The sequence below is a fragment of the Ascidia mentula genome, chromosome 5, assembly GCF_947561715.1.
Source record: "Ascidia mentula chromosome 5, kaAscMent1.1, whole genome shotgun sequence".
Classification (NCBI taxonomy): domain Eukaryota; kingdom Metazoa; phylum Chordata; class Ascidiacea; order Phlebobranchia; family Ascidiidae; genus Ascidia; species Ascidia mentula.
The window spans coordinates 5,108-530,145 of record NC_138570.1 but is presented as its reverse complement, the minus strand read 5'-3'; the positions used below and the strand labels follow the sequence as shown (position 1 = coordinate 530,145).

The following is a 525,038-nucleotide window of genomic DNA, read 5'->3' as shown; positions in this document are numbered from 1 at the left end:
TTGATTTTGGAAAAAACACCAAGGTTAACCCCTTTCCGTTTTTCCAGATTTTGCCCAATACAAAAATGTCCGGTTTTAGGCGGAAATCGCCGGAATATTGTAGTCTAAAACCGGTTGGGGCCGCTCTCGCCTCCCTCTCGAATCAATAAACCGGTTTAATCCGGAATCGGAGACATAAAATTTCGGTTGGATTTTGGAAAAAACACCAAGGTTAACCCCTTTCCGTTTTTCCAGATTTTGGCCAATACAAAAATGTCCGGATTTAGGCGGAAATCGCCGGAATATTGTAGTCTAAAACCGGTTGGGGCCGCTCTCGCCTCCCTCTCGAATCAATAAACCGGTTTAATCCGGAATCGGAGACATAAAATTTTCGTTTGATTTTGGAAAAAACACCAAGGTTAACCCCTTTCCGTTTTTCCAGATATTGGCCAATACAAAAATGTCCGGTTTTAGGCGGAAATCGCCGGAATATTGTAGTTTAAAACCGGTTGGGGCCGCTCTCGCCTCCCTCTCGAATCAACAAACCGGTTTAATCCGGAATCGGAGACATAAAATTTTCGTTTGATTTTGGAAAAAACACCAAGGTTAACCCCTTTCCGTTTTTCCAGATTTTGGCCAATACAAAAGTGTCCGGTTTTAGGCGGAAATCGCCGGAATATTGTAGTTTAAAACCGGTTGGGGCCGCTCTCGCCTCCCTCTCGAATCAACAAACCGGTTTAATCCGGAATCGGAGACATAACATTTTCGTTTGATTTTGGAAAAAACACCAAGGTTAACCCCTTTCCGTTTTTCCAGATTTTGGCCAGTACAAAAATGTCCGGTTTTAGGCGGAAATCGCCGGAATATTGTAGTCTAAAACCGGTTGGGGCCGCTCTCGCCTCCCTCTCGAATCAACAAACCGGTTTAATCCGGAATCGGAGACATAAAATTTTCGTTGGATTTTGGAAAAAACACCAAGGTTAACCCCTTTCCGTTTTTCCAGATTTTGGCCAATACAAAAGTGTCCGGTTTTAGGCGGAAATCGCCGGAATATTGTAGTTTAAAACCGGTTGGGGCCGCTCTCGCCTCCCTCTCGAATCAACAAACCGGTTTAATCCGGAATCGGAGACATAAAATTTTCGTTTGATTTTGGAAAAAACACCAAGGTTAACCCCTTTCCGTTTTTCCAGATTTTGCCCACTACAAAAATGTCCGGTTTTAGGCGGAAATCGCCGGAATATTGTAGTTTTAAACCGGTTGGGGCCGCTCTCGCCTCCCTCTCGAATCAATAAACCGGTTTAATCCGGAATCGGAGACATAAAATTTTTGTTTGATTTTGGAAAAAACACCAAGGTTAACCCCTTTCCGTTTTTCCAGATTTTGGCCAGTACAAAAATGTCCGGTTTTAGGCGGAAATCGCCGGAATATTGTAGTCTAAAACCGGTTGGGGCCGCTCTCGCCTCCCTCTCGAATCAACAAACCGGTTTAATCCGGAATCGGAGACATAAAATTTTCGTTGGATTTTGGAAAAAACACCAAGGTTAACCCCTTTCCGTTTTTCCAGATTTTGGCCAATACAAAAGTGTCCGGTTTTAGGCGGAAATCGCCGGAATATTGTAGTTTAAAACCGGTTGGGGCCGCTCTCGCCTCCCTCTCGAATCAACAAACCGGTTTAATCCGGAATCGGAGACATAAAATTTTCGTTTGATTTTGGAAGAAACACCAAGGTTAACCCCTTTCCGTTTTTCCAGATTTTGCCCAATACAAAAATGTCCGGTTTTAGGCGGAAATCGCCGGAATATTGTAGTCTAAAACCGGTTGGGGCCGCTCTCGCCTCCCTCTCGAATCAATAAACCGGTTTAATCCGGAATCGGAGACATAAAATTTCGGTTGGATTTTGGAAAAAACACCAAGGTTAACCCCTTTCCGTTTTTCCAGATTTTGCCCAATACAAAAATGTCCGGATTTAGGCGGAAATCGCCGGAATATTGTAGTCTAAAACCGGTTGGGGCCGCTCTCGCCTCCCTCTCGAATCAATAAACCGGTTTAATCCGGAATCGGAGACATAAAATTTTCGTTTGATTTTGGAAAAAACACCAAGGTTAACCTCTTTCCGTTTTTCCAGATATTGGCCAATACAAAAATGTCCGGTTTTAGGCGGAAATCGCCGGAATATTGTAGTTTAAAACCGGTTGGGGCCGCTCTCGCCTCCCTCGCCTCCCTCTCGAATCAACAAACCGGTTTAATCCGGAATCGGAGACATAAAATTTTCGTTTGATTTTGGAAAAAACACCAAGGTTAACCCCTTTCCGTTTTTCCAGATTTTGGCCAATACAAAAATGTCCGGTTTTAGGCGGAAATCGCCGGAATATTGTAGTCTAAAACCGGTTGGGGCCGCTCTCGCCTCCCTCTCGAATCAATAAACCGGTTTAATCCGGAATCGGAGACATAAAATTTTTGTTTGATTTTGGAAAAAACACCAAGGTTAACCCCTTTCCGTTTTTCCAGATTTTGGCCAGTACAAAAATGTCCGGTTTTAGGCGGAAATCGCCGGAATATTGTAGTCTAAAACCGGTTGGGGCCGCTCTCGCCTCCCTCTCGAATCAACAAACCGGTTTAATCCGGAATCGGAGACATAAAATTTTCGTTGGATTTTGGAAAAAACACCAAGGTTAACCCCTTTCCGTTTTTCCAGATTTTGGCCAATACAAAAGTGTCCGGTTTTAGGCGGAAATCGCCGGAATATTGTAGTTTAAAACCGGTTGGGGCCGCTCTCGCCTCCCTCTCGAATCAACAAACCGGTTTAATCCGGAATCGGAGACATAAAATTTTCGTTTGATTTTGGAAAAAACACCAAGGTTAACCCCTTTCCGTTTTTCCAGATTTTGCTCAATACAAAAATGTCCGGTTTTAGGCGGAAATCGCCGGAATATTGTAGTCTAAAACCGGTTGGGGCCGCTCTCGCCTCCCTCTCGAATCAATAAACCGGTTTAATCCGGAATCGGAGACATAAAATTTCGGTTGGATTTTGGAAAAAACACCAAGGTTAACCCCTTTCCGTTTTTCCAGATTTTGGCCAATACAAAAATGTCCGGATTTAGGCGGAAATCGCCGGAATATTGTAGTCTAAAACCGGTTGGGGCCGCTCTCGCCTCCCTCTCGAATCAATAAACCGGTTTAATCCGGAATCGGAGACATAAAATTTTCGTTTGATTTTGGAAAAAACACCAAGGTTAACCCCTTTCAGTTTTTCCAGATATTGGCCAATACAAAAATGTCCGGTTTTAGGCGGAAATCGCCGGAATATTGTAGTTTAAAACCGGTTGGGGCCGCTCTCGCCTCCCTCTCGAATCAACAAACCGGTTTAATCCGGAATCGGAGACATAAAATTTTCGTTTGATTTTGGAAAAAACACCAAGGTTAACCCCTTTCCGTTTTTCCAGATTTTGCCCAATACAAAAATGTCCGGTTTTAGGCGGAAATCGCCGGAATATTGTAGTCTAAAACCGGTTGGGGCCGCTCTCGCCTCCCTCTCGAATCAATAAACCGGTTTAATCCGGAATCGGAGACATAAAATTTTCGTTTGATTTTGGAAAAAACACCAAGGTTAACCCCTTTCCGTTTTTCCAGATATTGGCCAATACAAAAATGTCCGGTTTTAGGCGGAAATCGCCGGAATATTGTAGTCTAAAACCGGTTGGGGCCGCTCTCGCCTCCCTCTCGAATCAACAAACCGGTTTAATCCGGAATCGGAGACATAAAATTTTCGTTTGATTTTGGAAAAAACACCAAGGTTAACCCCTTTCCGTTTTTCCAGATTTTGGCCAATACAAAAATGTCCGGTTTTAGGCGGAAATCGCCGGAATATTGTAGTTTAAAACCGGTTGGGGCCGCTCTCGCCTCCCTCTCGAATCAATAAACCGGTTTAATCCGGAATCGGAGACATAAAATTTTCGTTCGATTTTGGAAAAAACACCAAGGTTAACCCCTTTCCGTTTTTCCAGATTTTGGCCAATACAAAAATGTCCGGTTTTAGGCGGAAATCGCCGGAATATTGTAGTCTAAAACCGGTTGGGGCCGCTCTCGCCTCCCTCTCGAATCAATAAACCGGTTTAATCCGGAATCGGAGACATAAAATTTCGGTTGGATTTTGGAAAAAACACCAAGGTTAACCCCTTTCCGTTTTTCCAGATTTTGGCCAATACAAAAATGTCCGGATTTAGGCGGAAATCGCCGGAATATTGTAGTCTAAAACCGGTTGGGGCCGCTCTCGCCTCCCTCTCGAATCAATAAACCGGTTTAATCCGGAATCGGAGACATAAAATTTTCGTTTGATTTTGGAAAAAACACCAAGGTTAACCCCTTTCCGTTTTTCCAGATATTGGCCAATACAAAAATGTCCGGTTTTAGGCGGAAATCGCCGGAATATTGTAGTTTAAAACCGGTTGGGGCCGCTCTCGCCTCCCTCTCGAATCAACAAACCGGTTTAATCCGGAATCGGAGACATAAAATTTTCGTTTGATTTTGGAAAAAACACCAAGGTTAACCCCTTTCCGTTTTTCCAGATTTTGCCCAATACAAAAGTGTCCGGTTTTAGGCGGAAATCGCCGGAATATTGTAGTTTAAAACCGGTTGGGGCCGCTCTCGCCTCCCTCTCGAATCAATAAACCGGTTTAATCCGGAATCGGAGACATAAAATTTTCGTTGGATTTTGGAAAAAACACCAAGGTTAACCCCTTTCCGTTTTTCCAGATTTTGGCCAATACAAAAATGTCCGGTTTTAGGCGGAAATCGCCGGAATATTGTAGTTTAAAACCGGTTGGGGCCGCTCTCGCCTCCCTCTCGAATCAATAAACCGGTTTAATCCGGAATCGGAGACATAAAATTTTCGTTTGATTTTGGAAAAAACACCAAGGTTAACCCCTTTCCGTTTTTCCAGATTTTGCCCAATACAAAAGTGTCCGGTTTTAGGCGGAAATCGCCGGAATATTGTAGTTTAAAACCGGTTGGGGCCGCTCTCGCCTCCCTCTCGAATCAATAAACCGGTTTAATCCGGAATCGGAGACATAAAATTTTCGTTGGATTTTGGAAAAAACACCAAGGTTAACCCCTTTCCGTTTTTCCAGATTTTGGCCAATACAAAAGTGTCCGGTTTTAGGCGGAAATCGCCGGAATATTGTAGTTTAAAACCGGTTGGGGCCGCTCTCGCCTCCCTCTCGAATCAACAAACCGGTTTAATCCGGAATCGGAGACATAAAATTTTCGTTTGATTTTGGAAAAAACACCAAGGTTAACCCCTTTCCGTTTTTCCAGATTTTGCCCACTACAAAAATGTCCGGTTTTAGGCGGAAATCGCCGGAATATTGTAGTTTTAAACCGGTTGGGGCCGCTCTCGCCTCCCTCTCGAATCAATAAACCGGTTTAATCCGGAATCGGAGACATAAAATTTTTGTTTGATTTTGGAAAAAACACCAAGGTTAACCCCTTTCCGTTTTTCCAGATTTTGGCCAATACAAAAGTGTCCGGTTTTAGGCGGAAATCGCCGGAATATTGTAGTTTAAAACCGGTTGGGGCCGCTCTCGCCTCCCTCTCGAATCAACAAACCGGTTTAATCCGGAATCGGAGACATAAAATTTTCGTTTGATTTTGGAAAAAACACCAAGGTTAACCCCTTTCCGTTTTTCCAGATTTTGCCCAATACAAAAATGTCCGGTTTTAGGCGGAAATCGCCGGAATATTGTAGTCTAAAACCGGTTGGGGCCGCTCTCGCCTCCCTCTCGAATCAATAAACCGGTTTAATCCGGAATCGGAGACATAAAATTTCGGTTGGATTTTGGAAAAAACACCAAGGTTAACCCCTTTCCGTTTTTCCAGATTTTGCCCAATACAAAAATGTCCGGATTTAGGCGGAAATCGCCGGAATATTGTAGTCTAAAACCGGTTGGGGCCGCTCTCGCCTCCCTCTCGAATCAATAAACCGGTTTAATCCGGAATCGGAGACATAAAATTTTCGTTTGATTTTGGAAAAAACACCAAGGTTAACCCCTTTCCGTTTTTCCAGATTTTGGCCAATACAAAAATGTCCGGATTTAGGCGGAAATCGCCGGAATATTGTAGTCTAAAACCGGTTGGGGCCGCTCTCGCCTCCCTCTCGAATCAATAAACCGGTTTAATCCGGAATCGGAGACATAAAATTTTCGTTTGATTTTGGAAAAAACACCAAGGTTAACCCCTTTCAGTTTTTCCAGATATTGGCCAATACAAAAATGTCCGGTTTTAGGCGGAAATCGCCGGAATATTGTAGTTTAAAACCGGTTGGGGCCGCTCTCGCCTCCCTCTCGAATCAACAAACCGGTTTAATCCGGAATCGGAGACATAAAATTTTCGTTTGATTTTGGAAAAAACACCAAGGTTAACCCCTTTCCGTTTTTCCAGATTTTGCCCAATACAAAAATGTCCGGTTTTAGGCGGAAATCGCCGGAATATTGTAGTCTAAAACCGGTTGGGGCCGCTCTCGCCTCCCTCTCGAATCAACAAACCTGTTTAATCCGGAATCGGAGACATAAAATTTTCGTTTGATTTTGGAAAAAACACCAAGGTTAACCCCTTTCCGTTTTTCCAGATTTTGCCCAATACAAAAATGTCCGGTTTTAGGCGGAAATCGCCGGAATATTGTAGTCTAAAACCGGTTGGGGCCGCTCTCGCCTCCCTCTCGAATCAATAAACCGGTTTAATCCGGAATCGGAGACATAAAATTTTCGTTTGATTTTGGAAAAAACACCAAGGTTAACCCCTTTCCGTTTTTCCAGATATTGGCCAATACAAAAATGTCCGGTTTTAGGCGGAAATCGCCGGAATATTGTAGTCTAAAACCGGTTGGGGCCGCTCTCGCCTCCCTCTCGAATCAACAAACCGGTTTAATCCGGAATCGGAGACATAAAATTTTCGTTTGATTTTGGAAAAAACACCAAGGTTAACCCCTTTCCGTTTTTCCAGATTTTGGCCAATACAAAAATGTCCGGTTTTAGGCGGAAATCGCCGGAATATTGTAGTTTAAAACCGGTTGGGGCCGCTCTCGCCTCCCTCTCGAATCAATAAACCGGTTTAATCCGGAATCGGAGACATAAAATTTTCGTTCGATTTTGGAAAAAACACCAAGGTTAACCCCTTTCCGTTTTTCCAGATTTTGGCCAATACAAAAATGTCCGGTTTTAGGCGGAAATCGCCGGAATATTGTAGTCTAAAACCGGTTGGGGCCGCTCTCGCCTCCCTCTCGAATCAATAAACCGGTTTAATCCGGAATCGGAGACATAAAATTTCGGTTGGATTTTGGAAAAAACACCAAGGTTAACCCCTTTCCGTTTTTCCAGATTTTGGCCAATACAAAAATGTCCGGATTTAGGCGGAAATCGCCGGAATATTGTAGTCTAAAACCGGTTGGGGCCGCTCTCGCCTCCCTCTCGAATCAATAAACCGGTTTAATCCGGAATCGGAGACATAAAATTTTCGTTTGATTTTGGAAAAAACACCAAGGTTAACCCCTTTCCGTTTTTCCAGATATTGGCCAATACAAAAATGTCCGGTTTTAGGCGGAAATCGCCGGAATATTGTAGTTTAAAACCGGTTGGGGCCGCTCTCGCCTCCCTCTCGAATCAACAAACCGGTTTAATCCGGAATCGGAGACATAAAATTTTCGTTTGATTTTGGAAAAAACACCAAGGTTAACCCCTTTCCGTTTTTCCAGATTTTGCCCAATACAAAAGTGTCCGGTTTTAGGCGGAAATCGCCGGAATATTGTAGTTTAAAACCGGTTGGGGCCGCTCTCGCCTCCCTCTCGAATCAATAAACCGGTTTAATCCGGAATCGGAGACATAAAATTTTCGTTGGATTTTGGAAAAAACACCAAGGTTAACCCCTTTCCGTTTTTCCAGATTTTGGCCAATACAAAAATGTCCGGTTTTAGGCGGAAATCGCCGGAATATTGTAGTTTAAAACCGGTTGGGGCCGCTCTCGCCTCCCTCTCGAATCAATAAACCGGTTTAATCCGGAATCGGAGACATAAAATTTTCGTTTGATTTTGGAAAAAACACCAAGGTTAACCCCTTTCCGTTTTTCCAGATTTTGCCCAATACAAAAGTGTCCGGTTTTAGGCGGAAATCGCCGGAATATTGTAGTTTAAAACCGGTTGGGGCCGCTCTCGCCTCCCTCTCGAATCAATAAACCGGTTTAATCCGGAATCGGAGACATAAAATTTTCGTTGGATTTTGGAAAAAACACCAAGGTTAACCCCTTTCCGTTTTTCCAGATTTTGGCCAATACAAAAGTGTCCGGTTTTAGGCGGAAATCGCCGGAATATTGTAGTTTAAAACCGGTTGGGGCCGCTCTCGCCTCCCTCTCGAATCAACAAACCGGTTTAATCCGGAATCGGAGACATAAAATTTTCGTTTGATTTTGGAAAAAACACCAAGGTTAACCCCTTTCCGTTTTTCCAGATTTTGCCCACTACAAAAATGTCCGGTTTTAGGCGGAAATCGCCGGAATATTGTAGTTTTAAACCGGTTGGGGCCGCTCTCGCCTCCCTCTCGAATCAATAAACCGGTTTAATCCGGAATCGGAGACATAAAATTTTTGTTTGATTTTGGAAAAAACACCAAGGTTAACCCCTTTCCGTTTTTCCAGATTTTGGCCAATACAAAAGTGTCCGGTTTTAGGCGGAAATCGCCGGAATATTGTAGTTTAAAACCGGTTGGGGCCGCTCTCGCCTCCCTCTCGAATCAACAAACCGGTTTAATCCGGAATCGGAGACATAAAATTTTCGTTTGATTTTGGAAAAAACACCAAGGTTAACCCCTTTCCGTTTTTCCAGATTTTGCCCAATACAAAAATGTCCGGTTTTAGGCGGAAATCGCCGGAATATTGTAGTCTAAAACCGGTTGGGGCCGCTCTCGCCTCCCTCTCGAATCAATAAACCGGTTTAATCCGGAATCGGAGACATAAAATTTCGGTTGGATTTTGGAAAAAACACCAAGGTTAACCCCTTTCCGTTTTTCCAGATTTTGCCCAATACAAAAATGTCCGGATTTAGGCGGAAATCGCCGGAATATTGTAGTCTAAAACCGGTTGGGGCCGCTCTCGCCTCCCTCTCGAATCAATAAACCGGTTTAATCCGGAATCGGAGACATAAAATTTTCGTTTGATTTTGGAAAAAACACCAAGGTTAACCCCTTTCCGTTTTTCCAGATTTTGGCCAATACAAAAATGTCCGGATTTAGGCGGAAATCGCCGGAATATTGTAGTCTAAAACCGGTTGGGGCCGCTCTCGCCTCCCTCTCGAATCAATAAACCGGTTTAATCCGGAATCGGAGACATAAAATTTTCGTTTGATTTTGGAAAAAACACCAAGGTTAACCCCTTTCAGTTTTTCCAGATATTGGCCAATACAAAAATGTCCGGTTTTAGGCGGAAATCGCCGGAATATTGTAGTTTAAAACCGGTTGGGGCCGCTCTCGCCTCCCTCTCGAATCAACAAACCGGTTTAATCCGGAATCGGAGACATAAAATTTTCGTTTGATTTTGGAAAAAACACCAAGGTTAACCCCTTTCCGTTTTTCCAGATTTTGCCCAATACAAAAATGTCCGGTTTTAGGCGGAAATCGCCGGAATATTGTAGTCTAAAACCGGTTGGGGCCGCTCTCGCCTCCGTCTCGAATCAATAAACCGGTTTAATCCGGAATCGGAGACATAAAATTTTCGTTTGATTTTGGAAAAAACACCAAGGTTAACCCCTTTCCGTTTTTCCAGATATTGGCCAATACAAAAATGTCCGGTTTTAGGCGGAAATCGCCGGAATATTGTAGTTTAAAACCGGTTGGGGCCGCTCTCGCCTCCCTCTCGAATCAACAAACCGGTTTAATCCGGAATCGGAGACATAAAATTTTCGTTTGATTTTGGAAAAAACACCAAGGTTAACCCCTTTCCGTTTTTCCAGATTTTGGCCAATACAAAAATGTCCGGTTTTAGGCGGAAATCGCCGGAATATTGTAGTTTAAAACCGGTTGGGGCCGCTCTCGCCTCCCTCTCGAATCAATAAACCGGTTTAATCCGGAATCGGAGACATAAAATTTTCGTTCGATTTTGGAAAAAACACCAAGGTTAACCCCTTTCCGTTTTTCCAGATTTTGCCCAATACAAAAATGTCCGGTTTTAGGCGGAAATCGCCGGAATATTGTAGTTTAAAACCGGTTGGGGCCGCTCTCGCCTCCCTCTCGAATCAACAAACCGGTTTAATCCGGAATCGGAGACATAACATTTTCGTTTGATTTTGGAAAAAACACCAAGGTTAACCCCTTTCCGTTTTTCCAGATTTTGCCCACTACAAAAATGTCCGGTTTTAGGCGAAATCGCCGGAATATTGTAGTTTTAAACCGGTTGGGGCCGCTCTCGCCTCCCTCTCGAATCAATAAACCGGTTTAATCCGGAATCGGAGACATAAAATTTTTGTTTGATTTTGGAAAAAACACCAAGGTTAACCCCTTTCCGTTTTTCCAGATTTTGGCCAGTACAAAAATGTCCGGTTTTAGGCGGAAATCGCCGGAATATTGTAGTCAAAAACCGGTTGGGGCCGCTCTCGCCTCCCTCTCGAATCAACAAACCGGTTTAATCCGGAATCGGAGACATAAAATTTTCGTTGGATTTTGGAAAAAACACCAAGGTTAACCCCTTTCCGTTTTTCCAGATTTTGGCCAATACAAAAGTGTCCGGTTTTAGGCGGAAATCGCCGGAATATTGTAGTTTAAAACCGGTTGGGGCCGCTCTCGCCTCCCTCTCGAATCAACAAACCGGTTTAATCCGGAATCGGAGACATAAAATTTTCGTTTGATTTTGGAAAAAACACCAAGGTTAACCCCTTTCCGTTTTTCCAGATTTTGCCCACTACAAAAATGTCCGGTTTTAGGCGGAAATCGCCGGAATATTGTAGTTTTAAACCGGTTGGCCGCTCTCGCCTCCCTCTCGAATCAATAAACCGGTTTAATCCGGAATCGGAGACATAAAATTTTTGTTTGATTTTGGAAAAAACACCAAGGTTAACCCCTTTCCGTTTTTCCAGATTTTGGCCAGTACAAAAATGTCCGGTTTTAGGCGGAAATCGCCGGAATATTGTAGTCTAAAACCGGTTGGGGCCGCTCTCGCCTCCCTCTCGAATCAACAAACCGGTTTAATCCGGAATCGGAGACATAAAATTTTCGTTGGATTTTGGAAAAAACACCAAGGTTAACCCCTTTCCGTTTTTCCAGATTTTGGCCAATACAAAAGTGTCCGGTTTTAGGCGGAAATCGCCGGAATATTGTAGTTTAAAACCGGTTGGGGCCGCTCTCGCCTCCCTCTCGAATCAACAAACCGGTTTAATCCGGAATCGGAGACATAAAATTTTCGTTTGATTTTGGAAAAAACACCAAGGTTAACCCCTTTCCGTTTTTCCAGATTTTGCCCAATACAAAAATGTCCGGTTTTTGGCGGAAATCGCCGGAATATTGTAGTCTAAAACCGGTTGGGGCCGCTCTCGCCTCCCTCTCGAATCAATAAACCGGTTTAATCCGGAATCGGAGACATAAAATTTCGGTTGGATTTTGGAAAAAACACCAAGGTTAACCCCTTTCCGTTTTTCCAGATTTTGCCCAATACAAAAATGTCCGGATTTAGGCGGAAATCGCCGGAATATTGTAGTCTAAAACCGGTTGGGGCCGCTCTCGCCTCCCTCTCGAATCAATAAACCGGTTTAATCCGGAATCGGAGACATAAAATTTTCGTTTGATTTTGGAAAAAACACCAAGGTTAACCTCTTTCCGTTTTTCCAGATATTGGCCAATACAAAAATGTCCGGTTTTAGGCGGAAATCGCCGGAATATTGTAGTTTAAAACCGGTTGGGGCCGCTCTCGCCTCCCTCTCGAATCAACAAACCGGTTTAATCCGGAATCGGAGACATAAAATTTTCGTTTGATTTTGGAAAAAACACCAAGGTTAACCCCTTTCCGTTTTTCCAGATTTTGGCCAATACAAAAATGTCCGGTTTTAGGCGGAAATCGCCGGAATATTGTAGTCCAAATCCGGTTGGGGCCGCTCTCGCCTCCCTCTCGAATCAACAAACCGGTTTAATCCGGAATCGGAGACATAAAATTTTCGTTGGATTTTGGAAAAAACACCAAGGTTAACCCCTTTCCGTTTTTCCAGATTTTGGCCAATACAAAAGTGTCCGGTTTTAGGCGGAAATCGCCGGAATATTGTAGTTTAAAACCGGTTGGGGCCGCTCACGCCTCCCTCTCGAATCAACAAACCGGTTTAATCCGGAATCGGAGACATAAAATTTTCGTTTGATTTTGGAAAAAACACCAAGGTTAACCCCTTTCCGTTTTTCCAGATTTTGCTCAATACAAAAATGTCCGGTTTTAGGCGGAAATCGCCGGAATATTGTAGTCTAAAACCGGTTGGGGCCGCTCTCGCCTCCCTCTCGAATCAATAAACCGGTTTAATCCGGAATCGGAGACATAAAATTTCGGTTGGATTTTGGAAAAAACACCAAGGTTAACCCCTTTCCGTTTTTCCAGATTTTGGCCAATACAAAAATGTCCGGTTTTAGGCGGAAATCGCCGGAATATTGTAGTTTAAAACCGGTTGGGGCCGCTCTCGCCTCCCTCTCGAATCAACAAACCGGTTTAATCCGGAATCGGAGACATAAAATTTTCGTTTGATTTTGGAAAAAACACCAAGGTTAACCCCTTTCCGTTTTTCCAGATTTTGGCCAATACAAAAGTGTCCGGTTTTAGGCGGAAATCGCCGGAATATTGTAGTTTAAAACCGGTTGGGGCCGCTCTCGCCTCCCTCTCGAATCAACAAACCGGTTTAATCCGGAATCGGAGACATAAAATTTTCGTTGGATTTTGGAAAAAACAACAAGGTTAACCCCTTTCCGTTTTTCCAGATTTTGGCCAATACAAAAGTGTCCGGTTTTAGGCGGAAATCGCCGGAATATTGTAGTTTAAAACCGGTTGGGGCCGCTCTCGCCTCCCTCTCGAATCAACAAACCGGTTTAATCCGGAATCGGAGACATAAAATTTTCGTTTGATTTTGGAAAAAACACCAAGGTTAACCCCTTTCCGTTTTTCCAGATTTTGCTCAATACAAAAATGTCCGGTTTTAGGCGGAAATCGCCGGAATATTGTAGTCTAAAACCGGTTGGGGCCGCTCTCGCCTCCCTCTCGAATCAATAATCCGGTTTAATCCGGAATCGGAGACATAAAATTTTCGTTGGATTTTGGAAAAAACAACAAGGTTAACCCCTTTCCGTTTTTCCAGATTTTGCTCAATACAAAAATGTCCGGTTTTAGGCGGAAATCGCCGGAATATTGTAGTTTAAAACCGGTTGGGGCCGCTCTCGCCTCCCTCTCGAATCAACAAACCGGTTTAATCCGGAATCGGAGACATAAAATTTTCGTTGGATTTTGGAAAAAACAACAAGGTTAACCCCTTTCCGTTTTTCCAGATTTTGGCCAATACAAAAGTGTCCGGTTTTAGGCGGAAATCGCCGGAATATTGTAGTTTAAAACCGGTTGGGGCCGCTCTCGCCTCCCTCTCGAATCAACAAACCGGTTTAATCCGGAATCGGAGACATAAAATTTTCGTTTGATTTTGGAAAAAACACCAAGGTTAACCCCTTTCCGTTTTTCCAGATTTTGCTCAATACAAAAATGTCCGGTTTTAGGCGGAAATCGCCGGAATATTGTAGTCTAAAACCGGTTGGGGCCGCTCTCGCCTCCCTCTCGAATCAATAAACCGGTTTAATCCGGAATCGGAGACATAAAATTTTCGTTTGATTTTGGAAAAAACACCAAGGTTAACCCCTTTCAGTTTTTCCAGATATTGGCCAATACAAAAATGTCCGGTTTTAGGCGGAAATCGCCGGAATATTGTAGTTTAAAACCGGTTGGGGCCGCTCTCGCCTCCCTCTCGAATCAACAAACCGGTTTAATCCGGAATCGGAGACATAAAATTTTCGTTTGATTTTGGAAAAAACACCAAGGTTAACCCCTTTCCGTTTTTCCAGATTTTGCCCAATACAAAAATGTCCGGTTTTAGGCGGAAATCGCCGGAATATTGTAGTCTAAAACCGGTTGGGGCCGCTCTCGCCTCCCTCTCGAATCAATAAACCGGTTTAATCCGGAATCGGAGACATAAAATTTCGGTTGGATTTTGGAAAAAACACCAAGGTTAACCCCTTTCCGTTTTTCCAGATTTTGGCCAATACAAGAATGTCCGGTTTTAGGCGGAAATCGCCGGAATATTGTAGTTCAAAACCGGTTGGGGCCGCTCTGGCCTCCCTCTCGAATCAACAAACCGGTTTAATCCGGAATCGGAGACATAAAATTTTCGTTCGATTTTGGAAAAAACACCAAGGTTAACCCCTTTCCGTTTTTCCAGATTTTGGCCAATACAAAAATTTCCGGTTTTAGGCGGAAATCGCCGGAATATTGTAGTCTAAAACCGGTTGGGGCCGCTCTCGCCTCCCTCTCGAATCAATAAACCGGTTTAATCCGGAATCGGAGACATAAAATTTTCGTTTGATTTTGGAAAAAACACCAAGGTTAACCCCTTTCCGTTTTTCCAGATTTTGCCCAATACAAAAATGTCCGGTTTTCGGCGAAAATCGCCGCAATATTGTAGTTTAAAACCGGTTGGGGCCGCTCTCGCCTCCCTCTCGAATCAACAAACCGGTTTAATCCGGAATCGGAGACATAAAATTTTCGTTTGATTTTGGAAAAAACACCAAGGTTAACCCCTTTCCGTTTTTCCAGATTTTGGCCAATACAAAAATGTCCGGTTTTAGGCGGAAATCGCCGGAATATTGTAGTTTAAAACCGGTTGGGGCCGCTCTGGCCTCCCTCTCGAATCAACAAACCGGTTTAATCCGGAATCGGAGACATAAAATTTTCGTTCGATTTTGGAAAAAACACCAAGGTTAACCCCTTTCCGTTTTTCCAGATTTTGGCCAATACAAAAATGTCCGGTTTTAGGCGGAAATCGCCGGAATATTGTAGTTTAAAACCGGTTGGGGCCGCTCTGGCCTCCCTCTCGAATCAACAAACCGGTTTAATCCGGAATCGGAGACATAAAATTTTCGTTCGATTTTGGAAAAAACACCAAGGTTAACCCCTTTCCGTTTTTCCAGATTTTGGCCAATACAAAAATGTCCGGTTTTAGGCGGAAATCGCCGGAATATTGTAGTTTAAAACCGGTTGGGGCCGCTCTGGCCTCCCTCTCGAATCAACAAACCGGTTTAATCCGGAATCGGAGACATAAAATTTTCGTTCGATTTTGGAAAAAACACGAAGTTTTTTCGTTTTACCAGATTTTGGCTGTAATGCATCTAGCGACTGTTCCGCTTGCTTCCCAATGACCGTTGATGGGTCTTGTGACTTGCATAGGGACCTAAAATTCTTTAAATTTGAAAAGAATTTTGCTCCTGGATGAGACTGTACAGAGCAAGGTCTTCCTGCGAGATCATTCGACCAACAGGGGGGTATAACCAGCCCTGGGGTGAGGGCTTTGACACTTTTTCAGCAACTAAATTTGATGCCATTGCATAGAGAAGAGTTGGAACTCAAAAAAATGCAAATGAGTGGGTAGTTGAACGATTCATTTTTCTGCAAAATCTAGTTCCAATTTTAATTGCTTTTTTAGCCAAAATATTGACTAACCAGGGAGGGGGGGGAGGGGGCAAATTTTTCTAGTGACTAATTTTGATCAAAATTTGTAGATATGGGATGAATCTTTCATAATTTTTCCTCAAATACAGCCTGACATTAAGCCCTATGCATCACTGGTTTGCTTTGTGACGTAAAATTTCTATTGTGACAAAGGTCTACACGGTGGGCATTTCCCAGCACCAAAACTTATTTTCATAGAAATACCAATAATCGTCCTATAATCTGGAAAAAAAACATTCTTCGATCTTGTTCTATATTTTTGAGGAGTTTTTGAACAGTATCGGAAGCATTCCATTTAGCGAAAACTTCAACAACTGTAAAAACGAAAAATACAAACAGTGCACAAAATTGGAACTAAGCAAGAAAATATTGGACAAGAAGCGAATCACAGTTACATTGAGATATAAAAAGTTGCAACATTGTCTGAGCGAAATTATAAAGCGAACACTTATATAAAAACCTTAAGATTCGTCAGCAAAACCTAAAAAAGTGATAAAAAGAGCCTAAATCATCTTTGATAACAGTTCTCATCCTTCCTGGGTGTTTTCTTCCACCAGCAGTGGGTTTTCATCTGATCTAATAGAGATGTTTATATGTGGGGGTGGCATCTGGTGGCGGAGCTGGTCTTTTTTGGTGAAAATCTTCAACAAACCAATGACTGGTGCTTCTACCATCAGGTGCATGACGTATGCAAGTATTGTTGTGACGCAAACCGTTCCTAAAGTTAACATGTTATCATTACCATCTCTTGCATCTCATGCAACCCTGCTTGACGATGGAACGTACTCAGAAAATGTTAAAATAACTTTTGCACAAATTGTTATAAATTCTCCGGAAACTTTCGTTAGTGAGAGTTTTGTAAAGCTATACACTATATACTAACCACTGAATGATCAACAACAAAAAGTATCCAATTGCATTAACTTGTAACCACAGTAGGGTTGTAATGTTAGATTAAACACACACTTGGAACTTACCACAGTAGAGTAGGATGATATATTGAATGCCCAAATGCCACAGAGTCTCAGATGTGTAACACAACCACTGCAGCACCATGAGATGGAGCAAGTACAGACAGTAAGTGAGTCTACTGAGAGGGATGAATGCTTTCCAACTTAAAAATGAATTAATGTAGCCTGGGAAAAATGGACAGTTTAGCAATGAGTTTCAGAGGACAATCACAGTAAGACACAAAGATAATCTGAAGATAAGTAGCCTAAGTAGCTGTTAACTAATAGTTTCCCAATAATTTATGATATAACCAGAGGTGGGATTCAGCCAGTTCACACCGGTTCTATGGAACCATCTCACGATTTTTTTTGGGATTATTGAATCGGTTAGCATTACTGGTTATTGTCAATAGATTTTTGTAACAAAACCCGCTGAAAGACTTTTGTGATAGAACCGGCTGACAAAAATTTTAATCAAAAACCACTGGATATAACTCAATATAAAAAGATTATTTTCAAGGTCAAATAAAGGTAAATCGTTCATCTACACAAGAATTAATTTAGTGTTAAACATATTTTTTTCTAACACATAAAAAAGTGTATGCATAGGCGCCGACTTTAAAATTTTTTCGGGTATGCCATTTATGACGTCATAGAATGCAAAATATCTTTCTTGGCGGTAGATGTGAGACAATGTTAAGGCTTGTATAGTTTACGAACGCAACACAATTCTACAGCCAAGCACTTTTCAAATAAACGCACGTTTATGTGCGGTAAGACCGCATTGAATATTATCCAGGAAAGCCAAAGGGCTTTTTGAAATGACAAAGTTTGAATAAGGTTCTGTCTAAGACCCATTAAAACCGCTGTACAAATTGTGTTTACTGTCTATGTTTAGCGTGAGGGCTTACTTCGAACATAATGGTTATTAATACGTATAATGTGGTAAACATAATCTGTGGTGAGGCGGAAAATTGAGCTTCGTGGTATTATATTTGGTGAAGCAAGCAATAAACATCTCGTTGTTACTGCAACGATCATGCCTTTTGAAGGTCAAAGACCCTCTAAACTCTAAAGTGAGGTTCACCTAGAAACTCTATTCCTAAATTAAACGCTATACCTATCGCGACATACTTTGCAATACCTGCTCTCCAGAAACTCGATACCGTATCAACCGCTAAATCTAAATAACACATGACGAACGTTGGTCAGATTCTCGGGTATGCGGCATACCCGAGATTTCCGTCCGGGTATGCGAGGCATACCCGGCATACCCATGTTCGGCGCCTACGAGTGTATGTTTAATTGTGTCGGAAGAACAGAATAATTAAAATAATGTACTTCTGTCTTACTTTGTAACTCAAAAACCTTAGCCACAATAAAAATGTTATCAATGGTTAATTATTACCTCCGTAACCACAGGTGCACGCGACTACCACCCAACCCACACCGACGCACCAAACTTGTCTTGATACAGCATTATAAAACGCAGCCAAATCCAAGTTGAGATATTTTGTGTCATGAATAGTTGGATACAAGCCATATATGATTTCCATGTTCACCACAAATGCAGTGATCCAGCCAATGATAGCCCAGGCCTTGACACAAACATAAAATATGGGGTTGCAAGCATTGGCAGAGAAAAGCAACATTGTTCGAAAAAATAAGTGCCATTAATGGTTCAAAAAAAGGTGACAGAAAAGTTTACATACATTCTTCACTCCCTCAATAATTTTTCATCAAAGCAGATTTAAACAGATTTTCAAAATGTCATAGATGTTAATCTAAAAAAAAATCACATGACTTAACTGACCTTGTGCATTTTTACTTGGTTCTTTTTAACATGTAACAAATATCCAAATGCCATTCCAATCAAATAAGCACCTATCCTGCACCAAGGCTTAGCATATATATCAGACATATACATGCTATATTTGGGTGTGTCAGTGAGTTGGAAAGCTGGGCCTGGTTTGATTTCAGCCAAGAGTTTGTTTCCACTGGGCAAGGATTCCACCAAATAGCTGGAATGCATTAAGTTCTAGAACTGTTATTATTTATTGTCAAATCTTACCTGTTTATTTGAAATTATTTGAAAAAGCAACTGCACATAAATAATATTCTACCTAAGCCTTTTTTTGTTACAAAACCATGAATATGTCGTTGTTTACAAATAATCAAATTTTGTCCTTAGTGGATACATGCCCAGGGGAGGCATAAGTTTACCAGTGTACGGGGGTTGTGCATTGATATAATAAAATTACATAAAGTAAAATCCATACTTACTATGCATAAGTTGCCATTGCAAACACAAATGGCTGCTGTTCAGTGTGTCTTGAAAATGCCCCAGTAATTGCCATGCTACTGACGGTAAGAAAAGCCAACAAGAAAAGTGCCACCCTATAATACCTGAGAATAATAACATAAAATTAACAATTACCACCTCAGCATCTGTGTGTTGTATGTTTACATACCGGTATAACAGGTATAGGATGAGTGGAGCAAGAAGATAGAACTGCATGTCATTGGCGAGATACCAACCCCAGCTGAAACACTGATAAACATATTCAGTCATTACCTCACAGAGATGAGCTTTTTTAGGTGAGTTTAACACCTTTTACATTGTTTTTTTTTACAGACACTCACAAAGGTTTTTAGTACAATATATTTTATGTTTCAGACGTAACCAACATGATAACAGTTACCTCTTTGGTGAGATCTGCTGGGTAAAGATTGTTAATGTAAAGGAGATTTGTAAACCAATACTTTTCACACTGCTCCACGCCAGGTTTGGTGTATGACGACCACACGGGCCCGGTACCAACAATTGGTAGAACACCAACTAACATGAGGATTGCGAAGGCGTAAGCTGGAGTCAATCTGTTGAAATATTATCATAAATAATTATTCATTTGTTTATTAATTTTTATTATCATGCTGTCACATCCATTTACATCAGGAAAAATTTTACCACACAAAAAAAATAGTAAAAGAAACTAACCAACATAGTAAACTACATAGATTTTGTAAAAAAACACCTTATGTAGCGGTACAGATACATGACAAACACATTGAATCTCCCATCCGAACGGTTCAATTCCCTCATTCCCAAGTAAGCAGTGAGCAAACCACTGAGTAAGAAGAAAGTGTCCACTGAGAATGTTGCATTTGTAACTGCTTCAAAAGCCCATGAGTTGATAAAATACCGAGCAAGAAACAGCAAGTTATCTAAAGGAAAACAGCACATTAAAAATAACCATTTTGAATTTCTAGTTATTCTACATCACAAAATACATAAAAAAACATTGGCGACCACACATTTACTATCTCACATGATTCTGGCATAAATATGTTGAAATTACCAGTGTAGTTTGCTGCTTGCAGTACAGTGTGACCCAGCATCACCCAACACATGCTAATGAACCTGATGCCGTGCAGGCAGTTGATATCACCTGGTCGACGGTCTGTGCTCAACAGTTTGTTCGTGTTGCTGATAGCGGAAAAAGACAGAATAATTCTTTGCCACTTTGTCTCTGCAAGATTCAAGTTCACTTGATAAATATATTGAAGGGATTTTAAACTCTAAGAAATATAGTTAGGAGATAATACTTTTAAATGCATGGGAATTAGTTTGGATAGCATAGCAATAAATAAATAACCATTCATTTACCTGGTATGAAATTGCCCACAGCATATATACCTTGTTCAAAGGCACTGTTTTTTTTCTTATATGTAATTATGACATCATAGACAGTTGCAGTTAATGTAATTGCAAACACCAAAGCCAAGACAGTCCTGAAAGTACAAATAGAAGGTTTATTTTGGGTCATATTATCACATGCAAATCAAAAAGGGTAACTGCCAATTTAAAAAAACTTAATTTGTAATTTATACATCTCAAAATAGATTTTAAAAACTTTAATTTATTCTCACAATGCAATGATGGAATTGGTGGATTTTGCTGGGGTTTCCAAAGATCTGGTTACGTTGACGGTTGCATTTGCATGTATGTATTGCAACACTGCAGTTAAAAGAGATGTAACGTTGTCTTCTGTGCAAGTATCAGGGAAACATGTTCCAATTTGCACTTGTATTGGTAGAGTCTGAAATACAAAGCACTTAAAATCATGGTAGTTTTATTACCTGAGCATAAAACTTGAAGCAAAACCTGTTATTGTTCCAATATACAAATTTTACAAGGATAAAATGAACAAGTGTATGTGAACTACAGTAATAAAAAGCACAATAGTTTTTATGACAACTCTACATATGGAAGGGTTTAAATCACTTTTGTTGACCTTGTATAACTCGACCCAAACCAACTGTTGCAATGTAAGTTCTACATGTTATAATTTGTTTTATGCATCATCACAAAAATGCCCCTTTAACACTTAATTTTCAGTGTTGCTGTTACCGATTACACACTAACAAATCTGCACCTTGATCTGAAGTTGAAAGACAGCTGGGAAATATTCTCCTTTGAATAAATCCGTTTTCACCTCCTTACACTCATAATATCTCCCCATCCATCTTGTGTTTGCTTGAAAATATCCACTTTCTAGCTTGCCCCAAGAATCCACCACTGAAAAGACAGAAAACTTTTAAATTCTCTGTGTGACAAACAATAATGACACAAGCTAAAAAAAATTCAACCAAAACCAGGACTATTTTATACTTCTGTAAACTTAGTGTTTCGTGTGTCTTGACGATGTCACGAAAAATTTTAACCAATAGGCCAAATATGTAACTCAAATATTTAGCTTACATCGCAAGGCATCAAGCTGAAATGAAAGCAGATCTTGTTTGATTTGATTGAGAGATTGTAAACAAGAATCTGAATTATTTGACGAGAATGACCGACTGAAAAAAGTTTGAGTTAAATTTTTCAGTGATTTGAAAAAGCTTTGCTCTGGTGGGGACAATTCATGAATATATTGTTGTCCATTGATGATTGGTGATGGCTGAATTGTATTATCTGTTTGTTTATCCAGCCCAAAACATGGCAAAATTCCAATGATGAACAGCACAATAGTTGTCAGATGCACAATCATTCTGGTGATTTTGGTGCTTTAAAATCAATATGGAGAACTGCAACAATGAAAACTATTCATTTCGTTTGTTAACAAGAGTTTGGTGATACTGATCTGATACTACTTTAAAAATTAACATTCTACACTTTCTTGCAAAAATAATATGTAGCAGAACAATAGCAGTAGCATGTACTGGTCCACATAAGTTTCCGCTTGGTGGAAAAACACAATATAAAACCTACCTAAGTTCTAAAATCTAATAAACCCCCGCTTGTTATTCTTCTCAATCACATGATTTTCACATGACAAAAACAAACAAACCAAGAGAGAAACGGAGAAGGGGGTTTCCCTTGGTGCGCCTTTGTGTTGCTTGTTTGAGAAGTTCTGAGTTCGTTCGAATCATTGTTTTTCCGCAAAAACTGTCTTACCGACTCATGTAAACGGATTTTCAGTATTATTAAAACTAAAATTTAAAGGCAATGAGCGACCGCCACGAATTCTGCAGTCAGCCTTTCTATCTGATTACTTGAGTGAACAATAATATAGCCAAGCGTACATTGTTCTGCTTGACCAGCATGATTTTTGTGTCTGCAACATGGCTCCTAGAGCAGGGACCATGACTCCACTTGCAGTACATGATGAAAAACGTGTTGTCACTTGATTAACAACACCCCCGAAAGTTTGTCAAAAATCACCCCTTTATTTCTTCCGCAACCATCAACGTCTGAAGAAACGCAGGATGTTTACATAAAGTAGCCTATACTATTGTAACAAACGACGCCTAACGTCATTTGAAAACGTTGTAAGATAAATGTTGACCCTTCTACAAATCAAAAAACGGCCTCGATTTGTGTTGGTTGATATTATGGCGTACAACAACATTTCGAAAGAAAGAAAGCTTGTTACCTTGCTGAAGAGTGAGCAGCAATATGGAAACAGGCGGACACACAACAACAGTAAACAGGTAATGAATGCGAGCAACCTCGTTACAGCGGGAAGAGCAACTCAATCTTTCTGGTTACAACAATTATTGACACACGAGGGTTATGGATTGTATGTGCCAAGTTGTCTGTCGTTGTTTCACTAATTTTGTACTAAACCGTATTTGTGATAAATCCGCACGCACAAAATACACAGAAGAACAAATAACACTTTACATAAAATTGTGGTTGTTGATATTCGTCAATATACAAAACTTGCCAGTTTGTGGATTTCCTTCCAAGCAACTACGTACTGCAGTATGACGTCACCAGGAGGTAAATAAATAGTTTCGATCAAAAATAATGACATCACCACTACCAAGGTCACATCGAAGGACAAACAAGTTTCAGTTCGATTGTAAAACAAGTCGGCACATATTAAAACAACGCATAGGATGTCAACAATTGCACCAATACATTATACCACGAAATAAGCAGCAAAAATTCAACTCGGGTATTTATTTTAATTCGAGAAGGTTTTCCGGTTGTTTCATTAACAATCCCTTTTTTATTGGTTACATTAAAACGTGTTTTTCTAAAACTTGTCTGGATTAAAAATAACATATCTCTAGGTAGCAACACTTTTCAACTTTGCATGCAGGTAAATGCCATCAATCACGGTTTTAAATTCACCCATTACGTCGTCATGTTAATGGCTGCTATACAAATAACACAGTGACATAAGGCCTTTATCAGTGGAGTTACAACTCACACAAGGTATATGCAGATAAATATTACTTAAAGCAGTGGTATTAGTTGTTACACGCTCGAAAAGTTTTGTTGTTCACGAAAGTAGCAGATTCCACAAATCGAATGTTGAACGCCCGCATTGAAACACTATTTATTAACTTTCCATATCATTGTTACGAGACAACTTGCGACACAACGGAAAAAATCCAAAATAAATAAACTTTGTAGGGTTAAACGACTGCAGCATTAGCTTGGGAAGGTGCTGTACGGGAAATCCTCAACTCTCCATTGTTTGTGCCATACACGAGGCCTTGACCAACACCCGGCAGCCAGGCAATTGTGTTGATGTTGACGAAGCGTTGTGGGGTATCCGGTATAACTGTCGCACACACAGTATAGGTAATAAAACGTAGCATCTAGTTGACCTCTTTCGTAAACCATTTTTTTGTATTAAATGTACGTTTTTCCTTGTGATATTTGTACAATTTCATAACGATATATTAGAACTTATCTTCCTAAAACTTTAAAACATTTCTGGTGAATTTGTTGTGTTGTGACATAAGTGATTGCCTCCTCTGTTTGTTAATCATTTTCCCATTCTTATTTAAAATGTTACTGTCTCAAAAATACGTATCCTATGATAAGTTGCACTAATGAGACCAAACAGTTGGCAATCTGTATGCAGTTTACACAATTCATATTGTTTCCATTCAAGGCTTACTAAGCAATTTCTATCAAAATAAAATTTAAATCTTTTTTTGTGCCTTAAATACATTTTGGACAATCCTAATTGCAATTTAAATTCATTTGAAGTTTCCATGCTACATAAAATCAGCGTAATGCTGGTCACTTACTTGGATGGTTGACGTTACTCACAACTGATGACAAGGCTTCACATCCTTTATGACCAATCTTTATTATCTGGGCCATTGGGAAGCTGAAGTGAGTCAAACATAATATTTATTTCTGGTGCTAATATTTTTACAACAACACAATTTGGTTGTAATTCATTGTTAAATATGATGTAACAATCAAGGTTTTGTTACAGAGAACAACAAACAATAAAGAACCTCTTAAATAAAATGTGGTTCAGCATGTTGCAAACCACTGTGTGTAGTGGAAAACCAATACATTTTTTCACATCTCAAAGATTGTCAAGCACACACATAATCAATATTACCACAACTAAAAATCATGAATTCACCTGTGCTGATGTCTGCCCTCTTGTGAATAAACTCGATTTTTTACTCCGACTGCTACATAGCCACCTAGTGGTGACAAACTTAGACAAACTGCGTTTGGTCCAATTTGTTTTCTAAAAACAAAAATCAGGTTTTTTTAGTGATAAAGTATATTCAATTAAAAAAAGAAACACCTTTGAAGTGAAAAGTAGTTTTATTATTTAAAAAACGATAGCTAACGGGGTGTTTTGTTATTTCTCATACAAATATTAAACTTTTGCAAAATTGGTTATGAATACAGAAGAACTTACTGAAAAATAATGTGACCCAAAGTGGTCGGTTCCAGTGAAAATATTGCAATCTGCATAGAATCTGGAAAAGTCGATTCCGCCGGAATAAACGTTGCAAGTTTCATTCCGTCTTGTGAAATATCAACACTCGAGTCATTGTATATCTTGCATTGTGGAACAATTACACTAACATCTGATCTGTTGAACACAATAAACCATTGTTATGTTGCAGAATGGACACTGGACATGGATCACATAAAACTATAGAGGTCATTTGAGTCAGGTGCTCACATAAAGATGACTTCCAACAGTAAAACGTTAAAGACTAAATTCATTTATTCCTTTGTCATAAAATTACAAAACTCCAATAATTTTGACGTTTTCATAATTTCAAACCTTTTTATTCTTCTATGTTAATGTTGGTAAACACAGCAAAAAACTCATATTTCTGGAAGCTCAACATATCTTAGATTCATAGTGATTTTATCTCAAACAGTCAACACAACGGTTACCTGCTAATTTCTGGCAAGTCAAGTTGTGTAAAATCCCACCACTGTAAGCGATATGAGATTGGATCGGTTGAATGATGCCCAGGATATAATGATAGATATTGGTTGAAGCTACGCAGCCGACGTTGGTGTCGACGCCTGTGCATCAAAAACAAATGTGTGATATTCATGTGCGACATAACAATTGCATATACTCATGTGATGATCTGCATGACTTTTTTAGGAAATGGTTAAAACATGTCGGATTCAACCATTGTCATAAACCAACAAATCATACAATATGTGCCTTTGAACACAGTGTAATGTTAAACATAAGCATAAAAATTAAGGCCATAAACAGAAAACAAGGCAAACTAAATGTCTTGGTCAAGTTCATGTAATTGCAGTTTATAAATACAAACCACACATAAATTTTAGCAGCAAATTCTGCACATTAAAAGTTTTTTTACTTGGCTATGTAGGACACATTATAGCCACACTGGATCATAACCAGTAGTTCCTATCAAACTGCTATAGTTTATGTTGTCAAAGTTTTTGTCAACCATGTAGGATCATACCAGTGGTTCCTGGATTGGCGAGCCCGACTTCTTTGCTGTGCCGATCTGGAATATACCGGATCAGGCGACGTTTCATTTGCACTGGAGTTGACAGAATGCTCTACAGATAAAAATGTAAAACCTTACCTCACTAATAATAATAGGTATAAATGTACTTAATCTTCATATACTTTGACAGAAATATTTATATGATGGTTTACAGCGTTGTGATGTTTCAAAAGAAAAGATTAAACATATCAAATCCTAACATCACCGCAAACTTATAACTGTTACATCTTGTGTTTTGACATAAAAAATATAAGGACCTAATAATCTGGCCAACTATACAACACATTCACAACCAGAGAATCGGGATGACTGACTGGTGATTGGCATTGACATGCAAAAATGTGATTCAGCTGCAGTTTGAACAGTTAACAAAAGTATATGGCAGTAGCACAGGTTCAAAAATGGTGCATCGCTTTAATGTTATTTGGGTGGTGCATAGCTTTTGCATGTTTTTTTGTTTACAACAAACTATGTGATGTTTTGCCTGTTATGCTGATAAATCATTGTATTAAGTAAGCAAATTTGTATAAAAATGGTCAACACGTTAAATATCTTTTAAAATGTGTTACGCTTTTTTGGGCAACCCTTTGTAAGATTTTGTTGGGGTTTGTATGTCACCAGGTAATAAAAGTTGGGAACCACAGGTTCATAAATATTATAAATATCTCAGATCAATCATATGAAATAGGAATGCAGATGCATTGTTGTCTAGTTCACCTGTAGTTGGGATGTAGCTGAAGGGTTGGGCTTGTCTGTAAGGACTTGATGGCAACGTAGGATTCAACGGAGTAAAATTTAAAGCAACTGGACGTACATAGTATGGTGGAAAGTTTGAAGAAAGGTCCTCTGGCTCCTCAAGTGGTTCGTCCATCATTCCAACAGGATAATTCCGACCACTGAGTACAGCCCTTGCAACATTTGCCATAATGGAGCTTGCTGATGTGCTGGTAGTAGGATTGGTAAAATTCACGGACATTTCCACATTTCTATCATTGAGAGATTGTAACAACTGTTCCTGTAGAGAAAAGGGGTCTCCTCGAGATCGACGACTTGGTCTTCTTGTTGACCTCATAGTTGTCCCACTTGGTCTTGGGGGACTCGTCTGTTGAGGTATAACCAACTGCGTTCCACTTGTGTTTGATTGCGCTGAATTATTTCCACCCCGGTCACGAAGTTGCTGCAGTCTTAGCTCTAAACGCCGCCGCTCCTGACGTAAGATCTGCAGGCGGTTGTACTGATGCTGTATCTCAGCATTAACACTCACACGAGCATGAAGTATCCGCTCGTGGTCTCGTGAGTAAGTGTGCGTTCGTTCATCATTCCCAGTCCTTTGGTTTACTTGAGGCGGAGTGTTAGTTGTTTGCCCAACAGTCGTGAAGGGAATAGTGGAACCAGATGCACTGGGAGCCGTGGGAAACGATCCAAACGTCCTCGTCCTTAGTTGAGCGTCAGACCTGGTTTCCCTGCGTCGAAGACTGTAAGCAGTACTGGATGTTCTGCTCATAGAGGATGCCCTGCTAGTTGAACTAGTGTGAGCCCCGGCAAGCCAGTCTCTTAACATTTGTCGTCTCTGCAAAAATGTAACCGTAATGAGATAAGGCAAAAAATTCTGTTGTGATAAAATGCTAAGACTAACTATCTCCTGTTTGCAAGAAAAATGTGTTTCACTGGGGGTATTAACTGATTACATTTGTAAAAATCACTTGTTTGTAAATTTGATACAGGTACACAGGGGCGCAACTAGGGGGGCTGGTTTGTCGGCATGCCCGGTCCCTTTGTTGTCTGCGTATGTTGGTACAGCGCCAAATCATATTCGCATTTACTAAACGGCGGTAATCTTTCGATTGTTACTAAGGATTTACTCCATACGTCACCACAAAAAATGACGTAATTTTTCTCATTTTCTTCGGTGGACAAGACATTGTTATTGAGGCTAACTGTTGTAGTTACAGAAGAAACTGACGCGAAAGTTGGTCAAGCAGAGTATACTATAGTAACCTATATAGACACGTCGAAAAAAAGAAACGCGAGAAAATATGCTCAAGCGTGCTAAAGTGTAATTGTTACAAAACAATACCTCTAATAATGGAACTGTTGCATAAAAATGTAATTTCTGGCTCACAATGGAACTATTATTTTTACGTTTTGACCTATTTAAGCGTCGTTTTAGTTGAAACAAATGATATCGGTGGTCGTTGCCTGTCCCCTTTAAATTCCGCTAGTTGCGCCACTGCAGGTACATACACATTTGGTCTAGTTACAATACTTAAATTTCACAAGCAAACTAGTTTAGTAACAAAACAATGCTTGAACTTACTCTAACATGGGATGAACCAGTAGAAGGTCGAGGTGGAGGCCAGCCCCAATCAACTACAGATGAAAAATACAAACAGTAATTTGACTGCGTGAAATTCAGTATGCACCATTATTTTGTCACAGCTTAGGGTGAAGATGCTAAACTTATTTAGTGCTAAATGACATATTAATATACCCATGGTTTTATTTCGGTCCAAACAACTTCACAAATAATTATACAATCTATAAAATTGTTCTGCTTTAATTAAATAGTTATTGTTGCAAAACTAACACAATGCAGGTTACAAAACAGTGAATTTGACACCCCAGTCTTAAGGTGCTGATTTAGTGCAACATACTTGCATCACTATCTTCTGCTTCTTCTTCTCCTCCAGATGTTTGTTCCTCATCGTTAACAACACCAGTGAGAATATGACTCCCCCATTTATCAAAGCGCACCAAACGCACCTGGACATTAAAATATAAAACTGGACTATTTGCTTAAATTATTAAGAAGTCTTTACTGTATTTAAAGTACATGTGACATGTAAAAACAAAACATGCTGATAATTAAACTAAGAGATGTTCATAACTTTAAAACATTTTTGGCAGAAAAAGTAGCTTGATACTACGACTGGTTTCTGAGATACAGCTGATCAAAGTGTCACTTTTACCGCTGCGAACGAAATCATGCGAAAGCGAGATTATTGCTGTGTGATGTCATAGAAGGCACTTTGGTCGCGCGAGTGCTGGCAGCAAGCCTTATGCTTAGGAATGGAAAACATTGGAAAACTGGTTTAGTTTTGCATTAAACAGGGGACAACAAGTGAACAAGTGCAACAAACGGATTTTGATGTTAATTTGAGCTGCAAACAGATGACCGCTGTTTCAACCTATTATGTCTTATTTAGTTGTATAATAATAAAACAGTTACTGGGACAGGGTGTTCTTGTTGTTACAGCATCTATGATCGCTAACGTGATACATAAACTTTTTAAAACACGACAAGGACAAACGGTCAGTTTAGTCCACTCACAGCAAAAGATAGAAGTAATTGAATTTTGAGGCTGGCAAAAACCGCCGAGAAAAACTGACCAAATTAGCTGATTATACAACACAGTTATTCGGTCATAGCACCACTTTTTGTCCGACGGTCCGTTGCCTTCCGTGTCATAAAATTTATTTAATTCGCCACAATCAACCACTAATGTATTTTTCGCAATATAGTTTTAACTAGAAATGTTGGAATCATCAAATGAAAATCAACAGAAAGGTGAGATTAAAGTTATGACATCACACCCAAATTGACGTCATGTAATGTCATTGAGCAAAGAAAGGCACCATTCCCGTCTTATACAGAGTAGTGTCGTTGCTGCTATACCCTTGCTTTTCCGATGATCAAGGACAAATAAGCGTTTGGTTTGTGATGTCACAGTGACATATTTTTGTGTGATGTAAAATCTTGTCCTGACCTTTGAGGTAACGTAATCTGTGGATTCTCCTATGTTTGAAACTATTTGATATCTGCAATATCAATTACCACTGTGAAAAAGGTTTACGATTTTTGGTCGCCGTTACTTTTCGTGCAGTTTTCTACATTTTTTTAGTTGACGTAGAACCGTAAAACCTTTGGATATATGTTTGTTGTAGATGTACCTTTAGTTTTACGCAAAGTTGTCATAGCTGTGGCATATGCACTTTAAGAATACGTCACATAATTTTTATTAAATGTTTGTTTGTCAAAAAGTCAATAGTGTTAAATTTCTGTAATATTACAGTATCACACAAGATTTCGTGAATAAATAGCACAAACGTATTGTTTACACAAACCTTTTCATGTACATTGCTTGTTTTTATGGAAGCAAATGGCCTGGGGAAGCTCCAGTCCCAGAAATAGATTTCATTGCCACCTGCAATGAGAAGAACCTGATCTGTTGGATGGAAAGACAGGGAAGCTATGGTTCCATTGTCATTTGGGGCAACCCATGATTCACTTCCACCTCCCCGCAAATCCCAGACACGGACCTTCAAAAACATGTGAATGCAGTAAGTTCAGTATGTCACTGGAATAAAACTCGATTACTGTTAAAATGTGTTTAAACCAGTGAACTGTGCAACCTATTTGTTACCTCTCCATTCAAGCACCCAGTAGCAAGAATGTCATTTGAGCTGGGATGGAACGAAATGCACCACGGCGATCGATCATGCCCAACCAGGGATTTGACAAGTTTTTTAGATTTCAGGTCAGCTACATGGATGTTATGATCTCCATGACAACTTGCAATTAATGAATGATCCGGACTAAATGCTGTCATGAAAGTGGATCTTGTCCGAGCTGGAAGCTCAACTTTGTGATTGTCCGTGCACAGAATCGCTGCACATTGCTCAGCATATGATTCGAGAGCATTTGGTGCGTCAATAAACTTCTTCGTTCGATATTGTCTGTTTCTTAATGCCAGCACTACATTGCAGCTATGTACCTTTGATTTAGGTCCATTTGACGACATCACCCTAAAACAAAGGCTGTGTCTAGCCTAAAAATAAGCATAACAGTCAGCACAAACTTTCAATTAATCAAGTTGAGTTGTTTTGTTAGTACTTTGCCAATTCTTGGCAAATGAAAATTATAAATATTATGAATAACAAAGTTAAATTGTTGAAAAGTCGACTTTCATATTCTTTGACTGAAGAATACAACAAACAGCCTAAACAACGTACTAACAGCGTAAATACCTCAAACGAAAAAACAGAGTAAACCTTAACAAAACGGTCGAAAAATACAAAGACACAACGGCCAACAGCGGTCAACAATAACTTGCGTCAGTCAGTCGTCAGTTGATCACCGTCCAGCAAACAACGAAAGATAGAAAAAAGAAAAAGGCAACATTACGATGACAACAGAGTTGCTTTTTCACTTTGTTGTGTAATCAGTTGCGCATTCACCCAATGTTTCAACCGTGTACGTCCATAACAAGGTCAAATTAATTCATTTGTTTGTAGTAGACCGTAAGATAAAAACTGCAAAGCAGAGCTACACAATTATGGCTTAGTAAAATAAATGTTGAGCAACGACACTCGTTGGGCTGTTTCTATAGGTTATTATCAATGGATTTACGTCTTTTGAAAGTTAATATCAATCTTTACAAAGTGATTTGTCAAAAAATATATCTGAAAACAAATTCACGACTTTCTTTCAATACTTCCACTAGTACGCCAGGATTTCAACGGCAGGCAATATTGTTGCTATTTTTCAACAAATCACAAACAGCGAACAGTTTTATTTGTAGTGGACACTTGCTACCAAGCCCCAGGTTATAAACGCTTACCTGTGTAAAAAGTCAACATAAACGGAGAGGTTTTTACTTCTGTAACAGTGTGCGCTTGGTATTTAGGAAACCGCCCAATTGGTACAGCCCCTAAAAGCCGGATGCAATGTGTCCTGCTGGACGCTCGCACAAGACTATTTGAACATGTGTGTGCAACAGAAAGAGAGCCAATTATGAAAGTAAGTATATAAAAAAAACGATTACTGTAACACATATCACAAATAACAAACCACTTTCATTACAACAAACAAATACCACGTTATTTTGAACACAAAACAGACACAATAACACTATAACTTGGCTTGCAATATATGTCACATGCCAGTTTGAATCAAACAGATTATAGTTTGTGAGCTTGTGCATTCTGAAGCAGTTTCATTGTCAATGTCTCTGATATGTGAGTCTGCTTTGTGTTGGATTAGCAGTTCTACCAACTCTAAATAGTCACACGCTGCAGCTGCAAATATAATAATTGAAAAATTCATTGAAAGAAAATTATCATAATGACAAATTTAAAGATATTACCATAATGCAAAGGGGTCGACAAATCTTCATCTTGGCAGTTAACATTGGCTCCTAGACCCAATAAATATTTTGCTATGTGCAAATGGCCCCTGTCACAAGCCCAATGGAGCAGTGTACGTTTCTACAAAACAAAACAATTCTTTAAAAATTAGGACCTATATGTTTAACAAAACTGCTGCTTCTGGACTATAGTTAAATTATGAGACCTCATCATCAACTTCTTCGGTGGATGAGAGCATTTTCTTCACATGATCAAGTGAGCCTTCTTTACACCAGTCAAAAATGTCCCTCTCACTTGGTGGCAATGTAGAGTTGTCATCTCCATAACATAATGTGCTGACTGATACACCTAGTCCTCTTAAAACAGTATGTATACATGCTCTTATGTTAACACAATGACCATGGTAGAGAAATCTGTTCATTGCTAAGAATGTTTTACACCAATATGTCAATTAGAACAAGGGGCAAGGTTATAAAAATAGATAAATACCTATTTGTTTGTGGACTTAAATCACAAGACGGGTCAAGCAATCTGATTTTGTCGACATATTGCTTCATAGCATCCTCTTTGCTCATGCCATTAACTTCAATCCAGGCATTCCTATAAAAATATCATAAAATATATCAAGATTAAAACAGAGGTGCTGTGTTGTGTAGTTACCATTTGCTTCTTGCAGTGGCATTGAAGAAACCGGGCTTGCTGGTGTTGCAATCGCCAACAGTGGCTTGTTTGTACCTTGCATAAAGATAAAGTAAATCGCAATCTTTGGCATTCTTTCCAACCAGGTGTTGCAAATGGTCTGCAGCTGCTCGGAACGTGTTTTCATCTGCCATATTTGACCACTAACGCTTCGTTCCGTAACTACGCTTTAAGAGAGAGAAAAGTTTGTTTATGTACGCTTGGGTAGTTTTTCTGCGGTTTACTTGTGGTTTGCAAAACTATATTGTTTTGTCGGTGAATTAGTTGTTCCTTTTCATTTTTCCCGCAAAGTCGACGGTGTTACTGATTTTTTCAACTCTAATCGAAGTATATTAAATTTCAAGAATATTGCTTTGTTTTGTTTTTATTGCAAACTTGTGGTAGAAGCTTTTTAATTTAAATGTACAACTTATATTAGCGATTAATCAATAACACATAGAGGTATCACTGAAGTTTTAATTCTATTTAGAGACCAATATGAATAAAAGTAAACATTTGTGACATTTGAGAAAACACTCTACACTGGTCTGGATTGGTAAATGACGTGCATTTCTATGCTTCACATACAAATGTTGAATTGCGTTGATCGTTCACTTTTACGTTTTCGTATTTCCGTTAAGTCTTGTAGAAAACAATACGAACAAACCAGAAAACGACCATGGGTGACGAAGGAAAGTTAGAAAAGATGGAAATCGACTACAGCGACACTGTGGACAAAGTAATTCCAGAATGCGAGGCAATTGCCAAAGACGGAAATTTGGCAGAGGCCATTGAAAAATTACATTCCTTGGAAAAACAGACGCGTGTTGCATGCGATATGATATCAAACGGTAAAGTCATGGTTGCTGCTGTTCGTCTATGCTTCGAGGAAAAGCAGTGGGAAACTTTGACAGACAATGTTGTTGTGTTCACAAAGAAACGAAGCCAATTGAAACAAGCAATCACTAAAATGGTACAAGAATGTTACACTTACGTTGAAAAAACTCCTGATCTTGAGACCAAACTGAAGCTCATTGACTGCCTTAGAACCGTCACTGAAGGAAAGATTTATGTTGAAAATGAACGAGCAAGGCTAACAATGAAACTTGCCAAAATAAAAGAGGACCAAGGTGACATCTCCGAAGCTGCGTCAATTCTCCAAGAGCTACAAGTGGAGACATTTGGGAGCATGGATAGGAAAGAAAAGATAGAGTTCATCCTGGAGCAGATGCGATTGTGTTTGGCAAAGAAAGATTACATTCGTGTCCAAATTATCAGCAAAAAGATTAGCGTTCGCTATTTTGACAGCTCTGATGAAGAAATACAAAATTTGAAGATGAGATTTTATCAAATGATGATTGAACTTGACCTTGCTGACAACCAGTATTTGTCGACTTGCAAGCATTTCAAGGCAGTGTTTGAAACCCCTCTTATAAAAGATGATAAAATGAAATGGCAACAGGCTTTGAAAAGTGTGGTTCTCTATGTCTTGCTCTCCCCACATGACAATGAACAATCAGACATGCTGGAGAGAGTTCGCCAAGAAAAGCAATTGGAGGACATTCCGAAATACAAGGAACTCCTGGAATGTTTCGTTTGCCAGGAATTAATCCAATTGCAAAAGTTTTTCTCACTTTATGAGCACGAACTTCGTGAAGGGGAAGCGGGAAGTCCTTGCACGGATGTTTTCTTGCACACTGAAGACGGAGAGAAAAGATGGAAAGATTTTGCCAACAGAGTGATAGAACACAACATCCGTGTAATGTCCAAATACTACACCAGGATTACATCCAAGAGAATGGCGATGCTTCTCAATCTTACTGTCGAGGAAGCAGAAGAGTACCTCGCCAAGCTGGTTGTAAACAAAACTGTTTTTGCTAAAATCGATCGCTTGAGCGGGATTATCAATTTCTCCAAACCACGGGATCCCAGTGACGTGTTAAATGAATGGTCTCATTCTGTTAACAAGTTGATGGGTTTGGTCAACAAGGCAACACATTTGATTGCCAAGGAGGAGATGGTCCATGCTTTAAAATAAACTGTTAGTTCAAATGATTTATAAACTTGTATTTGTAACTTCACAAATTTGGCGATAAGTTCCATTCTTCTACAGTTACAAGACTAAATATTGTTCAGTGAACAAGATTTGTGCTATCACAATAAAAAACATGTCGTCAATGTGTTTAAACCTTTTCTAACCCTTGTATTTGGTTGTTTAGAGCAGGGAAAAGTGGCATATTTTGGAAGCATGTATATAACTTTTCGAATGACAACTTTGTACAAAAACAATTTTATTGGGCAATTAAGCAAGAAGTACAGTGTGCAGTTACAGAAGTTACACAGACAATAGGTCTAAAGACATTTTGTTGACAACCCAACTTCTTATTACATTATTCTGTGAATGCTGCAGATAAACATCAGGTCAGTATAAAGTTGGGTGTATGGAAGTTGTTACAAGAAAATGTACCAATCAGAGCTAAATATTATTCATGTGTTCAAAACACTGTCACAAAATACAAAAGGCACAATGCTTAAACAACTTTGTTGTTGATATCCTTGGTTAAGAATACTCCAAGTCAGGCCTAGAGCAAAGGCCAGCATTAATTTAGGTATATTCTTCTGAGAAATTGTTACAGAAATAGTTGAATTGAATGTGAATGGCGACAAATTTTTCGGAACATTTTTTTTAAAGAAAGTTCAAATTTAAAAAAAAATATGTACAATGGGAGACAACACCTAACTGTTTGTAAATAGAAGCAATAATAGAAGCATTTATACAGCATGTGGTACCAAGGCGTTATAAACTAGATCGAACAACACAAGGTTTTGTGCAGAATAATCACAGTTGACTAGAAATGCATTGATGGCCTCTGGTACCGTAACCAGAGAAAAACAACAGTTCTAAGTGCAGGAAACATGCCTTCAATCATTTCTTCACTACAGAAGCATTTGGGGGAAATGCAATACCCGCATGGAAATGATATCTACATATATTGCCATGTTACTTACTGGTGTCAACACCCAATCAATTCAACAACACAACCCCCAGTAAGTGATAACCAACACCAACCATAATGTATGAATAAATGCATCATATTGCTGGGTGTCAAAGCACGGTAGATTAGAATTTAGGAAAAAATATACCATGGAGCATAGAAAACATGTTGTGCATTGAAATAAATGGAACATGTAGTTGAGAACATTTTTAAATCAGGAAACTTACAATGTTTAGGATAAATCAAAACTACCGAATGCAAAAAAACTTCTTTCTAGTTGAAAAACACCACCAGTTTTATGCAACATCAACAATTCTGAAACAAATGGTTAATTGCATAGAAACCACTTCCCATATTTTGGAAAACTAACAAGATGTCAAAAAACATTTTCTTCAAAATTTGTGCGGTTATTGGCTGGAATTCCTGATTCCACATCTCCACTAGCGGTTGCTGCAGGTTCACCACTAGGTGGTGTATTTTCAGGAACATGTTTCGACCTTTCATTGGCGTGAGAGTCTATCGACTCCCTATGTTGATTGGCGCGATTTAAAGCCTGCAAGAATTCTCAATTATTACCTGGTGAACAGATTAACTGTCAAACAATTTGACTTACAAATTATGTCAAGAATTATCGTGTGCAGAAAAAAAAAGGTTTCTGAATGCACTTGTGCGGAAAACAAAATCATTATTGTGTTGACAGCAGCCTTTTAGCTTTTATATTGAGAGCCTCCTCTGCACCAAAATCATGGTTATTATTCTATGCTGCAACCAAGAAGACAATATGGATGAAAAGTAGGGTTTGTTTTGTATTCAGGCTGGAAAAAGAGAGTGTGTTTCCTCAAAGTGCAAATAGTCTTTAATTTCATCCCTTTACCCATTCCATCACAGCACTTTGACACTTTCCACTCAACAGAGACTTGCAAAAATAATAAAACTTAGCACCTACTTGTCTACAACACTCCTTGCATTTACAGCAGAGGATTATTGGAGCTGCGAGCAGTAGAACAGGGGATGCGACGACCAGAAGAAGAGAGAAAGAAACGAAAAGTCCGATCACCTGTGAAACAACCATCACTAAATTATTGTTTGTAATTAATCAAAAAATTTACACCAAATTTTGATAAACGCAGAAAAATCTTGGCTATTTTGTCATGTCAGATCTGTAAATTATAAAGACTGGGTTGAAATTGCAATTACATGTTTTACAATAAGTGTAGTACAGAAACAATGTAGTGGTATACCCTGTACCCAGAGCAATTTAAAGTAGCAGTTGCAACATGTAGGTAGAAACTTACACTAAATATAATGTTGTTTGATAATTACCCCGATTCGATGTCTGTAAACTTGAGCTCTGCTGTGACCCAACATGTTACGACACGGACCTTTGTCGTAATGTCTCAACATGAAATCATTCTGTGAGCAAAGTTTCAGATCGACCGATCAGAATAATCACAAATTGCACAAAAATCAAACATTTGAATGTGGAAAAAAACTGTTTCTGAATCCGCAATCGTTAAAACACCAACGTCAACTTACATCAAGCAGCTTGAGACAGTACCAACAAAATACGTGACTACAATTTTTACAAATCATCTGGGCACAGCCCCTGTCCTTCTCAATGAGGATATTACAAACAGGACATCTCTTGATGGTAGCATTCACACCTCCAGTGAGTGAAAATCTAAAAAACATCTTATTTAAGTTTTACTTCATGACATACAATTTCCAGAAACAGGAAAAATTTACTGGTTAACATTCCATGCATGGTCTGACTCACCCCGCCCGACTTTGAAATTTCTGCAACTCTGAACCAAAACTGAATGAAAAATCACTACATCGATGTCCATTCTTCCACTATGACAAGATGAAAGCGGTAATTTGATTGCCCAGCTTTCAGAAACCAATATTATAAAAGGAAAATAATGATGCATTCAACCACCAACTAATGAACATCAAACTTTAAAGATAATTGAGCTGCAGAGAGTGAGGCTGTTTCACCAACCATGATTTACATTTCATAAAATTAAATGGCATCCTTGGGCCATTTCAGAGATACTTATATACTTATAAGTGCAAGTAACCTTCTTAAATGTTTTATGAGATGTACTGTTACTTGAGGGTACTGAGAAACAAAGCATTGGGCAGATGTGGCAATCGGAAACTACATGCAGTTTTAATGGTGAGTGGAGGGAAACGATTCATGACCACTTTTCTGTGGGGGACGCTCAACAGAAAAACAACTAAAATATCTGAATGCATGCAGTTACACTCCATGAAACAAAAAAAAACACAATTTTTCCTTTTTAGTGAAACTGGCTTACCTCGGACTTGCAAATATAACAGAAGGTCAGCTGGCACTGAGAAGAATTGAACACAAATATATGAGAGTTTTAAAGAAATCACACAGCCTTCCAACCCTCTAATATGTCTCATTTACTAGCATGAGATTTTGATGAAACTAGTCATGAAATATAAAGATAAAAAACGTTCTGATAATGGATTTTTCATATTTTTACATTGACCATTTTACCGAAATAACAGACTGATGTAAAATTTAATGAAGTTGGCATCCAAAAATTTGCAATGTTCATCGTGAAAAATTTCTCATAAAAAACAATGGTTAGTTGTTGGTGAACTTCAATGTTCACACAAAATATTTACATACTAATTTAGATATATATATAACTCCATAGAAGATGACCTCTTCTGACTTCAATAACAAAAGGTCCTTTTGTCCAGCTGTTATTCGATACGAGGGTATAATTATACACCTGTTACATACAGCTATTTCAATGCACACTTCCACAGAAATAACTTAATAAAAATTGTTATAAAGGTTTGTAATGAACTGGATTGCCGATTTTACGAATACTCATTTGATGGCCAGAAAACAAAAAAAGCAATTGTTTTTGGAGGTAATGGTGGACATTTCAGTCTATTGCACAGCAATATGTGTGTTGCCAAGAACTCCACTGTAAACACCCTAACGTCAAAGCCACTTTGAGGTGACGCTACAGAAAAATCAATACATGCATGTCTCTCACTAACACAAATATAATTACTGCTGCATTGAATGAAAAGGAATTACCAACCTTGGGACAAGACACTGGAAAAGGTTCACTGGGCCATGAATGTGTAGATGAGTTGTTACAGACGTGGCACACAGCTAAACATGTGGCACCCGGACAAAATGTTCGGTGGGGATCAATTGCAACTTCTGGCAAACAAACAACATGTTGTTAACATCACAATGGTCGTTACCTTAAACTTTTTTTCATTCACTCATTTGTGTACTGAAGATAATCTTGTTCCAAGGGCATAATAAAATCCATCAATTAATTTTAAATGCATTCTGACATAACATTCAATCGTTTGAAAGCATTTATAATGAACATATTTGAAATGTTTTTAGTCAATGGGTCAACTTGCCTTGCTCATGTTTTAGTCTTCTGTACTTTTCAAATGTCTCTGGTTGACAGAGTTGTTGTATCTTAAATTTCAAGCAAATAGGAAGAAAATGTATGAACAAACCACAGTTATAATGATTTAATTCAGAGTTTGGTTTGGAAATAAACTATGAAGCACAGTTTTTAATTTGAATTAAAACCTCAACAGAATCCACACCTCTTCAGGCTTGAAAGTTCCCTCTGAAGGACATTCAGAGTCTGGACATGATATGGAAAGTACAACCCCGTCTCGAACGAGAACTTCAACATAGCTTTTCATGCACTATAAAAATCATACATGATATACAACCCCTTTATATTTTTGAGTTTAAGAACTATGTTTAAAGAATAAAAATTATGCTCAAATACATTTATCGTGAAAACTCTTTAATACACGTAAACAATAGAGAGAATAAAACTGTTTTGTTAATTAATAGAAATATAAAGGGTAGCATTAAGTATTTTTGTGTGGAAAGTAAAAAAATCCATGGGGAAAAAATTCAGCTTATCCCAAAGCAGCCATAGCAAAGGAACAAGTTGTAGACAGACTTGCGTGACGCAAGCAATTATGTATACCCTCCAGGCTATGATCATGTGTCGATAAAATGATTTTACAGTTTGGTCTTAAAGCAAGAATGTGAGGCCCAAACACACGGTAAACTAATAAATTTAACATTGGATGTTATCTGAAGTTACACTTGGTAATAAACCTGTATATACCTCAAGGCAAAACGAGCACCCGCATGATTGCACTTTAAACATTTCCTCTGAGGGTAAATTCTCTTCAAGACAAAGTTTGCAAGACGAGACTTCATCTGTAAATAAACAAACTTTTCAATGAAAACACAATTTTGAGATATAACCCATGCGTGGTTACAGGATGAAGAAGAAAACTGCCACCTACCACATATTGTGGCAAAGGGCTAAATTGTGTTTGCGCACCAAAACAAATGTACTAAGCACGTGGATGGGAAACTTTACTTTTGTGACATGGAAAATAGCAACCAAGCAAGAACATCATTTCTGATTTTGGGGACAATCAGTAAATATAATATTAAACACTAAAAAACATTTTTCAGCTTAAAGCACGAATCTGCATGTGACAAAACAAAAATTTGACTAATTAATCAATAAACTTCCAGATATAAAATTCAGCTGCCAGATTTTTATTTCAAGTGTGAGCATAAAAAACGAGATAAGAGAAAAAAAGCTGTCCTCGGAAACAAAACAATTCATTTCTTTCTCTCAACAATGACAGCTGTCAGATAAGTTATTTTAGTTTTACAATCACCTGTTTGTTCAACAGAAATAACAACATGGTCACCACTGCCTTGCGTTTTATTCAGAGGAGCATTTTCAACATCAGAGGAATTTGTGCTGGATGCCTTTCTCATATTTTCAATGGATTTCTCATCAACAGCATCCGGTTGCTCTTCAGTAGATTCCATTTAACACCACATTGTAAACATGTCAATTATTTGTTTTACTAAAAAGGCACAACTGAATAAAGAATGATTCCAAATTTATTCCGGATTCTAAGTACATGATTAAGTTCTAAAAAGAAAAGCATGATTGTGAAGTTTATAGTTTCTGTGGAGAATTTTTTTGGTAAATCTTGAATACAAAAATAAATTGATATTGTCGTATATCAATGAAGTGTAATTTTTTTATGCAGTTTGACGAGAAAATTCAAACAACTCAGTTTCAATTAGGCATGCGGGTTCAAAGCAAAATATATATCAACATAAACACAAAACTAAGGGTATATAATGCAATTATAAGATTATTAAAACTATTTATGGATCTGACTTCACAACATCAATGGGTCTGACGTTACAAAGCTGCAACCTGCAGGTTAACGTTTGGGCGAAACTGAATTGGTTTGAATAGGAGTTCTTCCATAAAACGTGTGTTGCGCAGCGGTAAATCCACGTTTTGGAAGGAAAATAAAGGTTTAGGCACAAGCATAAATTGTTAAAAGAAAAGTACCAAGCACCAATAAGGAAAATTTACGCTTGTTGAAGAAACCTCTGGAATTAACGGCAATTAGCGCGGCGTTGAAGTCGGATCCATGTTCACTTTAATTACTAAACCAAAACCACTTTGTAGACACAAACTTTCCCTTCCAATAAGACGGGATATACACAGCAAACATAGAAACCCAAACAATTGTAGCCACAGGAAACACTTACAAGACAAAACATCTTCAACATTTCTCCGTCTGCCGTTCCGGTATTTTTTTTGTTGTTTTACGGTTGATTGGACACGCCATCCTATGACAAAACGGTAAAATTTATATAATAGTTGTCTGTGTCAAATTCTGAATCAAGTCAAAAACTGGACGACTCCGTACCACAAAGACGAAAATGTATTAGTTCTGTACTTTTTTGCACCACTAATTTGCTTTGAAATATCTGGAAGCTAGAATAAATAATTTTAACTTTATGGTTTCAAAAAATGATACTACGTTAAGTTTAACTTTCCAAAAAGTTTTTTGATGCAATTTAAGTATTTAAATACATTCGCAAACAATTGTTTTAGAGCCCACCCCCATCGAAAAAAACTTATAGGAAAATACTTTAGGGGAATGTTCGTACTCAGTAATGCATGAAAATGTAAACAAAAAAGCACTTTGCAAAATCAGCAAAATGTACGTGACCCATAAACTTAGTTCAACTTAAACTTTTAAATTTGCTATGAAGAAAATCGCGTTCGTTGTGGCTTTAATAGCCATTGCGTTTGGTTACATTATCCATCACCCAATTCCAGCGAAGGTTCAAGACCCTATCCTCTTTCAAGTGTTGACAGACATTCTTGCATTTTCCGAAACGATGGTAATCTTTTTTTTTGTAGTTATCCAAATATTGCACCATTTTACATCAAATTGTTATTTCAACCAAGTTTAATATAGGAGCCCCCCAAAAGTTAACCATTTCATTCAATTTTTTCATCTGAATACAGCACTGAAACTGTAATCAATGCCTCAAAAAACATTGACAACACCACAAAATAACGTGTTGAAGAAAACATCTATAAACTTTATGCATTGGTTATTGCTGGGAATATAAGATGTAAAACATAACCTTGAATTACGACAACCAATACTATAGTATTACTCTGTTTACTCCAATGTGAACATGTTTACAGGGCAAAGTTGCAGAATCTCTAGGTTTTAACAGATGGTGGGCTTACCCTGGTGCTGGAAAAATACCTCTTCCAACATTCCTAAATGTTCCTGATGGTATGATCATAGAAAAACACATGTTTCATGGAGTGGAAAGTGTTCTTGTTATACCTGAAGGTACTTAACAATAACACTGACTTTTATTTATGTTGTTTGAAATGGTTTTATGCATTTGTATGCTTTGTTGACCCTATACCCAATTTTTTGTAAGGTTTTAAAGAAAGAGAAAAACCTGGTCCAGCAATAGTCATGTACCATGGAGGTGGTTGGGTGTTTGGTAATGTGGGTAAGATTATAAAATTTAAATTCAAAATAATTTGATGACAAAAACCTGAATTGATGATATTTTACAAATAGAACACAATTTTTAAGTTTATTACTCAATGTATTATACAAAATGTTACTTTAATATATATTTACTTGCAGCTTATACTTGTAGAATGTTGGTTTTTATTTAACCAATTTTTATTAGATCTGTATCTTCCACTTCTTGTATCAGCTGCAGAGGAAACTGGATTTTTGGTTATGTCACCAGAGTAAGTTTAAAACTCATTTCTTCAATCTTGTACTTAAAATGTCAGTTCCTTAATTACAGACCCGTTCCTTCATTACAGATATAGACTTGCTCCTGAGCATGCGTTTCCTGTACCTTTTGAGGACTGCTTGAATAGCACTTTGGAGTTTTTGAACAGAGCAAAGGAATTTAATGTGAACCCAGAGAAAATCAGCTTATCTGGTGACAGTGCAGGTGTGTTCCTATTATTTGGTACTATGGGGTGGTTTCAGAGGGTTCTGACAAGGAGTAACAGCGTTTTCCTTAAATACATTTTGTTCTTTTTTTATTCTTGGTGTTGAATCCTACCTAATATTTCTGTCACATCAATCTTTATTCAAGAAATGTGCAACTTACTTACATGCAAGAATTTCAGGCACATATCTTACAAACGAAATGATGTGAAAAAAAATGAAAAAAAGTAGGAAGGATTAAACATCATTTACTACTTACAAAAATACAGATAAGAACAAATTTTATGTAACTTTTAAAGAGAGTTTAAATGTATAAGAAGGGGTTTGCAAACTTCACTCCTGAAAAGAGTTTGTAACTGCAAAAAAATTATGGTGTCACTGCTATAAATGACCTTGGAACTTTGCATGATCATTTCATATCAAAAATTAGTCATAAAACCTATTGCTGAAGTTTTGTTACCTTGACAACATAGTGAACTGTGATGGATGAATTTGTTTCCAAATAACATAGCATCTTGTGTTTAGGTGGCAATCTTGCAATGGCAGTCACTGTTGAACTGGTGAAAAGAAAAGCTGCAGGGTTGCAGGTTCAAACCCCAGCAATGCAAGCTCTTATCTATCCCAAGTTACAAATGATAAACTATCTCCTTCCCAGCTATGTTCAGAACAGAGAGTTCATGTTTTCCAAGGACCTCATTCCAAAGTTTTTTCTAAGTTATATCGGGTAAATTAACATGGCATGGAAAATGTTTTCAATTTAAATACTTTAACAACTAATTTATCTTCAAAAACAATAAAAGTTTTTAAAACTTCTTTCCATATTCATGCATATTTAAAACAGATTGGGAATAAATGTGTCATGCAATTTCAAATTTGGTTAAGAATGGTGGCAACATTGTAATCACATTTTCCCTAGGTTGAGTTCTAAGTATCCATTGGCAGAAGTAATATGTGAAAACGGCCATCTTGATTTTGCTAATCAGAAGATTGCAGAAAAGTTTGACCTTGTGGGAGAAGCAAAGGTCCCTGCAAGGTAAACATTAACTATACTGGGGTAGGTTGGTGATTGACTGGCTTCAGACTCAAAATTGTCGGTTAATAATTGCCATTAGTAAATGGTTTCAGTTAAGGTAAAAGGGTGAGGTTTTAGTTTATAATACTTTTAATTGGAAGGCACATTGCCAGCCACCACAAAAGGTAAATATATTGTTTGTACAGTTTGCGTAGCCGATATTTGTGTGTACCTACAGACCACAACAACTTTTAACTAATATGCTCATGCGAGCATGGATCGTTATCAAAGCATAAAAATATTTTCCCAGATTTAAGAAAAGGCTGTATGACCCAACTCCAGCTTTGATACCATCCGAGGCCAAAAAACTGTTGGACGCAGAAACAAAATCGTTTCTGATTAAAATGATGCTGGATGAAAGAATTGCCCCTCTGTTAATTTCTGATGAAGTTTTGAAGAAGCTTCCCTACACTCACACCCTTGTCTGTGAATACGATCCACTCCGCGATGATGGGGTGAATAACTTAAACCTCTCACACATCATAACAAGGCAGCTGTTTCAACTGTGGAGTTTTGCCCTAGTCGACTATGGTGGTTTGTGATTTGTAAAAACCACTTACAGTTTGCAACCTTAAACAGTTTTCTTTAACATATTGGCGCCACTAAAACCTTGGGAGTAAATCAGCAAATATTACAGAACCCCAATTGTTTAACGCTCACACTTTCTGCAAATTAATTCTTTGAAGTTTATCAGAATATTTTAGTGTAACCCAGTGATATTTAATGTTATTAATGTCATGATTTGATGACCTTAATGTAACCCTAAGAGTTGATGAAACCTCTGGGAGTGCTTCCCGGAACACTAGGGTTCCATGGAACCCAGGTGGGAGAGCTCCGCCTTACAGAAAATGTTCATTGAAAGCCTTTGAGGCTGCAAGCAATTGTTCTCCCATCACCAAAAACACTGTGGCAATATATTAAGTGTTGTTGTTTTAGATCATCCTGCACGAGAGGCTGAAATATTTTGGAAAGAAAACTACTCTTCAGCATTTGCCAGAAAGTCTTCATGCTGCTGCTTCTATTGGGCCTTTAAGCAAAGACCTATACCATGCAGAGCAAAACAGAATATTTTTCCGAAAGATCAAAGACCATTTAGAAAACTGATGCTGCAAATATTGTTGTGTGTTCAAATTATTTTTATAATAATTTATTTGTGTTACTGTGCTATAATTGTTTATGCAACTTTTATGCAAACTTGTTTTTATGCAAATGTTAAGAGCATTAATTAAATTTGTTCCTGTTCAACTCTGAAAATTCCTAAATTTTAGATATAATGTTAGGGGTGGTAATTTTGATCCTGGTTGTGTTTTTTTGTTTTACTTTTTACCTCCTTCATCATCCAATTCCTGGTGACACAGCAGATTTTCGGGCTTCACTAATTCTATCAGACTTTTTTGGATTGTTTGAAGTTCTGGTGAGTGATGTTTTGCAATTAACTTAGGTTTTTTTGTAAATCATCATATTTTCATCTCAACTTTTGCAGGAACTAATTGGTTCAATTTAACTTCCTGATGGAAAATGTTTATACAAAATACCCCACAAACAATTGAAATAAAATTCATTGGTGGTTGTAGAGATAGAAACAATTGATTACTAATTCACTGATAAACATGTTTGTTATTTTTTGCTAGGCTGATATTTCAGAGTTCCTGGGATATTCAAGATGGGCTCCATATAGTAGGTTTCCATACATTAAACTTATATCACCCGAAGGCATGAAAGTAGAAGATGTATCACTTGCTGGAGTAGAATGTCGTGTTTTTATTTCAAAAGGTGATGAAGTTTCCATGGTAACAAAATGTTTCTCTTGTATTTGACCTCATTCTGGTTCTGTACAAAATATTTTACAATGTCAGACCCAGAAAATTACAAATAAATTTAGCTGTGCCTTTTCTTTGAACCAATGGTTCGCAATTTTTTGTGGTCATAGACCTCTACAATCTATTTGCTTTGTGACAGATTTCCTTAAAATAACAAAATGTGTGTCAAAAGCGGTAAAGATTAAAAAAAAAATTTGAAAACAAAAGTATTTAAAAATTTGAATAAAAGGAATGCTTCTGCTCACAAACCCCAGGTTAAGAGATCTCAATCTAAGTGCAATACAGCTTTGGCACTGAATTTAAATTTTCTCATGAAACACCCAACTAGACAAATTTATTATGAAACAAATCAAGTTTTAATTACCTGCAGAATTTCAAACTCGGGAGTACCCAGGTCCAGCAATTGTTCATTACCATGGAGGAGGTTGGACAATAGGGAATGTTGGTAAGTTCCCTTTGTCAATCTAATCATTTAGTGCAACAAGTTGTTTGACATGCATGATATCTTGGCATACCTCCGAACAGTTTAGCAAGCTGTAATTATGTTTGATTGCTTTTACTGTCCAAACAAAATTCTCCTGTGTTGATGTATTTTGCAGAAAGCTATTCAATGTTTCTTGCTCACCTGGCTCAAAGATCTGGATTGGTTGTCATGTCTCCAGAGTATGTAAATGTTTATATAACAATCATTTTCAAAAAATCAAAGTACTAGCAACAATTACTCAGTTATCGCCACCCTTTTAGCTTAAATTACCCAAATATACAAAACAGAATTTGGTATTTGTGTATTATGTTGGTAGAAACTATTTATATAAATGTCAGGCCATTGTGTAAAGGAACACTCCATATATCTGAGCAGATTTCGAAAGGCGCCAAAATTTCCCTTTCCTATTCCATATGAAGACTGTCTCCATAGCACGTTGGAGTTTTTTCAACAAGCTGCAACGCATAATGTTGACCCACACAAGATTATCATATCTGGTGACAGTTCAGGTATTATTTCCAAGATTTCATATTGTATTCTGGAGTGGATTTCTTCAATATTGCAATGTAAAACGTGGTGAAAACCTGCCCAAAAAGACATGCCACAGCACAATGTTAATCATATTGTCAACATTTTATTGCCTCTTGCACTGTGGCATGCATTTTTCACAATCAGAATGGACTAAATAAAAAGAATAGGGCGTTTCCAAAAATAAATAAAACGCTTATTTAAACAAAATAAACAATTAACTTATTCACACCAAAATTTTCTTACTTCAACAGGTTCCAATATTGCGATGGCGGTGGTTATGACAATGCAAAAAATGAAAGATATTCCTTATACACCAAAGATGCTATGTCTCATATATCCAGCTCTACAAATGATAGACTTGATGCTTCCAAGTTACAGACAAAACTCCAATTATGTACTTCTGAAAAATCTCATTCCAAAGTTTTGGTTGTCTTATATGGGGTAAGATCGACTTTGATTTTAACCGTAAGATTTTCTTAAATATGTGAAATCTTACCAAACAAAAAAACACTTTTTGTTTTTTTGCTTTTAAGCATAAACTGTCGTTGTTTTTTTAAAGTTTCGATGGAAGACCAGAACTAGTAGCTGCTCTTGCCAACAATGAACATGTTGACCCAAACAACCCAGAGGTTGCCAAGCAACTTGAACTTGTAAATGAAGATAAACTACCAACCAAGTAACAGTTTTGTTCGAAACATTTGAATATCATATATAGGGTTTTTTACAGAAGGTTTGGTTTTGATAAAAATTTCACTTAATCCAAGTTAATTGCTATGTTTGGAAATTTAGTTCGATTTGAATCAATATTCAATGAAAACAGTTTAGTGTCCAAATTATTCATTTTTTATGCAATTGTGGTAATTTCCATCAGATTTCGATGTTCTAAATACAAAAAGCATCAGAGGGTATCAGGAAATCGTGGATTGGATGCTTCAACCAGGAGCAAAATTCAAAATCTTATGCTGGATGAACGCATGGCTCCACTTATGGCTTCAGACGAGTCACTGGCCAAGCTGCCCTTCACTTACATTGTTGCTTGTGGATACGACCCCTTGCGTGATGATTCAGTGTGTACATTTTTTGGACTGTTTTTTTCTCATTATATACTTTGTGTTTAACCAAGCTGTTTTATTTCTTACAGATCTTATTATCTGAGCGACTTCAAAACCTCGGTAAATCTCATAAACTTCAGTACCTACCAAAGAGCCTCCATGCAACTGTAGCTCTTGCTGTCATTGGGGAGGCACCTGAGACAGATAAAGAAATCAGTGAAATGTTTGACATTTTCAAACAACAGTTGGAGGATTGAAATGGGACAAATTATAAGATCCACAAAACAATGCTTGTTTTCTTGTAGCACTAACTACACATTTGCTTGTTAATACCTCAAAAATAACTGAACTCTGATTTTAATTGGCTTCTGAAACATTGATATACCTCTTTAACCTTGTGCTTTTTTAACTTCTTAACTTTGATTAACTTTTGTTAGACTGATGACATAATTCCTCATTGTTGACTTTTGCCAAATTTAATGTGCCCTAAAAAATGGTCTTTAAGATATTATTACAGCAATTCAATAATTTGTTTGCAATTGTTTCAGATTTTGTGTGAATTGTGATGCCATGTGCTTAAAGTTCAATGTTTTTCAATTTGTCATTTCAATCTATTTACTACTGCCTATTTGTTGCTTTAGCAATTTATTGGATGTATCATGTGCTTTGCAATATTAATTCGATGTGCTTTGCTATTTTAATTTAATTTTGTTTGAATTAAACCACACTCAAATTTTAATTTTATTAAGTAGGTCACATGCTGTGCAGCAGGTGTTTAATATTTCAGCATTTTCATGTTACCAGTTCACTTTTTAACACTTCTTGAATTCTAGGTAATATGTTAGGGGTGGTAATTTTAATACTAGTGGTGTTTTTTTGTTTTGTTTTTTTCCTCATTCATCATCCAATTCCTGGTGACACAGCAGATTATTGGGTTTCACAAATTCTGTCAGATTTTATTTCATTTATTGAATTTTTGGTAAGTTAAAAGTCTGGTTTTTGTGGTTATCCAAGCCCATGCTTTCCTAGTTTAAAGTTTCGATAAATATCAATTTGCAACCATCTGGTACAAAACCATTCACTGTGTAAACTTTTCAACAACCATGCTGACTTAATTGAATTTTCCAACTTTTATCACAATAAAATCCAGAGTTAAATTGTTTGGTACTTTATTGAAGGGTGATATTTTTGAGCTGTTCGGGTATTCAAGATGGAAACCATACAATATGTTACGGAAGAAGAAACTTGTTCCACCAAACGGAATAAAAGTAGAAGACATTACACTTGCTGGAGTAAAGTGTACTGTGTTTGTTCCTAAAGGTATTGTTGAAACTTTTTACTTCACATGTTAAAATCATTTATTTCATACTGTTATGACAAAAATAATAATTTAGAGTATAATTTTGAAAATGCAATTGCCAAATTATGCTACAACTTCCACAACAATAGCAAATTGTCATTTTATTATTAAAAAATTATCCACAGAATTTCAAACTCGGGAGCAGCCAGGTCCAGCAATTGTTCATTACCATGGGGGAGGTTGGACAGTTGGGAATGTTGGTAAGTTCCTCATTTATTTTAAATACTGTATTTAAGTACATTATTGTAATGTTCTACAGAAGCACCAACCTACCAATAAGTTAAAAAGATAATGAATTGGGAATATTGCGATGTACTCTGCAGGTCTGCATTTGGCCTTCCATGAACTTGCATGTCTTGATTTGTTGTTTATTTATAGCGTTTCCAATCATTTTGAAACTACTTTTAATGCCTAAAACAAATTTTTCTCAGAAAGCTACTCAATGTTTCTTGCACACCTGGCAAAAAGGTCTGGATTGGTTGTCATGTCCCCAGAGTATGTTAATATTTATAAGATACTATCAGCAACAATATTGTTATTTTACAGCAGATTAGTGTATAACAGTGGTTCCCAAAGTGGGCACCAGCGCCCCCCTGGAGGCGTTTGCAATCGTACAGGGGGCGCTGGAGACCAAATGGGCGATTGGGGGGCGCAATAGGAAATAAATGAGCGCTTTGTGGGAGCTTGGTGACCGGGCAAATTTTCTTTCATAGCGCAAGTCAGTGTTTTCCAACCGGTGGTACGTGTACAACTAGTAGTACGCGACCGCATTCCAGGTGGTACGTGAGCACCTTTCCGTTATTGGCGGTAAAACTGATTTCAAAATTTCCGATAGTTCATCCCTTAGGTTACTTTGTAACACTCAATTAGGTGGTACACGACGAAATTGTTTTACCTCCAAGTGGTACGCAACCACAAAAAGGTTTTTTCTCGCATGCTGAACTAGAAGTTATCGATTCTGACGTCACAACGAACTTAATTAACAAGCAACAAATAAATTTGTTATGTTTTTTGTCTGTTCTGTTGGGCGTTGTTAAATGACTTAGGCCGGTTCCACACTCACGCTTTGCGCCGGCGGATTCTTTGTTTGTTTCATTTACGCCGACGTGCGGGCGTACGCTCGGGACATTAAAACAATCAAAGAATCGGCTGGCGCAAAGCGTGAGTGTGGACCCGGCCTAAGGTGTTTGGAGGCCGGTGCAGAAAAAAAAGTTTGAGAAACACTGATTTAAAACTTTAACCTGTGTGATTTGATGAAAGCATATTGTAAGTTGTTAGACCGTCATTAACATCTGATAATAATTTGTGAAGATATCGAAGAGCCCCAAATTACCCCTTCCCCATTCCATATGAAGACTCTCTCCATGGCACATTGGAGTTTTTTCAACAAGCTGCAACATATAATGTCGACCCTCACAAGATTGTCATAGCTGGTGACAGTGCAGGTATGCTTCCAAATGTTAAATTCGTAAATTTTTTGGAGTTGTATTTTAATCGCCAACAATAAACGTATGCAAGGACACACTACGTTCTAGCTTTAAAAAAGGCATTACTTCTGTTGCTGAAACAGGTTCCAATATTGCAATGGCGGTGGCTATGACAATGCATAATATGAAAGATATCCCTCATACACCAAAGATGCTATGTCTGATATATCCAGCTCTACAAATGATAGACTTGATGCTTCCAAGTTACAGACAAAACTCCAATTATGTACTTCTGAAAAATCTCATGCCAAAGTTTTGGTTGTCTTATATGGGGTAAGTTCGCCTTTGATTTTCCAGAACTATGCATGCACTTTAAACATAAACTGTCGTTGTTTTTTTAAAGTTTCGATGGAAGACCAGAACTAGTAGCTGCTCTTGCCAACAATGAACATGTTGACCCAAACAACCCAGAGGTTGCCAAGCAACTTGAACTTGTAAATGAAGATAAACTACCAACCAAGTAACAGTTTTGTTCGAAACATTTGAATATCATATATAGGGTTTTTTACAGAAGGGTTTGGTTTTGATAAAAATTTCACTTAATCCAAGTTGATTGCTATGTTTGGAAATTTAGTTCGATTTGAATCAATATTAATGAAAACAGTTTAGTGTCCAAATTATTCATTTTTTGTGTAACTGTGGTAATTTCCACCAGATTTCGATGTTCTAAATACAAAAAGCATCAGAGAATATCAGGAAATCGTGGATTGGATGCTTCAACCAGGAGCAAAATTCAAAATCTTATGCTGGATGAACGCATGGCCCCACTTATGGCTTCAGACGAGTCACTGGCCAAGCTGCCTTTCACTTACATCGTTGCTTGTGGATACGACCCCTTGCGTGATGATTCAGTGTGTACATTTTTTTGGACTGTTTTTTTCTAATTACATGCTTTGTGTTTAACCAAGCTGTTTTATCTCTCACAGATCTTATTATCTGAGCGACTTCGAAACCTCGGTAAAGCTCATAAACTCCAGTACCTACCAAAGAGCCTCCATGGAACTGTAGCTCTTGCCTTCATTGGGAAGGCACCAGAGGCAGATAAAGAAATCAGTGAAATGTTTGACATTTTAAAACAGCAGTTGGAGGAATAGAACATTATGGATCCACAATGTGCATGATTTTAGTACCCACTAATTTGTCCATTCCTTTTTATTCCAGAGTTTAATTGTAGCTTCCTTTTTTTTAGCAGATAACATATTTGTATCGAATGTTTTCTTCACAAAATATCTATTTCAAAGTTCAGCGATTACTATGCAATTGTTTATCTTGCTTGTGAATCAATATCTTGCAACATACTTGTATTTTAGATGTTATTTAAAAGTTCGTCACTTGCACGTACAATGAAATTGCCGCATTATTTTAGCCATTTGTTATACCACAGTATACCACTGTCTCAATCGTGAGTGGTCGTTACAAAATTTGTTTTAATTAAAATTTGACTGTGATGCGTATGTCATTTTTCACTTTTTAAGCAAGAAGGAGTTTTGCCGTTAATTCGAGTACAGGCAAAATACCGCTAACCAGCGAAAGCAGTTTGGGCGCATACGTGACGTACAAACTTTCCCCCCTACGGCGAGAGGACAAAAGTTCAGATAGCTTTGTTTGTGGTAGAAGAGAGCCGGGCGGGCAGAGAAAGGCGAAATTGCATCAACGCTGCTAAAGCGTGCGCCTGCTGCTTGTAGAGATGGCGTCAAATGTTAAAGGCAAGTGACTTGTTAGACCAGAGCAGACTGTGGTTTTAAGTGCAATGACATATTTACACTTTTATCGTTAAAAAGAAAAGTACCTGTTTAATATTTGCACAACTTCTCGGTGTATTTTATAGGCAGAAAACCGGAATATACGATTTAGAATGGCAAAATGGCTGGGGATTGCACTGGGTGTTGGCGCAGCTTCGTACGGATATAGATACTATGTTGATCTTGGGTAGGTTGCCGCACTTCTGGCTTTAACTTAGCCTGCAAATATTTAGGGTGATTTGACCACCATGTACAGGTTTACACTTATTCAAAAATTACCTCCATTGCAGGAAACGTTTGAGTGAAGATCAGCATGTTGTGATTGTGGGGGGTGGTTATGGTGGAATACGACTTGCAAAAAAACTTAAAGGTCGGGGGAATTTTACACTTATTGACCAGAAAGATGCCTTTCACCACAATATGGCATCTCTGAGGTTAGTGCAATTACTATTGCAGACAACCTAACATTAAACCTATATATTAATATATAAGTAAACAAAAATGTGCAGAAACTTACATCGGGTTCAGACATAAACAATTCATGCACATTTTAACAATGGGAACATTTTTAAAATGAGACAGTTGTATATTTTGTCAGTTTTGCAAACTAATTTATTAACAGAGCAGCCATTGAGCCTGGATTCTCCAAGAAGACGTTTATTTTTTATGAACCAACTTATGGAAACAACTTTCTTCAGGGCAAAGTTGTTGATATTGATACCTCCAACAAACAGATTTCTTTGCAGGATGGAAAGGTATTGCTAAGCAACATACACATGTAGCATAGATACGACAAACATGCCTGTCACCAACACATGTAATTTTTAGTGACATAAATTTACTTTGTAAAACTTACATCACCAGTGGATAGAAACACTTTATTTATACACACATTTTGATAGACAAGATGACAGATATGACATTGATGGAAAAAAAATATAGCATAATGATTTAATAATGGATGAAAATGACCAAGATGTATAACACATGCTGTGCAGATGTAGCAATGACATTTAAATACTTTACTTCTTAGAATCCAATCGACTACACACAGCTAGTAATTGCCACTGGCTCAAATGGTCCGTTTCCTGGCAAATGCAGACATGATTTACCTACAGAAAGTTTGCAAAAGCTTTACGAAGATTTCACTGATGAAATAAAAAAGGCGAAAAACATAGTTATTGTTGGAGGAGGTGCTGTTGGGGTTGAAATGGCTGGAGAAATTGTTGGTGATTATCCAGAAGGGAAAAAGGTTTGTTACATTGTTGTTATATTTTAGTAATTCTCAAATTAAACAAAATTGAGTCAAGGTCAGTAAGTTAATTTATAAAGTCCTTGAATAAGTTGCAAAAATCATGCTTATAACTTAACCACAGATGTACTTTCCATCTCTTTAGATCACTATTGTACAAAACAGTGACATTCTTGTGTCTCCTGCACTCAAACCAGAAGCTCAGACCAAGCTTCAAGATAAGCTGAAGGAGAAGAAAATCGAGGTTTTGTATGGTTAGTCTTTCCTTTTCTGTTTATCCATAGATTGTATATAAGTTACACTGGTTTCCTGACAGAAAGTATGAATAATTTTGAGGTTTTAAGTGTTTGGCCGATGTGAAAGCTCACAGGACATGTTTAAATTTGGAAAAAGTATCTTTCTGCCACACATGGAATAAATTGTTTACCTGGGTATAGTTTTTTATCGTTCTTTTTGCAAATTCAAAATCTAAAAACCTATAAAAATATTTGACACATTCCATGCTACAAGAACATGAATTTCATTATAAATTTCCAAATATTTTTCAGGAGAAAAAGTGTCCAACTTGGGGGACATCGCCGTTTTGAAAACTGCCAATGACATCACAGTGAAGTTGTCCAGTGGCAAAGAACTACAAGCTGACCTTGTAATTCCTTGCTATGGACTTTACATTAATAGTGAGGCATACAAAGCATCCTTGAGTAAGTAACAATTAAAAACTTTCCAAGTAGATTTTTTCATTACATTTGTTTATATTGTGTTTGCAATAATAAAGTAATTTGGATCAGTTCAAACCATGGTCCTGTGGTAGGCTGTCGATTATGCACCATATCACAATATGCATTTCTTTGTTAATTCCAGTACCGCGTAATACACGTATGTATTTCTAACAAACTTTAATACGCTATGTGTAGGTGACCGTGTAAATGAAAGAGGACAGTTAAAAGTTGACCCCAATCTTCAGGTTATTGGGGTTCAAGATGTCTTTGCCGTGGGCGACTGCAATGATTTTGATGTAAGTTTTAATGTCAATCTCCTTTGATTCAGAAACAAGCTTCGTATTGTTCATTATACCCTAACTTTTGGTTGAATTTAACAAACCTAAAAAAAATCCACAAAATTAGTTCTTGTCCAAATTTACTGAAAGAAAATCCATGATTACTGCCCAAACATTTGACAATGACAATAAATTGCAAAATGACTTTAACCCAAGCAAACTATCTCAGGTCGTGAAGCTGGCTTTGGAGGCACAAGGACAGGCTTCCCACACATTCGAGAACTTAGTTAATATTGCAAAGGGAAAACCACTGCAACCATACAAACCAGGTAAGAAAACTATCATCTCTCTTTTTGTTAGTTAATATGAAGTACACAGCAATGAATGCATTTGACAAAGCAATTATATAAATTGATTAAGTAACACAATTAATTTAAAGAAAGGAAAAACTAATTACATGTTGAATAATTCGACAAGGCACAAATAAGCCAGGAATGGGTAACAAACCCAAAATAACAATTCAAACAGAAATAAATTTACATTTAACCTTACATCCTGCGTAACAGATACATTCCGCATGGTGGTGCCAGTGGGTCGGGACGGCGGAATTGCCCAAAATGGATCGAAAGTATTCGGAGATTTTCTCGCTAAAATGATTAAGGGCAAGGACGTGTTCGTGAAGCAATTATGGAAAGAAATGGATCAGCCTGTGCCAAAAAATTAGGGCGCAACCTCATTGGTTGTGTAGAGAAAATCAGTGGAATATTAATTACCTGACAAATGCAATCAAGAACCCTGGTGAAATTTGTTGTTTAAGTTGTTTTTTATTATTCTCAGGATAAACCACATTTGTTTAAAAGTACCGAGTTCGACCAAACGTTCCTGATATGTTGCCTAGCTTTTATTCTGAACTACCTATTTCCTCACAACTGCAGGGAAGTATTTACCTAAGTTTCAGGACAATACAATTTGTGCGATAATTTCCTGATGTCGTGCGAAACGTTGGCAATTGCAACCTCTCTAGTTGCAGCTTAAAAAACAACCAACGACAAAACTACTTGAAAAATGGACAAAAACATGCGGAAGTTATTAATGACCGTATCCATTGTTGCTGTGTCATGACATAACAGTTACAAATTGTATTTTTGTAGATCTCAATTCTGTGCTTGTGTAATCTTGAGCTTTGTAAATTATGCACACGCCCGATTGTAAACAGCATCGCAACATTTGAAATATATTTGCACGATTTTCGCCATTGGTCTGCATATTAACGTTATATTCGGTTAGAGTTAGACAGCAAGTGCGTGTTGGCTTTGGACACGGCGTAAATCACATTTCTGGCTAAGTTTTACTAAACTGCACAAAATGCTGGAACAATTGAGGCTTGCAAGCCAACATCATTATATGGGCACTGAATCTATTGTAATGCAAACTAAGGTCACGAAAGGCAACTTCCTGGAGCGATGAGAGTTAACTTCACCAAATAAAATCAGCACATGTTAATTATTCAGTAGGAGAGTTGAAATGGAGAATAGTCACACCATAGCGCATGTAAAAAAATCACTGAAAGTTGCAAATTGACACTAATGCGTTTCAACCGCTGACAAGATTTCGTGAAGCAGAATCTATAAATACTCTGCAGCCGGTTTTAGAGCAGGAAATAGCATTGGTTACTCCGCAAAGTAGGCGCTGTTTGTGTTTTCAAAATAAACTCAGGTATCACCTAAGGGAACTTACAGTGTTACTCACGTAAATATTTTGAACTCATTTGAACATTTACGGTGCGGTTTGGTTTGGTTTGAGATAGGTATAGTGCAAAAGCGTCATTATTTGTAATGAGATGGCAAGGTGTTTAGTCTGTGGTGATGCAAGTTTTGACAGATAAAGCTTAACTCAAGAATAGGAAAGTTTGATACTTTATTATTGTTTGGACGACGTGTTAATTATAGCATCATTAGTCAGGACAGCTTATCGAAGTGACAAAGCAGTCATGGCCACAACAGTTAAGAAAACGAGGAAATATTCCGCATTATTTGCTTTTCATGTTAAAATATTGAAATATTATTTGCGTTTTCACCAAATAAGTGAGTTGATAAATATGGATTCATGTCAAGGTTACAATAACATTATTATGAACCAGAAGTTTTAAAGACTTTCTGTGAACAACTGAAATTAGCGATGTTTTCATCCCCCGATTCAACAAAGAAATATTTAAAAAAAAAATAGATCGATCCACAGACAAACATTTGAACGCATTGAGACAAAAACAAACTCCATCCCTAGGAGAAAGGTTTCATGCAAATTGGCTTACAGCTCTGCGGTCGCCAATTCCTGACCAAGCACCTGGCAGATTTAAGATTGCTTAATTGCGTTACAGTTTCTGACACCTAATGCACACGAGCCACTTAATCCATGCATAACAGAAAGTAAGTTTGCTTCGAATAGCAGAAAAAACCTTCGCAAATGTATCAACCTCTCTAAAACACTTACTTGGATGAAATACAGCGGGGATTTACTTTGAAACCTTTTTATCATGTGGATGTAGAGTGTTAATTTAGCACAAAATCGTATAATATTATTCCACAGGATTACAGCAAGACGTTTTTATATTAAACAAACTATTCCCCGCATCAACAATTGCGTCACGTAAGTTTTAGGTTGGGACAAATAATAATGCTTAAAAATTTATCCGACGAACCAATTAAACCCCGCTGCACCGAAATCGTTCGCACAAAACCAATGCGTGGCCGCCTAAACGCTTTACCTGAGCTTTAAAGCAATTACTTGCGGTTGAAGCATCGATGGCGCAAAACGATTTTCCATCAAAGCCAATCTAAATGGAATTAGCTTCTTGAGAGTGAACCAACTGGATCGCTTCCACTCTTACACACAAAACTGTTGTGGGATTAAAATTTCGACTCAACCAAAACGCGACATACGGGTTTGAATGTGATGTTTTAATGCTGCTTGTGGTCATGCAATGTTCTATAGCAGGTTAGCATTAGCGCGTTTGTTTTGTATTTCGCAATCACGATTTTTGTTGTGAGATAAGCGGTGAGGCAACAAAAAGCCTGAGCAACAGATACGGACAACATTTTTTTTGCTGGAATTTATGTCCTCGGATATAAAAACCAATTGTTTGTAAACTTGGCCCAATCACTTAAAAATATTTACAGTTTTCGGTCCGAACAAAGTGAACAGCGTTACGTTATGACGACACAGAGACAAAACAATTAAGCAGTTCCATTACAACAAGGCAAGGCAGGTCACATGGCAATCGTTCTTTTATCAGTTTCTAATCGTATTGCGCAAGTGACAGTGGCCAGAGCACAGGGCAGCGGCTTAGATAAAACGTCCATTGTATACGAACGCCTTTTAACAAACGCCAGATGGGATGTCTTGCGATGTAAAGCGGAAAAATGTTTAAAATTTCTACGTAATGGCAGATGTTACCGATTTTCATTAATTTTTATGTTAGTTAATATAATGTTGAGTTGTTTCGCGGCTTAAGAAGTTGAAATTGTCTCAAGATCTTTGTGAAACATGTAGAAAATACGTCAACTGTTTTGTGCGAAGTTGATTTGAACAAAACTGTGTAACTGCTAAAGATATCTTGTTAAAATGTGGCGGTAATTGTTCATTACCGGAGTTCGGTTTAAGTAGAGGTGAACAACTCAAGGCGCGAATGCCAAGTTTGCAATCAGGTTTCAAGAAGACATCACCCCATAAAAAGGTCACACAACTGCTTGGCACGGGAAAGTAGCGCACAGCAAATCCAGCTGTATTTTTTCTAACTTAAAGGAAGGTTAATGCCATGGAAAGTTAATTGCTTGAAACGAATCAAACCGGACCTTTTAACTTTCAAGTAGAAAAGCAACCGATGTTGAAACAGAAGGGTTTAAGTTAATGAACCCGCTGACGTAAACATGACAAGTTAGGTGCCAAGTGCGCGGCTCCAAAGCAAACTCGCCGAACCAGACGTGTTTCCCACAGGGATTCAGCCGCAGTCAGACATCCAACGTCAACTACGTCATGTGTTGTCAAAGTACGATGTGTCGAAAACAATTCCAATGTCCTTTACCACACACTTAATCCCATGCCCTTAATACGAAGGAGCCGCGAACCCAGGCAGTGATTCATAATTCAGATATTGTTGCAGTCTTAGAAGCGGTGAAAGTATAATTACGTCGGCGTGCGGTGGAAGCTACCGGGTTGATTGAAAGGAGAACGAATAAAGTAAGTCTCGCCTCTTTAAGTGTTGTGTGGGAAAGTAAGTCTGCAACGTGTTTTCAGTAAAACTTATTTAAATCACCGGATTTTACCAGAGAATGTTTAGTTTATATCTCAGATAGTCAGTATAAATCCCCCACATTTGTTCAGGGCGATAGGAAAATAAGTAAAGTTGTTTGTTCTCAATTTGGATTTAGTCAATATTACTAATTTATGCCCGCAATGCAAGGATCAAACTGTGTCAAAGACCACTTAAAAGTTGACGCAAATGTAGTGGTCGCATTTCAAATGTTTGGAGAAATTGCGAGAAATCGTCATGGTTTTGCGACTGATAAACTAGAGGTTAAACTGAAGGTCATGGATAGATTTAAGAGACCAGGCAAATACTTTCTTGCGGTATTGCTGCGTTGCATGACATGACACAGAAAACCCACGGAACGTGAACTTTTGGCGCAGAAAAATATATTTGTTGCAGGAACTGCTTTGGGTTAAACGCGAGTATGTGCAACATACATGCTTTCAGAGAGAGATGTCGTCTTCGAATCAACGTTTTGAAATTAATCGAATTTCAAACCGCAACAATGATTTACAATCAATAAAGGTTTCTTTGTGGAAACAAAAACCACGTTGGCCAGAGGGCTAGAACCAAACTGAACCCGATCGATTTAATAAAAAAAACGTCTTAAAATTACTGAGGAGTTAGTTGGAGTTGGAGTTATCTGTAATATCATCTTGAGAAATATAACGCACCAGTGACGTTTCAGCCACCCGTGACCCGAAACCAGCTGAAGCAGATAGGTGAGAAATTAGAAGGATGGAAAACTGTGTAAATGTGGATAGAATTGTTTAGTCAGAGAGACAAGCATATAAGCTTCTATGTATTATGCAGAAACATAACAATCAATTCGGGTGGCGGCTGCTGACCTTGTAGAGCCTTCAGCAGCAGTAAGGCGGGGTTTATGTGAACCTGTATCTTTACCTGCTGAGTTTATCTGTTGCTTTTGCTTCAGGCGCAGTTACTGCTAGTGAGGGTTGGACGAAACACATAATATTTTTCTCAACAAATTGGTAAAAGTTGTATCTTCTTATACACGATTACGATCTGTGCAGCTGCAATGATTCCAACTTCGTCAAACTTCCTGTGTGCTGTGCTGGTTTTGAAACTTGTCGCCAACTTCAGTGCAGACGGGAGCCGCCGTTGTCAACCATTTGAATACAAATGCAAGAAGTCGGGAAAATGCATCAAACGACAACATGTGGGTTCACATAAATAAGCATTGAGCCAACAATATGAACTATGTGAGCTGCATACAGGTGGCCACTGTTTCAACCAATGTCTCATCAACGGATGACGGTGGATAATCACCACAAAGTGGAATTCTTTACTTGGCCGTTTGGCCGGAAAGATTGTTGCACAGTGACCAAGCTGTGCTGATGAGACTTGATGGTTGAAACAGTGGCCCAGTTTGCAGCATAAAAATATAGGTCATATTTTGGACTGAACAACTTTCAAGATACAGGGCCGTGTATATAACAACACACATAACACCTATATGTGCTTTGCGTTCAGGTCTTGAACGACTTCCCCAGTTGTGGAGTTGATGACGGTAGCGACGAAGGGGTTTCCCCGCTTAAAAGGTGTCATCCACAGACCGAATTCAGATGCAGAAAAAGTGGCCAATGCATATCGAGAAAGTTTATCAACGTGGCGGTAAGGAGGAGGTGTTTTCACATGCAATTCTCCACGAAGTTGTGTTGCGCACCTATCCCCATTTCGGAATATATCAATTATTGCATCACAGATAAGTTTACAATCACACAACCTGCGTTTGCCAGACAGCGAGGCAGAATTTGACAACAAATACGTATTGCAAATATTGTTACATTGTTTTTCTGCAACGATGCAATCTGTCACGAATATCTTGCAAGGAGGAACGTGACCCGGTTGTCATCGTCGTCCGATCCACACTAAATTATTAATGAGATTGGAGTTTTACTTCATGTTAATGTTGCAAAAACCCATTCCCTTCAACACCACTACCTCTGTACAATACATTTGGTTATTTAGAAACAGACATTTCGATTTTTTGTTAACCCGCAGACCGCCGGTTGTGAAGATTACAGCGACACCGGTGGAATTGAAAACTTTCCTTGTGGAACTTACAATGAGTTTAGGTAAGTTGTATTGCTACCATGATAATCTTAACGCTAGTATTCAAGAAATGGCTTTGCATTACACAAGGCTGCGAGATAGGAAATCCGTGCTCTAGGATCTGCACATTGCATAAAACCCAACAAATACAAGAACGTTCCATATTTTCATATCTCAGGATTTCGCAGTATTCGAACCCTTAACCCTCGGTTAACCAACTCAAATCTCACAACTTATTTTCCAACAGATGTTTGTCTGGCAATTGTTTGCCGCGCTACGTCGTCAACAACAAGGTGCACGAATGCTTCGACGGATCGGATGAGGGGATTCCCGGAGGAATACAGTGCCACCAAGCGGCGGAATACAAATGCGCTGACGGAGGGAGATGCATCATGCGTCACAAGGTTTACCATAAAGTTGTGTTAAGCCCACAGCCATATCATTTTAAAGGGCTCTCCCAGCACCGTATATTGTTGCCTAGAGCCAGATTGAAGATGATCGAGATATTTGTACTGTGATAAATACGAGCGTTGTGACTGCAAACTGTGTTTCACGCACATTTGTCAACAATTTAACACAAGAAATCTTTCATTATTCCATCAAAATGGCAACAATTGTTTACAAATATTTTTACGTTGCACACGCAAGCAGATTCGCCAGGGAAGAGCGCGAAAATATTTCTGTTGCAGGTTTTGGACGGCATGAAAGACTGCCCTGGAGGAGACGACGAACTCAAGACTTCAATGATCGACCCTTGTGCGCCATCTACCGGAGAGTTTCGATGTGGAAGTGGAAGATGCATCCCGAGGTGGATGGTGGGTGATGACATCCCACAATGCCGTCCCACGATAGATTCCGAGGATGAAGTTTTTGGGTGGGTTTCTTAACTATTTTTGCACGAATTCCTGTTGTGAAAGTGGACATTTGGTTGCAAAAACAGGATTACAAATAACCGCAAAAACGGAATATTCTGTGCCTGGCTAGTTTACCACCCAGTCCAGTGCTACAGTCGCCAGCTGCACTGATGTTTTATGAGACCTTAAAGGTTGAATGGCTTTTTTGCTTCAATACGACAAAGGATGTTGCAGCAAAACTAATATTGACAAAACTTAGATCCCGGAACATAAATTTATCTGAAAACCTTATGACGCCCGGTATGTCTTTCAGAGCCATACCACAATGCAACGCAAGCAGTGAGTTCACGTGCGGACAGAACGGAACCTCACCAGGTGTAACTCAATGCATTCCAATTTCATGGGTCAACGACGGTCTTGAACAATGCGCGGATGGAACGGATGAGCGCGTAGCCACGTTAAACTGCACTTCGGATGACTGGGCGTGCGACGACCAGACCAAGTGTATATCGCGGAAAAACGTAAGGTTTTGTTTGTACTTAAACTGCAGAGAGGGCTTAGCTTTAAATGCATATTGCATGACGTATTTTAAAGATAATCGAAGTGTATAAGCATTGGAGCCAATAATGTTTTTATAGTGAGCTGCATACAGGGCCACTGTTCCTACCTTTTTTAAGATCAGTGCAGTTTACAACGATCTTGTCAGTTAAATAGTCGGCAAGACTTCCTTCCACTTTGTGGTGACTGTACAGCCATAAACCATTGGGCACACCATAGCTGCACTATTGAAACATATTAGGTCGAAACAATGGCCCTGACTGCCGCTCACAATATGAATAAATCAAACTGTTCGACAAATCTACTGTTAGTTATTTAAATCGGTTTAATTTTGCAGCTTTGTGATGGAATTTTGGACTGTGACGATTGTAGTGACGAAACCGATCCGATAAATTGCGAAAACAATACAAGTCGATTCTTTAAATGTTCAAACCCGAAAGGAATCGGGGAAATCTTCAGGTAAAGCAAAACTAAAACGAGTCGATTTTTGATGTCAAGCCGGGACTGACGCACAAAGTTAGACTCAAATACAAAAAATGACCGATAATTTTCTGTAGTCCTGATGGGGTTAAAAGGTCCCACTGCATTTACCGATCCTACTTCTGCGACGGTGTAGTCGACTGCGCTGACGGAAGTGACGAAATACAATCTGGGGAGGGATTCAAATGTCGGATCACGAACGCCAAGTCAGGTTGTTATCGACAAATAATATCGCACCATGAAAAATCGATTAGCTGTACCTTCTACCTGCGTAACAAGCGAGTCTTTCCTATTGGTAATCATACACTAAAAGCTGCTTAAACTTTCCAGACATTGTAAGATAATATCTGTAACCACTGGGAATACCGGATTTCTTTTACAGTTACTCTAAGGTACCAAAAGAAACATGGCCACGACACAGCGTAATAATGGTTTGAATCAGTGGTTCTATAACTGTGCGTGTAACCGCAGATGCGATCCAGATATTTCCAAATGAGAACCACGGGTTTAAATCACAGCAAATACAAACAACGTTGACGGGGAAATTAGCTAGTGGCCCTCGGCAGGATACTTAAACACCGCGCAGACGTAAAAATTAAAGTTCAAACGTTTCAGGACACACTGACATCTGCGTTCTCCCTTCACAACTGATAAACGATGACGTCACCGATTGTGACGACGGGTCCGATGAGTTACGCAACACTGCGTCACAAAGCGGAAGTTTCTGTCTCAGCGACCCTAGCGGTGAAAGTGGGTCAACTATTCTGAAAACACAACTGTGTGACGGAGTATTCGACTGTAACGACCTCACCGATGAATGCCTTTGTCACGTAATAAGAGGAAATGGCGCGAAACTCGTTTGCGACAACTTATGCCTTTATGACCTCACAGCAGAGCCTTGTGTTAAATGCAAAGGAGGATTTTTACAATGCGAAATGGGCGGGAAAGAAATATGCGTGCCAATATCTTCAGTAAGTTGTCTTTGCACAATAAATAACTAGGGGATTTGCAATTGAAAGATAACTTTTTCCTGGTATGGAATTATATTCAAATTGCTAAATTACATAAATCGCAAGCACTGAAGAACAGTGAAATATATTTAAGATATGCGATGGCGTTCACGACTGCAACAACGGAAGTGACGAAACAGCTTGCCACTATGACGCTACCTCCTTCCAAGACCGCAATGACGTCATGCCTTATAGCTGCCCTCTGACGTCAGAGTTGAAATATTTCGCCCAAACTCACTATCGCGAGGTTCCGAGGGAGGCGAAGCGGTGTGACGGAATACCGGAATGTTTCAACCTAAATGACGAGTGCGACGGCGTCATCGGTGACGTTATGTGCCCGCACGTGAGCGAAATGCCTCCGTTCTGTGAGCACCTCGCCGATGTTTGGCTGTAAGTAACATAGGGTGTAGAATGGGGGGTGGCAAAGTTTGTGAAGCGTGTACATTGGCATGAATCCAACATAATGAATTCTGTGAAATGCATACAGATGGCCACTGTTTCGACCTTTGAGGTCCTAAGGTTAGTGCAGATTGGTATGATAAAGTGGAAGTATTTTTGCGGCCTTAGGTGGGCAACTTTGTCTATAATTACACCAAGTTGCGCTGATATGACGTCACGTAGTGGAAACAGTGGCCAACTGTCTGCACCTCACGACAATTGAAGCGTGTTTGGAAAAACTTTATGAACTAAAAACACTTATGTCTTTCAGGTGTGACAATGACACAAAACCTCTGCCACCCAAATATATTTGCGATGGTATGCCAGACTGCCAAGATGGAATTGACGAGAAATATTGTCACCACATGCGCTTCTATTGTGACGTCATTGCTTCGTCATCGGTACTACTGAAAAAATCCAGATAAATGCCGATGGTGGCAAAAGATGTAAATTAGAATGTTGATTTTTCCAGGACAGACGGAAGCTGTTGAGCATCCGACAGAATCAAGTGTGTGACGGTTTCGCGGACTGCGTTCATTGGACTGACGAAAAAAACTGCTCCAACCACTTTTACTGTCGTGATAAATTACCTCCTTATTTCGTCAATTTGTGAGTGTTTATGAATCCTTTTGTTCATGGGAAAGTTGGCGCAAACCTCTGATACACTTCTTGCCCAGGAACCAAGTTTTGGATGGCTTACCGGACTGCACAGATCGAAGCGACGAATGCCCAAACGATGATGAATTTACGGACGATCCGCTTTCTTCTAGAGATCAAATGATCAAACACAAACCGTTAAAGATCTGGATGCTGTTGATGGCTCTCGTCGCTATCGTCGGAAACCTCTGCGTGATTGTTTCAAGTGCTCGTAGAGTTTTTAAGTCAATGTTTGGAAGCGAAGCCAAGAAATGTTGTTCAGGGGTCAGAGGTGTGACTAAAATTTATTATCATCTCAAACCTTACAAAAAATTTGGATACGTAACGTTCGTTTGTGATATTGGCTTTGATATGCTACAAGTCTTCGTCATACCAACATCCATAGTTTACAATAAAACTTTAAAATCAAAATTTATCCGAATAACAAGAAACCATATAATAAACAATCCCATCTACAAAGCACATCCTCACTGCAAAGGGTTCCAACGTATTTTAAATGGAAGTCCACTTAAAGGCGCAAAATTATTATAAATTAAACTTACTATGTTTTCTAGGACAATCTGAATCATCCCCTGTTAGACCGATGAGCTCCCTGGCCAAGAGCAACGATATTTTGGTGTTAAACTTAGCAGTCGCCGACTTGCTCACTGGATTTTACTTGGTAATTTTTCTTGTTTTCAGCTCGGGAGTAGCTTTAAATCAGTTCAAAACGCTTGGGTTATTAGCACAAAAGTTAGGCCGACTACGACGAGTTGGACTCACTAGCACGACAGGTATATTCAATAACACAAGTTCCAACGCTTTTTTCCACGCAGCTTCTCATTGCGGTAAAATCCCAAGGATTATCTCGCTTCTACTGCGTCCACCAGTTGGCGTGGCGGAGCAGCGACCAGTGCAACAACTTGGGTGTTCTTGTTCTGACGTCATGCCAAGCTTCGGTCAGCGAAAAAGTTACGTTTTAATGTAAATGTGATAAATTAACACTTTCTGCTTCTGTGTAGATCGGAATGATGGTTATATTGACGACGTACAGACTTTACGCTGTTATCAAGCCATGGAGCGTGATGAAAATCCGCATCAAAGTCGTGATTGGTTGGATTGCAATCACGTGGGCCGTGGCGACCCTGTGGGGAATTCTTCCCATAACTTTGATGTTAGAAGACGCCTTTGTGACGTCATCGATCATTTCAAACAAAGATCGCCACCAGGGTGCGCTTTATTTTCCTGATCTCTCCGTGACAAAAAGTCAACTTGGGGAATTTGTGCGGAAAGCTTGTTTGCTTGTTGTAAAGAACGGGACAAACGAAAAGGTATCATTTTGTTTCTATGGTATTGTGTTATGATTATACATATATACAGGAAAACGACCAAACGCAAACTCAGGTCGCCTTAAACAAGTTCCTGAAATAGTTTCGCACTGGTTTAACCCTTTATATACATTGTATATATTTCTATGTAAATTCAACACTTCATGTAGAAATACACATAGTGATACCGTGCGCAATGAACAACCTGCCAGGCGACCTTGGTTCGAACTAATCCAAATTAGTTTAATATTCTGCTAACAAGTACATACATTGCATTTACTATTTCGCAACAGATTTGTAACGACACCGGAGCTGACTCAAGTTGGCACCAACTCCGCGAAGCGTCCGAACATTTGGTGCCAGGGTTGTTGACCAACAAGACGATCGGCTATTACGGAGCGCACGGCGTCTGTCTACCTAGTTTTTTCCACACAAACTCGACAGGGGGCACTATCTATACCTTGGTGCTTATGGCTTTCAACTTTGTCGCATTCGCCTACATTGCTATTGCCTACGTATGTGTATGGCGCAAGTCCTCGGGTCCCAAAAACAGTGATTCCGCAGGGAACGAAGCAAGCGAAGGCCACAAGCGGAAAAAAACGGCGTCGGCGAAACGAGTTGGCGAAATGCATAAACGGATTTTCCGCCTCATTCTCACCGACTTCATCTGCTGGGTCCCGGTATGCATTCTCTCTTTCTGCGGGATCGCGGGGATCCAAATTCCGCCGGTTGTTTACTCCCTAACCGCAGCTATTCTCCTGCCGCTCAACAGCGCCTTGAATCCAGTCTTATATTCTGACGTCGTACAGACAGTGTCACGTGCTATTGTGCAAAGAGCTCGATTCGTGATCACTGGTTCGATAAGAAGAAGAAAGGCGTCCTTCCCTTTCACAAGTGAAAAATCAAACAGTTTGTCGAACCTGCGGCGCGCCTCGTTGAAACCGGAGCAGATAAACAACTCAACACCGCAAGTTTCCTCGCCAGCTCCATCTAGCGGATCGTTCCGGGAAAGATTATTGACTTTGGTCACACCACGTGGTCGTGACAACCACGAGACAACAGCAATGCGAACCCAAATGTCAGAAATCGAGACGAGTCACGTGCAGACACGTCACATCGTAGCAACCAATCAGCAACCAGCAGCCACAATGGAAGCTCTGATTAAAAAGACAACCACACTTTAACCACACCAAGATGTAACTTACAACACAAATGCATGAATTGTTCAATGCTAGTTTTCCGTCAGTATATTTAAGGCACGGCCTTGGCTGCGATGCCAGTGAACTTTATGTTCAAAGTACCAGTGCTGAGATTGCCAAGAATAAAGTGTGAAGTGGGCTTACAATGCAATTGCATGGAATACTTCTGTATTTATGTACGTACATTTGTCCGCGTTTTACATTAAAGTAATGTATTAATCGGATCTTTGCTGTTAAACATAAAAACGTTTCAAAAAGTATGATTTGTTTTTAAAAAGGTGTTTAGTTACTTAAAAACAGCTCCACTGAACAGACCAACCCAGTTGGCATAAGGATAATTATAAAATTGCTGTGTTTAGAAAACTGTTTAAACCAGCGGTGCACAACCTGCGGACGCTATTTTTTGCGGCCGTGCACGTTTATATCAAAATATATGCATTGGCGGCCGTCGTTGCTTCTGAACTTGTTTTTAAAGCGGTCGCAAGAGTTAAGCTTTTAATTAGGCCCATTTCCATTTCCGCGTTATACACATTCGTTCGCTGTAGCGAGTAGTAACTGGTGCAGCCACCGCAACCGAGACAAAGCGCAACAATACGGATGGTGACGTCATAAAACATTAATAGCATATCGGTGAATTGCCATGTAAGCATGTACAGTTGTCGAAAAGCTAAACAGTGGAATCACTCAGCCATGTCGCTGAAAAGCAAAAGGTTGTTAAAACAAGAGAAAAGGGCGTTTAATCCCAAATTGGAAGTGGATTATTTTATGATGGAGACGTGAACCTAGAGTGCAAGAACAAGGCAGCCAATGAATAATTCGACATTTCATTACATTGTAATGTACGTAATTTGGCAAATGTAAATAATAAATAGTGTACATTTTTCAGGTATGGAATCATTTCCATTCCTTTCTAATAATGCTCACGTCAACTTGTCGTAATTATCAGGAGTATATCGTTGGAAAATCAGTATATTCAGAGGCGGCCGTTAGCACACAGTGGTGTGTGTGTTGCGGCCGGCAATAGTAAAAAGGTTGTGCACCCCTGGTTTAAACAAACACAAAAAAGCCTTCTGTTCACTGTTTTTGTAATATGAAATTCAACTATAATACTATGATAAAGCGAATGTAAAAATATCAATTAAAAAGACCAATTTGAACGTAAAATTGCACTAATAATCATGCCAAATATTCATTTTTAAAAGCAAATTTGTTATATAGTGTTACAATGCATTTCTCACAACTAGGCTAAAGTCTTGACTCAAAACAAGGTGATCATTTCTTACCTCTGCAGCCTTCTCACAGCTTGCAATCAGCGTCAGCGCCACGCTGGTTGTTTTTCCAAAGGCATTCCAAACCTTCAAACTTGTTTAGGAACTGAGCACACATGAAATACCTCACTTACTTACAGTGGTTGTTAAACTGTTACAAAGTTACTGCAAAGCTAAGAAACTATGTTAATTGCTGCTACCTTTACTGGACCAACACTTACTGTCAGTGTAATTCTATTTTGACAAACGCCTTTATTACGTCACACAATTATTACGGTTGAGGATTTCTCTACTTGTTGAAACTGTTTAGAGAATGCAAAATAAGCAAAGACCATTACCAAAAAATTGGTTTATCTAATGTTAACAACGAAAGAATCGATATCAAATATTTTGTAATTTGTATGATTCTTAAATCCAGTCGGAGGACGTCATGCGTAACAACTAAGTGTCACGTGGTTGTGAGCGCAGCAGCTGATTGAAAATAAAATTCTGAAAAAATCTTAAGCGCCTCCACATTGGACTTTGTTGCAAACGAAGAAATTAAGCATCCGAAAGGTTACTTCAAACCAAAGTCTTGTGGATGGTTTAAGGTTTATTTAAGTAAACACGCGGTCCCATGAAAGTAAACTCCAATGGAGTAAACCTGGACTCTTTTAAGCAAGAATTGTTTGGGAATTTCCTTTTCATAATGTTATGACAGATCTCTAACAGCCCGGAATGTCAACTTTGATGATAAATGCCAACACATCTTTAAAAGAGTTGCCTGAAAGATTGACTTAAAAGTTTTACTAAGCAACTGTAGATACGGCATCGACAGCCTACCAGGGTGGCTTGGTTCACTGATCCAGTGTAGTCATCAGCTTGGGTGATAAATTGACAACTCCGCTATATACGTTCAATAACGATAACCCTAAAGTGATTTCAAGCTCGTTAACGACGTCCAGCTCAAAGAAACAACACCAAGAACCGATACCAGCAAAGTGAACACGGACAATACAATGGTCGTATACAGATTGACAAACAATGCAGCAACATGAAAGGCTTAAAGGTTGCAAGGATTTGCTCCTAATTAAACTTTTTATGTATCAGAATTCTAATCGCCTTTTTTAACTTTTAATGATGTCCATCTTACAATATCGTGAAGTGGGAAACCTATGTACACTCCATCCATGGTTCATGATATGTTGTATTGTTGTATATGATGCGTTTTGAATGTTTTCGGTATTTTTTGGTTTCAAAAAGGAAAACACTTTCTATGTTACAATAAGAAGAGCGCATTGGCAAATTATTTGCTATTTTGTTGTTGTGCCTTTGTACTGAAACGATTTTTGTGTTAATTGAGACGAGAAAAAGTAATATTGTTGCAGCGTCTGAATCCCAATAGTGTATGTGGTGGAGAACGCCTTTTCTTCTGCAAATGCCATATTTGTATAAACGCCTACTTTGCTTCGTACTCATGAAGGAGTATTGGAATTAGATGTACTTGTATTGTTATTGCAGAAATTATTTCTTTGCTTTTTCTTCATAATCAATGTGCACTAGAAATTATACAAAACCCAACAGTTGCCAAGGCGATATTGAATTGGCGTGTTAATATTAGCGGATAATATATAGAACAAGGAAAGATTTGTTCTTTAATACTGGGTTATGGCTGGCACATAGACATCTTTTACATTGGCGTCATCAAATAACTCTAATGATTGTTTACATATTTTTTACTTCAAGACCAAAACGAATAACATATAATTTGGTTTGCACATTTATTACAAAAATTGTACTTCCTTTTTTTGTTCATATGCAATATTAAAAAAACAACTACGTCAGTATGGCGTCAACGTATCATTGGAATTTTTGATGAAGGCATTTGAGTTCTTGATGGTTGCTTTATACATGGAATTGTGTGGCTTCATATAGACATATCGCTTATTACAATTGACTTTTAGTCAGAATTGAATGAACCGAGTTGACGTTTTTGTTGCAATTCATCACTTCCCGGTTCGACTGAGGACGATTCTACATCAGAATATTATTTTACCGATGCTCGTGCCATTTTGCTACTACGTCATTTCGTTTATGACGTGTGAATGAGAAAGAACAGAACGATTTACATGAAAAAGAGATACAACGCGAATATTATCCATCATCTTCTTGTGATAAAACAGCGCCACTTCCTACTAAGACCGTGTGGGTTCAGGTAATTGGAATCTCAAACGATATGTTAAACTGTTTTGTTTTCTGTTCATGTTTTGATTCAGAATTATTGCAACACCATAAAAAATTACTCGCTATTGTTACGAAACAAAGAACAACTTTTGCGAAACAGCGTCGCGAGATAGTTTTGTCACGTGTTTTTATGACAGATATGTGAGTTCGTATATTCGCTTACTTTGGATTGAATTCACTTCCTTTCACAAAACTTAAGTAATTTCAGAAACACTGTCCGTTTTATAGATGTGGATACTTTTAAACTGGAAACATGACTTAACTTTATGTTAAAACATGGCCGACATACCAATTAAAACCGAGTTACTTTCCAACAAACACCTTATACAACTTTATCATCAAAATTTCATTTAAATCACATTTGCCTTTCGCTTAATTAGGAAGGGCGTTTATAAAATTTAAACAATTAAAACAACACACAATAAGAATATGCAGGCGCTAAAACACTAATGATACAGAAAAAGGATTTATGCAAGGAAACAAAATGGCGACTTTGTGTGATTAAACGCACACTTGTAGGTCTTTTCCGATACATGTACCCAGTAAAATCAAACTTTCTACAAATATTTTGCATATTTTGCACGAAGAGTTTCTTCAGGCATCAACACACACGACGCAGGAAAATACTTACAAAATATAAAACGCAAACTAGAATATTTTGGCGGTAAGTTAAGAAGGATGAGTATTTAAAGGTCAAAGGTCAGTTAGCTTAGAACATCAGTTAAGGGTTGTAGCGGGAATATGTGTGATAACTACGACGATTCTGCGTCATTTGAACTCATTTTGTTAAGGTTTGTGTCATAAAAAATCTCCCTAGTAACAAAATGATGCCGGTGCTGGTGTTTCCGTGCATGGTGACGAAATTTTGAGGGTTAAGGAATCGAATATTTTGTATTTTACCAATGTCAGGAAATTAGTGGTTACAACATAATTTTTATTCATATGCAATATTAAAAATACAGGTGCGTCAGTATGACGTCAATGAATCATTGGAATTTTTGATGAAGGCATTTGAGTTCGTTAAGGTTGTTTTATACATGGAATTGTGTGGCTTCATATAAACATAACGCTTATTACAATTAGTTTAGTCAGAATTGGATGAACCGAGTTGACGTTTTTGTTGCAATTCATCACTTCCCGGTTCGACTGAGTACGATTCTACATCAGAATATGATTTTACCGATGCCCGTGCCATTTTAATACTACGTCATTTCCTTTGTGACGTGTGAATGAGAAAGAACAGAACGAATTACATGAAAAGGAGATACAACGCGAATATTATCCATCATCTTCTTCTAATAAAACAGCGCCACTTCCTACTGAGACCGTGTGGGTTCAGGTTATTGGAATCTCACACGATATGTTCAGCTGTTTTGTTTTCTGTTCATGTTTTGATTCAGAATTATTGCAACACCATAAAAAATTAGTTGCTATTGTTACGAAACAAAGAACAACTGTTGCGAAACATTGTCGCGAGATAGTTTTATCACGTGTTTTTATGACAGATATGTGAGTTCTTATATTCGCTTACTTTGGATTAAATTCACTTCCTTTCACAAAACTTTAGTAATTTTAGAAACACTGTTCGTTTTATAGATGTGAATACTTTTAAACTGGAAACATCAACCAACTTTATGTTAAAACATGGCCGACATATCAATTAAAACCGAGTTACTTTCCAACAAACACCTTATACAACTTTATCATCAAAATTTCATTTAAATCACATTTGCCTTTCGTTTAATTAGGAAAGGCGTTTATAAAATTTGAACAACTAAAACAACACACAATTAGAATATGCTGGCGCTAAAACACTAATGATACAGAAGAAGGATTTATGCAAGGAAACAAAATGGCGACTTTGTGTGATTAAAGGCACACTTGGAGGTCTTTTCCGATACATGTAACCAGTAAAATCAAACTTTCCACAAATATTTTGCATATTTTGCACGAAGAGTTTCTTCACGCACCAACAAACACGACGCAGGAACATACTTACAAAATATAAAACGCAAACTAGAATATTTTGGCGGTAAGTTAAGAAGGATGAGTATTTAAAGGTCAAAGTTCAGTTAACTAAGAACAACAGTTAAGGGTTGTAGCGGGAATGTGTGTGATAACTACGGCGATTCTGCGTCATTTAAACTCATCCTGTTAAGGTATTGGGTCATAGAAAATCTCTCTAGTAATAAAATGAAGGCGGTGCTGGTGTTTGCGTGCATGGTGTCGAAATTTTGAGGGTTAAGGAATTGACTATTGGGTATTTTACCAATGGCAGGAAATTAGTGATTCGCCCACAACTTAACTTTTTATTAATATGCAATATTAAAAATACAGGTACGTCAGTATGACGTCAATGAATCATTTGAATTTTTGATGAAGGCATTTGAGTTCGTGAAGGTTGCTTTATACATGGAATTGTGTAGCTTCATATAGACATATCGCTTATTACAATTGACTTATAGTCAGAATTGGATAAACCGAGTTGACGTTTTTGTTGCAATTCATCACTTCCTGGTTCGACTGAGTACGATTCTACATCAGAATATGGTTTTACCGATGCCCGTGCCGTTTTAATACTACGTTATTTCGTTTATGACGTGGGAATGAGAAAGAACAGAACGATTTACATGAAAAAGAGATACAACGCGAATATTATCCAACATCTTCTCGTAATAAAACAGCGTCACTTCCTACTAAGACCGTGTGGGTTCAGGTTATTGGAATCTCACACGATATGTTAAACTGTTTTGTTTTCTGTTCATGTTTTGATTCAGAATTATTGCAACGCCATAAAAAATTACTTGCTATTGTTACGAAACAAAGAACAATGTTTACGAAACATTGTCGTAGGATAGTTTTGTCACGTGTTTTGATGACAGATATGTGAGTTCTTATATTCGCTTACTTTGGATTGAATTCACTTCCTTTCATAAAACTTTAGTAATTTCAGAAACACTGTTCGTTTTATAGATGTGAATACTTTTAAACTGGAAACATGACTCAACTTCATGTTAAAACATGGCCGACATACCAATTAAAACCGTGTTAGTTTGCAACAAACACCTTATACAACTTTATCATCAAAATTTCATCCAAACTACATTTGCTTTTTGCTTAATTAGGAAGGGCATTCATTAAATTTGAACGATTAAAACAACACACAATTAGGATTTGCAGGCGCTAAAACACTAATGATACTGAAAAAGGATTCATGCAAGGAAACAAAATGGCGACTTTGTGTGATTAAAGGCACACTTGGAGGTCTTTTCCGATCCATGTACCCAGTAAAAGAAAATTTGTTACAAATATTTTGCATATTTTGCACGAAGAGTTTCTTCACGCATTAACAAACACGACGCTGGAAAATATTTATAAAATATTAAACGCAAACTACAATATTTTGGCGTTAAGTTTAGAAGGAAATGTGTTTAAAGGTCAAAGGTCAGTTAGCCAAGAACAACAGTTAAGGGTTGTAGCGGGAATATGTGTGATAACTATGACGATTCTGCGTCATTCAAACTCATCCTGTTAAGGTATTGGGTCACAGAAAATCTCTCTAGTAATAAAATGATGCCGGTGCTGGTGTCTCCGTGCTTGGTGACGAAATTTTGAGGGTTGAGGAATTGAATGCTTTTATTTTACCAATGTCAGGAAAGTTATGCGAACTTATTTATGGAAGGAAACAAAATGGCGACTTAGTGTGATTAAAGTCACTTCATCACTTTCCGATTCGACTGAGGACGATTCTAAATCAGAATATGATTTTACCGATGCCCGTGCCATTTCACCATTATGTAAATTCTTTTAATTCTTTTAATTTAGCCTACAAGCATGTAATAGTTTAAGTTGTGCAATATAACTTACGTCAACTCAAAGATCAACTTTATAGTTTAATAACCAGCATTCAGTCATAGTGAAACACATCAATCTCTTTTCTAAGCTATGGATCGCCAACCTCTGTCATTTACTTTGTGACGCGGGAAAAAAGGAGCCACTTCCCATTGGATCACACCTATAAGAAACGAGTAGCCGTCGTTTTTACAACACATTAGATCGCGATAAGCAGTGACATTTCGGTTTTAATTGATCAGCAGAGGATTTAAGTCGGTTTTAGCGCAATGTTCAAAGCTTAGTGACATATTTGATATCATGCAAAAGCACATGGTTTTTGCAACATTTGACTCAACCATCGTATCTCTATGTTACCAAGGTATTAGATTTTTGCCGGGTTTAAAACATTGTCACTTTTTCACACATGGCAGGGTTCAGGTTATTGGAGAACTCACACCACCCGTGAAGTTGTTTTGTAATTCGTGTAGAGGGCGCGCGTTGGTTTGGATTGTTTTTCTATTTGGATTTTTTTTATCTGTAGTTAGCTGTTATTAGACGAACTTGTACGATTTTTTGTCACATATCACGAACTAATGTAAGAAGTATTTCGGTTATAGAAGGTTTTTTTGGCCATAAAAATGTTACAAAATTTAACATTTTCAGCCTAATAAAGAAAATCGTAAACAATGATGAAGTTATTGCTGATATTTGTGTTGATCGGATGGGCGGAAGGTGAATGTCCGGCTGAGGACACAAGTCTGGCTCCTCTTCCCATCACAAGTAAGTGTGAAATTAACAGTGTAACCTCCTGATTATAATTTTTGATCACACCTTAACCCATTTGTCTGAAATTAAGCTTGTGTCTCGTAACAGGAGATGAAAATCTACCGGTTTGTGAAGCTCCGTATCTTGATCCCAACTGCACTTGTCCCTCGTTCATGTTCGAATGTGCTTGCCACAAAATCGGTAAATGTGGATCGAATCAAAGAGGATGTATTGGGATGGGGTATGTAGGCGATAACCACAACAGCTGTGGAGATTGGAGTGATGTGTTCATTGATAGTTGCCCTGGTGGTAGTTTCAAGTGCGATTGTTTTCACACAACATGTCCTGGAGCATGTGTATCTGCATATTTACGATGCGATGGAACTGTACATTGTCCTGACGGAAGTGATGAATTTAACTGTGTATGTCCAACGGGTCAATCTGCATGTATGTGTCACAGCACTAATAGCTGCCTCCGTATAACATGCTTCAGCCAATCTGAGCAATGCGATGGATGGAATCACTGCGTAGATGGTAGTGACGAGGTTAACTGCACATGCCCAGCGGATAAGTTTGAATGTCCATGTTACAAAACTAATAACTGTGCGTCATGGTTGGGTGGTTGCATCAGTAAATCTTGGCAATGCGATGGATATAACAACTGTGGAGATTGGAGCGATGAAGTTAACTGCACATGTTCAGCAGATAAGTTTGAGTGTTCATGTTACAAAACTAATAACTGTACGTTCGAGTGGGGTTGCATCAGCAAGTATGAGCAATGCGATGGATATAACGCCTGTGGAGATTGGAGCGATGAGGTTAACTGCACATGTCCAGCGGATGAGTTTGAGTGTTCATGTCACAAAACTAATAACTGTACGTTCGAGTGGGGTTGCATCAGCAAGTATGAGCAATGCGATGGATATAACGCCTGTGGAGATTGGAGCGATGAGGTTAACTGCACATGTCCAGCGGATAAGTTTGAGTGTTCATGTTACAAAACTAACAACTGTGCGTCAGTGTGGGGTTGCATCAGTAAATCTTGGCAATGCGATGGGGTGAATGACTGCGGAGATTCGAGTGATGAGGTTAACTGCACATGTCCAGCGCATGAGTTTGAGTGTTCATGTTACAAAACTAATAACTGTACGTCAGGGAGGGTTTGCATCAATAAATATTGGCAATGCGATGGAAGGAACGACTGCGTAGATGGTAGTGATGAGGTTAACTGCACATGTCCAGCGGATAAGTTTGAGTGTCCATGTTACAAAACTAACAACTGTGCGTCAGGGTGGGGTTGCATCAGTAAATCTTGGCAATGCAATGGATGGAATGACTGTGGAGATTGGAGTGATGAGGTGAACTGCACATGTCCAGCGCATGAGTTTGAGTGTTCATGTTACAAAACTAATAAATGTACGTCAGGGAGGGGTTGCATCAATAAATATTGGCAATGCGATGGAAGGAACGACTGCGTAGATGGTAGTGACGAGGTTAACTGCACATGTCCAGCGGATAAGTTTGAATGTCCTTGTGTTGGATTGAAACAGTGCATGGGAAAGGATTTAAATTGCATTGATCGATCTTTGTTGTGTGACGGAAAACCTGACTGTATTGATGGAAGTGATGAGACACATTATACTTGCAATTGTTCTGGTACTTACGCCAGATGTCCATGTAATCCAAATAACAAACAATGCTTACCAGACGGTAGATGTATACCTTTTAGCTGGATAAATGACAACTTCGTAGATTGCGTTGATGGAAGTGACGAAGATTGCTCAGTTTCTAACATCACATGTCAATCTTGTCATGTAGTTGCTGTAACTTGTCCAAGTGAAAAGGAAGCCAGATATTTCATACATACAACTGATCCATATACGTGCAACAATGAAGTTGTTAGTAAAACGTGCGCTACTGATGTTAATAATTGTGAAGTTGATAAAGTGGTTTGTACAACTTCAACATGCAGCAAATCCTGCGAAAATTTATTTTTCTGTGAAAATCAACAACTTATTGCAGCAGAATATTTTTGTGACGGGCAAGCTATTGATGGCTGCAAGGACAAAAGTGACGAAATTCAACATGGGTTTGGGTTTAAATGTTCTGGATCATCAAGAAAAGGTGTTTGTGTTTTACCTCAAACCAACGTCTACGATTCAGTGGCTCAATGTTCTGACAGTTCTGATATTTGTTTCGTCAATGGAGAGTTTAGATGTTTCCAGTGTTTGGACAGAAAGCTGATAGTTTCAAGCAAGCAAGTTTGTGACGGTGTAGTGGATTGCTTTGATATGTCAGATGAATGTTTGTGTGAAAATCAAACATTGTGTCGCGATATACAAGGAGATTGTCCACAGAACCAAATGCACTGCAAGGACAGTTCTACCTGTGTGGACCAAGATAAGGTGTTGTGTAACACAAGTGTACAATGTGTCAACCAAACTAACACAAAATACTGTTCAACTGCTGGGACACAAAATACATCAGTGCAAAGTGAATGTGTAGCAGATGACAACATCTTCACAGAAACTAGTTCGAGAAAAGAATCTCTTTGCGTTTTAGCAATGAAAATGTGGTTTAAATTGTTAGCAGCATTTATGGGTATAACTTCAACTAGGAATTACTATCCCATGTGGTGTGATGGATCAGTCCATGATATTTTGCGCGTCTTAGGAGAACGTTTTTGTCCGAACAGGTTTAAATGTTTCAATAATGGAGAAATTAACATAGAAAAGCAAAGAGTCTGTAATGGAATAATTGATTGCGACGATGAATCAGACGAATTTATGGAACTTTGTAACAATACCCGCTTCTACTGCAGAAGTAAAGGAAAGATTTCCATAGATAGAAATCATGTTTGTGACGGAATAATCGACTGTGATGACGCATCTGATGAAAGCAGGTGTCGTTGTGAATATGCCAGGTTTTATTGCACCAATGAACAACCTTTGTCTGTTGAAATGAAAGTTGTACAGAACGGAATTAATGACTGCTCAGACGGAAGTGACGAATGTGTTAATTTGGCTGGAAACGCATTCGCAGACGTCAACGAAATGATCGCAAACCCAGTTTATCGAGGTATCTTCTGGGTGACAGGCATCTTAGCACTGGGAGGGAATTCGTTTGTATTTGTTACAACCACACGTGACTTGATTAAAGTTAATAAAGATCAGAATTTGTTTATTAATACAAGCGTTTTTATTCTCAACCTCTGCGTGTCTGACCTTCTCATGGGAGTTTATCTGCTGGCAATCATAATACAAGCGACTAGATTGTCTGGATCTTATTGTTTATTTGATAAAGAATGGAGATCAAGTAGCTTGTGTTCAGGACTTGGAGCACTTGCAGTTGTATCATCAGAAGCATCAGCTTTCACTATGACAGCTATGACCACATTTCGCCTGATATCGACCTTTAAACCTTTCCTCATGCGAAATGTCAGTGTTACTAAAACTGTGATTGCTGAATTGTCTTGTTGGATGTTGGCTATTTTGTTGGCAACCGTTCCTTTGCTCAACGCAACTTCCGAGTACTTTGTTGCTGATGTTTGGTTCCCAAATAACTTTTATGAAACAGATTTTGTGTCAAGAGAAAACATGTCGTTACTTGCACAAAGAATTTCAACATCAGAGCCAGAGTCTTGGTACGATGTTGAACGTACAATTGAAAACGCTTTTCCACGTAACTCTATCAAGGGAGAGTTTGGATATTATGGTGAAACGAGCGTCTGTATGCCACGTTTGTTTGCAACTACCAATGAGTTTGCTTGGGAATATTCAACATTCCTCATCACAATCAACTTCATCCTGTTCATCTACATGGTGGTTGCTTATTTTCTTATTTACAAGCGAAGCAACCGCATGAAAGGATCCAGAAGCACTGATGTCAGCTCCAAGATGCAGAAGAGAATCACCAGGTTGATTTTGACCGACTTTTGTTGCTGGATTCCAATTTGTGTGATGGGATTTTTGAGTGTTGGAGGAGTGAAGATGCCAGGAGACGCTTATGTGTTGAGTGCTTGTCTGTTGCTTCCAATCAACAGCGCCCTTAACCCCTTGCTCTACTCAAAAGCACTGGAAAAGCGATTGTCGAAGATGAAGGAATGTCTCGTTTCCAAAATATCAACAAAAAAATAAGAGTCGTTTGTCTGATTTAAGTGTTAGATACAACCCCCGTGCTAAGCAGGATGGTGGCAGAGTGATTGAGATTGTTGATTGAATTGGAGTTTCAAGAGATTTACAATTCAACCATTATTTTATCATTTTAGTTTTATTGTGAAACACACACTTTGTTTTTCTTTATAAGCAACATATCGCATGCTGTGAAAGAGTGTTTTTTTTCTTTGTTTCAGAAGGTTTTGTTTAACAAACAGCCTGGTCACGTTATAATTATCTTATTGATTTTCTAAAATAACGACTTTTCGAGATTAACACATTGGGATAAGACAATTGTGATGAACAAAGATGCAACAAATATACAGTTTACAATACAACTTGTGACATAATTGCGTCATTATTGCCTTGCCGATTGCTTTGGTGTGTATCATTGTTTATTTGTCGATTTCCGTCAAGTCTGACCAGGCAAATGCAAACTTGTCTTCACCCTTAATGTTTGTGTTTGAGTTCACACACCCGACTTTCACTGTTATTTTGTCTCTGACCATCGTTCGCTTTTGTGCAAGTTAATCCTTGCCATTCTACTGTTCATTTAAACAAGATTGAAGTTTAACTTTGCCTGTCTTGTGTTTTGTAAAACGGCACTTGGTAGGAATAAAATTGTACATAAACAAATACGGAAATAATTCAATAAGAGAAGAAAGTTAGAAAAGAAATGTTTTTTAATCAAAAGCTAACCTTGAGGTTCACGGAAGAACATTGTAACTGCCGAATATCACTAAGTAAAAGTATAACGCCGGTTACATGTAGTACTTATCGTTGCAATGATAATATCGTTTAGCGAAGATCGTCGACGTCAAGCAGGGAAATTACGACCTGCTTTGTGTTCTTGAACGAACAGTTCTGAAACATTCCTCAAAATATCACAGAAGCAGTAAAAAGATAGACTAAGACGACAAATGTAGTCCTACAGATATAATGATGGTATAAATTTTGAGTTTTTTGTTTATTACTCAGTTTCAAGTAATCAAACATTAGTGGTTGTAGAGTTGGCAGTGTTTTATGGTGCAGGGTGTTGGTGAGGGTGAGAATTAACACGAGTAAATTGCAGGGAAAATCAGGAAAATATTTTATCGCTTTTTGGAGCCATCTTTAATGTAAAAACTGGTAGTTTAGATTTATCGAAGGTCACGTCAAATTAGGCCTAACATCAGCGATTTTTGATCCTATCTAAGCTAAAAGGATTTGGATTTTCCCAAAAAGAGAAAAAAAGAATGGAGATTTGTCATTCATTCTCCATGGGGATGAACCAAACGAAACGTCTGTTACTGGTGACGCTCCACATTCACAAGAACAATCATTGTGTAAATGACAAGGAGCAATGTGTGTATTTTCCAGCGGTTTACAACAACTTGTTGTAAGTGTTACGCCCCGCTACACACCTGGTCACGTAGCGACACAAGCGGTGCCAATGTTATCCGTTCCCTTTTTTCTTTTGTTTTTCTTACGTTTTTCTTGCGGTTTTTGTGTTTATGCGCTTGATGCATTATCGTTGTGACATAACCCTGAGGAAGTCTCACCGGATAGTAGACGAAACGTCGGTTTCAAATAAATAACTTTGGAATTCTGATTAATTAGCTTGGCAGCAAAAAAATAGCAGTATAGATGTACGTAGCGTGTTATTATACATCTCTTGCAAAACAATATGACACCTCTGTGCGGTACAGGTCGCGAGTGACGTCATTTAGTGTGTAGTACCTTGTGACGTCACAGGTCGAAACACTGCTCGTGTTATAACTCTTTGTCCCCATCCAGTAAGAGTAGTTTACTTTTAAAACTTTCGTTAAGTTTTTTCTGGGGTGGTTTAAAAGTATTTCACCATCGTACAACAATCGCCTTTCCACAAACATTTCGTATTTCGACAAAATAACGAAGATATTCACATTATAACCTGAACAAGAATACAACATACTTAAGGTAACTTACTGCTATTGTTTTTTTCCTTTCGTGCTTGAGTAAAAAACACAAGTTCGTTTTCCGTTCAGGCCAACAAAAAAATTACATGCTGACCACAGTATAAAGAAAAATGCTGCAAAACACAAATGTTGCCAACAGTTTTAAAATTGAAAACTGACTTCTGAGAGTAGACTAAGCCCAACAATTTGGCGAAAGCCGTTGGAATTCGACGGGTGATATTTAACTTTGTAAACGTGTTGATCGTTGGTTAGTTGGTTGTCCAGTTCAACAAACACCTCCCCAGCATAACAAAATCCAATCGTATCTTTCATTTCAGCGTCAATCTGAAACTAATGTGAATTCGGTGTATGGAATGACGCTTAATAATTAACTTAATCACGCGTTCCGCCATTTAAGGCCGGGTCCACACTCACGCTTTGCGCCGGCGTATAATGAAACAAACAAAGAATCCGCCGGCGCAGAGCGTGAGTGTGGACCCGGTCATAGGATAAATATGTCCAATAGCGCCATCTAGTAAATACACAGCAAACGTCGAGTCCTCCTCGTATTTCTGTGCAAAGATTACAAATATCGTTCAAACAGACAATCCAACAACCATTATCAGTTTCTGTTGAATAACAGCCCGCCATGTTAGATTGGTTCAAGTAAAGATTCAGTAAAGTTTTAATAACGCGATGCTCTGAGATGATTGAGGTCATCTGCAGCCAAAATAAAAGCACAGATTACTGATATTTTAACGGATTGCAAATTCCAGTATTTACAAGTTGTATTATGACCTCACACGTCCACCTCCAAACAACGCGAGCTTCGAGAGGAATCATCAAAATAAAAGGTCTCGTCTCGTTACGTAACAATCAAGTGCGTTCGAGAACCAACCATGTGTGTTTTGTTCTGGTAGGGGATAAAAATGTTAAAAATATTTTTCCAAAAAATATACCATGTACTTTCAACACGCGATTGATCTGTTGTCTGTAACGTTTAAACTGACTTGGATAAATAAATAGTACATCGCTCATTAGCATACGATACTAACTGAAGCGTTACAATTATTCAGTCACATGGTGGCGATAAAAACTAAGGCGGGTTAAGTTGCAGACTTCGGAAATTTGTTCATTTACATTTTTAGAGTTGTAGGATTTAAAAAATAAAACCTCCGACTTACTTTACAAAAAGTTAATTCCACTGTAAGAATGCATTTGAGCAGTGTAAGCTAAATAGTTGGTTAGCGAGTCGAAATAATGTTTGCTTGCGAATCGAATACATGACAATTTCTCTTAAAACTTAACCTTGCAATCCAACTGCTATTAACGGAAATACTTCATGGGAAGGCAGGCAGCGAATTTATGCAGGCGCAGTTATACGTATTAACTGGAAGCACATGAACACGGTGGGAAAACATTGCCAACAATCAACTCAATAGTTTGTCAGTCACCCTCAGTTACAAACTTTTCTTTCCATAGTAAAGCGGGTTAAGTGAAACGCAAGAAAAAATACCGAGTTAAAAAAAATGCAAAGCCTAACAACAAACATTGTGTTCCTTTGTGTGAATGTTGATCGCTGGTTTGTGAATCTAAACAATGGCAGTTTGTTGCTTTTCGCAGAAAATGTTGTTTTGCGACGAATTTGCGTCCGGACAAATGACAAATATTGCCGAAATGTCCGGAATTGGGGAGATGCCCTCTCTGCTATACCCGGCGAATTAACGTTTCGTAAAGCTGCGTGGCCCAGAAGAAATGCCATGACGTATACACGACCAAAAGATGGTGGTCATAGAGACGACGTTAAAATATGTTTACACGAAGTTTGAAGAAATTTCAGATTTACTTTCTGTGGGTCGCTTGGCAACGATCCGGTGCAGTTGCTCTGCTGATGTCGATTTCATGGATAAGATTTTTGTATGAGCTGACACTGATGTAACGACATAAAAAGTAAGAAACAAAGATTTTGTCATTTTCCGTGTTCGCAGCTTCTTGACCTCTTGATGACTTTTCTTTTCAGTAATACAGATAGACTTTCGTGTTGTGGTGTCTTTTGTTTAAGAAAATAGAAGTGTTTTCATGCATGTATTTTCGATAATGTTGAGGTTTGTGGTTGGGAACTTCCCTTTTCTAACTCAATCCGTCGTCATAATAGTTGTAAACACGTCATATAGCAACTAGTGGTGCCAGTGCAGTCACATTTCCCAGTTGGATAAACACAACGGATTCAGGATTTTCTGTTTAGTGTGGTTTGAAGTTTGAATGAAAAGCGTTGACAAATTTTGCAGAAAAGGAGTTCAGATTTTCTTTCAGAGATTTATCCTCTACATAATAGTTTTCAAAACCTGCTTTCAGGACAACTTCCCACGTGGCTATATTTCCCAACCCGACAAATACATATTCTGCATCAAAAACACATATTTTTCCTTTTAAGATAACTAACCCCATACATAAGTTACGACGCCTTCAAATTGTTTCAACAAACCAGGCAGTTGGTAAAGGAGACAATGCAGGTTTTATCTTAAAAACGTTGCCACAGATAAGATATAAAACCACAGACCATGATGTTTGGGATTGGACTCTTTCCACGACCAAGTAAAGAAACTGAATTCGATCAAAACATGAAGTTTTATCATTCTGCGTCATATTTAGGCAATAGGGGCCGCCCCCAAACACATGGTGCGTCACAACGATTCGTCACAAGACAAAGTTTTCAATAATATAAAAACACAAATTCGGATGATTGGGTGGGTGGAAGCCCTCGGTTTTGTTTATCATGAACCACGATTGGCGAATCAACTGTTGTCAGCTGAAGAAATCTCAATCAAACCTTAATATTTTGGGATATATCAGACAAAAATTTGTTTTTTATGACGTAACAAGGTAGATATTCCAGCGCCACATCGCTTCCGCTACGGAAGTACCACCAGCGATTCCGCTTGACCCTTCACTATGTCGTAACAATATCCGAATAATTTCACCCAATATTGCAAATACCCGATATTTGAAAAATATGACGTCATAGGACACTATGACGTGTTCGCACATGCGCACTAACGCGTTTTGACGCCAGCGCGGCGTGATTCATCCGGACTGAACTGTAGGATTGTGGTAATGGCGAGCAGGATCCTCTGTCGCGCTTGTTGGTCGGGGGAGGTCAGATATTGGAAGAAAATATTCTTCAAATATTCCATGTTGGCGCTCTCCCGAAGCCTGCAGAAAGGACAGGGGTTGAGATGAGCGTGGATCGAGATTCTGGGGATTTACCATCTTGACTGGATCAATATTTCACACAAACTTACGTCTTTCGTTCATATTCCATCATAGTTTCCTTCAGTCTGGCAACTTCCTGGGCATTTCGCTCATCTCTACAAACATAAAACACTGATATCGTCATGGTTATCAGGTGTGACGTAAGAGACAAACGCAAATTTACGGCAAATATTTTAAATAAACTAGGTTGGTCCCACGTGAGGCAAGGCATCATCACGTGTCTGTGACAGAAACAGCGGACATTTGTACACATGTTGCGAAGTTGCGAGATGTAAGCAATGCACAGGTATGAAGTGGAGTCAGTCAAGTGTGAAATATATTTCGCTTCGTTTCATATCTAGCGACCGCTGAACCGTGTGTTTTTTTCTTACTTCATGATGTTCGCGTCCTGGAGTTGGCGAACTTGGAGTTCGAGTTGCTTCCGGTGTTTCCGGATGCTGTTGATCGTCACATCCTTCCTGGCGAGTTGTTCCGCGTAATGGATCATGCTCCTGTCACTCACACTGCCCTGGGGAACCACCAGTGGGTTATTTTACGCTATCATGACGTAAATTGCCGAAAGAAAGAGAAATTATAATCGCACCAGCTATCAGTTTTAGGCGGTTGGCATGGCAACGTGCGCGTACCAACCGCAACAAATGTAGTACGCCGTGAAACGCATAGATACATATATGTGCAAAAAAGCCATAATCATAATTGACTGCTGCAGACAGGGTGTACACACTGTTTCAACCTGTAAGGTCTCATCAGTGCAGCTGTTAACTGTGGCACTGGGGTTTACACTGTCACCAACACGCTTGGTTATTTATAGTGCGCTCCACAGTGGTTCGTCTCTGTTGTTTGGTCCCTAGTTTTGGCACCCAACGGAACGACGTTGACCGAAAGGTACCACAAAGTGGAAATCTGTGTGCCTGCTAGTCTACCAGCTAGCACAGTGCCACAGTCAACAGTTGCACTGATGAGACCTTACAGGTTGAAACCCTGTCTGCAGCTGTCAATCATAGATTACCTTATTCATAATTTCCGAAACAGATTCCTCCGTAGGGTCTTGTACGTCATCGGTTCCGCTTGACCGACGTTCCACATACTCAGGCACGTGACCATACTCACTAAAATTATCCAAAAATTTACATCAAATAAACGGAAAGCAACACATTTCGCAACGCGGAGGGCTATATAGTTAAGTCCATGCACCGGTCGGGATTCGAACCAACACCCTTTAAGAGCAAACCTGCTGAAAGCCGACGTGTACGCCTTTAAATGGCGAATTTCCTTGTCTTTGTCCGCCAACATTGCAACTGTTCGCTCCCTTTGAGATCGGACTTCTCGTTCCACTTCACTAACTCTCCGGTTGTGTTTCTCCTCCTGACTCTCTAGCTCCGCCCGATGGACAGCCGTCTGTTTTTCCATCTCCCTCTTGTGGTCTAATGTCTGAAATTTCGTGTTCGTGTTTTACAACAAAAACATCTGAGGATATCGTGTAATATTTCTATGGGAACGTACAAGCTGGGAACATTTTTCCTGCAAGTCATCACAAGTTGCTCTAAGATGAAAGTGACGCTCCCTCACTTCCTGGAGTTGTCTCTTCAACTCCTCTTGCTCTCTGTTGCATCCTCCTGCTGATGAGGACTGGTTTCCTTTCATATTCTTCAGCACATTTTGCGCTCTTGCCTGTGTTCAAATCACAAAACGTTTCTCATGTCATTGGGGTAAACCAATTCTCAGTAGAAATGCAAAAAACTAGGAATAGAGAGAAAAACTAATACAAATTGTCAAGTGCTTTCTTGCGGCAAGTGCACAGGATATCATGGAAATTGTGGAGATGCCTGAATATATTTTAATCAGTAAACAAGAGCTTTTAAACATTGCGACAACAACACAAATACATTTTACGCCATGCAGCATCCTTTCATACACAAGTTACTATTTCCATTTAATATATTGGACACAATCATGGTTCCTGCTTTATTATAACTATAGGAGCATTTCGACTTGCTGTTGGACAGCTGGGCTTCCAATTTGATCCACCAGTGTTCAGTATAAACTATAGTGTTATTGTTAATTATTGTAAATAGATAGTTCATTAACTGAACTGATGATGCCTATGGGGTGAAATATATTTTCCTAACAACAGCCATGATTTGTGTGCATATTGACTGAAGTTTAAACACTTTGTCCACTTTTACTCAGCCCATCGACCGACACAACTCAAAATTTTTATAATTTCTGTCCTGAGTGTTTAAGGTTTAATTCCAGCTAACGCACTAAGTGCACGTTACAGTTAAATGTATGTGGACTTAACCTTGTATCTCTCAAACTCCTCCTTTAACTGAAGAAGTTCCTGCTGAGATTCAAGATAAAGTTGTTGGTAATCCTCCATGTCAGAACGAAATGACATCACCACATCTGTGTGAAACCCAAACAAAACTTAAAGAAAATAATCTTCATGAAAATAACTGACAATTCGACAACAAATAGTCCAGTTTACATTACAAATCCAACCAAAAAATTACATCAACTAGAAAAGCATTAAATTATGTAGAGTTTTGGTTGGTTTAACTACAAATGACAAAATAAATTGATATGGTAGCAAATTTTATCTTAGAAAGCAAAAAGAATGCTGCAGAAAATAGAACAGTGGAAAGATATGCAGATCAGTATTTTTGACCAGCAGAAATAACACTGTACAAAATACAAGATATATCAACATTGTAAAGACTTACCTGATAGATCAACTGGCTCGTTGCTTTTCGATGCAGCTTCTTTCAAAAGTTGTTGATATCTGATCAGCTGTTCCTTGAGTCCGTCAATATCCAAAGCTTCCTCCAGTTTTGCTTTCAATGACGACAAACTCAAGTCTTCCTTCTTCACTTTGAATGCTTCCAGTTGTTTCGTGAGAAGAGTATTCTCAACATCAAGTTGCGAAATTCTGTCTTTGAGTTTTCTGTGGAGGAAAAATTAATCCAAACATTCAAATACTTCACACAATTTCGACCAGTTTTAAAAGGTGCTGGACTTTAAAAGAGTATGAGGCAATGATAACATAAGCAAAGTAATTATATTTAAAGTAATAAATTATTGCAACACTATTTTGTGCAATTCAATTAATCACTCACAAACAGAATGACATTACAAAAATTTTCTTCAGAATAAAAAACAGTTGTACAAAAAACAACAATTTCCTACTGTATTGACAGCTGGTCTTTCTGCCTTGATCCGTCATACAACCCAAGTTTGTTCGATATTTGAACTAATCTGTTTTCAAGGTCGGCCACTCTTTCCTCCTCATTTTTCGCAATCTGTCGCTCCCGCTTCTCAACTTCCTCCACATGGTGGCGCTCCATATCAAGTTGAAGCTTGTGTTCACGCTAAATTTGACCACAAACATTACATGAACAACAACAGCTACATCTGCCAATATCAAGCCCTTTTTACTAAAATAACCATTGTGTAATAAAGCATCTCCAAACAGCCAAAGAAATCTCACACGAAAATTAACAAACAAGAACTTTTATGTGTATTTATGTATAAGTGGCTCAAAAGTCCAAGTAATCAGACAAATCGCATCAGCAATCACTCAAAATATCCATCTTTCCCACAAAACCCAGGAGACACACCTTCATCTTTTCCATCTCCTCCTGGAGTTGAAGAAGCAAGGGAGAGGGAGTATTTGCCTCCGTTTCAGCCAGATGGAGTCTCTTCCTCACCTCATGGAGTTCATCTTCTAGTTGTCCAACCCTCCACTTATAATCCTCTGTTTGCTGAGCATCCTGTCCGGCCGACTTGGCTGCACTTTGAAGCTCCCTTATCTAAGTAGAAATTAGCTGATTGTAGTGGAGGGTTTGAAATGTTTGGTTTCGCTTGGAGTAAATTTACTCTCATGCATTCCATCTTAAAAAGTTTCCGACATAAATGCTAAGATTTTGGAATTCATCCTAGTTACCCTAAACATAGAGAAACTAATGAATTATTTTACTACATTCCATGCAACACATTTAAGGTTAAAACTTCTTAATTGAAGTTAATTTCTAGACCAGTGGTCAACCAGATAACGAATAACTTTCGGAAAAAGATGGCCAGGACATCGCGTTATGCATCTTACCACGGCTTCAAGGTTTTCATTCTTTGTCCTTTCATCGTTCAACATCCTCTGTATTTCACGTAACATGATCGAGTGAGTCGCTTGTTCTTGCTCACGATCTGCTTGTTGCCCCCGAACTTTATCACGAGTCTGAAAAAGTTTAGAGTAAAATGTTCTTAAAACTGGGTAACTGACTGGTTGATAAAGTGGGCGATTGCCAATCTGGGTAATAAACCACCCTTAAATGTAGTGGTTATTTAAGATTTAAATAATTCACAATGAGGAAAATACACTATTTTTGGATGAAATTTTTTGTGGGATAGTAAAAGTCATTGGAGGGAAACAAAGACATAACTTGCATAAAATAACAAATACTATCTGAAATATTACCTTGTCTAATTCTTCCTCCAATAACTGACTTTTTTTGACAAGATTTTCATTTTCTTCTCTCATCAGTTTCACTTGTTCTTCTGTGTCTTGCTGGAAAATATTTGTTTTTGGTAATGCTAAATGTGGTGGATGGACTTGATAACAATTTGTAAACCTAATTTCAATAAAGTTATAATAAAAAAGATTTCAGAACAAAATAATTCAGATTATTATAAACCTTTTTTTTCTTCTTCTCAGCTTGGTAAGTTGCCACAATTTTTGCTTTTTCTTCAGTAACAGTTGATAAAGAAGCAGTAAGAGTGTAGATCTGTGACTGAAGATGTTGAATTTGTGAACTTCCATCATCAATGTTGCTGCAATCAACTTCATCCTCCGCTGCTAATGCAAACATTTCAAATTTGAGCAAAAACCTTGGTTGTACATAAAGTAAAAATTAGAAATTCTTTTGGAAAGCCAAATTTGCTTTGAGAATAATGTTTTTGATAACAAGCACCCACTTCTCAGATGAAGGCCAAAACTTTTGAAAACACAAAACCTGTTAAATTTAAGGAAACAATACTTTTAAATTAAAGAAAAAAACAAGTTGTTTGCTTGTTCATACATATAGAATAACTGTGTTTTGTAATTTATTCTTTTTAAAAAAATATACCAGAAGCACTTTTTGAATCACTATCTGTGTTTTCATCTGTTTCAGAATCATCTTCGCCATCTTTAGAAATCTAGAAATAAATGGAATTCTGAATCCGTTTTAGGCGATGCTTTAGTAGTTGTATTAATCTAAGTTGGTAAGAGTAACACTAAAGCCCAGTTGTGACTGTTACACAGCGGATGACTATGAAAATAACCCCGCTCACAGAAAGTCACAACCTCACAACATTTGAACTCACAACCATACAGAGCTGCAGTATATTAGCAAGTTTCACTGGTATAAACACACACGACTTGCTGGAAGACAAACGTGTAAACATAAATATAACGATTCTTCCTATCAGCTTTCACAGTTTCGAATGTCATTTCATGGTCATGGATTTAAACATTTTGCAACCAGAGGAATTTGCTCTTACCTTTGATTTTTCAAATGCTGTTTTTTTGCTCTTATCTGAACTTGCTGGTGCAGCCGATGCCAAAGCTTTCATGCTGACTTCCAATGCATCCTTCTCCTTTTGCAGGCTTTTGTAAGCTTGCACAATATCTGATAAAAAATGTTTTGGTTAAAAGTGATTCTTACAACAAAACCAGTCCGATAACCTCCATGATTATTTCAGTGCCATTTTGCATCCTATTTTTTGTTGAATTATTGACATATTATCACAGTTCACAGAGAGGCTTCAACTCTTCCAAGCGCTGAAACAGTTACCTCTTAGTCGACCCTCATAACGAGTAATTTGCTCCTTTTGTTTTTCAACCGTGGCCACCAATTCCTCACTCCTGTTGAACTTAAACATGATCCAAATTATTCCACGCAAACCATTGCGAAAATAAATTTCTACTAACAGTCGAACATGTAAACACCAAGTTTGCCAAAAACACCGTGAGATATTTGACCCAGGAAGTATCGTGCAATTGTTTCCGGATATGTGTGATGAAGCGCCCTCTGTCGATTTTCTCACGCTCTACCAAACGCATTTTTTTCTACATTGTATATTTGTTTTTGGTAAAAGTTTGTTGCATATAAATAAAATAAAACTGCAATTAAAATTTAAATATTTACTAGTTATTGAGCACAAAATGCAGAAGAATTTTTTTCCTCTTCACGCAGATTCGACTTCGCAGAGTTTTGCTATGAACTAGCATTCTAATCCAACAAAAATATCACAATAGTTTCCTTCTCAACATCCGAATTTATTATTTTAATAAACATTACAGCGGAATCCACAACACTTCGATAATAATGGCATCAGACTACAAACCAATGTATATGGTGCAGCTGTAGGCCAGTAAAAAAGTACACTGGTCTAGGCTATTTGCACAATATAATTAAATAAGTAGCATAATTGCACATCTATCAATTTCCTACAACACTTTTGTATTTAATCCTGGCCGTTCACAAAGCTTCAATTCGACCTGAGGAACCAATCATATGGTGCCACGTCATCGTTACTACATTTTTAACGACATCGACCCAACACTTTCAGAACTTCCAACAGACGAAACAATAGCACTGGAATTCGAACGTTTTCTCAACGATCCGCTTGTAATCGGGACAGGTGACGTTATCAACTCTTCTATGTCATCATCAATGACGTCAATATGTCTGTTAGGTTGATCACTTTCTTTAGTATGCCGTGATTCTTGGTGCAGTTGTCTGCGGAAGTTAAACAATTTTTAAACATCCTTGTATGTTTTCTCTGGTTATGGTATATGAGGAGAAAATGGAAACAACACTTAGCTAACACTTTTTTGAACTAAAAGCACGAACCTGTGAACAAGTTTGTAATACAACCCCTCTCTTTTCATCAACTCTCGGTGGTTCCCCTCTTCCACAACCCTTCCCTTCACGATCACAACGATTCGGTCGGCACGCTCCACTGTGCTCAATCGGTGTGCAATTAGAAGCACGGTTCGATCGGCTTTGCTCCTCTCCAACGCCTCCTGGACCTGACAATCAACACACATGATATCTTTCATCACAACACAGTCTTTTACACAGAGCTGCCTGGCCTTGAACCAGGAGATTGGCATTGGCTAACAGGAACAGTAACTATGTGTTGGATTAGCAACAAGTTTTAAGTTAAAACCCCAGTCCTTCTGTCTGTTCTCCTTTTTTACATTGGCAACTTTGAATTTACTTGAAAGACAACCAGACAATCGTATAAGCAATATAAATTAAACGTTATTGTGTTTTTCCACTTTTACATTGATTTCGTCACTATTAGTGAATATAGTTTGTAAAAACATGATTCTTGTATATGAGTAGGTCGACAACACTTACTAGGAATTCACTTTCTGTGTCCAACGCACTCGTGGCTTCGTCAAGAAGAAGAATTCGTGGATTCCTCACCAAAGCTCGAGCGATCGCAACTCTTTGTTTCTGTCCCCCCGACATCTGGGTGCCTTTTTCTCCAGTTTCTAATCACAACAAATATTTATAATTCACACTTCTAATTAGTGGTGATTTTTAATTTGCACACTAATATTCCTGGATTACATCAAGGGAAAATTGTGTGGGTAAAATGGTTTCACCCAATTATTACTTGGAGGAATACAAATAAGGAATTAAGTATACCCGTATCATATCCTTTGTAAAGTTCTGTGATAAAATTATGAGCGTTTGCCGTGATAGCAGCTTGTCTCACGTGATCGAGAGTGAACTCATTTTCATCAAGACCGTACAAAATATTTTCATGAATTGATCTTGCAAACAAAACAGGCTCTTGTCCGACCAGTGCGACCTTTAAAACATCAGATAAACATTTTGTAATGGTTGAAGTCTTCCACAGTAGTATTTGTGTATCAGGGACTACCCAACACGTCGGCTAAGCAATGTTAACGGCGGATAGAAATAAACTATTCAGCTAACATTGGTTGCATCACATCACGTCAACAAATTTGTGGTTGGATTTGACATAAAATATTTATGCAATAGAATGGGTTATTTGGAAAACTGGACAAGTCAACCTCAAATTAAAAATAAAAACTGTCGACATCAACAGAAATGTTATTTCTTATCAACCTTCTCATGAAGAAATTCGTGTTTGTATTGCTTCAGTGGTCTTCCATCAATAAGAATTCGACCTCTTGCACAATCGTAAAACCTTTCAATCAGTTTAACACATGAAGATTTTCCTCCTCCGCTCGGACCGACCAAAGCCACGACCTCACCAGGATTCACTTCGAAACTTACATTCTGAAGAAAAGCAGTTAGTTAATTACTTGGCACTTTATCACTGACACAACCATGTTTAACTCGGCACAATACAAAAGTGTATTTTCTCTTTAGCCTCAAAATATGTCTCTGGAAACTGGTTATACAATAAAGTCAAATATAAAGCAACTGATGTTACCTGTAGCACTGGTTGATCTTCCCTCGTCGGGTAAGAAAACGAAACATTTTCAAACTTAATATGTCCTTTAAGATCGTGTGGTTTGGCTGTGCCTTCATTTATGTCCATCTTTGGGGTTCGATCAATCAGAGCAAAAACTTTCTCTGCTGCTCCAAGAGCTTGAACCAAACCTGAATAAAAATATTGAATATTTGAATTTAGACCTGGCTATCACTTCAGACTTTAACATTAATATTGTAATGTAAAAAAAAATAACATTTTTTTTACTTTTGCATAAATGTAAAAAAAAGTGTAAATGCAAAAAAATAACCTTAACAAATGAGTCAAATCATTTTTGACTTCTGCTTTGTATTTTATGACAAAAAAGTAAAAGCACCAAAGTACATCACATGCAAAACATATGCTTGGGGCAGCAGCTGAACTTATGCAAGTTGAACTTGTGCAAATGCAAGCCATGCTCATACAATTATGAGTGAACCAATTCACCAAACAAGTGAGGAAATATTACATGAGGAGAATGTGTTTGTATCAGCAGAAGTAAAGACAGTGAGTCTATTTATTAACTTGCAAGCATGTTTAAATGTTTGGGGCGTACCTGTATAAACTGAACCAATGCTATTGATACAATCTGACATTGTGTATTGGTAGAGAACAAACGACACAATTGTCTCCTCGTCCATTAATTTGATTAAAACCAAATGACCCCCATAACCCAGCATTAGGACACTCAACATCAATTCAAAGATCTAAAAAATATTTACAAAAACATTTAATCTTCTTAATTAAAATTTTCATTTCTGTGTTCCAACCTAATGATATAAGGATGTCTCAAACATGTCATAGAACCCCCAACAAAAAAAATTAACAAAAGAATCTGACCAATGAGAAAAACATGCACTTTGAAAGCATAATATTGTTATACTTAATGTATGTGGCCCTAAATAAGACATTTTAGGTGGAATAAGATATTTTTTTCATCGAAGATGTTTTAGGATTTTAAGTTAATAATAGGCCAACAAAACAAACATGCAAGTTTATTGCAACAAATTAACATAAAAACACATCATAATGAAATGGCATGCTTTGAACTACAAAATTAAATTCAACACAAATTCCCAACAAATACTAGTTTATCCCCTACACTAGACAGAACATTCTAATTCGTTTCCATTTGGTCATCTGTATGTTGTAAAAAAGATATTTTAGCATAAGCAAATGCAATTATATTTGGTCACAGAAAGTAATAGCTGAGTTAAATTCTTTGGGTTTTGCAAGTTTAGTTGTTGAGGATGAGAAAAAAAGATTCAACATTCCAACAAAAATTATGTGAAACACTGTTGGGTGCAAATTATCCGTGCAGATTTTTTTCAACCTGTGTAAACTTCGCCGAGTTCCTCAAAACATTCCCCTAACTCCTCTTGGTACAGAACAAACGAAATGAAATTTTGGGCGGACATATATCCGGACAACATTAGGTGGCCTCCATACCACAATGTAAAAACTATCAGCATCAATTCAAACGTCTGAAAGCATTTTACAACATTTGTTTTTTTTCTATTGTGTTTTTTTTCTATGTATCAAAAAGTAATACTGCACAAATCTTATGTTAAATTGTTGCATGTAAATAAAATGTATATCTTTAAATTAAATTTTCTCCCACATAAATAGACAGGCCAATGACACAAGTTTATTTAAAAAACAGGCATGTTGGTACTTTTGTATTATTGTACTTTTTTGCAGATTATTTTACACTGAACATTTTTTTGAACAGGAATTAAAAAAATGCAGAACTATAACTGTAGTGAGAATTTATTGCAGAACGTACCTGTGTCGACCAGATGTACCCAGCATAACTGAAAGCTTGTTTAAGTTGAATTTCAAACACTTTGTTGAGTCGATGGCTGTACCTTTTCTTCTCACCCTCCTCATTAGCGAAGCTTCTCACGGTCAGCATCGATGAACAAACTTCCTCTGCTACTTCATTGGCGAAAGCAAATCGGTTTTGAATCTCCGTTTGCAATTTCTGTGCATGCATAGAATTGTCAACCTCTGTTCGAAGGTACAACACATAATTTGTCACATCAAATGACAATACAAGAATTTGCATAAATGCCCAAAGCAAACTTTTTTATTTACACTTAATTAAGGATATTTGTATGAGTGATACCGGTGATACCTATAATCATAGGCGAATTTTGTTTTTGAAAACCTTATAAAACAAACAAACATATTACACAAGTTGTTGAAACACTTATACATGTTTGGTATTTTCGTGACACTTTAGCGTATTTTTTTACATTTTTTTTGTTTTAGGTGTTATTGTGACAATATGTCACTTGCTTCAAGTCACAAAAGTTTCAGGTAAACTTTGCAATCCACCCACCTTGAGATATTTTCCATAAACTTTTGAAACCGCAAACACGATCGGCAACCCCAGGAATGTTACGAGCGACAATCGCCATGACAACGCGAACATAAACACGCAGACACCGATCGCTTTTATGACGCTGCGGAGGAATATGTTGAGGTTGAGTCCAACCGTGTCACTCATGGTCGTGGTGTCGGATGTTAAACGTGATGTAATTTCCCCTGAAAGATAAGCACAGGATGATATTCGGTGGTTCCGGGCTCGTTTCGGTTTACGACGGCGGCGTTTCGGTTACGATACAGCGGCTCGTGTGTCCCAAATTGTTACGGGAAAGGTTTTAGTCAATTCACTTATTATGGAAATAGCACGTGGTCATACAAAACACACAGGTATATTTTTTTTTGTATAAAATCAATCGTTCCGGTAAGGTTTTTTTTTTACTTCTACCACTGATGATACATCTCGTATGAAGGTCAAAATATTGACGCACAGACACAAGCTCATGAATAAGCACGCCATAGTGGGTTTAGATCTTATGCAGGCAAACACGTATTCTACCTCAGATTGGAATTGTTCTGCATCTGCTAGGAACTATATAATGTGAAAGTGTCCATTCAGTATTTATAGCAAGTTTGCGGAGTACAAGCATGCGGTAAATGTAATTAGGTTTCTTGCCGACCAAATCATTAGGAAACGTTATTAACACGAACCCCAATATGTTCGGATATAATCAGTGCACGTTGAACTACTGGCATGCTTGGACATTCGTCACAAACAGAACGCAACATTCGTGGTAAACAGCTGATCGTGTTCTAACGGTAGTAGCTGTGTGCTACAGTGACGCACAACGTGATTAAGTTCAACATTATATCCGTTGTGGCGCACAATGTTCATTGTACGTTCCAAATAGATATTTCGGTTCGCACGAATATGAAAATTTTGACGCCATTCGGCAAACTATTGGGGCTTGGGTTTTGCCTTCGCACATCCCTAGTTGAGATTGCAAATTAAAATAATGCTGCAATGATTAATGTGTAGTTAAAGGCTTGACCACCCATCTGGACCAAAGACAGCATTTAACAATCCTTAATAAATTATGTGGGTTATATTGCTACAATATGTCTTTCTTCTGTAAGATTTCTATTTCCATTTTATGTAAACAGTTTTATTTATTACCTGTTCGAGTTTCATCAAAAAATCCAATTTCCTGACTCAGTATTGAACCAAATAAAGCACTTCGAACTCTGATGTTGAGTCTTTGGACGCAAACAGTGAAGCAACCTCCTCTTAAACCAGCACAGATGGAGGCAACGAGGGAAATTGCAGACATCTCGATCAGACTATGCACAAATGCTCGGTGATCTTTGTTGACTACAATACCTGAAAATTTCATGTAAGAAAATAAATATACTTGGGTACAAAAAATAAATTATTTGTTTCTTGCAGACTCCCGCCCTCTATTAAGCATAGTATTTGTATGATTAATAGTAATACACACCATAAATGTTCTCTGCTTCCCTGCCCAATGTTTTGATAGCAACATAAATTTACAGTTTGAATAACATTAAAATACCACAACATCCATGTGAATACAAAGTCACCTGTTATAACTTTTCCAGTGTAAAGAGGAAGAAATATTTGTGAAACAGCTGCTCCGATGAGAAAAAAGGCCCCGACAAGAATAAGTGCCCAATCTTGGACCACGAATGAGAAAAGTTTGCTGAGATTTGCTTTGTTAAGAACCTCCTTCATAGCTTTCTCATCTTCTTCATCATCACTACTCTCATCGTCATCCTCGATCTTCTTGCTCCGGTTTTCACTCCCAGAATTATTCATCCTTGGAGGAGATCCATTTTCAATGCAAACTTCAAAATCGTCAATTGCAGAATAATCTTTAAATAAACAATATATTGTTGGTTGTCTTTTATTTGTAAAGTATAAGGCAGTGGGCGAATCAACCACTATGAATAGTTACAACATGGTGGCATTCACAGACATATCTTACAATATTAGTGATTGTGTGGCAACTCTTACCATTAACTGTGGCATTGGAAAGCAGAGGTTGCTTTTCAGATTTTTGAGATGATGTACTTGGATCATCGTCGCACTGTTGGGGATTCGAATTAAAAGATTCCAAAACACTCCATTGAATGATAAAAAGTCCAACTCCAAAACAGCTCCAAGCAAAAAATGCCCAGAACCAGTTCAACAACTTGCCAGAAGTAAATTCGGGTTGTTCGGAGAATATCAGTAACTTTGCACATAAATAGAATCCATTTAAACATGCAATAAGGTAGGGAAACCATGAAACCCTCTGCAGTCTTTCTGGTCCATCCTGTCTGTTTTTTGCTACACCAATAATGCATCCTGTGATGATACAAATCCTCAAAACCATCCACAACCAAATGTCAATGAATGTTGTGGAAAACGAAAAGTTGTAAATAGACGAAAGAAATAGTTTCCAATTATTGCCATGAGCGAAAAGCACAGTTGATGCAATAATGTCAATGGTATAGAAAAGAAAAATAAAAACACACTTTTTCTTCATTTTCACAGTTTTTGGCAGTGGTTAATATGGTTTTAATGCAAAGTTCCTGCGACAATATAAAACACATTACATACAGGAAACACCACAAAGCGTTACATTGTAATGTGATCGTCCCTAGAGTGCTTCATTTTAATATCTTAAGTTGCCGCCGGTTTGCCGATAAGATAAAAGGCCGGTTTAAAAAAAGGGAGCCTTGAGCAAGTGTGGCGCAATCTTCATATATTTACACTGTGACTGTTCTTTCTAAAATGTTTTGAAGCTGACGTTGCAAAACAGTTCAGTCGTTATGAAACCTTAGTCCTGTTTATAAAATCCGTTTTCAAATTATCAGCATGTGGTTTTACCGTAAACAAAAACATTCTTTTCAAGTTCTTCCTTACCGGTAATTTCCCCATCCCCGTGTTGTGATCACTAAAAACTATTCAAGCGTAACCTCAACTTATTTTTGTCAAAAGAATGTTTTTGTTGATTATGAATTCAGAAAGTAAAGGAAAAGCAAAAATTATTTCGTTTTTGAAAATTTAGTATTTATTTTGCCTGTACTACCAAACATAGTACTGCTTGTTCTGTTGTCAGCATCACCCGTTAAAACTATAAAAAGCAGTTGATGGATTCGGTGGATTTGAGTGCAATTATTTTTGTTTTTCGTAAATAAACCGAGGTACCAACATAAATTGCAAATTTTGTATTCTAACAATAATTTTGCTTATTTCTCACCAAAGACTGCTTCGACAATTGACCAAAAAACACAGCCGATATTTTGCAAACTGATATTCCGGATGTGACGCCCACCAAATGTATCATAAAAGCAGTTACTGCTATGAAATCCCACATAAAACATTTACAATTCTTTCGTTTTAAAGTTGATAGCAGTTATTCAAGTTTTTCGAACACGTAGATGGCAGAATTAAATTTCTTCTCGACGTTTTCAAAGTGAAGAACCTCTATCATTTCCAGTCGCTTGATGGCGCCCTTATTCTCCATATTTTGGATCAACTCGTCGAATTGTATCTGGCAAAAAAAAAAAAAAAAAAAAAAAAAGAATTGGATCTTGTAACTTTCCGTAGTGTGGACTCGAGTAGAGAAAATAAGAAGTCCGCCTTTCCTCACACATTTGAAAACTCCCTGAAACATAACTGATCACAGTTTAGTTGGCCACAAATAAAACCAACATTTTCAAATTAATCAAACGAATCTGGTGACTTATTTCAAAAGTATATTTTCCTGTCAGAGAGCATTTCAAAAAATAAATGAAGCTTAATGATTGACTGCAAACTTTGAAACAATTCGTAGGTAGCCCTTTTCTAATTAATAATTAATTGAAAAACAAACTACCAGCAAGAATTGCCAAAGACCTTTTCATTGCAAATTTGCTGCCGTAATTAAGTCGTTTTAGAAACAAACGTAACTAATTTGTTTTTACCGGAATGGAAGCAACTGGGATGTGATTCGGAAGAAATGAACCGATGCAGAACAATACGTCATAGCTGCCGTCACGCACCGGTAATTCCCCGCTTATCCAGTGACGTATCACGTTTCTGTTTAACAAATGAAGTAACATTTAGACAAGGTCTTGGATAAGCACAGAAATTATAAACAAACACTAAAAGTCGTAGCATATAAAGTCGTTTGCAGAACCAGCAGCGATGAAGTTTTGTAAACTCCGGTGAAATACCTGAAGTTAAGATTCTTTTTAGTTGCGATATATAACATCTCCATGTTGGCATCCATGATATCAACAGCGCCTTGGTAATTCGCATTGTTGCGTAAAAAATACCCAACCCGACCAGTACCTGTTGTCAAAAGTAAATTAGCGGTGAAAAAATGTTAGTAAACATGTACATCAGTATATCACGGATATATCACACAGTACCTGCCCCTACGTCCAACACACTTTCGACATTTCAACTTTTTGAATATTTTATGAAATATTCAACCGATTTTTGTGGCAAGAAATAACCAAGGTTAGTCAAATCTTGGTCGTAATTCTTTGTCGCCATGGGCATCTTGATCAATTACGAACAATCAAAAACGTACTTTTCACATTCTACCGAATAAGTTGTGATACTTTGCCTTCTACTTCCATATATTTCTTACTGTGGTAATGATTGCAACAGAAAAAAGTAGCACCATATGTTGTGAGTACTTTTTATCGATTTTTGTGTCATGATTTTTATCCAACACACCAATAATAACCATAAACTTACTCGGTATTACTTTTTGGTAACATTAATATCTAGAATCAATGCAGAACATCCCATCAGGGCATCTCAATAATCTATTCATCGAGCTTAACATGAGAATAATTCCACGCAACGTTGACTTGCCGGCGAGGTTTTTGCGATTGATTCGACTTTACATCATTGTTTGCTCTGTCGTCACGCTCCACTAACATTCGAAATGTTACCATCATGCTCACATCAGCGAAATTTCGAGTGCTTAAAAACCAGTGTTGCGGAAAAAACGAATTAGCAAATGCATATTTGTCATTTCAAGTTCGAAGTATTGGTTGAACTAACCGTACGTTGCTGCAAATATTCACCTGAAAAGATAATTTTACCCAAACAAATATTCGATGTCCAATTATCTTTGAACTTTATTTGGCGATATTTATTCAAGTTTTTCGAACACGTAAATGCCAGAATTAAATTTCTTCTCGACGTTTTCAAAGTGAAGAACCTCTATCATTTCCAGTCGATTGATGGCGCCCTTGTTCTCCATATTTTGGATCAACTCGTCGAATTGTATCTTGTAACTTTCCGTTGTGTGGACTCGAGTAGAGAAAATAAGAAGTCCGCCTTTCCTCACACATTTGCTGATTTCCTGAAATAATCACCTTGTTTCTATAGATTTTCGTGTTAAAGGAACATATTTATTGAGATCTGCATGTAACTTATTATGGCTTTTTTGCACAGATAGAAACATATTTGTTGACAAAAAATCCAAGTTTCATAAATACTTAACGCACAGTAAAGTGTTTGAGCAAAAACAGTCAGCTTTACAGGATTTTGTTTGCAATAAAGAACACTTTACGTAACTAATTTGTTTTTACCGGAATCGAAGCAACTGGGATGTGATTCGGAAGAAATGAACCGATGCAGAACAATACGTCATAGCTGCCGTCACGCACCGGTAATTCCCCGCTTATCCAGTGACGTATCACGTTTCTGTTTAACAAACGTAAGTAAAATTTAAACAAGATCTTGGATAAGCACAGAAATTATAAACAAACACTAAAAGTCGTAGCATATAAAGTCGTTTGCAGAACCAGCAGCGATGAAGTTTTGTAAAATCCGGTGAAATACCTGAAGTTAAGATTCTTTTTAGTTGCGATATATAACATCTCCATGTTGGCATCCATGATATCAACAGCTCCTTGGTAATTCGCATTGTTGCGCAAAAAATACCCAACCAGGCCAGTACCTGTTGAAATAAATTAACAATATGTCAGCAAAATGTTAAAGGAGATATGCCAGGAAACGCAGGTGGACGTTATTGTTATGAAACAATAGAACTGTGGCTACCTGTCCCTACATCCAATATGCTTTCAACACGTCGACCTTCAGCATATTTTGTGAAAAGACGAACCGCTCTTTCTGGCAGAAAACCCCCAAGATCATCAATGTCTTGGTCGTAATTTTTTGCCCATTTGTCATAATTCCTCTGCGATTGTTCTTCGCTTTGTACGTGAATAACATCCTTTATGACGTTAAGAATATCTGCTTCACTGCCGCTCATCGTGAACCACTTTTGTGTTTCTTAATTCTTCTTGCTTTAAATTGTTTGTTCACAAAAGTACATTGTTAGTTTTTATACCAAACAATTAGTGAAAAACATCAAGTTTTGTTGGCTAGTCGTCCACGTGGCACATTGTCAACGGGGTAGGTTAAAGTTACAGCAAATATTTGTTTTGGCGTTTGTTAGCTTTATGGACTGCAGAGTTGCATGTAGGCATCGCAAAGTCCAACTGATACCATTATTCTCTTAAATTTAAGTGCAAAATCTTACGGCGATTTACGTCAATGGAGGTTGCCTCACTTCTATGTGATATTATATTTTTCCATGGTAACAAAAACAAAGAGTATTCGTTATTTTGGTCATTTTTTATTAGGGCGATTTTTTTGATTGATTATTATTCATTAACAACTTGTTTCATACACAAAGTTACACCGAAATATTACCGATCAACCACTTTCAATACAAAACATACAAATATATCTGAGAACATCTGGTTTGTTGTGCAACTTTTTTATTGATAGTCTTGCCTGGGAGTTGGCGTCGTCAAAATCATCTACAAGTGTAACACCAAGCTGCACTGACAAGACCTTAAAGATCGGAACAGTGGCCATCTGTCTGCAGCTTGCACCACTTTTTTTATTGTTCGAATATTATATCTTCGTCACTTGTTGCGTATCGCGCGGCGCTGTCTAGACAGACCTCTAGACAGACCTGGACTTCATGCCCCAGTACATTGTGCTTGATCGGGAAGAATACTTACGTAGACAAGTCAGGTAAGATTCGCCTTTCTCCTTGTTTGGCGGGAACTTACATGAGAGTAACTCATTTTATTTGTACGTAAACCAACACAAACAAATGTTTAGTAGTTTACACGTCATAGACAAAGGTTTATTTTTGCAACAAGAAACTTTTTGGAGTCCTACGCCAAATACGTTCCCACCAAACCATACCTGACTTGTCTACGTAAGTCTGAGAGAGAGAGAGAGAGAGAGGCGAAGTATTTTTCCGTGCTTGATCGCTTCGTGGTTACGCTTTACTGCCCACCCGCCGTTTTTCTTTTATTGTCATTCTGGCGAAATAAAAAAAAAAATTAAAAATTGTTCCGCATAATTTGCCACAATTTCAAATTACGTTTTGAGTCGTTAATTTTGGTTAGGAGTAATTTGGAGTAAGCGAATTGCCAAAACGTCCGTCTGGCCTATAAGGAAATCATTTTTAATGCTCTGTCAAACCAAACATTTCTTTATATAATATAAATATACATATTTATATACTTGGCAATATGCATATAAGACCAAATTACCCTAAGCCAGAAAAAATATATATTGATTGAAAGTTGTGGCAAGTCATACGAAACAATTTGGATTTTTTTTTATTTCGCCAGAATGACAAAAGTGTTTTTCTGTGCCAGTATCAGAATGTTTTTGCTTTATATTTTAATAAGCCAGATTAAAAAAAATATGATAAGCAAAATAGAGCCAATGATAAAAAAATATGTTTTATCTAATATTTATTTTATTATGAAAACAAAACGAACTTTACAGAAAAAAACACGACCAAAATCTTCTTCATACTCATGTTAAAAATAAGTAATAAACATTACAAAGTATATAGATTATGATTAAATTTCGAAAAATTCAATTACAGTGTGCACATAGAAATCTTACGTCATGTATAAATTCTATGCGATAAAATTTTCCCGCGAAATAGTTTTTGAGAAAACGGCCTTGTTGTAAATAAAAGATTGCGTTTGAACTTTGATTGAACTAAATATTTTCTCGTGAATAAAATGTTTCAAAACACAGGAGGAATATCAGGTGAGACGAATAGAATTTCTGAGCGATGTTCCAAGTCACAATAAACATGAATTACAGAAGTTGGAAGGCGAACAACTAAAATTTAATTCATTTAGATTTTGGGGGTGGTTTTGGTGGTGGCGGATTCGCTCCTGGGGGTGGATTTGGAGGAAATGCTGCTGGCGGAGATAAAGTGAAGGTATCTGTTGTCTGTAGTTGACATATCATTAGTTTACTCCAAGCTCCCAAGTATTCCTGGATTCAAAACACCCAACTATCATAATTTGTGTAGAAATTTCGATATCAAAACATCACTCCAGTGACCGCAAGCAACATTAAGGAAATGACATTTGACGATTCGACGTTCCACCTCGGTGATCATGAAATAAGTCAGGTGACCTTGGTTGGCACGGTGATAGAAGTGGAAAAAGCTCAAACTTGCAACACTTATAAAATTGACGATACAACTGGATCAGTCACTGCCAAACATTGGTAACGTACAGTGTGTAATTAGTGTTTTAACTTGGGTGTGAGTGACCCTGTGGCGGTTTACAAAAGTTGATTCTGATTAATTTAAAATGAAATGAAATTTCCAAGGAATATCTTGATAATGTAACATACGAGGAATTTTACTTTATCGTCACAATCCCAAGCATGTATGTGTGTATTTAATTTTGAGCCTAGAACATGTTCTGCTAGCTGTGACAGAAAAGCACTATGTGTGACAATGATGAATATATTTTAGGATTGCTGTTGAAGGAGATGACGAGGACATGGACTGTGAAGAACCCAGTTTCGAGGAAGGAACTCCAGTCAGGATTTTTGCTCAAATAAGAAGTTTTCAGGTGAGTGCATTTTCCATCATACGACTGAGTAATATTTTCGAACTCGAATTTCTCAATGCCTGTCTGAATTACAATCTTAAAAACAATATGTTTTAAGTTCTGAGTGATTGTTACAAAATAATGCCAACTATTAACTGAATAAAGCCCAGGGTCGTGACTTTGTTGGGATCCTGTCTTGTCATGTGATAGCAGGAAACACCTGATTATTGAGATGTAATGACTTTTAGACTTACGTATTTTGAGTTCTTGATAATTATCGTTTAGGAATTTTTTTGTATGCGCCGTCTTTGTTTTAGAAAAAAGTAACACTCAACGCTTTGCACATCCACCCTATCCAGGATCTAAATGAGATCACTGTGCACATGCTTGAGTGCATAAAGTTCAAACTTATGGGAGAGGCAAAGAAGAAAGCTCCAATGGTAATTGAAGCTTTCTTTTCAAACTATCATTTCCCATTAGTATATTGAATTTTCAGTATGTTTGAAGTTTAAATTTGTTAATTTACGTTTCTGCTTGTATTGCAAATGACATCTGACTCAATAACGCTTGTGGTTTTATCAGTGTCTTTTTTGATGTATTTTGCATTTGGAAAAATTCTTTTGTAAAATAACGTTGAATTGAATTAAACCAACAACAAGCCTACGTAAATAGCGATACATAATTTCTGTCAGCCAATATTTACATAAACCTGTTTCTGACCAAGCAATCAAGCGGGAGTGCAGGATTTCAACACCAAGGAATGGACGGAGGATTTCAGAATAATGCTGGAGACCTAGGAATGGATGCTGTGCAAGCTCAGGTAATATTTGTAGAAAAAGGTGTTCCTGTGACAATTTTTCCCCAAAAGTGGGGTTATTACCAACAAAAACTTTTATAAAAAGTTACTGCCTATTTTGTACATCTTTAATATGATCAAGATAGCCAATACAATGCTGGAAAACTTCATGCAAACGTTTCGAAATTTTTTTGCATTGATAATGATTGAAGAACACAATCGAAACGCTTGCATGAAGTTTTCCAGCATTGTATTGGCTATCTTGTTCATATTAAAGATGTACAAAACCGTGAGTTATGTTCCTAAGTTACTGCCTAATTCTGAAATCACAGGTAGTGGTCGACTTGAGTTTAAACATGATGAGTGATAAAACTTTTTGTTTAGGTTTGGCATCTGGTGGAAGCTTGCCAGGAACCCGACGGTGTAAGTATTTCCCACATCAGATCAGAACTCAAGGGTTTAAACATCAACCAGATAAAGTAAGTTTTGTTGATTTGAAATAAAGTAATCTAAAGAAAAATAAAGCAGTCTTTCCTGTGCCAATAATGTTGTTCCAAATATAAAGTTGCCATTCAGGCATAGGTACACTGCCTAAGTTATAGCCCAGAGAATCTATCTAGTGGCAGAATATTATGGCATCCTAAATATTGACAGTTAGGTAAATTTAAAGTGCAAATACTTTTAGTTTAAACAACAGTTTCGTGTAACTAGATTATGATCGCGCAATCCTCCTTGTTTTGGATTTATCGTCTTCAATTTAGTGGCTAAAAAATTGTTGCAACAAAGTTTATCTGTAGTTTGGTGGTGATTCTGTCAATGTACCTGACCTTTGCAGGAAAGCACTGGATTTCCTCAGCAACGAAGGTCACATCTATTCCACAATCGATGAAGAACATTTCCGTTCAACAAGTTGAGAACCAAGCTCTCTCCACCATCACAAGAAATTAGGTGCTGGTTATTTGCGCATAGCGGCTCTAGTGTCCACATTTTGTGTATCATTACATTTACGAACAGTGAACATTTTTTAACCTGTTTTTGTGAATGATGCACAAATCAAAATGGGTCATTTTGAAGTGTCTGAATCGTGTTCATCTTAATAACATGAATATTGTCGGACCAGAGCAATAAAAGTCCATCGTAACGACTTTGGTTTGTTTAATAACTAACTGATGAATGTCAACTTTCCCTTATTCTTGGTTTAAAAACTAATCCGGGAAAGGTTATGTTTATGGTTTTGTAACTTTATTGTGTGTTGCAAGCAAGCTCTGCAACGAAAAAAGCGAAGTTTACAAACACAAAAGAGAAGAACGAGTTCATAATAAAGATTGGCTTTTTGACCCTGTTGTAGTTACCACTGTTTCAAAGTTTGGTGTTGGTCAATGTACAAGGAAGGCAAGATCGGTGTCGCCATTCACAGAAATATATCTACATAAATATATGTATATTGTGTTAGCGAATGCGTTGAACTGATAAAAGCGATAGTTTAGTCTGTGAATAAACAAAGGAAATTTGCATATCGCATCGGGGTAAGTCCCACCCCGGGCACTGGAAGTAAAAAAGTCCACTTAGAAAGATGTTAGTGATGTGAGATGCTGATATGGGCGTGCATATAGAGGGGCGCGTGGTTTGGAATTTCGCCGAAGCACTGCATATTGCTAGCATGTACAGTGAACTGACAGTGCGAGACGACTTCGTCACACACTTGAATGTACACAGGATGAACGAAATTTACATAAATAAAATGATAGCAGGAGAAAATATACTTTTTCTGGCGTCGTTTAGTGTAGAAGGTGAAACCGAACTGTGTCTATTATTATTATTAAATTCGGAGCTAAAGTTAAACAATAGCAAACGTTTATGTGGAAAAGTATTGTTCATGTACCTTTTCTTGTTCGTTTTAGTGAAAAAACAACTTCAATTTGCATATTACAAGGGCAGGCAAAAGTTTTTTTTGTGTTGGGCTCACGCCACAATTTTTTTAGGGTTAATACGCGAGGGTAAGTGAAAAAAACGGCGGATAAATTGCATACTGCGGGTAGTGTTGAAAGGCACTGGGGTTATTGAACAAGAATCACATGTTTCGTCACACAACAGTGAGCACAACTTGGTGCGTGACGTCATCCCCACTTTCATCTTTTGTGATTTCTATGGAGAAGGTATCTTCGTTGCTGTAATGTTGTACGATGTTGTCATCCACTTTCACCATTATCCTGTGTTAAGATCAGTTAAGTTATTTCATTTGCCAGAAATAATTTCCATGTTTTAAAAATATTTACGTTTAAATTGTTTAAACCGAAACTCCAATCAAAATATCCACTCACCCTTTCTTGGACTTTTTTAGAACTTTGGATATTTTCTCAGCGGAAATCTTGTACTTTTCTTCAAGCTAAACAGAAATGTTTTGTTATTGCTGGTAAATCGCAATTTATACAAAGTGAGAAATCAAATAAACAAAAACCACAATTTCTCAACGTGAAATAGATTAAACGTACAAAGAAACCTGGCATAAAATCAACTAAAACCGATGATTTGGTTGAATCAAAAATTTATTTAATGGTTTACAAAAACCGTCCTTTTTCTGAGATATCGCAGAAAATTTTTTATTGTGCAAAATAGTTTTAATAACCTTGAATTGGAATTGCAAAGTTAGAATGCAATTGAACAGCAGAAAAGGCGGTTTTAACATCTGCCCCTGGGGTTATTTGTCCCTCAACTTATCTGAGTTAAACCCTCACCGCGTCCTTGAGACCCCTCAGTGTTGGTTCCCTCAACATTACACCGTCATACACGTCATCCTCCCCCTTCCGAACGTACAAGAGAACCCTTCTATCCCCGTCACGTGACACCTTGCTGGGAGGGGCTTCCCCATCCTCGGAACTCACCATGGAATGTGTTCGTTTGTTTGGTGCCCTCATGTGGTCGCTGTAGTCGATCTGAATTTGAAGTTTAATGTTAAATTTTTTGGAGTTTTTGCCAGTTGTCACCACGATTCATACACGACATAGAAATCTTACCGAGCTATTAAGAAAAACTTGATCCAACTCGTTGACACTTGAGGGCGTAATGAGCCCGTTGATCAAACTCTCGCTGCTGGGTCGTTGGCATGGCGACATGGCCACGTGAACGCGGTTGGTGGGGACTGCATGACAACGCAAATGTTTAAATATATCGTATGGGAATGTTTATTCTGCCGTCGAATGATTTGTCACAAACACACCTGAGTATTCACGTATTTACTTAATATTAATTTACTCCGAGACCAAACAAAGCGAATCATCCCCAGGCCCAGTGATGACGCATCTCTCTATATAACTTCTCACCGTAGACGTCTGGCACGAAGTACACGGAAGGTGTAACGCGATCGGCAATCGTCTTAAAATGAACCAGGTCCAAACGCTTGTGTGACGTCACAGTGGATGTCGTGGACCCCCCTTGAGGTGGCGGGGTTACTCTGGGTGATTCGGTGGATGGTTTGAGGTTAACCGGGGACATGGATATGGATTGTCCGATCCCTATCGCCGATGGAGCTGTTAAAAATTTAATGTAATGTTTATTTTGACTTGATATTTTTCTTTCAAATCATTAATGATAAGATGGTGTCGACATTTTATTTCGTAATCGTTCGAACTATTATTTAACTACTGGCACTAATCAGACGCTTTCAAAAAGATGTTCCGCACGGAGCGCACTTTGCAAACTTTTTCCACTACAGTTTCCCAGGCAGCTATTGGCGCCAAACATTCGTTCGACAATTTAAACTCGTCCTCTTCCCATAATCCGTTTACAAAAGCGTGTATTGTATCAACCCGTGTGAAAACTTGTAACGAGGTTTCTATTTTAATCGTAATTCTGGAGCGGCCAAGGTGCGGTTCGTGTTCGGATACTTCTGTGTAGGAGTGAGAATTCTTCCACTCAGGTTTGCGGCTTTGGACTAAAAGCATCATCTGTCATAACTCAACCTTTGACGTAATTTGGAAGGAGCAGGGCGCAACTAACTTACGCGATTCATGTGTTAGACGTGGACAGCGCCACGCGTCTGTGACGCCACAATCAAAATAGAAGATATTTTAAAAAGCCATTATATGTAAAATGACTCACGACCAAATGTCAAATCAGATTGAAAATAATATTCCAAAAATAGCGTGAGGATAAATCATGCAAGCTTATCTAGAAAGCTTAACTTAGTAAAGCGATTAAATTTGTAGCAACCTTTGGTCTTCTGCTTCTTTCTCATCGCCTTTCGTTCCTCGTCACGTATTTTGCGTTCGGCGCCCTGTGCAGATGGAATGAGATTATGATTTGCTGCAGACTTAATCACTCCAGCTAAAATGCTGCAGGCGTTTAATCTACGTGACATCTTTGCAGAACACAATGCAAGTCGATGTTTCCGTAGAATGTTTCAGCTGCATATGAGAAGTGAGCGGAGAATTAAACCCAGCGACTGCAAATTACGAGTCAGCAATAAATTTTCCTTCTGCCAAAGCTTCAGCAGCAAAAAATTTAACAAAACAATATTTGCTGGTTACGAAAGGTTGAAAATCTTTTACGTGAAATTTCTTGTGTACTTTGATATTTTACTTTACGAAGTGATTGCATCTCAGTCACCTTATCGCAGAAAACCTTCAGATGACAAACTCCACGATGCGCCGGAACTCCAACTCTCCGCTCATCCAGGTAAGTGTCGATCTGCAGAAGGAGGGGAAGTCCCTGCACGATAACAGTTTATTTTAATATTCGAGAGCTCTCTTTGTTTCGTCGTCACAGCACAGGGGGGAAGAGGGGTTGGAACAGCCTGGTATGTTTACACAATGGATGATGAGTCATCCTTATCTCCACTAAGGGTAAGGTACCAGCTAACACACGGTACCAAGGATGCTTTAATACGGGCACGTTAAAAAATGTTTTAAAAAAAGTTTGGATGGCATTTTCCCAGCTGGAAAACATGATTCACACGAAGTCGCGAAGTTTTTTGAGTTCCTGCTGGGCTGGTTCGACAACAACGCGAAAGGTCGCGGTCGTATCAGCGCAAGGATTAAAGACAAAAGGTTTGGGAAAATTTTTAATTGCAATAAGTCGGCGGTGGAAGGTCGTGGTATTGGAGAAGCAAGAACCGTTGCGACCCATTGAGTGCGACATTCTATGTTTGAGCCTGCGGTAGAATGCGTGCTGTGTATTGGATGAGGCAGCGACAAGATGATTGCTAGGTCTTACAGAACGTTCCAGGCAAACTCTTGTACCTCAACCCACAGAGAGATAATCACGGCGTTACGAATCGTTGTTGCTAACCTTAATTCCTTTCTGGGCGCTGAAGTCGGTGCTGAGACAATTACAGCTGATGAAGATTTTTGCCGGGTCGCCTGCGTCCCACTTAAAGCTTATTGCGTTGTGCGCGAACTCCTCGATGTCACTGATCATGCAGCTCTCCTTGTAATCAGCTGCGGGGAAAAGAAAATTCAAATCCGTTCTCTGCAGAAGAGACCGCAGACGCACGTTCGTCCCGCCGCTCATTATCTATCGCCTTATCTTTAAACTCTAGCCGAGGTTTGGGGCGGGGGGTGATGTTGTGTTAATTGCGCTGACGCAGGAGGACGACAGTCGGTATTTTAAACAAAACCAACCCGGTAAAGGATTAATCACGGTCGGTAATTTGCATACAAGCAAACAAGATTTAAACAACTCTCTATACACAACCGGGCGATTCTACAACAAAATATACAAGAAGTGATTTTTCATTAACTGAAGAACAAAATACGGCAAGAAACCGGAAGTTCTCTTGACCGTGCAAAGATAATCAGACTGCTCAAAACAAGCATATGCGAGGAACTTAATTGTAAACAGGGCGATCTACAATGCAACAGTTCGTTAAAGGCAAAATATCGGTTTAATATCTGACCGTGCCAAGAAACTTACTACTGACGTCACTTATGCATTCGGGTTTTTGCAACCGTATCCATAGAAACCCGGAATCGTAAACTTTATGTTAGGTTCAAGGTTTTTAGCCAAAATCTGAGCGCAGTGCAAAGTCTGCATGTCCCCGTGGACGAAACGCATATATGACAGGGATAACCTCCAATGCTCTAATTATAGAGCCACACATGAAGGCATTCAAGTTAGGATCGTGACTTTGCAGACTTCTGAGTCATATTCTCAGTGCCATCAAGGACTCGGTTAAAGTAACTTTTAATCATGTGTGGTTTGGAGGTGACGCGAATTAGTTTTTTAATTCGGATTAAACTTTACTGTGCTGGTCTGGACTGCGCACGATTAATCTTGTTCCCAGATTATGAGGAAAGTGTCATCGTCCGCACATTTCATGACCTTATGTTATATTTTGTGAAATCGTTTTCCCCTGTTTTGCAAAAAACACCCAAGAGTTCAGTTCAAAATTAACAGGGAATTTTCGCAACCTTTAAATCTAATCGGCCAAGTACTTACAAGAGAGCTTCATAGATTTAAAGGCTAACAAGGCAGCCATGTCTTACCGATGTCAATAACTCTTTGCTTTGCCGTGTGCTGCCTTGAATGCCAATATTTCCAGTGACGTAATTGTTCCTCTTCCGGTTTCCCATCACCAAACACAACCTGAACCACGCTCTGAAATTCCCACAAATCAACATTGTACCAAAATCTTTAACAAAAATCAGGTTGTAGATGTTTTTTTAAGATGTATTTTTTTACGTGGCAACAACTTTCGAATATTTCGAAAATAAACTTCAGTTAAACTTACAGTAACCCGGCCATCCCCTTTCACCTTCGATCGAATCCCACTGCAGTCCCTCAAGCTGATACAATAGAACTGACCTGGTGAATAAACATTTGGTTAAGATGGCTACTTGGGCAAACCTTGTACATTGCATTGCGAATGTGTGAAGAAACAACTGAAATGTTAGTTGAGATGAATTTTATTTCAGTTGCATGGGCTGTGTTGTTTGTGTTGAAACGGAAAAATAAGAATTTTTTGGGATTTTCTATATGGTCTGTAGTAATATCGGGGCTTGGTTTCTTAAAATAAATTAAATCTTCTTCGAGGTTTTTCTCGATCCACGCCACTTGATGCAACAAACAACTTAAGAATTGTCAAGGAAATATGCACAGGTATCTATTAGTAGAAGTCTACAAGACAGCAGCAAGCATAACCCACCTACTTGGTGGATTTATCGCAATATCTAGAGAGGAATTTTAATTTCTGCTCACGTAAGCTTAACCGCAATCTCACTACAACTACTTTGTGACGTCACAAACGTCAATACAAACGTCATAAAACACTAGAAGAATCAAATAAATCAATTGGGAATATCAAACGATCCTCAATTTCCAATTAACTAACATTTTAAACTTCGCAGCGCAAACCCAGACAAAATACTTGAACGATGAACTTTTGATCTTGGCCGTACAAGACCAACCTCCCACCACTAATGACAGTCCGCAGCAGAAAGTACTGACCTTTGTTGATGTAAGACATTGTTGGTTCACCTTCTTTCTGCTTCAGTGACTTCGGGGCTTCCATCACATAGTCGAAGTATTTTCTGATTAAAAATTTAACGTCAAGGATAAACAACTCAAATCAAACTGTAAACAGTTTGTGATCAAATTGTTATTTTAGCGGAAGTGTAAAAGAAAGATCATGGGAAAAAACTAACAAGCCGATTGTTGAACAGAATAAATCGACCCCGATTCATAATATCTGCAATCATTCTGGAATTAGTTCGATTGTCTGGGTTAGGTTTTGGGGGTGGATGGCATCAGGAACAGTTGCAACAAACCAGTTTTACATTTGTTGGAAAAAATTTTCACTGAAAAGGTTACGGGTGTGATTAAATCTACCACAAACCCGCGCAAAATTACATGTCGCCGGATAGAGATCTTAAAAATAAATATAAGATCTCTATGTGTGGTGCCTGATTATTGTCTGGTAGGCACACATGAGGCCGGGGCCCCGAGCGTTGCACGGCGGTGCCAGCCGACGAAGGTGACGCCCAAATATAACAAGCGTGTATGAAGGAATGCTTGGCTTGCTCCTGCAGACGTCGCAACCGAACCGTAAGCAAACAAATTAAAGTTAAAATGATGATGCGAATTTTTGCCCTGGATTGACGTTGAAGTCAGACGTTAAACCCAGGCGCTATTTGTTTTCAGTTTGAATGCATAAATTATCATGGTGTTGTCACGGTGTGTTCAATATACATTTTTTCAGGCGAAACACAAAATTTTACCGTCAGTAATTAAAGGTCAAGGTCATGTTGCGACGGGTTTATTAGGGAAGGTCAGTTTAAGTTACTGGTTTGTTGCATTGAAACCACCGCATTTAAACATGCAAGCAAAGGTTATATGCAAATGAACTGCAAAACCGCAAGGTCGTTCCCAAGAAAAAGTGTCAAGATTTTATCTTTAGTTTCAAATGCACGCCCAAATACACGTTGCACAGGGGGTGTTAACTTGTACTTTCTAATCAGTTTGCGCCATTTTGGATTGAAGCCTTGACCTCTTGACAGTTTAACTACAAGTTTCAGAAGTCGCAAAGGCCAAAACCGATGGCTAAGATCTAGAATTAAAGCATTGTTACGTATGAGGCGACTCGGTTGAGCGTGGGAACGATTTTTAATAGGCGGTGAACAAAACAAATGCTGATCGGATTACGCGCGAAGCATTTTATGAAATCGAATGACCAGTGAAGCAACTCACCCGCTGCTGTAATCTCCAGCCAAAATATCGTGGGATTGAATGGAATAGTTTGAAGGAATTGAGGAATGGGGGGTCCCCCCTACACAAGTTGGTGACCCCATCGTCGTCGTGCTGGTATTAGAAGTTGTCACAAAACGGGTCGGCGACAAATCCCCCTGGTACCTCGTGCTCGTTCGTCCTTCATCTGACCTTGGAAGGGGTTCGGGGATGCGGTGTGTTTGGGGGCGGTTGAACTTTCGCGAATATTCGTGGGGAAAAGTTGAATCCTGCGCAAACGAAAAACACTGAATTTCAACAATCGATTATAAATTCAAGTTATATAGTGGATATCTCAACGCCCAACGTTTTTGGTGTCAAGGAATATTTTTCATGAATTAAAGAAGTTTTTTCTCCAAACATTATATTTTCACAATTTCGTGATTTTCGCCATAAAATTCAAACCATTATTTTTGAGAAATTTCATCGTTTCTACATTTCAAATTTTCCTTTCCATGTCTTGGGAGAAAACATTTATCATAAATTGAACAAAAAAAAACAATTTATCGCCACCGTTCATTGGATTCTTACACAATTCAGGAGCGACTCGGGACAAAGATCAATGTGACGTAATGGCGAATTTATTGTGACAACATAATCGTTTAATGCTCTCCAATGTACAAGAGATTTTTGTGTCATTAATTTTATGATAATTATCAGGAGTTCTTAGGCATCGCAGAACGTGATTGCGGGTCATTTGTCTAAAGAACGATGGAATGCGTTTCCAGCAAGATACGATGTCAGCCACGCCCGAAAATATAAACATTTTTCTTCACTTTTGGCCAATTACAAGAAAACGCTCATAATTCTCCACATGTGGAAACAAACAAGTCATCAAATCAACACAAACACTTCAGCCATCGACTCCATAACACAAATCAATGAAGTAATTTTGAAAAGTTTATTTTTAACCGAACGAAGCAAACTTCCATCAGCATTTTTTCAACGAACATTTTTTTACATTTTTAACGACTTTGTTTTATCAATAAATCAACTTCGTCTTAAACTTTCTGAAATTTCTAAATTATTACGAAACAATATAGCGCAGTCGTTCCTCTGTGACGTTGACGCTGCCACCCAAATCGTGCAAGAATGTTCGAGATTTTCTTCCATTATTTCGCACTCACTCCAATCATTGTTCGCAAATAATTATCGCGCGCACCTTTAAGCTTATTACCGAACTCGAAATCTCAACAAAAACATGTGCAGCAATCGCGATCCAATAAGTCTTAATTAGGATGGAACAATAAAACAATCGAACCGAACGTTAACAATTGAATCGCGCGCGTCGCCAAAGTAGCTCCAGGAAATGGCACCCGCAACAACTTGGACCGTCGCGTGCAGACGTTCGAAACCGCCGAAAAATTATTTCGACAATTCATTGTTTCTCGCGCGGATTATCCGTTGTTGACAGCTCTGTGCGGTTTCATCACAATCGGCGCGCTATTGTTGCGTTCCACAAATTAGTCCATCGCTTTGTTTGATCGCGACTTACACAACGACCTTCTAGAATTAAATATACTCCGGCGAATGTTAATAATTGGTGGTGTTTTGTAAAATACCCGGCTTATGCTGCCTGAGTGGTTGACCTTTAAGAGTGCATGTCGTATGTTTATTGAAAGTTTGGCGTCGGGTAAAAAGTGCTTCATCATTCCCGGTAAATGTGTGACATTCCAAGTGGAAATATACCAACATTTGGTGAAACGCACGTTGACATGACGGGCAAAGTAACCGTGACCAAATTTTGTTAATATTGTAAATTTTACTGTTTATTTAAAATTTATAAAACTTATTTGCAAAGTTTATCGTAAGTGGTCGATGCGCGTGGTTGATTAGCAACGATTTATTTTCACTTCAAATGAATTCCACCGAGAGCGAGTGTGAGCTGGCAGATGTCAAACTTTGCATACAGATGTCAAACTTTAACCGATTTTCTACAAAATCTCTAATTTCTCACTTGCAAAGCCGCTTGTGAGTGATTCACCGGTAGCTTAATCTGAGGGAGAATATATTTTCTATCCTCGTATTCGGGTGCAAACGGAAAGTGATTTCAACCAGTGATCGTTTTAATCTTTCTGACTTTTATTTGCACCTGATGCAAGCATAGAATTCGCGAAATCTCGTGTTTGAAAATAAAAATATCAATAAATATTTTAATAAGGCCAATGTTCCACAAAAAGAGGAATCTTTAAGTGACTTTTGTTTAATTGCAAGAATGGTAATTTGTTTGCAGTGACATTTCCTACTTGGTGAAGTTGGAAACATATTTACGTTCAGTTTATGCGAGCAACCATCAATGCATTGAGCGATTCAGAAAAACAACTGAGGAAGAAGTCGCAGAAGTTTTCGCCCCAATAAGAACAAAGCTCAATGAGCACTTGACTTGTCACACTTATACAAAGTGTTTTCGGTGAGAATTTACCAGAAGCATTTCTCCAGGTGTTCATTAAACCGATGGCCGACCGTAAGTATTGGTTGGGTTGTGGTTGCAGCAAGACGCACAATGCGATTGTTCGTTCACAATATGTTTTGCGCGAACATACCTGCGCATTGTAAACGACTGTTTGTATGGATCCAAAACCACAATACCTATTTTAAATCAAAACAAAAGATTTTGTCCCACATAAGATGGCAGACCTTGAAAAAACCATTTACAAATTACTGTTTTGGAAAATAACACAAAACGTCAATCCATACATTTATATTGAAAGCATGACCTTGCGTGCATTGACCTTTGCACACAACTTGTACTTTATGTGTATTATGACAACATAACCAGGCACATGTGATTCCAGCAATAATAAGTTAATGCGATTTACTGAAACAACGTTAAAGGTTACGACTTATTAAAATCTTTTACATAACCACCTTGAATATAAAATCGAGTTGTTTAAATATAATTACAACTTTTGGAAGTCAGGCTTTTACAAATTATTATGCGTCACAGATATTATAATTACGCAACAAACATAGCATCATGTGACGAACAATGCCAACTTCAATCAATTAGACCACTTGTTCTCACAAGTGCTTAATGGAAGCAGTTCATTCTTGTGTTTGTGTAAATTTGTTTGTTAAGTTCTGACACGTGCTTAAAGTTTGTCAAGGTTTGAGATGTAAACCGGTGTTTCTAAACTGGCTCAATTCTGTTACTAGTCCGTTGAAGTATGCATTCTTTCACATTGCATCTATTCTGGTGCGAAGTACTTTTGCTTCATGTTTCCTGTTGTTTACAGTTTAGTTCAGATTGCATGAAATCAGCGGGTCGTAAAGTTGTTTGAAATTTTCCCGTTCGAAAAGTAAAAAACTGGTTGGGAGAAATTGTTTCCAAACAATTCCGACCACACACAAATAAACAAAAAAAACTATTTTTACCTCAGAAAACACGCGAGACAACATGCACAGCTTACATAACGGGGAAGGTATAGAAGGCATGTTGGGCCGCACAACGTGTCCTGTTGTTGTTTTGTTTGTGTTAGTCCCGCCTTAATGCTGTGTTCGGATGGGGAAAATATAAAGTTCTAACCTACCCCGGGGATAATTATGAGCTTAATCAACGGAAACCTGTAAACACTTTGACACCCGTGACGTAGTTCAAATCCTGATTGTTTGCAAATAAAGGTAATGATAATGCCTGCGTTGTTACGTGTCCAATGCAAAAGTGTTTGTTTTTGTTTGAAACAGTCGAACAGAAACATAGACGCCATGAGACCATTTCTTGAAAAAGCTTTTTATGATTTAACATTTTATTCCGTTTGTTTTTTAATATTTGTGATGAAAACACACGGATGTTTGGTTTACATGTTTATAGTTGGACTATGGATGCTTCCTACCACGAAAAGTTCGTAAATCGTTTTTAAAGCGAAATTTCGGACTACTGAGAATTTCTTTCCTCGTCGAGTTTTGTGACAAAATAAATGACCTTCAAGCATATCTACCATGTAGTGTCAAGGTCAGCTCACCTCATTGAGAGATACCAACTCACTCCTCACCGCGCTCAACGTAATGACGTCATTTTGACTGATGTTGACGTCATGTGTTGTACAAGGCAAGGCTGTGGTGACATCAGTTGGGTTGTCTCGCAACAAAAGGTCTGAAAAATTTAAACTTCGTCAAACAAACGACATTTTTTACACAATTGATGGAAATTTTCGAGTAAATTGTCTCGAAGATTTTGCTGCAAAAAGTTAAGCAGGGTGTGTTGAATGTGTGAGACTGATCAAGCAGGTGGATGTTTCAAGCATGCCATTGCTATTTATATCCAATACTCTCATCTGGCACGAAAATTTATCAAGGTAAAACGCCCGATGCTCGCACGATATTTGAAGCAGCAGCAAGGTGGCAGAGGATATTTGCGACGAAATCCGATTTACGGGCGACCAAGGTGACAAGTGATTAATGATGTGGCAACTTTTAAGTAACCACGCCCGGCACCTATTGCTTTTAAGTAACCACGCCCGGCACCTGTGCAATGACTTGCAAAGTTTTTCGCCACCATTGAAAGGTTAATGGTGTTTTTTTGTTTTGAAAGAGATTATTTCTCAATATTTAAACTAAAATGCATGTGATCTGAAAAAATGCAAGTGTAATTTCGATCAACACTGCATTGACTAAAACCCCCGAGCATTTGTCATTAAAAGTCGAACATTGGAGAACCACAAACCTGAATGGATTCCGGGGTTTGAATTCGCCCTTGAACTGACATTGGAAACTGGGGAGAGGATTGAAACGTCATCAGACAAAGTGCTGTTGCTTGAATCTGCGTCATTTCCGCTTTTCCTGTCAAGGTCAATCAAGGTCAGACTCTTTCCAACACCAATATTATATTTTATCGGGTTAGGTTTATTACACAATGGACCCAACCTTGCTATGTTTGAAAAGACAGCGAGTCTGCGGCCAAACAATGAAAACAAACATTACAAAGTGCTTCGACTTCCATGCGTGCGTCAATTTAGAAACCATCAAATATTTCTAACACATAGACTTATGGAGGGCAACCTCTAACTTTAAACAAAGGCTATCTTCTTGTGGCTTGAGTGTTTATGTGATGGCCCGGGCATTTCATCAATTACTTTCCAGTACAAAATTATACAACGTGTTGCATAACCTAAGTGTAAACTCACAAACAATTGCTACACAAAAAAAATTAGTGAATTTATTGGAAAAACTTACGCAACAAACATATCTGCTAACGTTAAACATTCTGTTTTGTTTAAAAATTGCTTTGAATTTGAATTAAAATAGATTGTGGCTGGGTTTTACAGACAGATGCTGGAACGAGTTGCTACTCAGGATTATATTTTCATCAATTTAAAAGGTTGTGTGTGAGGTTAATCTCATTCATTGGAAATAAGTTTGAGGCCGGGCGGGTTTACGGAGGTTTTTAAAGTTGTTTGTTTTGAAATTCGACACCAGAGACTTCCGATAAATTTCTGGGTCATCCGCGTGTGTTCGGAGTGGAGTTATCGTGCCTCCAGTTATCGAACTTATTCTAATCCCGAAGTTTTACTTGTTTAAAAATACGAGGGATTTCTGTATCTTTTGATGAAACTTAAGGCAACGGAATTTTCTCTGATCAGAAATTTGTCGATTTTGAAACAAAAAATGTATATTTATTTTTCAACCAAAAGATGAAACTTTTCATTATCGCCATCGATTAAATTTTCTTTAAACAAAAGTTACAACGTAAAGTATTAAAACTTTTTCGGTGAAAGGTCATGCAGTTTCTCCGACCCATGCACTTTGCACGCACTTGAGGATTGCATAAAAACAAATCACGCGATTCAGTTCTCGGAAACCTAGAACACGCGCTAACCACGTGATCATGCATGAAAGTCGCGTGCAATTGTTGCGTCACAATATTTCGCAATCGCCTCACCTCGGCGTTACGGCGGATGAGGGGTCGGTAGGATCTCCGGAGTGGTATGAGAGGATCCTCTTTTCACGAGGGACCTGAAACATACGAAGAATTCCAATATTCAATGTTATATAAGATGAGTTTTGCTGATTAGTAACAAGTTATTTTTCAAACTCCTTCCTTATTCCTTAAATAATTTTACTTTCAAACTTTCTGATCGCGTCGGAACAAACACAGGCCGAAATCCGAACATTCAGTTTAAAATTATCTTCAAATCTCGCAGAATTCGGTGTCTCTACCTTGTAATAATCATAGAGGATTCCCAACGCCGCTGCAGAGTCTTCATCGCCGTGGATAGAAATCATAGCTGTGGTGGCAGCAGTGAGAGGATTCTCTAAATACGATTTCCATGCTTCGTCCTCTGACGTGTATCGGGGTTTCACCGCATCTCTCACAACCGGGGAACCACCGATCGAACCCATTACGCCCGCCTCATGGGATCTGCAAGTACACAATTTCAGAGGCTGATTTATGTTTAGGAATTTGGTATTGTTTTAATTTGTTGTTCTTCACGGTACAAACGCATGCAAAGCCGGGATGTTACGTGTATGACAACACATCGACGAAAAAATTAAACACGGCACAAAACTATGACAGTTGTTCAGAAAAAGTCTCAGAAAACGGTTTTGAATGGGTTTGCTTTCAGGGAAGCCAAGATTTCTTCCCAGAGAAAAAATGTCTAAATGCAATTCACACGTTGAAACAAAACCCAGTGTTCAAGACAAAACAAGGACAAGAGTGACCTTCCCACTTTGATACGTGGTAACTCAAGGTCATCGCAAGTCGATCAAAGCAACAAGGCAGATCACGACCTGACAACTCATTAGTTAATTGACCTTGAAATCACGAGGAGAGACAAACTCCATCCGTATAATTGCTCGGCTTCGACGTCTTTCCTCGTGCGGAAGGTCTTATTACCGAGTGATTGAGGGTAATTCACAATTCAGTTCCTCACATTGTCCCGACTATAATTCGTCATAGGGAAGTAGATTGAAGGCGGGTTCGTTTCTCACCGCTTTAATGTGGTTCGTATATTCCTTTGTATTTACTGATGTGTGTATTGAACGCACGAATCAATTGTCGTATTTGAAAAGAGAAAGTTGCATTTGTTTGTTTTCGTAAAACTTTCCCGTTCGATTGTTTGTGATTGAGATCGAGACAGCATTTCACCAATGGAATGTCGGGTTCGGCTTTCGATGAAATACACAAGAATAAAGCTTCTACAGGAAGTTTGTGGCGTTCAACTCAGAAATGGCCTCACCGACGTGTTATTTTTGTTAAAATTAGAATCCCCCAAAACAACAAATTTAGGTGCAAAGATCAAAGTTGATTAAATATCTGGAAAAATTCCAAATCTTATCGACTCCACTCGAAACTGCTCCCCCTCATGCGGAGATAACGCAATTTTTCTTCCGCCTAACTTCTGCTGCCAGAGTGAGTAAGTCGCGATGATACGGATGGTCACTATCGCAGCACAGATCCAAGATAACCCTGCTCTGTTTGTTTGCGAAGCGATGAACAAGTCGGCTAAATTCTGCACGACTCGACTTTGTGCAATATGGACCCGAACGACCCCCCGACCGAATTCGTGGAAAAACTACTTGTTATTCTCACAAATTAACCGTGAAAATATCGGCAAATCACGAAAACTATTTACGTGGAATTGCAGTTTAATTTTGCGGACAATGATGTTTCTGAAGGTGAGTTGCCAGTTAGCAACAAACTGGTTTAAAAATAACCTTAAATTTGCCGTCGACGAAATTACAAGTGAGCGTTAACATCTTTGGTTCTTTGCTTGATGCAAACTTTACCGGGAGATTTTATAACTCAGTCCTTGTTACTTTTGCATGCGCATTTTGTGAAGAAGTGCGTAGGAAACTTTTAACGTCGACAAGAGTTTGACATTTTCTTCAAACGCAAAAACGTGATTGCTTCCCTACGCAAAACGATCAAAATTACTCAAGATTTTATCTTCGCTTATCCCTCCCTCCCCAATCTCGTACGCTAATGCGACCGCGCGCGTTGCGGCGTCGACAGCGGGTGCTTCGTGCGTGAGCAGGCAATGTGAGATAATAATGAAGCTTGCACGGTTTGTGTATCCCACGCTTATAGATTTGCCACTGTGTCAACTGCACACAGTTTGTTGATCAAACACACACACCTTGCACTCATTTTAAATTCCTCAACGGATATTGGATTGCTCAACTCACCGAGTTAAGTCAAACAGAATGCACAAAGTAAATTACAAACAAGTTTCTTTCTGTCGCAGAAACGTTTCATATTTAATCCATTTTGCAAAGTTTTTCATGGACTTTTTGTTGCCTAAAAGTTGAGAATACAGAAAAAAATTACGAAATGCATTGCTTACTTTTGAAACAACCAGAGTCGATTCAAACAACATTAAAGAACTGCGTTGTTGTTTAAATAAGCAGATTTTGGGAAAACCCCTAATAAGTGGCAACTCACCTCCCACCGGATTGAAGATGTTCCAAATTATTTTGAGAAGAAGAAGAAAAAAACTGACTCAAATCAACCGGTTTGTCATCATTGTCAGCTTCCTGCTGATGAGGAAGAGTCAGAAGAGCCGGATCCATGAATCCGAGATCCTCAAGAGCGGGTTTGGAACCGCAAGGAGCCTCCCAGGGTCCGTTCCTGATGACTGAAGTAGCAGCAGTCTGACTCTGGTACTTTGTACTATGGTTGTTGTACTCGGGGATGGTGAAGTGGTCGTAACGGGGAAACTCCTGCGCCGGACAATCTGAGAGCTGGCGTCGGAGGGGGGCGTAGCGTTCGCCAGATTTATCAGAAGTAGAGTTGATGCATATAAGGTTGTTTGCATGCTGATTAAACGCATTTGCATGGTTGCTGTTCGCTTGAGGGCTGTTGGCCTCTGATGATAGGATTTGCATAGCATTCTGTGCTTCGCAGTTAGTACGTTGAAGACGCGAGCATGAACCCCGGCCTGAAAGATCACGAGGAATGAACCCTCTGATCCCATTGCTCTTGACCGAGTTTACGAAGGAAGAAGTAAAAGCAGAATTCTCACTGTGGCTGAACTGACCTCTCGGCCCAGTCTGGCAACCCGCCACCGAGTTACGCCTGATCAAGTTTTGGTTCGGATATCTTCCAGGTTGTAGATCCGGATAATTCTGCATGGTGTTGTTGCGAGGGTTGGGGGACCTACTCGAATCCACCGAAAGAATGAAGTCGTCTGGGTTGCAGAAGTTCATGTTTTCCTCTGCATAAGCGCGATGGCCGCGGTCGTTTGCTAAAGAGAGCAACTCATCAGCTGATTGAATGTTGACAAGCGACGAACTGCTGCTGTTGTTGCTGCTGCAATAACCGGCGTCGTGACTTGATGGACGCCGCACTGAGCTCGCAGATTCAGGGACGGATTCGGTCGGTGAATATTGTAGAGGTGAGAGATTACGGGAATAAATCATCTCCTTAACTTTGTTCTTTCTCAATCTGTTTCCGGGATTATCTTAAACTTGTGGCCGCCTGGGCGACTGCAGTCAATTTAAAAAGTTCCTATTTTTGTTTTGTGTCCGGTTTTTAAACAATTTAATCAAACCTGAAAACCTTCGCAACCGAAACATTTCATCAACGTTACCCAAAGGTTTCGAAAATCATGAGAAACAAAATATTTAAAACCCTTCTGCTGTCCTGGAAGTTTGGAAAACCTTTTAACAAATGCATGAATCTCCCAACTAACGCAGTGAGTATTTTTGCACAAATAGACAACCAATTTTTTTGTGACAAAATCGTAAATTTAAAGTTTTCTTTTCAAATAAAAACAAACTTTTGAAATCACAAAGTAACACCTGACCTTCAACTGAAGCGCGTTAACATTAAGGATTGTAATTCTAGAACACCTGCCCGCTGTCCCCCCACATACCTCACGACGATATACGACTCACGGTCTCTCTGCCACCTCCAACACCCAACTGCCCAACTTCAATCAGTTTTCTAGCGAAAATTTTTTCTCGCGACTCTTATTTATAAAGCGTTGGTAGCGACGGCGAGCCGACACCTTTTACGTCGCCCGGGGCAACGCGATATCGGAGCGATCTGTGCCGTTGCGCATGCGCATATCTCAGCTCCCCCAATCCGGCTCGTGCGTCAAAGGTTTGATGGGACGACGAACTTACGTAGCGTTAAGTTATGTAACTTGAACACATTCACAGTAAAAATTCAACCCTTTGAGGTCTGGTGCGTTTGAAACATGGGGATGAACCTGACTTTGCAAACTGATGTTTCAAATCGATTGATACAAGTTGCGCTTAATTGAACCGAGCCAAATACCAGTAAGGTGCTTCAAACTCATTTCACCAAGTTGAAGAATGAAGGGAAATAAAAATAATTCAAAGTCAACAACTCTGGTTGTTCTCGGCAAAAATATTCAGAAATATTCAACGATGAAGTTGAGAGAAACACAAATTACTAAAAATGTCGACCGTCAAATTTGGATTTGTCAAAGAATCGCGATCTTGGATCTATTCTAGTTCGAACAATCGCCAATTATAGATACGTCAGCGGATGCGTAAATCGCGCGACGTCGTTGTGACGTGACGCGCGTCGGTTTAATAATCCCCCTCATCGCCAACGCGAAGTAAAGAGAAATTTTTCGGGAAATTTCCTTTTCGTTCGATAAGAAGTCGAGTCAAGTTTGAGAAAGTGGAGATTTATGTTTTGTTCTCGGCAACAACTCGCTATTTTCGGCCGAAGTTTGTTATTGTGCGAAAGTTAGATTCGCTTGGAGAGTTAATACTACTTGTTGGGCCTGGATTTTTTTAACACTGTGAGATCAACAACTCCGTGTGCACAGGAGCCGACTCTGATCAAAGAGATTGGACGAAAAATAAGAACAACACGTTTAGGTATCCGACCCTTGGCTCGGCCACTTGTCGGCCGCTATCAGTTAATTGAAGTCACGAAAAGCAATTAACACCTTCTTCCTTCTCCACCGTTTCCAACCAATGCCCGTATTTGGAAAACAAACTTTGAGCATCAAAACACGTTTGTTTGAAAACTTAATCCATTGCCCACGAGCAAATGTAAACTGAATAAACTCGAGAAGTATTTTAAACCAGCTTTATTTAAATTATTTTTCGCAGCCACTTGTTTTTCTAACAAAATGAATCAACGCAAATTTTTGGTACAAATTGTCGCTCGGCTGTGGTTTAGGGTTTGGGCCAAAATTCACAAGAACGAAATTGTTGTCGTTTTTTTCTGTGAAAAACAAATTCCCCCCCATCGTGAGTTAGCAGAAAGTCAAGAAGCAATCTTTAAGCTGAGCTGAGCGTGGGCGCTGTTAAAAATTTTCGCCTACAAGTGCGAAGATTTTAATCTCCAGAGGAGCCGGAACCGTATTAAGGCTTGCGTCAGTGTATATACGTTGCAAATGGCATCCGAGTGCAGATCAATTTGCTTGCATGGACACTGCATAAATGTTGAGCGAGCTTACGCACGAAGAGATTGGACGGATCAAAATTATGCATTCATTATTGATGAAGTCACAAAGACAGCAACAGCGGTTGTGGAATAAAAATATTTTCTGCTGCATTTAAAAAATAAACGAATGACGTATTTGATATTAATGTAACAAATGCATCAAAGATTTCTTTCATCATTTCGGAAAATATTTTGCAAACGAAGCATTAACTTGTCCGCGTTTAGCGATAGTTGTTTTTTACAAACTCGCCAGGAAACGTCAACTCTGTTCAGTTTCAAATTTCTTCCCTTTCAAACAAGAAAATTCCAGCCTCCAGAAGTTGGCTTCATAGTGCGAGTATCTGGACATTCACGACGATTACGATATCCTCTTACTGATGTGTTGGGGTGAGTGTATGTAAATGAAGTATAACTCGGGTTTTTGCGGCTTCAAATTACGTCGGTTTGCATTTAAACGTCACAATGCCGTTTGGTAAAGCGCGCTAGTGATAGGGGGAGTGGTTGGCGGTCGTTCAGAATTCCGTTCAAAGAAAGAGAATTCGAGAGAAGATAGGGGGGGGGGAGGTAATTTGGCGTTGACCTCCGTAACAAGTAAGGCGTTGCCCATATCTGAGGGGGAGGGCGTTCGAATATTGGTGGGGGGGATTAAGAATGGCGGTTTGTACAACCAAGTGAATTTCTCATGGATTGAAAGTTTGTTGACATTGTGGGCAGTTCCCAAATTGTTGGCTATTGCATTTGATGAAAATGTTGAAAAAATTTAAATTCCCAACAACTATTTCCTCTATTTTGACTCTTGGGGTCAATTCATTCCTCAACTTAACAGAAGAAACATTTGTGACAAAAATCCACCAGAGTTTCTTGCGGAGCAGAACGTTTAACCTGATCCACTCAAATAATGTTGTACATCTTCCAAAGTTGCTTCAAATCGATGTTGCAAAAGAAATGAAAAAGATTGAAAATAAATACCAGAGCCATTGGTATGCTGGATGACATTACGCAAATATATCCAGCACAACTGTATCCACGATGAAAGATGATGCTCATTTATTTTCAAAATCACAAACATAATTTCATCTGAACGTTGAAATTGTCGTCTTATGCCACCACTGCCATCCTCCCAATGACAGATTACAAGATTAACCACAATAACAGTTGCGTTAAGAATCGTGAAGTTTCAAGTTAATCCCAAACCATGGGTTTTTCCAACTTTGTCAGTAGACAATACAAAGTAATCATATTCTCCTTATGTTGATGCCAAGTTTCATTCGCACGGTGACTACACACAGATTACATTCAAACACACACAGGGAAGCCACATGCGGCTGATCTTAGGGCAAGACTGGGCGGAATCATCGTAAAATTACAACGAGCGGAGGCAACTTCTCATTAGAGATACTCAAACGCGAACGTCAGACGCGAAACTGCTGTAAATTGTGTATTGAAACAACGCAAATGCAAACAATCGGCACTCACGATGATAATTATGTAACTGCCACCACAAGCATGCGTTTGGTGAGTGGACATTGTCGAGTTTTCACTGTCCTTTTACACCCTGTTATTAATGCATACGGTTCCCATTGCTACAAGACAGCAAGGAATTGTGAACAATACTTGTTATCTCACTGCCTATGTTTGGGTAAATGGGGAAAACACCACACGGTGATACATAGAACGATTATATTTGCAAATAAAACTTCTTTACAAAAGTTTTGATTCAGAACTACACGTGTGATAGTCATGCATGAATTACCGAGCAAAACTTTACTCCAAATTTAAATTTATCATCAACACGAGTGTAAGATTTCATTATTAATTGCATATTTGCTGAACTTGTGAATTGATTATTTTGAAACCCTATACTGATAAATTTTTCGTACAGTTTTTTCTCTGCAGGAATGTTAATATTTCAGGGCAGTCAGTCCAGCAAGTGTCGTCCACAGCATAGAAAGACAAGTGCCGAATAGAAATAATAATATTTCATGTTCAAACGTAAGTTAAATATTTGCAGCCATGCGAATGTTTACCTCCGTCGAGCCCTCACGGCAAAGGAGGGAGGGATCTAATGGGAGGAAGCATAAACACAATTCAGGCGCGCAAAATTGTCAGACGTTTTCTAAGCGCGCAAAAATCAAGGTGTGATCTACCGTCGTGACCTTCAGGAGAATTTCAAGGCCGTTTGTTTTGTAAACAGGGTGTGGTGGTCAGTTCCTATTACCCGGGCGTAATATTTTTAAACAACAGTGGTTTGAGTTGGCGCCTGCAGAGGTTTCCGTATGTTCCACAGCTAATGTGTTGACAGCTTGAGAAAAACAATGTTTTCACAAAGTCTGCTTTTCAATTACAAAACAATTTGATCTAATTGCAAACTACCGTAGACCGTTGCAACTTTCATAATTAGCTACTCCACTAAACTGCAAAAATTAAAAATAATTTTTGCAAAGAGCTTCACCACAACAAAACAGGCAAACAAGTCGTTCTTTCTCCAAACTTTTGCCCTTTAGTGTTTGCAGTTCTAAAGGTTGCATTAGTTTGAAGTTGCAATAAACACGACCCGGTGACTCACGGCAGAACGTCAAGTCAACCGCGAATGCAAAGGTCAAATGTATGCAGCAAATGCATGCGGGTTAATCCTCATAGCAATCCAATGAGTCAAACCGTGTATTTCTCTCAAGTGAGCGATATGGGAAATTATTGAAGCAGTCCCAGACCATCTTATCATGAAGAACTTCAAACAAACAACTTTCTCTTATCAGAAAGGAAAGTCGTGGATTTGATGGGGGGAAAATCTACCCCAATAAACTCGTCAAATGGTGCAGTGGCAGCTTGAACTTAATCGTTTGAGACAAAGTGTTTCAGTTTAAAGTCAGCTAATTTATTGAATTCATTCAGAAACTTTAAATACACAAGCTGACTTCATATATATTTATGGAGTCAATAATCCAAGCTGCTGACTTTGATCTGAGATATTTTGTTTTAAACAATTCCCGATATGATAAATTGTTGTAGTTGGTATCAAGACAACGCTAATCGAGGGCGGCTAAATTTTGACACAATTAAGGAAACAGCCTTAACACGAAAGGTGTTTAATGTAGAAAGTGTTCGGACGAAGCGGAGAGTTGAAGGGTGAGGAAATTGAACAGAATGAACTTAACCTGAATGTGTTGAAAGATAAAAATCACCCCATAAACAACAACCTTAAATACAGAAGTCTGTGGTTTCTGTTAAGCAAAAGAGTTAACTAAAAAGACTTGAAAAGTGAGTTTTAAAGTTAAAGTGGCAACATATTATCGAACGTTCGCACGCGATCAGACCTCGTAAAAACCACTGAAACGTTGTTACATAACAAGGTGGGAGCTTTCAGCGGACTACACCCGGCCGTTCCGCAGCAATCAACGAAAAACCTCCGTATATGGTAAGAGAGATAACCTTAAGAATAATCGCCACAATTGCTACTGGTATCAGTCTTAATTTTCGTAAAACATTCCTGGTTTGAGGCAATTAACCACAAAGCGAACGAAGTACAAGGACTTGTAGCAAAGTGTGGAACGCCGAGACAGGGATGGGTCATAGAAGGAGCGAATGAGTGTCTGCTAGAATCTGTTACAACACTGAAAAACTTGCTGACGATTGATTCACCGCAGTGTCTACGTTTGTCGGACGGCGATTCACCCTTTGCGTGAACAAAATCCCCAATATTACGTCACAATGTGTTTTGAATAACAACCGCCCTATGGAAAATGTTTCTAGATTATCCCGCGAGCCCAAAACCTTCATGCTAGGCTTGTGGCCTCCGCCAGATCCAATGACAGCGACTGTCTCCAAAATGCCTGTGGTTTATTTGATGTCTGTATGAAAACCAGTAACTGTACTGCAAAATTGTGGGTGTTGCAGAACTGTGGAACGAAATAAAGTTACTGGAAAAAAAACACAAAATAACTTCTTTATTGGTTAGTGGTCGCTTTTAATACATGGGCCTTCTAATCCTGGACTTATAAATTTCGAAAGTCTAACGAACCTGAAACCACAACAAGCTAACTCGACTCAAAGGCGCCATCGAACGACAATAAAACAGCGCAAACAGCTTTCGTTGGGGAGCGCAACAGAGTTTCAGCAACCGCCGCATTCTCTTTGTCTGGATGTTCCAATATCTACCACTGCATCGACAATTTTAACCGTGTTTTCGACATTCAGTAATCCACACACAGAAGTTTGCAAGTAGAACTTAAGACAACAAACACGATCCCTGCCACGTGGAGATTCTTTGAAACATTATCACGAAAAGTCAGGTTTTCGTGGATAATCATGCAGAATATATTAACTGCCGACTTAAATATTACCCAAGAAACTGATTAACGCTCGGGAAAAACAAAAATAATTTAACTTATTTGTAACAAGTTGCAGAATTCCTTCAGACACAGGGAGGGAATTTCCAATCAAGTCTACAACATTGCTATTGTCGCATTTCAAACTTGTACAAGAAACGTAAATAAAGTCTCGAAATGTGATTGTTTGGATGGAAGACAGCTTTTGAGAATCTGAGATTGAGTAGAGCTGCCCAAAACGTCATGGTGGAACGACTCATTGTTTTTTTTTGTTGGCGATGTTTTAATTTCCTTATCGTTCTACGGTAAGTTTCAAACCTGCTTTGTATGTTGGGGAATATGACAAATGACAATCGTTGTTCTTTAACTTAATTCTTACGACAACAACACAACACGAGCTGTAGGTCACTGAAACACACTCGCTAACAGACATACGTCAAACACGACGTCAACACGGACATTTTTAAACGGTGGGGCACGAATATTCGTTGTTGGACACTGTGACGCAATAAAGGTTTTATCATAAAGAGAAAACAAACTGTTCGTGAAACCGGACTTGTTACTGTTTTTACTTTTGGATAAACTTCGACTCAACATCGACTGGAATCAAATAAATCTACACTAAATAACAAACTGCTTCAATAAAGACGAAATCCCAACTCGTGACCTTCCTAGTTTGTAAGTGAAGCATGTCACGTGACTTATATAATCGGGAAAAAGATTTCCAACGAATTTTTCACATCCAGCAATGACACAAAACTCTCGAAATATCACATCTACCCCTCTTTATCTGTCGCTTACAATCAGTTTCTACGAACCGAAACCACCCAAAAAAACACGGATCGAATCTCTGAATCACGACATCCAGTCTCAAGTCGTATCAACCTCCATGAATTACCCCGTGTATATATATGGGTAGAACAACATGGTAATGTTGGGGTTTTTCCCGTAATGACTTCAGGATTTTAAAAATAAATATCCCGAAACCCTGTCACGTGAAAGCTTGTAGCGAATTTTAAAGATCACAGAGACTAAAAGGTTTACATATATTTTTGTGTTTTCAGACAAACCAATACGTTATTAACACACGAGAGTCTACAGTTAATACGTTGCGTACTAGTGGTGAGTAATTGTCTCTGTTGAAGAGAGAGGAACAAAAACAAATCACACTTGAATTCCCACACATTGAAGACCCACATACGTCACTCTACTCACAGTTGATACAAAGATTGATGTTTGAGAAAATCATACAATTGCTAATTGTAAAGGAAAAAACAATGGTATAACGAGACTTTACAATAAGTTTTGCAAATCCCTAAACTCGCCAGATCTCAACAAAGCATGTTCCTTTTTTCCAGTTGCACACAAACGTGCAGTCGGCGATAACTCACCACAACCACCTCGATTTCAAACCACGTTCAAATCCGTTGCACGGACACAGAAGCAGATTATTGACCGTGGTGGTCGTTCCTGGTCACAAACTTTATGTTTGCAAATTGTCATCAAATCTGACACAAATTTCTAACTTTCTTCAAATAAGTATTAGAGTAAATAGACTAATCACACATACATTGAGTAGCTAAATGCAACATGCAATCTGACACCGCGTGAAACATTGAACTTCTCGAGCCAAGCTTTTCATTTAACTTCAAAAATTTTATACAGAAGGAAATTTGCATGCTGCAACAATAATTTATTGCAAAAAAATTATTCCCAAATTCACAATTGGACAAAATGGCAGAGCAACCTCGCCTGTAGCCAACCTGGCAGTATCACATGTTCAACGTTCGTTGCTCAACTAAATCTTACACACTTTCATATGTGACACAAAACACATTCAAACCAACTCACATCTCGATGAAGTCGTGTTCTCCAATGGTGGACATCATGCCTCGGCTGGCTTCGGTTTCTTTCACCGTTCCTTCAACGAATAATATAGAAAGTGGACGAAGTGCAGAAACCTTCCAGTAACTCTCCGGGTATTTTCAGAACACGAATTTACTATAAATCCCTTTCCAAACACCAACCAACATCAATGAACCGACCGACCTCCTATCAATGGCCACCGGCTATCCGATGCACCCGCTAGAACGATAAAAAAGGTGCATTGTGACGTTACAATCGACGTCGGCGTCACGTGACTGTCAGATGCGCGACCAAAACAATGCGATTAAAGTTTCGTCCTGGCAACCGATCGTTAGCGACATTGTTTGAAACCCTGGCGTGGAATCGGGTAAAGTGTCGAGTTGGGTTTGGCGATTTCGCCGGAATCAATCAACGAATCAAGCGGCGGCAAAAACAAAACAATTATCTGCAAAATATTTTTGTTTTTGCTGCTGCAGATGTTTAACGAAATTTCACAATATGCAAAGAAACCAACTTAACGTTGTCAATTTCACTATGGTAGAAAGTAATATTTTCAGCAAAGTTTTTGATACCAGCAATAAAACATTGCGTTTGTTTCAACAGTGATAATTTCTTACTTTGAGTAATGCCTTCCCACGCACAAAGTTGATACATGTCACATAGTATACGAAATGGACTGACGTTGTCTTCTTTAAATGCTTTGACCAAATCCGATATTAAATGTCCGAACATAAAATACTTGTATGAGCAACAGAGCCAATGACGTTTTTATAGTGAGTTGTAGACAGGGCCACTGTTTCGACCTAATAGGCCTGTGCAGCTATGGTTTGACTTACGGTGTATCTTACTAGGCTACTTAGCTGACAAGATCGTTGTAATTCACACCATGGCTGCACTGATGAGACTTATCGAAAACAGATCGAAACAGTGGCCCTGTCTACAACTCACTATAAAATACTCGATCGCACACAACTCAATATACGAAACCCACGGATTATTTCTTAAGGTACGTCAATAAATTCCGCGCAGCACTAAAAATATTTCACATCCAGTTCTGATGAAAAACAGTTCTAATATAAAAATCATATCAGGATAAAGTTTATTATACGTAAAAGATTTCCACAGACCAATGCCATCAGGTGATTGGAATATTTAAATGTTGTTAATTCAAGATCGAAAATGTTTTTGTGGATTCGTCAATTAAGCTGAACAATAGTAACGTTTGGAGATGCATTGTGGCAATTATTTGCAACTAAACCCCAACAAGTAAACGCGTGGAAGTGAAATTGATCGACTCACCGGATGGAACTGGACGGGCGGCTTTTGAACACCGGTCTATCCTGTCCTCAATACAGGTTTAACAAGTGACTGACAAATAAAACCGGAGACCCAGGCAAGCGTCCACTTTACAAAGCTCCACTCTGCATTGGAGGAAACAGCTTTGTCAGATATTTGTGGGGATAACAATCAACATAAGCAAGTCATGAAGTTGGTGAAAAGGTTATTGAGGCGTAACAGGTTTAAAAATGTTGTGTGGCTTCTTGTTGAGCAAAAAGAACAACGAACTGAAGATTTCTAAGGAGAGCAAAAGATTTAAAATAATCAGATTTTACTTGAAGTTGGTGGATGTTGTTGACAAATTTAAAGTTAATCTTGAGTTTTTATTCCCAGGTCAGTAGGGTATGTTCCTCTCATAAACTTTGGTAATAGTTTGTGGAAGTTGTTCGTGGGCGAAATTTGAAGCGAACGATTAAACAGTTTTTATCGATATTCAGAAAACTTCAAAATGGAAATCAAAATGCTACGGCAAACTACAAAAAAGTTTGAACAGAAATTGGATTATTGTGAAAATGGCTTCCAATTTTGCCGGGAAGGATTTAAACTTCAAATTATCCAAAATATTTTGGGGCCCGACGGAAGATTCTGTGAAGAAATCAAAATCTCGTAATCATCAAGATTTTGAGCAATATCATCGACTCTGGAAAACAAGCGAAAATATAAAGTTATCTGATTCGTCGCTGGGAACTGTTATCGCCCTGGGCGTTTGAACATTGCGGAAACTATCAGGCGACCGTTGAAGCCCGGAGGCGTGAGAGACGCACGAGCAAATTCCCATCTCAAAACCAAGGCATTTAAACCACGTGTGTTGAAGGTCATTAAAGGTCAAACTGTCGGACGCATTGTCTTCAGGTGGGTTTGTTTTCACTTATTGCAACACAATATCAAATCCCACATTTGCGGTATTTATCGGATAAAAATCCGGCCTATTACCCAACACTTTCAAATGTTTACAAACCTTTTTAAAGCCACAGAGTTTACAGCCGATGAAACAAGTTTAAACAAAAATATCCACACAAAAATTGTGCAGAATAAAAACGAATATTCTGTTCCAAAAAATTTACAAAATTAAAAAATAAAAACCCGAAACATACGAAGTCGGCAGCAGCGTAAAGTTGAATGTGTGTCATCGTGGCGTTCAATATATTGACGCATATTTGACTACAATGATCCCCTGGCATTCATTCTTGTAATAAAACTGATTGTAAATTTACGGAAGAATTTATTACGTAGATTCAAGTGCTTTATTTTGGTATGCAGATATCTCGAAAACATGGACATAAAAATATTTTGCCCAAAAAAATTAAAAGAAAGGAAAATTATTTTGCCCTAAAAAGGATGAGCATTAGGGAAGTGGCTAAACCCAGGTAAAATGAGATTCGCGAGATTGTTGTTAACACACGTGTAAGTTCGCGCGTTCACTAATGTAAGTTGGTATTTGGATTTTCATCAGATTGCCAAACCCGTACAGCGAGCGAATCTATTAACGTGCTTATAATATTTGTGTGTGTTTAGGTTCAAATCACTCCATGCCATGCAAGCGGTGCCTGCTACGAAGCGACTCTCGCCCAAACCGTGACATTTTCTTTGACCGTAAAAGGTGAACTTTGTCACGGGTGTATTTGGCGGTTGCGGCGAAACAATGGTTTCCAGATCACTTCCATATAAAGACGGTTTGATTTCAAATCGAGGTTTAAAATGAAAATTGCAGCATTCTGCGGAAGTGAACGCTTCAGTTTTGAGTTGAAATTCCCCTCGCAATCTGAGGAAACCATTTCTGGACACAAACCTCAAGTAACCAATCTACAATGTCATGTTAAGCCCAAGGCTTTCGACAATTGACTGTGTTTCGATTTTCGATGCAAATTTTGCAAAAAATTCAGATTCAAAATTTTTTGTGTTTATTTTGTAAACATAAAATCCATCTCGCAAAACAGTTGCCATCATCACCTATCATTCCTTGGTTCAATTCACATTTCAAATTTGGCCGCCTGACTTGTTTAAACCTAATGATTTTATCAGTGTACTTGCCATTATATTTCTTGTGTTGTGTTCAGCTGCAAAACAGTTGTTCTTAATTGTTTTACTTATCCCAACAACGTTACGTCATACATTCGTCCGACAACGATTGAAAAAAAGTGGTTTTAATCCGGTGTCAATTTCGTGACCGAGGCAGGAGTTTGGTGGAAACCTGAGAGTTTTCGAATCCGAAAGAAAGGAAAAACTCTCAAAAACATCGGGTTTGTAAACAGCACAGGGCTCGAAAGTAGGACGCAAGCCCGGAGGCAATATTCTCACGGGTCGTAAGATCGCTACCCTCAACCACACATCACATACGAACGCGCATCGAGTTACAAACCACAATTACATGCATATAACCCACTTACACGGATGCAGTGAGTCGGTGAAATCCCCTCATTGTCGCCCGCATGCAACTGCGTACTTTCAACAGAAGGTTGGTCGTACTGAATTTAATGAACTTAACAATGACAATCTTTCAAACCCTAGGAGTCCATTTATGAAAACGTTATGCGACTTGAAACCAAAACTTGCATAGGATTCGTATACAACTAATGAAGCAGCGAATACAAGCAAATTAATTCTAATAATATTTTAAATTTCCAAAATTCCGCTCAATTCAATTTATTGGCGTAACGCAGAAACATATGGGAATTAAAACTTGTTAGCTGCATTTTCATGACATCAATTACCGCAGTGCATACTTGTGGTAACTCACTCGTTTACAATCGTGAAACGAATTACCAATGCTTGCAGAAATGCTCTCTACCACCACCTAACGGCTGCAGTTTGTTTTGTTTATTGCCAGAAAACCCCAGCGCCACCAACAACCGATAAATTCAACTTCACGAGAAACAACAACGTTTCGAGCAAACAAAATGGCGAAAGGAAACTTATATGAACATAAGTCTATGTAATATATCCAAGCAAAGACACAGGAACATAATTTGACATTCAGACGCTTTAACACCATGCGAACAACTGTGCAGTGATCATGTGCTTTGAACTTTTCAACAAAACTATGGCAGGAAATAAAACTACGACAGAACGAAAACCCACAAACAAAATGTCGACGTATCTGTACAATAATACAGAAACAAGCGGTTTGCCCCAAGTCAGAAGTTCTTTAAATGCAAAACGAGTTGCCACAAGTCATTAGATCGCCCAGGAGAAGGTTAAAGGTCGACCCTGGAACAACAAACAAGACGACGAATGGTTTCGGGTTTAAGTTAAGTAGAGGTCAGTCAAGGTCAAGCCACGTGAGGACACGATCTTCACAACGAGCTGTGGAACAATTTGGTCACGCCCCAAGCTAAGATTACCGAAATTGCAGGAAATTTCTGACCGCCTCCCTGACAATCGCAACAGTAAAGGAAAATTGAGACAAGATTGTAAAATTGCAGCTTAAATTGGAAAAGGTTTGTAACGAAAGAGAGAGCACTCGATATTCTACATCAATTTCCACGTGATTCATCGTACAACAACTACCGAAGTTCAGACAGTGGCCGTGATGTTAAAAGCATGAAATACAAACTAGCCAGCTGTTATTGGCTCAACCAAACAAAGTAATTATATGATATACCAACATTACTCTTCAGCCAATCGCAAAGGAACATTCTACAGAATTAATTCTCAAGTTTTAAGAACATATTTGCGAACAGAACTACAGCGTGGAAAGTTTGGTGACGCAAAACGGTTGTCCGCACAAAATAAGCTGCAACACTTCCTTAGTTCGCACTGAAATACTGCAGAAAACTTTAAACAAAAACTAAATCACCAGCGCCACCTAACGACAAGTTTACATACCGACTGCATCGCTTGGGATCGTTGGCAGACCATGCTCAGACATCCGTTTGAAAGATTCCTCCATACACTGAAAAAAAAGTGGAGAAGTTACCGCGAACGAATCGCTTGAATAATTCTGACATTCGTATTTAGTCTGCAAACAAAAAACAATTTTGAGACATTTACTCTTCACGAACGGACGACCCGTGTTTTGTAATTACCTCAACTTCCATAGCGTGTTTTCGTTCGTGGGCTGCGCAACATTCCGCACGTACAAAGGTTTCCGAACACATTGAACAATGCGACATTTCACTGCTACCATGAGTTTGGTGATGACGATCCAACTGTTGTTTGTTGCCAACGGATTTACCACAAACTTCACATATCTGTGAATACATGTAGGTCAGGGGAGGTCGCTGTTGATCTAAAAGGTATCTTAGTCCTTCTGTTCGACCGAATATGACGTCAACAAACAGACTAAAACACAATCCTATGGAACATTTTTGAACGCACTAACACAACGCCATGTAGACAATGTCAAAATCAAACCAAGAAACGTAAAATTGGGTTTAGATTCATCTTTTGGGAAATAAATGTGTTTTTAGCAAAGCAGATCCAGCATTAAACATGTACACGGTTAAAAATACGAGTTTGGTTCAATATTTCTAATTTATTGATAACTTGATAAACTGACTATATGAACTTACAAGACACGACTCTGGGCTGTGTTGCGACCTCTTGTGTCTGCAAAGATCTTGGAAGACGGCGAACTCCTTCTCACATTCGTCGCATGGGAAAGGTCTTTCACCAGTGTGGAATCTTTCATGTCTCCGAAGATTATTCTTGAAACAAACAGGTTTACAGTTTTTCAATATTTGTAAACCAGCAACTTTAGATTTAATCAATCAGGGGAATTGCTCTCACTGAAACGCACACAAACAATCTAATGATGCTCACTTTAAAGGTCTTCATATACATTTCCTCAATCATACCTTGTTCACTTTCCATGCTTCCACCTCCTGACATACGAGCCAATTTGACTTCTTTCAATTACAAGTAAATATTCTTGCAATGCTAACTCTTGTCCTTTTCAATTTCAATTGTCAATTCCATCACTCTCCAATTTGTCAACTATCACTGTATCTCCACTATCTACAATTGGCATATCAGGTTGCTACAGAAATACTCAATATGCATTACTTGACCTTGAATAATCCAACCAAATGTGTGAAACACTTTGTCATTTCCTGGAGAAGTGCTAAAAATGGCTTACAATCACTGACAACTGCAAATGAATATTTATGTTTATTTTAACATGAAAGTTTAGCCAACCAAGTGATAGACTCTAAGTCAATACTTTATTTCTGCTGGGTTCTGTTTCTAATGTACTTTAGAGTTTTGTGAAGAAAACTGCCTTCCAATAAAAACATTTTATCTAAACTTAAAATATGTATACTTATTATTTCGACATTATTTATTAATTTTCGTTGCATATTATCAATATTCATGATATTTGTAATTATACTTGTTTGCAGCTGCTCTTTTCAATTGGCCAATTCAGTACATCTGGTAACAAAGCAATATGCCAAAAGGGTACAATACTTATAGCATTGTATATTATTACCTGACAATGATTCTGAGCCACTACAGCTGACAGTAAATATAGTAAATCATAGATTATGTAAAAATCGTGTATAAGCAATAGAGCCAAAAATAGTTTTTAAATTTTTTTCGGCCAATACCATGTTGGAGAGTCGGACTCCACAAAATGAACAGACATGGACCGTTTCCTGGGTGTGGGCCCTCATGTGATCCTGGAGGTGGGTTTTCTGGTGGAAGAGTTTTCCACAATCATCACATTTAAATGACCGCAGTTTCAGGTGCTTTGACCTTAAGTGCTTCTAAAAACCATAAGGGATGTACAGCAATGTAAAATATTTACAGTAGAAATTACATTCCATGTACCGACAAAAGCATGTTTCTAGTCATATAAATCGTATAAACATATAGAATTAAACAAAAGTGTGCCTTACTTCTGCACCACCTGATGTTTTGTAACACTTATGACAAAATATACATTTGTAAGCTCTCATAACATGTCCAGGTAGATGGCGCCTTATTGCATCCACAGATACAAATTCCCTGAAGGAAAAAAATAATCATGTTACCACGCAAGAACAAACACATTTATTAAACTTACTGCTTGCACAAAGGGCATGTCAATATGTGTCCTGGGATTTGGTGCATTAGAAGATGTTGGAGATATGATCTTAGATTTCTGTTATAATATGCTTCCAAAATTTATAATGTGTTATAATTAAATTTGTGAAGAGATCAAACAAAACAGAAATTTATCATTAAACCATGCAATCTTTTGGTTTATACCCTTTTCTACATGACATTGTGGCCTATGAAAGGATGACACCAAATTTGTTTGCTTACCTAAAAGAAGACTTGCAAATTGGACACAAAAGTACTGATGCTGAAGCACATAATCGGATTAGTCTCAGCAGTTTCTAAATATTAGGTTACAACCATATCTGACGTTCAGAAATATACTTGTATCACTTACTTCGGACTTCAGTTTTATACCTTTGATATGATACAGATGTGTGTAAACTGTTCCTCTGTGTGACAAAAGTATGAATAATACTAACATAAATATGCAACGTTGCTTGGCTTTAATAAGTACCTGTATACACGCCTCAACGTGTGTTTAATGCTGGTGGATTTACTGGAGTTCTGCGCAGAAAAAAACAAAATAACTGACATATTTTGTCAATGAAACAACCCACCTTCAACCTTCCTCGCTTCTGTGGTTTGCAAGAAAACAAAGAACTTTCAGCTACTACGATAATCTTCCCACTTTGCCCTCCAGGCTTCATCGTATATCGCTAAACTAGTATTAACAACTATAAGCACAGTGTTGCCAACAAACAACAGGATGTTTGATTTGGATTTTCTGCAACTTTTCCACAATCCAAAAAAGGGCGCGAAAGCACTGCCATAGAAATGTAATTTATTTCACGAAACAAAATGTAACATTGACCTAATTATCTATCATATTTGCAAGCATGGAAAATTCGGAATCTGAATCGGATCCCAAAAGGTTTCTGGTTATGAATAGATCTTCGTCAGCGGGAAGTAAAAATTTGCAGTTGCGAAAATAATGACAGAAATCGTCCGATGACGTCACAGTTGACCTGTCCAATGTCGGACCAATTTTATTCGATTTCGGCTGAGTTTTATTTTGTGGAAATGTTGGAGTTTGTGGGATTACATATGACTTCGTCAACCTCTTCTCAATTTCATCGAGTGACTCACCTATGTAGAATACCTGTTTCAACAAATAATTAATCCAACCAAAACTTCAATGAACCATAAAATAATCTGCTTTTTTTTTCAAATTTTACCAAATGTTTGCTATCACATAACTCTGTCTGATATGATAACAGGAATTCAAAATAGAGTCAGGACAATAAGATCAGGGTTTACTTCTTAATTCTGTAACAACCAAAGATGTATTATTACCTTCTTGTAAGCAACTTGTTTGGTCCACAGCTGATTGGTGACTGCTTGCACCCACAACTGTGGTGTAGAATAAACTTCATAATCACTCGACACAATGAGACCACAACTGCTTACAGAAGCTACATATTCTCTTCCCTTCACACAAAAAACAATGTTTATGAATAAACAGTTACTATACAGCTAGTATAACTGAAGTATGCATTGAGAATGGTTTTTGAAAAAACTAAATTATTTGCCGACATGAATTTGGCTTAAATCCATTATGGTAAAAAGTGTACTTCAAATGGTATGAATCACAAACCTGTGAGTAAAGTTTCAACACACTTGGTCCTTTCGAAACAAGCCCTCGTTGAACGAGATCCTTGAAACAAGAATCATTTGATGAAAGTTTTACAGAAGATAATTTATTTGTGGATTGTTTTGACCAGTATATCACATAATTATTGCTTCTAAACTTTGCCAAACCATTTTGTTTTTGAGGAATGCAAGCAGGTTTTGCAACAACTGATCCAGAACATCCAACATTTAAGCTTGAAACAAAAGGTTTTGTATTGGATGCTGAGCTATTGGCAATGTCAGTTGGAAGATCATTTGAAATATCTTCATCATAATCCATATTGTATTCATCAGGTTCGCTCCCAAATTCCCGAGAAGTTTTTGTTGTAGATTGAGTCAAACTGATATGAGGTTTGGAAATAATCTTCATTGGAATGTGTATCTGATCTTTATTGACCTGTGTAGTTTTTTTATTTGCAGTTATGGGTGTGGTTGGCAGTTTGTCCATGACATAAACAAGTTTCGATGAACACTTTAGTTTCTGAACAGGAAACCTTTTGTTGAAATTTGAAGTTTTTTGTCTGCAAAAAAGCCAGAAAAAATTAAACACAACTAAAGTTGCATTAATTAAATCAATAAAGCAAACTTAAACATTAAATTACTGAATATTACGGATGTTTGTGAAGTGAAGAATTTGCACAAACGCCCATGCACTGATCAAGCAAATTTTTACCTGGTTTTCACGGAGGCCAGAATTGATTGGCTTGCATCAATATTCATATCAACCTGAGCATTCACATTATTATGCTGAAATTAACAACTTAGTTCACATAATTGATATGCACACAAAAATAACTCAATCAAGAACAACTGACCTGTGATATCTTCTGACTTCCTTCATCTACAGTTTTACTTATCGTCTTAAACTGATCAAAAACTGACTGGTAACGTTTACTTCTCACTTCACGAAGCTGTTTTTCTTCATCATCGCTGTGAATTTTCAGTAAATCATCCCATGTTAACCCAATAATCAGCATATCTATGTTTTACTCCCACACAAGCTTATAAATGCTGATATATAATAACTCTATTAATGGACAAACATTTCTGTTTTACCCTTCGCTGTCACCGCTGCCATCATCTAAAGAGCATTTGTCTAAGCTGAGTTCAATTTCATTCAATCTTTTTCTTGCATCTTCATTTAACATAGTTTTGGCCTGCTCTAAATAATACTGGCTCATACTCTGCTGTTAATAGTTATATGGAAAGAGCAGTACCTATGTATTGCAAGTTGTCGAGTGACACCAGGTGTGAAATGGATGACAGTTTTGCCTCGACAATATTTAAAGACTCCATCAGTTGGCAGTGTTTCTGTGTTGAAAGATACAATTAGAACGCTTTTCTTTGACTAAATGTAGTTAAGTGCCATTAGGACAAGGTCCTAAAATTCTTACCTCGGTGGGTTTCTGTGCAATACAAACGGAAGCTTTGCTTCTTTCTGGTTGACTTGAGGAATAAAAACTTCTGAAATGTCTATTATAAAAAAATTGTTGATAAATTGGCCAAGTATTGTAAATTAACACTAAGGCAGCTTGTAATAACAACAAAATTGCATCCTAAATCATGTCCAGTAATCTCACTTGACTGTTCTTTGACCTCAATCAACACCAATAATTATCAACCAAAAGGAATTTGAGAAATATGTTTCTGTCTGCATATTGGAAATTTAGTCATCAAGACAGTCAATGGTATTACAACTTCTAAAAGATACCTTTTAAGTTTTCTTCTTGTCATTTGTGTTGAAATACCCAAATTGCTTCCCAAACTTGACCTGCACTGGAACAATCAGTGTCTTTACCAATTGTGAGTTTATGAAATATATTGGATGAATTAAATAAAAACAACATTATTAATTTAAACTAAAAACAAACATTTAAATATTAGGAATTTATTGAAACAGCAAATACCTTGGGTGTTTGAATGAAAGGCAATTCCACACTAACATCAGATAACATTGTTTCATCACTATCAAAGTCAGTGTTGTCTTCAGGTTTATCAGTGCTTGTACTTCTAAAACATGCATAGATGTCAAAACAACATGGTCAATAATCAGTCTTTAGATGAGTAAATAAAAATGTTTATTTGGCAAAATAGACAACTGGGAGGACTATAGGAAGATGTAAAGGTTATGACTGTTTGTTGAACAGTGGTGTTGACCCAGATTGAAAAGTTTTGCGCATAGCTAGTTTACGGTAATTATAACCTGCGCAGACAATTGCAATGTTTTTTTTTCGTGGTTATGGATTAGCTAACTTTTTTGCACAGAATTATTATTAAATTTTGGAATAGTGCCGGAGGATGGTGCTGGCTGTAATTCAAGATTGCCATCTAGCCAACATCACCCTCTGAATGTTAAAGAATGCAAAATTATGTCCACTTTAATGATATGTTTTATGGAAAATAAACATACTGATTGACTTGTTAGACATAGCCTACAACACCATAACAAAATCAAATCATGTTTATTTTGCTAAAAAAAGAAAAGGCAATATCAGTAGAAAAACTAGCTATATAGCAGTACAGCATATGATGCCAGAGAAGACATCCTTTAGCAACATTATGACGTCTCAACAATATGATACAAAAGTCGCTAAGTTGCATTAATAAAAAGGGGTCTATCGATCATTGGAAATATTATAAGAAACCTTACACCGGTGGAAGGACGCCAAGCGGTTGCGTAATGCCGTCAAACAAATCGATGTCTGATCCATACTCTGTGCTATCAGGCAAAATCTCATTAATTTCTTTCCCCATGCTGCAAACATCACTGCGACTTTCCATTGCAATATTAATTTTTGATAAACATTATTTGTCGTTCACAAACTGTTTGAAGAAAATCCCGCAATTCCAATAGCCATCTTTAACATTGTCAGTAAAAGTACATGTAATTTACGAAAAAAATGAAAAGAAATATAAAATAAAGTTTTGCTAAAATTAAACGTGAATTTTCGAAACAGTTCAAGTTTAGTTGTCCTAAAAATGTTGCAGAAATTAAGGCCCTGACAACCACAATTAAGCGCTTCAAAACAGAAATCATTACCACAGAAAATATGAATCAAAAATATTTAACTACCGCAAAAAGATTATCAACACTCTATGTGGTTAAAAGTAAAACTTTACTGTTCCAAATGACAGAGAACAGTTAATTCCGATGCGGAATTTTTGTGACTTCAGCTCACACCAAGGTTGGGGAAGAGACGTCAGTATTAGGAATAGAATGAAACGCATTCGAAGTGAAAACCTTGTTAAGGTTCAGCTTTGCAGTTCGACCATGCAAAATTCAAGTTAAGACTACTCTCAGCAAATGCAGGATATAGGTAGACTTTCCTTCGAAAAGTTGATCTATTGCGTCTACTTCAGCGTAGAGGAGCAAGCAAGATGTAGCTAGATGTTATAGGCTTATATAAAAACACATATTTTGCTGTCAATGACAGGTGTAAGGGTATATGAAGTGTTGTCTTGTATATTATGGTATCAAAGAATTAAAAGTGCCGATAGCGTACTGGACTGTGTTCCAAAGGATGGTGGTTTAGGACAGGGGGGTCCAAAGTGTGTGTCGCGATCCAAATGTGTCTCGCCGCGGAATTTACTGCGTCCCGCGACTGTGTTTTAAATTGTGTTGCACATGTACCGCCAAGGTTCATATTAGGCATTTTTGCTGGAAAAAAGTTCTTAGAAAATGTTGGTTGAATAAAATGCTTCACCGCCGTTGTTTGCAGTAAAGGAAAAAGAACGATTGTTATGTTGTCGTGTATTTGCATATTTATTCTTTGTCGTAAAATTACGAAGTAAAACACAGACCCGTGGACGTTTTTACGTGATTAAAATTGGCCCTGATTAAAAAAAGTTTGCATCCCTGGTTAATGATGAGAATTTGCATGGAAGAACGCGGCGTATTTTACTTTGCTGTGTTTTCTCCTGTGTTGTTGTGAATGAAACGCGATGCACAAAATAATCTACATATCTCATGTAAATATATACGGCGATTATCAAGAAGTGTGTGGAATCGATCACTATTTGTTACGTCATAAACACTAAACAATGACGGAAGTGGGTAGAATTCATTAAGCAAGAGGAAGTGAACGTGACGATGCGTCAACTTCCTGACTGCGACCATATCGTCCATGGCAACTAAAACGCAGGATTTAAAATGGAACATATGTCGGAATGTGATGTACATGTCTTCAAAAACTTCATTTTTTGTGGTGACTTTAATATCCTATGCTGTCTGTCGTATTTTTTTACAGTTTCGGAACAAAAATCTTGTACTTTAAATGAAAAATCCGCCTGGGTAGTTAAGTTACTGTTACATCACGAAGAATCCATTGCGTCACAAAATGCCTTTTGTGATGATTCATGTGTTTTGTCACAAACCGTTTATTGTTCCCGTATATTTTTTAGTTAAAATAAGCAAGCTTAAATTGATACATATTATGATTTTATCGTGTTGGAGTGTTTAGATAGGTAGCTTGTTCACCCAGATCGTCAAAAACACAATTACTTTTGCTATGAAACCTATTTACAGTTTGGGGGGGGGGGGGGGGGGCGAAAGGCACAAGACTGTTTCTAAAAGAAGGCGTGGTAGAAAAAAGAACCACTGGTTTAGTGGGACGAGTAATTTACATGACCTAAACCAACTTGCATGACACAAACAAAATTTGCATGACACAAACTGTCGTGTCGTAGATAATAGGAAGTCTGACAGACCTGAAAGGGTAAAAGGCGTTGTTAAATAAGGGTTTGAAATGTATTTATTATAACTTCAGGCAAATTCAGTCTGAAAACCTACAAATCTAACTGGAGTGGGAATATCGCATAGTTCAGTTACGTCGCAATGTCTGGGTTGCGAAGCCTGTAGAGCTAATGACCACGATGTAGATCGGCAAGCAGGACCTGCACAGTAGGGCGAACCTGTCAATCATGCCATTGCATGAATCATTACTACGTAGTAATAAGCCACGTTGAAATAAATATATTCGCTGATGCGACGAATCCAAACCCGTTGTCATTCATTCGTGTTGGTTTCCTGTCTTAACCAGAGGATGTGGTGACTCGTCACTGCTGACAGGAATTCGATCCTCAATATTAATGCAGTTTTACATCAGGAAATCACACACATTTGACAATATTTGCCCTTAATGGTAACCTGTTATGACTCACATTCCCCAGTGTTCGGAGTAGGGTAGCGCACTTTGCATAAAGTTGTTCAGATCAGAAAAATGGGTCGCCTTGAAAGGATGGTGGTCCATGTTTTCGTTCATCTTTGTTGAGGTTTACGGAAGTAATTAAGCAAAATAATTTGCACGGTGGCCCCTTTCCACTAAATAGACAATGTGATGAAATCTCAATAAGAGTGATTACTTGGGAAATATATGACTTATTTTATCTGTTATTATTATAAATTGAAGAGCATGAAACAGTAATGCGCTTACTGAGCCCCTCATACTTTAACAATCTTAGTTGAGTTACTACGCTAAGGGTGGAGGTAGTAATAAATGATTACAGGAAGTTATACAGCGCGCAGGTTGTCCATCAGCTGCTTGCAATGAAACACCGTCACTTCCTACCTAACTCACGGTTACAGTGATTTGTGACTTACGATCACTTTACAGTGGTTACTTGTGTGTAAAAATACTAAAGTGGTTGGAGGCCTTGGAATTCCTCATTGTTAATGGTTAGAAGTGAGAAGAAAAATGTGAGAACAGGAATCAGTCTGATAGGTTGTACCGACGGGTCTGACTTATCTAGTCAGGTATCCAAAATTACTCACAAAGATTGATTGACGATTGGCGAGAAAAGTTAATTTCGCCAAAATGACATCATCAGTTTCTGAGCTAAATAATTATCAGTCTTCCTTTACTTCTGCAAAGTTTTTGACATGGCGAAATTGTTTTAAACATTCAGGACTTTCCAGTTTTCTCTTGGAGGTATTTTTTTGTTTTCATTGTCAGGCATTGAGTTACAACTGTTACCTAGGAGCTAACGTTAAGATTTGCTGATGTTCTTAATTAGCACAGAAATTGACGATGACATTATGGAGAAATATATTTTGTTGTAAAATTTCCAAATAAAAGAGCACACTGGCGCCGATCGTCAACCACTCTTTGTGGTTGCAAAACAGATAAAAAAGTAAACAGACAGACAATATTCAATTAAGCTTTGAAAGTCAGAAAGATTTCATGCGTTAGTAAAGGCAAGATTTTATGTATAAAATAAATGAGAATCAGGATTGTTTTTCCAACTTTGTCAAGTTCGTCATCTTTACTGTTTCAAAATACATCCTAAAAACGATACAATAATGGAATTGTCATGTAATTGTCATTAGGTTAACTTACTCTATTTCCTAGCTTTTAAATAGCGCTCAAAATATTAAATAGCGCTCAAAATATTTTTGTGATAATTTTTAGTCTAAACTGACAGATATCGTAAACAATGATGAAGTTATTGCTGATATTTGTGTTGATCGGATGGGCGGAAGGTGAATGTCCGGGTGAGGACACAAGTCTGGCTCCTCTTCCCATCACAAGTAAGTGCAGTTGATATCAGAAAACCATCAGATTTTTATCAACAATTTTTGTAACACTAAATTCAACCTAGTCCAAATAATTTTCCGGGAACTGAACAGAAACACCATTTAACACCTAGTTCAACAGCATTTGAACATTTAACAGGAGATGAAAATCTACCGGTTTGTGAAGCTCCATATCTTAATCCCAACTGCACTTGTCCATCGTCCATGTTCGAATGTGCTTGCCACAAGATCGGGAAATGTGGATCGAATCAACCAGGATGTATTGAGATGTGGAAGGCGAATCAAGGCGGAAACGACTGTGGAGATTGGAGTGATGAGTTAAGTGAAGTATGTCCTGATGGTAGATTCCAGTGCGACTGTTTTAACACAACGTGTCCCGGAGAATCAGGGTGTACAGAAACTGATTACCAATGTACGGGGACATCAGAATGTTTTGACGGCAGTGATGAGGATAATTGTCCGCCGTGTCCATCGGATAAGTTCGAATGTTCATGTTACAAAACTAAAAACTGTACGTCATGGTGGGGTCATGGTTGCATCAGCAAGTATGGGCAATGCAATGGATGGAATGACTGCGGGGATGGGAGTGATGAGTTTAACTGCACATGTCCAGCGGATATGTTTGAGTGTTCATGTTACAAAACCAAAACCTGCACGTCAGGGTGGGGTTGCATCAGTATATCTAAGCAATGCGATGGATGGAATCACTGCGGAGATTGGAGCGATGAGTTTAACTGCACATGTCCAGCGGAAAAGTTTGAGTGTTCATGTTACAAAACCAAAAACTGTACGTCAGAGAGTGGTTGCATCAGAAAATCTGAGCAATGCGATGAATATAATCACTGCGGAGATGGGAGTGATGAGGTTAACTGCACATGCCCAGCGGATATGTTTGAATGTTCATGTTACAAAACTAAAAACTGTACGTCATGGTTGGGTGGCTGCATCAGAAAATCTGAGAAATGCAATGGATGGAACGAATGCGGAGATTGGAGTGATGAGTTTAACTGCATATGTTCAGCGGATAAGTTTGAGTGTTCATGTTACAAAACTAATAACTGTACGTCAGGGTTGGGTTGCATTAGAAAATCTGAGCAATGCGATGGAGTGAATCACTGCGGTGATTGGAGTGATGAGGTTAACTGCACATGTCCAGCGGATGAGTTTGAGTGTCCTTGTCACAAAACAAAAAACTGTACGTCATGGGGCACTTATTGCATCACTAAATCTTGGCAATGCGATGGATATAATCACTGTGGAGATGGTAGTGATGAATTTAACTGCACATGTCCAGCGGATAAGTTTGAATGTGATTGTGTTGGATTGAAACAGTGCATTGGAAAGGATTTAAATTGCATTGATCGATCTTTGTTGTGTGACGGAAAACCTGACTGTATTGATGGAAGTGATGAGACACATTATACTTGCAACTGTTCTGGTACTTATGCCAGATGTCCATGTAATCCAAATAACACACAATGCTCACCAGACGGTAGATGTATACCTTTTAGCTGGATAAATGATAACTTCGTAGATTGCGTTGATGGAACTGACGAAGTTTGTTCATTTTCTAAGATCACATGTCAATCTTGTCATGTGGTTGTTGTAACTTGTCCAAGTGAAAAGGAAGCCAGAAATCTCATACCTACAACAGATCCATTTACGTGCAATAAGGTTGTTAGCAAAACGTGCGCTACCGATGCTAATAATTGTGAAGTTGATAAAGTAGTTTGTACAACTTCAACATGCAGCAAATCCTGCGAAAACCTATTTTTCTGTGAAAATCAACAACTTATTGCAAGAGAATACTTTTGTGACGGACAAGCTATTGATGGCTGCAAGGACAAAAGTGACGAAGTTCAACATGGGTTTGGGTTTAAATGTTTTGGATCATCAAGAAAAGATGTTTGTGTTTTACCTCAAACCAACGTCTACGATTCAGTGGCTCAATGTTCTGACAGTTCTGATATTTGTTTTCTCAATGGACAGTTTAGATGTTTCCAGTGTTTGGACAGAAAGCTGATAGTTTCAAGCAAGCAAGTTTGCGACGGTGTAGTGGATTGCTTTGATATATCAGATGAATGTTTGTGTGAAAATCAAACATTGTGTCGCGATATACGGGGAAATTGTCCCCAGAACCAAATGCTTTGTAAGGACAGTTCTACATGTGTAGACCAAGATAAGGTGCTGTGTAACACAAGTGTGCAATGTGTCAACCAAACTAACACAAAATACTGTTCAACTGGGACAGCATCAGTGCAAAGTGAGTGTGTAGCAGATGACAACATTTTCACACAGGAAAACCAGGGCAACGAATCGTTGTGCGTGAGAACTATGAAATTGTGGTTTAGAGGAGTTGGATCGAGACAGGACATATCCGAGGCAAGGTATTGCTATCCCATGTGGTGTGATGGATCTATATATGACCGTATTGGAAATTTCGGAGAACGTTTTTGTCCGAACAGGTTTAATTGTTTTAACAAAGGAGAAATTAACATAGATAAACAAAGAGTGTGTGATGGAATAATTGATTGTGACGATAAATCAGATGAATTACTAGAACTTTGTAAGAATACCCGCTACTACTGCAGAAGTAAAGGAAAGATTTCCATCGATATGAATCATGTTTGTGACGGAATAATGGACTGCGATGACGTATCTGATGAAAGCATATGTCGTTGTGAAAATACCAGGTTTTATTGCACCAATGAAGAACCTTTGTCAGTTGAAATGAAACTTGTACAGAACGGAATTAATGACTGCTCAGACGGAAGTGACGAATGTGTTAATTTAGTTGGAAACGCATTTGCAGACGTCAACGAAATGATCGCAAACCAAGTTTATCGAGGTATATTCTGGGTGACAGGCATCTTAGCACTGGGAGGGAATTCGTTTGTATTCGTTACAACCACACGAGACTTGATTAAAGTTAATAAAGATCAGAATTTGTTTATTAATACAAGCGTTTTTATTCTCAACCTCTGCGTGTCTGACCTTCTCATGGGAGTTTATCTACTGGCAATCATAATACAAGGGACTAGATATTCGGGATCTTATTGTTTGTTTGATAAAGAATGGAGATCAAGTAGCTTGTGTTCAGGACTTGGAGCACTTGCAGTTGCATCATCAGAAGCATCAGCTTTCACTATGACAGCTATGACCACGTTTCGCCTGATATCGGCGTTTAAACCTTTTCTCATGCGAAATGTCAGTGTTACTAAAACTGTGATTGCTGAGTTGTCTTGTTGGATATTAGCTATTTTGTTGGCAACCGTTCCTTTGTTCAACGCAACTTCTGAGTACTTTGCCACTGATGTTTGGTTTCCAAACATGGTTTATGAAACAGGTTTCATGTCAAGAGAAAACATGTCGTTACTTGCACAAAGAATTTCAACATCAGAGCCAGAGTCTTGGTACGATGTTAAACGTACAATTGAAAACGCCTTTCCACGTAACTCTATCAAGGGAGAGTTTGGATATTATGGTGAAACGAGCGTCTGTATGCCACGTTTGTTTGCAACAACCAATGAGTTTGCTTGGGAATATTCAACATTCCTCATCACAATCAACTTCCTCATGTTCGTTTACATGGTGGTTGCTTACTTTCTTATTTACAAGCGAAGCAACCGCATGAAAGGATCCAGAAGCACTGATGTCAGCTCCAAGATGCAGAAGAGAATAACCAGGTTGATTTTGACCGACTTTTGTTGCTGGATTCCAATTTGTGTGATGGGATTTTTGAGTGTTGGAGGAGTTAAGATGCTAGGAGACGCTTATGTGTTGAGTGCTTGTCTGTTGCTTCCAATCAACAGCGCCCTCAACCCCTTGCTCTACTCCAAAGTATTGGAAGAGCGTTTCTCAAAGATGAAAGCATGGCTCGTTTCCAAAATATCATCATTACGTACATCAAGGAGTCGTTCGTCTGATTTAAGTGTTAGATACAACCCCCGTGCTAAACAGGATGGTGGTAAAGTGATTGAGATTGTTGAATAAAAGTCGCATTAGAGTTTTGAACAAATATTATTTGCTAAAATAAATTTTGGTGAATATTTAAGTGGGCGAGGATATGAAATTAGGTTTCTTTTTTATGCTTTCTGCATTTAATCTTTTCTGTTAAATTACCACTTCGTCTGCTATCATTGTTGCGTAGAAAAATTAGAGCAGAATTAATAATTGCATGTTATTTGAAATGTTGCACTCCTATAACAAGCCCAGTGTCCTTTAACAAACAATTATCGTTATTCGGTTTATCCTCTGTGTATATTCAAATACCTACGTCAAACCTTTTTTAATGTTTTGTGACAATGTCGATTGTGACGGTGATAATATCCCACCAAACTTGCAACTGTATATAAAGAACCATCCTGCATGGCATCATAAACTTAGGAGTTATCACGTGTGCATGAGTAAGAATCGAATACGAGACCCGCAATAAAAGTGGGCACAGGTAATCTGGGTCATCACCTTCTCGTCGTTATGCTGATCGCCCAAAAAAGTGTTTAACTAAAACATTTCTTACCTGCAGTCTTCTCACAGCTTGCAATCAACGTCAGCGCCACGCTGGTTGTTTTCCAAAGGCATTCCAAACCTTCTAACTTGTTTAGGCACTGAGCACACATGAAATACCTCGCTTACTTCCAGTGGTTGTTAAACTGCCATAAAGTTACTGCAAAGCTAAGCAACTGTTTGAGTGCAGTAGCTGCACACCATTTACTGTCAATAATGTAATTGTATCTTGACAAGCTTCTTTGTCGGGTTTTATTACGTCACAGTAACATCAACAATTGTTTAGTGTGTGCAAAATAAGCATTGCCATTCAAATTGGCTTTAGTTTTTTCTCAAAACCAGTCGGAGGACGTCATGCGTAACAACTGAGTGTCACGTGGTTATGAGCGCAGCAAGAAGATTAAAAACTTTTGCCGCATTCTGAAAACAATTTCGTCCACAGCTAGAGATAAAATCAAGGTTGCCGTACCGTGCTTTATTCTAAGATTTGGCTTCATGGCAATATTTAAGAACCAGCAACATGATGTAATATTAGATGCACAATTAAATGCAAGAACGCAAGGCGGTTGCGTAAGATCTTGAAACTAATCAATGTCTGCTCCATAGGCAAATCTCATTATTTCCATTCCCGAAGCTGCAAACGTCACTGCGACTTTTCATTGCAATGTTGTTTGTTGATTTGATCGTCGTTCACAAAAATTGAAAATCCACAATTCATGCAATCATCTTTAACATTGTCAGCAGAAGTACATGTAATTGATAAAGATAACATATTTGTACAGAAAAATCTAAATGTTTTGAGACCAAATTAAACGTGATTTTCATTAACAGTTAAAATTTACTTGTTTGAAATGCTTGGCTCTCCATCAGCCTCTTGTCTCTCCATGACTAAGATATTATAGACCAATTTAAGTAGTAGATTTTACTTGGCAAACAATGCGAAGAAATACAACACGGACAGCAAGGAACTCGGCAATTGTCATCTCTGTACAGGGCTGAAGATTGACGGTTCCATGGAATGACCAAAGGGAACTTTTGAAACAGGGAAAACCCCGTCAAGAAAACGCGGGACAGTCTGGCTTGGATGCAAACCCGGTGGGAAAAAGTAATTCAACGGGCTTCTGAATGATGACAATCCCGCCAAATGTAATGGATGTGCTGGGGTTGCTTTGTGAACGCGCTGCAGGGCGGCAGCAAGTGCTAACTGCTGCTGCCACCCAGCGGCCATTGCCACTGGCGAGCTCTGGCCACCAGGAGACTTGCACTCTTCAAAGTATGTGATTACAATTTATAGTGATGGACAAATCACTACACATGCATGCAACCAGCCTTACATTCGTTGCATGAACTGTTATGATGGTTCTAAACAGTTAACAGTAATATCTGATAAAATTCCATTTGTTCAACTTGAAATAACTGATGAAAAACCATACATGCCTTATTTGTTGCTTTTAGCTTCATACTTTGTTCTGAACTTATCATACCCTGTCCCTGCAGAACAATGTTATAAAGCAATAGAATGGATATTAACAGGAACAGCTATAAATGTGAAAAGTGATGCTGCCTTTTCACCCTTCTTTGCAGCAATTGATAAAAAATAAAGAACCACTGGTTGTTTGTTTATTATTTGTTGTTTAGTCGAATTCTACTGAAATGAAGCAGTAACTAGTTGCTTACCTTTTGTATGGAAACCGCAATCTTGAGTGTAGGCTATGTATTCTCAAAACGTATATAAACAGTAGTTTTTTTGCCAAACAAAAAAAAAAACATGACAAATATACACAACAAATCTGTAAAACCAGGGAACCACTTCATAAGCACATACCACAGGGGTTCAAAAATATTGAGCCACCTGAGATTCTAAAATAAATAACTAGCCACAAATTGGTCACAGGCTAAGCCAATAATTTGTCTTAAATGAAGTCATTTTTTTTTGGACCAACTTAAACCAGGGATTTTGGCTAGTCACTTAGCCAAACAAGGAAAAATGAGCCGCATACTTTAATATACCAGTTTTTGGCTAAAGATTGAGCCAATATTTTTTGCAGTGTAGCCAACATCACCCTCTGAATGTTAAAGAATGCAAAATTATGTCCATTTTAATGATATGTTTTATGGAAAATAAACATACTGATTGACTTGTTAGACATATAGCCTACAACACCATAACAAAATCAAATCATGTTTATTTTGCTAAAAAAAGAAAAGGCAATATCTGTAGAAAAACTAGCTATATAGCAGTACAGCATATGATGCCAGAGAAGACATCCTTTAGCAACATTATGACGTCTCAACAATATGATACAAAAGTCGCTAAGTTGCATTAATAAAAAGGGGTCTATGGATCATTGGAAATATTATAAGAAACCTTACACCGGTGGAAGGACGCCAAGCGGTTGCGTAATGCCGTCAAACATATCGATGTCTGATCCATACTCTGTGCTATCAGGCAAAATCTCATTAATTTCTTTCCCCATGCTGCAAACATCACTGCGACTTTCCATTGCAATATTAATTGTTGATAAACATTATTTGTCGTTCACAAACTGTTTGAAGAAAATCCCGCAATTCCAATAGCCATCTTTAACATTGTCAGTAAAAGTACATGTAATTAACGAAAAAAAATAAAAGAAATATAAAATAAAGTTTTGCTAAAATTAAACGTGAATTTTCGAAACAGTTCAAGTTTAGTTGTCCTAAAAATGTTGCAGAAATTAAGGCCCTGACAACCACAATTAAGCGCTTCAAAACAGGAATCATTACCACAGAAAATATGAATCAAAAATATTTAACTACCGTAAAAAGGATTATCAACACTCTATGTGGTTAAAAGTAAAACTTTACTGTTCCAAATGACAGAGAACAGTTAATTCCGATGCGGAATTTTTGTGACTGCAGCTCACACCAAGGTTGGGGAAGAGACGTCAGTATTAGGAATAGAATGAAACGCATTCGAAGTGAAAACCTTGTTAAGGTTCAGCTTTGCAGTTCGACCATGCAAAATTCAAGTTAAGACTACTCTCAACGAATGCAGGATATAGGTAGACTTTCCTTCGAAAAGTTGATCTATTGCGTCTACTTCAGCGTAGAGGAGCAAGCAAGATGTAGCTACATGTTATAGGCTTGTATAAAAACACATATTTTGCTGTCAATGACAGGTTTAAGGGTATATGAAGTGTTGTCTTGTATATTATGGTATCAAAGAATTAAACGCGCCGATAGCGTACTGGACTGTGTTCCAAAGGATGGTGGTTTAGGACAGGGGGGTCCAAAGTGTGTGTCGCGATCCAAATGTGTCTCGCCGCGGAATTTACTGCGTCCCGCGACCGTGTTTTAAATTGTGTTGCACATGTACCGCCAAGGTTCATATTAGGCATTTTTGCTGTAAAAAAGTTCTTAGAAAATGTTGGTTGAATAAAATGCTTCACTGCCGTTGTTTGCAGTTAGGGAAAAAGAACGACTTCTATGCAGTTGTGTGTTTGCATATTTATTCTTTGTCGCAAAATTACGAAGAAAAACACTGACCCGTGCACGTTTGTACCTGATTAAAAACATTTGCAACCCTGGTTTGTGATGAGAATTTGCATGGAAGAACGCGGCGTATTTTACTTTGCTGAGTTTTCTCCTGTGTTGTTGTGAATGAAAAGCTTGTAAGTGTACAAACGCCAAGACTTTTTTGCCTCGAACAAAATTGCTTTGGATACATTGTTTAATACAAAATAATGTGTTCTGCACATATTCTGCGAATTTACGGCGATTATCAGGAAGTGTGTGGAATCGATCACTATTTGTTACGTCATAAACACTAAACAGTGACGCGGAAGAGGGGAGAACTCATTAAGCAAGAGGAAGTGAACGTGACGATGCGTCAACTTCCTGATTGCGTTTATATCGTCCATGGCAACTAAAACGCAGGATTTAAAATGAAACATTTGTCGGAATGTGATGTACTGGTTGCTTCTCAATTGATCCATTTCCAATACTAGGCATAAAACATAATGGCATTTCATGAGCTGTAATCACGTGCATAGAAGGAAAACAATGATTGAATGCTGTTACCTACAGTGTGCGTTTAGTGGGACGAGTAATTTACATGACCTAAACCAACTTGCATGACACAAACAAAATTTGAATGACACAAACTGTCGTGTCGAAGATAGTAGGAAGGCTGACGAACCTGAAAGGGTAAAAGGCGTTGTTAAATAAGGGTTTGAAATGTATTTATAACTTCAGGCAAATTCAGTTGGTCACGTCTGAAAACCTACGAATCTGACTGGAGTGTGGATATCGCATAGTTGCAAACATTGTCAGGAATAGGCGGCTGATCCAGTCGCAATGCCCGGGGTGCGAAGCCTGTAGACCTAATGATCTTGATACGATAGCTCTACAAGTCAGGACCTGCGCAGTAGGGCGAACCTGTCAATTACTACGTAGTTATATGCCACGTTGAAATAAACATATTCGCTGATGCGACGAATCCAAACCCGTTGTCATTCATTCGTGTTGGTTTCCTGTCTTAACCAAAGGATGTGGTGACTCGTCACTGCTGACAGGAATTCGATCCTCAATATTAATGCAGTTTTACATCAGGAAATCACAAACATTTGACAATATTTGCCCTTAATGGTAACCTGTTATGACTCACATTCCCCAGTGTTCGGGGTAGGGTAGCGCACTTTGCATAAAGTTGTTCAGATCAGAAAAATGGGTCGCCTTGAAAGCATGGTGGTCCATGTTTTCGTTCATCTCTTTGTTGAGGTTTACGGAAGTAATTAAGCAAAATAATTTGCACATTGGCCCCTTTCCACTAAATAGACAATGTGATGAAATCTCAATAAGAGTGATAGCTTGGGAAATATATGACTTATTTTATCTGTTATTATTATAAATTGAGGAACATAAAAACAGTAATGCGCTTACTGAGCCCCTCATACTTTAACAATCTTGGTTGAGTTGCTACGCTAAGGGTGGAGGGTGTAATAAATGATTACAGGAAGATATACAGCGCGCAGGTTGTCCGTCAGCTGCTTGCAATGAAACACCGTCACTTCCTACCTAACTCACGGTTACAGTGATTTGTAACATATACGATCATTTTATAGCGGTTACTTGTGCGTGAACATCAGTTTCTGAGATAAAAATTATCATTCTTCCAATACTGTCAGGCATCGAGTTACAACTGTTACCTAGGAGCTAACGTTAAGATTTGCTTATGTTCTTAATCAGCACAGAAATTGACGATGACATTATGGAGAAATATATTTTTCTGTAAATTATCATGAGGTTAACTTACTCTATTTCCTAGCTTTCATTTAAAACTAAATAGCGCCCAAAATATTTTTTGTGATAATTTTTAGTCTAAACTGACAGAAATCTTAAACAATGTTAAAGTTATTGCTGATATTTGTGTTGATCGGATGGGCGGAAGGTGAATGTCCGGGTGAGGACACAAGTCTGGCTCCTCTTCCCATCACAAGTAAGTGTGAAATTAACAGTGTAACCTCCTGAATATAATTTAAATTATATTTTAAATCATTTGTCTGCAATTAAGCTTGTGTCTCGTAACAGGAGAAGAAAATCTACCGGTTTGTGAAGCTCCATATCTTGATCCCAACTGCACTTGTCCCACGTCCATGTTCGAATGTGCTTGCCACAAGATCGGGAAATGTGGATCGAATCAACCAGGATGTATTGGGCTGTGGTATGTAAATGACGCAATTAAACACTGTGGAGATTGGAGTGATGAGTTAAGTGAGGTTTGTTCTGATGGTAGTTTCCAGTGCAATTGCTTTAACACAACATGTCCTGGAACATGTGTACATGCATCTTTACGATGCGATGGAATTTCACGTTGTCCTGACGATAGTGATGAGCTTAACTGCACATGTCCAGCGGACAAGTTTGAGTGTCCATGTTACAAAACTAATAACTGTACGTTAGGGTGGGGTGGTTGCTTTAGGACAACTCAGCAATGCGATGGAAATAACAACTGTGGAGATTGGAGTGATGAGGTTAACTGCACATGTCCAGCGGATAGGTTTGAGTGTTCATGCCACAAAACTAATAATTGCACGTCACTGGGCTCTTATTGTATTAGTAAATCAATGCAATGCGATGGAAGCAGTAACTGTGGAGATTGGAGTGATGAAGTTAACTGCACATGTCCAGCGGATAGGTTTGAGTGTCCTTGTTACAAATCTAAAAACTGCAGTTCCTGGCGGAGTGGTGGATGCATCAGTAAATTTAAGCAATGCGATGGGTTCAATCACTGTGGAGATTTGAGTGATGAGTTTAACTGCACATGTCCAGCGGATAAGTTTGAATGTGCTTGTGTTGGATTGAAACAGTGCATTCTAAAGGATTTAAATTGCATTGATCGATCTTTGTTGTGTGACGGAAAACCTGACTGTATTGATGGAAGTGATGAGACACATTATACCTGCAACTGTTCTGGAACTTACGCCAGATGTCCATGTAATTCAAATAACACACAATGCTCACCAGACGGTAGATGTATACCTTTTACATGGATAAATGATAACTTCATAGATTGCGTTGATGGAATTGACGAAGTTTGTTCATTTTCTGACATCACATGTAAATCTTGTCACGTGGTTGCTGTAACTTGTCCAAGTGAAAAGGAAGCCAGAAATCTCATACGTACAACTGATCCATATACGTGCAACGAAGTTGTTGGTAAAACGTGCGCTACCGATGTTAATAATTGTGAAGTTGTAGTGCTGTGCACAGTTTCAACATGCAGCAAATCCTGCGAAAACTTATTTTTCTGTGAAAATCATCAACTTATTCTGAGAGAATATTTTTGTGACGGGCAAGCTATTGATGGCTGCAATGACAAAAGTGACGAAGTTCAACATGGGTTTGGGTTTAAATGTTCTGGATCATCAAGAAAAGGTGTTTGTGTTTTACCTCAAACAAACGTCTACGATTCAGTGGCTCAATGTTCTGACAGTTCTGATATTTGTTTCCTCAATGGACAGTTTAGATGTTTCCAGTGTTTGGACAGAAAGCTGATAGTTTCAAGCAAGCAAGTTTGTGACGGTGTAGTGGATTGCTTTGATATTTCAGATGAATGTTTGTGTGAAAATCAAACATTGTGTCGCGATATACGAGGAGATTGTCCCCAGAACCAAATGCATTGCAAGGACAGTTCTACATGTGTGGACCAAGATAAGGTGTTGTGTAACACAAGTGTACAATGTGTCAACCAAACTAACACCAAATACTGTTCAACTGGGACAGCATCAGTGCAAAGTGAGTGTGTAGCAGATGACAAGATCTTCACAGTAAATAATTTGGGCAACGAATCTCTTTGCGTTTTGGCTATGAAAATGCAGTTTAGAACCGCTCAAAAAATAGGTGGAATACCTTATGCAAGGAGTCGATTTCCCATGTGGTGTGATGGATCTGTCAACGATTTTTTCGGGCTTGACGGAGAAATTCTGTGTCCGGACAGGTTTAAATGTTTCAACAAAGGAAAAATTAACATATATAATCAAAGAGTCTGTGATGGAATAATTGATTGCAATGACGAATCAGACGAATTTCTAGAACTATGTAACAACACCCGATACTACTGCAGAAATAAAGGAAAGATTTCCATAGATAGGAATCATGTTTGTGACGGAATAATCGACTGCGATGACGTATCTGATGAAAGCAGGTGTCGTTGTGAAAATACCAGGTTTTATTGCACCAATGAACAACCTTTGTCTGTTGAAATGAAAGTTGTACAGAACGGAATTAATGACTGCTCAGACGGAAGTGACGAATGTGTTAATTTAGCTGGAAACGCATTTGCAGACGTCAACGAAATGATCGCAAACCCAGTTTATCGAGGTATCTTCTGGGTGACAGGCATCTTAGCACTGGGAGGGAATTCGTTTGTATTTGTTACAACCACACGAGACTTAATTAAAGTTAATAAAGATCAGAATTTGTTTATTAATACAAGCGTTTTTATTCTCAACCTCTGCGTGTCTGACCTTCTCATGGGAGTTTATCTACTGGCAATCATAATACAAGCGACTAGATATTCGGGATCTTATTGTTTGTTTGATAAAGAATGGAGATCAAGTAGCTTGTGTTCAGCACTTGGAGCACTTGCAGTTGTATCATCAGAAGCATCAGCCTTCACTATGACAGCTATGACCACATATCGCCTGATATCGGCCTTTAAACCTTTCCTCATGCGAAATGTCAGTGTTATTAAAACTGTGATTGCTGAGTTGTCTTGTTGGATGTTGGCTATTTTGTTGGCAACCGTTCCTTTGCTCAACGCAACTTCTGAGTACTTTGCCACAGATGTTTGGTTCCCAAATAACTTCTATGAAACAGATTTCGTGTCAAGAGAAAACATGTCGTTACTTGCACAAAGAATTTCAACATCAGAGCCAGAGTCTTGGTACGATGTTAAACATACAATTGAAAACGCCTTCCCACGTAACTCTATCAAGGAAGATTTTGGATATTATGGTGAAACAAGCGTCTGTATGCCACGTTTGTTTGCAACTACCAATGAGTTTGCTTGGGAATATTCAACATTCCTCATCACAATCAACTTCCTCATGTTCGTCTACATGGTGGTTGCTTATTTTCTTATTTACAAGCGAAGCAACCGCATGAAAGGATCCAGAAGCACTGATGTCAGCTCCAAGATGCAGAAGAGAATCACCAGGTTGATTTTGACCGACTTTTGTTGCTGGATTCCAATTTGTGTGATGGGATTTTTGAGTGTTGGAGGGGTGAAGATGTCAGGAGACGCTTATGTGTTGAGTGCTTGTCTGTTGCTTCCAGTCAACAGCGCCCTCAACCCCTTGCTCTACTCCAAAGCATTTGAAAAGCGATTGTCGAAGATGACGGAATGGCTCGTTTCCAAAATATCATCATTGCGTACATCAAGGAGTCGTTCGTCTGATTTCGGTGTTAGATACAACCCCCGTGCTAAACAGGATGGTGGTAAAGTGATTGAGATTGTTGGATAAAAGCTGCATTAGAGTTTTAAACAAATAGTATTCGCATGAATAAATTTTGGTGAATATTTAAGTGGGCGATGATGTGAAATTAGGTTTCTTTTTTATGCTTTCTGCATTTAATCTTTTCTGTTAAATTACCACATCGTCATTGTTGCGTAGAAAAATTAGAGCAGAATTAATAATTGCATGTTATTTGAAATGTTGCACTCCTATAACAAGCCCAGTGTGCTTTAACAAACAATTATCGTTATTCGGTTTATCCTCTGTGTATATTCAAATACCTACGTCAAACCTTTTTTAACGTTTTGTGACAATGTCGATTGTGACGGTGATAATATCCCACCAAACTTTCAACTGTACATAAAGAACCATCCTGCATGGCATCAAAAATTTAGCATTTATCACGTGTGCATGAATAAGAATGGAATACGAGGCCCGCAATAAAAGTGGGCACAGGAAATCTGGGTCATCACCTTCTCGTCTTCTTATGCTGATCGCCCAAAAAAGTGTTTAACTAAAACATTTCTTACCTGCAGTCTTCTCACAGCTTGCAATCAACGTCAACGCCACGCTGGTTGTTTTCCAAAGGCATCCCAAAGCTTCAAACTTGTTTAGGCACTGAGCACACATGGAATACCTCGCTTACTTCCAGTGGTTGTTAAACTGCCATAAAGTTACTGCAAAGCTAAGCAACTGTATGAGTGCAGTAGCTGCACACCATTTACTGTCAATAATGTAATTGTATCTTGACAAGCTTCTTTGTCGGGTTTTATTACGTCACAGTAACATCAACAATTGTTTAGTGTGTGCGAAATAAGCGTTGCCATTCAAATTGGCTTTAGTTTTTTCTCAAAACCAGCCGGAGGACGTCATGCGTAACAACTGAGTGTCACGTGGTTATGAGCGCAGCAAGAAGATTAAAAACTTTTGCCGCATTCTGAAAACAATTTCGTCCACAGCTAGAGATAAAATCAAGGTTGCCGTACCGTGCTTTATTCTAAGATTTGGCTTCATGGCAATATTTAAGAACCAGCAACATGATGTAATATTAGATGCACAATTAAATGCAAGAACGCAAGGCGGTTGCGTAAGATCTTGAAACTAATCAATGTCTGCTCCATAGGCAAATCTCATTATTTCCATTCCCGAAGCTGCAAACGTCACTGCGACTTTTCATTGCAATGTTGTTTGTTGATTTGATCGTCGTTCACAAAAATTGAAAATCCACAATTCATGCAATCATCTTTAACATTGTCAGCAGAAGTACATGTAATTGATAAAGATAACATATTTGTACAGAAAAATCTAAATGTTTTGAGACCAAATTAAACGTGATTTTCATTAACAGTTAAAATTTACTTGTTTGAAATGCTTGGCTCTCCATCAGCCTCTTGTCTCTCCATGACTAAGATATTATAGACCAATTTAAGTAGTAGATTTTACTTGGCAAACAATGCGAAGAAATACAACACGGACAGCAAGGAACTCGGCAATTGTCATCTCTGTATAGGGCTGAAGATTGACGGTTCCATGGAATGACCAAAGGGAACTTTTGAAACAGGGAAAACCGGCGGCAGCAAGTGCTAACTGCTGCTGCCACCCAGCGGCCATTGCCACTGGCGAGCTCTGGCCACCAGGAGACTTGCACTCTTCAAAGTATGTGATTACAATTTATAGTGATGGACAAATCACTACACATGCATGCAACCAGCCTTACATTCGTTGCATGAACTGTTATGATGGTTCTAAACAGTTAACAGTAATATCTGATAAAATTCCATTTGTTCAACTTGAAATAACAGATGAAAAACCATACATGCCTTATTTGTTGCTTTTAGCTTCATACTTTGTTCTGAACTTATCATACCCTGTCCCTGCAGAACAATGTTATAAAGCAATAGAATGGATATTAACAGGAACAGCTATAAATGTGAAAAGTGATGCTGCCTTTTCACCCTTCTTTGCAGCAATTGATAAAAAATAAAGAACCACTGGTTGTTTGTTTATTATTTGTTGTTTAGTCGAATTCTACTGAAATGAAGCAGTAACTAGTTGCTTACCTTTTGTATGGAAACCGCAATCTTGAGTGTATGTATTCTCAAAACGTATATAAACAGTAGTTTTTTTGCCAAACAAAAAAAAAACATGACAAATATACACAACAAATCAGTAAAACCAGGGAACCACTTCATAAGCACATACCACAGGGGTTCAAAAATATTGAGCCACCTGAGATTCTAAAATAAATAACTAGCCACAAATTGGTCACAGGCTAAGCCAATAATTTGTCTTAAATGAAGTCATTTTTTTTGGACCAACTTAAGCCAGGGATTTTGGCTAGTCACTTAGCCAAACAAGGAAAAATGAGCCGCATACTTTAATATACCAGTTTTTGGCTAAAGATTGAGCCAATATTTTTTGCAGTGTAGCCAACATCACCCTCTGAATGTTAAAGAATGCAAAATTGTGTCCACTTTAATGATATGTTTTATGGAAAATAAACATACTGATTGACTTGTTAGACATATAGCCTACAACACCATAACAAAATCAAATCATGTTTATTTTGCTAAAAAAAGAAAAGGCAATATCAGTAGAAAAACTAGCTATATAGCAGTACAGCATATGATGCCAGAGAAGACATCCTTTAGCAACATTATGAAGTCTCAACAATATGATACAAATAGTCGCTAAGTTGCATTAATAAAAAGGGGTCTATGGATCATTGGAAATATTATAAGAAACCTTACACCGGTGGAAGGACGCCAAGCGGTTGCGTAATGCCGTCAAACATATCGATGTCTGATCCATACTCTGTGCTATCAGGCAAAATCTCATTAATTTCTTTCCCCATGCTGCAAACATCACTGCGACTTTCCATTGCAATATTAATTGTTGATAAACATTATTTGTCGTTCACAAACTGTTTGAAGAAAATCCCGCAATTCCAATAGCCATCTTTAACATTGTCAGTAAAAGTACATGTAATTAACGAAAAAAAATAAAAGAAATATAAAATAAAGTTTTGCTAAAATTAAACGTGAATTTTCGAAACAGTTCAAGTTTAGTTGTCCTAAAAATGTTGCAGAAATTAAGGCCCTGACAACCACAATTAAGCGCTTCAAAACAGGAATCATTACCACAGATAATATGAATCAAAAATATTTAACTACCGTAAAAAGATTATCAACACTCTACGTGGTTAAAAGTAAAACTTTACTGTTCCAAATGACAGAGAACAGTTAATTACGATGCGGAATTTTTGTGACTGCAGCTCACACCAAGGTTGGGGAAGAGACGTCAGTATTAGGAATAGAATGAAACGCATTCGAAGTGAAAACCTTGTTAAGGTTCAGCGTTGCAGTTCGACCATGCAAAATTCAAGTTAAGACTACTCTCAACAAATGCAGGATATAGGTAGACTTTCCTTCGAAAAGTTGATCTATTGCGTCTACTTCAGCGTAGAGGAGCAAGCAAGATGTAGCTACATGTTATAGGCTTATATAAAAACACATATTTTGCTGTCAATGACAGGTTTAAGGGTATATGAAGTGTTGTCTTGTATATTATGGTATCAAAGAATTAAACGCGCCGATAGCGTACTGGACTGTGTTCCAAAGGATGGTGGTTTAGGACAGGGGGGTCCAAAGTGTGTGTCGCGATCCAAATGTGTCTCGCCGCGGAATTTACTGCGTCCCGCGACCGTGTTTTAAATTGTGTTGCACATGTACCGCCAAGGTTCATATTAGGCATTTTTGCTGTAAAAAAGTTCTTAGAAAATGTTGGTTGAATAAAATGCTTCACTGCCGTTGTTTGCAGTTAGGGAAAAAGAACGACTTCTATGCAGTTGTGTGTTTGCATATTTATTCTTTGTCGCAAAATTACGAAGAAAAACACTGACCCGTGCACGTTTGTACCTGATTAAAAAACATTTGCACCCCTGGTTTATGATGAGAATTTGCATGGAAGAACGCGGCGTATTTTACTTTGCTGAGTTTTCTCCTGTGTTGTTGTGAATGAAAAGCTTGTAAGTGTACAAACGCCAAGACTATTTTGCCTCGAACAAAATTGCTTTGGATACATTGTTTAATACAAAATAATGTGTTCTGCACATATTCTGCGAATTTACGGCGATTATCAGGAAGTGTGTGGAATCGATCACTATTTGTTACGTCATAAACACTAAACAGTGACGCGAAAGAGGGGAGAACTCATTAAGCAAGAGGAAGTGAACGTGACGATGCGTCAACTTCCTGATTGCGTTTATATCGTCCATGGCAACTAAAACGCAGGATTTAAAATGAAACATTTGTCGGAATGTGATGTACTGGTTGCTTCTCAATTGATCCATTTCCAATACTAGGCATAAAACATAATGGCATTTCATGAGCTGTAATCACGTGCATAGAAGGAAAACAATGATTGAATGCTGTTACCTACAGTGTGCGTTTAGTGGGACGAGTAATTTACATGACCTAAACCAACTTGCATGACACAAACAAAATTTGAATGACACAAACTGTCGTGTCGAAGATAGTAGGAAGGCTGACGAACCTGAAAGGGTAAAAGGCGTTGTTAAATAAGGGTTTGAAATGTATTTATAACTTCAGGCAAATTCAGTTGGTCACGTCTGAAAACCTACGAATCTGACTGGAGTGTGGATATCGCATAGTTGCAAACATTGTCAGGAATAGGCGGCTGATCCAGTCGCAATGCCCGGGGTGCGAAGCCTGTAGACCTAATGATCTTGATACGATAGCTCTACAAGTCAGGACCTGCGCAGTAGGGCGAACCTGTCAATTACTACGTAGTTATATGCCACGTTGAAATAAACATATTCGCTGATGCGACGAATCCAAACCCGTTGTCATTCATTCGTGTTGGTTTCCTGTCTTAACCAAAGGATGTGGTGACTCGTCACTGCTGACAGAAATTCGATCCTCAATATTAATGCAGTTTTACATCAGGAAATCACAAACATTTGACAATATTTGCCCTTAATGGTAACCTGTTATGACTCACATTCCCCAGTGTTCGGGGTAGGGTAGCGCACTTTGCATAAAGTTGTTCAGATCAGAAAAATGGGTCGCCTTGAAAGCATGGTGGTCCATGTTTTCGTTCATCTCTTTGTTGAGGTTTACGGAAGTAATTAAGCAAAATAATTTGCACATTGGCCCCTTTCCACTAAATAGACAATGTGATGAAATCTCAATAAGAGTGATAGCTTGGGAAATATATGACTTATTTTATCTGTTATTATTATAAATTGAGGAACATAAAAACAGTAATGCGCTTACTGAGCCCCTCATACTTTAACAATCTTGGTTGAGTTGCTACGCTAAGGGTGGAGGGTGTAATAAATGATTACAGGAAGTTATACAGCGCGCAGGTTGTCCGTCAGCTGCTTGCAATGAAACACCGTCACTTCCTACCTAACTCACGGTTACAGTGATTTGTAACATATACGATCATTTTATAGCGGTTACTTGTGCGTGAACATCAGTTTCTGAGATAAAAATTATCATTCTTCCAATACTGTCAGGCATCGAGTTACAACTGTTACCTAGGAACTAACGTTAAGATTTGCTTATGTTCTTAATCAGCACAGAAATTGACGATGACATTATGGAGAAATATATTTTTCTGTAAATTATCATGAGGTTAACTTACTCTATTTCCTAGCTTTCATTTAAAACTAAATAGCGCCCAAAATATTTTTTGTGATAATTTTTAGTCTAAACTGACAGAAATCTTAAACAATGTTAAAGTTATTGCTGATATTTGTGTTGATCGGATGGGCGGAAGGTGAATGTCCGGGTGAGGACACAAGTCTGGCTCCTCTTCCCATCACAAGTAAGTGTGAAATTAACAGTGTAACCTCCTGAATATAATTTAAATTATATTTTAAATCATTTGTCTGCAATTAAGCTTGTGTCTCGTAACAGGAGAAGAAAATCTACCGGTTTGTGAAGCTCCATATCTTGATCCCAACTGCACTTGTCCCACGTCCATGTTCGAATGTGCTTGCCACAAGATCGGGAAATGTGGATCGAATCAACCAGGATGTATTGGGCTGTGGTATGTAAATGACGCAATTAAACACTGTGGAGATTGGAGTGATGAGTTAAGTGAGGTTTGTTCTGATGGTAGTTTCCAGTGCAATTGCTTTAACACAACATGTCCTGGAACATGTGTACATGCATCTTTACGATGCGATGGAATTTCACGTTGTCCTGACGATAGTGATGAGCTTAACTGCACATGTCCAGCGGACAAGTTTGAGTGTCCATGTTACAAAACTAATAACTGTACGTTAGGGTGGGGTGGTTGCTTTAGGACAACTCAGCAATGCGATGGAAATAACAACTGTGGAGATTGGAGTGATGAGGTTAACTGCACATGTCCAGCGGATAGGTTTGAGTGTTCATGCCACAAAACTAATAATTGCACGTCACTGGGCTCTTATTGTATTAGTAAATCAATGCAATGCGATGGAAGCAGTAACTGTGGAGATTGGAGTGATGAAGTTAACTGCACATGTCCAGCGGATAGGTTTGAGTGTCCTTGTTACAAATCTAAAAACTGCAGTTCCTGGCGGAGTGGTGGATGCATCAGTAAATTTAAGCAATGCGATGGGTTCAATCACTGTGGAGATTTGAGTGATGAGTTTAACTGCACATGTCCAGCGGATAAGTTTGAATGTGCTTGTGTTGGATTGAAACAGTGCATTCTAAAGGATTTAAATTGCATTGATCGATCTTTGTTGTGTGACGGAAAACCTGACTGTATTGATGGAAGTGATGAGACACATTATACCTGCAACTGTTCTGGAACTTACGCCAGATGTCCATGTAATTCAAATAACACACAATGCTCACCAGACGGTAGATGTATACCTTTTACATGGATAAATGATAACTTCATAGATTGCGTTGATGGAATTGACGAAGTTTGTTCATTTTCTGACATCACATGTAAATCTTGTCACGTGGTTGCTGTAACTTGTCCAAGTGAAAAGGAAGCCAGAAATCTCATACGTACAACTGATCCATATACGTGCAAAGAAGTTGTTGGTAAAACGTGCGCTACCGATGCTAATAATTGTGAAGTTGTAGTGATGTGCACAGTTTCAACATGCAGCAAATCCTGCGAAAACTTATTTTTCTGTGAAAATCATCAACTTATTCTGAGAGAATATTTTTGTGACGGGCAAGCTATTGATGGCTGCAATGACAAAAGTGACGAAGTTCAACATGGGTTTGGGTTTAAATGTTCTGGATCATCAAGAAAAGGTGTTTGTGTTTTACCTCAAACAAACGTCTACGATTCAGTGGCTCAATGTTCTGACAGTTCTGATATTTGTTTCCTCAATGGACAGTTTAGATGTTTCCAGTGTTTGGACAGAAAGCTGATAGTTTCAAGCAAGCAAGTTTGTGACGGTGTAGTGGATTGCTTTGATATTTCAGATGAATGTTTGTGTGAAAATCAAACATTGTGTCGCGATATACGAGGAGATTGTCCCCAGAACCAAATGCATTGCAAGGACAGTTCTACATGTGTGGACCAAGATAAGGTGTTGTGTAACACAAGTGTACAATGTGTCAACCAAACTAACACCAAATACTGTTCAACTGGGACAGCATCAGTGCAAAGTGAGTGTGTAGCAGATGACAACATCTTCACAGTAAATAATTTGGGCAACGAATCTCTTTGCGTTTTGGCTATGAAAATGCAGTTTAGAACCGCTCAAAAAATAGGTGGAATACCTTATGCAAGGAGTCGATTTCCCATGTGGTGTGATGGATCTGTCAACGATTTTTTCGGGCTTGACGGAGAAATTCTGTGTCCGGACAGGTTTAAATGTTTCAACAAAGGAAAAATTAACATGGATAATCAAAGAGTCTGTGATGGAATAATTGATTGCAATGACGAATCAGACGAATTTCTAGAACTATGTAACAACACCCGATACTACTGCAGAAATAAAGGAAAGATTTCCATAGATAGGAATCATGTTTGTGACGGAATAATCGACTGCGATGACGTATCTGATGAAAGCAGGTGTCGTTGTGAAAATACCAGGTTTTATTGCACCAATGAACAACCTTTGTCTGTTGAAATGAAAGTTGTACAGAACGGAATTAATGACTGCTCAGACGGAAGTGACGAATGTGTTAATTTAGCTGGAAACGCATTTGCAGACGTCAACGAAATGATCGCAAACCCAGTTTATCGAGGTATCTTCTGGGTGACAGGCATCTTAGCACTGGGAGGGAATTCGTTTGTATTTGTTACAACCACACGTGACTTGATTAAAGTTAATAAAGATCAGAATTTGTTTATTAATACAAGCGTTTTTATTCTCAACCTCTGCGTGTCTGACCTTCTCATGGGAGTTTATCTACTGGCAATCATAATACAAGCGACTAGATATTCGGGATCTTATTGTTTGTTTGATAAAGAATGGAGATCAAGTAGCTTGTGTTCAGCACTTGGAGCACTTGCAGTTGTATCATCAGAAGCATCAGCCTTCACTATGACAGCTATGACCACATATCGCCTGATATCGGCCTTTAAACCTTTCCTCATGCGAAATGTCAGTGTTACTAAAACTGTGATTGCTGAGTTGTCTTGTTGGATGTTGGCTATTTTGTTGGCAACCGTTCCTTTGCTCAACGCAACTTCTGAGTACTTTGCCACAGATGTTTGGTTCCCAAATAACTTCTATGAAACAGATTTCGTGTCAAGAGAAAACATGTCGTTACTTGCACAAAGAATTTCAACATCAGAGCCAGAGTCTTGGTACGATGTTAAACATACAATTGAAAACGCCTTCCCACGTAACTCTATCAAGGAAGATTTTGGATATTATGGTGAAACAAGCGTCTGTATGCCACGTTTGTTTGCAACTACCAATGAGTTTGCTTGGGAATATTCAACATTCCTCATCACAATCAACTTCCTCATGTTCGTCTACATGGTGGTTGCTTATTTTCTTATTTACAAGCGAAGCAACCGCATGAAAGGATCCAGAAGCACTGATGTCAGCTCCAAGATACAGAAGAGAATCACCAGGTTGATTTTGACCGACTTTTGTTGCTGGATTCCAATTTGTGTGATGGGATTTTTGAGTGTTGGAGGGGTGAAGATGTCAGGAGACGCTTATGTGTTGAGTGCTTGTCTGTTGCTTCCAGTCAACAGCGCCCTCAACCCCTTGCTCTACTCCAAAGCATTTGAAAAGCGATTGTCGAAGATGACGGAATGGCTCGTTTCCAAAATATCATCATTGCGTACATCAAGGAGTCGTTCGTCTGATTTCGGTGTTAGATACAACCCCCGTGCTAAACAGGATGGTGGTAAAGTGATTGAGATTGTTGGATAAAAGCTGCATTAGAGTTTTAAACAAATAGTATTCGCATGAATAAATTTTGGTGAATATTTAAGTGGGCGATGATGTGAAATTAGGTTTCTTTTTTATGCTTTCTGCATTTAATCTTTTCTGTTAAATTACCACATCGTCATTGTTGCGTAGAAAAATTAGAGCAGAATTAATAATTGCATGTTATTTGAAATGTTGCACTCCTATAACAAGCCCAGTGTGCTTTAACAAACAATTATCGTTATTCGGTTTATCCTCTGTGTATATTCAAATACCTACGTCAAACCTTTTTTAACGTTTTGTGACAATGTCGATTGTGACGGTGATAATATCCCACCAAACTTTCAACTGTACATAAAGAACCATCCTGCATGGCATCAAAAATTTAGCATTTATCACGTGTGCATGAATAAGAATGGAATACGAGGCCAGCAATAAAAGTGGGCACAGGAAATCTGGGTCATCACCTTCTCGTCTTCTTATGCTGATCGCCCAAAAAAGTGTTTAACTAAAACATTTCTTACCTGCAGTCTTCTCACAGCTTGCAATCAACGTCAACGCCACGCTGGTTGTTTTCCAAAGGCATCCCAAAGCTTCAAACTTGTTTAGGCACTGAGCACACATGAAATACCTCGCTTACTTCCAGTGGTTGTTAAACTGCCATAAAGTTACTGCAAAGCTAAGCAACTGTATGAGTGCAGTAGCTGCACACCATTTACTGTCAATAATGTAATTGTATCTTGACAAGCTTCTTTGTCGGGTTTTATTACGTCACAGTAACATCAACAATTGTTTAGTGTGTGCAAAATAAGCGTTGCCATTCAAATTGGCTTTAGTTTTTTCTCAAAACCAGCCGGAGGACGTCATGCGTAACAACTGAGTGTCACGTGGTTATGAGCGCAGCAAGAAGATTAAAAACTTTTGCCGCATTCTGAAAACAATTTCGTCCACAGCTAGAGATAAAATCAAGGTTGCCGTACCGTGCTTTATTCTAAGATTTGGCTTCATGGCAATATTTAAGAACCAGCAACATGATGTAATATTAGATGCACAATTAAATGCAAGAACGCAAGGCGGTTGCGTAAGATCTTGAAACTAATCAATGTCTGCTCCATAGGCAAATCTCATTATTTCCATTCCCGAAGCTGCAAACGTCACTGCGACTTTTCATTGCAATGTTGTTTGTTGATTTGATCGTCGTTCACAAAAATTGAAAATCCACAATTCATGCAATCATCTTTAACATTGTCAGCAGAAGTACATGTAATTGATAAAGATAACATATTTGTACAGAAAAATCTAAATGTTTTGAGACCAAATTAAACGTGATTTTCATTAACAGTTAAAATTTACTTGTTTGAAATGCTTGGCTCTCCATCAGCCTCTTGTCTCTCCATGACTAAGATATTATAGACCAATTTAAGTAGTAGATTTTACTTGGCAAACAATGCGAAGAAATACAACACGGACAGCAAGGAACTCGGCAATTGTCATCTCTGTACAGGGCTGAAGATTGACGGTTCCATGGAATGACCAAAGGGAACTTTTGAAACAGGGAAAACCCCGTCAAGAAAACGCGGGACAGTCTGGCTTGGATGCAAACCCGGTGGGAAAAAGTAATTCAACGGGCTTCTGAATGATGACAATCCCGCCAAATGTAATGGATGTGCTGGGGTTGCTTTGTGAACGCGCTGCAGGGCGGCAGCAAGTGCTAACTGCTGCTGCCACCCAGCGGCCATTGCCACTGGCGAGCTCTGGCCACCAGGAGACTTGCACTCTTCAAAGTATGTGATTACAATTTATAGTGATGGACAAATCACTACACATGCATGCAACCAGCCTTACATTCGTTGCATGAACTGTTATGATGGTTCTAAACAGTTAACAGTAATATCTGATAAAATTCCATTTGTTCAACTTGAAATAACAGATGAAAAACCATACATGCCTTATTTGTTGCTTTTAGCTTCATACTTTGTTCTGAACTTATCATACCCTGTCCCTGCAGAACAATGTTATAAAGCAATAGAATGGATATTAACAGGAACAGCTATAAATGTGAAAAGTGATGCTGCCTTTTCACCCTTCTTTGCAGCAATTGATAAAAAATAAAGAACCACTGGTTGTTTGTTTATTATTTGTTGTTTAGTCGAATTCTACTGAAATGAAGCAGTAACTAGTTGCTTACCTTTTGTATGGAAACCGCAATCTTGAGTGTATGTATTCTCAAAACGTATATAAACAGTAGTTTTTTTGCCAAACAAAAAAAAAACATGACAAATATACACAACAAATCAGTAAAACCAGGGAACCACTTCATAAGCACATACCACAGGGGTTCAAAAATATTGAGCCACCTGAGATTCTAAAATAAATAACTAGCCACAAATTGGTCACAGGCTAAGCCAATAATTTGTCTTAAATGAAGTCATTTTTTTTGGACCAACTTAAGCCAGGGATTTTGGCTAGTCACTTAGCCAAACAAGGAAAAATGAGCCGCATACTTTAATATACCAGTTTTTGGCTAAAGATTGAGCCAATATTTTTTGCAGTGTAGCCAACATCACCCTCTGAATGTTAAAGAATGCAAAATTGTGTCCACTTTAATGATATGTTTTATGGAAAATAAACATACTGATTGACTTGTTAGACATATAGCCTACAACACCATAACAAAATCAAATCATGTTTATTTTGCTAAAAAAAGAAAAGGCAATATCAGTAGAAAAACTAGCTATATAGCAGTACAGCATATGATGCCAGAGAAGACATCCTTTAGCAACATTATGAAGTCTCAACAATATGATACAAAAGTCGCTAAGTTGCATTAATAAAAAGGGGTCTATGGATCATTGGAAATATTATAAGGTGGAAGGACGCCAAGCGGTTGCGTAATGCCGTCAAACATATCGATGTCTGATCCATACTCTGTGCTATCAGGCAAAATCTCATTAATTTCTTTCCCCATGCTGCAAACATCACTGCGACTTTCCATTGCAATATTAATTGTTGATAAACATTATTTGTCGTTCACAAACTGTTTGAAGAAAATCCCGCAATTCCAATAGTCATCTTTAACATTGTCAGTAAAAGTACATGTAATTTACGAAAAAAATTAAAAGAAATATAAAATAAAGTTTTGCTGAAATTAAACGTGAATTTTCGAACAGTTCAAGTTTAGTTGTCCTAAAAATGTTGCAGAAATTAAGGCCCTGACAACCACAATTAAGCGCTTCAAAACAGGAATCATTACCACAGATAATATGAATCAAAAATATTTAACTACCGTAAAAAGGATTATCAACACTCTATGTGGTTAAAAGTAAAACTTTACTGTTCCAAATGACAGAGAACAGTTAATTACGATGCGGAATTTTTGTGACTTCAGCTCACACCAAGGTTGGGGAAGAGACGTCAGTATTAGGAATAGAATGAAACGCATTCGAAGTGAAAACCTTGTTAAGGTTCAGCTTTGCAGTTCGACCATGCCAAATTCAAGTTAAGACTACTCTCAACAAATGCAGGATATAGGTAGACTTTCCTTCGAAAAGTTGATCTATTGCGTCTACTTCAGCGTAGAGGAGCAAGCAAGATGTAGCTAGATGTTATAGGCTTATATAAAAACACATATTTTGCTGTCAATTACAGGTTTAAGGGTATATGAAGTGTTGTCTTGTATATTATGGTATCAAAGAATTAAACGCGCCGATAGCGTACTGGACTGTATTCCAAAGGATGGTGGTTTAGGACAGGGGGGTCCAAATGTGTCTCGCCGCGGAATTTACTGCGTCCCGCGACTGTGTTTTAAATTGTGTTGCACATGTACCGCCAAGGTTCATATTAGGCATTTTTGCTGTAAAAAAGTTCTTAGAAAATGTTGGTTGAATAAAATGCTTCACTGCCGTTGTTTGCAGTAAAGGAAAAAGAACGATTGTTATGTTGTCGTGTATTTGCATATTTATTCTTTGTCGTAAAATTACGAAGTAAAACACAGACCCGTGCACGTTTGTACCTGATTAAAATTGGCCCCGATTAAAAACATTTGCATCCCTGGTTTATGATGAGAATTTGCATCTGCAGAACGCGGCGTATTTTACTTAGCTGAGTTTTCTCCTGTGTTGTTGGAAATGAAAAGCTTGTAAGTGTACAAACGCCAAGACTTTTTTGCCTCGAACAAAATCGCTTTGGATACATTGTTTAATACAAAATAATGTGTTCTGCACATATTCTGCGAATTTACGGCGATTATCAAGAAGTGTGTGGAACCGGTCACCATTTGTTACGTCATAAACACTAAACAGTGACGCGAAAGAGGGGAGAACTCATTAAGCAAGAGGAAGTGAATGTGACGATGCGTCAACTTCCTGATTGCGTTTATATCGTCCATGGCAACTAAAACGCAGGATTTAAAATGAAACATTTGTCGGAATGTGATGTACTGGTTACTTCTCAATTGATCCATTTCCAATACTAGGCATAAAACATAATGGCATTTCATGAGCTGTAATCACGTGCATAGAAGGAAAACAATGATTGAATGCTGTTACCTACAGTGTGCGTTTAGTGGGACGAGTAATTTACATGACCTAAACCAACTTGCATGACACAAACAAAATTTGCATGACACAAACTGTCGTGTCGAAGATAGTAGGAAGTCTGACAGACCTGAAAGGGTAAAAGGCGTTGTTAAATAAGGGTTTGAAATGTATTTATAACTTCAGGCAAATTCAGTTGGTCACGTCTGAAAACCTACGAATCTGACTGGAGTGTGGATATCGCATAGTTGCAAACATTGTCAGGAATAGGCGGCTGATCCAGTCGCAATGCCCGGGGTGCGAAGCCTGTAGACCTAATGATCTTGATACGATAGCTCTACAAGTCAGGACCTGCACAGTAGGGCGAACCTGTCAATCATGCCATTGCATGAAACATTACTACGTAGTAATAAGCCACGTTGAAATAAATATATTCGCTGATGCGACGAATCCAAACCCGTTGTCATTCATTCGTGTTGGTTTCCTGTCTTAACCAGAGGATGTGGTGACTCGTCACTGCTGACAGGAATTCGATCCTCAATATTAATGCAGTTTTACATCAGGAAATCACAAACATTTGACAATATTTGCCCTTAATAGTAACCTGTTATGATTCACATTCCCCAGTGTTCGGGATAGGGTAGCGCACTTTGCATAAAGTTGTTCAGATCAGAAAAATGGGTCGCCTTGAAAGCATGGTGGTCCATGTTTTCGTTCAACTCTTTGTTGAGGTTTACTGAAGTGATTAAGCAAAATAATTGGCACGGTGGCCCCTTTCCACTAAATAGACAATGTGATGAAATCTCAATAAGAGTGATTACTTGGGAAATATATGACTTATTTTGTCTGTTATTATTATAAATTGAAGAACATAAAAACAGTAATGCGCTTACTGAGCCCCTAATACTTTAACAATCTTAGTTGAGTTGCTACGCTAAGGGTGGAGGTAGTAATAAATGATTACAGGAAGTTATACAGCGCGCAGGTTGTCCATCAGCTGCTTGCAATGAAACACCGTCACTTCCTACCTAACTCACGGTTACAGTGATTTGTAGCATGTACGATCATTTTATAGCGGTTACTTGTGCGTGAACATCAGTTTCTGAGTTTAAAAAATTATCATTCTTCCAATACTTTGGGTATTCAGGATTTTCCAACTTTCTCTTGGAGGTATTTTTTTTGTTTTCATTGTCAGGCATCGAGTTACAACTGTTACCTAGGAGCTAACGTTAAGATTTGCTGATGTTCTTAATTAGCACAGAAATTGACGATGACATTATGGAGAAATATATTTTTCTGTAAATCATGAGGTTAACTTACTCTATTTCCTAGCTTTCTTTCAAAACTAAATAGCGCCCAAAATATTTTTTGTGATAATTTTTAGTCTAAACAGACAGAAATCTTAAACAATGTTAAAGTTATTGTTGATATTTGTGTTGATCGGATGGGCGGAAGGTGAATGTCCGGGTGAGGACACAAGTCTGGCTCCTCTTCCCATCACAAGTAAGTGTGAAGCTAACAGTGTAACCTCCTGAATATAATTTTTGATCACACCTTAAATCATTTGTCCAAAATTAAGCCTGTGTCTCGTAACAGGATATGAAAATCTACCGGTTTGTGAAGCTCCATATCTTGATCCCAACTGCACTTGTCCCTCGTTCATGTTCGAATGTGCTTGCCATAAGTTCGGGAAATGTGGATCGAATCAACCAGGATGTATTGGGCTGTGGTATGTAAATGACGCAATTAAACACTGTGGAGATTGGAGTGATGAGTTAAGTGAGGTTTGTTCTGATGGTAGTTTCCAGTGCAATTGCTTTAACACAACATGTCCTGGAACATGTGTACATGCATCTTTACGATGCGATGGAATTTCGCGTTGTCCTGACGATAGTGATGAGCTTAACTGCATATGTCCAGCGGACAAGTTTGAGTGTCCATGTTACAAAACTAATAACTGTACGTTAGGGTGGGGTGGTTGCTTTAGGACAACTCAGCAATGCGATGGAAATAACAACTGTGGAGATTGGAGTGATGAGGTTAACTGCACATGTCCAGCGGATAGGTTTGAGTGTTCATGCCACAAAACTAATAATTGCACGTCACTGGGCTCTTATTGTATTAGTAAATCAATGCAATGCGATGGAAGCAGTAACTGTGGAGATTCGAGTGATGAAGTTAACTGCACATGTCCAGCGGATAGGTTTGAGTGTCCTTGTTACAAATTTAAAAACTGCAGTTCCTGGCGGAGTGGTGGTTGCATCAGTAAATCTAAGCAATGCGATGGGTTCAATCACTGTGGAGATTTGAGTGATGAGTTTAACTGCACATGTCCAGCGGATAAGTTTGAATGTGCTTGTGTTGGATTGAAACAGTGTATTCTAAAGGATTTAAATTGCATTGATCGATCTTTGTTGTGTGACGGAAAACCTGACTGTATTGATGGAAGTGATGAGACACATTATACTTGCAACTGTTCTGGTACTTACGCAAGATGTCCATGTAATCCAAATAACACACAGTGCTCACCAGACGGTAGATGTATACCTTTCAGCTGGATAAATGATAACTTCGTAGATTGTGTTGATGGAACTGACGAAGTTTGTTCATTTTCTAACATCACATGTCAATCTTGTCATGTGGTTACTGTAACTTGTCCAAGTGAAAAGGAAGCCAGAAATCTCATACATACGACTGATCCATACACGTGCAATGAAGTTGTTGGTGAAACGTGCGCTACCGATGTTAATAATTGCGAAGTTGTAGTGATGTGCACAGTTTCAACATTTAGCAAATCCTGCGAAAATTTATTTTTCTGTGAAAATCAACAACTTATTGCAAGAGAATATTTTTGTGATGGACAAGCTATTGATGGCTGCAAGGACAAAAGTGACGAAGTTCAACATGGGTTTGGATTTAAATGTTCTGGATCATCAAGAAAAGGTGTTTGTGTTTTACCTCAAACCAACGTGTACGACTCAGTGGCTCAATGTTCTGACAGTTCTGATATTTGTTTCTTCAATGGACAGTTTAGATGTTTCCAGTGTTTGGACAGAAATCTGATAGTTTCAAGCAAGCAAGTTTGCGACGGTGTAGTGGATTGCTTTGATATGTCAGATGAATGTTTGTGTGAAAATCAAACATTATGTCGCGATATACGAGGAGATTGTCCCCAGAACCAAATGCATTGTAAGGACAGTTCTACATGTGTGGACCAAGATAAGGTGTTATGTAACACAAGTGTACAATGTGTCAACCAAAATAACACAAAATACTGTTCAACTGGGACAGCATCAGTGCAAAGTGAGTGTGTAGCAGATGACAACATCTTCACAGTAAATAATTTGGGCAACGAATCTCTTTGCGTTTTAGCTATGAAAATGCAGTTTAGAACCGCTCAAAAAATAGGTGGAATACCTTATGCAAGGAGTCGATTTCCCATGTGGTGTGATGGATCTGTCAACGATTTCTTCGGGCTTGACGGAGAAATTCTGTGTCCGAACAGGTTTAAATGTTTCAACAAAGGAAAAATTAACATGGAAAATCAAAGAGTCTGTGATGGAATAATTGATTGCAATGACAAATCAGACGAATTTCTAGAACTTTGTAAGAATACCCGCTACTACTGCAGAAGTAAAGGAAAGATTTCCATCGACAGGAATCATGTTTGTGACGGAATAATGGACTGCGATGACGTATCTGATGAAAGCAGGTGTCGTTGTGAAAATACCAGGTTTTATTGCACAAATAAACAACCTTTGTCTGTTGAAATGAAAGTTGTACAGAACGGAATTAATGACTGCTCAGACGGAAGTGACGAATGTGTTAATTTGGCTGGAAACGCATTTGCAGACGTCAACGAAATGATCGCAAACACAGTTTATCGAGGTATCTTCTGGGTGACAGGCATCTTAGCACTGGGAGGGAATTCGTTTGTATTTGTTACAACCACACGTGACTTGATTAAAGTTAATAAGGATCAGAATTTGTTTATTAATACAAGCGTTTTTATTCTCAACCTCTGCGTGTCTGACCTTCTCATGGGAGTTTATCTGCTGGCAATCATAATACAAGCGACTAGATATTCTGGATCTTATTGTTTGTTTGATAAAGAATGGAGATCAAGTAGCTTGTGTTCAGGACTTGGAGCACTTGCAGTTGTATCATCAGAAGCATCAGCCTTCACTATGACAGCTATGACCACATTTCGCCTGATATCGGCCTTTAAACCTTTCCTCATGCGAAATGTCAGTGTTACTAAAACTGTGATTGTTGAGTTGTGTTGTTGGATATTGGCTATTTTGTTGGCAACCGTTCCTTTGTTCAGCGCAACTTCTGAGTACTTTGCCACTGATGTTTGGTTTCCAAATAACTTTTATGAAACCGATTTTGTTTCAAGAGAAAATATGTCGTTACTTGCACAAAGAATTTCCACAGAGCCAGAGTCTTGGTACGATGTTAAACGTACAATTGAAAACGCCTTTCCACGTAACTCTATCAAGGGAGAGTTTGGATATCATGGTGAAACGAGCGTCTGTATGCCACGTTTGTTTGCAACTACCAATGAGTTTGCTTGGGAATATTCAACATTCCTCATCACAATCAACTTCCTCATGTTCATCTACATGGTGGTTGCTTATTTTCTTATTTACAAGCGAAGCAACCGCATGAAAGGATCCAGAAGCACTGATGTCAGCTCCAAGATGCAGAAGAGAATCACCAGGTTGATTTTGACCGACTTTTGTTGCTGGATTCCAATTTGTGTGATGGAATTTTTGAGTGTAGGAGGAGTGAAGATGCCAGGAGACGCTTATGTGTTAAGTGCTTGTCTGTTGCTTCCAATCAACAGCGCCCTCAACCCCTTGCTCTACTCCAAAGTATTGGAAGAGCGATTGTCGAAGATGAAAGAATGGCTCGTTTCCAAAATATCATCATTACGTACATCAAGGAGTCGTTCGTCTGATTTAAGTGTCAGATACAACCCCCATGCTGAGCAGGATGGTGATGGAGGGGTTGAGATTGTTGAATAAAAGCCGCATTGGAGTTTTAAACAAATAGTATTCGCATGAATAAATTTTGGTGAATATTTAAGTGGGCGAGGATATGAAATTAGGTTTCTGTTTTATGCTTTCTGCATTTAATGTTTTCTGTTAAATTACCACATCGTCTGCTATCATTGTTGCGTAGAAAAATTAGAGCAGAATTAATAATTGCATGTTATTTGAAATGTTGCACTCCAATAACAAGCCCAGTGTCCTTTAACAAACAATTATCGTTATTCGGTTTATCCTCTGTGTATATTCAAATACCTACGTCAAACCTTTTTTAATGTTTTGAAACAATGTCGATTGTGACGGTGATAATATCCCACCAAACTTTCAACTGTACATAAAGAACCATCCTGCATGGCATCAAAAACTTAGCATTTATCACGTGTGCATGAGTAAGAATGGAATGCGAGGCCAGCAATAAAAGTGGGCACAGGTAATCTGGGTCATCACCTTCTCGTCTTCTTATGCTGATCGCCCAAAAAAGTGTTTAACTAAAACATTTCTTACCTGCAGTCTTCTCACAGCTTGCAATCAACGTCAGCGCCACGCTGGTTGTTTTCCAAAGGCATCCCAAAGCTTCAAACTTGTTTAGGCACTGAGCACACATGAAATACCTCGCTTACTTCCTGCCATAAAGTTACTGCAACGCTAAGCAACTGTATGAGTGCAGTAGCTGAATACCATTTACTGTCAATAATGTAATTGTATCTTGACAAGCTTCTTTGTCGGGTTTTATTACGTCACAGTAACATCAACAATTGTTTAGTGTGTGCAAAATAAGCATTGCCATTCAAATTGGCTTTAGTTTTTTCTCAAAACCAGTCGGAGGACGTCATGCGTAACAACTGAGTGTCACGTGGTTATGAGCGCAGCAAGAAGATTAAAAACTGTTTGCCGCATTCTAAAAACAATTTCGTCCACAGCTAGAGATAAAATCAAGGTTGCCGTACCGGGCTTTATTCTAAGATTTGGCTTCATGGCAATATTTAAGAACCAGCAACATGATGTAATATTTGATGCACAATTAGATGCAAGAACGCAAGGCGGTTGCGTAAGATCTTGAAACTAATCAGGCAAATCTCATTATTTCCATTCCCGAAGCTGCAAACGTCACTGCGACTTTTCATTGCAATGTTGTTTGTTGATTTGATCGTCGTTCACAAAAATTGAAAATCCACAATTCATGCAATCATCTTTAACATTGTCAGCAGAAGTACATGTAATTGATAAAGATAACATATTTGTACAGAAAAATCTAAATGTCTTGGGACCAAATTAAACGTGATTTTCATTAACAGTTAAAATTTACTTGTTTGAAATGCTTGGCTCTCCATCAGCCTCTTGTCTCTCCATGACTAAGATATTATAGACCAATTTAAGTAGTAGATTTTACTTGGCAAACAATGCGAAGAAATACAACATGGACAGCGGGGAACTCGGCAATTGTCATCTCTGTACAGGAATCGTGTCTCAAAGTACAGTTAAAAATGGATCGAACATTCTGGCAGTGTATGTACATGTGGCATGCTGAGGTATTAGCACTTGTTGGATTGAAACTACGTCGTTGTGTGTGACGTCACAATGACGTCACTCGCGTTCGTCGATGAGCGTTAAAGCGTCTAAACTAAATGGGCATCCGAGTAATAGGATTGGTGAAAGTAATGTGAGAGTTCAGGCAAAACGCATTCGGGCCGTTTGGTGAAGCAGGAAAATTAAAAAGTGGTTGAAAAAGGCAAAGTTTTCGCCCCTTCAAAACTTGTTTGACTTTTTTTCCGCACCACTGACGTCACTGCAGGGTCAGATACAGCTCTGGGAAAAACGTTAAAATATCAAATATTGTTAAATTTGCGAACATGCTTGGATGTAGTTTCACTTGTGACGAATTACTCAGGAATTTGACCCATCATTACATTTGGGTGCGGAAACTTTCCACGCTTTGGGCTGAAGATTGACGGTTCCATGGAATGACCAAAGGGACCTTTTGAAACAGGGAAAACCCCGTCAAGAAAACGCGGGACAGTCTGGCTTGGATGCAAACCCGGTGGGAAAAAGTAATTCAACGGGCTTCTGAATGGTGACAATCCCGCCAAATGTAATGGATGTCCCGGGGTTGCTTTGTGAACGCGCTGCAGGGCGGCAGCAAGTGCTAACTGCTGCTGCCACCCAGCGGCCATTGCCACTGGCGAGCTCTGGCCACCAGGAGACTTGCACTCTTCAGCCATCGTGTTGGGAGGTTTCAAAATCTGCCGCAACAACGTCGGATCAAAATACGGTGAAGTGGGGAATGACGTCACTCCCGGGACTGCCCCCAAGTGGTTGAAGAGACCTTGTTTCTCCCGTTTCCTCCACTTTGCGCGACGGTTTTGAAACCAGACTTGGACCCGAGCTTCGGTGAGATCCACGCGCAATGCAAGGTCCTCCCTGCAAAATATTGGAAAAATTTATTTTCAACAAAAAAATAACTGGTTTCACGAAGCATGGCGTCCCAGTCCAAAAAACTTTCCCATAATTGATCCTTTATTGTGTCCATAGAAAAAAACTTCTAATTGTCTTACTTGAGGTTAAATAACGTATATTAGAAAACATTAGAAATGTGTTTTCATAATTTCTCTGGTCTGGGAAACATTTCGCCCACAACGCGGTTGTTATTATAATTGATATTTTTGGACAAACCTTGTGAAAACGTCGGGATAATGAGTTTTCTGAAAAGCTCTTTCCAATTCTTCCAACTGAAATGCGTTGAAGGTCGTCCGGTAACGGCGCTGTTTCCTTTTAGGAGAGTTTTCGTCGCTCAGTGAAGCGTGAACGGATGTCGATGACGTGTCACTTCCGCTCGCCTTCTCTTCCGCATCACGTGACTTGGTGACGTAATCGGTCGTCATACTCTCGGGGCTGGACGCACCCTCCCCGCGTCGTGGTTGAGCGAGTTTGTTGATTGTTACGTCATTTCTCTTTGGCGCGAATTGCGATTGTTCGTCATCCATTTTCTCCTGAGCCTTTGTGACGTAATTTTGGCTGCACTGACGTATCAGGTACATTAGTTGGTCGTGATAATTGAAGTAAGGTTTTGTTTCATTTCGTTGGTCCGGTCTCGAACCTCCGGCTGGTTCGTTGATATGCGGAGAGCGTCCATTTTGTATCGGACTGTCGGACTTCGGCAAGTCATGGGAATTCTGCCGGGTTTTTGTCGATAAAACTCGGTCGGAGGTTGATACCACCACCGATCCGAGTTGATAAACTTGGGTAGGAAAATCGTCCTGCGTGACTGTGAAGTAAAAAATGCAGATTTTTGCAAAAATAACCCACTACGTTTCATAAGCAAATTTAAGGAACAAAATCAGTTCGGTTTGCATGTAATGAAATGCCCCATGTGTAACCAAACATACACTCAAGCAAAAAGTTACAAAAAAAAATTACTTTTTTCCTGCGTAGGTTGTCGGTCAAACACATCGGGTTCAGGTAAAGGTTTTGATCCAGACTCTGTAGATTTGCCGAGGATTCGGTCAATGGAATACGAAGATAACTGCGATGTCCCAAACTGTGTCGCCATTGCAAAACTTACGCTAACAATCTGTGTTGGTGCTGAAACTATAGAAAAATCAACAAACAGGTTACAATTGTTCAAACCCTCGAGTAATTTAAGACTATTACGATTTCCGTACTCAAACTTTTTAAATCCAACAATCACAAACAATATATTGGTTATAATTTATTAATTTAAATATTTTATTTTCCAATCATTTCCAAAACACAATTCCACTTGAAATTGAAGAAACTGGCCCATACAAAACATTGACGAACATTAGGATGAAATTCTCGATAAAACGCACTGTACTTTGTCCTGTATTAAGTAATTTTGAATGCATTCTTCCTATCTTGTAAAAATATTTCGTCAAAATTTTAAATTAACGAAAATTATAAATGAAACAGGAAAACGAAAAGACATCAAACGATTTTGTGACATCACAATGCACTTTCTCTGCTTCCCTATAACGCGATGTACTGTCACTGTGTGATGACGAAACAATGGATAACGCGCGGCGACAGTAGCGCAAGTGAATGTGGAAGCCTTTTTTCTCTACAGACGCAAAATTTCTGATCAATAAATACTCCAACATACAGGTCCACCCGACGTCTTGGACATCTGCTTTTGCACAATTACATGAAATATTAAGAAGAAAAAGGTTTTTAGTGCCACGATTCGTTGGTTCAATTTTCCTCAATGTTCTCATACGAAAATATGTGTAATTATGATCCGCAAAATGACGATAATTCCTGAAATTATTTTGTAAATGTCAATTCAAGTTATTTCCAGGGAAATCGTATAATTGCAAAATCGATGTTTATGCAATGTTTATTATCACTAAACTCCGGATGATGCAAGGGGGGGAATTGGAGGAACACATTTAAACTCGGAACAAGTCTAATATTTATACAATGATCTCCATTTCGTTTTTATCTCACCCACTGTAAAGATGTTTCAGGTCAGAGGTTGCCAGTCTTTGGTACCCGGGCCCTGCACCGCTGCTCAAAGACCTGTGGCCCCAACCTATCCATAAAAATGCAGCTGTCAAATCAACTAACCAAATCCATATTTATTGAATTGTTACGTAAACGGAACCAGTGCTAACCCAACCCCCTTGCAGAACACCTATGCCCCCCCCCCCTCCAGGCGTTCCATAGATCACCTGTCTATTACGTCATGGCATAATACGAGCAACGATTTCTCCTAATTGGCAAATTCGTAATCGGATTTTTGGCCGCTTAAGACAGGTGCCAACTAACAGAGCGGAACCATACACGGTGTGACATCACAGTCGTCCATTGTCGATTCATAATCATTTGTCAGCATTAGCGAGCCACGCTGGAAGAGTTTAATCGGCCAAACCAAATCGCTCTTAGCTTTTTCTTTGGATTATGGGGCACAGCACGTGGTCGCATAGAAATAACATACCTAGCTTATGTAAGGCCGGTGTGCCCAGCAGGTCGCTTGTACTAAGCCGGACGTTTTCACTATGCCTGGTTTTGTCAGAATTACATTCGACCGAACGAACAAATTTATGAGATTTTCAGCTCTTATCGTTGATGTGAAATGGAACAAATAAATTAAATAATGAATAACTCGCTTCCTCACGTTCAATATATTTCACACACCTTTCTACGGTACAACCCAAAACACACATGTTAGTTCAACTTGCAACAATAATCGTTAATTTACGAGATTTTTTTGAAATGTAGAAACGGAAAAACCTTCTGAAACTAACTTAACTATCTGCCGCGTTAGGTAATGTTCAAAATTTAATTTGTTGGCGCCATTTTTTTAAGTACATAAATGCAAAAAAATACTTTCCCTGGTCCTAACTTAGACGGAGTATCGTTGAAGAAGCGCCAAATACACACAAGCTCGACTTGCTCATATTAACTCAGAAGCCCTCGCCGTGTTTGTTAATAACCTCAAAGCTCTGTTGTAAATAACGACGGCCAAGACGTCGAACTTAGCTTGAACTGTTTTAGCAAACAACGTCAAATTGACGCATAATGCACTCACTGTGCGTTCACACAAGCACTGTTACGTCACAAGGCTCGTAATTGAGTAAGTGCAGCTGCACTAAAGGATTGGGCGGAGGAGACGCGGATGAATTCGAATTTTGCTTTTGTGTTTCAAGGGTTGTGTAAACTTCATGTGGTTTAATCTGTTTGTTTTCATTAGCGGAAAAGATCAAAATACTCTAATTTTAATAAAACGTCGCCTACTTGATCTCATGCCGCCATTTTGAATACTGCGCTTTGTGTAGTAATGCAGTTTTTAAGAAAAATATTTTTTAAATGCAATTAAATGTATTTTAATTAAAATATATTTGAGAATCCAACCAACTCTGCATCGAATCAAAAAAAATTTCACCTTTTACAACAAAATTAAAAACGTCTTTGTCAGTAAACGAAAAGCTAGTCTACGTCCAATAAACCGCCATACTTTTGTAAAACTATCACACTTATCTTATCAATGCGACCCCTGTTTTAAAACAAGTTTAGATTTAACGATAGTTAACACACAGTTCGGACATATTTCGAGGGGCCACGTGGGTTTTTGGATCCAAGGTCACCTTGACCAGAAGCACGTGCACCGGAGAAACTCGAACGCCCTGACATGATTCAATCAATTGAGACAAAATACTTGTAAGCTAGACACGGGAAGTGTGCTGCTATGGTTGGAGAGGCTTTGATGTGCAAACGCAGACTTTGTTACAATAACAAACTCTTACAAGTGGCACGCGTTTGCGCAGTCAAATGCTTTGATCTTTATATGTTCAGTGAATTTCTTAAGATTTGTTTGCGTTAAATATCGGTTTGATGACTCGCATGTGGCATCGGCAAAACAAATCAACTTTCTCGCCAGTAAACAACACGTTTGCGATGATGTGATTTTGCTGTTTTCGGGACAACAACACAAAACACAATGTTAAATAAGTTCGCACGAAACTTTTTCCTAATAGTTTGGAAGAATCTTGGTTTCTTCAAGAAACGTGTAAATTGAAAACACTTTGTCAAGAAAACAAACAATTCCATAGGTTGCCCTTCGTTCGAAACTTTTTCGGGTGTTACCACTTATTATAATAAACAAACATTTGTTATTCCTTACCAATTTTATTTACGATATGACAAGAATAAATATAAACTTTTAAATCACGGACAGAAAATATAGAAAAAAACTTTACAAAATTTATAGAGCAGTGAGAGGTCATGGGAGACTCTTGCAAGTTGGTTTCCATGTAGATTATTTCGAGGCAGTGAGAAATTTGCCCAAGGTTAAAATTTCATTGTATTGACTTTTTAAGAAGTGGGCGAGCTCAACCTATGTTGGTAAAAAAATTATCACAAAAATATATAAACCGCAATAATATTTGCACAAACTCAAAATGCAATAATCTGGTGGAATTGTTACGTCACTTCCTGTCACCCGATTTCATCCAATCAAAAAGCTGGGACATCGAAACTTCGTTGTAGCCACTTTTCCTCAAGTAAAAATCCACAACTTCACATAGACTTCTGTACTTCTGTCTGTATTCGTTCAAACGGATGCTTGCCTTCGACGCTGCGTACGTAAGATGAAGAATTAACACAGGGACCAAAACTTCTGTCTATAAGGTGAGTTATAAAGTGTGAAGTTTCACAAAATTATTATTACAGTAAAATGTATTCCTAAAATTGCCTTAAACTTCAAAATCCTGACTAAGAAACTTATAATTTACCAACCCTCAAAACTCCTGTACTTACTGTTGCTGTCCTGCTTGTACTTGCTCAACGCGTAATCGACATCGAATTGAAGTTTGTAATAACACAACTGCTGGTAGAGGTCTTTGTTGCTCATCTGCGGAAATACAACAAGGTTAATTCATCGGATATTAAATGAGTTTCGGTAAAAGCTAAACACCATTACATTGAACAGATATTTGGAAATTCGAAACATATTGGTTCGTTCTATATTTTCATCAAACACTTTGGATCTGATTTTTATAAAAGTTGAACATCACAAAGATACTTTCCGAGTTCTTGAATTAAATTTTATTTATCAAACCAATTAACAAACACTTCCAATTCGACTAAAACAATTCACTGACTTCTGGCCGCAGAATTCCCTTGAAGCAGGCGTTGCATACAAGCCCGGATCTATCGCGTAAAGTTGGAACACATCGAGTCCGATTTCCACATGCTGGGTCGTCACAAGCCATCCAACCCTGCATTGAAATGTCGGGTTAAAATATTGGGTGCGAATAAGTATCGAGGTTGGGGGTTCAAACCCCGACAAAGCAACAGTTTATGATGAGTAACACTAACATTGCTTCATCTCTTACCCCATCCAACGAGCCAAGGACAGTTACACGAGCCAGAAGTACATTATTGAAAAACATATCCTTACAGTGTCTAATTTGTTTGTGTATTTTTCGCCTTCTGTGTTTTCAGGACCAAAAAGCCAACGCAAATCTTGCAGCTTCAAATTAGTTCGAAGCTTCATAAAACTTAACACATTCCTGAACAACGCAATTTTATTTTTCTTGTACTTTCCACATCAATAAAGCCAACACATTCCCGCCACATTTCGAGAAAACAGCTCCAATTTGAATGAGGCGAACGCCTTTATTACGTCATAACGGCGGTACTTTCGATTTTAACCCACATAGTGAGATGTCGGGTCCGGATGAAATATGACGAGTGTTTGAGTAAAGTTGGGCGGAGGGTTGGAGTATGTTTGTGCAGCCTCCCAAGTTACGCCTCGTGAAGTTATTGCACGGTGCGCAGGGTGCGAAATAAGGTAAACCGGGTTTAAAATTAGTTTCATCACTGAATAATTCCAGCGGCAAAACCACTAAGAAATATTCTCACATTCTACCCAACTTTAGGGTAGAAATATTAAAACAATGCAAATAATAATTCTAAACTATTGCGATAACAACCAACCAATCTGATTGGATGGCAACACAGATAGCAATACTTGATGGGTTGGAGAGGCGTTATATGGAGGTATTAACACGCAGATAGTTCGCTAAGTGGGTACGACTCCACTTCACAAAGCAATACCGATGATTATTTGGTGAAAGTAGGCGATTATTCTGTAAGGATCAACCGCTTGTTGAAAATCACGACATCGTTTGTTTTATCACCGCGCGTTCTTCTGTTATTTACCTCCCACAAAGCATGTCAGAAGATCGCATTAATCAAGGTTAAAAATGTTGGAAGTCAGCAAATTGGATGTTTTACAAAACTTTCACCGGCGACCGTTAATTCAAGCAACGATTGTTTTATTTTCAAGTTTTGGGTAAAAAAATGACCAAAAAAATAACATTTAAAATTCGAGTTATTTCTCCACGTGTTTCGGAAATATATCTGACCAACCTTAATTAACTAAAGGCTCAGGATAGGATTTGGGCAGAAAAAATGCTGGAAATCCAACTTGCAATTAACCTATAGTAAAGGTCTGAGTGAGCAGACAAGAGATTCCGCCCAATATCGATCAAATTCCCCCCCCCCCCTCTTGATGTGTTTGCGTTTGAAAAACGAATCATCAGCGTGTTCGTTCCCACAGTTGAAGAGTGGGTGCAACAACAGCTGGTTAAAGATCAACGAATCGCGCGGAACTGGAATAACTCCACTAATATTAATAATGACATTTTCACCGAAGCCTCGCCCTTGTTGCGTGGAGTGCTGCTTGTTACAGGGGAGGGGGGGGGAGTTATTGAACGAAGGACGAGGTTTGAGCGATCCCGATGACGGTCACGCTTGGATGCACGCACATCTCACAGTTCAGGCGAAAACAGAAAAATTTTCCTAATTCTAAAAAATTACAATAAATTATTCGCCAACAGATATTTACATCATTTTGTACTTGACGAACATTTTCCAGCCCTTGCATAGCGACCAGAGTGGTAGTGGACACTCGTCCAGAGAAATAACAACTTCTATGACATGAACATTTTAGGTCGTACAAACCAAGCAGTTTTAACTTTAATATAACGCAACAATTACCAGGGCCCCCGAAACTGTGCACTTTTAACGACCCCCTGCACGTACAAACCGACCCCCCCCCACCGAAAGTGGGAGGAAATATCGATTTGTCGCTAACATAGAAAAGCACTTGAACCAAAACTCAATTCATTTTCAACTTAACGATGTTATCGGTGCGGGAGTACAAGTGCGTGAAAGAACAGCCCTCAACAAACATCCGCAACGGGAGTGTGGAAGCTGAATTGAAGAGCCCTTATACACAAAAGTAATATTTCAACTGAATGAAGTGTTTGGTGAAAGTAACAGGATCCATAACATGTTTGTGAGTTGAAATCAATACTTCCAGCACAGAGGATTACAAACTTAGGCGTTCATGTTCATTTATTATTGTAAAAAAAATTGGGAATCAATCCCTATTCTGGCCCTGGCAATTTCCACCTTAAATGGATCCATTTCTTGTATTGTTTTTTTTATATACACTGAGAATGCTTGTCACAAAAGCTACATGTTTGTCTTGGATGCCAAGGCTGGCGATTTTAGCCTGAAATTAACGTTTCTGGGATTGTGACATAAAATGTGTTTTTCCATTGTTTAGGGCCGAACTGGGGTGGGTAGAAATACATGGAACAACAAAGGTGGGAGGAATAATTTTTATAATTTTAAGATAATTTGCATTTATTATCTACCCTATAGAGAGAGATAATATGTGATCAGTATTGGTTTCACCAATCTAATACCTTATAGTAACTTTGTATGCGTTCCCTTATAGCAAGAACAAGTTGGTTTCGAAGTTGTGGGAAATAATGAACCATCAACTTATTTGTCTCTTCACCACACGACTGCACAAGAGTGCACGTCCAACTTGGATCCTTCAAAATATGAAATTTGGTTGAAAAAATCATTAGTTCTGACATTCAACTGCCACTGCAGCTGTTGAAGTTACAGAATGTTGTGTGTATTCTTGAAGGTTCAAAGGATTGTCAACAAGAACACATGCAGAAGTGTAAAAGTGTTATTACTTGACAGGGCAGAAGCAACAGTGTTTGTATTATATGAGTGGTTACGTATGTATGGTTCACCATTCAATTGACAAAGTTACCTTCACATTTATTTTTCAGGGAAATTGTTTTCAGGGCAAAAAACACAGAACTCACAGTTTCAGCAAAAACTCCACATCCAAATTCCACCTCTTGACCACTGGATGGAGCAGTGAAGATGAACTTCTTGCATCCGGAATACTTCTCTTCCTCAGTGGCTTGAACGCTCATCAATCTCTCCTCCTCATCAACCTCGTTCGTCTGTGCCCGCTTAAATCCACTCGGATCCAAACCTTGGATGTAAAAACCACTCGATACTGCCACCGTGTGTAACATAGATTTATGTCATGCTGCCACTAGACGATGCTGTTGTGCTACACTTGAATATTTGTTCACAAAAAGAATTTGGGTCTCTCTCCATTATCCATTGTTTCAAATACTCGATGCTTTGATTGCAGTTTCAAGTTTATCATGAACAAATATGTACAACTATCAAAATGTGTGAATCCTTCACTTACCAAGACACTGAGCAATCAAAGCAGAGTCCGTGCCATCGATGGGGTCGCACAATCTTGTCACCACTGGATGGACTTGTTGTGACAAATAATAATCACCATCAACCTATGGCACATAGCTTGTAACAGATTTAATTGCTTCACTTTCCCAACAATATATCATGTTAAAATTTTAAAAAATCTTCAGTTACACAACACATGTAATGAATGCAAGGAACCAACACATTATCATTATCTTCCCAGGAAAATTGTCGCGCTTACCGATAACTTGTCGTCATTCTTTATTTCATCGATGGTGTAAGCTCGGTGGGTTGCTGGAGAGGTTGTTCCATCCTATATGAATTAATGAACAGTAATTACAAACAATTGTCACACATTCTAGAATAATTAATACAGTGACATGAATATATGATCTGCACATTTTGATCCATGCTGATGAAAAATTACAACCACTGCCAAAATTTAAAGGGTATTTATGTTATAAAAGAAGTATAGGAAATTTCTTGGAATCGTTTGCCTGATTGCTAAAATAATAAAGTTTATAATCTCCTATTTTATTAAAAATACAAATCATAAAAGCAAATCCCGTCGTCCAGAAACTTACATCACAAATAATGTAGGACACAATGTCCCCTGACTTGTATTTTTTGCTCATGCCGGTGTTGACTCTGATAGCGACGCGAACATGGGGTAAATTGTCTTTACCAGGATATAGATGGGGATCCTTTGTTAGTTCCTGGCACAGAAAATATCAATTAATGACAAGAATATTGGAAAAAATATCTGCAATTTGTTCTGCATCAACAAATACTCACTTTTCTAATTTGAAACACGCTCATGTCATATTCTTTATTCTTAACTTTCAACCCAACTTCCTGAAGATTTTCGTGAATTTTCCCAACTATTTCTTCACGAGGTTGATCGGAAAGAATTTGGTTAACTGCAAAACTGATGAATAAAATAATTTTACTTTTATAGCTAAGAGTCACAACACATGATGGAAAGTTAGTTATCTGGGACTTGCAACAACTTTTTGATTCTGTTATTTTTCTACTTTATATTTTCCCCACTAATAACATAGTTTTTGTTTCAGTTTTAAAACCACGTTTTAAGACAAAATTACAACACAAATAATGGAAATAATTTACTTTAGAACTGATGATGCTTTTAGCAAAACATGATTTCTTTACACTAAACTGAGTTTGACACAAGGTTATTTTATATTGTAATGTTGCAAATATGACATTTCCATCTGTGTCACAACAAGTGACGTTGAAAACAAGCTGATTTCGGAGCAAATATATTAAATGTTTTAAGGCAAACTTACTTTCCAGCAAGCTTTGCGAGATCACACCAATCTCTCCTTACAATATCAAGTCCTTTAAGTTCTTGTGTGGTTGTGTAGCTTCCATCCGGTCCCCTAAAATTAAAATATAACAAATAAAAGACACAAAGTAATTATTCAATCACAAACTTTCCAACAAGCTACCATAAACCACAATTACAAGAAAATATTTGAATGAATGCAGTGACCTCTGTACACTGAGGGCTGCGTATTTCTTTTTCTTGAGTAAGAGAAGGGATTTGTAAACTCCGTCGATGTCGATTTCCAGCAGACGATAAAGTTTGTTGACTTCCGCTTTCACCTACAGACGAGTTTGTTTGACATGATAAGGAATAAAAACCAAAACATGACTTAAAATAATACAAACTAACAAGTCACATCAACATTACTGAGACACTTGTGGTTTAAAAGCAATGATTGACAATTTCTCATGTATTTTCTTAATAAATAGAGTATGTTAGCATGTGAATACCACTAGCATAACTAATACCTGGTTTCCAAGTTTGAATGCGAGTTCCATGTCTGTGCTGTTTGTGTTTATCATGATGGAATCTGTGTCACCGTAAATTACTTCTAAACCCATTTTCTGGGCCAGTTCCTTTGTATGCATCAGAATCTAAAAACACAACCTTGCACAATTCCATACATTTAGTTGTTATACAAGAATTATTCCACAACAACTCTGTGCTTTTCATATATCTATTTAACTTTAGATTGTGTTGAAAATTTTGTAAGATTTAGAAAATGTGGCCACCTCACGTCCCTGCCTCGTCACAAGTGCTGCGAGCGGTTTTGCGTAAAACCTCGAATTGCTGAATCCCAGGCAGCCGTACATGCTGTTGGCGGTCAGTTTCAACGCCTTCTGTCTGATGTCATACTGAAACAAAAGAGGAAACCTGCTTTTTAAACAGAACTTTTTGTGGAATAATTAACAGAAACTTACTCAGGTCAAACAGTTTATTATTTAAACAAATACATGAGGAATTTAGTTATATTTGTTCATACAAAATATAAATTAGACTTTCTGCGAAGTGTCAAAGAGGCTTCTAACATACCTGGATATATTGATCTTTTGAGATTCCAGATGTTTTCATGAGGTTTTTAACTTGTCTCCTCCTTTCCACCAACTTCCGAATCTCGGTGGGAAGAACACCAGGATCCAAACCTGCCTCCGGAATCTCAGGGATAAATCCATCGAGTTCAGACTGAAAAATTGAACAAACTCACTTTTAACGCGAGGTTATTCAATGCTAAGAACAACTGAATTAAGATGTGCATTCCAACAGCCACATGGAATCAATTATTACCATATTTACATGTTCTCTGCTGACTGATGTAAAATCTATATAACAGTGAATGCAAACCTCTGATTTATCGGCAGGATGTTGATCGAGGGTCGTGAAGCAGATGTTGTACTCCTGGATGATGGAGGGATACAAAGAGTTGAAATCAAGGAGGAGGATGAACTTGTCGTAAAATCCACGTTTTGGGTCAAGAACGAGACCCCCCTCATATGCCGCCTTCTTCCTCGGACGACCTTCGTTACCTGATGAATTTCAACATTGTTAATTGTTACAAAATTAGTAAAGTGAGATCATGTAACAAACAATATTGGTCCCTTTGTATAAATAAACATCAAGGTATCTGACAAAGGCCAACAAATTGTGTATAATAATGACCACAGGAATCGGCCCGTTCTACTTAGCGATACTGTGTCTTTACTTGTCAGATAACCAAAATAACTTACGAAGAGTGGCAGACGATCAGAGTCAGTGCAACGTTTGCAAATATTTTTGTGAGCAAATTTGGAAAATCAAAAGCAACTAAAGCATTACTATAGGAAAGACATCGATACATCTCCATTGCATGGTAACACACATGTGGAGTATATTATGATAGCACAGAAGGAAAACTAGTCACTAAACCATAAAAAGTTCTGTACCTGCAGTACTTTCGTTGGCTGCTTTATTGGAAACCTCTTTCTTTCTGTATTCTAGAAAAATAGAATGTTTTTTAATGACAAGGACAACGGTCAAGGTTATGTTGCGTAGTTTGTGTACTCACGTTTATCGGGGGGAATAAATCCTCGCTCATGGAAAGCGTGGAGGAGGAGAAACTCATTCCGCTCCGACCTCCCCCCCAACAAAGTACGGGAAAGTACGTTGCCTAGAAACCAAATAAATACAATGACCTTGTTTAAATACACCTGGATTAGCACAGATATTGTTTTTATGTTCACCAACAGTAAGAGTAAAATATACTCGGCACAACTTCCCACACAAAAGTATGCACAGAAATAATGAAAATCTTTAAAACAAACTTGCCAGATACTCAAACCTAAATGTATATTTAAATTTAACCAAAATATTTATGAGATAAAATAATCCGTAGAAACTCACCTGCAATATTAGTGATCTGAAGGGCAAGCGGGAGAGCATTAAGTTCACATGTGAGGTCAAGGGTCAAACTTGCATCCAATAAAGTGTGTTCGATCAACCACATCAGGTTGTCTGAAGTGCTGCAAGTTTGTATAAGTTAGCAGCAAGTTTCATCCGCAAGAAAAATATCTTTGATAATGAAATATACAAGCATGTTATGTTTTTCTTAAACCACATAATCCAACACATTTCAATTTATCCCAACAACATTAATTCTATGTAACAAAAATCAACACTACATTTATACAGATAGAACTCTTTGAATATGTATTGGAATCTCCCAAATAGTCTAATGAGCAGCAAAGACTCAATTTATTGAACAAGATAAATAACGAAAAGGTCATTTGTTGTTATGTTGTGTTCTGATATATTTCGTCTATGATTAAACATCGTCAGTCAATAGAATTGTTCATTTTGTACACATTATGTTTTAGTTTGTGAAGAATTCTCACCAATACATGTTCTTGATTTGTTCAACAGGCAACTCCTTGCGTTGTCGATGCAGAACTTGCTCTGTGAGGGCGGTCAGGTCGTAACTCTTGCAACGAATTAGTTCCTTCGACGAGATTTTTATGTCACATACCAATCTGCCAGTGGTAAGAGATCGATCGGCAAAACGACCTCCCATCTGACAAAAAAACTCTTCTTGTTAACAATGTGCATGCTATGAACAGATCCATCTGAACAAGGTTTAATTTCGGAATACTTAAATTTAATTTCGGAATACTTAAATTTAATTTCGGAATACTTAAATTTTAATTTTGGAATACTTAAAATTTAATTTTGGAATACTTTAACTTCAATCCGTAAACACAGTTTGTATGGCACAAGTTTTAAGTTTAGGAAAAGATGCCACCACAGATAATGTGTTTTATGCCGTATATATAAAGGCTGCAAACAAATTAACACCACTTAGCATTACCATTTTTGGCATGTTTAGTTTCTTCAGTCTTCCGATACGCGACCAGTTCTGTACTTTACACGACGAAAGTCGGTGCAGGAAAACATCGAGGACAAAATCCAGCATGTCATGGCCAATAATGATATCGGGATCAATCTAGAAAATATAAACTTTACCCAAAACATCAACATTAGGTCACAGAGGAGATTTGAACATGTCGGCATAGAAACCAGTAGACAACAATACATTTCGTGCAACAGCAGAGCGAGGTGTTATCTGTACTAAGGTGTTTGTTTATAACCAAAATAAAACTGTTTCTTGATTTTGATGTTGCAAATGTTAACATCAAAATTTAGCCCTAAACAAACTGGTCCCCTTGCAAATCGCTGACTTCCCCGACACAATGCACTTCAAAATATTCTTTAAATTGTTGTTTTTAAACAGACTGATGTATGTTTTTCTAGAAATGGCAACAGAGTAAAGTGATCCCTAGTATAGTTACTTTTAAAAACAGAAATTAAAAAGAAAATTCTTTCAATAAAGTCTTGAACAAAATTATTGCAGCAAACCTTAAGAAACTTTGCCAGAAAATAACTGAGCATGGATCGTTCAGTCCCGATAATCTCAACATCAAATCCTTTCCTTTTAATCGCTTCTCGTAAATCATACGGAAAGATACAATCGCTTGGTTTGGTGATCGCTGTTGTGCGAAAAAAAGTATTTTACTGAACAATATTCAAGTTTCTTAATCAGTCACATGCGAAACCAGTACAAACAACACTGCAGAAACATATGTTATATTTACAAACTTACAAAACAAAGTTATAGAGAAAGTTTGTATTTTTATAGTAAAATTGATGTTTAGTTTTACTGAAACCACAAGATCTGTGATGATAGGTGCAGAGTTTCTGGGTACATTAGTGTGCAATAACAACAACAGTTCTTCCACACTCAATGTGCCCGGAACCACCACAGGCAACATATCTATGCAGAGAGCAAGCACGATGGAGAAGGAACATTAAGTGCAATAGCACATGGGGTAAAAAGCTCTTGCACTTATAAGTTCCTCTCCACCAACCGACGTCGTAACTCACAACTTATCCTACAATAGACAGGATTACTAGGATTTCCAATACTTAAATTTTTTTTAAGGACGTCCAATACTGGCATTTTTCATCCGATACAAATATATATTTCATCAAAATTACTGCGATAATGATCCTACACTTTTCAAGTGCTTTACGAATACATACATAACAAATTCTGAAATTTGGGCTAACAATCACAGGTTGATATGAAGATAATCTGTACATGTATTGGGTAAAGTAACAGTGCAATAGCTCAAATAAATGATTGCCTTTGCACTGTTACCGACCAAGTACAACACAGCATAAAGTTAGCATAGTTTAAAGTGGTGGAAAGTGCCAACCCCTGTTAAGTACCATTCCTATGTGCAATAGTTTGGTGATGAACTTTTGCACATGAATTGCACTGAACAGTTGGAGGTAACATGCGACTGTGTGGTATTATAACACACAATATACAGGAGGTCCTCACCGAAGAAACTGCTTTGAAATGCTGGCTTCGGAGCTGGTTTGTCGACAGCAAACTGTTTATGAACCAAACCGGCGATCCCAATAATCTGCACAAATTAAACAGGATGAAGTTTTGCTTACAAAACAAAAATTTTAAACTAGAAGTAAGTCTAGAACCAAGGTTAGTTTTGAATGTTTTTAATGTTCTCATACTAATTTTTGTTGATCTGTGAATGTTTGTGTGTGCAATATTCACTGCATTTACGATTTACTCTTTTTTAATTTAAAGTTAAAAAATGTTGTGATTTAACCTCATTCTGATGTGTTTTCAAGTTAGGGACGGTCTTCAAACTCAAAGACAACACAACCAGTGGTGGAGGAGGGATGTTTTCCACTACGACCAGATCGGACGGCGCAAGTGACGTAACCTCAACTTTGCACCAACTTACTGCTGATGTGCTCAGGCCTGAAAGGTGGTTGCACAATAATTTTATTGGTTTTGTAAAGAAAGTTGACAATCAAACCATGTAAAACACAATATCAGCCCTAGCTCAAACTTGTTTTTTTTGTAAATGGATATTTCAGCAGCATAGTAGTTACAATTTTTTTTAGATCCGTTTTCGATCTTATTGTACACAGCCCCAGTTTTCCAAAGTGATGAGAAATAATGTAAAGCAATGTCGCCATACCAACCTGGTCTACTTATGTCAATCCAGCTTGGCCCTTTAATCTTCCTCTCCAACAACAGCGCCTCCAGTGACGATTGATTGGCACCAAAGACACATTGGAACGTGTCGCCAGCAAGGTCAGTAGGAAGTTGACCGTACTCAGCTGGGTAACATATTTCCAAGTACTGAGCTTGGTGGGGAACTCCCTCAGCTCCAAAGGCATATTTTTTCTCCACGACCTTAAAAATGTGTCCAGTATATTTGTAAAGGATTATTCACTTAATGTCACCATGAAATAAAGTGTTTATTGTTTGTAAATTTCTATCCTTTATTCAAATTATACGACTGAAAGTAATTTTTACAAAAACTTTGCGTCAAAAGTTCTATTATGCAGCAAGTTCATATAAATAAGCATGGAGACAGCAATATGAATTATGTGAGCTGCATACAGATGGCCACTGTTTCAACCAAGGTCTCATCAACGGATGACGGTGGATAATCACCACAAAGTTAATTCTTCACTGCACTGATGAGACCTGATGGATCGGAGCGGTGGCCTTGTCTGCTGTGCACAAACGACTGCAGGTTGTTGTATGTTATCTGATAATTCCTTACTTTGGTTTTAAACTTCATAATTTTATATTTGTCGGCAACTTCAGAATCAAACTCTTGGTAGACATCTTGTGGCGAGATTTCCTCTTTAGTTTTCCGATTCTTTGACAAAACAAAATGTTTGCATACGCCCCAGTTGCACACACAATAATATTGAGATACTTAAGGAAAAGCTACTTTTTTTACACTTATCGAAAAGTTACCTGTTCTCGAGGCAGAAGGTAGATCTTTCGGTCAATATTTTTTATGGTAACGCAACAACTGACATGGCTTTTGGCCGACTCCACATAAACTTTTCCAAACAAATAAACGACCCCAGGTTTTTTATATTGTTCCTCGAATGCATCGAGCCAATAAAAATGAAAAACCTGAAATCACGAAACAAGATTCTGTTGAGATTATTGCAAATGTACACAACCAAGAAGATATTATTGTGCAGGGAAATCTTTCTTTCAAAAACTTGGATCTAGAAAGTTACACTTTTCAAGTCAATCACATTTTCATAAGACAACATTATGTTTGGGAGGTTAATACGTTACCTGGTCTCCATTTTCATTTGTTATTGTGGGCAGACAAGAAGAATCAATTTTAATGTCAACATCCGCAACAGGCTTTGCATCTTTTTTAATTGTTTCCCATCCAAGGGAAGTCAACTTTTCAGAAAAAGCTGCAGGTTTCTTTTTAACTTCCTGTAAATACATGACAAAATTTTTAAAAGTTTTCCAAAGACGATGTCAGGAAAAAATACATAAGGTTAACTGTTGACCTAAAATGCCATTTACTGCAGTCAATTGTATATTTTAAGAAATTTGAAACAGACAAACCTCAACTTCACATGGTTTTGTGTCCATGTCATCGTCAAAATCAGCAGGATCCAAATCTAAAGTTATTTAAAGACAATTCATCCACATGAAAAAGTTATGAATCTGAAATAAAAGTTTTGAAAGCACAAATTTACCCATCAGTTCCTGTTCTATGACCTCAGTTTTGACCGTGGGCGAATGATCGACCCTCAAAGTTTTATCGAGGCTCTCTTCTCTTTTGACCGATACAACATCAACTTTGCTTCTCTTTGCTGGGGGGGTGACAGGTTCGTCCAACGCAACATCACAAGATTTCATGATCAACGGAGGTGGTTGCTATGAATAGAAATCGTTGAACACAATGTGTTGATGAAAAAGTTAAGCTTCTATATTTTAACCAACAAGAATATATTCAAGGTTATTGGATCCAAAGGATTTTGGGCATTCAACGATAATACTCAGAACATGTGAAAGCTTCAAAAAATAAAATAAACATTTTCACAACAACAAACAATGAGTTAAATAATTCATAATAAATTACACATTCATAGTTCCCACTCACCACAATATTTCTTGGCTTCATTCTTCTTCTGGGTAGTGATGATGGAGGAGTTGTGACATCACATGCAGCAGATGCATACGAAGGTGAACCAACCAAATCTTTAACACATGGTATTTGAAAAAGTTTTGCTGGAACCACAGTATAAAAGCTTACAATTGATTTTTTTGTTGCCGTTACCACAAAACACAGCAGATTTCTAAATAGATTTCAAACATCTTAGCATCCTTTGCCAAATTTACCATAGCAGCCTTACCAGGAGTCACAGGGAGCTTCTTCTTCTTTTTTACCATGATTGGGGCTTTGGGTAAAGAAGGTGAATCAACAGTTTGTGTGTTCATCTCTTGCAAAATATCACCAAGCAATTCGTCTTGTGATAAGTCCACATTTTTCTGAATAAAAGCGGTTGCAAAGTTACTAATTTGTTAACATAAGCTAAGAAACAACTCAAGCAGAACATCTGAAAATCAAAACCCATTCAGTTACATGTATATATTTAAAGAGAATCACAAAAATGGCATATTAGATGAAGTTATTTAATTAGTTTAAGTAATGAGACAGATTTTTACAACGAAATCTCAGTTGATGGGAGTTGCAGTGGAGGAGGGATATAAGAAATAAATTAAAAAAACAACCTCGTGTTTCTTTTTGGATCCAGCTTGGAGCAACATATTCTTGATGTCACTCGATTTCACCACTTTAATCTTCTTTTTTCCTGGAAGTTTTGCCGAAGATTTTCTCTCTGTGGATTTATTCTGCAGAGTTCAACTTAATTAGAACAAATAAGTCTGAACTCAAACACTTATCTGAACTCAAACACTTACTTTGACCTCAACAGGTTCCTCATCAAATATTTCCCTCCCATCTTCCACATAATCCCCAGCCCCTGTATTACACACAGGAATAAAGGTTACCACGAAACACTTGACCTACTTTGGGCACTTGGAACAAAAGGTAAGGTTTTGTAAATGAACCACAAGACTAATTACAAGAGTAAATACAGCAAAAAATATACTCCAAAAAAGGATCTTGATAAAAATAAATTGTTTGCAGGCTGCATTGATTCTAAACTAGAATAATAGTCTAGTTTAATGACATGTGCACATTTTAAAAAACTTTTTTGAGGAAGCATTCAACTACACAAACACTTTTCATACCATCATCTTCAATCCAATCATCATCAAGTCGCTTCTGTACTTTGTTGCAGTATTCGCTTTCATCAACTTCATCATACACGTTTTCTATGTTGGACACCTAGAGGTCAAATAAAGACAAGGATTGGTGTTACTACAGGGTAAAATCTACTACAGCAACACTTTCCCAGTTGTGGTAATGAGACAACAAGGATTTAAATTTACAAACACATTCACACAATAACATATGTTTGATAAATATGAATGTATCTGCACTACACGGCTAACAACTACACTTACTATGCAACAATACCAAGCTGATAAGTTCACCTTACCTCATATTTAATCCTTTGTCCTGTTGATTTAGACTCTCGTAACTTTTGCAGTGCAGCAAGTCGACCACCTTTGCCTCTCTTCTCCCTTCGGGAACGAGAGAGTGCCAGACCTAAAATGCAACAAAACTTTAAATTTGACATCCTAGTAATTGCCATGCAAACAAATCAGTCACATAAGTTTACAATTATTCCTTGTAAACTCTGAACAAATTTATAACATTATAATTTTTTAGTTTTTGCCTTGTGGTTTTTCAGTCTCAACTGCATCAGGGTCTGATTGCATTCTGGTTACCAACCCTCCACAGCTGCAATTTTAACGACCGAAAACCTGGTTAAAATAATAAATTACGTTTGAAAAACCGTAGCGTTTATGTATTAATACACATCCATATTCAACAAACTACCTTCCAAGCAATTCTAAAACTTAATTTTTTACGGTGGAAACTTACAAAACTTTCCCATGTTACAAACTAATGAGCTGAAGCACCTACAGCAAGCCAGACTTAAGCACAAAACGCCACAAGCAGTTATTATCCAATGAAAGCGGCAAAGCGCCTTCGAAACGGAAAAACAAACCTTTTTGGTTGTTCATTGTCGAAAACCGCGCGAACTCGTCTCCCACGTTTTTCACGCTTCACTGACTTTCTTTCGCCGAACGGTTTTTAAGATATTTTTTCAAGCGGGACAAAGAATTTTTCTTTCAAGAAATCAAACCCGATAAAAGTAAATGAGAGTTTGATTTCTATAAATCGCCTGTGTAGTCTTTATGGCTGACAGAGTTACTGATGATGCCTGCACAGACAGGCGAAATATATATGTCGTAAAAACTTGAAACAGACAGACGACTTAGGATTATTTATCATTTTCCGATAAAAGTAAGGTAGCCCTTATTTTACAAACGGATGCTTATTAATTTTTAGACACAAAATTGTAAAAACACATGTTGCAAAAGACCTTTTCAACAAGTATAATAACTGCTATCCTTCCCCCTTGTAGCTCATAAATCGCAGACTGAAAAAGTTTTGTTTAATTTTCGGCAATGCATTATGCACATACAGTTGCATGTTACACACAGCACATACTTCTCAGAAGCACAAAAAATATAAATTAAACAAGTATAAAAAATTCTGCCGACTTCTCGTCATAATCCAATGTTTCTCAGCATGTTTGAACCCAAATCGTCTACTTCCTCTGGAGTTACCTTTTTCAACAAATTTTCGGCACACTGCATTTCCTTGTACGCAAAAAAGGATCCAGCGGCAACTTGTATGATGGCCAGTGGGACCATTCTTCTTGAAATAACTCTAAACTTTGGTCTCCAAAAGTCTTTGAACTCTTTTGATGGCAAGCTGAAGCCCAACGATGGCATTTTTATGTATTCAAATCTGCAAAAACAAATAAGTCTTTACAATAATTGCCTGCAATTTACATAATATTCTGAATGTATGCAAAAGACACACAATAATTGCATAGTTGCTTTCAAAATCAACATTTTTGGATTATGTTACTACCCTATTTCTACCTCATTTTGTATTCAGCATGTACTGAGCATATATCATGTCTCATCTACAGCCTACTGTCAGATGCAGGGCATACATAGATTAATCAAAATAGTTGCTGAATTACAGACCAAACAGCAATTTCACAATATCAATCAGTAAGGTCCACCTTTGGGCCATTCTGTTACCAAATCAATTGAGGAATTGGTAATGGCAATTTTACAAGCTATAACAATGTGAAGTAATATTGGCTGCAAACAAACAGACGTTACCCTGAAAAAGTAATTACCCTTATTTTTATAAAATATAATTCCAGTGACAGAAAAAGAAAATCAACAGCTAAGGTTCTTACTTTGTAGCAGTTACACCACAAAATCCAAACGAGATGAAAAATGGGATAACTGATGCTGTGAAAAGTTGGAGGATGCTTCCTTTTATCATGGCACAGGGCAGGCAATAAATTTCACCTGAAATAGGTCATCAGTTTCACGGTTAATGTTTGCAGGAAGACACAACCAACATCTTGTTTAAATTTTAAAATCACCACTTAATATTTTCTCCTGATAAAAGTGTTTCCTCATTCCGTAAGAAAAACCTCCAGCAAAAAGTCCATTGAGTAAATTCCCTAGCATGAGACCCTCATATAACATAAGAGCTTTACGGAATGAAGCATATACGAGGATTCCCGATACAGTTCCAACAATGCCTGTGCCCGTCTTGCAATATTTTATCCACAACCTGCAAAAAATGCTCCAGTATTGAAAAACTACAAGATTTTGTATAAAGGCAAAGACAATTTAAAAACTTTAATAATTTCTGCAAGAAACTTTTTGTGCTTGAGTCTTCAAATCATGCAAGCAGATGGTGCCAAAGACAAAAATGTTTCATTGTTCATATATTAAAAGCTATTTTTGGCTTGCTTAACCATTATAAAATGATGTTTTAACTCTAAAATTTAAAATATTACTAAAAACACTAAGTATATATGAATGTTATCTTTAATCAACATATCATACCCGTCTGGATCAGTGCTGGCTTTGACCAACATCAACTGTCTCACATTCTGGGGTTTTAATTGATGATAAACTTGTTTGTTTCTGGCAGCTTCATGCTGTATTTTCTCAGATGAACCCCACCCACTCATCTTAGATTTAATATATGACCACATATTAAACCTCACTTAATGGTCAACACTGAGACTTACTGTATGAAAAAAATGCAGCGCACGTTAACATTATTGCAAGAAAATGACAAGAAAATGTTCACCACATGAATATTATACAAAATCTGCAGTGGCAAAAACCATAAACTTGATATGAAAAGTGACACAAACTTTATGATGATTTAAAAGATTGTTTTTCTGTGTTATCTGTTGTGAGATCGGTGCCTTTTGCTGTAACCATAAGAATCACCATATCGTGGTTTATCAAATGATATTGGGCGTTTGAAAGGTCTGTCCCTGCACCCAAATCGCAACTGCCCGGATTCTTTTTTGCCACCAAAACCGCCACCCAAACGTCTTGGTTTCCAACCTTTCATGCTTCGGCTATTTTCATAATCCACCAAAATAGTGTTTCCGTCTATAACAAGTTGGTGTGCATCCCTGAATGCCTCGCGAGCTTCATCTGAATTGGAAAACTCAACAAAACCGTAACCACGGTGAAACCCTGTCACATAATCACGAACTACTGTTGCCTTGACAACCGAGCCAAAGGACCCAAAAATTTGTCTCAAAGTTTGTTCTGTGGTTGTGTGGTTTAGTCTTGCCACAAATACTGTGCAGTCTGGGTTGCCCTTTACAGTCTGGTTGGGTTTGTATTCAGATTGTATGGCCCTGGATATTGCTCTGTCATGAGCTTGTATGTCTGTGCCATCAATACTTCCACATTTCAAGGGATCATATTCAATGGCATAAGGTTGCCAATGCTGTAAACTCAGTCTTTTGTCACCCATGTAATTCCTATTTTCTGCAACTTTAAAAACACCTTGATTAATAAATGTTAGTTCTTCTTGTGTATAAAGTGTGATGGCTAACCTCGTATTTGAAAAGTAGCCTAAAATGTCATATAGCAAGAATATATTTCACCCTTAAGGCATCATCATACTGTTTACAAAAAGTTTAGCGCAAAAATCCCAAGAATAAGTAGAGTATTTACTGTTGGAGATCATATATATTTATAAATAATTCTCCCAAGAAATTTCCCAGCAGATAAACATACGACAAAACATTTTAGATGTGCAAAATACACACAAGATTTTTAAACAAATTACATTAATATACATAAACATGTTGGTGCATGTTACAAAGCAATGTCAGTAAGTAAAATATATGCAGCTTAAAACATAGTTTTCAACATAGTACTAGTGTTCATATTGATCATGTTCACAAATCACTCAAAAAAGGATCACAAATCAATAATTTTTGGTTCGTGCTTGCAATGTTTAAGGAACTTCAGTAAATCTGAACCTTTCAAGCCAATGGATGCAGTATTCGACATAGGATGACAATAAACCATTTCATCTGGTTCTTTAATCAAGTCAGCATCAAGAACAATCTCCACATCACAACTGGTATCATTGTATAACGCCATGGGTGTGACACAACCTTGATGAACTTTTAACTTTTCAAACAACACTGATTCATCGGCAAATCTCAGGCCACCTTTTGCAGAAACTAACTTACCAACCTCTGCTAGTTTAATATCCTTATCATGGCACACCACCAGTAGCCATAACTTCTTTTTCTTGTCTTTGACAAAAAGGTTTTTACAAACGAGCCCTTTCAGGTCTTTGAGATATGGCATCATCGCTTCAACAGTGAATACCTCCGGGTGTTCCACGCACTGAAATTCAACTCCCAGATTGTTGAGTATTTCATTTAATTCTTGGGAATGCTTTTCCATTGTTGCTCGTTTAAATTTTTCTACATTTAAAAAAAAAGTTATTGGTTTGTGAAATAAGAAGTGATAAAAAAACATTGTTTCATTCATAAACGGCAAAATTTGACCAAAAATAACATCGGATTTTTTTTTATTTAATGTCGGAAAATTACTACAACATCAAATATGTCAGTCAAAAAACAACCCAAGCGTGACTTTCACGGCACATGTTTCGTTAATCCGCAGCAGTTAAAACATATTAATTTTCACTTAATTGAACTTAATTGGAATCTTCCTGATCTCAACTAAACGTTACAAGTAGTATTTTAGAATATAGTTTTCAATATCACGTTCCTATGCCAATGAAAATTATTTTTATTTTAACAAGACAAGTCGCCAAACGAGCGACCATACCAACTTATTAGACCGGAATGAGGAAAATTACAAACGAGAACACAGGAATGCAAGTCAGGACTTCTAAACCAAGTACGATTTTGGTGTCGCGATACAAATGTTATTTTGCAGGAACAATTCCGTGTTTAACGTTTTTAGTTTTTTATTATCGGGATGACGCGTTTTCCTTTCAAAATTGTATCGCGGAACAAAAAAGTTTAAGAAATCTTGATTTGATTCCTCGATTATTTCGTTTCAACAAATTCGGGTTCAACCGATGGAAGCCAATTGCATCCGTGCCACGCGGAATCGTTAAAGCAATCCTGTAACAGACCCCGGTTGACCAACTTTGGTTTTACGATCGTTTTATGGCTGTTGCGTATGATACAGGTGACTGCCAACGTCTGTTTCGACTTAACAGCGCCCGTATGGGATCAACAACTTTTTTATGGTCCCATATTTGCTGCCGAACAAAATTAAAGTAAGTTGTGGGGTTCGTACAAAGTGATACGGCCTTTGTTATGTCAATATTCTTTCCTCTTTATTGCATCTGTGACAACTGGTACTTGCATATCTTGTACTTTTACTATTGCAATAACTTACATTTTTACATTCACACAGACCGGAATCGGATCCAGAACTTTGAAAGCACCAATCAGTGTGACTGACGTTGTGTTGCGAAACATTTTTTGAATTGCCAACAATGGTTGGTGAATTTATATTGTTTGAACCGAGAGCAGGCGTCAAATGCCGAGGATTCAGTTGAGTTTTGATCTTTCAGAGAATTCTTTAGTCGGCTGAGGACACGTTTTTAACGCTGGAAAATTATCGCTGATATTTTCCAACATAACTAAAATAGTAAATCGTTGACAGAATATTTAGAAAAGAAAATTTCTTTACTTCAATTGACCGTTTTAAGAAATATTCATTTCTGTTTGAAAAAGTTTGCAGATAAAGGGGAATTTATTAGAATGCGCTTGTGAAGCCTTCAAGAATGACTCGGTTCATGAAAACAGTGTTTATGATTTTCTTAATTGAAGGTGAGTATCATAAAAGGGAAATAACCGACATTGTTAAAAAGTTTGGTTTAATATCGTATGTTATACGCCATTTCCCTTTTGAAATACGAATATTCTGTCAGTATTTGGACACATCTTAACCTGATTACAAAGGCAAGTAATAAATTGTGTTCTCAGAGTTTGGATAAAAGCTTTTTTGTATTTGCTCCTCCGCGCAAAAGTTTTCTACGTGAGTTTATTTTCCGACAGAAAGTTATTAAGATCTTGGTGCTGACGTCACACAAATACGATAATGCTGAACACACACGCAGCCACCCTTTAAGCATAACATAAAGTACATAGGATAAGTTTATTGACAAAAACTTCGCAAAAACTGTCCGACCCGTGATCGTACTTAACAAATTCAACTGGCTTCAAACAAGTTTGTGCACCCCTGGGTAAAACAGAAAGTTAACAATGCTGGTGTCAAAAGTTTATTTTTTCTACTTTCAGGAAGTTGGTCGGCTTGTCCGAGCGGTTGGTTCCAAAGCGGATCCACATGTTTCTATTTCTCAGGGGGTGACGGAATCGTTCTCCCCTTCCACGAAGCTCAGGATAAGTGCAGAGAAATGGGATCGAATCTTGTGATTGTTAACGACACAACGAAAAACGTGAGCAGATATCGCTCGTTGCTGTCTTTACATTCAAAACATGACTTTCTGTTGTCCTAGTTTCATTGGGTTATTTTAGTCTGGTTTATGAAAGATTATATTTGGTTGAAATGGTGTTTATTGTTTCGCCCTGGGTCAGCTCACTCAAACGCGACGTGTGTCAGTGGGCGGTGAATGGATTAGCCGATTGAAGGACTCTTATCTATCGTCCCGTGCACACATTTACGCAGACTTCTGATATCAGAGCGTTTTCTTGCAGTTGTTTGAGTTTTCTTTGCCTTCCTGTTTGGTCGCCTCGATTTTAATTAAATAAAAACTAAAAGTCTAGCAGCGAAATATCTGAGAGGTTTCCTTACTTTCAAACCAGAACATTTCATTTTAAACATCGAAAACTCACCGGAACCCGAAACGCAGTGAGTTAAAAGGTTTGTGTTTCAGACATTTCTTCACGCTCAACTGGATGTGAACCAGGATGCGTGGTTGGGATGCCACGACCTCAACTATGAAGACACGTGGCAGTGGGTGGACGGGTCCCTCATGACATACAAGTATTTCATGGATTCTACGGTTTAAGACCTCTCCGTATTGTTATGTTACCACCGCAAGATTAATTATCATACCCTAAACTTACTGACACGCTGCTGGCTTTCGTATCTTGGAATTCGAGAACTTTCCAACAAAATTCATATGTTGTTTGTGAGCCCTCATTAAAATGCATTTTGTTTGGTGTCCGCAGTGCTTGGGGCGTCGGTCAACCGGATAACTGGGCGAGTAACCCAGGTGCAGAGGAGGATTGCGCAATCATGGTGCAGAACCTTGGAGGGTTGTGGAACGATATCAGTTGTTACAACCTCTACAATTTCTTCTGTGAAAGAGAGGAGGACGCTCGTAAGTCTGCGTGGAGATTAAATTCACTTAAACCCGTGGTTTAGAATCGCTACCATCCTCATTCAGTGTGAACATTATTGTTGAAGTGGAATATTTAAAGTTGGTTTATGTTATAAAACATGTTTATTTCCCCATCAGTTTATTACCATTCATTTGACAAGGAAGGTAGGGATTAGTCAGATTGAAATAAATTTTAGTTTGATGGAAAATAATGTGGCAAGAACAAAAGACTTGAATCAAAGTATTCGCACGTATTTAATTCAGACCAAAGCACCAACTGTCAGGCTTCGGAGGGCTGGATGGAATACAACGGCCGTTGTTACGTCATAATCGACGCCAAAATGTCGTGGACTGAAGCCAACACAGCTTGCAAAGCCATCCAAGCTAACCTGGTGGCGATCGAATCGGGAACAGAGCAGGAATTCGTTGCCCAGGAAACGAACGCAGCCAATCAGCACACTTGGATTGGTTTATCCACTGTTGTAAGATTTTAAACCAATGGTGAAAAATTATTCATTTATTTAGAGTGTTTTCGTTAAAAAAGGCTTGATGGCATTTACTATGTAGTTACAAAATAAACCCTTGGAAAATACGAATTAGCTAAACTTAACTGGATAGCTGGTAACTATCCACTGGAATCACTTCGGTGGAAATGTTAATGGAGGCATTTGTTTTTTAAAGGGTCACACAGACAACAAGTTGTATTGGAGCAACGGCAACGAATTCACCGAATCTTCGTACAACAACTGGGCGGCCGGACCTCCAGTTCTCCATCCGGATATCGACACTTGCATCAAAGTTGATCCGAGTGCTTCCTACGGTAAATGCTTCGATATTTTCATCCGCATCGAAATTGGTTTCGATTGAGAATGGGCGAATAACAAACACAGTGAAGAATTATTTGTCGCGTTCGCTGAACATTAATCACTTTTAAATAAATACCAAGTTGAATAGGTTCTTATCGAAATATTTTGTATTGACAAGTTTTGGTGTTTATCATTGGACGGTTTTGCTTGTTTTTACCTAAACCGGTTTTATTGTTTCTATGGCAAACACAGCTGGCATTGTTGCAAACGCAAACCCCGCCATCATAAAATAGAGTTTACACAACTTTTTCCTATTGTCGAACAAACCTGGTACAAAACATGCTGATTTAATCATTTTCACTTTACGATGTTCGCAGTGGGACCTTGGACGGTCGACAGATGTGGTGAAGGTCATGGTTACATGTGCGAAAGGGGATTCACCGGTAAGTCCGTCATTAGTGAAATCGACACTTTGCCACCGAACTTTCCGCATTTATTTAAATTGTTTTTCACGTGACAACACGTCCATCGGCTACGTCAAATCACGGGGTTGTTATGGGTGCGCTTCTGCTATTGGTCGCAAGAGTAAATAAGTGACTTGCAAGCTCTTCGGCATCGGGACAATCGGAGGTCAGACCTCTGTGTTTACAACGCGATTAAACCGTGTAGTAAAATGTCGTGCGCAGTCTCCTGTTGACTTATTTCAAACGGTCGCGTTGTAAATGAAATCCAATTGTTTGGGTCGAAATAACGGAGTTGGTTTATTTGTGTTGTTCGCTTGAGGTTTTCGCGTCCTAACAACAATCTTCACGTTGATACGGATTTAACGTAAAGCGATTTAACCAAATGTAGACCAGGGTTGGAAGCAAAGCAGTTTCTGACCGGAAAACGATTGAATTTCGATCAAATATAAATCATTGTGTTTTCGTATATTTTCCTTAGTACGTGAATGCAGTAATGTTAAATGCCATCGCATGCTTGGTAGGATCGCCCCACTGCGCAGGTCCTTATTTGGCGATCACAGTTATCGTATCGAGAGCATTAGGTTTACAGGCATTGCAGCCCAGCTGGATCAGACACTCTTTTAGCCTGCAATGCCTGGGCTGTTAGGCCTGTAAACCTAATGACACGTGAATGAATTTGCCAAATTTAAGTTTCTTATGACTGTTTGGGACACACTGGGCGTTGAATTCTAACCGGAAGGGGGCGCTCCGGATTGTTTTCGCTTACTTTCAACATTGCTGTAAAAGAACATCTTTTTGGTCACAGGTACGTGTGCGGAGGGTTGGAGATTGTTCAACGGGAATTGTTACTTTCACGCAACCGCTCAAAGCACGTGGGAGAGCTGGGTTTCCGCTGATGGGATTTGTGAAGCGATGGGGTCAAAGTTGATCAAGATCGACAGGTAAGGTTGTCAACCTTGTTTCTATGGAATGAAGTTGATATACCGGAAATTAATTCAATTTTTTGCCAACTTGCCAAGTGCTCAGCCAGAGTGCAAAAGAACGATTAAAACCGAAGAAGGTGACGACAAACCGTTTCCTACTTTGTCACTTTCAATAAAAAACGCACGGATTGGAAAAAATAGAACGGATTCCCCGCACTCATGTTTGATTCTCAGGGCGTTAATTCCAAGCATGGAAAGTCGTTGTTCAGTGACTAACTTTGTGGGGACAACAGCGATTTAACGCAGAGTTCAGCACTTAATATAGAGACACATTCCTGGCCCTACACGTCATCAACCGTGATTACATATGATTTGTAACAATATTACTACTCTCTATCTCACCCCAGTGACGACATACAACATTACGTCATGGCGTTGCTTCCCGACTACCTGGATGCGGGGGCTTTCGGTTTGTGGCTCGGATTCTCCGATGCGGACACAGACGGGAAGTTTATGTGGAGAGACGGCACAGTGGTGGATGAGGGATACAAAGTGTTCGGACCGAATCAACCAAGGGATCAGCCGGTGGGTTCAGAATGGAGTAAATTGAGGTTTTTCTCAAAAATCTTAACACGCTGAACGATGTTTTCAAGATGCATGACGAAAAGGCGGCAAAATTTATCATGCATGATCGCTTTTATTACGTGTTCCGTTGAAAATGAGGAATTATTTTCAAACTTTCAATTTCATGGAGAAAAGACTCTGCCATTAAAACGCTTTCCTACAAGTTAATTGCAACGAAAATCCGTTGGTTGTTTTACGCTGGCTGTGTAACAAGACTTGATGGCACTTTCTCTTGCAGGGAGCTTACGACTGTGGTCAGATGTTCACCGGTTCATCATCTGGAGTTTGGGAGACCGACGATTGCTTCAAACGACAACCCTACATTTGCCAGCTCCCAACTGGAGTTGATCCAACCCCGATTAACCCCCCGGCAGGTGAGGAGAGCTTCCGACATATTCAGTTTAATTAAAAAAGAAACATTTTAAAATGACACAAAGTTTGAAGGTTGTGCATATGAACATATCTCCATCCATTGTATATGAAGCCTATATTTAATAATCCAAAGCTGTGTTGACGCAATGGTTTAAAGGAATTTCGTATCGATCTTGTTGTCAATACTTAAATATAAATGACAATATCATCCCATCTAAACAATATTATTTGTCAAAACTATGCAGCAGTTTCACAAAGTTGGCGGCTCTGAAGATTCCATCGGAGCGAAAATTGCAACGACCAAATTCAAAAAAAACTTCAGTTTAGAAACACAAATCACGGATTTACTCGTAACTTTTAGCAAAAAGCGACTGGCCCATATTGTTGTTAACATTGTCATGTTTAAGACGTTCCGGAAAGAACTTATGTCATCAGTTTGTTGCTTGAAATATTAAAAGCACCAGGTTAAAATGGAAACGAATCGTCATGACCAACTATTGAAACGATAGTATAGGAAAAGCAAGACGTTATTTTGCTGCAAAATTTCACATTGAACTTTCAGACGTGAACAAGGGTTGCGACCCTGGGTGGTTAGGGTACGGCAGCGACTGTTATTACTTCGAGAGAAGCAAGAAAGTTGTCTGGCAGCAAGCTGAGGATGACTGCGTCGCATACGGAGGTCACCTGACTAGCGTTGTGTCTGCAGAGGAAAACGCGTACATAACAGGTTTGCTGGAGGGTTGTTCAACACAAACTGTAATATTAGCAATTAAAACCAGAAGTTCGACCTAAAACCTGAAAAGTAAAAAGTCAGTCTAAAATTAATACAAATGCTTAGGAACATAAATCTCACGGTTTCTTCAAGACAAATAGTACCTCGTGTAATTGCTACGAAATTTATTTTACAAACGTTTCGGTTGTCAAGAATGACTGTAGTTACAATCGAAACGTCTGTAAAATAAATTTTACTTACATGGGCATTACTGTTTGTCTTGAATATAACAGCTGTTGTCCACCGTTAACACATAACTCCAACCCTGAATTGCATGCAATGGTCAGTGTCTGAGTTGCTGTAATAGTGGATTGCTTTACAAACTGACTATTCAGGTCACGCATCTGCAACGGTTTGGATTGGTGGAAATGATCACGTGAGCAACAATGTATGGGTGTGGACTGACAAAACACCCTGGGTAAGTCCCTATAGTGGAAAGACACAACGTATCAATTTAGGAGTTTCTGTTTGTTACGTTTCATCTCTGATGCTAAATCAAATATTTTATGCGCGAACAAACGAAACAATTAAAATATTTGTGTCAACTCCCAGCCCCACCAACTTGTTTCAAACAGTTTTATTTAAAATTTGCAGAAATTTTTATCACAATATTAGGGTTTCCCCTGTTAAGTTTCTCTTACATTTCCACACATTTCCACACATTTCCACACATTTCCACACATTTTCACACATTTCCACACATTTCCACACATTTCCACACATTTCTAAACATTTCCACAGACCTTCACTGATTGGTACCAAGGCGAACCGAACGGGAACGCGGCGTGCCTCCGGTATTGGAAAGACGCCAACTTCAAGTGGGACGACAACGCGTGCGGAAATCAGTACTCATACATTTGCAAGAAGCAGAAGATTGGTGAGCTTCCCTTCTTATTATTCCAGAGGTTTCCCAGTAAAGGGTTTTTTTATAATGCAACTTCGCGTACCTAGGGATGCCCCACTGCATAGGTCTTATGTCGTAACACCTGTTTGACTTTGACGTCACAATATTGATGGGATGTTTTCACTTGAATTATTTAAACCGCTTCACTGACGTGTTCGGCAGATTGCTGGCAAGCTCTTGGGATGGAAGATGGAAGGATTTTGGATCAGGAGATTTCTTCCTCCTCGTCCTATGGTCCAGGATACGAAGCAACTGAGGGTCGGCTCAACAACGTGGACGACGCCACAGCGGTTGGGGCTTGGTCACCACAACTTAACTACGCTGGTGGGTGGTCATGGAAACGACTCTGGTGTTTAGCGCTTGGATGAATTTAGACGAGTATTTTTAAATCGAACACAAATTCCCGTGAGGATTTTAAGTTCGTTGAAGAATTTGATTCTGACCGATTTTGGTGCATATTTAATTAAATCCATAAAACCGCAATATTAATTTTGTAAGAAACCAAAGTCTTTATTTGTGTATAAGCTGCAGACAGATGGCCACTGTTTCGACCTAAAAGGTCTCAACCAAAGTCTTTATGTTTCCTGCATTCTTACAACACCAAGTGGCCTTTACAGCAAGACAACTCTTGGAATCCTTTCAGATTGTCCGGCGATTCCGACCGATCAACGACTCGACTGTGGAGGCGGAGGGGAACAACCTTGTCTGGACCGAGGATGTTGTTTCGATGATTCCGTCTCCGGCGTTGTTTGGTGTTTTCATAAAGGTGGGTGGAGTTCAGGATTTTTACCGATGGAATCTCGCAATATTACGTTCAAAATTTTCAAAACTTTCGCCAGCTACGAAAGATCGCTTTACTTAGGTAACTTGGAGTAGATAATTCTGAAGAGGAAAGCCATGGAGCTTCCCAATGCAACTACGCAGACTTGAACAGTTTTACATCAAATTACCCAGCACTGAACCGGGTGTTTTAAAATCTTAACCAGCAGACTTGTGGCAGCCTTAGCTTTCACCTCTTTAGAATAAAAATTAAACTGAGCATCTAAGCAAGAGGTTAACGAAAACGTTTTTGTTCTGAAAGAAGTTTGGAAATCAATTGACTCGAATGCAAGTCCAGTATACCCGGGTTTTGTAACCAATAAAACTTAACAAATGCCGTCTTGTTATCTTTAAACGAATTCTTAAAATCGACTAAGCTAAACTCACCGGTGTTTTGCCCTCTACAACAGGGACAGTCCCAGATGCGGGAACAGAGTGGCTCCAGGTTAAATTGGTTCCAGAACGAACCGTGTCAGGAGTGGCCACACAGGGGCGCCCTTCAGACGTGAACGAGTTCGTGAAAAGTTACCAGGTTTCCTACTCGACCGACGGAACCAATTTCCAGTTCGTCAAAGGTCGTTCGGGTAGCACTCAGGTTAGATTAACCTTGAAATGACCTTCTAACAAGACCGGGACACAAAAGTGATTGACGACTTCATAACGTCGAGTAAAAAACAACAAATAACTTTTCAGACTTTCTCTGGAAACTCAGACACCAACACGGCTGTTGCGAATAAGTTTAACGCGCCAGTCCTGGCATCCTATATCCGTATTTATCCGTACGACTACAATCTGTACCCAAGTTTGAGGTTGGAAGTTATGGGATGCACGATAGATGGCGGGGATCTTGCCACGCCGTCACCTAACGAAGGTGAAAACTAAAACTGATATTCCACTGCCGTAGAGAAAACGACTGACGTAACTTCTTGTGTACAGCTTGTACGTCGGTGACTCCTACGGAACGTTTAGATTGTGGGTACGGAGGAATAACACCGGCTGAGTGTGTGAATAAGGGATGTTGCTGGGACAACTCAATGAGTGGCGTCAAGTGGTGTTTCTATAAAAAAGGTGAACGTAACGGAAATATAAATGTGTTTGGCTTCAATCTCTGCATCTGTTTGTTTCGCGTCATCAAGCTACATGAATCAGTAGCCAACTATAACAAGTGTATCTCTATTTTCTTTCGCCTACGCCTTCCAGCGGCGATAAGAAAACGAGTTAACCAAAGTTTTCGTGTAGATCAGTACGACCCGAGGTGTGGCAAAGACTGGCAGTTCGATCCTCACGGTGAAATATATTGCTATCATTTCAACGATTACTCCCTGCGTACTTGGCAACATGCGAGGGATTACTGCATGGAAATGGGAGGAGATCTTCTCAGTGTTAATTCAAAGTTAGTTCTTAATATTTTTGAAGTTGCTTCAATCTCCGAATTCTCCGCCAACATGAAATCTACAAAGGAATTAGAAATTTGATAATTTCTTTAGAATTGCTCAAAGTTTATTGGAAGATAATCTCATCATAAATAGTTTCACCAACTTTATTTTCCTGACGTCATTTATACAGAGCGGAGCAGTCGTACGTAAGCGGACAGCTAGTGACGTTGGTGATGACGCATGCTCTGTGGATCGGAGCGAACAGAAACGACGAAAACTCTGGTTGGAAATGGTCGAACGGTCAGCCTTTCAACTATCTGTACTGGGAGGATGGTGAGTGTGGTCAGATTTGATCGAAATCTTGGTTAATTACATCTGATAAGTAAACAAACATCAACAACATGATTCCTAATGGCGCCCTCACAATATTCAGTCATTGCGTTCCAGGCGAACCTAACGGAGCCGAGAGCAACGAGCATTGTGTCGAAGCTTACACTTCCAACGCCAAGTGGAATGACATCAACTGCGCCAACGAGAGGGGAATGGTTTGCAAGAAGTTCGCAAATATCGTTTTACCCACACCGATTGATGAAAGTAAGATATTTAAAGTTTAACTGACGTCACGGGTGACCTGTGATAAAACAGAACTTTTTAATGGAGTTCCACAAAGGGGTCACATTGACATGAAGTTTTGTTCATCGCTCATCCTAAGCTTACCTCTTGTATTGATCGTTTGCGGTTCATTTTCTACAAACAGATCACAGGCATTGGTTTAGTTCTAAGGCAAACACCATCAATATCTAGCTGCGAATGCGCAGTTGCCAAATAACCTTAACTGTATGTTGCTGTAAATTGTAAGTTAACTGTATGTTGTTGTAAATTGTAAGTTAACTGTATGTTGTTGTAGGTTATTGTCGGTTAACTGTTGTCAGTTGTAAGCTACTTACAGTTAACTTGTAACTGCAGACGAGTACGTGATCAACATATGCGAGGGGGAGACTTACACCCTCGGTTGCCCCGGAATGCAGATCGTCATCCATCACGCTTCCTATGGAAGATCCAACATTGAAACGTTAGTATCAGATATCGCTTGATGGTGAAATTCTAAGGCTCACAACAAAAACCTGACTACGTTGTTCATCTTTGCTCGTGATTGCAGGTGTAGCAGCGACCAAGGAGTTCCTATAGGAGGTTGCCACTCAGTCGATTCCCTCGATATCGTATCGCAGAAATGCAACAACATGGAATCGTGCACTCTGACCGCAAGTAATGACGTATTTGGAGACCCTTGCAGTGGAATCTACAAATACCTGAACGTCATTTACTCATGTGAACAAAAATGTGAGTGGGTTTTGGTTAATGACTCGAAACTGTAGACATATTCTTTCAGTAAATTGCTTTACGTAATACTCCTTGGAATTTAATTACGTGAGTAGCAGCGGCTCGTGTGTAACTCCCCATTTACCGATAACCCATTTTACGTATTTTTACCCCTATTTGCGAGTAGATTTCACATATATAAATTTAAACCAAGTTTGTCAAGCGATTATTTACCACAAGTGCATTTGATCCATGATAACCCCGACTCTGTTATTGTGCAGCATGTTTTAATGCTCTGGGAGTTGAGAATGGAACCGTGGCCGACTCGCAACTCACTGAGTCAACTTATATTGACAACCAACACATGGGGGTAGACGGGAGGTTGAACGGACCGAGAAGTTGGGCAACAGATGAGGGAAAAGGTGGTGTTTATTGTCCAACCTGAAGTCAACTGTTTTATTTTCAACAGAAGATTTAGAAAGGAGTTTGGTCGAGACAGAAAATATAGAAATATTTTGCCAACTTTAAGAAATTCGATTTTTAATAATTTTCCTCACATCTGTATATTTCAGTATTCGGTGGACTGAGGAAATATTCCAAGATAATTCTTCAAATGCAGTTTTCAAGTTTCATGCCAGCACTCTATCCCTACTTGCAGGAGCTTACATGCAAGTGACCTTCCCATCCAACATCCGGGTTACCGGGGTCATCGTACAGGGAGCAAACGACGCCAATCGTTACGTCACAAGCTTCACTGTTGCATTCGCGAACGACCCAACGCTTCAAGAGTGGACTGATTACACCAATATCGGTAATATCCTGGTAAGATTCACTCTGATTCATTCATTTTGCTTATTTTCGATGTTTTTGTTGTACAATGTTTGTCACGCTTTGTTCGGTGTTTACATTTTGTTCGAATTCGTTTGCAGGATTACAAAGTTGTAATTTATTGGTCGGATTTTTTAATATCATGGTCCATGGTTTAGATGTTTGATAAATAAATGTAAATAAATCATGTCTTCATCTAACTGTGAAATATTCGCAGATGAATTTCACCGGGAACAGCGACCAACAAACCCCGGTGAGAGTGGTTTTGGCCGAACACGTTTTCACCGCTGGGATTCGAATCCAACCTCAGAGTTGGGTGGGAGATATGATTGGAATGAGGTTGGAAATCACAGGATGTAATCCTCTACGTGAGTCTAATATGAAGATGTCTAAGTTGTGGCTTACTTTAGAACTTAAGACTGATTTCAAAAGTCACCTTGGTGGATTTTGGTAGAAATTATAATATTGATCGTGTTTCACCGTTTGTAGTTTTTACCTCAACATCGGCTTGGTTTGTTAATCATTTTTTCGCGAGGTGACTTCCCTCTTTCCACTTCAGGTGAGCTGGCTTGCACAGAACTGGGTGACGTCATACTGGCAGCTGACGGTGCTGATGACGTCACAGTGGTCCAGGCAGAATGTCCAGGGTTGTGTTCGGTTTTGAGTGGGATTCCTGTCGTGTATGGTACGGATATTTACACTGGGGTAGGTTGGAGCTGAAATATATGCGAAGTTCACGTTGACATAATAATCTTCCTTGTTAAATTCTATCAATCTGACCTCATGGTGGGAATTCTCTTTTGTTCTGATAAATTAACTGTAAGTGTAATAACTGATGACGCTTGCAGCACTAAAGCTAAAACAGCTTTCAAATAAATCTGCTGACATCAATCAAAGGCTTATTGCTCACATAGTGGAATAACAAGTGGTGGTGGTGGTAGATAACAGTAGGACAGTGTTGGACGTCCATTCGCTATCAATCCCAACACTGGATACGAAATTTTCCAGAGCTCACAGATTTGCAACGCGGCTGTACATGCCGGAGTCATGCTTGACCGCTTCGGAGGCCAGGTCACAATTGTGAGAAAAACTGCTCAGAGTTCTTATAAAGGCACGGTTAGAAACGGCATCACTTCATTTGATGAAACGTAAGGAGTCGGTAGTGGTACTGTATCTTTGAGAAGGTTTAATTTTACTGATAATAATTTTTGACCTTGTGTGTTTGTTTTCAATTTTTGGTGTAACTGACAGAGTCGGATACAACGCAGATGTTATCCAATATTTGTAAATAAAATCTGTTCTTCCCATTTCAGATATTACCCCGTCGCGTTCGCATTCTCCGGTAACGAGAAAAGTTGTCAAGCAGGTTGGACTCCGTTCAGCAGCTTCTGCTACTTCTTCTCTGGTGAGTAAGACAGCAAAGTTGAACAAACGAAAGTTTAAGATAATTCTTCTCCCTTTAAATGTTCCCTCCCACTTTATAGAGGAGAGAGCGTCGTGGGCTGTGGCAGAAGCGAAGTGCGTGGAGATGGGAGCTCATCTCGTCTCGATCCGGAACAAAGTTGAGCAAGATTTCCTCGCCCAGCAAATCAACTTGAAGGATTATCCGTACTGGTGGATTGGCCTCAACGATCTGAGATCCTACAACGAGTTTGAGTGGAGCGACGGGGATCCGGTAGGTGGCGTTTTAGTTTTTTCTTCATGTTCAACAAAACACTGGGTGGAAGAAGCAAAAAAAAAATCACAAATATAAATTCCATTTATGATTCAAAGCTCCTCTGGTAGGAAAACTACTTGTTTGGACGACATTTCGGTCGTTGTTCAATAGACCTTCATCCGGACAAGTTGTTTTCTTGCCAGAGAAGCTTTGAATTATTGAGTAATATACCTGGCAGCATTTGCAACAAACTGTTTGACTTATGATATTTTGCGAAGGTTCTTTACACAAACTGGGATCTCGGCTCTCCGGATAATTACGAAGGTAAGATGGAGAACTGCGTTGATTTCTACCAAGCGTCACAAATGTGGGACGACTATCTCTGCGACGGCATTAACGTGAGTAAAAAATGGCGATTTCGGTTTCAATAAATTAATCGCATCATATAAATATTCTTGGGTTGATGTAACTTCACGTTGCCAAGTTTTTTCAAGGTAAAATCAAACAATATTTCAAACTTTTTCAGAGTTACGTCTGCAAGAAATACAAGGATTATTATTCAACGGATGAGACGGTATCTCCGACGCCCCCTGCCGGATGCCCTGATGGTCAGTTTCGACAAACTGCAAAAAAAATACTGTTTTCAATTATTCTGAGATTATTATTAGACAATCCACCATAGTTTTGCTCGGTTCGATCGCTTCAGACCAAACAAACACAGGATATGATTCATATTTAAACCTCAACGTGGTGAACCAGAGCCTTCACATAACTTCTTGCATTATCAAAATGTTGTTGTTGTTGTTGTTGTGCAACACAGTAGATTCTGAAATCATTGTTTTGTGGGCGATCTTGTCACCGAATGATTTGACGAATTTAAACCAGATTTAGCTCTGGAAAAATAAAGTTTCTCGATCGTCTGTTGGTTCATGGTCTCTTTCCTCCATAGGTTGGTCGGCTTACGAGGGGACTTGTTACCTCTTCCAGAGGGTTCTGCGTTCTGAGGGTGATTCTGAGGAATACTGTGAAGGTTTGGGAGGATTCAACGTCCATGTTCAGAACCAGTAATTGTTTAAAATGAGTTGGAAAATATTTGAATGAATGTTTTTCTGGTGATCCTGACGACAAAATTTCTAAGGTGTCACTGTTGATCAAACCTGAATAACCAACTTCCCAAATAAGTTTGTTAAAATACATTCATCTCCATAAAATAACTTATGCCACACCCGGGCCGGGACTCGAACCCTGAACCTTCCGTGTTTTGATTCAGGTACGTGCAGAGTTTCCTCCACACAATAATCGGATCAGAAGACTGGAGATGGTGGATTGGACTCCATGCTCACGTCACAACCGATACTGGGGTGTCCTGGGAATGGGAAAGTGGAGACCCAGTGACGTATGATAACTGGGGGATTGGGAACCCAAGTAAGACCGAAGTGACGTAATTTACGTCGTGCGATGACGTCACTAATGTGGTTGCTGTTTTCAGATATCGATTTAGGCGAATGCACTGTGTTTTACGGTGGTCAGTTCGGTCAAGGAATGTGGTACAGTCACAGGTGTGAGAAGCAAGCTTACTCGATATGTGAGAGACCGAGAGACGGATGGACGGCGCCTCCAGTTAGTGAGTTCACCCCCATGCGTTCAGACTTGTTACTGTGTGAAAACTTAAGTATTTTCCAAGTTGACAAAACTTTCGCAATGATATTAAATGGCATCCTTTGATTTTAGGATTTAAATAACCAACTTTGAACTAATTGCAGAGTTATTTGCTAACTGGACTTAACTAATATTTCTCAGCCACACCAGCGCCATCTGGCGGTTGTAAATGGGATTGGTCGACCCCGGATGTATCGAGTGGTTTCTGTTATAAAGTTTACGCGCCCGAAGCAGCGGGAGAATGGGACAAAAAGCAGGGTTGGGAGAACGCGAGACATCAGGTCTGGATGAAAAGCTTCGATATTTCGATCGCGTTTGTGATTCCAAATACTTTGTGTTCAGTGTTTGACTGAAGGCGGGGATTTGGTTTCGATTCACAGCAAAGACGAACAGGAATATTTGAACGGAGAATTGAGTGGAATCGGAGTCCTGAGTACTTCCGTGTGGATCGGACTCAACACAAGGTTTGTTAACAATTTTATTCGTGTTAAGAAACCACGTGCTTGCAAACTTTCACGACCCAGTTTAATTTCCATCAGTGATTGTAAGAAGTCGCCTGTTAACAATATTGAATTTTGTTTTTAAACAAACCTAAACCAATTATATCAAGTTATTGGCAGCAACTGCAAAATATCAAGTAGGGATTCCCCTTGTCAATTCGACGTCACATTACTCTGCATATTTCTTATCCTTCCAACGTCACATTACTCAGCATATTTATCATCCTTCGACTGGGGTTGAAAGTTTGATTTTGCGCAGAGACAACGTGGGTTGGTCATGGTCGGATGGCTTCCCTGTCGAGTTCGTGAACTGGGTCCCGGGATCCCCCTCCTCCACACAGGACAATACTTGCGTCGCGATGAAGTTTGAACCCTCCCTGGGGTCGGGGATGTGGGACAATCTGAACTGCCATCAGGTTTGTCGTGATTGAGTGCAGATCATTTTGTTGAAGGATTGGAAACAATACGATGGACTAATATATATTATATAGAAAAATAAACAACAATTTCAACGGAAAAACCAAAGTTAGGTCATTGAGCAGAGCAGACATCCTAAGTTACCACATATGATAAACGCAGCAGTGTTCGAAAAGTCCGCTCAATGTCCAGCATATTAGCTTTGGTTTTTTCTGTTTAAAACAGAATTACATAACTTCATTTTTAACCAATCATAATAAACAATGCGGTATCGTAGAAGCGAATATATTACATTACTTTCATTCTGCAACATGTGGATTGACAAAATCTATCTTTAGGCTTTGGATTGGATCTGCAGGCGACCGAAAGGGATTGACGTCATTGAGCCAACAAACCCTCCAACTGGCAAACCCAACACAGCTTGCGGGAGTAGCAATGACGGGACATGGATTGAATACGAAGGGATGTGTTACTTGTTTAACGATATGCTGCCTGTTGACGTCCACACTGCTCAGAGGGTATTCTGTGATTTCACATGTTTAGTTGGAAATATTTTAACATTCAAACTATCAACGCATTTTATTGAGAAAAATTGGTGTAAATTCAAACAAGAACAAACGTTTTGATATTGATATATTTTATTACGTAAATTATCAGCATAACTTATAAATATTGTTATATTGGAACAGACTTGTCAGACAACGGGAGGGGAATTGGCTTCAATTCACACCATCGCAGAAAGTGCTTTCATCACCAACCAGATAAAAGTAAGGCTTGTAATAACTTGCTTTAATCGGGTTCCACCGTTTCGACAATTCAACAGCATTTAGTTGTAAATTCCGAACGCTCATTTACAACTCGGCCTTACGTGTTAACCGTAAACCTTGCTTTAAATTAATGCGTTGTCATGGTAACCGCAGTGAGTCAGGAATAAATTTGTAAAACGCAGCAAATGCCGAGGGTTGATCGATTCTGGATCGGACTTCGTGAAATGGGAGGAGTCAATGGACAATATGAGTGGACAGATGGAACTCCGGTGGATTTCGTAAACTGGAGTGAAGGTTTTGATTCTGTTTGTGAATTTATTATTGAACTGAATTACTATCGGGGCGTTTTTTTCATCTCATGTTCATTTGTAATTCTGCATTGGATAAATATGTAATGATATTCAAATATCACTCTGCTGCAGTGATAAATATATTAGGATTCAACTGGGAGCATAGGGGTGACTGGGGTGACATGCCACCCCTCACAAACAAACAGGGGTGACAATGCATGTGCTGTCACCCCTGGGTATTGTTTAAATTGAAAATGATTGTCAGAAAAACCACACACATTATACTATGCGTTAAGCTAGTTTCAAATGACCTGTATTATTACCGTCACAATCAGGACAAACACAAGTATCTCGTGGATTGTTACGCAACAAAGTGACACGAAACGAAATTCGCGTTGTTTGCGTTATGTTTAGGGCGATACGATCGACGAAATGTTTTTTGCGTATTTCAAAAACCTGGAAAGTCACCCTTAATATTTTACAAATCATTAAAAAATCGACGCCTATGATCGGGAGCCTTGTTTTTAAAATAGAGAGAAACTAAACAACTAAATCGTAATGTTTTTAAAAGAGGGAATATTACATTTTCCTCAAACATTTTTGTTGTACATAGTAAGTCACAAGGATAACTTCACTGGAAATTGTCGTTTTAACCATAACTTAGACTGCTGAAGTTTTCATGACCAGAAAGCAGAAATTGCCACAAAATCTTGCACAGGCGAACCGAACGATGCAGTTGGAATCGAACAATGCGTGACGACTTTAATGAATTCTGGAAGATGGAACGACGATAATTGCGGGTTGAAAAGATCCGGGTTTATTTGCAAGAAGTATTTGGGGGCTCCACCGAACCCACCCGGACCCACTGATCCCTGGCCTGGTGAGATGTTTGTATTTCTGTTGGTAAAATGTTCTATATTTTCTCCATTCACAGGAAACGCTGGATTTGCATGCGTTGCTTTTTGTGTTAAATTGAACTAAATTGCAACTTTTTGAAATTTATTGTTCGGAGAACTTCGGAGAATCCGATGTTGAAAATAAATGGCTCCCAAATGTCTGGTCAAACTTTTTAATTTCCCGATATTTCCGGCAGGCGGTTGCCCGGCAAACTGGTTGATGTACACAAACTACTGCTATCAGATACACGGGGAGATTAACGTTTGCGATCCTGCTGTTACCGATAAACCCGAGTGCGCCGCCACGTGGCGAGGTGCAGTGGAATATTGCAAGAGCGTTGGAGGAGCTTTGACAGCGATTCACGATAAATATGAAAACGGTAAGAACAAGAAATTCGATCAGAAAAATGTTTGTAAAAATACGGAGTTTAAATCGGTTTTAACTAATGTTAAAAGCTTATATACTGCTATTTTTGTTGCCAGGCATACTAATTAATCAGAATTGCTCTTCTGGCACTTAGTTTCTAAAGTGTTTATTGGAAACCAACGTTTCGTCTGCCATCCGGCGAGACTTCTTTTATGTGCGTGATGCTTTACTGTTGACATAACCCTGAAGAAGTCTCGCCGGATGGCAGACGAAACGTTGGTTTCCAATAAACACTTTAGAAACTAAGTGCCAGAAGAGCAATTCTGATTAATTAGTTAAAAGCTTATTTTAGGTTTTAACCAAATATCCAAAAACTTTTTGACTTTCTTTTCGTGAAAAGGAATGTTTCTTTTCGAACATACAGAACTGTTAAAAGTGTTTACGTCATAGCTTATTTTTGATCGAAAGATACAACCATCAGTAGTGACATCACAGCACGGTCTTTAGTTACGTTAAATCTTCTCAGCTTTCATCACGGCTCAATCAATCCGGGCTTACCACAACCTCTGGATCGGTATTAGCGACACCCAGTGGGGATTGTACACGTGGGCGAATGGGGACGAAGTGACTTACACTAACTGGAATGAAGGTACACGTGCTGCAGTAGCGGAGGAATAAGTTAATAAACCTAATAATTTCGATCAATATTAAGAATATTGCAAACAACCTTGGATAATGATTAATGTGTACCTCTGACGTCACAAAACCTGTCGCGAGAACACGTGAAAGTGGATTTGGTTTTGGGCGATTGAAGGTTTGACATCAAATCGACACCAAACAAGCATTGGAATTCCTCGATAAATTGATCAACATTTCATAATCCCTGTATCGTCATCTCATTATCCAGGCGAACCGAACCATCACAATGGTGAAGAGAATTGTGGAGAACTTTACCACGCTGAAGCATTAGCTGGGCGTTGGAACGACAAGCATTGCGATACTGTCACTCCCTTCATTTGCTCCATGAGCAAAGATCCACAGACTCCGCCAGGACTTGAACTCAACCAGAACACGAAATGTCCAAGTGGTTGGGTGCAGGTAAATTCATTGTTGCCAGTTGTATTAAAGTAATGGAACTTAATTCCTTTGTCAACAAAAATTAACAGTGAAGTTTTCACTAAAGGTTGATTTATTGAAAAAATATATTTTTCATTGTTCATTCCTTTCTGTGGTTTAGCGGCGATTCTGTCATGCAAGATTTTGTGACTCTGTTAAAGTATTTGGTGGCACCTTTTTAATTTTTCAAACTGGTTAGATGAACCAAGCTTTGATTTGAAAGCAACATCTCACTTGCTAACTGGGTTTTTTCGCAGTACAACACAATACAAGACAACTATGTCTGTTACTTCCTGGACTCGACTCCGAGAAGTTTCGACGACGCGCAGCAAAACTGTCGGAATCTGAACGGAGACTTGGCGAGTTTGCAGACGATGTTCGACCAACATTTCATCACAAGTTATCTGAGGGGACAAACAGCTTGGATCGGAATGAAGCAAAACCAGGTTGGACGAACATTTAGGAGATGAAATAAATTACTGGAATATTCCGGTTCCGGTGGGGTTCGAACCCACAACGAAAGATTAGGTTGAAATAGTGCCTGCAGCAGCTTCACGTAAACATTATTGTCTGTTGCTTACAAAAGTTAAGATTGGCTTTGAAGTAACTCAACACGATCTGGCGAAGGTTGCAATGAAGTGGGAACTTTACTGCGACGAAACCTAGCAATAAAACAACAACATCTGCAGAGCAAACTATGTTCGGTATCTTACACAACACATTAACATACAGGACACTCAGGACTGGGTGTGGGTGGACGGATGGCCGGTCTGGATTTCAAACTGGGGAGAAAACCAACCAACTTCTGACATTTCCAAGTCTTGTGTGATCAACGTCGACTCTGTGTTCGGATCGGAATGGCTCACGGCCGAGTGCAGTAAAGCGTATCCTTCCGTATGCAAAACATCAACAGGTTTGGGAGTTATTGAAAATCTTTGAATAATTTGTAACCACACGTCCTGGAAGGGTAAAATAACGTCACAAATAGCAAAGGGTGCGATTACTTTGGTGACAGGAAATTATTCCAATTTCGCTTCTGTGCCAAAAAATAAGTAATTTGTTTGGTAAAAACGTTGTGGGGAACATTGGAGTAAATGACGGGTATTTTAGTGGTTGTTTGTTTCCTAATTTGCGAGATAGAAAATGACGCAAAGAGAAATGTGATATTAGGATCCAACTTACATATGATTCATCAAAGACTTACATGCGTTCATACCAACATATATGAGATACCGCCCAAATCTTCGAAGAATAACCGAGTAATCCTAATGTTAAATGAAAAATCCCATGAAAACTTAAACGGTGAAAGACTTCTGTTGGTTCTTATGTAATTTTTTTTGCCCACAGAGGAGATACCGCCCACCCCCGGTACAATAGAAGGATCTTGTCCAGATTATACTTGGGAGGAATACGGTGGATTCTGCTGTAAGGCTTTCGTAACTCTCAACGGTCAAAATGAGTAAGTTGGATGGAACATGGGATTGTAAATGCGAGTAAAGCTTGTCACAATGAAGAACTTTAAACTAAAATTGATTAAATATTTTTGCTGATTTGTCTTCGTCGAAACTTACTTAAAATATTGATGTTCACTGAATCATGGCAAGTAAATATGTTTCCTTGTGGAATAAGATTTCTATGGCCAAACATTTAATGGATGTGAATTTCCATCATCTTAAACTTTACAATGTTTTCTTTGTACTTTCCACCAGTCCAAAAAGTTGGCCTGACGCCGAATACGAATGCACGTCATACGGAGGTCACCTTGCAAGTTTTACGTCACGTCACGAGTTGGAATGGATGTTGAGTTGGTATAATGAAACTGAAACTCTCTGGGTCGGACTCAGGAGCAACGGACAAGGTCGCTATGCAATGTTTGGAATATTGTTTAAAAATGTTTGGCAGACACAAAGGCAGAAACATCTACGTCATTGCTTTTTGTTGCAATTGGTTAAACAGACATCTTGCCGCAAACATTTAGCATCAGATTAAAAACCTATACAAGGTCGTCTCGTTATTTTTTTTTTATCCCACGGTTCAAAACCATGTAAAACAATGGCAGGAGGATGGTCGTGGGTGGACGGGAGACCGGTTTCCTTCACTTACTGGAGCGAGGGAGAACCGAACAACGCAGGAGAAGATAACGAGGATTGTGTGGAGATGTACGGAGGAAGCGGAAGGTGGAATGACATCAACTGTCTTGAGGAACACGGATACGTTTGTCTCACACCGAAGAGTAAGTTGTGTGTGTTGTTTACACAGTCTTTATACATTATATAATGACTTTAATCCCTAATAGCGAAGAATACAAACTCGATAGCACCGCATAATAGAATGTCATTGTTCGTTGAGGTCATACCCGACATCACCTTCAATAACTGTTACTTGCGCTGAATTATTTTGTTAATTGTGTTTCAGTTTTGGGAACGGATGACAACGGGAATAATATATTTTACACAACACCGAAGCCCCCTGAAGGTACGGATTTAAACATTTCACATCAAAGCGACGACGAGAAACTATTTCAATATATTTATAAACAATTAATTTACTTCCTCTTACGTCATCTCAGAACACAAACAGAGCAACGCGGGGATAATTGCTGGAATAGTGATTGGAGTCGTATGTGCGGTTCTACTTGTTGGTGGAATTTCGGTCTACTTGTACAAAAACAAAGGCACGGCTTCTAAAATAGGTCGGTAGGAATAATTCCAGCGCTACGGTAATCCCTTGTGTTTGTTGTTTAACAAAATAGCTTTCATTTTCCAGCGGAAACTGCAAGTGATCTTCCAAGTGGTTTTGTCAACAAAGTTTATTCATTAAGCGGAAATGCACCGGAAGAAAAAACAGCAGACGTGGTTCGTTGTTACCTTGTGGCAATTAGCACACATAGTGCGTGATATCCACAACTACACGGCAAATGTTTTTCAGGTTCCTCCAGTTCACTTCGACAACCAGAACTATGAAATCGACAGCAAAGCTTGAAAAGTGGTTCCTGCACAAATGTTTTTTTTTTATAATTTGTCATCACGACCTGAGAACAAGAAGCTTTTGAACGCAAACAGAAAAACTTCGGGACTGCTTCATACAAACAACATACATACAACATACAAACAGGATACAAACAACATACAAACAGCATACAAACAGCATACAACACAGTTGTTTGTGTCTGATAAATCAGTTCTTTGACTCCGCCAACTCCTTTAATGTTCCACATCCCTCGCAAACACTTTTGTGCCAAACATATTTTTTGCTTTAAAAGTTGTTTTCTGCCAAACTTAAATTGTGTCATTGAATAAAATTATATCACGAACTTCATGCATTTTTGACAAAACTTAGTGTGTAGCATATTGTAATGTATTTTTTATCGGTTTTATCGCCTCGTCACGATACTCGTGCGATTTTAAGCCGATAAGCTCGCTCTTGCACGAGATGGAAATTAATCATGGCCGGCTTTGCAAGACTGACATTTTCCGCTACAACATCAGCCATTAGATTTTAAGTTATCTACGTTTGTTTTATGGCATTTTTACCCAGTCAACGCGCCTTGAAATGAGTCTATAGATTGACCGTTTGGGCTGAAGAGGCAGACAGATTTTGAATTGTATCAAAGTTAGCCGACCAAAAAGAGAATTCAACGGCTAGTAATTTTTTTCCCTTATTCAAGATATGTCCCTTGGTATACAAAAACACAATGGTTTATTTTTTTCTGTAAATTCAATTGTTCCGATAAGAATTTTTTACTTTCAATCCTCGACTTACCTCTAATCCATGCTTTGCCTTCATCTTACCTCTAATCCATGCTTTGCCTTCATCTTACCTCTCATCCATGTTTTGCCTTCATCTTACCTCTCATCCATGTTTCCTCCAGACGCCTCCAGTTTATCTCGACCAGCTGTAAGTAAGGGCAAATTAACCATTACGCACGCAAGGCACATATCTTATGGCAAATATCCAGTCCACCTAAACAACTTTATGACGTAGAAACGCGAGTTAAATTCACTCACAAACTTGACTTCAAATTTCCCGCCATGGTTTCAATTCTAGCGTAACACCTTCCACCAGCACTGGTATGCAAGTAAATGCCCACAGATTCGTCAGAGCTCGTTCTATGCCATGCAGGTTGGCCGCATGTATTCTTGCCGTGATCCACGCGTCTGCTAATTGCCCGCGTTTTTGTGCACCTACGCGTTCTGCATGAGTAGTTTCATAAAGGTTTTAATTCAAAGGTTTTCAACCTAGTCGACCTGACCTTGGATTACCCCTTTTTGATGACGTCAAGAGTAGTTCAAAAAATCTGCTTCTGCTGTGATTTAAGTACGGGGTGTATTACGTCACAATTCGTTTTTTGTTCTCTATGAAACATGGCAAGAAAACTTCGAGAATACTTCATACATTTAGAACCTGACGACGCATTGTCACAAAATACAACACGATTCTGTGTAAATTGTCTGACAAATAAGTTCTTTGTCACCAGACTTTGTTTGAGCAATCACATGGAAAGATATTTAACAAAATCTTAAGTAAATAGTTTTTAAAGTTCTTGTTTTGAGCTTTACTTTGAATATTTATCTTTTAGGCGTTCTTTTTGCATTTCACTCAGGAAAATTAATCATGAAAGAGCTGTAGAAAAGAATCGCCTTTTTTGGAAGAATTATCGATGCAGATAGTTATTCTATTGTCCGTTATTACTTAAGTTAGAACAGTTTAATCTGAAATGGATAGAATTGGTGCCGATTATAGGCCGTCGGGGTCTCCACAGCGGTGAGGAATAGGCAACGAATTAACAATAATCCGATCCCATAATAGACTTGAAAAACCCTCTGGCGCATGGGATATTTTTTGCCAAAAATAGGAACAAGACAAGATGCCGCGGGAAGGGAATGGTTTGTGGAACTGAATAAGTTGCGGGTTTTCATTTGTTTTATTTCATCATATTTGTGTTATGCAGTGTATATAGGGAGTCGTGTCTGAATAAATAAAGTTTATTTGTACAAATCAGCATCATGGCTGACTACCAAGCAGAATACGAAGGTTATGACCAACAAGAAGCTGATTACTCGGCAAATGGTGGAAATGGAGCCGAAAATCAAGATCAAAATAACTACAAGCAGGAGTTTCAACCAGATGTTGGGGCCAAAAGATCCTATGACCAAGCACAGCAGGGAGGTGATGGTTTCACTCCAGCAAAACGATCAAGAAATCTTGATGAAAATGTTGATTTTAGATGCTTAATTCCTTCAAGAACTGCTGGTGGCATAATTGGCAGAGCAGGAAGTGTAATTAAGCAGATGCGAGAAGATTATAAAGCACAAATTCATGTTCATGACAATGAATCGGATGAACGTGTGATGCAGGTTAGCGCTTCCATCGAAAACTGTGGAAAAATTGTGGTTCAAATTCTTCCAGTGATCACGGAAGGTGGGAGGTTTCAGAAAGGTGAAGAAGCCCCAAAGTTCAGCCTCAGAATGCTCGTCCACCAGAGCCAGGCTGGAGGCATCATCGGGCTGAAGGGTCTGACAATAAGAGATCTGCGAGCCAAGACTGGAGCAACGATAAAAGTGGATCAGGATTGCTGCCCAGGATCAACGGATAGAATCTGTGTAATATCAGGCACCAGTGACGTCGTTTCCAATTGCATCAAAAGCATCTTGGAGCTGTTGCTTACAATTCCACCTAAAGGACCGATACAAAACTATGACCCAGGATTCTGTGGAGATTTTGGGCAGCCCAATGATTTTGGGTTCCAGCAGTTTGGGGACGGGGGGTTTAGAGGTGGATTTAGAGGTCGGGGAGGAGGAGGAGGGGGTGGTGGCAATTTCAGAGGTCGTGGATTTGACAGGGGCGGCAATAGAGGGGGTGGAAGAGGGTTTAACCAGGGCTTTGGGGGATTCAATCGTGGTGGTAGGGGTGGTGGCCCGCCTGGGGGTCCAGGACCTCGGGGTGGGGGCCCCCGTGGTGGTAGGGGATTTAATCGGGGTCAACGTGGTGGGCCTCGTGGTAGAGGTGAAAGGGGGGGTAGGGGCCGAGGTGCATTTTGAAAAGCTAATCCACAAATATGAAACATTTTACAATGAAATTTATGTCTGGACATTTTGTGAAGTGAGCTGTGCAACTTGAACTAGGTGCTTACTCAAGCTTGTAATATCTGATTAAGCTTGAAAGGTCACTCGACAAAAAAAATGGCACTCTGTATGTAGAAAATGGACAATGGAAGCAATTTGGTGACCTTGACAAAATTAATTCCAGGTTACTGTGGTTGCTGTCAAACAAAGCAAAACCGCGAAATGCAATTACATGTCCCATAACTTTCCAACAGTCATAATCTACCATGTAGTGAATATTTTAAATGTTTTCGTCAGCCATATGTAATCTTTCTGTTTCTGTGAGTCGTTGTCAACCATTTAAAATTTGCAATCCAACTTCTGTGTCAATAATAACTTGTCAGAAATGTACGGAGCCCTATTTAACATTGGGTCATTTCACTGGTCATGGGTTGATTTTCTTCCATTTTTTACTGCGTCATAATTTGCCAAATATTATCATCAACATGAAACCGCTCTTGGTCAAAACAAAATATTTTTCACCCCTCCCACTATGGCCTATGACACTTTTTATGAACGTAGCTTTTTTATCATTTCTGTTTTGTCCGGTCATGAATCCCGTTATTGTCCAATACATAGTTTTTGTTTAATGCTGTGTGTAAACCATCCACAAGCTCAAAAATAAATTGTAGTTTTTACCAAAGAGTACGAACAAGAAGCATTGTTAGTACGATTAGGTTGCTTTCCTGTAAGTTTTGCTTATTCTGTAAATGTCCCATATGTTATTCAACGTTCCTGCTTAAAGTTTTTGGTCTTTTCATTGCTTCCAAAAAAGTGATACAACAAGCATGTTCAAATTTGCAACTTAACATTATGCAAAGCTGCTGGTTTCTTTTGAAGGTGCTTCCCCTAAATAGTAGCCACCATAAACATAGTCATGTCTATGATAGATGTGATGTCAATTATGGGCATTCGGGCTTTTGGCCCAAACGACAAAGACCAGCAAGTCATCAAGTTCGAACATCCTCTGACATTGTTAGTTGGCCCAAACGGAGCTGGGAAAACGGTGGGTGAGGAGAAAAGTGCAGAAAAAACAATGCAGTCAACGCAAAATTAAGTTTTAAAATCCAACACTTTTCCTATAATGGTGGTAAACAAAGAAAACTTGCAATGGAATGAAATGAAGAAGATGGTTGGAAACTGAAATATCTGTACAAAACATTTAGGTCGCCTCGCATTAAACAATAAAATTTACTGGAAAACAGGGGTTCAAAAATTGTAAAGGTCATCTGTACAAACAATATGGGGTTAAATGCATTGATAATCTAACACTGCAAATGGTTTAAATAGGTGAGTGAATAGTCAATAGCTTCATCACTCATAAGATTGGTTTATGGTTTGTAGACCATCATAGAATGCTTGAAGTATGCAACAACAGGAGAACATCCTTTAAACACAAAAGGTGGTGCTTTTGTTCATGACCCGAAGCTTGCACATGAAAATGAAGTCAGAGCTAAGGTTGGTAGGTGTTGCACACTCAGTAATAAACAATCTTTTTTTCCATCACAAATGACAATGGTGCAAATGTTAAAATTTCACCATTTCTTGTGGTTAAAATCCCAATGATTGTCTGAAAATGTGAATCATTGTTTATTGAAGAAATTTTGTTTCAGGTTCGTTTAAAGTGTAGAAATCTTCATGGTCAGACGATCCTTGTCGAGAGAGCGTTGCAGGCGATTCAAAAAGCAAAAAATATTCAGTTCAAAACTCTGGATGGAGTTATTACAAAGGAAAGGTCAGAATCACTATAAAAAAATTATTATTGTGTTATAAAAGTTTTAAGTTGTTCTATTTTAGGAATGGAGAAAGAGTCTCAATTACTTCGAAATGTGCGGAGTTAAATCGTGAAATGGTGAGCACTCTGGGAGTCTCAAAAGCTGTACTCGACAATGTGATATTTTGTCACCAAGAAGAATCAAACTGGCCGTTAAGCGAAGGAAAGTCTGTTAAACAAAAGTTCGATGACATTTTTGCTGCCACAAGGTAATTTCATTTAAACAACATTTCTTTAACATAGTTTTAGTTAAATTTGCGGTAAATTTATTAATTGTGAAAAGAAATTGTATTTTTTCAGATACATAAAAGCTTTGGATGAAATCAGAAAAATTCAAAAACTCCAAACATCAGAAATGAAACAAGAAAATGTGGCGTTGGAATATCTGGAGAAGAACAGCCAGAAAGCTTTGGGTCTTCAACGGGAAAAGGAGGTAGCAATTATGTTGTAACCACAGAAACAAGTGATGTGAAAATGTTGAAATCAACACAACTGATTACAACGCACAGTGCTGAACAAACAAACAAACATCGTACAAAGCCAATGTTCTTTTTGTTTCCTGGTGTACTGGAGTCACAAATATGGGCTGTTAAAAAGTTACTGAAAATGTGAATTGTCTTTTGCAGGATTATGAAAGAAAATTACAAGCGGCCAAACAGAGTTCAGAGGGAATAAATGAAAAGATGCGACCGATCCAGGAAAGACTCACTGAACTTTTAAGGAAGCAATCCCAGATTGTTAAAATGGACGGAGAACTTGGCGCAATGAAGAGTCGTCAGCAGCAGATGGTCGAAGACGAGGAAAAACTGAGGAAACGGATTCGGAACATTTTTAACGTGAGTAATTTAACAAATTTGTCCACCGTTTGGTTTGTATTTTTGACAAACTTAATGCAACCGATGCCACCAATTCAGCTTTACCCGGTAATAAGATGTTGCATCCAGTGTGCATAAATACACATAGTTAAGATGCTAAGTTGATAACACTTGCTGTGTTTCTAACCTGAAATTAAACTTCTATTGACTGATTTTTGTACGTATTTAACCAGGGTTCTGATCAACAATTGAAGGAATTGCAGAAAGAACAGGGGAAGTCCCTGTTGACCATGGAAAGAAATCAACGAGAATGTGAGAGTAAAATTCAACCTTTCCAAAATAAAATGGCGGAATTGAATGAAAAGAAAAACAAGTTGTCTGTCAGAAAAGGTTTGCGTGTTATCTTAAAAGTTGTATTTAAAAATGTTTTTGGAGATTATCAGGGTCTAGATTCATTTTTTGGGGGGAATCACCATACAAGTAAATAAAAGCAGGAGTAATTTTATATTTGAATAAAAAGGAATCCATCAGGGAAAATATTTACGAACTTTTAACATTCAGGAAAACTGGAACAAGAAATTGAAAATGCTGAAGCTCAAAAAGTCACAAGAGACAACTTGATTAAAAGTTTCAATAAATCATACAAGTTTGGAATGGCCGGCCTCAGTATAAGAGAAATTACAGAAGACCAAGTCCATGAATTTATTTCTTTGTTTCAAAATTATGTTGAAGAAGAAGAAAGAAAGTTAAGATCGCAAAAGGTTGTGGATTGTTTGCTAATTAAACTGGAATGTTTTGATGCAAATCAAGATTTTTTTTGTACAAATGTATTTCTAATAATATATTGTAGTTGAAATACTGTTGTGTTTGTTTAACATAAACTTAGCTTTCTGTTATCACGGTTTTCAATCACTTTCAGGTTAAATTGGACGCAGAGTTAAAAGAAGTTGACGGCAACCTTCGCTCTGCGTTACAAGAGAAGACAGAGGTTGCTCAGAGTCATAAACATAAACAAGAAGAATTAACGGATAAAAGGATGAAACATGCAAAGGTTTGGTTGTTTTTTTCTAAAAAACTGAGTACCAGAGTTCAAATGTTCTTTGCAGGTGAAACAAGACTTATCCCGCCTACAAAATGCATCAGACAGCGGTCAGTTGGAATTGCTACAGAGGAAGTTTAACGAAGCTGTGAGTAATAATATCTCTATGTTTCTAATATTATTGGTTACAGAAGTTTGTCCGCAAAATATATTTTGTATACATCCGAGGTTTTCATTTGTTAATTTTTTCGCAGCAAAAGATTTTCAATGTTAACTTTTAGAAAGCAAATCTCGCCAAAGTTGAAAGTTCGTTTGATGCGAAGCCGATACATGAGGAAATTAAAAGATTGAGTTTGAAAAAGAACAAACTTCCCAAACAGATTGAAGCGATTGAACATGAAATTGAAGAACTGCAAAAATCATTAGAAACAAGGTTGGTTTCTGTGTGGACTTCTCCCCTCTGTAATATGTAAAAAAAAACTACTCCAAAAATCAATGAGGTACCTGTTCCTTTCAATAAAAGTGCATTGCTGGTGCTTTCAAGCACAATTAACATTTCTGTCAAAAGTTTATGAACCGGAGTTCTTCAACATTTTCTTGTTATAGAAATAAGTTGGAAATGTTGAAAAGTGAGAAAATGAACAAAGAAAGTTTGGTTGAAGAAATGAGAAGCAAGCATGGAAAAGTTTTACGTGATGTCGGGGTGATGACATCATCCATGTTTCCAGATCAAAAGAAAGTTTCTGATTGGATTTCTCACAAAAATAAAGAGATTGGAGAATTGCAAAACAACTTGGATCATGAAAGGTGGGTTCACTATGACATGTTTATAAGTCTCTGCCAACCAAAACTTAGTGAAATCACCCAAAAATTCCACTTTATGTTGACAAATCTGGTTATAAATGTACATTGTGATATTTGGCCTGAAATTATAAACTCTTTTCCAACAGACAACAAATGAGCGTGAAAAAAACTCAGCGTGAAATTGTGAGCAAAGAAATGATGGAAAAGAAACGGAAACAAGAACAATTGGATGGAGACTTGTTCGAACTTTGTGGGTCGAACGACCTTGAAAGTGACCTTGTACGACTTGATAAGGAAATACAAGAGTTGCAAGGAAACAAAGGTAACAAGATGTTTACGATAAATAATTAAAAAACATTTATTATATTACAGCTCGTGTATCCCCAAAACCAAATGTTTGTTTGTGCATTAGAACAACCTTTTATAATATGTCTGATGTAGGTCTTACCGATGGAATTCAGTATATGTACAAAAAGTTTTTGAAGAAGCTCAACCCAGAAGGACAACACGACAAAAGTGAAATTCCCTGTCCACTGTGCCAGAGACTGTTTGAAGAGACCTCGGTTTGTACACAGAGTTTATAATGAGTTTGTACAAATATTTAACATTGGAGAATCCAAACAAGAGTAGGTTTATCATTTACAAAGAGTTATTATTTTTGGAAGAAACATCCTGCTAATTTACATGGATTTTATTGGAAATAATTTGTCAATAATTTTATGTCGGTCTTGTTTGTTCTGTAGCTCCCTCATTTGGCTGTTAAACTACACCAATAATATTAATGTGTTTTTCTCAGGAAATTGATGAACTTGCAGAAAGTTTGCAACAAAAGCTTGAACTTGTCCCGAAGAAGCTTGACAGCCAGATGAGGGAGCTACAGAGCAAACAAGACCGACATAAAATTCTGCTCAACAACAAACCTAAAAAGTGAGGGTTCCATAAAAAAATTATTTGAAACACTGTTATCTTCTTGCCTAAGGTGTTTCCCCTAAAATTTATTTTCTCCCCAGGTTGGAGCTGGATCGTCTCGGAAGGGAAATCCCCAAATTACGTCATCGTGAGAGTGAGTTGAACAAGAAGTTGGATGAGATTGATGGAAGACATCGGATGCTGGAGGAGGAGATGACCAGGATGAAATCCGATGAGGAGAAAGTGAGATCTTGTGAGTCCGATGTTGCTCAAGTTGACCGACTAGTGGTGAGTGTTTTGAAACTCTTCTGGTGAAAATGTTGGGGAGTTTGCCAAAATATCCTTAAAGAATCTTGCAAAACCATATTTGGGTTTAGGAAAAAATATTTGTAGGCAGTGAATTTAACAAGATTTGTTCGTTTGTTTTATGTCTGATATCCACATTTCAACTTAAATTCAGTCTTTTTTTTCTTCCGCACGAAATTGGGAAAGTTTGTCGCTGAGAGCTCTGTAATATTAGAGCAGTGATTCCCAACCTTTTTGTAGTTGCGTACCACTTGCAGGTAAAACAATTTCCACGCGTACCACCCAGTTGAGTGTTACAAAGTAACCTAGGGGATGAAGTAACTAATACTTTGGGATCACTTGCATTTTTTTCATCTCAAACTATATCCGCAAATTACCGAAAGATGCTCGCGTGCCACCGGTTGGGAAACACTGGATTAGAGTTTATCACGGTTTGTTGTTCTCAGGCCGAAGCGAAGAAAGTTGAACTTGAGATTGTCCGTCTCGAGTCACGTGTCCCGATGACGTCATCGAAATCATTGGATGAGCTGAATGTTGAGAGGAAGAAATTATCTCAAAGTTACAATGAAGGTTGAACAACGTTTTGTTTTGTAGTGAATATATTGGAGTTGTTTGTGTTCAACCATGTTGTCTGTTAGCTCTGCAGGGGATTGAGGACAAACGACGGGAAATACAAAATCAAACTTCTTTCGTCAACGAGATGAAGGAAAAAGTTAACGCGGCTCAGGTTTGAAAACTTTCTGTTTGTCCGGAAATTCATGACATTGTGGATTTCCGTCATAATTTTGTTGGTCAAATTAAAATACTTTAAATGACATTTTGTTTCGTTTCAATAGTTGTGATTGAAATAACTTTTCCCACCATTTTAATTCGTGCATCTTTTAGGCGGAGAAGTTGCAGCTCGAAAGTGATTTGCAAAAATCCCATCAGCTCAAGGAACAAAATGACGCGCTCTGTGGCGACATCTCGCGTTTGAAGAATGAAATTGATGAGCTTAAATTGAGACTTACACCTTTGGAAAGGTGAATTTAATGAAATATCAATTGCAGGGGATATTGAATGCGCATAACCCTTATTGTGGTATATTTTATTATTTATTAGAAGCCACCCGGGTGGTAACGTTTAACTGCATGAAATTTAAGCCACCACAGGATATTTGCTTTGAAAAAAGGCAAAAGTTCTTTTTCATGATAATCTACTGACCTTGCGATCTTTTTCTGTGCAACTTTGAAACAATTATATTTCGCAGGAAAGTGGAAGCGCTTGAAACGAGAAAATCAAAAGTTTCAAAAGAAAACGACAAAAAGATGCAGGAAAACAACCGGGAATTCCAGAATCTTCTTTCACAACAAAGGGAATTTATTGCGAAACATTCCGATATTGAGAAGTTTGAAGCATCCGGTGTGGGACGTCAGTTGAAGGTGAACTGTGCCGGTGGTTTTATTGTATAGGGTTTGTGATTGTGCCGGTGGCGTAAAAGTTATAAACAACGGCATTTTGCGGTTTTTCAATATTTTTTTATGGTTAATTTTATTGTGGGAAATTTCCCAAAACTTCATCAGCTGAAGAAGAATGTTTGAATAAATTATGAAAGTATGTAATTACACAAAAATTATCAAACTGTAAAATTATTTTTAATCGAAACCTCTGCAAAATGGTCCCAGGAAACAACGCGAGAGATCGAGGAAAAAGTTGAATCGAAGCTCGAATTGTTACGTCACAATATAGAGGAAGTGAGAAACAAAGTGGCGAGTTTACAGAAGGAAATCGCGACCTGCACAGTAAGTCACGTGGGTAAACCTGCTTGTTTGGGGATTCCCCGCGTAGCTGTGTGGTTAAAACGTGGTCTGAGTTCGCTGTAGCGAAGCGGGATATTTCACTAGTTGTTTTATTCGAGGATCGACAGCGAGATTTGGAAGACAACTCGGCTTTAAGGGAGAGACGTCAGGATATTGAGAAAGTGAAGAAAACTGTGAAGGATTTGGAATCGGAGTTGGAAGGAATGGACGCGGAAAGTCTTCGGAGGTTTTTTATGAATTTAAATATTTTTAGGGTTTTTTGTGACAAATTCAACAGAAAACTTTTGTCGCTAAACTTTGGTTTTAATTTATGGCGATTGCTTTGACAAACTTACACTGTCCCTCTACCGGTGTTGTTTTAGTGCTTATTTTATCTTTACACGTGATCTTACCGAAAAAAGGGTCGAGAATTAATTTAAATGTTTGCTTTTGCGCGATTGTGACGACTAACATTCCACATGTTTATGACGTAACAGAGAGATGATGAGGTTGGACCAGGAGCGGAAGAAGTTGGATGCAGAGGAGCAAAGATCCCTCGCTCGCCAGGATGAATGGAGGAGGGAGTTGAACAAAACGAAACTTGAACTTGGAAAAGACGAATACAGGTTCCATGATGTGGAGGATTAGTATGTTGAACTTTATTAACCTCTCACCGGTTTGACCCCAGGTTAGCGGACGATCGTTACAAGCAGAGCCTTGTGAACTCGGTAACCCTTGAACTCGCCTCCCAAGATCTATCGAAATATTACAAAGCACTCGACCGCGCCATCATGCGGTTTCACCAGATTAAAATGGATGAGATCAACAAGATTATCCGTGACCTCTGGCAACAAACTTACAGAGGGAAAGGTCACAAGTTGGAAACTAAATTATAACTGATTTTCTTCCAAGTTAAAAGCGGAAGGATTGTAATTTGTATTTTTTCATCCAATTAAATTTGCCACAAACACTTGTGACTAAAATAACTTAACTGAGGAAACTTCTAACCACCAACGAACTGGGTCACAGATATCGACTACATAGAAATCTGCAGCAGCGAAGATACGGGATCCAGCGCCATCTCGCGACGTGTGTTTAACTACAGGGTGGTCATGCACACAGGGGACACCGAGATGGACATGAGAGGGCGCTGCAGCGCTGGTCAAAAGGTAAAATTTACGGAAGAGTTTCTCTCATTTCAATAAAATTGATTTTCTTTACTCTCGTCAATTTGACGTTTATTATTTTTTTTAATGGTTCCTTCTGTAATTGGGGAAATAATCAAGTAAATGTAAATTTAATTCCTGTGATTGTTTAAAGGTTTTGGCGTCCCTTGTAATTCGACTTGCTCTGGCCGAAACTTTCTGCATCAACTGTGGCATCCTGGCATTGGACGAACCAACCACAAACCTGGATAGAGACAACATAGAAAGTCTCGCCCAAGCTCTTGGCAGGTAAAAGCTTGTCGCCTCCGACTCCCATACGCTACCACTCCGTTGTTTAAATCGAGAAACGTGGAATGAACTTGACAGTGACGGATAATAAGTATTTCAAATAATAATAATAATGCGTTCCTGCAAATAAACTGCTCTCATGGGATTTCCACCATGTTTTTGATCTCAGCATCATCGAATCCCGCTCCCAACAACGCAACTTCCAACTCCTCGTCATTACCCACGATGAGGACTTCGTGGAGCTCCTGGGAAGATCTCGGTACGTGGATAACTTCCTCCGCATCACCAAGGACGACCGGGGGAAGTCCAAGGTCACCAAGTGTGACATCAGGAGTCTAGAAGGATGAAGCGTGACCACTTGACCAATCATGCGCGTTTATTCAGTCACGTGAACGATCAGCAATATTGATCACAAAGTTCCATTCTACGCATGCTTTTTTTGTTTGCAATAATGACGTAACAATTGTATTCGTGCTGTTGCTTGTTTGTTCACAAACATCGTTCGTTTAATTGTTGCCGAAATGTTTCTTCAAATAAAACGGATTTAAAAATAAATTATGGTGATTTGCGAAAACAGTGGCAGTGGGCGAGCTGGCAAGTGCCAAGCTGCATTAGATGCATAACAAGGTTCGTGGGTTTCCACAGAATCGAAGAGAGCACAACTGTTTAGTTCAGTTTATCTCCCCATCCCACGTCGATTGTTCCTCGTGTTTGGTCGAAATCGGTCATTGTTAGACTACCTCCCTCTTCCCGCCTTATTTCCACCACGTGGTTTTTTGCGACCTCTGTGTTTTCTTCCAATACGAATTTTTGGTTTCCGGGTTTTTCCCTTATTACGATTCTTGGGATCTTGATCACCGTCATCACGATCTTCGCCATTTTCACGATCATCGCTATCATCACGATCATAGTCATCACGATCATCGCTATTATCACGATCATCGCTATCATCACGATCATCGCTATCATCACGATCATCGCTATCATCACGATCATCGCTATTATCACGATCATCATCTCCATCACGATCATCGCCGTTTTCAAGATCACCGCTGCCTCTAGGATTATCACGATCCTCTTTAGGATTTTTGTTGCCGTTTTTCAAACTGGGAACCCCCTGTGTAATGCTATCACTTTGGTCTCTTCCACCGCCAACGTTAGATATATTACCATTACTTGGTTTGCTGTCACTCTCCAAGTTTCCACCGACGTTAGATATATTACCATTACTTGGTTTGCTGTCACTCTCCAAGTTTCCACCGACGTTAGATATATTACCATTACTTGGTTTGCTGTCACTCTCCAAGTTTCCACCGACGTTTGGTTCATCTGATGTTGAATTACCACCAATTGATAAATCCCTACTACCGCCAGGACCACCACTTATTGAATCATTACCAATACTTGTTTGATTAGAAACGTCCAAAGTGTTATTGTGTGTGGTTGTGTTTCCAGTGGTAAGGTTGGTCTCAACTAATGTATCGGGAATTCCAACATCTGCGAACATACTTTCGTTATTTCAGTGAATCAGTTACGTGGAGGTTTTGCACCTGTTCCAAATTCACACAAACCACCATGGAATCCATCTTTGCATTTGCAGTAGAAACCGTTGATGACGTCAACACAGGACCCTCCATTCTTGCAATGGTTCACTGCACAATCGTCACATGCTATAAAGAAGAGGAATTAATGTAAATGTTAAAATTTGTTTACAGAAATTTCTTACTATCTTGCTCATCACTGGGACAAAATGGAGCCTGGCCTTCGGAACTTTCTTGTGTTTCCGAACTTGTGTAAAAACAAGTTGTTTTTCCAATTCCTAAAAACAAAAAAAAGGCTTTGCGTTTTTCTTAAGCGTTTGGTGAAAACTACTCGCTTGCTATGATAAATTAAACCGAATACACAAGTAAGCTACGCATGGTAGAGTTGGCAGCAGGCACATCATTGAACTTGACGGCGACGGATAATAAGGAATTTGTGATCGATCATACAACGCCTGGCGCCCTGATCTAATGGTGAATCATCATGAGCGTAAGCGAGAAATCGACAAAATAATTTTACAACTTTTGCTAAAAATCTCAGGATTTTTAAAACTTAAATTTCGTGCCACACGAGCTCTTAAATGTATCAATTTGCAAAGCGTCGATTGTTGATCGATATTATTTTAATCAGAACAGTCATTGGATGTAGGCGTTGTATCCTTACAAGCACGCTTTCATCTACTACTGCATGTTTCGCAACGATAAAATTTGTACGTTGAAAGCTGTAGGTGACGGGTGAAGCTTGGCATGAAACAGACTCAACTCCGTTACGAGTCGATCCATCATATGATGGTTGACCTCTCGATTTATAGACGGTGACTCTGCATTCCACTTTAGCTGTTGAAAACATACAACACGACGTCGACACTGGGTCACTAGTTTCGTGTGTAAACAACCCTGTTAGAAAAATCATTTCCCCTTCCATTGCCGGCAAAAAATATTATGCATCATGCGAAACTGTCTAAACAAACATTAGTTGTAGGAAGATCCGCTTAGTTACAATTAATTAATGCTGTTTATATGAGTTTAAATTATTTAATTAAATTTTTTAAACCCTCTTTAGCGAGTGCCACTAGATTACAAACAAATTGAGACTTCCAACGAAGATTGAATCAATTTACCTGTTGGACATTCTCCTGAATGGATGGCGGCCTGGCAAATGCTGCCGTGGGCGTAAAACCAAGTCCCGCATAAAGCAGATGAACTTACTGAACAACCAGAAGAACACAACAACAAATTCTCTTCTCTTTTTAAAGTGGAGAATGACGTATCGCACGTAACTGCACAACACAAATACATTTGTCACAGAAAAACAAATCAAACTGCATAAAAATGGATACAATACAACGTGTTTCTCATCAAGAACAATTCCCACATGTAATACGTAACTGCCTGCTATATTGTTGTTTCAATTTGATATCAAACACTCACTGAGTTGTAAGGATGAGGAGGATCCGAACAGACAAACAAGCAACAAGTTAAACATCAACAACATGTTATTCAACAAACCTGTTGCCCCAACCCTGAAACGCCAATATTTCGTCTTCGGTGACAAAGCGAACATCGCGCGTTGCCTGAAGTTCCGCAAACCGAGAGCAGCGCCCGTGAACGCGTCGCGCAAGTTCGACAATTTATCACGTGTTTACAGGCAGCAGTTGTGAGTGAGGTCATACATTTTAACTAAGCCATGGTTTCTTGGCGCCCCACGGCGAGCAAACTGGTTGTGAAGCAAAAATCAGATGTTTCTTCTTCCAGGAGATTTTAACCGCCTCGAAAACCTATAATGTAAATGAACTTAGCCCAAGAATTTCACATTTGCAATAAATTAGTTGACATAATTTGCTTGTAATTTGTTTTTTTTTTGCGGAAGAGGGCGATGAGGTCACGAGCGTTGCAGCAGCGGACACCGCTCTAAGAACAAGTTTGGAAACCACGGATCTCAGCTAATGCGCCCACTCACAATCCTCATATTGTGGTTTTATCAAAAAAAAACAACCTTATAAGATGCTGCAGCCAAGAAACTTCAGCAAAACTATTTTGCCACGTGGCAAATTGGCGCCGTTTTCCAACTTACATGGTAGATGGAGTTTGTTTTAACAAATTTAATTCAGTTGCATCTGTTGACAAATAATGAGATTATGCATCAGTTTGTTACATCGGGAATACTGGATTATGTTAAAATAGAATGAAGCATGGTTTTATTCGGCACTGATGTAAAATGCGTAATACTGGTGCATTGTGACGAAACAAAATATAAAATCACTGACGAACAAACAACATGTGCATAAAAACATTCTATTGTAATTTCAAATTAATTGGTTTAAATACAGCTAATTATAATTAGCGGAAATGAATGAGGCGGAAATTTTAAATCAGGCAGATTCCAAATTCACGATCTTGCTTGGCAATTTCAAAACAGTTGCCTCCTCTCCGCAGGTCAATAAAAAACAATATTGGCTCCATTGGTTATGCACGAAAAGCATGGATAATGCAAAATGTGATTACAATAGTGAAGTTTATATGATGAAAAGTTGTGTGTTTGGGCGGCAGTGTGTTGGTACATCCACGTGTGTGGCACAAGTTTCGGTTGACTAACGGTCACAATTACACAGTGGATGATCTCGTTGGAGTGAAACAACACTTTTAATTTAGTTTGGATTGTTTGCCATCAGGTTTAGGTAGCAACGACGCGCTCAACAAAGGTTTTTACTGACAACAAGCAATGGCTGATGAATGAAGTGCACTATCCTGTGTCAGAATACAACTATCCCAGTTAATATAGAAAGTGTCTGTACCCAGGAAAACAGACTGACATATTTTGACAGGTGACTGTTAGTACGTCACAAGCACTACGTCACTCGGTTGAACAATGAACCACATTCTATTCATCCCATGAAGTGCACTTAGCACAAACGACATTGTCCGAAATATTACAAGGTTTGTTCGTGATGACGTCATATTTTGGCAAGAAGTTGAAGAAAAATGCAAAAATATTGCCCCTGGATGACCTTGACTGAACTTTTGCCCCAGTAGTCATGGCAACGCTGCCTTGACCTTTATGGCGACTTCATATAGCCGACGCCATCTAGTGGCCACTAAACCGAGGATTCTATGCCGTCAAGATCTTCGCTTTCGGCAAGAATCACTTTTCCGCCGTCTGTAATTGCACCGCCCCCAGTTTCCAGTTGTTTGTCGGCAGGTGGCGCCAATGGTGTGGGTTTTTTAGGTTGCTGAAGGGGGGGTTTGGATCCGCCGAGAATTCCGAACATTTTGTTGGCGTCCTGAGCATCAGGGGAATGAACACTGGGAAAAGTTCGCGAGGAGAAATCACGGAAGACATCGGACACAATCGCATCAGCTGTGGGAGTAAATGATCAGGATGGAGTAAGAAGAGCTTTGTGGAACTCAACAAAAACTTAAGATTGCAACATGTTTAATTGAAATCAAAAATAAAGAACCATTCCCTTACTCTGGTGGCCTGCATTATTATCCTCCCTCATCTGGTCGTTCATTTTCTTCAAGCGGATTCTAAACAAATCGTTGCACGGAAGGAAAGTTAAACAATTTGATAATTGTGAAAAGATATCAGCTTACAAAGTAACGATATCAGCATTGGCTGCTTCCACTGCATGGTCAAGTGCTGAAAGTCCGTCCTCATCCACAAGATTAACGTCAACTTTTCTCTTCAGCATCTGACAAGCAACTCCTGGAACACAAACCAATAACATGAGCTGGCTGTTCTCAACGTGAATATGGCAAAGCAATCTTCAAATAAGTTATGGCAACTTAACTAAGTAAAACACATCTAATGTGGTTTATGAGTATTTTCGGTCACATCGCACCACCATTGAAAGTCACCTGTATGGTTGTGAATGCAGGCGTGATGCAAAGCTGTCCGTAATCTTGAATCTATCTCATTAATTTTGCTTCCGTTCAACAAAAGATATTCGCAAGCTGGAATGCAACCCTGAACAATAATCAAAATATCATTACATGCAGTTCAAGATATGAAGATTACTATAACCAGTGAATTTACCAAAGAGAAAAGTTTAAATTTTGTCAATGTGACACGATAATCCCTACCCACACAGTATTGGCATAAAAACACCACATACCACAATAGCAGCTTGCATTAAGGCAGTTTTTCCATCTGCATCTGGATTTTTCCAATTCAATTCAGCTTTGTTACTTTTAGCCAAGATCATCACCGGCAAATTAGCTGCATCCGTGGCCCTAAAATATTTTTAAAAAGTTTCTTTTCATTATGTTAACTTGACTAAACACATTTATTGTGCCTAAAAGACTGCTACTATATGTAATTCTTTTATAACAGATTTAAGCTTTTAAATATTAGTTAAAAATTCAAGATAGAATCATACTTGAATAGAAGCAGGTTTGGGTGGAGTTTGCTGATGTCCATTACGTCACTTTCATTCACCGTCTTAATCGCATCTAAATTTACAACAAGTTTTTACACAAACTTTAACCGTAACGTTTGCAATTACTTTTTAACGCAAATATTCATCAAACATCTTAACAAGAATTATTAATTGTACATGATGTTAAAAGTATTGCAAAATGTCTTATATAGTTGCAAACATTGTTCTTGCATTTTTTGAACCATATATTGTTAATTTTTATGATTAGGGACCAAATATCAAACAATGCTTGTACCAGTTGATGTGGAAGGGCCAAACAAAATCATGTCGTCTGGGACTCCATCTGATTCATCTAAACAAACAGAAAACAAATGCAAAAAAACAAAAACTAATGCAAAAAACAAACAACTTTGCCACATGCTGTCACTCTTGAACTCAAGACAATTGTTAGTTTTCTAAAATGGAGATAGCAGGAATATTTTATTACTTTTAAAAAGTTTTAACCAAAAACTTATGAAAGATTTGCAGTTTATAGGCTGGAATTTTTCTGACATCAATTGGAAATAATTCATTAGCTTCTACTTTTAAATAACACATGTACCAAATGCTATCTCTGGTTTATAAATAGCAATCTGCTCAAAAGTTTCTAAAGCATTTGTTACACACTGCAGAAAGATTAATTGCAATGCTGTTGGTTCAACACAACTACAGAAAGCACTGTGCATTAACACACTTGCAAACTCATGTAATACTTTACTGAGCCTGGCCATGCAACAAGATAGGGGTTGAAAAAAGAAAGACACAGTAAGTTGACTGAAACCATAGAGAAGTGGTTGGTTATTGGGACTATTTTTTTACAAAAAATGGTAGTAATGTGTAATGGTTACAATTTACCACCTGAATGTTTAGCGTGTATTTGCATTCAAACACGAATTAAAAGAGAATCCAGGGACAAGAATTCCCAAAACAACAACGTGATTTCATCTTTGTGAAAGTATTTGGACAATTTGTTTGAGGTTTGTTGGTGTAGAAATAGTTGGCACTGGAATTAAGAATAGGATAGTGCTACCACCCAAGGAAAGTGCCATGCAAGGGAGGGAATCGCCGTGCTGGAAGGGCAACTTACGTGAGTCAAAGTAAGAGAAGAGGAAGTTAAGTTCATCGTGTTGGAAGAGCGAGTCACGCTTGCCACTTTCAACTTTTAACGCTGTTTAACAATAATGCACTCACATAAACTTAAGTAAGTTTTTGTTTGCGGTTAATTTTGCCCAGGGTTTTATATCAAAGTATTGTGGTGGTTTTAATGCTTTTGTGCATGTGGACATCTCGCTCCTCGTCAAATCAACGTTCAAACCACATAAAATTTATAAAGTCAACAGGATTTGTTTCAACAAGAATGTCTGTTCCATCGACGAATATCAACACAAGATAAAACTTTATTTAAAACTCTGTCTTGGGTGATATTTCCTGTGACACCAAAATTAGATATTGCAAATGGGGTTGCAACCCATAGTTTGGGAAACCCCCACTTTTTATTTAAAAAGAAACAAAAATTCCACTCGCAATAAAACTGCTGTGTTAGGTTGTCATGCCAATCTTGTGTTTCGGTATTTCAAAAAAGATTTGCTAGCCCCATGGCAACTGGCATGCTCTCTCTCTCACTGTGGGTGAACATTAACACATGGCATGCAAGATGAGACATGTGGCATGCAATAAGTGACACCCTACCTGTTTCTGGACTGACATCGTCACCCACTACGATTTCTTCCTTGACAGAAACTGCAGCAGTTTGCTAAAAAAATGTTTGTAAATTTAAATAAATCTATTACTAAGGCAGAAAATGCCAAAATAATAAAGGAAATTATGACAATAGAGTTATGATGTCATATTGAAATTAACAACTAGAAAGAATTCCTGGTTTGTTGAAATCAATTTCAGTGCCAAGATAAACTTACATTGTTTGATTTTCCCTGAGTTGCGGCCTTTCTTCTCCGACTGACGGCCCACCGAGTAAACTTCTGACCTTTAACCCCATGGTAAGCTGGTCTGTGTTCGAATACTGAAGGCAGGGTCATCGAGAATTCCTGATCGACATATTTTGATCGAATGTAGGACTGCCGGTCAGGGCTGTGTACAAATGATTCAGGTGATTTTAGATGAGAAACTTGGTGATTTTAGATGAGAAACAACAAATCCATAAACTTTTGTTTTTGCCACTCTGGCAACTACTATTGAGAAACTTACATCGAACAACTTGGTTTGATTTTTTTCTCCGGGGGAAGGTTTGCGTTGTAGATTTCGTTCACTCTTTCGTTTCCCAATCTCATCATAATCTGCAACACAGTTTGTAATAATTTACAATTTCACTGAAGAAATTATTACAATATTTCTCCATTATATGCGCAAAAGAGCCATAATAATCAATGAGAGCTGCATACAGGGTGTATACACGCACTGTTTCGACCTATAAGGTCTCCATTAGTTGTTTTGTATGTTCCATGCACAGTTATGATTATCATGTAAATTATCCATGTCGATGCAAACTTCACATACTTTCACCACTTCTGGCTCCCACTTGTCCATTGTAAGCGACCTGACCTTTGACACATGAACTCCCATGCTACGATGGACTCCGCTACAATCAATGCAGAGTGTCACACCGAGACTGATACTCGCCCAGCGTGGATCTGAAACAACAAAACTGTTTGAATGTTTGGAATATAATTGAGGACTTAATTGTACATTTTGTAAAAATAATAAAAATTTTAAGATCGAATTTGTTGGCAAATCTTTGTCAGAAAGTTAAGGTACAACAGCCAACAAAAACTTTAGAATGACCGAAAGATAATCTTGAAAACTCACCGCTCCTTCCGCAATCGACACAAACTCTGTTCCCAGGAACTTGGTAAATCCTTGCCATGATATTGTGGCCTCCGTCCTCTAGAAATGAGGTCGGATTCGAATTGTCAGATTTCTTCTGGACAGGACTTTCACCTGACACTTGTAAGAACATAAAAGTAAAAATGTTTAATTTATGTTGGTTTGAAATTTCACAAAACTAAAAAAAATTTCTTGCAAACATTATTTTATAGATATTGATGTTTGTGAATGCTCTTTGCAGGTATTCCTCAAATTCATTTAAACACCACAGTTGGAAATTGTTTTAAACCCAGTTAATACTGTTCAAGATTTTTTCACCAAAAGTTTTCCAACATTTATCTTCACTTACAGTTGCTGTTGGAAGAAGATGAAGACGAGGATCGAGACAGAGGACTGGAAACTGATGTCAGAGTTTTGTTAACTGCCAAGTTGCCTGGAGTCTAAAGGAAAACAACATTGTTCGAAAACAATAACTTATTGAATCAAGCAGTTTTACACTTCTCATTTTTACCAAATTATTTTGAACATAGATTTAACATTTAGTTAATGATTTTTTTGAATGCAAACAAAATTTGATTTAAGTGTCACAAATGTAACCAGCAAACCAAATTGTTTGTAAGTTTAGAAAAAATCTTTAAATGATCGACTTGCTCAGGTCACTGTTACAATTGATTACCTGCATCTCTTCCATCGTCTCTTTGAATGCGTTTCCAATGCTAGACTGAAGTTAAAAATAATTTTCATTACAAACAAAATTACCTTTAAACATTTTTACAAAAGTCACAAAATTAACTAATGTACAGATTTAGTGAATTTTGACTCCACATACTCACATAACATGTAGTTACCTGTATAGCTTTGATCCAAGCCATCCTGGCATCTTCCGTTTCAGCTTGTAGGAGAAAACTTTTACCAGGAGAAATAATTTCGAAGCAAAATCTTCTTTCCACTTCATCGTTCAGGCGTACGGTCACAAGTCTGATGTCTTCAACTATTACCGTCATGTCATCCTGATAAAAAGGTTGTGGCATATTACTATTGGTGTTTAATCAGCCTGGCATATTACTACTGGTGTTTAATCAGCCTGTTGTTTTCATGGTTTCCCCTTACAAATGAAGCACACAAAAAATGGTGACAATATTTTAGATAGAATTCATAGATTTATCGTTCCAGATCTTTGAATAATGCTGCAACAAGCAGAAACAATCTGAACACGTGGAAATACCACAGTTTATCGTGAATAAACACAAACGCTAAGACTGAAAATGTTTTTGTGGTTATTCTGTGTCCTGTTAGTTCTCAAGCAACAAAGCAGGATTCTAATTGCGATTGCGACAAAACAACAACATGTCACTTCCTGTTACTGAAATAAGCAACAAAATGTGTTTTGTTAGCACGAGTCACTTGGTGTCATTCGTCAACCTATATTCATGGCGTTAATCCACACAGATTTTGTAGAACCTTACAAAAAATTACTTCATATTCAGCAAACACTTTCTACAGGGGTGTTGCAAACGCACTAATCGTTTAAACAATGTTTGAAACATTTCCTACATAGGATGCTATATTTCTGTTAAAATTGTATTAAAAAATGTGTTAAAATATTGCAATTATTTTAACAACAAGAAGATTGGGGCACATATTATTGTAATTATTGACCAAGAAATTCATGGAACTAGGAACGCAATGCAACTTAGATTAGCAGTAATATATAGAGGTATGTTGAGTCATACTACACTCACCTTTTTCTTCTGATAAAATAGTTTATTGTCTTTAATGGTGAACCACCGTCTGAAACAATAAACAGTGTGGGTTTATTTCAAGCGTGAGCCAACTCACATAGGGAAGTTGGGTCTTAACGGAAAACTAAAAATATGTTATGAAAATAAAGTCATGTACTGCAAACTTTATAAAAAACTCTGCTCACAAATAGCATGAAAAACATTTTTTAATGCTTACATTATTGACTAAAATGCAGTGATGGAAAAATTAAAGTTAAGTTGAATGTGTTAATGGTGTCTTTTACAAGTTCTTGCATAGTGTGTTTTCAATACAAGGGGTTGAGAATTAAAAACTTGATTAAATTCATTAAATACAAAAGCTTCCTGTACCTTATAACATCTGTTACCAAGTCAATTGTTTCAACAAGTTTTAACTATGGGTGGTTGAATTATAAGCATCAGTTTCCCTCACGCTACAAACGTTCCTACACAACATCTAACTACCGCCTGGCCCACTATTAAAGCCAGCCACCAACTACATAATATCCTTAGTATTAAGCTGGTTTACTAAAAGCCTGAATTATGAATACAACCTCTCAAAAATAACAGATTCAGGCTCAGTTCTTGGTGCAGCTACACCAGACCACCACATAAACTTCTTAACTGATGATAAATATCCCGTTTCATAATTTCTGAAGCCATGTTAAATCATATTATTACTGATACCAACTTCCACTAATCATGTGGCAAATAAGAATGCAACAAAAACAATAAAGATAATTAAATGATAAGCTTTTAAAAGTTCACACACCTGTTCCAAGTCTTGAATGCATTGCTTGCACGCTTGAAAAGATGGCCTTCGATAACTATCGCGTCTGATATGCATTTCATGAACATACCGCTGTCTCCAGTCTACAAAGTGAAAGTGGGTAACAACAAACCACGTCAACTTATACATGAGCGCTTGTAGGTGAGAGTATTGTTGGCACAACAAGTGGAACTCAAGAGGTAGGAAGGGGTTCTGAGTTTTCATTTAGATTGGTTGTGACCCCAATTGCTTGGTTTTAACAACTTTGTGTTGGAACTCTGTGGTGTAGTTACATAAACAGTCAGGAAAATTCATGCAAGTACTTTTATAAATTATTATAAAACAATTAACATCATATTATATGCGCAAAAGAGCCATAATAGTCAATGAGAGCTGCATTTTGTAAAAAAGCCATAATATTGGAGAGCTGCAGACAGGGTGTTTCGACCTGTAAGGTCTCATCAATGCAGCTATTAACAGTGCCACTGTGCTTTTACACTGGTTGTTTAGATCCTAAATTGACGAAACAGTGTGTGTACACCCTGTCTGCAGCTCTCCAATATTATGGCTTTAACATCAGTTGTTCAGATCTTAAATTGAAAAATGTTGGTTGTGGCAGCAATATGCATTCAACTGTGAACTAAACCGAAGTAGCAGTTTTCCCTATTTGTGTTGGATTAGTAGTATGTCACACAGAAATCATACCATGGAACGATGTCTTTCTTGGTGAACCAACATTGACTTGCGTTGAGTTTCAGTTGATTTTGTCATTTCTTCCAGCTGTGGAAACAATTTATGAGGTTGTGTTTGAAATTTAACTTCGTAACTACAAATAGTTTATTCAAATCTTCATTAGCATAAAGTTTGCATGTTATTCACCTTAGTTGATGCTTCCTTCAGGAAAGGTTCCAGATCTTTTAGAAGGTCGTAACCTTGATGGAAGAATGTTGACAGGGCGTGCATGTATGAAAGCATCTGGAAATAAAATACACAAAAGTAACAAATTGTGTGATTATTACTGAGCATTTACTCCAGTACTAATGGAGAGTTTTACTTCCAAACAAGCCACATTAGCTTGAATATTATGAAAATTCAATAAATCTGGACATACTTTGTCGACGATTTGAAATCGCTTCTTCTTGTGTAACAAGTTTGTCTGTCAACAAAAACATGTTGATGTTAAATACCAGAAACTACAGACACAGAAATGAAACCATGTTTACGCAAACATTTTATGATGCACCAAACTGATTTATTGACCACATTGTCAGTTGCGAATCCTATTGAGAATTGCATTGCTAGCACTAGATTGTCCTATTGCCCACACACAATGAGTCATAACATGAACAGAGTGAAAGTGATCGCGGGTCAATTGCTTGAAACCAGAACAGATTATATTTGAAACATAAATGTACAAATTCTATTATCTTTTCTTCATCACCATAATGTAATAGCAATGTTTTTGCAATATATATCAAATTTTCTAAATTTAACAAAGGCAGGTAAAACTTGTGGAACTTATCAAATGCAAAGTGATCAAGTTGACGTTATATTGAACTACTTCTTACCTCACTGACATAATCCATTGAAACGCTTCTGAATGAATTGCGTGTTGAATTTAAGTGGGTTACAGCTTCGTCAATTTCATGAGGTTTTAGTCGACTCACGGCAGCGTGTTTACTCATAGCTGACGAATATTCATCGGACATTTTGTCAAACACTTTCTTCACTTCGCGAACATGTTTTACATCTCTGCAATTCAAGTTTACATTACAGTTGTATCATAACATGCGGTTTATAATTATGTACGTTTTTAACATTTTAGTTTTCAAATCTTTCAATCATTTAAAACAAACTTACATCCCACTGTATATACTTACTCTTTAAGAAAGTTGTTCAATTGAGTTTTCACTGAACGGTTTGCTTGGTCATGCAAGGTCTAAAACAATACATGTATCATGAATACTGCCACAATTTACTACCAAATAATTTTCTCAATTTCCTACATTAAAGCACTGAATGTATTGACAGTATTTAATAGTGGTGGACTTAACTTACAACAGGAAACGGACCAAACATTGCAGCAATGTATCATTGAAAGTAGTGGAAAGTTAAAGGAAGTACAAGAATTGCATGAGTAGATTTACAACTAAGCACAGACTTATAGTTATTTGCAAAAATAGTTATTTGCAATTGTGTAAGAATGCAGCATATTATATTTATGGAATGCAAACAGGGTAAGAATTTATTTCAGTCACAGTAGATCCATGATTTTATTTCCTTATTTGGTCGTTAAAGAGAAGGAAAGGTCACTCACAGTTTGAAAGTTTGTGAGTTCGTTCATAGTTCCGACAAACTTCTTAAGAGATTTCTGTGATAAAGCATTGTTGTGTTGGAAAAATGGCCACATGAAAATTTTCACAACTACAGATATTATTGCATAAATCAATTTAAAAAAACTATGACAATACTGACATACCAAAAACCTTGCATAGTTTTTACTTAAATATCAATGCTGCAAATATTGTATTTAACTATTAATGAACAAACAAGCACACACCTGCACAAAATCATTGTCAGCATTCAGTGACGCCATGTCTCCAATACTTTCAATAAAACCCCTTAAAAAGCATAATTTGTAAGTCTTAATACAAAATCGCTACATTTTTTTCACTTATACCTGGTTGCATTGTTGTAAACCTTTCCTGTCTCAATCGCGACATTGCAATGCTTTATCACCTGAAAGGAGATAACAGAAAATATTTCTCAAATTCTAACTCGACTGAATACGTAGATGAGCAACTTTGAAAATGAAACCAACAAATCTGATTATTTTTGTTGAATAATATGGGACAAGATTTTTCACTCATTCAATAAAACAGTAGCAGATTATTACATCACAATGGTCACCTTATCAAGATGACTTTCCAGGGTGACAACATCTATTTCCGATTGGTGAACTTGTTCCCTGTAAACAGTTCAAAAATACTTTTACAACACATTTAAATTTTGCATTTCAAGTTTATCCAAGTATTTGTGGATAGTATGTCTTAACAGTAGATACCTTTTAAAATAAATTTAAAAGAACAAATATTTTATTTTCTTAACAAATATAAATGTTCTTATTATATAAAACATATATATGTTGCTTGTTGTAAACATGATCCAGCTAGGCTGCAATGCCTGGGCTGCTAAGCCTGCAAACCTCATGATCGCGATACGATAGCTGTGATCGCCAAGCAAGGACCTGTGCAGTGGGGCGATCCTGCCAATCATGCCATTTCATGAAATATTACTGTGTTGTTGTAAACATTCTATATTTTGCAGTGGTTGAAGTTTTATTATCATGTAAAAATTTTGTCATAAAATTTACCTAAAAGTTGGAGAATCCTTCACACATTCCTCAAATCCAATGAAATAATTGTCATTGGGCATACTGTAACCACTTTACAAATCAAAGTTAAGAATTAACAAAATATTCACAACACCCGAAATAATTTTAATTTCCTAAAACAACGATCAAAGAGCAAACTTATTATTAGTAAAGTCAGATTTTTATTATTTACGTTCGTAAAATGTTTGCGATTTTTTTAAAGTATTTAAAACCAATACATGTGTTTCAACCGGTCTCGTATCAATAGCTGACCACTACGATGGTTGCTCTGTCAATTATTTAAAAGTTAAACATGCAATTGCTGAGATAAACTAACACACAGTCACACACTGACTCCAATGCAGTCAAACATGAAAGCGATGCGAAAATGATTTTATCATGGGGGAATTTACCTTACGCTCACACCGCTTGGTGCGGAAGCGAACAAAGCAACAGGAAAACATCTTTCAAACTTGTTAACAATCTGATAGCACTTATTGCAGAACGAAAAACTCTTTACAGAAGTCATTACTATTTCTTCAAGCAAAGACCTCGTTGCACATTCCACACCAAATTAATCCCTGTGCCTGGAATGATCGGTGGCTGTTGCAGCAAAGGTAAGGTGTTGGTAGCGGATTGTACAACTGTCTATTCGCAACTATTTCAATGTTGTCATGGAAAGATCAATTTTTATTGCACCAACTTTGAGTTAACTGAAGAAATTTTGCGAACTACAAACTATTCAATAGACGAGGATTAAAAGGAGGTGCTTTTGTTAAAAATGCAACATTGTTTCGAAAATTACACGGAAAAGAATAAAATAAGAAATAATGAACAAGAACCCATTATGTACAAACAATGATAAAATAATCCATTCATCATTAAATAAACAAATAAACAACTTGGAATTTATGTGGAACCAGAATATTGAACGGAACTGATTTGTTGCGAATGAACAGAAATAATTTTAAACTGATCGGATAATTTGTAAAAAATGCCACCATAGAAATAATAACAGGTTGATTCGGTTTAGATTTGCTCGGATATATCCATAACAGGGTTGTCGAAACTCATCTGATGCTGATGTTTTGGTTTTGAATGAAATAACATCTTAACTTCCTGCCATTTTGATATTTCTCTCTGTTTCATATCCGAAGCTGCAGGGGAGTTAAATTCGAAACACAATCTGGTGCCAAGTGTTGTTCCAAGAGCTACAGAACACCCGGTAAATGTTCTGCAACAAAAACACAAGTTTAGAAAACCAGAATTTTGCTTCCCAACCTTCATGAATCGTTGACGCACTCATCCGTAACAAGATGTTATACAGTTCTTGCTACTTTGCAAAATGATTTTGATCGTAAACTTGACCCGTAAACGCGTGCAACAAGTTCAAAACACGCCCACTTACGAATTCTCAGATGTTGGCAGGGACAGGATAACAGTGTAGGCGGCAGCTTCCCCACAAACACAAGCTTCTTCCGACAATACATCAGGTTGCTGCAACTAAAACAATCGTGGTTGCCATGGTGATTAGATCAATGTCGGTAGTCGCAAAAATACAAATACGGAAAAACGTCGTTTTTTTGTCTGGTTAGAAACCACCTACATGGCGAATCAGTGCTTAGACTTTACTCGTCCATCTGTGGCTAAGTTTCCAACTGCATTATGGTCCATCATTAAATGACATGGAGTAGTTAAACCAGTGGTTCTTAAACTATTTCGCGAACTTTAAAGACTCAAAACACCCACCAAGCGTCGCACACGAACCACTAAAGTCAAGCCATTTGTTATCTACGATACTTACCGCTGCTTTCTTCTGTGTTGTTCCATCGCCCACATCAGTGTCGAAGTTGACTGAGGCTATTGGTCGGGCCGCCATCCTTTCCAACTCTATCGCCCGCCTCTGCCATGGGAAACACAACCTTAACGCCAAACCCATGGTTCAACAGCCTACTGTACGTCTATATTGCTAACAGACGCATAGACACAAGCCAGTAAAGATTAATCGACGATTTAATGAGTTTGTCAGGTAATTAAATCAACCTAACTTCCGCAAGAACGAATATTTTCGTCAAAACTTTGTTATGCTGTATTTGTCCTGGCACAAAAACAAATCTGGTTTATGTCAGAGACTTCTCCCATCCTGATAGACTTTGCCTGGTGTGGTTTTTATAAAGTTATGACTCCCACTTGCCACACAACAATATAATTATCTCCAATTTATCGTCTTCGTGGGGACAACTAGCGATATGTTACAAATATTTAAATGAACATACGTTCTGTTCTATTACAACCACACATCGAACAGACCATGCCACCATTCTGTAAATCAAAGCTTTCTGACAGCCTGGTGTTACAGCTAAGCTTATTAACGGAGATTTGTTATTGATGCGTAGAGAATTTAAAAGGTTGCCCGTCTGTCGTTTACTGCGGGTATTTCAGAGGAAATACAGAACCACAGACGCCTGTCTGCAAAATGCCACCTCCTGTTTCTAAACGTGTGACGCTTACAACCATGGGGCAGTGGTTTGTTATACATTACACAGACCAAGGTATCGACACAGGATTTATCATTCTATACATCTCCACCCCAGAAACATCATTGGAACAGTGAAATATATGACTCAGCAATACTTACAGCTCGGCGGCGATGACGTACAATGACTTCGTTGATTTTCCACACAATTACGGCCATGATCAGGAGGCCGAGAAAACAACTTTAACAAAAACACGAAAAAAATCGTCAGCTGAAATTGGTCGACATCTAATATGTTGTTATGATCATAAAATTTACAAATATAATTATTTTTAAATCACACATAATTTATATTATGTTGATTTACCTTTAAGCCAAACATGCAAATATTGACCAAATTACCTCAAATTACCAATGTCTCAAATTCTGACACAGTGTAAACTTACGCTTGTTAACTTTAACTGAGTAAAAAGCATTAGGTTTTCTCAAAGTGTAATAATTCACTGCAGGCAACTTGATGTCCACCAGCAAACACACGACTGAGCTTCTCCAAACCAAGCTTTAAGTGAATTTCTCAGTGTGAAGTTCAATTAACATTTTGCCCAAGAATATTGCAACAGTTAATTAATCACACGGGTCATGGTGTTTAAATTTTCCGTAAAAAAATGTTGATTATTGATTATCCAAAGTTTTCGAAATATCGTCGGCGGAGATGTCAAAATACTAAATTACTAAAAGGAGAAAAGTCTGATTTCGAAAATCCTCGCATTAAATTCAAAATTTCAGAAACGACTTTCCCGCCCAAATTATCATCATACATGATTGGGTGGGGAATCCCCGAAAGCAGAACACTTACGATACGAATATGAGAACGATCATCCAGATGTTGGCGAAGTATTGGATAATTGTCATCTTATTAAACACAAGGTTACGGATAATTAAATACAATTTCCATAGAAATTTCCCATGTAGTGGGCGCGTGACTTTCAATAAGTTCGTATAGTGCGTAGTTTAACTTGGCTTTAACATACGGCAATACCTAAAACGATCAGTTGCCACTTGAATATTTTAAATAACTTTGTACCAAATAATGTTGGTTTCATTACAAACATTCCATCGTAATCATTCGACTAACAAGAAATGAAGGAAGAAAAATGCTTAACTATTTTGCAACACTCAACGGGTATTCTTAAAATCTCGAAATTTAAAAAAATAATATTTCTTGGTTAATTTTTTGGTTAATAAAATAGTTTGCCACAAAGGTTACCTGAAGGTCGACGGGGACGTCAATCACACTCACGTAAATCCGCACACAAACTTTTCCATTATCGAAGTGATATTCAGATTGTTCAAAATAATACTGGAAGTTCTCGGTAACATTTACAGCAACAAACATCACGGTTTCATTTCCTGTCAACAATTGGAACAAACATGTAATGTGTATTACATGAGCTGTCACTGTTACGAGTTAACCACTTTCGCAAAATCATGTTGATAATTATTTACCAAGTAAAATAAACAAGTTTTCGGTGGTTGGATGTCCGGAGTATTTCCAATGTTTCAGACTTAGTTTCTACCGACATTTCAAATATACACGAAACACAATATCATATGATATTAATAATACACATTATTATAAATATTAAATCATTCTTAGATATGTTGGTAATTCAGCTTGCCAGGTTCATGGTTGGTGGCGTTTGTTGTGATGACAATCCGTGTAAGATTTCTATTGACGCTCGAGTTGAAAACGAATCCGACTTTCATGTCAGCTTCCTGGGATAGAAATCATATTAGTCGACGACGTGGTCGAGCGACGGTGGCGAATCTGGACTCAGATTTAATGGGAAATGAAACCTGAGGTGGCAAGCGTTGAGACACGGCTTGAGAAATGAGATTGGAGAAGGGGAAAATATTTTTTTTTTTTAAATAAAATTGAAAAATTCTTAAATGCACGGACAGAATACCGCCGACAGTGGATGTTCCTACTGGGTCTAGGTCAGGAAGGGGGACTTTATTTCAACTAACATGTATACTGACTACGAAATTATAATGACGCAACGATGACGTACATGAGGGGGGCAGATCTCAAAGTTGATGGAAGTTGTTTCATATTCAACCCAATTGCTGTAGAGACTGAATCTATAACTCATCATTACTTGAGTTGGATCTGCACAGAAGAAAGTTGTATAACATCAAATAATCAACCCGCAACATCGCCACATGATACAATGACCCAAACCGCAACATATCTATCCTGCAGGCGTTTAATCATAGTTAGGTTCATTATAATGCATTGGTATGAGAGATAACAAGAAATATAAAAACTCACAAAAGCAAGTGTCGTTCTCTGCGTCTCCGACGTAGCCAGCCTGGCAACTGAAACAACAGATTTGTCGAACTTGTAGTTTTAACATAAAAATTAGGTCATGTTATTTTAATTGACGATAACAATAATATCGTGAACTTTAATTTAACAAATATCGGTGACTTACAGATTGTTGAAACCTTTTTTCATCTAAGTTTTATCATAAAATGAAATAAAAATTGTCACAAAGTTTGCAATAAAACATTGTTTAGCATCGGTGTTGAAATGTTGGTCGTTTCGTTACAAGGAAGCATTCACATACTCACATTTGGCAGTTACGACCCGACACACCAGTCGTGTAACAATTGCAGTATCCGGTATCCATGCATTCAAACGCGTGACCGTTGCATTCACATTCTACGGGGTATAAAAAAGTTAAATTCACGTGGACGAATTAAGTTGGACGGAAACTCAAAAAATTCAACGTTAACTGAGGACAGAATAATAATTGTTTTCTTTATTATCTATTTTGTGTATTGTTACGTCACCATTGTCGCATTGAACGTGCAACACCCAAAGTTTGGTGACGAAACAATACTCAAAGCTGTATGCCAAGTTTAAATCATACCAAAACCATTGGATCTCAAGGAATTATTGACACAAGATACAATATATAATTACAAAGTGTCAGTCGTGTCATTACAGTGAGATGTTGCAATAAAATTTCTATCATTCCTGTGAAACGTGAACAAGTAGCAGGAAATTTTAACCTTTAAGGGAAAAAACCATAACCGGGTAAGCAAATGTGATTATCATCGAAACACAGCTGATTTGTACCAAGATACGCTTAGTGTATTGACTTGAAACCCCCGCCAACCTGTGCAGTTGTCCCCGTTGAGTGAATCCCCGAACCACAGTGGTTTGCACTCCTCGCATTGACTCCCTGCTGTGCCATCCTCGCATGACTGACACGTGTCAGGGGAGGTTGGGAGACACGTGCTGTGGCCGTTACACTGACATGCTGGGTAGAATAAACAGAAAGTATTTAGGGGAGAATGAAAGATTCGTGAGTTACGTCCTGTAATTAGACTCGTCATTTCAACACAGATTATGTAAACAGAACTCTTAAAACATGTATGGTTGCCTCCCCAAAAATTAGTGATAATGATGATGCCGAATTGTAGGGGAAACATGTATGTCAAAAACAACAGTAGGGACTTTTGTTTGCTCTTATATAACTCGTTAAATTATGTAAAGATGGAAACAAGAGGTATTAAATACTGTAATATCAAGTGTCGTGAGTTCGAAACCCACCATATCAATCCTACAAACAACCACAAAACTCACCAATGCATTCCTCGAAATGCCATTCCTCACTCGGGCAGTACCCGGTGATGTTCTGTGGGCCGTGAAGGGAACCACTCATGCATAACCCACGTCCTGTGTCCGTCCCAAGGTCACACCACCCACATCTTGCGTCCTTGAAACAATCATCACATGATGTATATTCGGTGCAAGGATCGTCTGTTGATTAAAAGGAAGAATTTACAAAATGTAGAACTTATAACGTCAACTTTTAACATATTTTAATTGTTGAAGTTTAATGACCAGTCCAAGTTGAAATGTTTGAGTCAGCGTTAAGCCTAACCATGGATGCGAGACAATCTTCCTGAGGGTTTGGGGGGTCTGAATCTTTCGGTTTGGTTTTATAATAAACTTCATTACATCTATATCCGGAACTTGTTGGAGATTTCAAAGGGTTTAAAATAATGAAACAAGGTTAAGGATGTTAATGGTAAATGAGGACAAGTTATGACTTGCTACCTAAAGAGAATCTGGACCCTGGATATCCATTGTGATTTTATCTGTGACATGAAATTACTGCATATGTGAAGCAACAAGCCTATAATTGATGCCAGCAAATTCATTGGGGAATCGATTTCGCTTCTGTGTTAGAAACGCCTTTAGTTTTACAGAGCAAGCTACCTGTGCACTGGTCGGAAACGGCCGTCGAATGAAAGCAAGTCCCGTACGGAAACTCAATGGGGATTTCATTAATTTTGTAGCAGGTGCCAGTGGTATCGCACCAACCGCACTTGTTGTACGATGTGGTGCAGTTGTAGCAGTCGGTGAAGGAGGTGCACGATTCGTCCTCACAAACCTCCACCTCTGTCATGTTCCCTGGCGCGTCTGATCAAATAACTCGGTTACAACGTGAACATGAACCCGTTTTCCGTGCACGAACTTTGCAGTGGAATCTACTTCGAAAATACTTCAAAATTGTTTACAATAATCACATTGTGTATTCTTGGTTGACTGGATACTGACACTTATTATTCCATATTCACAAACCAATGTCGCAACCAGATAAATTATGATTCAAAAATATTGTTAAACTAGACTTTGTGCGATGGTGCAGAATATCTGGCAAAAACGATTGAAGTTTACAACAAAAGTGGGAACCATCAACAAAAGTTTACAAGGAAACAACGTGAAGGTTTTGGATGTAAAATAATGACGACAGCTCGTCAGTCTAAACAGCAGACAGTTTGCACAACAAGCTGTCACCATAGCAGAGGTTAACACTTTATAGCTCGGAACAGTGTGTCTGCAGCTTAAATGGCGTGAATTTAAAAACATTGATAACAACACCCAGAATTCTGGTAAAAAGTCACATCCAAGTACAACCTCCGTTTAAGGGCATGCACGTTGATTGGTTCCACAAACAACCAGCTTGGAAGCAGAGATGACAGGAAAGTTGTTGTCTGCAGTAAATCACTTCAGGGGGTTCAGGACACTTACGGGGTTGATCCTTAAACGATAAATCTGACTTTTCAACAAAAATACCCAACATACACAAGTTACGTAAACACAAAAACCTTGAAGTCTAAGCAGACGGACTTACAGTACATTCATTATTCGAAGTCGGGTAGCATGTGTCTATGATGTAACAACAAGACGAATTAAAGAGGCATTCCTTGCATGACGTCATATCTGAGCAGAACGTCTGATTGGTTGAGAAGGTGGCGGGGAGTTCGGTGTTGTCTGAACAAATGTCGGTTTCACGTTTGAGGACAAGAGATAATAGGAATATGAGGGAAACAACTAAAAGGGTTCTGGAATACCCAGTGTACCCATTGTCCTTATTCTGTGGGCGAATTTGGTTTAAAAATATTGTTGCAAAACAACATTACTTACTTGATTGACAACTTCTTAAACATTTATTTTTACTCCACGAACAACCGCCATCATCCGCACACTGAGATTTGTTCAGATAAGTGCAATCATCAACTAACATACAAAACATCCAGTAAACTATGTGTACAGGATTTTAATATTAACAACGCAAGAATTTAAATTATTTATGAAATGAATTCAGTGACACAGTGTCGACTACTTGTTCCTAGGCAGTTGTTTGGTCATAGTTTGTTCTACTGTGGTCCCTGGTATTTTGAACCTAGTTTGGTCCCTAATGCATGAACAACAAAGTCACCACAAAAAAGCTGCACTGCTGAGACCTGACATAGGTTGAAACAGTGTGCACACAACTGTCTGCAGGTTAATGATTTTTATAACTCATTGCTTGTAAAATATTATTTGGTATTTACAGCTTAATTGTTGCTCCGATTAATTACGATCAGAGTTGGCAAAATATTTTCCCACCCATTTTATCTGGTGAGAATGTGATGACGTTGCCGAGCATGCTGCCATCAAATCCACCAATCACCAACATTTTGCTACAGAAACAAACACAGCATCATCCCATTGTTATTCAACAACATTGTTATGTTTTTCATACCTGGAGTTAAGAGCAAGCGCCGAGTGTCCATATCTGGGACTTGCGTACGATGGGACTTCCCCTACTTTCTGCCATTCTCCGCATTCTGTTGAAAAAAATAGTTGGATTTTGTTTGTCACAAATTGTTGTTGGTTGGCAGAAAACCACAGGTCAAGTTGACAATATGATGCAAAAATGTCGAAGTTTAGGGGGGTAAAAGTACCAGAATTCAAGATAGAATTTATTAATTGGTCTCCAATACAACAAATATCAATATTGGAGCGTTCCTAAAACTACACAGCGCCATAACAATGTAACATGATTTTGACCTTTTAAAAATTTACACAAACCTAAGTTAAATCTCAACGCTTGAACATCCACACAGCCACAAGATGGCGGTGTTGTCCTACTGAGGCCTCCGAAGGTATAAAGAGATCCGGTGAGCATTACCATGGAGTGAAGATAACGTGGACTATCAGAGGGAGGCAAACTTGTCCTAAGAAAACAAGTTATTATGTGTTAACATTGTTACAGAATGATGTGCGAGTTCCGCAAGTGAAAGCAACCACCAGTTCTTGGTGAAGTTTACACAGTGAACGAGGGTTCTTAAGACATGAGCAAGATAACAAGGTTTAATGAAATATAAATGATATGGTTATATGCGTTTTGACAACATTCATCCAATCTAGATTTTCTGCAGGTTTTAGTAAATCAGCAACAATTATGACATCACACAAACAATTACTTGATGATATAACACAGGGGTGGCTGTATCAAGTGCCACAATACCATGAGAGAAATTACAGAAAAGGTTTATTTAATTGTGAAAAGAAATTGAGATGATTTCAACTTTTGGTCATTTGTCACAGTTAGAGATGAGTTTTAGTGAAATTTAGTTTCCACCACTCACCACATTCTTGTATCCACATCATATTTGTAGAGACTGGTAAGAACTTCATCACTGTAACCTCCATGCAGATAAACTGTGTTTGTTTCTATGTCAATCGTTGAAGCGTGGCCATAACTTCCAATGCCATAATACCCCTCTGTCCTAACGTGGCTCCAGGAATGATTTACTACAAGACAAAGTTAAAATCTCGCAAGCTTTATTTAAAAAATATCCTAATTTCACTGTTAGTCCGAGGTACCTCAAATTTTCCATCATAAAAAATGCATTTTTATTTAAACAAACCAACACTCTAAAAACTTACCAAGGTCATATTGAAACACAAGATTGCTCACTCCAAACTGTTGGCTGTACCCAAAAAACACAAGCATGACGTCAGATCCGTTGTACGACGCCACATGAGCTGTGTGACCCATCAGTGAAGGTACTACAGTGGTTGTTGGCACCGCTACGTCAACATTTTCCCACAGTCCAGACAACAAATCATAACTCAACAACTCATTGCTGATCTCGTTGTTTTCCAGTTTACCTCCGAATACAAGCAGAGATCCCTAGAAAGTTAAATATTTTATGAAAATATGTCATTGGATTATACTTAAACGTGGACAATTTATCAAACCATCTGAAATTTCAAGATAAACATATCATGAATTAAAATAGCTGCCGGTAAACATCTAGCCATGTGCAAGGTCGAATGTGATCAACATACGTTGTAGTGAACCATGGAATGACTCGACCTCATTGAAGGAGAAGTTTGGTTCACCCCAACCTCAACTTCACTCCATTCCATTGTTTCCATATCAAGTCTGAAAATAACAAAGATATCAAATGTGGCCTTCAACAAACATTATAACGGCTAATTCCTTGATATAAACAATGGGAAATAGTAAATGTAGCAAGTTAACAGATAAGTGAACAAGGTCCACTATGCCACACATTGTAGCTTTGGAAAAGGTAAATAGTAAAATTGCAGTGTGCAGTAACACGAATTAACGTCACAAAAGATGTTTGTGTCATGATCATGAAGCCAAACATTTTTGTAATCCTTTAAACTTTGATTTTATTAAGACACCAAGACTCATTTAAGCATGACTGGCACCAATCACGTAAATCCAACCACTTGCCTCATCATAGATTTATGAAACTCCACCAATCCAAACATTTCCCCCCCATAAACATAGAGTGATGTGTTGCTACTGGCAACAGCCAATGAGGCTCGACCTTGGTCCAACATTTGTGGCCATTGGTACAAACACCAACCGGTCAGGCAGTTTATGGAAACATTATCATCTGGCAACAACACATGATGGATGTTAGATTATCACAAATGCAACTGGATATTGATAGTTTGTCACAAAAGTTGTCAACCTTGTTTAACCAATGGCCAACACAATCTAAAATAATTGACAAACTTCACAACATAATGAGGTATTTTCTTTAGCACAACCTCCATAACAATGTGGCAACTTGCATTCGAACAACGACCCAAACACATGATGTTTACACACATTAACAGAGTTAGTTTGCCAAAATTAACATCTTACCCATTCCACTTCCCTCAGCAATTGTTGGATCATCCAACCTACAATAATTCAAAATATTCCAACTAATTCCAACAACTTGTGTGGTCTTATCACATTTATTTCACACTAATGTTGTGCCACCAATGGGCAACAATGGGCTACACATGATAACAAGCAACAAACTCACCAGTAGCGGATTTCATAACCCATGCTTCGAATAGGATCGTGATCATTGTAAAAATCCAATGTTGCACTTCCACTGTTTGCAACCAGACTTGGGGGGTAGGTTGGAAATATTCGTCCACTGAAGGAAGAAGGTATTACTTGATGTTTTAATAACATAAATGCTGAGTGTTCTTAGTATATGTAAGGTACATTGTGCAAAACACAATAAAATTTTAATTCATTTTAATATATTTGGAACATTAGATACCCTGCAGATCGACGTTGACCGAAAGGTACCACAAAGTGGAGACTAGTGTGCCTGCTAGTATGAAAGCTAGCACAGTGCCACTCAACAGCTGCACTGATGAGACCTTACAGGTCGAAACAGTGCGTGTACACACCCTGTCTGCAGCTTTGCAATATTATGGCTTTTTTTGCACATATGGAACATTAGTATATAACAAAAAAACTGGTGCTTGTTTTATTTGTCACCGAGTTATCTCGTACTTCAAGTGAGATGGTGCAATAAAAGGGTCTATTAGGGGATTGTTACATGTCAGAAACACCAATACAGTCAGTATATTGTATGCTAAATTATGTCCAGACCTGAATGTTGCCAGTAGTGGGTCATGGACTGAAATTCCATCATAAGCATTTAAATAATCAAGGCAACACTCACTCTCTAAATACACAAATTCAAGATGTAATGTTGCGTTTGGCCTGAAAAAGAAACAGTGCAAAATATTTGCAAAATAAAACAAAGGCCCATTTCATCTTACATTGTTGGTGGTTTTATAATTGCTAAACACCCAGAGAAATGAACCACATCAGGTCCATCTGACACAGTTCCTTCAGTATCGTTCAAACTAAAATTGAAAAGTTTTTTCAAGGTTTAGAAAGATGCACAGGCATAGAACTAATTAACAAAAAAATACAAAATTGCTGGGCAATTCACTTTTGCTTTTTACAATGTAACAATTCTTTTTCCTACCAAAGTAATCGATAATTATTAATTTAAAACTTATGATGACCCATCACAATTATTTTACATCCATAAATGAATTTATTTTTAACAAATTACTTCATGAACAGTCAAGCAGCAAATTGTGTCGAAAATAAAACCAACTTACAGAAACCGATGAACACAATGTTGGCAAACATCGCCATCATAACCTTCATAACAGACACAAGCTCCATCTACTATTTCTCCATGTAAATAGCAGTTTTTAGGATCCTGCAAAGAACAAAGAAAACGTAGAAAATCAAAGCCAATTACTCAAATGGTTAATTTCACATTATACAGGTTTGGGTTGTATTCCAAAAAATTTAGTTTGATCAGAAGGTCATCGAATTACAAGATTTGCAAATCAACAACAAATTTACTTACTGGTTGTTCTGATGAGACGATTGTGACGTAAACAAAAACAACAAGTAGCGCTTTGTTTAAAGATTTCATCTTAAATTTTTACATTATGTATTTTTCGTCAAAATCTGCAACAACCTTTGGAAGAAAACACACAAAAACAACAATTAGCTTCCCAAAAAAACGCACAAGACAAAAATAGTTGGTTGGCCCGCGAAGTTTTATAACACAGTCCAGGACAAACACACACGGAGAAATTGTCCCGACTATTTGCTTAAAAACGTTGTATGCAAACATCAAAACCACGTGAGTAATGACGTAACAATTATAATCAGTCAACTGTGTCAAAAGGTAAAAAAATGAAAACAAATAAAAACTAGATTGTTCGGTAAGATTTTTAATGTGATTAAAAACTTTTTGTCGACAATTATACAATGTAGGTACTTAAAAAATGGTTCGACGTTTTATAAATAAACTGTTTGTGACGTAATGTCGCATACATGACGTTTCGCAGCTGTTCTTTGTTAAGACATGCATTTAGAATTAGGGTTGAGCCCTAAAGGGCTTTGCAGTACGTCACAAATCAACACTTTGGTGATGTCAACATCTTTGCTTGTGTGCTTAATGGATCTTAGTGGTAAATGTTTATAAGTCATTATTTGGAAGTTGCGTGGTTATGATGGAGGTTGTTGATAATTTACCTGAGCAAGCTATTCGATATTTCAAACGTTTTAAAACCATTCGCTGTTCGTGCGTTCTCGCAATATATTGTACCAAAATATTTATTTCTACTCTAGTCCATTCGGATGAGAGATTTCATCTTTGGAAAAAGCGAAAGTTTCTACTGTGAAAATTAATTTACGTCATGTGTAATTTCAGGAGTTGAATGAGTTTGCAGTCACAAAAATACTCAGCGCTAAGTGAATGCCTCAAACACTGTTTCCATATGAGTATCGCAGCAGACTCAAAACGTCCAACTCCAGCAATCCATGATGTTTTTAGTTTAGTAGGAAAGTGGGATGAGCATGCTGATAAATACGTGGAGCAACAGAAGATTAACCCCTTCTCCGGACAATACAAAGGTTATTGGCAGAATTTTTGAACAGTTTCTTATTGTAAAAACACATTTGAATATTCGCAATCTGCTTATTGCGGAAAAAGGTTTTCCTGTTTACACAATATACCTTGCCAATATCCAGATAACCCAACCTATTACAAAAATGTTTAAAACCTTTTTAATTTATCGAAGCAGTTTGAGACGACGAACTTATTGTGATGGGATACACTTTTATGCGATATGTTTGTTACGTAATAATGGTTTTGTGAAATCATAATCTCAAAACAGTATCTCATTGTTGTGAAGATTGCAACCGCCCTAAGTGGGTCAAGGGGACGCCAGAATATGCGAAACCGGTGGGGAGGACCGCCGAGAGGGGCGCGATCGCAATTAAACACGTTGCCAAGGAGATGCAGGTCCTGTGTCACGTGATTCAAAGTTTGGGTTTCCCTGGGGAGGACGGGGTTTTGTGCGTGAGGTTCGGGAATTTATTTGAAAGGTGAGGAAATAAAGTTGGAAATGGTTTATCTTGGTTCACATTTTAAACTTCTGCTTTGAATCACTGTGAAAATTATTCCTTGCACTAATTTCGTTGTGGCCCAGCGTTTAGCTGATGTCAATCAATTTTATGCTTGGCCAAAATATGACTTGAGCTGGCAAAATATTCCGAAATTATAAAGTTTTGATATCATCAAAACGAAAAGTCGTCGTTCGTAATTGGATTCACGTGTGTTGACATAATTACCACTTTTTCACCTTCTAGATACAACTCAATTTCCAATAAACTGGTGGGCACCCTCATACGAGCTCGCAAGCACCACTTAGTGGACTTTCCCGGGGAGATGCTTTGGCAACGAAGAGACGATGACGTCATTATAAGACTTTTAGCGCAATAACTTTTTTATTATATTTGTATACGTGTTGTTTATATGTATTTGTGCTTTAATTAGGTTTTTACAAATACTTTTAACGTTGTTTTGTATTTATTTTTCTTGATTCAGTGGTATTTCTTACTGTGATACGAGCAATATACTTTGTTTTAGTTGTTCTACACAGTTGTAACCTCAGGGTTAATAATGTAAGTAGTCTACGTTACACATAGTATGAAAGATTGTCGGGTTCCTTAATTGAATGACGGACGCCATGTTGCAGCCAAACAATAGAGTTTCTAACATTATTATAGAATGCAGACGGAAAAGTTAAAATTGCTAGGTTAATACTTATTGTACCAAAATGCAACACGACCCTTTCTCCATCCTGTCAAAAAATATTTACTCTAAAGCTTCAAAAACAACTTAAACATTTGTGTTTTGCGACTGCTCCCGAGCAACAGCAAATCCTTTCAATTGTGGACTCGAATTTAAACAATGGTTCTTGGAATCGCGGTTTGTAAGAACAGCGAATTGAGGGCACGAATAACAACATTATTACAAATATTATCGATAAGAGTTAACACTCGATCTGCATTTACAACACATTTGTGCCTTCGCGTTCAGTCAATATTACAGCGTTGAAATCTAAAAACCATCTTTGTGATCAACATTTGTTGCATCTTAAATTTTTTGTTTAACTTTTGTGCCACAAAAAGGAAATTAATGTCATTTTATTTGAACTTTATAAAACGCACACACTTGATAAAAATATACATGAAAACTTTGCAGCAATGATAATAGGATTGCGGGGTGGTCACGCCTCAGTGCACAACACCAAACAGTAAAAATCATTCTAATTAAAACATAAATAACCCATGACAATAAAATAACAACAAAATTACACATAAAAGTTCAATCCAACCAACAATCGGAATGACGGAAAGAGGATCTTGGGGATATCTGTTTGGCCAACTCCATCATTTTCATGTTTCAAAAGCTACAAGAAATCAGTTTTGCATTGGATGGATAATACTGTTGGTATATAGGAACTGAAAACTTATGGATATGCAGTGACAACTGCTGATGACTTTCATGGTAGAAAAGAAACAAAAAAATAAATGACTTTTAACCCCTTTTCAGCAGGACGATGGAAAAGCAATAAAATTACAAAACAAGTGCGCGCATGCTATCACAGAGGTAATTTGGAGGAAAAAATCACCAACACACAAAAAGGGTGCAACGTTTGAGCAATTAGGTTACACTGAATACCAGGACTTTACCAAAAAAGTTACTGGAATGACATATTGTACAGTTTCACTAATCATGCCACTATGTATATAATTGCTGGCACTTGTATTGCTTCAATGACTACAAAGACTGTGGATAATAATACATATTACTTAAAAGAAAATTTAAAATACCAATAAAAATAAGTGAATTATATGCTGGAAGCAAAAATATATGCATGTCAAGCTGACAAACAGTTTAAGTTGCAAAAACAACACAATCAGTACAGTGGACGCTTACAACTTGCAATGTTGGCATATCTAACATCTATTTTCCTGATCTTTTTGCATCCAGTTTTTGGTCACTTTCTTCAATCTTGGCAACAAATTCCAACCTTAGTTTTGTGATTTCCGCTCTTGAAAGAGGGTTCGTTTCCGTGAAACAATCCTGTTCAAAGACATAGTGTGAAAGTTAAAACAAGTTAATAATGACCGAATTGTCATTATGTGATACAATGAAACTCTCAGTCTTCCAGCCTCAGATTGGTACGAGATACGTAAGCAATATGTAAATATTCATCCAATGAACTATCCCGCTGACAACATCCAAATTTACCTTCATAAACTGGTGACACTCAAGAGCACGATCGTCGTGTTTGAGGTTTTTAAAACTTTCCATAATATCCGGCATTCCGCTGCTTCCTTTCAAAGCTTCCTCTTTGTCTTTGATGAGAAACAAGGCAACTCTGAACAAAACCTTTGATCCTTCATAGAACAAACAATCCCATATGCGCAGAACAGTCTATGAAAGTAATTCATCGTAAATGTTTTAAACACAGTAAACCAACCTGGCTATCAGCAAAACCAGTGATTCTTAATTTTTTTTAAACGCAATTTTTTTACAGCCAGCATTTACTTTCTCTTTCTTCTCAGAAAATTTAAATATAGTAATGACTCTTAACTGCACCTTTATTAATTTTATTTCATTTCACAATTTGTGTCATGTTTTATTAGTTAAACATTTCAAATTTAATTGTTTTATGGCGGGTTTAAACTTATTTAGTTTGAGTAAAATTTGCTTGACTCCAATGTTCAGAACGTCAGGATATTAAAATAAGGTTAATTAATGTGTAACATAATTATAATTTTAACTTTTAATAAAACCAAAACGTACTCATGAAAAACACAACCCATCTCGTACCTCAACAGGCAGAATGTCAATAAACAAACAGATGAACCACTTGGATGAAATTAGCATCCATGGGACATTTTCGCTGTCCATTATCTGTTGGATGATGGGATATTTATTCCTGAAATGATAAATGGCTGTCAAATAAAAGTATATAAAGTGCAGTTTCATCTTGTTTTTTTACATGAGGATTCAAGTAACCAGCATATTTACAAACCTTACTGCAAAGTAAGTGAAAAGCATGCTCTGAACTTAGTTTTGAGCCACCCTCAGTTGTGGCTTGTGGGCCAGATAAAATTTATATTTAAAAAAAGTTCTTAGAACTCAAATCAACAAGTAATAAAATGTCTGAAAGGATATACACGAGTCATGCGTATATATGGATCATAACCCTAGTTTCTGCTAAAATTGTGCAGTTAGTAAAATGGTGTATATATAGACAGCCATATGTAAGCATAGCAATGAGCAAGTTATGATAATATTAACTTCATGCCAAACACAATATGCATATTCTGAGAAAATAAATTTAGCAAAACTCGGTTAATCTAGATTTCCGTTTATTTTCATTTCATAAACATTCACTTACACATTTATTCGTAACAACTACTTGTAGTATGTTAAACTTGGCCCAACAAATCAACTGTAAATCATGTCAGGAATGACAAAAATATGTGATGGGTGTAATTCATAATTCTTAACTACATGAGGGAAATTTTTATTTACATACACCACAAACACATTGGTTTTCACTGAATAAAATTTAAACAGAAATGTGATTAGCGACAAACTCACCGGACAATGGTTGTGAGAACTTTAAGTTCAGCTCGAAGCGCTTCCATTTTTCCACTGTAATATTGGGGCAAAATTTTGTCGATAAGTGCACACAAAAGCCAAAAACACTTTTCCTCATCTTTTACCACTAGGAGGAGCAGTGCCGCTATATAATTCATTCCCTAAAAAAACAGATATTTGGCCAAAGATAATAATGACTGCAGATAGAAACATTTAGGTGAGCATGAAGCAGTTCTTACAATGATACACAACATCATTAATTAAATGTCAGGTATGCACACAATGATCATTTTGAAAAACAATCATTAACATTGTATTTCCATAATTTGCTTCCTATAGGAGAGGTTGACATTATTACAAAAAAACAAACAAATAATATTGGTAAATACATTCTAAATATGACACAAGAGTGTTCAATAAAATTAATATTTTTCAGAAAGCAGAAAAAGACACCATTATTATCTTCTTTAGTAACCAAAACTTCACACTATTTTTGGTTTGAAGATGAAAATTTGCATTTAATTTTCACATAGAAGCTGTAGTGCATCCTTATTTGTTTTGATTCTTCACAGTTAAATTTATACACATACCTGACAATAGCCAACTTTGGGCTGGTGTCTGCCATATGCCAGGAGAACATTGTTAAGTTTTTGATTATGGTTTTCTTGAGCTTCTTGCTTGAAGTAAACGTTATCAGGAAATGTACGATATAAATCCGTGTTGATTGCTTCTTGCAACAGTCTATCTTTTTCTGTAAATAGAGAAGAAAGATGAACGTGACAATTCAGTGTGGGTCATGTCACACCACACCAGTTTACAAAGGAAAAGTGTTTAAAATTGGACAATAGGCTGTAAGTTTTAAGAGTGTACATTGTCAACACCAAATACTTGCGTCAAAGCCTTGCCTTGATGTCTGGTGGAATTTTATGACACTTACCTTGGGCTAAGTAGCATATTAAACTACATGTACCTGACTGAGATTCGAGCAACATATTGTATTTATTCGGTTCTTTCTGCATTAACTTTGTGGCACCACTGACATCCATCCAAACCTGAAAAATGGATTAATTTTATTAAAATCAGAGATATGTGACCCAATAAGTAGGTTTCTACTCCAAATAATTTACACATAAACAATTCCATGTCAAAGCGTTTTAATTTTTGATATCATTTAAACATTTCTGTTGGTTTAATGAATTAATTGTGCTGAGAAATGTTGTAAAATTTCCTGGGTAAGGTGCACACTTACCAAGCCTCGATATGCATCAGGAACACCTTTCCGACAAAACCGTTTCACTAAAAACAAAACAACAGTAAATAAGCCATGAAGAAACAGCTAACAAACTCAACGTACCCATTCTTCGATGTTTAACATTTTTATGCTGGTTTCCTCCGAAGAAATTCTGGTCCCATCTTTTCCGTCGCCTCACCAACACTGCAAGATATTCTGACTCAAAGTTTTCATAAGACTTGTAGTCAAAGTCCTCATCACGCTTGAATCCATATTGATCAATTTTCCTGCAAAAATATTTTCACAATAGTTATAGTAATTTCAAGTTTGTCACAAACACAACTGCATTTGCAGTTAATATTGTGCTTGGAATACTTATCATTGCAAAATACCAAATTTATAATTTAAAGGGATCACAAAACCTTTTACATTATTCTGTCTGGATATCTCAGACGTGCACATGCAAAAACTTACAAACAACCTCAATATACAAAATACTTTGTCTATCATTATACCTGCATGTTCCAACTGTGTCAGTCTTCTCTTTTGATTGCCCGTTCGGTGCTGAACCCATGGCACTGTTTTATGCTTCAAGTCTTCAACCCACCAAGTTCTTGCGCCAGACCGACTACGAACACAATCTCCCACTTGTTCCAAGCAGACAAATTACATATGCACCAACACGTGACGTCACAACATTGCTACGTCATATGAAATACAAAAAAATCTTGATAGGACCTAAATAAACAGTTCAACGCATGTTCCGCGTAATCGTGCAATTTCTTTTTACGCCCACCCGTGACTAAGAATGAGAATCAGCTCGTTTTGAAATGAAAATCTGCATTTACGCTGGCTCAAAACTGACCAACTGGCGTCAGTTCCCAAAAAACGGCATTGACATAAGTTGCTTGTGGTTTTGGCCACAGCGCTGGACACGGAAATGGCGATCGTCGAGTTGTGTTTAATCCCAAGCGATCATGGCCCGGGTTCAAGGGTGTGGGGTCGCCCGAATGAGGAAGTTCGTGCCGTACTTGTTTCCGCTAGTTTTGTTGCTGCAAAACTGAAGTTGCGCCCATACTCGTCTCTTACAAAGATGGTCTCTGCGAGAGAAGTCAGAGCGCCGTGCGCGCTTTCCACTGCGAAACGTCGTTCTACTGCGAAAAGAGCGTTTGTTCTCTTTCATTATCGCGAAATAGAGGCTGTCATTATGTTATCACTATCCGCGGGAAAGGCGCTCAGAGCTTTGCGAGGAGGGCCGACAGATGATAACTGCACCCTGCAAATACAACTAGATCTTTATATTCGGTGAGTAGACTTCTTTCTTTCTTTTTTGAAATAGTAGCTAATTTGTTTTCCATTGTTTAACTATTATTGAAATTGTGTGATAAGTTGCCATTGACAACTCCTCTATCTTTTGTGAGTTAATTTTTAATTTTATGTTAGTTTATACTTTGTGTGTAATGTTAGGTATGGTGTTGTTGTTGCATTACATAATACAAAGAGTTTTATGTGTTACATAGGATATCCCCAAAACTATGCGATATTGTCGAAGTACCTCATTTACCCCATTTAACTGAAACTGTCATCTTCAATTATTTATCCATGGCATGGGAGGGGGATATTGCATTAGGTTTTTATTTAAAGTTGTTGAATCAGTTTGTGGTGTGCATTCAAATAAAGTGACAAAAAATATGTAACACCAACCCAGTAAATGTGACTGCATGTTCAAGCGAAATCCAATAAATTACGCAAGCCTGTTGTTTTAGTTATTTTCATCAACATAAATTCAACCATACGTATCGATGTAACATTTGCTGTCAACTAGCATAAACAGACTCCCGATCTGTGAATATTACAGCAAAGTTACTTTAGTTTAACATTTTTTGCATCTTCATGAATGCTGTGTAAATGCCCATACACTGTTTTTTATCAAATTACTTTCAATAATTTTGTTGTCCTGTGCAGTTTGATAAAAAAAAACATCTTTCAAAAATTTGCTAGTTATTTAATGCAAAACAGGTGGTCTGTTGGTTACTTTACGTAGGTCTTGTACAACCGCTGTGCGTCAAAAAGTGTTATTTTTATAAAAACATCAGCATGTAATTCTGCAATACTTGCTTCGATACAACTTATTTTGCTGGAACCCAAATAAGTGTCACAAACCTTGAACTGTATTTTAACATTTGCAAATATTGTTGTAGATTCTACACAGAGGAATTGTAAACAAGAAGGTTTTTCGATTAATTAAAGTTTTCCGTGGAATCTTGTGTGGTTTTCTGTTGGTAAAAACAATATTGTAAATTTTGTTGTTTAAGTCAGTTCACAACAACAACATATAGATTATTGTTTAGGTGTAAGGTTGTATCAAAAGTATAAATTGTTGGGCGAAATACTGTGCGAATAAATCAACATGGATTTTGAATACAGGATAAGGCTGATGTAGCGTCTATCGCACTGGCAGCTCTTAAGAGGCAATTGCTTATTTCTTTTTTATAATTCCCCTTTTTTTATGCTGCTTTGCTGGCACAGCATCTCTTCTGGCTCAATTGATTGACATTGCTTGTTCTGTTGCCGTTCATTTTATGTGAAGGCAATGTTACTTTTAAAATTTAGTAGCTGCTTGTGTCTATGTAGCAATAGATATACTTGAAAAAAATTTGACTGTGGAAAAGGTTAAGTGTGTATTTTAATTGTTTAGGGTGAGAAGAAATGACGCAAAATTAAGAAAAGTTTGGATCTAAAGGAATGTGGGATGAACCTGTTTCGATGATCAGCAACGAATGTTTATCACCCCTCCGAAAACGATTACGCTCGTCAACTTCTTCATCTGAAACTTCAACTGATCTGACAAAGGTTTGAAATCACACCACATAGCTAGGTTAATTCCCAATTTGTGATTGACGTTGTGGTATTGTGTCCCTGTGTGACAGTTGGAGCAAAGTAACGGTGGCTAATTGAAGTTTTATTGTTAGATTAGTGGTTTGAAACCATGAATAAATTTGTTATTTCGACAGTAAATGTTTGCCTGATTGTTTGGTGTTTATGTTTGCAAGTGTAAAATTCACCTTTTTACAGACTTCAAGTACATCCGATGGAGGTTCGGTACATAGCGAGGCCTCCGATAAAAAAGTTCGTATCACACTTTTGAAGGTTTTGAATTCAACAGATTGCTACTCAATAAAAAAAGACGACAAAAAATCTTCCAAATTAAAACAAACTAAATCGTGTGACGATGTTGGCAAGACTACAAAGACGATAGTGAGGAATATTTCAGTGACAAGCAATGAAAACCCAACAGATTCACAGACATCTGTCCTCAATAAAGATGCTACCAGCACTGCCATTGAATCACATGGAAGAACAACTGGTCTAAGAACTGTGCAGGCACTTTCAGCAAACAAAGGAAATGATAACAATTATTTACAAAATAATAATGAGGAACTGATCACGCCAAGCAAAAGCACTCCTGGAAAGCAAAAAAACAAAGTGAAGGAAAAAACATCATTTATCAGCAATTTGGGACTGACTGCTAATGTATCCAAACCATGCTCAGAAACTCAAACTGAAATCATGAATTCTGTGAAGATTGAACAGACCCATGATAACCTGCATAGTGAAGGTACTGATACTGGTGACATGTTAACCAGTTCCCCCACGAAAGTAAGAGGCTCTTTGTATTTTCTGTTTAAATATGATATTTTTATTTTGGTTTTGTTGAATTATTTTACCTAAAAGTTTTATGGCCAAGTATTGCATGTGATGAACACACTGATCGCTATAAAATATTTATTGCAACCTTCGAAAGCTTGTAAACCCCACCTGCATGGTTGGCACTCATTTGGTAAAGTCACCTTCAAAAAACAAACAACATTCAACATTTGATACCAAGCCATTGAACAATTGAAAATTATCAAGCTTACAGTGTTCTTGATTTTACAGTTTTGTCGGAATGTTATGTATTATGGAACTGGAAAGCTTCCCTGTCCTGATTTGGGTGAGGGATGGTACTTTGAACAAATTGTAAGGCAACAGGGGAAGTCTGCTGGCCAATATGACGTCTATTATTACAGGTTAAATACCACAATTGCTACCATTTGTTTTTCGCATAGAATAAAGATATATGTGGAAGGCTTGTGTCAAAGTTAATCTTTTTTATGACATGTTTCCAATAGTTGGTGTAGAAATTGACATATTATAATGGAATTAGTCGTAAAAGTTAATTTAACCTCTTCACACTTCATCATTATTTCCAGGTGCATGTATATTGTGTTCAAATGTTATTTGTTTTACATTTTAGTCCGACAAATGTTCGACTGCGATCCAAACTGAAGTTGGCGAATTATATTGGAGACACAATTGACTTGAAAAACTTTGATTATAACGTAGGACGATTTCTCACCCCAAACGAATATGTATCAAAAAAGGTGGTGGATAATTGTTGATATTTTATTTTTGTGTGAAGGAAAGTTGTTTTCGTATTTCATGTTTTCTTGAACAGGATTGGGATTGCTGGAGTGGCATTGTGACATATTTAAACAAATGTTACTTTACAGGATGCACTTCACGCAAATAAACTTCAATGGATTAATGAGGGTAAATCTGATGTGTCTTCGGCAGTTAAAGTTGACCATGAGTTCAACACCCAAACTGGTACGTTTCTCTTTCTTCCCACCTATTTCTCATTTCTTTTCAACGAAATTCATCACTAGACGTCCCAGACGACTCTTTGTCAACATAACTTTAAATGATGTGTATGTGCATTGGCTGATTGTAAGGAATACTGGTAGTTCTAATTTCAGACTGCTAGGTGCTAATTTTTGCTCAGAGTAAACATTTATCTGAAAAGGTTTTACGAACTGGCATGTCATACAATTTACTTAAATGCAAAAAAATGTGTCTTGTTATATTTAAATATTGAAAGGTTTATTTATTTACAGAGGTTGACAAACCTGAAAACAAAAGTTTTAAATCGAGGTTAAAAGTGAGAATTAAACGTGGAAGGCGTCGTAAAAAACGCCACAAATTTTCCAGCCACTCGCAAAAAATTTCCAGCAAACGGAAAAATGAATGTGAGGAACTCGTTTCAAGCCAAACCAATTCCAGTGGTAAGATATGGTGGATTCTAGACCTGATTTCATATTTAATATATTGATAACTTTTTGTTGCCATTTCTGAATTAATTTGAATTCGCAGAACCAATGTGTTTAGTTAACTGCCTTCAGGGGGTCTGTTATTGCAAAAAAAAATTTCAATACCTATTTGTTTTATCACACCTATGTTTTATTCAAAGAAATGCACAAATTATTTCATGACAAGACGTGTAGGTAAATTTATGTAGGTGTACCTTGGACTTGATGTTTATAAAACGGTGGCTACAAATAGGAACCAATGCTAAACATTGTGTAATCAGTTGTAACAAATTTGTGCAACAGATTTGCCTGATGAAAACTTGTCAGCTGTAGCCGGAGGTGATGAATCACACACTGAAGATGATGATGGCTTGTCTGCATTTAAAAAGGATGTGAGGGACACAGTTTTTCATAAACTCACACACTTATATGTGTAGTTACTGGTACACTATGTTTGACTGACTGATTGTTTAAAAACTTTATTTGCACAAGCTTGCGCGAGCTTATTCATCTGGTGCTACAACCTTATTTGTGGTGTGAAATTATATTTGTTGATTCCAAGCCAGATTCTTATGTTCTTTATTGTAATTTTTTAATACACCAAAAATTAAATCATGCCACAATTTTTCTCCAGATTCTATCGTTCTGTGATGACATTCTGAGGTCTTGTTCGTCTGCTGACAAGATGATCGAGCAATCGTGGAACTGTCTCAGAATGGACAAGAAATCCTGGTTTAAGGAACTCACCTTTGCTAAACACAAACTACAAACACAAAGCATTCCAGGGTTAAGTCCCAGAAAATCCCAGGTAGCCATTGCTAATATTCTTTTCATAATTCATAAATATTAAAAAAAGCTTATGGCATTACATAATTAGTCATTAAAATAATTTTCATTTGGTAATTGTTTTTTTAACGTTCTGTTGAATAAAATATCTCTGTTTCAATGCAGCAAGTCAGAGATGATAGTTCAAGAATAAAGAAGCAAGCTAATAAAATAAGGAGGAAATCCTTTCCAATTCCCCAACCACGCAATATGATTATTCGTAAGCGATCAGTGCGATGTAAAGTTTGTGCAGGGTGTATGGCACCAAACTGTGGAAAGTGCTCCAATTGTCGGTAAGTTTCCAGTTTACCATATTTTTGCACTTCGTTTTATGTAAAACAAGTTACTTTCAAGTTAAAATTGTGATTTTTATGTTTATAGGGATATGAGGAAGTTTGGTGGGGAAGGCCGTAAAAAGCAAGGTTGCCTGGCACGCAAATGTATTTACAAATCATTCTACAGGAAAACAGCCCGATCTGTCGACCTGTTACCAACAATGGTACAAAGAAATGGAACTCATATTTTATCTTCGTTCAGTGACGAAAGCTTTCTGACTGCCAACAGCTCGATGACCTCACAAGAATTTAGTCCAGATTTTTCCACTGACTCGATCGAGCGTGACCACATCATAAAGAAAATATCATGGATTGAATCAGAACACCAAGGTCAAAGTTCAACACTGGCTCCACCATGTGGTACATATGGGACGTATACTCCCTCGACACCTTGTGATACTACAGACAATGATTCCAACGGTAGGAACACGCTCTCCAGTGGTAAAAGCTGCAGTGATATTTTCAACATGTCCGACTCAATACCAAAGTCGCCAAAATCTCCTCCTTTCCCGAAACTTGAGGAAGTTCATAAATCGCCTGCAACACCAATGAGAGCTTTTGTAACTCCCAGACCCGCGTGTTATTTTGACCTCCCGATAGTTTCACCGGAACCTTGCAATGTTCAACCCTTTGTGAAAGGACGAACCACAACCACAACAAAACCCCCATCTCGAGTGGAACCTTCCAGTTGGGAAAATCCCCACAGTCCCGCTGTTGCCGGGGCAACTCCCTCCCATCCAGTGAAAAGAAGACGCAAGTCGTCAAATCCTGAACATATCGCCATGAAACCTGAGAAAGGAAAAGAATCTCGACACAATTCTGACAATTCCACTTTCACAAATTGTTCTACTCCATTGCAGAGAAAACAGAATAATGCAAGAAATCACTTGGTTGTAAGTCCTATAAACCATGTAAGTTTACTACTGCAATAATTATCAGGAAGATTTTATTGACATTCTGGATGATAATTCTGCATCATCTCTTTCCACCACAGGATGATGTTGAAACCATTTTCTCACTAGAAACATGCGAAACTGGGCCTGTAAGTTCCCACACTTCCCGCCAACCTCAACTCTTCCAACAACATTTAAGTCGTCCCCTTCCTTGAAACCCCCGCCCCCATACTTTATACAGTGCTGCCCAACACGGACAATCCTGTGGTCCCAGTCGACCAGCAGGTGGCTTTTTGTCGCCACAGTGGCAAAATAGTTGTGCAGCCAGAGGCCCACAGTCTCTGAAATTATCCAGGACTGTCATCTAGAATGTTCCGCATGGTGGTCAGAGACACAGCCACAATTATTAGCAAATATCTGAATGTTTTTCCTGGCGTTTACACAGGTGCCCCCTTATTTATTCATGCAGGAGTTATGTGGAAAAATTTCATTGGTTTCTTTCATCAAAAGTTCACCTGTGTTTATTTCGTGTTTGTGATGTCACAAGCAAAATATGTCGGGATTATAGGAGTTGACATACCCGCTAAAACTGCCGTGCTTTCTGAATATTTTTGGGCTTTTATGCACGGCAGTTACTTGCTGCAAGTTTCCGTACGGGAAAAGTTCTGTGGATTGTGTGACGGAAAAAGACGAATTTTTTTTCATTCCAGTGCTTTCGCTTTTCTATTCGTTTTTTGAATTTTGCATCATCTTCAAAATACAGAATTTCCTGATATTCCCTTTTGTCTTCCTTTGAAGTTGTAAAAGACGAACCAGAGAACAGATTTAAACCAACCAACATCACGAAATTAAAGTTAGAAGAATCATTCGAGTTGAAATTCAGGCCAGTTTTTCACAGTAAATTGTAAATTTTGAAGCAGCTAGCCCCGTACACAGAGTGGTTTCCCCTTTCTGCGATTTGCCGAGCGCATTTTGCGAGTCTATGGTTGATGTGGGACTGTCTTTCTGTAGATACCTAACATTTGCCAAAAGTAACAGAAAAATAATGTTTAGTTAAAATACTAACCGTCCATTAAATACAACGGGCCTCAGCTTGTTTTGCATTTAATTTGTTTAACATTTCTATGATATTGGAACATGACACGACGCTGGGTGTCGCTGTCATTTGCGAGTTTTGTTTTTGGGGAAAGGTTAAAAAGTTTCACTACAAAAAGCAACGTGACTGTAAGGAAAATGCGCTTCTATTGGTGGCGATATTAATTTGCAAAGTTTTTATAGCTATAACAAAGAAATTCGAAAAATGGATAAACCGTGATTGTGATATTGTGGTAATTTCATGTGGAAACAACAAGACGAAAACCTTGACCCATGAGGTTGTTCCATGGACTTGCAAATTGCTATGAAAAATTATCGAACCAAATTCAGTAATTACTATATTTTGCAAAGAATTATATTTGTGGTTTGCAGGATTTTCCTAAAGCAATTTGTTATATGAGATGGCCCATGTAAGGGAAAGTGACACAGCCTTGTGGCTTCACAACAAGCTTGGATCTTCTGAAGAATTATGGATTCCGTCCAGTATAAGTGGAATCATAAAGACAGACACAATTGACAACATATACAGATGCTTTCCTGTTCTCACGACTACAGTCAAAGTTAAACTTCTTCTGGGTATTCTTCATCTGCCAAGAAGAAGTATTGAAGAGGTAAATTCCATCTGTTACATCAAACTACTTGGCAACCTTCTTCTTCGGTGCTTTGGTTTATAATTTCATGTAAAACTTGGTTTATTTCTCACTAAGGTTTTATTGGTGTTCATTCCATTTAACTTTTGCTTGTATAGTTCATTTACATTGTAGCCAGTCTGCAGAATATGGCAGTTCCCGACAAGATCTCGGGCGTGCAAGACTAAATCTTTTCGGGTGCGCGACCCCTAAGCCCGCGTGCAACAAAAACAATAAAATGTCCCTCTGTTAATTGTTTTATGTGTAGTCAGGAAAATTTGGCGTGCAAACAAAAAAAGTTGAAGAAAATCTTGCGCATGCAGCTGCCATACTCTGCAGACGGTTGAAAAATAAACATAATTTGATAATTTCATGAAAATGGAAGCAAGATATGTTTGTGAGTTGGTGAAAGATTCTTTTCTGCAAATTAGATGCAACATATGATTGAGGGAATTATTGAGGTTGCGTTGGAGGATCCAGACATGTGGGTTCGTTTGGTTGCTAACATGGTGAGGACTTACCCGACCACTTTCAACCTAAACCTGAATCTTCGACCGAGTCCCATCGCTAACAATGTTGTGCAACAACTGTCAGACAAAGGTAAACGGAAGTATTTCGTAATCATATTTTGTTAAATTATTTAATTCTGAGAATTGTTTTTAAAGCTCTCTGATACTTTTTGTTACAATTCTGTTACATGCACTACATTTAAAACTCCATGTTTTCCAAATACCTTGTTTTAATCCCGTATTTCCCTTTTTTAAAATGTTCAATATATATAAAAATAATACCTTTTTTGCTACTTTTTGAAAATAAAAAATTTTACATAACTGCCATGAAGCTGATAGTTTGTTCTAAGTAACATTTTCACGCATATATTGCAGTGAAGGAAGCGGATCCTTATTCCAGTCTGCCACTGGAATGCCAACTTGTGAACAAAACATCGTTACAAAGTCTGGTTGGAAACCTGCCTCCTGTCAGCAGACACTTTGCTCTGAAGAGAAAACCTAAATCTGCTGCTTTAAGAGCTGACCTCATGCATAAATGTGAGTTCTTCCTGTCACGATTATCAACAAAACATCTTGTTACTTTTAATCAGGCACATTGGGCACACAAATTGATGTTATTATGTGCCGTGTTTCAATGTTTTTTAATGTTTACAGCAAATGAAGCAGTTAGTCACATGAAGAAAGGTGGGCTTGGTGGTGCTGGGAAGAGTGTTCCAGTCAAACACAGAGACATGACACGTCGATCATCTGATGTCACTCCTCTCAAGAGAATTCCATCTCGAGGTCCTCCGAACAGACTTGACAGCTTTCGAGGGACATCAACACCTTCAGGTCCAGCAGTTAATCGAAGTGTTTCACGCGTACCAGCAAGACAGCAGGTGTGTTCGGGGTGTTTTGAGTACTTGATGTTTTTCTGGGTCTGGTGGCCAACTTCCAAGTATGTTTCAAATCAATTTATTTGTATTTTGTGCAAAAAATAAATACTTTGTAGATGTACAATAAACGCAAGCATTGAAGTGCCCCAGTGGTGGGATTCAAGTATTTTTGCAACCGGTTCTGTCACTAGCAGCATGTCACTGTAACCGCAGGAATACAGTGCACGAAGTGAAACATAGGCCTACACATACGGTTGTTAACAACCGGTTCGCGTAGGTCATTAAATTCCAGGAGCAAGTTCGCGTGAACTGGTGTGAACCGGCTGAATCCCACCACTAAATTGACCATGATTAAATTATAAACATCATTGAGTTAGGCGCCTACATATGAAATTACCACCTACAACATTGTGTGTTTTTTCTTTTCTTTTGAACAAGTTTTTTATGGAAAGATGAAGCTTATATGTTACCAGTTAAAGACAGCATAGTAGTGTTTGAAACATTTGGATGCATGTTCCACTGGCAGTGTGCAGGCTTTTGTGCAATTACAATCACATTGTTGCTTATTCTAGGCTGGAGGAACGAAACTTCTTGATATTTCCGAGCAACCGATTGGTGGAAGTGGGATCGGAGTTCGTGACAGCAAGAGGAGGAAGAAACAACTTCAACAACAAGAGAGTCTCGTAGCATCTCAAACCCAGGAAGACGAAGAAGAAGTTGGGGTATTTTATTTTGAACATCCACAATTATTATTTATTTCATTTTTGTTAAAAAACAAAACTAAGGTCAAGAACTTGGGCAATAATGAAAGTTTTTCCCTGTAAAATCTCATTTGGTGTTTTTTGTTTTTTTAAATTTTACAATGGCGTTTTTTTTAATTTTGCCAACTTTTATTTAAGCACGATAAAACTCCTGAATATGCTGCTGGACTTCCTTCGGTTATGACATCACAATCAATGGAGGAAGACACTGAGGATGCTAGTAGCCAGGAAGCTTCGTCAAGTTCAACTCCACATAGTTTTACAAACCGACGAACCACAACAGAATCGATGGAGCATGACGAATCATCAGAAAGCGAAGCCGAACAAATAGAAATCACAAGTAAGATAAAATTCAGTTTTACACACTTGGTGGCTTCGTGTTCCACATTTATTGTTTCTTTTCAAATTTAGCACCTGCGAAAACCTTGTACTTTGATCGTAACAAGACGACCTCTAGTGACAGCGATCTGACTTCCCCACAAACTTCTGGTACTTCCGCAAATATCAGTCAGGAGGAAAAACTGTCACCAAAAAAACCAATGTTAGTGTTTTGTTCAGTACTCTGTGTTGATCATTGTTTTTTTGTAGTGTTTATCACTGTTTGATTCCCGCTAGTGAATATCATGTAACCATACTTTAAGGGAGTAAAAATGTCTAAATAACGTTTTTATGTAATATAAGGATTACATCACCCACCATTTTCTCCACACCATCCACCACGCCTACAACTCCACCAGTTAAACATATTGGTAAGTTCAACTACCAGCTGCAAATATTATGTACAATATATTCTGCTGACATACGTGCTACTGACCATCATAGTTTTTTAATACATCTGAGCTTTTAATGTGTGATCCCAGATCATCCAAAGTTCCTTGAATTTTAAATTGTTTTATAGAACCACCATCCTTGCATCAAACAACACCACCAGTGACATACTTGGCCTACCAACCTCCACTTACCAGCCCAGCACAACGACACCAACCACAACATCAATCAACTGCTTCAGCCCAGCAAGCTCAGATGCATCTTCCGCCTTCTAGTGTTCCACGAACTGGTGTTCAACCAACTGGTGTTCCACGAACTGGTGTTCCACTTACTGGTGTTCCACGAACTGGTGTTCAACCAACTGGTGTTCCACGAACTGGTGTTCCACAAACTGGTGTTCCACTTACTGGTTCTCAACCAACTGGTTCTCAACAAAAGAAACCCACATCATCCATTCAGCTACCAACACCTCCACAGTTACCAACCACACCTAACCATCTACAAACCAGCCCAAGGATGGTTGTTCCAACAACATACATTATGACATCACAAAGGCAGGCTTCCACAGTGATACAAAGCCCACAACGACTACTGGTAATTCATTTTGTGTTTATCAGACATCATAACTGTTCAATAAAGTGCATTCTATTTTACAATAATATATTTTACCAGATTTCACCTCAACGGAATATTCAACAACAACAACAGACACACACAAATCCAACTGTTCAACACTTTTACCAACCCCATATGGGACATCAGCCACAGGTGCAACAACGACAATCTTCCCATCATCCAAGACCTCAACAACCTCCTACTGTTTACATGAAACTTCCAACTCAACAACAACCTCAACAATTAAATCCTCCGGCACCCAAGAAGGGACTTACCCTAACGGTAAAAAGTTTGCATAAAAACATAATTGTTTGCAATTAAAGTATTTTATGTTGTTTGTGATCTCGTGGAGTGTTTTGAAGTTCCCCAGGCGTATTATATTAACTTAACACAAACTCATATTCCAGAGAGAACAAATGTTTCAAGCCCAGGAAATGTTCAAATCCGCCAACAGATTATCCCGACCTGAGAAGGCAATTATTCTGGGCTTCATGGCTGGTTCGAGGGAAAACCCCTACCCTGATCAGGGTGATATTGTCCAGGTAAATATTATTCAATGGTTCCATTAAGAAGTTGTTGAAATAGTAGATTCTACCATTGGTTAAATTATTCTGGCACAAACTGTCAAACCAAGTGGCATTCTTAACCTTTTATTACCTCATTGCTAGCATTGTTATTATTTATACTTTAAGGTAATATTGATGCAATTATATCACTGTTAGATTGGTGTTCATTAGTTAAGTAGCAAGCATCCATTACTTTGTTAAGTGGGTTTGTTTTGTAAAGATCTACAATGAAAATTATAAAGATTGATATTATCTGGTGTTGTCATGGTTACATAATAAACAGATGGGTATTCTATTACAATGCAGATTGTGCTGTCAGAGGGAGTTCAAAGCATTGCAAATCCAAACGGTGGAATCCTACCTGTTATTGTTGAAACTCTGTATGAAATGAATTATCGAACTGGACAAGCTGGAAAAAGGCAACGTTTAAAACAAGCTCCTCTACCCCCACCTGGTGTTGGCATGTGACAAAAACTCCCATGAAATGCTGCCGTTTTTTGAACCTATTTGTCCTACCTTGCTTTTGATTTGTTTAAGACTGACAGAAAAAAGTTCAGGAACATAATTGAAACCTTTGCTGATCTGGGATTTGCATTCACTACTTTGATGACAAGTTGCAAAAGAAAAACAAAGCATATATTAGGGAACTGTAAATGCACAAAAACCTTATTTCATTCTCTTTTCATACTTGGTTATAACACCAAAATTATTGCCCCAACCCAGACGACGTCAGCCAACCATGACAGCAGCATCAAAATAACTTAAAAATAACAACCAACAGTTCAACATTGTGTTGATCGTAAGTTACAAGCAGTGCAATGCTTTTAACTCTACTTCAGGAGATTTGCTCAGTCATAAAATAAAGAATGGAACTATTTTTTGCTCGACTTGCATTTAGTCTTTTAAATATTTAGTTTGGAGTCTGTTTAAAATACAAAGTGTTAACAACACAAAAATTTCCTATCCGGATGCACTTGAGCGTAAGCTGCGTGTTTTGAACTGCAAGAATGTTTGTAGGACATCAAAATCGTTTTGATCTAGATGGGAAAACAGTTTCCTTGACTCCTTCAAATATGGTCAACAGCACAGATCGCTTTTTCTTCCCCTTGCTCATGTAGTGCGAAACAACGTCTGAAAAATAATTCAGTTGGTTCATACGATCCTCGTGCGACCACTAAAGTGGGGTGAACAATTCACAAATTAGGTCAGGTGTTAAATTCACAATATTTCACAGTAAATACTAATTAAAGCTTATTTTGCACAATAACTCAGCTGCGAGTCAGTATGATTAATTACTTGTTTAAAGGATTTTAAACAACATCAGATGTCAAACCTTCGCTTGGAGTGAGCAGAGGTTGCATGGTTGATGGGAGGACATTGTCACTTGCTGACAATGAAATAAAAAATGTAAACGGTATTATCCACAAGCAGAGAGTGAAGAATGCCAATACCTGGAAACCATAACATATTAAACATTGGTTAAAGTAACTGGGGTGAAATTGAGTGTAAAATACCTCCGAGAAGTTGTGGTAAACATCGCTGAAGTATTTGAAGGCAAAGTAGTGATTTACAAAAACCAAAACTGAAAAGTAAACCATAATTTTAACACATTGATAACTTTGTAGAAGGTTTAATGCAACCAATGCACTGTTATATTATGTGGTCGTTTACACAACAGTTATCAAGATGTGTAATGGAACACACAGTTTTGAAAATGTTAATGAGCAGGTACAAGATAAAAGTGGTAGTTGTGGAATGTTGGCAGAAACGAGATAATATTATAATTATTCATGTGAATATTACCCACCTACAGTGAGGATAAAATTTGGTGATGTCAACTCAATAAATGGAAATCTCCGTAACAATCCAAACTCTACAAGATTAGAAAAAAGACCAACTGCAATCAGAATAAATGGAAATCCTTCAAAAATCCATAGGCCCATGTAGATAACACAGGATGTCTAAAACACAAATGGATAAATTTTCTAGTTGGTTGAAACAAAATGAAAGTTTTTATCAATGTTTAAAACACTGCAGTCGTTCCTGGCTTTCCACTGATAATAAACATACAATGTTTGAAACACTTGAACCTATCTGCTGATAACACCATTGTAACCCAGGCCTTTGCCATGGACATAACATTTTGGAAGTGTGAAAGGCATCTTGCATTAATTCTATAAATAGCCTACTTACAGCAGTTCATACCTGAAGTAATTTCAAATAAAATTGAAACATAAATTACACAGTTAAACCATACTTACTATCAACATGAAATGCAAAACTTTTTTTGTCATAACAGTGTACTCCTCTATTAGTTCAGCAAGGTAGTACAAAGCAGCAGCTGTGAATGAATTGAACAAGGTAATAGACACACATTCAACCGCCGCAAGGAAACGGGAATATCAATTTAAGATTGCAAAACAACGTGATTAATACTACATCACATGTTACTGGTTACACATAGACATTAACCCACTCACCAATTGCAAGGGTGATAAAAAGTATCTGTAGGCCAAGTGACAGCCATGATAAAAAATACAGAAACCACATTTCCTGTCACTTAAATCTAAAATACAAAAAGAATCATGTTCTCACAAAAACACCACAAACAAAATATTCTGCAAGATCCAATCACCATTTCTTGCAATAAACAAAGTCCCGGAAAACAAACACAATTTGATAATAAATAAACACAGACCAAACTGTAACTTTGCTAACATTGCACAAACACTAAACATTGGCATGTTGGTAATATGGAGAGGATTATATTTGACCTGGCAGTGTGTAGTTGACAATTTCTCAAGACTCTCTGCCTTAACCAAATGGTTATTGTTATCACATAAAAACTACTCACATACTTTGCCATTTCGCCAAACATTGTGACACACAAAATGGGGAAAAACAACAAAACAATTCAACTGCATTTAAGGTTTCTATTGTTGAGCTGCTTTGTTTGTTGGTTTCGACTTCTTCTTGCCATGTTTTTTAAGTCCATCCAAATTAGCTCGCAGAACACTTGTGTAGGCCATTTGAAACCTGTTTATATCCTTTGAATTAACGACCGTGCTAAGCTTCTTTTTTCCGTTTGTTGCTCGAATTAAACAAAGTCCTTCCACAGGGACTTGGGGTTGAGATTTCTGTTTGGAAGGATTTTTACGTGGTTTTGGTTTTGTCCGCCCATCATACTTCTTCATTGTGACATAAACAGTCCCAGATGTTCGACACTTTTGGTAAAGAGTTGTCAGTTCGGTGAGAAAGGCATCATTCTCCAAGAGAACCATTGCTAATTATATTGGTGATATTTCTTTAAAAAAAAATTTTTTTACTAACTTCGAAATACGGTATATCGAAAAGTAGGTTGGTATATCATGTCTAAGAATACTACAAATAACAAAACGCTAAAATGTATCTGACTCAGGCTGCCGGCTGCAATTCAAGTAAACGTCAGAGTTACGCGTTGTCAGTCTGTAGTGGTACGAATTAAAAATGAGTGAACACGTAGCCAGCAAAAGTCAAGTCTGCGCCACGTAAGTATTCAACGTTTCTACGCATTTTTAATTAAAATTTGAAACAATTTCTTCAAAATTCTACGATCGATGTTTATTTTGTGTGTTCAAAATACAAAAATCTCATCACTTTTCGGATATCAAAGCGTTAAAACTTGCACTCATGAACATTTTTTAACGACCGCAAGCTAGTTTAAATGGTATCCGGTAACAAGTAAGATTTCTATCTAACTACATATATTTGTTAAAATCCGTACGTTTTTGTTGATGAAAATTCAAATTTTACGTAGACTGGTCCAAATATCATTAAGGGTACTATACACAGTGGTTCTTTAATCTTTTGAATTTGGCACCATTGCCATCAGCTACTTTCCGATTTTACGCACACATTTTGCGGCCATAAGTAAACTTATTAGCAAAGAAGTTTATTTCACCATAGCAACATAACCCCATAGAAAATACTGCGTATAAAAATGACAGAAAACAAGGAAACTTAGAAATTCAATGCATGGAAAACATTTTACTTTCTTCCGATCTTTACTTATTGTTGGCGGTGGCAAATTACTTGTTACAAACAGAGTCTGTTGCAGCAGCCGAAATGTCAGTGTTTGTGTTCATTTACCTCCTTGAGGATTTGCACGTACAAGCGGTTAGTGAGGGAAGACATGAGAGCAAACAGAACAACATACGCATAGGCAAGGTACCAACCTTGACCACGAAACACATAGGCCATTAATCGAAGCACGTAAAAACAACTTGTGAATATCAGTATACAGTAAAACATCTGCTTGACGTTGTTCCTGTAGTAATGGATCTTGTAAGTTTCATACAATGCTATACAGCTGAGGGTGACTGCAACGCCAAGGACGAAATAGAACGAGGTGTGGTGGATTGTGATCGACAGATAACCAATAAGTGAAGCGGAGAAGATTAATAGGTTGTGTTCAAGATCCCTGAAAACAACACATTGCAATGTTTAATAAACTTAAGTGCGATAAAAGTTTAGCAGGCAGTAGGGTAGACGCCTATACAGACGAAAACAAACGTATTGCGGTACTTTACCGGTATTTTATACAGTTCACGCCATTTTAACGTCAAACAACTACTCGTGGCTTTAAACTTAACGAAATCAATTGTTCGGGACAGCGGCAACAACAGGGAAATGTTTGAGCTGTGTCTATAATTAAAACATAGAAATCATACCATCCTCTTCTGACGTGTCTTCCCCAAATAACCGTCCAACCGAGAAAAAGAAGCAGACTCCAGTCGCCGATGACATTAAGCCGACAAATTATCAGGGCATTTTTATTCAAATCTTCGCTCATCATAAACTCCCCGAAAATTGAGGCGAGGTGGACGAATGAGAATGCATTGTGAACAGCCACGAACTCAACGTCAATGCTGGTTATTTTGCCGACTTTGTCCAATTTTCTTGCCTGGAAACTTCGCCAAATGCATGCGATTAACACAAAGATCAGGAAACACAACCACAAGGTTCCATCCTCCGGTTTCATTTGTTTCGAAAGATCCACGTCGTACAAGTGGTCTAGCAGACTCATACCAATGACCGTGAACATCAGAATGGCGCTTGGAGCGATGAACATGAGCTGGACTGGAATTGCCATTCTACCTAATAAGTTGTCTTACAGTAATTAACGGAGCGTGCCGCTGAAGCAGGAAAAAGATACAGTTCAACCACAAAATCTTGACCACATTTACGTGTGACGTACTAGATAAACTTATCCAGCTTTAGTTACAAGTTATAATGGTATTTTGTTGTTATCAAATTCACAAAGTGACCCAAACTTTTCTCTACCCTCAGCGAGCCAAGTGGGTTGCATGGAATCCTGAACACTTCAGGTTAATACTGATCATACAACATATGTGCGAAAGCTTTACACCATCCAGAATGAAAGAAAATGTTGCACGCATATTTGTGAATATTTTACGCGCAAAAAAATACTGATGCGAGAAACGCTCGTAATCGAATATCCCGAAAAAATATAAATTTTGAATCTGTTACACAATTAACACCTGCTTTAAACAAAGCACTAGCCTGCATCACGTTTTTAACAAAATCCGATTTACCAAACTGCATGCTACACCAAATGACACAATCGCTTCACGACAAAACCTGCTGCTGGCTGATGTTACAAGTTACAACCATGTACTCTCTGTCAGCCGTTGAGGTATGCAAACAACCAGAAAACATTCCCAAAACCTAATATAACATTGTCTGATACACCTTCATACAACGTTGCTTGAAACGATTGAAACAGTTTGCACAAAAACGTCACAACAAATGTGGACTTTGTCTTTGCTCTCCCCACTGGCAAGACAGGAACCAGTCACTGTGACCAGTCATGCGTTCATGCGTGTCAATAGTCACGTGATTTGACGCATGAGAAATGTTTTTTTCAAATTCGTTTCTTTCCAAACCAAATCTTTTTCATGTTTCTTTAATGTTGAAACAACTTTAAATGTTGAGTTCATTATAATCAATGTATTGCTTTGTCCATCAAAAAATGCAATCCAGACATTAATGTAATTTTCAATGTCAGGATATAATATCAAATGTTTGTTCAAAAGTTTCCCGCCAGGTTTAAGTTTTCTATGTCTAAGTTTTACAAAAAACTTGTTGTCTAGAAATAAGAAATACAAATCACTTAATCCGGATCTGTCAACCACGGCATAAAAAGTTGTTCTGCTTTCAAAGTTGGAGCGTATGGCGATTGGTTTTGTTATTTTTGTCACCATCGAAACCACTCATGAAAAAGCCCCATTTTCCCTCTTATCAAAACCGCTCAAGGGCAACTGAATGTCACTGCACACTTTGAAACATGTATATATTTAGTTAAGTTAACACTTTATAGGTAGTACTCTATTGTACATAATTATTTTTGTCGTCAATATCAATTAACTTGATTTTCACACAACTTTTGAACCCATTATTCCAAGTTATTTACCAGCTCAAGGTAAAGAAATGCTTCACAATTTTTTTGTAAGTGAAACCTGACAGATGGTTGTTGTGAACATTTCGTACCTAACGGTGAACGTGTTTACCAGATCTTAAACTCTCGCCCAAATCCCGGGGACCGTCAACGATCGAGTGTTGATTGCACTTTAAGCGGGATGACGTCATTGCTCAGTGAAGCGTGCGGACAAGGAAGTCGGCGAAATGGCGTAAACAACTCATTCATGGTCTGACTGCGGTGGGACGGCGGTTTTGGCTCTTGTTGCGTCGACTTGTTTGCGCCAGACAGCTTGAGGACTTCAAACGTACGTGACGGTAGGCAGAGCAGACGTTTTTTTCACAGTTTTCATCAGCAGTTTGTCTTTTACACAAAGTAGAGTTAAAAAAACATATGTCGATGATGAAGGTTTAATCGGTTTGGTTGTGAGTTGTGACCTGCTGTGCAGTGCTAATATTTATTCATAATAGGTGGTAGGTGCATGGTACATTCATGATTTGATATGATACGTTGTTTTACAGCAAGTATGTTATGTTCCATTGCCCCATTATTGACATGACAGTGACTTAGTTTTTGATGTAGTGCAATTACATCACTCCAACAACTTTTCGTATACGGTGCAACTTTATTTGTAGCTCTTAGATATTTAATTTTTTTTTATTATTTGTGGATATGCTGTGTTACATAAGTTTAAACTGTGGTTCTGTTACATGTATAAACATAATAAATTGCACATGTGATATGTTTAAAGTTCTAAGGCTCGGAACCACCAGTTATCATTAAAGGTTTATGGGTGGTTATATGGCATTGTATTTTTTTAGATTATTAGGTGCTGAAACAAAGTTTGGTGGTTTAAAAGAAGAATGTTTTACCATGCAGCCACATCTAGCATGATCTGTCATCGCAAACCTGTTGAATAATTAAAAGCACTTGCTTGGTCTGGCGAGGTAAACATAAAATACACCAAGCTTTCTTCAATTTTTAGGTATTTATGATACATTATGTATGTCATTCACATTTAAAATATGCTCCTTCATGCTTATTATGTAAGTTTTATTGTATATTGTTGTTTGTAGACTGGGGTCATGGCTGGGTATGGACAAATGTACCCTCCTGCTCAGTACCAAGATTCACACGAAGGTGAAGAGATTTATGATGAATGGGGTTTCCATGATTCTGCGTACGTCACCGTCGACTTCCTCCTTCCAACAGGCATCTACATACCCCTCGATGTGCATCGCAACGACACCATTAAACGAGTAAAGCAGGCAAGGAAATTATCTTAAAAGTCGACTTTCGGTGAAAAATCCTGATCACAATATTTTATTAATATTTACGCAAATATTGTTTGCTGAATTAAACTTTGCTGTGCTTTTCATAAACAGTAATGTGAGTCATGTTTACTCCTAATTCTATTTAAAGCCTGACCTCCCACCACAGTGGTGAGTCACTGTTGTGCAATTTTAAGCTACATTTATGTTTCATCATGTGACCTGTCATTCAGACATTTGTATCAGATTATTTCTTTGAATTTTGATTTATCTTTCAGCAAACATGCTTCTGTGACCTTTCTGTAAATTCAACTGAAGAAAAGTAAAAACGTTTCAAATATTTACCCACATAAACAAACACTGAAAAACTTATCTTTGTTGTCAATAAAAATATCATAATTTTCATGCTTTCCACAGCTTTTGTGGGATGAAGCGATCCACCATCCTTTGTTCAACCAACTCCAAAACCAAGACAGCTACACTTTCGTGTACATCACAAGCACTGGTTGCCAAGAGGAAATAACGGATGAGGACAGACATCTTAGTGAGGTGTGTACTGTGTTCACGAAAAGGTTGAAACCATGATTTTTTAAGATATCTTCTGCACTTCCTCAACAAAGATTATGTTAAGGGGTAAAATATTTTTTTATAGTTTGATTTGATCCACGAACTTCCTGTTCTCAAACTCATCCAATCTCAAGGAAACATTGAGGAAAAGAGAATTGTTCACGAAATCCATCAACTTGCAGGGATTAAAAGTAACAGCATTTATTGTATTTATTATTCATATTATTTTGAGTAATTGTTACAAAAAAGTATTTTTAATTGATTTCACTTTGTAACCTTAATAACAAGTGTAGCAAGCTTAAAATGAAAGTCCTGGCATATTTATTGACAAATACGTTAAATGGGTTTTACTGTTTGGTAAATATTTGGCACATTTTCTCGCAACAGAAAGTTGTCACTTTATGGAGACAAACTTGACACAAGTAAAATCAGGCATTAATGGCATATTTATCCATAAGCTTATAGCTGGTTGCTTAGAACTAACTGATCTATGTTTGCTTTATAAACTTACTTTGACCTATAGTAACCTTGTCTAGTTTGTTTATCTTTAGCTTCCACAGAGTTCCATTATTATTTACAATGGTTTTGTTCAAACTATTATAAAACTTATCATTAATCTCTTTGTTTCAGATGAAAATGAGTTGAATGTCGATGCTGAATCACGAGCTTTCCGTAAAGACATGCGAGATGAAGCAAATAAAGTTTCAATTCGACGAAGTTCTTTACATTGGAAGGTAAAACACATGATTTAATAACCCATAATAAATATAATAGTAATGTTTATGGTCGGAAGAGTCCAGAAGTTGTTGTGCATAAACACTGAGTAAGCTTATTTCCGTTTGTGGCAATGAATTATGTTAAGACCAGTGTGGGTTTGAAGCAGGAAATTATAAGCACAGCCTTCAGTGGAACTGGACACCACTGTGGTGGGAAGTAAACATGTTTTGCTGCTTCAAAAAATTTGTGCAAAAACCCCAGAGTTGAAATGTGTGCTGTTATTATCTTCATAATTTCAACTATACTCTTGAGTGGTGAAACTTTTTCTTTTGGTTTCCTAATGATGGAAAATCTTATATTTTCAGGTTCTGCTTGAAAATCATTATCCTCCGAGTATTATCCACCACCTAAATGAACAAACACACGTCCTGCGAGATTTTGGGATAATCCAGCTTAAATATGAGAATACTGACGTAAGTTCTGCTAAGCAACCTTACAATTACAAATAACGTAAAAAATATATCAACATGTTTTGGTTTGAATCGTTGTTGAACAAAAGCATTTCTTGTCAATTTTTTGATAAGGTTTCCGTGTTAGTTTTAAAATATTCAATGTTTTGCAAATTTAATTGACATATTTCAATTTATTAGGAACTCATAAAATTCCACATCCTGTTTTCACAATAGTTCGACTGCTTTCAGTTTCTACTTTAAATAAACCTCTCACGCATCTGTTTAATTTATGTCAACTATCCTTTTTTTTTCCTACAGTTTTTTGTTTGTATTTATCTCTGTAATTAACCCAGTAGAAATTAATTTAATGTTTTTTTTTAAAGGCTTAATTACTTAAAATTGTGTGAAAAAAACATCTAGTGTTTTCAATTATATTGCCTTGTTGCTCAATCGCAGACTTCATATGCGATCAAAGTGAACCCAGTATGGAGCACATTTGAACTCACCAGCGAATCTTTACAAACTTGGGAGCAAAAATCTAACGTCCATCTTCCCTCGAGCAATCCAGATGACTACGTGCTGAAAGATGTTGGGAAGGAATTCATCGTCGGTGATCATCAAATTTATACATTCAAGGTAAATTCCCACCAGTAACTATGGTAATATTTGTGTTGGGAGTTTATTATTCAACACTAAAGTTTGGTAAAATTTGACGTTTCAATCACATTTTAATACATTTCATCTTTATCATTATAGATGTAATCTGCAACAAATACTTAAATTAACCCAAAGGATAAATTCTAAGAAAGTGATTCCCAAACTTTTTCTACATATACACAAAGGTTTTGTACAGTGTTGGTATTTGTACACAAAGTATTACAAACTCAAAAATGTGCATTTGGAGGCAAGAAGTTTGATTTGCTCCATGAAAGCAGAGATAATCACAAATTATCTGTGCTACTGTTTTGTTGGTTTAATATTTGTAGTGTCTCCGCGAGTCCATGGTTTCCAAGAGGGATAATCTAAACTCCTCGGGCCCGTCAAAACCAATTCTCACAATGGTTCATGTTGGAACTGTGAGAAAGCTACTTCCCGAGTGCCATCCGGGAATCCAAGTACAGCAGGTATATGATGTCTATGTTTGTTATTGCATCGTCACATTTCACATTATGTTGATGGTAAAAATACAAAAGTTACCCCTGGAAAGTTGTTTCTTATGGGAGATTGGTGATCGACTTCCATTTTATAATAATAATGCGGAAACGACTTCAAAGGAAATTTTCAGTGGAAAAAATATGAAAAACAATACATATATAATAGTTTACCCAGTTTAATGTGACAAATGTTGATTTGTAGACGAGCAACGCTCCACCAGTACCCGACAAACGACGACATACATGTTGTTTGTGGCAACTTGACATGCAGTTCTTCGTTAAAGTGGCAAGAGCTGGAAATGTCAGCCAAATGTTGGAAAACAATAGAAAGGTAAATGGCTTAAACAAGTAGAACCCAAGACAAAAGTCATTATCCGGATATTAGAAGGCCCAACAATGGATTGCTCGTCATCAATTGTCATCTATGGATAATCTGAATGTCTAAATTGTTTTTAATACCTTTAAATTTCCTTGTTGAAGACAAAATTGTTTAGCGTCACATTATAGGGTTGTGTCACATGACTTATTTCTTCCCCTCTCCGAAGTGATCACCAAATATCCGTGCGTTAATTTTGTCTTTTTTTCAAGCTTGTCGTTCACGTTGGTCTCTACCATGGCACGGAACCACTTTGTCCTACTGTCTACACTAAAGAACCCAAGATAACCGGTGAGATATGATTTCTATGTTGTCATTATACTTGTGGAAGGCAGGGTGACGAGAACAAGTTCGTTGCAGGTGGCGAATTTGACTGGGATGAGAATTGTTACTTCGATATTAATACATGTAACCTGCCACGTAACAGCATGTTGTGCATCACAATCTGCACGACCAGAACCAAAGTCAAGACAGAAAAAACTAAGAAAGATAAAAAGGTGAACCTCAGTCGAACCTTGTGTTAAAATAAATTTACTTTCAAACGTTTTTCTTTAAGATTGCCGCCGATCTAATCATTGGTGAATATGGAAACCTTAAATATCCGTAAAACTCGCGTTGCTAACGGTTACTTTACGTAAATCGTACATGTGATAAGTTAAATAAGTTAAAGAAAGGTCGCAAACCCATGAATTTTCAGGACAACAGCCAGAAAAACTTCAGGAATCAGAATGTGACCCCTATCGCTTACGTCAATATGATGTTGTTCGATTTCAAAGCTTATCTTAAAACTGGCAAGGTGGGAAAAAAACCATGAAGATGTTTCAAAAAACACTTCTTTATAAAATATCTTCTTCTCGATAAGCATTTTTTTGGAAAAAAATATGTGAAGTTTTGCTGGATTTTTTTTAATTTGTGCCTTTTCTGCGCGTCCCTCACTTAAAACTATATGTGAAACATTGATTGTTACGTCACAGTACCGACTGAATTGCTGGTCGTGGCCTGAGAACGTTGATTCGAACAATCTTCATCCACGTGGTGGCGTAATGATGAACCCGGACACGGAACAAGCCTCGTTCATAGAAATCACACTCCCCGAGTATGGAAACAATCCCCTGGTGGAATATCCGTCCCAGGAGAAGGTGGGTGGTGGAAACGTTAACTTTCACGATTGTGTTGAAGAAAGGTTTGATGTCGAATTCCGTGACTTCCACCACGTGTTTTAAATCAAGACTCTTACTGTGGTTTAGATTCCATCTTAACTTAGTAATATGTGGTGGTACTGGAATATATTTTGATTTATTGCTGTTGGCTCCTTACAACTGGGTTGTTTTATTTAAATAATAATCCACGTTGGGCTTACAGGAGGCCCTGGGGGTTATTCGCGCAGTGCTTGCATGGTTTATAAAGTTGATTACTTCTTGAAGGTTCTTGAACAAGCGGCCTACGAAACAACAACGAGTCAGAACTCGATTTACCCGAGTCCGTCCAAATCCCACCTCACCCAACTCGGCGAAATCGTGAAGAAAGATCGTTTTGACGATTTATTCGATAACGATAAAAACCTTTTATGGTGAGAATTTTGCTTCAAACTCTAGAATTTCGAGCTAGTTTTGTTGCGAATACATGGTTATATTGGTCACGTGTTCCTTCAGGTATCTCAGGTTGGATTGCAGGGAAAATTGGCCGGAAGCTTTGTCAAAAGTGCTGTGTGCAGTCAAGTGGAACAATTTCAAGAACGTGGCCCTGGTCAGTGGATCTTTATCTGTTTTTGCACAAAATGTTTCGACGGGAATATTTTAGTTTCTGGCAATGCTTTCTTCACTAAATATAAAATTAATCTTTGCTCGTTTTTTGCAAACACTTTCGTCAACTGATTTTTTGTGTCTTCGTGTGCGATTATTGTTAAAGAGCGTCAGTGGATAATTATAGAGTTTGTGACGTAACAGGCGCAAGCGATGTTGGGGGCTTGGCCGCTTCTGGAACCGGATCGAGCGATGGAGTTGTTAGACTGCCAGTTCGCAGATGAAAAAGTTCGAAATTTCGCGGTTCGTTGTCTCAAACAACTCCGGTGAGTGCCGTGTGGAAAAAATATCGCTCACGTTTCAAAACCTCTTAAAAATACCTTTTTCTTGGTTTCCATGGCAACACACTCCTTGTCAAAACACACCGTGGTTGTCATGGCAACACACTCCGTGTCAAAACACACCATGTTTGTTCGTAGAGACGACGAATTACAGCAATACCTGATGCAGTTGGTCCAAGTTCTCAAGTTCGACTCCTACCTGAACAGCAATCTCGTCCGGTTTCTACTCAAGAGAGCTTGGAAGAACAGGAAGATCGGACATTTCTTGTTTTGGCATCTGAGGTAAACAGGGACTTCCCCATTAATTCTCCTTCCAAAGTGGGACTTTCCCTAACTTTGTGCCTGTGTTTTTGAATTAAGAATTTTTTTTTTGTCAAAGTAAAATTATTTTTGGCGATTTTCAGTCAAACAAACTATTTGTGGTTTCAGAGCGGAGATAGACGAGGGGAAAGACGTTAGAAATACTTTGGTGAACTTGAGGTTTTCCCTCATACTGGAAGCTTATTTATACGGAAATATCCCTCATATGAAGATCGTCTACAAACAATTTGATGCACTCAACAAGATGAGGGTACTCAACGAGAGGGTGAGAGATTCTTGCGTCTGGGGGTTTCCCGACAAACTTTTACAGCATTAATTAATAATCCCGGAAATGTTCATTGTCTTGAGGGCGACCCAAACCACATCCACGTAACCTAAAATGAAAAGCGTTTCCTTAGGTAGCAAAATAGCTTGCTGGGTATTTCACATATGGTCAAATAAAATAAGTTTCAGATTGAAGTCATCTGATTTATTGCGATAATTAAAAATCGATTCCGCCTGCAGTGGCATCCTCAGTTTCTGCAAATTCAAAATTGCAAAACAAAAAGTTGAAGGGGATTAAGGATCGAAACACAGGATAGAAAATGTTTCGAAAACATGTTTGTACAAATCACACGAATTCCACATTCCGACGGCAATATTCTACTGTGAGAACTAACTTGTCTCCACTCAACAGGTCAAGAAAGAATTTACGCAAAAAGACATCAAAATCCGCGCCCGTAAAGCTCTGCAGGAAACGGCGGGCCAGGAGTCGTTTAAAGAAGCTCTCAGTAACTTCGAAGATCCCCTGGAACCGAAATACACGCTCGGTCAACCAATGTAAGCCGCCTGAAACCTCGCCGTGTTTCGAACCCGTGATATCCTGCTCACGAACCCCTCACTTGTTTTTTCATATTTAGAAATAATACTTGACGTCATAGGCGCCTAGTCCGGGGAGAGGCAGAGGGGGCTGCGCCCCCCCCAGGTTTTTTAAATGAAAACGAGTGGCTATTACGCGCGTCTGTCCGCACCTTGTAACTCGTCGCATTCGTAACGTCCAAAGAAAAAAGACCTAAAAACAATGTGTTTCTTACGCGACGCACACAAAACATGTTGACCTAGTTTCGCTTGCGTAACTGACATCGGTTGTTGCAACGTCAGTCTCCGGTATGATATGCCAACTAGACCCTTTTGGCTAATACGCCTCATGTATTGAAATTCAAACACAGTTTTTCGATACTTGATGACGCCATAGTAACAAATTATGACGTCGTAATATAGCCGCCCCCCTGGAAAAATGAAAACTAGGCGCCTATGCGTGACGTCATAGGTATATTTGTTGTAGAATCGACAAGATGAAGGTGATGAACAGCAAGATGCGGCCTCTGTGGTTGGTGTTCAGGGAAGCTGGAGTCGGAACGAACAGGAGCAGGAGTGTGATCTACAAGAACGGAGATGGTAACGACTAAGTTGATAATATGTTAATGTTCACTGCGGTTTGTCGCAAACCATCATCTCACAGTGCAACTGGCTGCGATCCTACGACAAATTCTCCGTGAGGAATTCACCTTAACATATGACTCCATACCCCTTATTGTTTTGTCGTTTCTTATTTTAATTAATACAGTCATACTTAAGCTGCAGTAAAAGTTACCAAAAACCTAGCAATGAAATGGCTGCCGCCAATCCAGCAACAAAAAGTTTCACTAATATCACATGAGAAATTTGCCGCAATTGCATTTCAACCTGGGGTGTCTCGAGGTAACAGAAACTGCATTCGAACCCAGACCTCCGACAGGATATGCTGACCCTGCAAATCATCTCCATCATGGACACTTTGTGGAAATCAGACGGACTCGACTTAAGGATGATACCGTACGGTTGCTTGGCAACCGGCAACCAATCAGGAATGATTGAGGTTTGAAATTAGTGGTTGAGCTAATCAGGGCGGCGGTTTTAAATCTAACGCTGTTGAACTCCGCACTTGTTTCGAAAAAGATAGGATTTGGTGCAGAAACAAAATGTATGTCGGTCTTAGAATCAGTTGAAATTTTGAAATTCTAATTTAACGAAACTTCTTAATGAAGATATTATGCTTACAACAATATGATTTCTATTGTCAGGTCGTGACGCAATCGAATACGATCGCGAACATCCAGAAAACTCGGGCGGGGAGAATGCAGTCGGCGTTTAGACACCAGACTTTACTTGAGTGGATTGAAAGCAAAAACCCGACGAAAGCAGAGTGAGTTCAACTTGATAATATTCACGTCAGTTGTTAGATTGCGTTGATTCGTTTCAGACAAGATCAAGCGATAGAGAACTTCACGTACTCGTGTGCTGGTTACTGCGTTGCTACATACGTGTTGGGTGTGGGTGACCGACATTCTGATAATATCATGGTGACGGAGAAGGGTCAGGTGGGGATATTAAGTTTAGTGAGATCAGCGTAACACGTGACGTGTCATTTTCACTCCAGCTTTTCCACATTGACTTTGGTCACATTCTGGGAAATTTCAAATCTAAATACGGGATAAAAAGAGAACGTGTCCCATTCGTATTGGCTCACGACTTTGTTCACGTCATCAACAAGGGGAAGACCAACGAGAAGAAGGAGTTCCTTTATTTCAGAAAGGTTGGTTGTTCCCGTGCTGTCACGGATTAATGAATTGAATTTCATGGTTGTTGAAATCCACGTTTAATTTCCCCAAAAACAACTTTTCCAAAACAACACAAATGTAACATACAAGTGACCTTCATACAACCTTGACAGTTGTGCGACCACGCGTTCTGCATCCTCCGGAAGAGAGGACACCTCTTCATCACTCTGTTCTCCCTCATGCTCCACTCCGGACTTCCAGAACTTACGTCACTGGTGCGTATGGGTGACGTCACCGGTCTTACCTTTAAATCTGTAATTTAATAGTTGGTAAAATGGAAATTCAACCTTTTGGTGACGTCATTATTGGTCAGTCTTTTACAAAAGAGTGCCTAATCAAGATAATTTAGTCATTATTTGTGTAATCAACGTAACCGGAATTTGGTGACGTATGTTCGCCATAATAGAATCATTCCACCAGCACTGTGATGTATTGGGGCGCAGATTTTTAATGTAAACGTTTCAGTGCTGAATTCAGGAGGATTCCAGACAGGTTGAGAAAAGGCTAAAACCGATCTTTAAGTTTATTTGCCACCTCCCCCTCCCCACCTCGAAGTTTCATTCCAATAAAACTTTGTTCAGGAACATCTGGAATATCTTCGTGACACCCTTGCTCTCCACCTAACTGAGGAAAAAGCTCTGCAACAATTCCGGAACAAGTTCAACAAAGCTCTCACCGACGCCTGGTCAACTTCAGTCAACTGGTTCTTCCACAACGTCGCAAAGGACAACAAATAATGACGTCACAACCGATATGACGTCACCTGGTTTGAGCAAATAGGAATTGGATTCAAGTTTGGCATAAGTTTTTGATTCCAACAATATATTTTCCAAATCTCATTGAAAGATCCGCACCACAAACACAAGTCTCCCATCCTTCGATAGACGTAGACGTGTAGATTCCTTATGTAGTCAAGATTATGTGATATTGTATGTATGTTACCCGTATATAGTGAAAATATCATCCGAGCACTTACGTTTTACATAAATCCATGCTGCACCGATGCTAACGTCCACATCGCGACTGCTTGTTCGCAATTTTCAAGTGAGATGGAAATGTGCAATGTGACGTCATGTTTTTATGACGACCCCTCCCCCCTTCCTAACAATTGTTTGTTTCCAAACTTTAACTATGTACAACCGGGATCCAGCTTAGTTCCTTTAAGCCCAGGCCCCAGATAATCAGTTACTATGTTGACACAATACCCGATAACTTATACTTTGTTACGTCACCTTGCCCCACTGTCATCATAGCTAGGCGCTTCTTCAGTGTGCTCCATGACGCAACAATCATCTATAACCCACTGTTGTGATGTCATAATGGACTTAACAGTTCGCGGTTCTTTCCATGAATATTCAGAGGTCGTGTCCTTGTGCGTTTTCGAATAGAATTTTTTATACATGATTTATTCTGTGCGTTCTGTTGTTGTTTATCGTGTTTTGATATTCGGAAAGTAATTGTTGTTGATTGTGATTCTGCTTTTTTCTAAAACGTTTTTGCTGCTTCGGTAATTACGGAAAAAAACTTCGGTTTAAGTTAAAAATATAAAAGGTATAGATTTTATTTTGTAGTACACATTTCTACAACTTAAACACATACATGGTGCAGTAAAGGGACAAATATGTCAATTGGTGAAATCCGCTCCTCCAGACGGCAACCAGCACACTTCCCATGCATTGTTACGCCTCCAGTATCGTGTGGCATAGAAGACGTCAGAACAAAACATTAAGTTTTTTTTTATCAGAAACAGTCCTTGATGAGCAAAAGACTTCTCAGGGCGATTTGTTTGTGATCCATGTACTTTCAAAACCTTACCACGCACAACGCGCGAAATAATCATTCTAGGGTCTTCCATACCTAGTAGTAGCGGTGGTAAATCCGTCACATAGGAAAGGTTCGTCTGAGATACTTGAGTCATATTTTAACTTACTCTATTTTGACTGTGTTTGCTCGCTAAGGTCCAGTATGTCTGTTTCTGCCCTGGCCCTCCCAGACCATGCTGTATGCGTTGGCAAGAGTTGTCACCATAAAATTTAATGTCGTTCAAACTTGTGTGGTTAGTCTGGCGCATGACTACCATTTTCTAGCGCTGAAAGTCACCATTATTGCTCCACAGAACGAAAATTTATAAACTCGCCCCCTGTTGACCACAGATTAATTTATTTTCCATGAAAATGTGTAATTTGACTTTTTTCGGCTGGTCCATTGCTATTTCGACTCTCATTCATTTGAAATCTGACACCTTAACATTATTATTATTTCCATGAAACATTAAAGAAGGGAAACTGGAAACCCGTTCATGCGGAAACTTACTAAGCCATGCTAACACGGAAACCTCTACTATAATTTAAGCTTTAAAGCAATTATGTCTTTTGGTCGAAACAACCAGGTAACATGGTGTTGTGTACATTTTTATGTTTCATACGCATATTGAACAAAGTACACTGTCAAAATCTTCCAGTTTTCGTTTAGATTTAACTTCTTGCAGGTTAATTTTAATAATTTGGTTTAAAAACCTTATTGCTAGCCAGAAGGAGTCTTTCCCAAATAATTTTACAACAAAACCATTTTGTCCCCACAAATATAAGTTGGTTTAGTATTTCTGTCACTTTAACTGGCTGATCTTTGATTGTACAATTAAAGTGTCCAGTAGTCACCGAGTCCCAACTATAAGGTTTAATCTCCAGCTGTTTTAAGACACAATGTTCATTCAGCAAACATACTACCCTTATTCATCTAGTAATATTTTCTGTTTGTACAGCAATGGGCAACATTTTCTCGTGTGTGGTATATTATCAATGCTGACCGACAACCTGCCGGTGGGATTGGAAGTCTGGTGAGTCGGTATCTGCAAGGCCTCCACAAACCAATATACCATCCTCTCAGTGATGTTGGAGATCATGTTGTGGTTGTCAACGCAAAGAAGATCGCTTACTCCGGAAACAAATGGGAAGAAAAAGTTTTTACCGCTCACACTGGGTCAGGGTTTTGATACATTTTGATAAGTTTCTCTGTTGTACAAAGCAGAACATTTCAGTGTGACAAAACAATTAACTTTTCATTAATATACTTAACATATTGTTACAGACGGAGCAGAGGTCGTGTACAGATGCAAGCTTATGAAGTTCACAAGCGTGATCCAACATGGGTAATTATCAGTAAATTGACAAATTTTCTCTGTGTTTACATCTCAAAAAATTATCACAGATTGTTCGAAGGAATATTTATCGACAATTACCCAACAATCATGTAAGAAGGTCGTTGTTTGCACGAGCCCATGTATTTGAAGATGAGGTGGATATTTGTTTGTTTCTGTTACCATGACGAACAATTTCATTTGTATTTGTAGAATGTTCCTGATGAAATAATGCAGAATGTGACTCACGTCCTGCAAGGGCAGCGAAGGGTCCCTAAAGCTTTAAGTGATTACACCAAAGAGGAAATTAACACCTTTCCATCTCTGTATTTAAGGTATGAGTCGTACAATATCTCCATCTACCTGATTTGTAAAATGTTGAAATCGAAGAAAAAGGACAAAAGAAATTGTTGAGATTATTTTCAAAACAATAATTTTTATCCACATTTCTTGCTTTGGATTTTTTAACATTAAACTTTTTCTATTCTGTAGAAGTCCGATGTTTCTCAAACCATGAACAGATGAGATGGACACGCTTGTGAAAAACTTTATTGATAATTGGTCCCAATGTTGTCAGAGGGGCAAAAGACCAAATATTTTGGTACAAAAATGGCGTTGTTTCAATGGGTGCCATTTTTTTCCAATAAATATATTCATGGTGAGAAGTTGTGCAGTTGTGTCAAGTATTTTAATCCAAACAGTATCATATGATGTATGCAGGGTTTACATGTTTCTTATTCACCAAACTGTAGATTTAGAACCAAGGTGGCGGTCGCCAGCATGCACTGGAGTTTTCATCATTAAACAAGTGCTGAACCTGTGGTCATATCTAAATTGTAATATCTTCCATCTTATAATTTGTCGAATTCAGGTACAACTGTTTAAACTGTGGGGAACTCCCGCAGTAACCCATATGACCCCAAAAGTTGTTTTTCGAACATATTCAATCAGCCATTCATGTGACGTCGGCAAAACTAGAAAAAATAGTGCGTCCAGGTGATGCATTGCAAAGTTCGTTTTTAACCAGCTGTTAGCTAAAGGGTACCAAGCCCTGGTCAAGTGTTCAACAACAAAATCGTTAATGCTCAAATTCAGGCGCAATATATCCCCGGTCATTTGGAAGATTTGTTGAGTTGCACTGTATGAATATATATCAGATGTTAAGCGCACACCCTAACATTATGGCCAGCAGTTTTTTCTGTACGTTGACTAATGGCTGGAACTCATGGTCTGTATGTTTCTTGCATACACTGGAAACTGATTGTTTGTTTTTCTCTGTTAACAATGCAAGTTACACATACGTCACAAAGAGCACTGTCACAAAAATCACAGAGAAAATATTTACAAATTCGTTGAAATTTATTTTACATTTTAACAAAACTGACCAACAGAAACGTGAATTACTGCATTCGTTGACGTTTACTAAATTGATACAAATGTATTTTAGACAAAAATGGAAACGTTTCATCTGAAAACGGGGTTTAGAAATTCTGTACATCAAACGATTGTCAGGTTTGTTTATGCTTAAAACACGGTCGTAATAACGAATTACGATGTAATTATGTACAGAATGTTCATTCCGACTAAACCAAGAATGATGAAGAAAAAAGCTTCTGAATACTCAACTCATCACTCAATCTTAATCCCACCATCACCATCCTGCTCAGCATGGGGGTTGTATCCAACACTTAAATCAGACGAACTACTCCTTGGCGTAGGCAAGGATGGCTTTATGGACAGTAGCCATTCCTTCATCTTTGACAAACGCTCTTCCAATGCTTTTGAGTAGAGCAAGGGGTTGAGGGCGCTGTTGATTGGAAGCAACAGACAAGCACTCAACACATAAGCGTCTCTTGACATCTTCACTCCTCCAACACTCAAAAATCCCATCACACAAATTGGAATCCAGCAACAAAAGTCGGTCAAAATCAACCTGGTGATTCTCTTCTGCATCTTGGAGCTGACATCAGTGCTTCTGGATCCTTTCATGCGGTTGCTTCGCTTGTAAATAAGAAAATAAGCAACCACCATGTAAACGAACATGAGGAAGTTGATTGTGATAAGGAATGTTGAATATTCCCAAGCAAACTCATTGGTTGTTGCAAACAAACGTGGCATACAGACGCTCGTTTCACCATAATATCCAAACTCTCCCTTGATAGAGTTACGTGGAAAGGCATTTTCAATTGTACGTTTAACATCGTACCAAGACTCTGGCTGTGATGCGGAAATTTTTTGTGCAAGTAACGACATGTTTTCTCTTGACACCAAATCTGTTTCATAAAAGTTATTTGGGAACCAAACATCAGCAACAAAGTACTCAGAAGCTGCGTTGAGCAAAGGAACGGTTGCCAACAAAATAGCCAACATCCAACAAGATAATTCAGCAATCACAGTTTTAATAACACTGACATTTCGCATGAGGAAAGGTTTGTAGGCCGATATCAAACGAAATGTGGTCATAGCTGTCATTGTGAAGGCTGATGCTTCTGATGATACAACTGCAATTGCTCCAAGTCCTGAACACAAGCTACTTGATCTCCATTCTTTATCAAACAAACAATAAGATCCCGAATATCTAGTCGCTTGTATTATGATTGCCAGTAGATAAACTCCCATGAGAAGGTCAGACACGCAGAGGTTGAGAATAAAAACGCTTGTATTAATAAACAAATTCTGATCTTTATTAACTTTAATCAAGTCACGTGTGGTTGTAACAAATACAAACGAATTCCCTCCCAGTGCTAAGATGCCTGTCACCCAGAAGATACCTCGATAAACTTGGTTTGCGATCATTTCGTTGACGTCTGCAAATGCGTTTCCAGCCAAATTAACACATTCGTCACTTCCGTCTGAGCAGTCATTAATTCCGTTCTGTACAAGTTTCATTTCAACAGACAAAGGTTGTTCATTTGTGCAATAAAATCTGGTATTTTCACAACGACATATGCTTTCATCAGATACGTCATCACAGTCCATTATTCCGTCACAAACATGATTCCTATCGATGGAAATCTTTCCTTTACTTCTGCAGTAGTAGCGGGTATTGTTGCAAAGTTCCATAAATTCGTCTGATTTGTCGTCGCAATCAATTCTTCCATCACAGACTCTTTGATATTCCATGTTAATTTCTCCATTACCAAAACAACTAAACCTGTTTAGACACAAACGTTCTCCAGCAACATTGATAAAGTCATGGACAGATCCATCACACCACATGGGATAATATTGATGTGCATGGTTCCTACCAACTCCTCTAAACCACAATTTCATAGCTCTCACGCACAACGATTCGTTGCCCTGGTTTTCCTGTGTGAAAATGTTGTCATCTGCTACACAGTCACTTTGCACTGATGCTGTCTCAGTTGAACAGTATTTTGTGTTAGTTTGGTTGACACATTGCACACTTGTGTTACACAACACCTTATCCTGGTCCACACATGTAGAACTGTCCTTACAATGCATTTGGTTCAGTGAACAATCTCCTCGTATATCGCGACACAATGTTTGATTTTCACACAAACATTCATCTGACATATCAAAGCAATCCACTACACCGTCACAAACTTGCTTGCTTGAAACTATCAGCTTTCTGTCCAAACACTGGAAACATCTAAACTGTCCATTGAGGAAACAAATATCAGAACTGTCAGAACATTGAGCCACTGAATCGTAGGCGTTGGTTTGAGGTAAAACACAAACACCTTTTCTTGATGATCCAGAACATTTAAAGCCAAACCCATGTTGAACTTCGTCACTTTTGTCCTTGCAGCCATTAATAGCTTGCCCGTCACAAAAATATTCTCGTGCAATAAGTTGTTGGTTTTCACAGAAAAATAAATTTTCGCAGGATTTGCTGCATGTTGAAATTGTACAAACCACTTTATCAACTTCACAATTATTAACATCGGTAGCGCACGTTTTACCAACAACTTCTTTGCACGTATATGGATCAGTTGTATGTATGATATTTCTGGCTTCCTTTTCACTTCGGCAAGTTACAGCAACCACGTGACAAGATGGGCATGTGATGTTAGAAAATATACAAACTTCGTCAGTTCCATCAACGCAATCTACATATGTATCATTTATCCAGCTAAAAGGTATACATCTACCGTCTGGTGAGCATTGTGTGTTATTTGGATTACATGGACATCTGGCATAAGTACCAGAACAGTTGCAAGTATAATGTGTATCATCACTTCCATCAATACAGTCAGGTTTTCCGTCACACAACAAAGATCGATCAATGCAATTCAAATCCTTTCCAATGCATGGTTTCAATCCAACACAACCACATTCAAACTTATCCTCTGGACATGTGCAGTTAACCTCATCACTCCAATCTCCACAGCCGTTATATCCATCGCATTGCAGAAATTTACTGATGCAACCCCACACTGACGTACAGTTTTTAGTTTTGTAACATGAACACTCAAACTCATCCGCTGGACATGTGCAGTTAAACTCATCACTCCAATCTCCGCAGTCATTCCATCCATCGCATTGTTCAGATTTACTGATGCAGCCACCCAACCATGACGTACAGTTGTTAGCTTTGTGACAAGAGCACTCAAATGTATCCGCTGGACATGTGCAGTTAACCTCATCACTCCAATCTCCACAGTCATTCCTTCCATCGCATTGCTGAGATTTAAAGATGCAACCCCACCCTGACGTACAGTTGTTAGCTTTGTGACAAGAGCACTCAAATGTATCCGCTGGACATGTGCAGTTAACCTCATCACTACCATCTCCGCAGTCGTTATATCTATTGCATTGCTCAGATTTACTGATGCAGCCACCCAACCATGACGTACAGTTATTAGTTTTGTAACATGAACACTCAAACTTATCCGCTGGACATGTGCAGGTAACCTCATCACTCCAATCTCCACAGTCGTTATATCTATTGCATTGCTCAGATTTACTGATGCAGCCACCCAACCATGACGTACAGTTATTAGTTTTGTAACATGAACACTCAAACTTATCCGCTGGACATGTGCAGGTAACCTCATCACTCCAATCTCCACAGTCGTTATATCCATTGCATTGCTCAGATTTACTGATGCAGCCACCCAACCATGACGCACAGTTATTAGTTTTGTAACATGAACACTCAAACGTATCCGCTGGACATGTGCAGTTAACCTCATCACTCCAATCTCCGCAGTCGTTCCCTCCATCGCATTGCATTGATTTACTGATGCAGCCCCACCCTGACGTACAGTTTTTAGTTTTGTAACAAGGACACTCAAACTTATCCGCTGGACATGTGCAGTTAACCTCATCACTCCAATCTCCACAGTCGTTATATCCATTGCATTGCTCAGATTTACTGATGCAGCCACCCAACCATGACGTACAGTTATTAGTTTTGTAACATGAACACTCAAACTTATCCGCTGGACATGTGCAGTTAACCTCATCACTCCAATCTCCACAGTCGTTATATTCATTGCATTGCTCAGATTTACTGATGCAGCCACCCAACCATGACGTACAGTTTTTAGTTTTGTAACATGAACACTCAAACTCATCCGCCGGACATGTGCAGGTAACCTCATCACTCCCATCTCCACAGTGATTCCATCCATCGCATTGCCAAGATTTACTGATGCAACCACCACCCCACCCTAACGTACAGTTTTTAGTTTTGTAACAAGAACACTCAAACTTATCCGCTGGACATGTGCAGTTAACCTCATCACTCCCATCTTCACAGTCATTCAATCCATCGCATTGCCGAGATTTACTGATGCAGCCCCACCCCGACGTACAGTTTTTAGTTTTGTAACAAGGACACTCAAACTTATCCGCTGGACATGTGCAGTTAACCTCATCACTCCAATCTCCGCAGTCATTCAACCCATCGCATTGCCAAGATTTACTGATGCAACCCCACCCTGACGTACAGTTTTTAGTTTTGTAACAAGGACACTCAAACTTATCCGCTGGACATGTGCAGTTAAGCTCATCACTCCAATCTCTGCAGTCGTTATATCCATTGCATTGAGAAATCGGTGATGTACACCCTGATTCTCCGGGACACGTTGTGTTAAAACAATCGCACTGGAATCTACCTTTAGGACATACGTCACTTAACTCATCACTCCAATCTCCACAGTTGTTGTCTCCGTCATTCATCCAACCCCACACAATACATCCTGGTTGATTCGATCCACATTTACCGATCTTGTGGCAAGCACATTCGAACATGGACGAGGGACAAATGCAGTTGGGATCAAGATACGGAGCTTCACAAACCGGTAGATTTTCTTCTCCTGTTACGAGTTACAAGGTTGAAATCGGACACAATGACATAAGGTGTCATTTTGATCAAAGTTTTTAGTTCATTCTCTATTTATCTTCAGGAAGTATTATTGTTAATTTCACACTTACTTGTGATGGGAAGAGGAGCCAGACTTGTGTCCTCACCCGGACATTCACCTTCCGCCCATCCGATCAACACAAATATCAACAATAACTTCAACATAATCTACGATTTCTATAATCTGCGGGTTAACAGAAGTTTTCATGGACTATTATTTGAATACGATGCTGTGAGAGAATTTGATAAAGTAGAGTTTTTTCAAAAGTGTTGTGAAATAACAAAAAGTGATAAATTGTACAAATGTTTAAGTCTTGAATAGTTTATTTAAAATGTTGGAAAGATGTCCCTGTTTGCTTTCATTTCATGGCTTTGCCTCAAACAAAATTCCATTAATTTTAAAATCGTTTACGAGTAAGATTCTGTGACTACTGATTTTGCACTTATGGCACAAAATTCCAGCAATTCGAATGGTTATCGAGGATGAAACTTTTCTCTAGTTATTTGAAAATCGTGACAACGTTTCTGCGAGGGACTCTAACCGAGGAAGAAACATATCTGTATAACATAGCAAAAGCAGTTGTGTAGTATAATGTTGTAAAGTCATCTGCTTTATTGTGCGACTGTTGTTGCAGGCATTTTGGTGGAATTAATGACCCGGGTCATTTGAACATCGTGGCGACGTTTCTGCCAGAGATTCAAACCGGGGAAGAAACAATTTAAACTTTTCTCTCGCTGACTTGTTAAAATGCAAGGTTAAGTTTTGTCGTTGAATGTTTGATTGAAGTTATTAGTTACCTTTATTTTTAATTTCAACCTTTTATTTAAACTGAATGAAACTCCTTATTGATCAAATCAAACTGCGCAATGCGGGTAAATAATCCTGTTAACAATTCAAGCATTGGAAGTGCCCTCGCAACACATTTGGGCAACAAACAGTTTGTTACGCAAGAGGAGCGTAGAAACGCAAAGGAGGTTTGTTGAATTCGCTTTGTTTTCAACCCCCATTTGAGAGCAGACAAATTCATGGGGTTTTAGGTGTGCGGTTTTGCTTGGTTTGTCACATTGCAGCAGTTAAATCAGGTTTGGCCAACCCGCGGTCCTCAGGCCACATTTGGCCCATATAGAGGTTTTTAGCGCCCCTCGCAACAATTTCCGTAATGACGCAAACTTTTTTCTGTGTAACTGTACTGACTAACAGGTTTTCGATGACGTAACTATTACTGCTATTTTTCCAACTTTAGACACGAGCATCAACGACTTCTAAAAAAGACTAAAAAAGTGAAAAAACGAAGCAAATTGTAGTTCTAGCTTCTTGATACGCAGATGTTTGCTATTCTCGATCATTCAAATCGCTATACTTGCAATGTAGCGTCATGTAAGGGTCGACTGACAAAGCGTAAAATTCGCAGTCAATAGACCCAAACATGAAAAAACGTTCTGAGTCCCAACAATCTGATTCCTACTGTGACGTCAATTGCCGACCTTCGTGGGTTTCAGGTTTCTTTCCACAGAAACCTGATGTTAATTTAGACCCTCCATGGTTTGTCACGTTTGGGTCTTTATTTCTAGCTGGTATTGATATTTTTAGGTTGATGTTTCTGTCAAAAAAGAAGATGTTTTTGTGTCTTTCACCACTGCCTGGTTTATTTACTCCTAAGTGAGAATAATTATCTTGAAAGGAAAAATATTTGTTTTTGATGAAGAAAAGCAGAAGTAATGCAGAATATCTATTTGTCCGATTGGGAACAGGCTTAGGAAAAAGTTGTCCTGAAGCAATATTTGAACTCCATTGTGTAAAGGATAAATTTGCCTCAAGGAAATTTGGACCCCTTTTCTCCAAACATGAACTTTTACTTCAATGTTTCGCACGCAAACTTCAAACCGCAGTCAACCGAAAATCCAGAATCACCAACTGCACACCTGTGTTCATCCACATGTTAAATGCGACTGCACTGGCACCACTGGTTGCTATATGACGTGTTTACAACTATTATGACGACGGATTGAGTTAGAAAAAGCCACAAACCTTAACATTATCGAAAATACATGCATGAAAACACTTCTATTTTTTTAAATACAAAGGCACCACAACACGAAAGTCGCTCTGTATTATTGGAAACAGCAACAAGTATTAGCCAAGTAGTTGTGGATATCAACTTCATCAACAAACATTTTATTTCCCCCACCGTCATTAAGGTTCTTATTTTCACGGAGAGTCTTCTGTGTCGTGGAAATACACTTTCGCTCATATAAACAACTCAGTAGTCTCCCATTGTCTCTTTCCAAAACTCGTCGTCACTAGCAACGATGACGTCGTCTTCTTCTGATGCTAGAAAACAATTGGCCGCTGAACGCAATGCATCTGACGCGAGTGCAGCATCTATGACGTCACTATCAGAACATTCTTTCTTGGAGAATATTTTTCGCGTGTTTCGTGACGTGTCGTCTGTTTGGTCGCATTCTTGTGACGTCATTTCGAAGACGTCATCGCCGCTTGTGGTTTGGTCGCTGGAGGGCGTTGGTGATTTGCTTGGTTGTGGCGTTTTAAGTTCTGTTTCTTTGCAGTTGACGGCGTTTCTAGAATTAAATTAGTGGTTGTAACGGACAGGACAGAGTATGATTTCTGTGGGCTTGCTTGGCGCATTCATGCGTGTAAACTTGTCTCGTATTCGGGTTGTGCAAGCATGTAAAGTTTGTAAGTGTATCCTTGGTAATCTGGTTTATCTTACGTTATTGTAATGCTTTGAATAAGGTGGATCCGTGTAGGCATTTGTTTTTGAATCGTTTTTGTTCTGGTTTATTTATCTGTTTGCTATGATGCTGTTCATAAACTTCAAATTGGAATCAACTGTGTTGGGATTAAAACACATGCAAAATATCACGGCTCTGGAAGATCTGAATCCTACAGTGGTAATTAGGCAATGTTTCTGTTGACTTGACAACATTTACAAGCTTTCTCGTTGCCACTTAATTCACTTAACTTTAACACATTCGGTTTTGCATCAGAACTTATCCATCTCACAATTAATATCTTTCCACGAACCTTTCCACGCCACACTTTGTGAGAGATCGACTTTCCAGAGATGGTTTCAATCCGCCATCTTTGTTTGCCAAAAGTGTTCGAGATATTCTGGAACATGACGTCAGGCAAGATATTATGTTTATGTTAATTTTAAAAATATACTTTTCGGACAGGTTGGTAAAGTTTTTTACCGTTTGTTCCGGTTCAGTAAGTTTGGGGGGAATCCCCTTCCATCAAACCTTTCAACCCGGATAGAAGGGGACTTTCCCTGATTCGCTGCCATTAAATACTTCTTAAAACTGGAAGTTTTGTTGATAATAATGGAAACTTACAGATGGTCGCGCGTCGATTTCCGATCGTTATCTCGTCATGTGATAGAACTTCTTTCTTTGTGACGTCACTCTCTCTCTTCTCCCAGTTACGTAACAATGCTTGCACTCGACGACTTTCGCGTCGGAAATTGGCGCGGGTTCGATTCAAAGCTTTGGGCAACGGTATGTTGCTTCTGAGGGAAAAATGTTTTTTTAATCGATGAAACATCAGTAAATATCGTGCAGATTTAACTCCTATTTCTAGACATGAACATAAAATCAAATAGAAAATCCAATGAGGGGAAAAGTATTTCGCGCCAGGAAAATCCACTTAATGTGAAAAGAAAATATGGCGGGAAAAGTAAAAATAGGACGAGGACAGCTGTTGAAAAGTTTGGGTTAAAACACATTTCACCAGACCGTGATTTGTTGGAGAAATTCCTCGGTTAAAATCCACACTCTGCTCAGAGCGGAAACAACATACCTTGCACTCACTGTTGGTGAATCACCGCAGTGACGTACTGCCTCAGTGACGTCAGAAGGTATTGATGTCACAGATGTGGATGCAGACGCGCTCTCCGATTGCGCTGATGACGTGTCCGATGACGTCGGATGATGACGTTGCAGACAGTGAAGACCACATGTGATTTTTGGTGAATGCATCGGATGGCCCACCGCTATCAAAGGGGTCTTCCCGGATGACGTTGTAGGTATTACGTCATCTCTATTTCCAAGTTTTGATGAAACTGAGAATCGTCCGCTGATGTCGGCGTTCGGTGCGAGCGAAGTTTCTTTTCCGCTAGACGGCGCCGGTGGATTTCTTCCGATGGTGATTTTTGTGAGGTCACTTTCTACATCCGGGTTACTTTCGCCACAACATCGCTTGATGTAATCAACCAACCGTGACCACGCTCGTCTCATGACAGGAAGCAATCTACCCCGGTTGCGTCCCAACAAGTTTTGGACGTCATCCCGTATGACGTCACTTCTTCGCCGAGCATACGTATAAGCTCTTGATGCACTGAAAACAAAAAAATTTTCATATTTGAAACATTTTTTTTTAAACACAAGCATAGTTATAATGAGTGCTTAGTAAACATATAATATATAGTTAGTAACACTTAACGCACGAGTTATTTCTTGGTATTGTTGTTTTTACCGGCACAGTTACGTCACAATAGACACGTAGATTGTGGAAACTGGTGATAATCACTCACCGACTTTTAAAATCTTTTGCTTTTTGTTTCAAGTTGTTTTCCATCCTTTCGTTTTCGTTTTCTTCCTCATCTAAAAATGCGCTTCTCTCGTTTGGAAATATTTCCTCGTCATCCGTAGCGTCAGAGTTTAACCTTCCAAGCTTTTTGTTATTTCTCTTGTTTGATCCCTGGCTTGGAATGGGTTCATAGCCGCGTTTGGCGCGAGATTTGAATCTTTGAACAAAACTTTCGCGCCTTTTCGACTTCCCGCCTTTTTTCGCCAACTTTTGATCAACATCAGTGTTTCTCCTGTAAAGGATATTTTATAAACACTCGAACAAACGACGGAAAACATAAAATCTTTCATACACAGGGGTTCATTGACAGTGGGTAGGTTGGCACCCATTGGTACTTTAAGTATATTGTCCATTGGCACGTGGCGTCAAAGTTTGAAACAAAAATAAAAATGTTGGAAACAGGAGGTTTAATTAAACTTGTACAAACCTTCGTTGCTTGACCTTCCGATAGCACAGAAGTCCGAGCAAGGTCAAAATCAATATCAAACAAACAACAATCAAGACAACCCAACCATGACCAAGTCCACCATCGCTTTCTGTAACAACGTGAAGAAGTTTCATTCGCAAATAAGTATCTACTTTTTAACAAAAAAAACAAAGAAATTAAAATTCTTCGTTTTTTGTTCATATCAAAAGAAAAACACAACTATTACTCGCAACAAAATAGCCCACGAAATACAGCCAACCAAGCTGGTAAGCTGTTATATAGCAGAGGATGGTTTCGATCCATCGACCTCTGGGTTATGGGCCCAGCACGCTTCCGCTGCGCCACTCTGCTGAGTACTTCAGCCGGCAATAATCCGGCTAAGTGATGGGCGTAGCTGACAGGAAGTCAACCAATCAGAGCATATGTTTCAGTTTGATTGACAGCTCAGACCTCTTTCACATGCGCCTGTACATTTTACAAATTTACTCCACAATTTACCTTTGTCGTTTATAACATTTGGGATGTTTTTCACTGAATCTTTGGAAATGTCATCTATCACACCGACGTCATCAATATTATTTACGTCATCAGCTTTCCATGCTGTTTCGTGGAGGTTCTCTGCTGTGTTGTCGTAACTTCTGACAAGGTTTTTGTAATCCTGTGCACTATACACCGGTGATTCGACGTAATCACTTCTGACGTCATCACTTCTGACGTCATCGTTACTGGATGATGGCTTTCTGTTAAATAGCCAGTCGTACTTGGGATGTTTTTTTACTTCATCCATGTCTACAACGTCATCAACGAGAGGGAAACCCCCTTTATCGCCGGTGTCGTCATGTCGATTTAATACAGAATCAATATTTAAAGATTCCTGCCGTGCAGAACCAGAATCTGAATCTTTCCTCAAAACCAGCTCCAGATGGGATTTAGACGGATGACCTTCAAAACTGACCTCTGCCAGGAAGTGGTGATACACGTAATCAGTCGATGACGTATCCCGTCCAACAAGTTGTACGTCATCGTTATTAGGCAGCGACACGCGGCACTGAAGTTTGTTTCTATAACAGAGGCCGAAAAATTGTTTCTCGGTTTCAATTGAACGAAACATGAGAAGATATTTCGTCACGCATGAGTACCTGCAAGTTGGCAAGGGGACGCGCATCTTAGTCTCCAGCAGCCTGAACCACTGGATCCCAACACTCCACGTGGTTTCGTATCTTAGCGACGACCAACTTTTCATAAGGTCGTCTCGTTCGTTTTGCCGGCGATGAACTCCAATCTCAAGCGTGTAATCTGTGCTCCCAACTACCGCTGCGCCACCGTGCGGATTGATTGCCCTCACGCAAGGTGCAGCATCTGAAAAGTTGTGACAGTGGCTCAAGTGACAACGTACACCATAGCGACGTAACTATAGAATATAAGTTTAAATTACGTCATCAAAAATATTAGGGTAGTTAATTGTGGCAAGCTTTAAATCGATTTTTGGTGAAGATTTTCAGGTATTTGATTAAAATTGCAAGTTGTGTGAAATTATCAACACAAGTAACACGTTTATATTTCCCACAACATTCAATCGCATTTAAAGGTGTGTAAATAATGTCGATTGTTTTACAACCCAAGTAACCTGAGATTCTACCCTGGTTGTTGACAAAACTTATCGAATTTACCTTCACATATCCAGTCCACATTGGTTGAGGCGTACCTTGCACTCGAAACGTGGAGGGAATGAATGAAAAACAGAAAACAAAACAATGCAGATTGACCTCCTTCCATTGTGACGCAAGAATTCTGCTTGACGCGACTTGTTGGCAAAATATTCCGGCGGTATTTATAAAATAACGCCACTAACTTTGTCTGAAACTCAGATCTCATTTTTTGCTTTGTGAAAAATTGTAATTGTTGCGTCACATCTCATTGTTACATCACAAGTACTGATAACAGCTGTGCAAGTTTTAGGATGGAGGCAGCTGTGAGTTGTCTGCAGCAGTTCTAGAGTTCAGGCAACTTCTATAAGGAGATGTGTAAGTTGCGCACCGGCCCCCCGACTGCAGTTATCAGGTGCAGTAAAGGCGCCGAAGCCAATAAACTGCATTTTTATTCAACTTCTTATTCAACTTATTATGGCAAGGAGGGATTTGCACCAAGGGCCGCCAAACCAGTGGGCACTGGATACCTTGCAAATTTTAGGTAAAATCTGTTTAATTTTAGAAGTTCTACTGTATGTAAGCTTGACAGTAAGTAATGTAGATAAAAACAAACTATTTGGATATTTATGTGTTTGATATACTTACTGTTGATTTGTCTATATAATACTTTATATTATGCATTTTTCTGACATTAAATAGTATTCAGTTACCCTGCTAGACTAAGTTGAGAAGAAGTTTAAATCCACAATAAAACCACTAGAGATTGGCGTATAATGTATTAAAATCCAAACACAGCGATCTTCAAACAGCTCAGATCGATTTATTTAGAGAAAAATATATTTCGCCTAAAACGGCATCATCAGTTTCTCCATTTATGATACGGTGTGCGATCGACAGCCTGCCAGGGGCCTTTGGTTTTTTTGGATCCAGATTTGATTTACTAATCACTAGAGATTGGCGTTTAGATTTTCAGTTTATACAAAAACATATAATTTAAACAATATTGCAATAGTTCGGCTTCGCCGGAATATTTGAGTTTTTTTGTGGTTAGACCTGGACCAAGTTATTCTGCTGCTTTGGATAAACTGGACAATACAGCGGTCGGAGAGCTACTGAAAGATAATTATGACACTTCCTACTTTAAACAACATAAGCCTTATTACACAGGTTCAAACGGGACGGACAAACTGCCTTTAAAGTAAGAATTCAAGACAGGTTTTTATATTATGTGGGTTTTTATGTGTTGTACACTGATTTAGGTGAAAGCGACTTTAAAAGTGTTGAAATAACGACAAATAAATTGCTTGCACCATTCTTCAGCTAACACTTCCGTTTAGAATGATCCGCAACGGGTCAGGGTTCACGCAGCAAACCCCAATCACCTCCGCCGACACAAAATCCGTGCGTGACGCGAGGTTGATGACGTTCGATGACGCAATACATCGGCCATTATTACGAAGGTTCGCGTTATGTGTTGATGGTTTTGTGACGTAACATTGGATATTGAAGCATAAGGTTTCCTTTTACAGATTGCAGAACAAGAGTGTCGGCCATTTGGACCAGGGATCACTCGATCTTGTGACTGAAACTGATGTTTGTTACAAAGGCAAGCCTAGCAGAAGGATGAACACGCACTTAAAGGTAAGTTGTGTTGAAAGATGTTGTCACACTTAGTTGCAATGTTGGACTACGTCGAAACGTATCTAATCCCTTATTAAGATACAATTCTGTTCAGGTAGCAACTTGACATGAGGGAAAACCCACTTGGAAACAATATATGAGCTGTGCTACCGTTAAAGATTTAGTAAATGAGTTGTTCAACTTTGAACACATTCGTTTTGTTTAATTACCCTGCAAAGTCGGGGGCAAAGTTCACAGTGTTAGTAGGTTTGAATAGGGATCCGAATGATTTTGGTTAAGAAGTGCTTTTAACACATGTGATTATAGGATGTGGGTTGTATGGAACCATCAGGCTTCACCCACTATCACCACTTCGATCCAGTGCAGTATTTGCACAGGGCGCCGTATGGTGGCGAACTTTCAAACAGGTAACCTTGGTGTTTTTATGGCGAAACTTTACCTCACCCACAACCATGACCTGCGTGGAAACAAAAGGATTCCGACAAAAATATTTAATTCTTTCTTCTTCAAGTTTCGTGTTTAAACTTTCCAGACCGACTGAACGAAGCGAACATCAGGATAATTTTGTGAGGTGGCCAACTCTCACAGGGTCAGAGTTGAACCGGGGAATCTGCGGAAGGGCTCAGAGAGATAACGGTAAGATGGAAACAAGGATTCCAAGGTTGGAGTCTCGCAAGAAAACACGCAGAAATATTTTGACAGGTTACAGTTACGAAACCGCGCGGCCAAGATTCGTGAAACGCATTCCACAACAAGCCTTCACTACCGTTGCACAGGTGCCCCCTCCAGTGGCGAGACGCATTGTAAAAAGCGACCCCTGTGAGATGGTGAACATGGAGAGGGGACCTGACCATGCATCGTAAGATTGGGTTTTACTTGAGATTTTGGGGTAGTTTTCTTGCTGTTAGCACGACTTCGAAAACTCAGTTTATTTGTTAAAATAGTGTTGCCATACGTCATGGTTTTATAAAATTGACCACAGAGAGAGAACCCGGATTGTGATTGTGCTTCCTTTTATGGTAACCGCATGTCAAACCCCTGCTCTTAATACCGGTATAAGTGATCACATTATTCCCAGTTGTGTTGGTTTAGTGATGGAAACATCGCAAATGATTCACTTATAATATAACCTGTATAGCAACGTTGCGTTCCTTTCAGTTTGGCGAAAGCTTGGTTCCGCGGTGAGCAGCGGCCACGCGTTGGCGCTAGCGAGCTATTCAGGGTCGGTAACAAGGAATCTACTGGATTTTCTGCAAACAATGATCGTTACGTCACAATGACCGACGACAAAACGCGATTCACAACACATTATGACGTCAAGTACGGACAGAGCCTTCGCCAAGGTGTGGTTATGACATCACAATGTTTTCAAATTGCGCATTTTTTTCGATGGGTTCCACGTTTAATTGCTTCTAACGTCACAGCACTCTTGAACCCTGGTTGGATAAATTCCACTTTCTGTATTTACATTCAGTAAAATACCCCGGGAAAGCCCCTTGTGTTGACCCCAGCAAGCCTAGGAATGGTTTCACCAAAAGTACGTTGGTTCACTGCTACGGGGACGGAAAGAAGTTCGAGGAACGCGGGTTCGAATCCCACCACCCGCTCGTAGCAAAGGTGATCAAGGTGGGAAACCCTTGCTACGTCGACAACACAAAGAATCCCAAGCGGAGGGATCAACCTCTCTCGTTTTAGTTTATTTTTTCGTCTTTTATTAAATCCAGTGCTGTAGTACCTGTAAGTTTCTGTGTGATAACATCAGGACAAAATCGTGAGTTTGCAAATTAACTGCGTTCTGTGAAAGAACACTCCCCGCAAACCATCTGTAATTTCGAAAGCTTTCACACAAAATGTTTTTAAACTTTCGCGCACGCGGTCGAGCAACATAGTACGGCATGATCGTCACGGTTCGGTGAAATATCGGATGGCTTCCGCGTGCTGTGGGTAGTCATGCATGAGTTGGTCACGTGACGCCATCTCACTGTCGCTTCTGATCGAACCCGGGATCGCGAATGACGCCAGGAAAGCAAAACTGCTCGGTATCCTCAACCGCAAGGTGGCAGCAAACCATGTATCTGTGGAAATATTTGATGGCTCGCTATCGGTTAAAGTGCACGGACTCTAACAACTCTAGCCCAGAATAGACAGGGTTCGAATCCCAGTACAAAACAAATACCTGGGGGTATGACGAGAATCGATTCCGAATCCCTGCCTTTCCCTAGTACAGATTTGCGGAGTTCCCCACTTTCGCGATCAATGTAGTAAAATATGGTGGGACTTCCCCTCATAAAAGTGATGACAAGAGTTGGTTTTGCTTTGTGGAATGCCACGCTTGGGTGATTCTGCAAGGGGCGGAGGCTATTGTTTAACCCTCAATTATCTTCGGCATTAAAAATTTACAAAAATAAATCTTCCATCACAGGGAACCTGCTTACGTAATCTTGCATGTGCAGTCGAACCGCTCCATACTTTCTGACGTCATCAGAATTAAAGGGTTCCGGCAAATCGGAAGTGTTGGCGGGAGTTTCAAAAAATGGCGCGAAATATCCCCTTCTCGGCGTCTCAATGAAGTTGTATTTATGAAGCAAATATTCGACCTCAGATGAATCTGATTTCCCCTGAATGAACGTCGGAGTTGCGGAAAACACGCTTTGATTAGCGGCAGCATTTTTTATGCAAAATCCTCAATGTTTCGTCATTTAATTTTTTTAACCTTTACACCACGGTGTGGCCCAAATATATCCAGATAAATATCAAGCTTATTTCTGGACATGAAACTTTAATCAGTATTGCACAAATTTACTTCCAACATATTTTATATTACCTGATCCTTTGAAGCAACACCGGCGTCCGAAGCAGAAATACTCAAATACGCGAGCAACAGAGCGAGGGCAACCATCTTCACTGATGCCTAAACTTCTCTAGACAACAACAAACTGTAGGTTTCAGTTGAATTTGTGATAATCTCACAGCCCCGGGCAATAATATCTCAACATCTCCATGGAAACTTCAGGATTAAGCGAACGTGTTTGTAAATCAGTGTTCTTAACCTTTTTCACTTATTTCCCACTGCCAGATGGAATCTCTATTTCCCACTAATAATTCAAAGTAACTCTTTCACCTGTATAAATGAGCAATGGTTCACAATTACAATCAGGGTTTGCCAACCATCGTGTCATCTTTTAAACCGCATTCCGATCGGCAATCAGTTGGAAATAAGCGTACGTCACATAGTGAATACAGAATGTCGTATTTCTCTTACAACTACTTTCGCTTATTTCGGTGTAACAACCCTCCCCAAGGTTAAGAACCACTACATGGTCCAAACGTTCAATCATTTAAAACCCAAAAACTTTCGATATCATTCTGTCGTTAAGCCTTGAGTGTTTATTGCAAATATTTTTTCATCCACGTTGAATTTTTTGCTTCGGTTTTCCTTTAAGAATGTTTATCTCCGGTTTCCCTTTAACTCGAGGTGTTTCTTTTCGGCTGCAAGTTTAAGTTGGAGCCAGAACTGCTGGACCGAAGAATCCAGCCAAACTGGGTTGCACCAACATATAATATTGTATTGCGTTCATCAAGTGCAAAAAATTTAAGGTAAAATTTGTGGTTTATAAACAAGCTCTGTATAAAAATCACAACAATGCAACTTAAATTCCCCATGTTATTCTGCGTACAATGACGTAACAATGGATATTGACCTCCTCTGCCATCCTGTGGCCGATGATGGAAATTTGAAAAGTCACGCAGCAAAGCAGTGGTTCGAACCCCGATGAAGGTAAGTGCTGGTCACGTGTTATAACCCAATAAATTCATGGCATCCTCGCACACTCTGTTGATACCGCGAAGTGTTTTCTTATCGAACTTCCATTCGTTTATCGAGTTCGCGTTGAGTTTCGGCAGAAATCCATGTTGGAAATGTCCACTGTGTAACGTCCTACATAGAAACAAATGTGGTTAAGTTTGATTTTAGTTGAACAGGTCAACATCACAAACGTGCGCTCACTGGGATTCGAACCCGCACCCTGGCACGGTCACCAACCTTATAAGTCTGTTAATCTGTGGAACTGATATCGTCGTTCCTAATCTTTGCATGACGTCACGTGCAACACGCTCCGGTGACGTAATCAGATCTTCAAATCGGACAACTTGTCCAGAACGCGATGTGCGCAGAGTCATGGTGACGTCAGCACACCATATTCTTGCGAGACGTTCTGTGACGTCATTGCTTTTAGGGAGGGATTGGAGGAGTTTGTATTCGCGGGAAATCGAACCTCCGTCTTTGCATTGGGCGGTCTCGGTTTCTAGAATTCGAGTGAGGACTTCCCGTTGTCTGTGGGGGGAGGGTTATGAATTTATAAGGTCCAGTAGATTTACAGACAGGAATATATCGGATGAGATGAAACTTACTTCTCCTTCTGGTTTGAATCAAGATCTTGACGAACCAGAGAATATATCCAGTCACGTGGGTCCCGAACGATTATGACAAAACGATGTCTGGTAGGCAGTAGACCGTGAAGCCACGTGATCTGAGGTTAAAGTAGGTCATTCACTCGCATGTTATTAGCTACAGAGTCTAAACTAAGCTATTCAGTTACGAAAAATATGCCTCAACCTTTGAGTTCCAAAATCCTCCGTACAGGTTCACCGCAAACGAAGGGGCTTTCCCTAACTTGCGATATTTGGTCTGCAAATGCCGAACGCGCGGATTCGATTCGGGAAGATTGTTCAAGAAAAGTGTCGGTTCTTTTCCGAGCGAGTTGAACCAACCGGCGGTGGTCGGGTGGAGCTGTGGTGGGAATTACAAACTTTCATGTTTCCACGGTAACTCTGCCGTGGTGGTTGTAACGTGGACAAAAGTAAACACAACTAACATCCCTTCGTACGATGTTAACCGAACCTCACCTCCTGCTCCGACGAAGCCCAGAAACATGGATCAATTCTTCCCGCATCCTCATCCTTCACTGGAGGAGCAACATCTTCTGTGCTGAAGAAGAGGAAGTCTGTTGAATTCTCGAACATACTCCCGATGAATTCTCCTCCAGATCCCGGAAGCGAGATGATGTAAACGATGGGAGGAAGAGACGGATAAACCGAATCCCTGTAGAGGATTACTGGATCAACGACTATGATAGGTTTATCCCCTATGGAGTGAAATGCTGAGTCATCACAAGTTGACTGACGTCATTTAAGGCATTCGAATCTTCGTGGAATTCGCAAATGTGGTTTCGTCAAATTTGTCAATAAATTGTTGGGATTCTTACACAGAATACGGGATGTCGCAAACCGATCTCAACCCGGCACTGATCCTTGATCTGAAGGAGGAGTAGAAAGCAACGGTGATGAGGAGGAAGATTGCTGTGATAAACTTCCTCTGACGTACAGGGGGAAGCACCGGAAATTTCCCCGGGGCAGAACATTTGAATCTGGAAGTGAATCAAGTGTTGTGGTGGTGGTAACCATGGTAACCTTACTAAGGTTTGCAAACCATGTTTTAATTGTTGTGAATTATAAGGATTTAATCGCTTGCTTCCACTGGTGGGAACACCTGGAATGGAATGCGGGAGAACCGGAAGCAAAATATTCTCCAACTTACTTGCAAAGATTTCCTCTCCTTGCTGAGTAAAACACGACAGCCGAGATCGACAACAACCCGAACATCATGTAGAACACACTGGACGGTTGTTGAACTTTGACCTCATACGTCGACACCAGACCTCGAACGACATCTTCCGGTTTTCCACACCTGTCATACTTCCAATCCGGCCGCTCGGGGGCGCCAAACACAATAGGCTTGTCCTTATTAACGGAGACGGTAGCGTACGCCCCGAACCCAAATAACTTCATTCTCGCTGCAAGATTCAGAATCAACGAAGCGAATCGGACTCGATACTTCTTTTCATTTGCGTTTATTTTTAATTCTGTGACGTCATCCCAGCCTGATGATGCAAATGCGAATGACGTCACCACGGTGTTTGGTCCATGAAGAAGGTAAGCGGCGTGTGTTGGTCCGGATTGGTTGAGGTCAAAGGTCATGTTCACGAAGTTTGTTGTTCGTGGTTTGGATTCCGTTGTTAGGACTTCGCTCTGTAGCGCCACATGTGGCGTTCCTCCGTCCTCCTGGAGGACGAGAAAGGAGTAATTCCCATCCGGATGTTGGATACTGGCTCCTGAAGGAAGACAGTGGGATTTGCTTAAAGATTTGTGATTTGTAACATTTAATGATGACGTCAGTAGTCGTGTTACGTGATTACAAAATACATTTGAAGAAATGCGAATGTTCATTGTCAACACATAAAAGTCACCTTTGAGTCCGAGATCGCGATGTTCGTGGAACTGATGAAGGATGTTGTGGAAGTTTACGCTCGTCTTCCTCATCCTGCTTCCCTCATGGAGGTGGATGCTGTCGAGCACCAGGAGGAGATCGGATCTGAGGAGGACGATTGATCTCTGGACACTCTTTAACATCAGAAAGGATCTAAAAAAACGATGCAATGTGAGGATGTGATTGGTCAGTTACCTGTCACGTGATAGAGAATTTAAGTATTTCTTAGGCCCACAGCCAAGGCGGTTGCATAATATCCGCGGCATGTTTCCAATTTTAACTTCGTAACAATTGCAGCCCACAATGCGCTTACGGATAAGCGTCGACCGCCTCCCCGGCGAAATGTGCCATCCCTCCGGACACAGACGTGGTGACCAACCTCCCACGGGGAACGGGGATCTTCTTGTATTCCAACCACCTCCTGCACCCCCCGGTTTGTCCCTGCCAGTAAGGTAGACATTCAGACTCGGGGTTGGGGTAGAACAGTGGAGGATTATCAAGATAAGCTTTCTTGTCTGAATAAAGTGCTTCAGTGATGAAGTAGCGTCCGTTCGGTGCGAAGACAAATGAGTTTTGATCTTGGTGTTCGTGGCCTCCGTTAAAGTTCGTCCAACCTTTCACATACGGGATCGCGAGTCCTCCTTGCATGACGTCAGCTACTGTTTCTCCGTTCAGTGAACCTGATTTCATTGAGAGAAACGTGGAACCTCCGACCAGCTCGGAACCTGTAGAAGTCATAGAGCTCGTTGGAATGCCCGACACCGACCCGACCAATCTGCAGCTCAACGTTGTAAAAATCAAGGACCAATGTACAGAGAAGTTTTCAGCAAAAATGTTACGAAAAGATTGAAAAAAACTTTACTCATTTCATGATATGATGCGAATTCATGACCGCCAAGTGTTGTCAGTAATTTATTGCATGAAAATCTTCATAGTTATTTGTTCCCACGTTAAATATTCTTGCTAACCTCTGGTGCCGACAGTGGCGACTCCCCAGTCCGATAACACATACAAATCGTTTCCGCTCGGGAGTTCGGGACGTCTCGGTTTGATCGAAGAGTTGAAGAAGATGAACTCCGTGTGGATGCAAGAAAACCTCTGGGCTGTGGACGCCGCGTACGGAGGTTGCGTTGTTCGGTGCGCCCTCACGCGGTCAGCCAACCAGTTGCCGTAACCGTTCTTCATCACAAACGAGTCCAGGAAAACTAGTTGGGATTCTGGCCCATGGAACCAGTTGTGGTTGGAGTCGGCCACACCGACGGTCCGTTGGAACCCGGGCAAAACGGTGGCGTAAAAGTACCAGAAGTGCGCCCGGAACCACGGGTGACTGCTGTGGTCGACGTTAAAGTGTCGACGTGCCAAAAAAGCGTATTCCGTCCAACCACGTGACGAGTAAGATCCGTATGCCACGCCTTCGTCACTTGAACCATCTATGACGTAAGAAAGGATGTCCAGTCCTTTCTCGAGAGCTTCTATCGCACCCTTGCGCCACCTAGTGGCTTCTGTGAAATATGGAAACTCCGTAATTTAGTAAATCTCAATTAGTTCATATTATCACTGAGCAAATATATATTTAAACTAAAACCTTAAAAAATAACAAATTGTATTTGAAACACAATTAACTGAATGTAGGTAAACATGATGGTTTGTTACTGACCAGGGTACCGCCCGTCTCTCTCCAGCAACATTGCCCCGAGTAGAATTGCGACAATGTTTGTGGGTGCGTGGTTATGGATGTGTTGCTTCGCCCAACCTGAAGGTTTCCTGAACCTCGCGTATAAAGTTGACGTGATCTCGTTTATCTTGTCAAGATAAACCAACCTCCGGTGGGAATCGAACCGGTGGTATAAGAAGTCAAGTGCGATGGCGAACCCGGCAAGGTTGTGTCCGACTGGGACGTCATCACGCCCACGGCTTGCGTCCACGTACCAGTCTCGGTAGGAAACAAAACGGTCCATACTGAGGGTTACCTGTGGGTTTATGACGTAAATAATCGTGTTTTGAAGCAAACTTCACCGTACGAAACAACGACTTTAAGTAAGATAATATTTTTTTCCTTCAAATTATTTAGCAATGGTGAGAGACAAAACTTTCGGTTTTTAATTTATTGGAAATTTTGTCGTTTCGCCTCCAGTGAAACCTCACCAGTTCAAAAGCCTTTTCATCGTTGGGGTAGAGAAGGCAGTAGAAGGCGTGGCCGTTTAGTCTGTTCCCGTACAACTCATTCCATTTGGATGAAAACACCTCGTACGATTCAGGAGGCATCAAATATTTGTGTTCCTTCAGTTCCTCCCCGGATATTTTAACTTGAAGTGCGATTTCTTTGTGCGTGGAATCCGCCTTCATTCGCAATTCATCGATTTCTTCGTAGTCGAAGAAAAGCATTGGGAATTTGTAATCTTCATTTTCTCCATCAGCTGCCTCCAAACACGAACAAATCCCAAAGATGAGGATCACAGTGAAACGTACAACAACTAAAGACATGGCTCTGTCGGAATAAGTTAAAGGGAAAGCAGAAGTTTAGTTTCTTACATACAACTATAAAACATTACAAGGTTAAAAAGGGCAAACTGGTGGGGCTTTCAATTTGCGCATCGAAGCGTAACCTGTGACGTAATCATCCGCACCTTCCAAATTCTTACGGGCATTCCAAAAATGAATTTAAGCAATAGAAAGAGTTTCTGTTCGCCTTTCACAAAAAAACATCGCGCGTAAGAATTGGTCTCCAGTCGCCTTTCAGACGAATACCTCCCAACATTAGGGACGTTCGCATTTCAAACATTCCATATTTTGCATCGGCGACGCAGGGAAGGCACCAAAGGCGTCTACAATCAGCCGATATTGACCTTAATCAGTGGCGACATGTTATAGAAATAACTTTGTACCTGTGCGAAGAGAGACATTTCACATAAAAAGGTCACCCTATAGGGGAGGTTATCGTGCACTGATAGTTCCTGTATGACAAACTGGTCGGGTTGTGGGTTTACGTCATTCAACCCTCAAGTCATCCGACGTTTCCTCGGGTCGGGGAGCTCGTTGGCGTCAATCATTCCCACGGTTTTTAGGATAAGTCGGTCATTCAGTGACAGGCTGTCCTGAATTGAAACGTTCGGCGATCGCATTGGGTCATGAATATTGAGTCGTTCTGTGGGTGGTTGGGAACGCAGGCGCAACATTGAAAACTCCTTTCGTGTTTAAACATTACTTGACAGTCAGTTGTAAGACACGGTACGACGGCGTATCTTCCAGAAAAGATTTGTAACTGCAGAATCTTCAGTTTAATCTCTACGTTGTAGTATTTTATTTTAGGCAGGCGTAACGTTGATTGGTATTAAGACTTCACTATAGTGTTGGTCATAGATGGGTTGCGGGAAACTGAGTGACAAAGTTCGGCTGAATTGAAATTGATTTCCGGAGGTTTAGCGTTCGACCTTTGTAAGGTCCAGAATTACGTTTCAGGAAATTTGCAAAATTCTAAACTTCATATATTCGTGTTGTTTTTATTTTACGTCAAATTGTTTATTTCTGTCTGAAACGCCAACGAGGCCGAGTTTTTTTATGTAAACGTTAACATTGAAATGCATTGTAGAGGTGCACAGCTAGTCGCCACCAGCCAACATGCACACCGTTTGACCGAGGGCGACTGCAGTGTAGAAAAACTTATTCGACCAGAACTCAATGCTTGCATGTATTATGACCATGGAACGTTTATTAGCTTCATAATATTGAACTGAATTTTGAAACTGCAGACAAATGTCATTACTCAAAACATCTTCAAATTAGAACCAACACATAATTCAGCCAAAACCTGGTCATACGAACACTGGACCAACTTATCTGCAGCATCTACACACGCATCTGTATGTTTAAACCTGCAGCTGCTGGATGATGTAACAACTTCCTATTTCTTAACCTACGTTAGTGTTCAATGCAAAGTGCATGCACTGTCATATGGTTCCTTTAACTTCCACTAACTAGTTTTAATTTTTATCGCGGATTGTTTATTTACACACACTAGTCCATGTAACATGCCCACGCCCCAATTTATTTCCATCATAATAGTTTAGTATTTGTCTGACTGAGTTAGATGCAAGGTTATATCCTGTTCATTTATCACGAGCTTTTCAAACTAATCGCTTCATACTCACAGTATGTTGCCTGGGGCTGTCCGTGTTCCAGACCTCTGCAGTCAAGTTGTTTCAGCATAAACTTATTTGGTTTAACCATAAACAACAAAAGACATTCGACAAATAAACTGCATCTAATACGTTGTAAGTTGGTTACCACGAGTCACTAAACCGTGTCGCAAAGCACAGGAAACAACGGAATAATAGTGATGGCATAATCACCATTCGAGTCTTTTGTCTCGGCGACAATCGTTGTGCCTCATGGCAGATTACGTGTGTGCCTATCCATTGACCAAATCTTTCCTACGTGCCATCAGTGTGGCGATAGACGGCATTTTTATAATTAATTCCTGCACTTAAATAAATGCTTGGTTCATGACACAAACTTCTGATGCAGTAAACAAAGGATTTAGGTTTGTTTTCTGACGTTATCAGGATTGAATTTGATTAATTATGACCATGTATGTTTTACCATAGAAATACTAACTGAAGGAAACTATGCTAGGGTTACTTTTTTTCATCTTCTGTCTTTCCTTCGTAAATTCAGCTTCTGTCAGAAAATTCCCCTGCAGTGAAACCGAACCCGTGCCACGTGATCAATGTTCTTGTCCAATCAAAATCAACTCTGAACAACCAGGTAGTTTACAACATGAACCGTCAATTTGTTTGCTAATTTACTCCTTGTTTAGAACCGATCTGGTTGAATGGGTCAAAGGTCGTGTGCAATCACACGTCATTGGAATGCAGCTGGAAATACAATGACTCATCAAAAAGTGCTTACATCAGCATATACGGTTGGTCACATAAGTAAGTGTTTTGTCGAAAAGAATCTTACCCGCCACTGCCACACAGCACAACTCTAAACCTTACGCTTCTCGCAGGTACAACTCCTTCACGCCATCTTCCGGATGTTGTGGCGTGAAATTGGAGGAGAAAGTTTGTCGGCTGGATATTTGCGCTAAAATACTTGCTTTTAGCGTATCGATAGAGGGGAATCACCCTTTTGTTTCGCGGGATGTCGTTGGTTTCGGGAAATGTAAGTTATATGATTTCGATGGCAAGGGTCGAACTATAATTGACGTAACCAGTAGAGGTACAATAAGAGTTTTTGTCGGTGAGGTCGTCAGGTTTTTAGTTAAAACTTTTACTCAAACTAATGAGATATTTCCTCCCCACCAACTTGTTGGGGTGATTACGTCACTGGTCGGACTTTTCCAACCAAACCCAATATTTCTACATACATAAACACGTAGGGTTCATTATAACGAGCTACATCACTGACGTGTTGCTTGTATAGAGCAGATGTATTCACTGAACGAAATCCTGTGTTATATTTTAATTGAGTTTTTTTTTATTTTAGCTTTTCTAATTCAGCCTTTTCTTAACTACAGGTTTTGAAAAACCTGATTTTGTTCCGTACGATTTTGATACTGAAGATAACTCAGGTCCGACTCAATTCCACTTCTACGCGATCCTCATCTGTCTCTTCTCATCCCTAGTTCTTGCGTTTGCATCAGTCTTCTGCTACTTCCAACTCAAAAGAAGAAAGATAGAAAAAAGCACTCGGAACAATGGTCAGTAGATTCCCCTTTGACGTTCACTTACATTTTGTAAATTATATTTCAGATACAATCTGGTCTTGCGTTATTTTGTGCCGAACGGAGCGTAGGCTAACTTAAACCTGTATAGGCCTAAAAATACTGATTCCGGATTCCCAAAACACGCAAACATAGATTTCGGCGGCTCAAAGTGCGTGATTCAAACTTTAAATCCAAGTTATTAATCTCGGGATTATTTGTTACAACTAAGCCTTGACCTGGGTATTTCCCTAGAATTCCGACGAAGCAGGAAGGACAAAAAACCGAAGGCTGCAATTCCAAGTTCGGAGAAAAGTTCGGAAACCACGAGGAGTTCCGTCCTTCAAGATTGGTGATATTCGCACACCTTTGAAATATCATCCAGCGGTACTTAAGTTTATACTCCCGGCCACAAAGATTTCATGAATTTTCACACGAAAGACACGAAGACACAGCAGAGTGTGATGGTTGCGAGCAAGGCTTCCTGCTGCTTTGATTCAAATCATTGCAAAACTTTTGGTCATTACAACCAAGCGATGAAACAAGTTTAACACTTTGGTGATTCAATCGGATTGTTTTCTCCCTAAGCATATATTTCAGTGTGATCCTCACCAGTTTTACTGTTTAAAACTTTTGATTGCTACATGTACAAATTTAATTCAGTATTTTAACAAAGTGATTTCCATCATCACTGTGTGGTAAAGTTGTAAAGCGTTTTCATAGTTTTTAGTCATAAGCATGTTTGTTTTTAGTAATGTAGAGGTTGGGTAGGAAAATCAGCTTCACAGTTTAGTAAAAGATTTAGACAGAAGTTCTAAATGACGTTTAAACAAAGGGGATTTGTAAGAAAATACTGTATGTAGAAATGGATAAAAGTGTCCATGAATCGACTCAAAGAATTAAATGAGCGAACAATATTTTTACAACAAATTTTGCGTTTTCTCACCTAATGCAACAAAGTGATATTAATATGATCTATTTTGCAATCATTGTTTTATTTTGTGAAATAAAGTAATTCCTTACAATCTGAAACGAATGTATTCAAAATATTGCGTCCACGTATTCACGGCGCTCTCTTGACCATGCAGTGGTTGCATTTGTTCTCTCATTGGATACACGTTTCAAACAGGTTTTATTCGTCATGACCGAAAACTTTATTTTCTCGCCGGCGATAATTAAAACAAGCAGTTGTTTTTTCGTGTTCGGACAAGATTGTTTTAAGATAATTTCGTGACTTATTTCTGTAAAAAAGCTTTAAAAATGTCGAAGACCGAAAAATGGGAAACTGTTGGAAAAAATAAAAGCAAAGCGAAAACCTCCAAACCAAAAGATTTCGGAGATTTTGGTTAGAATAAATCTATTCTATTTTTGTGAACATCATTGTTTGTTGACAATTAAATAAAGCAACTTCTATGAGGTAATTGTTTTTATCAAATCGTTTTGTTTTCAAGGTCTTTCCAAGAAGTTTCCTAATCCTCTTTCTGATGTTTCCAACACAAAGACTTCCTCAGATGAATTAAAAACAGGTTAGAAACATATCTACCCTGTTTAACACGAAAGTTTGGCAAACTAATAATTGTCTGAATAATAAAACATAGGGCAAAAGTCTCCTGGGCGAAATCAACAGAAGAAAAAAGTGAAAAAACAAGTTGAAAGTCTTCCAAAATATGATTACAAAACTATTGAAGATGGATTGGAGGGAGTATGTGATTGCAAACAGCACATTTTATGCTTGATATCCTAGCATGATATTTTCACAATTATGTCTGAACGATCATTAAATCCCAATCATTTTCAGCTTTATTCAAGTGGACAAATGTTGAACTTAGTCACTATATTTTACTACAGAATGTAATTGACTCGCAAACAAATTGATTCTTGGGCTTATTTGTTGCTTTAAGCACAAAATAAAACCTAAGTTAATTTGTTGCAGGAAGCATTTCAACAATTTGACGAACAAATTTTGACGTGGAAGAAAATATATCCGGACAATCCAATGGTATAAAAACCTCAAGAGTTTTATGTTGATTTTTTGTGGGAACATTTTAATACTGTTTTGTGTGTAAACAATGTTGGGTAAATGTTTCCACCTGATGAGTACATTTTATTTATTTTGAAACTTTTTTGCTGAGTTACATCATTTAAAGATATTTACAGAATGTCTGCAAGGATCTTGTTATATATTTGGACGACCGACTGCGATGCCCGGATGAAAGTGTGATTCAGACTGGAAGGGAATTTGATTTTCCATTATGCAAAGCAACCAAGGTTAGACATTAAGACCTGACTGTATCTGCAAACTTGTTCACTTATCTTACAACTTTTACTACTTAAACTCTCCACAAGATATCACACAAATTAAACAAAGGTTAGTAAGTCTGTTAAAAATAGTGCACGTTGTTTCTACCATGTGAGGCTTATGTGCACACAACTTTCTGCAGCTATTATGCTCATTTGCTTCTATTTTATACAAATATTTTTTTAGATAGTTGTGTAAATAGTTCTTTTTTTGCAGGGCATCCAAAACAAACTAATGAAGGTGTTTTCTGACCTCAACATTGAAATGGTTGAGTGCATGTTTCAGCATTACATTAATTCAATGCTCGAACTTCTTAACAGAGGTCAGTGATTTTGTATGTTGAGAATATTTTGTGTAAAATAACCTTTGTTCAACATATGCCTGGTTTGTGTTTTTATTAACTTTGTTACTTGGTCCGCTTCATTTTGATCTTAAACTTTTGTTTAGATTGTCCGATATGGGGCCACAAACTATGCATTCAGGCTTTGTCCTTCTCTCATCCGCAAATATGTTCCCAGGACCTCGACCAGTTCATTGATAAAGTGCAGACCATGCAAAATGTCCCAAAAAAGTAAATTATTTTTTTGTTTAAGCTTTCAACAATATTAAGTTATTTTGTAAAATCACTTTTGATTGATTAATGATGGAATAATCTAACGAAGAAAAAAACTTTCTGTTGACCAGATGTCTCTCTCTCCTCTGGGCTCTCGGTCAAAGTGGGGTAAAAGATTCTCGCTTCGGGATGAAAGGTGAATAAACTATGTTAACAAGAGTTATGTAAAGTAGTCGTGTTATCAAGTATGTGACAATTTTATTGATAATGTCCACTTCCTGCTCACTGCTGGCAATGTCAGAGGACTTCCTTTCCACAACACAACATAATCGTGTTCAATATCAACTCGTGCAAAACATGTTATTGTTGATTTATTGCAATGTTTTTTACCTTTTCTGTAATTTGTCTCGGACACATATTTAAAAACAGTTGTTTCAATAAAAATTTTCTGTAAGAATTTTTTGTGACTAAATCAGCAAACTTAACTTGAATCTGCCGAATATCAACCTAGATTTAACACAAACTTAAATAAACAAACAGGTATAAAGTGTTTCTTTTCCCTGTAATAAAAATTGACTGGACGTTGTATTTTCAACCAATCAAACATTCTAATTTTGTCCCCAGTTTGGCTGGAAGTGATGCTGCCTGCTTTGCACATGAAGAACATCGCACCATATTGCATGCACTACATTGAATCCATTCTTGCACGAACACACAACAAATCTACTCTGAACTCATCTGTCCAACCTCAACAGTTTATGGAAGTTGCATCGTGGACGTTTGACTCACAAATGAAAGTTTCTGGAAAATCAAGTTTGTGAGTAAAACACCTTCTGACATTAACATGTAATCAGTGGGATGCAAAGTGTTAATAATTTCCACCCAACGCAGGGTCAAGGATCGCATGAAAGACGTCTACCCGACATTGAAAGATATTATGACGAGCAATCAGAACAACAAAAGACAATTGTTTAAAACCATCCTAAGTACGCCGGTAAAGGAGGTGAGTGTGCGCTCACACACTAAATCCTTGTGGTAACGTGTTAGGAAGCACCATGTTTAGATGCTGGTGATTGCTTAATCATTCAGAATATCTGTGTAATTGTTTTTTTTTACGTTTTTGTCCACTGCCATATTGGTGATGCATTCTGTCTTACGCCCTTCTGTACTTTCATTTCAACCAACTTTAAACAGGAAATTCCTGCCCCAAACTCTCTGCTCGATGCTTTCAATGGGTTTTGGAGTCGATTGTGTGGAAAGTGTCGATTCCTTCCATAGATTGTCTGAATAGCGACCGAAACTTTAACCAAACCTTCAGTAAAACACACTGAGATTTGTTGCACAAGATGTTGGTTCAGTCTGAGTCGCTAACGCATGTTTGGAGTCTTTGTTAGGCTTACGATGCATTCCTGACCTACAGTTTATTTGTAACTTATGGTTATGTGGTCAGGTTTAGGTTATTATTACGTCATAGAGCATTGAGATTGCTCATTCTATAAATTTCATTTTGCGGTTTTGGGGAGTAACCGTTGTGAAATAAATATAAACAATGTTGAATGTTGGTTAAGAAGGATAAATAGTTAGCTCTATGACGTCATATAGCAGTGGTTCGAGTAACTTACGTTTGGTCTGCGCTAATGTTTTGATTCCTACTTTCCAGGGCGAGCAGTTACGTGACGAGCTGACGTCATTAGCAGTTGGTTGCTTGGCAACGGACGCTCATTGTTTCAGTTTGTGGAGGAATTTGTACAGTTCGAATCTACCAAGGACGAGGTAAACTCTCGAGCTAACTCAATATTTACTGGGAACGCCACGAAGTTTTGTTAGAAATAATTTCACGTCAGTAACAGCGCCACCATGTGTGTAATAGTGACCCAGAATTACGTCAGTGTGATCGTAACATGTTATCGAAGGCTTATTCTGCAACATTTGTACAACGACTGGAAGTTGACATTGAAAAAGATGCCGGGAACCCCCTTCGCCGAAACTATCCGTGCTTTCAACAACACGAATTCTGACGCAGCAAAAAATTCTGAACCGCTTACATCGAAGCAAGACTTTCACCAAGTCAGGGTTTTATGCGAGGTGAGTTGGGTATTCCCCTGTATTCTGGAGTAATTATTCCCAACGTGGGGGTCTTTGGGTGGTTACCCGGGTGCGCAAACGAGGTTTCGCATCAAAATTTCGTATCCGAATGCAAAAATTTAATGTTTGCCTTACTTGCCTGTTTGTTACGTCACGCCCAGCTTTTTAAACTTTGCTTTTTACGAAATATCAAAACGTAAATGTAAGCGCGGGGTCCGCAGACTCGATGATTTTATAAAATGGTTCGTTTTGGCAAAAAGGTTGAATAATTGGCTTAAAAAGTTGGTTGTCCCATTCCTAGTTATGACTATTGTTTTTTTTGTTATAAAACTTTAACAAATCAACAAAATAAAAAATAAACATCCTGATATTTAAATTGTTTGTAGGAAATGTCGGAACGGCTCACGGTGTCACGTGACCACTCACAATCGAGAAACTGGGGTTTGTGGCTGACACTTGGTGTCGCTGTGGTCGCCGTCTGCGTGGGTCTTGTCTATTATGACGTCACAGTGGGCGGTGGAGTTTGGGAAAAATCTCGAACTTTCCAGTTCATGGAATCTAAGGGAATACTTTCTATGACGTCACATGTGTGGGAAAGACTGGAAAGAAGTCACAACGCTGCCACTAGGTAGCGCTATGATATTTAATTATCGCGGAAACCGTTGAACATTGGTTTATACAAAAAAAAACATTGGTTTATAAAAGTTTTAAATCTTTTTTCAGTTTTTTCCAAGAAAACGTCCCAATATATTGGGAATACGTAAAGGATGTTCTTGGGCCTTACACAAATGTTTTGGGTGAAAAAATATCTTCGTCCTGTTCATATTTGTGGGAAATCACCGAATCTGTGAGAGGCTCACTTTATGACGTCATTGGCAAGGTAAATTTGGGTCGATTTTATTTGGGTTACCATGGTGATATTTATCGTTGCCCGATAAATAGCGAGCACTGATGTGAGTTGTGGTGGATGAGAGGGCGGTTGTGGTCGGGAGTAACAATGTTTGTTTGTTTAAAGATCTCCAGCATCCTACGTACCTTCGCCCTGATGACGTTACAAGCAATTGATTACGTCATCAAATGTGCAATAAAAATGGTTTTGTGGACGAAAGAGAGTTTTTCTGATTCAATCCGTTTTCTCGCCGCTCTCATCAGGTAAATAACAGGGGAGTTTTGTTCGAAACTGAAACTAATCTTTATCACGTCACAGTGGCGAGATGACGTGGACAGAGGCATATGACGACATAATTGATCAGCTGACCATCTCTCTTCACCGAGCAAATCTGTGGTCGAAAAATATTGTGAATGTTGTCAGTGATTTTGTGGCGCCAGAAAAACCTTGAGCACATTTGTGTGAAGAACGGATAACGCACTTTTATTGCGTCATAACTAATCTCTATTCGATATTCAGGTAAATCCCCCTGCTGTTATTTTATTGTGACGTCACAGGCATTGAAAATGTTTTGGTTCCGTTTGTCCAAAACATTTGTACTTATGTAGTCTGTGTTTTAATTACCAATATGGAGTCTTGTAATTGTTGTTTGGGATTTGCGCTTCGGTGTCGGTGGAAGTTTGTGGACAGTTCATAATCAGACAAGTTTGCGGTTGCCCTCACCCTGTAAAACTTCTAACAAACGGAAACGACAGAAATTTGTTGCAATTTACTGTAAAATGATGGGGATTCCCCATTCTACTTTCACTACTACCAATGTTCGTTGTTTCGAAATCTCTACCGCAGTTTTGTAACCTGCCTTCATTGACACGTTTTGATTCAATTTTATTCGCCTGTTTGCTGCAGACAGCCTCATCTGAACATAAAAATCATATTTTTCGACGCCTCTATTTCGCCTAAATTATGACGTCATTGTTGGTTTGATCAGAAATAAAAGTTTTCCGGTGTTTTTGGAAATCAGGTTTGCCACGTGTTCGACTTTTCACAAAACGAAGATTAGGAAATTATTTAACAATCGAAATGTTTTAAATATTGGTGATTTTATTTGGAAGTTACGCACCAAGGACTTGGGTTGAGATATTAAAAAATGTTAGAATTTGATGTAAAAAATGTGCTTCACACGCCTATGTACCGAATTACGCAACAAAGAGGTATGACGTAACAGAAAAAAGGGCAAGCAATATACAAAACATTGTTACGTCACTTATTGTGGGGTTAGCAAGTTAAATACTGGTCACAGTGGGATATTTGAAGTAACCATGAGGCAAGCACATAACGTTGTGTACGTAACATGGGGAACACCCAATAAAAACTACGTATGAGTTTATGACGTCACAAAATTTCAAATTACAAGAAGAACTTTTTTCGAAAGAGTTAGGTTTGGATCTTCAGTGGCAAAATACAAACAAAACGTGGCCGCTTCGGGAACACTGTTCGTATGATTTCTATGCTGGGACAGATCACAGTTGAAAGGTATCTGATTTGGTAACGAACAGTGTTTCGAGAAGTTTTTGAGAACTTTATGTGAAACACTGAAGAAAATGGGCACTTCTACGTAACACTTGTAAGTACACGTCGTCAACATTATTAAAATATAATTTTCATAAAAATATAAACAAAATTAAAAAAATATAAAATTTTGTGGCTTTACAAAATCCGATGGAAACACGCCAGGAAGACTTGGAAGTTCAACAATGTGCAAATATGACGTTGTGTGTGAAGAAGTTTGTGTTGAAGTAAATTCTGAGTTTGATTGAAGACAAAAGACTAAAACCTCGTCAAATATTTTGTGTACTTTTCAGACATTTTTGAAAGCATATGTTTGACTCGTTGTGTCTGTAAGGTTGAGATAGGGGGAACTTCGTTTCTGTTTAGGGGAATCACCACCCCGTATGGTGTTTTTACTGCCAAGGTCAAACGACGGGTTTTCCAGCATTGGCGAAACGAAACTGACAGCGCCGGATTCTGGAGAGTAATTTCCCGCGGATTCGCCAAGTGATCCTTGGCCCATGTAAGGCAAACTCCCACTCATATTCAGGCTGCTCAGTAAAGTATTGAGTTCCTGCAACATATTGTCACTTTCTTTGTTTTGAATGAGAAATATTAAAATTCCCAGTGACAAAACTACTTCAATACGGAGCTACACAAGCGATTGTCATGGCAACAATTTTGAAAGAAAGGTATTTGCAACAAAGTTGCTCAAACAATAATTCTCAAGTTTGTTTAAAAATGATTTGAACCGACCTCCTTCTGTTGTTGTTTGTTTGCTTCAACGATTTTGGAAAGTTCCTGTTTCTGTTTCTGGAGCAAACTGAGTTGATTCTGGAGGAGAAATTAACAAAGTTGTGTTTTAACAAAAAACTTTACACCAAAGTGAAACAATTACCTGAAGTTTGTGATTCCGAACGTCCAACTCGTCAGTCACGTGACTAAGTTCGGAGATTTTCTCTCGACTGTTAAAAAGTTTTTGTGAAACATGAAAACAACAGGTTAGTTGGAAATAAATCCTGAGTAAAACCATTATTGAAGTTTGTGTTTTAACAGAAAAGCGTGCAGCAGCATCTTAAACTAATTTGGATAAATTTTTTTGTGAGGCAGATCCTGACGACACTGCAGGTTCAGCTTGGCCACATGGGTTAAATCTAGTATGTTACCTAAAGGGCAACAGGGACTGCATAATCACTGCAAAGTGGAAGTCTTGCGGTCTATTTAGCTGACAAAATCGTTGTAAGTCACACCAAGGTTGCACTGATGTGACGAATAAGGGTTGAAACTGTGGCCCTGTTTTTATTTTGCTATTTTATATTGTTGGTTAATGTTTCAGAAAAAACTGATGGAATTACTTTTGTTCAAGTTGTTTGAAAGCTTCATCCGCGGCGTTGATCGCTTCCCTCTTCTCCTCCTCTGATCTCTGGACATCATTTGAGGCCTCTTCTTTCCAAGCAAGCTCCCGACCAAGGGATTCCTCTGCGGATGCAAGACGTCTCTCCAAATCTTCAATTTCCTCCGTGGTGGATCTTCTCTCGAGGAAGAACAATTCTCTAAACGATAAAAACTCGATCAAGAACTCACCCGCACTCTCCACATTATAAATAGTCATGTGCACAAAGATTTGCGAAGAGGACACTTTACCAAACTGCATGAGTTTGAAATTGGATGTTTTTTTACCGGATTCGCCGAATCTTGCTCTTGTGTTTCGACTTCAGGTTCTTGTATCGATCAGCGTAGTTTCGGGATTGAGCAGCAAATATTTCCATCCTAGAGTGAAGAAGTTCGATTGCGTCTTCGAGTTGGGTGCGGTTTAACTCAGCCACGAGTTTCTGTGAGAACAAAACCATATTTTGCCAATGCTGGAAAAAAATCACAAGAACATTTATATATTAAGCTTGCCTTTACATCAGTGTTTTCATGTCAAAGTGTAAATGAATATAAATAGAGAACCCCAGGGTTGCCATGTTTAAACTTGGCAAGAAATTGGCAACTGTTTCTGAATGAATGAATCAACTAAACGTCAACATGGGACCGGGTTGTTTTAAATTATTGACACAAACAAACATGAATAAGATCTGTAGATTAGAAAGTGAAATATGAGAGAAACTTACTTCAGTATTATTTTGATCCCTCTCCCCGGACACAAGGAGAATCTGAGCTTCAGCATTGAGAGCTCTCTTCTGTAACTCCGATATCATCTGTCTCATTTCATCTTCCCCTCCTCTCGTTTTGTTCAAATCCCTTCTGCTCTTCTCAAGCTCAACTTCCAGCTCCCGTCTGTTGCCAGGAAAAGAGAAATGAGCTTAAATATTCCAACATCCTCTCAAATGAAAATTTATCGACAAAATTGTTGAACTTCACCTTGCATCGGACTCCTGTTCCAATTGTTCTTTCGTAAATTTGAGTTCAGTTTCAATTTGTATGATCTTTGTGTTATGTTCTGTACCAGAAGTTTCTTCAAATAATTTTTCCTTCAGTTCATCAACCTTCACAACCACTCAATTAAACATGGTTTAAACCACACTTAAACACTGATATTAATTATGATTAAAAAAAACATTATTCCTAATGCAGGAGAGAAAAATTTGTTTGCAGAAATGACCTTGTTGTTACAAGGTGGTACCGACGGATCTGTCTTATCTATTCAGTGTTATTTTCAATCACTCTTCGTGAGTAATTTTGGATCCCAATGTAAAATATACAAAATTTTGCCTCATTTACAAAAATGTTGACACAAATAAATTATATCTACTGTGGTCAACCTTTAGTCTGAGTTTGTTAATTTCTTCTATAGAATTTTCATATCTCTCATTTTTCATCAGTCCGTCATCTTGATCTTTAATCCTGAGCTGTAGGATTCCTCTCTCTCTTTCTGATTCATTCAGTTTTTCTAGTGTTTCTTTTAATTGCGTCCAAACCTACAAATAACAACATTCAATATTTTCATTCCGAAATCGACCTTTTCTAACGCCACTTGTTGTCGTGACACAGGTGGAAACTTTATGTTTGCAGAATTACAATATAAAATAACCTCGTGTCAAAACGCAGTTATTGTAAAGAAAACATGTTTCGCTAAAATAAGCATCTTCAGTTCTAAAATAAAACGGAAAACAAAAATAAATTTACATTCATTTATTTTTCAGCATTTTATTTTTGTTTTCCGTTTTATTTTAGAACTGAAGATGCTTATTTTAGCGAAACATGTTTTCTTTACAATAACTGCGTTTTGACACGAGGTTATTTTATATTGTAATTCTGCAAACCTACAAATGTTACAACTTTACGGATTTGTCCTCAAGTTTAGCTGAAGTGAAATTAATAAAGTAGAAGTTGGTTTGCCTTCCAACCTTGGTAAGTTCAGCCTCAAGAATAGCATTTCTATCTTGCAGATCAGTCGCAATTCTTAGTTGTGTTTCATGTTGTTCTTTCCAACTGTTTCCAGCTTTATCGCGCAACCCCAGTTCACGTTCGTAGCCAGTCACAATTTCCCTCAAATGTTTCAACTCGTGGCATTGATCATCATATTGTCGTCTGACTTCCGAGAGTTGTGCTTGGTGTTGACTGAATTGGTTTGAATCTGTTGCTGACTGGGTGTAGAAAGAATTCACATTCATAACAGTAAATTTATCATGAGATTGTGACAAAATATTTATGAAGTATATTTTTTACAATTTAAATTAAAAAACCTCAAAGGAATGTACTTGCTGGAGCACTGTTTTGATAAGAAAGTGACTGTTAAACAATTATATTTGCATGAGCTCTCACGAGTTTGATTTCGCTTTCTCAGGGTACTGACATGGCTTGAAACGTTTTAATTAAAAGTCATTGATTAAAAAACTTGATTCGAGTGTGTTCTGTTTGTAAAACCCGCACAATGCAACCCTTTGTCCACCACCCAATATCCTCAGTTGGAATTCAGTATTTCATAGTTTCTCAACTGTGAAATTAGTGTAATTATTTTGTGTAACTTACTTTTTCCAGCTGCGAAACACGATCTTTTAATGATTGAATTTTTCCTTCATATATCTGCTTCTGTTTTTCTTCTTCAGTCAATGCACACCTGGTATAAAAAGAAAATGATTCAAAAGTTTAAATAAAGAATAAAGCGATCAGATTCCCCATTATTAACCACATGCTTACTGCATTTCTTCAATAATTTTTTGTGAATTAGCGACGACATCCGAACGATCTTCTTCAATTTCTGGTTTTCCGCTGATAAAACCACTCAGTTGTTCATTTAATTGAAAATTCACTTCTTTTAAATTCTTGTTCATTTCTTGTAATTCTAAAAAAGTGCAAATTTCCTCAGACAAGGTTCCTAATGTACACAAAATTTTGCAAAAGTACAAATTTGTTTTGTTTTCAAAAATCTTTATCAAAACAACACAAATAAAACCACACAAAGGCATCTGAAAAATTCAAACAAAGATAAAAGTGCAGCACAGGAACCTTCGATGTGGACGGTTAGTTCCAATCTACTGCATTGTTCTTGTTCCCTTGCTTTGTCAGCAGCCTCTTTTAACTTCTCATTTTCCTGTGTGTAATAATCCCTCTGCATCTCCAGATCTTTCATGTGAGCAACTGAATCGGCTTTTGCTTCAACGACCGACGGCAAAGTTTTAATTCCATTCAGAGCAGCAGTTAGATCAGCAACCTGTCGTGAAACAGAAAATATCTTCTTGTTTAAACAAATACAAATATACGTCATGTTTATTTATTAAATCCATTGAAATGAAACATCTTTTTGCTGGAAATTATTCTTTATATTTTTGTATCTTTGTTTTTTTCTGTTTATTAATATATCGTCTAATAACATTGCGTCAAAACAGTGGCCATCTGTCTGCAGCTCACAGAAATTATATTATTGGCTCGAAAATTGCTTACAAAAACATTTGCCCTTAACAAAAAAAGTTGGCTGTATTGTATAAAATCTTGCTCGAAAACCGGAGTACAGCAATTACCTCTTGTTTAAGTTGGTCCCTCTCTTGCAAGGCCTCTGTTAGTTTTGAAGCCATTCCACCCATCTCAGCCATCGCCCCCGTCATCCTCTGCTGCAATTCATTTTCCTCCGAAACAAAACTCTACAACACGACGAAACATCGGGATAACAACCTGAGGTGAGCTGGTTACCATTAAAGTAATTATTCATCATAAAAATTACAATTGTTTCTTTGACAGTTGTTATGAATATGTTTGTTGAAATTTATTTACTTAACCATAATTTAGGCATCAGAATACAACATGTTTTTGCCCCCTCATGAAATCAGGACAAAGTTATTTGGTCACAATTAATTGAGTCAATAAATTTTTTTAAGTAAACATTATACAATGACAAGGAGTAATATTTGAATTACTTTAAGTTGATCTGATGCTTTGTTATATTTCTGATTTTCTTCCTGAAGTTGTTCCTGTAAAGCTTCCACTTCATCAAGCAAAGTTGATCGGACGACCAACAGGTACGCCATCTAAACACATCTTTATTATCAACTGACAATCATCACAAACATGATACATTTCACATATAAAAAGGAAGAACTTTCTAACATATACAAAATATATGTTCGGAGTTTAAAACTACACTTTGTTCAAAGCATAATTAATTTTTTTGCCAATATGCAGTGAAGTTGAAATTCTCCACCTGTTCACTGAAGGAACTCCCGACAAGTTCATCCAATCCTTCCTGTTTGCACATGTTGCATATTTCATCAACTTCTTGTTCTGAAATATTACAATTAATTACTGGGTTTTTCAGGAAAAACTGAACGTTTTTACTCAATTGGTTCCAGCACAAAAAATGTTTCATCATTTGATGCAACTATGTTGTATTTATTTGTTGCCCCAAGATCTGCACATGTTTTGATTTTAAATTACCATAACTCGATGGATTTTGCACATGTAAATATTTATACCTGATTTTTCTTGTATTTCTTTAAGTTGTAATTTAAGTTTTTCGTTTTCTTGTTCAAATTCTGAATGAAGATGATCCCTCTCTTCACTTAGAGTCCGAACATTATCCACATACTTCTGAACCTAAAAAGATTCACAAATTGTTAAAAATTTTAATTATCCAATCAGACCATTCTTACATTTTGTTATTTATCTACATATTTTATTCCATGTAAGATTTCAGAAATTTTACTACAAATATTTTACTATCTTTCCTGCAATACAACGCTCGGGATAAAAAAAACAGTTTTATTATAACTGGAACGTCAAGAAAACTACCTCATTCATTTCCTTTGTGTGATTAATTTGCATTCCTTCGAGTTTTTTCTCTGCAGCTACAAACAGCATCCATATTGAGTCAATTGTTACAAGTGATTCTGGATTGTTGATTGAAGATTCTTTTTGTAGAAGATCGTATCGAAACAATGCCTCTATGACATCCTGAGGATTTTGCTAAAAACAGTTTTTCATGTTAACTTCCAAAAACAACATATTTAATTATGTTTATTTATTTTTAACCAAAACAATTCGTTTAAGAAAACATGTTAAATGCTGTAACATTACCTCAATGGTGTTTTCCATAAGTCATTAAAGGTCCTGCAAATTTGCAATTCAACAATTACAAATTCCTAATCATTTGACAAACAATTCCTAACAGAATAAGTGTTCAGTTTTTTTGCATGACATTCTAGATGTAATAAAGCAAAAATTACAATTGGCAACGAGACAAGAATTAAGAAAATCATCCGAGCTTTACAACAAGCTGTCAACAAAGTCAATACTAAACGTCGGGCACAAAACAACTTAGTAACATCTTTATTTATCTGCACTTCATAAATTTAACAGGGTTTCCAGCACCCTTCCATTGCAAAGTCACGCAAAACAAATTACTCTTCTCAAAAACCAAATTTCAAAACTTTATTGAAGCGTAACCACATACGCCAACTGCATGAGGGTAAGTCCCTAAATTTTGTGGTAAACTTTAGCAAAGTGCAGTTAAAACATAATATCGTCTAATCACATTGCGTTAAAACATGACTTTATCAACAATACTAATATTTGCGTTCAGTGAATCACAACAAATTTCTAGATTAAAAGTTTTTTTTAGTCTTTCTTCAACGGGAAGTTGGGCCAAACCAGTAGAAAATCTATCGACTAAACCACCCTTGCGGATAACATCTTATATTATATTTGCGTACATTGTAAGCAGTCTGAGTAAATGTATGAAATAAGACATTTAAGGAAACGCGTGAGGTTTAAGTAAATTGTCGTTGCAAATTCGTGAGAATTTACGTTTTGTAGACCTTCAAATTTACACGCATGACTGGTCTTTTCAATGGAAATCAGGAACCAGAAATGAAAGCTTCACGCACGAATGGCCATAGGCCCCAGTTAATGGTGAGGTAACAAATGCAATTGTTGATGCTAAAATCGTGCACGCGGGCCTGGTAGGAAATTTGTTTCGGTTCAGTCATGGGTGGAATTACACATAGATCGTAATTGTTTAATTGTTAATTACAATTCCTGATAAAGTTCTAAAGTAATGTTTTTTTGTGAGTTTCATTTGATAAACTGCTTTTTTCCCTCCCCATGTTGAAAGAGCGTAGGTTGTTTAACGAATAGATATTAAAATGTTAAGGTTCCCCAAGAACATTGCATGTCAAATACAAAGGAAGGGACTTCTTTTGAATTCAACCAGTTGGAATTATGTTGCAACGAAAAGGTTCCTACGACATAATTCACGGAAAGGAGATGATTCAACATTTGGAAAATGGTTCCTTCTCATTTTTCCGATAGGTAGTCTTAGTCTTGGGACTTGGCAAGTTTATAGAAAGAAATGGAAATTAGGTTTAATAAGGCAGCTAGAGGAACGAACCAACAGCCCTCCCAGACCTCTGCCCACTAATTTGAATGAACTTCATGATTTAGAATATTATCCTCTGCAAGTAACTGGAACTTTTGACCACAGTAAAGAGATTCTTGTCGGGCCTCGAAGTTTGGTGAAATCTGGATCTTCGATAGACAGTGGCTCGCTCATGTCTGTTGGATCTAAGGATGTCGGGGCACAAGTTATCACACCGTTTCATGTAGAAAACTCTGATGTCACAATACTTGTGAATAGAGGTTACATTCCACAAGCACATAAAAAACCCCAGACCAGAATGCAGGGGCAAGTTATTGGAACAGTAACAATTGTGGGATTATTACGTCGTAATGAAAAACGACCTCCACTGTCACCAAGAAATATGCCGCAGTCTGGTCGTTGGCTTTACAAAGATTTAGATGAAATGGCGAAGTTGACTGGAGCCAGTCCAATATTGGTCGATGCAGTTTTCGATAAAACTTTACCCCCTGGGTCACCAGTGGGAGGACAAACGAGGGTTAATTTGCGCGATGAACATTTGTCGTACATTGTCACTTGGTATGGTTTGGCTGTGGCCACTTCCATCATGTGGTATTACAGATTTATTAAATAATATACAGTGCTTAGCTTGCTTAAATCAAATCTGTTTGAGAAACAATTACATTTTCCTTTGTTTATGTGTTTTCCATTTTTTAGCATTTGAACTAAAACTTTTTGGTGATAATTTATCCACAAAACTTGATGGCATTTATCTATTTTTTGCAGGCAAACTATGCATGACTTCAGATTGTAAACATAAAAATCTGTCCAGATCCCTAATTGTTGTTGCATCAGTTGCTTTGATTGCAGTTTATGCTTATTTTCAAGGGTGAGTCTGTGTATTTTACTGAATTTTTTTGAACATAAATCCTCTTATCATAACTGTTTAGATATCGAGGGAAGAACATTCTGAAAACCCCAAATAAGATCAAAGATAATAAAATGTCTGTGACAAAAGAGTTTTTCATGATTGCGCCAACTGCAAAGGCCACGGCAACGGTATGTTTTTGTTTATATTAGTTAATTTTTGATTGAGCTGTGAACAAATATTATTAAGCATAGAAGCAGCAGCTTTTCTTTCTGTAATTTAAATATAAAGCTTTTGTTAAATTTAACCTTGTTATTAGGTTATCTTCTTGCATGGTCTGGGAGACACAGGGCAAGTATCACATTCTTGTGTGATTTGTTTCATTAAAAACCACAATATATAAATTCCAACCTCAGCATGGTATTGTAGCAAATATGAACGGGTTAAATGTCAACGTTATATTTCATCAAGCTTATTTCAAAGTGGATTTTACAGAAAAGTTGTTTTTCAGGAATGGTTGGTCTCTTGCATTCAATGAGTTCAAGAAGAAACATGTTCGATATATATTTCCCAATGCGTAAGTGTGTGTGGTGGTTTATATAGCGTTTCCTGTCCAGTAGAACCACATTGACTCATACCATGGAGTGCCAGATGTAGCACAAGAAACAATAGTCATGAATTTATATCGCTGGATTACTGTAACTTCCAACATTGCAGTGTAGCAGCTTCACATTGCAGATGTCTTATTACATAATAAATCACTTGTTTTCAACAATGTTTTCATGACCACAAATTGTAACATATGTTAACGTAGAAAAACTGTATGTTTTCAGACCAAGTATTCCAGTCAGTCTAAATGCAGGGATGGTGATGCCCGCTTGGTGAGTTGAAGTATAACAGATAAAAAGTTCAAATTGCGTTGCTCTGTGGTCGAAGATTGTTTCTAGCAAGCTAAAGGTTTAAATTTGCAAAAGTGGTTGATTTGCAAATGTCACATGCAAATGCACTTATTAATAGTGATGGCCTCTTTTGAATGCAAGTTCAAAATGTGAATGAACCACTTGATAATCAAATGTTGTGACTGTAATATTTTAATATAATTTCTACTTAGGTATGACATTCGCGCACTTAATGCAGAAGGAAACGAAGACAAAAACGGGATTGAACAAGCTGCAGAAAAACGTTGGAGCATCTCTTATAATTAAATTGTTTAATATTTATATCAAATAGTTCCTTCTTTTTTCATGTTAAGTTTTTATTTAGTAAATAACAAATTTCACAACATTTGTTAGTCAGACAGTTGATCTACAAGGAGACAAGTGAACATGGCATCCCAAGCAATCGAATAATTTTGGGTGGTTTTTCAATGGTTAGTTGGTTGTTTGTTTAATCCATGCAACTAAAAAACATAGTGCTTATTCCACAGGGAGGCGCTCTTGCACTGTACACAGCCCTCACCCACCCCGAAACACTTGGTGGCGTTATTGCTCTTAGTTCCTACCTTCCTCTGCATAAAACCTTCATGAATGTAAGTTTGCTCGAGTCTGTTCTAAATGTAATAAAGTATGGTTGTGAAAAAACAATGGGGATTGTGAAAAAACAATGGGGATAAAGTTGAAATGTCAAGAAATTATGTTTTGTTTGTATTGATGTGAAACAGGTTTGCAGGAACTTTTGGGTTGAATTCTTGATATTTCGATCGAAACTGAAATAATTTTTTTAATTCAGGGAGAGAAATGTATGACCTTGCAGAAATGTCCTATCTTTCAAGGTCACGGGGCTGCAGATCCAATGGTTTCTCCTGAGTTTGGAAAACTGACTCACGGCCTTATTAAATCAGCAAGAAGGGATGATAGTGCTAAGTTGACCATGTACCCTGGGGTCGGTCATTCATCATGCGACGAGGTTACTAAAGTTCTGTATGAGTAACTTTGATGTTTTATAAAGTTTTGTTCATTACCAAATGTGAAAATCACCAGCAGTTTATAGAAACATAAAATCTACTGAAACGTCATAATAGGAACTCGATGACGTACGAGCAATCATCGACAAGTGGGTTCCTTAGGCATGAACTTTCTCAGCCAATCACCATCCTCCAGTGACTCACGTGACCGTACACCCGATGTTTTATTTCTCGTGGCTATTTTTGCGTCATAGAGGATTACGTCATAACTTTGATGTTTATTTTATGCTTTGCCAAATAGATCTGAACTAGCCTTGCTCTCACTGATATATCTGATGATTTTATCCGTGTATAAATTCTCACGTTAAATCGATTTAAAATCATAATTTTTTTAAGCCAACAAAAATATTTTAACTGTCGGGAATTCCCCTGTTTATTAAGCGGCAACTGTTGGCGAGGAAAAATTTAGAATAGAATGCTTTCAGTTCGAAAGATGGTCTCATTATCTACAGCATGTGTTCTTTAACGAGGCCTCAATATCCTGTGCCTTTTATTAGTAACTGTTACGTCATAAAGTGCACAATATATCCCGAATGTCATTTTCTCCCTAAATTTTCTCGTGGTTTTGTTCGAATTTTGGGTAAAAAATTGTAATTTTCTGCCGAATGAAAATAAATTAGACGGAATTTAATCTTTGCTGGTTCCACAGATGATGTTTAAATCCCGGCTAAACCAGGATAAGTTGATCGCACACAACTTCGGTTACGATGAAGGAATAATTGGTTCTGGATCTTGTGCAGTTTTGAACGCAGGAGTTTTGTCCCCCCTCAATCATAATTGCAATGCACCTGCAAGTTATCAAGCTTCCCCCATAAACATTACCTTGCGGAAGTTCGATAATCAATCAATCGCCCCAACTTTAATACATCAGGCGAAATACGCACAACCTTTATGTGACGTCACAGTGTCATTATGACTAAAGTGTATGAAATGTGTTTGGCCCCCACAATCGGGTTTTAAGTCGTCAGTGACAGTGAAGTTATTCTCGTGTAATATTTTGATTGGGTTGAGTTGGATTAGAGAGCTTCAAAATACAAAGTTGGTCAAGAGGTTCCTCACTGAATTATTACTGGTATTTGAGCAGGACGACTGGATACAATGCACCTCCCGCTGTTCCTTGTCTACCTTCTTTCGAACTTTGCGTCGTCGATAATAATAATAGCGAGCAATTGTAAGCACAATGACGTCACAACAGGATGCAGCACCTGTATCTCATTATGTCGTCACTGTGGAATATCGAACAATTCAGGTAATCAATTCATTGTGTGTCAATCGGAAATGGAAAAACCAAACACATTTTTAATTTTAATTTAGTTGCCATTGGCAATATGACGCAACGTGATTCAAAGAGTATAGTAAGTGACGTCAAGTGTGACATCACAACGCTGAATTGCACATGGAGTTACCATGGCGACCACAATGCAACTCTTACTTTCTACGAACACGTTTCAACCAATCAGAGAAGGTTGGGGTTGGGGGGTTGTTCTAAACATTCAGGTGAATCAACTTTGTTGTTGAAGGGGAGGAATGTGGAGGGGGATCCACGGATGCTGCGGGATCCCGTTGACAAGAGGAAGATGTGGGATGATCATCGGATGCAAGAACATCGCCATCTGGTGGGGAATCAACATTGATGGGAGGATTGGGATAAACAAGGAGCAGTTGGTGGGAGTTGATGGATGTGAGTGGAGGAATTGGTCGTGAGAACTTTGTGATGACGTTTTTTGTTAAGTTGATTTTACGTGGATGACGTCTTGAGACAAAAATAAACAAGTTTTCGGAATAAAATAAAAAAAAAACTTCAATAATTTTTTTTCCAGGCAAATATTCCACCAAACAGGCGACTAACAACTTTACATATATTTGTCCAACATCACGAACGAAGAAAGAAATATTTTGTGTCAGAATCAACAAAAACTCGGGGGAAATGACACGCTTTCCTCGTGATCGGAACCGAATCCTTCCAAAAAGAATTTGGATGCAGAAAAGTGCTGAGCTTTGCATTTTTTCACCCCACAAAGGTGAAAAGCCCGATGACAAACCAATAATTTTACATATTTGTTTCCATCTATGAATTGCCAATGTGACATAAATCGCTTCAGCGTACTTTGTGTCGGATTCTTCGCAGATAAGATGAAGTTTTCAGACAACAAGGAAACTAATTTCCTCTCCAAAGTTTTCGGTTTTCCTCTCCAAAAACTCCTCCTTCCAAATTATGCGACATCTAGTGTCCACACGTCCTGTCAAAGGCTGACCTATAAGTGGGGAAAACCCCTTAACGAAACTGCTTGTGTGGCTTTGTGGGGTGCGACTGATCAGCGAATTCACGCTTACTGTGGAAAAGACAAAGGTATGAGACAGGGTAAGTAAAGATTCTGTACAGAGTGCAAATCAGTTTCCAACCCCTGTGTGAGATGTGCATTAATGTATGTTGTTGAACAATGACTGGTTTCAACACTGGGTTGTTCCAGGCGATGCTGGAAGCGGTGATTCCCCACACACTCTCTGGCAGTTTCTATTCTACTCCTTGATTGGTGGGTCTGTCGTAACCATAGCAACAATGGTTGCAGTGAACCGTATGAGAAAGACAGCAAGAAAAATGTTGCAACGCGACAAGGAACTTTACAAACACTTGGTGAGGTCGTATTGTTGCATGACAGGACGGATTGTTACGTCATAATGTTTTTCAAAAGGACAAGTTGCTGAGTGAAGGAACATGGGAATCTACTTTTATCGAAAATTTCGAAGATAGAGAAGACGTTTCATCACGTGGGTGTTTCCCCTCATTAAGGGGAAAAGAAACATGCTCTGGTGGGATTCGAACCCACAACCCATGAACTAACTTTTCCTTCCTACAGGTTTCGAAAAAGAAACGAGTCCAACCCGCCCTAGCCCCACCATGCGGAAAGATCTACAATTTAACATATCCACATATGACGACAAAACAACCACGCGCCAAGCGAATTCCCCAAGAGATGACGTCAGAGTTGCTGAATCATCACCCGACCCTCGAAACGTCACCACTGATGTGGGTACATTCCCTAATCCACGAACGTTGTTGGATTCAGTGACAATATCGGATGAGCAGAGGGAGGATGCGATTCAGATTTTCCAAACTCTTTTTGCCGGAAAAGGCGTTGCCAAGCAACGCGATTTAAAGGTCGCTCCTGACAGCCAAACGGACAGTGGGATCGGGAATCCACCACCCGGGGAATGTCCCATAAGATTAAATTGTTAAAGTGGATAATTCTGGAATGACTCAACAATTACTGTGGACGGGAAACCTGGATACAAGACGTCTGTTTTATTCTCTCCAGTTTAATCTCGCCACATTTATACACAAACATCATATTTAACAAAGGAATATGTGCCTAGGAGAGATGAACGTGACGCCACAATTGTTCGATTGTGACGAAACAGATGGCAGGGATCAGTTTGTAAAAAATGTCGATGTTCTAGAATTCATTGCTCCATTTTTTCGTCATCATTCGATGGTTTGACGTCATCACCATCGTCCTTCGCAGCAGCAGGTTGTACGTCACTTCCTGGAGTTGCTGAAGTTTCTTCGGACGTTGTCGTAACTTCCGGTTTGATTGTTTCGTCACTAGCAGAGTTTTCTTGATTTGTTGAATTTTCTTCCTTTGATTCATTGTTGGCCTTTGCTTCGTTTGTCTGCGAACAATTTGTTGCATTATGACAATACAACGAGTAACAGGATACCTCCCCCGTATGTGTGTTACCACAAATCATGAAATGACGATGTTTGAGGTTTGTGGAACGCGAATTATTCTTATACGTGTGTTTATACCGCCACCTGCTGTTGAGATTTACATATTTTACCTCCTGTGTTTCCATCTCCTCCTCTGCCTTTGGTTTCACTTCCGGTTCCGGTTTTGTTTCCGGTTTGCCCGCTTCCTCCCCTTTGTTATTGTCTCCTGAATTGAAAAACCGTCAGTGACGTCATAATGGGGAAATAGTTCGATTTCAAACATAAAGAGCGGCTTTACTGGTCACCAACTGTACGGGAGTTCCTACTTTACTTTATGACGTCATACATTAGTTTTAACTGACGTCACCCATAAACTTCACTTAAATCCCTCGGGATGATTCCATCAGCTAAACTGCTTGGAACCAAAACGAGTTTAAAAACTTTGCGTCCCACCTCCTGTCTTTCCATCAGCTTGCTCCTCAACTTTCCTCTTCTTCTTCCGATGAGACTCCACGTTCTTCCTCCCACCTTCTCCTTCATCCTCCGAGTCAGAATACTCATCATCTCGTTGGATCCGTTTATCCGATGCTCGGACTGAAGATCGACAAGAAATTCGTTTTATTTCAAATATTTTCCCGCGCAGATATTTGGAAGAATTTGCAACAGCCGCTAGATGGCGTATCGACGGGTTAAATTCGGGATAACCGCGTCATGGATTGGAGAGAACCGGGTGCGTCGCGTGGCAACCGTTGGATGAAGCAACTTTGCTCAGAATGCTGGGAGGACATCCTGTTTGCTTTAAACCAAATGTTGTCAGGTTTTCACACAATTCGTTTGAAATCTCGCAAAACCGCAACGATGTCGAAAAAACTTTCAAAGCATTTATTGCCACCAAAACCAGGTTGTTTATCAGAAGTTCTTGTGAGCAAAAAGAATTTGGTGCGTTTTTGTGCGAAATAGCGACAAGCAAAACTCATTTTTACGAAAAAACGCAACCGAACAACGACAAGGTCAAAGCGGTGACTGCACTGCTTTTATACGTTCGCGTTTCCGGTAATTGCACGCTCGAATGGCGGCATGTGATCACCTGAAACTGGAAAGTGCCCCTGCTGAGTCACACTGATTCAGAAGAGGTAAGTGGTAAAACACAACACAACCCCGGCATCACTGATACCGAGGTTCGTCTTCAAACGTGACAATCCCTGTAAGATAAAATGGTTTAACAGGAATCCATATTTTAACAAGTTTTCCAAGGATGTTTTTTGTGTTCAAATTCGAAAGGTTGTGAATACACGGTGGAGGTAGTGTATTGATTCCTATGGATATATTAATGAAATTTTATTTTAGTGGAAGTTGCATTGGACAAGTGTTCATTACAAGATCGAATCAAATGCGAACATTCGTACAAAATACAACAATCAGTACAATGAAAATAGACGTGCGGAGGTAGAAATATTCCACTAAATATATTCCTTGGGGTTTCTCAAAACGTTAAGCACCGATTTTGAAATCGTTTCCGAAACCTTCTGACAATGATTCCAATAATGATGTAAATTAGCTGAGGAAGGTTTCATGAATGACGATTCCTCCACATTAACTCACAATCAATCTAAATGATTCTGCTGATGATTCTTCTGCCGCCAACCCAGACCACAGTGTGTGCAGGTGACCTACTCTGATTAACAGAAAGGTCACGCACCCACGCTCATCCAACTTTAAATCCACCACTAAAATCCTTCCTTCATATTTTCACAACACTTTAACAGGTCCTGGTCCTGCAGACAATCACTGAGTAAACTTTTATGCGACATTCTGCGCAACTCCAATCGGTGTGAGAGTTTGTTTGCAGAGGTAGCCGCCTTCAGGAGGAGGATCATCTCCATCCTCCGAATCATCAGAAGGAGTAAGAAATCCCATTGTGTTAGCGGGATGAGGAGCAGGTTTAAAATGTTCATCCTTCTTCATTAAGATGTTGGAATGTTGATTCGGATCAAAATCCTGGAACTTCCGGATGATTTCGCTCATCCTCATCCGACCATCTCCCATCGGATGAGAGATATCAATTTTTCCATCGCTCCATTCCTTTCCACATCCGCTATCTGGCGACAAAGAGCCCCCAAGCTCCATTCGCATCGTAGCAGCTGACGTCACGGCCGATTCACCGAACATTGACGTCATCGTGAGGTCACTAACGTCGGATGTGGCGGAGTTTTCGCTGCTAAGTCGCGCGCTGCTGTCGTAACCGGATGAGCTGGAGGTAAGATTCGGGCAAGAGGAATCCAGACGGTTCCGTTTAAGTTGGCAGGAAGCAAGAAGATCTGAAAAGAAGATTGGTTGCTATGGTGACGAAATGTTTGTAGATTAGAGTTTGGAAACATAATGTCGTGACGTCATCTCTGACCCTACCATACTGGGATATCATTTACCCTCAACACAGAAGAACAGAATTACGTCACAATACTGCAGATATTTCTACTTGTGTAAGTATTGTCCGACATGACGTAACAATCATATATTCGAAAACTCACCGCCTTGTCCAGATGACGACGAAGCTTCCATGAATATATCAGTGACGTCACAGTAGTTTTGTAGGATGAGAGAGCGGTGAGTTTGAGAAGTCGGATGATCGGTTGTGAAAGCATCTGTGCATACAGAGGTGTTATAAAACCACTTTCTCTACATCTAGGAAGACATGTTCGTAATTACACGTGCTATGAAGGTCAAACCGCGTGCTTTAAAGGTCAACAAAGATTTTAACCACAGTCTTGCCCTGAGGCGTTCAACTTGTTATGTAGCGCGAAAATGCGTTGGTGTCTTTTTTAATTGGGTTCGCAGACTAAAAGCATAAAAGTGGAATGAGACCATTAGTTTCGTCACAATGCACAGCCGACTTAACACACGCCCCAACGTGCCATGATCCCACCGGAAATGGATTGTTACGTCACTAAGCGCGTTCTCGTGTCAAGAACCTTTCCAGTGTTGCCGGGTTTGTCACGTTGTTGGCAGAGGAGGTATTTTACCCGACCAGTTTGAGGTAAACCCGTACATAGGGATCCCGTGTCAACATTCGCAACTCAACCACACTTCGATTGTCAGCAAGTTGGATTCAAATGTTTGGGGTCAAAATTAATTAATTTTTCATTGTGTGGAGTCGATATGTTCGTAGACCAGCTTTGATCAACATTTTAATCACGCAATCTTCACCTTTACGTGGCTTTATGATGTCATATTCAATCAAATCGACTTTCTCTTTTTCGAAACAATCGTTGAATTCTGGAACGTTCTTGCACGCGATCACGTTTTGCTGAAAAACATTTTTGTCACAAAATAAAAAGAAAGAAATGTTTGAAGAAATCTCCAAATTTTTTATTCATTTTTTTTCCTGTTTTCAATCAATATTTTTATCTCAGGTTTTGAAATATTTTCCACCTTGAAATCTCACCATGTGCTCGGGGAGGTTCTTTGTTTCTTGAAGGAAAGCCTGAAGATTCTGACGACATTTGTTGACGACAACAGCCAGGAGTGCTATGATGGCAATGGCACCAATGCCACCTGTCACACCGATAATGACATGTGGCACTGTGTCATCGTTCGGATTCTCACCGAGAATACCAGGGTGCCTCACATAAGTTTCTGCAAAAAAGTGGATATAAAGATTACGTCAGATTTGGCGTTTTTTATGTGCTTGGTTTAAAAAAATACAGCTTGTTTTTTAAACGATGGTTTGATGTAAATTCTAGATATCAATAATATTACAGTAAAAGAGTGGACTCAATTCAAAAGATTGAAACAAGACTGAAACATTTGAATCGTGGATTTGACTCACCATTTGGAGGCATGCATTTAACATGAGATGAAAATGGCCGCAACTGGTCGGTTCCATCCGGCCACATCACAATACATGTAAATGTCTCGTTATCTCCGTTGGTCGAGGTCAGACTGAAAAGACTTGTCCCGTTGTACTGCCAGGCTTTGCAGGCGACTCTGTTGTCGATATTCCGGTTGTCGATAACACTCCCATTAACCCAACTTCTGTGGGGCATGTCGAACACTCCACGTTGAAACAGAATCGGATCTTTAGATATTCCCATGTTAACTGCCACTCCCTCTCGCTCAACTTGATCTGAAGACAAGAGAAAATATTGTAAAAATAATACTTGAGTCGTTTGTTGTTGTTTCAAATATTATGTGGAAGTTCTGGAGCGAACGCCAGGGATCCCCGGTTGTGGAAATCATCACTCAACGTAAGTTAAAATGGGTTTTCAAACTTGTCTGAATGACTGAGTGTTTCTGCTATGTTTGGTTGAACACCAAACGCAAGCAACAAAATCATGAATACGTGAGAGATGTGGAATGCAAATCTGACCATGGACTTATTACTTTGGATGAAAGTCTGACTTCAAAATAAATCCTTTATATAAACATGACCCCACCAGTAGTAGTAGTGGCACTTACGTGTCACACCGAGATTTTAAAGTTGATTCAAAGAATTTGTTTGAACGCATTTTGTTTGGAACCCTTTGAATTTCACTGAATCCATATAACTTTCAACGGCTTCTTACCTTTGGGAAGAGTAAAGAGACAAACTTGTGAGAATCTCCTGGATCTCTGATTCCTGTGTAGATTCAACCACACGTTGTACGAAGTGCTTTCGAATGGCAGAGTGTCGTTGCTCGCCATGAAGGATCCGGTCTTCGTGTCGTACTTCACACACTCACAATGTAATTCCTTCATCCACCTTTCCGCTCCAAGCATCTCCTTATTCGGACACAAGTACAAGTATCGGGACAACTCCCTTTCGTCACCACCTGCGTCATACACGTGACGTCATTCTCAATGAAACTTTGACTGTACGCATTAAAACCTCGACTTACATTGAAGAAATCTTCCGATCACTGGACGACGGGGGAAGTACCTACATCCGGGACTCGCCACCCGGTAGAACACGTGACCGCTAAGACATGTCGTTGCTTGGCAACCACCTACTCCCATCTTGATCCCGCAGCAACCTGGGACGGGAAATCCCCTGTAAAAAAATGCTTTTTTACTGCCGAGTGCTGGCAAGGTGGGATTGTGACATGTGGTTGTGACATGTGACAGGTGGTTGTGACATGTGACAGGTGTGATTGTGACAGTCGGGCTGTGTTTGAAGAGGAAAGTGTCATATTGCTACGTTTTCTTTTGACACGTTTCCCAATGTAATTTACGCAGAGACCAAAACACACGAGGCAGGATTGTTTTGGGTGAAATTACTTCCCATTGTTTTACACAAAATGTTGAAACCAATATTATACTGGCTGAAAACCTGGGGAAACCCCGCAGTAAACTTACGGTTCATCTTTTCTTTTCGTGGCGTCCCAAGCATACAAGGTTATCTCAAGGTCAGTATGTGTTTGTTGGCTTCTGTTGTTGTAACTCCATGAAAACTTCGGGTATTCCGGATTGAAACGGATTTGAAGATTCCTTACTTCCGACTTTAATTTCATTTCTGCGCACAAAGATTTCTTTCTTAAACAAACGCTCAGATCAACCAAACAGAAATCAACGGTGAAAATCAAGTACATCCCCCCCACCCAACTTTACAAACGGTTCAAGGGCAGTTAAGCCGAATACCCATCGGATTATGATGAACTCAGTACAGGATGCACAACTTGTCAGCTGCCTGATCACGTGATACAGTGAGTGACAAAATGCCCAACTTTAACTCCAACACTTTTTTGCCGGTCGAGAATAACACGAGTATTTGTCGAAACTTTTCAGTGGGTTTAAAAAAAATATCAACAAATGACCGACATTTTTTTCTCTGAATCAAAATAAGTTTCTTTTCATTTTTATCAAATTATGTTAATTTTACGCCGATGTCTAAACATAAATGAATAGTTAACAAAGCATGGACACCAACAAAATCTTGGTGATTATCAATCAGGCGCCCATGTTGAGGTGATTTCCTCACCGAGAATCTGTCGTAGGCTCGCAGCCAGTCGCACTGGGAGGTGAGGGGTAATTACCAAACTTAGGCGCATCATGATTGTGTCATTTTATTGTAAATGTCGTTTGAATAGTTTGTTTCGAAAATAAACAACTGGTCAGTGCAGATATCTATAAGGTTGGTCAGCATTAACTGAACGCCCCATGGTGAAGGAATATTTGAAATGTTTGCTTTTACAAAAAACTTTGCCCCAAGAAAAAAAATTAGGGGATGGTGTTTAGATGGGATGGTTAAAATGTTGAATGGTTTGAATCTTGGATGGTTCACGTGTGTGTTTACCACGGCATCGCCCTTCTAGCTGGCAGTGAAGTTACGTCAAACGGTTGCATGAAGCAGTCATAACCGCAAGGTTAAGTCCCGTGGGACGAACAGCACAGGACGCTCGATTACAAACCTCCGTTCGACATTGGTGTGATTTCACCTCTAACTTAAATGAAGGTGGTTCTTAAAACCGAGGTTTCGACACAAAAACTTCCCAACCATAAATACTTAGCGCAAACATGGGTAATCCCCGGTACCAGGAGCTGGTGACGCTGTCCAGTGTGGTTAAATGGAATTCTAGTGCATGTTTTCGCCTTTTTAATGTTAATAATCGCAAACAGGTTACGAGCCTGCCAAACGGTTTATAATAAAGTTTGTGTTGGTTTTGCCCAGGTTTCGAGTTACGCGGATTTTAAACACAAGAAATAACTGAAAACACAGTAAAGTAACTTTGTTAGTTTGTAAAACTCACCACACATGGTCATGGGAGATGGAGAATTCTTCACGCAATAATCGCATTCATCAGTGTGGCTTGAATTGGAACAGGGTGACACAACACGTTTCACCAAACCGTTGACACATGCCAATAATGCCACATACAACACAACATGGCATGTATCGCCCGTCATTATTGGGTTAGTAATTGCCAACAGTACGTTTGGGTCTGTGATGATCTGCGAAGAAGTGTTTTGCCATTATTTCTAATCTACAAACAAACTTGCTGCACAACCTGATGGTCTACAAGCATTGCTTACTGGGGAACTTTCTGCAACTCACAATATCAACTCTAGCTGCTGATTTCATGGAATGTCCGATGCTAACTGGGATGGCTCTAACCTTTATACCCAGCTTTAACTGCAGTAACCAACTAGACTCGCACGGTTGCAAAGAAGATCAATGTTATAGCTCGCTACAACAATTAATCAATTAGGCAAGCCAGACAAACAACACAGCTACCGACAATATTGGATCGAACCACAAAAACCGCATCCGCGTTTGAAGAGCAATAACAGGAGATGGGGGGAGGCTACATAGTGTAAACTTACACTGTTTGCTGCTTGTGATGAATGAACAGTCCTACCCGATAGGATATGACACAGCCTCTACTTCTACCCATCGAGCTGATCGCTCCGTCACAAACGTGTTCACTAATTGACAGCACTGTGAAAAGTTTAAACAATGATTCAAATAAAATCTTCAAACAAAATACATCTCATAGAGGAGGGTTGTAAAGCCTTGTTTATAAAAACCAACTTCTTTCACCGCAACCAACAAATACGAAAGTTTGAATCATTTTCCCAAAAACTTCTGCCCTACAAATAAGACGTACTCGCAGACGAATGACGTCAAATAGTATGAGTAAAACCAACGAACGAATTTGGTGAAAAGCCACGACTTGCTGAAATATTCATCAAATGTTTCAACACCAACTCTCGCAACTCTTGCAATATTCCCAACCCACAAAAGCCAGTTAGAGGAAACTTATTATAACTCACAAGCAGAACGCCAGCGAAACTTCTCGAAAAACATGTGGATCCTTGAATTGCGACAACTTGCCAAGAAAGGAAGCAAGCCCACAAAACGAGGGTCGTCGCTGGACAGTTTAACAGAAATTTTCCGACAAGCAGCAACAACTTCCTACCAACATGCTACTGCTGCTGCCCTACTTGCGTCGCTGTTTCCACTCAAGCGAAAAAATGTTCGTGCTCTTTCGATAGGGCGGGGCATCACCTGCCAATCAACCTGGGTGCCCACAAGCTCCAGTCATCACAACTACGATCTCAGAAAGAAACCGTTGGGATATTCACAATATCGTAATCCCGAGCCTGTATTCCTCTGACCGGGATCGAATATATTCCTTTTGATTAATCACAAAACTTTGCATATAAACGAAGCAACTATACTTTATACCGACTGAGATGAAGCGAAGTTGGAAGCAATAGAATGACAACAACCGGAAGACGGTTCGACACAATCCTCCCCCCCCATCCAACCAAGTGATTTATGATTAACATCTGATCAGCATCGAGAAACTAAGTTTTGTCACGACTTGGAAAAGTTCGTCCAACGCGACAACACACACACACACACACACACACTCGCACAAGAACACACACACACACTCGCACAAAAACACACAAACACTCGCGCGTCAAACAGACAAAAACAACAATGTAACGAATGATCAATTAGGTAACTAACTAAACTCTACTGAAATCAAGAACATTTCCTCACAAAATCCCACCTAACATCCAGCAACCAACTCGGATGTAAACTTTACAAGATCTCGTTGAAAGATACGTGGGAACAAACGATTTGTTGGGTCGAGTGATTCCGGCCCACCCACGGTTCCACACAGTTAATGGTGGACCTGGAACCAAAGAGATTTCTGGAATCCCAAGACACGAATCACGTGCGAATATTTTTAACCGTCGGACAACACGGACTTGGAGGGCATCGGTATGTGACGCACGAGACGCGGTATCAACACCAAAGAAATCAGAGACACCAGAATTCCGGAGACTTCCGTTAAAAATAAAACTGTTCCTGAGTTTAAAACTTTGTCCCAGGAATTTTGCTGGTTTCGTGCACCGTGGAGATTTGGAGAAATTCATAAAATCCCAACTTGGTTTATCAAAATTAAGTTGGAGAAAGAAACCAAATTATCAAAACGAAAACAAAAAAATTAAATAAGAGAAATTATACAGCGGTAGTCGCCACCATCAGTTCGTTTGTTTCTAGTTTTTGGGAATCAACAATCCAAAGACTTTTAATCATATTTCCAACTCAAACAAGTGTTAAAGACACGGGTATAGCGGGAGGTTGGTGGAATAAGGTCTCGTGCAACCAGGAATCGATTTCTTTAAACCTTCCCAGACCATCTGTTACCCAAAAACCCTGTATCTTGATTCCGTATTGAAACGGCATTTGGTTCAACTCAATTTTGTCGCATCATTGACGTTTATTTTGGCATTGTTACGTCACCAGTAATTGCACGACTAAACCCTTTAACGGTGACATGCTGTTTCAAAATTTAGTCAACTTCCAACCACACATTACGTCACGATTGTTCGTCACGTGAGCGACAACGTGAAATTGTGATTAGTTCGAGGTTGACATAAAACAAACATTCCCAGACTTTACGTGAAAACACAGTAAGAAATTGAAACCCCTGTCTGTCAACCGTGCTGAAGAGATGGAATCTTAACTCACTCTAACTACTACCTTCACGAACAAGAATTTCTTGACCTTGGGCTGATATGACAAATCTGCGACAGTGCAGTCTGCAACTAATGGTGAAAGTTGCGACGAATCAGATAAAAATATGACCTGCACACGAGCTTAATAACACATGAACAGAGACAGTGAGAGGCACTTTGAAACAGAACAGGTGTAATTTTGCCTCGAGCTACAAACTGTCTGTTTATTCTGGCCAAAATTCAAGTAAAACCAGTGCTTGCAATGAATCACACGGGTTGTCAACTTCAGGCGAACTGGTTACACAGGATGGTGATGCAGATAATTAAATATCCAACTTAAAACCTCAACTTGCACACGAGCATGGCCGTTCAAGCATGACGGAAGACGAGACATGACCCAAACACATATCCAACATTTCAAACAATCAAGTGTGCAACCTCATACAACCTGCACATGCTAATAGCATAAGAGATGCAAGATTAATAAGTGCCATAGACTACGTATTTAGCACCTAGACAAGGTGGCATGTCAATAAGATGACATGTAGACAAGGTGACATGTCGATCAGGTGACTTGCAATTATCTGACTTGTCACGCAAGACTGCGCCCGCAATTCTTTTTTAAACCAGTCAAAGATTTTGACGTAAATAAGGAAAAATCTCCACAAACAGAATGGGCGCCTGGAGGTAAATTAGTGGAAGATGTTGAGACTCAACCTCACTCTGCATACTTTTGCTTGGCAAGCTCCATCAACAACTAACACGAATGTTTAATGCCAAGAAAACATCGAATAAATCGCAACAGCGCGCGAGAAAGTTGCTTAAGAGGCCGACGGTGTCCGCGGTCCAACCGCAGGGCCGCAATCTACTTTTTGGCCCACGATTTGCGACTCGTATTTGGTCTGACAAACGACACAAAGTTTGTAAGTAGCCCTTTGCTACATGACAAGGTATTCTTATTTGTAACAAAGGGCTTAGTAACATTAAGTTTTGGTTGTCCAGGCCAGCAAACACAAAATATCAGCGGAGTAAAATAATAAACCAAGAAGAAAGTTCCCGAACACACTCGGGTCGCCGTCGCCATGGAAACGTGAGAATCGTGTTGGTATTTCCCGCCCAAGAATCTCCCTCAATCATGATTTTCATCAATTTGTAAAATATACGTTGTCTTCTGATGAGCACAGGGAAACTTTCGTGTTCTTTAGTGCAAAGCATCGAACGGGTTTCCAACCCCCAACCCTCGGTTTCTCGCTTCAATCAACATAAGCTCCAAGGTCAGACATAACCGGGGTTGTCAATGTTGACCCCTGAACTTTCTCCGGACGTGACGTCACCGTGGAATACTTCGTCATCTCTGTTATAGCTTCTGGCGTCAGATTGTTGCTGGTTGGTCTGGTACACAGTGTAGTTGTTAAACCCCATGTAACCAGGATTAACAAACGACGATTGACTCGAGGTGCTCGGGTGGGCATGGACCGATCGGGGATTCCCCGAATCTAACCCCCCGCTGTCGTCACATTTTTCCGCGGAAACTCTGAAGTGTGCGGATGTTGTGGTGGGGAGTAAATCGCCCTGGTAAATGTTTTCGTGAGGGAGTGAAGGTCGGTTAAGGAAGGGCATGGTTGAACTTGTCCCGCTCTCCGCGTAATCCGTGAAATCTCTCTGGTTTCTTCCACTGTTGGAAACCGACGATCCACTGCTCACACGGACGGCAGGTGGCAGTAGAGAGCCATTGTTTACAAACAGGTGTGCTGTTTCACTAGGTGGCGGTAGAGTGCTAGGAGCTTCTTCTTCGTCGTTTGCAAAATATTCACCTTCTGTTAGTTTGGGTGAATCCCCTTCATCCACGAGAAGTTTGTTCTGTGGAAACAAACAAGCTGAAACTCATCGCTTCCAAATGTTTCGCAATTTGGATTTAAATTAACAAGACAACAGCATGATTACGTGACTAATATACGTTTGATCATTGGCTGTCACAGTCACGTGACCACTTACCAGGTACTGGACGACGGGGGTGGATTCGTAATGTTTAGGGTCGCAGTATTTCATGTACACCGGCTTAATTTTTCTGACGAGCACGATGAACGCTACGATGACGATGACAGCAACGACCGCCCCGACGATGGCGGCAACTTTGACGTAAGCAGCCATACAATGGCTGGGAGCCCTAGGAGAAAATGTGGTCAGTGAATGTCGGATGAGAGCAAACAACCACACACATGTGTTGATAGAGGACATTCAAAATGATTCGCGCCACCCTATTTAACAAACCGCACACAAATCATACACACCATTATGAAAATGGAATTATGCTGATACGAAACGTTACCAGCTCTCATTTCAATTAGAAGGTTTTGCTCAAGGTGCAGAGTTATGCTGTACACGGTTTAACTTTGGTACTTACTTGAATTGAAACCGTTTCAGGTCTCCGAACTTCACGCTTCTTTCGGTGGTGAAAATGTATTTGTTTAGCGAGTAGAAGTTTGGTTTTGGGCACCAGTTGTCGTTCGCCCCACACTCACCTCCATCTGCACAAATCGTTTCAACACTTTCGTTATTACCGAGAAGATATTTTGCTCCAAATACAATTGAAAGTCAATTAACCTTCGTATAGTTTCTGCATCTTCTGTTCGCACACATCATCGTCCAGTCCGATTTGTTGGCAGAAGAACATCGTGAATTGACACTGAGCAGTGAAATTCGATTCGTTCGAGGTGCAAGTCACGTGACCGAGAAATTCAGTCAGCACGCACTTGTATCCTTTACTCATGATTTCCCCCCTGTCCTCAGGTGTGTGGAAAGTGCAGTAAATCACCCAAGCGTCGTCTCCATTCTTAGACAAGTTGACCCGTGCCCGTTGTTCAAGGCACAGAACCTGACTGTAATCATGGTTGTCACATTCGATGTGCTCAACCGACAATGCCATCTTGCAATACCCCTCGCTTTTGCCTCCATTACTTGTAGCTGTTGCAGTGGAAAGTTTTGTGGCAAGTTGGTATGTTGAAGTATCCGGCATGGTCCTTGTTGCACTTGCTTGACTCGTTGTCACATGGCTGGTGCTAGTCAGGTTGACACATATGACTGATGCAGCTTGACACAAAATCAATATCCACCTTCTCCGTTCAGCAGCCATTATTCAGTTGCATAAAAAGATTTTAAACATATTTCCTTTAAAAGTGAAACACGTTTTAAGTTTCTGCTGAACCTAAAGTGCTGAACTCCTGCCGCACACAATTTACAAATACAACACAATAATACTGATCTCATCAACCACCAACCCCATACAAATTGATTCAATCCAACACATAGCAATGTGAATTCTGGATGTGAATTTTACAGGAATATTTCAACCACAACAAACTTCCTCTGGAAACGGAAAGAAACAAGATTTCAACGTCAAGAAAACGAGGTATCGATTTTATGAACAACCCAACATTACCACCAAGCACTCAATAAAAAACTACACGAGAAAGTTTCAAGAAATCAACCTTGCGTAGACTTGGGTGTTGATCAGACGTGATGACGAGATAATCTTTCGTTTGTTTGATCACAAACAAACCAGGCAAGCAAAAACACGATATTTAGGACGCATGGAAGGGTTCCACTGAGGTTTAACCATGGTAACCGCCGCAGTATGGCAATGCTACCACAAGACATTGGCCGGTTTCAAAACAAGGAAAATAAAACGATCAGATTAATATACGAAAGTGCTGATCATACCAAACATACGTTAACACCAATAATCATTCTGAACAGATAACAATAACCTTCGTCAAACCTTAATACGCACGTAACCTAACATTCCTGTTGATTGTTTCGCCTCAAAACGCATTTAATCAACTGATTCTTTCAACCGCTTAAACCGAAACTGGCATCCTGTACACTAGCATCGTGCGCAAGCCGTCGACAAACGTTATTAACTGACATTACTTCTTCCTGCTCTGTGGCTCGGCGCCAGAATTCCTCTGACGTAACACGCGACTTTGTTGAAATCATGCAAACACATTGTGACGTTCGTTATATAAATGTTGACTGGTTTAGAAGCAAGTTCCAGGGCAAAACAACTTCCAAGGGTCCACTATGTGTTTGTGGATGGAAATTTGTCTCGTTGTAAAATCTGTTGGCAATGGAATGCAATTTAAACAATGACTAGTTTTCAAAACGATGGATCTGTGATCATAAGCCCTAAAACTAGTTAAAAGCAAAAAAAAACATTTGTGCAATAATCTCATGGTCGACCACATTATGCTTTCTCATTCAAGTGGAAGCAATTTGACACTAAGTCTACTACACAGGTAATCAGATACCTTCCACCTTTTCTCATGGAGTAACAAACTCCCATGTCTGGCATTCAGAGGTTCATGAATAAATCATTAAACCATCCTTCATGTATTCATGTAAAGGGGTTGGCTCATGGGAAAAGGTGTTTTTATATAATTTTCCACAAATGTTTTCTATATAAATAAAAGGCTACAGTGCAAGACCAACACAGAGAGGCCTTGAATTTATCATGGGACGAACAATATTGACAGGAAGTTTGACTGACCTCATAAAATAACATGACAGACTCCATGAACAACATACCTTCCACTCCAGTCAACAGTTTTTGCACAGCAAATTTTTGACAACATTTGAGAAGTGTCAGAAAGGATGTTCATGTCTCATAACCAATTTATGAAATGTGCCGTATCTGCCTTATGTCCACAAACTTAATACTTTTGGTTAGGCACTCTTTAAGAAGACTGACTTTTGTATTGTGAAGTATACATCAGGTGTAAATTAACACAATGCGATACAAAAAAATAGGCGGAATGCGGTAGCGAAAGCTGGTACACATTTTTACAATACAAAAGTCAGTCTTATTCAAGATTGCCAAATCAAGAGAATTCATGTAATTCATCCTTTGATAAAAGATATGAGAAAGTTCATTAAAGTTTTGACGTCTGTTGCTCTGTAGATTCATTAAAAGAATCCTCAGGTGGCTAAACCACAAAGCTCAACAACTACATATGAAATAAAAACACCCTGCAACAAATTCCAGGTTAACAGAAAATACATGAGTGGAAAAGGGTTGAAATCCTGATATTTTGCCACTTCCATACTGACAAGGGAAGTTGTTGCAACTGATTGATGGAAGGCCTTGACATGGTGGGCTTAAGGACAATGTAAATAGTTAGCACAAGATTTGTTAACATAAAGCAAACTATAGAAAGGTTTTGTGTTAATGCTATAAATTCTACAAATATTGTCAATAAACAAGGAAAACATTTCCTAACAGTTGACCAACCATGAAAAATGCATTAGAAGAAACCAAATGACTTTTTACAAAAACACAAAATCTAACTCATAACTAACAGAATGGCGACCACCTGACAATTAAGTTTTCACGCCCTGTTACTTGTTCACGAGTGCGAAGCAGGGAAGAAGTTTTGTTGTCATTTTACACATAGTAGATGTTGAACCATAACATAACACTGCCAGTCAATAAACCGTGTCTTGTGTCAACTGAACGAGATCCAATATTTTGATATATATATCTTGTTTCGTTTTTTCAATATTTACTGTCAGTATTGTTGCTAACATTACAAAACCAGTTTCACTAGCAACCAAAAGATTCAACCATATTTCAAAAACAATAAACACTCAAATTTAACCAGTAGACCTTCAAACTACATTCACCATGATTTAACATGCAACAAATTATAGCATTTTGAACAATTTTGATCTGTTGGAACCAAAGCCAATACTAAGTTATCTATCTTAACAACAGTTGTAACTAAACTAGTAGAAAGCTACTCATAACTGCACATCAACCATTCTAGGGCTGACAAGCTCATGCTGAAAAACCAGACTGACTTGAAAAAGGAGCCTGTAACCAATGAAGCATGACCACTCACCCATAGTTCCGTATTCTCAGGATTTCCAAGTACTCGGGGACTTCCAAGTCTTTGTGATATTCTTTTTTGTTACTTACTTCATAAACTACTCTTATTCACTACACACTAGCACAGTTACAACCAAACCCTACTAAATTGGAATAGTAACATTCACAGTTTAAAACCAAACAGATTTTTTCTTAAAATTATTCAATAAATTCGCAGCACACAATTTTGACATGTTACAAAAGTACAGCACACTCCATTACATAGGAGCATTTTAAACATTGCAACCTATTGAACATTCCTATGGAATATTTTTTTCTATCGATCCGCCATTTTGTTAGCATCTGTTGCCAAGCCAGAGTAAACACGTTTTAATTTTAAACACTGAATCAACACCGGTCCCTTACTTGACGTCCGCTTGTCCGGATCCTCCATTGCTTCATCCTCACTTTCCTCTGCGGCGACATCTGCTGGAATATCTGAAAAGCATGAAACTACTTTATCTGGCCACTAGAAATTGTACAACCTAAACTTTAAATTTTACAACACAGCAAACTTTGAATACATGATTTTGTGTGTTTCCAAAAAAAAAAAAACATTTAAAAAACTGACTACATGTATATTTCCAAAAACACTGAAAAAGTTGACAATTTGATTGATCAGAAATTTGAGCTTACCGGTCATTTGCACCCCTGGGGCATGAGGCAACATTCGAAGATTCTCGAACAGTCGTTGTCTGATTTTATGGAGATATTCTGTTGTATTCTGGTTTGACATGTTGCTTGGACTAATATGGAGCTAGAATGTAAAAACATTAATTGACTGAAAAGCAGGAGACGCAAGCGATTGAGAGGCGAGGTACAACCTGTGCTTCCAACTTAGTTGAAAAACACCAAATCCATGCTGGAGTCGGGGTCAAAACTTTCATTTCAATCACAGCAAATACCTTATTATATTACAGAAAGCTTTCCATAACTGTTTGGTAAAACGTCACTTACCTTAAAGTCTGGACCAAAGTATTCAAAGTAGTCGTTATACGGCAACTCTGCAGGAAAATATCTTGGTTAGAGCAACAATACAAGCAACAGCTACTGAACATTCGAAATACAAATCTACAATTACAGAAGTTTACCGTTTGGAATTTCTTGCCCAAGAGCAACTGCAGTTTCGTAAGTCCAACATCGAGCAACGTTTCTGATGGTGTAGCCCCCTCCCCCAAGCATTAGGATCGGAATGTTGAATTTTTTTACATATTCCAAACACTTCGCATGACCTGGAGAAGTGTTTTGTGTTATGTCGATCGAAAGTTTTGCAAATAACTAACATGGGCAATTTTATGACATGAAATTTTTGAGCTGACGAGACTTTACAGTTTGAAATAATGTCTGCAGCTCTTAATGATCCTAAATGTTTGATTGTTTTTTTAAAAAAATACCAACATTAATTTATCCCATTACAACATAAATACCTTTGACAGAGAGATTGAAGCAGCCAAGTCTGTCCCCTGTCAGTGAATCAGCGCCACACTGAAGAACGACCGCGCTGGGTTGGTAATACTCCATTACCTGGAAGAAACCCAATAATCAAGCCTTCTTGTAAAACTATGTAAATTTATCATTTCAACGTTAACTGCTTGTCACCATTCTTCCAAGTATTAAAATGGATGCACTCACTTTGGTAATGACCGGTTGGAATATTTGTTCGTAGCATTCATCATCCATTCCATCTCTTAGAGGAAAGTTGAGTGCATAATATTTGCCCTTCCCAGCTCCAATGTCCTGAGGTTACATTCACAATATAACCACAAAACTCGGGTATGCACCAACATGAACAACAACATTATTTCACAAGGATTTAAACAAATTGTTTTCAAACTAAGGTACAGGGGTGTAATAGCTCAGTTCACGAGAGTTACAACTTTAGGAAGACGCAATGTGGATTCAGCTTTTAAACATTAATTTTAGAGTTCACATATATTTATTTTTGTTACAATAAACACTTTTGTGTGATAATCACAACTCGTGGCAACAAAATCAAATGCCTTCTCCCAAAGATTACATCAAAGTCATTGGAACTATTTTTTACAGTTTCTTCCTTATATTTATGTTTTTGATATTTTATCGATGTGAGTTGGATAAACAAACATCACATGAATCCATCACATGAATCCATCACATGAATCCATCACATGGTTCACAAGCAGATAAAGATCACTGGAAGTTGTTGTACTTCCAACTTACACGAAGATCTCCAGTTCCTGGAAAGTATTCGCCATATTTATGAAATGAGACGGTCATGACTCGGTCGGTTGTGTAGAAAGCTTCTTCCACACCATCGCCGTGGTGAATGTCGATATCAATGTACAACACACGCTGGTGATATCTGAAGTGATTCCATTCATTATTAATACACTTTATCATTATGTAAAAAATGTTTAAATTTATTGACAAAACATACTGAAACTTCACAGTATGTGATTAGTAAATCAAAACTGGATCAAAAAACCAAAGGCCCCTGGCAGGCTGTCGATCGCGCACCGTATCAATAATAATGTATTAAAATCCCAAAACAGCGATCTGTAGACAGCTCAGATCGATTTATTGAGAGAAAAATATATTTCGCCTAAAACGGCATCATCAGTTTCTCCATTTACCAAAACTTATTCAAACAGAATCACAGTATGTTTCTCTTGTTTGGAGCTTTTAAATGTACATAGTTGTTTATGTATTTTTTTTATCTATTGTTAACAGTTCACACAAAACCACCAAGATTAGTTCACGACAAATAATTTACATGAAAATAAATCAGTAAATAGTATCATATCAGGATTCAAACATCCCTGAACGATTTCACAATATTTTTATTATTGCTAGCTTACTTTAATAACTCCAGGATAGCCAGAACAATATCATTGACATAACAAAATCCAGAAGCCTCTGACTTCTTGGCATGGTGGAGTCCACCAGCCCAGTTTATCGCAATGTCTGTTTGCTGCTTGTTAATTTTGACGGCTCCAGCTACAAATAAAAGTTTTGATAATGGCTGATTATCTTTGAAAAAATACAAGTTACAAATAGTTTTGTAAGTTATTTAAAGGAGATGATCACTTAAACACAAACTTTAAACACAATATTCAAGCTGACTTACCGACAGATCCCCCAGCAGATAGTTGGCAAAACTCATAAAGACCATCGAATACGGGACAATCTTCCCCAACATTAACTAAACATAGTTTAGAATAAAATTAATCTTTCTGTTTAGCAGCAAAAACATTAAATCCCTAAATATAAAAAAATAATTTTCAAAAATGTTTTTATACTAAAGTAACTTTTTAGTCCGACTTTTTGAGATTCACTATGCATTAATTAACAATTATATTGATGATTTGCTTCAAACTTACATCGTTGCATCTGCTTGGTATATTCAGACATATTATCCGGTCTAATGCTTCTCAGAAACTTGATGTAATCATCACTGTGATATTTCGACATTTCGTCAGCAATGCACTTGTGCGGGCGCTGAAAGTAACGTTTTCATAGTAACATTTTTTGAATGAAAAGCATAATTTTTTTAAAAAAAAAACTGCACAAATTTTGCATAACAAAGTTACATTAAATTTCTATGTACAAACCATCTGTCGGGGAGGGGGGAGTGAATTAAACAGAATAAAGTTGTCCAAAATGATTAAATAGTTAGTGGCGAATGTACAATGTTATGGTTTGGCGTTAATTTTGTGAAGCCAAAATTCAACATGAACAACACAGATTATCCATTAGATCAAAATGTTCATTTAAGTTTCAGACATCTTTTCGTACATAAATCTCCATTTTTCTGTACAGGCCATAGTTGAGAAGAAGATTGTGGGTCATTCGTATCCTGTGTGGCTTCATGGGGTGACCCTGTCCATAGTAGTTGTTGCCAATGTCCGCTAAAAACAGAAAGTCATTTAAACCAAGTGTCAAAAGTGTTTTGGAGCTTTTAAGAAGCACTGGGATTTTTTTTAAGGTTAAATGCAGTGTTTTATACCCAAACATGTGTAAGCTCCTCATCAACATATTAATTAATATGATTGCAATAACGGAAAAATGTTAAGGTGCTCGATTTGAAATCGGATCCGGACGACCTTGCGTGCACCCGTACTTTTGCATATTTTTATTGTCACTGTATGTGTAAAATGTAAAGTACTTACAATCGTAATAATAGCAGACTTTCCTATTTCCTCCCGGGGTTGTCAACGCCATAGCTTCACACGCCTAACTATAAATTTGAACCACACAAATTTTCACAAATCAAAAACAAACAAGGAATAAAAATTCGTCTGACGGCTTCGCGGAGATTCAACTGGGACGCTTTTCCGTTTGTTCGCTACAACAAACTCACTCAAGCCGATCATATTCAGAGAAAATAAATAAAATAATATTATTTAAAAAGCTTTCTGGCCAAATTCAAAACTACAGCGAAACGAAATACTTCCTTTTTAATTCTTCGAGTTTAGGCTACTTACGCACCTATTATAGGAGTGCTAAAATTTTCAGAAACCATTGTTGGGAGAATTTCTGGCTGGTTGTTGTTTTCTCAGCGTTAGTTGACAAAAAAGATTTATCGGCAATCGTAAATTAATCACGGGTTTCCTAAAATTGCTTTGTTTCCAAATTCTTTTTCTTTTCATGCCATCACCAGGAAGCAGCAGTTGGGGAAATCCCCGATGAACTTTTGTTGTTCAACTTCATTGTTTCTGGTTGAAGGAAATGTTGGACTTTTTACAAATTTTCTCTTGAACTTCCCTGTTGCTTCAAAAACCTTTATTTTGTATGAAAGTGCAAACAAAATGAACATGAAAACTTGGATAATGTCATAAGTTATTGATAAAGTTATTGATAAATCCTTTGAAGTATTCAGCACCGAAATGTGGTTTGTCGTCTATCTACCTGTTGTAGTTTTTCTCTTCTGGCTTTTTGTGAGGTGAGAAATCGTTAAACTATCATCCCAAATTCTTGTGCTTTTTTGGTTACTTTCTGTTTGCAGATTCTCAATATGGCAAGTTGCCAAGTTTGTGAGATCCAAATTTAATGTTGATGTTGCAATCAAGTCAATTGGTTTCTTCTCCGCCAACGAGATTGTTGTTCGAATCAACCAACTGCAAACTATTGTAATAATACTTTATACATTTCAAGTTTGGCTCTCCTTAAATCATGTCCTTTTTATCAAAAAATTGGCATGAAAAGTATTTAATTTTAAATAAGTTTTGGCTACTTGACATTAGTTAGGTTTATGGAAATTGCCATGACTGATAGTTCTGATTACTTAGAAACTTAATTGTAAATATTTTTGTTTATCCGACATTATTAATATTATACTAGCACTTCGTTTAAGTCATCAGATATTGTTTTGATTTGTTATGCATAATGATGTATTTACAGGAAGTGGACAAGATAACTTTAAAGTTGAAGTTGTTCAAAAGAGACGATAGGTAGGTTTTCAAAAAATATGCTTTCTGAATTATTTGTGGAATGTTCATTTATCCAAAATATACTGATCGTGTAATTAACTACAAAGAACATAGGAGTGATTGTTTTGCAGACACTTATTAACATTTCATGTTGGGGAGCTGCGTGTTCGAGCTGAAACCAACATCCAACCGATATCTCCAGCCTTAATTCAAAAATCCACTAAGGAAAAGAGTGTGAAAAAACACAATAGATCTGCGTCGTTTTCAAGAAAACAAACTGCACTTCTTAATTTTGTGGAGAAATTTTTCAAAGTAAGTTTGATGGTATCTTTGCCAAATATTCAAATCCATCATTGTACTTGACAGAAACAAACATATTCTCTTGATCAAGTCTGATATTAATAAACTTATACTGATGATATCTAAAAATTAACCATGTGAATGGATGAGATAATGTTACAGTTCAGGCAAGAAACAAGACTTTCAATATGTTTGTAGTATGCTTCTCTGAATATTGACGTACTTAATGTCATGTTGCTGAATGCGCTTGTCCCTGACTCTCTCCTTCATTTGAACTTCAACAAAATTCAACTCTCATCAGAAAAAAGTGTTTCCCTCAGAGAACCACACTGTGCCCTTGTTGGAAGTCTTTGTATACAAAGTGTGGATGGAAAAGTACTTAAAAGCAGGAAGGAGGTGAGGATTATATTTGTTAAAATTAACATTGCTCTTTTTACAGTAATGGCCAAAGTTTGAACAACAAGAACTTGGAATGTAGAAGCAATTAATAAAACAATGGAATTTCTGATTCATTTAACTTCCAATTTTACAAAACAAAACTCAACATGTATAACTGAACGAATATTTTATTTTTAGGCTTCTGAAGTTACGTCATGCATCGCTGAAATATCAACTGCACTTGAACTTGTTGTCACCATTGACAGTTTTTTGCCCGAACTCTCATTTTCATTAATTGATGCAGCAATCTCAAAGTTGCAACTTGAACTTCATGAAGGCGCTCTCATCCCGGGGATACTTTTACCCAAACTAAAGACCCACTCCAAACCACAGGATGAAAGTGTCTTTAAAAACACATTTTTGAGTGAGTCATACATGCATGCTTGAGTTGAAAATAGTGGCTACTGCTTGAGCACAAACAATTCACAAAGATTATGTCATAATTGAAACATGAAGTTTCCACCCATGAAAATTCAGTGTATACTTTAAACTTATCACTGGGCATATTTTTGTTGGACTACTAGCAAGCCCAACATTGCAACATACTTTAGTTAACTGATAGGATCATTCCCCATGCTGGTATAGCTGCTATTAACAAACAAATTAACACCAAAGAGTGCAAACAAACAAATCAGGTGATTAACTCTCACATCTTTGTCGTTCCAACCAGGTATGTTGTACACTTACGTCTCAAAAGTTGTTGAAAAACTTCCCGCGTCATTGTCGGTGAATATTCGATCATTTAGCGTCGCTTTCTTTGGTGATGAAACGATGGGAGAAGCAAGCAGAGGGGCTCATGTCGTCGCAAACCAACTCTTACTCAAACAGTTCAAAGATTCATCAAACCTTGTCCCTGTCAAGTTTGGAAACACAAACCTGGAAAACTTCTTCATGCCATGCGGTAATCTGTGAAGAAAGCTAAGAAAATAAACCTGAATGGTTGAAAAGAAAGAACCTGGTTTAATTTATTTGTTAACATTTTTTTATAATCTGGTAGTAAATTGTATGCTTACATTTGACCGCTTCTTTCATTGGTGACCAACAATCGGCTACAAATTGTTTCTGGCAGGTTATGTTCGCCTTCAGATTGATGATGTCACAATGACTGATTATTACAAAAGAAAGGTGGGAGCAATGGGAAAAACCCTCATGGAAGTCAAGTTAAACTCGAATGGAGTTTTATCGAATTCTCTGGATTTCACTGCATGGCATGCAGATTACAAACACAAGGTAAATTGCATTTTGGTTTGTTCTAATGCGTTGGTCGTAAAATAATTTGGATAACAATAGTTTAGCTGCCACAATTGGTGCTTAGCAGGTAAAGGATCCATGTAGAAAAAGTATTGTCTGCATTGCGTGACGAATTGCCAACAAGTACATGACACAGAGCAACACAGAACATAATATTTCTCATGACTTTTTTTTGCTACTTTTGTATATTTTGGTGCTGACTAATGTAACCAACTACAACCCTAAAGTTTCCCGCTGATTGAGAACCACCTGGTCTAGACATTTTTATGTATGATGTAACATTTTGTTGCATTTGACAGAAATAATTCTGCAATAAACAAAAGCTTGCTCACCAATTTAGCTTTTTTGTTCCATCGTGCAGGAGTCTGTATTATTCTGGAGCATAATCTTTAACAAGCTTCGAGACGCCCAACGGCAGCAAACAGTGCTTGAACAGACTCTGGCGACAACAACCAAAAGTGCACAAAGGTATTGGACGTACTTACAATCACTGCTGTTTAAAAAATAATCAGAATTAGATTTGTGTGCACAAAGTGTGTTAACAATAAAATATCCGAGGATGCGAGTTTTCTGTTTGTGATAATTATCTTGTTTTGTGAAGTCAAAGCAGTTCTTCCACTCCACCAACTCAACGGAGGGTTAGAACCTACAGTGAACCTGATTATGTTGCCAGAGATATTGCACCAGATATACTGGAAGGTTAGTTGTGTTTGAAACTTTGTGATTCCTCCTGCAGATTATCACCAAAAAGCTGATAAATCAACATAGGAATAATTAGATGTGATGTTTTTGTTGCTGCCAGGCATATTGTAACTTAATAATCTGTTCTTCTGGCAGAAGAACAGATTATTAAATTAGATGTGAGTTAAATGTTTCAGCGCTCACTAATGTTGTGTTTGTTTGCCATGCAAATATTTCACTTAGAAACAATTACTTTTTTAAGCTCCAAAGCTTGGCTGTAAAGAAACAAACCCTGAATATTTAGGAACCGAACGAGCTCATTTACCACCAGTTGATGGGGATGAACCACTTGGTACTTTCCCAGAGTTGCTTCGTGAAGCTGGGTTGAGTGTTATATTTGAGTGTACAATATATGATGCAAGCATTGATGTTGTAATGACACCGGTTATCAGCACTGGACTCCAAACAGACTTTCCACCCAGGCAATTACTTTCATATCATTCTCATACCGTGTTTCATTTCAATGTGTTTTTGTGTGTCTGTAGTTTTAGCATTGGCTTGAATTCATTTACGGTGTTGGTCGACCAAAGTTACCAATCACGTGACTTCAACTTTATGTCAAAGCTTGAAAACTTCTGGTGTTTGGTGAGTTTCAAGATTTAGACAAATATTTGGTTTAAACTATAAATTCTTACACTAGGTGGAGCAAGACAATGAGACGATATTTTCGAACAGCACTGATGAGAATGGATCCAAAAATCGTTTTACATCAAGGTTAGTGCAAAGTGTGCAAGAAGTTAACTGAACAAAAGTGTTGTTGGAAAATAATTTTAGTTACAAAATAAACTGAATCCCAAACTGCAAAAAGTTTCCCCTGAATATTTTCCCCAGTTAATGTAATTTGCAACCTGAACAACTTTGAACAAAGCCAACAAATTTAACTAATTCCACAAAACTTTGAACATCCAGAGCTGATGTCCATGAATGGGGGGATGTCATTGCTTTGGAGAATTTGCACCTTCACGGTTCAGCGAGTTTTAAGCAACCAAGGGCTGATGGGCCTGTCGACATCCAGGAGGTGGCGCTGTTGATTGACACCAAGATATCCGGACTCCAAGTGGAGGTGTCAAAGTTTGCTGCCCAGGCTCTGCAGAGTTGTTTTGTTGTTGTTTTGCCACCAGATGTCAGTGAAGAGTTAACGCACCATAGACACCCATTGCGGCGCCAGGTCAGTGAAGCATTCCAAACTAAGTTTCTACAGTAATGTAAACCCAACTCGCATCATCAGTTGACGACTGGAGATAGTGAGAGATTACGTCATCGTTCCGGTTCATTGCGTAGCCCGTATCGATACACAGTGGCTTGTATTGAAGTGGATTTGTCACGCATGAATGCATTCATACTTTCATCTGATGACATGCGGTGTGAGGAATGTGTCGTTGTGAGGGTTGATAACATGAAAGTAAGTTCGAAGGTTGTGGGTTCGAGTCCCATTCAGAATAAATATTTAGCCCTTTGTTGAGATTGCTCGCGTCACTTATTTTGATTTGGCGTCTTTAAAACGTACTGACGTCACCAGGCGGAAATCACCGGCAGTAGTAACTCATCGGACGATGACGTCATCGGCGGTTTGAATCGAAGTGTTAGTTTAGCGGGCGTCGCCATAGCAACCGTGCACAATCCATTCTACTCGGCGTTTGCTTCGTACGAGGCGGGGAGGGGAAAAGCGGTCGGAACCCCAATCACCCCCAGCATGCGGAAGCAACAAACAAAGGCTGCTGCGTATACGTGCGTTGAAGCTGCGCTCATGGGATCATGTCGTATGTCGTTCAGCTTGTTAGAGGTTGGTTACGTTTTAAGTGCTTCCAGTTTTACAGATTCCGTAAAAACACAGCAGGTTATTTTGCCATCTTAAATATTGTGGATGAAAATTGTGGGAAATTTACTTAAATGTTATGAACAGGTCAACTACTCAACCAAACACGTCATCAGTGACGAATCTATTTTTGACCAATCAACGGGAAGATATGGTGGCGGGAAGGAGAGTCAGACTCGCAGAGTAAAACGCCACCTGGCGGTAAACTTGTCTGCCGATCACGAGGTCATTGTTAGGTGGTCCCCCTCCCTTCATGCGTTGGTTCATTACCAGCTCACCGAAATCCACAACACACTTTCTCCTATCTTCAAACCACGGTCCCCTGGCCACAGACCTATGACATCACAGACACCTTTGTTCGGTAGTAACGGCGATCAGGGGACTTCCCGTGGTAGATGGGTTACATCCGGAGTCAATCCGGTTTTAAGAGTTGGTATGAGTGGGGACGGATGCACCTCTAGCTCCCCTGGTGGTGCTGTGCTGGAAATGAGTGTGAGTTTAGCGCCTCTAGTGTTACAACTTGACGTGACAACGAAGCAATCGGTGAAGTTTTCCGCTTCGTCGTTCAGGTGAGCGAATCTCGTTTCCAAATATCTTTGTTTCCCAACAATAAAAAAAACGAAATGAACTTCCAGTTGCGAACAATCAGAACACGTGACGGCAATGAAGTGTGACGAGATTGCGATAATAATGGATGACAATGACGTGTTTACGTTCAGTGATAACGTCATCGAGCTGACGTCATTCAATGACAGATGTCAAGAGGACAGGTTTGTGTAAAAGTTTTAAACGGGGCTGGAGTGGAAAACAAACAGAAAAATATTTTGTTTTGAAACTTGACAAATCCGTTTCCACAAAATTCTACATTTAAATTGTTTATGAGAATGACGTCATTAACAATGTTGAAAATGCTGACGTCATTAACAATGTTGAACATGCTGAAGTTTTAATTCAGGAAAAAGTTCCCCAACCTTCAAACTCGAAGCAACAGAACGTGGAGTTTTGCTGTGGATTCTTGCAGGTGTTATTTTCCATACAAGTACGACTTTGCCTCCACATTTGACCAAACTATCACAACCTGGAAGTGGGTGAAGGGACTTTACCGGAAAACTTCCCATCCGTTCAGGTTGGTCGTCATACGGGGGTTATGGGTTCGAATCCCCGCCCAGTTGTGGTGATAAGATATGGTCGAAATTGCCTGCGGAACAGCGGCAACAAATTAATACACAATTACACGATGATCCCAAACTGCTACCAAGTGAAGCATTTTATTTAACCGACATTTCATGGATATTTTAAAGTAGTAAAAAAGAATTGAAAAAGTCAAGCGAGCCAACACAAAACCATGGTTCCACAGTATTCTCGCTGTTTGTTACGTCATAATACGACTCTGTTGTTGTTTGTTATCAGGAGTTCGAAACTTCCTCCCGACCTTCTCATCAGCGTCACCAACTTCACTTTCGAGCTCGCTGATTGGCCGTTCGAGTGTCGTCTCCATGACAACCATGAGTTGATGATGGACGAATGGGAGGAGAGCGAGAAGAGGAGGAGAGTCCTGGATCAGAGGATGGCAGAGATGAGGAGGCAGAGAGGAGAGATTCTTCCCGCGAAGAAGGTGGGTCCTCTCGTAACTATGGCAACCACTGTTCCGAAGTCCGTTGTTTCCTGCGCAAAATTCTACACGAACCTCGTGCCAAGGTTGAGGAACTCTACTGCCGCCTAGAGGAAGAAAACACAAAGATCTACCTCCATCGCAGCACGGACTTGCATGGGGTCGCAGGGGAAGCACCCGTGTACCCCATGCCGGGCCCAAAACAGGTCCAACGGGCCCCTTGGGGATCCACTGACAGCCCTCTAATACTAACGTGGTCACTTCGCAATCTAAATGTCTCAGGTTTGGGGAATTACCTCTGTTTGAATCCGTTCCGCACGAGCAACCGCTGATCACGTGTTTTTGTCGTTTGCCTCAAAACACTAATTCATGATGACGTCATTGGGTTACGTATCGAATTACGTGATAATTTTTTGTTTAAACAGCTGGTTTGTTTAAATTGTTTTTTTAAACCAAAGGTGATAGTCTGCACAGTGACGTCATCGTCTTGTTTGAGTTGTCAGCATGAGTCAGCGTTTATTGTTACTAACAGTGACTTTGCGATTTTTATGAGTTTCTAACGAAACCTGGTTTCAGTTTATTTAACAAATTAATATTTACTGAAGGCATGGAATCCAAACATGCTGAAAAGTTTATTAGTTCTGTTCTGTGTAAACCCATAACCACTGTAGGGATATCAGGTTTTGATTCAAGTACTTGCTGCAAGCATCTGATTTTGTGTGCTTTGTGTTTGCCTTGCATGTGGCGCCACCGCGTGTCGTGGGTAGGTGGAAGAGCTCTACCGCAAGTTGGCGCACACGAACATCCACATTTACGTGACGCGGTCTCGTAAAATGTACAAACACGAAACGACGCCCGTTCTACTCAGCTGGTCTCTCACACATTTTAACGTGTCAGGTTTGATGCATGAAAGCACACGCATGATTAACCTACGTCTAATTGTTTAGCAGACATATTTAAAAGTTTATAAATAATCTTATTTGAATTTAATTCTAATGTTTGTTGAAAGCCCTCTTGTTCCCAACTTTACATTTTTGTTCCGTTTCAGTGCTTGCTGACGAAACAATGCATGGAATGCGGAATGCCATGGAAACGATAAAAACAATCGACAACGTTTCCCCGTTTCCATTTAAAAACTACGGAGGTAAATCCCCTGTTTAATTTCCCAGAAAACACATTCGGTCGATTTCCAACACTTGTTGTCATGGTTACCAGGTGACGATCCGGAGTTTGTGACGTTATGGTGTCGTACCATCTCTCTGCACACGACACGTCATCAAGTCCGGTTACGTAATTACCCGCAGTTTTTGATGGATTATGGGGAGTGGCGGGTTAGTGGGGTTTTATGCGGGGCTGAACACAAAGGTCCTCCCACATCACAGAGAACAGGTGGGAAATTCTTAAACGGGATTCGAAAGTTGAAATTATCGTGTGTTAAGTTAACATTCACAACCGTATCGGTCATATTTAATCGGGACTGATATATCTGACCGCGTTTAACTTGGATGTGTTATTTTGCGCTCAGAATACGTACCTCTACCGGCTCCGTGGGATCGTGCAAAAGTGTCGAGAAATATGCCGGCATTAAAATTTTACCACGACCTTACAAGTACAGTGGAGACGTTCAATATGGCGTGGGGCCCTTGTTGGGATCCAGCTTGGTCCCAGGTTGGTTCCTCACACTGTAAAATATCGTTGAGAGAAGATTTCCAATTTGACCTTTAAAAAACGTGCTTTGTCTGCAAATACAAGTTGTAGAAGCAATTTACATAAACTGTCGTTAATTCTCCATTTGGTTGTTATTTTACAAACTCTGGCTGATAAAAAATAATTCATGAAATGTAAAAATACATTAGAGTTAAGTCACATGTTTGTTTTTAAAAGTAGGTGGTTTGCATTGTAACACCTACTAAGCATAAACACACTGAATATGCAAATGATTTCAATAATGTTTAAACTGAAAAGTAGAAACCAACATTACTCACAGCAAACTATATTTACAGGAGGAAATACACAAACACTTCCACCATGTATTTCGTGTACTCACTTGTTACAACTTGCCATGTCTGAAAATATTCCAATGTTTGAATTTGCTGCAAAATTTTGTCCAAAATTATTTCTTTGTGTTCAGGTGAATCTCGCATTAAATCTTCTCAGTAAAATGTCAGTGGATCCAAGTCGTCCGCTCCCGTGGTGGGACAAATCGAGGATGTTGTTTCACGGCAAACTCAGGATGTCCATGGGGAGGTGAAGATGACCTTGAATTAAGTCGCCAAGTTTTTGTTAAGTTATTTTGAATTATTTCTACAAGAACATCTTTGAGCTCGTGTTTTGATATTTCTATGTTAAATGTAAACAAACTTTCCTTTATTTTCTCAAATCCTTCCAACATGTTTATCCAGAGCGAATCTTCTCCACCTTGCATCTCTTGATCCCTACAACACAACCGAACATATGCACTGGGATTGGAAAAAGCTGAGCATGGATTGGACGCCAGGTTGCTTTCTCTTCAAGGTTAGGCCTTGTGTTATAATCACAACGATTTGATCCATGTGAGGCTTGATGTTAATATACCGGTTATGTTTCTTGAATTTCTTGCTGTGCAGAAGAAGTGCGGTTATGACATCCCGTGTATCTGCATTTTTGACCAACTTAATTTTGACAACCAAGTTTGAACGGGGTCACTGTCTTGTAAACTTGAACTTACCCAGGGCGACCTTGACATCCACATCCGGAACGCTTCAAAGTACGATGACGTCAGATTCCTCCACCTTCCAAACTTGAGTATGGAATGTTCGTTCCAGTGGATTTGCTCGCAAGGATCTGAACCACACGATCACCACCGGGTTAACCCTATTGCCCCGGATAAAATTGAAGGTGTTATTTCGTGGCGGTTGAGTTGTGTCGTTATATGTCACGTGATCATGCTCATACGGGAAAGTTTTAGTTTGGGGAAATCTTATTTTTGTGTGAATAAAATCACGTCGCCCTTATAGAGCATCATTTATTGCGCCATCTTGTCATTAAACTTTTGCCGAACCCACAGGGGACGGAAGTGGCCACGACAGCTTCCGTTATTTTCGGTCGCGAAACATCGACTTGTCAATTAAACTTGACACGCGTCACCAAGACAATGATGACGTCAGTCCCACGTTACAAGCCGGACAAGTTCGACCGGAAGTTCTGTTGTACAGGTGCATCTACGTCACATTATCAACTGACCATATGGTTAACCACGTGTGTAACAACAGCACAACTTTACGTTGGTTGAGTAACTTCATGATCGCGATCAACGCCGTCGCACGACCAATATGCAAAGGGTCCATATTCGGGAACGTGTCTCCCCCTAAACTGAAACTGAGTCGTCATTACCGCAAGGTCAAAGTGTCCTTCGCGTTTCCCCAGCTCAAGGTTAGTCACGTGATGAAGTTTGTGACATTTGATTGGTTGAATCCATTGAAACAAATAATGTTTTTCATGCCAACGTGCCACTAGATGTCGTACTGGTCTTCGTACGCCCAACAACTGGGTATTGAATGGTTATGCGGGTCAGGGGAGTTGGAAAATATATTCCGTCTGCTAATTATTCCGTACGAAGGTGACCTTGTGAGAAGGAGTCTGGGTGATTGGTCGGTGGTCAGTACCACGTGCGAACTCAAAGACACAAAGGTTACAAATTTATAAAATTTCAATAATTTGATTTAAGTTATGACATCATAAAGGTCTACTTACTGAAACGGCGGGAAACACCGAATGTGACGTCATCTCCGTCAAGTCGCTCGCTCGGTTTGGAACGAAATTTCCTCATGAGCTTATCGAAGATGTCATACGGACGTCACAACGTCTCTGACGTCATCTCTCCCGATGCTACGTCACCAGGAAAGCATGGAACATTAAAAGGTTAGTTTCAAGTTCGAAGAGAAATAAAAAACTCGTTTGGTAGAAAGTGGCCGTGGATGCAGTCTCTCATTAAAGGTTCTGATAAATTACAACTTGTTGGTTTTGGACGCCTCGATAACCATTGTGGTTTAATCTGTGCCATTGTACTTGTCATGTTTATTGTTCTTGTGCGTGGTAACTTTGCGTGAAAAACAAAAGCGATTTGGTTTTGTTACTCTTGATGCACTTGGATGTATTCCTGAATTATTTGAAGGATCACACAGAGGACAATTCCGGAATGAAAATGAAGAAACAAAATACAGAAGAAGCAAAAAACATAAAAAACCAACTTCGCCAACCAAAAGACCACAAAACAGGTAATGGCAGATGGGGATCTTAATCAGTGACAAATATTAATGCTGACGTCCGCCTCAGGCAAAACCTTGTGGTTCACGATCTGAAGGCAATGTGGAACACAGAGAACCGTGATGTCGCTTATGGATTGTACGAAGGTTACAACAAAGCCGCAGTGTTGAGGAGGAATCTAAGCACGAAGATTTTGAGCAAGTTAAGAGTCGGGAAAAATACAGGTGGAAAATTGCAAATTTATTTTATTTTCCGTCTTATTATAATTGCTCTCATCCGAATTTTAGTTGAACAAATGGGAACAATGCGGCGAACCTCTCAGATGACACCGGATTCGGATCCGGGTAGTGGATTCGGACAGGAAGGGATGGACCCGGGTTACATGTTGAGAAAGCTTAGAGCGGAATCGAATAACGAGTAAGTGTTGGAACAACTCAACAAACCCTTCTACTAATATCCTGACCATGTTTGCACCAGGTCCTAGGTTGAAATTTGTGACAGAATGAAATCAAAAGTTTGTGGGGAAATATTTATTATGATCTTGTCCAGGTCGGTTGTCGGATCGGAGGAGAAACTTTCTGGCCAACAACTGAAAGGAATAACAGCCTCAACCATGGATGATGTTGTGAATAAGAATTGGTTAATAAAGTTTGTTAACCCCCAAGCTATGTTGAAGGTTGGTCGAATCCTGCTTAGTTTTAAAACGGCGTAAATTTATGAGCAAAGATTTCTTGCAAAGAATAAATAAAACATAGTTTGATTCTTTGAACACAACGTCTCAACAAAACCCCCCATGTTAACAACTCCAGGGCCCCCAAACGCAAGGTTACATCATCCTGACCGCCGCCCAAGCAGACTTCCTCAACCGTGACCATCGTGTCACGTGGAGAGATGGTCAGTTGACAACAAAATCGTCATGGGTTGGATCTCTATCTGGAATGCAAGTTTTTGCAACAGTTGAGAAAAATCTTCATTCAACCGTCGGTGCGTGTTGTCGCCACCTAGTGGTGCAATATTACGATTGTTTTTGTGGTTTCAGGGGTCAATTGTACTTACAAAAAATTATGCAAGGCAATATTTCCGACATTAAATTGCCCAATCAATAACTTTAACTCACCACAAAATATTTTGTTTAATCTGACCAAATTTAACGCCGAAAACCTAGTAGGGAAATACTTAAAAAATGTTTCAATTTCAATCCCGCTCTATCGAAGTGTCTGTGGTGGGATTCGAACCCGCTATATTCGTTCTCTTGCAGCTACAACCGATGAAGATGCGAATGTTCCGTGGTTCTCAGTGAGTGATATTGCTCCAAGAGACCCAAGCCCTGGAATGTTGAATATCTACGACCTGAAGAGTGGGGGACAGGCCATAGGAGGGGTTGTGGGAGACACCGTTTCAAGTAAGATTCCGATCCTTACTGCTGTAACTTTCCTCCACTCTAGTCAGGATTCTGAATATTTCGACACAAGAAATGAAATATGTTGAAACATCATTTCCCCTTAACCTGAATCAGCAACATTTACACAAAACCCACAAATCATATCAACAATATTTCTCGAATACAAATTGCAACGTTGAGTGCACAGAGTGGATAAAATGTTTTAAGAACTGAACTCACTTCTCAACCAACCATGTTTTGAGTATTTCCTCTCATTAACTTTATCTGACTTTTGTGCCCCTCCCCTCCAGGTTCGTTCCAACTCCAACGCATCATGTCGCGTTGCGCGTGTCGCATGGATTACGTCGGTTACGAGGCTTTGATAGACTCGGAGCAGACTGATTACGGGGGACTGCTCCCTGAAACCCCAGCGGAAGACGAGAAACAACTCCTCAACAAACACAGACTGTCGGGGAATGATTTGCTTAGAAAGGAGAAACCGGTGAACGTGTTGACGGTTTCACAATCCAAACTTGACATCTGCACAAACACGGTCAGTGTCGCGTGTCGCGTGTTAATTTGTGCAACGTTCATGTCGCGCGGTGACGTTTTATATTTGTAAGTATTTTTAATATTGGATTCTGCGATCAAACTTGCCATACATATTATATCGCTCGTCGCCTGTCGCGTGTCGCCAGTAAACCCTACCTTGACCCCCCAGAGTCAGTTCACGATGATTTTGGACATTGTCGAGAATCTTCTTCTTTACGTTGAACCAGTGATGAGAAACTTCTGGGAAAGAATCGACAGAATGAGATTTCAACTGCGTCTGACGTCATCCGATGACGCAGCTAAGCAACGCGACACGTTGGCGTCCATGCAGAACCGAGTCCGGTCACGCTTGACTAACATGAGGCAATTGGAGCGCCAGTTGTTCCGTGTAGATCGGGTAAGTCCCTGGGTCAACATGGAATCTTGATCTGAGTCCGAACTTTGTGAAGGCGTTCGACGGCGATTCTGATAATCGACAACTTTACGATGAAGCGAACGATTTAAGATCGAGACTTGCTGAGGAAAAAGAAACTCTTAATGAGGAAAGTGAGGAGCTTGGGATTATAATAAGGTTGGATGGAGGGAAAACGTGGAAAAATGTTCACACGTCTTCTTTCAAATGCTTTTGATTATGACGCAACAATCACTCATTGTCACCGAATCGTTTTTAGATGTTTCAAAGAAATGTTTCTCGAACAAAAAACTCGTCACTCACCTCTCACCCCCCACAACCGGGAAAACCCCGATGACGTCATCGAGGAGGATGAGGTGTCCGTTGCCAGGACAACGGAGGTATTATTCGGTCACGTGAAGTGGCATCTTACAGATGCGGACGGACAGCTTAACATAGCCCTGTTTGAGATGAAAGATTTCTTGTATGAGAAGGTGAGGGTTCGAATCCCGTTAAATGTTGTTAAAATATCACGTGATGCGTCACATGCCTTTTTACGCTCAGATTAACAAAAGTGACGACATAGTATCCCATTGTTTCGAACTTGGATCACTGAACCTTCAAAACCTCCTCCCCAATGCTCTCTATCGTGACGTCATAAAGCGATATCATCAAGCGGGTTTGCGCGCCCACGGTTTGTCCGGTGCGGGAGGGCGCTCTCTAGCGTTCAGAGTGTTGTGTCGTGTACGACCGCCAGTCGGCGGTATATCAGTAAAAGACCACGTCGAGGTGAGTGACGTCATGATGCGAATAATTTAAATCTCATGGTTGAAGACTTTGTAGTTCGTCGATTTCTTGGTTGAAATTCGGAAATTATCAAGTTGTAAATCTTGTTTCAACTTTGTTCGTCTTTTTCGATGAAGATGAAATGAATGTTCACAGGTAAACGCTTCCCCCCTCACCATCCAACTGACTTATCATTTCTTCAAACGCATCATGGCCTTCTTCTTCCCCGACAAAGGCATGGGATTGGTGGGGGAGGAGGAATTGGAAAATAAAAGCGCAACTCTGCTTGGGGTAAGCCCCCATGGGTCTGGATTGGAAAGACACGGAAGTATTTTAAGTCTTCCTTCAAGACCTCCACCCCCCTCTCCCTCTCTCTCGAATCCGACAACTCCAGGAAGCCACAGAAAAACGAAGTAAGTTCGGGAACGAGAGAAAAAGAAAAAAGGCAATTTACACAATTTAAATTTGTTTCAGTTTTATCATAATGCAAGATTATTCCAGGAAACCCATAATAATATGGTTGGGGTTTTCCTGGAATAGACGCAATCCCAAAACCACGTGGTTGGCACGTGAGCTAATGTTGGTCACATGCGATGTCACGTGGTACTAGTGGGTAAAACGTATCGGGGGAATTACCTGGGTTAGTTCCGCTTGGTTGGGTAGAGGTCAGTGCGCAAATAAAGTTCATCCGATTCGTAAAAATCTTGCACAGCTTCCGGTGACGTCACTGTCACCAACAACGTTGTTTGTCCCACGCAAACCTTAGGGGGAAACCCCGCGTTGACTTTGTAATAAATACCTGGGAGTTGTTTAGAAACCGAACACGTGGACGAATCCTTGTAACTGCCTTCGTTGGGTGAATTCTGTACATGGTTCCATGAATCGTTATCAATTTAGATCGATGTCCCGAGCGATTGATGACGTCGACAAAATGAAACAAAGGGCGGCGCAGAACAACACGTTCCTGTACATCAAGATAACCCAAGTTCCTCTCTGTGTTAGCTACAAGGTATGTTTCAAGTTGTAATGCGTGGTCTTAGGTCTGATTCTTGTGTTGTTTGGGAATCTGAGACTTGCGCTGTGTGAAATACTTTGTTCCCCAAACTCCATTGTAACTGTGAGATAGAAAGTCTTGGTGTTGTTTAATTTGGAACGCTGCACTCATCCGTATTTAAGGCGGGTTTAGAACCGGCCAAATTCTGTCATGAATTCCCCTGTAAAGTGGGAAGTTAAGAACACGCATGTAGTTGAAGTGTGTTGAATGGATGGCGGCAGGTTTCTTGTAAGGACTTGGGGCCGAACCACTAAAAAGGTAAATGGTCCCACATAAATTCACAAAGACTTGAAACAGTTGTGAGTGATGATTGTCCGCCCATAGGGAGAGAAGGACAAGAACATAGAAGACGTTCATGAGTTCAGTGTCACAATCCCCATGTTCGAATACCACAGCATGACGTGGACGTGGCATGATTTCGCGATGGCGGTGAAAAGAGATTGCAAGAAACAACTCGTGTCTCAAGTAAGATTTTCATTAAATATTTCTGATACTGAACCTTATTCTTGGTAATGCTTCACACAAGTCCAATTCTCAGGTGATCAAAGAAAAGCTTCATCTCGGAGGTCGTTCTCACCATCAACAAGCCACCACCAGTGGCGCCATTGAGTCGCAATCCTCTAACGCTCCGGATCAAGTCGACAAAGCCAAGCTGTTGTTTGGGAACTCGCTACAGCGAACTGAAAGCCAAAAAAAAAGTTTTTTCAAACGGAAAAAGTGACGTCAGATCTCCTGTCGAACAGTGACGTCAGATTTTTCTTATCATAAATAAAATAAAAACAATCATATTTAGTGATCACCTGTATTGGTCGGGACTGTCCCGGTTACCATAATCGTTTGTAATCTTTACCATATTTTCCTACCCCTGGTCTAAGCAGTCCAGTGAAAATAAGTTCCGGAAGGATTGAATTTGTAAATTCGTTAACCATGGGATAGTTGCTTATTTTCTTATATACAAGCGAAGCAACCGCATGAAAGGATCCAGAAGCACTGATGTCAGCTCCAAGATGCAGAAGAGAATCACCAGGTTGATTTTGACCGACTTTTGTTGCTGGATTCCAATTTTTTTAATTGAATTTTTGACGTGATGGACTTGATTCGGTCCCAAACCTGCATACGTTCCATAACAAATATATAAAACAATGCAAACTTTCTGAAATTACCGATCCCTGCTTGTCATATTTGTTGAAATGTTTCCATTATTATAATCGTGCAACGATGTTGTATAAAGTTTGCTGGAAATATAGGTTTTGTGCTTTGGTCATTTTGTCAGGCAACGTTAACAATGGTGTAGTAAACCCCGCACTTGACAAAGAACTGCGAACCGCAACATTAGCATTTACGTCATAAGTTTCAAGCTCCCGGTTCAAATTTGTCTTTTCTTGGGATTTATTCGAAACATTTTTTTGTAAATATTTACGCTGATATTTTGTTTGAACAAAGCAGATTGTGACGTGTGTTCGTTTTGTTTTGCAACATGACGAGTAACCGAAGTCGTCTGTTGCTTGTTGTGGAGGTGGAAAATATTTTGATGTCATATTCAATAGAAAGCATATTATCAGGGCCAGCAGGGATTTAAACCAGCACTGATCATGACTGAATGTTGGAAATCCTTCACGTCACCAAGCGGATTTCTTCAGGTAAACCGCGCCAAAAAGCAATTTCCGAACCCGGGTTGATCATCGAGCGAATTCGCAAACCCGATTATCCATGACTTTTAACTGTGGAACCTGTAAGGTCTTATCAGTGCATCTGTTGACTGTGGCACTGTGTTAGCTTTTACACTAGCGGGCACACTGATTTCCGCTTTGTGGTACCTTTCGGACAACGTCGATCCGTTGGGTACCAAACAACAGAGACGAACCACCGTGGAGCGCACTATGACCAAACACCAGCTGCAAAGAAAGGCACAGTCAACAGCTGCACTGATGAGCCCTTACAGGTCGAAACAATGTACACCCGTTCTGCAGCTCTCACGACTTTTCCATTTTTATGAAAAACCGTTGATGTGTTTGATTGTTGCATGGTGTGTGGATAACATTTTTTATACTTAGTAAGCAGTATTTGTAGATTGACGTATGACGCATCGTTGTTCGATTCAGGAGCGTTGTCATGGAAAGGGTGGCACACATGTTTCATGAATCTGCGCACAAACTTTTTGAATGTTCCTGAAATGTTCTCAACACCCAGGGTCAGGTGTTGGACAACCCTGGTTTATCTGATGCAATGCAACACAATTTATAACCTGATGCATTTGTCTGTTCTCGAAGAGAATTGAAAGCTATGCAATTCCTTTGGATGGATTGAGCGTTCAGTCGTTCCTCTTGCCGACGGGAGGAACAATTGAGCAAAGCGCATTCGAATTCTTGAATTGTTCACGGGCTTACTTGTCAGCATCCAGGAAGCGTTTTAACGCAAACCCCAGTGCTGAGCAGGATGGAGGTAAAGTGATTGATATTGCGGGATGACGTGCGGAATTTCCCAACAAAATTCATTTTTAGTCAAACTCAACAGAATTCCCCTGCATTGTTCGCCAGCAAATTGCGGTGCACGTTCACATGAAGACTCGGGTAGCTTTCTTATGCCCACTTATACGTACAAGCGGTGAGCAAAGGTTGCTCAGTTTGATTTGATCACTGAGGAGTTTTAGTCAGTTTAATAACAGGTTGAAATTTAAAATAAAGGTAATTAATTATTTCAATCAAACATTCAACGATGACCTTGCAGTTTTTTTATATTTGTCATAAAAGTAATCTTAAAATGTTCGCAATATTTTGTGGGTTATGCCATCGGCTGGAGTAAAACTTTTTCATGGGACTTTAACTAAACTATTGGAGATTCCCCCCAACCCCAGAGTATAAACCTGTAAACGACGCTGCAGTGACCGGGTTGTTTTAAGGCTGAATTTCGTTCATCACTAGCGTGATTTATCTGGGGCATGCGTGGGTATCTAATCGTCCAGCGATAGAATCTCTATTGTTGCGTCACAGTGAATTTTTTAGTAACCGCCCCCTAGATAAATGTTGTGGGTCCACCCATGTGGTGATGAAGCAAACCTCAAACAACTTCGTTCATAACAGAAATACACAAATACTATCACACGTTAAAGGTGGGCGGAGATTTATTTCACTGGTTGGTAGTTTTGTGCGAATAACACGAGGAGCGAATTTCCTCCGTCTTGTACTTACTCATGCGTAATTTTATGCAGAAATCGAAATACAGAAATCGTAAAAATGTTGAAGTTATTGTTGATATTTGTGTTGATCGGATGGGCGGAAGGTGAATGTCCGGGTGAGGACACAAGTCTGGCTCCTCTTCCCATCACAAGTAAGTGCAGTTGATATTAGAAAACCATCAGCTTCTTTCCTGGGGACTTTCCCGGATTGGCAATTAAAACATAGGACAATAATGTCTTGAAAATACACTTTTTGCCTCAACTTATCCCGGGCTCTTGTATAACAGGAGAAGAAAATCTACCGGTTTGTGAAGCTCCGTATTTTGATCCCAACTGCACTTGTCCCTCGTCCATGTTCGAATGTGCTTGCCATAAGATCGGTAAATGTGGATCGAATCAAGCAGGATGTATTGAAACGAAGTTGGTGAATCAAGGAGACAACAACTGTGGAGATTGGAGTGATGAGTTAGTTGAGAGTTGTCCTGATGGTAAATTCCAGTGCGATTGTTTTCATACAACATGTCCTGGAAGTAGCGGATGCTTGCATAAAACTTCGCAATGCGATGGATATAATAACTGCGGAGATTGAAGTGATGAGGTTAACTGCACATGTCCAGCGGATAAGTTTGAGTGTCCTTGTTACAAAACTAAAAACTGTACGTCAGGGTGGGGTTGCATCAGTAAATCTTGGCAATGCGATGGGTTCAATCACTGCGGAGATTGGAGTGATGAGGTTAACGGCACATGTCCAGCGGATAAGTTTAAATGCGCGTGTGTTGGATTGAAACAGTGCATTGGAAAGGATTTAAATTGCATTGATCGATCTTTGTTGTGTGACGGAAAACCTGACTGTATTGATGGAAGTGATGAGACACATTATACTTGCAACTGTTCTGGTACTTACGCCAGATGTCCATGTAATCCAAATAACACGCAATGCTCACCAGACGGTAGATGTATACCTTTTAGCTGGATAAATGATACATACGTAGATTGTGTTGATGGAACTGACGAAGTTTGTTCAGTTTCTAACATCACATGTCAATCTTGTCACGTGGTTACTGTAACTTGTCCAAGTGAAAAGGAAGCAAGAAATCTCATACATACAACAGATCCATTTACGTGCAATGAAGTTGTTAGTAAAACGTGCGCTACTGATGTTAATAATTGTGAAGTTCTTAAAGTGGTTTGTACAACTTCAACATGCAGCAAATCCTGCGAAAACTTATTTTTCTGTGAAAATCAACAACTTATTGCAAGAGAATATTTTTGTGACGGGCAAGCTATTGATGGCTGCAAGGACAAAAGTGACGAAGTTCAACATGGGTTTGGATTTAAATGTTCTGGATCATCAAGAAAAGGTGTTTGTGTTTTACCTCAAACCAACGTCTACGATTCAGTGGCTCAATGTTCTGACAGTTCTGATATTTGTTTCCTCAATGGACAGTTTAGATGTTTCCAGTGTTTGGACAGAAAGCTGATAGTTTCAAGCAAGCAAGTTTGTGACGGTGTTGTGGATTGCTTTGATATGTCAGATGAATGTTTGTGTGAAAATCAAACATTGTGTCGCGATATACGAGGAGATTGTCCCCAGAACCAAATGCATTGTAAGGACAGTTCTACATGTGTGGACCAAGATAAGGTGTTGTGTAACACAAGTGTACAATGTGTCAACCAAACTAACACAAAATACTGTTCAACTGGGACAGCATCAGTGCAAAGTGAGTGTGTAGCAGATGACAACATTTTCACACAGGAAAACCAGGGCAACGAATCGTTGTGTGAGAGAGCTATGAAATCGTTTTTTAGAAGATTTGGTAGGAACCAGGCACATCTTTACTATCCCATGTGGTGTGATGGATCTGTCGAAGACTATTTAATAGTTTTCGGGGAAGCTTTGTGTCCGAACAGGTTTAAATGTTTCAAAGAAGGAAAGATTGACATAGATAAACAAAGAGTCTGTAATGGAATAATTGATTGCGACGACAAATCAGACGAATATCTGGAACTTTGCAACAATACCCGCTACTACTGCAGAAGTAAAGGAAAGATTTCCATTGATAGAAATCATGTTTGTGACGGAATAATCGACTGCGATGACGTATCTGATGAAAGCATATGTCATTGTGAAAATACCAGGTTTTATTGCACAAATGAACAACCTTTGTCAGTTGAAATGAAACTTGTACAGAACGGAATTAACGACTGCTCAGACGGAAGTGACGAATGTGTTAATTTGGCTGGAAACGCATTTGCAGACGTCAACGAATTGATCGCAAACCCAGTTTATCGAGGTATCTTCTGGGTGACAGGCATCTTAGCACTGGGAGGGAATTCGTTTGTATTCGTTACAACCACACGTGACTTAAAACAAGCTGGCAATGACCAGAATTTGTTTATTAATACAAGCGTTTTTATTCTCAACCTCTGCGTGTCTGACCTTCTCATGGGAGTTTATCTGCTGGCAATCATAATACAAGGGACTAGATATTCTGGATCTTATTGTTTGTTTGATAAAGAATGGAGATCAAGTAGCTTGTGTTCAGGACTTGGAGCACTTGCAGTTGTATCATCAGAAGCATCAGCTTTCACTATGACTGCTATGACCACATTTCGCCTGATATCGGCCTTTAAACCTTTCCTCATGCGAAATGTCAGTGTTACTAAAACTGTGATTGCTGAATTGTCTTGTTGGATGTTGGCTATTTTGTTGGCAACCGTTCCTTTGCTCAACGCAACTTCCGAGTACTTCGCAGCTGATGTTTGGTTCCCAAACAACATTTATGAAACCGATTTCGTGTCAAGAGAAAACATGTCGTTACTTGCGCAAAGAATTTCCATATCGGAGCCAGAGTCTTGGTACGATGTTAAACGTACAATTGAAAACGCCTTTCCACGTAACTCTATCAAGGGAGAGTTCGGATATTATGGTGAAACGAGCGTCTGTATGCCACGTTTGTTTGCAACAACCAATGAGTTTGCTTGGGAATATTCAACATTCCTCATCACAATCAACTTCCTCATGTTCGTTTACATGGTGGTTGCTTACTTTCTTATTTACAAGCGAAGCAACCGCATGAAAGGATCCAGAAGCACTGATGTCAGCTCCAAGATGCAGAAGAGAATCACCAGGTTGATTTTGACCGACTTTTGTTGCTGGATTCCAATTTGTGTGATGGGATTTTTGAGTGTAGGAGGAGTGAAGATGCCAGGAGACGCTTATGTGTTGAGTGCTTGTCTGTTGCTTCCAATCAACAGCGCCCTCAACCCCTTGCTCTACTCCAAAGCATTGGAAGAGCGATTGTCAAAGATAAAGGAATGGCTCGTTTCCAAAATATCATCATTACGTACATCAAGGAGTCGTTCGTCTGATTTATGTGTTAGATACAACCCCCATGCTGAGCAGGAAGGTGATGGAGGGATTGAGATAGTTGGTTGATGAATTCCGACCCAACAATTATCATCTTTTTTTGGTTTAGCCGGAAACCAAATTTCTGTATGTAAATATTCAAACTTCCGTTTTCGGGAGACTTCTTGATCTTTGTATTTCAACGCTTTCTGTTGCATTCGTGGATAACAATTCGTTAATTCCTGTTTAGGGCCGCATCTCTGTATTTCTATGGAAAAGACTTTCTTGGTTGGGAAATGCCCTTCTCGAAATCCTGCGTAACAGAGTAAAATTATGTGTAACAATGCAATGGGTCATGCATGGGCGCCAGTGTTTTGGTTGAAATAGCGCAGATGAACAAGCTGTTGCCAGGGCGAATTTCATCGTGTTTGGGGCGGTTTTACTATGGTTTTCAGGGTCATTAGTCAGGCAGTAAATTGGTAGAGGGTGCTGTTGTACATGTAGCTGAAAAACTACCAACATATTGAGGTGGATTTTGTGGAAAAATGAATCACAGAAAGTATGGTAAATTTGTGATTTTCTGTTAGTCCCGACCCTTGTCTAGGAATTCCGGTCAAAATTTTATTCGATATAACTACTTTAACCGCTCCCCCGGGGGCATTTTGACCCTCTGTTGGCCATTATTTTGTCTAAAAAAGCAGAAAAAAAGTGTAGGTTTGTTTTGTGAAAAAATGAATCACAGAAAGTTACCTCCATTTGCGATTAAGGGAAGTCACCCCTCCTCTACACAATGCAATCAGAATTAGATGTCTTGTAACTGTTTTGGGGCCCTCCCAGGGCTGTTTGTACACCCCCTAGGACTGACAATTTAGCAGTTAGCCTTTGCAAAACCCCCCAATGTGCTGTCTTAATGCAGCTGCAATCAATTTTTTTTCTGTTCAGCAATAGTAGTCCCCCTTCATGAGTCATCAGACCCGGCAATTGTTTTTGGCAAACAAGAGAAACTGTAACCAGGTGCACGATGACAAATGACTTTTAAAACTCAATTTTTAGGATTTAATTGTGAGATGCGGCCTTAAATACATTTGTTTGTGTCAATGTTGTAGCAGTGAGAACTTTGCAGGCAGTTGAAAGCAGTGACAGCAAAACCAACAAGGTTTAAATAACTGCAAACTTTTTGAGTGGCAAAAAAGCAATTTCTATTAAACTAAAAACAACCTTTACTAAATTTAATAAATCAGGCATGCTAGTGACGTCATCAGGAAGGGAAATCGGACTAAAATTATTGTTTCGTGAACGTTTTTGAAATCATCCACCAGTTTTCATCCCCTGGCATGGAAGCAATGCTGTATGATGTAAAAACTAACCTAAAGACCGAGCCTTCCAACTCCCTTGAACCTCGCATGTGTAATAACCATGATAAAATGTTCAAACTGGTTGAATTCTAGTTGGTTGTAAATTTTAAATTCCTTTCCTCGAGAATTTAACAAAAGGTGACGTGTTGAGGTCGCATTCGAATAAATTTGTTAAATTTTGTTGATGTCGGTTTCCTGGAACGTCGGTGACTTTATTTTTAAAAAAAATAAAACGGATACAACTCGGAAGTGACGTTAATGGCGTAACAATCCATCAAGTCAATCAAAGCATTTTCCAAATCATTCCAACTAAAAGGTCGTTCAAAGGTCAAACGGTGATGATGTGGTTAAATTAAAAAAACAATTTTCTGAACCGAACAATAATTTAGCTTCCACAAAACCGCCATAATATCGCTTGAAACAATAACTGAAAAACAATTACCCCACAATTAAATAATTCAACACCATGGCGCCCTCAGCCGTCCAACATGTATCAACAAAACGACCGTTGCCAGGAAAACACAAGGAAAGTTGTTTCCATGAAATGACGTCGCAAAGTTGTCGAGTTGTCCGGTTTGTTGAAGATACAGGATAGCTGCAATGCTGGCTTGGAATGCCGCGTTTCCATCCAAAGAAACCCGGTTCTGATCGACATTCACTCGTTTGCCGGTGAAATAACCGCTGTAACTCGGACCTCCCACCAACGCACCGATCAACTCCTACAACAATATCCAAACTTTACATTGTGACGTGGTAATGAGCCATAATAGAATGAAAAACAGTGAACTCCATTGCTACAAAGGTTGTTATAGAAACAACACCAGGATTCCAAAGCTTCCATTTTTACCCCCTTTCACATGGAAACATTCATGCGACAACGGTTTACCACGTGTTGGTTTCAGTGGAAAATGTGGTGGAAACCCTAACCCGTGTTAACCCCCCTCCCATCAAACGTTACCTGAGGGTTTGGTTCGTCGACGTCTTTGTAAAGGAACCCACACGGTTGGTTGAGTCCTGGACACGAACTCGCTTTGTGGAAGGGTTGCTTGGGTGAGTGGGGCCCGTAGCCAACCACGTAACTCTGACCTCTGGAACCGAGCAATATGTTGATCTGCTCCACTGCCGTATCTCTCCATATACGAGCGTTGTAATGTGAAGGATTCCTCTTGTAAGTTGTGAGAAGAATGAAGGCGACGTTCGCTGGGTGAGAAAAGTTAGTTAAGGTGATTCCCCTTCTATAGAATGGCACAGGCGCCCTAAAATGAATTTCGTCGGACGAATTTTAACTTAACATAGAGATACTACTTTTTGTTGCTTTCAATCGCATTCTGATGATTTGCCACAACGCCACAGGGGATTCCTCTACCTGCGTACTGGGCCGGATATTTTGAATTCAGGTAAATTAATCCGTTCCTTCGTTCCGCTGACGTCACCAACCAGTTACAGAAAGTTGAAATTTCACCGAAATCTTGTTTTCTGGTTGAGTGAAGAAGTTGAACCCCAGCCTGGTTTCAAACAGGGTTAATTTCACTTCGGTTCGTGTGAATCGCCATAAAAATCGTTCGGGAATAACATGTTGACGTAAGCAATTAATGGTTAAACCTTACGTGGTGTCGTGTTAGGGAATTACCCAGGTCCAGACACTGGAGTAACCTCTGGATCGGAGGGAAACGTTAAGCTTGTGTTGCATTGAGAATCCGAGTTTAAACCGCGTTCACTTTATATTGATTTTAAATTACTAAGCTTCCGTTTGTTAAATAAAGGGAACTTTGCTTTGTTTAATCGTAAACTACTCTAATGAATAAACGGCTTCGCTCTGACCGTTTTATTGTCGTAGGAGAAGTCGGTGGGCATCTTTGTGTCGTAATAAGCCTGAACTTGCTGGAAGAGAACCTGGTGTTTCGCTCTCTCATCCAACCATGCAGCCGCCCAACCAAGTTCATCAAAGTATCCTGACGATCTATACAATACGTCACTTACTTACGTCATATATACGTCATCACGTACGCCAACTTACGGGTATTCGACTTCCGCTGATGGAATTTCATCCGTATATTTCCCTTGCTCTCTTGTGGCAATGCGGGTGTAAATGAAATAAGACCGGTTGAAAAGTTGCTGCGACCAACGAGGTTCTGCATGTAAATAAATAATAAACAAACAAAAAACACGTAAATTGAACTTTGTCCTTTCGTGGCAGCCGGCAGCAAACCTTGATACAATGTTGTGGCAACGAACCTCGAGCCGAGAAGACGATGGAAGCGGAAGCAAGAGCAGCCGCCATCTCTCCAGCTATCTCACTTCCGGGGGTTTCCGGAGTCAATACGTGAGTTTTGCGCGTGTAATTCATTCTTTCGGGGATGTCCCACACGGTGGCGTCCTGTTGGGGATCCCCCACCTGACCGGCGATCCACGTTCTGCGATTCAGAATTTGAACAATTAGCCGCCACGTTACCAAGCAACTGGTGACGTACCTATTCATAGATATCATATGACAGTTCTCTACGTAGGTGATTCCCCACTTCAGGAGGTTGTAAGCTCTGTTGTAAAGTCCACTTGTAATGAAAGCGTCTTCGTATTCGTATAAACTCCAGGCCAACATCGTCATGGAATAAAATATCGGGAGGTTGAACTTTACGTGACCTGGACCTGAATGTTAAAAAACTTCATGAAAACAAATTATTCTCAAACACGCACCGGGGGATGTTGCGATGTTACCTGTGTAAAAACCTTTCGTCAAATCTAGATTCATATCTTCTCCGTCCGTCATCCCGGATGTTGATCTCCATGGCAACCGGCTGTTTCCAATTAATCCAGACCTGCAGGATATTAGGATAAAAATTCTCACTTTTTCCAGATTAAAACAAATCGTTCCGCTCCGCTTACTTTTGGGCCTCGAGGAAATATAGAGTTCTGTTTAGAATGTCGGCGTAGTTGACCCCCTGGTTGGGTTTGGGGGGGCTTGTGGTGGTCGGGGGTGGGGGGGTAGCTGTGGAAACGACCAGTTGTCATGAAAGATGTCCAAGCGTAAACGTAATAATGGAAACACCCTACAACGCCTGTAAGTGCTTCTTACTTAATGCCGACAACAAAAACCGCCCTGCAGTCACACTCATGAAACGAACGCATTTGTCGGAAAAATCATACCTATGTCCTCTGTTACGACACCTGGTGGGTCGATACGAGGTCGATGCTGCGGCCCGAAAATGTACAAATCCAAGAGCCCAGCCAACGCCGACTGGAAACTGAAATTACGATCAGTTTTGCATCAAACAAATCATGAAGTAATTCAGGAAAATTTTAACTCAACATAAAACCTTTACAAGATTACCCGCCGTGGGTTCGATTCCCAGCGGAGGTAGAACATCAAACCTACCCTGCATTAAAATCAACAGTGACGCTGTTTTGATTTTCACTGCTCCGTTGGTCCCTGAACGTATCGTCCTCACTCGGTCCTCCAACCAATGCTCCGTACAAAGTGTGTCTGTTGGAATAAAAGTTGTTTGAAAAAAATAATTTACAGAAAACTTTAAACAAAGGGAGGGTTCTTGACGAAAGCACGTGATTCGTCCTTGCAACCTTCGCCGCCAAACAGAAAACGAAAAAATTAATTACCCAAGAAAATACCCCAGAGGGTGATTCCCCAGGTTGATACTCACGCGTTAGGTATTTGGTTTCGAAACCTCGGACAAACGGCGGGCGCCGGGGGGCAGTAGCTTGATTTGTGGAAGGGATGACGTGGATACTTCTCACCAAAACCAATGACGTAACTCTGACGTGCGGGATTGTCGCCCAGGATATAATCCACTTGGCTTGAGGAAAAATACCTGAGGAACGAGTTTTGTTGAAGTGAGATTAAGATTTCTATCCAAGAATTTATGTGCGATCCTCTGTGTGCTACGTTTAGTTTCATTTTTTTCTGTTTGTAAGTTCTTACAAAAGAACAAAGTTTTAGTGAAAGTTCGACGAACACCTGTTGATTGTGCTGTTGAGTCCAAGGTCGGCAACAATCAGACAAAGGAAGGCTGAGTTGGATGCGTAACGAAGTGGACCCCATGACCCCAAGTAAAGGAGTCCTCCAGGAGTATATTTCGATTTGCTTTTGAACTTTTTGCTTTTCTTATTTTGTGAATGTTCGCAAAACCTGAAAAACACAAACGTCGAATATTTTCTTCCCCTCAATCCGAAACGTTGAAACCGTGACGCAATGTGGGTAATGTTACGTCATATCATGGTTATCGCCCCTAGGGTTCAAACGTTTGTTTCATTCTCAACTCTCACCATCTGCTCAACTTTCTGTAAATATTTTTCTTCGTGATTTCCGCCAGGAGAACTTGAACACCGGCTTTTTTGTCGCTCCAAGAAAATTCGGTCGCCTGAAATTACCAGGAAAGATTCAATGATGACGAAATCATCGGATCCGCATTAACCGAAGATTTATATTTACAATATCGCCGTGGATATCGCTATAACGAATTCAGCCCCATTTTAACTGGAGTCAAATTCATTCGTGCACCGTAAAATAATAATTCAACCAAACATTGTTAAAGTTTGACGCCGACTCAACAATTTATACCAAGTCGTCAAGTTTTCCTTGTTTAAAGAACTGCGAAGCTTCTCTCAGATACGTGGAGTCGCCAGTCTTCCTGTACAACCAGGCCGCAGCCCAAGCCAGCTCGTCTTTGTACCCGCTTGACCTGCAAGCGTCCAAGTAAATTACGACACGGACTTTTAACAAAGATTTTCCAACAAAAACATCAGAGTTAAGTTTGTCTCCAGCCCCAGGGTTTGTCACCGACAATGTACATTTTTTGAAAAGTGCACTCGGTACGTACTTAACTGTTGTTAATTCTTTGCCAAATCTCGTCATTGTGATTTTATGTGTGTCCCTTTATAACGCAGTAATTACCAGCCGTCTATGGTGGGTTTCGAACCCTTAACCTCACGACTTCCTTACCCGTAAGCCTGCTCTGAAAGTTTGATCGACCTCCCGTATGGTCCTCTGTATTTCGTCGCGAAAAGATACAACTCCTGAGAATGGCGACGGAGAATTTCCGAGTATTCTGGGTCAGAGAGTTGGAAAACAATCGAAGCTGCGGAAAGTGCGGCTGAAGTTTCGCCTGCCAAGTCGCTCCCTGGAATATTAAAGATGATTAAGTCGAGTTGTTAAGAGTGAAGCGATTCAACCACACCCGGCCGATCCTTCGTGATCTTGTAAGAAACTCTTCTGTAATTCATATCTTCGGGTCTTCCCCAAAACTGGTTATCTGCGTCTTTATCGCTGACCTGTGTCATACATTAATGACGTAATAATGCAGTACTGATGATGCCATAATCATTTTAAAAGTGCACCAAAGTATTTCCAACAGACAAGGTGTGTTTGCAAACAATGGCAGGATTATTTCTGTATCTTAGCAACGTCCACAAATGTGAATCTTCACAGATTTCGGGAACTTACCTGACCATAAAACACGTACGTGTCATTGTGACATTTGATGAAATAATCAGTGGCCCATCTTATTGTCTTCAGCACGTACTCAAGTTGTCCGCTTACTTCGTAGGTTCTTCTGTATCTAATAACCCCCCATGATAAAACAGTGGTTGCGTAAGCCATCGGGAATCCGTACTTGATATAAGATGCCCCTGCGTAAAGACGGGGGTAGTTCAAGATTCACTACTTGCAACAACTTCGTCAAATCCCTTCATTATCCAACAAATAAACCCACTGTGACGTAATCTCACCGTCATAATACCCCCCACTTAGATCGATCCCGACGTCACTTCCGTCATCCAGAGCTGAGTTTTTCCTCCAAGTTACTCTCTGATCTGAAGGGAGTTCCCCCGACCGTTGAGCTTCGTAGAATAACGAACTGAGCGCCAGAGCTTTCGCGTAATCCAGCCTGGAAACATTTCAAGAAATGCGAGGTCTCAAAAACGAAATAATTTCCGTCACAAACTTACGGTGGAGATTGGAGATACGGAATATCCGGTAAGTCCACTACGTCACTTCCACCCCTCTTAGGTATTACCCTGTCATCTACAAAAAATAAAGCGTCATCATCAAACAGCGTGGGGAGGTCTCTTTAAACGCTACCTGGTGGTTCTTGAGCAATTGATGACGTCACAATCAGAAATGCGACTAGAACTGTAGCAGCAGAATGCATGCTTTTAAACTTCACACCAGAACGACAAGTTTGCATACAAATAAAAGTCCCCAATTAACTTTGAACAAACGGAATATTGACCTCTTATAAAACACCTCCAACACAAAGCAAATATATATCAATGTAATTACTTCACAAAAGCCCAGAGCCAACTCTTACTACTGAACAGATCCGTACTACGCAGCAGCAAATAGTTATCAACAAATAGAATGTGGAGAAACCGCGCAACTATTAAAACGTGGATCTCACTGCCCGGGGCGTTGGACGTCTCCACTCGTTCGACAACTTTTCATTTTATCGTTTCGATCAAAACGCGATCTGAGTTTTTAAACGAAAAGATTTTTAAATTTTACTCATCTGTAAGATCCTTGCATGGACATGGATTATTAATTACCTGTCGTACACCAAGACCATACGACGTCCTGAAGACGGGCAGATTTAATCATTCACATTTTCCCGCGTCGGCAATCGCAGCGCATCGATGCTAATTGTTGTGTGTTCTTTTTCGCAATATGTCGTCATTGTTTACACGTCCATGAAATAAAAAAACACCACAAAAACTTTCAGAAGATGTTTTTTTATTGTTTTAACAAACAAACAAAAATATACAAAAGCGTCCGGTTTGAAAATGGCAGTGATTTTTTACGATGTCACGAACAAGCTACCTTACGACACAAATCGTGACGTCACTAACAAAGTCTGATGACGTCACCGGTTCTGACAAGGAACTCGTCATCTTGCAGGGATCGCAACGCGTCATCGAACATAGATTGTGTGATGATCTGATCAGTTTGTCCTCTCCATTTGTCCAGCAGAGGGCGACATCGAATTGTCGGACCAGACTTGGCGCCGCCTTGGACCCCACGGCCCCTGTCCTGTTCAATCAATTGCTTGAGGGCGCCCTTCAGCTCCTCCTGGCGTTTACGGGCAGTCGCACTCATTCCTGGAAAAAAAGTTGGTTGGAAAAGTGGTTTTGTGCTTGTGGATAAAATTTCCCACAAACCAGTTGTCAGAATTGAAATATCAACGATTCCAGTCCTCGGGTCGGTTGCCGATTGCTTCAAAGCTTCTCTGTAAAGTCTCAAAGCTTCTCGAACGTCGCTCCGTTCCACTTTTATTGACAATCGCGTTTTCGCGTGAGCTTCCGACAAACGAATCAAAGATTCTAATTGCCGGGGGTACGCGGTAACCCCTCCCCTACTTCCAGAACCCCCTCCTTTCCGCATTTCGACGTAAGCCTGAAGGGAATTCCCCAAGATTTATCAAAACTGGCGAAGATGAAATTAACAAATTTACTTCATGTTTTAGGGGAAGCACCATTTTCAACTGATCCCAGTCAAAGTTTTTTTCCACGTAAGAAATAATATCACACCAAACATATTCATTTTAATAGTAAATAATATTTTTGTGGTCATAGCTTTCTAGTTCGTCATGAAACAATTTAACACTTAGCAAGTTTTTCTACCCAACCTGGACTAACTCCTGTCCAGCCTCTTCAGTAAGTCTTGGTTTGATAACAGCCCTCGCGTATGCAAGATAATTCTTCAGCAATTCGGAGTCGATGACGTCATACTGTTCTTCCTCGCGTGATCTGTGGTAGAGCCCCACCAAGTGGTTGGCCAAACGTCGGTCGTAAGCTTCATCCTAATGTTCAAAGTGTTTGAATTTAAAACTTTCAACTTCAACTTTTTTTTAACTGATATAAGAAAGAATTCCTTCTGAAGGTCACCTGAGGGTCAAGCATGAGGAAGATGAGATCAAATCTTGACATAAGTGTGTGCGGCAACATAATGTTCTCAACAATTGTCTTTTTCATATTCCATTGAGATTCACAGGGATTTGCTGCAGCAAGGACTGAAGTTCTTGCATTAAGTTGACAAATTATCCCAGCTTTTGCGATGGATAAAGTCTGTTGTTCCATAACCTCATGCAAGATCGATCTAACACGTGTGATAAAAGTAGAAGTTGTACAAGGGGTAAATTCAAAAGTATTTAAATATGCTGCAGATGCAATCCACAATACATACAATATTCCATATCAAATATTCATTAATTCCACCGAAATCGGGTCCTAACTTAGCTTTTTTTGCCAAAATTCACAGCAAAAATAATGTTTTCCATGCAGGAGAAATTTGCATTAAAAATTTTTTTTTTCAAAATCGTTTCTTAATTTTTACAATTGTATTTTCAGAGGTAAAAAATTTCAATTTAACATCATCTGACCTTGTGCTGTCGTTCATTTTGTCAAACTCATCAATGCAGCAAATCCCATTATCTGACAGCACGAGGGCGCCAGGCTGCATCATGAGCTGCTTTGTTTCTTGTTCCTTTGTGATGTAAGCAGTGAGACCGACTGCACTTGACCCCTGTAACAACATATTTATGCCAAGACTTTGTTCTCGTAAGTTGTCTACAGCCATATACCTTCCCACTTGTGTACTGGCCACGAGGAGCCAACTTTTCATGGACGTATCTGAGTAGTTGTGACTTGCTCGTGCCTGGGTCACCGCACAAAAGTACATGAAGTTCTGACCTCATTCCACCCTTTACACCTCCTCGTGGGCCTGTCGTCTTCAACTCCTTGCGTGAACCCCCGAATAACTAAACAGGTTTGTAAAATGTTCAATACTTGCAAATACACTTGTTGAATATGAAGTCTTGCCTGGAGAAGAATCCCCTTTTTGATGTCATCGTGTTCGTACACACTCGGTGCAACTGCACGTGCAAGTCGATCATAAACATCTGGATGTTTTGATAATTCCCGGATGGTCGTAATCCTCTCCTTGCTAAATTGCATCTGTTCACAATAACCCACAATAACAAAACAATGCACACAACAAATCCGATTATCTTGATACATAAATCAGGTTTTCAGTACACCTAATTTTTTTTTTAATTACCTGTACATCTTCATCATCTTCTGCCTCATGCAGCTGCTGCCTCTTGCCCTCCTTTTTCTCAAAGTGCAAAACATCAACATGTGTTCGATAAACTGACTTCACATTTCGCATGCGTGGATTAGCACGGAGGGGTTGAGCCCTGTACACCCCGGTCACAACCACCCTGTCACCAGGCTGAACGGTATCCACAAGGTTTCCATATGTGTGGAGACTTACAGCATGAGGTGTTTGTCCGGCAGGCATGTCGTCAGGGGACTCTTGGAGTTTAATTAATTGTCTGTTGAAAAAGGAATCAACAATTTTAATTATTCAGCCATAAAAAAGGAAAACAGCAACATATACAAACTCAAACATACTTCACTGCAAATAAGCAATCACACAAATTTGTTGCCTTCAACACACAAACCTGTCTGTGAACAGAGATCGGTTGTGGATCAATGACATGGAGTAACTCGTCTTGCACTGAGGGCAAACTGTTGGTTCGGAAATCCGTCCTCGTTCAATCTCAACGGACAACTCATGATGACAAATATTACAGCGGAAAAATCCTTCCCTCATTTCTGGAATGAGCGAAGACAATCGAATCACCATTCCACTGATTGTTATGAGCTGGTCGATATCTTCAGGATTCAAAGATCGCATATTCTTTGTACGTTCAGCATTGAACGGTTTAACCTGATATCACACAAGACACTGTAGTAATTATTAAAATCATGTTCACTTCCAATCTACCTGGATCTGATGCGACAAAGCGATGTCTGGGTACTTGGCAAAAAACATCTCATTGATGGCCATGTCGAAAGTTGGGATCACTTCCTAAAACAGAAATCATAAATTAGGTCATAATGCAGCAAGCGGTAAAAGTAATAAAGCGCAATGAGTTCATACTTGTGGGTAGCAAACAAGCTGACGATACAAATCTGCATCGAACGTCTTTAAGTGGGAACAATTCACATCCAAGTACGGATCCTCAGTGACGCTGATTTCCTCAAGTCTGTGAAGGTACAGAGGTTCACTTGGATCGATTCCTTCCATTTCAACTGAGTCAGCTTCGGGTTTGAAACTGAAACAAATTAGAATTTTGTGGATGAAGTTTTAGCATGTTGTTGAAAGTCTTTATGAATTAAAAAGTAAATAATTCTAAATTAAACCTGAAAAAATGACACAAAATTTCTAAATACTTTTGCATACTTTGTAACAAATTGTGTGAAACGGACTTTGCACCGACTAACAACAACATCTGTCCCCCATATCACAAGTTGCCCGGCTGTATCATTTGTCATCTCCTCATTCTCCTCTGGGATTGCTTCAGGAATGTTAGGTTGGTCCGAGTGAAGATTCACTGTGCGCACTCGACTGCTACTACCAAGGTCTGCCCGTTGACGAACCTAATCAATCAGATTGTTACAATGGTTTGAACCAAAAATCTAATTCCAGAAATATATTCAACAATCCCGGCTTTCTATCATGCTAGACTTTCATTCTGAAATTTTTAATGTAAATTTCAAAGCGATAAATCCTTGCAACAAACTTAAATACCTACCGGTGTTTGTGCACCACGTGGAGTTCGACCAGGAGTTTGTGCCGATCCAGCAGGTGTCCGCATGCTCCCTGGAGTTCCATAGAACAAAGGAGAACTCAGGTCTATCTCACTCATATTGGCTGGAGTCTGTGGAGCCAAGATTGAGTCCGACGTTGCGTCAAGCAAACCAGCCTGGTTAACTGGAGAGGTCGGTGGCATCATGGCAAGGTCACTGCTTGGGTCAAGGTCATGACCTCTCCCTCTGCCTTGTCGTTGTCCAGGTGATGACATGATACAATTTTGACAAAACAACAAATATCTAATCCCCCAAACTATACACAAATACAATAAAATTGTTTTAAGCTCAAAACAAAGATAACCATGCCCAAAAATACAAATTTATTTGATGTAAGTTTTACACATTGTATGCAGATATGTCAAAACATCTTACAGCAGCAATTGAATCAAAATAAGTAATTGTTTTTTCCTGAATATCATCCAATAGTTTCCAGATCATTTTTTCTTTTTCTTGTAACTTTACCATGTTAACATTGTGATGCAAGCAATAGTTTTTCTGTTGCTCATCAAGTTCTTTCAGTGACAAATGAATTTCGCGTTCACTACTTTTAATAGTGGTTTGTAAAGTCTCCAGATCCTTTGCACATTCTGCAAGTTGTTGTTTATGAGATTGGGATTGTTTATCTGCCTTTAGTTTAATGCGATGTAGTTGCTCCCTTCCCGTCACCAACTGTTGCTTAAGGTTTTCAATCTCCTTGTGCAGTTTGGTCTTGGATAGAGTCATTGAATCAATCTCTAAGTTATTCTTTAAAACATCATCTTTGATGCCTTGCAAGTTGTCGACAAATGAATGACTTTCAGAGAGAAGCTGAAGGTCGTATTTCGCCAGCTCATGAGTTTGGGTCACTCGCTCAATTTTTCTTTCCTTATCTCGAAGTAAATTCGCTTGCTTCTGGAAATCTGCATAAATATCAGTTTTTTTTTCACTCAACATTTTTCTTTCTGCAAGCATCTGTTGGGGATTGTTTACAACCTGTGATGATAATTTTTCTTTTTCCTCGGTCAGTCTGCCAACTTCTTTATTAACAACCTCAAACTCTTCTGTACATTGGCCAAGTTCAAGTTTCGCTGAGATTTTGTGTTTATCTTTTTCTTTTTGCTCATCAAGGATTTTATCAAATTGAGTTTTAAGTTTTTCCAGTTCCTCTCTCTGTTCCTCATATCTGTCCTTGTTCTGTTTCAGCCAAGTGTTGACATCATGCAAAGCGCTTTCCAATTTGTTGTTTTGATTTAAAAGTTCTTCCCTCTGTTTGAGAAGATTATCGGACTGCATGCTGATATCATCCCACTTCGTCATGTTATATTCCACGTATCGCAGGAAATTCACACAAATCTTAAGATGTTGCTTAACTTGTTTCCACTTTGGATATATAATGTCCCTCACTTCAACAGTCAATCCTGGGACACAATGGTTCAACAACTTCGTCACATTTATAATTCTCGGTCGATAAAGTTCAGGGTCCAACATCGGGCGATTTGGCAAAGACTGCCCAAGCTGATCAGTTTCTATGCCAAGTTTTTCTAAAATACTCATGAATAACTGGAGTATCAAACCACTTGTTGGGTTTTTGAGTTGTTCTACTGTAAGCTGACATACAGAATCTCCTAAAAGACCACTTTGAAGAGCATCAGTAATTTCAGATTCCTTTAATTCTGGTGCCATATACTCCATGATTCAAGTCTTTGCAAAATACCTACACCTAGTTTTCCTGTCACACAAAACCACAATATTCACTCCACATGAAAAGGTTAACACAAAAAGATTGCAATGAATTTTAAAGATTCAAACTCAATTAGGAAACAAAGCCCACACAAATGAGCACACTCTTTACAATAAACTTCTTTAAATTCATTAAAAACAAACCAGACAAATACTTCAAACCCAATAACAGGTAGTAAAAGAAAACATCCAATACTTGCTGTGCTATTTTTTTGTTACTAAAAGCACATCTTCATGACATAAGCTGTGTCCCAAGCCAACATGTTGCCCGTTATATTTTGCACTTAAACCCCAAACCTGGCCGTATTTAAAGTTTGAAACCAGTGTTCTATGTATGGAGTGGCATGCATGTTCAACAGTTGACCCCGATCTAAGAATCAAACCATCTTCAAAGTCAGGCTTTTTGCCAGGTTTTTTTGTGTAAACAGTGACAAGGTTAAGATATTTCCACATCATATCCTTGAAGTAATCCAGATTAAGAAGCATATTGCAACTTATCACCACACAGTGGGGCTGGTGAGCAATCCTATCAACCTCTTCAATAGAAATCTGATCAATTTTGTTGTAAACATAGAGACATGGCATGTATTTTCGATTTCCAACTATGACATCGATCAGTTCATCCTCACCATAATCATCACGAAACACAACATCAGCATTAAATATTTTATATTCATGAAGAATAAGTTGAATCATTTTTTCTGATATTTTTGTCAGGGTGCAAGTTGCAGTGATGGAAATACCCCCACCCTTCTTTTCTTTAAAATATATATTTGGCCGCTTCTTGTTGAGTCTTATTCCAACTGCCTCAAGTTCTTTGGTAAGAAGTTCTTTTTGTACATCACCTTTTAATGCATCAAGCATCATAACAACCATATCAGCTGTTCGTCCAACAGCAATTACTTGCCGTCCTCTGCCTTTACCAGCCGCGGCCCCTTCAATAATTCCCGGCAAGTCAAGAAGTTGTATATTTGCTCCATTGTGTTGAATCACACCAGGGATGCAGGTAAGTGTTGTGAATTCATAAGAAGCTGCCTCGCTGGTGGTTGAAGTTAAAGTAGAAAGTAAAGTTGATTTTCCAACTGATGGAAATCCAATGAGGGCAACCCGTGCATCACCAGATTTCATAACATCGAAACCTTCCCCCTTCTGAGAGGATGATTTTGATCCTTCTAATATTTGCGCTCGGTATTTCGCAAGTTTTGCTTTCAGCAACCCCAGATGATATTCAGTAGCTTTGTTCTTCTGGGTCCGGGCAATCTCTTTCTCTATCTCAGAAATCTTTTCAAGGATCCCCATTACGATTTTCCAAATAAAATAACAATGTGGGATTTTATAATTTATCTGTGCAATAACTAAAAAAAGAATGTTTCAGTAAACCAAAAACCCCCTTTAAATATTTCTTGGCATCTATTCTTTTGGCCAACTATTTTTTACTTAACAAGATTCAACATGTCAGGGTTATAATTAAAATCATCTCAATCTCAGTGTTGAGAGTTCTGGTTTTAACATAAATAGTGAGCGGTTTTCCTAAGGATGTTAATTATAAACATTAGCTGATGTTTCACATTTATAAAACGTATCATAACGCCTTTATTTGGAAGGTACATAACAGATTGGAAAGTTTGTTTTTTGAGCGGAGGATTTCGTTTCGGCGATCGTTAATTGCGCGGACGATCGCAACGTTTTTCATATGTTAAAACATTAGCTCATTAATATTGCGCGGATTATCGGTAAATTTTCGCTAAAGTGACATTGTTTCACACGACATTTTTTCCAATCTGGGATACAAAGTATTGTGGCTTACAAAGTCCCTGCAAGTTTTAAGCGTACATTTCAAACAAGTTGCTCTATATCAGGTAAATCAAGTACTGTCTATGAAATTACGTAAATATTCATGAAAAAAGAACTTGGTTGTTCACAACTGACAAGGTTCATTTTAGTTCCAAAACTAACCACATTAAAGTCAAAAAGTATTTACAACTTCAACAATATATGTTTTTAATGGTTAAAATCAGTCCAATGATTGCTGTGTAATATTTCAAAAATAAATAAGTTTTTGACAAAGAAAAATTCATTTTAATAAAAATGTACCCAAATCGTTATGGTAAAAAAAGCAATGGTGTATTACGTGTGTATTTCTAGGCACAAATAAAGAAAATTCTTCAATTAACGGCGAAAATTGGATGAAACAAGTTCTATTTAAACATTTATCTCATCCGACGGTTTGATTTACTTCATTTGTTTCCCGCCAAATGGTGTCAATTCCCGCAAATTATTTGCCACGTGATTTTCCGACAAATTCATTGAAGCAAATAAAAGTTAGTATCCCTGCATACAAAAAAAGCATTAAATAAAAAGACAAAGACAAAATTTATAAAGATATGAAAAATATTTATAAAGATATGTTTCATAATGTTCAACCTTTAGGTCTTAAATAAAAGATTTGTCATGAACAAAAATAAGCGAAAAAGCTATATTTGGCAATGCTGGTCCAGTCTCAACGTACACCCAAGCTCTTATGAATTTGCCGTTGTTACTTTAATTCTATTCATGTAAGAACAAAATGTACGTTTAACAAACATACTTGCATTTTTGGTTGCAAAAAGCAAAAACAAAGCATGCACTCTTTAATTATTGGTAACATAAGTTATTCCACAAAGCACATATCAATGATTTTTAAGTTCTTTTCACAAATTCCGAAAGTACATTTTGTTGTTCCTGCTTAAAAGTAAAAATCGAAATGTTGGTCACACTTGGTTGCACACGTAGGGTGCAGTAGTTTCAATTGACGACTGTCGCGAAATGTCGGAAGTGTTTTGTTTTTAATCAAATGTTCTTTTAATAAAATTGTGGCGTAAAATGCAACTGCTTTTTGTTTGTGTTAACGTATTTTATTTATTAAACTCTATGCTATGATTTTAATAATTTCAGGGCCCAATCATTCCGCATCAAAAATAGAAATGTTGGTTTGGATGCTCAGTTTGTTCGTGAATTAGAAAAATCCATGTGAATTTCACATTTTGAAGTTATGGCCAAAGAAAAGCAAACTTGTGAAACAAGCCTTGGGTCCAGATTAAGGTCAGTAATAGGTGTTTAATTTGCAAATCAAAATTTATGTTGAGGGAAAGTTTCCATGATATCATGATATGTTTTTTATTTCAGAAAAGATGTTGCAAAAGTGTTTGATTGTTTTCTGGTTGTTTGTAAAAACTCTGGCCAAGGTATATTTCATATGTTGCTTGTAGATTGGAAAGTTTTTTGCGCCTTAAGATTTTTAGGTGATCGATAATTACACGGCCGATAGCAACGTTTTTCGTACATTGAAGAATTCGCTAATTTTTATAGCATGGCTTAACGCTAAAAAAACTCTACATTTTTTACCGATCTGGTGTTGGTTTACATGCAGATATTTATTTTGTGTGTGGTTGTTTTAGAACCAATGACGGATTTTATCTTTCCACTAAACTTTCCTGAGAAGGTATTTATTGTGTTGATGAGACACATTTTGCTCATTTTCATTTAGTTGTGTTGATTTATTGCATTCAGTCTCTGCCCAATAATTGTCATCTATTAAATTAACCTGGTTCATTTTGTGGCAAACTTATTACACATGCATTGCAGGAAATTATCCAGCAATCACTTTTATTTTGTTTTCCTTTCCAAAACAAGAGTGTTCAACAGTAAGTAAATAGAATATTCAGTTTTTGACACAACTTTGTACAATTAAATTTTTTGTATTAAGACTTAGGCCGTGCCATTTTACATTCATATTTACCGACATTGAAGGCAAACATAGGTTTGGATTTTGCAAACTTGCTAATGGAGGGAAAAAGTGTTTTTGCATTTTAAGGTAGGTCTTTTCTGTGGTGTCATATTTGGTAAATTTGTGTAACACAGCACATAATGCGTTGGATGCACAAACAAACAAACATGTTTTTTAACAAAAATTCTTTACTGAACATTTCTTAATTATTTTCACTGGTAATCACACAAAAACATTTGTTTTAATTTGGTTATATTCATTCCCATTAATTAAGCCATTATGTTACACTTCATTGTGTTTGTCTTTGTCAACAGTTTTGTTCCTTGGTTTGAGATTTTCTATAAACTTCTAAATTATGTGAGTGAATTGTCATCAGAGGACAACACAGCAAACTTGACATCCATGTTGGAGAAATTATATGATGAAGATGTGCCATCTGCGATGGAATTCATTCAAATTAACCCTGTATGTAATTGCAACTGTATATATGTAAATGTCACACTTTACAATAATTTTAAATGACATTTTTAGACTCTTCAGTTTCAAGTTCCTGACCCCAATGATCTGCCCTCTATTCCAGAAAATGTAAGTTTGTATTGTAAAAAATTTAAAATTGCAGAACAAAAGTTTTTGTAAAAACAAAATGGAAGCAATATTATTGAAACCAAAATCTCTATTTAGTATTTTTATAAACAGAGGAACATCTCCGAGTACTTCTCTGCAATCAACCATCACTGCATGATTGAAATTTTTGCGAGTTTAATGTTTGAACGAAGAGTGATTGTCACGTCCAAAAACCTCAGCACTGTGAGTTACACAAAGATAACATCTTGTTAATTATTATTAACTAAGATCACTAAACATAATAAGCAAAGTGGAGCCAATAATATGAATTGTGTGCTGCAGACAGATGGCCACCGTTGCGACCTAACCTAAATATAATGTTTTGCACTAATCTTAAACAATTACAAATGAAATATATTCAATGGGAATTCTTACAATGCTGCCAACTTCTGTTGTGTGTTTTGTCTGTTTCTCAACGAGCCATTGTTACACAGTCTGAAACATGGAGTTAATGAGGAAGTTGGCAGGCCCAGTTTCGTAATGTGTCACATCTAATAATGCAAATATATTCATTGCATGTTTTAGCTTACATCGTGTGTGCATAGTGCTGAAGCCCTGCTGCGCCCACTGCACTGGCAACATATATTTATTCCGGTTATGCCCCCACATCTACTTGACTACTGTCTGTAAGTGAGCAAAAATATTACATCAGATTGTTGTGTTTAATCTAACAGAATAAATCATTGTCCTGATCCATGTTTGGTAAAACTGTAATCAAGAACCTAAGAGAAGCTTGACAATAACATACTCACAATTCTGGAAAATATTTTCAAACAAATCCCATAATTATTACTGTGAATTTTATTTCCACAGAGCCCCAATGCCTTACTTGGTAGGAATCCATTCTTCACTGATGCCTCAGGTCCGTGATATGATTTCTACAGATCCAGATGTTGTAATTGCGGATGTTGACGGTGAGGAGGTTGAAACCAATCACCGAGATGTTGAGAGCATCCCCAATGATGTGGTGAGTAAATCCAAGCAGTTTGTTTCCACGTTGGATTGACGTCATTGTTCAATTTGTGTATGAAACACTTGGCAGATTGGTGGGAAATCATTTCTTCTTGGCTATTGAGAAACAAAAACTTAAGGCTGTTGGCATATTTATGAGTCAATGTCTTTTATAAATGGAAAAAGATTAACTTCAGTCATTCTGTTTACATTCTAATAATTTGCCTAATTTTTAGGTTTCATTCCTGAAGTCGTTGCTACGGAAACAAAACATCCAAATTGGCACAAATCTTGCTGTTGCATTCCTTCGAACACAGGCTCGATTAATCGGAGGTTTTAAACGTGGTTTGACCTACCACCAGGGGGAGCTGAAGATCATGTTTGATGAAGAAAAGTTTGTTGAATCGTATAAGTAAGCAAATGTTCATCTATATGTGGTCGGTTTGAAATCTAATGTTCAGTTGATCTTCTGAAACCAGTAAAGAAAATACAAATCTGAAAGTTTATGAATTGCCGTAAACACAACAGCAAACTTTGTACTTTGTGCATACATGCTATTTTGCCAGCTCATAAAGCTGTAAATGTGACATCATAATTCAGGTCAACAACGGCCAAGGAGTTTGCCAAAACCCTCATACAACTGCAATCATTCAAACAATTTATTGACGGCCGTCTCGACATGCTCAACTCTGGTGAAGGGTTTAAGGATTCATTTGAAAATGAGGTTTCTGTTCTCAACACAATCAATGACAATGACCAGGATATGGTTAAAGAGTGGCTCAGTATCGCAAAGGTTAGATATCCAAAAACAAATTATTGTTAAATATTTATAAATAAAGTTTGTGCTTCACAATGTTTTATACAAACGTTCTATCATTGGATTTGTTCGATTGAAGGAAAAAGTTTATTTAAAAAAAACAAAGTTTTATTTTTGCTTGATTTTTGTTGTTATTTAGAAAGGAGGAAATGATTTGTTCACACAGTTCAAGAAAAAGGTAACCAGGAAATTGTAAGAAAATCAAATTTCAATGTTGTATCTTCTGGTCTTTTTCTCTGCAGGCAAAAGGAAACATGAAGTTTGCAAGGCATGGAATCATAGAAATTTTAAAACAAGATAATTCCCAGTCCAACATTAAAACTTTGGAGGAAAATCCACAAAGGGTAAAAACAGTTGACTGTCGTTGGAAAATTCTAATCATTTTGTGGGAATAGATCCGACCAAGTCGACCCGAGAGACCGCCACCAATTACTACAGAAAAACTTCAAGAAATCAGGTGAACAAATTCACTCACTATTATTATTGTGAGATTTGCTTGGAAGTCATTAATGTGAACTTGCCGATTGCGTGTACATCTAAGATGGTCTTGACAGTTCATGCTTTCATCAGGATGTTTGACTTGTAATGTCATTTTTATGCTTTCTGGTATTTCCGGGACAAAACAAGTTCTTGTGGTCTTAATTTATTTGAAACCTCTCAAATATACAGCGAAGGATGCAGATTATTTGTCTTCTTGCCACTTACACGCAACCAAGCAGTTTGTGACTTGCTTTGGGCAAACAAATGTGTTACATGACAAGTCGCTTCATACAAAGATTAAATTACCCAATGTCACAAACTTTGCCAATTTGTTTAGAGAAAGAAAAACCCGCCCCCCTCGACCACCACCACCTCGAGTGAGATCGAGTTTGAAAAAATATCAAAAACCGCGGTAATAGTTGTGTTGGGTGGTGAAGTCCTCATTTTGACACAAATCCTTCACTTCTTGCTTGTTTATTTTTGTGATCACACGTTCCGTGTCATGAGCACAGAAAAAAAGGATTTGGATAACATTTAAGAGAATTTTTCCTTCTTTTTGAATCATTTTTTTCAGAAATGATTTTATTTTTGGAGTATTTTATTGGCAGCACTCCATGTTTCCGTTGATTTGTCTGCATGATCCATCTTCTGTTTTGGTGGCAAGTTGCACTGAAAGCTGAAGCAAATCTCTGCATTTCACAAACTTTTCTTTGTTGTTCCTTAGATAATGTTTTGCTTTTGAAAACTTTAATTCATCTTAACATGCCTACTTGCCTGATATTCTTTCCGGAAGAGCTTGATTTGTTCAAGTTGCATATTAACATGGATAAACATTTTGTTTATTTTTTTACCATTTTGCTTTAGTAAACAAATGAACGTTATGTGCAGCGTGACCCGAAAGTACAACACGCTCGATGTTGACAACATTGAAATTGATGGGAGTCACTCTGATGTTGGTAAGGAACGAACTTTCAGCCACTTCTCAAGTGTGGACGTGAACTTGGTGTCGGAGATGGAATCAGCTTTTGATGAAATTGTAAACACAGTGAGTGCATCACATTTATCAGTCAGTGTCACAGATAAGTTTAATGCTAACTGCATATTTCAATTGGGATTGTAAAGTCGTTAGTTAAATTATGTGCAATATTTGATCATAGAAATCATTTACACCCAACAAACTGCAACATCCGGTAAATATTTTCTCCTTTTTTGTACTTTTATGCTTGTTTTGTTCAACACAAAATGTTCAGGACTTCCTGGAAATGCTTTCATGTCAATTTCTGTTAATTTATTTTTCAAACCGGGCAGTTTTTGTTTCTTCAATGTTGAAACTTCCTGAACTCGATGTTTCAAAATCATATTAAATTGTGTTAAGTTTTTAAGATTCTTGCTTTTTATAGAATTCATCAAATGCAAAACATCTTCAAAAACAAGATGCCGTTGATTTACTATCCGACTTCATCCCAGATAAAGAAGGTAAATTATTAACTCAAACAAACTAGTGATAAATAAATTTAATGTATTACTTTCTAGAAACATTCACAGAAGCAGAAGATGCCAACGAAAGGTAAAAACATGATTGGTTTGGGTCAGTTTATAATTTGTGTTTAATATTTGATTATGTCTTGTTTTTTGTTGTTTGTGTTGCGGAACAATTGATTACTTGGTTGTGCTGATGTTCCAGCATATTTATGATGATACAACTTTATTGGCATGATAATTTGCATGAAGCATGGTTTGTGGTTGCAGCAGTAAAACTAGTCGAAACACATCCCTTAAACGTGCATCACCTGTTCACAAAAGACCAAGCCTTCTTCTGAAGCCCAAGGATTTTGTTGACGAACCGATTTCTCCCACATTTCTTGCTGGAACGCCTTCAACTCCGCTTGTTGACTTGAGCATTTCTTCAACTCCAGAGAAACAGGTAAAAATCATCCTCGTTGTGACATCATTTTCAATTATGACCTCACAATGAAAAAATATTTGATTTTTCTGTTGTCCAGGCCTCAATGATCCGATCTGATTCTCATGAAACATCAAAAGATCTTCTTGGTTTAGACTTTTTTTCGTCTTCTGCAGCTTCAATACATAAAACAGGAGAAAAAAATGCTGACTCAGCAAAACTCAACAAAAACTGGGTGACTTTTGATGATGAGTCATCAGAAAGCCAACTTTCCAAAAATGGTTCTACATCAGAAAACTATTTGCTAAACTCCGTGGTGATGGATTCTGCTGTAACGTTACAACCAGAACAACTTCACAATACCAATATATTGGAGCGTCACCATCCAATTGGAAGGAGCACTTCTCATCAAATATTTTCATCGCCAAACCCATTTAACACACATGATAAAAGTAATCGACCAATGTCAGTCCATAATACATTGAGTTCTGGTAACAAGTTATCACAGAGCCAATATGCTCCATACACCAGAGGTGGGACAAGTATGTCGTCAGCGAGTATGAGAGGGTTTTCACCAAAGGCAAGAACTGGGGACGACCAGACCAAGCTAAACACCTCGGCTTGTAATAATGACATGTTTGCAGATTTACTTAATAACTGGAAGACGAAAGAAGGGTTTTGATTCAAACATGTTTACCTTTTGATGTATTTGATTAATTCTTACTAATAGTTCATTCATTTTATTCCATGGACACCAACAAAAAAAATTTCAAAGTGAACTTTACCCAACAATTAATTGAGCAGTTTGGGGGTTCTTTTATTGCATAGTCTTTTTATTTTAGTACATTGTAAGGCCAGGCATTTATTATTCTATGCATAGAAGTAGCCTGATGAATTGGGCACTTGTGCAAGGCTTTGCTCGTTATTTAAGTTTACCAGTACTTATTCCATTATTTTCAATTCCTGTAATTATTATCATCCAAGATGTTCTCATTTGTAAATTTTAGTCAATTTAATGTTTCTCCATCACGGCACTTTTATTTCGCGTATTGTTGCTGTTTCATGGTCTGAGAAAAACATTTTATCATAACACTGTTGGCTCACTTTCCACTTCTGGTATATTGCAGTCTTTGCTCAGGTACTTAGACAGTTTACTCAAGTTTCACAGACAATATCCACTTTGACATTGTGCGCAAGATAGTAACAAGAATGCAAACCACTGTTAAAGTTAAATGTTCCATGGTAGAAGCACCGTGGAAAGCCACCAGTGATGAGGGAAGTGATCAATGCCGCAACTTTGATGGATTTTTCATTTTCTGTGACGCTTGGTACTGCAGCTGGTAAGCCATCGGGTGAATTTTGAATCCAAATAAACTAGAATACAAAATATTCATGTAATTTTTGAAAAGCCACATGAATTTTGTGCAATGGTGACTGTCACACACCGTGGTACAAATTGGTTGGTTGGTTTCTTGGGACGATATTCCGGGTGAACCATAAAAAGCATATGTGGAAAACCAGTTCCAAAGTAAGCTCCATCAGTGTGGTGGTGTCTGGAGGATTTTGGAGTGTAGACATCCTGACATTTAGGGCAATACAGTTTTACCATCGCTTCACCAGGAACATCCGACAACCCTGACAATTCACAAATATAACATTAATATATAGTAGAACTCTGTTCATCTGGATAATTTGATTCATACAGAACTTCACCTTTGAAGTACAAATGGTTTGTAAATATATTTTTAATGACAAAAGCTTCAGATAAGTTAAGATTCTTGCTTAACTGCACTGTTCTCTAAAACATTGTAACACCATGTGTATGAATAACGACCAATTTTCAGAAAAGGTTTAAATGTTTAATTAGGTGATTTTTACAGATTCTTAACCACAAAGTTTCAACTTTCTCAATTTCTGTACGTTAAATCCAGATTTTAAGTCCTACAGTAAACACAAATGAATCAACAAAACTGTTTTTAATGGTTAATTGAAAAAGGTTGCCAGTGGGACTACAACACCATAGAATCACCAGTAACGACATTAACTATGTTTTCTAATTCATAAATACTACTACAATTTTATGAAACACTGAAAGAATAATAATCACCTATTGGAAGCATTGGTTGGTTCTCACAGTAAACCCTGGAGCAATGACCAAACTCTCCTTGTTGATATTTTTCAAGCTACAAAAATACATTCCATGATGATTTCAGTGTGATTGTTGTTGCCACTAAGTAAGCCTGAGGCATTGTGTCAACACCATAACAGGTACTTGTCATGAGGAAATTATTGCCCAGGCGAAAAGCATGAACACTTGGATCATATCAAGCACCCAACCATTAAGTTATTGTTTTAAAGTTACAACAAAATAAATATGTTTATAAATGAAGATTCTCATGGATTTGTAGACAATATTTCCTGTATCATAGTGTGTATAACATTCAAACAATTGATATCAATGATCACATGTTTACCATCTGTGCGATTCCTCTGTTAGTGAGGCAATATCTTGCATGAATCAAGCCATATAACATTTCTGCAGCTTGTTCAATTAAATCAGACTGGTTTGTATTATCTTCAATGTCATCATCGGGTTCCAAGTCTAGAATCATGTCCAGTGCTTGTCTGTAAAAACAACTGTAAACAGATCATTCACAATCTTATGGTTACAATCCACCCAACTTAGGCACAACATTAAAATGTCATAAATTTAACCCAAACATTTTGATCTTATGCAGGTAATCTATTGGCAGGTATAAAATTCAGTATATGATGGCACAACACTTGTCCATTCATTCCTGATATTGTTAGTTTATGTTAAACCTGTAATGTGGAACCTGCTCCCCAAGTCCAGTCAAGTTAAACTTATCCTGGATGTAATCCTCATCAACTTCACAGAAAAACTCATTTCCACGGAGACCACAGAACCAGGAAATCCACGAAACCTCCTCTGAAGAACTCATGGTTCCCCAGATGGCCCCACTTACGTAACGTGACACACTTTATTTTAGCTTTCACCGTTTTACTCAATGAAATAGCATTACACAAAAAGTACCAATCAAGCTTTGCATCTGTGAGAAAAAAAACTCGTTGTGAATATTTCAATCAATGAATTTATTTGAGAGGTGATAAATTCTGCTGTCCATCTAATTGTATAAATTTTAGGGTACTACATAAAAATATTTTTTGTGTCTGACATTTTTGTGCTATAGATATTTTCGAGTCCATCAATTTAAGTCCAGTACATATGGAAAAACGTCAACAGTGATTTTTTCAGGTTGCTGGAAAAAATAAAAACAATTGTCTTTTTAAAATATATGTCTTATGCAAATACCAGAGCCGATATAATTGTTACATCACATTAAAATTCGGTAAAATCATATCTAAAAGATATACAAAACTTTTTGCTATAGGCCTAATTATAACAGTGGAAGGTAAGTAACCATGCATTTCACAAACATTTTCACCCCATCAACATAACAGCTACACTGACACTGGCGTGCGTTGGAAGTTATGAAAAACTACAAGCACAATCACGCCAGCTTCGCCAAGGAACAAATAATTTCAACCGCCCTTCTCCACAAAGAATAATGGAAGTTGCGTTGCCAGCATCCGCTCAGTATTTCATCGGCCCGGATTAAACCAAAACTTTATCGGGAGTTTTTATAATAATTCGTGTAAAATTCAAAAGATGTTCATTTAATTTTTTTCACTAGTTTTGCTTGATTTTCTTTCTTTGGACATTTTAAACAAAAACAAAATAACTGATTTTGTTGTTTAAACATAAGTTTGATTTATGTGCACCATTTAAATGAAAATATAAATTGGGGACTGTTCAAAAATCACTTAGATAAGTTTTTTTCAGTTTTGATAAAAATCAACCAACGTGAGCAACTATAAAATCATAATCATAAAATCTAAATTGGCGTTGCTCTCATGGGATGATATGTTATTATTTTTGTTGTGAGCTCATGACAATAACAAAAACACATCCAGTATGTTTGTATTGTGGCAGATATATGGATTGGAGTAAGTTTCTTGAGAATTATTACCAAAAGAAAAATTAGTTAGGTTTGTTTATATTTCTTGCTTTAGGCTAGTTAAACGTCAATACTGTGTTTTCAGGTAATGCTGCATTTGCAAGCAGATGGTGGCATTGTTGTAAAATAGTTAATGTGTGTTTCAAGTACGTTATGTTCATTAATACAAACAAATAGGCTTTGTTTATATGAAATGTGTGCTCATGTAGAAAGACTGCCCAAGTTTTCAACCCCAATCTTGTTGGTTGCCATTGTTAGTTAACTCTCACTTTGTCTCAGAACTTTAGATTTGTATGGAAGAGATTTATGCAACTTCTCTCATGTAAATATTGCGCTTGTATTTTTTTTGTGTTACGCTTGTTTGTTGGATGATTTAGTTAGTGATGAAGTTGGGTTGTTGAACTATTGCTAGTAAAACAAGGTTTGTGATCTTGGCAATAAATAAATGCACAATATAACTGGAAATAATTTTGTTTTTGTCATCATCTGGAGATCGTTGATCAATTCCTCGAAAGTTACGTGTGTAAGAAATGTCAAATTACTTGTAACCATTCAGCTTGATTATTTTTTAAAAAAATGTTAGCATTGGAAGAGCAAGAAATAAAATATTTCCATCAGAGACTTTATTCAGAAATTACTGTTTATTGCTTTTCATATGTTATATATGAAGAAAATAACTGCTGTATCATGTAACTTTAAACCAGTGTTAGAGCAACTGTCTTTTATGGCAGACACATTTGTGTGGTATTAAATTCCCTGTTAACTGTACCTTTTCATGGCAAGATCAGGTTACCTCACAAATATTACTTCCTAGCTATTGTACTGTTCTTATACCTGAGATCTATATTCAATAACTTCGGCTATTTGATATGAAATGGTCATAAGGCCGAAAAGATGTTTATCGAGTTGAGGCCGAATCGCTTCCGCTTTCATATAACAAACGGTACAAGGTTACTTTTCCCGCCTCGGTGTCAAACAAAGGTCATTTAAAGCTATTGAAAACTTCCAATGAATAGATTTGACTTGTACGCGGTTATTTAAACTCGTTCATACTTTTGTTAAAGCTGTGCTCCGATACCGAACGAGTCAGAGGAACCCCATACATGGTTGGAATTTCGTGTTCGCCAAATTATTGCTTGTTGTATTACGCTGTCGTATGAAGAATACCTGAATGTCTGATTACAAGCAACGCCAGCATTTGAATTCCTGGGTGCCCTGCTCGCTTGTCCCGGTGACTTATTGATCTAAGTTTAATTTTCCGCTAAAGTGTCAGAAAGTTGTTAGCGAAAAGTGCCACATTCCAAAGTGAGACTGCAGGAAAACGCTAGGTACCAAACACTCAAGTTGAAAGGTATTTTGAGAAGTAAACTTTATATTTTTAATGCAATTGTTTTTAGAATTATTCAAACAACGGCAGTTTGTTCATTCCTTTCGCGAATATGTTTGCGACATTGGTTTATTTCGGTCGTACGTTTTAGAGATTTCTTCATAAATATTAGAAGCAAGCTTGGTTGCAAGTCAATTGCTGGTCAATTTCTCCCAGTGTGGATGGACGTGATGCTTTGTGCCAGGTTTTAATTATTTTACAACCAAGAATTTATTAGGTTGCCGCCAGATTGACCGGAGCTCGTTACTACACCTGTATTACGAGCACTTGAAGCGCTTGTGTCGGTGAAAATCGACAACTTTAACTTTCTGGAGGTCGGATTTAAGTTGATTTCATTAAAACCGTGTTTACTTTCTGGAAACATCGCGCGGGGTTTTGTCTTCTTGCAGAAAAATGCGGAATTTCGTTTTTTGACCAGTTTTATTAAAGGAAGTTTTTCGTTGTAAGAATTTCATGATGTGTTTGTCGGAATCTTCAACTCCCCTTAACACAAATTAACCGGATTAATAAATAAATATTCACATTATGCATCACAATGATGACGTGTAACTCACCAGACAACAATGACGTCATGTCTGCGTGTTTCCATCAAGGGAAAATATTGTTGTTGAGACTTGATGGAAAATCCCTGGCTTAGTTTTAATTGCTGGTGTTGTGTGACGCAGTAGTGTAAGAATGTTGTCACAAGTCCGCAAACGGAACATTTCAATTCTACTAATTTTGGCCAAAATTTTTTCAAAGACAATTATTTCGATAGAAATTATAATTAAATACTCCAACAGGGAATTTATTGTGCGCAAACAACAGCTTGAGGGTGGTTTAAGGGTAATAACTATTTGATGAACCTGAGGCAGCTGTGAAGGGGGGAGGTTTAACTAAGCCAGCTTTAACTCCCCATCCCTCAGCTGTTATGACGTAAAGGTTAATTAATAATGTATAACAATAATAACATTTGCAAAGTGGATTCTTACTGAACCATTTCTTGCTTGTGACCAATCTCAATTTTGCCTTCTTTCCATTCGTTCTCTCCCACGTTTGTAATCTCTTGAAACCGATTTTTTGTTACGCGAAAAAAGTAAATTCAATTTAGCCGGAGTGAAAACAAGTGACGGATCCTCATCACGCATTTAGTTGCAAGGCAGGGATGGAGCTCATCGGGGGTCGTGTTTATGATTTTTTGTTAAGTTTGTGATAAGCCTTCAGTTTTGACGCTCGACTTCGATAAATAATTCACCAAGTTTCAAGAGTTGAATGCGATCAAACCGTGCTTGTATGTCTCTGTCATAGTTTGCTGTTAGAAGTGATAATACTTTCACGCTCGATTTTATCTCATAGAGATAGGAAGTGCTTTTAGCGACGAAAAACTTGTGACGCGGACGAATCGTCCGAACATTACTTGGGTGTGTTTGTAAATATCTGCTAACTTGTCTGTTGGGAAATAAGTTAGGAGAAAATTATTCACTACTATTGCGTCTCTCGGGTAATCCCCTGATCAGTTAATTGCTGAATTTCTGCGCGGGCGAAAAATCAGAAAATAAATTTCCTATCTTGTTGTGTCGTGTTTCCACGGTAACCCCTCCGCCAATGATTGGTCATAGTAATGGGAAGTGACGTCACCGCTTGATTCCGTCATGATTTAATCGGGTTTCTGAAATAATCGCGAAGATTCGGTTCCAACTTTCGACACACAAGACCTAAAGCCTATTTTAACAAAAATCCTTCAATGAATCTCGAATTTCCGTGGGGCGTGGGTTAAGAATGTTTTCTTGTGTAAACAATCATTAACCGTCATTACCCGACCGCTAACTCCCACTTGTAAATCTACTGGACGCGGAAAACACGAGTTTCGCAATCCTGATTGTCCTACAGCGATTATTGTTCTCGAATTCCACCACGCACAATCAGCGAGCGTTTGAAAAACCTCTGCCTCGCGATTATGACGTAACAGTGGTGGTCGTGCTCGGTTGATTGTCGAAATAATGATGATAATCGCGAACGCTAATAACTGTTCGAATTTAGTGGGCGGTATTTTGTTTGTCTGCGCTTCGAACTGTGATGGCGAGTTGGAGAATATTGTGCAACATTAGGCTGCAGACAGCGAGAACAGTGGAACATTATCGAGACTTCTGCGCAAACGTTGATCAAGTTTTACTTTCAAACATTGAAAATTTTGTGAAAAACGGAATGCAGCATTTTTCAAAGTGTGTCTCATTTGTTTATTTGTTTTTCTAGTTGGAATGAATTATTGAGCAAACCAATTTATGTATTCAATGTTAGCCATAATTCCGGACTCGCCAGGTGTGACATGAAAAGCGGTTTGTCGTCAAGTGCTCGCCTCAGGGTTGAAATCATGTGTTCTTACGTAAAAGTGCTGCCATAATTTTGCAGCAAGCTTGTGTTCGAACACAATTTGATCAGTTAAGGAACTTTCTGTAAGGTTTCCGTCTCTATTGTCGAGTTGTTCCTTGGCGTAAGTCGCCGATAAAATTCCTCCTTTGATTTTTATTGATTTGTGAATTATTTAACGCCTGTCGTCTTTTAGTGAAACGATGCGTCTGCTTTAGGTTTCTCGTCAACAGGTTACGTATCTTTTGGTTAATCAATAACCTGATGCTTTTACCCGCCATATGTCATCGTACTTTCCGCTAGTTAAGCGATATCGACCAAGCTAGGATCCAGTTAAATTTGTTTCTTATCGATTCTGTGATCTGTGGTGAGAGTGTAATGGTTGATGACACGGCTGAGTGGCACGGGATGCGATTGTGTTGCTGTGGTTCCATCTTCCTTCGGAGTGGAATGCACGGTTTTACTGCCTAACATACAATGCAAGCTTTGATCGTGCGGGAGTGCGAGAATATTTTACCGAGAAATTATTGTCGACATTTACGAGATGAGTTTGAGATGTTTTTGCAGGAGTAGAAAGTGGCGGATTAATCTTTTCATGAAAAGCCATTATGTATGGGATGGTTTTACGATTGTTATTCAAGTGATAAACCATATCTGGTTAAACGAAACGCGCCCAGTCTTCTCGCTTAACATCGCAAGCTCTGGCCTGAGTAGCTTCAGTCTCTACATTGAACCTTATTTGCTTTTCAGTCTCCCAACTTAAATTCGTAAAAATTGATTTTCGTTTGGATCTTTTTGGTAAAGTTTGGTCGGGTTGAAAATGGACGATCCCGGGACACCAAAGTTCACAGTGGGTCAAATAATCTTGCTGCAGAAACTGAAACAGAGTGGGTTGAGTAAAGATCAAATCATTAAAGGTTTGGAGGAAATGGAGAAGCTGGATGAAGTTGGTCTCGGAAGTCCAATATCTGGGTAAGTTTCCCTCTGTTCTTATCAGGTTGGATTTCTTTTAACATTTTAAACAAAGTGTTTCTTTTCCTCCTCAAATTCCAAGTATTCTTAAAAAGTTGCCACGTGCGCATTAAGCGCGTGCTATTTATGATTACTTAAGGGATAAAACTTGAGCTATGCGGAATTCTCCAGGCTAAGTTTAGCTTCGTTATATTTCTTAGTATACCTTGAGGCTATTTCGAATACGTACAGTGACGTAATAATGTGTTACAACATGGGATCTCCGTGTACTGAAGCAATCTATCTATGCGGACTTCTGTTGTAGTCACGTTAATTGTTTGCACAAAGTCAACCCAACCACGTGCAAGTAATCCGACCCATTAATTTAATATGATTTCTATTGTTGTAGTCCCGCACCAACTCAAGGAAACACTAACGGGACATCCCCCTCGAGCAACAACGGGACTTTCCCCACGTCTAACGGGATCTCCGCCCACCCTCAGAATCACAAGGATTTCACGGATCCGCAAAGGAACAGCATCAGCCCACAATCCCCGCCACAACATGTAAGATTGTCACAAGGATTCGGCGCAAAATGTAGATTAGAAGTGAAACCAAAAGTTTAGAATAGGAATCTACGTCATCAAGATTTATGTAAAATAGCGCAACATCGTCTTTTGCTTGTGTGTGTTTGGTCATGACGTTGATGCCGCTTTATTTATTTCCAACTCAGCAAAATTTCCTTCTTCCTCGGGTGCAAACCACCATACACCTGTAAGCACCCCCGCCTTAAAACAATTAAACAAAAGATTAGTAATATTTGTAATTGCCCTTAGCTGATGATTGATGACAGGTGGTTGGTGACTCGTTGTAAACCTCCGTATCAGAGGTCAATAGTTTAACTTGCTTCTTTTATTGCTGTAAAGTATCCCGCCCCCCGTCTCGTGTAATCGTGTTATGAATATTTGATGAAGGTTAACTATGCACAGCAGGTGAAACTCAACCCAACCCTCCCTCATCACATCGGGCAACCGAACCACCTCATGTTCGGAGCACATTTGCAGGTAAAACTTGCGGTCAACAAAGCTCTGTGCGTTTATTTAAAATGTTTTTTATACAGAACCCAAACCAGCTCTCTCTACTCCCCCCTGTGGCTCAGTGGCCTAATACGTCACAAGCGGTTGCCGTGGCAACTGCTGCGAGCTTGCTACAGAATGGTTTCGCTCACGGGACAGTCCCCCATTACCCCGCCCTTCTTAACAACAGAGGTATTCTACATCCATTTTTACCAAACAATCGGTTCAGTGACGTAAACAATAAGTAGTGTTGCATGTATGTAAAACTCATTATTGATGTAACAGTGAGATGTGTAACGTAACAGGTTTGTTACGTGGCAACCCCCAACCTACAGGGAATGGGAGTACAGTGGTAGAGATAGAAGGTGAGAAGGTTGATATTAGCGACGAACTCGACGAACTTTTCCGGAGAGATCAAGCTTCAGTGAAGGAAGACATAAGAAAATTTATCAGTGAAAGACATATTTCGCAATCCTCCATCGCCAAGGCAACAAGAAACGGTAAATTCCACATTTATTGTTTGGAAAAGCGGTCGCCAATAATTTCCATTCTATCTGTGATTTTGTGAGATATTTCTTAAGTGAAAATTTATTTGCATTTTGCAACAAATAATTTGCATAGTTAGGAGATAACACCAACAAGTAAGGCCAGAATCTTCCATGCAAATTATGACCTTGTTTCCATCTCTGATAAATGATCTCGCCGCATTAAACTTTAACGTACCACAAATCGCGTTAAATTAATTCGAAGTTCAAACCTGACATAAAAAAATATAAAAACATCAATCGTTGTGCGCTTTTACATGTTTCCACGCTTAGAATAACAAGAAAATTATAAATTTAACATTAGTTTAATGGGTGTGAAAACTTGTAAATTGGGAATTAAAATTGGAAGGTTGTGGCTGGGATTGAGACGAACTGCTTAATGTTGGCGCCTCCCGACTCACAACAATTTTCCACTCGTTTCTCACGCAATGTTACTTGTTCGTTGCGGTTTCTGTATGCGTCTGCTTCGAGGTTATCGAGGACATGACCTTGAGCGTGAAGGTCGTTCCTGTTATTGTTTTTGTTGCTGTTTTTCAATTTTTGTTGTTTAGAGGAATATTCCTGCTATTAAGATTTGAACGGCCCGTTTTAAATAATTTTGTTTTTATAGCAATCAGTCAAAGTTACATCTCCCAGTGGCTTGCCCAACCCCAGGACATCAGTGGTCAGAAGAAAAGAGCGATGTACACTTGGTATATCATAGAGAAGAGGAAACCACCAGGAAATTCAAGCGGTGAGGAGTTGGTTAAAAAAATAAAAAATCAGAAAAATATCACAATCTGGCGGTTTCCGTATTTAAATTCATTTAGAAGAGAAACTTTTCCATTGATTAAAAAAAAAATACCAGACAACAAACTTACTTCGTGACGAAATAAAGGAAAGTTGATATTTTGACTCCGGTTAAGACCCCCCCACCCATCGCCATAGCTTGTTAACTCGTAATATGTTTGGCGCCTTAGCGTCATTTAATGTTCCCTCATGTCTCGTCAGGGGGGTGACAGGGAGATGTTTACGATGAAGTTCATCAATAAGTTATGACCAATGCATTAATCATTATCCGGATGCCAGTTGCAGCCTCCCCCCCCCCCCCCCCCCCGACCCCGCGACCTTGCCCGTTGTCACCCCGCCCCCCTCATAATTCCAATCAACTTTTGTGTCGAGTTTATTGTTCCTGTCTCTCCCCCCCACTCCTTTAAAACGCGCGATGTCGATTGTTTTGTCATCATCCCATAACAATGATGGTAGCTTAATGCATATTTAATCTGGAATGTTCGGATATCCCCCCCCCCCCTCCAAAGGTTTAACGGGAATTTTTGGCGATATTTTAAAATGGAAAAAATGAATAATTTTCAATGTTTCACGCAACAGAATTTTCAACCATAAATAACTTTTAATGATAAAACTTCAGACCAAATTGTTGATACATGTCTTAAGTAAATTCTAAACGGCAACAATATTAATAATAGTTTAGTTGAAAATTGGGTGAATGAATGCAAATAGTTAGGAACAAAGCGAAAAACCTGCAGAGCGAATCTGGGACTTGTGCGGGTCCAAAAGTTCGGGGAAACTCGGTTCAAAGTTGTTTTTCTCGCGAAAAACATATTTTTTCTTCTTACAAACGGTGTGGATTTGAAGTCGGTAATGTTCTGTAAACCAAACTTGAGTGTGGTTTCCGTGTCTTGTGGTAAAGTCGAAGAAATTCTTTCAAACCGTTGTTCGGTTGGATCAAGTTGACTTTTGACAATTTGATTTGGGCCACAAGTACAGTTGTCCTCGGCCAGGGTTAAACTGCCTATAATATCAAACTCAATGCTTCCTAAATAAAGTGTAACAAGTATCTCCACTGTCGTGAATCTTGTATCTTTCGCCTGGGGGCAAATCAGTGCTTATCTATCTCCAATCTTCACCCCTGCTTGACTCCGCGCATGTTCGGATGGAAACCGCCCAAATCTACTCTTGTGGCTTTGGCGGTGCTGCTTGAAACATTGCGGCCATGAAAGGACATTTTAACTTTCCATGACCTTTAGCAATTTCTACGTTTTAATCTTGTTTGGGCTTCGGTGATGAAATCTCCATTTTGTTTTGAAAAAAAACTTGAAATATGTAATTTAAACATGGAGTCTTGAATCAAACCAAGTAATTTGATGAGAATTTCACTGCTTGGTTTTAATAAACCTCCTTTTCCATTTTCACCACGTTAATTGAAAGAAGCTTAGCGCGACATTAAAATTACTTCGGGAAATTCCAGAACTTCGACAAGAACTCGCAGATAATTACTGCCCGCCAGGCCCATATTTGGTCCTAACAAATTTTTGCTGATGACGCAACAATCGTGTTTGTCACGTTGCAGCGAAATCGGTATTCTTCAAACGAGGTTTTGTGCTGGTGTTAATGTTTGGGTGAATGCTGTCAAATCCCGCAACCCTTTCTTACAAATTGTTGAAAGAAATAATATCGACCATGAAATAAATCCAATCACACCAAAGTATTTACCGATAACTGTGACGTCATCGTATGAACTCCATTTCTTGTGGAATCGATGTGGAGAATAAACGATTATTTCCTTTCAATCAGTTTGTACCAAACCGCTTAACATGGGGGAAGTCGGTGTTCGCTGCTTGGTTCAATCACCATTAATATATGTTGACGTCATCAAGAAATACGATAAGAGCGATGTGTTTAATAGAAATGTTAATATTGTGGTTGCAGGTCTGGTGGTTCCCAACCAGGTGATTTATCGAAGCAGTGAAGCGGAACCAGATATGATGAGCAACTTGTTGATGAAATCGAAAAGAGGGGCCAGGTAAAGAACGCGACTCAACCGTTGTGAAAGTGGGATTACTGCTAAGGGTACTTTGGGTCATTTTGAAACCAAACAATATCATCATTATTCTGCCTTAAATATTATGGTTCTACGTTCGGCTTCCGGTATTTCCGTCAACAGGAATAAATTGTCGACAATTGAATAATATGAGACGTGACGTCACTAACCTCCGGCCCTGACGGTGAATTCTACTTCACTTAATTTCCATAACAACCTACTATTTATTGAAGTGCCCCACCAACAAATTTACATGCGGTCCTTGCGATTTTGGCGTAATCACTACTTGCGTTATGACGTTACAGCGAGCATTGTGACGTACAATTAAATTTGATGTTAGCTTGCAATAGTTGTTATTTCGAGAATGTTTCAGTCGTTTTAACAACCGCTTTAAGAACAATTAGGGGTTACTCATAATCTTATAATAATAGCCCATGGGACAAGTACTTTTAAACGACCCACAGAGAGACAAACTGCGGATTTTTTCTAAGACTGTTCGTTTCAAAATCGGATAATTAGCCAAAATAACTTGTTTGTCCTTTAACATAGATTTAAGTTCATCCGACAAGATAGATGTGTGAATGTTGTTGTCAGATTTACTTGGCCGAAAGAATGTTTATCCATCCTTGAATCTTACTACAACGGAAATTCGTATCCGGATGAATCGAAACGTGAGGAGATCGCTCATGCGTGCAACGGCATCATACAAAACCAGAAACCAGGTGGAATTTTGATTGTTTGTTGTGTATTAATACAACCTTGAGGTCTTTCGAAATCCATAAATTAGAAGTGGGCTTGATCAGTTCCACGCAAAAGTACACCTTAAGTTCACTGCGTTTCGTGTATTACAGCAAAAACAACCATCCAATAAAATTACAAGGTGATTTCGCTATAAATATACTTGTAATCTTGTCGCTGCCATTCAAATCCGTCACATAATTTGATATTTTAGTGTCTGGTTGGAATTTTAACACACGGCACTGCATAATAACAGGCGTCAGTTAGAATTTCTCCGTCGCGAAACCCTGCATGTTGAGAAGTAATTCGGCGGCTCTCGAATCCATCCAGACACCGCATACTTCAGATTGAAGTTGTTCGTGGTTTTAAAGCTTACTTACCTGTGGTTAATCTCTCTCAAGATTTCTACTCCATGATGTATATTTACTGCGGTGGTGAATAGACAGCATGTATTCAATTTCTTGTAATCGCATTCAGGATGCGAATGAGCAACGCGATTATCACAAAAACGCTTCTTCTTTTAATTTTTGATGGTTATTACTCTGCCTCGTTAAATTATGGAAGTTCGTCAGGGCAAGTCGCAACAGAATGGGGGAATCCAGGATCAATCAACATACGTTTATTGTGTATCATATTTCTTAAACTATTTCTAACTGATATTTCAATTATCGCGCTTACATTGAAGTATCACATGCAGGGTCGTCCCACTGTGACCTTGGGTTGACCTTTACCGCAAGTAAACTTTTACCAATTCCACACCACTGTAATATGTGTGGAGGGACTCTAGGGGTTATTTCAAGGTGAATGTGGTGCAAGCCTCCAGCAGTTGCAGTAAGTCTCTCCCAACATGAAAATAATTGCATGTTTTTCGGTCTGCCGTCTGTTAACTGCCAACCTCAGCCAGACGGCCGTGGTTAAGAATGATTCACGATTTAACCGAGCGACTTTACAAGCGAATGAAGATGTCAGTTCAGCGTACACAAAATTTATTCAAATACGGGAGTTTGTGTGAAAATATGCTCGTGAAAATCCAAGTATCTCGGAGACAGGAGCTGTTTGTTGTAAACATGATGTTACTCCCTGAACTCTGCCGGAGACAAATTCTTACTTTCAGCTTTTAACAAATTGTACATTTTCACTTCGCACACCTGGATACAAAAATTTGTCAGATTTGTCACAAGTTGTAGTGACGCCACACACCCATTTTTCTCACATTAATTTTTTACAAAGTAAGAAATCTCCACAATACCCAGCAGCCAATAACTCCAGTTAATGTATTTACAGGCGGGGTTTTGTCGGATTTGGACAAAGTGACCACAGTTAAAGTTTACAACTGGTTCGCCAACAGAAGGAAGGACGACAAACGAAGGAGACACATTGGTGAGGAGGAAAAATTGTTACTTCCGAAACACGGAAATTTCCACTTTGACATAAAATCCCATAATTTGCCGCAAACGAGCAACTATTTACTTTCCTGGCCTGAGGCTGTGTAATAACTCTTACTATGACGTCATGTATGGAATACTCTGACCAAATAGACAATTTTAGGCGGCAAAACCTCCTATGGCGGGTAATCAGATTATGGTGATTGGCTAAACGTAAAATAAGATGAGTGATCGGATTATCGGATGATGATTGCGGTTTTGTTACGGAATTGAGTTAAATATTTAAAGAATCTTTTTAATAATTATTTTTACCTATTTTCCGCTGCAGATAAGTTTAAACTTGGTTATTTGTTGACAAACTCCTTCGTCACCGACTTAAGTAGGGTTCTAAATCAAACAACAATCGGTTGTTACGTCACAGAGCACATTGAAGCGATGGATCAGCAACAAATTGGGAGTCCCCGTAGAAATTCGACTGTGTCCCCCTCCCCTTCATGCAATTCTCACGATGGAAGTCATTCTGGTGGGGAAAGCACCCCCGCTGACCTGGTAAGATGGGTTCGAATCCGACCTGGGGTGGAACAGCTGTGTAACCTTGTGATGTTGGGAAGAGATTTGCTCAAACCCAACTTAACACTGTTTACTCTCCACTTTAGGGACCTCCACAGCTGGTGATTCCCAAAAAAGAAGATCCGATGACGTTGGCGCTTGAGATGGCTGCGGTCAACAATTCCATACTGGCCCTGGTAAACCAACATCACCATAGCAACCATCCCACGCATGATGACGAAGACGACATGGACAATGACGGAGCCTTTGAAAGAACCCCCGACGATCACGTGACACCGGAACAATCGCATTCCATGCATGACAATCGCAACCGTTACGGTTCGCTGCAGATGGAACGCATGGCCGAATGCGGCAGTTACGCCGGATGAGCGGAGTGTTTTTGCACGTGTTTATTTATTTCTTGTGCACTGGAGTCACGATGTGACGTCAATGCATAGATGGATTCTGATTGGCCGAGCGACGTGGACTGCATTCATTGGTCCCTGTTGTGTTTGTCGCAGTGTACGATTTTCATTACATCCTGCACTCTAGTTCATTGTGACGTGTTTATAATTTTACTGGGGGCGCCATTGATCCAGTGTTTCACATAATTTTTCTCTTTGATGAGATTTATTTGTATTTTTGCAGTTTTTATCTAGTGCCATTTTTCCTATGTGAAACGAATGACAACAATTGTCGCCTAATTTTTGTTTCTGAATCAATTTTTAATGTGGTCGGAAATCTTCCCACCGTGGATTTCCACACAAACATGTTTTAGATTGCAAACCTCGAAGCACTTCTAGTTTCGTCCAAATGTCTTGAAATATTCCTGACCACTAACAGTATTCCCGCTTGTTTAATTGTTGCGGTGATCACTCCCAGACCTTCAAGGTCATTGGAGGTCACCAACCTTCACTTTTACGTCCCGTGTTAATTGGTGAAAGTGTTTTTCACATATTTGGTGCTTTGTATTTATTCCACGCCAACTGCCCTCGCCTCCATTCCCTCGTATTTACAAAGTGTACATTTCTACCCTGTAACGTCGGGCCCGGCCCTCGAAATTCTCATACCGGAATCCGCCTCCCACTGCAATAAAGACACGTACGGTGGCGCTAGCGAGTCGCGCTTATGTTCCAAAGTCAAATATTTTCCAGTCAATTCCACTAGTTTCTGATTTTTGCATGTTAAGCATTGCAAGCATGTAACTATAATGCCAGTGTGCTCTTTTGGATGTCGATCGTTTCTCGCCGCTTGTAAAATATAAAAAACACTTTCAACTTTTTAAGTTACGCAAAAAATTTGGTTTGACGCAAATCGGTCGCAGTCGTGCAGAGATTGCCACCGTATATCCAACAGCGTCTTGCTTTGAAACTTTTCAACATGTTTCTTTCTTCAAACTCTCACTGAGGTACCCGAATCATTTAGACAACTTGTATCAAACTTTGCCTCTGCTTCACATCCAGCATGTTACGTCATCAGACTTAAGGGCGCTTTCTTACTTGATGGATGGAGTTAGTGAGAACTTCCACACTAAGGGTAGTCACGAAGTTAGTGACGTGAGTCGCTGTGTAGTTTCCTGTTTGTTCAGCACTTGGTTCAACGAGGCAGAATATTCTCATGCTTATTGAAATATGTCTGTCAGTGATAGGTAAGTCCTCAAAATGAAGGTTATTGTTGTGTGAAAAGGCTGCTTTATGGCTGTCCCAGTTTGTATGTTTGGAGCGGCAGTTCAACCATTAACTAGAAAATGAATACTTGGATCTGTTCATTGTTGGTTATTTTGTACTCCGGCAAACCTTCAGTAAAATTCTGCATTATTTGTTGATTGAAATTTTCGAGACCATAAATTTTTTTTTACATTATCTTTTTAATGAATTCCATTATATGTGGACGACCAGTATGGTATAACTATTAAAACTAATAAAAAATAATGTTCATTTACTTAAAACGTCAATTTCCAATATGGGTACACTTAGAAGATAAATATATTTTGCCAAAACACTCTGCAACAACAATATAATCTATCAAGACGCGCCGCCACTTTCTCCAAATTCACCCTGTGCAAAACACAAAATTACAATACAAATATATTTATATGTTAATTTTGATATGAAGTTTCCACCTGTGCACAATAAGTGGCGTTGGAAAAGGTTGATTTCAGGAAAAAAATATTAAATGTTGTTACTATGTGCACAACAATCCACAGAGCAAACCCCGGACATTAGGATGCATAGATGGAGTGATTCCCAAAATCAATTGATCTCAACATAATGTCGGAATTTTGCTTGTGCTTGAACTTTATCCGAATTAATTTTGTTTGACAGTTTGCGAAGTCTGACGGATAACCTTAACAAGCACTTGGTGAGGATAACTGGAAGAACTTTGACAGATTTCCATCACAAAGACGTACTTGGCAACAAATTTAACTTAACTTTATTCGTTTGCATCGTTGTCATCACTTGTGCATTTTTACTACTGACCATACTTGGTGAGCAGACTTTGGGTACCGGAATAACCGCCAAACTTTTGAGTCGTTCGTATCATTTTGTCGCACTGTGATTTATACAGCAGCAAGATATTAAAGGTTTGACGCAGATTCTTTCGTTGCAGGATTGACGTACGGATGTTGCTGCGCTGAAAAAAATGATGAAAACAAAAGAAGGAAATTTACTTTCTCCAGCAAATATAAGGTGGCTTTAACTTTTACAAATAATTATGTTGAAACCCCAAAGGAAAAGTTAAGAAAGATATTTGATCAGGGGTTTAACGACCAATTGGAGATGACCAACAACGATACAACTGCAACAACCACTGAAGTAGAACGGCCAGCTGTGACAACATTTAAGTGACCAAATTTGTTTCAAACAAACTTTAAATGACACGCCTTCGTCGCCTTGCTCAAGTATATAATGACGGTCAATGTGGTTCTTGTGCGTTTGTCAAAATATCCCCTGCCAACTTCGGCATTTCGCCTCCAAGTAGGTTTTATTTCAGCACCATCAGATCCTTTGTCCTCGCCCACTTGTACGTCTTGTTAATAAATAATAACCAGAATCAATCGTTTTGTGACCGTTGTTGACTATGGAGTTGGTCAACACAAATTACAGATACGATGCATCAAGGTCAACACAAGTTACAGATACGATGCACCAAGGTCAACACAAATTACAGGTACGATGCATCAAGGTCAACACAAGTTACAGGTACGATGCATCAAGGTCAACAACAAAATACATATTTTAGCATCAATAATTAGATACATTGACGGAAGATGCGAATCGCTTGAAAGGGTGCAGATTGTTTCCGTCACAAACGCAGGACAGGTAAACAATCAACTGGAAGGTTTGCAAAGTCTTCAGCCGGCTCCAGATATCCGTTTGTATTCTCGCCCAATCTAGCCTTCAAGCAGGGCCGGACAACAAACACTCCTTCTAAAACCTTTGATAACAAAACACCCGCTGATAATGACTGTACAATTCCATTGTTACGTCACAGCGACCGAATTACGTTTTCCAACAGTGCTGAAGGCTGGTTGCGTGGAGGTTGAGTTTAAAACGTGGGTTTGGTTTGCCGCTGTAATCAGTTGTGGGACAGCCAGCAGTTGTATTGAGGATGGTAATAATGGCAAATACATGTATTCAACATTGCTCTGCTTTAAACAGAATATTTAGTGATATGGAAGCAGGACCTACTCCTATGGCACCCTTGTATAATGTGGTGAGTACATTTTTATTTATGTTGTTTGTTTCAAATCTAGTAAACATGTCAGTTTTGCATCACTCACACGACAAGCTGTACGCATATGCAAATGCAGTTTCTCGACCAATAGTTTTAGGGTTGTGACAAAATGTGACTTTGGTGAATGACAAATAAATCACAGGGAATACACAGGATTAAATCAAGCTTATCGTTTATCTATGCCACGTCCATAGCAACCGAATGTAGCTGGTTTAACTTTCCTGTCACTTAAACATGTTTTGCAGCGTGACGTCATTCCAGCAGGTCACGTGCCGGTGAAACGCATGGCATCCGGTCCATCTAGCGAGTTTGTGCGAGCTTTACCCAAAAGGCGTAGAGCGGTCGGTTTATTATTTTATGTTGATATAAAAGTAAATTGGGAAAAAATCTTGGGCAAATAAATTTTATGTAAAAGGAACCCGGAAGTTTATCTGAGATGTAATAATGTGATATGCATCCATTCGTGTTTTGTAAACTTGGAGGTTGAAGCGTTGGGGTAATTAAGTACTTCTTGCTAACACTACGGTAAAGTGGTTGGTATTACAATATTCCAAACGTATTAATTGTATGTTTACAATACGCAGATGGCGACGTCATCACCCTACGTCATTGGGTCACCAGACAAGGTCATCGGTACGCCTGTACAAGATAAACGCTTCACTTCCGCTAAGTACGTTTTGCTGATGTAGAAACATGTTAAGATTTTGTTGCGTAATTTTTGTAAATCTTGATTATTTGCCGCGTCGCAATTCTTTTTATATTTTGTTATTATCGGAAATCACAACATTTGTGTTGTAGCCGCAAAGGTCTGTCCTTGGCACCAGTGAATAGATCCCGGAACACAGGTTTGTTTTCATCTTCTGATATAAGGAGGGCGTTTACAAGCTGACAATCTCACGATCCATGTTAATCCCTTATAACCGTTAACAGGAAATTCCGCTATGTGTGCCGTTACGTCACGGCTGTTTCAGTGACGTTTGATGCAATTTTCTGTTTAGTTCTCCCAAACTGTTGTCTGAAAGAAAACATGTGTTTCGGTGCTCTGACGTCATCTGTTCCTGTATCAACCCCACCTTACGGAAGTTTAAATGTCCACTTTCCCGCCACTGGAGGCACTAAAGGTAACTGCGTGAAATAACCTCGGGTGATTGGCCGCATTAACCAAGCGCCCGACCCGTATACCAAGAATAAAAACCTGATCGGGTTTCATGCCCAGGACATCCTGGGTTCAAATCCCGGTGTGGTAAAAAAAAACAATCATGAAATTTTGCACGATCAACTTTTCAGTCATCCGAAGAAAGCTTCGTAAAAGTCGAAGGAAAAGATCACCTAACAAAGCTCAGGTTATCTTAAATCAAAACACTGATGAGAATCACGAAGCGAAACGGAAAGGTAATATTTTGGTTTCATCATAGAGACGGAAAATCCTTTCAATTACATTTATTTAGAATCGCTTGGGTCCCAGCCAAACGCACTGGTGGTTTATAATTCGTTCCTGCGACAATTGGAGAAAAACCCGAATCACCATCAGAAGTCTTCAAATAAACGGGGTTTGTTTCAACAGCTGAAAGACCTCGAACATTCAACAATCATAACATTCCTTATAACAGAACAATTGAACCAAAGCACCGGATACAGCAGAGGTTTCACTCCAACTATGACGTCAACACCACACCACAAAACTACTAGTGTGACGTCACAAACGTCAAGCAAAGCTCCTTTAACGTCTGGTTATCATTCCGCGTCACGAAGAAGTAGCGAATTCAACGATTCCTTTGATGCCTTCCTAAAGTTTATCGAAGAGGGGGCGCTCGCTTTGAACAAGAAGGAGCTTCAGTCGCCTTGTCCACGTCACAATAGCGAGGTAACATGTCATTACTTGTTGAACAAACAATATTCTGTGATGAAACTAGCGGTAATTATTTGATCTCTCCAGCAAAATGAGGATTCAAACGCCAAGATTGATTTTGGCTCAGCAGCGACTTCTAGTGGTATTGGATCGTTGTCCGACCACCGTAGTTCAAGTCGCGAGCAATCAGAACTTCCAAAGATGTTTCCAATCGGAGCGCCACTCGCCGCCTCAAGTCCTCTATCAAACCCTGCTAGCGCCTCTAGCGGAGCATTTGAGCACGGTAGTAGTGTTTGGCGCCCCTGGTGTTAAAACGTAATATTTTTTGAACCGTGAAAAAGTTATAACTTGATTTAATTTTTGTGTATTTTTTGCCAACACTTTTCACCACCTTCGAATTTAAACTCCCCCAATTGGGAGCAAGAGCTTGTTCACGTTCAAGCTCGTGTTTCTTAACTCCGTTTGCTACATTATTAGTAAAACTGGAGTGGGTTTGACTCTACATTGACTATCGTCATTTATTAAAATGTCTCTGTGATGACGTTGTGTGTAATGACGTTGTTTGTTTCCACACTTGATCGTACACACATTTGTATGGAAGATTGCCACATTTATTATTTTCACTCGTTCCACTCTGCACCTTCTTTCACGCATTTTACTTTACCTTCACTTTCATCTTCACGTGTTTTACTTTATCTTGTGTTAGCGAACTTTTTACGAAACAAAATAAAATGGTTTTATCGTCGTAATTAATTGTGGTTGGTGGATTACAGATTCCAGCAACAGATTGTTAACTTTTAGTTACCAGGAAAGTATTTATTTCCAGGAATTTTCGAACACTACAGCAACGCGAAATATTCTCATTATTGCACGTGGTTTAACCATCTTCGGCCATCGATCTCTTGAAGGTAACTTTCCTTCGTTTATCGACAGTTTCGCTCAATACTTCCCGACAATACAGCAGCGATTTTTCGGCGGAATTCCTTTCTTTTTTCTGTAGTAACCTTGGTGAGTCAGTGGAAGCCAAGCTGGAGGCAGACATTCGATTCGGGTCCAGCGATTTTGAACGTTTAATGATCGATTTAATTGCTGGCTTTGGGGTCGGTTTTTCCGCCACTGAATCCACGACCGACGTTGCAGTGCTGTATGCCCCACTATCTGGGTATGACTTGATCTTGAGGTCTCTGGGGTGTTTTGGACTTTGTAGCAAAATTATCGCCAGGCCCAATGTGATACCGATTGGTAAATAAAACACTAGGGGCGCATATGTAAGATACCAAGGGGTGTTTTTCACTTTGCGCCGCCTAGTGTACGGTTTCCGGTCAATCTCATAAAACAGCTGGAATCCACTTTGTTGTTGTGGGGATAACACCGTATATTGCAGTGTTGATGTGCTTCCATTGAACAAAACGATCTGAATATTCTCACTATTCATGCTTAACACACCCGATTGTGACGTCGTATTGAGGTTTGCAGTGGCATTAGATTGAAACCTCTGTATTCCGGTGCATGTATGCGTTCTGGTCTCGTAGAATTCATCTCTAGTGTAAGTTGTGTTGGTGCAATTCATGCATTTGGAACCTTCCCTTTCCACAGCTTTAATTGTTCCATTAAACGTAGCTAGTAGTAATGTATTGCACTGTGGCGGGTCTGGTAGGTTAAGGTAGTCCACGATGAAATAACCGTATCTAAAATACAACAGTTTGTGTGAAGGTTTCCTAAGTAGAATGGAAATGTTTAGTTGAACATGAAATTGTTGCGGTTCAATGGGCAAAGCGTGCCGACAACTTACTTGGCTGACGATGGAATTTTAATTTTCCAGGTACAGGAGAGATGGCCTACGGTTTCCTGGGGACTTGAAGCATTGAAAAGTGGGCTTTGTATAACGTAACTACTTTCATATATAGATCCTCCACATATGTAATACATAAACTTGAACTCCAAAATCGCAAGCGGGCCTGATGATGAGTAGTTGACAAATATGTTGCTACTTGTTGAAACAACTGGTACAAGAAAACGGTTCATGTCCCTTCTGTCGTGCCAGTGTGTTAAAAGTGTTTCATTTGATGGAAATCCGTCGTAAACATCGATCGACAACGAGTCGGTTGCAAACCACTTGAACCAGAGGTCAACTACGGCCAAGCCAATCTGGGAAGAGTTTGTTTGTCAGTATATGACGCAACATGTGATGACGCAATACCATGGAGTGACACGTTCAGCGCTTGGTTAAACCTCACCGTCATGGTTGGGTGACGAGACGAGATCCACCATTCGCAATAAACATGTTGTCCCGTTTCAGCTTTGGGGAGGGGCAGAGCAGTGGCGGTATAACTTGCCTGGACTGTCCCACCGCACGTGGGCGCTACTGTGCAACATAACAAATCATGGTTAAGGGCTTACATACCAACAAAACCTGAATGTATTAAGCAGCCTGGATTAGCTGAATTCGAATCCAGATGCAATAACAAAATGTTTGTACCCAACTAAACGAATTTAAATTATTTCTTGACTCTTCTCTGCTTTTAATGTCTATCTATCAGACAGTGGTGACAATCGCGTATGGTTGAACAGAATTATCAAGTCAAATTAAAATCGATGGATTATTATTAGCATTTACTGTGGAAATGCCTTGATCTTGTCGTATTATAATGTCATGGCTGCCAGAAACATTTTAGTACCTTCCATAAATTATTCATATCCAGCTGAGCTTTTCCCATAATTTTCGTACAAACATGAAATTAATTATTTCCTTCATACAAAATGTCAAAACTATTTAATAATTCTGAAAATAAAAAGACTGTCCATAATACATTTAACGCTGTGTATTGATGACATTTGGCACATAAGCCTTTATCTTTAATACAAACAAAATAGCCAATACAATAGTTGAGAATTTCATGCTACAGACGTTTCGGTTGTTGTACTACAATCATTTTCAGTGTAAAATGCAGGCGAACCGGCAAAATGGTACGGTGTCGTTACTTAAAAAGGCGGGGAGTTGAATAAGCGCAATTGTTGAGATTAGAAGCCGAACAGAGTTGCCAGTTGTAATGATAAAAACTAAGGGTAAAAACTAATTAGGCTAAATGCATTGTGCACGATAAAAAAAATTAAAATAATATAGAATACATGGCCACTGCTTACACTGAAAATGAGTGTAGTAACCTACAACATTCGATATCTGTATCATGAAATCCTCGACTATTGTATTGATGATTGTTTGGCCACGTACCCCACTGAACTTGGGCCCAAATTGAAACAAAATATGTAATTTTAACAATTAATCACGGAGCTATTTAAACAGATGATACTATTTTGCAAAACAAAAAAGTTTCTGGACTTGCGCAAGAATGTTAATTTTGTCTTTGTATTATAGTTTCGTAGTGAAGAAAAAAAATTAATTTTGTCGTATTTTTTCTTGAAAGAAGTGTCCGAAAAGTTATAAAATAAATAATATTTTAGCATAGTTATCTCAAAACATGGAAATGAAATCCACAATACAAACCTGTTTTCTGCTGTGCATTATCCGTACTAATGTATCTGGTTGTTGTGGAGCTCAACTCCAATCCAACCACTAAAAATGTCAGTAACATGCGAAAGATTATTTTTAGATCTGCTAAAACCAACCACTAGGCAGAAATTGTTGTCAATTTGTTTCATAAAAAACTTAGTTAATTTGGTCAACAAGTTGCGCTACCAATATATCTCATATTTTGCTGCCAACTGGCGTCGTCTCTGTGGCGCAATGGATTAGCGCGCTGGACTTCTAATCCAGAGGTTCCGGGTTCGAGTCCCGGCAGGGATGCTACTTTTGTAAACCACGTTTTTGCTCTTCTTCCAACAATTTGGCGTGTTTTTAATCATAAGAAAGCGCAAATTTAATTTTAGTTCTTTTCGAAAGCATTAAATCTTGATATTAAACCCCACACAAATCTTGAAGATTAACAATCCTTACCTTGAGATATGGAAACAGTCAGGAGAAAAGATAGAAAGAGTTTAAACAAATGCGACAACATTGCTTTGCTGGTTTTGACATCTTTTCACAGAAAATGTTAAATTCATTGCAATAAAATATTTTACTAAAATCAAGTATTGCTACGTTACTGAAAAACACAAAATATTCCTCTGTAAATTAGTAAAAACCTCCAACCTTATTTTCTTTGGCTGCTCAGAAAAATGCACAAATAAACAGAATATTCTTGCTACAAGCAATGAGTCATTTATGTACGGGATTTTTTTGTTCCCTTAGGAAGGAATATCTTTGTTCGTCAGCCCTCCCTGGGGGTTCGCTTAACACAAATGCGTCGGAAAATAAACGTGAAAAGCGACAAAAAGGCACCCGCAGAGTCGAGAGCGACATTTCACAAAAACCCAAAACGATTACACAGTCCATTCGATGTTGGCATTAAATTCACGCTTGCTTTTACAAAATATGGTCGATGGAATTACTGAGACCTGCATATATAAAACAATATGCTTCTTAACCACGGGTAGCCTACGTCATTAATTTATAGGGGAGCTTGACCCTGAATGCAAAATTTGTTTCATTGTATTCAGTAACAACCTTTTCAGCACCCTGTCCTAGTTCAAAACGTTGTTCGGGCATTTATTTGGAACTAGAAAGGTTAAGAACCTTAACCGTGGTAGAACAACTTAACAAACAAGGTATACAACTTTTCTTTGAATCTCGAGCTGGATATAAGTTTGACAAAAACAACACACCGTTTGTGACGAAACACTTGGACAGAGTAATGTGGAACATTTCTATTGTTGTCTGAACTCAATTAGACAAACAAACCCTGACATTATATCTCCAACCAGGTTTTTTGTACAATAGTACAAGGTACTTCAATGTGTAAACCAAACAAGCACTTGTACCTCAGCTTTCCACAGTCAACTGTAATCACAGCAAAACTATCCAGACTTATGTGCAGCAAAACTGCTGACAAAAACCAGAAATCCTTCAAGAAAAGGCCTGCATAATATCATTTGACTCAAAAATGTAGAACAATACACAACCTCTATTCTCTGAATCTTCTTTAACTGTTGGAGATTTGATCTAATGCACAACCATTTCTAATCAAAGTTTGTTTTTGTCGCACTGACAAGTATTAACATCCTTGTTGATCACGCAAGGAAACATTACTGTCCGAAAATATGTAAACTGAACTGATGTTGTGGGATTGAGCGAAACGATTCGAGTGAAAACGATAAGATACTGCTGGTCAAAGTCTGCCAGGCTACTTCCTATATGTCACTTCCCGCTGCTAGCCCGTTGTATTACTATCGGTACAGTTTATTTAGAGTTTATATAGCACAGTTTATACAGCTTACACGATCCTGCAATGTGCACAAAAGCATCACTTAGTGGAAATTGAAAAGACGCGTGTAATTATCAAATTTCAGTTCGAGTTATACGCTCAATGTCACGCCTTCCAACCGCTCAATATATTGTGATCGCCAACCGAGTGGAGGACGCAAATCAACGAGGGTTATGCCAACCTGATTTTCTAACACGACACCAGAATAGACCTCAGAAATTTCATGGCGAGCCCTCATGTCGTTCTCAACAATCAAGAAAATCGGTTTTGCGAACGTGTCGCGGATGTGCGTTTAATAATGGATGCAAAATCAATCTATTCAATTTGCAATGATCATGAATCCATATTCCGGCTCTTAGGGACAATTGGTGAAATACTGCATGCTACTTGTTGGCACGCTACTTGTGAAACTGCATGGCAAAACGTTTATTTATCCGTAGCCTTGTAGAAAACTTGCGGACCCCTTAAATAAGAAATGACTGCCTTAATCAGAATATGTGCTCAAAACCAAAACTATTGAGGAAGTAGATTGGTTACTAAAATTGTCCACCGCGAAATTGCTGCCTCCTCAATGAATGTATTGCATTTCCTGAATGACTTGCCTGCATTTCAAATTTTCATTGAACCTTTTTATGCACAAATATTTCGCGATGGTTACGCTTGACAAAATCACCATTCATTCTGCGTTGAGAAAAAAAACTACGGTATGGACAAATTACAAGACATGTATGTCGTACACAATACGTTTTTTAGTTGACATTCTTCGTAAACAGAGAATTAAAGAGTAGTCAAGTGGTAACTATGAATACAACACCCAAGTACACGACTAAACCATAATCGATTTCTGCTGAGCAAAGTAACCATGTAACGGTCCACTGCACATATCTACCAGCTTGCCTTCTCCATATGCTACAGTGGCGTTAAGAGTTTGGGGCGTGTTGTTGATGGCGACGCTCAACGACCCTTGAATTCTGTAACAAGTTCGATAGAGCACGACAAAGAGAAATTCTGACCAAGTCATCAAATCGTTTATACATTATTGGTTGTCAAATGGCAACAGGGGATTTTGCCGCAACTTTTTACATGACAATTTACTTTCCAATTAATAAAGTCACTCCACAAAATAGTCAACTCAGTATCTGTTTCCTCGCCAACGCATGAAATGTGCGCTGTCCTAGCACATAGCTAGTTGGCAGATGCTATCAGTAACACGACTCTCATGTTTGCTGCTCAAACACCAACAATGATTGGCAGTTCCGCTGCTTCATGACTAGATTACTGCCAAACTGTCACGCAAGCAAAAAGTTCTGCTCAGTTAAGCACGCCAGCCGTAATTTAGGGATTATGGATCAAATAGACCACAAAATGGTTCCCTAAAGTCCAAAAAATACCCATGGCTGGACATCTAAGGCAGCTTTCTCAAGACATGAAACCCAAGCAGCAGCGTTCAGTTAACACCCATTAAAATGATAAAAGTATTTTTGTTTATCGAAGCAACTGGGCACTTCCATTCAATTGAAGGACAACAAAACCTACTTTGTCACCAAACAAAAGCCTTACTTGTTCGGGAACAGAGAAGTCCAGACAAGATATGACTAAGTACTGTCAGTTATAAAACGTATACTTTCTTTATGTCGCCTGTTGCCAATTTACACTGCAACTCGATAGAAAAACTACTGCGAATTTTCGTACGGCATTTTCTGAAAATGTTTACAAGCTATTTTCACAGCAAGTAACAGCTGCTTGCCTTGCTTTAACTCAGCGCTTGCGGCTATATTGCATTTCATGACTGCTGGTTGGACCCATAGAACAGAATCAGTTCAAAACGTATTTACAAGGAAAATTACCACGCTACTAACCATACCAACATAGCCTTCAACAACGATGTTGCTTGGATTTAAAACGCCAACCAATCGTGAATTTCACATCAGTAAACTTGGAACAGAACAGTTACGTAGCAGTTGTAACAAACATACGGCACTGGTTCGGACCTACAGCGCCACTGTGTGGAGTATTTTCCAGGTACATGTTTGTCACTTGGTCAGAAGTCAACTACATTGGAAAAAGAACACAAAGACAACGCCGTTTCAAAAAAGTAAAAGGTTTACGGAGGAGAAAGCCAAGTTTTAATAAGCAGGGTTTATGTTAACCCCGGATATAGGAGTATGTTGTAAACCGGATTGCGTTTATGCCAGAATGACAATATGTTGGGAAGGGATGCAGCCGACGCACATAGTGGTCTAAGGGACTCATTAATTTATCATTGTTTGGCGCGAAGGGGACGTATTTCCACTGGCTACCCGCCACTATATCCTATGTAATCTCCATGAAATTCCCACACAATCATGTTTTTTTTTCCCAAGAGCTGAGAAAAAAAGCCCCTCATTGCGTTTTTAGCAACATCACCATTAAAACTCATGCAAACCGTGCAGAAGTCCAAGCGCACTGTGTTTAACAGAGCATGAGGAATATTTTGTTGCTGGTCTAGGTTTTTATTGAGGATGGGCTGGTTCTAACTCTAAGTCAAGTTATAATCAAATAAACACAGGCCCATCTCACTTACAATGCTTTTAGCATGTCCGTCTCATCTAATGCCAACTTTACCCTCACACATTAACAACTCAGTTATTTACAAGATTTATTGTCACTAATGACAAATATTGTTGACACCACAACTTTGATGAATGAAGGTTAAATATAAGAATACTTGGATAGCATCACTTTTAAATGAACAACATATCCAGTAAAGCAATCCTGTAACAACCTGGAACAGCACAGGGAAAGATATTGGAATAGTTTCTGGTGGTGATAAATCCGGTGGAACCACAGCACTGTGCAGACTTTGCACTTTCTAGAATTTAAACTCCTTGTATTTTTTGGTTGATCTTGATGTATCCTGAGTCTGTGCTTTGCGTTTCTTCTTCTGTTTAGCTGCATGTTCCGCAACCATGTCACTAAAATCTTCTTTCTGTACGAGTTCCTGTTCCCGTACTCTTTGTTCATACTTGGCAGCCATAGCAACAGTATCAAGTTCAAGTTCTTCTGGGTTCAAAGCAACTTCAACCCCTTCCATGTCTGAAACTCCTCCAGCTACGCCTCTCCTAGGGGCAGGTACGTCATATACATGAGCTGAACCCATCATCGATCTTCCTATAGGACCTGTTGCTGCTTTCTCAGGAACAACATGGTACAGTTGTGGGGTTTCTTGACCCTCCATAACATCTTCAATTTTCTTTTTACGCAGTTCTATCATATCTGGAGTCTCCATACCAGTTGGAACTGTGGATATTCCGCTGGGTGTAACCATACCACTTTCAGCTGGTGTAACAAAACCAGAGTCATCGGGTCGTGCTTTTTCCTCATCCTCACTTCCCTCCTCCTCCTCGGAAGATTCTTCTTCACTTTCCGATTCAAGATCACCCCAAGCATTTCTGTCCACATCATCATCCTCATCCCTCGTAGCAAACTCTGTAGATTGGGTCCCGAACACATCACCATATAAAGGCCTGCCATGTTCATCTACAGGGGGTTTTCCCCAACCCCCTGCATGGTAACCGAAAGAGCACCCCTCAGGGATGGGACAGTTAAGACCCATGATTTTAAGGTTGGGGTATGATGGTGGGGGACCATACCTCTGCATTGCAATCAGCCATGGTGGAGGAACTTTATTAGAAGTCGCACCCACAGGCATTCCTAAAGCATTTCTTAACTCATCTGATAAATTTCCTGGTTTCTTTTCCTTCAAGCGTGTTTCAAATTCCTTTCCTTCATAATACAAATCACCGTGTATTGTCATTTTTGGCTTGGTTTGGTAACGGAAAAAGGCATCATGCAACTTTTGATAATCAATATCAATCTTTCCCAGTTTGGGTCGGACCTTTTCTCTCATTTTTGATTTTAATGTTTTGGAATCTTCTTTGTCTTGTAAAGCTTGCCTCATTTCCATTATTCCAGTGTTTTTGATGCATTCAGGAAGTTCGAATGGTGGCTTTTCAAAACCTCGCTTGCCTTGAAGATACTTTCTTTTGAAGCACCAGTGCCTTGGGACACTGACTGAATTCCTGGTAGCTTTTAAATGGACGAGAAGTCTTGGATCTTGAGCAGTCACGTCATGCATTTCCACAACATCAGGTCTGCCTACAAGTTGTTTCAGCTCTGCAACACTTAAACGATTGATCCTCCTTAGTTTTTTCTTTGATATTTTTCCAGCTTCTGGTTGTTCACCTTCATCATCACTATCTGCTCCAAATGCTTTGGTTTTCTCAATAATCTTTTCCTTAGTTTGAGCTTCAGCTTTGGCTACCAATGGATCCTTCTTAACTTGTGCAACTTCGTCAGCAATTCTGAAAGCTTGAAATATTTTTTTAAACATGAATAATTGTGGGTCATTAAAATCTGGATCCTGGGTGACATATTCTACTTCAACTTCACTGCTTTCTACAGGTTTAACTGGTTGTGGCCCCAACTTAACGTTTGATGGAGCTTGTTTCTTTTTCTTCTTTTTTTCACGCTTCTTTTTGTTTTTTAGCATTTTTCTTTGTTTCTGAACCTCATCTCCATTTACAGGATCCGAGGTCTCAACCTCTTTATGATTCAACCCCTGTTCCTCGAGCAGCTTCATTTTTACACTTTCCAAGTTTGGCAAGCTGCTTGTTTTGTTCAGAATATTTGGAACAGTGTTAAGGGGATTTTCATCATTTATGTCAGCTTCTCCTGGTGGAGCATCATCACTGAAATGCTCTTGAAGTCTCAAAACCAATTCCTGTTTTCTACCTCCTGTCTCCAGACCAAGTCCACCAAGTTTCGAACGCAACTCAGGGACTCGAAGCTTGTTCCAATCTGTATCCATTGCACACAAACCACACACTGACCTTTTATCCCTAGCAAGAAAACATTTTTTTTATTTTAAGACAGATAAGTCTTTGCAAAAATAATTTGTTGTTTTGGTAGCCCATATGAACACTAGTTTAGCAATTGTCGAAATAACTTGCAAATTAAAAAAAATACGCAGGCTAATGAATACACCCCAGCTGTTTCGCTTGAAACCAATAAACCTTTGCTTAATGTTTATGCTAGAGTTAAACACACGACTTAATTTAAGATCGAAATTACCACATAAAACAAACGTGAATATTTAGAAAAAACACGCCACGGAGAATTTGCGTTTCCTAATGATTTGAGTCAAACTCATCCGGTGTAAAATGGCGAATATGGTGTAGCGAACACAGTGTATATTAATAAAACCATTTTTAAATTATTTTTAATTTGTTAAATTTGTTTTTACTTTTTTAAAGTATCGTGAAGCTTTGTGAATGTATTTCGATATTTACCTTTAATAATATTTTTACAGAAGAAACTTCGAGGAAAAAAACATAAACTGGTATATTAGTTTAACCTGGGTTCAACTAAAAAAACAAACTGATTTTAACAATCTATTAAAGGATAAATTGTCAAAAAATGTTTCTAAAAATGTTTACATTACTTTTTGTACCAAATCATTAATACATAAAAATTCACAACATTTTTGTGCAGCACCGCTAGTGGACAAAAACTTCCAACGCGTCATCGTTTCGTGTTGAAATAAATTTTGTGAAACGTTTGGTTGGAGAGTTGGAGAATTTGTATCAAACATTATTAAAAACAATGGTAAGTTTAGCTTTTATTTGATGATATTGCTGGGTATATTAATGTGGATATTCACTGCTCGAAAGCGTCGTTAGGAAACAACGTGATCACGACCAGCCTATAAAACTTTGTTTCATTGTTGTGGAAATATAGCCTACGTGTCAATTCCTATAACTTTAAGCAATTTATCGGCAAAAATATAAGTTGTCTGTACCAACATTGTGTGTTCCTTTCCACAACATCGTAAAGTTGCTATCACAGCCATCATGAAGAAAACATTTACTGCTAGAGTTGTATCTGTGCTGGCCTGCAACTAATCTAACATTGTGCTGTATGGAGGCAAAAAGAGATTTTTTATCTTGGTTTAAACAATAAACAAAATGTTAAGTGATGCAATTGTTTATTCAGAATGTTTGAATTGTCAAAGTAGTAGGTTTACAGTTTTATAATGAAATAAGATTTAACAATCTTTAGTTTGTCACAAATAATTTGATTTTAGAAAAAAAACTGCTTCTGTTTTTTTTTAATTTTAAACATTATTTAACAGCCACTTCGCTTGGATATCAAGCGCAAGCTAAATGCACGCTCAGATCGAGTGAAATGCGTTGACCTTCACCCAACAGAACCATGGATGCTGGTTTCACTTTACAATGGTAAATATGTGCGCATATTATGTGTGGAAAATGCATTATTTCCAGTGCCGTTGTTCCAACAAAAGTGTAATTGTTGTTTTCTGTCCAGGAAATGTCCACATTTGGAATCACGAGTCTCAGACCCTGGTCAAATCCTTTGAAGTTTGTGAGCTTCCAGTTAGAGCGACAAGATTTGTGCCACGAAAAAACTGGGTTGTTACTGGATCGGTAAATATTGTTGTTTGTGGTATTTGAAGTCAAGTTTTGCCATTCCAGAAATATTCCGATTATTTTGTTAATGTGTTACAGGATGACATGCAGATTCGTGTGTTTAACTACAACACATTGGAACGGACACACGCTTTCGAGGCCCACACCGATTACGTGAGATCAATTGCGGTCCACCCGACACAACCATATATTCTCACATCCAGTGGTAAGATCTCATAAGCTGTGATTTTGTTGATAGAACTAGTGAACAACGACATACAATTAAACTTACACGGTGTAAGTTACACCTGCAGCATCGAATCTTGAAAAAGTGATTCTACACATAACCAACACTTAGTTATGTTTTTCTGTATTCAGAAAAGTTAATTGAAAATTGTTTATTGCACCAGTACCAAATATAGTTGTTATATTAAAAGTAATATTTGTTACAGATGACATGCTTATCAAGCTTTGGGATTGGGAGAAGAAATGGAATTGTGCTCAAGTTTTTGAAGGCCACACTCACTATGTGATGCAAATTGTTATTAATCCCAAAGACAACAACCAGTTTGCAAGTGCATCACTTGATCATAGCATCAAAGTTTGGCAACTTGGTTCATCAACTCCAAACTTTACGTTGGATGGGCATGACAAAGGTATATGTTGCTTGTCATGTACTCATAAATATGTTTAATGTTTAATTAACACAAGATAATCTGTCACCGGAAACGCAAAAGAAGAAATCTGGATAAATTGTTGTTGCAGGAGTTAATTGTGTGGATTATTACAATGGCGGTGACAAGCCATACCTGATATCTGGTGCAGATGACCGCCTGACAAAAATATGGGATTATCAAACAAAAACCTGTGTACAGACACTGGACGGCCACACTCAGAATGTAGTTTGTGTCAGCTTTCATCCAGAACTCCCAATCATACTCACTGGATCAGAAGACGGTAACCTGGTTGTATATTTAGGTTTTTTGGACGATTCTAACTTAAGCTTTGGGGTGGGTTTGTTCAGGTACAGTAAAGATTTGGCATTCCAGCACATATAGACTGGAAACCACCTTAAATTATGGAATGGAAAGGGTTTGGTGTTGCGCTGCACTGAAGGTAATGCATGCCATGTGCATTGCAATGAGTTTTTTGTTAAACCTTGTTTCTGTCTGACTCAGGGTTCGAACAATATTGCACTTGGATATGATGAGGGAAGCATTATGATAAAACTTGGAAGGGAAGAACCTGCGATGTCAATGGATGCAAATGGTAAAATTATTTGGGCAAAACATTCCGAGATCCAGCAAGCCAACCTTAAAGCCCTCACAGGTCAGGCCCTTATTACACTTAGTGTTAATGTACTTGTTTGCAAATTCTCAACACTCATGTTTTATGTCCAGGTTTATTTTTAAAATATAATATTGTAACATTTTATCCATGGAAGTATTTTATTTGTCATGCAAGTGTACGAAGATTTTTAATGAATAGTTTATATGAGCAGACTTGGATGTGAAGGATGGTGAGAGGTTGCAACTGCAAGTAAAGGATATGGGAAGTTGTGAAGTTTATCCTCAAAACCTTAGTCACAATGCTAACGGAAGGTTTATACCATTATGTAAATATTATACGCTTGTTTTGACCAATACTGTGGTGTAGGTTTGTGGTCGTGTGCGGTGACGGAGAGTATATCATTTACACTGCCATGGCGTTAAGAAACAAAGCATTTGGATCTGCTTTGGAGTTTACTTGGGCAAACGATTCTTCAGAGTAAGCAATTTTATTTAAAATTTTATAAATTTTGTCACTTTATTTTTTGCTTAGGTACGCTGTGAGAGAAAACAACTCTTCTATCAAACTCTTCAAAAATTTCAAGGAAAGGAAATCTTTTAAACCTGATTTTGGGGCGGAAGGAATTTTTGGTGGCCATTTTCTTGGGGTCAAAACCTCACAGGGATTGGCTTTTTATGATTGGGAAAATTTGGAATTAATTCGAAGAATTGAGATCAACCCAAAAAATGTAAATTGATGCAGAAAAGTTTATGAAAGTTTTGTGATAAGAACTTTTATAGGTTTTCTGGTCGGACAATGGTGATCTTGTGTGTATAACAACTGAGGAGTCGTTCTATATTCTCAAGTTTGATCAAAACAAATTGGAAGAGTCCAAAGAAAATCCTGATCTAATCACAGAGGATGGGATTACCGATGTTTTTAGTGAGGTTTGTCAAAATTTAGAGACAATCCTAAACAAACTTTACTATGAAAAATTGATATTTTATTCAGGACATTGGTGAAATTGAAGAAGTTGTTCGAACTGGTTTATGGGTTGGTGATTGTTTTATTTACACCAACTCAGTGAACAGACTGAACTACTACGTTGGCGGGGAGATCGTTACCGTTGCACATCTTGACAGGTGTTTGCTTAAAATATAACAAAATAATTTATCATTAAACTGATATTTTGTTCACAGAACATTGTACTTGCTTGGCTATATTCCCAATGATAACAGATTATATTTGGGGGATAAAGAGCTTAATGTGGTGAGTACCCAAAATAACATCTTTCAATATTGTTGGTGTTTGAAGGCAGTTTCACTCAGGTAAGTTATCTGCTTCTGCTTTCTGTACTTGAATATCAAACTGCTGTGATGAGGCAAGATTTTGAAACTGCTGATAAAGTTCTTCCGTCAATTCCCAAGGAACAGAGGACCAGAGTTGCTCACTTCCTTGAGAAACAGGTTTAAACCGAATAACTTTATATATTTACACAATGTAAAAACAAATGATTTCCAGGGATTCAAACCTCAGGCCATGGCTGTAACCAGTGATGCGGAACACAAGTTCGAGTTGGCTTTGAACTTGGGGGATCTTAAAGTTGCATATGAGCTTGCCAAAGAAGCCCAGGTGTGTTTAGTGGACATTGAGTGGTGGCAATCTAATAAATATTTTGTAAAGCTGATTTAAAGGTACTAAATATTTTGTGCTGTAACAGCTCACCATGGTTTTAATGCCAGTAAGTGATTAATACTGGATTTTTCAGGCTGAGCAGAAATGGAAACAACTTGCTGAACTTGCTACAAGTAAATGTGAGTTTGGTTTGGCCCAAGAATGTCTTAAACAAGCACAAGATTTTGGTGGGTTGCTCCTCCTTGCAACTGCAGCAGGAAACGAGAAGATGGTGACATCACTTGCTGAAAATGCTGAGTCTGGAGGTAAACTTCTTTATGATGACACAAAACCTATTTTTGATGGACCTATAAACACGTTTCAAAACTTCCCTACAGGCAAAAATAATGTCGCATTTTTGAGTTATTTTATTACTGGCCAAACTGAGAAATGTCTTGAGCTTCTGATAAACTCAAATAGACTTCCTGAAGCATCATTCTTTGCAAGGACTTACGCCCCAAGCCAAGTTTCAAGGTGAATATTTCAATCAGTATAATCGTGTGGAGCATATTAAGCAAATAGTTTTTACATGGTTGAGATAAAATTTGTTTGTGATTCAGAGTCGTTCAACTGTGGAAACAAAGTTTAGCGAAAACCAATAAAAAAGCGGCTGATGCATTAGCTGACCCAGCTCAGTATGAAAATCTGTTTCCTGGAATGTCAGAAAGTTTGGTTGCAGAAAAATATCTTGCTGCGACAGAGAAGCAAAGAGTAGCAGCGCATTACCCTCTGACTCCTGTGAGTTTGCAGTTGGTGGAGATTTTTACACTGCTTCCAGCTGGTCAGGGAAATTGTATGTTTTTTTGCAGGCCAATGATGAACGAGATATTTTGACTGAGTCTGCTGGTTTTGAAGGGACACCAACTGACAATACTGTTAAGGTTAAATTGCACTTTTACCCTTTGTTAATTTTTTGGGGGTATCTACCCATAATAATTTCTGGTAAAGTAATGGTTTGTAAAAAATTTTATGTTTCAAACTTTCGTAATATTTGCAAGTGTTTGTTGTCATGCTGTTACCTAATTTAAAAATTGTCAATAATTTTTGTGCATGAATTTATTAGTTTTTTGCAGCATTTTTTAGTTTTTGCAGTCTTGAGTATTGCATGTTATGCAATAATTTTTTGTTCAATTTTTTTTCATGCCTGTAATTTTTTATTTAAACAGGAAAATGAAATTGTTCCTGAGGTTTCAATTCCTTTGTTAAATCCAGAAAAAGAAAAGGTTCGGTTGTCTTGAATCTTGCAATCAGATATCTTGGGTGAATTTCAACTTTCATTTTAATGTTTTTGTATGATGTTACAGACGGATGCAGTTTCCGTTGAACAAACCCCTACTAAGTCGGATGAGATAAAAGATCAGGATGCGAAGGTGTCAAGTCAAACCTTGGACGATTATGACGTATAAATGGGATTCATTTGTGCGCATGCGAATCATGTTCACATTTAATTTCTAATGAACCTAATTATTATTTTTATTTCTTTAATTTTAATTGAATTTGCAAATCTGTTTTTTTTAATTTTTTTTATTGTCTGCTTTCTCTTAATGTTTAAAGTTGTTTGATTCAAATTGCTGTTTGTTGATTGTAAAGCACAAAAAATCCATTTTACTGTGTTTCAAGCAGCAAATCATTTTCTTCCAGGATTTAGAACTTGACATTGAAAACTTGGAACTTGATGATGACATCGACACCAGTGATGTCAACCTTGATGATGATTTTCTGGAAGATTGATTTTCTTATTCTTTGCCATGTAAAACTTTATATTCCAAGTGCGCTTTTCATCGTATTGTGATGTCATAGAGGACATCACACTCTGACGAACAGCGGTGTTGAATTGGATCAGTGCAAATTTTCCCTTTTTGGATGTGAAAAGTTTTCAATGTGCAATGTTGGCAAACCAACCTGCATGCTTGGCTTTTTCTTGTATGTCATGTTGTAGATAAGGTCCTAGTGCTTATTGGTGCAGAGGTTAAAATGAACCAACTTACGTCGCTCCCAATACATTAAAATGTGAAAAGTATTTATTTGCAAGTTTGCAATGCATAGATATTCTCGAAAGCACGGAAAATTGCCACATATGTCCGGGCGTTTTTGCGCATGTTCATTTTGTTGCGACCGGATGTAAGAAAGGTGAGTTAGCCTTTGATTATAAAATCAACAGAGAATGGCAAATTACCGACTTCAGAAGCGGGAATGCACTCTGATGACATGTGGCACATTAACAGTTCACATGGAAATCACAGTTTGGTCAATGCACACATGCAATGAACTTGATACGCACCGCGGGTTGCCCTGGTGATTACGACGCAGCAAATTTTTTAAATGTAGCAATGCCGTGAATAATATTTCTAAAGAAAGCAGTTTTTGAGCATTCTAGAACGCACATGCAGTGGAAAAAGAAAAAAATAGTTAAAATAGCTTCAGTTCTCTGGAACACGAAAACATTTTGTAGAAAGTTTTCGGGCTAAAAGTTTACAGAAACAATAAATTCCTTATGAAGCGAAACTTTACTCTCGTCGTCATGCCTGACTAGTTATGCAGTAACAGCTGTTGAGCGAATCCAGTTTCAGCAGAATTAACTCCTCTGCAACAAATCAATAAGTTTGGAGTCTGATTGAAATACGTTTGCGTTTGCGTTTGCAAGTCTGTCAATTTGTTTGAGGGAGTGGAATTACTTTCAGTTCAGATATATGTGTATTGAGGTTTACGAGAGTAGTTGGCATTTTATTTCAACAAACTCCTGTATTTTCTCCAAACAAAAGTTAACAATCAGGTTATTAATTGTGGATTCGTTGATTAAAGGTGGGAACCATGCAGTCTGACCACGATAAACATCGTTTACATCCTTATTTCCACAATAAGATCGTTTACCAAGTGAAATGCAGCTACTGCAATGTTGTTCTTACAAATCGCGGAATGAAAGCCATTTTGCTTGCTGATACAAAAACCAACTTGTATTCTACTGATGTTCAACCAAAGTTGTAAGATATTTAAAATATTGTAGAGAAAATAATATTGTTTCTCATGTTGTCTTATTGCTTAGACCCAGACAATAAAGTGAGTGTGTTTGGTTTCAGGTCTATAGAATTAATTGGGAAATATTTCACAACGGAAACATGTTCATGCAAGATAAAGAATTTTGCCTGTCTTTCATGGTAATCGTCAAAAAACTTTTACAGATTTTAAATCTTACTGTTCGTGACAATCAATTGTCACAGACTTTTTTAAACCTTGTTTGGCCAAATGTAATTTTTGGATTTTTTGGGGGGTAAGATAGAAATGTGCCTCATATAACGGCAGCGCAAAACAAATAGAGCTTGACAAGCCATTGTTTATTTAAAGCCTTTTTTATCGAATTATCTTATTTATGGTCAAATTAAGTTAGAATTAGCATGGGCAGCAATTCGTTCCAAAAGGTACATTGTATTATTACAAAGTGTTATTGTTTTTACTGACAGCGGAAATCCTGTTGGCTACCATGTTGCCTTGCCTTGTGCCCAATGCCTAGATTCATGCAATAATGGGCATTTTTGGATATTCCATTGTCACACAACAGACGTCAGTAAAATAATGGACAATAATGGTGGGTCCATATAACAGAAAATAGATTAAAATAAGTTTACAGATATTTGTTTGGTTTAGTTTGGTAATTTTACCTCTTTATCAAATCAAAATGTTGTTGGACCCACATTTGTTGCAGTGAACAATGCATTTAAATTGAATTTAAAGATGTTTGTTAAATTTAGATACAGAATATCTGACTTGGGGTGAACTAACAAAGAAATGTGAGAGCAAGAAGAGTTTGCATGACTCAACAGAAAATTTATGCCGATGATAAAAATAATTCAAAATTTGGGTTTTCTTAAAATGCATTTTTGTTTTTGTAAACCCAGGATATTTTGACTGTTTTTTGATAAGTAGTGGTGCATTTTTTTGTGTTTTGCAGTATTTTAAATTTAAGAATAATGTGATTTTAATTTTTTAAATATTTTATCAGCTTTACACAAATCACTTTTCTGCACGTTAGTTTGATTCATGCCAAACAAAAATATAGATTTGGTAAAGTTGTGTTAAGTAAAATATAAACTTATTTGTAAATAAGTGTTTGTGTCAAAAATATTAACATATTTAAATATATATATTTTTCACTGATCTTTGTTGACTCAACGAGTTGCATGGTGATTATCGCAATTTTCTTGTAGTTTTTTTCAACATAATTTTAACGGTTATATTAAGAAGTATTAAGAATGTTGGTTTCAGTCACAATTTTTCTGTAGGTGTTGTTATTTTTTCAAATTGTGATGTTTTGTATTTTGTTGAAATGTTCTTCAAATGTTGTTTTATGCGTTTACCAGTTTAGTTTATTTATAATAAAAAGAACAAACATGATATTGAAGTTGCACAGTTTGCTACAGTCAAGAGCTAGGCTTCCAGGGCCTACAGGTATTTAGGGTGAACAAATCCTGCATGTTTTGAATAATTGTTGAAAACTAACAATATGTTTATAATGTAACGAATAGTTTGTAGCACACAAGGCCGCGCTAAAGTCCTGATTGATAAGATTTGCGATTCTAATCGAATTAACGTAGATAGTAACCCAGGGCATACCTAATTGGACGTTATTACAATATTGCTGAGCATGTGGTTTCTGCAAGCCATGGAATATGTTATGTCCGCTACAAAAACTAGTTGCAGATGCCAGCAATAATGCACCTCATCACCAAGGACTTGTCAGAACCTTATTCTATTTATACTTATAGGTATTTTATCCATAACTGGCCTCACCTATGCTTCTTGGCCATATATGAGTCCAAATATGTTGGCGCTATCGTATAGAATGCCTTTCCAAGCCTGTCCAAGCCTGTCCACTGATAAAAATACGCAACGTTACTTATATGTAAGTAACGTTACCAAATGCACACACAAATATTCGGTGATTAACCTTTGGTAAATAACAATATTTTAATGTTTGTTCCCCTTTACTGAATATAGGATCCCGTCTTAACCACAGGAAATCAAATGACAATACAATGACAAGTTGCTGCCTGGAGACCGTTAGTCTGCTTGCAAAAAAATTCTCATAAAGTGGCCACTATTACGTCACAAGTTAGATTTTGACAAAGCATTAGGAAAGTATCGGAGACATGTTGGTTTCTTGCAAATAATCCAATCCAAAAAGGAAATGGACGAAAATAGAAGAATGGATTCCGAGGTAAGCTGTTGTCAAAGATTTTAAAACTTGCTCTTTGGGTTCATCTAAGTTTGTTTGTTTTGACAATTATTGATAACGCATAAAACCTTTATGAGTAAAAGAGCGTTTTTGCATGTTATACAATAACGATAATAGTTTTTATCCATCTGGTATTTATATTTTATTCTTAGCTTCCGTCATTGGCAGAAAACAGGCCACTTGCCACTCGCAAACGAAAATGGAAGCACACTGCAACGGTACCACCCAGCTAAAAATGTAAATGCTGAAAAAAATTAATGTTGTTTAGTTATGTTGATTGTAGCAGAGACATTTGAATACTGCTTCAACAAACCGCGTTGAAAAATCTCCAACTAAGTTATTGAAAACTGAATCTTCTCAAAAAGAAAACCCCAATGACGACTTCATGCGACTTCCTGATGAATTGGTACAAAACGTATTTTTAAATCAAAATGTGAAATATTGAAATAGTCGGAAAAGTATAAAAGCAATAGTGCGCGACTTTCGACCCGATCACAGATTAAAACAGCTCTACTTTATTCCAACTTGTGACTGCCAACAATTTCATCAACACAGATTTAACATTTTATGCAAATTTTGAAGCTTGCTCAAATCGTGATGTACCTGAAGCCACGGTCCATTGGAAGACTCGCCACCACTTGTAAACGGTTTAACAACATAATCGGGCAAAACCATGTTTGGAAATCGCTATTCAAAAATCACTTTCCATTGTGGAGATCACGTGCCTTACATATGTCATCATTAGAAAAAAATTGGAGAAGACAATACTGCCTAAACTGTAAGTGGAATAAGTTAATTTCGTATATGGACCGGCTTATTGTATAAAGTAAAATGGAATCAATTTTTTTAGCCGCTTGCAACTAAACCCTTACTTTAAACTACTTATTTCTCCAAGCTATAAACTATCGTTTACCTTAACCTAATAAACTATCGTATTTTGCTTTATTTAAAGTGGGCTGTACCACATTTTGTGGATTTATGGATTTCAGCCATGGAGGGTTTGTCTTAATTTATATTCAACAGACACAAAAGGGATTACGTACCATTTACTTGGGAGCGGCAACTCCAGGAGAAGAAATCTCAATCAAATTTCAGAAACTCCGCTTGCTTTTGGTTTTAAGAAGCTCTGCGCTACTCGCGATCACGTATTTGGCTTGGATACGGTTGGATGCCTCCACGTTTACCGGTATACTGAGTCATGCCGTATAATATATTAGCCCTTTTGAATGACCTCGGATTTAAGAAACAAGTTTAATCGTGCAATTCCGATTCACAGAAGCAAATGGGAGAGAGACGCTTTCACCAACGAGTTTGTTTACAGAAGGACCGACTGGCACCAAGAATTCGCCAAACACGTCATTGATGTAATTATGTGTTGAAATTCCTTTTATTTAATTTCATTGGCGAACTTTTCAGGTGACAACTGACCCTCGTTATGACAACAACCACCGACGTTACGTTTATGTGCTCACTCAAAGTGAGGCAATGCGCATGCGTAGACACTTGCCCCACACCCGAAGCAATGGCGCCTCTAGTGGAGGAGGGTATGAGTTCCTGCAGCGCAACAAACATCAATTTAACTTATTCCAGTCCTTGCTGTATCCAACTTTGCGTTGTCTGCTATGTTTTGTTATACTGATATTATTATTATCCGCTTACTTTTTGACTGTTGTATTTTTTATTTGTGTAAGTCACAAAGCTATGTTGTAATTTTACGGGTTTATTTAGTTGGGACGACGAGGGGTTTCCAACATCTGGGGATAAAATTGATGTTTTTGATGAACGATCGTGTAGACGCGTCTTCAACATGACCTTTGACCCAGAGATGCGTTTTATATCCATGAAGTTGACGTCATTTTCACCTCAACAGAAAACCTTGTTTATTTTGACAGACGCTGGAAAAGTAAGAATACGTTCAATCAAATTGTTATATCTACAAATAGTTGATTGTTTCAAGGTTTATTCCCTTCAACTATATGAGTCGTCTCTTCTCAATCTCGGATCAGAAGGAATGCAAGTTACATTGAAGTCGGCGAGCAAAACAGTGGGAGAGAAAGTTTGCAAAGTTGAGACAAGCGTTGGCGTCGTCGGTTTTCTCACAGGTTGCGGGTTTTCCTGAACAGTTTTTTCAAAAGTTTTAAACTTTTAAGCCTTGTGCATTATTTGCGATTTACATCAAACATTTCATACGCCATGACAATTCCCTGTTTGACCAATCATAATTGGCCACGTATTTGCAGAGAGTGGTAAGCTTCATGTGATTGTTCAACGCAAATCAGAGTTCGCTGATATTTTTGGAAGGACAGCTCAAATTAAACTGGGTTTACCGCAAGCAATTCCCCATATTGCTAAAGTATGTTATTTTCTTTGCCAACTTCGTGCATAATTTGTTTGTTGGGAAACACAAAATATCAAATCAAACATTTTTCGCAAGATTTTGCATTGTTCAATCGGCGACCGCCATCTTGGTTTCATCGATGAATACAACAGAGTATTTGTGTTGGGGAATAACCGGTACGGTCAGTTGGGCACGGGGGATAGAATGGACAGAAGCTCGCCTGTCCAAGTACTTTGCGGCAGGAAAATAAGGATTCTATATTGCAGGTAAATTTATTGCAAAAAAATAGTCGGCATTATAAAAAACAAATATGAAATTATATGCGAAGTTTAAACTCAATCTGATGTTTCAACATGCAGTTTAAACCACACGATGGCGGTAGAGGAGCGAGAAAATCGTTGTGAAGTTTTGGGAACCGGTTGTGGCCACAACGGTCGGTTGCCAGGGAAACACAGAGGCTGCGTTGAGTTTAATACTCTGGAGATAAAAGTAATTTAATATTCGGTCAAGTGGGTAGGTAGAATGTGGTCATACTGGAGAACGTTTCGAACTTTGTCCAACTGAGCAAAGCGCGCCACCGACTGGTGAAGTTTGGACACTTAACGCTTGTTAAAAACCAGTGTGTTTTGGGAATACCTCTGAATTAGAAGACAACAAAACTAAATATAAGCTTACAGGAAGAAGATTCGCCCTAAATTTAATCTTCATTTCACACTTCAAGTCAGAATTGTAATCATAACTAAACAAAATAATCACTATGGATAAGATTCCCATTCGAAAATGACGAAATTAATCATTTTATTCCTATGTCCAATGTAGGCCTATGAAGGTTGTCATAATTCCTTTGTTTGTGGCGAAGGTGCCATGGGGCGTGAGGCAAGTGGATGCCCATAAGGAGACGCTGTTCATTCTGTCATGTTGGGATATTGACGATGTCGACACTTACAAAAAACAAGGGCAAGATTTTCAAACATATATGTTACAAAGCTTGGCTCTTAAATCTCAACAGGTGGGTATAACGGGAATTAAACAGATGTAGGTAAAATTGTTGTAAGCGGATAAATAGTAAAGTTTAACCATTTGTGGAAACTGTGGCGAGTTAATGTAAAGCATATCTCTATGGGAAAATTTGGCAGGAGCTTTTGATTGAGATGAAAAAAAGTCAAAGAATGGTCGAAAAACTTCGGATTGTTGAAACCATGGTTGATAACTTGACTCGAAACGTACAAAACCCTGAGGAAAGCACATTAAGTTCTTCCAGTAAAGACAGTTCAAAAAATGATATTTGTAACGACGGCAGTGATGTAGGAATTTTAAGAAAGGCAGTTACAGATTTGAGATTGGAGGTTGAACGTCAAGAACTGGACCGAAGAATTTTGGGCACCAAGTTGTGACAATGTGCGATTTAAATTTCAAATAAATCCTAAAATAATTTTTTGCTCTGTGTCAACACTTTGCATAAAAAAAACTATTCCCTATCAATGAAAAAAATATAGCAATCAGCAGCAGCAGCTACGTCAGTTGTTCTGCGCATCTTTTCTGCGCAGCAAGGCGAAGGTCGGTGGTTTACGAGTTAGTGTCACTCATTATATTTGCTTACTTGTGGTGTACAGCGATGTTTTTATTGATCTAGGAACATATATATCGGGTTAAGTTGTCACATGGCATGATTCGCTTTTCATTAGGCCTGCTATATGACTGGAATTTATCTTTTAAGTTATCGTCAAAATGCTGCCGGCCTAATGACTGCCAAAATGTAGAAGACCTGTTGCCTATAATTTTGAATTTATTAATTATTTTTCTAACAATATCTGAATTTTATCAGTAAATGAAAGTTTTTACATTGGTGTTTGTAATCTATTTGGTGAGCTGTGAATGTAAAGCACCTGATCGGAAAGAACTAACTTCCCCCGGATGATTTCTGCTGTAAATGTTAATCGAATGGATGGTGCACAGACGGTAGCAACGGATTTTTGTTGAGATAATGTGTTAGTTTATTTTTTTTTGCGCTGTTAGCAGATATAATTGCAAAAATATAAACCCCTCTGAGAACAGTATTTTGCCAGTTTGCAGAATAAGGCAGCAATGAAAATGATAAAAAGTCTTTGGTGCTTTCCGTTAATATTTTTATGTTTAGACATTCATGTACCAAAATATTTTTTGTGTGTAGTAGTGTGTAGTGTCAGGAAAGAACAGCAACTTTAGTGGCAAACTGTGCTAAAAAATAAACCATTTTTGATACACAAAAATATGCTGATTTGAAGCTTGCTAAAAAAATTGCTGAATTTAGGTTTTCTGAAAAATAAATCCTCATGCAAAATTTGAACTTTTCATCTGGTATTTGTAAATCTGACAACCATGATATTAATTCATAGGTTTGAAGTTAAACTTTTATTGATTGTTACAATGATTCACACAAGCTTGGACATTTAACAATTATACTGAAGTTAGTGTTAAATGTTTGTACTTTGTCTAACATGTACACATTTTACTGCTCATACATTTAAGTCATAGCAAGTTTTACAAAAACCATGACACTACCTTGTAGAATGCATTCATAAATATGCTGGTACTTATCAAGTAGGTATTGCACATTGTGTCTTCCTGAAAACTAATATATAAGCAATTTGAGCCCAATATTTTTTTCTTTTGTAATATTTTGATTAACATTATTTGTTTTGTTTCAGAAAAATTTGGATAAATTTAAGTTATTTCTGTAAGGAACGTTGTGAAAATGAGCTTCCTTGCTTCGGCCAAAGCTCTTCTGAAAGAGCACAAGTGTTTGTACCTCATAGTGGGGTGCTGTGGCCTTTCCTGTACATTTTCCACAATCATTATAACACATTCAATTGGAAAATATGGCACATATGTTGGAGCTGGCTGGATGCCTCATCCTAAACCTCAGCTTTCTGTTGCATGGGATCGACCGAGCCAATTCCTCATCACTCTGAGAAAATCTCACTTCAACTTGTACAAGGATGACAAGCAATTCAAATCATTACTGGGTGAAATCTATGCTGACAACAGATATGACCGAAGAAAGTCTGAATAAGGAACACAACTGCTAACATTAAATCTTATTATTTAGTTAAAAGACAACTATGATTTTAAAATACCAGGACAAATATTTGTGTGAAGAAAAATTGCTCGTAAAATAAATTGAACCTTGTGAAATGTGGAGTTGGCTTGAAAATTTTTGAAGGAAAACATTTGAAACAGTGTTGTTGAGACTTTTTAAGGAACAGTTGGGCAATTTGTTTTTGAATAGAAACGCCACTTACCAGTTTTAAAAGTTGTGAAACAAATCCGTTAGATGTCGCCCGGGACCTGTTGAAATTGTTGATTTGGAATTGTGACGACATACAAGGTCCCCAAAAAATTTGTTGTTTGCATCGCAAGGCCAAGAGGTTTAAAGTGACAGTTTGGAAATAATTATTCTGCAAGACCAGCAGATTTTAAAGCATGTGTGTTCTTTTTTAAACTAGTCGTAATACGCAGCGCCGTTTTCCAAAAAACAAAGAGACCATTGCTGCAAAGGACACTGGAAGATCCCTTTTAAGCGGAAGTACCAAGTTGAAAGCTTAATTAACAAAGGTTTCCATCCGTTACTTGTAAATAATAAACATAAGTCGTCGGTTGGTCTAACAAAACTTGCCTCCACGTATTCGACATTGCTTGGAGATTATTCGTAGAATGGAATTTCGAACTCCAACACATTCCTGCGTTTATCCAATGAGGGGTATTTACTTTCCACTTTACCTGCTTACAAGTTATCAGCTGAAAGCGATATTTGCACATGCGCAGAACGAACCGACAGCACACTCGTTTACACACGCTGGCTTTACGATCTTCATGTTGGATATTACGTCGACAAGTCCAAACAAAAGGCGGACATATTGAAACGAAATTTGACCCATTGTTGTCACTTTCGCTTGTGTTAAGTAACGGTGTAAGCTTTACAAATTCCGCAAGGTTTACGTGCGGCACCACAGACCTATATATACGCGTGCTTATGCTAATCGGTATGACGTCACGTAACAGACATCTGGCCTCTTAAACTACTCACGTTCCCACATAATTTGCTGAGTCAGCAAAATCGTTTACTGAGGCGTGTCGTAATATTGGTTGAGTTTAAAAATTTAAAATGATTACATATAAGTGCTGAAACTCCTTCTGAAAACAATCACAGCAAAGAGTTTGATTGCGAACCAATATGGTAAGCACTGGTGAAACTAATTGTAAAAAATAAATTTAATTTCATATTCTAAAAGAGCACATTCGCAAGAAGGTTGCGTTGCTAGCTGTAATGACATTGGTTGCTGGCCGTTGAACCTAGTTAAAAATTAATGAATTTTCGATCCTTTCTACGATCTGTAAACCTGTCCCTGCACAAACTGATTCCGTAAAGTGGATAATTGTATTTTGTTAGTTTAAATAGTTTCTGTCTCACACCGAAGCTATAAATACTTTTATAAACTTCTGATATAAAAACAACAGCTTTTTTCTTTAATATTCCCACAAACAAACAACACATAGTTTTAATTTAACCAAAAAGTCCATTTTTACATTGTTTACCCCGCATTAATTCCATGACTGCAAAAACCCATTTTCTTACAAAAAAACTCGTGGGACGCGCGCCTCACGTGAATGAGAAACAAGATTGTGGATTGCTTCTGGGGATAGCGAGCATTTTATCGTCCAACCCGTGATGGAGGTGAACGTTTTGATTACTTTACATCCCACATATTTACACGAGAGTGTCTACGTGCAACCCCACACGCCACGCTCTGTGACGTCACAAGCGCCTCTTTGTGACGCGAGCCTACAAATCGCTTAAATACTCGGTGCAGTAACGGCTTCCGCAGTCGAGGCAGAGCGAGCGCATCCACCTATTCATCTGATGCAAGTTTTATGCAAACAAAGTTCAATGTTATTCTGAGGCCGAGTATGAACAGCTTGTGTCCCAACAGCGCGTATTTTTGAGTTTACGGGAAGCAACCGCTTGCCTACGAAATAAACGTAAAGCAAGAAGTTCTGGGTTGAACGTAAAACGCTTATGGATATGCTACACGAACAACAAACAGTTTTACAAAGCAAGGACGACGGCACACTTATATTAAATAACTAATTTTGTAAATTTCAGCGCAAGTATCAAGAAAGATAACTTTGCTATAAAAATGTTACGTTCTACCATTGTGATGTTGAAACAAAACTCTGGTCTGTACCCCCTCATCGGGTCAGTGACGTTTGTCTCTGCTCTGTCTGCGGCAGCAGGACTTTATACTTTACTCAGAAAGAACGACCTTCATGTAAACAGATGGCGGAAGACTGAGGCGTTTCAAGAGGTTGACTGGAATAATGTCCGCGAAAAGTTGTTCCCAACTCCAGGTGAAGTTCGAGCTCACAAAGACAACCCAGCCCTTCGTAAACTTCTCACTGAGGTTTACGAGGATGGAAGATACAAAAAATAAAACAAATCGTTGCAACAAAAACTTTCCTGGACTTTTTGCTCTTCGTACAACAAATAACAACCAGTAGCTGTCGAGGCGCCCAGTGATTTTTGGATGTGTTTTCCGCAATTTAAAGATATTTGCCTGGTGTACTCGTACATACGACGTGTAACTATAATTTGCTAGGTAGTCCACATGTACTAATTTTCATTATTTTGTTTTTGTGTCTTATTTTATGATCACTGTGTTCAAGGTCAGTGAATGGATATTTAAAATTTGTTGTTTTCTTGCAATAAAAATAAGTTAATTATTTATTGCAGTACTTTGGGAAACGGTGAATTAAAAGCATTTGTTGTTCATTGTAAAATCAAGTGTGACGTCATAGTTAAACATCATGCAATTGTACTCCAGACGCATAAACAAAACGCATAAAATCGGGAAGATTCCACGAGGTGGCTTTTTATGAGGTCGGCCAGGAGGCTGTTTGATTTGTTGTTGACATAATTTGACCCATCTCCAAATTATGGCCGATTATTTATTCAATGCAAATGTGTTACGGTCTGGTGACTACATGGGTTTGACGTATAGTTCCCAAGCTGTGGTGCGCGAACCACAACCTTAAACGAATATGTTTGGCGTAAATAATCTAACCTGTGCATTTAAATACTTTAAATTATTTCGATATTATTCAATCCAATGCAGCCCGTTACCCTGCAGCGTTCTTATAGGTTCGGCTGGTTGCTAACCCTACACCTGAAACTAAGTCTGCTATGCATGTACTTGCTGTAGACTATACTCAATTTGGACTCCGTGAGCAGACGTATTTATTAATTGAAACACACATGTTGCAATGTCACTGTCCAAGCGGGTTTAGTGAGCGAGACTGAGCGAGTAACTTCAACCGCGTGCCAATTGGTTGATTAAGTGACAGTGACTAGTTGGGTGGCAGAGTGAGTGTCAGAATGAAGTGCGAACGGGTATTTAACAAATCACAATGAAAAAGGTCTGTCGTCGAGCGGTTGGGAAGTTGGGAAACATGTGGCGTCACAGTAGCCACGTCCTCAGATCATATATCTATATCACCTTAATTTTTACCAGCGTAACTATATGTTGGTGTATCAACATATATGACGTAATAAGGTCGTTTGGGGCGGAATTGTACCTATATATATTTTAATCGATCATAATACGTCACAACGAAAACGGCGTAATACCATGACGTCATAAGTTGTGGGGTTCAAAACAACAGTGTTTGGCAAAACATCGTCGAATTTCGGGGAAGGCTACAGGAATTGGTATTTTATTGAAAACCTGTTTTTCTTGATAAAATGATTCTTTTTCTGTACATTATGCGTAAAGGAAATTGATTTAATCACAAAAAATAAAAAAGATAATCCTTGCAGTATCATATGAGAAGAACACTCCCTGTTGACCTACGTAACTCAGTCACACGTGTAAAGGTTCGAGAACCTCACATGTTCTGAAACACGTGATTTTCTCATCTTTGTGACGTCATAAAGCATCCCAGCTGATCAAATTTGGGCAGCCTGCAACGATTTGCAGAGAAGGCATTTTATGTTGAGTGTCACACGACCAAAGCAGCTTTGAGTAACTACCCAGTGTACAAAGAAATTGTATTATATTGAAAACTTCATTGAATTTGTTTTGCACCTCATTCAGTTTAATACAAAACATGATACCAAGGTAGTACTGTACAGTTGAAGATGGAAACCAGCACATTGACAAACTTTGTTGTGAAAACCGACAACTCTGTTGGTAACAACGGATATATGCAGAAATTCATAGATTCAAATTTTTCATGTTCTCTGGTTGGTGGAATATCTGACCTAAGAAATGCTGGAAAATTTTTTGACATGAAAATTTGTGTTGGAAATACTTATATTCAATGCCATAGAGTAGTTCTGGCTGCTGCAAGTGATTATTTCAGGTTTGAAATTACTTTATTATTATTATTATGTTTGTTTTATACAAATAATGTAATTGTTGTAATACAAACGGACTGTTCGCATACAAGCAAAATATGTAGATTTGTTTAAAAGTGCCACAAAACTTTTAATTATTTAATAGAAGCATGTTTGGCGGACTGATGAAAGAAAGTTTCACGAACACTGTAACAATGCACGATGTTGAAGCTTCAACTATGGAATCTCTCGTGGATTTTTGTTACACAGGGAGTGTGATTATCACTGAAGACAATGTTGTTAATCTCCTCAAAGCATCTGATGTATTTCAAGTAAAATATTCAAAAACATAATTTGTTATATCCATGAGCAAAAGGCATAATTTATTTTGTTTAGTTTTCAACTATCAAAGAATCATGTTGTAAATTTCTTGGTAAGAAGCTTCATCCTGCAAACTGTATTAGTATTGTGCAATTTGCTGAAAGCTTGTCATGTTTAACTTTGGTTGAGGAATCTTTGACCTTCATAGCAAGCAATATTGTTGATGTTACAGAGTATCCTGACTTTCTTAATCTTGATTGTGCTGTTATGAAAAAAGTTAGTGAGTGCTATATTTGTTTTTGTAACTCGGCCAAACATTTTTAAATCTTTTGTCTTTAGATTTTATGTCATTCAAAAGTTAATGTGGACAAGGAAGAAAATGCCTATGAAATTTTGTTGTATTGGCTAAGGGCAAACGTTTCTGCACGTTCTGATAGTTTTTGCAAGTAATGTATTCTCATATATTAACTAGATATGTGGCATATGATAGTGTTTCTTGCTTACAGACTTCTAGAGTGCATAAGGCTTCCATTTATAAGAAGGATTTACCTTCTGTCCAAAATTGAAACAAACCCGTTGATTCGAAAATCACTAATTTGCCAACAACTGATCAAAGAAACCCGTATGTTTCATACTTGCATGTTGGATTTGCATGATAATGCGTCTATCAGACTCCAACCACGCCCATCCACTGGTCAGTCTTAGAGTCATTGATCATTTACTAAGCAAATCAACAAAGCAAAAATTTTGAATCTTTGCAGCCAGTTGAAATACATAGATTTTTAAATATAGCTGTTGAAGATTACAAAGATGCTATTGTTGTGTGTGATGTAATGTAATAAAAACAACTTGGACTGAATCTAGTTAAACCATATCACAAGTTTCGTTTCAGAAAAATAGTTTAATGAAAAAGTCATAATCGGTTTCAGATTTTGTTCAGGTATTGCTGAGTTGCTTGTGATGGTTGGAGGGTGCGATGAGAATTGTGACCAAACAACATCCATTGAAGCTTACAACTCTGTAACAGGCATGTGGAGGATGTTGGCGGAGTTCGAAGGAAATTTACACGGAGGTTATGCTGTTGTTGCCCTGGGAAATGATATCTATGTCACAGGTTCATAAATTGTTTAACAACCAACACTGGAGTGAAATATATTTTTGACAGGTGGATCTCAGGGGAGTGAAATGTATAACAAGGTATGGAGATTCAACTCACAGTTAAGTGAATGGACAGAAGTTGCACCAATGCTTCATCCAAGGGAGTATCATGGATCAATTGTACTCAACTCCTTCATTTATGTGGTAAATTGATATTCCTGATGAATACAACCAGCAGTTAACAAACTGATGCCTTTTACCAGATTGGGGCAGAGGGCTGCGAATGTTATGATTTTCTCTCTGATTGTTGGTCGTTAATCTCCCCTCTCCCTCATCCAGTGACTAATTGTTCCGTTACAACCTGTTTGGGTAAAATTTACTCAATTGGAAGTGCTTTTACATCAGAAGAAATGATTATTCAAGTGTACAGCCCTGATACAGGTAGTGATCATAAATATTTTGTTGCTTCCGGGCATATTATATTTGAATAATCTGTCCATTCACCTTCTATGTAGCTAGGCTCTTAAGGGTAAAAAATCATAAGGTTCATTATGTAAAACAAATGTTGATTTCATGCTGTTGGTCGATTCCACTTCCATGATGACAGCAGATACATGCTTTAAATGTTAAAAGTTTTCCACTTTGCTTTTATTCCTTTGGGGTCCTTGTAGCTGGTATAAGCATTAGCATAAGTTATGGCACGTCAACACCTTCTGCTATAACACTGTCTGCTGGCAGTGATGCCATGTCTGGATTCATAAGGCATTTTCCTCGTATCCTAAAACTAATTGTTACAAATTGGTTTGAAACCCAAACACAAGGAAGCTGTAAGGTGGTTGGAGGGATTAGATAAGTTTAGTTCTCAAACGCGACTACAGCACAACTGTTTTGTGGTTCTCATTACTCTGAAAAGATGATTGAAGTTAATACATAGTGTTTCTGCGTTTATTAAAGTGTGTCATTTGCTGTTTTCTATTTAGACGATTTTAAAAAAAAAGTTGGTTTGATGTTATGTGCCCCCCTCACAAACTTGCTCTGACATTAAAAATTCCATTGGCTTAGATGGGCATTGTTTCAAAATGTTTAAAGTGTAATACAGACATAATTATCGTTGTACAAAACAATTGTTATGGCATCGCATGGAAGAAAGGAAAATCATGCATTTACAAAAACATCGGCTCTTTTCTGCACAAGTTAGAAAATGAAATTTGAAGCTCAATGTCTTATTTTATAACATTATCTTGCATTACAACAAACCACTGGCTTTTGTTTAAGCAGAATAAATAAAGCTTTAGTGAATATATAAGGTGCTTTAAATCAAAAAACAAATAATAGAAGCACTAGGTGCTGAATATGACCGATAGCATAGTAAGTTGGCTGTCTGATTAAATTTATTCTGACCGTGAATATTTTCATTAGAGATATTGCATGAGCCATAAGATAGATTTTGTGCGAAGTTTAATAACTGTGAAACCTTAAAGATTCTTGGACAGTCCTACCTTGTCCATTACCACAAATGAACTTTGTCCCTCATATCACATCACTTAAAGGCATTGTTTACTTCATAAGGGAAGATTCCACGGAGGTGCTAACTTACGACCCCAAAAGGTATATCCAACGACAAAAAAATTTTATTCAGTTCACCAATAGTTTCTATTATGTTGTCAGCTGTAAATGGTCGCAAATAGCTCCAATGCTTCATCTGCATCTTGGTGGGAGCACATGTGTTTTTAACGGGTCGGTGACCGTGTCTGGGGGTTATGATGAAAAGTTTGGATTGGCAGGAATTATTGAAGCGTACAGCCCAGATGAAAATCGATGGAAGGAGATTGGTAAAATGCCCCGTCCAATGTTTTGGCATGGCTGTGTCAGTATATACAGGTGAGCAAAAGATAATACTAAATTTGGGCAATTTTACGATTTTGTTTAACGTAGGTTTGTTTCAACACCTACTGGACAAAAGTTTCAGACAAATGAAGAATTTTTTGACTTGACCCCTCTTTTGAAAAACTCTGAAACATGAATTTACAAACCAGTGGCATGCCCTGTAAAATGCTGGTTTCCTTTGCGCAATAACCACACTAAAGCTGGCTGGTTTACCAGTAATTTACAGTGTAAAATTGTGTACATTTCGCTGTTTAATTTATGTTTCGTTTTATTTAACAAGATTTGATAGTACTCCCTTTCAAGCACCAATGCAACTCATTATTGGGAGTCGTACTTAACTATGTAGAAAACCCCACATTACGTCACCACAAAGTGGGGGGCAAGTTTGTCATCACACTAAATATGAGGTCAACGACCGAAGCAGTGCTCTATGTAATAAGTTTCTTTGTAAAGACTAATTTCGTTGCGATTGTACCTTTTGTTGATATCCAGAGACGTGGAACTTAGGTTTATGACGTCACAGTGGCGTGTTTTTTGTGTGATGTCACTGTTTGCCCAGCCTTTGTGGTGATGTTATTACGGTGGTTGTCCGGTATTTATAACTATGGTCATAGTACACAAAATGTGTTTGATGAAAATACGTGTATTTTGCAAATCCGCCCAACTCTCGCCATAGTATGGTTTGATAATGTGACCCGACATAACCTCTTCAAGCACTTTTTTTTATTTAAAATGTTTACCTGTTTATTATACGTTGTTTTTGTATTTATGAAATCGAGGTACATTGCTTGTTACACACAAACATGTTTACATACGAAATTTTTTAGCCTATTTTTCAGCATTAGAAATGTTTCTTGCCAAACTAATGCGTTGTAAACGCAGTTAAAGTGCATATGACACGGCTATGACAACTTTGCGTAAAACTAAAGGTACATCTACAACAAACATATATCCAAAGTTTTACGGTTCTACGTCAACTAAAAAATGTAGAAAACTGCACGAAAAGTAACGGCGACCAAAAATCGTGAACCTTTTGCGCTGAGACAAGGAGAAAAGACATCACACAAGGCGCTTGCGTCGAAAAAATGCATTGTTTAGATAGGAGAAGGCGCCTTTTTTGCAGATATCGAATAGTTTCAAACATCGGAGAATGCACAGATTACGTTACCTTAAATGTCAGGACAGGGTTTTACATCACACAAAAATATGTCATTGTGACGTCACAAACCAAAGGCTTATTTGTCCCTAATTAACGGAAGACCATAGGGTATAGCAGAAACGACATATCTCTGTACATCGATAAGATGGGAATGGTGCGACGCTACTGTCAGGCAAAAAGTGGTATTATGACAGAATAACTGTGTGGCATAATCAGCTAGTTTGGTCGGCCAAAATTCAATTGACCTACTTCTATGATTTGCTGTGAGTGGACAAAACGACAATGCTAAACTAACGGTTTGTCTCTGTCGTGTTTTCAAAAGTTCGTGTATCACGTTAGCGATCATAAATGCTGTAACAACAAGAACACCTTGTCCCAGTAACTGTTTTATCATTACAAAACTAAATAAGACATAATAGGTCGAACAGCGGCCATCTGACTTCAGCTTAAATTAACATCAAAATCCGTTTAATACACTTATTGTTCACTTTTTGTTCCCTGTTTAATGCAATATTATGATTAAACCAGTTTTACAATGTTTTCCATTCCTACGCATAAGGCTTGATGCCAGCACTCGCGCACGACCGAAGCGCCTTCTATGACGTCATGCAGCAATATCTCGCTTTCGCACGATTTCGTTCGTAGCGGCAAAAGTGCGACTTTGATCATCTGTATCTCAGAAACCAGCTGCCGTCTCAAGCTACTTTTTTCGCCAAAAATGTTCTAAAGTTATGAACATCTCTTAGTTTGATTATTAACATGTTTTATTTTTACGTGTCATATGCACTTTAAGTCCTTTAAACCTTACCGCAATAATTAAATTCAATAATTTGAGTCTTTATATCAGCGGTTGTTAACCAGGCTGAATCTTTAGGTTTGGGTATATGCATAATTTAGGCCACTCGATACAACAAACAGGCTACCCATTTTATTTTACTACTGGATCGGTTTAACGCAGGGTGCTGCAGAGGAACTCGCATTACAACTCTCTATAACAGTAACATCACTCCGCAACCTTTTTTGCTGTGATGTCACGCATTTTTTTGGGTTTTGACTTTACAGAAGTGCGTAGTAACATTAGTTTAGTCTGGTCATGCAGTCTTGAAGCATTTGACCAAGGGGGTTGCAGGCGGCATTCCCACCCCCATTTTTTGGGTTGGAACTGTGACAGATCAAGTAATGCATATTTCTTAACCTAATTCAACACACAACTCAAATACAGACGAACAAAGGATATACAGACGGAGTTGGGTTTCCCTGCAAAACTCGCAGAGTCTTGTAACGAACACAATTCGGGTGCGTAAAATAGTTTTTCAAAGAGGCGCCGACAAGGAAAAGGTTATGGAGCGCCTTTAATCATGCGATTCCGTTTCGCTGAATTTTAAGGAAAATAATAATACACCGGGTCACAAAGATTTTTCCAAACTTGATCCACGTATAAGTCTGTGTTAGGCCGGGTCCACACTCACGCTTTGCGCCGGCGGATTCTTTGTTTGTTTCATTATACGCCGGCGTACGCTCGGGACATTACAACAAACAAAGAATCCGCCGGCGCAAAGCGTGAGTGTGGACCCGGCCTAAGAAAGAAATCTGTGCGAGTTAATGATTAGGTGTAAACAGGGCCACCACCTGTTATTTTTGTTTATAAATTTAACTTAAAATACTACACCGTCGTAGCGTTAATATTCGCACAGATTCTATGTTACATAGGCTTGTATGTGGATCAAGTTTGAAAAAAACTTTGTGACCCGGTGTAAAAGTGTCTTCTGAATTTTTAAGATGATTTCTATGTAAAGAATCACGATTGCAACAAGTTGCTCTTCATTGTAACGTTGAATGTATTGTGCGAAAATTTTGGTAAAAAAATATCTTATTGTTCATTATTTTTTGCGGTTTGGTTGTAATACCGCACACAATGCATACCAAACCTAGCAATACGCTTTGAATATTTTTAAGGTTTTGGTATGATCAAAATTACAAAACATGAAACGGTCATTAAGTGGAAATTTAATAAAATCGACAGTTTTAAATCCAGATGAACCTAAACCATTGGATCCAACAGTAACCGGATCATACAAGACGATAAACAGTGAATATACATGTCCAATATGCTTCAATTTAATTGAAGAGGCTTACATGACAAAATGTGGACATACGTTTTGCTATGCATGTCTAAAAAAGAGTCTTGAATTCAGTTACAAATGCACAAAGTGTAACATGGTGCTGAAGAAAAAGGATGAAATTTTTCCCAATTTTCTTCTCAATGATCTTATTAAAAAGCACAAAATGAAAGCTGAATCACTTAAAACATCATCACGAAGGATGAACATGGATAGTCGTGTGTGGGAATGGCAATCCTTTCTTACAATGGAGGAAGATGATTTGCAGCTGGCTGATGTTGATCAAATGCTAAAACTTCTACAAGACAAAAGAAAGCAACTTGTAAATGAAAGCGCAACCGCTCATAACCAGGTACTTCTGGAATTTCTAAGAGAACTAAAAAAGAAAAAACAGGTTGCCCTTGAAAAAGTTAGGAATGAGCTTTCCGTTGTCGACTCGGACATAAACCGTGTTGCTGAAGCATTAGAAAATGGCGTAGATCGGACTTTATTAGATTCTGTTGTTCCTGATAATTTTAGTGAAAACATTAAAATAGAACAACTTGTACCAAAGCCTAACCCAATATCTGAGCCTGGGTGTTCCAGCACAACTATAAGCGACGAAAAAGAAACATTCATCAAAATGGGTCAAAAAAGCAAAATTCACGAAAATTCTCTTCACCGGACTGTTGCAAAGCGAAGATGTCGCCTCCATGCTCATTTCAATGATCTCCAGGACTGCTATTACAGTACAAGAATGAGTGAAATTGCACCAGTGGAAGAAAAAAACATTGAGCTTTTAACTAATTTCAGTCACAAATTAAGAAGGTTTACCCAATTTTCATCAATCAGGTCAGTTGCATCATTGAGTTATGCTGGGGATGTTTTAAACCAATCAAGCATTGTCTCAAGCATTGACTTTGACAAAGATTGTGACCATTTCGCTGTAGCGGGTGTGACAAAAAAAATTAAAGTGTATGATTATGAAGCTGTGGTTAATAATGTTGTAGATGGTTTGAATTGCCCTATCGTGCAAATGGCTTGCAGTTCTAAGATATCCTGCATAAGTTGGAGTCACTATCATAAATCATGGCTGGCCAGTAGTGATTATGAAGGCTCTGTTATTCTGTGGGATGCGTTTACTGGCCAAAAACAAAGTGTTCTTCAGGAACATGAAAAGCGCTGTTGGAGTGTTGATTTTAACACTGCAGATCCCCGACTTCTTGCTTCTGGTTCTGATGATGCCAGAGTTAAATTATGGTCTTGTGGTCACCAGCATTCAGTTGCATGCATTGAAGCAAAAGCTAATGTCTGTTGTGTTCAGTTCAACCCGTACTCTTCATTTCATCTTGCATTCGGATGTGCTGACCACTTTGTTCATTATTATGACATCAGAAACACCAAACAGTCTTTGGGGGTGTTTAGAGGACACAAAAAAGCTGTTTCTTATGCCAAATTTGTAGATCATGATGAAATAGTTTCTGCTTCAACAGACAGCGAACTAAAGCTGTGGGAGACTGACGTGACTTCATGTGTGCGTTCATTTCGTGGCCACACCAATGACAAGAACTTTGTGGGTCTTGCAACCAATGGTGATTATATTGCTTGTGGCAGTGAGAACAACTCGTTGTATGTTTATTACAAGGGTCTATCAAAGTCGCTGCTGACATACAAATTTAATGTAGTTAAAAGTGTATTGGATCAAAAACAACATGAAGAAGAAAGCAGTGAATTTGTAAGTGCTGTGTCATGGAGAGCCAACAGCAACATTGTTGTTGCAGCCAATAGCCAAGGAACAATTAAAATATTGGAACTAATTTAGAAAAATTACCAACTTGCTCAAAGTTACCAAAATGTTGGCCTGTAGTGTTTGCTGTTCATTTAAAGTGAGATTGAATTAATTCTTTTAAAGTTTATTTAACATAAAGAAATAGAATAATACAAGCGGAATGGATTTTGTATGTTTGTAGGTGATGGGGATGCTTCATATACTGTCTAACACCATAACAATAACTTTCATATCCTGTGTTTTTGTTGCTTTTTTGTTAAACCTGGAGCAAATTATAAATGCTCACTTTTCCATGTTAAGTTGACACAATATTTGTTTGTTGTTGAAGTTATATTTGAGTGAAATAATGCACAAACAAAACATACATGGTTTTTGAATAGGTTTTAATATTTGTTCCAGTAATGTGTTTTGTTTTCTATTTTTTCATTTTACTTCAGTATTTGTCAACATTTAACTTTGTTTTTTAGTTTGCTTAACGGTAAGTTTTAATGGATAGTTTACAAGCTTTGACACATGTCAGGGCACGTAAGGATGATGCTGAAGGTAGTCTGGACCCTGTCTATCATGCCCTTTCTAGGATTAATGGCAAAATTAATCGCATGACCAAAGCAGAACTCCAAAAAGAACTTGTAAGGAATGGTCTTTGTGACAGGTACTTATTTAGATTGGTTTTATTTTTAGGCTTGCTCTGAACAATTCTGTGACTTTATAGAGGAGTAAAAGAAGTACTCAGAAAACGCTTGAAGAACTGTTACAAAAAACAGAAGCTTGCAGTGAAACCAACAGACTGTGGTGAATTGCAGTGTTACCCTTATTTGATTGTGGTTGATTTTGAGGCAACATGTGAGGAAGTCAACCCTCCCAATTACCTTCATGAAATAATCGAGTTCCCAGCCGTTCTCATCAACACAAAAAGCAAAGTAATTGTAAGTGAAACTTTCTCAGGATGAAGTTGGTTGACTTTGGTCCACAATAAATCTTGCTACGTTAATTGTAACCTTATATAATAATTTTTCATACATTTGTCACAAAGCTAATAAAGTGTTGACGATGTTTTGCAGATTGACGCTTTCCACCAATATTGTAAACCAACTTTTAATCCCATTCTGTCAACATTCTGTACCAACTTGACAGGAATTTCTCAAAACAAAGTTGAAGAGTCACGAAACTTTACTGAGGTCCTGGAAAGTTTTCAGTTCTGGCTTCATGGTCATGAGCTGCTTTCACCGAGATCTTGTGCTTTTGTTACTGACGGGTAAGGTTTGCATGAAACTTTTTGTGACAAACTGTGTTTAACATGTTTGGTTTTAGGTCTTGGGACTTCAGTCGATTCCTAAATGTTCAATGTTGTTTGTCAGAAATTCAGTTTCCAAAATGGGCAAAAAAGTGGATTAACCTTAAAAAAGTTTTTGGGAACTTTTATGGGGTTTGTATTCTTTTTATGAACGGAACATGTTTCGATTTTAAAAGGTTAAAAAACTAGTTTTGTTCCAGCTTAAGAGGCCAAAAGTGATGGATATGCTCCAAAACATTGGTCTTCAGTTTGAAGGTCGACACCATTGTGGCTTTGATGATGCGAATAATCTTGCAAGGATCGTCATACGATTATTGGATGATGGTGCAAAGTTCCAAGTAAATGAAAGATTAAAAGCAGGTTAGGGATATGGTTGTCTTTATTACATACAGAAAATTATAATCCATTACTGTTCAGGGCGACTAGAACCAATTCCTGAAAAGGAACGTCTGTTACTAAGCAACTATGATCACACGACTGACAGCCAATCAGATGTTGACAAATCCACCAAATCAATCAAAGGATTGTGCTTAGATGAAAAAAATAATCTCCTGACTGGTTGAAACCATCCAATTTAAGTGGAGGAAACTTTTATTGGTTGTGGAAACATTTCAGAAATAATTACGGGATCAGTGGAGATATAGGACAAAACATACATCATTATTACTTGTAACCATGTTGTGACCGAACAGTGTTGCACAAAAACTGCTGTTAATAATTTTTGTTTTTTTCCCCATCACTTTCGGTATCGAACTCTACAGCTTCATTGTGGCGCATCAACTCTCCACAATTTCTTAAATCGACTCTTCTCGATGGAACCGCGCTCTCGACCATTGTCGGCCGGTTCAACTTTTTTAATCTTATTGCCGCGTTGAGAATTGGCCAACGACGACGTCTGTTGTTTGTTTTGGAGCGAGGGAAGTCTTGGCTTGCTGATGAAGGCAGGCTTACAGAATGTTTACTGAGTCTTGGGTAACTCCTTGAATGAACCGGTTTCTTTAGTTCCTCGTTGTCTGGAGACCTTTCGCCTTCGTCTCCAATCATCAGACTCTTTCTTCCTTTTCCACTATTCATGTTGTTATTCGAGGTGGGATTTTTTGAGAACTTTTTATTCCGTGGCTCTTCTTTCATTGTGTTTTCCAACTTTTCCTGTAAATTGTGGATGGAAATAAATCGTAAAGATGTCCTATGAAAAAGATGTCTGATATAATTACCATGAGAAGTTTAATATCCTCTTGCAAAGCGCCAACTTTCTTTCGCTCTTCGTTAAGAATTTGTTTCTGAAGTTCAATTAACTGTAGAGCATCGCCCTCGCACGACACCCTGTGGCTGATATCGGTAAGCGAATCCTTTCTTTCTTGTTTATTATCTTGGTTCAGACATTGTTGCAATTCACAAACCTAAAACAAACACATATAACATAGGCAAGCAAACCCAAGCAGGCAACGCACAAGTTCTCTCATCCTGGCCATGGTTTTCTTCTCCTTCCCTCTTTCTTCGGGCAAAACTTCCAAGGATTTTTCTCCAACTGAACGAAAAAAATCTGTGTCGTAAAGAACATATGTCACGTGACTACAACATACCTTGCGGGGAATTTTTATTGGTGGTCGTCGTTTCGCCCGTGTTCATAAAAACACTTGTCATGTTGTCAAACTTGATAGAAGAAGCGACCGAAGCCGCCAACATCTCGGTTCCCCCTCGCATTGTCCGACCGCTGAATGATTTTGTTGCCCGGAGTCGAACCGTTCTGTGTTTATGATTTTTTGCCGAAGTTGCTCTTTCCTTGCTGCGAACGAAACAAAAACTTTCCACCAAATCGACACTAGGGGGCATAAAAGTCACCTTTTCGAAGCGATACTCGCAATCGATTCCCGGATCTTCATCGATCTTTGTTCTTTCTCAACGAGGAGTTCATGAGCGTCCGATCCTGGATGTTGAGAGGACTCTTCCAAGCGCTGTCTCCCGTACAACAGAAGAAGTCTTTTCGCTTCTACTCAAGACAATTAACAGATTACTCCTTTGGTGGGTCTCAAAACTTTTATCAGCACATTTGGAGCCTCCGGGTTGATTTGCTTCAAACTCAGTTTGATTTTTGAATAAAGCCATTGTGAACCAATATAATACATGGGTACATTTTTATGCTGGAGTGCAACTACTTCGTATAAGTAACGAAATAATGCCAGAACTTTTTGTTAAACTTTCGCGGCATTCATGTCTTGGCACACAACTTGACAAAACCAGCCTTAGTTTATTTGATACAAAGAAATTATTCGGTAGTAGTTTTAAATTAAGTTGACCACGCGATGTCGCCAACAACCAATATCAAAATAATCTTCACCTATTGTTGTGACGTCATTGTTTATTTGAAAAGAACACTTGTTTTATAAACTTATGAATTAAGCACAACTGTGAAACCAAAAAGGAATTTATTAAAGTATAATTTGCGTCCCGTTAAATATTCTGTCCTCACCTGGGTAATATTCCATCGCCTGCAAAACATCATCACCTTCCAGTGTAAAAACTTCAGAGTATCCAACACTCCGTACATTCGCGACTCTTTTGTTAACTCCTTTCATAATGTTCAGAATTCCGATTTCACCGAAAAAATCTCCAGCCTTCAATCTTGCCATAATCGTTCCTGATTCGCTGCGTGTCATGATAAGGAATTCTTGTAATTAATGTAACTTAATAGTTTTTCCATACTCCGGTCCGTTTGTTCGTTTAATCAAAGTTGTTGAAATATTATTTTTAGGTCTGACTGAGCTTCTAAGTCGCTAAACAGGTTGCTAAATAAAAATAATTTTTCAACATTTGAACATAACTTTCATGCAAATTGGTTTTCAAAAGATTTGCCATTTTCTTTGCGAAGTTAACTAATTAAAATATGGAATGGCTGTTTCTGCACTGGTGGAAATATTTTTATGATAATACACAAAGTATGGTCATTATTCAAGCCACGTTTTTCAAAATATGATGTATCGTCCTGCGCGGCCAACTCAGTGGGTTGAGTTTGGCTGACAAAGTCGTGCTGCACCGTAAGGAATAGATGTTATCAGTTTCACCCAGCACTAATACATCGGCACACGAGTGTTTTCTACCTTACGACTTCTAGTATTCCATGACTGATGATAAACATCTCCCTCGCGACCTCTCCTTGCCTGCAGATAAGGTCGCCTGGAGTGTAGATGCAAGATTTCATCTTTAGCACGAGATGATAAAGAAATTCTGGTTGAACGAGGCGGAATATCGACACCTGCGCGAATTGTGGTCGTGATGGCGGTTTGGAAATGACTTTATCATTCCCTTAAGTTATAGTTTAGTAATATTAATAGGAGAGGAACACGATAAGATAAACATTAAATTTATATTGAACATGAGGAGATACAAAGGACAAAGTTTCACCTTCCTCAGCGTGTTAAGATTAACTTGAATTGCAAGTTCAACCTTCAGTGTGTCAGGCATCATCCCCAGCCTGTTCACGTCAGTGGAACCTCTCAATGTACCACGTGACCACGAATAATCGTACCAACGTAAAACGCGTGTCTGCATGTCCTTCGGCACATTTTTGGTCTTCATAAATGTTTTTGCGTTGTCCTAAAATAAGTTTAAATTGATGGATGGTGGTCTGTAACCCAGAAGGTGATGACACCACGTCTTACCACCATCCTTTCGTATTCCAGTCTGTTCGCATTCTTGTTGGCAATCACATTTCCTACCTGTCCTGTGGTTAATTGCGGTGGGATTTATAAGTAAATTGCAAATATAACATGTTGTGTTGAAGAGAAACTTAATTGGAACAAAACCTCACCAACGACTGTTGCGAAGACAAATATCCCGAGAAAGTAAGCAGCAAGCGTGCAGATGTATCTAAAACATAACCCGTGTCACAAAACCACATAACCGTGCAAAGTATTACGTGTCACTCACTCAAGGTCAGTTGAAGGTGACTGCTTTTCTCCAATCGTGGTGAGCGTAAGGCACGACCAGTAGATTGAATGCAGATATTTCCTTCTCAAAGTCGACCATTCACTGGCGTTATCACCTTTAGGCAGAGGGTAAGCCCAACCGCGACTTTCATCTGTGACCAAACATGTTTCTTCCTGTTCGTAATTACTAGTGTTTCACTTACTGTCTGGTGTGTAGAAATCCTCACTTTCGCTTATCATGAAGTAGAAGCAGGCGAACCAATGCATGAGGAGCATCATAGTGTGACCAAGAAATATAACTCGTAATGCATTGGGGTAGGAAGTCGCTGACTCCGCTTTCCTGTATTAATAGTAACATGATGATGCTTGAACACGGGGAGATTAAAATGTAGATACCTGTAAAATTGCTTGGCTCTGTATCCCTTGAGGAACCTAGGAAACCTAAAGAGGGGTTCCATGGAACCGGTTAGAAAGTACAAGAAGTCGGTTGGTATCAAGCAGGCGACGTCCATGACAAATCGTCGTGAAAGGAGGTAATGACGCGTGAGTTTCGACGACTCACAAACTAACAGACCATTCTCGAGGAAACCGGTTCGAAGCTGGACGATGATGTCGGCCAAATAAATGAAGTCGCTTGAATAATCAAGAACAAACCAAAACAGCATCTGTATAACAACACGTCGGGGAGGAAACGTTTATTCATCGAATTCATGTGGATTGGATAAAGGTTGTTTGCGAGTTTTCTCTGAATAAAACTTGGGTAATATATTTTATCCAAAACAGTCCTTGTGGATTTGTCCTTTGAAAGTTGCGATAAGTTAATTTTAATCCAACAGACTTATGTACTCTTGAGAGAATAGACCTAATTAGATGACGTGTCACTATGTTATTGGTCCCAGCGCGGTTTGTTTTGATCGAACTTACGGAATGCGGATCACGAAGTTCTTTGAAAGCTTGTCTGGCTATGAGGGCCCAAACACTGTACAGCCAAGCAGCTGAAACGCACACAAGCCACAAAAAGAGAATCCTTCCTTCGGGATTCACAACTGTCCGATGCAACAGCGAACTGCAAACAAACAGATATCGTGGTAATATATTGAAAAATATTTTCCTGTTTCCAAATAAATCGCTTCACTTTATATCGACCTAAATACATCCTCGGTAACGCGTTGATGAATGCAAGTCTCGTGTAGATGTGAAATGTTTTGATTGTGGGCAATTCATAAAAAAACATTGAGGAATTCAAAGATCTTGTTTTCTTTAGGTATTGATTTTAATGGAGATCTTTCTGAGGAGCGCACACGCTATTTTAATGAGGATTTCGCGTTGTAAAATTCGTTCGCGAAAGCGTTCATAACATCATTATATGAAAGTCTTAAACCCTGAGGGATTTAATCCCATGTTTCAATGGACACAAAATATAGCAGAGTGCTTCTAGGTGTAGTTTGTTATAAAATATACCCTGAGTTTTCGCTTAATACAAGTTCACATTATCACCGATATGTTTTGTTCGTGTAAATATTGGTTTTGCGACTGATTAGGGTCCAGATTGTGGGCGTGTTTGAAACGAATCACAACAACATTAACGTTATCGCTTGGTCGGTACTTTATTGCCTGTAAGTTTTCAATTTTTTAATGTTGGTTCCGATCGACTTGCTGGTGGGAAGAATTTATTGTGGTAACAATTATTCGAGTGAAGGAAGGTAATTATATATCAGGCCGATCAATAATCTCGCCTTAACAATGAATAATTTAGCGACCTTTAACATGAACTGTATTTGGTTTGTTGGCTTGATGCCTTAACCTCTTACCACAGAGACCCGTCAACTTCGTTTTGAAATAGTTTTGATCAAAACATTTTTTGCAAATATCCTTAATTGATACAACTTATAATTTCATACTTTGTAAAATTCATTTCGTCACTTCCCTTGATCGGAATTCCTTGGGAAAAAGTAAATCGTTTAGTTCCATCGTTGATCTCCTCCGATGAAGCGTTGCTTTCAACACTTTGATCGGATGATGGGATGGAAAATTTTTTCAAAAGTAGATCGCACTTTGAACAGCTATCGTCGTTTCGATCACCCTGCTTTGATGACGGCCATATCCGTGGTGTGGTCTGGATTAAAACAAAAAGGTAAAATATAATGAATGCCGAGCTTTCCATTCGTCTACTGGTTCTTAACTGAACTATTTCCCAGGTTATTTCCTAACTGGATTGGATTGTGCGAGTTTAAAAGCAACTTTATACAGACTTAAGGTCATTTTATACAGGCTCAAGGTCACTTTAGCCGGGGGGGTCACACAAAAAGTTCAATTAATAATTCAGTAACTCTTTTTACATTGGGTTTGGTTCTCACTTAAAAGATCAAATTCAATCGACTTTACGTTCCATAGAAAACTATTAAAACATCACCTTCACATGAGCGCTGGACTCGACAACCCTAACGGTTTTACTGGTGTCCATTTTATGTTTCACGTGTTCATGTGCGCATAGTAGAAACTTTGATCACCTTGAATTTGTTAAGAAAGTTCTGCCATGAACAAAATACTTTCCGGTTCCTTCTTACATCAGATATATTGCAAGTTTCAACTTCGATCTCAATATCTTTCATCGGCAAAGTCTGGCAAATATCAGCGGAATCCCCGCACTTGGAATGCCGCATCACCGATACCAATTATTAGTTATAACCTTGACATTGAAAAAAAACGCTAATAAAATAAGTTACTGGTCAGCAAACGTAGTAACCGATTTTGTGAAACAGTTTTAGTTGAAAAGAAACCCTCAACAAACATATTTAAAGGCGGACATAGCGGTATGCACATCAATATTCTGTATATTCGTGCTGTCGCATAGGATTGCCTCGGAGTATTCAGTTTGTTCTGAAATTACCTGCCCGAGTATATCTTATCCAACTTTCGCGGTGTTATTCTGACGATGAAATTAAGAGAAATCTCTTTCTCAAACTGGTCGATGGCATCGAACGAAAGTACAGGCTCTCCCCACGCAACAAACGTTAAAGTAACTTGCTGTGTTTGCGTAATCTATCCCAACTAACTTTAATTCAATACTTCGTTTCCGTAACTGGCAAACCTGCACTGAACAATAAAGAATATACCGCAATCAAAAACTTTAAAGTGAAATGGCACAAATAAAAATACATTTCCTGTTTTACAGTTTCAGTTGCAACGATTATGCAACCACATTATTTATTGGAATGGTTTGAACTGTCTCTCTGTGGGTGACAAACTTTCCAGTGGCCAATATTTTAACAACATATTTTCTATAAAAGCAGCAAATTGGAAAATATTGTAATCCTTTATTTTTAAGGTTTAACATTTAAAACCGTTACCTTAAATCTTAAAGCCAAAATCTTCTTGCGGCTTTCCGCACTGCCTCCATGGAATAGATACCCTGCATTGTTTATTTGTTCTAGATCTTCTATTGCCTTCTTTGGCGTCACAAAGGCTCTTATCTTCTTGTGTTGTTATTGCAAAGTCCATTAGGGGTAAGTACATGCGAAGATGAGCGGGTTGGCAAGCTGATTTGGGAAAGCAAACGGGCTCTGATTGTTGAACAGGATACAACTTTGCTTCCATCTGATAATTGCCGGATTCATGTGAATTCGACAGCTTTCTACGTCATCCCTATAAAGAAATGCGCCAACATGACAAACAGCAACACACTACCAAACATATTGTTAATTCTGTCACCACGCCACTAGATCTAGCTCTCCACCTAACGTCGCTGATGGAATGTGACGCAAGAATATTTCATTGTGACGTTGATAAGACAATTGGGGTGTTTGGAGTGTAACAAACAAATCATTTGTTTACATAAAAACAAACGAGTAGTTGAACATTGTTTTCAAGATAGCCATGGTGCAATGCACAGAACGCATCGTAAAACTTCTCCATGAATCGTTATTTGTTTTCTTCAGTGGCTGGCAGGGCTAAACCACTTATCGAAAATCTTCTAAGCAACAACTAAAGTAACTCGTAATTAACAGTGACCAATCAATCTCTACTTAGGGATGCAATGAGTTTAGGTGCTGGCATTACCGCTTTCCTAATTGATCTTGAAATATCACTGCGACGCGAGTCTACCGGCATGCTTTTTGCAAAACATGTAAAGTTTTGAATTCAAGTAACTACAGTCGGCGCTTACGTCACACGACTGCGCAAAATTAATTGCACTCACATTTACAAATGTCAACTCGATTCCGAAAAACCCTTTTTTCAAAAAAAACAATCTATTGTAAATAATCTTTGTTGCAAATTTATGAAAAAAGACTCAAACCAAGAAAAACAGATCCTGCAAGGCAGATGTCGGTTGTAACCCGACCCATGCATTACGCACAACCACGCTTGCTTCACATCTGCTTCTTCACCACGATCGATGACACAATCGTGAAAAAGTTTTAAGATTCCGCAATGTAGCAGATTTTCATGAAATACGGACACACATTTTATTTTGCAAATATTTAATCGAAAAAGTTAAGTTTTCAAATGTTTCTCCAAATTTGATATCGCTTTTTCCAAGCCGTCACGGTTCAGTGAGAGAACGCGGCGCTTTTTTGTGACGTCATCACATTGGAGATTGAAGTCGAAACTTGCTATAGAATGCTCAGCGAATATTTCCTCCTCTGCGTTTTGATACAAATCGTCTGCAATGTTTGGCTAAACACAACGATAAAGTTGATTTTGATACAAACTATGATTCATTAAAAGCTTCAACAAACAGTGGAACATTGTTAAAGAACTATTGCTTTTAAACTTTTACACAGAAGCTTGCCTTTATGCTGTTGTTGACTCCTAGTTCCATTGTGATATTGTAAGTTTTAGAGATTAAGATAAAATGAGTGAAATCAAAATGTGACTGATGATTTTTGTTTCTCGCTTCAGAAATTTCATCCAACATTTTGAAAAACATTGGTAGTGAAGCCTTAATAAAAATACAATAAAATTATGACATAAAAAAGTAAAATCAAATACTACCTGTGGTGGGATGTTGATAAAACGTTCATTGAATATTAATCCCAGGCAGTTTGTGCTTCTGTCATCTCTTCCACTCTCCAGGATCTTAACATACAGTAAGGTCTTGACATGTACACAAACACACACCATTTCAATACAACCTCATTAAACAGGTCCTTGGTTTCCTTCGAACATTTACTATCTTCACATTTTTTTGCCAAGTATTTATAAAGTGCATCACAAACTTCATCTTTTGGTCTTGTCAGAGAATAACAAGTTACCAAGGCAAAAACATCATCAACGTCCATTCCATTGTGGCTGCCATCATCAACTGGTGATATCTATGATAAATTTTGTGTATTATTTGCTATACATTAAGAGGAAAAATTATTACCTCTCCTTGTTTGAGAACAGTCCCAATAAAGTTTTGTGATATTAGTGCATCGCTTAACTTAGAAAGGTTTAATTCACAAGAGGTGGTGAATAGCTGTGTGAGAAGTTGCTTAATGCCAGAATAGTCTTGGTCGCAGAGGTTAAAGCCTGCCAAAAAATACACTTACAAACCCGAACAACATAACTAGTAAATGTGTGCTAGATTAAAACACAACACTTGTTTAATCAAAACCTTCAAAATCCACATTAATTTCTTCTTCCTTATCTTGCAGATTCATTTCTACCTCATCACTGCCATCCTCGTGTTTGGCTGCTTTCCTGCCAGACATGCTCACAAAGCAAATCTGTAAAATCAACAGGAATTGTTTTTGTCCAAAGTAATTTTGTAGCATTTAGTTCCACAATAAGCTCATACATTTTTGGGGGCCAAGTATTCACTTTTTCTTCTTCTTGTCGTTTTCTTTGGTATTAATTAAAGCCAGACCAACGTTATTTTTTCCTGCCTGAAGAACCACTTCCTTTTCTATTTGTTTGTTGATATTCTGGGTTAATGTCTTAATAAAACAAGAATTTATAACATCACAAAAGTTTTGAAATAAATATCTTACTTTCTTTAACTTGTTTTTTTCAACAAGCTTGGACTTCTTCGGAGCAATTACACGACCTACAAAACATTCGGGTTATTTTGTACAACTAACTGAGCCAGCAAATGTACTTTACCCCCTTTCTTCTTAAGGTTGGGTCTTTTATTCGTGCTGGATTTCTTTTTTGAAGCCTTTGGAATTTGGACTTTAGTTTTTATTTTGGTTTGTGGCATTTGGTCTTTAATAAAATTAATTTTCTGCACATTTACCGACACCCAAGTTCAGAAAACGAGTTGGCACAGCAAAGTTGAGCAAACTACTCTAGATTCACGTGAGTTCAGTAAAGCATGACACAGAACGATTCAAGCAAAAATAAATATTTTTTTGTACTTGTGCGAAATATTCAGCACCACAACCACTTTTTGTTTTATTCTAACAGCTAACAATTCCTTCATCTGAGGAGCAGCCAGTTCGTAATTTTCCACACTATAATTGGAGAAAGTTTGCCACAATTATCGTAAACGAGTTCATTGTGTATTGCTTCGTCATAACTTGCACTTTCTATTGCGCTTGAAAGGTTTGTAAAGTTCTAAGAGCCTCTTATTTGGGTCATCAAATTGGGCCAATTTTAATTTCGTTTCGCTCACAAAACGTCGGTGCCCCATAGTTTATATGGTGCCCATCTAATTATACTTTCTGCAATTTTTTTTGTCGTAGTCAAAATAAAATGATTTATTTTGTGTTCGAAACTAGAAAATCATATTGTTACGACGACAAAACTACTTGATCATTTCGCTGCTCAAAACATCATTTTAACCAATTCCCAACTTTTAATAAGTGTAACGTTGCGCTCGATTTATATCAATTGATTTCTTTGTAATATTAGGTAATAGTAGGCCTACACTGTACGCTTGTAATTAGTATTGAAGCAATGAATTACCAAGCGTCGAAATTCAGGCATCTTGAAAACAATTTTTTGAGACGCAATTTAATTGTAAATCCGGGACGCTTCAGGCAAGTAACGTTTTCCGTTTCTTTGAAGTTAAATGTAGTTGTCAGGTGCTGTCGTTTTACCTTCACACATTTGCTCGTCCAACTTAAAGTTTATGCAGCCTTTCACGTGATTTCAGCCAGGAGTGTGCAGTCTTATTGCAAATTTGTATTTTTGTTCCCGTAAAATATGGCACACTTTTGCCGCGGTGCTTTCTTTCTGCTGACAGGTTAGTTAGAAAATGTCATGATTTATTTCAAGAAATCAATCATATTACGTTTTAGGTGTGGTTTGTTTCTTGGTTAGCTTAAAGGTGATGTTGCAGCCCACAAATATATCAATGGGTTTGCTTGAGCGCATCAGAACAAATCGCAACGGCGAAGGTTGGTTGAATACTTTTGAACTCCCTTGCCCACAGTTAACATTGTACATGTGTATGTAGATTTGTCAACTAGGAAGTTACCATGCCAAGTTGATCCTCAGGGGTGTTTAGAGTTGTCATGGCAACTTAACAGTAAGGAGTTTAGTTTTATCATTGTATGCTAGTCTGTAAAAGTTGTTTCAACAAATTTGCCATCTTATAGATTTAAAATCTTTTTCTACTCCTTGCGGTCGGGGATTGGACGGAGAAAATTGTTCGGGAGAAAGCGGGATTGCTGAGGATTTTGGAGGGAACGTTAGAAGCGGGACTGTTGATGCTTTTGGAGGGAGCGGGACTGTTGATGCTTTTGGAGGGAGCGGGACTGTTGATGCTTTTGGAGGGAGCGGGACTGCTGATGCTTTTGGAGGGAGCCGGACTGCTGATGCTTTTGGAGGGAGCAAGACTGCTGATGATTTTGGAGGGAGCGGGACTGCTGATGATTTTGGAGGGAGCGGGATTGCTGATAATTTTGGAGGGAACGGGATTGCTGATTATTTTGGAGGGAGCGGGATTGCTAAGGATTTTGGAGGGAGCGGGATTGCTAAGGATTTTGGAGGGAGCGGGATTGCTGATGATTTTGGAGGGAGCGGGATTGCTGATGATTTTGGAGGGAGCGGGATTGCTGATGATTTTGGAGGGAGCGGGATTGCTAAGGATTTTGGAGGAAGCGGGATTGTTAAAGATTTAACAAGCGTCATCACATTTTATGACATTAGAATTAGAGCCAAAGCAAATGTGAGGAAAAGAGCAATAGGTGTGCAGGATGGAGAATTAGAAAAAAACCGCTCCACCAAATATGGGACATCTTTGCGTAAGTAGGACATGTGATATTCGACTTTTATACACAATATTGCACGCTTTTGGTTACAAAAATAAGAGAAAATATTAATCTTCGTTTATTTTTTGTTTTTCTAGCTATGAATTTATATTTTTTAGACGTCAAAATGTTAAAGTCCGGGAGTACGATTTCTATGAAGCCTTGTAAATTCTCCATTGATGACGAGGAATGTCTGGGGCTAAATCACGACATTTAGGCGAAGTTTTTGTTCACCAAGTTTAATGTTTTCAATGTATTTGAAGAAAATGTTACTAAACCGTTCTAATGTTCCAACATACACACGTAATTTGCAGTATGTATATTTGTCTTATGTTTCCATTGTGGCTTGAGTTGAAACCGGTTTACCACCGCACCAATATTTCAACAATCTGTAAAACACTAATATTCATTCGCCCCCCACCAAACGTAGGTTTGGATTTTAACATGGGGCACATTTAGCAACAGGGATTGCCTGGTACAGAATATTTGCATGTAAATTTAAACATTGAACATGTCTTTGAAAAAAGTCGCCGAGTTAAGTTGGAAGAGCAATTGAAAGTAATTGGGACCAAACCGGAAGAGAATTGAGAATAACAAGTTCTCTCTGACGCATACTGCAGAGTCGAGTCCAAACTTGTTAGTACAAGGTTCTACAGAATTGAATAAAAATGAAACCTCTTGTTCTGTTTTGTCTCGCAGGTTAGTAGATAAACTTCGTAATGTTTGTATTTTTGCGTAAATAATTGTTAATTTAAAGTAGTGGTTCTTAATCATTTTCGTTGTCGGCAACTCTTTCTCCAACCAGTTTCTAATATAAATGTAGTGCGGTTTATTAAAAAACCAAACCTATAAAGATTCAGCCCCCCCCCCCAAAAAAAACTCCCAGGAAGATTCCTGGCAAACGTAACACTAGTATGATGTATTTTTATTTAGTAACCATTTGCGAAGCAGCGCCTGTCACCTTGGTACACATTATAATACCACAAGAAAGAGGTAAGGCACTTGTCTTTATGCTATCTTAATAGTTTTCAGTCTTGGACAGGGTTCTATCTAAATGTATTTTTCTATCGAGATCTTCCAGTACCTTCGGGCTGTGGAAGCGGTGAAAGTGGATGTGGAATGAATGGTCTCAACAGTACGTTAATATTGTGTGTGTTAATTCAGTGATTTCTCATCTTGAAAAAATTCGGTTTCCCACTTTTATCCAGCTTTTTTGTAGTTCGGCCATATTCGTCTTTTACCCAATGTGAATGCAATATTTTTTCCCTGGCAGAAAATGTTAAACCTTGCTCTCTGGCTCCAGACGACGAGGAGTGTATAGAAGGAAGCATAAGCACTGAAGGGAGCACAGGAGCAGGTGGGAAACGATTACCGCTGAGTAAATCACAAAATTATGTTTAAACATTTCCGAGGAAGAGTGAAGTTTGTGGTTAAATTTTAGTTTAATTATCAGATGAAGATGACTGCATTATGAGTGGTTCGGGATCTGGTTCGGGATCAGGTTCGGGTTCGGGAAAATGCAGTGGAGACAGAAAAGGTTTCCATTACTTTCAATTTACTTTTTTGACAACAAACCTGGCGGTTCCATCACTATGAACAAATTATCCACGTTCTGGCAAAAAAATCGATTCCCTTCTAGAAAATGTGTTGTTTATTTTTGTTTATTGCTTTCAGGTGAAGAAAACAAGGAGAATCTACCAATCGATGATGAGGAGTTTTCCCAAAAACAAACTGGTTCCGGATCTGGTTCCGGTTCCGGTTCCGGTTCCGGATCTGGTTCTGGCTTCGGTTCTGGTGAGTTTAGTGGAGACCAGACAGCTTCGGGTATGTCATTTTTTATCAGTTTGCAAAAATTTATCTTGGTGAAAGCAGTTGTAACGCTTGAGTGATTCAGAGAGGCTCCCAAAGTTTGCGGGGAACGAATTCGTGCATTTTAACTTTTCCCTGACCATGAGATTATTTCTCGTATAAACTTTTATAAATTCTATGAGGAAACGGGGGCAAATTCCGCGCACACTTATAATTTGATATTGTGACCAACATGTAGGTGATGCGGTGAGCGATCGACAGCCTGCCAGGGGCCTTTGGTTTTTTAAATTGATTCAGTTTTTATTCATTAATCACAACATGTAATTATTGTTGTTATTCCTGTGTTGTGTTTATCGTTTGGTTATCACAACAGGTGCTGCACCGGAACGTAAATGATCCATACATCTATACGGACTATCATATTAAACGTTGACATTGATTAAATCATGGAAGCATAAAAACATGCACTAACTAGAACTTTTTTAATGGGACGAGATTTTGAATACATGAACTGAGCGTGTGTGACGCCCAATCCTACCGTGCCATTAAATTTGCTTCGTGATTAAAGGGATAATATTAAATTAAGGTGAGAGGAAACCTTGTCCATCTGCCCAGGATGACGAAGACTGCATTGAACAAGATGCAAGCGGTTCTGGTATGGAAGGTACAGCAACAACATTAATCATAATTTAAACCAGACTTCCTCAACCCAGACTGCGGGGCATTTGTAAACCAGATCGCAAATAAATGACATAATTTGGAAATGTCAAACCAGGGGGACCCAAAACCGTGGTTAGGGGGATTTCGCGCCAACTTCAGTGTGTGTCACGTGATTGACTTTACTTCCAAATTCCCATGAAACATGAACAATTAAAGCAGCACTTTATAGACTTGTTATATGACAAACGACATTGTGACGTGGTACCGTACTTAAAATTTAACGGAAACCAAACGAATTAAAACCTATTTCAACCACAGTAACTGTCACGTGGTGTTGTCATTTGCCAAGCCGTGGTCATAAAGAATGGGGTTCCCTGGTTTAAACATAAAGTAACATTTAGAAAGCGCTTGTAGATATGACTGATGACAAAAATATTTTGTATTTCATTTCTTATCATTTTACCAACACAAAAACCTATTTCTTGCTTTTAACATTGCCGTTATATCTTTGAAAACAAGGAAAAAAGTTTAAAATTATTTTCGAAGATGCTATTTACTGTTCTTGTTAATGGTTACCTTTATACCATCCAGGTATTGAGCCAGTGGCCAAAATTCCGGGATTATGAAAGGAAGCACTGGACTTCGAGCAACGCTTCAAGTTATAATCATTTGTAAAAATTCAATGCAATAAAGCCACAAAAATATGTCACAGTGGTCAATGGGTGTTCTGTACGTAATAATCTCAACGCGAAAACACTGAATGCGGTAAATCTTTCAGGCATTGTTTTGCATAGCAGTTCAGAGCATAGATACACGGCGTTACAAAGTTGCGAAAGGGCCAACGTCATGTCGCTTAAATCTTCTTTCCACGCACATTGTGAAGGCGGGATGGGATGGACGAACAGAACGAAGGGAGGATTTCGGGTTGTATACATTAGGTGCGGGAACATTTGCTGTTGAAGTAACACAAGTTATCCATGCAGGACATGTAAAACTAAAACTTACGTGATTTAACCCATATCTTGTTGGGCAATTTACATCCCATTGAAAAAGCTGGAGCCCGGTGGGTAACATGTCTGTGAGCTAACTCGGGCTCGTACTGATTTGATGCAGGAATATTTACTTTTTCTTTTGCAACAAGCTGTAAGTTATGGCGAACACCTGTAAGAATCAACAGACGACAGATTTTGGAGACAAAACAATTAAAACATAACGTAGCCTACAAAGCAACAACTACATTCAGCATGATATTTTGCAAAAAAACTCAATGAATCATCCACCAGTGGTTCTCAAACTGTGGTACGCGAGAGCTTTTCAAGTGGTACGCGGTTTAGTCTACTCTATACAATTTGCCGCACTTTGCAAAGGCCAAAACCGCTGCAAATACATGATGTCGGTTTTCTTTATTGTGTATTTGTGACGAAATAGTATCAACGTGAAATTGTTGCACTGTTGAAGTAATTCTGACATCGTGTATTCAACTGTGCAACAATTTCACGTTGATACTATTGCATCACAAATGCACAATAAAGAAATCCAAGCAACTGGTGATATTGGCTAAATTGTTATTCATTGGTGTTATGTCATAAGAGTTATGGTATAGTAATACGGTGGTATGCAGTGTATTAAAAAACAAATGAGCGGTACGTGATTGGAAAAAGTTTGAGAAACACTGCACTAACCAATGCTGTGGCTTGGAAAACCTGGACGACTTGCTTGTTTTGGACCAAGCAATGAATTTTGATGGTAATGTGGAGCTGTTGGCCATCTCATTTCATAGTTGGTTTTGTATGTGAAAGGGCTATGTGACCGAAACCATAATTTGGACCAGGCCTTTTGTCCACTCCCCTCTACGTGAGTACTTGATTAATTTATGTGGGAGAATCACAATAACATTTTCTTACCTTTTTCAGATTCTTTTCTTCCAAATGAATAGGCAGGAGCATTGGTTTCATATAAAGGTTTATTTCTTGGGGAGTAAGTGGTTGGACTTGGACCAGACATATCAATTCTCAACGGTGGTCTGCTTTCCATTGCATCATGCCATGCTGTCGTTCATTACATTACATTTTATTGTATTTCTTTTCATACCACTTGAATAGGGCTTTCAACCAACCGTTGTGCAATAAGTGTTGGCATGCATCGCTTAATAATATTAATAAACAGTTTTACTTACTAATAAGTTTATGGGGCAGCCTCAGACCTTCATCACTGAAAAGAGAACTTGGCCTCCTTCTGCCAAAAAAGTTACTGTTTACTCAAAAAAACATGAATATAAAAACACAATTTGTTACCTGGCTGATACGGTTGCCATCCTCATTATACGTTGTTGTGTGCCTGGGTCAAATTGTCTGTAAAAAATGCATTCTTGAACACAACTTTACAGAAGCAACTTTTTCAATATGTTTTTGTGTACACTGTATTTTAAAATTGCCTTGTAGTGTGGGGTGATATCCACCGCTTGTAACTTGGATCTGGATGAAAACATGGAGATTTAGGTTTGTAGCCTGAAACCTGCAGTGAAACAATTAATATTTATGCCAACATTGTTTTGCTTTCTATACCCTTGATGTGGTTTGAGGAATATTCTCATCAGATTTTATTCTTTCCTCAGTCAAAGGAAGAGGCTTTGTAAATGGACTTTCATTTTTCACATCAATGCCTTTCACAAAAAAGATTAAAACATGGAATGTAGATGTGTTAACTCAACATACCACTATCAGCGCCATCATGGGATGTAAGTTCAGCTTCAATAATATTTTCCACTCTTGGATTAATTTGAATAACTGAAGAATCAGTTAAATTGGACAAAAGATCTCCTTGTTGTATTGCCTGGAGAAGCTGTCGATTTTCTTCTGTGTCAATATCAACGTCCACTAATGGAGGCATATCCATGTTTTACAATGTTAAATTTAACTAAAAAACAAAAAATACAACATTTTTTTAGTGATGCTTGGCAAAATATCTGTGTATGTTTCCAAATAAATTGCAAAAAATGATGTCAAATAAGTCGTTTAATAACCAAACAAACACATTTTAACTTAACCTTCGCCACACAAAAAATATAATAAACAACGTACTGTGTGACAGAAAGTTAAGAAATGAATTCCGCACGCAAACAAAAACAATCATCTTTCCGCGGCGTAAACGTTACCAAGGGGCGCAGTCACTCGAGCATGCAATAAAGTAATATGAAGCAGCCGGTAAAGTATTATTTATTCTTCACTTTAATGTTGCTCGATTGGTTTCGATCAAGTTAATCTATTTGGTCTTTGATAATTTATTCCTTTTTTTTCTGTAATGTTTGTATTTTGACTTGGTTTAATCTTAAATGAACACATAAAAGCGAAATGGGCATGTCGTTTGCGTGTCACTTGGCTGCAGGGCAGGCGATTAGTTGGATAATGGCACGTTGATATAATTAATACCTGGTAGTTTGGATACAATATGACGTGATCAAATTCTGGCACGTTTGGAGGTTTAGAGGGTAAACCAACATCAGTGTTCGGTAGTGCCTCAAACATACATTTTGTAAAAGCTGTTCCAGTCAATTATTGCATTGTGGGTTTAGACAAAAGTATGAAGTTATAGACAAAACGTGTGTAATGGAAAACGGTGGTTCTACAATGCTACAGTCGATGGAAGACAGTTTGTTTCCATACCTAGAAAATGGTTATCTAGCAGCTACGTCTTCCCAATACTTATCCAATGTTGATGAACAAAGTGACATGGAAGCAGATTCTATGCCAGAATCTCAGATTGAGTTAACAGAGGTAAATTGTGGTGGCGTAAAAAAAATTATGTTTTGGAAAAAATTGATAAACATTTTAAATTTGAGAAAAAGAGTGTGTTTGAAAAAATAAATGCATATTATTGTAGGCTGATGTCTACACACAGTTGGAGCATAAGGAAAGAGATTTAATTCTTGCTGCTGAACTTGGAAAGTCATTGCTGGAAAAAAATGAGGAACTCAGTCAGGAAAATGAAAGATTGCGAGAAGATTTTGAAGAGCAGATAGAGGTAATGGCTACCAAGTTCTGTTTTTCTCAATCTAATGGTACCTTGTGGATGGTATACAAATCATGCAGAATGGGAGATGGATTTATTCGTGATTAAAATGTTCGCCAATAACTTTGAATGATGAACTACTTACCAGAACAAATCGATAAGATGCTACAGTTGTAAATATGCATGATTGTATTATAATACTACATTTATGTTTATCTTAAAAAATTATGAATTACAATCATTTAACTTTAATAATGTTACCTTGTATAATCATATGAAGTCAAATGCCTGATTTTTGCAAAATAAAACTGCACTAAAGTTTGTGTTAATTCCATGACAATTCACAACATACAAGTTCGCTCAATTTTTTACATTGGAGTTGGTGTAAGGTTAATGTAATTAAAGTAAATATATTTATTGCATTACAAAATAGCTTACAATAATTGTAGTTGACTTTCAACCCCAAACATGCATTGTCTTTAGACTGTTTATAAAGAAAGGCTTGTTATATGAATGGACAATTTGGTACATGCACAAAAATTGTTATTTGTTATTTGGAACTAAAGTTATTTCTGTGGTACTCAATACATACATTCACTGTATGACCAGAATAACGACAACAACCAGCTTTATTCATATGAGGCATTTTTGCCATTTGCTTTCCTCTGCAATGTGAAAAAGACCAAATATACGGAAAATATGCCACACATGTTAAAAGGTGTAAAATTTTATAGGCGTAAACGTTAGTGGTTAAAACTTGTTGTTATGTTGACAAAATTTGGACATTGTAAAAATTTATATGTAAACATGACTGTGAATATTTTTATGAATTTGTTTATTCGTTACCTTATCATTTTGGTGGTACTTTGTGTGGTTTGTAAATTTAGAGTTGGTTTGTATTTCAATATTGTTAAAGTTAGTTACATGTTCCATACAACTAACCACATATTTATCCAGCACTTTTAAATGGAAGTTATGTAAATGTGTGACTTGTAACCAGTCTTGACGCATCATGAATAATTAGGGTATTAACCACTTTATAATGACGTGGCAAAGCCTAATTGGTAGGGATTAGGCCTTTAATATTTGCCTCGTTATTATAAATTCCTTGATAAACAAGTATTTAACTTATATGTAGCATAATGTTAAAGACACATCATGTGTTTGGATGATTGTGACATCTGTTAAGTGGGTCAAGTGTACACTTAACGGGAGCTTGAAGTGCTACCAAGCACCTTTCAAAATCAGCATGTCAGTGTCTATCCATGTATTGTGTAAATCTGACTGTATAGCAATGCTTGTCACACTTTCCAAACATTAGTAAATTTACCTTTTCTCAATGCAGATTCTTGAGCAAGAAAAACATGATCTTCGTCAAAGGTTGGAATGCAAAAGTGGTGAATGTGAATCCAACATTGGCCAGCTAAACAGCGACATCGTGCGGATGCAGGTAACAATCACTGATATTAGCTGAGAATCAGTTGAAACATTTGGGTATTTCCCAACAGGAAGAACTTGATGAGAGGAAGGCAATGTTGGTGGCTGTGGAGCGGGAAAAAACAAGAGCTATTGAAGAACTAAGCGAGCAAAACCACAAACTACTCACACAGTTGAAATTGGTAAACACAGTAATGTTTCATGCAATGGTATGATAGGATAGCTGTGATCGCCAAGCTGGGTTTTTTTTTTCACTAAAAAATTTCTGTCAAATGACCGAAATGCCAGCAAAAATTTAGGACATTTTCAATTTATTTTGGTCATTTACGTCATAATACTTTCGTTCGCGAAAATGTAAGCAACTTGAATAATCTACCAGCCAATTTCTTTTGGGACATTGTGTCCAAAATGGCTTTTATTTTTTGTGACATTTCTAAAAAAATTGGGTCAATGACAGACAAATGACACAAAAAAAAAACCCAGTCGCCAAGCAAGAACCTGCGCAGTGGGGCGATCCTGCCCATCAGTTATTGCATGAAATATTACTGCATTGTCTATATGGTTTTAGAGATCCCCTACTTATGCATGAAGGTTTCCTGGCAAGTTGTGCGCTTGCGCACCAGTGTACTTTGGCCACAATATAACCCGTGAAACCACTGAGCTCCTGTAGCTCAGTTGGTAGAGCGTTGGGCCTGGTTAGCCCAGGGTAGTGAGTTCAAACCTCACAGGGAGCTTGATTTTTCAAATCTTGCTCCGACTTGTCAGGAAAAAGTGGCTGATCCAGCTAGGCTGCAATGCCTGGGCTGCCAAGCCTGCAAACCTCATGATGATTGAAATTGATAATGTTGAGTTTTAAGTTTAAGCTTTTCTGGGATTGTAGCAGATTGCTTGGTTAATTGCAACATTGTGCTTATACAAAAACTTTCAAATTCAACCAAATCAGAATACCTGTAGCAAGCAGTTTTGTGAATACACAATGACATGCACACATATATAATTGCAAGCAACAATCATTTACATTTGTACAAGAAAGTACATTGCAGGTAGGATTCGGTATCAGTATTAGGGTTCGGTGTCCACATTTGGATTCAACAGAATATTAAAACATAAGTAACTATCCGATCGAACTGGTACATTGATATGCAGCCCGACTTAGCTCTAGTTCATGAGTAGCTGCAGGCATGTTTAATTGTCCACGATGTCTCATGGGATTTGGTTTCAAGTTTCAGCTGTTGCAATAAACTTTCTATGGCCAGAAAAGCTTGGTAGTAAACAGAGGACGTTTCGCGTAAGTAACAATGTTTTGGGCAATTTATTAGGTTCTTGCCAGTTTCGTCAAAAACTTAAGTGTTGTTAACTGGAAAAAGTTCGAGTTTAGCTGAAAATCTCGTCCTCTGCCGTCGAAACATGGAAATTGTGAATATTAATTGTGGGTAAATACCCATAAAGTTTTAGTTTTTCCAACAAACAGCAAAGCGAGTCGATAAGTTATGTTGCTGTGAGTAGGTATGGTTTATCACGTGACCACAGGTTTGAACCAATTCGTTACAGGAAGCTGATTACGTCATTCTGTTACGTATTGTTATGTCGGGTGCTATAGTCGTGATGCTGGCTGTTTCCGGGTGAATTTTAGCGTTCAGCCTGTAAGCAGATGTTACTAAGTTGATATTAGTTAGGGTTATGAGTTTGTCTGCTTTTCAAACAATCTCAAAACTAACATTAGATTGAAACAGAACTTAACACACCATGCCTTACCATAAGAGGTTTCATGTGTGCAGGCTTCTGATGCTGAAGTTCGGTTATCTGCTCAAGTTCAACAACTAAGGAAGGAATTTTTACATCACAATAAATCTGCTGACGTCAGAATCCTACAACTCGAATCCCTCAAGGAAGAGGTTGGTAACCAGAAATTAAAACAAAAACATTTAAACGCCCCAGCATATTTCCCTGCAGTTGAATCTTGTGTGTTGTTAAACTTTGGTTAATAGTAACGTTTTGTTTTGCATGCTAACTTCGTCTAAGCACGAGGCAAAGGTATGATAGTTTTGGTTGTGTTTAGGCAATGATTGCTTTTTTGCAAACATTGTATATTGTTAGTACACGTGTATATAGACCCATTGTAATCCTTTTATATTCCACGGTGGATTAGCTCGTATTTATGGTTTTATAAAGTGGTCGAATAACTTCAAATTTTTTAATTTTACAAGAATAAGCAATGGCAGCAGTTGCATTATGTTGTTGATTTATCTTTGGAGATCGCTGAAGACACAAAAAATCGGTTTCAACTTGAAGATAATTTCCACATTATGCGAGGTGAAAGTATGCAACTTAGGGATGAGCTTGGATCTGCTTCTGAGCGGCTGCACCAGGTCGAACGTCAGCTACACGACAAAGAAAGAGAAGTAATTGGGTTTTGTCCAACGATTAAATATCCGATAGTTGGTGGTTTACATCAAACACCATAGTTGGAAAATATTATTTACAGCTGAAGAGAACTGTTGAAGAATTAAAAGATTCTCATTCGTGCAACCGACAATTACAGATCCGTGTGGACGAACTAAGGGAGGAAATCTCGCTGCAGACTTCACTAAACTCACACGGTGAAACTTACCTGCTTAAATTTAAACTGTTTTTATAAGCTCATATTCGTTGCTAGGCAACTCTTCCTCCCTACTCTCAGAGCTCGAAGAATCGAACGAAGTTTTTGATTTTAACATAGCTATGACGTCACCCGCCAATGACGTTGGTCAACCATCGGATGATGGAAATGTAAATGGACTTTTTAACCGTAGAACGGTGTCTAGTTGTAGTTAAGCGTTGTAAATATGTTGTGTTAGCTGCTGTAGGTTGGTGTTTGTAGTTTGGTGTTATCTGGTGAATCTCTTCAGAAACCAGCGGATGGCGGGAGTTTGACGTGTGAAGATTTGCCGCCAGATATCAGATGTTTCAAAGCTTTGTTGAATAGCATCAATAATTGCCATCATCAACTATTCGAGGTCCATTTTAAGACAAATGTTACGTTTTTCAGTCGACCAAGTCATAATTTCATAGCAAACCCGAACCGTAAAATATCCACATGAAGGATTTGTATCCAAAAGCATGGGGGAAATCCCAAGAATGAAAATGAACTTTTTTAGTTTGCATGGTATCCGGTTGCTTGTTCTGTTTGCTTGTTCCGCGTTATGGTTCACTGGTTGCACTCTGTTTGTTGTTTAGTTAAAGCAAGATATGTGGGAATCGTACCAACGCATACAAACCATAAGTATTCGTCTCCGCTCATTCCTCAATAATCAAATAATTGGAAACTCTCATATTGATGCTCGCCAAACATCGCAACCTAGCGGCGGAACTATGAACCTCGCTAAAGCCATTGAAGAACTTCAGACCGTGACGCAAGAAATAGTTCAACTTAAGGTAACTGATACTCTTGAAGCGCTAGGACCAACTCTAAATTAAATTTAATGTTCTCCCAGATTCCTATCGAGTCGCACGGCAGCGACATCGTGCGGATGTTAAAAGAGCAGAATCAGACCGTCTGTCATCAACGGGACGAGGCTGTGGTTGCTAAAAACGCACTTGAGGTATGGGAACGTATTCAAGCTGGGTTGAAATAAGTGTTAATGTCGTTTGTTCTCGGCAGGTGAACTTGGCTCGGACCAAACTTGATCTCATGGCTGTAAACAGTCAACTGTTGGAAGCGATTCAACAAAAACTTCGGCAACAAACCGAGCTTGAAGCTTGGCAGGTAGAATTCTGTTGTTTTATGTTTCGACATGACATTGTGCGATTTGCAGGACGACATGGAACAGATGATACAGAAAGGACTCGCAGATCGTAGCAAGAAACTGAAACGAAATAATGAAAGCCAGCAAACAACAAAGACTTCCTGGTTCTCCTTCAGACGAGCAAGAAGCAACTCCGGTAATTTTAACAGCTTCCGGATGACAGATAACTTTTATAACAACCAGCTGGCATTGTGATGTCATACAGTGTATGATGTACACTACGTATGACACTTACGTCAACAGCTAAACTTGCTATTACAGGTGAGTCTGCAAAATCTGCCACGTCATCAAATGGTGACGTCTCGTCAAGTACGTCTCCTGGTTGTGACCGAAAGTTAAATCATTCAAGCGAGTCCAAATTTTCGTCGTGGCTGAGAAGAAAACCTTCCACCGAACCACATTGTGATGTCACTGATAATGACGACACGCCTACTTGACGAAAGAAACTGTGACTTGTAAATTATTTAATTTGGGATTAGCTCGAGAAGACGCCCATTCTACATGTCAATTATTTGTCTCGATCCACTTTAGATGGTCGGAACAATACGCAATCGATCCAATGTTACATATATGGTGCATTGTACCGACCAACTAAATCCGAAAAGCATGCAGTTAATGTTGTAACAACTGATGATTTGTTTAAATCACATGCAATCCCTTTTCTTTTCCGTGTGCCTGTAGTGTATTTATTGCAATAAAAACGAACAACATTGGTGGTTTCTTAATTAAGTTCAGGCAAAAGTAGATTCTGGGTGGTTTTGTAAAGAAACTTCTCCAGTTTCAGAGAAGTTTGGTGCTTCATTAATAAGTTGGCTGGAGGTTTCAGCCACAAAGTCCACGTTATTGTTGTTATTCACTTGTGTGGGACGGAAGGTTTCCGCTTCATAAACACTTTCCAGATTATTTTCAATGAGCGGAATATCTGAAATGTTGTCAATGTTTTTGTTTTCGTTTAATTGTTGTTCGGGGCGGTGTTGTTGGTTATCCAGAAGTTTTGCGACCAAGTCCATATCAGCCTGTGAACAATAGAAGTGCTGCAACCTCCGACATCATGTCAAACAAACCGACCTTACCTCGTTAATGAAGTTCACGTGTACAAGCTCACGAGCCAAACTCAAACCAGTGTCTGTTGATGACGTGTCACACCGTAATTGGCGGTTCTGTTTGTCGTCGAACCGGAGTTGAATGATAACCTGCAGTAGAATTCTATAACTTACATTTTTATGCTATTTGTTGCCAAACTGACGTGTTTTCCTTCAGCCTCGTCATCGCGGGGATGGTAGCAGCATTGTGCGTGAACAACTTTCCTGCTTTCGGGAACATCTGGAGGTTGTTGAGGAGTAAGACCTTGGTGACCTTTATTTATTTGGTCATCTGCTTCTGATGGGGATTGAGGGTGAATTCCAGCACGGGATGGTTTCGGGAGAGCAAATGCAGTTAAAGGATAAATTCCATTCCTTTGTCAAGAATAATTTAATAACTTTCCCAGCTTTAATCCAATCATATTTGTTATATGACCTTAACTATTACAAACATTTTGTCTATACTTTAACCCATATCAGTTTTTGACTCCCTCTTTTCTGTATTAACACCTATTGTAAATAGTCAAATATTGAAATAACAAAATGATGGAACAGGTGTAGTGCAGTTTATCACTATATGTCAAAGTACTATACCTTACATCCTCCAAAAACTTGTCCACATCAAATGCTGCAACATCTCCTTCAGTAACATCTTTGCCCGCAACACTTGCCAGTATATTGGTCTTTTTTCTTTCTTTTTGTTCATAAAAATCCATCTGATTTTCAGGAAAAATGTCTGGAAATGTCAACTATAAGTTTTTGTTTGTTGTATTTTCCAATTGCTTACCTTGGTGTTTCACAAAAGCATGAGCTGAAAGCAGTTTGAGAGAATGAACTTCAAATAGAACAGGATGCAACAACAGCTCACGAGCTGAAGGACGCTCTGATGGTTCCTTTGAGATGCACAATCTGTGGCAGACTACACTCACAATTCACAAATTTTTACACAAATAAAACCATGCCTTATAAAATCTTTCTGGTGGGTGTCTTCTAACATGTTAACAGCACGCTCAATGTCGGCTGGCGTTATCTTTTTGTTTTCTCCCACAAGTTGAACTTTGGGTAATGCCATTTCAAGGGCACAAATACCAAATGAATAAATATCAACAGCGGGAGTGATTGTCCCAGTCTCAGTGTCTGGGTAGAAGTTAACTTTACGAAACAAAAAGTTACTTTTTCATAAATTTACCTGTGCACTCCGGAGCAAAATAGTGGAAGTTTTTGTGGATTTCCAAATAAGTTTTTACGTGATTTCTGATTGCGTCCGGTGCCACTATAAACAACACCGTTTTCATCAAAATGTATAAATTACTTGAACTTTGTACTTTAAATAGTAAAGCACAACTATCAGCCTATGTTTTGAATGTTTACTAAGGAAGTGTGGCTTATGATTTGCAGGAAATGACGGTCTCTGCGAGTATGTGGTAGTTTGTCATCTTTCAGTTGAGCTCATAATCACCTGATCCAATTTTCAACAAACCATTATGTTGAATGAATATTGTGTCACAAGTGAGGTTTCCATGCACGATGGGTGGGTCACAACTATGGAGGTAACTAAGAGCTGATAGGATTTGTCTGCACCTGCAACAAGTTTCATGTTATTCCATCAATTTAAAACAACTTGAAGGAAATTACACAAGCAACACTCTTTCCACTACAATAATTATTTAGTTTACCAACGCTTCCAAGATTTGGAACTCTTGTATTTGTGAACATCTTTAGTTTTGTCAAGAAACTTCTTCACAGATCCAGAACTCATGTATTCTGTGATGAATATTACCTGACCACAAAACAGGTCTGTATATTTCTAATGCTTAGCAATGTTGCATGGATTCATACCCTTGTTTTTTGAGGGTCTTTTTTTGACCAATCAATCCAGTATCGATGAAATTTAACAATGTTGGCATGGTCAATTCTAGTCAAATTATCAAATACAGCACGAATTTTTTCCTGAACAAAATTCATAATTTTTCGACTAAATATTGGTAAATATAAACCTGTACCTCCTGCGCATTGTAACTTTTTCTTTCTGAGAATAAAACTTCATTCCAGACCACTTCCACACCTTCCTCAGAATCCATGGCAAGGAATGCACAGTCAATACCTGGCACATTTCTTTGTGAAACCTAAAATAAACATAAAAATATATTTGTGTTGAACATTCATGTAAGACTGGCCTTTACCTCCTCATTTCTTTTCAGCCACCTCCCGCATGGACTTTCCTCGAGTATTTCACTTTCATCTTCACTTTCATGTTCACTCTCGTTATCTTTTATAGTCGCCTCCTTTTCAGACATGGCAGCAAAACAAACAACACTAAAATTTTAAAATCTGAAATAAACACAAGGCAGGAATAAGGGTGTTTACAAATAACTTCAACAAAACTTACAAGTGCAACTTAAGTGTCTGGTTACGCTAAAAAAGTACAAAGTGCTGGATAATAAATAAAAGAAAATTGATAAATATACATACAAGGAATTGCACAGAAAATGCGCAGAAGAAAGATTTTTAATTTTGCTTGGATTTTTCAACAAAGCATTTATAAAATATGTTTTCAAAGAAATCTTGGTTGCACAGATGTTGTGTACAAGTTTTCATCCTGATCGTGGAACTTTGCATCGACATAGAGTGAATCTTGTTGCGCTGATTTGGCATCAACATATAATTCTTCTTCTGGGAGCGAAACTGGAGTTTTTGGCAAAGATTTAATTTTGCTGGGAACTGAGGGGGGTAAATAAGTGTTTGGTGAACTTGTGTTTCTTTCCGTAGAAATGTTTAAATTTAAATGTTTTTCTCTCACAGCTTTGACGAATACTTCTCTCCAACTGTTGTCATCAACATAAGAGACACCTTGATTATCAACTGACTTTAACCTAACCTTCTGAGGGTTGTTTTTTATTGTTGTTTGAATCCCAGCTAATTCTTCACTTAGTGTCTGAAGTAAATCCTTATATGTATTTGCACGTTTCTTAGCAATGTTCAAGTTTAATGTCAAATCGCATTTGAATGTACTTGACAAGCTTTGTTTGTTTGGAGGCGGAGGTCTGGAAACTGGTTTTGCCTTTATTCGGCTTTCTGTAATTTGCGACAATTCATTTGCAAATGTGTTGGCAGGTTTAATGTCCCTGTTAACAACTGGTTTTCCATTTTGTTCTGATGGCCTGCGTAGAGGTGGAGGTGCTGTGAGTGGCATTGGTGGCACATTGGTAATGGAGGTTCGTGCTGGGGATTTAGTCAACTTTCGTGGAGGAGCCACATTTGGAAGAGGTGGAGGCTCAACAGCACTCAAAGTTGCCTGCTTAACACCACCATCATCCTTTTGTCTTTCTTTCTGTAACTTTTTGGGTCCAACAAAGCCTACAAATGAATAGGTGTCATCACTTGCCGACACAACTTTTGCAGAGTCCCTAAAATTTGACTTTGATTTTAGTCCATCAGTTTTTGCTTTGCTTGGAGCAAAAAAACAAGTGCAAGGCAAAACGACCAGTCTGTCCAAAGGACTATCCCCGAAAAATCCCCAATCCTGATTAGCTAAAGCATCGAGTGCACTGTTAATGTAAAAATGCTTGTTTTCCTCTCTTGGCAAAACAACAGCCTTTTCCAGACACTCAGTTGCAGTTGTGTAATCACCATTAAACAAATGCAACAAGCTTAAGTTCATGAGTGCTTCACAACAAAATAGCTTATGTTTCATCCCAAGTTGCTTATAATCAATGCATGAATTTCCACGCAATGCTTCCATTGCATTTTCAAATTTTTCAATAGCTGATTCAAAATTGTTATTGTAGGTTAAAGCCACACCAAGTTGATAATGTGCAACTGCCATATATTTATCTTTAGAAACACATTCTTCAAAGGCAGAAACTGCATTCTCGTAATGTTCAAGTTGAATGTGACACATCCCAACATTAAAAGTAACAGCTGCAGAGGTTGGCTGAACTTGCTGAAAAAGAGATAAAGCTCTGAGCCAGTCTTTATCCTGGCATGCTTCCATCCCATCCATGTGATGAAGGACACCTTGCTTACTTGCCATAGTTTCAGTCCAATTACAACAAGCTATGCAAGTTTTACCTGACAATCAACAAGGTAAATATTTTATCACAATCACCCATGTTTTCCACCATTGCAACTTAGTATTTACCATGGTCCTCAAAATTTTCCACATGCAATGTACTTGGAAAGATTCACCGCATTAATTATAAATCGATCGCAGGACAATCTGTTCCAATATTTATACTTTTTAGTCAATGAAGACTCACTTAACTTGTTATTTGCCTCCATTTTAACCAAAAAGCTCCAATTGTTTATTTAAATTGTTGCAAGACAAATTGCAAACTTAAAACGACCTACGTGGTGCCACAGTTCAAGAATCACTGGATAAAGCACCATAATAGCTATAGGCATAATATAATCGTTTTAACTGGAAAATAACAAGTAATATAATAAATTATTTTCGATCTTGTTGTTGCAGCAATGCATTCTACTACGTGGCAACTAATGATTTTAAACATTTTTTTAAACATAAAAAGCCCAAAGTAAAAATATCATTTTTCAGTCTACAGCAAAACATTTCTATGACTCTGAGATATAGAGTATACTATGCTGGGATGAACAACACAACATCGTGTTTAGTGAAGTGTAACAATATTAACCTTTAACCCCCTGGGCATGGAATATAAACATAACAAAATATAAACATCAGTAGTTCATCCGAAAATGTTTGCTACGATAGAAATTTTTATCATAATTATACGTTGCCAGTGTTTGTTAGTTTATGTAAAAAAAGGTCCTGGCAGATTTTATCTATCTGATTTTAGGCAGCTGTTAAAACGCACTCAGGAGTATCATTTGGCAAGCAGGTTGGTAATCTGATTCGACAGATTGGGTGTCATTTATATCAGCTTTACTGTGCAGTGTTAAGACTCTTCTGAAAGGCTAATTTCTCTGTTCTTATTGCTGTTAACTGTTTGTCTACACTTTACTGTGTTTATTTTACATTTGATTGCTGCTGCGTTACCTTATGTGGAACCATAATGTTGATCTTGAATGAAGCCTGTGTTCTTGTTTAGGATTTTTTTCACAAATGACAATGGTAAGCTAAAAAAACGGGTTGATATGGGTACCTTATGTTATGTGTTTATTAGGTGTTGGTTGTCCAGTGTTCCAAAACTGTAATTTCAACTATTTTTTTTCCTTATTTGTTCTTTGGTGTGAAATTGCACATTTATCAAGTAAAACAAATACATTTTTGCCATTTCCAGTGAAGCGTTTTTATACGCAGGAGCTGTCATTGCAAATTAAATTTCAATTGTTAGTCATGCGTGTGAACAGGCGAGCGTGGCTACTTTTGATTAGCGTGTTTATGGCCTTTGGCATTAATCCAAGTACAAACGTTTACAGTCCAAAGCCAGTGTAATTTTCGCCAAATGTTCGCATTAGAGCGCTCACCAGCTGTTTTGTAAGAGCAATTTCTTCGACGTTTGTTCAGTGTTGTTGTGACTGGGACAACTTTTATTGAAAACCTTAACAGAATAAATATATGTAGATATTTTTCCCATATGGTTGATTGTTAATTAATGCTTCTATCCGAATTGCTCGGTGTTGAAACTTTAGGACATTGGCATGTCCAGGTAAACTTTGTTATTTATTCAGGGATTAAACGGTAGTGACGCCAACAAACCGGAAGATGTCGTCAAAGAGTTGGATTGGGAAGACGTTTCGAATCGACTCAAAGACGATTACGAAAAAAAAGTTTGGTTGCAGTTGTACGCGGAGTGTCAACAAATCGTGAGTGCCTTTATTGTATGTCAGTGTTGAAAAGTTTCCCCTGCGTTAAACACTTGAATACTTTTTTAAATGAAGACTATTATGTTTATCGATGCACAGCGCAAGATAAACTCTCTTTGCCTACAAGTTGCGCGCAGTGTGTGTGTATGTGTGGTATATCCCCCACATAGCTGAAGCGAAGCCAGTCAGTTAGTCAATCGACAGCTTCATACGACGCTTAGTCTAGGTCAAGAGCAGTAAACACGCAAGATATTGGAGCTAAAAGGGGATATTTGAAGGTGTTATATGCCCACAATGAAAAATTATTACTTGCGTTTAGATGTATTTAGATGGTGTCATCTTTGCTGCGAAGACGGGCTTGATGATGGATGTGTTAAATGTCATTCATTTGTACAGTTGATATTTTGGCGTTGAAAGTGTGAGGAATCTCCAGAAGACTTTACGTATGCTGTAGATATGCGCGAATTGTGGCATCGAAAGAAAAAAGTTAATTTAGTGAAAATTTTGAAGTAAATCTGTGCTGGGTTGAATCTCCCCTGGTGGCCGTGCAGATTTCCACTCGACAAACACAAGAAGCCAACGCGAAGAACCCGGTGCATTATGTCACCTCCCTGTTTGCTGTTGGCTCGGGCGAACCTGAGCAAATAACTCGACGCCACGGAAATCTGGAAGGCTAGGGGGGATCGCACGCAACCCTTACATTATTCAGCTTTCGTTGGCATTCAAAATTTACTGATAACCGGCAAAAATTTTCCTATATTTGAGCGACAGGTGTCTGTAAATTATTGTCTCGTACAAGAGTTACGACAGATGGTGTGGTATTATTATCACTCGACCGGATGGCGCCAAACTGGTTTATTTTATTCGGCTAAGCGTAGTTCTTCACCAACCGCAAAATCTTATCTCAGCATGTTTCGTTATTGCTGTTCTTCTTCGATCTTTTTCTTCTAAGTCAAAGTTTTCCTTTGAAACGTCCATTAATTATACGAGGTGTTACTGTTAGTCAAAGCTTTCCGGGAATTCTTTCCCTTGAAACGTCACAGAAAGTTAAATACGAGGCTTCTGTCACATTTAGATTAAAGGTTGGCTCCGCAACCGAACTTAAGTTGCTTAACATTGAATGTTAAGCAGAAGGGTAACAAGTTACTTATATCATAAACCGTTCATTTGTCAGTAAATGGTTGTTCGTTTTAATGTAAATTTTCTTCGTGGCAGGAAGCCTGGCTGGTTTGTTGTAACAGAATAAAGTTGTGATCATTGACCGGTGACAGTCTGGAAGTTTTGTTGTTTTTGTTTCTTTTGTTGTGTAAGTACCAGCACGAGACGAGGTATCTGTTATGTGAGTGACGGCAATACTTTTTATGTTAAGTAAAGAGTCTTTCCATTGTGACGCCAGTCCGTTTTGACCAATCGTTTCTGTTTTACGTTTGGTCTGGATAAGAAAAATTAGTTATGAATAAAAAAGCAAAAAGCAGCAAAATAAACGACCTATCAGATGCGGAAGCCGAAGCAGACGATTCAGACCAAGAATTACCGCCAGTGGTCGAGGAGAAGCAGTTGGAAAATAATAAACCAACGTCGAAGGGACGTGGAGATGAGGACGCTGACACAAAACATGTGAATCGTCGCCAACCGAAACCAACAGAACTTTCCTCAATTATGGAGCAGCAAGAATCAAGTAACGACCAGTCATCCGTGAAGTCACATGACACAAGCAAGAAAATTATCCGCCGTATTTCGTCATCATCCACATTCGCAATTTTTGATGGCGATTCGGGCCGGAGCGAATCTAACAGCACAACTTCCTACTTCACTGGATCCTCGTCCCTATCTGGTCCAAGTAAAAGCACCAGGACAGAAACGAGTAGTCGCAGCAGCGCACCAACCATGACTAACACGTCAACTGTGGCTGCTGGTGTCGGCGACGCCAATAGCCGTCTTTTGAATATGGCTCTGAAACGAGAATGGAGCCAAGTTGATGTTGCTCTTCGTTACATGGCAAAGTGTGACCCTGGGTTGTTTGTTGTCGATGACGTAAGACATTTAGGATAAGAACCTTGGTTGTTTGTAGTTAACGCATTGTATGCTGGTAGACATCAACGCATTGTATGCTGGTAGACATCAACGCATTGTATAAAAAATCGAATTTATTTTGACAGAAAAGTGGAATGAACCCATTGATGTTGGCGTCACGTGACAACCGGATTGTAATTGTTGAAAGACTGATCGAGATGGGGGTGAATATCAACGACCGAGCAAGGGTAAATTAAGCCTATGCGGGTTAACAAACTGCTTCGTTAAGCCCGGTAAATATGCTGTGTCATATTTTACAGTTTTCAGAAATAAATATTAGGCTCGGTAAATTCATTTGACAAATATTAGTCGAATTACCTGTTTCCTGCCCACGTAAGTGCGGAAATATCGGTTGAAATACACGGTTACGACCTAACCAACTTTCTGTGGTGGTCTGTGTTGACTTTGTGTGGCAATCATCTTTAGAATTTCCGTTTCCCTTTCGGGTGACGTAATAGGTTGATACGTTTAGTGCAGAACGAATCCTATATTTGTAAAATAAATCCTGTCGTAGACCGAAGTTGTTGATATCTTGTAATATTTGAAGGACGGACAATCGGCGATCCATTTCGCCGTTGCAACTGGACGGGAGGATATTGTCAACATTCTCATCAAAAAAAGAGCCGATCTCAGTCTTAAAGGCGGCGTAAGTTCAATGTTTAGTAGTGTTTGTTTTTGAAGTTTGTTCCGTTTTTTTAAGGAGAAACAGCAGCTCCCTTTACACATGGCTTGCGCCCGCTCCGGTAACAACGCTGCTTCCGTCACACAAGCTTTACTGAGAAGTACACCAAAGATTCTTAGGACAGAGCCTGACGGAGTAACAACTATTGCATTCTTTTGTTTTATTGTACTTGTGGTAAAAAAATACATTTCAGAACGGAAACATCCCCTTGTTTTACGCGATCGAAGCAAATAACCAAGGGGCGTACCGGGATTTACTGAGTCAATACGCTGAAGAACAACTTCGTTACCAGAACCCGGTAACTGGTAACACTGTTCTTCACATGGCTTGCGAGAGGAGAGATGCCGAAATGGTTCGACTATTCTGCAAAAAAGGATCACTTGTCAATGTTCAAAATGTAGGAGTTTCGTGGTCAGGATAAACGGAATGCTTAAAACTTTAATTATTACAATGTAGAAAGAAGGCACCACAGCTCTCCACATTGCTGCTGCAATGGGGGATATTCTTATCATAGATTGTCTTTACGCCCATAAAGCTAACCCTGACCTTGTTGATCACCTTGAGAGAACGGCTTTGCACATAGCTGCGTTAAAAGGTTAGAATAATTTAAATCCTGGAACTATTTTTTGGCAAATATCAAATGTTTTTAGGTCAAACTGCTGTTGTGGAACTTCTTGCTGAGAAATTTCCCAAATCTGTCTTGCGTCGTACCAAGGTGAAATTCATTCGTCTGCGTTGTAAGTTTTAATCAAATCTAACAAGAGATATTTTACTAGGATGGAAGTACTTTGATGCATATTGCATCAGAATGTGGACATCCTGAAACTGCTTTGGCTTTCCTTAAACGTGGCGTTCCACTCCATATGCCAAATAAAACAGGTACGCAAACTTACCGGTCCTATTCATTTTGATAACCTTGTATTTACCACGTTGTATTTTGGTACTTCCACGAGTAATATGTAAACCGTTGTTCTTTTCAGGAGCCGTCTGTCTTCATTCTGCAGCGAAGAATAACCACGTGGATGTGGTTCGCACTCTCCTCAGCAAAGGTGCACATGTTGACGCAAGGACAAAAGTAAGATACTTATTATTATCTTGACATTATTACATTCGTATTCTTTCGTGAAGGACAAGTTGACGGCATTACACGTTGCTGTGAAGCACTGTCGCCCTCTAGTGGTGCAAATGTTGCTTGGATTTGGTGCTCCAGTTCAAATCAAGGGAGGGGAGAAGCAGGAAACTCCACTTCATTTGGCATCACAAATTTCTGATGGTAACGTTTTGCAGTTGCAACAACATATATGTTGCTTACGATGTCGTTGGCAGGTGAACAGGTCGCAGAAATGTTGATTAAATCTGGGGCTGATGCTAATTGTCCTCGAGATGATGGTGAAACTGCCGTACATATGGCTGCACGAATGGGAAATTTTAAAACTTTTAAGCTTTTGTTGGATGAAGGAGGTGACTGCAGAACTCAATCAAAAGTATGTCAACCGCTGGTTTTGTCGATGAAGCAGACCAACATATAGTTATTGTACAGACTGGAGAAAACGCCCTTCATCTTGCTGTCCGCCATTGTAGATGGGAGATAGTGCAATGCATGATAGAGTTCCTCGAATCGAAATTCTCGACATACGAAGCCACGATGAGCGTTAACATGGAAAACGTTGTAAGTGAAACGCTGCGGTCGAATAAATACCACAAGAAGTCAGTTTTAGTGAAATTGTAAATGGTCAGCTGCCTATTGGGCGGATATAGTTTCTTCACCAAATAACCTCCTATATCTTTATGTAAGGAAGGGGTGACACCGATGCATCTTGCCGGGGAACTTACGCAAGAGCAAGCCCACTTTCTAAATGAAGAAGTAAAGATTGTAACCCACTTATTACAATATGGAGGTGACGTGAACTTCTGTACAACTTACACCCAGGTTTATAATCCAGTCGAAAGGTGCAACGAAATTCAGTTAATAATTTGTTTTGTTTTAGGAAACCCCTTTGCATTATTGCGCAAGATCAGGAAATGACAAATCTCTGCGTGTTTTGCTTGAGTTTATCAGTAAAAACAACCAGAAAATGCCAGGCATCATCAACAGACAAGCAAAGGTATTCATATTACTATTTTCTTCGCTTCAATCAGAGGAATAATGTTTTGCGCAGAACGGTTGGTCTCCCTTGCTATTTGCCAGCGACGAAGGTCATCAAACGTCTGTTGATATCCTTCTACAATACAGCGCAAGGGTTGATGTATTTGATGAGGTGAGAAAAAAAATTAAAAATGTTTTTTTTTATTTTCTTTTTGTTGGCATGGGCAGAATGGAAAAGCGGCACTCCACCTAGCGGCAGAAAATGGTCATGACGTCATTGCCGACATGCTAATCAGAAAGAAGGCTTTCGTGAATGCTAAAACCAAGCTCGGCCTGACACCTTTGCATTTGGCTGCGCAAAGAGGTTACAACAAACTTGTAAAGAATCTTTTAAAACCATTTGGAACCGATCAACGCGCTGCGATAGATGCTCTTAGTTTGGTATGTTGTCATGGTTACTGACCAATGTCCCATACTCTTCTGACGTCATTGCGTTGCTTAGGACAAAAAGACGCCTCTCCACAAATCTGCAGAGGACGGAATGATTGACGTTTGTCGAACCCTCCTGGAAGCTGGGGCTGACGTTGAGGCGGTTGACAACGTTAGCAAGTTTTACTGAGATGTTCTTCCATCCTTTAACAAGTCCACTTTTCAGAATGGACAAACCCCGCTACATCTCGCTGCTGAGAACGACCATTCAAACGTTGTGAAAATGTTTCTTGCTCATCAACGAGATTTGGTGACAAAAGCAAACAAGAATGGTTGGACTTGTGCTCATATTGCTGCGTCGAAAGGGAGTGTGGCAGTCATACAAGAACTGTTGAGTTCCAATAAGGAAAGCGTAACCACAGCAACCAACTCAGTAAGTTTTACTGTTAAAAGTGACTACCGTGTAAACACTGCTGTTTATTTAGACAAGCAATTCAACTGCTCTGCACTTGGCCGCAAGCAAAGGTCATGCTGAAGTTGTCCAAGAGCTGATACTAAATGGAGCAAATCTAATGGAAGAAGATTCGGTAGAATAATTTTGCTGCAATTTTAATTGCTAAAAGTACAACTAATTTTCGCCTTGCGAAATAGTCGAAGGTTGTTTATTCGGTCGAAAGTAAAACGTTTAAACTACACCTAAAAAGATTAACAGCTGTTTCTGATAAACTTTTAGGAAGGAATGAATGCGCTACATCTAAGCGCCAAACACGGTCATTCAAATATCATAGATGTGATTGTGACTAACAAAGAGCAGATAGAATCAAAGATGAATTTGCCATTGAACAATTTGTGGCAGACAGTCAGCTCAAAAACAGGATTTAACGTCTTACATGTTGCAACGCAGTCAGGCAATGTATGATGGCATGTGTTTTGGAAATGTACAAATTAACTAAACTGTTGTTTAGGAAGAATTTACACGGGAAATGCTTCATAGGATAAGGGCAGCGGAAGCAAGCCAGCCTCCTGGAGTGAAGGTTGATGGAATAAAAGATGTCAGTAAACCTAACCCAACTTCCAAACCTGTTATTTTTAAACAAATTAACATCCAACAACAAAACCGTTTATTGCTGGCATAAATAAACCAAAAATAGAAAAACAAATTCCAATTTATGACATTTTGAAGGTTTAACATATTAACTTTCCCACCAGTACGGATTCACTCCACTTCACCTTGCCTCCCAGTCAGGTCACGTCAACTTGGTCAGGATGATCCTTAACTACCCTGGTGTCAGTGTAGAAGCTTCTACCATGGTGCAGGTAAAAATACCGCGAATAAATTATTCCGAGAAGCCTTAATTGTTGTTTTTGTAGAGAGCTACTCCCCTTCATTTAGCCGCTAACAGTGGTTACGTCGATGTTGTTGGACTTCTACTCAGCAAATCAATATCCCAGTTAAAATGTGTTGATGCCAAAGGTTTTACGTGTTTACATTACGCAGCGGTATGCGGACACTTAGACATGGCATCGTTGTTGATTGGACAAGGAGCAAATATCGATACACCAGACAAGGTTCCAGTTCTCAAAACTTTTAAAACAAAAAATGCTAAACCTGATGATTCTTCGTTAAGAACGGATTAACCCCCCTTCATCTGGCAGCAAAGTCTGGTTCGCTGAAGATGGTGAAATTATTGACAGACACCGGAGCTTTAACCAGCAGCGAAACGAAGCAAGATAAAAAGATCGCTCTTCAGTTCGGCGCTTTGTCTCGGCATTATGTAAGAAGTTACTTTAAACAGCCTGACATTAACTTACGCAACATTTACATACAGAATGTTGTCAGCTATTTACTGAAGTGCGGTCACGATACTTCAAAACTAATTAATGACAAATCGTTTGTGTGCGATTTGATGTTGGTTGCGAAATCACCGGTGTCCGCGTCCCCAATAGGAAACTTGTCCAAGCAGCACAACACTGCTGACGAGAACCAGACTACCAACATGGAAATACTGGAAGAATTTGTCCTTGTTTCGTCTGCGCCAATCGACACCGCGGCCAAATTGTCGCGTGCATTCATGATGTCCAGTAACCGTGAAAAGGAACAAGCCAAGAATCTTACAGAATGTTCGATATACTGTGAGAATCTGGCTGTGGATCTTCTTGAAATATGCAGGTTGGCTTTCTACAAGTACTGATAAACAATTAGAAGTAAATATTTTGTCTTTCTTCAGTGCCGCGAACGGTGCAAACGACATATTAAAAGCGACAGACCAAAAATCAACGCCATTTCTTGATGTACTGATCGAATGCGAACAGAAGAATGTCATAGCTCACCCAGCTGTGCAGAAATACCTTTCGGATGTTTGGGTACTTTGAGATATAACGGTCATTGAAATACTTTACAGTGGTTGTTCGTTATTTTGTGGTTAAAGGTTGGGAACCTAAACTGGGCAGATTGGAAATTTAAACTCCTCTTTTTCGCCATCTTGTTCTTTCCACCACTTTGGCTCTTTCTTGCCCTCCCGCTCCATGTCCGGTGGAGCAGAATCCCAATTATAAAGTTCATTGTTTATCTCGTCAGCCACTTTTACATGGTAAAAGCTTTGTTATATCACTGGTCGATATATAAGAAAATATAAGCAATGAAGTATTTCTGTAGGTGAGCCTGTTTGTGATGACCGTTGCCATTCCGATCACACCAATTTACAACCAAGGCGATCTTATCCCTGAATGGAATGAATGGCTTCTACTTGTTTGGATGTCTGGGGTTCTTGTTAATGAAATTACTGGGCCTGGAGGACGAACCGGCATAGCAAGGGTGTTTTCTAGTTTGTTTGTTTAACTTATTATCACTGAATAATAATAATGTATTAACTCAGATACAAACTATCGTTCTCGTGCTGAGCACAATGGCAGTCGTTGTCCACATAATCGCCATTGGATTCCCTTACAGCGACCAAGACACTAGGCTGCAAATTCTTTATGTTCGAAACATGTTTCTTTCTACTGCTATGACGTTTGCTTTCGTGCAATTCCTTGAATTTTTGAGGTTGGCAAGGAAATAGTTTTGGAAATTCGCCAAATATTTGTATATTTTGTTTTTCCAGTTTTCATTATTTATTCGGGCCTTGGACAATCATTATCGAAGGTCTTTTAAATGACCTCTTCAAGTTCGGCGTCATCGTGATGATGTTTATAGTTAAGTTTACAATCCCCTGGATGTGCGAGCAGTAGACGATAAAACCTTTTTTCGTTTAGATTGCCTTTACAATGTGGCTTGCTGCAGTCTATCAGCCAGTATTTAGTTACCAGTCAAACACCACTGCGATAGTCGGTAAGTTTGGGCAAAGTGCGTTTGAAGCAATTTCATATTCGGTTGAGATTAATTTAGCCTTTAAGCTGGATAACCCCAGGTTAGTCTGATTCAAGCAAGTTTGTCTCTAGGTTCGGTAACCGATGAAGCTCGTCTACTGAATCCACTCGATACATTCCAAATTCTATTTTTTGCCTTATTTGGACTCATCGAACCGGACAACCTTCCTCCAATCAATCAAAGTCCGAACTTTACTATTTATCTCGTTCAAATTGTGTTCGGACTCTACCACGTCATCACTCTCATTGTTCTGATCAACCTGCTCATAGCCATGATGTCCGACACCTACCAGCGAATACAGGTATAGGATTTGAAATAAGGATTTAGAATATATTGACAAGCTTTATGTCAGGCGCAATCTGATACGGAATGGAAGTTTGGACGCGCGAAATTAATCCGGAATATGAAAAAAACAAGTCTCTCTCCATCCCCGATAAACCTCTTTATAACTTGCTTCCAGTACATTAGACTATGCGTTAAACACAGAGGTATGATTTGCCTTTAGAGGTTATGCAGGGTCATTTGTAATAGTCTGTTTGATTGACAGGTAGAGCATGTGACGTAGGCATAGACAGACACGAGGAAGATGAGAATACAACGGACATCGGAAGTGATAATTATGATGTCATAATAAACCATCAAAATTGGAATTCTGGAAATCCGGTTTGTTAGAATATTAAATGTGATGAATTTGGCGGAATAATTAATATTTGTAACTTCAGGACCTCGGTGGGTTGGCAGGGAACAAGCGTGGAGATGAGAATAAGCAACGTAGACGAACTTTGCCTGTTGAAGTGGGAACAAGACACACAACCCTTGAACTCGTTGTTGATTGGAAACTTATAAGGAAAAAGTATTGGAGTAGAAAGGTGCGGAGTTGGGTTTCTTGTTGAAACTTGTAGGTCATTTTTCCATCTCGAAATTTAGGGCAAAACAAGAGTGGACAGCGACCTTATGTCGTCATTGCGACGAGAAGCTGAATACAACTTGCAATCAGATGAGAATACACAACGGAAACATAGAAACGGCGTTACCATGGGATACAATCTCGGTTCAGTGAATCCACTTTCAAGCCCCCACAGCATAAACTACGATGATGAACACAAGGCCAGCTGATAAATTGTGGGTCCACCTGCTTTTATTTCTTGCCAGTTGTCTCGCATTTAATCGACCAGAATAAAATTGAGATTGTACGGTTGATAATTCTGTCCATGATCAGCTGTCAGTGTGTAATAAAAGTTAGAGAGCAACGCTGAGAAGCGGAACTGGAAACCTTATTACTTCCTGACATTGTTAAGTAACGCGCAGTCTCCATATGGTGAGAATATTGCCAGAGAAGTCTGTTGAGTCATTGATGCTTATGAACTGGTTATAGTTCTTGCTTTTTGAAGGAATTTGTGAGCAATCATGAAAGGGGCTCTCGTCGCAGTCTTGATGGTCTTTGTTGTCCATTCGCACGCTGCAGAGAAACAAAGTAATTACAAAACATTTCAGAATGATGATTTCATGTTTGAAGAAATGGAATCCGTAATTGACAAGATCGATGACATCATAAATGACGTAAACAGTGGTGAGTGAACGGTTGTATAGCAACTAATGGCTGGTTATACGAATACTTGATATCTCGTTACTTTGTATCTAGGTAGAAATAAGGCTCAGCTGTGCAATTATAAAGCGAGTTTGTATAGAAGTGATTTTAACGTTAACCACCGAGAGCATCCCGGTCAACTCATTATGACAAAGTTACGATTTTGCGTTTTGACAATATTTTCTACATCGCTTTAACAACGGATCCTATATTGATTCAGCATTAACCTATCCCCTAAAAACTCTGCTCTGTAGCCTCATTATCGAGTAAATTAAAATCATTGACTTTTGACGAAGATTTTCTCCATCAACAAGAAAGTGATTTTACTGAACCGGAAAATCCCAACATGGAAGACGAATATAAGGACGGGTGAGTTGAAATAACCGCAATATTTCAAGGTCACCTTGTGTTGTATTACTCCGCGAATAGTGATCATATAAACACAACTGTATTGTTGGGAATAAATGAATCAATCGAGGTAATTTAAATCTTGCGGTTGAAATTGTTGATTTATTGAAATAGCAAGGTCTTAATTAAGCCTTTATATTTACTTGCTTTCCAAAATGCACCAACACGTGTATATGTTTTACTTTAGATCCGAGATGAAGTTAAAAATTAACATCAAAATGCCACAAACCACGATAAGTGAGGTGAGCATTCATGCGTCCTGAAACGATTTCTTTCTTACCATATGTTTGTACAGGACGACACATATTTATGCACAACCGTAAAATTGTCCAAATACAACGCAGAGAAACCCCTCTATATTGGTAAGTTGCCTTTAGTGCTTTTATTGTGAGTAGCTGAACGTTTTTTTCTATTTCAGTGGAATACATTCCGCATGCTATAGAAAGCGTGGCGCATCACATGTTGTTATTCGGTTGCACAGAAGCCGGGTCTACAACAAGCAACGTATGGTGAGTCATAAGACCATGGTTTTATTTAGAAACCCTCGTCAATCTTTCAATGAGTATTCAGTTGAATTGTTGTAAGTGTAAAAGTTTATCACAAACTCCCAAGTTTAATCATTTGTGAAGAGAATGTCGTTTCTATTCTTGCACACTTAGTTCAAACGGAACCTTCGTAAAAATTTAACAGGAATTGTGGTGGGAAAATGCATGGGAGCAAGAAACAATCTTATGCTCCCACTTGTCTTTCTGGTGAAAATATTCTGTGGGCTTGGGCCAAAGATGCTCCGAGTTTTCATTTACCTTCGGGTGTTGGGTTCCAGGTCGGCGCAAACACAAACATCAAATATCTGACCTTACAAGCCCACTTCAAGTCAAAGGTCGCGGCAAATGGTATAGAAATTATAAGAGCTCAATATAAATTATTATTGATTGTAATTTGTTGCTGTTTTGCAGAGTACGGTATCAACAGAATATCCGTTACCGCAGTTGCGACAATCCAACCACAACCGAATATTGCGGGAATTTATATTCTCGCCTCCAGTGACGGTTCGGTCAAACCTCACTCAACGCAAGACATGGACATCGTATGTAGGCGAGTTTGCATGCTGGTATCTTCAATATTTTTTCGTTTGACCCTAATCCCAACTTAGTGCACTTTGGTTCGGCACGATCCAAAAAGTTTGTTTGTAAATAACAATCTTTAGTTGCCTCAAAAATCAAAATAAATAAATGAAATTATTACCAGCAGTCAAATTGTGGAAATTGTAATGCCTTGATCACGATGGGCTCATTTGTAACTAGTAGGTTATAAGTGACAAGGTGAGTTCGGTGTCGCAAACCTAACTAGAATCCCAGTTAAGAAAATATCATGAACATGATTTTTAGATACCAAGGGAGAGTTGTGATGCATCCTTTCGCTTACCGGACTCACACCCATGCTCTTGGAAGGATGGTTTATGGATACAGAGTGAGAAATGAAAAATGGACGATCATTGGCAGAAAAAATCCTCAGAAACCAGAGGCATTTTATCCAGTTGAAAATAATCTGTCAATTAGGCGCGGTGATTGGTTGGTAAGTATTTTGTTTGTGGCGCTTCTAAATGCAGTGTCTCATATGTTTGTCTGTTTGTAGGCTGCAAGATGCGCCATGAAAAGCAATAGAAATCATACGACCTACATCGGTGCGACCCACAAAGATGAAATGTGCAACTTTTACATTATGTACTGGACGCCAAGATTTGGTACAAAGGGAAGTTTGCTGGAAAAATCATGTGAAAACGGTTACAGCTTTGTTCACTGGTCTCATTACTTCCTACAAACCCCTCACACTTTGTAATACGGATGCAATTATGTTTCATCACTTATGGTGGGGGTGGTACCGATGTTATCCAGTTTAATGCCATATAATGTTCCCACTTTTCATATCACAATTTAACTTGGCAAACATTGGTCATTGTTACATCACAATCAATCCCAGCTCACATTTGATCTGCAGTTGGGCACGCTTGATTAAATTGTGACGTGACAACCAATCAACATTTGATAAGTTGGCGCCGAGAGAATATTTTTCTAGTGTTGGAATATTTTTTATAACATACGTATTTTCAATGATGTATATTTGACCCGGTTTCAATGGACCATTGCATGTGTAGCAATAACAATGTAATATACAGTTATGTTGCAAATATAAAATGTGGCATCGTTGTAAATTTTTCTGACCACTGCTTTTGGTTTATGCGGCTGTGACACTAGAAAACTTTATGACCAAAGGTCAACCGAATGTCAGAATTACGCACGGAATTTCCTGATATTTTACTTAAACACAAGACCAATAAAATTTTATAACACAACATAAGCGACAAAGTTTTTCAAATCTTTTGTGGGTAAAACAAGGTATATTTTGAAACATTCCAACAATTCGCATAAGTTTTTTTTGGTCCGCAATTAAGCTGGTTAAAATAACTAAATTCTACTTTTTCATTCATAACTTTGACACGCGCGGTAAATAATCGTGACGTCACATCCAATCAGCGTTCATTCGAAATCTCGTGGAATTCTCGAACAAAGCAATTTGAAGGTTACGTTGGTAGCGAACGGAGGTTGAGGTTTGATGTGTGGTAAAAGGTAAGCATTCCATTTTCAAATAGTAAACCAGGCTAATTAAACATCATTTTGTTGGCGTATTCTATTTTTTTGAGCATAGCCATGGACTTTTTGCGTTTATCGTCATGTAATATTTGTGGCAAAGTTACAGATGTGTGGGGAAAAGCTGAATAATCCTAATGAAAAGCGTGGTGTTACCAAGTATGAAATAAATTGTTATATATTGTTCATCAGATCTGTTGAATCGAAGCAAGAGTTTCCACTGCTTTGTGGAAAGACCACAGATAATCAGGAAATATTCCACCAACAAATGGAGGCAATTTTGTTAAAATAGTGACTTTTGATATTGTACTACTATTGCTTCCAGGTATATTACAATGTAAAATAGACTGATCTCGTTAATTTATGTCAGAATTAAAGTGAATTTTCAAATTAATTGTTTCTCTATTTTGTAGCCAGTGTTTTCCAAAGTTGCCAACAACGTCTTGGTAAAGCACGATATGATACTAAATACTCTGGCATTTGTAGCAGTTTGATTGTTGAGCCGAACCGTTGGAGCGCTTGTGTCGTATATGAGCCCTTCTGTTGCGTAACAATCAGCGCTTCTGTGGCACGCCTGCAGAACTCTCCAGCCATCACGTGATTGTGATTCGGGCAATACGCGCTTTTATAATTGATCATGTTTAGATCCGTGCGGTGAAGCAATTTGTGGAAAGAGAGGGGACATCAAGACTTGCTATAGAAACTACTGGACAACACAATAACCTGATTAATTCTACTAACGACGTTCTTCACAAAAAGGGTTTGACCAACGGCTTATCAGTTCTTCTTTTACCGCCTTGTCCGCATTTCAGTGTGTTGCGCCATTAGTTGCACCAGGTGAAGCTTGGAGGGAAGGCGTGTGTTGCAAACATTTGGTAAAGCAGTATTTCTCAAATATTGCCAACACCAGTAGCGGCTCGTAGCTAGAACAAGTGAGGATGCTGCTATAGTAAGTTTCCAGCCTTTGTTTTAAAACATGATATTGCCCTGTGCGAGTGACAGAGAACAATATATATTTACATGTAGGCTACGTGCATTCGGTGGAATTATCAATTACTTTCCACAGCGTTTGCCTGCAGCCGAACTCAACAGTATTTGGGCAAATGGTTTAATTTGTGGCGTCCGGCACCAGATTTAACTGAGCTGCCTGAAGCACCATCACACGTCACACTCCAGACAGTGTAATAACAAATGAATAAGAAACAGTGACTGTCGCTTGGTGGCACTCGTGGGTTTAAGATTTATACTCGGGGTATAAAACACAAACATCCCTCTTTCAATGGAAATCCAACGGGAAATCCGAGAATCTGTGGATGAAGTTTTC

The 525,038-nt window shown here is 38.6% G+C and overlaps 79 protein-coding genes, 1 long non-coding RNA gene, 2 other non-coding genes and 2 pseudogenes across 109 annotated transcripts; 41 read left to right on the top strand and 43 right to left on the bottom strand.

Moving 5' to 3' along the window:
* Window positions 1–16,005: 16,005 nt before the first annotated feature.
* On the bottom strand, window positions 16,006–22,042 carry LOC145902139 (nose resistant to fluoxetine protein 6-like). Of its 2 annotated transcripts, XM_082990010.1 has the most exons (14): window positions 21,958–22,042; window positions 21,451–21,773; window positions 21,125–21,267; window positions 20,619–20,788; window positions 20,356–20,480; window positions 20,048–20,218; window positions 19,724–19,913; window positions 19,391–19,565; window positions 19,160–19,239; window positions 18,972–19,094; window positions 18,502–18,709; window positions 18,097–18,286; window positions 16,716–16,874; window positions 16,006–16,456 (listed from the first exon to the last, which is right to left on the bottom strand). In XM_082990010.1, exons 2-14 carry the CDS (start codon window positions 21,734–21,736, stop codon window positions 16,266–16,268), a joined length of 2,211 nt encoding a protein of 736 aa, XP_082846136.1. In that variant the 5' UTR covers window positions 21,737–21,773; window positions 21,958–22,042; the 3' UTR covers window positions 16,006–16,265. The 2 variants fall into 2 exon arrangements, with proteins under 2 accessions (XP_082846136.1, XP_082846135.1); XM_082990009.1 differs by having other exon boundaries at window positions 21,451–21,992.
* Window positions 22,043–22,567: 525 nt separating this feature from the next.
* LOC145902138 (activating molecule in BECN1-regulated autophagy protein 1A-like) lies at window positions 22,568–30,795 on the bottom strand. Its single transcript, XM_082990008.1, has 11 exons — window positions 30,395–30,795; window positions 30,096–30,290; window positions 28,625–28,733; window positions 28,288–28,340; window positions 26,688–27,540; window positions 25,923–26,022; window positions 25,369–25,503; window positions 24,878–25,054; window positions 24,590–24,700; window positions 24,240–24,322; window positions 22,568–23,764 (listed from the first exon to the last, which is right to left on the bottom strand). The coding sequence occupies exons 1-11, from the start codon at window positions 30,770–30,772 to the stop codon at window positions 23,616–23,618; spliced, it is 2,343 nt and encodes a 780-aa protein (XP_082846134.1). The 5' UTR covers window positions 30,773–30,795; the 3' UTR covers window positions 22,568–23,615.
* A 743-nt stretch (window positions 30,796–31,538) lies between these two features.
* Window positions 31,539–32,971, bottom strand: LOC145903339 (acyl-CoA-binding domain-containing protein 6-like). Its single transcript, XM_082991417.1, has 5 exons — window positions 32,778–32,971; window positions 32,607–32,717; window positions 32,323–32,473; window positions 32,117–32,237; window positions 31,539–32,048 (listed from the first exon to the last, which is right to left on the bottom strand). The coding sequence occupies exons 1-5, from the start codon at window positions 32,948–32,950 to the stop codon at window positions 31,906–31,908; spliced, it is 699 nt and encodes a 232-aa protein (XP_082847543.1). The 5' UTR covers window positions 32,951–32,971; the 3' UTR covers window positions 31,539–31,905.
* A 417-nt stretch (window positions 32,972–33,388) lies between these two features.
* Window positions 33,389–34,968, top strand: LOC145902113 (26S proteasome non-ATPase regulatory subunit 12-like). Its single transcript, XM_082989976.1, has one exon. The coding sequence runs from the start codon at window positions 33,475–33,477 to the stop codon at window positions 34,831–34,833; it is 1,359 nt and encodes a 452-aa protein (XP_082846102.1). The 5' UTR covers window positions 33,389–33,474; the 3' UTR covers window positions 34,834–34,968.
* A 933-nt stretch (window positions 34,969–35,901) lies between these two features.
* Window positions 35,902–41,409, bottom strand: LOC145901438 (E3 ubiquitin-protein ligase RNF144A-like). Its single transcript, XM_082989117.1, has 11 exons — window positions 40,529–41,409; window positions 39,958–40,052; window positions 39,416–39,520; window positions 39,221–39,281; window positions 38,884–39,008; window positions 38,113–38,148; window positions 37,569–37,645; window positions 37,328–37,472; window positions 37,115–37,204; window positions 36,738–36,848; window positions 35,902–36,344 (listed from the first exon to the last, which is right to left on the bottom strand). Exons 1-11 carry the CDS (start codon window positions 40,683–40,685, stop codon window positions 36,168–36,170), a joined length of 1,179 nt encoding a protein of 392 aa, XP_082845243.1. The 5' UTR covers window positions 40,686–41,409; the 3' UTR covers window positions 35,902–36,167.
* A 466-nt stretch (window positions 41,410–41,875) lies between these two features.
* On the top strand, window positions 41,876–45,490 carry LOC145901703 (arylacetamide deacetylase-like). Its single transcript, XM_082989468.1, has 9 exons — window positions 41,876–42,071; window positions 42,385–42,538; window positions 42,633–42,707; window positions 42,894–42,957; window positions 43,036–43,169; window positions 43,694–43,892; window positions 44,085–44,201; window positions 44,491–44,695; window positions 45,177–45,490. The coding sequence occupies exons 1-9, from the start codon at window positions 41,934–41,936 to the stop codon at window positions 45,342–45,344; spliced, it is 1,254 nt and encodes a 417-aa protein (XP_082845594.1). The 5' UTR covers window positions 41,876–41,933; the 3' UTR covers window positions 45,345–45,490.
* LOC145901704 (arylacetamide deacetylase-like) lies at window positions 45,398–48,400 on the top strand. The gene is made up of 9 exons (XM_082989469.1): window positions 45,398–45,654; window positions 45,872–46,013; window positions 46,431–46,505; window positions 46,660–46,723; window positions 46,920–47,053; window positions 47,327–47,516; window positions 47,635–47,751; window positions 47,947–48,142; window positions 48,217–48,400. The coding sequence occupies exons 1-9, from the start codon at window positions 45,514–45,516 to the stop codon at window positions 48,382–48,384; spliced, it is 1,227 nt and encodes a 408-aa protein (XP_082845595.1). The 5' UTR covers window positions 45,398–45,513; the 3' UTR covers window positions 48,385–48,400.
* A 560-nt stretch (window positions 48,401–48,960) lies between these two features.
* On the top strand, window positions 48,961–52,325 carry LOC145901705 (arylacetamide deacetylase-like). The gene is made up of 9 exons (XM_082989470.1): window positions 48,961–49,106; window positions 49,306–49,447; window positions 49,613–49,687; window positions 49,919–49,982; window positions 50,799–50,932; window positions 51,058–51,247; window positions 51,318–51,434; window positions 51,630–51,825; window positions 51,901–52,325. Exons 1-9 carry the CDS (start codon window positions 48,966–48,968, stop codon window positions 52,066–52,068), a joined length of 1,227 nt encoding a protein of 408 aa, XP_082845596.1. The 5' UTR covers window positions 48,961–48,965; the 3' UTR covers window positions 52,069–52,325.
* A 258-nt stretch (window positions 52,326–52,583) lies between these two features.
* On the top strand, window positions 52,584–56,216 carry LOC145902705 (ferroptosis suppressor protein 1-like). Of its 2 annotated transcripts, XM_082990786.1 has the most exons (10): window positions 52,584–52,684; window positions 52,807–52,903; window positions 53,007–53,150; window positions 53,339–53,471; window positions 53,750–53,968; window positions 54,114–54,222; window positions 54,517–54,669; window positions 54,883–54,983; window positions 55,195–55,294; window positions 55,532–56,216. In XM_082990786.1, the coding sequence occupies exons 1-10, from the start codon at window positions 52,672–52,674 to the stop codon at window positions 55,687–55,689; spliced, it is 1,227 nt and encodes a 408-aa protein (XP_082846912.1). In that variant the 5' UTR covers window positions 52,584–52,671; the 3' UTR covers window positions 55,690–56,216. The 2 variants fall into 2 exon arrangements, with proteins under 2 accessions (XP_082846912.1, XP_082846913.1); XM_082990787.1 differs by lacking the exon at window positions 52,584–52,684 and having other exon boundaries at window positions 52,732–52,903.
* Window positions 56,217–60,234: 4,018 nt separating this feature from the next.
* Window positions 60,235–67,984, top strand: LOC145902485 (uncharacterized). Its single transcript, XM_082990476.1, has 17 exons — window positions 60,235–60,451; window positions 60,766–60,906; window positions 61,297–61,370; window positions 61,595–61,751; window positions 62,037–62,221; window positions 62,515–62,722; window positions 63,097–63,218; window positions 63,317–63,450; window positions 63,855–64,210; window positions 64,344–64,639; window positions 64,959–65,088; window positions 65,160–65,296; window positions 65,365–65,615; window positions 65,899–66,005; window positions 66,160–66,282; window positions 66,346–66,654; window positions 66,945–67,984. Exons 1-17 carry the CDS (start codon window positions 60,311–60,313, stop codon window positions 67,833–67,835), a joined length of 3,762 nt encoding a protein of 1,253 aa, XP_082846602.1. The 5' UTR covers window positions 60,235–60,310; the 3' UTR covers window positions 67,836–67,984.
* A 7,877-nt stretch (window positions 67,985–75,861) lies between these two features.
* LOC145902702 (uncharacterized) lies at window positions 75,862–80,076 on the top strand. The gene is made up of 3 exons (XM_082990782.1): window positions 75,862–75,955; window positions 76,049–76,345; window positions 76,472–80,076. The coding sequence occupies exons 1-3, from the start codon at window positions 75,862–75,864 to the stop codon at window positions 80,074–80,076; spliced, it is 3,996 nt and encodes a 1,331-aa protein (XP_082846908.1).
* Window positions 80,077–84,409: 4,333 nt separating this feature from the next.
* LOC145903961 (GRIP and coiled-coil domain-containing protein 1-like) lies at window positions 84,410–91,278 on the bottom strand. Of its 2 annotated transcripts, none has more exons than XM_082992158.1 (16): window positions 91,112–91,278; window positions 90,819–90,946; window positions 90,404–90,473; window positions 89,972–90,132; window positions 89,755–89,844; window positions 89,386–89,514; window positions 88,901–89,092; window positions 88,470–88,651; window positions 88,007–88,227; window positions 87,586–87,689; window positions 86,787–86,954; window positions 86,515–86,714; window positions 86,293–86,392; window positions 85,655–85,791; window positions 85,313–85,378; window positions 84,410–85,223 (listed from the first exon to the last, which is right to left on the bottom strand). In XM_082992158.1, the coding sequence occupies exons 1-16, from the start codon at window positions 91,197–91,199 to the stop codon at window positions 85,064–85,066; spliced, it is 2,196 nt and encodes a 731-aa protein (XP_082848284.1). In that variant the 5' UTR covers window positions 91,200–91,278; the 3' UTR covers window positions 84,410–85,063. The 2 variants fall into 2 exon arrangements, with proteins under 2 accessions (XP_082848284.1, XP_082848285.1); XM_082992159.1 differs by having other exon boundaries at window positions 89,972–90,129.
* A 347-nt stretch (window positions 91,279–91,625) lies between these two features.
* Window positions 91,626–98,716, bottom strand: LOC145903959 (ABC-type oligopeptide transporter ABCB9-like). Of its 2 annotated transcripts, none has more exons than XM_082992156.1 (12): window positions 98,161–98,716; window positions 97,728–98,018; window positions 97,303–97,506; window positions 96,142–96,347; window positions 95,584–95,781; window positions 95,131–95,281; window positions 93,759–93,928; window positions 93,428–93,601; window positions 92,981–93,146; window positions 92,687–92,823; window positions 92,174–92,352; window positions 91,626–92,059 (listed from the first exon to the last, which is right to left on the bottom strand). In XM_082992156.1, exons 1-12 carry the CDS (start codon window positions 98,672–98,674, stop codon window positions 91,855–91,857), a joined length of 2,595 nt encoding a protein of 864 aa, XP_082848282.1. In that variant the 5' UTR covers window positions 98,675–98,716; the 3' UTR covers window positions 91,626–91,854. The 2 variants fall into 2 exon arrangements, with proteins under 2 accessions (XP_082848282.1, XP_082848283.1); XM_082992157.1 differs by lacking the exon at window positions 95,131–95,281 and adding an exon at window positions 94,354–94,504.
* A 727-nt stretch (window positions 98,717–99,443) lies between these two features.
* Window positions 99,444–100,997, bottom strand: LOC145903485 (uncharacterized). Of its 4 annotated transcripts, none has more exons than XM_082991566.1 (4): window positions 100,882–100,997; window positions 100,350–100,467; window positions 100,098–100,212; window positions 99,444–99,799 (listed from the first exon to the last, which is right to left on the bottom strand). In XM_082991566.1, exons 2-4 carry the CDS (start codon window positions 100,403–100,405, stop codon window positions 99,548–99,550), a joined length of 423 nt encoding a protein of 140 aa, XP_082847692.1. In that variant the 5' UTR covers window positions 100,406–100,467; window positions 100,882–100,997; the 3' UTR covers window positions 99,444–99,547. The 4 variants fall into 4 exon arrangements, with proteins under 4 accessions (XP_082847692.1, XP_082847695.1, XP_082847694.1 ...); XM_082991569.1 differs by having other exon boundaries at window positions 99,444–99,685; XM_082991568.1 differs by lacking the exon at window positions 100,882–100,997 and adding an exon at window positions 100,548–100,653.
* Window positions 100,998–101,283: 286 nt separating this feature from the next.
* LOC145903476 (methyltransferase-like protein 27) lies at window positions 101,284–102,520 on the bottom strand. Its single transcript, XM_082991556.1, has 4 exons — window positions 102,199–102,520; window positions 101,980–102,097; window positions 101,727–101,841; window positions 101,284–101,497 (listed from the first exon to the last, which is right to left on the bottom strand). Exons 1-4 carry the CDS (start codon window positions 102,410–102,412, stop codon window positions 101,285–101,287), a joined length of 660 nt encoding a protein of 219 aa, XP_082847682.1. The 5' UTR covers window positions 102,413–102,520; the 3' UTR covers window position 101,284.
* A 1,597-nt stretch (window positions 102,521–104,117) lies between these two features.
* Window positions 104,118–106,984, top strand: LOC145903917 (replication protein A 32 kDa subunit-A-like). Its single transcript, XM_082992104.1, has 8 exons — window positions 104,118–104,229; window positions 104,325–104,407; window positions 104,501–104,700; window positions 104,954–105,053; window positions 105,350–105,472; window positions 105,757–105,852; window positions 106,213–106,307; window positions 106,664–106,984. Exons 1-8 carry the CDS (start codon window positions 104,202–104,204, stop codon window positions 106,740–106,742), a joined length of 804 nt encoding a protein of 267 aa, XP_082848230.1. The 5' UTR covers window positions 104,118–104,201; the 3' UTR covers window positions 106,743–106,984.
* Window positions 106,985–107,059: 75 nt separating this feature from the next.
* On the bottom strand, window positions 107,060–124,036 carry LOC145903915 (grainyhead-like protein 2 homolog). The gene is made up of 17 exons (XM_082992103.1): window positions 122,930–124,036; window positions 120,703–120,904; window positions 120,425–120,498; window positions 119,210–119,325; window positions 118,509–118,639; window positions 114,511–114,776; window positions 113,272–113,354; window positions 112,556–112,629; window positions 112,311–112,422; window positions 111,115–111,263; window positions 110,434–110,535; window positions 110,038–110,101; window positions 109,149–109,355; window positions 108,843–108,967; window positions 108,564–108,761; window positions 108,150–108,214; window positions 107,060–108,038 (listed from the first exon to the last, which is right to left on the bottom strand). Exons 1-17 carry the CDS (start codon window positions 123,904–123,906, stop codon window positions 107,912–107,914), a joined length of 3,072 nt encoding a protein of 1,023 aa, XP_082848229.1. The 5' UTR covers window positions 123,907–124,036; the 3' UTR covers window positions 107,060–107,911.
* Window positions 124,037–137,263: 13,227 nt separating this feature from the next.
* Window positions 137,264–140,135, bottom strand: LOC145901734 (uncharacterized). Its single transcript, XM_082989501.1, has 10 exons — window positions 140,046–140,135; window positions 139,943–139,992; window positions 139,823–139,877; window positions 139,693–139,766; window positions 139,451–139,528; window positions 139,284–139,392; window positions 138,993–139,151; window positions 137,958–138,092; window positions 137,472–137,636; window positions 137,264–137,404 (listed from the first exon to the last, which is right to left on the bottom strand). Exons 1-10 carry the CDS (start codon window positions 140,133–140,135, stop codon window positions 137,264–137,266), a joined length of 1,056 nt encoding a protein of 351 aa, XP_082845627.1.
* Window positions 140,136–147,549: 7,414 nt separating this feature from the next.
* On the top strand, window positions 147,550–151,642 carry LOC145902430 (uncharacterized). The gene is made up of 2 exons (XM_082990387.1): window positions 147,550–147,643; window positions 147,789–151,642. The coding sequence occupies exons 1-2, from the start codon at window positions 147,550–147,552 to the stop codon at window positions 151,640–151,642; spliced, it is 3,948 nt and encodes a 1,315-aa protein (XP_082846513.1).
* Window positions 151,643–157,537: 5,895 nt separating this feature from the next.
* LOC145902491 (uncharacterized) lies at window positions 157,538–161,160 on the top strand. Its single transcript, XM_082990482.1, has 2 exons — window positions 157,538–157,631; window positions 157,724–161,160. The coding sequence occupies exons 1-2, from the start codon at window positions 157,538–157,540 to the stop codon at window positions 161,158–161,160; spliced, it is 3,531 nt and encodes a 1,176-aa protein (XP_082846608.1).
* A 5,750-nt stretch (window positions 161,161–166,910) lies between these two features.
* LOC145902672 (uncharacterized) lies at window positions 166,911–170,533 on the top strand. Its single transcript, XM_082990739.1, has 2 exons — window positions 166,911–167,004; window positions 167,097–170,533. Exons 1-2 carry the CDS (start codon window positions 166,911–166,913, stop codon window positions 170,531–170,533), a joined length of 3,531 nt encoding a protein of 1,176 aa, XP_082846865.1.
* A 5,941-nt stretch (window positions 170,534–176,474) lies between these two features.
* On the top strand, window positions 176,475–180,095 carry LOC145902316 (uncharacterized). Its single transcript, XM_082990247.1, has 2 exons — window positions 176,475–176,568; window positions 176,662–180,095. The coding sequence occupies exons 1-2, from the start codon at window positions 176,475–176,477 to the stop codon at window positions 180,093–180,095; spliced, it is 3,528 nt and encodes a 1,175-aa protein (XP_082846373.1).
* A 1,312-nt stretch (window positions 180,096–181,407) lies between these two features.
* LOC145902330 (uncharacterized) lies at window positions 181,408–183,700 on the bottom strand. Its single transcript, XM_082990263.1, has 3 exons — window positions 183,534–183,700; window positions 182,790–183,381; window positions 181,408–182,537 (listed from the first exon to the last, which is right to left on the bottom strand). The coding sequence occupies exons 1-3, from the start codon at window positions 183,664–183,666 to the stop codon at window positions 182,000–182,002; spliced, it is 1,263 nt and encodes a 420-aa protein (XP_082846389.1). The 5' UTR covers window positions 183,667–183,700; the 3' UTR covers window positions 181,408–181,999.
* Window positions 183,701–186,807: 3,107 nt separating this feature from the next.
* On the bottom strand, window positions 186,808–202,116 carry LOC145902314 (DNA polymerase alpha catalytic subunit-like). Of its 2 annotated transcripts, none has more exons than XM_082990243.1 (37): window positions 202,075–202,116; window positions 201,739–201,826; window positions 201,499–201,608; window positions 201,188–201,284; window positions 200,855–200,916; window positions 200,666–200,785; window positions 200,287–200,422; window positions 200,034–200,131; window positions 199,627–199,807; window positions 199,493–199,548; window positions 199,208–199,357; window positions 198,872–199,036; window positions 198,672–198,770; window positions 198,082–198,295; window positions 197,700–197,854; window positions 197,411–197,495; window positions 196,423–196,553; window positions 195,875–196,009; window positions 195,405–195,580; window positions 194,914–195,032; window positions 194,579–194,680; window positions 194,457–194,507; window positions 193,879–194,060; window positions 193,570–193,719; window positions 193,269–193,391; window positions 193,005–193,130; window positions 192,703–192,815; window positions 192,497–192,589; window positions 191,985–192,117; window positions 191,774–191,905; window positions 191,431–191,502; window positions 191,173–191,275; window positions 190,772–190,947; window positions 190,355–190,486; window positions 187,736–187,852; window positions 187,392–187,485; window positions 186,808–187,209 (listed from the first exon to the last, which is right to left on the bottom strand). In XM_082990243.1, the coding sequence occupies exons 2-37, from the start codon at window positions 201,779–201,781 to the stop codon at window positions 187,061–187,063; spliced, it is 4,380 nt and encodes a 1,459-aa protein (XP_082846369.1). In that variant the 5' UTR covers window positions 201,782–201,826; window positions 202,075–202,116; the 3' UTR covers window positions 186,808–187,060. The 2 variants fall into 2 exon arrangements, with proteins under 2 accessions (XP_082846369.1, XP_082846370.1); XM_082990244.1 differs by lacking the exon at window positions 202,075–202,116 and adding an exon at window positions 201,903–201,957.
* Window positions 202,117–202,559: 443 nt separating this feature from the next.
* On the bottom strand, window positions 202,560–204,350 carry LOC145902336 (uncharacterized). Its single transcript, XM_082990268.1, has 4 exons — window positions 204,014–204,350; window positions 203,542–203,735; window positions 203,350–203,464; window positions 202,560–202,883 (listed from the first exon to the last, which is right to left on the bottom strand). The coding sequence occupies exons 1-4, from the start codon at window positions 204,163–204,165 to the stop codon at window positions 202,640–202,642; spliced, it is 705 nt and encodes a 234-aa protein (XP_082846394.1). The 5' UTR covers window positions 204,166–204,350; the 3' UTR covers window positions 202,560–202,639.
* A 12-nt stretch (window positions 204,351–204,362) lies between these two features.
* Window positions 204,363–204,950, bottom strand: LOC145901731 (U11/U12 small nuclear ribonucleoprotein 35 kDa protein-like). The gene has a single exon (XM_082989497.1). The coding sequence runs from the start codon at window positions 204,948–204,950 to the stop codon at window positions 204,363–204,365; it is 588 nt and encodes a 195-aa protein (XP_082845623.1).
* A 3-nt stretch (window positions 204,951–204,953) lies between these two features.
* On the bottom strand, window positions 204,954–205,915 carry LOC145902343 (prolyl-tRNA synthetase associated domain-containing protein 1-like). The gene has a single exon (XM_082990276.1). It carries the CDS (start codon window positions 205,898–205,900, stop codon window positions 205,403–205,405), a length of 498 nt encoding a protein of 165 aa, XP_082846402.1. The 5' UTR covers window positions 205,901–205,915; the 3' UTR covers window positions 204,954–205,402.
* A 1,325-nt stretch (window positions 205,916–207,240) lies between these two features.
* LOC145902312 (uncharacterized) lies at window positions 207,241–228,859 on the top strand. Its single transcript, XM_082990241.1, has 54 exons — window positions 207,241–207,309; window positions 207,781–207,938; window positions 208,377–208,486; window positions 208,675–208,826; window positions 209,091–209,308; window positions 209,508–209,646; window positions 210,010–210,075; window positions 210,902–211,037; window positions 211,427–211,604; window positions 211,882–212,017; window positions 212,578–212,742; window positions 213,123–213,205; window positions 213,529–213,664; window positions 213,854–214,015; window positions 214,335–214,457; window positions 214,921–215,105; window positions 215,204–215,381; window positions 215,447–215,578; window positions 215,750–215,903; window positions 216,077–216,219; window positions 216,334–216,480; window positions 216,853–216,958; window positions 217,046–217,227; window positions 217,488–217,628; window positions 217,865–218,028; window positions 218,252–218,402; window positions 218,594–218,739; window positions 219,043–219,182; window positions 219,348–219,439; window positions 219,519–219,709; window positions 219,970–220,089; window positions 220,218–220,299; window positions 220,641–220,755; window positions 220,962–221,116; window positions 221,181–221,315; window positions 221,492–221,631; window positions 221,693–221,814; window positions 222,110–222,266; window positions 222,606–222,785; window positions 222,957–223,034; window positions 223,217–223,328; window positions 224,043–224,204; window positions 224,418–224,600; window positions 225,114–225,236; window positions 225,495–225,685; window positions 225,961–226,149; window positions 226,436–226,616; window positions 227,051–227,162; window positions 227,413–227,561; window positions 227,763–227,936; window positions 228,119–228,178; window positions 228,273–228,395; window positions 228,470–228,558; window positions 228,632–228,859. Exons 1-54 carry the CDS (start codon window positions 207,264–207,266, stop codon window positions 228,683–228,685), a joined length of 7,446 nt encoding a protein of 2,481 aa, XP_082846367.1. The 5' UTR covers window positions 207,241–207,263; the 3' UTR covers window positions 228,686–228,859.
* A 1,799-nt stretch (window positions 228,860–230,658) lies between these two features.
* Window positions 230,659–232,647, top strand: LOC145902332 (heterogeneous nuclear ribonucleoprotein K-like). Its single transcript, XM_082990265.1, has one exon. It carries the CDS (start codon window positions 230,710–230,712, stop codon window positions 231,742–231,744), a length of 1,035 nt encoding a protein of 344 aa, XP_082846391.1. The 5' UTR covers window positions 230,659–230,709; the 3' UTR covers window positions 231,745–232,647.
* A 25-nt stretch (window positions 232,648–232,672) lies between these two features.
* LOC145902315 (DNA repair protein RAD50-like) lies at window positions 232,673–241,584 on the top strand. Its single transcript, XM_082990245.1, has 27 exons — window positions 232,673–232,813; window positions 233,152–233,265; window positions 233,421–233,542; window positions 233,605–233,790; window positions 233,882–234,014; window positions 234,208–234,417; window positions 234,630–234,786; window positions 234,958–235,157; window positions 235,316–235,447; window positions 235,503–235,583; window positions 235,717–235,868; window positions 236,042–236,242; window positions 236,386–236,561; window positions 236,681–236,802; window positions 237,036–237,166; window positions 237,250–237,436; window positions 237,901–238,024; window positions 238,093–238,181; window positions 238,340–238,476; window positions 238,704–238,875; window positions 239,119–239,235; window positions 239,352–239,479; window positions 239,730–239,858; window positions 239,921–240,102; window positions 240,262–240,401; window positions 240,553–240,686; window positions 240,856–241,584. The coding sequence occupies exons 1-27, from the start codon at window positions 232,685–232,687 to the stop codon at window positions 241,031–241,033; spliced, it is 3,963 nt and encodes a 1,320-aa protein (XP_082846371.1). The 5' UTR covers window positions 232,673–232,684; the 3' UTR covers window positions 241,034–241,584.
* A 313-nt stretch (window positions 241,585–241,897) lies between these two features.
* On the bottom strand, window positions 241,898–243,035 carry LOC145902346 (uncharacterized). The gene is made up of 4 exons (XR_014402596.1): window positions 242,942–243,035; window positions 242,413–242,505; window positions 242,237–242,356; window positions 241,898–242,183 (listed from the first exon to the last, which is right to left on the bottom strand). It is a non-coding gene; the product is annotated as an uncharacterized LOC145902346 (long non-coding RNA).
* Window positions 243,036–244,420: 1,385 nt separating this feature from the next.
* LOC145902319 (arf-GAP with coiled-coil, ANK repeat and PH domain-containing protein 2-like) lies at window positions 244,421–255,524 on the bottom strand. 3 transcript variants are annotated; one of them, XM_082990250.1, is made up of 28 exons: window positions 255,389–255,524; window positions 254,926–254,983; window positions 254,696–254,754; window positions 254,576–254,636; window positions 254,333–254,386; window positions 253,896–253,954; window positions 253,584–253,767; window positions 253,127–253,171; window positions 252,895–252,990; window positions 252,721–252,795; window positions 252,019–252,119; window positions 251,229–251,277; window positions 250,335–250,496; window positions 250,163–250,207; window positions 249,836–249,926; window positions 249,469–249,606; window positions 249,160–249,293; window positions 248,851–248,939; window positions 248,562–248,733; window positions 248,335–248,398; window positions 247,733–247,813; window positions 246,902–246,958; window positions 246,607–246,679; window positions 246,343–246,460; window positions 246,086–246,194; window positions 245,822–245,933; window positions 245,697–245,755; window positions 244,421–245,585 (listed from the first exon to the last, which is right to left on the bottom strand). In XM_082990250.1, the coding sequence occupies exons 1-28, from the start codon at window positions 255,448–255,450 to the stop codon at window positions 245,323–245,325; spliced, it is 2,670 nt and encodes an 889-aa protein (XP_082846376.1). In that variant the 5' UTR covers window positions 255,451–255,524; the 3' UTR covers window positions 244,421–245,322. The 3 variants fall into 3 exon arrangements, with proteins under 3 accessions (XP_082846376.1, XP_082846377.1, XP_082846378.1); XM_082990251.1 differs by lacking the exon at window positions 247,733–247,813; XM_082990252.1 differs by lacking the exons at window positions 246,902–246,958; window positions 247,733–247,813.
* Window positions 255,525–256,071: 547 nt separating this feature from the next.
* LOC145901730 (attractin-like protein 1) lies at window positions 256,072–268,049 on the bottom strand. The gene is made up of 29 exons (XM_082989496.1): window positions 267,933–268,049; window positions 267,676–267,779; window positions 267,325–267,411; window positions 267,152–267,265; window positions 266,568–266,684; window positions 266,402–266,439; window positions 265,975–266,147; window positions 265,567–265,692; window positions 265,162–265,408; window positions 264,861–265,026; window positions 264,301–264,446; window positions 263,972–264,056; window positions 263,836–263,909; window positions 263,371–263,463; window positions 263,078–263,217; window positions 262,861–262,984; window positions 262,159–262,362; window positions 261,520–261,696; window positions 261,050–261,193; window positions 260,499–260,589; window positions 260,197–260,243; window positions 259,937–260,034; window positions 259,544–259,640; window positions 259,132–259,274; window positions 258,721–258,776; window positions 258,027–258,105; window positions 257,193–257,291; window positions 256,797–256,891; window positions 256,072–256,622 (listed from the first exon to the last, which is right to left on the bottom strand). Exons 1-29 carry the CDS (start codon window positions 267,999–268,001, stop codon window positions 256,418–256,420), a joined length of 3,438 nt encoding a protein of 1,145 aa, XP_082845622.1. The 5' UTR covers window positions 268,002–268,049; the 3' UTR covers window positions 256,072–256,417.
* A 442-nt stretch (window positions 268,050–268,491) lies between these two features.
* LOC145902342 (actin-binding Rho-activating protein-like) lies at window positions 268,492–269,951 on the top strand. Its single transcript, XM_082990275.1, has 4 exons — window positions 268,492–268,545; window positions 268,788–268,990; window positions 269,272–269,464; window positions 269,729–269,951. The coding sequence occupies exons 2-4, from the start codon at window positions 268,795–268,797 to the stop codon at window positions 269,859–269,861; spliced, it is 522 nt and encodes a 173-aa protein (XP_082846401.1). The 5' UTR covers window positions 268,492–268,545; window positions 268,788–268,794; the 3' UTR covers window positions 269,862–269,951.
* A 601-nt stretch (window positions 269,952–270,552) lies between these two features.
* LOC145902331 (growth hormone-regulated TBC protein 1-like) lies at window positions 270,553–274,972 on the bottom strand. The gene is made up of 9 exons (XM_082990264.1): window positions 274,791–274,972; window positions 274,399–274,562; window positions 274,294–274,340; window positions 274,015–274,096; window positions 273,635–273,795; window positions 273,045–273,205; window positions 272,265–272,373; window positions 271,680–271,865; window positions 270,553–271,511 (listed from the first exon to the last, which is right to left on the bottom strand). Exons 1-9 carry the CDS (start codon window positions 274,847–274,849, stop codon window positions 271,392–271,394), a joined length of 1,089 nt encoding a protein of 362 aa, XP_082846390.1. The 5' UTR covers window positions 274,850–274,972; the 3' UTR covers window positions 270,553–271,391.
* A 187-nt stretch (window positions 274,973–275,159) lies between these two features.
* Window positions 275,160–282,226, top strand: LOC145902320 (uncharacterized). Of its 2 annotated transcripts, XM_082990254.1 has the most exons (13): window positions 275,160–275,580; window positions 276,477–276,557; window positions 276,974–277,128; window positions 277,351–277,935; window positions 278,215–278,345; window positions 278,573–278,699; window positions 278,829–278,925; window positions 279,213–279,380; window positions 279,708–279,796; window positions 280,039–280,212; window positions 280,356–280,522; window positions 280,611–281,475; window positions 281,559–282,226. In XM_082990254.1, exons 3-13 carry the CDS (start codon window positions 277,021–277,023, stop codon window positions 281,670–281,672), a joined length of 2,625 nt encoding a protein of 874 aa, XP_082846380.1. In that variant the 5' UTR covers window positions 275,160–275,580; window positions 276,477–276,557; window positions 276,974–277,020; the 3' UTR covers window positions 281,673–282,226. The 2 variants fall into 2 exon arrangements, with proteins under 2 accessions (XP_082846380.1, XP_082846379.1); XM_082990253.1 differs by lacking the exon at window positions 276,477–276,557.
* Window positions 282,227–282,929: 703 nt separating this feature from the next.
* On the top strand, window positions 282,930–287,743 carry LOC145902324 (negative elongation factor A-like). Its single transcript, XM_082990256.1, has 12 exons — window positions 282,930–283,163; window positions 283,613–283,781; window positions 284,066–284,227; window positions 284,345–284,568; window positions 285,138–285,287; window positions 285,465–285,666; window positions 285,738–285,867; window positions 286,008–286,075; window positions 286,225–286,688; window positions 286,767–286,991; window positions 287,117–287,251; window positions 287,582–287,743. The coding sequence occupies exons 1-12, from the start codon at window positions 282,954–282,956 to the stop codon at window positions 287,741–287,743; spliced, it is 2,301 nt and encodes a 766-aa protein (XP_082846382.1). The 5' UTR covers window positions 282,930–282,953.
* A 522-nt stretch (window positions 287,744–288,265) lies between these two features.
* Window positions 288,266–289,892, bottom strand: LOC145902338 (protein TEX261-like). The gene is made up of 6 exons (XM_082990271.1): window positions 289,756–289,892; window positions 289,537–289,616; window positions 289,083–289,236; window positions 288,790–288,857; window positions 288,609–288,726; window positions 288,266–288,406 (listed from the first exon to the last, which is right to left on the bottom strand). The coding sequence occupies exons 1-6, from the start codon at window positions 289,823–289,825 to the stop codon at window positions 288,297–288,299; spliced, it is 600 nt and encodes a 199-aa protein (XP_082846397.1). The 5' UTR covers window positions 289,826–289,892; the 3' UTR covers window positions 288,266–288,296.
* On the bottom strand, window positions 289,841–290,576 carry LOC145902345 (signal recognition particle 14 kDa protein-like). The gene has a single exon (XM_082990277.1). The coding sequence runs from the start codon at window positions 290,554–290,556 to the stop codon at window positions 290,209–290,211; it is 348 nt and encodes a 115-aa protein (XP_082846403.1). The 5' UTR covers window positions 290,557–290,576; the 3' UTR covers window positions 289,841–290,208.
* A 619-nt stretch (window positions 290,577–291,195) lies between these two features.
* On the bottom strand, window positions 291,196–293,034 carry LOC145902335 (uncharacterized). The gene is made up of 2 exons (XM_082990267.1): window positions 291,985–293,034; window positions 291,196–291,734 (listed from the first exon to the last, which is right to left on the bottom strand). Exons 1-2 carry the CDS (start codon window positions 292,404–292,406, stop codon window positions 291,383–291,385), a joined length of 774 nt encoding a protein of 257 aa, XP_082846393.1. The 5' UTR covers window positions 292,407–293,034; the 3' UTR covers window positions 291,196–291,382.
* A 959-nt stretch (window positions 293,035–293,993) lies between these two features.
* On the top strand, window positions 293,994–304,896 carry LOC145902317 (phosphatidylinositol 4,5-bisphosphate 3-kinase catalytic subunit beta isoform-like). The gene is made up of 27 exons (XM_082990248.1): window positions 293,994–294,070; window positions 294,575–294,700; window positions 294,830–295,021; window positions 295,442–295,573; window positions 295,677–295,782; window positions 296,222–296,325; window positions 296,674–296,781; window positions 297,217–297,396; window positions 297,747–297,884; window positions 298,117–298,245; window positions 298,503–298,581; window positions 298,651–298,787; window positions 298,988–299,086; window positions 299,265–299,429; window positions 299,715–299,860; window positions 299,943–300,036; window positions 300,237–300,358; window positions 300,512–300,655; window positions 300,803–300,959; window positions 301,371–301,513; window positions 302,019–302,131; window positions 302,461–302,591; window positions 302,797–302,918; window positions 302,976–303,093; window positions 303,153–303,308; window positions 303,447–303,548; window positions 303,915–304,896. Exons 3-27 carry the CDS (start codon window positions 294,839–294,841, stop codon window positions 304,068–304,070), a joined length of 3,264 nt encoding a protein of 1,087 aa, XP_082846374.1. The 5' UTR covers window positions 293,994–294,070; window positions 294,575–294,700; window positions 294,830–294,838; the 3' UTR covers window positions 304,071–304,896.
* Window positions 304,897–305,633: 737 nt separating this feature from the next.
* Window positions 305,634–307,294, top strand: LOC145902340 (large ribosomal subunit protein uL13m-like). The gene is made up of 6 exons (XM_082990273.1): window positions 305,634–305,722; window positions 306,095–306,312; window positions 306,421–306,481; window positions 306,541–306,627; window positions 306,683–306,804; window positions 306,962–307,294. The coding sequence occupies exons 1-6, from the start codon at window positions 305,699–305,701 to the stop codon at window positions 306,984–306,986; spliced, it is 537 nt and encodes a 178-aa protein (XP_082846399.1). The 5' UTR covers window positions 305,634–305,698; the 3' UTR covers window positions 306,987–307,294.
* A 433-nt stretch (window positions 307,295–307,727) lies between these two features.
* LOC145902313 (uncharacterized) lies at window positions 307,728–312,989 on the bottom strand. Its single transcript, XM_082990242.1, has 2 exons — window positions 312,875–312,989; window positions 307,728–312,756 (listed from the first exon to the last, which is right to left on the bottom strand). The coding sequence occupies exons 1-2, from the start codon at window positions 312,966–312,968 to the stop codon at window positions 308,099–308,101; spliced, it is 4,752 nt and encodes a 1,583-aa protein (XP_082846368.1). The 5' UTR covers window positions 312,969–312,989; the 3' UTR covers window positions 307,728–308,098.
* Window positions 312,990–315,064: 2,075 nt separating this feature from the next.
* Window positions 315,065–319,615, bottom strand: LOC145901728 (uncharacterized). The gene is made up of 10 exons (XM_082989495.1): window positions 319,510–319,615; window positions 318,979–319,198; window positions 318,338–318,900; window positions 317,840–317,948; window positions 317,357–317,644; window positions 316,624–317,160; window positions 316,161–316,333; window positions 316,020–316,104; window positions 315,850–315,936; window positions 315,065–315,383 (listed from the first exon to the last, which is right to left on the bottom strand). The coding sequence occupies exons 1-10, from the start codon at window positions 319,613–319,615 to the stop codon at window positions 315,065–315,067; spliced, it is 2,487 nt and encodes an 828-aa protein (XP_082845621.1).
* On the bottom strand, window positions 318,119–318,190 carry Trnam-cau (transfer RNA methionine (anticodon CAU)). The gene has a single exon. It is a non-coding gene; the product is annotated as a tRNA-Met (tRNA).
* A 231-nt stretch (window positions 319,616–319,846) lies between the features above and the next one.
* LOC145902329 (stabilizer of axonemal microtubules 4-like) lies at window positions 319,847–322,824 on the top strand. Its single transcript, XM_082990262.1, has 9 exons — window positions 319,847–320,029; window positions 320,540–320,686; window positions 320,826–320,948; window positions 321,018–321,129; window positions 321,436–321,536; window positions 321,662–321,765; window positions 321,832–321,988; window positions 322,288–322,472; window positions 322,604–322,824. Exons 1-9 carry the CDS (start codon window positions 319,860–319,862, stop codon window positions 322,822–322,824), a joined length of 1,320 nt encoding a protein of 439 aa, XP_082846388.1. The 5' UTR covers window positions 319,847–319,859.
* A 202-nt stretch (window positions 322,825–323,026) lies between these two features.
* On the bottom strand, window positions 323,027–324,052 carry LOC145902339 (uncharacterized). Its single transcript, XM_082990272.1, has 4 exons — window positions 323,954–324,052; window positions 323,565–323,747; window positions 323,306–323,471; window positions 323,027–323,204 (listed from the first exon to the last, which is right to left on the bottom strand). Exons 1-4 carry the CDS (start codon window positions 324,026–324,028, stop codon window positions 323,032–323,034), a joined length of 597 nt encoding a protein of 198 aa, XP_082846398.1. The 5' UTR covers window positions 324,029–324,052; the 3' UTR covers window positions 323,027–323,031.
* Window positions 324,053–324,838: 786 nt separating this feature from the next.
* LOC145901727 (dermatan-sulfate epimerase-like protein) lies at window positions 324,839–329,938 on the bottom strand. Its single transcript, XM_082989494.1, has 12 exons — window positions 329,600–329,938; window positions 329,112–329,424; window positions 328,423–328,956; window positions 327,768–328,179; window positions 327,435–327,607; window positions 326,726–327,299; window positions 326,394–326,555; window positions 326,035–326,230; window positions 325,745–325,918; window positions 325,540–325,658; window positions 325,172–325,462; window positions 324,839–325,066 (listed from the first exon to the last, which is right to left on the bottom strand). Exons 1-12 carry the CDS (start codon window positions 329,936–329,938, stop codon window positions 324,919–324,921), a joined length of 3,435 nt encoding a protein of 1,144 aa, XP_082845620.1. The 3' UTR covers window positions 324,839–324,918.
* Window positions 329,939–332,062: 2,124 nt separating this feature from the next.
* LOC145902337 (uncharacterized) lies at window positions 332,063–333,840 on the top strand. Its single transcript, XM_082990270.1, has 5 exons — window positions 332,063–332,218; window positions 332,271–332,388; window positions 332,463–332,617; window positions 332,973–333,155; window positions 333,414–333,840. The coding sequence occupies exons 1-5, from the start codon at window positions 332,080–332,082 to the stop codon at window positions 333,512–333,514; spliced, it is 696 nt and encodes a 231-aa protein (XP_082846396.1). The 5' UTR covers window positions 332,063–332,079; the 3' UTR covers window positions 333,515–333,840.
* A 442-nt stretch (window positions 333,841–334,282) lies between these two features.
* LOC145902325 (transmembrane protein 214-B-like) lies at window positions 334,283–339,985 on the top strand. The gene is made up of 16 exons (XM_082990257.1): window positions 334,283–334,503; window positions 334,610–334,684; window positions 334,757–334,860; window positions 335,092–335,157; window positions 335,316–335,426; window positions 335,674–335,779; window positions 335,905–336,028; window positions 336,142–336,206; window positions 336,635–336,827; window positions 336,902–337,013; window positions 337,671–337,783; window positions 337,924–338,095; window positions 338,482–338,723; window positions 338,819–338,975; window positions 339,111–339,247; window positions 339,303–339,985. Exons 1-16 carry the CDS (start codon window positions 334,419–334,421, stop codon window positions 339,433–339,435), a joined length of 1,995 nt encoding a protein of 664 aa, XP_082846383.1. The 5' UTR covers window positions 334,283–334,418; the 3' UTR covers window positions 339,436–339,985.
* A 121-nt stretch (window positions 339,986–340,106) lies between these two features.
* LOC145902323 (uncharacterized) lies at window positions 340,107–347,171 on the bottom strand. Its single transcript, XM_082990255.1, has 18 exons — window positions 347,046–347,171; window positions 346,761–346,934; window positions 346,445–346,565; window positions 346,174–346,253; window positions 345,890–346,000; window positions 345,497–345,616; window positions 344,985–345,189; window positions 344,676–344,820; window positions 344,508–344,595; window positions 343,883–344,122; window positions 343,298–343,453; window positions 342,897–343,021; window positions 342,647–342,812; window positions 342,213–342,364; window positions 341,888–342,085; window positions 341,431–341,497; window positions 341,289–341,366; window positions 340,107–341,106 (listed from the first exon to the last, which is right to left on the bottom strand). The coding sequence occupies exons 1-18, from the start codon at window positions 347,061–347,063 to the stop codon at window positions 340,843–340,845; spliced, it is 2,508 nt and encodes an 835-aa protein (XP_082846381.1). The 5' UTR covers window positions 347,064–347,171; the 3' UTR covers window positions 340,107–340,842.
* Window positions 347,172–347,965: 794 nt separating this feature from the next.
* On the top strand, window positions 347,966–351,780 carry LOC145902334 (acyl-protein thioesterase 1-like). Of its 2 annotated transcripts, XM_082990266.1 has the most exons (10): window positions 348,982–349,213; window positions 349,275–349,383; window positions 349,512–349,543; window positions 349,704–349,769; window positions 350,026–350,073; window positions 350,304–350,374; window positions 350,485–350,561; window positions 350,619–350,720; window positions 350,921–351,097; window positions 351,213–351,780. In XM_082990266.1, the coding sequence occupies exons 1-10, from the start codon at window positions 349,122–349,124 to the stop codon at window positions 351,255–351,257; spliced, it is 819 nt and encodes a 272-aa protein (XP_082846392.1). In that variant the 5' UTR covers window positions 348,982–349,121; the 3' UTR covers window positions 351,258–351,780. The 2 variants fall into 2 exon arrangements, 1 of the variants encoding a protein (XP_082846392.1); XR_014402595.1 differs by lacking the exons at window positions 349,512–349,543; window positions 349,704–349,769; window positions 350,026–350,073; ... (3 more) ...; window positions 350,921–351,097; window positions 351,213–351,780 and having other exon boundaries at window positions 347,966–349,213.
* A 375-nt stretch (window positions 351,781–352,155) lies between these two features.
* LOC145901726 (uncharacterized) lies at window positions 352,156–353,525 on the top strand. The gene is made up of 5 exons (XM_082989493.1): window positions 352,156–352,404; window positions 352,470–352,620; window positions 352,676–352,836; window positions 352,976–353,176; window positions 353,284–353,525. The coding sequence occupies exons 1-5, from the start codon at window positions 352,254–352,256 to the stop codon at window positions 353,523–353,525; spliced, it is 906 nt and encodes a 301-aa protein (XP_082845619.1). The 5' UTR covers window positions 352,156–352,253.
* A 179-nt stretch (window positions 353,526–353,704) lies between these two features.
* On the top strand, window positions 353,705–354,393 carry LOC145902341 (uncharacterized). Its single transcript, XM_082990274.1, has 3 exons — window positions 353,705–353,790; window positions 353,849–353,924; window positions 354,014–354,393. The coding sequence occupies exons 1-3, from the start codon at window positions 353,716–353,718 to the stop codon at window positions 354,391–354,393; spliced, it is 531 nt and encodes a 176-aa protein (XP_082846400.1). The 5' UTR covers window positions 353,705–353,715.
* A 51-nt stretch (window positions 354,394–354,444) lies between these two features.
* LOC145902327 (histone deacetylase 1-like) lies at window positions 354,445–374,555 on the bottom strand. Its single transcript, XM_082990260.1, has 15 exons — window positions 374,386–374,555; window positions 374,012–374,124; window positions 373,597–373,714; window positions 373,344–373,418; window positions 373,075–373,213; window positions 372,437–372,578; window positions 371,870–371,974; window positions 371,665–371,761; window positions 371,329–371,469; window positions 371,195–371,241; window positions 370,874–370,994; window positions 370,604–370,675; window positions 355,318–355,458; window positions 354,996–355,090; window positions 354,445–354,827 (listed from the first exon to the last, which is right to left on the bottom strand). Exons 1-15 carry the CDS (start codon window positions 374,435–374,437, stop codon window positions 354,618–354,620), a joined length of 1,668 nt encoding a protein of 555 aa, XP_082846386.1. The 5' UTR covers window positions 374,438–374,555; the 3' UTR covers window positions 354,445–354,617.
* Window positions 355,957–363,737, bottom strand: LOC145902326 (uncharacterized). Its single transcript, XM_082990259.1, has 9 exons — window positions 361,587–363,737; window positions 360,196–360,352; window positions 359,739–359,890; window positions 359,427–359,672; window positions 358,691–358,987; window positions 358,307–358,497; window positions 358,069–358,168; window positions 357,393–357,506; window positions 355,957–357,182 (listed from the first exon to the last, which is right to left on the bottom strand). Exons 1-9 carry the CDS (start codon window positions 361,741–361,743, stop codon window positions 356,665–356,667), a joined length of 1,932 nt encoding a protein of 643 aa, XP_082846385.1. The 5' UTR covers window positions 361,744–363,737; the 3' UTR covers window positions 355,957–356,664.
* LOC145902328 (uncharacterized) lies at window positions 365,070–367,496 on the bottom strand. The gene is made up of 4 exons (XM_082990261.1): window positions 366,919–367,496; window positions 366,719–366,842; window positions 366,310–366,481; window positions 365,070–366,174 (listed from the first exon to the last, which is right to left on the bottom strand). The coding sequence occupies exons 1-4, from the start codon at window positions 367,445–367,447 to the stop codon at window positions 365,590–365,592; spliced, it is 1,410 nt and encodes a 469-aa protein (XP_082846387.1). The 5' UTR covers window positions 367,448–367,496; the 3' UTR covers window positions 365,070–365,589.
* Window positions 374,556–374,955: 400 nt separating the features above from the next.
* Window positions 374,956–391,705, top strand: LOC145902311 (bridge-like lipid transfer protein family member 2). 2 transcript variants are annotated; one of them, XM_082990240.1, is made up of 46 exons: window positions 374,956–375,158; window positions 375,222–375,345; window positions 375,617–375,666; window positions 375,777–375,957; window positions 376,144–376,341; window positions 376,522–376,747; window positions 377,054–377,284; window positions 377,453–377,613; window positions 377,996–378,102; window positions 378,236–378,333; window positions 378,620–378,797; window positions 378,861–378,960; window positions 379,016–379,089; window positions 379,285–379,543; window positions 379,604–379,777; window positions 379,895–380,158; window positions 380,279–380,760; window positions 380,827–380,961; window positions 381,147–381,317; window positions 381,602–381,806; window positions 382,571–382,700; window positions 382,852–382,947; window positions 383,019–383,192; window positions 383,329–383,471; window positions 383,935–384,050; window positions 384,206–384,317; window positions 384,515–384,680; window positions 384,850–384,997; window positions 385,055–385,214; window positions 385,299–385,472; window positions 385,526–385,703; window positions 385,957–386,059; window positions 386,118–386,272; window positions 386,336–386,465; window positions 386,598–386,724; window positions 386,858–387,032; window positions 387,307–387,450; window positions 387,741–387,982; window positions 388,151–388,378; window positions 388,431–388,552; window positions 388,653–388,866; window positions 388,937–389,161; window positions 389,315–389,571; window positions 390,056–390,167; window positions 390,537–390,677; window positions 390,751–391,705. In XM_082990240.1, exons 1-46 carry the CDS (start codon window positions 375,103–375,105, stop codon window positions 390,931–390,933), a joined length of 7,629 nt encoding a protein of 2,542 aa, XP_082846366.1. In that variant the 5' UTR covers window positions 374,956–375,102; the 3' UTR covers window positions 390,934–391,705. The 2 variants fall into 2 exon arrangements, with proteins under 2 accessions (XP_082846366.1, XP_082846365.1); XM_082990239.1 differs by lacking the exon at window positions 382,571–382,700 and adding an exon at window positions 381,890–382,085.
* A 1,740-nt stretch (window positions 391,706–393,445) lies between these two features.
* On the top strand, window positions 393,446–396,826 carry LOC145901725 (uncharacterized; annotated as a pseudogene).
* Window positions 396,827–398,282: 1,456 nt separating this feature from the next.
* Window positions 398,283–404,336, bottom strand: LOC145902318 (uncharacterized). The gene is made up of 21 exons (XM_082990249.1): window positions 404,183–404,336; window positions 404,050–404,125; window positions 403,831–403,988; window positions 403,547–403,731; window positions 403,281–403,374; window positions 403,046–403,223; window positions 402,665–402,785; window positions 402,370–402,464; window positions 402,062–402,232; window positions 401,748–401,915; window positions 401,465–401,572; window positions 401,236–401,333; window positions 400,975–401,077; window positions 400,807–400,907; window positions 400,563–400,737; window positions 400,327–400,505; window positions 400,109–400,223; window positions 399,913–400,051; window positions 399,458–399,596; window positions 399,050–399,291; window positions 398,283–398,810 (listed from the first exon to the last, which is right to left on the bottom strand). The coding sequence occupies exons 1-21, from the start codon at window positions 404,286–404,288 to the stop codon at window positions 398,550–398,552; spliced, it is 3,012 nt and encodes a 1,003-aa protein (XP_082846375.1). The 5' UTR covers window positions 404,289–404,336; the 3' UTR covers window positions 398,283–398,549.
* A 535-nt stretch (window positions 404,337–404,871) lies between these two features.
* On the bottom strand, window positions 404,872–409,027 carry LOC145903793 (DNA replication licensing factor mcm4-A-like). The gene is made up of 13 exons (XM_082991948.1): window positions 408,696–409,027; window positions 408,344–408,540; window positions 408,041–408,215; window positions 407,885–407,968; window positions 407,559–407,827; window positions 407,153–407,429; window positions 406,915–407,049; window positions 406,677–406,853; window positions 406,476–406,618; window positions 405,982–406,192; window positions 405,723–405,896; window positions 405,256–405,490; window positions 404,872–405,195 (listed from the first exon to the last, which is right to left on the bottom strand). Exons 1-13 carry the CDS (start codon window positions 408,963–408,965, stop codon window positions 404,942–404,944), a joined length of 2,601 nt encoding a protein of 866 aa, XP_082848074.1. The 5' UTR covers window positions 408,966–409,027; the 3' UTR covers window positions 404,872–404,941.
* LOC145903795 (uncharacterized) lies at window positions 409,007–410,457 on the bottom strand. The gene has a single exon (XM_082991952.1). The coding sequence runs from the start codon at window positions 410,422–410,424 to the stop codon at window positions 409,090–409,092; it is 1,335 nt and encodes a 444-aa protein (XP_082848078.1). The 5' UTR covers window positions 410,425–410,457; the 3' UTR covers window positions 409,007–409,089.
* LOC145903798 (developmentally-regulated GTP-binding protein 2-like) lies at window positions 410,450–411,823 on the bottom strand. The gene has a single exon (XM_082991955.1). The coding sequence runs from the start codon at window positions 411,769–411,771 to the stop codon at window positions 410,677–410,679; it is 1,095 nt and encodes a 364-aa protein (XP_082848081.1). The 5' UTR covers window positions 411,772–411,823; the 3' UTR covers window positions 410,450–410,676.
* A 1,553-nt stretch (window positions 411,824–413,376) lies between these two features.
* LOC145901701 (DENN domain-containing protein 1B-like) lies at window positions 413,377–420,121 on the top strand. Of its 2 annotated transcripts, XM_082989464.1 has the most exons (22): window positions 413,377–413,553; window positions 413,638–413,696; window positions 413,910–413,953; window positions 414,097–414,155; window positions 414,218–414,325; window positions 414,553–414,703; window positions 414,770–414,823; window positions 414,935–415,045; window positions 415,388–415,488; window positions 415,676–415,829; window positions 416,050–416,225; window positions 416,414–416,606; window positions 416,770–416,808; window positions 416,873–416,974; window positions 417,026–417,087; window positions 417,448–417,522; window positions 417,999–418,155; window positions 418,268–418,300; window positions 418,511–418,586; window positions 418,644–418,677; window positions 418,860–419,034; window positions 419,114–420,121. In XM_082989464.1, the coding sequence occupies exons 1-22, from the start codon at window positions 413,504–413,506 to the stop codon at window positions 419,693–419,695; spliced, it is 2,595 nt and encodes an 864-aa protein (XP_082845590.1). In that variant the 5' UTR covers window positions 413,377–413,503; the 3' UTR covers window positions 419,696–420,121. The 2 variants fall into 2 exon arrangements, with proteins under 2 accessions (XP_082845590.1, XP_082845591.1); XM_082989465.1 differs by lacking the exon at window positions 418,268–418,300.
* Window positions 420,122–420,150: 29 nt separating this feature from the next.
* On the bottom strand, window positions 420,151–422,117 carry LOC145901702 (casein kinase II subunit beta). Its single transcript, XM_082989467.1, has 5 exons — window positions 421,837–422,117; window positions 421,488–421,638; window positions 421,121–421,196; window positions 420,459–420,648; window positions 420,151–420,387 (listed from the first exon to the last, which is right to left on the bottom strand). Exons 1-5 carry the CDS (start codon window positions 421,974–421,976, stop codon window positions 420,297–420,299), a joined length of 648 nt encoding a protein of 215 aa, XP_082845593.1. The 5' UTR covers window positions 421,977–422,117; the 3' UTR covers window positions 420,151–420,296.
* Window positions 422,118–427,540: 5,423 nt separating this feature from the next.
* Window positions 427,541–436,128, top strand: LOC145901839 (homeobox-containing protein 1-like). Its single transcript, XM_082989643.1, has 11 exons — window positions 427,541–427,758; window positions 428,147–428,303; window positions 428,712–428,801; window positions 428,858–429,005; window positions 429,119–429,313; window positions 429,969–430,091; window positions 432,068–432,161; window positions 432,774–432,901; window positions 434,202–434,297; window positions 434,724–434,851; window positions 434,959–436,128. Exons 1-11 carry the CDS (start codon window positions 427,607–427,609, stop codon window positions 435,238–435,240), a joined length of 1,593 nt encoding a protein of 530 aa, XP_082845769.1. The 5' UTR covers window positions 427,541–427,606; the 3' UTR covers window positions 435,241–436,128.
* Window positions 436,129–437,697: 1,569 nt separating this feature from the next.
* LOC145903796 (uncharacterized) lies at window positions 437,698–440,764 on the top strand. 2 transcript variants are annotated; one of them, XM_082991954.1, is made up of 10 exons: window positions 437,698–438,054; window positions 438,108–438,568; window positions 438,835–438,930; window positions 439,174–439,259; window positions 439,388–439,434; window positions 439,588–439,710; window positions 439,877–439,981; window positions 440,038–440,139; window positions 440,200–440,453; window positions 440,526–440,764. In XM_082991954.1, exons 2-10 carry the CDS (start codon window positions 438,464–438,466, stop codon window positions 440,748–440,750), a joined length of 1,143 nt encoding a protein of 380 aa, XP_082848080.1. In that variant the 5' UTR covers window positions 437,698–438,054; window positions 438,108–438,463; the 3' UTR covers window positions 440,751–440,764. The 2 variants fall into 2 exon arrangements, with proteins under 2 accessions (XP_082848080.1, XP_082848079.1); XM_082991953.1 differs by having other exon boundaries at window positions 437,698–438,568.
* A 421-nt stretch (window positions 440,765–441,185) lies between these two features.
* On the bottom strand, window positions 441,186–444,537 carry LOC145903794 (uncharacterized). 2 transcript variants are annotated; one of them, XM_082991950.1, is made up of 5 exons: window positions 444,394–444,537; window positions 443,944–444,012; window positions 442,676–442,803; window positions 442,231–442,586; window positions 441,186–442,126 (listed from the first exon to the last, which is right to left on the bottom strand). In XM_082991950.1, the coding sequence occupies exons 1-5, from the start codon at window positions 444,452–444,454 to the stop codon at window positions 441,316–441,318; spliced, it is 1,425 nt and encodes a 474-aa protein (XP_082848076.1). In that variant the 5' UTR covers window positions 444,455–444,537; the 3' UTR covers window positions 441,186–441,315. The 2 variants fall into 2 exon arrangements, with proteins under 2 accessions (XP_082848076.1, XP_082848077.1); XM_082991951.1 differs by having other exon boundaries at window positions 442,676–442,800.
* On the top strand, window positions 444,170–444,243 carry Trnar-ucu (transfer RNA arginine (anticodon UCU)). The gene has a single exon. It is a non-coding gene; the product is annotated as a tRNA-Arg (tRNA).
* A 3,852-nt stretch (window positions 444,538–448,389) lies between the features above and the next one.
* On the bottom strand, window positions 448,390–450,673 carry LOC145902065 (splicing factor 3B subunit 2-like). Its single transcript, XM_082989912.1, has one exon. It carries the CDS (start codon window positions 450,606–450,608, stop codon window positions 448,611–448,613), a length of 1,998 nt encoding a protein of 665 aa, XP_082846038.1. The 5' UTR covers window positions 450,609–450,673; the 3' UTR covers window positions 448,390–448,610.
* Window positions 450,674–451,310: 637 nt separating this feature from the next.
* On the top strand, window positions 451,311–457,189 carry LOC145903805 (coatomer subunit beta'-like). Of its 4 annotated transcripts, none has more exons than XM_082991965.1 (23): window positions 451,311–451,405; window positions 451,932–452,037; window positions 452,126–452,244; window positions 452,326–452,452; window positions 452,679–452,882; window positions 452,992–453,183; window positions 453,251–453,342; window positions 453,405–453,555; window positions 453,728–453,827; window positions 453,883–453,993; window positions 454,048–454,243; window positions 454,296–454,442; window positions 454,507–454,637; window positions 454,695–454,764; window positions 454,824–454,961; window positions 455,017–455,127; window positions 455,264–455,435; window positions 455,508–455,643; window positions 455,730–455,907; window positions 455,979–456,050; window positions 456,336–456,392; window positions 456,474–456,539; window positions 456,811–457,189. In XM_082991965.1, exons 1-23 carry the CDS (start codon window positions 451,403–451,405, stop codon window positions 456,898–456,900), a joined length of 2,769 nt encoding a protein of 922 aa, XP_082848091.1. In that variant the 5' UTR covers window positions 451,311–451,402; the 3' UTR covers window positions 456,901–457,189. The 4 variants fall into 4 exon arrangements, with proteins under 4 accessions (XP_082848091.1, XP_082848090.1, XP_082848093.1 ...); XM_082991964.1 differs by having other exon boundaries at window positions 456,474–456,569; XM_082991967.1 differs by lacking the exon at window positions 456,336–456,392.
* Window positions 457,190–457,754: 565 nt separating this feature from the next.
* Window positions 457,755–459,544, top strand: LOC145902559 (protein FAM72A-like). Its single transcript, XM_082990579.1, has 4 exons — window positions 457,755–458,150; window positions 458,247–458,324; window positions 458,628–458,752; window positions 458,916–459,544. Exons 1-4 carry the CDS (start codon window positions 457,981–457,983, stop codon window positions 459,002–459,004), a joined length of 462 nt encoding a protein of 153 aa, XP_082846705.1. The 5' UTR covers window positions 457,755–457,980; the 3' UTR covers window positions 459,005–459,544.
* A 788-nt stretch (window positions 459,545–460,332) lies between these two features.
* LOC145901718 (F-box only protein 24-like) lies at window positions 460,333–464,131 on the top strand. The gene is made up of 14 exons (XM_082989482.1): window positions 460,333–460,381; window positions 460,552–460,617; window positions 460,683–460,805; window positions 460,982–461,177; window positions 461,423–461,585; window positions 461,676–461,763; window positions 461,816–461,943; window positions 462,128–462,302; window positions 462,357–462,501; window positions 462,640–462,752; window positions 462,834–463,003; window positions 463,097–463,226; window positions 463,597–463,746; window positions 463,874–464,131. Exons 1-14 carry the CDS (start codon window positions 460,352–460,354, stop codon window positions 464,129–464,131), a joined length of 1,935 nt encoding a protein of 644 aa, XP_082845608.1. The 5' UTR covers window positions 460,333–460,351.
* Window positions 464,132–469,662: 5,531 nt separating this feature from the next.
* LOC145904029 (kelch-like protein 21) lies at window positions 469,663–480,468 on the top strand. 2 transcript variants are annotated; one of them, XM_082992244.1, is made up of 14 exons: window positions 469,663–470,135; window positions 470,276–470,441; window positions 470,506–470,706; window positions 470,770–470,876; window positions 470,937–471,124; window positions 471,371–471,544; window positions 471,596–471,732; window positions 471,792–471,969; window positions 473,010–473,140; window positions 479,272–479,388; window positions 479,524–479,717; window positions 479,774–479,888; window positions 479,957–480,116; window positions 480,174–480,468. In XM_082992244.1, exons 1-14 carry the CDS (start codon window positions 469,912–469,914, stop codon window positions 480,317–480,319), a joined length of 2,238 nt encoding a protein of 745 aa, XP_082848370.1. In that variant the 5' UTR covers window positions 469,663–469,911; the 3' UTR covers window positions 480,320–480,468. The 2 variants fall into 2 exon arrangements, with proteins under 2 accessions (XP_082848370.1, XP_082848371.1); XM_082992245.1 differs by lacking the exons at window positions 479,272–479,388; window positions 479,524–479,717; window positions 479,774–479,888; window positions 479,957–480,116; window positions 480,174–480,468 and adding exons at window positions 473,197–473,409; window positions 473,464–474,228 and having other exon boundaries at window positions 469,669–470,135; window positions 473,010–473,136.
* On the top strand, window positions 476,430–478,951 carry LOC145904030 (E3 ubiquitin-protein ligase COP1-like). The gene has a single exon (XM_082992246.1). It carries the CDS (start codon window positions 476,558–476,560, stop codon window positions 478,493–478,495), a length of 1,938 nt encoding a protein of 645 aa, XP_082848372.1. The 5' UTR covers window positions 476,430–476,557; the 3' UTR covers window positions 478,496–478,951.
* Window positions 480,333–487,279, bottom strand: LOC145901715 (uncharacterized; annotated as a pseudogene). The gene is made up of 17 exons (XR_014402566.1): window positions 487,129–487,279; window positions 486,573–486,678; window positions 486,193–486,349; window positions 485,584–485,798; window positions 484,607–484,748; window positions 484,079–484,347; window positions 483,886–484,022; window positions 483,684–483,834; window positions 483,565–483,623; window positions 483,416–483,477; window positions 483,159–483,350; window positions 482,855–483,009; window positions 482,227–482,402; window positions 481,599–481,746; window positions 481,208–481,542; window positions 480,971–481,156; window positions 480,333–480,905 (listed from the first exon to the last, which is right to left on the bottom strand). The product of XR_014402566.1 is annotated as an uncharacterized LOC145901715 (transcript).
* Window positions 487,280–488,040: 761 nt separating this feature from the next.
* Window positions 488,041–489,934, bottom strand: LOC145903276 (BRCA2 and CDKN1A-interacting protein-like). Of its 3 annotated transcripts, none has more exons than XM_082991347.1 (9): window positions 489,770–489,934; window positions 489,658–489,713; window positions 489,465–489,603; window positions 489,282–489,393; window positions 489,051–489,196; window positions 488,818–488,997; window positions 488,678–488,761; window positions 488,493–488,624; window positions 488,041–488,359 (listed from the first exon to the last, which is right to left on the bottom strand). In XM_082991347.1, the coding sequence occupies exons 4-9, from the start codon at window positions 489,376–489,378 to the stop codon at window positions 488,177–488,179; spliced, it is 822 nt and encodes a 273-aa protein (XP_082847473.1). In that variant the 5' UTR covers window positions 489,379–489,393; window positions 489,465–489,603; window positions 489,658–489,713; window positions 489,770–489,934; the 3' UTR covers window positions 488,041–488,176. The 3 variants fall into 3 exon arrangements, with proteins under 3 accessions (XP_082847473.1, XP_082847472.1, XP_082847471.1); XM_082991346.1 differs by having other exon boundaries at window positions 488,050–488,359; window positions 488,475–488,624; window positions 489,465–489,572; XM_082991345.1 differs by having other exon boundaries at window positions 488,051–488,359; window positions 488,475–488,624.
* A 2,500-nt stretch (window positions 489,935–492,434) lies between these two features.
* LOC145902413 (uncharacterized) lies at window positions 492,435–495,038 on the top strand. 2 transcript variants are annotated; one of them, XM_082990365.1, is made up of 8 exons: window positions 492,435–492,561; window positions 492,796–492,855; window positions 492,935–492,997; window positions 493,136–493,219; window positions 493,316–493,399; window positions 493,537–493,686; window positions 494,258–494,335; window positions 494,923–495,038. In XM_082990365.1, exons 1-8 carry the CDS (start codon window positions 492,531–492,533, stop codon window positions 494,955–494,957), a joined length of 585 nt encoding a protein of 194 aa, XP_082846491.1. In that variant the 5' UTR covers window positions 492,435–492,530; the 3' UTR covers window positions 494,958–495,038. The 2 variants fall into 2 exon arrangements, with proteins under 2 accessions (XP_082846491.1, XP_082846490.1); XM_082990364.1 differs by having other exon boundaries at window positions 493,136–493,240.
* On the bottom strand, window positions 494,979–497,479 carry LOC145902412 (protein STPG3-like). Of its 2 annotated transcripts, none has more exons than XM_082990362.1 (10): window positions 497,412–497,479; window positions 497,046–497,247; window positions 496,896–496,993; window positions 496,766–496,845; window positions 496,626–496,682; window positions 496,508–496,566; window positions 496,236–496,379; window positions 496,014–496,181; window positions 495,337–495,492; window positions 494,979–495,284 (listed from the first exon to the last, which is right to left on the bottom strand). In XM_082990362.1, the coding sequence occupies exons 2-10, from the start codon at window positions 497,224–497,226 to the stop codon at window positions 495,151–495,153; spliced, it is 1,077 nt and encodes a 358-aa protein (XP_082846488.1). In that variant the 5' UTR covers window positions 497,227–497,247; window positions 497,412–497,479; the 3' UTR covers window positions 494,979–495,150. The 2 variants fall into 2 exon arrangements, with proteins under 2 accessions (XP_082846488.1, XP_082846489.1); XM_082990363.1 differs by having other exon boundaries at window positions 496,508–496,563.
* Window positions 497,480–497,907: 428 nt separating this feature from the next.
* On the top strand, window positions 497,908–504,273 carry LOC145901396 (BICD family-like cargo adapter 1). 3 transcript variants are annotated; one of them, XM_082989057.1, is made up of 14 exons: window positions 497,908–498,104; window positions 498,211–498,351; window positions 499,685–499,789; window positions 499,848–499,958; window positions 501,555–501,671; window positions 502,032–502,178; window positions 502,262–502,376; window positions 502,433–502,545; window positions 502,665–502,772; window positions 502,993–503,190; window positions 503,250–503,357; window positions 503,417–503,521; window positions 503,571–503,697; window positions 503,823–504,273. In XM_082989057.1, exons 1-14 carry the CDS (start codon window positions 497,937–497,939, stop codon window positions 503,996–503,998), a joined length of 1,839 nt encoding a protein of 612 aa, XP_082845183.1. In that variant the 5' UTR covers window positions 497,908–497,936; the 3' UTR covers window positions 503,999–504,273. The 3 variants fall into 3 exon arrangements, with proteins under 3 accessions (XP_082845183.1, XP_082845182.1, XP_082845185.1); XM_082989056.1 differs by having other exon boundaries at window positions 501,984–502,178; XM_082989059.1 differs by lacking the exon at window positions 502,665–502,772 and having other exon boundaries at window positions 501,984–502,178.
* LOC145901397 (nuclear receptor-binding protein-like) lies at window positions 504,268–507,010 on the bottom strand. The gene is made up of 12 exons (XM_082989060.1): window positions 506,827–507,010; window positions 506,647–506,769; window positions 506,483–506,593; window positions 506,320–506,423; window positions 506,103–506,224; window positions 505,833–505,916; window positions 505,606–505,780; window positions 505,431–505,552; window positions 505,238–505,379; window positions 504,808–505,018; window positions 504,635–504,754; window positions 504,268–504,577 (listed from the first exon to the last, which is right to left on the bottom strand). Exons 1-12 carry the CDS (start codon window positions 506,938–506,940, stop codon window positions 504,293–504,295), a joined length of 1,713 nt encoding a protein of 570 aa, XP_082845186.1. The 5' UTR covers window positions 506,941–507,010; the 3' UTR covers window positions 504,268–504,292.
* A 183-nt stretch (window positions 507,011–507,193) lies between these two features.
* On the bottom strand, window positions 507,194–508,710 carry LOC145901398 (uncharacterized). Its single transcript, XM_082989061.1, has one exon. It carries the CDS (start codon window positions 508,674–508,676, stop codon window positions 507,198–507,200), a length of 1,479 nt encoding a protein of 492 aa, XP_082845187.1. The 5' UTR covers window positions 508,677–508,710; the 3' UTR covers window positions 507,194–507,197.
* Window positions 508,711–511,623: 2,913 nt separating this feature from the next.
* Window positions 511,624–520,260, top strand: LOC145903966 (uncharacterized). Its single transcript, XM_082992165.1, is given in 35 exon segments — window positions 511,624–512,464; window positions 512,590–512,691; window positions 513,051–513,149; window positions 513,204–513,320; window positions 513,379–513,582; window positions 513,642–513,780; window positions 513,836–513,900; window positions 513,962–514,064; window positions 514,166–514,260; window positions 514,314–514,458; window positions 514,512–514,669; window positions 514,726–514,854; window positions 514,981–515,115; window positions 515,174–515,290; window positions 515,345–515,443; window positions 515,500–515,712; window positions 515,774–516,133; window positions 516,186–516,287; window positions 516,434–516,613; window positions 516,666–516,752; window positions 516,910–517,017; window positions 517,072–517,269; window positions 517,329–517,475; window positions 517,530–517,870; window positions 517,929–518,064; window positions 518,130–518,291; window positions 518,357–518,515; window positions 518,577–518,746; window positions 518,805–518,895; window positions 518,956–519,031; window positions 519,142–519,371; window positions 519,423–519,558; window positions 519,618–519,733; window positions 519,793–519,939; window positions 519,998–520,260. Coding segments are annotated over 35 exon segments (5,637 nt in total). The 5' UTR covers window positions 511,624–511,882; the 3' UTR covers window positions 520,187–520,260.
* Window positions 520,261–520,456: 196 nt separating this feature from the next.
* Window positions 520,457–523,202, top strand: LOC145903314 (putative peptidylglycine alpha-hydroxylating monooxygenase 1). The gene is made up of 9 exons (XM_082991390.1): window positions 520,457–520,640; window positions 520,955–521,027; window positions 521,254–521,308; window positions 521,362–521,428; window positions 521,485–521,575; window positions 521,757–521,959; window positions 522,023–522,161; window positions 522,455–522,641; window positions 522,702–523,202. The coding sequence occupies exons 1-9, from the start codon at window positions 520,478–520,480 to the stop codon at window positions 522,903–522,905; spliced, it is 1,182 nt and encodes a 393-aa protein (XP_082847516.1). The 5' UTR covers window positions 520,457–520,477; the 3' UTR covers window positions 522,906–523,202.
* The last annotated feature ends 1,836 nt before the right edge of the window (window positions 523,203–525,038 follow it).

Excerpts from the sequence above, each read along its gene's own strand:
- LOC145902139 (XM_082990010.1), bottom strand. The coding sequence starts at position 21,736 with ATGATTGTGCATCTGACAACTATTGTGCTGTTCATCATTGGAATTTTG. Across the intron at positions 20,789-21,124 it reads TCTTTCAACTTCAGATCAAG|ACTCTACCAATACAAGTGCA; the intron begins GTGCAGATTTGT and ends TTTGTATTTCAG. Across the intron at positions 18,710-18,971 it reads GCAATGGCAACTTATGCATA|CTATTTGGTGGAATCCTTGC; the intron begins GTAAGTATGGAT and ends AATGCATTCCAG.
- LOC145902138 (XM_082990008.1), bottom strand. The coding sequence starts at position 30,772 with ATGTCGTCAAATGGACCTAAATCAAAGGTACATAGCTGCAATGTAGTG. Across the intron at positions 25,055-25,368 it reads GACTTGCCAGAAATTAGCAG|ATCAGATGTTAGTGTAATTG; the intron begins GTAACCGTTGTG and ends TGTGTTCAACAG. Across the intron at positions 23,765-24,239 it reads GAGTAACGTCAACCATCCAA|TTATACCGGATACCCCACAA; the intron begins GTAAGTGACCAG and ends TGTGTGCGACAG.
- LOC145903339 (XM_082991417.1), bottom strand. The coding sequence starts at position 32,950 with ATGGCAGATGAAAACACGTTCCGAGCAGCTGCAGACCATTTGCAACAC. Across the intron at positions 32,474-32,606 it reads TTAAGTCCACAAACAAATAG|AGGACTAGGTGTATCAGTCA; the intron begins GTATTTATCTAT and ends TACTGTTTTAAG. Across the intron at positions 32,238-32,322 it reads CCGAAGAAGTTGATGATGAG|AAACGTACACTGCTCCATTG; the intron begins GTCTCATAATTT and ends TTTGTTTTGTAG.
- LOC145902113 (XM_082989976.1), top strand. The coding sequence starts at position 33,475 with ATGGGTGACGAAGGAAAGTTAGAAAAGATGGAAATCGACTACAGCGAC.
- LOC145901438 (XM_082989117.1), bottom strand. The coding sequence starts at position 40,685 with ATGGAATCTACTGAAGAGCAACCGGATGCTGTTGATGAGAAATCCATT. Across the intron at positions 39,521-39,957 it reads GGTGCTCGTTTTGCCTTGAG|TGCATGAAAAGCTATGTTGA; the intron begins GTATATACAGGT and ends TGATTTTTATAG. Across the intron at positions 36,345-36,737 it reads GCAAGGAGTGTTGTAGACAA|GCTTTAAATCGCGCCAATCA; the intron begins GTAGGTGCTAAG and ends GAATTCTTGCAG.
- LOC145901703 (XM_082989468.1), top strand. The coding sequence starts at position 41,934 with ATGAAGAAAATCGCGTTCGTTGTGGCTTTAATAGCCATTGCGTTTGGT. Across the intron at positions 42,708-42,893 it reads TTGGGTGTTTGGTAATGTGG|ATCTGTATCTTCCACTTCTT; the intron begins GTAAGATTATAA and ends AATTTTTATTAG. Across the intron at positions 44,202-44,490 it reads GAAGCAAAGGTCCCTGCAAG|ATTTAAGAAAAGGCTGTATG; the intron begins GTAAACATTAAC and ends ATATTTTCCCAG.
- LOC145901704 (XM_082989469.1), top strand. The coding sequence starts at position 45,514 with ATGTTAGGGGTGGTAATTTTGATCCTGGTTGTGTTTTTTTGTTTTACT. Across the intron at positions 46,724-46,919 it reads TTGGTTGTCATGTCTCCAGA|ATTTCGAAAGGCGCCAAAAT; the intron begins GTATGTAAATGT and ends ATATCTGAGCAG. Across the intron at positions 48,143-48,216 it reads ACCCCTTGCGTGATGATTCA|ATCTTATTATCTGAGCGACT; the intron begins GTGTGTACATTT and ends TATTTCTTACAG.
- LOC145901705 (XM_082989470.1), top strand. The coding sequence starts at position 48,966 with ATGTTAGGGGTGGTAATTTTAATACTAGTGGTGTTTTTTTGTTTTGTT. Across the intron at positions 49,448-49,612 it reads TACTGTGTTTGTTCCTAAAG|AATTTCAAACTCGGGAGCAG; the intron begins GTATTGTTGAAA and ends AATTATCCACAG. Across the intron at positions 51,826-51,900 it reads ACCCCTTGCGTGATGATTCA|ATCTTATTATCTGAGCGACT; the intron begins GTGTGTACATTT and ends TATCTCTCACAG.
- LOC145902705 (XM_082990786.1), top strand. Across the intron at positions 53,969-54,113 it reads ATTATCCAGAAGGGAAAAAG|ATCACTATTGTACAAAACAG; the intron begins GTTTGTTACATT and ends CCATCTCTTTAG. Across the intron at positions 55,295-55,531 it reads ACTGCAACCATACAAACCAG|ATACATTCCGCATGGTGGTG; the intron begins GTAAGAAAACTA and ends CCTGCGTAACAG.
- LOC145902485 (XM_082990476.1), top strand. The coding sequence starts at position 60,311 with ATGATTCCAACTTCGTCAAACTTCCTGTGTGCTGTGCTGGTTTTGAAA. Across the intron at positions 60,452-60,765 it reads AATGCATCAAACGACAACAT|GTCTTGAACGACTTCCCCAG; the intron begins GTGGGTTCACAT and ends CTTTGCGTTCAG. Across the intron at positions 65,297-65,364 it reads CCTCCTTATTTCGTCAATTT|GAACCAAGTTTTGGATGGCT; the intron begins GTGAGTGTTTAT and ends CTTCTTGCCCAG.
- LOC145902702 (XM_082990782.1), top strand. The coding sequence starts at position 75,862 with ATGATGAAGTTATTGCTGATATTTGTGTTGATCGGATGGGCGGAAGGT. Across the intron at positions 75,956-76,048 it reads GGCTCCTCTTCCCATCACAA|GAGATGAAAATCTACCGGTT; the intron begins GTAAGTGTGAAA and ends GTCTCGTAACAG. Across the intron at positions 76,346-76,471 it reads TGTACATTGTCCTGACGGAA|ATGGTAGTGACGAGGTTAAC; the intron begins GTGATGAATTTA and ends ATCACTGCGTAG.
- LOC145903961 (XM_082992158.1), bottom strand. The coding sequence starts at position 91,199 with ATGTTTAAGTTCAACAGGAGTGAGGAATTGGTGGCCACGGTTGAAAAA. Across the intron at positions 90,133-90,403 it reads TGATTCAAAAAGTGCTTCTG|CAGCGGAGGATGAAGTTGAT; the intron begins GTATATTTTTTT and ends TGTTTGCATTAG. Across the intron at positions 89,515-89,754 it reads TGGAGGAAGAATTAGACAAG|ACTCGTGATAAAGTTCGGGG; the intron begins GTAATATTTCAG and ends AAACTTTTTCAG.
- LOC145903959 (XM_082992156.1), bottom strand. The coding sequence starts at position 98,674 with ATGAAGAAAAAGTGTGTTTTTATTTTTCTTTTCTATACCATTGACATT. Across the intron at positions 98,019-98,160 it reads TTCCAATGCCACAGTTAATG|ATTATTCTGCAATTGACGAT; the intron begins GTAAGAGTTGCC and ends GTTTATTTAAAG. Across the intron at positions 93,602-93,758 it reads AAGATCAACCAGTGCTACAG|AATGTAAGTTTCGAAGTGAA; the intron begins GTAACATCAGTT and ends GCTTTTCTTCAG.
- LOC145903485 (XM_082991566.1), bottom strand. The coding sequence starts at position 100,405 with ATGGATGCCAACATGGAGATGTTATATATCGCAACTAAAAAGAATCTT. Across the intron at positions 100,213-100,349 it reads AAAAAGAATCTTAACTTCAG|AAACGTGATACGTCACTGGA; the intron begins GTATTTCACCGG and ends TTTGTTAAACAG. Across the intron at positions 99,800-100,097 it reads TCCCAGTTGCTTCCATTCCG|GGAGTTTTCAAATGTGTGAG; the intron begins GTAAAAACAAAT and ends GTTATGTTTCAG.
- LOC145903476 (XM_082991556.1), bottom strand. The coding sequence starts at position 102,412 with ATGAGCGGCAGTGAAGCAGATATTCTTAACGTCATAAAGGATGTTATT. Across the intron at positions 102,098-102,198 it reads CATATTGGATGTAGGGACAG|GTACTGGCCTGGTTGGGTAT; the intron begins GTAGCCACAGTT and ends TTATTTCAACAG. Across the intron at positions 101,498-101,726 it reads TCCCAGTTGCTTCGATTCCG|GAAATCAGCAAATGTGTGAG; the intron begins GTAAAAACAAAT and ends TGATTATTTCAG.
- LOC145903917 (XM_082992104.1), top strand. The coding sequence starts at position 104,202 with ATGTTTCAAAACACAGGAGGAATATCAG. Across the intron at positions 105,054-105,349 it reads CTCAAATAAGAAGTTTTCAG|AAAAAAGTAACACTCAACGC; the intron begins GTGAGTGCATTT and ends TCTTTGTTTTAG. Across the intron at positions 105,853-106,212 it reads TGGATGCTGTGCAAGCTCAG|GTTTGGCATCTGGTGGAAGC; the intron begins GTAATATTTGTA and ends CTTTTTGTTTAG.
- LOC145903915 (XM_082992103.1), bottom strand. The coding sequence starts at position 123,906 with ATGATTTATTCCCGTAATCTCTCACCTCTACAATATTCACCGACCGAA. Across the intron at positions 114,777-118,508 it reads AGTTGGTATCTCTCAATGAG|GATTCAACTTTTCCCCACGA; the intron begins GTGAGCTGACCT and ends TCGTTTGCGCAG. Across the intron at positions 109,356-110,037 it reads AAAGAAGCAGAAGACCAAAG|CTCCATCGGCGATAGGGATC; the intron begins GTTGCTACAAAT and ends AATTTTTAACAG.
- LOC145901734 (XM_082989501.1), bottom strand. The coding sequence starts at position 140,135 with ATGAAGCCTGGAGGGCAAAGTGGGAAGATTATCGTAGTAGCTGAAAGT. Across the intron at positions 139,529-139,692 it reads ATTTGCAAGTCTTCTTTTAG|AAATCTAAGATCATATCTCC; the intron begins GTAAGCAAACAA and ends ATATTATAACAG. Across the intron at positions 139,152-139,283 it reads AAACATCAGGTGGTGCAGAA|AAGCACTTAAGGTCAAAGCA; the intron begins GTAAGGCACACT and ends TATGGTTTTTAG.
- LOC145902430 (XM_082990387.1), top strand. The coding sequence starts at position 147,550 with ATGATGAAGTTATTGCTGATATTTGTGTTGATCGGATGGGCGGAAGGT. Across the intron at positions 147,644-147,788 it reads GGCTCCTCTTCCCATCACAA|GAGATGAAAATCTACCGGTT; the intron begins GTAAGTGCAGTT and ends AACATTTAACAG.
- LOC145902491 (XM_082990482.1), top strand. The coding sequence starts at position 157,538 with ATGTTAAAGTTATTGCTGATATTTGTGTTGATCGGATGGGCGGAAGGT. Across the intron at positions 157,632-157,723 it reads GGCTCCTCTTCCCATCACAA|GAGAAGAAAATCTACCGGTT; the intron begins GTAAGTGTGAAA and ends GTCTCGTAACAG.
- LOC145902672 (XM_082990739.1), top strand. The coding sequence starts at position 166,911 with ATGTTAAAGTTATTGCTGATATTTGTGTTGATCGGATGGGCGGAAGGT. Across the intron at positions 167,005-167,096 it reads GGCTCCTCTTCCCATCACAA|GAGAAGAAAATCTACCGGTT; the intron begins GTAAGTGTGAAA and ends GTCTCGTAACAG.
- LOC145902316 (XM_082990247.1), top strand. The coding sequence starts at position 176,475 with ATGTTAAAGTTATTGTTGATATTTGTGTTGATCGGATGGGCGGAAGGT. Across the intron at positions 176,569-176,661 it reads GGCTCCTCTTCCCATCACAA|GATATGAAAATCTACCGGTT; the intron begins GTAAGTGTGAAG and ends GTCTCGTAACAG.
- LOC145902330 (XM_082990263.1), bottom strand. The coding sequence starts at position 183,666 with ATGGCGACACAGTTTGGGACATCGCAGTTATCTTCGTATTCCATTGAC. Across the intron at positions 183,382-183,533 it reads ACAACCTACGCAGGAAAAAA|TCACGCAGGACGATTTTCCT; the intron begins GTAATTTTTTTT and ends TTTACTTCACAG. Across the intron at positions 182,538-182,789 it reads TATCCCGACGTTTTCACAAG|GGAGGACCTTGCATTGCGCG; the intron begins GTTTGTCCAAAA and ends AATATTTTGCAG.
- LOC145902314 (XM_082990243.1), bottom strand. The coding sequence starts at position 201,781 with ATGCAATCAGACCCTGATGCAGTTGAGACTGAAAAACCACAAG. Across the intron at positions 200,423-200,665 it reads GATCCAAAAAGAAACACGAG|AAAAATGTGGACTTATCACA; the intron begins GTTGTTTTTTTA and ends GCTTTTATTCAG. Across the intron at positions 198,296-198,671 it reads TTATGAAGTTTAAAACCAAA|GTCGTGGAGAAAAAATATGC; the intron begins GTAAGGAATTAT and ends CACATTTTTAAG.
- LOC145902336 (XM_082990268.1), bottom strand. The coding sequence starts at position 204,165 with ATGTGGTCATATATTAAATCTAAGATGAGTGGGTGGGGTTCATCTGAG. Across the intron at positions 203,465-203,541 it reads TCAGGAGAAAATATTAAGTG|GTGAAATTTATTGCCTGCCC; the intron begins GTGATTTTAAAA and ends GACCTATTTCAG. Across the intron at positions 202,884-203,349 it reads TGTGGTGTAACTGCTACAAA|ATTTGAATACATAAAAATGC; the intron begins GTAAGAACCTTA and ends TTGTTTTTGCAG.
- LOC145901731 (XM_082989497.1), bottom strand. The coding sequence starts at position 204,950 with ATGGGTGACAAAAGACTGAGTTTACAGCATTGGCAACCTTATGCCATT.
- LOC145902343 (XM_082990276.1), bottom strand. The coding sequence starts at position 205,900 with ATGGAAAAGCATTCCCAAGAATTAAATGAAATACTCAACAATCTGGGA.
- LOC145902312 (XM_082990241.1), top strand. The coding sequence starts at position 207,264 with ATGACTCGGTTCATGAAAACAGTGTTTATGATTTTCTTAATTGAAG. Across the intron at positions 222,267-222,605 it reads ACAATCTGAACTGCCATCAG|GCTTTGGATTGGATCTGCAG; the intron begins GTTTGTCGTGAT and ends ATCTATCTTTAG. Across the intron at positions 225,237-225,494 it reads TTACACTAACTGGAATGAAG|GCGAACCGAACCATCACAAT; the intron begins GTACACGTGCTG and ends CTCATTATCCAG.
- LOC145902332 (XM_082990265.1), top strand. The coding sequence starts at position 230,710 with ATGGCTGACTACCAAGCAGAATACGAAGGTTATGACCAACAAGAAGCT.
- LOC145902315 (XM_082990245.1), top strand. The coding sequence starts at position 232,685 with ATGTCTATGATAGATGTGATGTCAATTATGGGCATTCGGGCTTTTGGC. Across the intron at positions 233,266-233,420 it reads AAAATGAAGTCAGAGCTAAG|GTTCGTTTAAAGTGTAGAAA; the intron begins GTTGGTAGGTGT and ends ATTTTGTTTCAG. Across the intron at positions 239,480-239,729 it reads GACGCGGAAAGTCTTCGGAG|AGAGATGATGAGGTTGGACC; the intron begins GTTTTTTATGAA and ends ATGACGTAACAG.
- LOC145902319 (XM_082990250.1), bottom strand. The coding sequence starts at position 255,450 with ATGCCCAATGACAATTATTTCATTGGATTTGAGGAATGTGTGAAGGAT. Across the intron at positions 249,607-249,835 it reads ATCTTCTTCCAACAGCAACT|TGTCAGGTGAAAGTCCTGTC; the intron begins GTAAGTGAAGAT and ends TGTTCTTACAAG. Across the intron at positions 245,586-245,696 it reads TAATAATGCAGGCCACCAGA|CTGATGCGATTGTGTCCGAT; the intron begins GTAAGGGAATGG and ends TTACTCCCACAG.
- LOC145901730 (XM_082989496.1), bottom strand. The coding sequence starts at position 268,001 with ATGAAATCTTTAAACAAAGCGCTACTTGTTGTTTTTGTTTACGTCACA. Across the intron at positions 260,590-261,049 it reads CAACGGGGACAACTGCACAG|AATGTGAATGCAACGGTCAC; the intron begins GTTGGCGGGGGT and ends TATACCCCGTAG. Across the intron at positions 257,292-258,026 it reads TACGTCATCGCCGCCGAGCT|AGGCGGGCGATAGAGTTGGA; the intron begins GTAAGTATTGCT and ends TTCCCATGGCAG.
- LOC145902342 (XM_082990275.1), top strand. The coding sequence starts at position 268,795 with ATGAGTTTGCAGTCACAAAAATACTCAGCGCTAAGTGAATGCCTCAAA. Across the intron at positions 268,991-269,271 it reads CTTCTCCGGACAATACAAAG|ATTGCAACCGCCCTAAGTGG; the intron begins GTTATTGGCAGA and ends ATTGTTGTGAAG. Across the intron at positions 269,465-269,728 it reads TTCGGGAATTTATTTGAAAG|ATACAACTCAATTTCCAATA; the intron begins GTGAGGAAATAA and ends TTCACCTTCTAG.
- LOC145902331 (XM_082990264.1), bottom strand. The coding sequence starts at position 274,849 with ATGGGTTCAGCACCGAACGGGCAATCAAAAGAGAAGACTGACACAGTT. Across the intron at positions 272,374-273,044 it reads GTTCTCACAACCATTGTCCG|GAATAAATATCCCATCATCC; the intron begins GTGAGTTTGTCG and ends TTATCATTTCAG. Across the intron at positions 271,512-271,679 it reads AGTGTCACCAGTTTATGAAG|GATTGTTTCACGGAAACGAA; the intron begins GTAAATTTGGAT and ends GTCTTTGAACAG.
- LOC145902320 (XM_082990253.1), top strand. The coding sequence starts at position 277,021 with ATGTGGGATGAACCTGTTTCGATGATCAGCAACGAATGTTTATCACCC. Across the intron at positions 278,926-279,212 it reads TGAGTTCAACACCCAAACTG|AGGTTGACAAACCTGAAAAC; the intron begins GTACGTTTCTCT and ends ATTTATTTACAG. Across the intron at positions 279,381-279,707 it reads AAGCCAAACCAATTCCAGTG|ATTTGCCTGATGAAAACTTG; the intron begins GTAAGATATGGT and ends TTTGTGCAACAG.
- LOC145902324 (XM_082990256.1), top strand. The coding sequence starts at position 282,954 with ATGGCCCATGTAAGGGAAAGTGACACAGCCTTGTGGCTTCACAACAAG. Across the intron at positions 283,782-284,065 it reads GCAACAACTGTCAGACAAAG|TGAAGGAAGCGGATCCTTAT; the intron begins GTAAACGGAAGT and ends CATATATTGCAG. Across the intron at positions 286,076-286,224 it reads TCCACCAGTTAAACATATTG|AACCACCATCCTTGCATCAA; the intron begins GTAAGTTCAACT and ends ATTGTTTTATAG.
- LOC145902338 (XM_082990271.1), bottom strand. The coding sequence starts at position 289,825 with ATGTGGTTTCTGTATTTTTTATCATGGCTGTCACTTGGCCTACAGATA. Across the intron at positions 288,858-289,082 it reads AAATTTTATCCTCACTGTAG|TTTTGGTTTTTGTAAATCAC; the intron begins GTGGGTAATATT and ends TTTACTTTTCAG. Across the intron at positions 288,407-288,608 it reads TCTGCTCACTCCAAGCGAAG|ACGTTGTTTCGCACTACATG; the intron begins GTTTGACATCTG and ends ATTATTTTTCAG.
- LOC145902345 (XM_082990277.1), bottom strand. The coding sequence starts at position 290,556 with ATGGTTCTCTTGGAGAATGATGCCTTTCTCACCGAACTGACAACTCTT.
- LOC145902335 (XM_082990267.1), bottom strand. The coding sequence starts at position 292,406 with ATGGCAATTCCAGTCCAGCTCATGTTCATCGCTCCAAGCGCCATTCTG. Across the intron at positions 291,735-291,984 it reads AGACACGTCAGAAGAGGATG|GGATCTTGAACACAACCTAT; the intron begins GTATGATTTCTA and ends TGTTGTTTTCAG.
- LOC145902317 (XM_082990248.1), top strand. The coding sequence starts at position 294,839 with ATGGCTGGGTATGGACAAATGTACCCTCCTGCTCAGTACCAAGATTCA. Across the intron at positions 295,022-295,441 it reads CCATTAAACGAGTAAAGCAG|CTTTTGTGGGATGAAGCGAT; the intron begins GCAAGGAAATTA and ends TGCTTTCCACAG. Across the intron at positions 303,549-303,914 it reads TTCCAGAACTTACGTCACTG|GAACATCTGGAATATCTTCG; the intron begins GTGCGTATGGGT and ends AACTTTGTTCAG.
- LOC145902340 (XM_082990273.1), top strand. The coding sequence starts at position 305,699 with ATGTCTTTTGGTCGAAACAACCAG. Across the intron at positions 306,628-306,682 it reads CCCATGTATTTGAAGATGAG|AATGTTCCTGATGAAATAAT; the intron begins GTGGATATTTGT and ends TTGTATTTGTAG. Across the intron at positions 306,805-306,961 it reads TTTCCATCTCTGTATTTAAG|AAGTCCGATGTTTCTCAAAC; the intron begins GTATGAGTCGTA and ends TCTATTCTGTAG.
- LOC145902313 (XM_082990242.1), bottom strand. The coding sequence starts at position 312,968 with ATGTTGAAGTTATTGTTGATATTTGTGTTGATCGGATGGGCGGAAGGT. Across the intron at positions 312,757-312,874 it reads GGCTCCTCTTCCCATCACAA|GAGAAGAAAATCTACCGGTT; the intron begins GTAAGTGTGAAA and ends AACTCGTAACAG.
- LOC145901728 (XM_082989495.1), bottom strand. The coding sequence starts at position 319,615 with ATGGAAGGAGGTCAATCTGCATTGTTTTGTTTTCTGTTTTTCATTCAT. Across the intron at positions 317,161-317,356 it reads GCAAAAGATTTTAAAAGTCG|TGCATCAAGAGCTTATACGT; the intron begins GTGAGTGATTAT and ends TTTTGTTTTCAG. Across the intron at positions 316,105-316,160 it reads AAATCGACGCGCGACCATCT|CGAATCAGGGAAAGTCCCCT; the intron begins GTAAGTTTCCAT and ends ATTTAATGGCAG.
- LOC145902329 (XM_082990262.1), top strand. The coding sequence starts at position 319,860 with ATGTGTAAGTTGCGCACCGGCCCCCCGACTGCAGTTATCAGGTGCAGT. Across the intron at positions 320,687-320,825 it reads ACGGACAAACTGCCTTTAAA|AATGATCCGCAACGGGTCAG; the intron begins GTAAGAATTCAA and ends ACTTCCGTTTAG. Across the intron at positions 321,537-321,661 it reads GGTGGCGAACTTTCAAACAG|ACCGACTGAACGAAGCGAAC; the intron begins GTAACCTTGGTG and ends TAAACTTTCCAG.
- LOC145902339 (XM_082990272.1), bottom strand. The coding sequence starts at position 324,028 with ATGGTTGCCCTCGCTCTGTTGCTCGCGTATTTGAGTATTTCTGCTTCG. Across the intron at positions 323,748-323,953 it reads GTGTTGCTTCAAAGGATCAG|GGGAAATCAGATTCATCTGA; the intron begins GTAATATAAAAT and ends ACGTTCATTCAG. Across the intron at positions 323,205-323,305 it reads GATTCTCGTCATACCCCCAG|ATACATGGTTTGCTGCCACC; the intron begins GTATTTGTTTTG and ends ATATTTCCACAG.
- LOC145901727 (XM_082989494.1), bottom strand. The coding sequence starts at position 329,938 with ATGTCTTTAGTTGTTGTACGTTTCACTGTGATCCTCATCTTTGGGATT. Across the intron at positions 326,556-326,725 it reads AGGAGAGGAAATCTTTGCAA|ATTCAAATGTTCTGCCCCGG; the intron begins GTAAGTTGGAGA and ends ATTCACTTCCAG. Across the intron at positions 325,463-325,539 it reads GATTCAAACCAGAAGGAGAA|ACAACGGGAAGTCCTCACTC; the intron begins GTAAGTTTCATC and ends CTCCCCCCACAG.
- LOC145902337 (XM_082990270.1), top strand. The coding sequence starts at position 332,080 with ATGCTAGGGTTACTTTTTTTCATCTTCTGTCTTTCCTTCGTAAATTCA. Across the intron at positions 332,219-332,270 it reads AATCAACTCTGAACAACCAG|AACCGATCTGGTTGAATGGG; the intron begins GTAGTTTACAAC and ends CTCCTTGTTTAG. Across the intron at positions 332,618-332,972 it reads TGTCGTTGGTTTCGGGAAAT|GTTTTGAAAAACCTGATTTT; the intron begins GTAAGTTATATG and ends TCTTAACTACAG.
- LOC145902325 (XM_082990257.1), top strand. The coding sequence starts at position 334,419 with ATGTCGAAGACCGAAAAATGGGAAACTGTTGGAAAAAATAAAAGCAAA. Across the intron at positions 338,096-338,481 it reads AAGTCAGGGTTTTATGCGAG|GAAATGTCGGAACGGCTCAC; the intron begins GTGAGTTGGGTA and ends AATTGTTTGTAG. Across the intron at positions 338,724-338,818 it reads AGTCACAACGCTGCCACTAG|TTTTTTCCAAGAAAACGTCC; the intron begins GTAGCGCTATGA and ends ATCTTTTTTCAG.
- LOC145902323 (XM_082990255.1), bottom strand. Across the intron at positions 344,821-344,984 it reads ACTAACCGTCCACATCGAAG|AATTACAAGAAATGAACAAG; the intron begins GTTCCTGTGCTG and ends GCACTTTTTTAG. Across the intron at positions 344,123-344,507 it reads GTGTTTCGCAGCTGGAAAAA|TCAGCAACAGATTCAAACCA; the intron begins GTAAGTTACACA and ends TTCTACACCCAG.
- LOC145902334 (XM_082990266.1), top strand. The coding sequence starts at position 349,122 with ATGACTTCAGATTGTAAACATAAAAATCTGTCCAGATCCCTAATTGTT. Across the intron at positions 349,214-349,274 it reads GTTTATGCTTATTTTCAAGG|ATATCGAGGGAAGAACATTC; the intron begins GTGAGTCTGTGT and ends ATAACTGTTTAG. Across the intron at positions 350,562-350,618 it reads TTTTGGGTGGTTTTTCAATG|GGAGGCGCTCTTGCACTGTA; the intron begins GTTAGTTGGTTG and ends CTTATTCCACAG.
- LOC145901726 (XM_082989493.1), top strand. The coding sequence starts at position 352,254 with ATGCACCTCCCGCTGTTCCTTGTCTACCTTCTTTCGAACTTTGCGTCG. Across the intron at positions 352,621-352,675 it reads GTTTCAACCAATCAGAGAAG|GGGAGGAATGTGGAGGGGGA; the intron begins GTTGGGGTTGGG and ends TTGTTGTTGAAG. Across the intron at positions 353,177-353,283 it reads CATTTTTTCACCCCACAAAG|ATAAGATGAAGTTTTCAGAC; the intron begins GTGAAAAGCCCG and ends GATTCTTCGCAG.
- LOC145902341 (XM_082990274.1), top strand. The coding sequence starts at position 353,716 with ATGGTTGCAGTGAACCGTATGAGAAAGACAGCAAGAAAAATGTTGCAA. Across the intron at positions 353,791-353,848 it reads AGGAACTTTACAAACACTTG|GACAAGTTGCTGAGTGAAGG; the intron begins GTGAGGTCGTAT and ends GTTTTTCAAAAG. Across the intron at positions 353,925-354,013 it reads TAGAGAAGACGTTTCATCAC|GTTTCGAAAAAGAAACGAGT; the intron begins GTGGGTGTTTCC and ends TCCTTCCTACAG.
- LOC145902326 (XM_082990259.1), bottom strand. The coding sequence starts at position 361,743 with ATGACGGGCGATACATGCCATGTTGTGTTGTATGTGGCATTATTGGCA. Across the intron at positions 360,353-361,586 it reads ATCTCCCATGACCATGTGTG|AAATGAAATTAAAGTCGGAA; the intron begins GTGAGTTTTACA and ends CTTTGTGCGCAG. Across the intron at positions 358,169-358,306 it reads AGAACCTCCCCGAGCACATG|CAAAACGTGATCGCGTGCAA; the intron begins GTGAGATTTCAA and ends AATGTTTTTCAG.
- LOC145902328 (XM_082990261.1), bottom strand. The coding sequence starts at position 367,447 with ATGGCTGCTGAACGGAGAAGGTGGATATTGATTTTGTGTCAAGCTGCA. Across the intron at positions 366,843-366,918 it reads GATGCAGAAACTATACGAAG|ATGGAGGTGAGTGTGGGGCG; the intron begins GTTAATTGACTT and ends CGATTTGTGCAG. Across the intron at positions 366,482-366,718 it reads CTGAAACGGTTTCAATTCAA|GGCTCCCAGCCATTGTATGG; the intron begins GTAAGTACCAAA and ends ATTTTCTCCTAG.
- LOC145902327 (XM_082990260.1), bottom strand. The coding sequence starts at position 374,437 with ATGGCGTTGACAACCCCGGGAGGAAATAGGAAAGTCTGCTATTATTAC. Across the intron at positions 371,975-372,436 it reads CAGGAACTGGAGATCTTCGT|GACATTGGAGCTGGGAAGGG; the intron begins GTAAGTTGGAAG and ends ATGTAACCTCAG. Across the intron at positions 370,676-370,873 it reads CCCAGGGGTGCAAATGACCG|ATATTCCAGCAGATGTCGCC; the intron begins GTAAGCTCAAAT and ends CATGCTTTTCAG.
- LOC145902311 (XM_082990239.1), top strand. The coding sequence starts at position 375,103 with ATGTGGTTTGTCGTCTATCTACCTGTTGTAGTTTTTCTCTTCTGGCTT. Across the intron at positions 384,051-384,205 it reads CTCAGGATGTCCATGGGGAG|AGCGAATCTTCTCCACCTTG; the intron begins GTGAAGATGACC and ends ATGTTTATCCAG. Across the intron at positions 386,725-386,857 it reads ACCCCCAAGCTATGTTGAAG|GGCCCCCAAACGCAAGGTTA; the intron begins GTTGGTCGAATC and ends TAACAACTCCAG.
- LOC145902318 (XM_082990249.1), bottom strand. The coding sequence starts at position 404,288 with ATGCAAACTTGTCGTTCTGGTGTGAAGTTTAAAAGCATGCATTCTGCT. Across the intron at positions 404,126-404,182 it reads AATTGCTCAAGAACCACCAG|ATGACAGGGTAATACCTAAG; the intron begins GTAGCGTTTAAA and ends TATTTTTTGTAG. Across the intron at positions 401,334-401,464 it reads ACTGTTGATTTTAATGCAGG|TTTCCAGTCGGCGTTGGCTG; the intron begins GTAGGTTTGATG and ends TCGTAATTTCAG.
- LOC145903793 (XM_082991948.1), bottom strand. The coding sequence starts at position 408,965 with ATGTCATCACCTGGACAACGACAAGGCAGAGGGAGAGGTCATGACCTT. Across the intron at positions 408,216-408,343 it reads TTCACACAATTTGTTACAAA|TTTCAAACCCGAAGCTGACT; the intron begins GTATGCAAAAGT and ends AATTTGTTTCAG. Across the intron at positions 405,491-405,722 it reads CTGGACAGGAGTTAGTCCAG|GCTTACGTCGAAATGCGGAA; the intron begins GTTGGGTAGAAA and ends AATTCCCTTCAG.
- LOC145903795 (XM_082991952.1), bottom strand. The coding sequence starts at position 410,424 with ATGGAGTATATGGCACCAGAATTAAAGGAATCTGAAATTACTGATGCT.
- LOC145903798 (XM_082991955.1), bottom strand. The coding sequence starts at position 411,771 with ATGGGGATCCTTGAAAAGATTTCTGAGATAGAGAAAGAGATTGCCCGG.
- LOC145901701 (XM_082989464.1), top strand. The coding sequence starts at position 413,504 with ATGGCCAAAGAAAAGCAAACTTGTGAAACAAGCCTTGGGTCCAGATTA. Across the intron at positions 416,809-416,872 it reads TCACACAGTTCAAGAAAAAG|GCAAAAGGAAACATGAAGTT; the intron begins GTAACCAGGAAA and ends TTTTCTCTGCAG. Across the intron at positions 418,678-418,859 it reads GCAGAAGATGCCAACGAAAG|CAGTAAAACTAGTCGAAACA; the intron begins GTAAAAACATGA and ends TTGTGGTTGCAG.
- LOC145901702 (XM_082989467.1), bottom strand. The coding sequence starts at position 421,976 with ATGAGTTCTTCAGAGGAGGTTTCGTGGATTTCCTGGTTCTGTGGTCTC. Across the intron at positions 421,197-421,487 it reads ACAGAGGAATCGCACAGATG|CTTGAAAAATATCAACAAGG; the intron begins GTAAACATGTGA and ends GTATTTTTGTAG. Across the intron at positions 420,649-421,120 it reads CCAACCAATGCTTCCAATAG|GGTTGTCGGATGTTCCTGGT; the intron begins GTGATTATTATT and ends GTGAATTGTCAG.
- LOC145901839 (XM_082989643.1), top strand. The coding sequence starts at position 427,607 with ATGGACGATCCCGGGACACCAAAGTTCACAGTGGGTCAAATAATCTTG. Across the intron at positions 429,314-429,968 it reads CGCCAAGGCAACAAGAAACG|CAATCAGTCAAAGTTACATC; the intron begins GTAAATTCCACA and ends TTGTTTTTATAG. Across the intron at positions 434,298-434,723 it reads CAAACGAAGGAGACACATTG|AGCACATTGAAGCGATGGAT; the intron begins GTGAGGAGGAAA and ends GTTACGTCACAG.
- LOC145903796 (XM_082991954.1), top strand. The coding sequence starts at position 438,464 with ATGGTAATAATGGCAAATACATGTATTCAACATTGCTCTGCTTTAAAC. Across the intron at positions 438,569-438,834 it reads TGGCACCCTTGTATAATGTG|CGTGACGTCATTCCAGCAGG; the intron begins GTGAGTACATTT and ends CATGTTTTGCAG. Across the intron at positions 439,260-439,387 it reads AAACGCTTCACTTCCGCTAA|CCGCAAAGGTCTGTCCTTGG; the intron begins GTACGTTTTGCT and ends TTTGTGTTGTAG.
- LOC145903794 (XM_082991950.1), bottom strand. The coding sequence starts at position 444,454 with ATGTTGTCGCATTTGTTTAAACTCTTTCTATCTTTTCTCCTGACTGTT. Across the intron at positions 442,804-443,943 it reads TAATGCACAGCAGAAAACAG|TAGCGCCCACGTGCGGTGGG; the intron begins GTTTGTATTGTG and ends TATGTTGCACAG. Across the intron at positions 442,127-442,230 it reads AAAATTCCATCGTCAGCCAA|ATACGGTTATTTCATCGTGG; the intron begins GTAAGTTGTCGG and ends GTTGTATTTTAG.
- LOC145902065 (XM_082989912.1), bottom strand. The coding sequence starts at position 450,608 with ATGGATACAGATTGGAACAAGCTTCGAGTCCCTGAGTTGCGTTCGAAA.
- LOC145903805 (XM_082991964.1), top strand. Across the intron at positions 452,453-452,678 it reads ATATATTCTCACATCCAGTG|ATGACATGCTTATCAAGCTT; the intron begins GTAAGATCTCAT and ends TATTTGTTACAG. Across the intron at positions 456,051-456,335 it reads CAACTGACAATACTGTTAAG|GAAAATGAAATTGTTCCTGA; the intron begins GTTAAATTGCAC and ends TTATTTAAACAG.
- LOC145902559 (XM_082990579.1), top strand. The coding sequence starts at position 457,981 with ATGCAGTCTGACCACGATAAACATCGTTTACATCCTTATTTCCACAAT. Across the intron at positions 458,325-458,627 it reads AATTTTGCCTGTCTTTCATG|CGGAAATCCTGTTGGCTACC; the intron begins GTAATCGTCAAA and ends TTTTACTGACAG. Across the intron at positions 458,753-458,915 it reads TAAAATAATGGACAATAATG|ATACAGAATATCTGACTTGG; the intron begins GTGGGTCCATAT and ends TGTTAAATTTAG.
- LOC145901718 (XM_082989482.1), top strand. The coding sequence starts at position 460,352 with ATGGACGAAAATAGAAGAATGGATTCCGAG. Across the intron at positions 460,618-460,682 it reads AATGGAAGCACACTGCAACG|CAGAGACATTTGAATACTGC; the intron begins GTACCACCCAGC and ends TGTTGATTGTAG. Across the intron at positions 461,764-461,815 it reads TCGCCAAACACGTCATTGAT|GTGACAACTGACCCTCGTTA; the intron begins GTAATTATGTGT and ends CGAACTTTTCAG.
- LOC145904029 (XM_082992244.1), top strand. The coding sequence starts at position 469,912 with ATGGAAACCAGCACATTGACAAACTTTGTTGTGAAAACCGACAACTCT. Across the intron at positions 471,733-471,791 it reads TCAACTCCTTCATTTATGTG|ATTGGGGCAGAGGGCTGCGA; the intron begins GTAAATTGATAT and ends GCCTTTTACCAG. Across the intron at positions 479,718-479,773 it reads TGTGCTTTTGTTACTGACGG|GTCTTGGGACTTCAGTCGAT; the intron begins GTAAGGTTTGCA and ends GTTTGGTTTTAG.
- LOC145904030 (XM_082992246.1), top strand. The coding sequence starts at position 476,558 with ATGAAACGGTCATTAAGTGGAAATTTAATAAAATCGACAGTTTTAAAT.
- LOC145903276 (XM_082991346.1), bottom strand. The coding sequence starts at position 489,378 with ATGTCTGGCAGGAAAGCAGCCAAACACGAGGATGGCAGTGATGAGGTA. Across the intron at positions 489,197-489,281 it reads AATTAATGTGGATTTTGAAG|GCTTTAACCTCTGCGACCAA; the intron begins GTTTTGATTAAA and ends ATTTTTTGGCAG. Across the intron at positions 488,998-489,050 it reads CTGTTCTCAAACAAGGAGAG|ATATCACCAGTTGATGATGG; the intron begins GTAATAATTTTT and ends AATTTATCATAG.
- LOC145902413 (XM_082990364.1), top strand. The coding sequence starts at position 492,531 with ATGAAACCTCTTGTTCTGTTTTGTCTCGCAG. Across the intron at positions 492,562-492,795 it reads TGTTCTGTTTTGTCTCGCAG|TAACCATTTGCGAAGCAGCG; the intron begins GTTAGTAGATAA and ends ATTTTTATTTAG. Across the intron at positions 493,687-494,257 it reads TGGAGACCAGACAGCTTCGG|GTGAGAGGAAACCTTGTCCA; the intron begins GTATGTCATTTT and ends TATTAAATTAAG.
- LOC145902412 (XM_082990362.1), bottom strand. The coding sequence starts at position 497,226 with ATGGATATGCCTCCATTAGTGGACGTTGATATTGACACAGAAGAAAAT. Across the intron at positions 496,846-496,895 it reads TTCCTCAAACCACATCAAGG|GTTTCAGGCTACAAACCTAA; the intron begins GTATAGAAAGCA and ends GTTTCACTGCAG. Across the intron at positions 496,380-496,507 it reads GCTGCCCCATAAACTTATTA|CATGGCATGATGCAATGGAA; the intron begins GTAAGTAAAACT and ends AATGAACGACAG.
- LOC145901396 (XM_082989056.1), top strand. The coding sequence starts at position 497,937 with ATGGAAAACGGTGGTTCTACAATGCTACAGTCGATGGAAGACAGTTTG. Across the intron at positions 502,546-502,664 it reads AACCATCGGATGATGGAAAT|AAACCAGCGGATGGCGGGAG; the intron begins GTAAATGGACTT and ends GAATCTCTTCAG. Across the intron at positions 503,698-503,822 it reads ACGAGCAAGAAGCAACTCCG|GTGAGTCTGCAAAATCTGCC; the intron begins GTAATTTTAACA and ends TTGCTATTACAG.
- LOC145901397 (XM_082989060.1), bottom strand. The coding sequence starts at position 506,940 with ATGTCTGAAAAGGAGGCGACTATAAAAGATAACGAGAGTGAACATGAA. Across the intron at positions 505,917-506,102 it reads TTTGTTGAAAATTGGATCAG|TGGCACCGGACGCAATCAGA; the intron begins GTGATTATGAGC and ends TGTTGTTTATAG. Across the intron at positions 504,755-504,807 it reads ACGAGGCTGAAGGAAAACAC|GTTATCATTCAACTCCGGTT; the intron begins GTCAGTTTGGCA and ends ATTCTACTGCAG.
- LOC145901398 (XM_082989061.1), bottom strand. The coding sequence starts at position 508,676 with ATGGCAAGTAAGCAAGGTGTCCTTCATCACATGGATGGGATGGAAGCA.
- LOC145903314 (XM_082991390.1), top strand. The coding sequence starts at position 520,478 with ATGAAAGGGGCTCTCGTCGCAGTCTTGATGGTCTTTGTTGTCCATTCG. Across the intron at positions 521,309-521,361 it reads CACAAACCACGATAAGTGAG|GACGACACATATTTATGCAC; the intron begins GTGAGCATTCAT and ends ATGTTTGTACAG. Across the intron at positions 521,429-521,484 it reads AGAGAAACCCCTCTATATTG|TGGAATACATTCCGCATGCT; the intron begins GTAAGTTGCCTT and ends TTTCTATTTCAG.